General features: G+C 39.0%; 1 protein-coding gene across 4 annotated transcripts; it reads right to left on the reverse strand.

Annotated features, from left to right (window-relative positions):
• Positions 1-45,182: 45,182 nt before the first annotated feature.
• Positions 45,183-482,489, reverse strand: SYT14 (synaptotagmin 14). 4 transcript variants are annotated; one of them, XM_064273241.1, is made up of 8 exons: positions 482,424-482,489; positions 466,992-467,039; positions 356,104-356,268; positions 345,663-345,878; positions 181,615-181,886; positions 166,504-166,953; positions 54,943-55,132; positions 45,185-51,039 (listed from the first exon to the last, which is right to left on the reverse strand). In XM_064273241.1, exons 1-8 carry the CDS (start codon positions 482,434-482,436, stop codon positions 50,726-50,728), a joined length of 1,668 nt encoding a protein of 555 aa, XP_064129311.1. In that variant the 5' UTR covers positions 482,437-482,489; the 3' UTR covers positions 45,185-50,725. The 4 variants fall into 4 exon arrangements, with proteins under 4 accessions (XP_064129312.1, XP_064129311.1, XP_023404174.2 ...); XM_023548406.2 differs by lacking the exons at positions 466,992-467,039; positions 482,424-482,489 and adding an exon at positions 352,541-353,536 and having other exon boundaries at positions 356,104-356,205; XM_064273240.1 differs by lacking the exons at positions 45,185-51,039; positions 54,943-55,132; positions 466,992-467,039; positions 482,424-482,489 and adding exons at positions 164,426-166,269; positions 352,541-353,536 and having other exon boundaries at positions 356,104-356,205.
• Positions 482,490-576,716: the final 94,227 nt, after the last annotated feature.

Here is a 576,716-nt window from a genome sequence, read left to right on the forward strand (position 1 = left end):
GGAGAGGGCAAGTGTATTTTGCATGTGGGATAATATAATTTGTGGCCAGAGGACAACCTGCAGGGGATTGAAGATGGCTGCAAATTCTTTGCTACTCCTCCCATTGAGAGGCAGGGTCTAATCTCCATCCCCTTAAATCTGGGCTGGCCTTAGTATTTACTTGACTAATAGAATGTTTCAGAAGTGATGTTCTAGGAATTCTGGGTTTGGTCATAAGAATCCTGCAGCTTCCACATAGACCTCTTAGAACACTTGCTTTTGGAGCCCTGACTGCCACGTAAGAAGTCTGACAACTCTGAGGCTGTCATGCCTTGAGGATGCTCATGTTGCTGCTGGAGAGAGAGATAGAGAGATGGCTGGGCAGCCCCTAGGTGTTCCAGCCCCATAAATTTGTGAATTCCAACTGAGACCCCAGATACTGCAAAGCATAGATGAGCCATCCCCCACTGTGCCCTAACCCAATTCTTGATTCACAGATTCATGAGAAAAATGACTACTGTTGTTTCAAGTCACTTAGTTTTATAATTAAAACATCACTTTTTCCTATTTCTTAATATCCAGTCTCAGTTTGGCCCTACCCCAGTTCATCAGGAACTTTATTTTTATATCTCACTGGAGGGGTAGAGTTATACTCTCTTCCCATTTTCCATCAAGAGAAACTCTTCAGCCCACATATAAGTCACTGGATGCAAAGAGATACAATAATGGAAGTTAAGATGACTGAATCCAAAGTTCAGTAGCTCTGAACTTCAACTCAGCCCAAAGAAGATTCTAGCAGTGACAGAAGAGAATACTAACCTGTCATGGATTGAATTATGTCCCCCTAAAAATGTGTGTATCAACTTGGTTAGGCCATGATTCCCAGTATTCTGTGGTGGTCCTCCACTTTGTGATTGTAATTTTATGTTAAGAGGATTAGGGTGGGATTGTAACACCACCCTTACTCAGGTCACCTCCCTGATCCAGTGTAAAGGGAGTTTCCCTGGGGTGTGGCCTGCACCACCTTTCATCTCTCAAGAGATGAAAGGAAAGGGAAGCAAGCAGAGAGTTGGGGACCTCATACCAGAGTATGTCCTTTGGACCTGGGGTCCCTGTGCCTGAGAATCTCCTTGACAAGGGGAAGATTGAAGACAAAGACATACCTCCAGACCTGAAAGAGAGAGAAAGTCTTTGCCTGGAGCTGATGCCCTGGATTTGGACTTTTAGCCTACTTTACTGTGAGGAAATAAATTTCTCTTTGTTAAGCCATCCACTTGTGGTATTTGTTATAGCGGCGCTAGATGACTAAGACATTACCCTAGAAGAATATGAGTTCCAGCCCAAATAAATGTCCTATTATAAACAATTATATTAAATGAACACACACATAAATTACTGGAAAAAAAATTACTGGAGCAATCTTTAAATGATATTCAATGTATAATAAATTTATTTTAGGTCTACAGTAACATTAAAGCCAGGCAACATTTTTTAGACCTCCTGAGATGACATATTAATTCAAAGCCTTATGATTCTTGAGAGTAGATTCTGCACTTGTCTACGTCCAAGCTACTTCAGAAGAAAGATTTATAGTGATTTTTTTCAGACGAAGGATTCAAGAAGGGTAACGCTACAAGGTCGAGAAAGCTGATGCATAGATTCAATCATGAGTTACTCTGTTGGCCTTAAAGGTAAATATAACTGAAATGTAGGGGTGCCTTCAGATGTATCTGTGAGGATGAAGCCTGAAAATTTGTATATTTTTCAAGACCCTCTTTCCAGGTGACTCCTAAGTATATGAAAGTTTGAGAACCTCTGCGATAAAAATCGAAAAGTCTGAGTTTTTTTACCTACCCACCGCCCCCCCCCAACCTGTCCTCCCAAATGACCTTCAAGACATTTTACTCTGCTGCTGTGAAGGAGAGATTCATTTAGAACAAAATCAAAATCAAGGAGAAAAACAGAAATAACTTAATTGGGAACAAAGTGATTACATTTGTAGTTGCAATAGAAAGCAAGGATGATCATTTACTGATAGGTTTCAAGAAACAAAGACTAAAACACCTTGGGTAGTCCAGATGGTTTTCCTGCTTTTTCTTTGCTCAAGCCCTAATCATATCTCTATAGTGTTTAGTGAATTTGGCATTATTTTAATTAGCATTTAATTTTCATACCATGAGGCCCCATGTGACATCTTAAAATGTTTAGCCCTGTGACTCATATATTATTTCATCCAAGGATTTTTACAGAAGATATCTTCTTCACTTAATATTACTACATTCAGAGCCCCCATGAATACAATTTGCCAGGCATTTTATTTCAAAATTATCATATGGGGCAATTTGCCCTTTAAGACCCTGTTGCTGTCAAAGAGAGATCCATTTAGAGTAAAATAAAAATGAAGAATCAGAAATAACTTTATTGGAATCAAAGTGATTGTGCTTTTAGTGGCAATAAGAAGGCAGTGTTAATCATCCACTAATGAGTTTCAAGAAATAAAGACTAAAAACCTTGAATAACAAGAATTACCAAATTCATTTTCACCTTTTAAGGTTTCTTATATATTATTGATAATATGTACAGTGCCAAAGAAGTTTTCTTAGCTGGAAAATGTTCTCAGTAATAAATAGAATCAAGTGAAGAATCAATGAAAAGAGAAGACCATATGACTTTGAAAACTAGGTTAACGCTTAAAGGTAGGGGAGAAAGACGAGGTGCTGTAGCAACTTTCTGAAGGACAGCTCACAAAACGTAAATAAGAGGAAAATCTCCTTTCTGTTTTTCTCTAAAATAATGCTTAAATTGTATTTTTAAAAAAATTACTCATGAACCTTTCTAAGGATTAGCTTTGCAAGTATGATACTCAAAAAGTTGTGTGTTTCCTTCCTTCGGCAACTGGGGTAGAGCAACACAAATGGTAGTGGTGTCTTGGTGTCTTTGTTACCTATTGCTGCTGTAACAGAAATACCACAAGTGGGTGGCTTTAAATATGACAAGAATGTATATCCCCAATAATTGATGATTAATTTGTAGTTCAAAGGTTTCAAGAGAAAAGGCATTTTCTCTATCCATAAAGAATATTCTTTTTAATAATTTATTTTATTTTGTTGTTTATCAATAATTCAAGTTTCTACGTGTACATTTAAGTGACAGTGATTACATTCTTCGAGTTGTGCAACCATTCTCACCCTCCTTTTCTGAGTTGTTCCTTCCCTATTAACATAGAACCACTGCTTCTTAAGGTTCCTGTCTAATTTTTTAGTTGCTGTTGTCAATTTGGGAAACCCCGGTGGCGTAGTGGTTAAGTGCTACGGCTGCTAACCAAAAGGTCAGCAGTTTGAATCCACCAGGCGCTCCTTGGAAACTCTATGGAGCAGTTCTACTCTGTCCTATAGGGTCGCGATGAGTCGGAATCAACTCGATGGCAGTGGGTTTGGTTTGGTGTTGACAATTTGATCCCACAGAGATACATCCTAAAAAAGCATAATGTTCAAGGCAGCCCACAGATATCTTTAATACAATTGGGTGCCTTAAATATAACAGAAAGGATTACAGATTAAGTACTTTTCAGGGATTTCCTTAAAAGTCTGTGTCAGTTATGGCCTCCTTTGTATATAGAGTACAGCAAAAGAGCTCCTTAGAATCAACATTTAAAAGATGATTTCTTGAAAGAACTAAGCATACAATTAGATTGTTACATACCTCTGGGTTATATTCACTGGAGAGCATATAGGATTTGATTCTTTTCATAGAAATGTGCTAGTGGGAAAGAAAAATCAAGCATGTTAATAATACCAAAGGTTTCATAGTATTTTCATAAAATTATTGGAAAGTGTTGGGGAGCTTGAGGAATCAAGTAGTCTACCCTTTGCTGCAAAGTTTAATTCTCGTCTTGATAAGTAATCTAATTTTGTACAATTTGTACATATAACCTAACCATTATAATTCATAGTCACAGTGGATAGTACATTCAATTACACATATAATGATCTATTTTAAAGGGCTAATCATTAAAATTATACACAAGTTCAAACAGTCTTGCTAATGATGATTTCTTTGTTTAAAATATTTTCAAAATTCTTTTGGAATTTGAAAGCCTCTACCTCATTCTTTTCACCCAGAATTAGACAAACTGCAAAGTTAGAGGTCACAGTCCCTAAGATTGCCCTCAATTCTGACACCGACTGCAAGTTCAGGGGTTCTGAAAACCATTCTCAGGTTTAATAATTTGCTAGATGTACTCATAGAACTCACTAAAAGCTATCACACTCATGGTTAGTTTGTTATAGTGAAAGGATAAGGATTAAAAATCAGGCAAAGGAAGAGACGTATAGGGCAGACTCTGGGAGGGTTCCAAATGTGAAGCTTCCCTTGTCCTCTCCCAATGGAGTCAGGATGCATTGTCTTCCAGGAACTGATATGTGACAGTACACATGGAGTATTGCCGACCAGGGAAGTTTGTCTGAACTTCTGTGTCCAGAGTTTTTATTAGGGCTTTATTACATAGGCATGATTGATTGCTCACTTATGTGGTTAAACTCAATCTCCAGGTTGACTGATACCATGTGATCAAAAGCCCCCACTCTGAATCACATGGTTGGTCCTTCTGGGGTGGTCAGCTCCCAGCTTAAGACTATCAGGTATGGGACAGGCAGGCCAAGATGGAATAGTCAGAAGTTTCATGTCTTCCCTTTGTGTCAGCCCAGCTGAAGCCTACTTGTTACAGCCAAGTGGGGGCTGCAGACCTGTGGCATTCAACATTGCCCTGCTGCTAAGATGGCAGTTCTCTGCCTGGTCCGAGATGCCTGCCCTATCAGCAAGCCACTAGTGCAGGGGATTTGTGGACTTGCAGTGCCCTCCATCCCATGATCAGCCACATCAGCACCTTTCTGGTTGAGCCAGCACAGCACGTCCACACTGGGGCAAGGCAGGCAGTGCACCCAATTGAAGCCCACTTCACCTGCAAAACCTAAGCAGGAGCTGAAGACCTATGGCATTCACTAGTACCCCACATCCTAAGAGGGGACCTCAACCACCCATGCCAGGAGCCTGAGGGCCAGTGTTACTGCTCACTCTATCAAGCTGCCCATGACAGGGATCTGAGGACAAGTGGCACCACTCAATCCCTGCAACCAGTGGCACTGGCACCTGAGGACCAGCTGCATTACCCCCCCCCCCACTATGTGCTCTAGTGGACAGGGGCACATCCTACAACTGGGCACCTGTAAGCAGCCAACAGCCCCCTGACTTACCCCCCAAATCACACCCACTGCAACGAGAGACTTGTGCCTGCTCCGAATATCCCCATTAAACCCTGCCCACCTAGGACCATAGATGAGAGTCTCCACATTGCACACTCTGTGACCGACGACCCAGGCAACTTCATGCTGATCATCCGGCAAATTTTGTCAAAGCGCACACACAACAGCAGCTGCACCCATGGCCAGGTGACTAACAGGACAGATACATCACCTCAGAAAAAATGCCAACTATATCCTCAGCAACCCCACAACAACAGTGAACAGAGTCCTGTACTCACACACTTAGTACCTGCTCCACCCACCCAGACACCAGAGGTGAAAGCTTCAATGTGGCCAACCGGAGTAGCATACACACCCAGCCTACTCAGATATATCAAAACAGAACAAAACATAATTCAGGACACAGTAAAGAAACATACAATAAACAAATAAATATAATAACCTCTTGATGCCTCGGAGACAACAGTCAATATCAAAACACTAAAGAAGCAGGACAGGAAGGCTTCAGCAAATGAACAAAATAAAGAAACAAAAACCTTCCAGAGGAAGATAAGGCAATGGAACTACCTGATAAAGAATTCAAAAGACTAACATACAGAGCTCTCCAAGAGATCAGGGAAAAAACAAACGATATCAAGGAAAATACAAAGAAATAGAAAAATTCAGAAAAACAATAAAAGAACAAAACAACAGAATAAATAGGCTACTAGAAACCATACAAAAATAGCAACTATAAATCCAAAAGATTAACAATAAAATTTTGGAATTAGACAACTCAATAGAAGGACATAGGAGCAGAATTAAGACAATGGAAGACAGAACTAGTGAGTTTGAAGACAAATCGCTTGACACCAATTTGTTTAAGGAAATTTCAGAAAAAAAGAATGAAGAAAGCATAAGAATTATGTAGGATACTATCAAGAGGAAAAAACGTACGTGTGATCAGAGTTCCAGAAAAAGGGGTGGGGGGTAGTAATGGAAAACACAGAGAGAACTGCTGAAGATTTGCTGGCAGAAAACTACCCTGTCATCATTAAAGATGAGAAGATATCTATCGAAGAAGCTCAGTAAACCCCATAGAGGACAGACCCCAAAAGAAAGTCACCAAGACATATTGTAATCAAACTTGCCAAAACCAAAGACAAAGAAAGAATCCTAAGAGAAGCTAGGGAAAAACAAAAAGTCACCTGCAAAAAAGAACCAGTAAGACTAATAAGATTACTCAGCAGAAAATATGTGGGCAAGGCAGCAATGGGATGACATATGTAAAGCCTTGATGGAAAAACACAGTCAGCCAAGAATTATATATCCAGCAAAACTGTCTCTGAAATATGCTGGCAAAATTAGGTCATTTCCAGGTAAACAGAAAATATGGGAGTATGTAAAAATCAGACCAATATTACCAGAAATAATAAATGCAGTCCTCCATTTTGATAGCTAACAACATCAGACAACAATCCACAACTAGGACTCAGGACAGATCAACCAGATACCAACCCATATAGGGAATTCTCAAAAATAAAGCCAAACTAAAAGACTGGAAATAGGAAATCAAAGATGTCAATACGCAATGACAATGTCAAAACAAAAAAGAGGGAATACATGGTGTAGTTATAGAACTTCCATCTGGTGAGGAAGTCAAGGAGATATCAAGAAATAAAAGACTTGTTTAAACTTAGGAAAATAAAGGTAAATTTCAATGCAACCACAAAGAAAGAAGAAAAACACAAAATCAACAATAATGAAAGAAAAGAAAACTCATAAACAAAAAGAACTAAGTTCAGAAATTAAGCAGAACAAAGACACTGTCAACACCACACAGACACTCAAAAATATAACAAAATGACAGCAGTAAACTCAAATCCATCATTACATTGAATGTGAATGGCTTAAATGCACCAGTAAAGAGAGAGTGGCAGAACGGATAAAGAAGCATGATTCATCTATATGCTGTCTACAGGAGACACACCTTAGACACAAAGACATAAATCAAAACTCAAAGGATGGGAAAAAATATATCAAGCAAACAATAACCAAAAAAGAGAAGGAGTGGCAATATTAATCACCAATAAAATAGATTTTAAAGCAAAATCCACCACAAAGGATAAGGAAGGGAACTATATAATGATTAAAGGGTCATTACACCAGGAGGACATAACCATAATAAATATATAAACATTCAATGACAGGGCTTTAAAATACATAAACCCTAATGGCATTGAAAAGAGAAACAGACAGTTCCACAACAATAGTAGAAGATTTTAACAGACCACTTTCAGTGAAGGACAGAACATCTACAAAGAAATTCAGTAAAGATGCAGAAGATCTAAATGCCACAATCAACCAACTCAACCTCATAGACATATACAGAACTCTCCACTCAACAGCAGCAAAGTATACATTTTTTTCCAATGTACATGAAACATTCTCCAGGATAGACCAATTTTAGGCCACAAAGCAAACCTTAAAATCCAAAACAACAAAATAATATAAAGCATCATTTCTGAGTAATAGAATAAATCAAGGATGGAATAAAAAAGTTCATAGAATTAAATGAGAATGAAAACACATCTTACCAAAACCTTCGGGACACAACAAAATCAGTGCTTAGAGGTCAATTTATAGCAATAAATGCACACATCAAAACAGAAGAAAGGTCCAGAATAAAAATATTAGCCCTAGAACTCAAGCAAAAAGAAAGAAAGCAACAAAGGAGCCCAGAGGCACCAGAAGAAAGGAAATATTAAAGATTAGAGCAGAAATAAATGAAATAGAGAACAGAAAAACAACAGATTCAACAAGATGAAAAGTTTGTTCTTTGAAAAGATCAACAATTGACCAACCGTTGGCCAAAATGACAAAGAAAAACAAGAGAGGAAGCAAATAATTCAAATAAGAAGTGAGATGGATGATTACACAACAGATTCAACTGAAATAAAAAGATCATAACAGAATACTATGAAAAATTGTACTTGAACAAATTTGAGAACCTAGAGGAAATGGATAAGTTTCTAGAAACACACTACCTGCCTAAATTAACACTGAGGTAGAAAAACTAAACAGACCCATAACAAGAGAAGAGATTGAAGAGGTAATAATAAAAAAAAAACTCCCAACAAAAAAATAACCCTGGCCCAGATGGCTTCACTGGAGAAGTCTATCAAACTTTCAGAGAAGAGCTCACACCAATAGTACTCAAATTATCTACCAAAAAAAAAAAAAAAACCAAACCCAGTGCCATCAAGTCAATTCTGACTCATAGCGACCCTATAGGACAGAGAAGAACTGCCCATTAGAGTTTCCAAGGAGCACGTGGCGGATTTGAAATGCCAACCCTTTGGTTAGCAGCTGTAGCACTTAACCACTATACCACCAGGGTTTCCTCAAACTAAGAACATAGAATAGGAAAGAATACTCCTGAATCCATTCTAGGAAGCCAGCATAACCCTGATACCTAAGGCAGACAATGACACCACAAAAAAGAAAACCACATGCCAATGTCCATCATGAATACAAATGCAAAAATTCCAGATAAAATTCTAGCCAATGGAATTCAACAGCATTTCAAGTAATAATAATAATACATCATGACCAAGTGGGATTCATACCAGGTATGCAAGGATCATTCAACATTGGAAAATGAATCAACATAATCCACCACATAAATAGAACAAAAGAAAAGAATCACATGATTGTCACAATTGATGCAGAAAAGACATCTGACAAAATCCAACACCCAGTCCTGATAAAAACTCTCAGCAAAATAGAAAAAGAAGGGAAATTTTTCGACATAATAAACAGCATTTATACAAAACCAACAGCTGACATCATTCTCAATGGAGAGAGACTGAAAGCATTTCCCTTGATCATGGGAACCAGACAAGGATGCCCTTTATAACCATTTTTTATTTAATATCATGCTGGCAGTCTAGAGCAAGAAGGCAAGAAAAAGGAATAAAGCGCATCCAAATTGGTGAGGAAGAGGTAAAACTATCCTTATTCACAGATGATATGATCTTATATGTAGAAACCCTCAAAGAATCCACAAGAAAGCTACTAGAACTAATAAAAGATTTCAGCAAAGTAGGAAAAAACAAGATTAACATACAAAACTTAGTTGGATTCCTCTACATCAACAAAGAGAACTTTGAAAAGGAAATCAGCAAACCAATACTATTTACAATAGCCTCCAAGAAGACAAAATCTAACCAGGGATGTAAAAGAGCTATACAAAGAAAACTACAAAAAGCTACTGCAAGAAACAAAAGGAGGCCTTCATAAACGGGAAAAATGTACCACGCCCACGGATAGGAAGACTCAACATTGTGAAAATGTCACTACTACCGAAAGTGATCTACAGATACAATGTAATCCTGATCCAAAATTCAACCACATTCTTTAATGAGATGGAGAAAAAAATCATCAACTTTATTTATTTATACTGTATTTTAGATGAGGGTTTACAGAGCTAGTTTCTCATTAAACAATTAATACACATATTGTTATGTGACAATGGTTGCCAAACCCCTGACATGTCAACATTCTCCCCTTTTCAACCTTGAGTTCCCTGTTACCAGCTTCCTGTCCCCTCCTACCTTCTTTTCCTTGTCTCTATGCCAGTATGCCCATTTAGTCTCATTTTGTTTTATGGGCCTGTCTAATCATTGGCTGAAGGGTGAACCTCAGGAGTGACTTCAGTGCTGAGTTAAAAGAGAGTCCAGGAGCCATTCTCTTGGGGTTTCTCCAGTCTCTGTCAGACCAGTAAGTCTCATCTTTTTTTTTTTTTAGTTAGTTAGAATTTTGTTCTACATTTTTCTCCAGCTCTGTCTAAGACCCTCTATTGTGGTCCCTGTCAGAGCAGTCGTTGGTAGTAGCCAGGCACCACCTAGTTGTGCTGGATTTAGCCTGGTGGAGGCTGCAGTACTTGTGATCCATTAGTTCTTTGGACTAATCTTTCCCTTGTGTCTTCAGTTTTCTTCATTCTCCCTTCCTCCAGAGGGGGTGAGACCAGTGGTGTATCTTAGATGGCTGCTCACAAGATTTTAAGACCCTAGACGCTACTCACCAAAGTGGGTTGTAGAACATTTTCTTTATAAACTCTATTTTGCCAGTCGAGCTAGATGTCCCCTGAAACCATGGTCTCCAGCCCTCAGCCCAGTTATTCGGTCCCTCAGGGAGTTCGGATGTGTCTGTGGAGCTCCATGACCTTGCCTTGGTCAAGTTGCTCTGGGTTCTCCAGTATTGTGTACTGTCTTACCCTTCACCACAGTTACCACTTATCTACTGTCTACTTGGTGTTTTTTCCTCCCCGCCCCTCCCCTCCCTCTTAACCATCAAAGATTGTTTCTTATTGTGTGTAAACCTTTTATTGAGTTTTTATAATAGTGGTCTCAAACAATATTTGTCCTTTTGCAAATCACCAACTTTATATGGAGAGAGGCCCCGGGTAAGTAAAGCGTTGTCGAAGAAGAACAAAGTGGGACACCTCTCACTACCTGATCTCAGAACCTATTATACAGCCATGGTAGTCAAAACAGCTTGGTCCTGATGCAACAACAGACACACAGACTAGTGGGACAGAATTGAAAACCCAAATGTAAATTATTCCATCTGTGAGCAGCTGATATTTGACAAAGGTCCAAAGCCTGTTAAAAGGGGAAAAGGCAGTCTCTTTAACAAATGGTGCTGGCATAAATATGCCATCTCTAAAAAAATTAAACAAGATACATACCTCACATCATACACAAAAACTAACTCATAATGTATCAAAGACCTAAATATAAAACCTAAAATGATAAAGATCATGGAAGAAAAAAAAAAGAGACAACGTTAGGGGCCCTAATTCATGGCATAAATACAATATAAATCATAACAATGCACAAACACCAGAAGACAAACTAGATAACTGGGAGCTCCTAAAAATTACGCACTTACGTTCATCAAAGGCTTCAGCAACAGGGTAAAAAGAGAACCTGCAAACTGGGAAAAACTGTTTAGCTAAGATATATTTGACAAGGGTTATTCTCTAAAATCTATGGAATACTTCAACATGTCAACAATGAAAAGACAAATAATCCAGTTAAAAAATGGACAAAGGATATGAACAGATATGTTACCAAAGAAGACAGTTAGGTGGCTAACACCATGAGGGAATGCTCGAGATCATTAGCCATTAGAGAAAATGCAAATTAAAACTACAATGAGATACCAGCTTACCCCAACAACACTGGCACTAAAAAAAAAAAAAAAAAGACAGAAAACAACAAATGTTGGAGAGGATGTGAGGAGTTTGGAACTCTTACACATTGCTGGTGGGAACCTAAAATGGTACAACCTCTATGGAAAACAATATGGTGCTTCCTTTAAAAGCTAGAAATAGAAATACCATAGGATCCAGCAATCCCACTCCTTGGAATATATCCTAGAGAAATAATAGCCATCACATGAATTGACATATGCACATCCATGCTCACTGCTGCGCAATTCACAATAGCAAAAAGATGGACACAACCTAAGTGTCCCTCAACAGATGAATGGATAAAACAGTTATGGTACTTACCACAATTGGACACTATGCAAAGATAAAGAACAATGATGAATCTGTGAAATATCTCACAACATGGATGAATCTGGAGGGCATTATGCTAAATGAATAAGTCAATCACGAAAGGGCAAATATTGTATGAGACCACTATTATAAGAACTCAAGAAAAGGATTACACACAGAAAAGACATTTTCTGATGGTTACAAGGGTTGGGCTGGAGGGGTAGGGGAAATTACTAACTACATAGTAGATAAGTGTCAACTTTGGTGAAGGGAAAGACAACGCATAATACAGGGGAAGTCAGCACATCTGGACCAAGGTAAAGTCATAGAAGTTTCCTAGACTCATTCAAACACCTTGAGGGATCAAGCTGCTGGGGCTGAGGGCTGGGGACCGTAGTCTTGGGGGACATCTAGGTTAATTGGCATAACATAGTTCATAAAGAAAATATTCTACACCCTACTTTGGTGAGCAGTGTCTGGGGCCTTAAAACCTTGATAGTGGTCAGCTAAGATACATCTGTTGGTCCCATCCTGTTCCAAGCAAAGGAGAGTGAACCAAAGGCAGAAGGAAAACATTAGCCCAAAAGATTAAAGGATTACATGAACCACAGCCTCCATCTGCCTGAGCCCAGAAGAACTAGATGGTACCACTGATCTCTATGACAATGATCACAACAGACAGTCCAGGACAGATCAGGAGAAAAATGTAGGACAAAATTCAAATTCACAAAAAAAGACAAGACTTACTGGTTTGACAGAGACTGGAGGAACCCCTGAGACCATGGCCCCCCAGACACTCTCCTAGCTCAGAACTGAAACCACTCCTGAAGCCCACTTTTCAGACGAAGGTCAGACAGACCTGTAAAACAAACAATAACACACGTAAGGATCGTGCTTCTTAGCTTAACCAAATATAAAAGACCAAACAGACAACTCTTGCCCAAAAGCAGGACAAGAACGCAGGAAGGGACAGGAACTGGATGAATGGACACACAGAACCCAGGTTAGAAAGGGAGAGAGTGCTGCCACATTGCAGGGATTGCAACCAATGTCACAAAACAATATGTGTATAAATTTTTGAATGAGAAACTAACTTGAGCTGTAAACTTTCACCTAAAGCACAATAAAATTAAAAAAAAGAAAAGACTTTTAGGTATGGCATGTCTCACCCTAAAATCCCATGTGGCCAGCCCCCACCCAAAACAAAGACACTCCTATCAAGTATGACAAAAATTACCTTCCAGAAGCCTAGGGCAAAGTCCAGACCTCTCTTTGGGCAAGGAGAAATGTGTTTATATTTTCAATTATGGTTTATTGAAAATGAGTTTGATCTTCAAAAATAGCGAAAAACAAAACCAAAAATTGGAACCTAGTCTTTTGAATAACATAAAGGTTAAAACAAAAATAACAAAGCACTTAATAGGAGTGTGGCAGATTTTATTATATCCACCATAATATAACCCATCTCCAGACTCTTACAATGTGACATGAACATTCTTCTCACCATTTGTCTCCTCCAGTTGTATCTGGGCAAACCTTTCTGTCAATCAATAGATAATGGAGGAAGTGACACTATGTGACTTCTGAAGCTAGGTCATATATCATGGATTGAATTGTGTCTCCCAAAACTATGTGTCAACTTGGCTAGGCCATGATTCCCAGTAATGTGTGGTTGTCCTCCATGTTTTTATCTGATGTAATTTTCCGATGTGCTGTAAATCCTAATTTCTGTCTGCGGTTAATGAGGCAAGATTAGGTATTGTTAACGAGGATTAGAGTGGGATGTAACACCCTTACTCAGGTCACAGCCCTGATCTGATGAAAGGGGAGTTTCTCTGGGGTGTGGCCTGCATCACTTTTTATCTCACAAGAGATAAAAGGAGAGAGAAGGGAGCAGAGAGATAGGGGACTGGATACCACAATGAAAGAAGCACCAGGAGCAGAGCATGTCTTTGGACCTGGAGTTCCTGTGCTGAGAAGCTCCTAGACCAGAGGAAGATCAATTAAAAGTACCTTCCCCCACAAGTGACACAGAGAAAAAGCCTTCCCTAGGAGCTGGCACCCTGAATTCAGACTTCTAGCCTCTTAGGCTGTAAGAGAATAAATTTGTTTGTAAAAGCCATCCACTTGCAGTATTTCTGTTATAGCAGCACTAGATAACTAAGACAGAATTTGGTACTGGGAGTGGGGTGCTGCTCTAACAGATACCTACAATGTGGAAGCAGTTTTGGAATTGAGTAATGGGTAGAGGCTGGAAGAGTTTTAAAGTGCCTAATAGTAAAAGCCTAGATTGTCTTGAAGAGACTGTTGGTAGAATTATGGACATCAAAGACAATTCTGGTGAGGGCTCAGAAGTGAAGAGAGCTGTAACACTGGAGACAGCACAGACTGAGAAAAGCAGCAGCAGAACCAGGAAACTGGTGTGAGATGACATAGGAGCCAATCCTTGCATTGAGAGAGCTGAGTGCCTTTAGGTGGAGGCTTACTGGTAGAGTGGGGTTCTTCCAGGGACTTACTGGTAGAGCTGAAGAGCTTTGGAACACTTGCCCAAGCAGGGTAGACAAGGCTGGCCCAAAAGGCCCAAGGGCCAGAGGAGCTGAGAGGCCAAGAAACCAAGAAGCAGAAGCTGAGGAGACAAGGAGCTCAGGAAGCAGACCTGCCTCAGTCCCAAAGGTAGGGCCACGACCTCTTGGGGTCTCAAAGGGTGGAACCACAACCTGCTGGGCCTCAAATGGTGGACCACGGCCTCCTAGTTTTCAAAAAGATCTTCACCAACTTGGTCCTGAAGTGTGGGGCTGCCTTTCACAAGTGTCGGTGTGATGGGGCTGGATCTGCTGCCCAAAGCTGAGGAGGTGGGACTTCCATGCCCAAGGAGCAGAATGATGGGGTCTGCCAGGGCCAAGGGGGTAGGGTTGCCACTCAGACAGATTAGGAGAATGGGGCCACCCAAATCTGAGGGAGTAGAAGTCCCAGTGAGCCTGGAAGGTGGAACTGAAGCTTAGGGCTGAGGGGCCTCCACTCAGAATCCAGAGAGTGTGGCCAACACCCAGAGTCTGGAGGACAGGGCCATTACCTAAATGGTCTCAGAGAACAGAGGACTATTTTCAAGCCTTGAGAGTTAATGGAATGTGTTATGCTGACTTGCTTGGTGACTGTTATTTTTTCTTTCCCTCTAATTTCTCCCATTTGTAATGGAAATATCTAGCTTGTGCCTGTTCCACCATTGTACTTCGGAAGCAGATAACTTGTATTCTAAATTTCACAAATGAAGAGCCATTTTGACCCAGGATGGAATTTGGACTTGGAGTTGACTTGAGACTTTTGTGGTGATATGATGGGGTGAATGTGTTTTACATGTGGTAAGGACATGAATTTTGGGGGGGCCAAAGGGTGGGATGTGATGGATTGAATTATGTCCCCCTAAAATATGTGTCAACTTGACTAGGCCATGATTCCCAGCATTGTGTGGTCATCTTCCATTTTGTGATAAGATGTAATTATCCTGTGTTTTATAAATCCTGACCTCTGCCTGTGGTTACTGAGGCAAGAGTAGGTTATGTTAAAGAGGATTAGGGTGGGATGCAACACTCTTAGGTCACAGCCCTGATCTTATGTAAGGGGAGTTTCCCTGGGGTGTGGCCTGCATTACCTTTTACCTTACAAGAGATAAAACGAGAGAGACTTGAGCAGAGAGATAGGGGACTTCATACCACCACAAAAGAAGGGCTGGGAGTGGAGCGTGTACTTTGCACTGAGAAGCTCCTAGACCAGGGGAAGATTGATGACAAGGACCTTACCCCAGAACTGACAAAGAGAGAAAGCCTTCCCTGGGAGCTGGTGCCCAGAATTTGGACTTCTAGCCTCCTGAGACTGTGAGAGAATAAATTTGTTTGTTAAAGCCATCCACTTGTGGTATTCCTGTTATAGCAGCACTAGATAACTAAGACATCACATAAATATTATTTACTTCCTTGTTTTCTTGGGATGTTTCCTTTGGAACCCAGCCACTACACTGTGGGGACACTAATAAGGAGAGTTCATGCGTCGATGTCCCAGTCGACAGCCCGTATCAAGGTATGCAAGCTTTCAGGTGATTTTAGCCCTTACTCATGGAGTCATTTCCAGCCTTTGAGTTACCACAGTTGATGCTGAGTGGGGAAGAGATAAGGTGTCTCTGCCAAGCACTGCCCAAATTGTAGATTCATGAGAAAATTAAATGAATGTTGGTGTTTTAAGCCAATAAGTGTGGAGAGGTTTGTTATTCAGCAATAGAGAACTAAAACAGGTTCCGGTATTGGAGATAGAGTGCTGCTGAAACAAAAACCTAAAATATGTGGATGTGGGAGTGGGTGGTGGGCAAAAGCTAGAAGAGCCTAGAGGAAAGTATAAGCAGAGGCCTTCAGGACCTGGAAGCAGCTGTCATTGAGGGCTGAAAAGAAACTGAGAAAAATGTTATTGGAAGCTGGAGGAAAAAATATTTTTGTTTTATAGTGGTGGAGAGTTGTCACTACTCTCACCAGCAGTAATGTGAAAAATAGGAGATATACCTAACGAATTCAATAATCTAGTTACGAAGATTTGTAGGTAGAATATTGAAAACATCACCTGGCTTCTCACTGGCTACAACAAAAATACAGGAAAAGAGAGATAAGAGAAAGAACAGTTAAACGTAAGAAGTCAGGACTTGTTGGATTCAAAAATCAAATGGTTTCTCATTTTCAGCCTCTCCAGATGGTAAATGATGCTCAAATTAAGAAATGGCTTCTAGGCAAATCAATGGATCTGCAGAAAAATGTGGTCTTAGTATGAAGCCAAGGGAGTGACGAAATCTCTTTGTTAAGATCTCAGAGAGATTTAAAGTGGTGTTGTACAGTCCTTTTCAAATAAACAAAACCTTTCCAAGGATCTTAAGCTAGTGCTTCACAGAGTGTCCCTGTTAAATAATGGGGCATCCAAAGATCTTAAAGGTATTGTCCCATAGCAACCCACAGAGATTGCTTGGTAGAGAAGGACTTATCTTGAAGAGATTTGCAGGTCAAATGGACTGGCTTGAAAATTGATACACAAACCTACAAGATTAAATAAAAATTATACTCTTGGACCAAAAGGAACAAAGGCAATACAAAATGAAATGAGAACATTGGTCCTCCAAACTTCTATGGAAGGAAGTAGTCTGATAAAATTACTCGGCTGAAAATATGGGCTGTTTTTTATGGAAAAGGAAGGAATACTTGGAGGGCAGAACCATTTTTGGACAGCAGTGACTACAATGGTTATATTTTGCCTGTCCCATCATTGTATGTTGCATGTATATGGGGCACATAAATTGTTTCTTTAGTTCACAGTTCTTCCAATCTCAACTCAAGGAGCTGAATTCAAGGGATTTCACCGAGGGGCCTCATGCACATGTAGACATGATTTACATGATGAGATCCTGGACTTTAAGTTAATGCCATAATGGTAAGAGATTTAAGGCTCTTAGAAATTGAGTGTATTTTACATGTTGAAGGAATGTGAACTATGGTGGCCAGAGTGTGGACTGTAGCAAATTGTATTGTCCAAGGATGGTGACGATAATATATCCTTCCATATGTTCTTACAAAGTGACATTGACGTTCTCTGCATCAAATCATGGAGTCTAGGCTCTATTACTCTGAACCTAGACAAACTTTGTGACTGTTGACCAATAAAACATAAAGGAAGTAACACTATGTGACATCAGAGGCTATGCCATAAAAACGCCACAAACTTCTGCCTTGTTCTCTGGTGATGCTTGTTCTTGGAATCTAGCTGCCATTCTGTGAGGAAGCCAAGAATCTGACAGCCAGCATCAACAACCAGACATGTAAGTGAGTCTTCAGATGACTCTAGCCTCTCACCATTAAGTCACCTCTAGCCTTTGAGCCACACCAGTTGATGTTGTATAGAACAGAGAGATGCCATCTCGGCCATACCTTGCACAAAGCACAGATTCAAAATAAATGGTTGTCATTTTCTTAAGGGACTTAATTTTGGTGGGTTTTATGCAGCAGTAGAATACTGATATATGCAACAATATGGATGAATCTCACAGGTCCTACGCTGAGCACAGGGAGTTGGACACAGGGTACATACTGTATGATTCCATTATCTGAGTTCTAGAACGGGTAAAATTAATCTCAGATAATAAATTAAATAGTGGTTGCCTCTGAGTGCAATAGATCAAGAAGGGACACAAGAAAACTTTCTGGGTAGTTGGAAATAGTCTATAACATGATAGAGGTGTGGGTTACAAAGGTGTGTCCATTTATAAAAATTGCACAGCTAACATTAGTGCATTTCAACATGTGTATATTTGTTCTATGTTTCTGTAATGATCTCGAATCCCATAAGGTATAAGTCACTATATGCTTTCAAAATATGTATGTATAAGCACTCCTAATATGAATTTAGAAATAGAAATATGTATACCTTTGTGAGACTCTCTGATGTTAACTGTAAGTCACTAGTAACCTGCAAATCGTAAGAAAGTTATTTAGAAAATTTCTGAACTTAGACATAGAAGCATGTGAAGTATGTAAAGAATGTAAACAACCTTTAAGCTCACTTTGACCTGGCCTGCCTGACACAAGAAAACATAACATAAATCTAAACAACCTCCCTAATCTCTAAACTGGCTAATCTCTAACCTTGCAGAAAAGACACAACATACTAGGCTTTGACATCACACTGGCCTTCACGTGTGGATCCAAGGTGACAAATTCACATATAAATCCTAAATTTCTGCCAAATGCAGTTCCTAACACAGAGTAAGCATCCAATAACTATTTGCTAAATGAATCAAAATCTAAGAAAATATGGCTATCTTTGATACTCTATGCTTATGAAAGCAAGCAAAAAATAAATAATAATAAAAATCAGAGCAGAAGTCAATGACATTAAAAATAGGAAATCAATTGAGAAAATCAATGAAACACAAATCTGGTTCTTGGAAAAGATTGGTAAAATTGACAAACCTCTAGCCAGTCTAACCAAGGTGAAAAGAAAGAAAGCTCAAATTACCATATCAGAAATAAAAGAGGGTCCATCACTACTGATTCAATGGACACTAAAAGGATAATAAAGAAATTCTAAGAACAGATTTAAGGGCATCAAATCTATGGGTTATCAAATTTGATAGCCTAGATGACGTGAACCTATTTCTTGAAAGACTCAAGCTAACAAAACCCACAGAAAAAGAATAGATAATGTAAATAAGCCTAAATCTTTTTAAAAATGAATGAATAATTAATAACTTCCCCCCAAAAAAGCACCAGACTCAGATGGTTTCACTGATGAATTTTACCAAAAACTTAAGGAAGATATTATACAAATTCTCCACAATCTCTTCTAGAAAATAGAAGCAGGGGAAATATTTCTTAACTCGTTCTATGAGGCTAACATTACTGTAATACCCAAAACCAAAAACACCTCACAAGAAAGGAAAACTACAACCAATATCTCTCATGAATACTGATGTAAAAATCTTCAACAAAATATTAGCAAATTGAATCCAACAATGCATAAAATGGATTACATGCCACAAACAAGGGTAATTTATTCCAGGTATGAAATGCTGGTTCAACATTTGAAAATCAATTAATGTAATCCACCGTATCAACAGCCTAAAGAAGAAAAATTATTTAATCATTATCAAATACTGCAGAAAAGGCATTTGACATAATTCAACATCCATTCATGGTAAAAACTCTCAGCAAACTAGGAATAGAAGAAAACTTTCCTAACTTGATAAAGGACATCTACAAAAAGCCTACAGCTAACATCATACTTAATGTTGAGAAACTAGACACTTTCTCCCTAAGACTGGGGAAAAGGTAAAAGTGTCCTGTTACCACTCCCATTCAACATCATAATGAAAGTCCTTGCTAGTCCAATAAGTCAAGAAAGGGAAATAAAAGGTATACAGATTGGGAACAAAGAAATAAAATTGTCTTTGTTCACAAATTACATGATTGCCCATGAAGAAAACTCCAGAGAATTAACAACAACAACAAAAACTCCTGGAATTAAGAAGTGAGTACAGCAAGGTCAAAGGATTTAAGGTAAATATACAAAGGTCAATTGTTTTCGTATATATATAGCATATATACTCAAATTTGAAATCTAACAAAATATGTACAGGATCTATGTGGAAAAAAAAAAAAACTATTATGAAAGAAATAATCTAAAGATCCAAATACATGCAGAAATATTCTACATTCCTGGATTAGAAGACTCAATATTGTTAATACACCAATTCGTCCTAAATTGACCTATAGATTTGACATAATCCCAATTAAAGTTGCAACAAACTCTTTTGTAGATATCAACAAACTGATTCCAAAGTTTATATGGAAAGGCAAAAGACCCAGAATAGCTAACACAATATTGAAAAAGAACTTTTCAGAGGATTGATAATACCAGACTTCAAGACTTACTGTAGACCTAAAGGAGTTAAAATGGTGAGGCATTGATGAAAGAATAGACAAACAGATCAATGAAACAGAATACAGGCCAGATATAGATCTATACAAATAGAGTCAACAAGTCTTTGACAAAGTAGCAAAAGCACTTCAGTAGAAAAAGTATAGTCTTTTCAACAAATGATACTGGAACAAATGGACATCCATATGCCAAAAAAAAAAAGAACCTAGACACAGACTTAATTCTAAAAATTAACTCAAATCAATCATAGACAAAAACATAAAATGCAAAACTATAAAACTTCTAGAAGAAAACATGGGAGAGAATCTAGATGACATTGGGTTTGGTGATGAGTTTTGTTTTGTTTTTAGATACAACATCAAAAACATGATCCATAAAAGAAACAAATGGATAAGTTGGAATGTATTAAAATGAAATACTGCTCTGTAAAAGATATTGTTAAACAAATGAAAAGGCATGCCATTACTGGGAGAAAATGATTGCAAAATACATATCTGATAAAGGACTTGTATCCAAAACATACAAAGAACACTTAAAACTCAGCAATAAGAAAACAAACCAACCAATTAAAAAATGGGTGAAGAGCTGAACAGACAACTTACCAAAGAAAATATACAGATGATAATTGTATATCACATCTGTAGGGAACAACAAAGTAAAACAACAGTGAGATACCAATACATACCTCTTAGAATGGCTAAAATAAAAAATTAAAACAACTGACAATATCAAATGCTGGCAAGATGCAGAGCAACAGGAACTGTCATCCATTGCTGGTGGGAATGCAAAATGTGCAAACACTTTGGGAGACAGCTTGGCAGTATCTTACAAAGCTAAACATAGTGTTAACATACAACCCAGCAATTGCTCCTAGGTATTGACTGAACTGCCATGAAAATTTATGTCCATATAAAAACCTGCACATAAATGCTTACAGCAGATTTATTCATAATCAGCAAAAACTAGAAACAACCAAGATGCCCTTAAATAGGTTAATGGATAAACAAACTGTGGTATACCCACACAATAAAATATTACTGAGTGATAAAAAGAAATGAACTGTCAAGCCAAGAAAAGACATGGAGGAATCTTAAATTCATATGGCAAAGTGAAAGAAGCCAGTTTGAAAAGGCTGTACACTGTGTGACTCCTCCTTACATGACATTCTAAAAAAGGGGGAAAAAAAAAAGTGATGGTGAAAAGATCAGTGATTGCCAGGGTCTTGGAGAGAAAGGGGAAGGTTTACAGGTGAATCACAAGTCCTTTTTTTTTAGAGTGGTGAAACTATACTGCATGATGCTGTAATTGTGAACACACGACACTATGCATTTGTCAAAGCCCATAGATCTTTATAGCACATACAATGAAACTTAAAAGTATAAATTTTTTCTTAAAGTTTTTAGGAGGCAGGGGAATTGGATGGAATGCAGAATGTGACAAAACAATCTGACTTACAAATGTAAACAGCCTCACTGGGGCAGGGGGTGGGGGAAAATGTGTTGACCTAAGTAACTTTGGAAATTAGTGGAGACTATATGGATGAAGGCAAAAAAAAAAAAAACAAAACTGTAGATAAGCACAAAGTTGTTTCCCAAAAGACACATAGTTAACAATTCTGGTATTACACTTATACGGAAATTGAACAATTAGTAAATGAAACCAGGTTTCTCACAGTTGGAGCAGGAGTTTACAGATATGCAAGGAAAAGAGGCTAGAATGATCCATGTGGCAATACATTAGAGTGGGAGACATAAGTATGAACTCATGTTTAGCTTAATATAGAAACAGATTATTACATATAGAAGTATTTATAGATATGTGTATATACACAGCTAAGTATACACATGTATTTCTTTGCTGTCAACTGTGAGGGCCTAGAAGTAATACTATGCCAGTGGCAATGAGAACACCTAGATCAATCAACCAAAAGTAGCCTACCATAAAACGAAACGAGACTAAAGGGGAGCAACAGCCCAGGGGCAAGGACTAGAAGGCAGGAGGGGACAGGAAAGCTGGTAATAGGGAACCCGAGGTTGAGAAGGGAGAGCATTGACATGTCATGGGGTTGTTAACCAGTGTCATAAAACAATATGTGTACTAACAGTTTAATGGAAAACTAGTTTGTTCTGTAAGCCCTCATTAAAAGTATAATAAAAAGGGGGTGGGAGAGGGAAAAAAGAGGAGCCTAAAGATATATTTACAACAACTGCAAAAAAAAAAAAAAGAGTAGTTGATGAGACTGCCTATGTACAACCAAAAGCCTCATGGGATTTTGTTCCTAGATGCTGGTTTCTAATACAATTCTCCAATAAAAGGAAACAGGGCTCCTTGGAGGAATGGCTGATTCTAGCACGGGGGCAGTCAACAATACACCAGTTGAGTCTGAAGCTTCTTGTAGTACTAGGAAGTAAAAAAAAGAAAAAGGAAGTAAACAAGTGATAAAACAATACAAAAACCAGAACATACAAAGATATGTCAAAAGGACACAGAAGCCAAATGAAAGAGCTCCCAATGGCCAAAGTTGAATAATTTGAGTAACAAAATAAATACAGTAGTATCCCAAAGTATAAAATAACCATGAGTTCATACTGATATAAATAAATGTTCAATAAATAAGAAAATGGGGGAAAAGAGACAAGTCTCCCATGCAAAAGAATTCCAAATAATTTTGTAGACACTCTGCCCACTCGCCACTCCTTAAGTGTGGGCTGCACAGAAATGACTTCCTTCCAAAAATACAGTATACAAAAAAGAGTAACTTTGGAGTGGAAATACCTGACAAACACCACCTCGGCCAAATGACCAAGGTCAACATCAGCAGTGATAACTCATGTCAATAGTCTGTACACTTGGTAAGATGTGCTGAAAATGGCACTTTACCTCTGTGGTCTTCCATCCACAGTTTAATCATAAGAAAAAGATCAGACAAATCTCAATTGAGGAACATTCTACAAAAAACTTGGCCACTACTCCTCAAAATTGTCAAGGTCATCAAAAACAAGGAAAGTCGGAGAAACTGTCATAATAAGAGGAGCCTGAAGATACATTAACAACAATGGCAAAAAAAAGAAAAAAAAAAAAAATAGCCGCTGAGACTGCTTCTTGTTGTTAAGCGCCTTCGAGTCAGTTCCGACTCATAGTGACCCTATGTACAACGGAACGAAACACTGCCCCACCATGCCATCCTCACAATCATTGTTATGCTTGAGCTCATTGTTGTAGCCACAACAATTCATCTTGTTGATGGTCTCCCTCTTTTTCACTAAGCCTCTACTTTACCAAGCATGATGTCCTTCTCCGGGAACTGACCCCTTCTGATAAGATGTCCAAAGTATGTGAGACATAGTCTCACCATCCTTGCTTCTAAGGAGCATTCTGGCTGTATTTCTCCCAAGACAGATTTGTTGGTTCTTTTGGCAGTCAATAGAATATTCAATATTCTTTGCCAACACTGTATTCAAAGGTGTCAACTCTTCTTCCATCTTCCTTATTCATTGTCCAGCTTTCGCATGCATGTGAGGCGATGGAAAACACCTTGGCTTAGGGCAGGCGTACCTTAGTCTTCAAGGTGCCATCTTTGCTTTTTAACACGTTAAAGAGGTCTTTTGCAGCAGATTTGCCCAATGCAATATGTCGTTCTGATTTCTTGACTGCGGCTTCCATGGGTGTTGACAGTGGATCCAAGTAAAATGAAATCCTTGACAACTTCAATCTTTTCTCCATTTATCACAATGTTGTTTATTAGTCCAGTTGTGAGGATTGTTGTTTTCTTTATGTTGAGGTGTAATCCGTGCTGAAGGCTGTGGTCTTTGATCTTCATCAGTAAGTGCTTCAAGTCTTTTTCACTTTCAGCAAGCAAGGCTGTGCCATCTGCACAATGCAGATTGTTAATGAGTCTTTCCCCAATCCTGATGCTACGTTCCTCTTCATATAGCCCAGCTTCTCAGATATTTGCTCAGCATGCAGATTGAATAAGTTTGGTGAAAGAATACAACCCTGAAGCACATCTTTCCTGACTTTAAACAATGCAGTATCTCCTTGCTCTGTTCGAACAACTGCCACTTGATCTATGTACAGATCCTCATGAGCACAATTAAGTGCTCAGGAATTCCCATTCTTCGCAGTGTTATCCATAGTTTGTTATGATCCACACAGTCAAATGCCTTTGGATAGTCAATAAAACACAGGTAAACATCCTTCTGGTATTCTCTGCTTTCAGCCAGGATCCATCTGACATCAGCAATGATATCCCTGGTTCCACGTCCTCTTCTGAAACCAGCCTGAATTTCTGGCAGTTCCCTGTCTATATACTGCTGCAGCCGCTTTTGAACGATCTTCAGCAAAATTTTACTTGTGTGTGACATTAATGATATTGTTCAATAATATCCACTTTTGGTTAGATCACCTTTCTTTGGAATAGGCACAAATATGGATGTCTTCCAGTCTGTTGGCCAGGTAGCTGTCTTCAAAATTTCTTAGCATAGACAAGTGAGCATTTCCAGTGCTGCATCTGTTTGTTGAAACATCTCAGTTGGTATTCTGTCAATTCCTGGAGCCTTGTTTTTCGCTAATGCCGTCAGTGCAGCTTGGACCTCTTCCTTCAGTACCACCAGTTCCTGATTATATGCTACCTCCTGAAATGGTTGAACGTTGACCAACTCTTTTTGGTAGAGTGACTCTGTGTATTCCTTCCATTTGTTTTTGATGTTTCCTGCATTGGCCAATATTTTCCCCGTAGAATCCTCAATATTGCAACTCAAGGCTTGAATTTTTTCTTCAGTTCTTTCAGCTTGAGAAACGCCAAGTGTGTTCTTCCCTTTTGGTTTTCTAATTCCAGATCTTTGCACATTTCATTACAGTACTTAACCCTGTCTCCTCGAGCTGCCCTTTGAAATCTGTTCAGCTCTTTTACTTCATCATTTCCTCCATTTTCTTTAGCTACTCTACACTAAAGAGCTAGTTGCAGAGTCTCTTCAGACATCCATTTTGGTCTTTTCTTTCTGTTCCGTTTTTTAATAACCTCTTGCTTTTATCAGGTATGATGTCCTTGATATCATTCCACAATTTGTCTGGTCTTTGGTCATTAGTGTTCAATGCATCAAATCTATTCTTGAGATGGTCTCTAAATTCAGGGGGGACATACTCAAGGTTGTACTTTGGGTCTCTTGAGCTTGTTCTAATTTTCTTCAGGTGCAACTCGAACTTTTGTAAGAGCAATTCATGGTCTATTTCACGGTCAGCCTCTGGCCTTGTTTTGACAGATAATATTGAGCTTTTCCATTATCTCTTTCTACAGATGTAGTTGATTTGACTCCTATGTATTGCATTTGGAGAGGTCCACATGCATAGTCGCCATTTATGTTGGTGAAAAAAGGTATCTGCAATGAAGAAGTAGTTGGTCTTGCAAAATTCTATCATTCGATCTCTGGCATCATTTCTATCACCAAGGTAATATTTTCCAACTACTGATACTTCTTTGTTTCCAACTTTTGCATTCCAAAGAGCAGTCATTATCAGTGCAGCCTGACTGCATGTTTGGTTAATTTCAGACTGTGGAAATTGGTAAAAATCTCCAACTTCTTCATCTTTGGCCTTATTGGTTTGGTGCATAAATTTGAATAATAGTCATATTAACTGGTCTTCCTTGTAGGCATATGAATATTATCCTACCACTGACGGTGTTGTACTTCAGGATACATCTTGAAATGTTCTTTTTGACAATGAATGCAACACTGTTCCTCTTCAAGTTATTACTCCCAGCATAGTAGACCATATGATTGTCCAATTCAAAATGGCTTATACCAGTCCATTTCAGCTCACTAATGCCTAGGATATCTATCTTTATGCAATCCATTTCATTTTTGACAATTTCCAATTTTCCTAGATTCATACTTTGTTCATTCCACATTCCAATTATTAATGAGTGTTTGCAGGTGTTTCTGCTCATTTTGAGTCATGTCACATCAGCAAATGAAGGTCCCGGAAGTTTGACCCCATCCACATGATTAAGATTGAATCTACTTTGAGAAAGCAGCTCTTCCCCAGTCGCCTTTTGAGTGCCTTCCAACCTGAGGGGCTCATCTTCTGGCACTATATCAGACAATGTTCCACTGTTATTCATAATGTTTTCACTGGCTAATTTTTTTCAGAAGTAGACTGCCAGGACCTTCTTCCTAGTCTGTCTTAGCCTGGAAGCCTAGCTGAAACCTGTTCACCATGGGTGACCCTGCTGGTATTTGAATACCTGTGGCATCACTTCTATGCTTCTAGCATCACAGCAACATGCAAGCCACCACAGTACAACAAACTGTTAGGCATGCTGTTGTTATTTGAGACTGCTTATGTATAACCAAAAACCTCATGGAATTTGGTTCCTTTGTTTAGTGGTTTAGGGTCATGATTTCATGGGACATCCCAGGTAATTGGCTTAATATTGTGTTTAGTGCTTCTATTCTAGTTCCTAGTTCATTGTGTAGTGGCTATGGTCTCAAAAACTTGCAAGTGGTCAACCAAGGCATGACAGCTGAACTATATTTGCCTGCAGCAACAGAGGAAAAAGGAGAGTCAGGAATAGGAAGATATGAATGTGTGGCCAATTGCCTCCACGAACAACTGCCTCCTTTATCATGAGACCAGAACCAGATGGATGGTGCCTGACTACCATTACTGAACACTTTGATCAAAGATTCCGTAGAAGAATCCTGATTAAAAGAAGGAAAATGCAGAAGAGAATTTCAAATTCTCATGGATTCTTGACTTTCTGGAGCACTGGAGGTTGGATGAATCCCTGAAACTATGGCCCTGAGATAATCTTTAAAACTTAAACTAGGTGGCACAGCCAACATGTCATTACAGACGGAAGTACTATACTGTCCGTCTGCAGCAAAGACCTGAAAAACTAAGTAAAACAGATACAAATGTCAATCCTGGAACCCTAAGCATCAAATGAAGTGATAAAGAGCTAGACCAAGTACTGAATGGAAGACAAAACTGACAGAGAACCGAGAACAAGGAGAGCTATGAGCAGAGTCCCCTGCCAGCTAACATGGCACAGCTTCACCATCTTGGAGCACAGCCAGCAACAATCCCACACAGAGAGTATGGAAAGGTAAGTTCATGGAGCTCCCAACAGGAGACAGAGGACCCAGAAACCAGGGATACAAGCTTTCCCACACCTAATCCTTCTGCTCTGTGCGCTGCCTCCACCACTTCCCAATGGATCACAGTTACTTGGCTGGAGAGACAGTGGCTCGCTGCTGCACCGAGTCTACCCCACCCCCACCAGCCAGATCTCTCTGTCATGTTTTTTTCCTTTCCCTTTTTCACTTTTCCTTCTTCCTCCCACCTAGCCCCCTGCACTGTCTCTGCCCCTTCCTGACAGGCTGTGCCATACAGCCTGACGAAACAAACTCCAGCTCACCATCACCCTGGTTCTGCACTGCACCAAAGGTCAGTTCCCTCAGTGCTATATTCTTTTGTTTGTTTTTTGTTTCTTTTCTCTCTTTCTCTTCTTTCCTTTCCTTTCTCCCACCCACCTATCTCTGTGCACCGCCTCCATGCCTCCTCGATGGGCTGTGCCACACCACTCGGTTACAGAGCCACCAGCACACAGCCTCTCCAGTTCTGCCCTGCCCTGCCCCTCCACCAGCTCCTGCTGTGCCACCATTTTTTTTGCTTTCTTTTTTTTCTTTCTCCCCCCCACCTAGCCCCACACATCACATCCTGTCCCTTACCTCCTGTCTCTCTGCACTGCCTGCCAATTGCCATGCACCTGAGCCATACCAGCACAGACTTCTGGACCCCCCAGCACCCACCCCACTCTACCCCCGGCCCCACCCTGCTAAGCACTGTGCTTAGTGGCACTGGCACAGAGCCCTGGGCTCCAATTTGTGTCACACTCTAGCCCCACCCCACCTAGCACCACACACTTGAGTGACACAGGTGTGGACCTCCAGACTCCCAGACCCTATCTTGTGCCACCTCCGACCCCACTCCGTTGGATGCCACACTCCTCAGCCATACTGGCACTTACCTCTGGACCCTGCCCCCTGTTGCCCCCTAACACCACTCTGATGAGCACCGCACCCCTGAATGGGATAAGCACAGACCTCCGGACCCCTGGACCTCACCCTCTGCTGCTCCCTGGCCGCACCCCACCGAGGGGTGCACCCCACACTGCTGAGTGCCATACCCCTGTGCAGGACTGGCGTGGACCTCTGGAAGCCTGGGCTGCCCTGCCACAAGGCCAGCAGACCTGCACTGATGGCCATGGTTTGTGCTGAAGACAAATGACCCACCCCTGCCCCTCCCCAATGCTGGATGTGTCCTGCTGTACCCTAGGTGAGCAACTGGCCCTGCCCATCTGGACAAGATGGTGAGAAATATCGTGCCTATAGATGAGCAAGCAACAAAACATGGCCAGCCCACCTGCCCAGATATAACAACAACAAAAAGTCAGATGAAACAAACCTACAATCAATAAATGAAGAAAATAATTCCTGAGTGTCTCAGAAACAGAAGACAATATCAAAATATACAAAAAACAGGACAGGATGGCTCCAGTAAGTGACCAAAATAAAACAACAGATCGCCTTCCAGGAGAAGAAAAGACACTGGAACTACCTGATAGGGAATTCAAAAGTCTAATAACCAGGGCTGTCCAAGATATTAGGGAAGAGATCAAGAAAAACACAGACAAAACTAAGGAAAAAATAGACAAAATCATGGAAAATACAGACAAAATCAGGGAAAACACAGACAAAGCAATGGAAGAACTCAGGAAAATAATACAAGAACAAAATGTCAAAATAAATAAAATGATTAGGAATCACACAAAAACAGCAATTAGAAATTCAAAAGAACAAAATTTCAGAAATGGACAACACAATACAAGGTTTCAGGAACAAATTTGAAACAATGGAAGTCAGGGTCAGTGAAATTGAAGACAAATTTGTGGATACTACTTTTTACTTTGAGAAAAAATCAGGAACAGAATGAAGAAAGCCTAAGGACTATGTGGGATACAATCAAGAGCAAAAATTTATGTTTGATCAGAATTCCAGAACAGGGGGAGAATATGGAAAACACAGAGAGGATCACTGAAGATTCACTAAGAGAAAACTTCCTTAATATCATGAAAGATGAAAAACTGACCATTCAAGAAGCTCAAAGAACCCCATATAGGAAAGACCCCAAAAGAAAGTTGCAAAGACATATCACACTCACCAAAACCAAATACAGTGAAAGAATCTCGAGAAAAATGAAGTCACATACAAAGGGGAAACGATAAGACCAAGCTCTGATTACTTGGCAGAAGTCGTACAGACAAAAAAGGCAATGGGATGACATACTTAAAACCTTGAAAGAAAAAATTCCCAACCAAGAATGCTATACCCTGCAAAACTTTTGCTCAGATATGATGGCAAAATTAGGACATTTCCAGATAAACAGAAATTAAGGGAATATGTAAAAACTAAACCAAACTTACAAGAGTTATTAAAGGGAGGCCTTTGGTTAGAGAACCAACAACATCAGACAACAAGCTGAGTCTAGGACACAGGACAGCATCAGCTAGACACCATCCTATGTAATGAACCCTCAGGGATAAAACAAAACTAAAAGATTCACAATCAGGAAACAGAGAGGTCAATGCGTAAATGACAACAATGTCACAACAATAAAAGAGGGAATAAATGGCATAGGCATAGAACTTTCAAATGGAGAGGAAGTCAAGGCAATATCCAGAATAAAAGACTGGTTAAAACTTAGGAAGATAGGAGTAAATTTCAAGGTAACCACAAAGAAAGTTAACAAAACTACTCATCAAAATAAAGAACAAAAACATAAAGATGCAGTAAACACAAAATCTACAAAAACCAAAGAAATGAAAAGAAATTCCACAAACAAAAGGAACTCAGTCCAGGGGAATAAGAGGAACAAAGAAAACGTCAGCACCACACACACAAAAAAATGGACTACAAAATGATAGCAATAAACTCAGACCTATTGATAATCACACTGAATGTAAATGGACTAAATGCACCTGTAAACAAACAAGAGAGTCACAGAATGGATAAAAAAAGACATGACCCATGAACATATTTTCTACAAGAGACACATCTTAGAAATAAAGACATAAATACATTAGAAATTGAAGGATGGAAAAAAAATATATCAAGCAACCAAAAAAGAGAAGGACTGGGAATACTAATCTCAGACAAAATAGACTTTAAGGCAAAATTCATCATAAAAGACAAGGAAGGACGTTATATAATGATTAAAGGGACAATCCACCATGATGACATAAGCATAATAAAAATCTACACACCCAAAGACAGAGCTCCAAATACATAAAACAAACTCTAACAGCCCTGAAAAGAGATATTGACGGTCCCACAATAATAGTAGGAGTCTTCAATATTCCACTCTTAGTAAAGGACATAACATCTAGAAAGAAGCTCAACAAAGATACAGAAGATCTAAAGGTCACAATCAACCAACTAGATCTCATAGACATATATAGAACACACCACCCAACAGCAACAAAGTATACATCCTTTTCCCACGCACATGGAACATTCTCCAAAATAGGCCACATCTTAGGTCACAAAGTAACTCTCAAAAAAGTCCAAACTCTGAGATAATACAAAGCATCTTCTGTGATCACAACACCATAAAAGTCGAAATGAATAACAAGAAGAGAAAGGAAAAAAAACCAAATACATGGAAACTGAAAAACACCTTTCTTGAAAACCACTGGGTAATAGAAGAAATCAAAGATGGAATAAAAAACTCCTAGAATCAAATGAGAATGAAAACAAATCATATGAAAACCTTTGGGAAACAGCAAAAGCAGTGCTCAGAGGTCAACTTGTAGCAATAGATGCACACATCAAAAAAGAAGGGATAAAATCAAAATGTTAGCTTTACAAATAGAGAATAGCAAAAGAAGCCCACAGCCTGCAGAAGAAAGGAATTAATAAAGATCAGAGCAGAAATAAATCAAACAGAATAGAAAAACAATAGAAAGAATCAACAAAACCAAAATTTGGTTCCTTGTAAGGATCCACTAAAATCAACAAACCATTGGCCAAACTGACAAAAGAAAAACAGGAGAGGAAGCAAATAACCCTAATAAGACATGAGACGGGCAATACTACAACAGACAGAACTGAAATTAAAAGAATCATATCAGATTACTATGAAAAACTATACTCAAACAAATTTGAAAACGTAGAAGAAATGGATGAATTCCTAGAAACACACTACCTACCTAAACTAACACAAACAGAGGTAGAAAAACTAAATAGACCATTAACAAAAGAAGAGATTGAAAAGGTAAGCAAAAAACTCCCAACAAAAAAAAGCCCTGGTCCGGATGGCTTCACTGCAGAGTTCTACCAAACTTTCAGAGAAGAGCTAACACCACTACTACTAAAGGTATTTCAGAGCATAAAAGAGGACAGAATACTCCCAAACTCATTCTATGAAGCCACCATATCCCTGATACTGAAACCAGGTAAAGACACCACCAGAAAAGAAAATTATACACCTATATCCCTCATGAATGTAGATGCAAAAACATTCAACAAAATTCTAGCCAACAGAATTCAAAAATATATCAAAAAAATAATGCACCATGACCAAGTGGGATTCATACCAGGTATGCAGGGATGGTTCGACATTAGAAAAACAATTAATGTAATCCACCACATAAATAAAACAAAAGACAAGAATCACATGATTTTATCAATTGATGCAGAAAAGGCATTTGACAAAGTTCAACACTCATTCATGACAAAAATTCTCAGCATAATAGGAATAGAAGGAAAATTCCTCAGCATAATAAAGGGCAGTTATGCAAAGCCAACAGCCAACATCACCCTAAATGCAGAGAGCCTGAAAACATTCCCACTGAGATCCAGAACCAGACAAAGATGCCCTTTATCACCACTCTTATTCAACACTGTGCTGGAAGTCCTAGCCAGAGCAATTAGGCTCAATAAAGAAATAAAGGGCATCCAGATTGGCAAGGAAGAAGTAAAAGTATCTCTATTTGCAGATGACATGATCTTATACACAGAAAACCCTAAGGAATCCTCCAGAAAACTACTGAAACTAATAGAAGAGTTCAGCAGAGTATCGGGATACAAGAGAAACATACAAAGATCAGTTGGATTCCTCTACACCAACAAAAAGAACATCGAAGAGGAAATCACCAAATCAATGCCATTTACAGTAGCCCCCAAGAAGATAAAATACTTAGGAATAAATCTTACCAGAGATGTAAAAGGCTTATACAAAGAAAACTATAGTATAGTTCTGCAAGAAACCAAAAGAGACTTACATAAGAGAAAGAACATACCTTGCTCGTGGATAGGTAGACCTAACATTGTGAAAATGTCTATTCTACCAAAAGCGATCTATACATTTAATGCAATTCCAATCAAAATCCCAAGAACATTCTTCAATGAGATGGAGAAACAAATCACCAACTTCGTATGGAAGGGAAAGAGGCCCCGGATAAATAAGGCATTACTGAAAAAGAAGAACACAGTGGGAGGCCTCACTCTATTTTAGAACCTATCATACTGCCACCGTAGTCAAAACAGCCTGGTACTGGTACTACAACAGATACATGGACCAATGGAACAGAATTGAGAATCCAGACATAAATCCATCCACATATGAGTAGTTGATATTTGACAAAGGCCCCAGAACAGTTAAATGGAGAAAAGACAGTCTTTTTAAAAATGGTGCTGGCATAACTGGATATCCATCTGCAAAAAAATGAAACAAGACCCATACCTCACTCCATGCACAAAAACTAACTCAAAATGGATCAAAGACCTAAATATAAAATCTAAAACGATAAAGATCATGGAAGAAAAAATAGGGACAATCTTAGGAGCCTTAATACATGGCATAAACAGTATAGAAAACATTATAAATAGTGCAGAAGAAAAACTAGATAACTGGGAGCTCCTAAAAATCAAACATCTATGGTCATCCAAAGACTTCATCAAAAGAGTAAGAAGACTACCTACAGACTGGGAAAAAGTTTTTAGCTATTACATTTCTGATTAGCGCCTGATCTCTAAAATCTACATGACACTCCAAAAACTCAACTGCAAAAAGACAAAACAACCCAATTAAAAAATGGGCAAAAGATATGAATAGACAGTTCACTAAGGAAGACATTCAGGTAGCTAACAGATACATGAGGAAATGTTCACGATCATTAGCCATTAGAGAAATGCAGATCAAAATTACAATGAGATTTCATCTCCAACAAGGCTGGCATTAATCCAAAAAACACAAAATAATAAATGCTGGAGAGGCTGTGAAGAGACTGGAACACTTACACACTGCTGGTGGGAATGTCAAATGGTACAACCACCTTGGAAATCGATTTGGTGCTTCCTTAAAAAGCTAGAAACAGAACTACCACACAATCCAGCAATCCCACTCCTTGGAATATATCTTAAAGAAATAAGAGCCTTTACACGAACAGATATATGCACACCCATGTTTATTGCATCACTGTTTCAATATCAAAAAAATGGAAGCAATCAAGGTGCCCATCAACAGATGAATGGATAAATAAATTATGGTATATTCACATGATGGAATACTACCCGTTAATAAAGAACAGTGATGAATCTGTGAAATATTTCATAACATGGAGGAACCTGGAAGGCATTATGCTGAGTGAATTTAGTCATTTGCACAAGGACAAATATTTTATGAGACCACTATTATAGGAACTTAATAGTTTGAACTGAGAAGAAAACATTCTTTTGTGGTTACGAGAGGGGGGAGGGGTTGAGGGTGGGAGAGGGACATTCACTAATTAGATAGTAGATAAGAACTACCTAGGTGAAGGGAAAGACAGCACACTATACAGGGGAGGCCAGCACAATTGGACTAAACCAAAAGCAAAGAAGTTTCCTGAATAAACTGAATGCTTCCAAGGCCAGCGTAGCAGGGGCATGGGTCTGGGGACCATGGTTTCAGGGGACATCTAAGTCAACTGGCATAATAAAATCTATTGAGAAAACATTCTGCATCCAACTTTGAAGAGTGGCGTCTGGGGTCTTAAACGCTTGCAAGCAGCCATCTAAGATGCATCAATTGGTCTCAACCCACCTGAAGCAAAGGAGAATGAAGAACACCAAGGACACAAGGCGATTATGAACCCAAGAGACAGAAAGGGCCACACGAACCAGTGACTACATCATCCTGAGACCAGAACTAGATGGTGCCCGGCTACAACCGATGACTGCCCTCACAACAGAGAACCCCTGAGGGAGCAGGAGAGCAGTGGGATGCAGTCCCCAAATTCTCATAAGATCAGACTTAGCGGTCTGACTGAGACTGGAAGGACCCCGGTGGTCATGGCCCCCAGTCTTTGTGTTGGCCCAGGACAGGAACCTTTCCCGAAGCCAACTCTTCAGACATGGATTGGACTGGAGAATGGGTTGGAGAGGGATGCTGGCGAGGGGTGAACTTCTTGGATCAGGTGGACACTTGAGACTATGTTGGCATCTCCTGCCTGGAGGGGAGATGAGAGGGTGGACGGGGTTAGAAGCTGGCAAAATGGACATGAAAAGAGAGAGTGGAGGGATAGAGCGGGCTGTGTCATTAGGGGGAGAGTAATTGGGAGTGTGCAACAAGGTGTATATGGGTTTTTGTGTGAGAGACTGACTTGATTGTAAACTTTCACTTAAAGCTCAATAAAACTTATACCAAAAAAAAAAAAAAAACCCTTTGAGTACTGCTGGCAGGCAGTGTTCTTGAGATCTATTACATTGCTTCGTTTTTTCCCTCGAACATTTACTTTTCAGACCTTGTCTTTTCTAATATTGTTCAGAAGTTTTGTTCTTTTGCTATAGTAGTAGCACATAGTGCCATCAAGATATTCCTCCATTGCTAACTTGGAATTCAGAAGCTTACCTATTAGTATAGGCAATGTGATGCAGGAACAAAATAGACCCAGAATATCTAATAGCTCAAACACTCAATGGAAGTTTATTTCTTGCTCAGATAACACTCTGAAGAATATTGGCTGGTGTGCAGATGATGTCTAAGCAGTGATTAAAGGACCCAGGCTCCTTTCAGTTTGTGGCTCCACCATCCCCTAGGGTACTCATCATCATCTGTAACCAGCTCCTGGTTGGAGAAAGAACATGAAGGAGGTGTTTGGCCTACAAATGGTGTATATCACTTCTACTCACATTCTGGTTGGCTAGAACCGTGCCACATATGTAAAGTGTTTGCAAGAGAGACTGGAAAATGCAATCTAGCTGTGTGTTCGAGAAAAGGAGAACAACTTTGTTAAACAGCTTACATTTTCCCTAAGGAAAACAATCTCAAATGCTGTCCAGTGACTCAGTTACTGCAACCATTTCAGTCCATTGTCTCTGGTGATGCACTGTCCTTTCCATCATGTCCAGAGACCTGTGAACTTAAAAATGAATTATCTGCCTCCCACCTTCCACTGAATATACAGCATAGAGCAGGAAGATGGTAACTGCAATTAAAATCACCACCTGAAAAGGGGTAATGTGTGAAACACGTAGCAATCATTGATTCATAACAGTGAAAAATGTCACCTCCCTCTCAACAGAGGCAGTGTTTGATTCTGGATCCACTTTCTAAGAGGAGCTTCCTCAGCCATTATTTCCCATTGTCTTCTGTTCTGACTTCTGGGAGGTTTTTCCTTGTCCATTATATTTTATGGTCTCATTTGAGGTAAGTTTTGAGAATTATGTCCTTCTTGGGCACTACACAGCTTTCACAGTTTGCTTACGAACCTGCAAGTTTACCTTGAGTTCCTCTGAAACGAGAGGCAACCCCTCTGAAGATCCGATCTTTACCACACGGCGGAGTCCCTCTGTTTAGTTCAGCGGTCTTAATGGGCTTTTGTTACCCAAAGGCTTTTTCAGTCTTGCATCTTAATTCTTGGGGTTTAGAAGGGTCTCCAAGGAGCCCTGTGGTGCAGTGGATAAGCACTTGGCTGCTAACTGAAAGGCTGGCGGTTCAAACCTACCAGCCGCTCCGTAGGAGGAAGATGTGGCAGTCTGCTTCCGTGAAGATTACTGCCTTGGAAACACTATGGGGCAGTTCTACTCTGTCTTAAAGGGTTGCTATGAGTTGGAATCGACTTCACAGAGTTGGAATTGACTCAACAGCAACTAACAACAACAGCAGCAGTAGGCTCTTCCCACACTTAAGGCATTTAATCTCTGGGTTCTCTCCATTGCTTTCTATCTCTGGTTGAAAACCATTAAATTCTTGCCAGAGTTCACTGCTTTCTCATGATACCTTTCAGCAAAAAGCATCTCGAATACACTGTAACTGTCTCTTTTCTAACCATTTCCCTAAACTACAGGTTCAGTAGTTATAATGACTGCCTTCCAAGTATGACAAGCAACTGTTTTATCAAATGTTATGCCACTGCATAATAAGGATTATAGTTTTTCAGCCAGCTATATCTATTACCTCACTACTGGCTGCTTGGCTGCTAAGCGAATATAACATGTTTTAGGTTTTCATTCTGACAAAACCCCATTTCAAGTTTCCAATATTTGTTTTAATTTCAACTGTCTGCAGTAACAAATGGACTCCAAAAGTTATAATGGCTCAAAAACAAGAGAATGTTAACTTTCCAAGGCGGATATAGCTGGTTCTCTTTTTTGTGTGAGGCAGTTCAATGACCCAGGATCTTTATAGCTTGTGGCTCTACCATCCCCTAGCTTTTCATTTGCCTTTGTATCTAGCCAGTGGTAACCAATTACAAAGACACATTTCTTTCTCACAAGCCTTCTGGAATCACCTCTGATCATATTCCATTGGCTAGAACTTAGTCATATGGCCTTCCTAACTTCAAGGGAGCCTAAGAAATATAACCTAGCCGTATGAACAAGAAGAAGAGAAAAAGATAGGTTTTGGTGATGAGCTGGCAGTATACACCACATACTAAAAGTATTGTTTGGAAGGTTTCCTCTTAGATATATTTTGCTGTTAACCAGGAATATACCTTTTTTCTTTTCATCATTAATGTAAGTTTATAAGATACTTAATTTGTCTCCATTTGTTTGACATTTATGTAGAAGCATTTAGTATATTATTATACTATTATAATTCACTACAAAGTACTAATCTAACAAAATTTTCCACATATTTTACTGAGATATTTTACTTTTAAATGGGGAATGACTGTATTTTTAAATGTGAAACATCATCGAATATTTTGATAATCTATGGGAAGAAAAAAATTGTATATTATTTTGCATATCGGAGATCAAAAGAGTTACAATAAATTTCAATTTAAAAATAATCTTAAGTATAGTAACAGGGCGTGATGAGAATCCTTGTGTAACAATAGGAAATGGTCACAATGATTTGGCAGCGAGAATGCAGACATGCCTGCTTTCTGCTGTCATTTCCCTTCACAGCAATTGTAATTCTGTGAAAGACAAGAAACCAAGACCTAGATGAAAACTACTTTTTTCAGAGTAAGTACGAAATAACTAGAAAATCCTCCATAATTCAATGCATTGTGACAATACAGAATAATTTTTTTGTGAACACTCATAAGCAATCTGTTATTTTTGCTTCTTCAAACTTAAATATCTTCATAATGCAAGCAAAAAGCATTTGAGAGAAGGGGAAGAAACCAGCAGCAGAAACTGGGAAAGGACACATTTCCACGCTGTGGCTGAAGACGAAATTATGAACCAATTCATTTTAAGCAGAAGTGTTTCATGTTTTCATTCTACCTTTCAGTAGGGACTCACTGTTTTTAAAAAGAAAAAAACAATTAAAACTGACCAATTGGCACTGGTGTTTCATTCTTATAAGAAAGTTAGCTAAACTTTTATGTTGATACTTGTGTTAATTTATGGAACTAAGGATTCAATGACAGAGATTAGACAACGTAGCAACTTTAATTTCTGTCAATTTTAGAGTACCAAAAGTTTAAATTCTTTTTCATCTGCAAAATATTATTTGTGAAGTCTGTTATTATAATTTTTTGTTGCTGGAAATAAGAAATGGACAAGGTAATGAACTATGAAAAATACCTAACCTCAAGGTCTCTGGAAAACAATTACCTAATTAAAAATAATTAAAAATCAATAAACTACTCTTACCAAATAGAAAATGATTTGATAAACAGAATGACAATGCAGGTATGAATTATGACAAATTTACATAACTGAAAGAGCAAGACACATAAGTGTGTACATATTCATATTCCAGCTAAAGATGTTGAGATCATTTTAAAACTACTTAGTTTCATTCTTGATTTATGAATTTTAAAGATTATCTTAAAATGTTTAAATCTGTCTGCAGTCTATGATACAAACATTTTGATAGCAACATTTTTAGCACATTTAAATGAGATTCCTTTCAAGCCTGAGATCTTAGTAACACTGAGATACATACATTTGATATTTGCTTATGTAACTGGCAGTCTTGTCTTACTGTGTAACAGTCATGCTAACACCTACTTGTCAATGATGAGAATTAGGACTACTTTTTGTGTGCCATCATCAGAGAAGTCAGATGCTGACCCATTCCAGGTGAGTACTAACGATGTGAAGAGACTTCTCATAGGAGGTGAACAAAAGTAGCTTTTAACCGACACAAAAATTTATTCTTTGAAAAATTAAACTGCCATTTTGGAACAATAATTTTCACATTTTTTACACTGTTTACACAGAAGTCAGCAATTTCTTTATGTAATACAATTATACAAAAGGAAAAAGGCACCGAGACAATCGATGTATAGATAGTAGAAAAGTTAGAATTCTAAGTAAAATGCAACATACAGCACATTGTCAATTGCATGAAAATGATTAGATATATGCCCCTTCTATAAAATGGATTTCTTCACACACATCTGTTTATATTTTTGACTAAAGATGCAAATTAATATGTGACAATAATACAATACTACTAATAACCAGACAGACACTTGTATATATTAGTAAGATCCATTAATGGTTTTAACCAGCAAATATATTGGAGACAATTTAAGACTAAGAAAAATGTTAATCAGCAGTATATTTCTTCAGGTTGTTTGAGAGAGTTTTGCTCACAGAGCATTTAAACTTCATCATACTGTTATATCCATTATTAGAAAAATAAGTAAGAAAGCTCTGTAGAAACTATACTATTAAGGAAGCTTCTTGCCTCAAAAAATATGAATGAAATAAGGGAAGGAAGGAAGGAAGGGAAGAAGGGAGGGAGAGAGGGAGGGAGGGAGGAGCAAGCAAAATAAGGAGATATTGAATATAAGATTACACTAATTGTAATGAAAATCACATTATTTTGAGAAATAAAACACAATGCAAGAGTACTGAAGCAGTAATGAGCTTCTTAAGTTTTAGAAAAACAGTAGATCCCAATATTTATCAAGACCTTTAAAATCATATAACTGTTCATCCTCAAGACTAATGTTAACTGAAAAGTAATACTCATACTTGCTTATTTCAAAATTCTAGTAAAATTCTAGCCAAAGTGGTTGGCCCCTCTATGACAGCTTTAAAGATTCCTCAAAATTGTTGTCACTATATTATTTTCACCACCAAAATAAGTCATTGCAATAAAATCATGCAGAAACATTATAAATTGTGTAATGCAAGCTGCTGATGGAATTTTTCTCTTGATAAACTTAAAATAATATTTATAATATCAAAATGCTGTTGGAAGTGTCACCATTAATTTCCAGTTGTGCTTCAAATAATAGTTCAAGTATATTGGAGTACTAAGACAACCAATTTATATGCAAAAGCTACCCTGGACTTCTCAGACAACAAAGCTGACATAATTACAGAATACTGCAAATATTCTCAATATTTATCTGAAAAGACTGCCCCAAACAAACAAATAGCACTGCCCCCTCAAAAAAAACACAAACAACAAAAAACCCTCCTGCGACTCTGTGGTATTTATGTCATTTTTCTATTTTGTGAAATTGCCTGGTTAAATCAACATGTGAAAAAAAAATTAAAACCAGGCTTTTTTTTTTTTAGATCCTCTTACAAAATTAAACAACAACAACAAAAGAGCCAGAAGGATGGGGGGAGACCAAAGGAGAGACTGTGACACAATGACCTACCATTCTTCATTCCCAAGAAAGTGGCTTCTACCCCATTATGACTGAAATCACATGTAGGCACTGCAGGTACCATCCTCTGTCAGGACTCTGAGACACTGACCCTTTTTACACTTTAGGGTCTTTTCCCCTATCAGGGCTTATGTCTGACTTTCATCAATGTTAATGGGGGTACTGACAGGAATCACCATGAGGATCTACCTTTGAGGGTATAAAAGGTTTGGCAGTTACTGAAAATGACACCATGAGGAGGAAGGTCGCACACTCAGAAGCTGACAAATGAAGTGTTATTAACAGGTTCACAGCCAACTTCCTTCATCCCAATAGGAAAAACAAAAAGAAATAATAAACCACAGACAGAAGAAAAAATTCCTATTTCTGCACTGAATAAAATAGTTTATATTTAATATTGACTGCTTAGATTTATGGATATAAGCATGCTAGCAATATAAACTAATTTCAGAACATTACTTTTGCAGCATACAATGTAGTATTATATTTCATCTGTTGGGTATTCATTTTAAACACAGTGTCAGGTGAGACATCACATGCTGAGGAATAAACTGAAAAGTATTTAGGGCTTTTCAAGTAACCTTGAATACTTAAAAGACAAACTGAAATATCAAATAGTAAAAGTAGGTTTATTGACAATCGTAATCATACAGAAGAGGGGAAAGAAGGGCCCCAAAATAATAAGACAGTTTCAGATACAGACTGTCAAACTGATACTGAAAAAATGTCAAAAATCTCACACAACTATTGCCACAGCAGTGACTTTGTTCTCATAATTATTTATAAATTTTATGTACTAACTGAAATTCTACAATAAAATTATGTCAAACTTTTGCTAGATTAACAGTGAGTTCCCTAATTTGCTCCCACCCATACAACGTGATTTGAAGGTACTTCACACTGTTCAGGATAAGTGTATAACAAAGATAAGTGTATAACAAAACCAGGCACAACTGTAACAATAAACCTTTCATGATTAAAGAGTATTATGCACTGTTTTTTCTATAAAGTCTCCAAGAAAGCCAATCTGTCTGCCCTACCAACCAGTCCATATGATTACGGTAAAACGTCAGGGTATCACTTGACAGGTATTATTCAGCTTTGATGAACTAATTCTGAGAACTTGTGTAAATGTGTACAGACAGGAGTGCCGAGAAAAGGCAGGGAAGAATAATATTAACCAGACCTCGAGCCATGACCAGATCAAACAGTGATACGGCACCAGCCACGAAACAGCCAAATTCTGTAAGCATATTCGTTCAGATACCCAAATAACTTCATTTTTCAGTGGATTAATTTAGTGATCTCTGGCCTTAGTGGGGTGGGGAGGGGGGGAACCTTTCAAAATGCAAAATATTACACCAGAGAAGGAAGTATGGCTACATTTGAAATGAGTGAAAACAGAAACTCAGGGCTGCCTTATCTACAACACCTATCTTTAGAGAAGAGGAGGACCTGAGGCTGCGGTATTAACTTGCTATTCTAAATAAAGGACCCCCCCGAAAGAACAAAGCAATCAAGGAAATAAAGATTAGAGCAGAGATGACAGAAATACTGTGTTGCTAGTGAAGAATCCAGGACTGAAGTTCATCTGTTGAGTGTGATGACAATGAAGCCATTTAGAATAAGGAGAAAGCAAGAAAGCTTACTACACACAAGATTGCAAAAATGCACTGCCTGTGGCTGCTGCTATACCTGTGCTCAAAGGTCAGGCTTATTTCATTAAGAATATGACAGGGTTACACTGATCTTGTCAGCCCATACTTAGTTTGTCAGTGTGGACCTGGACGCCATGGTTTTCCCAATAATCTTTCCTACTTTTGACCAGGATTTTCCATTTTGGTGAGGGTGAGGGGAGAGAAAGGGAGAATGAACTGACATAATGTACCTTTGCTTTGCTAGCTCATTTCAGAAATTTTGGAAGCTATAAAGGAGGCAATATGACTCTAGCAAGACCAAGTTGTTTACCAACAATTTTTCCATCTCTGTACTATGAAAAGCATTACAGGCTTTCTTTGTGTGTGTGGAGAAATGACAATTGTTAAACCAAGTACTGAGCATCCAGGATTGTGCCAAACACTGAAGGGAATACAAAGAAGTACATGCCACAGGTTCTTCCATTAATGTGATTTTATGTGCAACCGCTTCAAAAACAAAAACAAACCCACTGCTGTTAAGATGATTACAACCCATAGCGACCTTATAGGAAAGAACAGACCTGCCCCATAGGGTTTTCAAGGAGCACCTGGTAGATTCAAACTGCCCAGCTTTTGGTTGGTAGCCGAACTCTTAACCACCATACCACCAGGGTTTCCAATGTTTCTTCAATGAGCATGTGGAAATACATTCAATTTTCGAAAGCCTTCTAAGATAGGAAGGAATTCTGATTCCAAATTTGGAGGATTTGTTGGGGTTTGATAATATGTTCTTGGGCTTTCTATTATTTTAGAATTGGCTTCCCTCAATCTTTTCCTCCAAATAAAGCTACTATTAAGGTGCTTTGTCTTGTTTGATCTTCATTGCCGCTCAGTGAAGAGGCAATTATCATCCCCATTTTATAAATGAGAAGGTGGCCTGAGAGAGATTATTTGGCTATTGAGCGGCACAATTTTAAAGCAGAGCTGTGATTCAAACGCTGCCATTTGGTATCATACTTCATTGTGGTCTTTTCCTGACAAGAAGCAGCTTAGTTATAAAAGTAACATCTAGATGACAAAACTATAGGAACTATAACAATACATCTTGACTTGAATATAAGAGATGAATTAAGAAAATAAAAGAGATTACCCAAATACCTTTAAATTTGGTGAGGTGTGCTTTCTCCCTCACCCCCCAAAAATTATGATAATCTATATGCTTACAAAAGAATTTCAAACCAAGGTTTTTAACTCTTCATTTGGTATGATTCATCTGAACTCATAAACAGTAGGGGGCAGAAACCTCACTAAATGATTCAAATAGAAAGCAATGTTGAAAGCATCAATGAAAATAAAAGTTCTTTTTTTAAAAAAGGCCTAAATCACAACCATACTATGAGCAGTGTTTTCATACTATGAGTAGTGTTCATTTTCACACTATGAGTAGTGTTGGTTGACGAGAATAAGTGACGGGGGAGGGATAGGGGTGTCTGCCATTACTTCGTTTTTAAAAAATGTATTAAAAATCTCCTACCTAAAAGGTAACTTTTTTCCCTTCATGGTTAAAAAAAAAAAAAAAGATGTACTGTAGTTTATTGGAGCCCTGGTGGTGTAGTGGTTAAGAACTTCACTGCTAACCAAAAGGCCAGCAGTTCCAGTCCACCAGCTGCACCCTGGAAACCCTATGGGGGAGTTCTACTCTGTCCTATAGGCTTGCTATGAGTCCTAATCAACCTGATGGCAAGCGGTTTGGTAGTTTATTGTTAAAGCACTTTTAGAGTGATCCTTTTTCTATTTCTTCAACATGGAAGATGCGACTCTGCTACGGGACTTGTCTTTTAGATAAATATCTTCTCAGACACTATTTGCTTGTATACCTATCATCGTAAAGACAAGCTGGAAGGAAATATTTGACAACAATCCAGAGAAACTTTCAGGAATCATAAAATCAACATCATATGATTATTACATCAAAGAACACTCTGAAAAAGAGTTATGTTGAATACGAACATACAGGAGCTTGTAATTAAATATCTTTTTCTTTTTTCATTAAAAAACTTTTTAAGGAAGCACAAGAATAAGACCAAGGACACTAACTCTAGGCTTAATCTCTTTCTTCTTATCAGAGCAGCATGTAAATGTTTGCTCACAGGGGTGGTGGCTGGGCTTGAGGAGCAGTGGCTGGGAATCAAACCTGGGTCTCTAGACTCTCTTATTTATCACTATAACTCACTGTAACACTCAAAGATACAACTTATGGACACTAGAACACTGCTATAGGTAACTCTATACAATGAGCCCAATATTCTCTACCAACATATCTCAGACAGCATTTTCTGGGGAAATTAAAGAGATTCTTGAGCTCCACCCCAGACAAAAGGAAATAGAATCTCTGGAGGTGGATCTGTGGAATACAAATTAAGTTCTCAAGATAATTCTTTCAGCACACAAAAATTTGGGAACCACTGTTTTATATTTTGCCCTTAGAAAGAATATGTGTTCTGGAGTTTTATGGGCGTCTAACCTGTTTTTTTCTTTAAGACCCAGTTCAGCTTGTCTCTTCCAGGCGGATTTTTCTGAGCTCTGTGTTGTATTCCTGTCCTAAATTCCCTGAGTGATCTGTGCAGGCCTTTATCCTGACACTTAGTTATTCTAGACTGAATGACATCATTCTGTGGCTATCCTCCCACCTTAGAACATAAACTCCACGAGGGCAAAGACATCTATCAAATTTATTATCTCTGCATCTCTAGTGGAAATCCTGGTGGTGTAGTGGTTAAGAGCTACGGCTGCTAACCAAAAGGTCAGCAGTTCGAATCCACCAGGTGCTCCTTGGAAACCCTATGGCGCAGTTCTACTCTGGGATAGGGTCGCTATGAGTCGGAATCAACTCGACGGCAGTGGGTCTGGTTTTTTTTTGGTTTGGGATCTCTAGTATTTAGAGCAACACAACGCACATAGTAGGTACTCTTAAATATTTATTAAACAAAGGAATGAATAAATCCATGCATAACACAGGATTCATAGAAATTAAGACTCGTACAAAAATATTATTGATTTCTTCCACAGAGAATTTGGTTCAATATTTATTGTGTGCCTACTATGAACAAAAGGGCGCATAAAGATAAGACAAGGAATTTACTACTACCTAGGGGGAAATATCCTAGGTAGTAGTAAATTCCTTGTCTTATCTTTATGCGCCCTTTTGTTCATAAAAAAAAAAAAAAAATTTTTTTTATGTTGGGGGAAATATCATAGTTGCCCTATAGGACAGAGTAGACAGGGTTTCCAAGGCTGTAATCTTTATGGAAGCAGATTGCCACATCTTTCTCTCAGAGGGGCTGGTGGATTCTAACAATGACCTTCGGTTAGCAGCCAAGCATTTTAACCACAGTGCCACCAGGGCTCCTCTATAAGGTCAGTATGAGTCAGAATTGACTTGATAACAGCAGGTAGGACAGTTGTCATGGAGTCCATTCTGACTCCTAGCAACCCTATAGGACAGAGAACTGCTTCATAGGGCTTCCAAAGAGTGGCTGGTGGATTTGAACTGCCAGCCTTTTGGTTAGCAGCTGTAGCTCTTAACTACTGGTCCACTGCAGGGCCAGGGGAAATAGAGAACTATGTAATCAAACTAGCTGTAATTCCAGTCCAATCTTACAATGGGTATAGGAGAAACATAAATAAATAGCAAAGGGAGCACAGAGGAAAACGAGAGTCTTCCCTTGCCACTGACAGGGGTAAGCTATGGGCTAACAGGCACCAGCTATCCAATTCACAGGGTAGAAAGGTGATCATGTACAATTAAAATATCCTGGACTCAGAAAAGCGGTCAAGGAACAGAACAAATTGATTAATATACTTTCAGAATATAAATTAATTGAATAAATTAATCCCCAACCTTTGAAAATCAAAGTCATCTACAAAGTATGACACAAAGTACATTTGTGCCCCAAAGGGAATCTCTGATCTTTCTTCTCTTTTATTGCTCATTCCCAGAGCTCTGTTTTGTTGTCTTCTTCTTTTTCTAGCTCTGCCATGCAATGTTGTTTATGGTGGGGAGGATCATTAATGAATACACTGTTGCTCTAAGTGTTTTTCTTGCAGTTTGTAAAGCTGGACACAACTGCACTAGCAGAGTGGGCAGGGGCGTGGGTATTAAGGCAGTCTCCACCGTGTTCTAACCCTAGCCCCACGACTTACTTTCTGGACAACCTCGGGCAAGACAGGTTAGCCTCTCCATGCTGCAGTTTCTTCATCTGCAAAATGTTGATAATATTATACCAACTACAGGGTGTTGTGAGAATTAAATAAAACAGTGCATTAATGTGCCAGATCTCAGTAAATGATGGCTGCTACCATTATGATAAACTTTGGTGGGCACAGGTAATGTTTTAAACACCCTTAAATGACTTTGTGCTCAATATTAAGTTCACTTGATGATGACAACACTGATGCCTACCTTTAGTGTAGGCCATGGATGAACTGGGGATGGTGAATGGAAAGGAAAAAAACCCAAAAAACACTTGTGAACACGTAATACCAAAACTGTTGCCGTGGAGTCGATTCCGACTCATAGCAACCCCATAGGACAGAGTAGAACTGCCCCCACAGAGTTTGCAAGAAGCACGTGGTAGATTCCAACTCCTGACCTTTTGGTTAGCAGCCATAGCTCTTAACCACTATGCCATCAGTTACTATGCCAACTTGTGAATAGTAACTATCAATGTGCGAATTCTCTATGAAATGACTATCTAGTTTACCTAGGCAAATGACAATTTTATGCAAATAAATTTTTCCTTTCTATTTGTATCTAGATATGAATCTTGAAAAAAAAATGATTGGTGCCTACTCTTCTCACTATCTCCCACTAAGCATACACCTTCAATGTACAGCCTCCGTCTCCTCTCGCTTGAAAGGCCACGCTGTCCGTCGGCCACCATTTGCATCCTGAAGAACACACTCACTTGTACACTCCTTTCTGTCTTAGTGCTAGCTCCCTTTGCGATCATTGATTCTGCTGCTGATTCACTTCATAAGAAAAATGAAAATGATGGTAATAAAAAAATTCATTTAGTTTGTAGCCCTTGGCATCTGCACTAGGCTGGAAGAAATTGCCTATAAAGCCCTACATTTAAACATGTATATATTAACCAGGGGGGCAGGTTGGGGTTTAGCGGTAGAATTCTTGCCTCCCGCGCAGGAGATTGGGCTTCGATTTCCAGCCAGTGCACTGCATGGGCAGCCACCACTCATCTGTCAGCTTATGTGTTGCTATGATGCTGAACAGGGTTCGTGGAAGCTTCCAGACCAAGACAGACTAGGAAGAAAGATCTGGTTATCAATTTTCCAAAAATCAGCCAATGAAAATCCTACAGATCGCGACAGATCCTGCTGTGCGTGGACTTGCCATGAGTCTGGGCTGACCGGATGGCAGCTAACAACATATTAATTGGGGTAGTTCAGATACTTTCTCACGGGTTTTTCCTTTTTTAAATTGTGATCCAATTTATTATTTTTGTCATTAAATACAACATTATTGAGGATTCAGTGAATGCCTAGTAAGATAATATGCAAATTTCACATAAAATGTAGACAGTGCTGAAGACACAAAGTTATGTAAAAAAGCTTCTAGAAGGTAAGAGGAATATTATACTGAACAAATTCTTTACTGATTTGAAATACTGTTTCCTGGACAGTAATAAACTACATTTCGCAGCTCATCTGGGAGACAAAGCCTGTAATTCCAGGCTCAGGAGCTCACATAAATCCTAGTCACTTGCCATGTTTGGACTATCTTATTTTATTATAAAACTTAGAGGATTTTCACAGAACAATAAGAAAGTGGGTTGTCTTTCTCAAGTTTCTGAGCCAACACCTGCTGCCCACCAGTGGGCCCCTATTTGCTATAATTACTGAAATACAGGATTTTGCCTCTAAGCTTTCATGCAAATTCAAGCACACAAAAGCAGTAGTACCGTCTTGTACATTAGATTCAGTAGAGTGACGTGAGTCTCTTGAGCCCTATTTAATCCTTTTCTAAAAGAACATTTTTTGGGAGTAATTACTCTAAGTTGTGTCAATCCACAGGATAAAAAGAAGTGTATTTTGCTGTGTGTGAAGGAGATGGCAGCAGATAGCACCCCAAACCAAATACAATTCCTAAGTATAAAAAAAGTATACAGAGGAGAAAATGATCCGTAAACTGAAAAGCCAGGGCATCTTCACTTAAAAAAAAAAGTCTTTAAAAAATATGTTGTGTGTATACATGTGTGTGTGCATCTCACTGTACACACACACGTACATACACAAAGACAGATAATTCATAATCACTGAGGACTTGGCCGCTGGGGTGGAGGTAGGGTCTTTCTTCGTTTTTCTTTAATTGTTGATTAATTTTTAAGCCTAATTGGATTGGATTCTTATTCCAGATAAAACCCTAAGGATACAGCAAAGCACACACACAGTTCTGGGCATAACTGGAAGAAAAGTAGTTTAACAAATGACATCAGTTACGTCTTCTTCTCACTAAAGCTGAAAGCACCACACTCATCTTATTAACATGTTTGATTAGGCTTTGTTACAGCTACAAATAAGACTGATAATTCTTTTTAAGAGGATCCCAGTTGTTAGCAATGTAGTCAGTGGTCTCAAAGCCAGAAAAGGTACTTGTAGCGTAAAACACCTAAATCCAATTTCTCACTAAATTCTGTATCTCTTCCTTCAATCTTTTTCCATGTTGTTGCTAAAAATGCTTAAATAAGGCATTACGCCTTTTGATTCATATTTTAACTCTATTAACTAACTCATGTATAAAAAACTCTGGAAAAAGCTCATTGGTGTAACAATAAAAGAATAGATTTTCCCCTTTAATGTAACTCCTTAACCAACATTCTTAAACTTCACGTCACCCAACATAGCACTTGTATTTTTTCTTATAATTTATGGGTATGAATGTGTAGAGCTGCCGTTTTTAAACTAAAAAACATTAGGAGCTCACTGTCTTTTTGGATTTCTCTTTAAGGCCTTTTAGTACAGCCGAGCTAAAGTGATAGTATCTATGCATGGTTTTGTTACTATGATAATAACAAGTTTCAGCTTAGAATAATATACAGGACTTAGCTGGGACTAGGAAAAAAGATAGGCTGCTTTTTCGTAATTGGTAAATAGAACATTTTAGTCTAGTTTAACTAGAAAGGAGAAAGAGAAAAAAGGAAATATTTTTCATATATATAAAAGATAGACTAATAAAGTATATGCATAAAATTATATATTGGGTAAGAAGCAAAATTAAAAAGAAAGTAGCTTATAATATTTCTGGTTCATCAGAGTTCCTAAATACAAAGCGACAAATGAAAGTACCATTAAAAAAAATCAGTACATTATACAGCTTCTACATAATCCTGAGGAAACAAAAACACTGGGACACTGTTATAATCTTTACATTTATAAAAATTGAAGGCCTGATTTTGCAAATACAACTTTCAAGCTGTATGAGCAAATTCAACTTACATGAAAGGCACAGGATGACATCACGTTGAAGAACGTACCTGTAAATTTCATAAAATCTAGTCACAAGTCACTAGAAGCTTCAGAAGGATTTTCAGAACTGTTTTTATCATAATGTTCTGACTCAAACTGAGAACTGGGTAGTCTTGATATTACAAATATAAATTGTTTGAAGTAAGAGTGAGTAAGATTTAGAGAGAGAACAATTTATTTTGAATGCTATCTGCATTATGTCGTGCTGGTTACTAAAAATACTCAGAGCAGATAATTAAAATTTCCTTTAAATTGTTTTCAATTTTCAGCAGCTCAGCTACTGTATCTTTCAGTTTGTAAAAAACGTTATTTTTACATTACCACAATTTTAAAGAGTCAATCATTCAAAGAAATTGTAAAGTCCTGCTCTGTTAGCTTCCTACATTGGAATACAAGAATACAGGAAGTGCTTTCAACAGAAAGTTACATAGTCCTACAGTACAACCTGTCTAACAGACTTGCAAGGGACCAGTACAGTGACCTGGTCTCTTTGGATCAAGCAAAAGCGGAAGCAAATAAAGAAATGGACTTTTTTGATAACATGTAAAAAAGTTCCTTTGTGAAAATGAAGACTTGCTTGCACTTAGATTTAGTGCCACTGTGAAAGACAACGAAACTGAGAGCACAGAGGGGAGACATCTGAAATAAAACAACGTTCAACATGTTTGAAACTCTTAGATGTGACATCTGATGATAAAATTGGAGAACTGCTTTTTCATATTAAAGAAGATTATAAACATCAGGGACTGGCCGGTCAGAACATGTTCTATGGAGGGTGTAGAGTGGTACTAAAATAGTGTTTTACAACTAAAATTATGATTTTTTTTCACTTAAAATTTTGATTTTTAATAAAATTACCGGACCTTCCAATAAAGTGAAATAAACCTCAAACCATGTTATTAAATCTCTGAAGGACTGTTAACTGAACAATGATGATATAAGTTTCTCATTTTTCCCAAACAGGCTCTGACAGAGACATATCTTTTCTTCATGTATGTAAGCATTAGATGTTCTTTCCACAAAATTTAAAGCATTTTGGTAGAATGTTGAAGATGATTCTTCAAAGAGCAGATCTTTGAATGGTAGCTAAATAAAAACAGTGGTGTTGTGATCAGAAACAATGCTGCCTTGGATTGCGATTGCTCCTTTATCCTATTCATCACGACTCCAGTAATGCATGCCATCTACAGATTTGCTGTCCTTTGGACTCTTTCATTTCAGTCCAGTGACTGAGTTCCTCTTCTCCAGAACTGTTCAGACCTAATGCAATCCAGCCTACCATCTCTTTTCTTTTCATGCTGCGTTTGTTGTACACAGATAGTATGAGTGTCACATCAGAAAGTTGAAATAGGGCCACTTGGAAAACAAAGGTTTCCTTGTATACCGGATTGGGCTGCCCTCTGCGGATGGACGTCTTGCATTTGGACATCTCTTGGCCCATGGAATTCAGTAGAGTTAACTTAACATATGTATCTACAGAAAAAAAACAACAATATACCACAAACGTCATTTGAAACAAGCTCAAAACAACTCTCTTGCAACATTTCCTAAGAAGATTAAGTATTTACACTTGATAAGGATATGGTGTATACCATGCTTAATGGAAATTCAACCAATTCCATTTTGATGTAGTTGCTTAAAAAAAGGTGACCAGTACAGAGAATGCTAAGTAGCCAGATAATATTTTGGGGATAATAATACCTTAACCTCACTATTTCTACATCATAGTTAGAATTTAAAGGTATACCTCATAATCCTTCCTCCGCCCTCCACCCCCATCCTTGACCTCCCACTCCCACTCCCACCCCTGCCCATTCCCGTTTAGCTTCACTAAGCGGACATCAGAGCATTAATAAACACTTAGCAAGCTTAATTAGCCACAACACTGGAAAGCATTCCACTGTGTTTTCAGAGAATAAGAATAAACAAACAAACAGAAATGATGGCAAATGGTGAGGAGGAACAGAGGACGACAAGGATGCAGTGACGTAAAACAGCTCAGGATGAGATGTTAAAACATCTCTGCATGGATGTGGTTTTTAAGTACATTTTTAAAACAATTAAAGGGCCCAAATGAAGCCAAATACATTAAGGGCTCAAAGTTTAGCAAACCAAGTAAAACTTTCTCCTGGTTTCATGTAAGAGTACATTTACTGTGTTTTTTGGCAAATTAAAATAAATAGTATAGGGTTTCTTTTTGGCACAATTTAAAGTGAAGTTTTAAATATGACATCTTGAGTATTTTCATGAAGTATTAAAAAAAACTGATGTGATGTTTAGTGTACAAAGTGAAATGTAAAAGCTCATTGTCTCATTTTTTTGGAGATAAATCCTCTTTAAGATTACATTTGCAAGTTTTGTAGACTCATGCAAATGATATTCAGCACTTTGATCCATCATATGTACTTCATTGCAAGATTTCAATTAATTTTAAAGAAAATTGCAATATTTCTCAAGAAATAGCTCCTTTATTTCTGTTGTATAAATCAAAATATAATGAATGAAAAAATAAAAACTTTTATTTTAAAAAGTTTTGCTTGTTTTATAGATATTCTGAATACCATCATCCATAATCAGAGATAAATTCTCAGTTAGTTTTATTTAAAGTACCACAGATAATAAATATGCAGTTTTTAGGAAACCAACATGGTGGACAGCTTCGCTGCTGGCAAGTTTTAGGGTATCTTGTTTTTGCATGAAAAGACAACATCCAATTAGCCTCTACAGGAACTCACCTCGGATTATATAAACCTGTCCACCTATCAAGTGTTTTAGACAACAGAACAGTCCATCTGACAACAGGGGGTGGAAAGCAGTAAAAGAAATAATGACCAGATGTCAATCGTTGGGTGAGAGAGGGTCAAAGGTTAGAATTAAAGAGGAAACGCTGCTCACTGGAGTGGAAGAACACAAAACTTTAGCATTTCAATTCAGGTAGAGGGTTGAACAAAAGGATTGTTGAGTAAATTTCATGGAATGAGAATTTTTAAGGTCATTGTGTAATCTTAAACAAAAATTACTTTTTAAAAGGGGACTTCTTTATAATGATATCCTCTTGGTCTAAAGTACATTGAACATGAATCAGGCAAATTATCAGGCTATAAAAGACTGAATAAAAATCATTATAGGATCGTTCTTCTAAATTTTAATTTTATCCATATAATATTTAATATTTTAAATACTTTTGTTATTCACAATGTAATATAAAATTAAGTTATACAAAATAAAATATAACTATCAAAATTTTTGCTCTTAAATGTTGCTACTGTTTCTTTGGATAAAATTGGATTATTCAGTATATAACACAGTTCAAAAACTTACAATCTAGGTATATACAAAGGGTCACAATCTTAATATACACAGTTTAGAACAAATTGATAAGCTCGTCTTATATGTTACTCTATAAAGACTCCACATTCATACAATCATTTTTAAAGCTGACTTACATATATTCACTAGTTACCTTCCAGACAACACCATTAACCATTTGATGCTGAAGATCTCATCCCAAAATAATGGTGATTGTGATAACCTACTCTTTAACCTGAAAGATCCATTCCATGTTGTATGTGTTAAACCTTCTAATGTCTTTATCACAGCTTAGTGAATTCTTGGGTATTTAGGATAATATTATCTATTCCTGTGACAAGTCATTCTTCCTTTACGGGCTTATTATCTGCCACTCCCCCTTCCCATTTTAGTTCTGATTAGCGTTTCTCTGTTTCCATCAGAGTGGCTACAGTAGGGGCAAAGGGGCAAACATACCATTTCTTATCTATGTTTTAGCATATTCAGTTAAATATTTAGTCATTTAAAAAAAATTAAACTGTAGCTAAAGCAAGAGTGGCAAACTGCTAGAGCCTGTGGCTAAATGTGACCCCAAATAATGTTTTATCTGGTACAGTGTACAAATTTTTTTTACTCTGAATGTCTTCAGGCAGTCTACACTCTTGAGTTTGTCAGATGCCTCACAGCACTACTTATTTTTCATCTGCAAATTTTGCTCATTTAAGTTGCCTCCCAGGCCAATTGAGCTTGCATTCTAAGTGTGTGTAAATGAAGAGAATCAAGTCACTGTCAAATCTGTTTATTACAGTAACTGCTTCTTTTTCTTCCTCTGAATTTTTCCTTCTGAAATGAGAAGGGGGACAGTAAGAATTCATCCTTGTTTTATGTACCTTTATCTGATTTGAGTCACATGATAATCCTGGAGAGACATGGCCTTACTTTTACACATAAAAAAACAGACTTAGGTCACTTGTCCAAGGGTAGAACTATGAATATAGTTTTAGCCTTCTGACTTGTAATTCAGGTACAGACACATTCCATGAGGTATGTAAGAAGTAAGGCTTCTGATATTACTTGGGGCAAACCAAATACATTTTTTGACTTTTCATCTTTATTGAATAAAGGACAATTTACACCTAGAAGTTTTAGGATGCTTGGATGTAAGTAGGGTAATTTTATTTCAAGAGTGGAAAAAGTTTCCCCTCTTTCAGTAATTATTTGATACCTGGACTAAAAGACTGCTTTACCCAAGTCTGTGAGAAATCTTTAAGCAAACTTAAAGGACATTATTATTCAAGATTTTCTTTAAAATTTTTAGTTTAGGAAATTAGCAGCTTTGATTTTAGAGAAGTATAAAGAAGTGGCTACTTTCCCATTTTCTCTCTCACAGGTATCAAAAGTTTTGGAAGTACACTGGGTCACAGTTTCCTTATATGTCCATAATCCACTCCTCATTCCCCCTGAGCTGAGAGAAACATAAGGAGAGTGACACACAGGGTGGGGCCTATCATCCAGCTTTCCCTTCCTAGCATCCAGGGGAAGTAGCACATGTTCCTTGCTCCATCCTGGCAAAGGCAAAGGATACTCCATTTAGAAGTCTCTGCTGGTAGTGCTGGTTTATAGTTTTAAAGTAGGAAAAATGTGAAGAAACAGTTTCTTCTTAAAAATTGTTAAAGAAGGAAAATATAGAAGTAAACACATTAGATCACAGCACTGCAGGCAGACAGGAAACAGCAACAATCTTCAGTCAACAAGAGTCAGCCACATTCCTGTTAGCATTTGAGGAATATTATTCACTTTTTAAAAACACTAACTTTTTCTAACATTCGAATGTAATGGCTAGATGGGGGCAACTTATTCTGCAGTCACCATGAAAAATTAAAAGTTCTGTCACCTTACAATTAAGATTTTGAATTCCAAGTTTTTCTACTTTCCAAATGACTGGAAATAGAAAACATGAAATGGATTAGCTGATTATTACACCATTTCATTTTGCCTGATTCAGACTAAATGACAGAACTGAGGCCCATAACTCTCAGAGCCCCACAAGGCAGAAAACAACAGAATTAAAAATTTGTTTTCACTCACTGGGTGGTCTGTTTGCTGCCAAGTTTTTGAAGTGGCTGCCTTTTATCACTTCTGTCGAAAGTCTTCCAGTCGTGGCATTATAAAGCAAGCCAATGAGAATTTCTGGAACTGAGCCGTGTTCAAGAGACTGACATGAGGAGGTACTTTCACTACAGGACATTTCTGACATGCTCATCTGGGAGCCACAGCCCTGTAAGCAAAAACAAAATTTTATAGTATCTTGCAAGAGAGATATAGTAAGAGATGCGTGGTTTATTGGCATTAGATAGGTAAATCACAATAAAGAGAGTTGCAAGCCAAATTCCCCAAACACCAGATTAGAAATATTTCCCTTAGTGTATTTTAATCCCTGGATCTCTATTCATTATACAGCAGTCACAGAAATAATAGAAGATGGAAGGTTTCATAAATCTCTGCATACTTATAGTCACATAAGAGAGGATAAACTCAAAGCTGTTAATAAACTGTTTACTTTCTGAATTCGAAAGCTTATTATTTAAAGAATGACCTTAAAAAACTGATATAGATTTAAACTCAATTACTTTAAATGTAAATGTCCTAACCTTGCCTTAAAGAAAAAGACTGCTACACGTGATTAAACAAAATAAAGGTATCTGCTATTTAAATGCCAACATGTAAAACACAGAGATACAGAAAAGTTGAAAATAAAGGGTTGGAAAGATATATGCCATGCAAAAAACGGGACGGAGAGGAGGGAGGAAGGAGGACATTACTGCATATTCTATAGACATTGAAAAGATAAAGGGGTAGCACGAACAACTTTCTTCCAAAAAAATTTTGAAAACTTGGAAGAAAAAAACATATTCCTACAAAAGTAAAAGTAGCCGAAACAGGCACAAGTAGAAAGAGAAAATATGAAGTTTTATAATAACTACTGCAGAAACTGAATTTGTAATTAAAAACATTTCCAAAACAAAACAAAACAAAAATAAAATACTTCAGTCCAGTTGACTTCAGTAAATTCTAATAAATAATGTTAATCTACACAAACTCTTCCAGATAGTGGAAAAATAGGAAACACTCCTCATCTTCCTCTAAGAATCTAGCAAAACCCAACAAGGACATTACAAAAAAGAAAAATTACAGAATGCTGTTGGTCATAAACTAGACTCAAAAATCCTAGCCCGAAATGAACTATTAGCAAACCAAATCCAGCAGTACATAAAAAGTGTATTATATCACAACTGTCAGTTGCCGTCAAGTCAATTCCAACTCATGGTGACCCCATATGTGTCAGAGTAGAATAGAACTGTGCTCCATAGGGGTTTCAATGGCTAATTTTTCAGAAGCAGATTGCCAGGCCTTTCTTCTGAGGTGTCTCTCGATGGACTTGAACTTCCAACCTTTTTGTAGCCATGTGCGTTAACTATTAAATTGGGGTAATTATAGAAATGCAAAGCTCATTTAAGATTTCAAAAATCAATCAATATATTCACCACATTAACTGGAAAAAAGGAGAACAAAACATGATTATCTCAGTAAAAGCAGATAAAATTCAACATTCACTCATGAAAACAGGAATAGAAAAGAATGTCCTTAGTATAATGAACAATGCCTTCAAAAACCCTTTAGCAATGTGAAACACACTAACAGAACCAAATAGAAAACCCCACACATAGGTCTACTGTACTTTTACGTAAATAACGCGCACCATCTGCATTTGTTTGCCAACTGTACCCTCCCCTGGGGAGGTATTTTTGTAAGTTCCACAATGCCAATTTTTTTTTACATGTTGCTGTAAAAAATTCGCATAGCCTGTTTACAAAAATACCTCTCGGAGGGAGGGCACAGTTGGCAAACAAATGTAGAAGGTGTGTTTTAGTCTTGTAAAGATAAGGTATATATATATGGATACGTGATTTACAACAAAGGTGAGGCTACAATGCAGTGAGGAAGGACAGTCTTTTTAAAAAATGGTGCTAGAATAATTGGTTATCCACACAGAAATAAATGAAAACTAACCCCTACCCCAAAATACACCAAATACTCGATTCTAGATATAAATGTAAAAGGTAAAACAATAAATATCCTGTAAGTTAACATGCAGTAATATTTTTATATTCTCAGAGTAGGGAAAGACTTCCTAAAAAGGACACAAAAGAACTGATCATAAAGGAAAAGGTTGGTTACTGTTACAACATTAAAATTAAGAATTTCTGATCTTCCACAGAAACTTTTAAGACAGTGAAAAGGCAGACAACCATGTAGGAGAAGATATCTGTAATACATAATGAGCTCATATCCAGAATATGTAAAGAACACTTACATATCAATAAGAAAAAGACAACACAGCTGTACCAGCTACTTCAGTCAATAAACATATGAAATGATACTTAATCTCATTAGTAAACAGGGAAATGAGAATTAGAACCATGAGGGAATCCTACACAACAAATGGATGGGCTGAAATTAAGAAGTCTGGCAATACGAGCTGTGGTGAGGACACAGCGCAACGGGAACTCTCATATTCCCCTGGTGGGAACATGACGTGGTACCACTTTAAAAAATGTTAAAACAGACATACCCTATGCTACTCTGCACACATGGGGTTGTCAAGAGTCAGAATTGACTCAATGGCAACTAAGAACAACAACAAAATGACCTGGCAATTCCACTCCGAAGTACATACCCATCAAAAATACGTGCAGTGTTTATCAAGAGACATGTAAAAGACGTTCATAACAGCATTATTCAAAATGACCCCAAACTGGAACAACCCACATGTTCATAAACAGTAGGATGGGTAAATAATTTGTGGTCAGTTTATCATGGAATACACCACCAGGGTTTCCCATACAGCAAAATAAAAGCCAATTACAACTACATTTACAAACATGACTGAGTGAAAAATGCTGGACCCAAAAGGATACCTAGTTGAATAATTCCATTTATTTAAGGTTAAAAAAAAAAAAAAAGGCCTGGCAAAAGAAAACCATAGTGTTTGAAATGCACAAATAGGTGGTAAAACTACAAAGAAGAGCAAGAAAGTAATTGACATAAAGGTCACAGTTCTGGTTACCTCTGGGGGTGGGGAGAGAATGAATGGTGACTGGGAAGGGGCATGAGGGTGCTCCTGGAGATATTGATGGTGTTCCATTTCTTGACCTGGATGGTAGTTACACGCCCTTTGTTTTGTGATAAATAAATGAACTGTACATTTCCATTTCTTACTTTCCTGATGTGTGTTGGGTTTCGCAAGAAAAAAAAGTTTTAAAAGAATTACATGACGCAAAGGCACAATACACACAAATAAACACACAGTGATAAGAATAAATATTTGCCTTTGAAGATTCCTCAAGGGATTCACTGGGTTTTAAAAAAAAATCTATAACATTATTCCCTGATAGGACATGTAATTTGAAATTTAAAAATGATTCATACAAATATTCGAGTTTAAATCTACTGTTCGCTATACAAGTGATGAAGAATTACTACATATCTGGGAACTGAATTAACTCATTGGACTTATATTCAGAAAGATGAAATCTTGTATTTTCAAATCTATCTCAACCAAAGAGTAGAAAGCCAAAAGGAACATGCGTCTTATATTCCTAAATCAGGGGTACACAGAACACTTAGTGTGGTATGTTTTCATGAGAGCTGGGGGAGAGACCATCATTTTAGTAAGCTTCAGTTAGGATACACTGTCACGTAGGAAAACAGTGTCAAAAAGCTGCGCGGGCACACTTGGTACGTTTGTTCCATCAGGATACTCTACTGGCAGCACGTTAGAAAACTGTGAAATACATTTTTCATAATGTTGTATTTTGCAAATTCAATAATTTAACTTACTGTCAGGTAATAGGATGTGAACCTAATACTTTCTTATGAACACTGAGGATAAAATGCCAATTTTGAGCAACAAAGCGATGCCCCAGCTCAGGGAAAGGCCTTCCTTGCTTGTGGGAAAAGAAGGTCACTTTTCTCCCCACTTCACGGAAAAATGCACTCCTCTCCAAGCTCAACAAGAAAACAAGAGTGATAAGATCCTTGGTAATCATGTTCTTTTTTTTAAACAAATCTTTGATTTATTTGAAGCAATTTGGTTTCAAAAACTTTAAGTTACCACAGTCACGGAAAAAACAGGGAACAGTCAGAAACAATGAAATAATGATCTAGAGTACTGCTTTTTTCTCTGTTTTTAACACTGCCACAGCTTGATTCAAATCACAGTTGCACAAAAGTACTAAATTCAAAGTTTTTTAAGGAGAGATTCTTGAGGAACTTAATACACTATATACACACTGCCATACAATAAGACACATCCTATTTTAGTAAGCCTTGAGGAAATAGAGTAAGGTTTCAGTGACAGGAAGAGAGAGTGGTGGGGGCTTGGCAGGAGTAGACCCTGCTGGTGAGGACCTTCTGGAGAGCGGGTGCATCCTGAAGGTACAGCTCCCCAGAACCTTAATGGCTCCCAGCCCCCAAGAGCATTACCGGTCACCAAACAGATTCCATTACTGCTTTTTCTTGGTGTACTGGTGCTACTTGGCTACTTTGCAGTTCATCCATTCCTCCCGAATTAAAAACAATAGAAGGATAGTTTGATTAATATTCAAATACAAAAGGAAAAGCCCAAAGTGGTGAATGAAATAAACTTTGAAGATTTGTGTCTTAGTAAATCATTTTAAGTGTTGGCGTCCTAAGACGGTTTCTGCTTGCGATGATTCCCATAATAATAAACACAGTGAACTGGCAGGAGACAACGTGGGCCCACTGAGAGTAAAGAAGAAAGAAGTGTCATTGTATAGAATAGTAATGAATTAGGGTCGAATTCAAGTGTGTGCTGTAAAATCCTGTAACAATATTTTCATATTGTGTATAGAAAATCTTTGAAATGGTGGTCTTAATTGTTATAACTGAATAATTATTTCTGCCAATTTACTTTCTTGTTACACTACTGTTTATATTTGGTACTTTGTGTAAGTCATTTATATATAAAGTTGTGCAAGTCTCTCATTATGACTTCTGAAAATTAATGTATCTTCCCATAATAAAATCAACCCTTCTCAACACTTAATGAGAAAACCTAAATTACTGGCAATGGGTCCAAAGCTCTTTGTTTGAAAATCAATATTTTCAACAAAATGTATACTTAGATTTTCACCTCCCACATTGTTAAATATATTATTTTTCAGATCTCTTTTGATCATTTGAAGTGATTTTCCTCTTTTGGCCTTTCATATGCCATTTTTTTTTTTGGAATAAGAAAAATATTGTTATCAATAATTACATGAGTTTTCACAGAGATAAACTCAACTTTATACAGATTATTGTCTAATTAATATGAATATCCCAATTTCAGGAAAGAAGTAAACTGAATATAAAAATTTCCAGGAGGAGCAGGTATTTACATTATAAAAGATTTGTTTAGTTTACAAAGGCTTGATTATATCTGTTTAACTGTGCTTTCGTGTATGTGTGTGTGTGTGTGTGTGTGTATCTTGAGCTGTTTGACTCAGTAATGGGGTGGGGCAGGGTGTGGAGGCAGCACTAAGAGCTGAACTCACAGGCTGCTGCAATCTGAGGATCAACTGGAAATCAACAAAGTATATCTAAATTCATATTAAAATGATAATAGTTTGGTATTCAAAACTGTAGTTATACGAACATTTTTTCTGTTTAAAGCAGTATAAACCATAAAAACATAAAATAAAAAAAACTTGGAAGCCAGAGCCAAGATGGCGGAATAGACAGATGCTTCCGTCAAGCCCTCTTTACAACAAAGACCTGAAAAAACAAGTGAAACGAGTATATTTGTGACAAGCTGGGAGCCCTGAGCATCAAAAGCAAGCTTAGACAATAACCTGAGGGGCAGGGGAAGGAAGAGACCATTAAGAAGCGGAGAGTTGTTGCCGGACCTGATTCGGGAGGAGCCCTCAGGCACCATTCCTGGAGGAGCAGCGGTGGCAGCGGGCTGGTACTAGCTTTCAGCTGCAGTTTCCTCAGGGAAAAGCAGCCAGCCACATGGCCCATTCACACCTCTGGAACCTGAGAAGAACGGTGTTCTCGGCAAAAGCTAAGTACTTGTGTGTATTTTACTGCGCCCCCCCCACCCCCAAGCCAGCATCAGTGGCTGAATCCCTAGGCCTGAGATAGACTCTGGTGAGCACCTGGAGCTGTCCTCCCAGCCTTGGGGAAGGAAAAATTTGCAACTGGGGGGAAAAGATAATTTGCTAGCTCCATTAACTGGGGGAGCTCAGGACAGAAGCGGCACCTGTCCAGACATAAACCATGCGTGGACCTTGAGCACCTTTCCCTTCTGCGTGGACCTCTGTGGGCCTATTTCGGGAGAATAGGCCCTTGTTGGCAAACTCCAACCATTTCAGTGGTGCGGTGCAGAGGTGGGTGTTTGATGTTTGACATTGCTTTGCCTATTAAACAAGGTCCTCACCTACCCACAACAGGCGCCTAAGGAATGGTGGCTCCACTTGGGTCACCCAACAACCCATGACAGGGGTCCAGGGATAACTGGTACCTCCCAGTCCTTACAAAAACAACTTTGAGTGCCAATGGTCCCTCTGCAGAGCCCACCCACCAGCATGCTCTAGGGAACAGAGACGTGTTTTCCTCAGAGACACCTGGGGGTCGGTTCTCAGCCCCCCGCCTTGTTCAGAAAGTGACCGCCTGCTGCAATTGGATATCGGTATATACACCAATCACCCCTGCCCCTCTAAGACTGTTGGACAGAGCCTGTACCACAAACTTGATATCAGCTACCTGGAAACTTGAGCTGAAGTCATACAAGAAAACTGAATGGACTCCTAGACTGATATACCTGATAACAGCTCTAGCCAGCTGGGGACAGGACACCAGAGCTCCAAAGGCAAAAATAATCAAGCTAGCTCACTCAAGCAACCCATGGGGTATACCAAAACAAAACAAAGTAAGCAGCTATGACACAGTAAGCAAGCATAAACTAATACAATAACTTATAGATGGCTTGGAGACAACAGTCAATATCAAGTCACATAAAGAAACAGGCCATGATCACCTCAACAGGCTCTCAAAACAAAGAATCCAGGGATCTTGTAGATGAAAGTGCATTCCTGGAATTCTCAGATGCAGAATACAAAAGTTTAATATACAGAACCCTTCAAGACATCAGGAAGGAAATGAGGCAATATGCAGAACAAGCCAAGGAACACACAGATAAAGCAACTGAAGAAATAAGAAAGATTAGTCAGGAACATAAGGAAAAGTTTAATAAGCTGGAAAAATCCATAGACAGACAGCAATCAGAAATTCAGAAGATTAACAATAAAATTACAGAATTAGATAACTCAATAGAAAGTCAGAGAAGCAGAACTGAGCAAGTAGAAGCTAGAATTTCTGAACTCAAAGAAAAATCACTTGGCACTAATATATTTGAAGAAAAATCAGATAAAAGAATTAAAAAAAATGAAGAAACCTTAAGACTCATGTGGAACTCTGTCAAGAGAAATAACCTACCAGTGATTGGAGTACCAAAACAGAGAGGGATAACAGAAAATACAGAGAAAAATGTTGAGGATTTGTTGGCAGAAAACTTCCCTGATATTGTGAAAGATGAGAAGATATCTATTCAAGATGCTCATCGAACTCCACGTAACGTAGATCTTAAGAGAAAGTCACCAAGACATATTATAATCAAGCTTGCCAAAACCAAAGATAAAGAGACAATTATAAGAGCAGCAAGGGATAAAAGAAAAGTCACCTACAAGGGAGAGCCAATAAGAATAAGCTTGGACTACTTGGCAGAAACCATGCAGGCAAGAAGGCAATGGGATGACACATTTAAAAAAATTGAAGGAAAAAAATTGCCTACCAAGAATCATATATCCATTAAAACTGTCTCTTAAATATGAAGGTGAAATTAAGACATTTCTAGATAAACACAAGTTGAGGGAATTCGTAAAAACCAAACCAAAAGTACAAGAAATGCTAAAGGGAGTTCTTTGGTTAGAAAATCAATAATATCAGGTATCAACCCAAGACTAGAACACTGGGCAGAGCAACGAGAAGTCAACCCAGACAGGGAAATCCAAAAAAAAAAAAAAAGCCCAATACAGGGTAACGGAAATGTTATTATATAAAAGAAGACAACATTAAAATAATAAAGAGGAACTAAGAAATGTAATCATACACCTTCCATATGGAGAGGAAGATATGGCGATACAAAGAAATAAAAGTTAGTTATAAATTTAGAAAAATAGGGGTAAATAATAAGGTAACCACAAAGGAGACAAAGTATCCTACTCTTCAAAATAAAATACAAGGGAAAAATACATACTCAGCAGAAACAAAACAACAAATTTGACGAAAGGATAATATACAAAGAAAACCTACTCAGCACATAAAATCAAGTGGGAAAAAGAAACTGTCAACACAGAAAAAAAGACATCAAAATGATAGCACTAAATTCATATCTATCCATAACTACCCTGAATGTAAATGGACTAAATGCAGCAATAAAGAGACAGAGAGTGGCAGAATGAATTAAAAAACAAGATCCATCTATATGCTGCCTACAAGAGACATGCCTTAGACTTAGAGACGCAAAGAAACTAAAACTCAAAGGATGGAAAATAACATATCAAGCAAAGAACAATCAAAAAAGAGCAGGGGTGGCAATATTAATTTCTGACAAAATAGACTTTAAAGTTAAATCCATCAGAAAGGATAAGGAAGGACACTATATAATGATTAAAGGGACAATACACCAAGAAGATATAACCATATTAAATATTTATGCACTCAATGACAAGGCTGCACGATACATAAAACAAACCCTATCAGCATTGAAAAGTGAGATAGACAGCTCCACAATAACAGTAGGAGACTTCAACACACCACTTTCGGTGAAGGACAGGACATCCAGAAAGAAGCTCAATAAAGACACGGAAGATCTAAATGCCACAATCAACCAACTTGACCTCGTAGACATATACAGAAGACTCCACCCAATAACAACCAAGTATACTTCCTTTTCTAGTGCACATGGAACATTCTCTAGAATAGACCACATATTAGGTCATAAAGCAAGCCTTAGCAGAATCCAAAACATTGAAATATTATAAAGCATCTTCTCTGACCATAAGGCCATAAAACCAGAAATCAATAACAGGAAAAGCAGGGAAAAGAAATCAAACACTTGGAAACTGAACAATACCCTGCTCAAAAAAGACTGGATTATAGAAGACATTAAGGATGGAATAAAGAAATTCAGAGAATCCAATGAGAATGAAAACACTTCCTATTAGAACCTTTGGGATACAGCAAAAGCGGTGCTCAGAGGCCAATTTATATCAATAAATGCACACATACAAACAGAAGAAAGGGCCAAAATCAAAGAATTATCCCTACAACTTGAATAGAAAAAAAAGAGAGCAAAAAAGAAATCCACAGGCACCAGAAGAAAACAAATAATAAAAATTAGAGCTGAACTAAATGAAATAGAAAACAGACAAACAATTGAAAGAACTAACAAGACCAAAAGCTGGTTTTTTGAAAAAATCAACAAAATTGATAAACCATTGGCCAAACTGACAAAAGAAAAACAGGAGAGGAAGCAAATAATAACCCAAATAAAAAATGAGAGGGTCGATATTACCACAGACGCAACTGAAATTAAAAGAATCATATCAGATTACTATGAAAAACTATACTCAAACAAATTTGAAAACCTAGAAGAAAGGGATGAATTCCTAGAAACACACTAACTACTTAAACTAACACAAACAGACGTAGAACAACTAAATAGAGCCATAACAAAAGAAGAGATTGAAAAGCTAATCAAAAAACTCCCAACAAAAAAAAGCCCTGGTCTGGATGGCTTCACTGCAGAGTTCTATCAAACTTTCAGAGAAGAGTTAACACCACTACTACTAAAGGTATTTCAGAGCATGAAAGAGGACGGAATACTACCAAACTCATTCTATGAAGCCACCATATCCCTGATACCAAAATCACGTAAAGACACTACAAGAGAAGAAAATTATAGACCTACATCCCTCATGAATGTAGATGCAAAAATCTTCAACAAAATTCTAGCCAACAGAATTAAAAAAAATATCAAAAAAATAATGCACCATGACCAAGTGGGATTCATACCAGGTATGCAGGGATGGTTCAGTATTAGAAAAATAATTAATGTAATCCACCATATAAATAAAACAAAAGACAAGAATCATATGATTTTATCAATTGATGCAGAAAAGGCATTTGACAAGGTCCAACACGCATTCATGATAAAAACTCTCAGCAAAATAGGAATTGAAGGAAAATTCCTCAACATAATAAAGGGCATCGGTATAAAGAAAAAAAAAAAATTTTTTTTTTCTTTACAGAAAGCCAACGGCCAACATCATTCCAAATGGAGAGAGCCTGAAAGCATTTCCCTTGAGAATGGGAACCAGACAAGGATGCCCTTTATCACCACTGCTCTTATTCAACATTGTGCTAGAGGTCCTAGCTAGAGCAATTAGGCTAGATAAAGAAATAAAGGGCATTCGGATTGGCAAGGAAGAAGTAAAATTATCTCCATTTGCAGATGACATGATCTTATACACAGAAAACCCTAAGGAACCCTCAAGAAAACTACTGAAACTAATAGGAGAGTTCGGCAGAGTCTCAGGTTGTAAGATAAACATACAAAAATCACTTGGATTCCTCTACATCAACAAAAAGAACATCGAAGAGGAAATCACCAAATCAATATCATTCACAGTAGCCCCCAAGAAAATAAAATACTTAGGAATAAATCTTACCAAAGATGTAAAAGACCTATACAAAGAAAACTACAAAGTACTACTGCAAGAAACTAACCTACATAAGTGGAAAAACATACCTTGCTCATGGATAACAACATGGATAGGAAGACTTAACATAGTAAAAATGTCTATTCTACCAAAAGCCATCTATACATACAATGCACTTCCGATCCAAATTCCAATGACATTTTTAATGTGATGGAGAAACAAATCACCAACTTCATATGTAAGGGAAAGAAGCACCGGATAAGTAAAGCATTAGTGAAAAAGAAGAAGAAAGTGGGAGGCCTCACTCTACCTGATTTTAGAACATATTATACAGCCACAGTAGTCAAAACAGCCTGGTTCTGGTACAACAACACGCACATAGATCAATGGAACAGAATTGAGAACCCAGAGATAAATCCATGCACATATGAGCAGCTGATGTTTGACAAAGGCCCAGTGTCAGTTAATTGGGGAAAAAATAGTCTTTTTAACAAATGGTGCTGGCATAACTGGATATCCATTTGCAAAAAAATGAAACAGGACCCATACCTCACACCATGCACAAAAACTAACTCCAAGTGGATCAAAGACCTAAACATAAAGACAAAACGATAAAGATCATGGAAGAAAAAATAGGGACAATGTTAGGAGCCTTAATACGAGGCATAAACAGAATACAAAACATTACTGAAAATGATGACGACAAACCAGATAACTGGGAGCTCCTAAAAATCAAACACCTATGCTCACCTAAAGACGTCACCAAAAGAGTAAAAAGGCCATCTACAGATTGGGAAAAAATTTTCAGCGATGACATCTCCAGCCAGCGTCTGATCTCTAAAATCTATATGATTCTGTTAGAACTTAACGACAAAAAGACAAACAACCCAATCAAAAAGTGGGCAAAGAATATGAACATGCACTTCACTGAAGAAGATATTCAGGCGGCTAACAGATACATGAGAAAATGCTCTCGATCATTAGCCATTAGAGAAATGCAAATTAAAACTATGATGAGATTCCATCTCACTCCAACAAGGCTGGCATTAATCCAAAAAACACAAAATAATAAATGTTGGAGAGGCTGCGGAGAGATTGGAACTCTTATACACTGCTGGTGGGAATGTAAAATGGTACAACCACTTTGGAAATCTATCTGGCGTTTTCTTAAAAAGTTAGAAATAGAACTACCATACAACCCAGAAATCTCACTCCTCGGAATATATCTTAGAGAAATAAGAGCCTTTACACGAACAGATATATGCACACCCATGTTTACTGCAGCAGTGTTTATAGTAGCAATAAGTTGGAAGCAACCAAGGTGTCCATCAACGGATGAATGGATAAATAAATTATGGTATATTCACACAATGGAATACTATGCATCAATAAAGAACAGTGATCAATCTGTGAAACATTTCATAACATGGAGGAACCTGGAAGGCATTACGCTGAGTGAAATTAGTCAGATGCAAAAGGACAAATATTGTATAAGACAACTATTATAAGATACCGAGAAATAGTATAAACTGAGAAGAACACATTCTTTTGTGGTTACGAGAGGGGGGAGAGGGGGAAAGGGTTATTTACTGATTAGATAGTAGATAAGAACTACTTTAGGTGAACGGAAGAACAATACTCAATACAGGGAAGGTCAGCTCAACTGGACTGGACCAAAAGCGAAGAAGTTTCTGGGATAAACTGAATGCTTCGAAGGTCAGTGGAGCAAGGGCGGGAGTTTGGGGACCATGGCTTCAGGGGACATCTAAGTTAATTGGCAAAATAAATTCTATTAAGAAAACATTCTGCATCCCACTTTGAAGTGTTGCATCTGGGGTCTTAAATGCTAACAAGCGGCTATCTAAGATGCATGAATTGGTCTCAACCCACCTGGATCAAAGGAGAATGAAGAACACCAAGGTCACAAGATAATTATGAGCCCAAGAGACAGAAAGGGCCACATGAACTAGAGACTTACATCATCCTGAGACCAGAAGAACTAGATGGTGCCCGGCCATAACCGATGACTGCCCTGACAGGGAGCACAACAGAGAACCCCTGAGGGAACAGAAGAACAGTGGGATGCAGACCCCAAATTCTCATAAAAAGACCAGACTTAATGGTCTGACTGAGACTAGAAGAATCCCAGGGGTCATGGTCCCCAAATCTTCTGTTGGCTCAGGACAGGAACCATTTCCGAAGACAACTCATCAGACATGGTATGGACTGGACAATGGGTTGGAGAGAGATGCTGATGAGGATTGAGCTACTTATATTAGGTGGATACTTGAGATTGTGTTGGCATCTCCCGTCTGGAGGGGACATGGGAGGGTAGAGACGGTTAGAAACTGGCAAAACGGTCACGAAAGGAGAGACTGGAAGGAGGGAGCGGGCTGACCCATTAGGGGGAGAGTAAATGGGAGTATGTAGTAAGGTGTATATAAGTTTATAAGTGAGAGACTGAGTTCATTTGTAAACTTTCATTTAACAACAAAAAAAGGACTGGATTACAGAAGACATTAAGGATGGAATAAAGAAATTCATAGAATCCAATGAGAATGAAAACACTTCCTGACAGACCCTTTGGGACACAGCAAAAGTGGTGCTCAGAGACCAATTTTTATCAATAAATGCACACATGCAAACAGAAGAAAGGGCCAAAATCAAAAAACTATCCCTACAACTTGAACAAATAGAAAGAGAGCAACAAAAGAAACCCACAGGCACCAGAAGAAAACAAATAATAAAAATTAGAGCTGAACTAAATGAAATAGAAAACAGAAAAACAATTGAAAGAATTAACAAAGCCAAAAGCTGGTTACTTGAAAAAATTAAAAAAATTGATAAACCATTGGCCAGACTGACTAAAGGAATACAGGAAAGGAAACAAATAACCCGAATAAGAAATGAGATGGGCCATATCACAACAGACCCAACTGAAATGAAAAGAATCATATCAGATTACTATGAAAAACTATACTCAAACAAATTTGAAAACCTAGAAGAAATGGATGAATTCCTAGAAACATACTACCTACCTAAACTAACACGAACAGAGGTAGAACAACTAAATAGACCATTAACAAAAGAAGAGATTGAAAAGGCAATCAAAAAACTCCCAACAAAAAAAAAAGCCCTGGTCCAGATGACTTCAATGCAGAGTTCTATCAAACTTTCAGAGAAGAGTTAACACCACTACTACTAAAGGTATTTCAGAGCATAAAAGAGGACGGAATACTACCAAACTCATTCTATGAAGCCACCACATCCCTGATACCAAAATCACGTAAAGACACTACAAGAGAAGAAAATTATAGACCTACATCCCTCATGAATGTAGATGCAAAAATCTTCAACAAAATTCTAGCCAACAGAATTCAAAAACATATCAAAAAAATAATGCACCATGACCAAGTGGGATTCATACCAGGTATGCAGGGATGGTTCAGTATTAGAAAAACAATTAATGTAATCCACCACATAAATAAAACAAAAGACAAGAATCACATGATTTTATCAATTGATGCAAAAAGGCATTTGACAAAGTTCAACACTCATTCATAATAAAAACTCTCAGCAAAATAGGAATAGAAGGAAATTTTCTCAACATGACAAAGGGCATTTATACAAAGCCAACAACCAACATCACCCAACATGGAGAGAGACTGAAAACATTCCCACTGAGATCCGGAACCAGACAAGGATGCCCTTTATCACCACTCTTATTCTACATTGTGCTGGAGGTCCTAGCCAGAGCAATTAGGTTAGATAAAGAAATAAAGGGCATTGAGAATGGCAAGGAAGAAGTAAAAGTATCTCTATTTGCAGATGACATGATCTTATACACAGAAAACCCTGAGGAATCCTCCAGAAAACTACTGAAACTAATAGAAGAGTTCAGCAGAGTATCGGGACACAAGATAAACATACAAAAGTAAGTTGTATTCCTCTACACCAACAAAAAGAACATCAAAGAGGAAATCACCAAATCAATGCCCCCAAGAAGATAAAATACTTACGAATAAATCTTACCAGAGATGTAAAAGACTTATACAAAGAAAACTACAGTACACTTCTGCAAGAAACCAAAAGAGACTTACATAAGTGGAAGAAAATACCTTGCTCATGGATAGGAAGACTTAATATTATAAAAATGTCTATTCTACCAAAAGCGATCTATACATTTAATGCAATTCCGGTCCAAATCCGAAAGACGTTCTTTAATGAGATGGAGAAACAAATTACCAACCTCATATGGAAGGGAAGGATGCCCTGGATAAATAAGGCATTGCTGAAAAAGAAGAACAAAGTGGGAGGCCTTACTTTACCTGATTTTAGAATCTATTATACCGCCACAGTAGTCAAAACAGCCAGCTACTGGTACAACAACAGATACATGGACCAATGGAAGAGAATTGAGAATCCAGACATAAATCCATCCACATATGAGCAGTTGATATTTGACAAAGGCCCCAAAACAGTTAAATGCGGAAAAGACAGTCTTTTTAAAAACAAATGGTGGCCAAGATGGCGGACTAGGTGGACGCTACCGCGGATCCCTCTTGCAACAAAGACTCGGAAAAACAAGTGAATTGATCACATACATAACAATCTGTGAACCCTGAACAACAAACACAGATTTAGAGACGGAGAATGAACAAATACGGGGAGGCAGCGATTGTTTTCAGAGCCTGGACCCAGCGTACCAGTCAGGTGACCTTCGGCGCCCGATTTGGGGCAGAGCCCAGGGGGGCAGACGGCACAAACAAGGGGCCCAGTCCTGGACCCTGAACTCATTCCGGGAGAGGGCCCAACTGGTTCGCGTGGGCGGTGTGGGGGCGCAGCCGGTGGGAGAAGTCTCCGGGAGGCAGTGACTGGTCTTGGAACGGGGAGAGCAGCGTCCCAGCCGGGGAGCCGTCCCGCCGGGATTTTGGCAGGGCGCGGGCACGGCATAAGCCCGGAGAGCTGCTCCATCCCCCTGAACTAACCCCGGGAGGGGGCCCAGCCGGCACGCACGGATGGCATGGCGACGCAGCCAGTGGGAGAAGTACCCAGGAGGCAGTGACAGGTCTTGGAGCAGGGAGAGCAGCATCTCAGCTGGGGAACCGTCCCGCCGGGATTTTGGCGGGGCCCGGGCACAGCATAAGTGCGGGGAGCAGCTCCACCACCCTGAACTGACCCGGGGGGGGGCCCAGCCGGTTCGCGCAGGCGGCGTGGTGACGCAGCCGGTGGGAGGAGTCCCCGGGAGACAGTCACGGGTCTTGGTGCGGGGAGAGCGGCGTCCCAGCCAGGGAACCGTCCCGCCGGAATTTTGACTGGGCGCAGGCACGGCATAGGCGCGGAGAGCTGCTCCACCTCCCTGAACTAGCCCCGGGGGGGGGCTCAGCTGGTTCGCGTGGGCGGCGTGGCGACGCGGCTGGTGGGGGAGATCCCTGGGGGGCAGCGACTGGTCTTGGAGTGGGGAAAGCGGCGTCCCACGCGGGACGCGCGGTCATGGCGCAGGCGTGGGGAGCTGCTCTGCTCGCCTGAGCTGACCCCGGGGGGGCCCAGCCGGTTCGCGGGGGCGGCGCGGCGACACGGCCGGCGGGACGGGGAGTCCCCGGGAGGCAGCAACTGATTTTGGAGTTGGGAGTGCACCGTTGCAGTAGGGCAACCTTGACGTTGGGCGTGGGGCTGGCAGCGGAGGATCTGACCGTGACTCCAGCGGGCCAGACCCCCCGGGGGCAATCTCCACACAGCCAGCACACATAGGCGACGCGCCCGCGGGAATCTCAGATATAATAGTCATTCCGAGCAAGACAAGCAACTCTGGCTATATTCTGAGGTGCTACTCTCCTATCTCTCTGATCCCTCCCCCACCCTCCCCAGGCGGCTTCATTAACATCTGAATAACCTGAGCCAGAGGGAGAACTCTGATAGGGATCTGACTGCATTTTTTTTTAGCGGATTTTCTGGAAAAACTAGTTTCCCAGTGATGGCTCGGAGACAGCAGTCCATATCAAACCACATAAAGAAGCAGACCATGACAGCTTCTCCAACCCCCAAACAAAAGAATGAAAATCTTTCCCAAATGAAGATACAATCTTGGAATTATCAGATACAGAATATAAAAAACTAATTTACAGAATGCTTCAAGACATCACAAACGAAATAAGGCAAACTTCAGAAAAAGCCAAGGAACACACCGATAAAACCGTTGAAGAACTCAAAAAGATTATTCAAGAACATAGTGGAAAAATTAATAAGTTGCAAGAATCCACAGAGAGACAGCATTCAGAAATCCAAAAGATTAACAATAAAATTACAGAATTAGACAACGCAATAGGAAGTCAGAGGAGCAGACTCGAACAATTAGAATGCAGACTGGGACATCTGGAGGACCAGGGAATCAACACCAACATAGCTGAAAAAAAATCAGATAAAAGAATTAAAAAAAATGAAGAAACCCTAAGAATCATGTGGGACTCTATCAAGAAGGATAATTTGTGGGTGACTGGAGTCCCAGAACAGGGAGGGAGGACAGAAAACACAGAGAAAATAGTTGAAGAACTCCTGACACAAAACTTCCCTGACATCATGAAAGACGAAAGGATAGCTATCCAAGATGCTCATCGAACCCCATTTAAGATTGATCCAAAAAGAAGAACACCAAGACATATTATCATCAAACTCGCCAAAACCAAAGATAAACAGAGAATTTTAAAAGCAGCCAGGGAGAAAAGAAAGGTTTCCTTCAAGGGAGAATCAATAAGAATAAGTTCAGACTACTCAGCAGAAACCATGCAGGCAAGAAGGGAATGGGACGACATATACAGAACACTGAAGGAGAAAAACTGCCAGCCAAGGATCATATATCCAGCAAAACTCTCTCTGAAATATGAAGGCGAAATTAAGATATTTACAGATAAACACAAGTTTAGAGAATTTGCAAAAACCAAACCAAAGCTACAAGAAATACTAAAGGATATTGTTTGGTCAGAAAACCAATAATATCAGATACCAGCACAACACAGGGTCACAAAACAGAATGTCCTGGTATCAACTCAAATAGGGAAATCACAAAAACAAACAAATTAAGATTAATTAAAAAAAAATAAATAAATATACACATAACAGGGAATCATGGAAGTCAATAGGTAAAAGATCACAATAATCAAAAAGGGGGACTAAATACAGGAGGCATTGAACTGCCATATGGAGAGTGATACAAGGCAATATAGAATGATACAAGTTAGGTTTTTACTTAGAAAAATAGGGGTAAATAAAAAGTTAACCACAAAAAGGTATAACAACTCCATAACTCAAGATAAAAGCCAAGAAAAACGTAACGACTCAACTAACATAAAGTCAAACACTATGAAAATGAGGATCTCACAATTTACTAAGAAAAACGTCTCAGCACAAAAAAGTATGTGGAAAAATGAAATTACCAACAACACACATGAAAAGGCATCAAAATGACAGCACTAAAAACTTATTTATCTATAATTATGCTGAAAGTAAATGGACTAAATGCACCAACAAAGAGACAGAGAGTCACAGACTGGATAAAGAAACACGATCCATCTATATGCTGCCTACAAGAGACACACCTTAGACTTAGAGACACAAACAAACTAAAACTCAAAGGATGGAAAAAAATATATCAAGCAAACAATAAGCAAAAAAGAAGAGCAGTAGCAATATTAATTTCTGACAAAATAGAGTTTAGACTTAAATCCACCACAAAGGATAAAGAAGGACACTACATAATGATAAAAGGGACAATTGATCAGGAAGACATAACCATATTAAATATATATGCACCCAGTGACAGGGCTGCAAGATACATAAATGAAATTTTAACAGAATTGAAAAGTGAGATAGACACCTCCACAATTATAGTAGGAGACTTCAACACACCACTTTCGGAGAAGGACAGGACATCCAGTAAGAAGCTCAATAGAGACACGGAAGACCTACTTACAACAATCAACCAACTTGACCTCATTGACTTATACAGAACTCTCCACCCAACTGCTGCAAAGTATACTTTTTTTTCTAGCGCACATAGAACATTCCCTAGAATAGACCACATATTAGGTCATAAAACAAACCTTTGCAGAGTCCAAAAGATCGAAATATTACAAAGCATCTTCTCAGACCACAAGGCAATAAAACTAGAAATCAAGAACAGAAAAACTAGGGAAAAGAAATCAAATACTTGGAAAATGAACAATACCCTCCTGAAAAAAGACTGGGGTATAGAAGACATCAAGGAGGGAATAAGGAAATTCATAGAATGCAACGAGAATGAAAATACTTCCTATCAAAACCTCTGGGACACAGCAAAAGCAGTGCTCAGAGGCCAATTTATATCGATAAATGCACACATACAAAAAGAAGAAAGAGCCAAAAGCAGAGAACTGTCCCAACAACTTGAACAAATAGAAAGTGAGCAACAAAAGAACCCATCAGGCACCAGAGGAAAACAAATAATAAAAATTAGAGCTAAACTAAATGAATTAGAGAACAGAAAAACAATTGAAAGAATTAACAAAGCCAAAAGCTGGTTCTTTGACAAAATTAACAAAATTGATAAACCATTGGCTAGACTGACTAAAGAAATACAGGAAAGGAAACAAATAACCCGAATAAGAAACGAGAAGGACCACATCACAACAGAACCAAATGAAATTAAAAGAATCATTTCAGATTACTATGAAAAATTGTACTCTAACAAATTTGAAAACCTAGAAGAAATAGATGAATTCTTGGAAAAACACTACCTACCTAAACTAACACATTCAGAAGTAGAACAACTAAATAGACCCATAACAAAAAAAGAGATTGAAACAGTAATCAAAAAACTTCCAACAAAAAAAAGCCCTGGCCTGGACGGCTTCACTGCAGAGTTCTACCAAACTTTCAGAGAAGAGTTAACACCATTACTACTGAAGGTATTTCAAAGCATAGAAAATGACGGAATACCACCCAACTCATTCTATGAAGCCACCATCTGCCTGATACCAAAACAAGGTAAAGACATTACAAAAAAAGAAAATTATAGACCTATATCCCTCATGAACATAGATGCAAAAATCCTCAACAAAATTCTAGCCAATAGAATCCAACAACACATCAAAAAAATAATTCACCCTGATCAAGTGGGATTTATACCAGGTATGCAAGGCTGGTTTAATATCAGAAAAACCCTTAATGTAATCCATCACATAAATAAAACAAAAGATAAAAACCACATGATCTTATCAATTGATGCAGAAAAGGCATTTGACAAAGTCCAAGACCCATTTATGATAAAAACTCTTACCAAAATAGGAATTGAAGGAAAATTCCTCAACATAATAATTATGCAAAGCCAACAGCCAATATCACTCTAAATGGAGAGAACCTGAAGCATTTCCCTTGAGAACCGGAACCAGACAAGGATGCCCTTTATCACCGCTCTTATTCAACATCGTACTTGAAGTCCTTGCCAGGGCAATTAGGCTAGACAAAGAAATAAAGGGTATCCGGATTGGCAAGGAGGAAGTAAAGCTATCACTATTTGCAGATGACATGATCTTATACACAGAAAACCCTAAGGAATCCTCCAGAAAACTACTGAAACTAATAGAAGAGTTTGGCAGAGTCTCAGGTTATAAAATAAACATACAAAAATCACTTGGATTCCTCTACATCAACAAAAAGAACACCGAAGAGGAAATAACCAAATCAATACCATTCACAGTAGCCCCCAAGAAGATAAAATACTTAGGAATAAATCTTACCAAGGATGTAAAAGACCTATACAAAGAAAACTACAAAGCTCTACTACAAGAAATTCAAAAGGACATACTTAAGTGGAAAAACATACCTTGCTCATGGATAGGAAGTCTTAACATAGTAAAAATGTCTATTCTACCAAAAGCCATCTATACATACAACGCACTTCCGATCCAAATTCCAATGTCATATTTTAAGGGGATACAGAAAGAAATCACCAATTTCATATGGAAGGGAAAGAAGCCTCGGATAAGCAAAGCATTACTGAAAAAGAAGAAAGTGGGAGGCCTCACTCTACCTGATTTCAGAAGCTATTATACAGCCACAGTAGTCAAAACAGCCTGGTACTGGTACAACAACAGGCACACAGACCAATGGAACAGAATTGAGAACCCAGATATAAATCCATCCACATATGAGCAGCTGATATTTGACAAAGGACCAGTGTCAGTTAACTGGGGAAAAGATAGTCTTTTTAACAAATGGTGCTGGCATAACTGGATATCCATTTGCAAAAGAATGAAACAGGACCCATACCTCACACCGTGCACAAAAACTAACTCCAAGTGGATCAAAGACCTAAACATAAAGGCTAAAACGATAAAGATCATGGAAGAAAAAATAGGGACAACCCTAGGAGCCCTAATACAAGGCATAAACAGAATACAAAACATTACCAAAAATGATGAAGAGAAACCCGGTAACTGGGAGCTCCTAAAAATCAAACACCTATGCTCATCTAAAGACTTCACCAAAAGAGTAAAAAGACCACCTACAGACTGGGAAAGAATTTTCAGCTATGACATCTCCGACCAGCGCCTGATCTCTAAAATCTACATGATTCTGTCAAAACTCAACCACAAAAAGACAAACAACCCAATCAAGAAGTGGGCAAAGGATATGAACACACATTTCACTAAAGAAGATATTCAGGCAGCCAACAATACATGAGAAAATGCTCTCGATCATTAGCCATTAGAGAAATGCAAATTAAAACTATGATGAGATTCCATCTCACACCAACTAGGCTGGCATTAATCCAAAAAACACAAAATAATAAATGTTGGAAAGGCTGGGGAGAGATTGCAACTCTTATACACTCCTGGTGGGAATGTAAAATGGTACAACCACTTTGGAAATCTATCTGGCGTTATCTTAAACAGTTAGAAATAGAACTACCATACAACCCAGAAGTCCCACTCCTCGGAATATACGCTAGAGATACAAAAGCCTTCACACAAACAGATATATGCACACCCATGTTTATTGCAGCTCTGTTTACAATAGCAAAAAGCTGGAAGCAACCAAGGTGTCTGTCAACGGATGAATGGGTAAATAAATTGTGGTATATTCACACAATGGAATACTACGCATCGATAAAGAACAGTGACGAATCTGTGAAATATTTCATAACATGGAGGAACCTGGAAGGCATTTTGCTGAGCAAAATTAGTCAGAGGCAAAAGGACAAATATTGTATAAGACCACTATTATAAGATCTTGAGAAATAGTAAAAACAGAAGAACACATACTTTTGTGGTTTCGAAGGGGGGAGGGAGGGAGGGAGGGAGAGGGTTTTTTATTTATTAATCAGTAGATAAGAACTGCTTTGGGTGAAGAGAAAGACAACACTCAATACATGGAAGGTCAGCTCAATTGGACTGGACCAAAAGCAAAGAAGTTTCCGGGATAAAATGAATGCTTCAAAGGTCAGCGGAGCAGGGGCGGGGGTCTGGGGAACATGGTTTGAGGGGACTTCTAAGTCAATTGGCAAAATAATTCTATTATGAAATCATTCTGCATCCCACTTTGAAATGTGGCGTCTGGGGTCTTAAATGCTAACAAGCGGCCATCTAAGATGCATCAATTGGTCTCAACCCACCTGGAGCAAAGGAAAATGAGGAACACCAAGGTCACATGACAACTAAGAGCCCAAGAGACAGAAAGGGCCACGTGAACCAGAGACCTACATCATCCTAAGACCAGAAGAACTAGTTGGTGCCCGGCCAGAATCGACTGCCCTGACAGGGAGCACAACAGAGAACTCCTGAGGGAACAGGAGATCAGTGGGATGCAGACCCCAAATTCTCATAAAAAGACCATACTTAATGGTCTGATTGAGACTAGAGGAATCCTGGCGGCCATGCTCCCCAGACCTTCTGTCGGCACAGGACAGGAACCATCCCCGAAGACAACTCATCAGACATGAAAGGGACTGGTCAGCGGGTGGGAGAGAGATGCTGATGAAGAGTGAGCTAATTATATCAGGTGGTCACTTGAGAGTGTGTTGGCAACTCTTGTCTGGAGGGGGGATGGGAGGATAGAGAGAGAGGGAAGCTGGCAAAATTGTCACGAAAGGAGAGACTGAAAGGGCTGACTCAATAGGGGGAGAGCAAGTGGGAGTACGGAGTAAGATGTATGTAAACTTATATGTGACAGACTGATTGGATTTGTAAACGTTCACTTGAAGCTTAATAAAAGTTAATAAAAAAATACATAGTTACAGATAAGATAAACTCAGGAAAAAAAAAACAAAACAAATGGTGCTGGCATAACTGGATATCCATCTGCAAAAAAATGAAACAAGACCCATACCTCACTCCATACACAAAAACTAACTCAAAATGGATCAAAGACCTAAATATAAAATCTAAAACGATAAAGATTAGGGAGGAAAAAATAGGGACGTTAGGAGCCCTAATACATGGCATAAACTGTAGAGAAAACATTATAAAGAACGTAGAAGAAAAACTAGATATCTGGGAGCTCCTAAAAATCAAACACTTAGGCTCATCCAAAGACTTCACCAAAAGAGTAAAAGGACTACCTACCTACAGACTGGGAAAATGTTGTTAGCTATGACATTCCTGATCAGCGCCTGGTCTCTAAAATCTACATGATACTGCAAAAACTCAACTGCAAAAAGACAAATCACCCAATTAATAAACGGGCAAAAGATATGAATAGACACTTCACTAAAAAAGACCTTCAGGTAGCTAACAGATATATGAGGAAATGTTCAAGATCATTAGCCATTAGAGAAATGCAGATCAAAACTACAATAAGATTTCATCTCACTCCAACAAGGCTGGCATTAATCCAAAAAACACAAAACAATAAATGTTGTAGAGGCTGTGGAGAGACTGGAACACTTACACACTGTTGGTGGGAATGTCAAATGGTACAACCACCTTGGAAATCGATTTGGCGCTTCCTTAAAAAGTTAGAAATAAAACTACCATACGATCCAGCAATCTCACTCTTTGGAATATATCCTAGAGAAATAAGAGCCTTTACACAAACAGATATATGCACACCCATGTTTCTTGCAGCACTGTTTACAATAGCAAAAAGATGGAAGCAATCAAGGTGCCCATCAACGGATGAATGGATAAATTATGATATATTCACACAACAGAATACTACGCATCGATAAAGAACAGTGATGAATCTGTGAAACATTTCAGAACATGGAGGAACCTGGAAGGCATTATGCTGAGTGAAATTAGTCAGTTGCAAAAGGACAAATATTGTATTAAGACCACTATTATAAGAACTGGAGAAATAGTTTAAATTGAGAAGCACACATTCTTTTGTGGTTACGAGAGGGGGGAGGGAGGGAAAGTGGGAGAGGGGTATTCACTAATTAGTAGATAAGAACTACTTTAGGTGAAGGGAAAGACAGCACACAATACAGGGGAGGTCAGCACAGTTGGACTAAACCAAAAGCAAAGAAGTTTCCTGAATAAACTGAATGGTTTGAAGGCCACAGGGGCAGGGGTCTGGGGACCATGTTTCAGGAGACATCTAAGTCAACTGGCATAATAAAATCTATTAAGAAAACATTGTGCATCCCACCTTGAAGAGTGGCGTCTAGGGTCTTAAACGCTAGCAAGCAGCCATCTAAGATACATCAATTGGTCTCAACCCACCTGGATCAAAGGAGAATGAAGAACACCAAGGACACAAGGTGATTACGAGCCCAAGAGACAGAAAGGGCCACATGAACCAGTGACTACATGATCCTGAGACCAGAAGAACTAGGTGGTGCCTGGCTACAACTGATGACTGCCCTGACAGGGAACACAACAGAGAACCCCTGAGGGAGCAGGAGAACAGTGGTATGCAGACCCCAAATTGTCATAAGACCAGACTTAATGGTCTGACTGAGACTGGAAGGACCCCTGTGGTCATGGTCCCCAGACCTTCTGTTGGCCCAGGACAGGAACCATTCTCAAAGCCAACTCTTCAGACATGGTTTGGACTGGACAATGGGTTGGAGAGGGATGCTGCTGAGGAGTGAGCTTCTTGGATCAGGTGGACACTTGAGACTATGTTGGCATCTCCTGCCTGGAGGGGAGATGAGAGGGTGGAGGGGGTTAGAAGCTGGCGAAAAGGACAGGAAAAGAGAGTGGAGGGAGAGAGCGGGCTGTCTCATTAGGGGGAGAGTAATTGGGAATGTGTAGCAAGGTGTATATGGGTTTTTGTGTGAGAGACTGACTTGATTTGTAAACTTTCACTTAAAGCACAATAAAAATTATTTAAAAAAACAAGTTTGCAAAATAAACTAAGTGTAAAATCTTAAAAACCAACAAACGAACAAACAAAAAACGCAACAGAAAAAACTATTCTCTAAAAGAGTTCATTCTGAATTTTTGCCTTAGGAAAAGTGCTGATCTCCTGGCCTCTCCTCTGCCATCTGCGAACTGCCAATCCCAGGTTGGTGAGTCGAGGCAGTCCAAGGAGATCACTGAACACAAGGAAACCAGTACAGAAATCACTGCACGAACAGAGTCAACTGCAGCAAGGCCAAGTTACACGCAGACATGATACACTCCGGTGGCACCTCTCCGCAGACGACTCCTCAGGGCATGCTGCTCAGTTCAGTGTGTATCTGGGTATTTCTACCTTCTCCCTCTGCAGACCCCATCATTAATTTATAACTGTGGCTTGCCTGGGTAGCAGTATCTGTGGGTGATTAACCCAAATTCCAATCACAGCCAGGTCTACTTAAAGGAAGAGTCCCACAGGCTCTTGGAAGTAAAATTCTATCCTCTTCCCATTTAGCATAGTATTCCTTTTGAGCACTACCCCCCTTCTCTCTGAGTCCTCCATCCTAGGGTGAAGGATCATAAGCAATTCTGCAAAAGTAGAGAAAAATCTATTTACTTTTTCAGAGAAAAGGATACATTCTATATAATAATGTTTACCATAACCAGAATTAGTGCTTATGAGAGGCATTAAATTTCCTCAGTGATGCTAACAGTTAAAATAAAGTGGGAACCTATAAATGTGTAGAGAAAAACAAGATCAGAGTACAACAGAACTCCTATTAAGTAAACATACTAACATACTGGGATTTTTATTAATACTGACTGATTTCAGCTCATGGGTAACCACTTACACTCAATATTTTTAAGGTGAAATTACTGAACTGTACAATGATAATGACTGTAAATTTGAATAGTTTCTGTGAACATATTTTCACTATGGCTGGAAGATCCTTTGCAGTTTTTAGTTTGACTTGCATAAGGAGTGCTTCCATTGTGCTTTTCTGAAATGGGCGATGAGGGGCGAAGGGTGCTGAGGCGTGCAGCAGGGACGTCACCTGCTGCGGTGTCGGTGCTGCGGCTAATGGTGGTCTCATCTCCTGGGCAGCGCTCTCTCCACAGAGCCCCTTCCTAGCCCCAGGTAACGGAACACCTGTCAGGCAAGGAAGGCGGAAAGCGCCAGAGGCAACTGCAGCAGAGAGAAAGCCACAGCAGCATAACTGCACCGAAGCCCTTTCCCCCAGCAGAAAAAGAGCCATTCTGTATATTGGCAGGGGTAAAACCCCCGAGTCAATCCAAAGGATAGTCTACTGGAGTGAGCAGGGGATGGGAGCCCTGGTGGCCTGACGGTTAAGCACTTGGCTGCTTATTGAAAGGTTGGTGGTTTGAACTCACTCAGTGGCTGCATGGGAGAAAAGCTGTTCTCCTAAAGATAACGGCCTAGAAAACCCTATGAGCGGTTCTACTCTGTCACATGGGGTCACTACGAGTCAAAGTTGACCTGGCAGTACCTAGCAACAATTGGAAGCTAGGGTACTGTTGGTTACAAGTGACAGAACATCCAACTTCAGCTGGCTTAGACAACAAAGGGTATTTAATGACTTACATAATGCAACAGTTAGTACAGAGGTAGCTTCAAGCACTCGTGGTTCCAGTGCTCAATCCATGCCACTAGGAACCAGTTCCCCTTTCTCTATTTCTCCAGTTTGTTACCCAACTGGCTTCATTCTTTGGCAGCCTTTTCCCTCCTCATTGCCAGATGGCTTTCAGCAGCTTCGAGTGCTGTGGGAAAGAGGAAGACAGCTTCCTGATTGCTCAAACAAAACCCAAGGACTGGCTAGTTAGGGCCCATGGCATTTAATTCCAGGGCTTTGGAATGAAGTCCATTTTATCAGAAGTACATAGGGCAGGAAGGTCCCTCAAGCAACATCTGATACTGTCACCACAAGAAGGAGATATGGATGCTAGGCAGAAAAGACAGATGTCTGCTCCACAGTCTGTTCAACTGAGTTGTCTGTCCTCACTTTCTTCCCTGGGCCTTCAGTAAGGACTGTTATCCATGTTACGGAGAAGCTACTATTGCTACTGTTGTTCCAGTTGTGACTCCCTCCCTAACGCTCTTTGCTGGGTTGGGTCTGTAGTCGTTATCCTTGCAGGAGCCACAGAAGAGGAAAAGGTGGTCAAAGGCAACGTCACCATATTCATGGAGTATAGCGATGACATTTGGGTTAGGGGGAGTTAAAGAAAAAAGTAGAAAATGTTCACTTTTTCTTTCATAAGAACACTGAAAACTTAATGGATCTGACAAGAAACTTAAGATGCAAGAAAAATGAATTGTAAAACAAAAACATACAATATTTTACATCACTAATACCTGACTATATAGCATCATGCGGAAATGGTGATGAAACATTCCTGCTCTGAAGAAAATATATGCATGTCTGTATATATGTATATGCACACACATACTTTTTTTGTGCATTCAGTATGAAAATATTTAATTTGGGGTTTCTGGATATGTGTGTATAAGCAAGATGGGTTTATAAAGTTTTTCTTTTCCATGCCCTCCCAGAATAATACCTATCTGATGAATATATACACACACATATACATGCATGTAAGGATATATTATATATATATATATATATATTTTTTTTTCCCTGAATTCAATTTGAAAAACACTCAATTTGGGATTTCTGCATATATGTTTGTAAGCGAGATTGGTTTATAATTTTCTTTTCTCATGCTCTTCTTGTCCCGCCTGTCAAAATTACACAGGCTTCAAAAGCCAAATTGGGTAGCTTTTCTTTAATTCTCTGAAATAGTTTATATAACCATAGGAGTTATCTGTTCCTTAAAGTTGGGTAAAACTTGCCTGTGAAACTCAATCTTTTTTTTCCCCCCTTTTTTCTTTTAAGGGGATCCTTTCAACTACTGATTGGATTTCTTTAATGGTAATACATCTTTTCAGGTTTTCTACTAATTACTAAGTCTCTTTTTGGCAATTTAGATTTTTCTAGAAAATTGTCCATTCCTCCTAGGTTTTCAAATTTATTTCCCTACAGTTATCATTTTATGATTATGAAATTTCCACTGAATTGGTAGTTACTCCTTTTCATTTGTTTGTTGTTGTTAGGCTCTATTGAGTCAGTTCAGACTCATAGAGACCTGACGCACAACAGAATGAAACGCTGCCTGGTCCTGCACCATCCTCACAAACTTTGCTATGCTTGAGCCCACTGTTGTAGCCACTGTGTCAAACCATCTCAACGAGGGCCTTCCTCTTCTTCTCTGACCTTCTACCTCAACAAGCATGATGTCCTTCGCCAGAGACCAGTACCTCTTGATAACATGTCCAAAGTACGTGAGACAAAGTCTTGCCAGCCTCACTTCCAAGGAACACTCTGGCCGTACTTCTTCTAAGACAGATTTGTTTTTCTGGCAGCCTGTGGTAATCAGTATTCTTCATCATAATTCACAAGCATCAATTCTTCTTTGGTCTTCATCGCCCAGCTTTTGTATGCATATGAGTTGACTGAAAATATCATGGCTTGCGTCAGGCAAACCTTAATTCTCAAAGTGACACCTTTGCTTTTTAACACTTTAAAAGGGTCTTTTGCAGCAGATTTGCCCTATGCAATGCGTTGTTTGATTTCTTTACTGCTGCTTCCACGGGCACTGATTGTGGATCCAAGTAAAATGAAATCCTTGACAACATCAACATTTTCTCTATCATAATTTTCCTAATTGGTCCACGGTTGTAAGGATTTTTGTTTTATGTTGAGGTGTAATCCATACTGAAGGCTGTGGTCTTTAATCTTCATCAGTAAGTGCTTCAAGTCCTCCCTTTTCATTTAACACATTAGTTTTTTTTTTTTTTTGTTCCTGAACAATGTCTCCAGCGGTTTATTAGTTACTCCAAAGCACCAGCTTTTGTTTTTGTTAAACCTCTTTACTATCTTTCCTTGATTTCTACTCTTCACTGGTGTCTTTTTTCTAACTTCTTAAATTGAAGAATGCTTAGCTCATCAATTTACACTCATTCTTGTCTTCTAACAAATATATTTAAGGCTATACTTTCCCTGTAACACTGTTACAGTGGCGCCCCACAAACTTAATAGTATTTTCATTTTTATTTGTTTCTAAATATTTCTAATTTCCATTTTGCTTTTTTTCTCTGACCCTGGGTGTAATTCAGAAAGATTTTTGCTTGCTGTTTGAGTATCAAACACATACATAGATTTCTTTCTTGGTGGAGTGCGGAGAGAATGTTTCTTTTACTTCACCTCCTACTACTCTACCCCTCACTCGTGGAGTTCTAGCTACGCGGCCTCTTTGCTACTCCTTAAATACACCCCCCTCCACACCCCTCTGGGCCCTTGTGATTGGCAGTTCCATTTGCTTGTAGTGTTCTTTCTCCAGAGATGCACAAGGCTACCTACCTCCCTCACTTCCTTTGTTGGTGTTACATTCCCAATGAGTCAACTTACCCTGATCTCTTATTTAAAATTACATCCCCTTCCCCACTAGCATTCTTGGTCCTGCTTACACAGTTCTTTTCTTTCCCCCATAGTACTTACCAACTTCTCACATACCATATAATTACTGTATTTAATATGTTTATTATCTTTCTCTCTCCCCCCCAACTAGAATGTAAATTTCATGCAGGTCCAAATTTATTTCTGCTTTTCACTAATACATACTAAGTACTTAAAACAATGTCTTGTATGTAGTCGGTGCTTGGTATTTGTTGAGTAAATTTCTGATTTAATTGCAATGAGGTCAAAGAATGAAGTTTATATGATAGTGATTCTTTGATATTTGTGGAGACTTACTTTGTGTCTAGCACACAGCTGATTTTTGTAAATGTTCTGTGTATGGTTGAAGAAAGTACGTATTTTTTAATTTATTGGGTGGAGGATCCACACATATCCATTAAATCAAACTTGTTAAATGTTATTCAAATCTTCCATATCCTTACTAGTATTTTTCTGCTTGATTTATTTATCTTTATTTAGGTATTCTACATGTTTTTCTACATGTTTAACAATCTCTTGGCTCACCATCACTTCCTTTCATCTCAATTCTTTTGAGTTCAATATTCTTCCTACAGAAGTATATTTTTTTAGTAAATACACTAAATAGTAAATAATAAACAGTAAATATATTCTAGCAATGATCTATGAGTGGTAAAGTTTCTCGCTTTTTCTGAAAATATCCTGAGTTTGTACTCTCTCTTAAGTGATAATTTAGGTGACTGTACTATTTTTACTAAACCCTGGTGGCGTAGTGGTTAAGTGCTACGGCTGCGAACCAAAGGGCTGGCAGTTCGAATCCGCCAGGTGCTCCTAGGAAACTCTATGGGGCAGTTCAACTCGGGTCGCTATGAGTCGAAATCGACTTGACGGCACTGGGTTTGGGTTACGGGGTACTACTCTAAGTTAGTAGCTACTTTGCCTCAGCACCTAAAAGATACAATACCATTGTCTTCTGGGCTTTATTGTGGCTGTTGAGAATTCTGCTCTTAGTCAAACTGTTGTTCTCGTATATTTTCCTCTGTTGTTGCTTTTATCATTTTGTCTTTGCTGTTTTGTATTTTTGCTGCCATTTTTATAGGTGTGCATTCATTGTTAATCATCCTGCTTAGAGTTTGTCCTTTTCCAACCTGGTGATCTATTTTAATTGCCTCTTATTTTCTTCAGTCTCTCATTCTGCAGTTCTTATTAGGAAATATGCTGAATATTTTCATTCCACCCTCCATTCTTCTTACCCTCTTTTCCATATTTTTCATTGATTCTATTTTTCATTCTAGAAGTTCCATAAGGTTATTACTTAAGTCTGCCTCCTTTCCAATAGTTTTATTTTTTCTTGCAGTTTCTATTCGTTTTTGCTCTTTTTCATTTAAAGCGCACTTATTTTATAATCTCTTTAACAGTGTTGTACTAGTTCATATTCCAGAGATGCCAATACACTATTCATTTGGATCTTTTGGATTCATTCATGGCGAATTGTTCCTTAGTTTTTTTTTTTCTTCTTTTTTTTTTTTTTAACTCGAGTTCATTTTCAGTGGGGATTATTTTCTCTGTGGGAATTATGTATGGCCTAGGTTTGAACATCTGAATAAACCTGGGTGGAACACTGGTGGAAAACCAACGGTGTCCATTATACCTTAGTACATAATATAATACCTTCTCAGTTTATTTAGTAATTCTCAGAAACACTTAACTTGGATTCTTCTCTTAATTCTGATCTAATTTATCCTATTTGTGACCAGACTTCAGGTTGTTTGCAAAAAGCAATTAATAGGCCACATACTGTTTTATCTTACTGAAGGAAACAGAATAGAATAGAAATAGAACGGCTATTTGGAAACTTAGCACTATAAAAGTTTATTGAATGTCTGTTTGTGGGGACCGTTTTGTCAAGCCAATTTGTTAGTGCCAAGAATTTAATCTAATGTCAATTTTTTACTCATCGTGTCAGAGTGCCCATGCCCACTATGGGATATTTTAGGGCAACAGGTGCTATGATTATGGGGAATTTAGGAAAGGCAATAGCTCTTTCTTTGTTTTTTTCAATGTCTGGAACTGCACCACGGGATAGATTTCAAGGCAGACAATGATAAAATACATAGGTGGGTGTGATTAACTCTGGGATAACTAAAGAATATTTTCCTGAGAAGAAGTATTTGAAGTTAGCTCAAAAAGGATTTAAATAGGCATAGGGAAAGGTATTTCATACAGAGAGTATGAGCTAAGGTCCCAAAGTGGGTAGCACATTGGCAAATGTAAATTGATCTGGCGTGGCTGGTGTATGTGGGGAGAAGGGTAGAACATGTAGTCAGAAAGGAAGGCTGAAGCCAAATTTTACTCACCCAACACTATGTGAATATTACTATTAGACACTGTACTGCATTATAACCATTGCTCTAGTTGTCTGTCTTTCCCAGTAGACTGTAAGTCTTGTGAGGGCAGTGCATTTGTTTTATTCATCTTTGTATGTTCCAAATTAGTACAATACCTATTACTCAGCAGGCACTTAATTAGTACTGCTAAATGAAAAGAATAAATTGTGAAAGACATGAAATTCCATGGTACGAAAACTGGACCTATTCTGTAAGCAGTGGAAAGCAAGAGAGACATTTTGAAAAGAGGAGTAACATGCTCAGGTCTGTGACTTAGGAAAGTAATGTAAGACCAGACATGTGGCGTGACTAAGTGTGTATGCAGGGATCACAACTTACTTAGTTATGGTAGTGATAGATAAGTCTTTTCTTGGGATGATACTCATAATCTGCTGTAACCTGCTAGTGTCAGAAGCCATCTAAATTCATAAGAGGGGAGGAGAGTCACCATCAACCCAAAGCTGATTCCTCTGAGGTGGAGGTCAGACATACCTCCATTCTCCAGCTTTTTCACCATTTCTGCTGGGCTTGATAATTTGTTGCAGTGGCCACACAGAACTCACAGACTATACTCACAATTATGTGGTTTACTGGGGAAGTAACAGGCTACAAACCAGGATCAGGATCAACTTGGAGGTAACAGGATCCAACTCAAGAGACAGGATACAGTTTCTCAATCACGACTGCTTCCAACCATGACAGCTCTCAGCCTGGCCTTTGCTACTAATCTTATCTCTCAGCCTGGCCTCTGCCACCAGGTCTTGCTCGGGCAAGTGTTACAGCTCTTTAGCTTCACCAACAAGTGCCTGGAGGCACTCCACTCCGACAGCAAGCCTCCACCAAAGGTGCTCAGGTCTGTCTTGCTTTGTAGGTTGGCAAGCCCACTGCAGCTGCCTCACACTGGTCTCCTGGCTCCTACTGCTCATGCCACCGCCACGCCGTTTCTCACCGTTTTCAGCATTACAGCCTTTTCTCTCCTGTGTCTAGGAGGTTCTCAGCATAGGGACCCTGGATCCAAAAGATGCCCTCTTCTTCCTGATGGTAGTGTGAGCCCCCTCATCCTCTGTAGGACTGGCCCTTTTATAATCCTACTCCTCCCACCAAGACCAAAAATTGACCAATCTCCTCAGTAGGCCAGTTACCTAATTTACATGGTAACTGACCAATCCCTGCAAAGGTTTTAGGCACCTTATTTGCCACATTTGCAGTAAATTGTCCAATCCCTGAAAGGTATGTAAAATCAACCAATTACAGGGCAGGCTGTGCCCCAACCGTTTTTGGCAGAATTATAAACCCAAGGTCAAAAAGCCATATATACGAGAAACCCACTGCAATGCATCTGTCTTTGTGTATGTTTCACATCTTGACTAAAAACATTGCAATTTTCTTTACCCTGCAGTAAAATATAGGCTTTAAAAATATGTTTTATTATAATCAGTCTTAGAGATCTAGACACATGCTATGGTGGGAGTAAACATACTGTTTAAGAACAGCTTTTGCACATATCAAGAACTACGATTTTTGTTTCAAAATTAACGTAGCTGACTTTTTTACTGTTCTATCACATTTCTTGAAAATTGCAAAAGCTTTCTTCTCTGCGGTGCTGTGCTATTTCAGACACTTGTGACAAATACTGAGTTGCTAAGGTAGTAAAGACACTGCAGCCCAGAAATGCTCTCACTTATACATTTGGGGGAGGTGTGAGCCTTTTAAATTGGTCATTAAATTTAAAGAGTGCTATATTTTACAGTCACAGTTATTCCTATGAAATTGGGTGTACGTCAAAGGTGTTAAATGTTTTGTTTAAGTGAAATTATTTCAATCTGTGTTTTTACTATAAATATATATTATACTATTGCAAAACTAAATAGAATGCTGATTAGAAAATACTCCAAAATTATTTTTAAATGTCCTCTAAGTTTTGGGTTATACTCTATCGTCTATAGATTATTGGTTTTCTAACTATGGTTAGTGGAATCCAGTGAATTTTATTTTTAAAATACAGTGTTAACAATTTAAAAGCTCAGAACAATAAAACTATACATGCATGCAAATAAATGATAGAATAGAGAGACAGTACAGCATAAAGAAATCAGATTACTAGAGTCTGCCAGTGACAGGAATGTGACTTTGGGCAAGGTATTTACATGGTCCCTGCTTCAGTTTCTTTACCTAAAAGATGTGGAAAACTATATCTGCCTCCTTATGGGAGCCCTGGCGGTACAGTGGTTAAGAGCTGGGCTGCTAACCAAAGGTCAGCAGTTCAAATCCACCAGCTGCTCCTTGGAAGCCCTATGGGGCAGTTCTACTCTGTGCTATAGGGTCGCTATGAGTCGGAATCAACTCGACAGCAACAGTTTTTTTTTTTTTTAATTTTATTTTGACTTCCTTATTAGTTATTGTTGTTAGATGCCAATGAGTTGGTTTTGATTCACAGCGACTCTATGTACAACAGAATGAAACACTGCCCGGTTCTAGGCCGTCCTCACAGTCGTTGCTATGTTTGAGCCCATTGTTGTTGCCACTGCATCAATTCATCCCATTGAGGGTCTCCCTCTTTTTTGCTGACCCCTCTACCTTACCAAGCATGATGTCCTTCTCCAGGGACTGGTCCCTCCTGATAACATACATGTCCAAAGTACACGAGGCGAAGTCTCGCCATCCTTGTGTCTAAGAAGCATTCTGGCTGTACTTCTTCCAAGACAGATTTGTTGGTTCTTCTGGCAGTCCATGGTATATTCAATATTCTTTGTCTAACACCATATTAAAAGGCATCGATTATTCTTTGGTCTTCCTTATTTATTGTCCAGCTTTCACATGCATATGAGGTGATTGAAAATACCATGGCTTGGGTCAGGCACACCTTAGTATTCAAAGTGACACCTTTGCTTTTCAACACTTTAAAGAGGGCTTTTGCAGCAGATTTGTCCAATGCAATGAGTCATTTGATTTCTTGACTGCTGCTTCCAAGGGCATTGATTGTGGATTCAAGTAAAATAAAATTCTTGACAACTTCACTATTTTCTCTGTTTATCATGATGTTGCTTATTGGTCCAGTTTTGAGGATCTGTTTTCTTTATGTTGAGGGGGGAGCCCTGGCAGTGCAGTAGTTAAGAGTTTGGCTGCCAACCAAAAGGTCGACAGTTCGAATCCACCAGCCTCTCCTTGGAAACCCCATGGGGAAGTTCTACCCTGCCCTAGACAGTAGCTGTAAATTGGAATCAACTCAACGGCAATGGGTTTTTGTTTGTTTGTATGTTGAGGTGTAATCCATACTGAAGGCTGTAGTCTTCGATCTTAATCCGTAAGTGCTTCAAGTCCTCTTTCCTTTCAACAAGCAAGGCTGTATCATCTTGCATATCACACGTCGTTAACAAGACTTCCTCCAATCCTGATGCCTCGCTCTTCTTCATATAGTCCAGCTTTTTGGATTATTTGCTCAGCACCAAAAACAAACAAACCCGTTGCCATCGAGTCGATTCCGACTCATAGTGACCTCACAGCATAAAGACTGAATAAGTATGTTAAAAGGATACAACCCTAATGCACACCTTTCCTGATTTTAAACCAGGCAGTATCCCCTTGTTCTCTTCGAACAACTGCCTCTTGGTCTACGTACAGGTTCTGCATGAGCATAATCAAGTGTTCTGGAAGACCCATTCTTTGCAATGTTACCCATAATTTGTTATCATCTACACAGTCAAAGGAACCCTGGTGGCGTAGTGATTAAGTGCTTAGCTGCTAACCAAAAGGTCAGCAGTTCGAATCCACCAGCCACTCCTTGGAAACCGTATGGGGCAGTTCTATTCTGCCCTATAAGTTTGCTATGAGTCGGAACTGACTTGGTGGCAACGGGTTTGGTTTTTATTGTTTTTCTTTTGGTTTGCACAGTAAAATGCCTTTGCATAGTCGATAAAACATAGGTAAACATCTTTTTGGTATTCTCTGCTTTCAGTCCAGATCTATCTGACAAATGCAATGATATCCCTCATTCCACATCTTCTTCTGAATCCGACTTGAATTTCTGGAAGTTCCCCATCGATGTAATGCTGCAACTGTTTTTGAATTCAGCGAAATTTTACTTGCGTGCGATACTATATTGTTCAATAATTTCCACTTCTGTTGGATCACCTTTCTTTGGAATGCGTACAAATATGCATCTCTTCCAGTCAGTTGGCCAGGTAGCTGTCTTCCAAATTTCTTGGTATAGTTGAGTGAGTGCTTCCACCATTGCATCCGTTTGTTAAAATGTTTCAATTTGTACTCCATCCATTCTTGGAGTCTTGTTTTTCACCACTGTCTTCACTGCAGCTTGGACACCTTCCTTGAATGCCATCTGTTCTTGATCATACTTTACCTCCTGAAATGGCTGAATGTCAACCAAGTCTTTTTGGTACAGTGACTCTGTGTATTCTTTCCATCTTCTTTTGATGCTGCCTGTGTTGTTCAATATTTTGCCCATAGAATCTTTTAATATTGCAGCTCAAGGCTTGATTTTTTTTCTTCAGTTCAGTTTGAGAAATGCCGAACATGTTCTTCCCTTTTGGTTTTCTAACTCCAGCTCTTTGCACATTTCATTATAATACTTTGTCTTCTCAAGCTGCCCTTTGAAATCGTCTGTTCAGCTCTTTTACTTCATGATTTCTTCTTTTCGCTTTAGCTAGTCTACATTCAAGAGCAAGTTTCAACATCTCTTCTAACATCTATGTTCTGATAATTAATGGATGTTTGCAGCTGTTTCTTCTCATTTTTGGTCATGCCACATTAGCTAATGAAGGTCTCAAAAGCTTGACTCCATGCATGTCATTAAGTCTGACTCACTTTGAGGAGGCAGTTCTTCCCCAGTTGTATTCTGAGTGCCTTCCAACCTCAAGGGCTCATCTTCTGGCACTATATCAAACAATGTTCTGCTGCTATTCATAAGGTTTTCACTGGCCAGTTTTTTTAGATGTAGATTTCCAGGCCCTTCTTCCTAGTCTGTCTTAGTCTGGAAGCTCTGCTGAAACCTGCCCAGCATGGGTGACCCTGTTGGTATTCAAAATACCAGTGGCAAAACATCCAGCATCACAGCAACATGCAAGCCACCACATAGGACAAACTGATGGGTAAGTTCTGCTTATTACTTATACCACTTGTTGGTATAACTTAGAGAATACCAATAACATACGTGTATTGCAGTTTTCATTCATTATTGTTTGTATCTTGGACTAAAGATTCACCTGCCATTTCTGTTTATTTGTGAGGTATCTGGAGATTGCACAGCAAGCTATTTAATACAAGAGTTATTATTTGTAACCCTTCATGTGAATCAGAATTTTCCCCATATTATGTAATTAAAACAAAAGGAAGTAATAAATTGGATTGGATTTGGAAGACGAAGTAAGACTAAGATGTATTATCAGCAATTGTGTAATGTAGGAGCTTATGCTTTGGAGTAAGACGTTTGGGTTTATATGTGCGCTCTGACTTTTTGCCATATTTGTGACCTTGGGTATGTTTTTAAATTTCCTTGAAACTCAATTTCCTCATTTGTAAAAGGAAGACAGTAATAGTACCCTTTTGAAATACGTACTCTAAATGTTTTGTTCATCTAAACAGCCCCGTTATTCTCCATGTTTGATGTTATTAGTAAATAGTATAAAATAAGATTTCTGTTAGTAAGATACGACTTTTATCTGCTTTAAATATTTGTGTTACAAATGACATTTGCTTTGAAATGGAGAGTTCATATGTTTTAAAAGGTTGAACAACGTGCACCACGCTATTCAAATATCTCTCTGTTTCTTAACGGTCATTCTAATGATCAGATTTTAAAAACTGTAAGATTGTGCTGCCCCCTGCTGACCCAGTTTCTCCATAGTATCTTGAGTCTTCTGAAAGGTCAAAACTTACACTTTAGTTAAGTAACCCTACAGAAGGCATAAAGACTGTAATACCGCAGATGGTAAATACTGAATGCAGCTCTAAATAATACATGAAATTAATCAATATACTACAGTACAACCTGACGGTGGGGATGAATGCATATAATAATATACTTCTGCCTGTGTAATATTTAACAAATTTAGATAACCCATTCCAAATAACCACTTCACTTGTTATCGTTTAAAGTGCTGCTAACATCTTGCAGAAAATTAGCAAAATATATAATTTTTTTGCTTAAATTAAATCTTTAGTAATTATTTTTCAGATTCTTTCCCTGAATTAGTAGCAACTTGATCTTTATTTTACCACATTAGAATAACATTTGTATCTTGGTTGGTTGTAATGACCTAAAATTACATTTTGCACTCCAGAAATATGAGGCCTTTTTCTTTTTTCTAATTTCACATATCCAATCAGGTACATTCTGGTGATTTTTCCTCCAGAGAGCATCTCAAAATTGGCTCTTCTTTACTATTAAAACTCCCCTAGTAAAGTCTTAACACCTAGTAGTGCTAAGAGTACTTGACAAGAAATCAAAAGATCCAGGAGCAACTTTACCAATTGCTGGTCCTAAGACTTTGAGTAACTTACCTATAGAGAGCCTCTTTTTCTCCATTATAAAATTGGGATTCTTATTCATGGTCTAGTTATAAGATTACATGAACTAACATATGACAACAGCTTTGAAAATAGACAACTAGAAGACAACTCATCTTAGTTAGATTTTCTCCATTCTAACACTTCCCGTACACCACTACCTATACACTTAGCATGGATGTATGGAGTAGGAAATGGAAGATGGGAGGGATAAGGAGAGAACAGCCATAGGAGAGGTCGCCTCTGTTGAATCAGGTCTTCTTTCTTGTCCACTCAACCTGTTACTTACTTCTGATTCTTTGAACTTCTTGAGTGCTTGGGATCAGCTTACCATGCTGTCTCACCAACTTCCATGTCATGGGAGGGAGTATCACATACTAGTTAGTTAGACTTCCATAAAATTGGCTTTGATAGTGACACACCTTCACTCAAAAATACTTAAGGGTGGAATGGTGAAGTAAGGACCTCTAAAAATATGCTCCTCCATAACAGCAACAAGAACACTGGCAAAAAATGTAAAAAAATCAACCTTTTCAGAAGAAAACCAAAGACTCAAAGAAGAAACTAGTCTGTAGGACTAATACTTTACATGAAGCACAGCCTCACCTACCTTGAGACCAGAAGAAACAGATGGTGCCTGGCTGTAACTACCAACCATTCTGACCAGGGACATAATAGTTTGTCCCAGATATAATGGAAGAAAAATGTAGAACATAACTCAAATTCGTAAAAAAGGGCCAGACTTACTGGACCAGTAGAGATTACAGGAACCCCTGAGACTACCACTCTGGTATACACTTTAAGCTTGGAACTCGAACAACTCCCAGTGGTTACCCATCAGCCAAAAGACAGAATGGCTCATAAAATAAATATCACCCGTGAGTACTCTGCTCCTCTAAACAATCATCTAAATGAGAGTTAAAGGTCAACATTTACCCTAGACCAAAGATAAGAAGGTAAGGGGGGGCAAGGAAGCTAGATTAATGGAAACAGAACAACCAGAATGGAAATAATGAGAATGCTGACACATTGTGAAAAGTGTAACGAATGTCACTGAATAATATGTATAAAACCCCCTAAAAAAAATCAAACCTATTGCCATCGAGTTGATACCAACTCATAGCAACCTTATAGGACAGAGCAGAACTGCCCCATAGTGTTTCCAAGGAGCGTGTGGTGGATTTGAACTGCTGACCTTTTGGTTAGCAGCTGTAGCTGTTAACTACTACGCCACTGGGGTTTCTGAATGATATGTATGGAAACTGTGAAATAAGAATCTGATTTGTTATGTAAATTTTCTCAAAAAACACAATAGAGTATTATTTTTTAAAATCAGCCTTTTCAGAACTCTGAAAACTAACCAAAGGCTTAAAACAATCTGAGGCGTGTCTATTCAAGAAAAATGGATGAATATCAAGAAGAACAACGACCTCTGTAGCATTTTATTTTTTTTTTAACTCAGTGATCTGTTTTATTATTGAAATATAATTAATTCACTTGTCATTTCTGCTCCTAAATGGGAGCCTTTTAAATTTGATTTGACAAAGTTTGAGAATTATGTGAATTCTATTAGTGAACTTCTTCAAAATATGCATCAAAGAACTTCTTATATTTCTTAGACAGTGAGGTTTTTAGCCAGATTTTGAAGACATATAATTCCTGCAAAGATACTAGCCATATTCTGGCAGAAAGCAATAACATTATTCCAGCTAATTTTAGTTAGAAATGTCTTAGAAACCCACACAATTAAAATAGTCATACTGTTATTTTTCTACAAATTGTGCAGAATGCTACAACTTCCCAATCACTTGGGTGACTGAGGTGATGAGCTGGGGATGGCAGAGAGAGAATGGTATAAATGCCATACTCTTAGTTTTCAAAATATGGCAACAACAAGGAACACATTAATTCCACCCTTTATTTCTGGGCAATTCAGCCATGATTTAAAAGAGAATTAATTTATAGTGTAGTCTACAAGATTACTGATAATATGTCATTAAAAAAACATTAGCATAATAAAAACACTAATTTTTTTCAACAGAGTAATATATAATCCAAGTTCTGGTGGCAAAATCAGAGCTACATGTAAAATTATGCATTATTCAAACACGGCATTTATCACAGTGTAAATCGACTCAAACAAATCCAACACCAACATGAAGTATCTCAGGTATTACACAGCACTTTCATTAGTTACCCAATAGAGCATGAAGTTCTCACTGGATTTTACACAATGAAAAATATTATATTCCTATGTTAGTTTCTATCTACAATTAGTTTTAACTATTTAAACCTATCTTATAAAATAAGTGATCATCCCCTATTACAAAGGGCACAATTGTCTTGAATTCCACTGAATCAATATAGTATCTATACTTTTAAAAGGTAGTTTCTTCTAAGACATGAGTCCAATTCTTTAGTACTAATATTAGGATCAAATTTCCATTTAGTTAAAAAATAAGTAAAGACAAAGCAACTAAGGAGAGCTTGTTACTGCTTCTTGCAAATAAATAATTTTCCTATTTAGGGATCTATCACTCTTCTACTTAGCAGAGTATTGTATTAGAAAGCCAACTAACTGTAAGTTTGAAAAGATGAATTTTACATATTCTTGCTAATTTTGCTTTTGTTATACCTTTAAGGAACTGTGACTGAAATCCATGAATATATTCTGTACTTTTAGCAGAAATGGGAACTTGTGGGTGTATATACATTTACTGTATTTTACACAAATAACGCTGCCTTCTGCATTTGTTCTTGGGTTATGCCCTTCCCCTCAAGGCACCCTCACAAGAATGTGGCATTTTAAATTTACTTCATTCCCATATCCCTCTCTACAGTTCCACAGCAGCTTAGCAAACCAACAGCCTCACAACTATGGTAGCTGTGAATGCCAGCAGCTTAGCAGACACTATAGGGGGACGAATGAGTGTACACCTCCCCAAAAGCCCTATCCCCATAAAAACGTCATTATTTGACTTTTCTGACTATCCTAAAAAGATCCATTCTCAGAATTTGTCTTTGACATGACTCCGAGCTTGCTCTGTGGGAACAGCAGAACTATATCCTTAGGGAATTTGCTCTGTGGGAACAGCAGAACTATATCCTTAGGGAATTTATTAGAAACAATCATTAGAAATGTTTAATATAGCAGCTGTCTGAGGCAGCAATATCAGTTGAGGCTAACATGAAACTGATTTAAAAAATTTAGATTTGGGGAATGAGATGTCCACAGGAGGCTTTGAAAAGCTAGGACATATTTCTGGGCATCAAGAAGGTTATGTGTATGTTCAAGGCTATCAGCATGCCCAGGAAAACCTGAGAAGGTCCTAATCTTTCATCTGTGGCTGACCTTGAGACTTTACATACAGGAAGTGAGAGCTAAGGCACAGTTGTAAACTGGCTGCTGGAGCACTAAAGGCATGCACAAACACACACACAGAGCCCTTCAACAAAGGCAGGGAGACTTGTTGGTTCAAGGCATTTATGGAAATTTCTGTCCAATCATTAGCTGACCACTGATCTAACTGAACAGAGGATTCAGTGGCTGCACATGACAAAGAATACAGACTTTATATAATTAATGCAGGAAACTCACTAAACAAAGAGGGACAATAACAAATAGCAACAACAAAAAACCCTGGGGAAAAGAGGATTTGATTTCCAGAACTGCCACAATATTTAAAATGTTCAATTTTCAACAAAAAATTGTGAGGCATGCAAAGAAAGAGTAAATTATAGCTCATACATGGGGTGGGGGGACAGTCAATACAAACTGTCCTGAAGAATCCCAGATATCAGGCTTATTAGATAAGACTTTAAGTCAGCTATTTCAAACACCGGAATTGACTCAATGGCACTGGTGGGTTATTTCAAACATGCTCAAAGAACCCAAGGAAATCATGCCTAAAAACTCAAAGGACAATATAAGAACAATGTCTCACCAAATAGAAAATATCCATAAAGAGAAATTATAAAAACAAACAACAAATAGAAATTCTGGAATTGCAAAGTATAACTGAAATAAGAAATTCAGTAGAGGGGGTTAGAAGCAAATTTGAATTGGCAGAAGAAATAATCGGTGAATTTGAAGACAGGTCAATTGTGATTATCCAGTCTGAGAGCCAGAAGGGAAAAGAATGAAGAAAATAAAGAGAGCCTTAGAGACCTGAGAGATATTGTCAAGCATACCAAAATATGCAGAGAGTCTCAGAAGAGAGAAGAGAGAAAGGGGCAGAAAGAGCAACTGAAGAAATAATGGACAAAACATTCCCAAATTTGATAGAAGATATTAATGTGCACATTCAAGAAGCTCAACAGATTTCAAGTAGGATAAACTAAAAGATATTCACACCTAGACACATATAGTCAAACTGTAGGAAGCTAAAGACAAAGAATCTTGCAGGTAGCAAGAGAAAAGCAACCCATCATATACAAGTGATCGTCAATAAGATGAACAGCTGACTTCACAGCAGAAATCATGAAGGCTAGGAGAAAGTAACATGACATATGCAAAGTGCTGAAAAAAAAGACTGTCAGCCAAGAACTCTATAACCAGCAGTACTATCCTTCAAAAATGATAAATTACACATTCTCATGTAAACAAAAAAAATGAGAGAATTTTTCACTGACAAACCTGTCCTATGAGAAACATTAAAGAGGCTGAAATGAAAGGACATTAGAGAAAAACTTGAATTCACACAAAGAAACAAAGACCAGTAAAGCTAACTACATAGGTAAATACAGAAGACAGTATAAATGCATTTTTTTTTCTTTTGTAACTCGTGGCAGGTTGAATAATGGCTCCCCAAAGATGTCCACATCCTATCCTCAGAACCTGTGAATATGTTACCACCTGTCAGCTTGTATTGTGGTGGCTTGTGTGTTGCTCTGATCCTGGAAGATATGCCACTGATATTTCAATACTAGCAGAGTCACCCATGTTGGGCAGGTTTTAGCAAAGTTTCTAGTCTAAGACAAAAGAGGAAGAAACGCCTAGTGATTTGCCCAAAAAACCCAAGCTCATTGCTGACGAGTAGATTCCAATTCACAGTGACCCTACAGGACACAGAAGAACTGCCCCATGGGGTTTCCAAGGCTGTAATCTTTATGGAAGAAGACTGCCAAATCTTTCTTCCACAGAGTGGCTGGTGGGTTTGAACTGTTGACTTTTTGGTTAGCAGTCAAGCGATTAACCACTGCACCACCAGGGCTCCTTCCTGGTGATCTACTTCCAATAATTAGCCAGTAGAAAACTTAGGAGTCACAACAGAACACTATCTAACTCACCTACTTTGGACGCATCATCAGGAGGGATCAATTGCTAGAGGAAGAGATCAAGTTTGGTGAAGTAGAGGGCCAATGAAGGTGATGGAGACCCTTGGAGAGACAGATTAGCACCGTAGCCATAATGACTGACTCAAACATGCTGGTGATCATGAGGATGATGCAGGACTGGTCAGCATTTTTTTTTTTTTAATTTTTATTGTGCTTTAAGTGAAAGTTTACAAATCAAGTCTCTCATACAAAAATTATACACACCTTGCTATATACTCCTAATAGCTCCCCCCCAATGACACAGCACACTCCTTCCCTCCACTCTCTCTTTTCGTGACTACTCGGCCAGCTTCTGACCCCCTCTGCCCTTCTATCTCTCCCCAGACAGTAGATGGCAACAGTCTCATGTGTCTACTTGATCCATGAAAGCTCACTCCTCACCAGTATCACTTTCTATCCTATTGTCCAGTCCAATGCCTGTCTGAGGAGTTGGCTTTGGAAATGGTTCCTGTCTTGGGCTAACGGAAGGTCTGGGGACCATGATCTCTAGGGTCCTTCTAATCTCAGTCAGACCATTAAGTCTGGTCTTTGTACGAGAATTTGAGGTCTGCATCCCACTGCTCTCCTGTGTTCCCTGTCAGAGTAGTCATTGGTTGTAGCTGCCACTGCCTAGTTCTTCTGGTCTCAGGACGATGTAGTCTCTGGTTTATGTGGCTCTTTCTGTCTCTTGGGCTCATAATTACCTTGTGTCCTTGGTGTTCTTCATTCTGCTTTGATCCAGGTGGGTTGAGACCAATTGATGCATCTTAGATGGCTGCTTGCTAGCATTTAAGACGCCAGATGCCACTCTCCAAAGTGGGATGCAGAATGTTTTCTCGACAGATTTTATTATGCCAATTGACTTAGATGTCGCCTGAAACCGTGGTCCCCAAACCCTCGCCCCTGCTATGCTGGCTTTCGAAGCGTTGTTTATTCAGGAAACTTCTTTGCTTTTAGTTTAGTCCAGTTGTGCTGACCTCGCCTGTATTGTGTGTTGTCTTTTCCTTCACCTGAAACAGTTTTTACCTACTATCTAATTAGTGAAAACCCCTCTCCCTCCCTCCCTCCACCCTCTCATAACCATCAAAGAATACTTTCTTCTCTGTTTCTCGAGTTCTTATAATAGTGGTCTCATACAATATTTGTCCTTTTGCAACTGACTAATTTCACTCAGCATAATGACTTCCAGATTCCTCCATGTTATGAAATGTTTCATGGATTCATCGTGGTTCTTCATCGATGTGTAGAGGTGCATTGTGTGAATATGCCATAATTTATTTATCCATTCTTCCATTGATGGGCACCTTGGTTGCTTCCGTCTTTTTGCTATTGTAAACAGTGCATGTATCTGTTGGTGTAAAGGCTCTTTTTTCTCTAGGATATATTCCAAGGAGTGGGATTGCTGGGTCATATGGTAGTTCTATTTCTAGTTTTTTGAGGAAGTGCCAAATCGATTTCCAAAGTGCTTGTACCATTTTACATTCCCACCAGCAGTGTATAAGTGTTCCAGTCTCTCTACAACCTCTCCAACATTTATTATTTTGGGTTTTTTGGATTAATGCCAGCTTTGTTGGAGTGAGATGGAATCTCACTGTAGTTTTGTTTGCATTTCTTTAATGGCTAATGATCGTGAGCATTTTCTCCTGTATTTGTTAGCTACCTGAGCGTCTTCTTTAGTGAAGTGCCTGTACATATCCTTTGCCCATTTTTTAATAGGGTTATTTGTCTTTTTGCAGTTGAGTTTTTGCAGTATCATATAGATTTTAGAGACCAGATGCTGATCGGAAATGTCACAGCTAAAAACTTTTTCCCGTTCTGTAGGTAATCTTTTTACTCTTTTGGTGAAGTTTTTGGATGAGTATCGGCGTTTGATTTTTAGGAGTGCCCAGTTATCTGACTTCTCTTCTGCACTGTTAGTCATGTTTTGTAACTGTGTTATGCCATGCATTAGGGCTCCTAGTGTTGTCCCTATTTATTCTTCCACGATCGTTATCATTTTAGGTTTTATATTTAGGTTTTTGATCTATTTTTGGTTTTGGTTGTTAGTTTTGGTGCATGGAGTGAGGTATGAGTCTTGTTTCATTTTTTTGCAGATGGATATCCAGTTATGCCAGCACCATTTGTTAAAAAGACTGTCTTTTCCCCATTTAACTGACTTTGGAGGACTGGCCAACATTTTATTCTGTCGTTAATATAGGGTCACCATGAGTAGGAGTTAACTTGATGGCAGCTATCTATCTGTCTATGAATGACAAAAGGATTTTGCAGATCTGATGAATTTAAGGATCTTAAGGTTGGGAGATTATCCTGGATTATTCAACTGGGCCCAATGTATTCACAAGGGTCCTTATAAAATGGAGGTAGGAGAGTTAGAGTCAGAGAGAGAGAGAGAGATAGAAAGAGAGACAGAAGGAGGGAAGGAGAGAGGTAGGTGTGAAGGTGCTATGCTCTGGCTTTGAAAACAGAGAAAAAGTTGGGAATAATTCACATCCTGAAGAGCCGAAGTGGAGAAAATTCATATGGGGCATTGAGTACACAGAAGTGTATTGCCTGAACCAAACCAATAAGCCAAATCCATTGCCATCGAGTTCATTCCAACTCATAGCGACTCTGTAGGACAGAGCAGAACTACCTCACAGGATTTCCAAGGCTGTAGTCATCACGGAACCAGATTGCCACATCTATCTCCTGCAGAGCAGCTGGTGGGTGCGAGCCACCAACCTTTCAGTTAGCTGGCAAGCACTTCACAACTGCGCCACCAGGGTTCCTTATTGCCTGAACAGTGGGGCCAAATTGGCCCTTGATGAAAGAACGTCTGGTCTTGTCTACCAAAGCTTAAAAGCAAAGCCTCAAAAGGATCAAACAGTTTTCTGGTAACTTGACTACATCCAAGAACAAACCCAAGAACAAAGCTCAAAAATATTTAAAGGAATTGAATGTAAAGTCCACAATTTCTGGCATCCAATAAGGCATTACCAAGCATGTAAAAAAGTAGTAAAATGAAACTCATATAAGGAAAAAAGTCAATCTATCAAAACAGGCATAGAAATTACATAGACAATAGCATTTGTAAACAAAGACATTAAAACAGCTATTACAAATATACTCCATTGTTCAAGACAATGAAAGAAAGCATGAGAATGTTAAGGAGAGACAAGGAAGATACAAACAAAATCCAAATCTAACTTTGAAAACTACATCTGACATGAAAAATACAAATACACTGGATTGAATTACCAAGAGAAGTAGACACTGCAGAAGAAAATATTAATGAACCTGAAGACACAGACCTTTTCACCCACAAAAAGTAACAGAATTTTTCACCAGAAAATCAGCACCATTAAGAAATGGGAAGAAAATAATACTACATGGAAATTTGGATCTACACAATGGAATAAAGAGCACCAGAAATGGTAAATGTGTCAGTAAATATAAAAGGCTTTTCCTATGCTTTAATTCTCTCTAAAATATAATTGGATGTTTGAAGCAAAAATAGTAACAATGTATCAGGACAGTCCTATGACAGGTGGAAGTCCTATGACGTGACAACAGCAGCACATGGGTAAATACAAATGAACTGGTACATATTACTGAAAGAACAGTGTGATAAATAAAGAGGTAAACTATAAAGCTTAAAGGAGTCACTAAAACAACAACAACACAACAAAATAAAGAAGTATAAGTAAGAAGCCAGGAAAGGAGAGAGAATGAAATAAATTAAAAAAAAAAATACACATTTGTTTCAAAGGAAGACTGAAAATGAGGAAAAGGGAATACAGACAGGACAAACAGGAAACAAACAGCAAGATGGTAGCACAGACAAGATGCTCAACATCATGAGGGAAATGCAAATAAAAACACAATGAGATACCACTTCATACCCACCAGGATAGTTATCAGAAAAACACACACAAAAAAACAAGTGTTGTCGAGATGTGGCAAAATCAGAACTCTCATGTATTGCTGGTGGGAATGGTATAGCTGTTATGGAAAACAACTGGGCAGCTCGTCAAAAAGTTAAACATGGAATTACCATAAAAACATAAAAAAACCAAACCCGTTGCCATAAAGTCGATTCCTACTCATAGCAACCCTATAGGACAGAGTAAAACTGCCCTACAGGGCTTCCATGAGCAGCTGACGGTTTCGAACTGTTGACTTTTTGGTTAGCAGCCGCGTTCGCAATCATGGTGCCACCAGGGCTACTGGAATTATCATATGACCCAGCAATTCAATTGCTACGTATATATACTCAAGAGATTTGAAAACAGTGACTCAAACAAATACCCACACATCAATGTTCCTTACAGCATTATTTGCAATAGACAAAATATAGGAACAACCCAAGTGTCTATCAGCAGATGGATAGATAAACAAAATGCCATACACGCACAGGATGGAATTATTCAATGTCTTTGAATGCAGTGCTTATCTCTCTGGGTTCCCAGCTTTTCCCTAAATTCCTCTTCAATGATAAGATATTTTTCCATGTTTGATCTAGCTTTCTTTATAGTTAACTGCAGCAGGAAGATTAATCCCAGCCACCCTACTCCACCATTACTCGTCACAATTGCTGCTATAATTTAGAAACAATACCCTTAAATCTCCCATGAAATATAAATGTGCAAAACAGCCTGATGCTGAAAGTTTTAGGATTTGTACATTCAAGAAATTAAATCTAGGATGGAAATTAATCTGACAGATTTGCAATAGGCTCATATCAGAATTGCAAAATTTAAAATTATACTGTTGTTGCTGTTAGATGACCTCTAGTGGGTTCCAACTCATAGCAACCCAGTCCTGCACCATCTTCACAATCGTTGTTATGTTTGAGCCCATTGTTGCAGCCACTGTGTCAATTCATCTAGTTGAGGATCTTTCTCTCTTTCGCTGACCTTCTACTTTACCAAGCATGATGTCCTTCTCCAGGAGCTGGTCCCTCCTGATAACATGTCCAAAGTATGTGAGGCGAAGTCTTGCCATCTTTGTCTCTAATTAGCATTCTGGCTGTACCTTCTTCAAGACAGACCTTTTCATTCTTCTGGCAGGCCAGGGTATATTCAACATTCTTCACCAACACCATAATTAAAAGGCATCAATTCTTCTTTGGTCTTTCTTATTCATTGTCCAGCTTTCACATGCATATGAGATGACTGAAAACACCTAACTTGGGTCAGATGCACCTTAGTCCTCAAAGTTACATCTTTGCTTTTTAAAACTTTAAAAAATTCTTTTGCAGCAGACTTGCCCAATGCAATGCATCAATTTTTTACTGCTGGTTCCATGGGCATTGACTGTGGATCCAATAAAATGAAATCCTTGATAACTTCATTATTTTCTCCGTTTATCAAGATGTTGCTTATTGGTCCACGGTTGTAAGGATTTTTGTTTTCTTTATGTTGAGGTGTAATCCAAAGGCTGCGGACTTTGATCTTCATCAGTAAGCGCTTCAAGTCCTCTTTCTTTTCAGCAAGCAACGCTGTGTTATCTGCATAATGCAGGTTGTTAATGAGTCTTCCTCCAATCCTGATGCTACATTCTTCTTCATATAGTACAGCTTCTAGAAATTATTTGCTCAGCATATAGATTGAGTAAGAATGGCAAAAGGATGCGACCCTGATGCACACCTTTCTTGACTTTAAACTGTTAAATATGTAGTATCCCCTTTTTCTGTTCAAATGACTGCCTCTTGGTCTAAGTACACGTTTCTCATGAGCACAATAAAGTGTTCTAAAATTCTCATTCTTCTCAATGCTATCCATAATTTGTTATGAACCACACAGTCAAATGCCTTTGCATAGTCAATAAAGCACAGGTAAACATCTTTCCAGTATTCTCTTCTTTTAGCCATGATCTGACAACAGTGATGTTGTTCCTTTGTTCTGTGTCCTCTTCTGAATCTGGCTTGAGTTTCTGGCAGTTCCCTGTCGATGTACTGCTGCAGTCGCTTTTGAATGATCTCCAGGAGAATTTTACTTGTGCGTGATAATAATAATATTATTCAATAGTTTCCACATTCTGTTAGATCACCTTTCTTTGGAATGGGTACAAATATAGATCTCCTCCAGTTGGTTGGCCAGGTAACTGTCTTCCAAATTTCTTGGCATAGATGAGTGAGCATTTCCAGTACTGCATCCGTTTGCTGAAACACCTCAATTGGTATTCTGTCAATTCCTGGAGGGTTGTTTTTGCCAATGACTTCAGTGCAGCCTGGACCTCTTCCTTCAGTACCATTGGCTCTTGATCATATGCTACCTCCTGAAATGGCTGAATGTCGACCAACTCTTTTTGGTACAGTGACTCTGTGTATTCCTTCCATCTTCTTTTGATGTTTCCTGTGTCATTCAATATTTTCCCCATAGAATCCTTCAATACTGCAACTGAAAGCTTGAATTTTTTATTTCAGTTCTTTCAGCTTGAGAAATGCTGTGTTCCTCCCATTGGTTTTCTAACTCCAGGTCTTCACACATATCATTATGATACTTTACTTTGTCTTCTTAAGCCACCCTTTGAAGTCTTCTGTTCAGCTCTTTTACTTCATCATTTCTTCCTTTCACTTTGGATACTCGACGTTCAAGAATAACTTTCAGAGTCTCTTCTGACATCCATTTTGGTCTTTTCCTTCTTTCCCGTCTTTTTAATGACCTCTTGCTTTTATCAGGTATGATGCCCTTGATGTCATTCCACAACTCATCTGGTCTTTGGTCATTAGTGTTCAATGTATCAAATCTATTCTTGAGATGGTCTCTAAATTCAGGTGGGATATACTCAATGTTGTACTTTGGTTCTCGTGGACATGTATTTTCTTCAACTTGAACTTTCATACAAGCAAATGATGGTCTGTTCCACAGTTGGCCCCTGGCCTTTTTCTGACTGACATTATCGAGCTTCTCCATCATCTCTTTCCAAGATTTGATTCCTGTGTATTTCATCTGGCGACGCCCACATGTATAGCTGCCATTTACATTTTTCTGTTGATGAAAAAGGGTATTTGCAATGAAGAAGTCCTTGGTCTTGCAAAATTCTATCATGCGATCACCAGCATCGTTTCTACCATCAAGGCCATATTTTCCAACTACCAGTTCTTCTTCCAACTTTCACATTTCAATCATCAATATTTATCAATGCATCTTGACTGCACGTTTGATCAATTTCAGACTGGAGAAGTTGGTAAAAATCTTTAATTTCTTCATCTTTGGTCTTAGCGGTTGGTGCATAAATCTGAATAATAGTCATATTAACTGGTCCTCCTTACAGGCATATGAGTATTATTCCATCAATCACTGACAGAGCTGTATTTCTGGATAGATCTTGAAATGTTCTTTTTGATGATGAATGCAACACAATTTCTCTTCAATTTGTCATTCCTAGCATAGTAGACCATATAATTGTCTGATTCAATTCCAATTTTCCTAGATTCATACTACAATTAAATTAAAAGTACTTTACAATTATACCTGAAGTACCTTTAAACAATATTTGCTAAGTCTTCAAAAAAAGCTATATTTACTGGATAAACATTGACAAAATTATTCATAAAATCAGTCATGATATTAACAATGAGATGATCCTAGAAACAGATGTAATAGGTATGGCCTTCATTCAGAAACTGATTCTCTTTTAGCACTAAGCACTAATCTTATCTTTGATGGAACACTGTAATATTTTAAAATTCTGTCATCATGGCAAAATATGAAGAATCCAATGAACATAAAGTAAACTTTATAGATGGGTCTACTGAGGAAGTCTGAAATATCTTCATGCTATTAGTTTAAGGCAAATATGTACATCAAGGTTATCAGCAAATGATTTTATGTGACAAACTTGTTAATCTAATTACAGTAACAAATAGGTACTGGTTCAACTTGTTAGCTGCAGGAGCTAGCCATTACTGGCACAGCAGCCAAGGTCCTGGGTAAAAGAGCATGAAGGAGTAAAGAGGAATTAAAAGGAAAGATAAGTTTTTTCCTTCAGTTCTCTTAGGTTATTTCCACTTTATTTCTTTTCTATTTCAATCATGAAGACTGTTCAAGAGGGATAGTTTCCCTGTGTCTTAGTTACCTAGTGCTGCTTTAACAAAAGATACCACAAATGGGTGGCTTTAAAGAAACAAAAGCGTATTGCCTCACAGTTTTGGAGGCTAGAAGTCCAAATTAGGGAGGGCATGGGCTCTAAGGGAGGGTTCTTCTTTGTCAGTAGCCCTGGGATTTCCTTGGTGTCTGTGTGTCTTCCCCCAGTATGCCTGTATCTGGGTCTATTCTGGCCTTTTTATAACTCAAAAGTGATTAGGTTTAATATCCACCCTACTCTGGCGTGACCTCATTAACATAACAAAAGAGGGCCTCTATTTCCCAAAAGGGTTGTGTTTACAGGTACAGGGACACAACTTTTGCTGGACACAATTAAATCCATAACACATGCTTAAACCTTACATGTTTAGAGACCCACCTTGTCCCTAACGTGCTGAACTGCATTTCAGTTATTTCCTGGGTACTTGTACATAGTTTTCCTACTGGCACTTTTGAGTCTTAAAGACAAAGCCAAACTCATCATCTCACTGAACCCAAATAAATTTTGATTCCCTTTTAGTTACTAATACCACCATACTCACAAGTGTCTATGTGAATGCTTTTGGGCTCTTCCCTTTTCCTTGACCACTGCATCCACTTAAGAAATTCCTTAACTTCTACCTGTTATATCTTTTGCACTCATCTTCTATTTTTCATCCCCATTGCTACACAATGATTTAGCTTGTATTGTTCTCATTTGACAATACCTCCTAAGTAGTCTCTCTCCAATTTCTACTTTCACAGTGCTGTTATAATATTGTTAAAATGGAACACTGATCATGGCATTGGCCTATTATTCCCTGACAACACCTGGCCTCCCACTCATGGCCATCTATCAAAATCCAACTCATCCTCTAAGACCTAACTGAAGGGCTATTCACTTTGCAAGTCTTCCTTAATTTTCTCAAATAGAAACAATACCACCACTTAGTATATCTTTCTTCTGTTACATAACATTTTAGACCGCATTAGAATTATCATTTTATTCCTCTACTAAAGTATAAGGTTACTGAAATCAAAGACCATGATTTACTTATCTCTATTTCTTCTAATATTCCAATTACTCAGTTCTTTGTTCATTAAACTTCTAAGGAACAAATGATATTATGGCTGCTTAATTTGGTCTTGTGATTTTAACTTCTGTACAAAAAATCTCAAGTGGCAACAAAGGTTCTATCTCGTCATTTTCTATGTAAGAACTTGCTCTGCCTAATCTCAGATGCAAGTAACCTAAGACAAGTGCTAAGGTAACACACACAAAATTTAGACACAGATGTGCAAATAAACAAGAGTAGGGCTTTTTTTTTTTTTAGGGCTTAGTCAAGAGCAGAATAATTAAATGAGAATAAGATAACTTTTGGGCTGGGATCACAGGGATAAACAACCAGGCAGTTGTCAAAAAGTCAAAATTAACACCCAATCCTAGGATTCCTACAAATCTTTTCCCTTCTTCCTTTTTTCAAGCAAGAAGGCAAAAATAGAGGCGGAGCCAAGATGGCGGAATAAACAGATGCTTCTGTCAAGCCCTCTTTACAACAAAGACCCGAAAAAACAAGTGAAACTAGTATATCTGTGACAAGCTGGGAGCATCAAAGGCAAGCTTAGACAATGAACTGAGAGGCAGGGGGAGGAAGAGGCCATTCAGAAGTGGAGAGGAGTTATGGGACCTAAGTCGCGGGGAGCCCTCAGGCACCATTCCTGGAGTGGTGGCGGCAGTGCCAGGCTGGTACTGGCGTTCGGCAGCAGTTTCCTCAGGAAGAAGCAGCCAGCCACATAGCCCATTCACACCTCCAGAACCTGAGGAGAACAGTGCTCTTGGCAAAAGCGAAGTACTTGCCTATATTTTACCGTGCCCCCCACAACACCCAAGCTGGCTTCAGTGGCTGAATCCCTGGGCCTGAGATAGACCCTGGTGAGCACCTAGACCCATCCGCCTGGCCTTGGGGAAGGAAAAAATTTGCAATTGAGGGGAAAGATAATTTGCTAGCTCCATTAATCGGGGAAGCTCAGGACAGAAGCTGCTCCTGTCCAGGCATAAACCATCTGTGGAGCTTGAGCACCTTTCCCTTCTGCATGGACCTGTGTGGGCCTATTTTAGGAGAATAGGCCCCTGTTGGCAAACACCAACCATTTCAGCTGTGCAGCGGAGAGGTGGGTGTTTGACGTTTGACATTGTTTTGCCTAGTAAACGAGGTCCTCACCTACCCACATCAGGGACCTAAGGACTGGTAGCTCCACTCAGGTCACCCAGCCACCTGTGACAGGGGTCCAAAGATAACTGATGTGTCTCAGTCCTTACAACCAAAAACTTTGGGTACCCATGGTCCCTCTGCAGAACTCACCCACCAGGATGCTCTAGGGAACAGAGACGCATTCTCTTCAGAGACACATGGGGGTTAGTTCTCAGCCCACTGCCTTGGTCAGAGCGTGACCCCCTGCTGCAATCAGATACCGGTATACATGCCAATCACCCCTGCCCCTCTAAGACTGTAGGACAGAGCCTATACCACACATTGATGATCAGCTACCTGCAAACCTGAGCTGAATTCATACAAGAAAACGGAATGGACTCCTAGACTGATATGCCTGATAACGGCTCTAGCCAGCTTGGGACAGGACACCAGAGCTCCAAAGGTGAAAATAATCAAGCTAGCTCACTCAAGCAACCCATAGGGGCATACTAAAACAAAACAAAGCAAGCGGCTATGACACGGTAAGCAAGCATACACTAAATACAATAACTTATAGATGGCTCAAGAAAATAGTCAATATCAAGTCACATAAAGAAATAGACCATGATCACCTCAACAGGCTCTCAAAACAAAGAATCCAGGGACCTTTTAGATGAAAGTGCTTTCCTGGAATTCCCAGATGCAGAATACAAAAGTTTAATATACAGAACCCTTCAAGACATCAGGAGGGAAATGAGGCAATATGCAGAACAAGCCATGGAACACATAGATAAAGCAACTGAAGAAATTAGAAAGATTATTCAGGAACATAAGGAAAAGTTTAATAAGCTGGAAAAATCCATAGACAGACAGCAATCAGAAATTCAGAAGATCAACAATAAAATTACAGAATTAGATAACTCAATAGAAAGTCAGAGGAGCAGAATTCAGCAAGTAGAAGCTAGAATTTCTGAACTCGAAGATAAATCACTTGGCACTAATATATTTGAAGAAAAATCAGATAAGATAATTAAAAAAAATGAAGAAACCTTAAGAATCATGTGGGACTCTATCAAGAGAAATAACCTACGAGTGATTGGAGTACCAGAAGAGGGAGGGATAACAGAAGATACAGAGAAAATTGTTGAAGATTTGTTGGCAGGAGACTTCCCTGATATTGTGAAAGATGAGAAGATATCTATCCAAGATGCTCATCAAACTCCACATAAGGTAGATCTTAAGAGAAAGTCACCAAGACATATTATAATCAAGCTTGCCAAAACCAAAGATAAAGAGACAATTATAAGAGCAGCAAGGGATAAAAGAAAAGTCACTTACAAGGGAGAGCCAATAAGAATAAGCTCGGACTACTTGGCAGAAACCATGCAGGCAAGAAGGCAATGGGCTGACATATTTAAAAAACTGAAGGAAAAAAATTGTCTGCCAAGAATTATATATCCATCAAAACTGTCTCTTAAATATGAATGTGAAATTAAGACATTTCCAGAAAAACACAAGTTTAGGGAATTTGTAAAAACCAGACCAAAACTACAAGAAATACTAAAGGGAGTTCTTTGGTTAGAAAATCAATAAAATCAGGTATCAGCCCAAGACCAGAACACTGGGCAGAGCAACCAGAAGTCAACCCAGACAGGGAAATCCAAAAAAAACAAAGCAAGATTATAAAAACAAAAACACCCCAAAACAGGGTAACGGCAATATTATTATATAAAAGAAGACAACATTAAAATAATAAAGAGGGACTAAGAATTCTAATCATACACTTTCCATATGGAGAGGAAGATACAGCGATACAAAGAAATGAAAGTTAGTTTTGAATTTAGAAAAATAGGGGTAAATAATAAGGTTAACCAAAAAGGAGCCAAAGTATGCTACTCATCAAAATAAAATACAAGGAATATACATACTTAGCAGAAACAAAATCAACAACAACAAATATGAGGAAAGGACAATATATAAAGAAAATCTACTCAGCACATAAAATCAAGTGGGAAAAGAAACTGTCCACACACAAAAAAGACATCAAAATGATAGCACTAAATTAATACCTACCCATAATTGCCCTGAGTGTAAATGGACTAAATGTACCACCAAAGAGCCAGAGAGTGGCAGAATGGATTAAAAAACAAGATCCATCTATATGCTGCCTACAAGAGATACACCTTAGACTTAGAGACACAAACAAACTAAAACTCAAAGGATGGAAAAAAATATATCAAGCAAACAACAATCAAAAAAGAGCAGGAGTGGCAATATTAATTTCTGACAAAATAGACTTTTAAATCCATCAGAAAGGATAAGGAAGAACACTATATAATGATTAAAGGGACGATATACCAAGAAGATATAACCATATTAAATACTTATGCACCCAATGACAGGGCTGCAAGATACATAAAACAAACTCTATCAGCATTGAAAAGTGAGATAGACGGCTCCACAATTATCGTAGGAGACTTCAACACACCACTTCTGGTGAAGGACAGGACATCCAGAAAGAAGCTCAATAAAGACACGGAAGATCTAAATGCCACAATCAACCAACTTGACCTCGTAGACATATACAGAACACTCCACCCAACAGCAATCAAGTACACTTTCTTTTCTAGTACACATGGAACATTCTCTAGAATAGACCACATATTAGGTCATAAAGCAAGCCTTAGCAGAATCCAAAACATTGGAATATTACAAAGCATCTTCTCTGACCATAAGGCCATAAAACTGGAAATCAATAACAGGAAAAGCTGGGAAAAGAAATCAAACACTTGGAAACTGAACAATACCCTGCTCAAAAAAGACTGGATTATAGAAGACATTAAGGATGGAATAAAGAAATTCAGAGAATCCAATGAGAATGAAAACACTTCCTATCAGACCCTTTGGGACACAGCAAAAGCGGTGCTCAGAGGCCAATTTATATCAATAATGCACACATCTAAAAAGAAGAAAGGGCCAAAATCAAAGAACTATCCCTACTACTTGAACAAATAGAAAGACAGCAAGAAACCCACAGGCACCAGAAGAAAACAAATAATAAAAATTAGAGCTGAACTAAATGAAATAGAAAACAGAAAAACAATTGAAAGAATTAACAAGACCAAAAACTGTTTTTTTTTTTTAACAAAATCAACAAAATTGATAAACCACTGGCCAAACTGACAAAAGAAAAACAGTAGAGGAAGCAAATAACCTGAATAAGAAATGAGATGGGCGATTTTACAACAGACCCAACTGAAATTAAAAGAATCATATCAGATTACTATGAACAACTATACTCAAAATTGAAAACCTAGAAGAAATGGATGAACTCCTAGAAACACACTACCTACCTAAACTAACACATTCAGAAGTAGAACAACCAAATAGACCCATAACAAAAAAAGAGATTGAAAAGGTAATCAAAAAACTCCCAACAGAAAAAAGTCCTGGTCTCGATGGCTTCACTGCAGAGTTCTACCAAACTTTCAGAGAAGAGTTAACACCAATACTACTAAAGGTATTTCAAAGTACAAAAAAGGATGGACTACTACCTAACTCATTCTATGAAGCCACCATATCCCTGATACCAAAACCAGGTAAAGATACCACAAGAGAAAAAAATTATAGACCTATATCCCTCATGAATGTAGATGCAAAAATCCTCAACAAAATCCTAGCCAATAGAATTCAAAACATATATAAAAAAAAATTCACCATGACCAAGTGGGATTCATACCAGGTATGCAGCGATGGTTCAACATTAGAAAAACAATTAATGTAATCCACCACATAAATAAAACAAAAGATAAGAACCACATGATTTTATCAATTGATTCAGAAAATGCATTTGACAAAGTTCAACACTCATTCATGATACAAAATCTCAGCAAAATAGGAATTGAAGGAAAATTCCTCAACATAATAAAGGGCATTTATACAAAGCCAACAACCAACATCACCCTAAACGGAGAGAGCCTGAAAACATTCCCATTGAGGTCCGGAACCAGACCAAAAAAAAAAAAGAAAAAACCAGACAAGGATGCCCTTTATCACCACTCTTATTCAACATTTTGCTGGAAGTCCTAGCCAGAGCACTTAGGCTAGATGAAGAAATAAAGGGCATCCAGATTGGCAAGGAAGAAGTAAAATTATCTCTATTTGCAGATGACATGATCTTATACACAGAAAATCCTAAGGAATCCTCCAGAAAACTACCGAAACTAATAGTTCAGCAGATTATCGGGATACAAGATAAACATACAAAAATCAGTTGGATTCCTCTACACCAACAAAAAGAACATTGAAGGGGAAATCGCCAAATCAATGCCATTTACAGTAGCCCCCAAGAAGATAAAATACTTAGGAATAAATCTTACCAGATATGTAAAAGAGTTATACAAAGAAAACTACAGTACACTTCTGCAAGAAACCAAAAGATTTACATAAGTGGAAGAACATACCTTGCTCGTGGATAGGAAGACTTAACATTATAAAAATGTCTATTCTACCAAAAGAGATCTATACATTTAATGCAATTCTGATCCAAATCCTAAAGACATTCTTTAATGAGATGGACAGACAAATCACCAACTTCATATGGAAGGGAAAGAGGCCCTGGATAAATAAGGCATTACTGCAAAAGAAGAACAAAGTGGGAGGCCTCACTCTACCTGATTTTAGAAACTATTATACCGCCACAGTAGTCAAAACAGCCTGGTACTGGTACAACAACAGATACATGGACCAATGGAACAGAATTGAAAATCCAGATATAAATCCATCCACATATGAGCAGTTGATATTTGACAAAGGCCCCAAAACAGTACAATGGGGAAAAGACAGTCTTTTTAACAAATGGTGCTGGCATAACTGGATATCCATCTGCAAAAAAATGAAACAAGACCCATACCTCACTCCATGCACAAAAACTAACTCAAAATGGATCAAAGACCTAAATATAAAATGTAAAACAATAATGATCATGGATGAAAAAATAGGGACAACGTTAGGTGCCCTAACACACGGCATAGACTGTATACAAAACATTTTAAAGAATGTAGAAGAAAAACTAGATAACTGGGAGCGCCTAATAATGAAACACCTATCCTCATCCAAAGACTTCACCAAAAGAGTAAAAAGACCCCCTATAGACTGGGAAAAAGTTTTTAGCTATGACATTTCTGATCAGTGCCTGATCTCTAAAATCTACATGATACTGCAAAAACTCAACTGCAAAAAGATAAATAACCCAACTAAAAAATGGGTAAAACATATGAATAGACACTTCACTAAAAAAGACATTCAGGTAGCTAACAGATATATAAGGAAAAGTCCACGATCATTAGCCATTAGAGAAATGCAGATCAAAAATACAATGAGATTTCATGTCACGCCAACAAGGCTGGCATGATTCCAAAAAACACAAACTCATAAATGTTGGAGAGGCTATGGAGAGATTGGAACACTTACACACTGCTGGTGGAAATGTAAAATGGTACAACCACTTTGGAAATCGACTTGGCGCTTCCTTAAAAAGCTAGAAACAGAACCACCATACAATCCAGAAATCCCACTCCTTAGAATATATCCTAGAGGAATAAGAGCCTTCACACGAACAGATATATGCACACCCATGTTTATTACAGCACAGTTTACAATAGCAAAAAGATGGAAGCAACCAAGGTGCCCATCAACGGATGAATGGATAAATATATTATGGTACATTGACACAATGGAATACTATGCATCAATAAAGAACAGTGAGGAATCTGTGAAACATTTCATAACATGGAGGAACCTGGAAGGCATTATGCTGAGTGAAATTACTCAGTTGCAAAAGGACAAATATTGTATAAGACCAGTATTATAAGAACTTGAGAAATAAAAAAAATATTTTTTAATTTTTATTATAAGAACTTGAGAAATAGTTTCAACTGAGAAGAAAACATTCTTTTGTGGTTACGAGAGGAGGGTAGGGAGGGTCGGTGGGATAAAGGCATTCACTAATTAGATAGTAGATCAGGACTACTTTAGGTGAAGGGAAAGACAGCACACAATACAGGGGAAGTCAGCACAATTGGACTAAACGAAAAGCAGTTTCCTGAACAAACTGAATGCTTCAAAGGCCAGCGTAGCAGGGGCAGGGGTCTGGGGACCATGGTTTCAGGGGATATCTAAGTCAATCGGCATAACAAAATTTATTATGAAAACATTCTGCATCCCATTTTGAAGAGTGGTGTCTGGGGTCTTAAATGCTAGCAAGCAGCCATCTAAGATGCATCAATTGGTCTCAACCCACCTGGATCAAAGGAGAATGAAGAACACCAAGGACACAAAGTGATTACGAGCCCAGGAGACAGAAAGGGCCACATGAACCAGAGGCTATATCATCCTGAGACCAGAAGAACTAGATGGTGCTTGGGTACAACCGGTGACTGCCCTGACAGGGAACAGAACAAAGAACCCCTGAGGGAGCAGGAGAGCAGTGGGATGCAGACCCCAAATTCTCATACGACCAGACTTAATGGTCTGAGACTAGAAGGGCCCCAGTGGTCATGGCCCCCAGACCTTCTGTTGCCCCACGACAGGAATCATTCCTGAAGCCAACTCTTCAGACATGGATTGGACTGGACAATGGGTTGGAGAGGGATGCTGCTGATGAGTGAGCTTGCATCAGGTGCACACTTGAGACTATGTTTGCATATCCTGCCTTGAGGGGAGATGAGAGGGTGGAGGGGGTTAGAAGCTGGCAAAATGGACACGAAAAGAGAGAGTGGAGGGAAAGAGCGGGCTGTCTCATTAGAGAAGGAGTATTAAGAAAAAAAAAATTTTTTTTTTCTTAATTGGGAGTGCGTAGCAAGGTGTGTATGGGTTTTTGTGTGAGAGTGACTTGATTTGTAATCGTTCACTTAAAGTACAATAAAAAGTATGAAAAAAAAAGAAGGCAAAAATAGTATTTCAGAAAACACAGAAGGTTTTGGTCTGTTTTGACAGTCCACTTTGATATGCGTAAGTGAATACATTAATAGTTTACGGAAGGCAAAAGAACTATTGAATAAATACAGAGGACACCATAATCGGGTTGACCATTATTGGTCCCACTATTAGGGAACTCCAGTTGCCCATTCATGTTTAGGTACTTCCCAGTGTGCTCAGTTATCAAATGAAATAAGCTCAATTGCTATACAAATTCTGTTATTCTTTTCTTGTCATATTCTCAGTATATATGAAGAATGAGATACAAATCTGAGGATATCTCCAATGATATAAGCTTGAGGTTCACTGTCACAGCAGCTATGGGAATGCTGTTGTTGCTAGCTGCCATCATGTTGATTCCAACTCATAGTGACCCCATGTGTACAGAATAGAACTGCTCCATAGGGTTTTCTTGGCTATAATCTCTACAGAAGCAGATTGCCAGGCCTATCTTCCAAGGTACCGTTGGGTGGGCTTGAACTGCCAACCTTTAGGTGAGCAGGCAACTGCAAACTTTGCGCCACCTAGGGACCTACAACAAGAATAACAAGACTTAAAGAACCTACATCCCAGCGAAGCAGAACAAAAACAGCCATTGTCTCCCGAACTGTGCCTGACTTTCCAGGGAACCTGGATGTGGTGAACTGCTAAGATGTTTCACTAAAAATATCTGTCCAATTTTAGAAATTTCTCCCCCTGGAAGGGTGTATAGTTGCAACATTAGGACAAGGATATACTAAGGCTGCATGTCCCCTAATTAAAAGAAAAAGTTACCACCTTTTTCAACCACCTATGCTCCTGCTGGCTCATAGGAAGGTCCTTTGACCACTATGATTCCTACTTTTCTGAATAAAGGCCCTAAGAAGATGTTATAATAAATTCAGAGAATGGTATTATATATTTAAAAATTTTATACAAGCTGCTAGCAGTAAAGCCATGGGAGTGAAGTTAGATTTAGTGGGGCTTAAGACTGATCAAGGAACAGGTAAGAGGTATCAAAAAATAAAATAAAAAAATAAATAAACCAAACCCATTGCTGTTGAGTCGATTCTGACTCATAGCGACCCTACGGGACTGAGCAGAACTGGGGTTTTCAAGGTTGTAAATCTTCACAGATGCAGGCTGCCACAACTTTCTCCCATGGAGCAGCTGGTGGGTACAAACCACTGACCTTCTGGTTAGCAGCCAAGTGCTTAGCCACTGCACCAACAGGTCTCCTGGTAAGAGGTATACCAAACCTATTGCTGTCAAGTTGATACAGACTTGTTGTGACCCTATAGGACAGAGCAGAACTGTCCCATAGGGCATCCAAGGAGTGGTTGGTGGATTTGAACTGCCGACCTTTTGATTAGCATCCATATCTCTTAACCACTGCGCCTCCAATCTAAAACAGCAGGCAAGATTCAAGATGGTTAGATTCAAGGCAGCTACCCTAGAATCCAGAAGAGAGGCCAGGGATTTGTCAGTACCAAGGACAGTTCCACTACTGAAAGAGTTTCTGTCCTTGATCCCCGCCCCTCAAAAACAAAACCTATTGTCTTCGAGTGGATTCTGACTCATTATACCTAGTTATGATACTCTAAAGTTTATAGCTGATGGTCATTTTATAGACTCCTAGAAAAGGTAATGTCCCTTAATTAACTGTGACATACAGTTTGGCCACATCTGTATTAGTGGTTATAGGTTTGCTGCGCTATTAGCAGCATAAGCATATCATCAGCATCTTTGACCTCACTGAGGGTCTGAGGGACTGTCAAGGGGCCATTCATTTACAAAACTAAGACTACAAGCAGGGTGACGGCATCCCCATAAAGGAGTGGCACATCCATGGTGTCAAAGGCTCAGTGTCCATGCTGGGGGTGAAAGGAGGAGAGGAGGTGATGACTCCATGCGAATGGGCAGAGCCGGGATGGGCAGCCCAGTAGGGGATTCAGAGCCTGTGTAAGGTGAGGAGAATGTCCTTGCAGGGCTGGTGGGGAGAGACTGGGTTGGGCTGTCAAAGGCCAAGCATAATGAGGATGAGCTGTCAGAGGCCACACATGATGAGGACTTCCATGCAGGAAGCACCAACTGAGAAAGGGAGTTGGAACCTGAGTTTGAGGAGGAGGGTAGCTATGTGGAGATGGTGGATGTAATGGAAAATTGGCTACGTATAGAGGGATGGATTATGTATGTTAACACATTAAGGATAATAAGAGCTGGGCTTCTCACTATCAAAGGAGGTAGCTACAAATGTAAAAAGGGAGAAAATTAGAATGACCCTTGTGCTGGATTAGAACTGGCTGTCTCAGTGTGAATGGGTGGTTTTCAGTACATAGATAGGTAAATACATGTATGTATGTATATACACATCTATACTGTAATAAACTAGTAATACATAAAAACAAATATTTCATAAGTCTTGATTCTGTAAAAAAGAGGTATAAGACATGAAAGATATAGTGTAAAATTAATACTTCAAATTCTACTTTTTCTTTCATATTTTATAACAAGTTGTACTTTTCTATTAGTAAGACTACCCATACAAATGGGAGAAATATTTTTTAAGAAGTTATCCATGTAATATGTTAGTAGGGACCAAATGGATTCTGCAAATAATGACCTATGAATTTCCATCAATAGGAAACCAAAGTGCACTATTGTTATGGCAGAAATGGGCCGAAGGTGGTAGCAGCAGTGCTGATGGCAGCAGTAACAGGAGCAGCGACAATGACGATGATGGTGATAGCACCACCAATACTTACTGAGTGCTTACTAACCACACAACACAAACTGTAATCATGAAAGTAACAGGAAAGATGATTTCAGTTGAAATTTATAAAAACCTTGAGTTTCAAATTTCCTTTCTTAACCTTTAAAATGGTAATAAAAATTCTCTTATGCCACAAAACAGACTATTTGAAGATTAGTTTGGATACAAATTTTGAATGTTAAAAGTAACTTGCTGATGAATTAAATGGCAAAATATGATTTATATGTTCATTAAAATATGAATATAGAAACATTTCTGAGTCGTAATGCAACTTCACAGTGAATTCTCTAGCTACCTGAGTTATTTCATACAATGTTATTATGATTGTTTTTGTATATATCCTCATACGACATTCAAAGCAGGTCCTAGGAAATAGCTATAAAAGCTGCAATGCTGTTTATTTCATGTTATCACAATCTGTACTCTTTTGGAATAAAACTTTTAATGCTATCTTCATTCCCTATGTCATCTGACAGTGAGAATTTCAGGATAGTTCAAGTGGGGTTCCACTACAAAGACAGCCTTCAGGGCTGTTAATGGGTCACTTGGCATGTTTTGACAGACTCATGTTCCTAACAGAACAATGAAGCCCAGGAAAGCCTGAATTTGTGAATTCCTAAATTCAGTTCTCATGTCTTTAGTGCCACAACAAAATTTGTTTAAATAAACTGAATTAAAAAAAAAAAATCTAACATACATTTTTCAAGGTTATATATAATGAACACTGGTTAAAAAAAACACCATTTTCTTATGGCTAAAATTCCTTTAAAAATGTTTTAAATCTTATTCAAAATACACCAAGCTCCTGATGAATCAAAGAGATAATTCTTATATTTTACAATACATCTGAAATAGAAAGTTTTGCAAGAAGCCAAAGGCAATGAAAGCGTTAGTTTAACACTTACTAGTATGCATTAACCCTGGTGGTGTAGAGGTTAAGAGCTACGCTGCTAACCAAAAGGTTGGCAGTTGGAAACCACCAGGCGCTCCCTAGAAACTCTATGGGGCAGTTCTACTCTGTACTAGAGAGTCGCTATGAGTCTGAATTGACTCAACAGCAATGGGTTTGATTTTTTTTTGGTTTAGTGTGCATAACCATTTCTCCCCATGCAGAACTATTTCAAATAAATAAAAAGAAAAGAAAAAAACCAATTCCCAATACAAGTGTTTTAGATGAAACTGATCGTACTAGAGATGATTTGTAATACTTAATTGGTTGCAATTTGAGCAGATAGTTTTGGAAAAAAATATATATATATTTTAAAATAATTTTTATTGTGCTTTAAGTGAAAGTTTACAAATCAAGTCAGTCTGTCACATATAAGCTTATATACACCTTACTACATACTCCCATTTGCTCTCCACCTGATGAGACAGTCTGCTCCCTACTTCCAGTTTCTCCTTTCATGACCATTTTGCCAGTTTCTAACCCTCTCTACTCTCCTTCTCCCCTCCAGACAAGAGATACCAACACAGTCTCAAGTGTCCATCTGATACAAGTAGCTCACTCTTCATCAGCATCTTTCTCCAACCCATTGTCCAGTCCATTCCATGGCTGATGAGTTGTCTTTGGGAATGGTTCCTGTCCTGGGCCAACAGAAGGTTTGGGGACCATGACCGCTGGGATTCTTCTAGTCTCAGTCAGACCATTAAGTCTGGTCTTTTTATGAGAATTTGGGGTCTGCATCCCACTGTTCTCCTGCTCCCTCAGGGGTTCTCTGTTGTGCTCCCCGTCAGGGCAGTCACTGGTTGTGGCCGGGCACCATCTAGTTCTTCTGGTCTCAGGATGATGTAAGGCTCTAGTTCATGTGGCCCTTTCTGTCTCTTGGGCTCATAGTTATCGCGTGAACTTGGTGTTCTTCATTCTCCTTTGATCCAGGTGGGTTGAGACCAATTCATGCATCTTAGATAGCCGCTTGTTAGCATTTAAGACCCCAGACGCAACACTCCAAAGTGGGATGCAGAATGTTTTCGTGATAGAATTTATTTTGCCAATTGACTTACAAGTCCCCTTAAGCCATAGTCCCCAACCCCCCGCCCTTGCTCCACTGACCTTCGAAGCATTCAGTTTATCCCGGAAACTTCTTTGCTTTTGGTCCAGTTCAGTTGAGCTGACCTTCCCTGTATTGAGTATTGTCCTTCCCTTCACCTAAAGTAGTTCTTATCTACTAACTAATCATTAAATAACCCTCTCCCACCCCCCTCCCTCCCCTCTCTCGTAACCACAAAAGAATGTGTTCTTCTCAGTTTATACTATTTCTCGATATCTTATAATAGTGGTCTTATACAATATTTGTCCTTTTGCATCTGACTAATTTCACTTAGCATAATGCCTTCCAGGTTCCTCCATGTTATGAAATGTTTCACAGATTCGTCACTGTTCTTTATGGATGCGCAGTATTCCATTGTGTGAATACACCATAAATTATTTAACCATTCATCCGTTGATGGACACCTTGGTTGCTTCCAGCTTCTTGCTACTGTAAACAGTGCTGCAGTAAACATGGGTGTGCATATATCTGTTCCTGTAAAGGCTCTTATTTCTCTAAGGTATATTCTGAGGAGTGGGATTTCTGGGTTGTATGGTAGTTCTATTTCTAACTTTTTAAGGAAACGCCTGATAGATTTCCAAAGTGGTTGTACCATTTTACATTCCCACCAGCAGTGTATAAGAGTTCCAATCTCTCCGCAGCCTCTCCAACATTTATTATTTTTTGTTTTTTGGATTAATGCCAGCCTTGTTGGAGTGAGATGGAATCTCATCGTAGTTTTAATTTGCATTCTCTAATGGCTAATGATCGAGAGCATTTTCTCATGTATCTGTTAGCAGCCTGAATATCTTCTTCAGTGAACTGCGTGTTCATATCCTTTGCCCACTTTTTGATTGGGTTGTTTGTCTTTTTGTGGTTGAGTTTTAACAGAATCATATAGATTTTAGAGATGATGTGCTGGTCGGAGATGTCATAGCTGAAATTTTTTTCCCAATCTGTAGGTGGCCTTTTTACTCTTTTGGTGAAGTCTTTAGATGAGCATAGGTGTTTGATTTTTAGGAGTTCCCAGTTATCTGGTTTCTCTTCATCATTTTAAGTAATGTTTTATATTCTATTTATGCCTTGTATTAAGGCTCCTAACGTTGTCCCTATTTTTTGTTCCATGATCTTTATCGTTTTAGCCTTTATGTTTAGGTCTTTGATCCACTTGGAGTTAGTGTTTGTGCACGGTGTGAGGTATGGGTCCTGTTTCATTTTTTTGCAAATGGATATCCAGTTATGCCAGCACCATTTGTTAAAAAGACTATCTTTTCCCCAATTAACTGACACTGGGCCTTTGTCAAATATCAGCTGCTCATATGTGGATGGATTTATATCTGGGTTCTCAATTCTGTTCCATTGGTCTATGTGCCTGTTGTTGTACCAGTACCAGGCTGTTTTGACTACTGTGGCTGTATAATATGTTCTAAAATCAGGTAGAGTGAGGCCTCCCACTTTCTTCTTCTTTTTCACTAATGCTTTACTTATCCGGGGATTTTTTCCCTTCCATATGAAGTTGGTGATTTGTTTCTCCAACACATTAAAAAATGTCATTGGAATTTGGAGCGGAAGTGCATTGTATGTATAGATGGCTTTTGGTAGAATAGACATTTTTACTATGTTAAGTCTTCCTATCCATGAGCAAGGTATGTTTTTCCACTTATGCACGTCCCTTTTACTTTCTTGTACTAGTACTTTGTAGTTTTCTTTGTATAGGTCTTTTACATCTTTGGTAAGATTTATTCCTAAGTATTTTATCTTCTTGGGGGCTACTGTGAATGGTATTGATTTGGTGATTTCCTCTTCGATGTTCTTTTTGTTGATGTAGAGGAATCCAAGTGATTTTTGTATGTTTAATCTTATAACCTGAGACTCTGCCGAACTCTTCTATTAGTTTCAGTAGTTTTCTTGAGGATTCCTTAGGGTTTTCTGTGTATAAAATCATGTCATCTGCAAATGGAGATAATTTTACTTCTTCCTTGCCAATCTGAATGTCCTTTATTTCTTTGTCTAGCCTAATTGCTCTGGGTAGGACCTCTAGCACAATGTTGAATAAGAGTGGTGATAAAGGGCATCCTTGTCTGGTTCCCATTCTCAAGGGAAATGCTTTCGGGCTCTCTCAATTTGGAATGATGTTGGCCGTTGGCTTTGTATAGATGCCCTTTATTATGCTGAGGAATTTTCCTTCAATTCCTATATTGCTGAGAGTTTTTATCATGAATGCGTGTTGGACTTTGTCAAATGCCTTTTCCGCATCAATTGATAAGATCATTTGGTTTTTGTCTTTTGTTTTATTTATATGGTGGGTTACATTAATGGTTTTTCTAATATGAAACCAACCTTGCATAGCTGGTATAAATCCCACTAGTTTGTGGTGGATTATTTTTTTGATATGTTGTTTTATTCTATTGGCTAGAATTTTGTTGAGGGCTTTTGCATCTATGTTCATGAGGGATATAGGTCTGAAATTTTCTTTTTTTTGTGGTGTATTTACCTGGTTTTGGTATCAGGGATATGGTGGCTTCATAGAATGAGTTAGGTAGTATTCCATCCTTTTCTATGCTTTGAAATACCTTTAGTAGTAATGGTGTTAACTGTTCTTTGAAAGTTTGGTAGAACTCTGCAGTGAAGCCATCCGGGCCAGGGCTTTTTTTCCTTGGGAATTTTTTGATTACTTTGTCAATCTCTTTTTTTGTTATGGGTCTATTTGGTTGTCCTACTTCTGAATGTGTTAGTTTAGGTAGGTGCTGTTTTTCTAGGAATTCATCCATTTCTTCTAGGTTTGCAAATTTGTTAGAGTATAATTTTTCATAGTAATCTGATATGATTCTTTTAATTTCAGTTGGGTCTGTTGTGATATGGCCCATTTCGTTTCTTATTCGGGTTATTTGTTTCCTTTCCTGTATTTCTTTAGTCAGTCTGGCCAATGGTTTATCAATTTTGTTAATTTTTTCAAGGAACCAGCTTTTGGCTTTGTTAATTCTTTCAATTGTTTTTCTGTTCTCTAATTCATTTAGTTCAGCTCTAATTTTTATTATTTGTTTTCTTCTGGTGCCTGATGGATTCTTTTGTTGCTCGCTTTCTATTTGTTCAAGTGGTAGGGACAGTTCTCTGATTTTGGCTCTTTCTTCTTTATGTATGTGTGCATTTATCGATATAAATTGACCTCTGAGCACTGCTTTTGCTGTGTCCCAGAGGTTTTGATAGGAAGTGTTTTCACTCTCATTGCATTCTATGAATTTCTTTATTCCCTCCTTAATGTCTTCTATAACCCAGTCTATTTTGAGCAGGGTATTGTTCAGTTTCCAAGTATGTGATTTCTTTTCCCTGATTCTTCTTTTATTGATTTCCACTTTTATGGCCTTGTGGTCTGAGAAGATGCTTTGTAATATTTCGATGTTTTGGATTCTGCAAAGGTTTGTTTTATGACCTAATATGTGATCTATTCTAGAGAATGTTCCATGTGCACTAGAAAAAAAAGTATACTTTGCAGCTGTTGGGTGCAGTGTTCTGTGTAAGTCTATGAGGTCAAGTTGGTTGACTGTAGCAATTAGGTCTTCCATGTCTCTATTGAGCTTCTTATTGGAAGTCCTGTCCTTCTCCGAAAGTGGTGTGTTGAAGTCTCCTACGATAATTGTGGAGGTGTCCATCTCACTTTTCAGTTCTGTTAAAGTTTGTTTTATGTATCTTGCAGCCCTGTCTTTAGGTGCATAAATACTTAATATGGTTATATCTTCCTGGTCAATTGTCCCTTTAATCATTATGTAGTGTCCTTCTTTATCCTTTGTGGTGGATTTAACTTTAAAGTCTGTTTTGTCAGAAATTAATATTGTTACTCCTGCTCTTTTTTGATTGTTGTTTGCTTGATGTATTTTTTTTCCATCCTTTGAGTTTTAGATTTTTTGTGTCTCTAAGTCTAAGGTGTGTCTCTTGTAGGCAGCACATAGACGGATCGTGTTTCTTTATCCAGTCTGAGGCTCTCTGTCTCTTTATTGGTGCATTTAGTCCATTTACATTCAGCGTAATTATAGATAAGTATGTGTTTAGTGCTGTCATTTTGATGACTTTATGTGTGTGTGTTGTTGACAACTTCATTTTTCCACTTCCTTTTTTGTGTTGAGACCTTTTTCTTTGTAGATTGTGTGTTCCTGATTTTCACAGTAGTCGAATTTATGTTTGCTGAGTCGTTATGTTTTTCTTGGTTTTTTTTTTTTTGAGTTTTGGAATTGTTAGACCTCTTTGTGGTTATCTTAATATTTACCTATTTTTCTAAGTAAACACCTAACTTGTATCGTCCTATAGCACCTAGTTTTCCTCTCCATATTGGAGTTCTATGCCTCCTGTATTCAGTCCTTCTTTTTGATTATTGTGATCTTCAATGATTCCCTGTTTTGAGCATTTTTTTCTTTTTAAAATTAATTTTAATTTGTTTTTGTGATTTCTTTATTTGAGTTGATATCAGGATGTTCTATTCTGTGACCCTGTGTTGTGCTGGTATCTGATATTATTGATTTTCTGACCAAACAATTTCCTTTATTATTTCTTGTAGCTTTGGTTTGGTTTTTGCAAATTCTCTAAGCTTGTGTTTATCTGGAAATGTTTTAGTTTTACCTTCATATTTGAGATAGAGTTTTGCTGGATATATGATCCTTGGTTGGCAGTTTTTCTCTTTCAGTGCTGTATATATGTCATCCCATTGCCTTCTTGACTGCATGGTTTCTGCTGAGTAGTCTGAACTTATTCTTATTGATTCTCCTTTGTAGGAGACCTTTCTTTTATCCCTGGCTGCTTTTAAAATTTTCTCTTTATCTTTGGTTTTGGCAAGTTTGATGATGATATGTCTTAGTGATTTTCTTTTGGGATCAATCTTATATGGGGTTCGATGAGCACCTTGGATAGATATCCTTTCATCTTTCATGATGTCAGAGAAGTTTTCTGCCAACAGATCTTCAACTATTCTCTCTGTATTTTCTGTTATTCCTCCCTGTTCTGGAACTCCAATCACATGCAAGTTATTCTTCTTGATAGAGTCCCACATGATTCTTAGGGTTTCTTCATTTTTTAAAATTCTTTTATCTGATTTTTCTTCAACTATATTGGTGTCAATTGCCTTATCCTCCATCTCCCCCACTCTGCATTCCAATTGCTCGATTCTGCTCCTCTGACTTCCTATTGAGTTGTCTAATTCTGTAATTTTACTGTTAATCTTTTGGATTTCTGAATGCTTACTCTCTATGGATTCTTGCAGCTTATTAATTTTCCCACTATGTTCTTGAATCATCTTTTTGATTTCTTCAACTGCTTTATCAGTGTGTTCCTTGGCTTTTCCTGTAGATTGCCTTATTTCATTTCTGAGGTCATCCCTGATGTCTTGAAGCATTCTGTAAATTAGTTTTTTATATTCTGCGTCTGTCAATTCCAGGACTGTATCTTCATTTGGGAAAGATTTTGATTCTTTAATTTGGGGAGTTGTAGAAGCAATCATGGTCTGCTTCTTTATGTGGTTTGATATCGACTGCTATCTCTGAGTCATCTATAAGATATTGTAATGCTTTATTTTATATTTGCTCACTGAGTCTTATCTTGTTTTGTTTTCTTTCCATATACGTAGATGGGCTAGTAGATTGCTCTGTCTTGATTGTTGTAGCCTTTAAATCACTTACGTCCTACTACCAGCTGGTTTGGGCTGTTACCAGATATATAAGCCTAAGAGTGTATTCACTATTCTTGAGTAGAATCTGATTTGGGGTTACTAAGTGTGTGGTGTAGACTGTCACCTATTCACTCAGAGGAGTAGTGGTGATAGTTGTGTGCACCAGATTCTAGTAGCAGCAGGGGGTCACACTTGGGGGGGGGCAGGATGCTGACAGGCTTCCCCCAAGTGCTAGTGAGGTAGGTGTGTCTTTATTCCTAAAGCACTTTGGTGGGTGGGCTCTGCAGCTGTACCTGAGGCACCCAGTGCATGTACCTCTACAGATTGGTAGGTGTCACTATCCTCAGACCCCTATGGCAGGAGGCTAGGTGTTTTGGGTGGAGCTTCAGCCCTCAGTTCCCCGTTGTGGGTCAGTGGGGGCTCTGTTTAATAGGTAGAGGTATCAGACCTGGGAAACTTCTCTTGGAAAAATATTTTATGCCAGCAACAAATCTTATAATAGAGTTTTCTGAATGATATGGTTAGTTTCATGCTAAATCTTATGGTCAGAACCAATAGTTGTTTCAGAATTTGGCAATTCCTCATTTTAGTCTTTATGGCCATCCAGGAAAGAACGGTGAAGATTGAGATGTGGAGAGGAGACAGATTCTATAGGGCAATGGCAGTCAGTGTGGTTCCAGCATTAGATTCATGTGTAGAACATTTTAAAGATACACATACTCACGTTCCACTCTTAAATTTTTGATTCCACAGGTTTAAGTAGGGGTATGGCCATCTTTATTTTAAAAACTCCCCAAGTCATTCTAGTGTAATCAGGATGGGAAACCAGTCTTTAGTACTTAGCTCGCAGCCAATTAAGCATATCAGGAAGACACTGTGATGTGAAACTCAGAACGCAAGGTTCCTAAAGTGATGTGCAGAAAAATCTGCCTAGTTCTGATGTATAATAAAATCGGCTAAAAGAGGAACTCACTTATTGTGTGTACAATCATGAAAGCTGGAGTTAATTTTATTTCACATTTAGCAAATTTAAATCAACCTTTCATTAGATGTTAGTTGGTTATCTCCCTAGCATCCATTCACCACTTCCTTCCAGTAGTGGCACCCTAAACTTACTCCTTTCCATCTCTTATCTAATGTGGTTTGAGAGGTGACCCATCACCGAGATCCAGGGTTTAAACTAATCAGTGCAGGCCATTCCTGTAGCCATGGTGATTGGTGTGGGGATGGGCAGGTAACCCCATGAGACACACGAAATTTCAAGAGGGCTATTACGTGAAACCTGATTATGCAGTTGACTCTTGGAAGGCAAGGAGGTGGGAGTGCAGGGCAGTAGAAAGAGCGAGAAACCAGGAGCATGATGATACTATTTAAGTCACCAGATCAAGCCAAGTCTGAAGAAAGGGATACGCTCTGGATCTTCTAGTTGCCTGAGCAACAAACTGCCCTTACTGTTTAAGCCATTATGAGTTGCATTTCATTCACTTGAAACTGACAGAATCTTAACTGTTGCAAATATTTACTCAATACAATCTCTGGCTCTTTACTGGTAAACTGCCAACCAGTTGTCCTCAACCTGATTCTGACTCCTGGTGGCCCCATGTGTGTCAGAGTGGAACTCTGCTCCATATGGTTTTCAAAGGCTGATTTTTTAGAAGTAGATCACCAGGCCTTTCCTTCAAGGCATTTCTGAATGGTAGAGCTCACTCTGAGAAATTCTGCTTTTTAAACCGCAGGAGAGGAGACGGTTTGGTAGTGAATCCATTTCAGAATATATAGTTTTTAATTTTGCATTTTAAATATTGATCTATGTAACAAATATAAAAGTTAAAAAAAAAGCCCGAGTTCTTATTAAAAGAGGATGAACACTATTTGGGGTGTTGTTATTGACTGAATTGTAACCTGCCCCCAATATGTACTGAAATCCTAGCCCCTATACCTGCAAATCCCCCACGTCTGTCAGTTTGTCATACTGTGGGGGCTTGTGTGTTGCTGTGATGCTGGAAGCTATGCCACTGGTATTCAAATACCAGCAGGGTCACTTATGGTGGACAGGTTTCAGCTGAGCTTCCAGACTAAGACAGACTAGGAAGAAGGGCCTGGCAGTCTACTTCTGAAAAGATTTAGCCAGTGAAAACCTTATGAATAGCAGGAGAACACTGTTTGATACAGTGCCGGAAGATGACCTCCTCAGGTTGGAAGGCACTCAAAAGACGACTGGGGAAGAGCTGCCTCCTCAAAGTAGAGCTGACCTTAATGACGTGGATGGAGTCAAGCTTTTGGGACCTTCATGTGTTGTGGCACGACTCAAAATGAGAAGAAACAGCTGCAAATATCCATTAATAATTGGAACATGTAATGTACGAAGTATGAATCCAGGAAAATCGGAAGTCGTCCAAAATGATAAGGAATGCATAAATATTGATACCCTACGTATTAGTGAGCTAACATGGACTGGTATTGGCCATTCTGAATCAAACAATCATATAGTCTACTATGCTGGGAATGAAAACTTGAAGAGGAAGGGTGTTGCATTCATCGTCAAAAAGAACGTTTCAAGATCCATACTGAAGTACAATGCTGTCAGTGATAGAATAATATCCATATGCCTACAAGGAAGACTACTATTCAACTATGCACCAACCACTAAGGCTAAAGCTGAAGAAATTGAAGATTTTTACCAACTTCTGCAGTCTGAAATTGATCAAACATACAATCAAGATGCATTGATAATTACTGGAGGTTGGAATGTGAAAGTTGGAAACAAAGAAGAAGGACTGGTACTTGGAAAACATGGCTTTGGTGACAGAAAGGATGCCGGAGATTGCATGATAAAATTTTGCAAGACCAATGACTTCTTCATTGCAAATACCTTTTTTCACCAACATCAGCAGTGACTATACACGTGGACCTCACCAAATGGAATACACATGAATCAAATTGACTACATCTGTGGGAAGAGATGATGGAAAAGCTCAGTATCATCCGTCAGAAAAAGGCCAGGGACCGATTGTGGAACAGACCATCAACTGGTCATATGCAAGTTCAAGCTGAAACTGAAGAAAATTAGAATAAATTGATGAGAGCCAAAGTACCACCTGAATTTGGAGATAATCTCAAGAATAGATTTGAAGCACTGAACACTAATGACCAAAAAAAAATACATATAATTTTTTTTTTTTTTTTTAAAGACCATACAAATTGACATCAAGCACATCATACATGAAGAAAGGAAGAGGTCATTAAAAAGACAGGACAGAAAGAAAAGACCAAAATGGATGTCAGAAGAGACTCTGGAAGTTGAACTAAAACATTGAGTAGCTAAAGCGAAAGAAAGAAATGATGAAGTAAAAGAGCTGAAGAGAAGATTTTAAAGGGTGGCTCGAGAAGACAAAGTAAAGTAATACAATGACATGTGCAAAGAACTGGAGATGGAAAACCAAAAAGGAAGAACACGCTCTGCATTTCTCAAGCTGAAAGAACTTAAGAAAAAATTCAAGCCTCACATTGCAATACTGAAAGATTCTATGGGGAAAATATTAAACGATTCAGGAAGGATCAAAAGAAGATGGAAGGAATACACAGAGTCATTATACCAAAAAGAACTGGCTGATATTCAACCATTTCAGGAGGTACCAATGGTACTGAAGGACGAAATCCAATCTGCACTGAAGGCCTTGGGAAAAAACAAGGCTCCAGGAACTGACAGAATACCAATTGAGATGTTTCAACAAACGGATGCAGCACTGGAAATACTCGTGTATGCCAAGAAATTTGGAAGGCAGCTACCTGGAAAACCGACTGGAAGAGATCAATATCTATGCCCATTCCCAAGTAAGGTGATTCTACCAAATGTGGAAATTATTGAACAATATCATTAATATCACACACAAATAAAATTTTGCTGATTATCATTCAAAAGTGGCTGCAGCAGTATATTGACAGGGAACTGCCATAAATTCAAGCCGGATTCAGAAGAGGACATGGAACCGGGGTATCACTGCTGATGTCAGATAGATCCTGAAAGATGTTTACCTGTGTTTTATTGACTATGTGAAGGCACTGGACTGTGTGGATCATAACAAATTATGCATAATGTTGCAAAGAATGGAATTCAAGAACACTTAATTGTGCTCACGAGGAATCTGTGCATAGATCAAGAGGCAGTCGTTCAAACTGAACAAGGGGATACTGTGTGGTTTAAATTCACGAAAGGGTTGTATCCTTTCACTATACCTATTCAATCTGTATGCTGAGCAACTAAGCTGAGAAGACGAACTATATGAAGAAGAATGGGGCATCAGGTTTGGAGGAACACTCATTAACAACCTGTGTTATGCAGATGACACAACCTTGCTTGATGAAAGCAAAGATGACTTGAAGCACTTATTGATGAAGACCAAAGACCACAGCCTTCAGTATGAATTACACCTCAACATAAAGAAAACAAAGATCCTCACAACTGGACTAATAAGCAACATCGTGATAAACAGAAAAGACTGAGGTTGTCAAGGATTTCATTTTACTTGGATCCACAATCAACACCCATGGAAGCAGCAGTCAAGAAATCAAAAGACACATTGCATTGGGCAAATCTGCTGCAAAAGATCTCTTTAAAATGTTGAAAAGTAGAGATGTCACCTTGAAGACTAAGGTGCACCTGACCCAAGCCATGGTGTTTTCAATCGCATCATATGCATGTGAAAGCTGGAGGGTGAATAATGGAGACAGGAGAAGAACTGGTGCCTTTGAATTGTGGTGTTGGAGAAGAATATTGAATATACCATGGACTGCTAAAAGAACGAACAAATCAGTCTTGGAAGAAGTACAATCAGAATGCTGCTTAGAAGCAAAGATGGCAAGGCTACATCTCACATATTTTGGACATGTTGTCAGGAGGAACCAGTCCCTGGAGAAGAACCCCTTGCTTGGTAAAGTAGAGGGCCAGTGAAGAAGAGGAAGACCCTCAATGAAATGGATTGACACAGTGGCTGCAAAAATGGGCTTAAGCATAACAACGATTATGAGGACGGCACAGGACGAGGCAGTGTTTCATTCTGCTGTACACAGGGTCACTATGAGTCAGAGCCAACTTGACAGCACCTAACAATAACATACTTGTAAATAAGATCCTGTTTGGAAACAGGGTTTGTTATGTTAATCAGGACATACTTGAGTAGGGTGGGTTCTAAATCTAATCACTTTTGAGTTATAAAAAGAGCAGAACGGACACATAGATATACACAGGGAGAGACAGATGCCATGTGGGGATCACTACGAGCCAAGGAATGCCAAGGAACCAAGGAACATCCAGGGCTACTGACAAGGAAGGAATTGACACAGCCAAGACCCTGATTTGGACTTTTAGGATCCACAACTGTAAGAGAATAAACTCATATTCTTTAAAGCCACCCACTTGTGGTATTTGTGTTACCACAGCAATACGTAACTAAAATAGGTGTAGAAAGGAAAAAGGCATGATATATGAGTTGTAAACTTTTGATAGCTTTTACAGTACAAGACAGCTGTTTACTAGTAAGTAAACTACATATATAAATCTACCTTGAAAATAATTAATGGTTATATATTGAATCTAATTATTTTAAATATGAAATATTGTATACTGGGAAAAAAAGAAGAGAAATTTAAAGGAGAAATCATTCATTTTATGCACATTCTTCCAAAAAAGTATGTCTATGTTAAAAGCATAAATACGGACTCCTGAACATACAAACTTGAAGCCTGCTACCAAAATGCCTGGTAGTAAAGCCACAATGAATACTGCTGGTTATCCACTCCACAGCCATTCTTTAACCTCTTTATTTCTTGTTATAAGGGTTTTCCTCTTCCAGGCACTTGGATTTCTAGTCTCTCTTGCATGGATTATGGGCATGTGACCAAATCCTAGCCAATGAAATCTGAGAGGAAGCCTGCTGAGGGCCTCTTTTGCAGCCATCAAAATATCACCTCCTCTGCAGATTCCTCAATGGAAGGTCTCCCGATCAACTCCTCATCTCCAGGCTGCTAGAGCCACTGTCATGGGAATGAGGGTGATGACGGGAAATACTTTATTATCCAATGGAAATAAAGTCAAAATGGTATTTAAGTTACACTAGAATCTTCAGTGCTTTTGTAATATTTAGCCTTAGTTGCAACTCTCAAACAATGTTCAAACACTGCCTTGGGGAACACTGCGTTGGGGACTACCCATAAAAACACAATTACTTCTCTTTCCCACTTCAACATTCAAACTCCTACTCTGAAAACCCCACTCATTGAGGAGCATAACATCATCAAATGCTTCTACTTTTATATATGTAACCAACATAATTTAGTAAACTATTATAAACTGATGTGAGCTATGAGATTTTAAGATTGTTGGAATTAATACATTCTGTAAAACATTCTAGGGTATAAAACCATAAAAGATTCAAAAGGAAATGATGGGAAACATCAAATAATTGTAACAGTTGCAGAAGAACCAAAATTTAAAAACAAGTGGCACAAAGCAATAAAGAGGAAATCTAGCAGTTTTTCATGAAATTATTTTGGTCATAATATATTAGGCAATTCACAGATTGAGCATTACCCACATGTGACATTTTTAAGTAAACAGAATTTTATTTTCAGCAGCATACCAGTGTTGGATATGAAAGAACACTCTTATCTTTCATTTCTGGATCTACCTTACATTGTATTTTTTTGTCCTAAAAAAAAACTCATCTTAGCATTTTTGGAATTCTGTAAGTTTTCACATCTAACAAAAACAAATTACATGGGAGCAAAGAAATGTTCATACTTTAAACTTGGTTTTATCAACATTCTGAGACAAACTTAGTATTATAAGATGTGATGATAAAGTAAAACCCACTGCTGTTGAGTCGATTCCAACTCATGGTGAACCCATGCATTACAGAAGAGAACTGCTCTGGGTATTCTTGGCTGTAATCTTTATGGAAACAGACTGCTAGGTCCTTCTTCCATGGTGCTGCTGAGTGGGTTCGAACTGCCAACCTTCGGGTTAGTATTTGAGCGCAAACTACTTGTGCCAACCAGGTAGCTAAAGGCACGGGCTGTGGAGACAGATGGACTTAAATCCCTACTCTGTTACTTACTGCACAGCCCTGGACATCTCAGTTAATCTTTCTACGTCTGTTTTCTCAGATATAAACTGAGGGTACTAGTACCCATCTCAGAGGATAAGTGTGAGGATTAAATGTGTTAATGTATGTCAAACATTTAAAATTGTACCCAACACATGGAACCACTAGATAAAAGTAGAGGAAAGCAAGTAAATGTAGCTTTTCTTTTACTTCTTCCTACTAATGTAACTTCCCTCAGAAATCATACGTTAAAAAACAATTTTAACTAAAATCAAACCCTATTTATGATTGACAGAATAGCACAACTGCCCAGATTTAAATTTTAAAGTCTGAAAAATCTTAGATTTTTTTTTTTATTGTGCTTCAGGTGAAATTTTATAGCTCAAGTTAGTTTCTCATAGAGAAATTTACATGCATATTGTTATGTGACCCTAGTTGCTCTCCATATAACGTGACAGCACACTTTTCTTTCCCACCCTGAATTTCCTGTGTCCATTCAACCAGCTCCTGTCCCTTTTGCCTCTCATCTCACCTCTGGACAGGAGCTGCCCAATTAGTCTCTTGTATCTACTTGAACTAAGAAGCACACTCTTCACAAGTATCACTTTATATCTTATAGTCCAGTCTATTCTTTGTCTGAAGAGCTGGCTTCAGGAATGGTTTTAGTTCTGGGAAAAATCTCAGATTTCTTATTCTAAGGTTAACACTGAGCATTTACTGTGAACTGTCAGTCATGGTTCAGTGAAAAAAAGGGAAATCACTTTAGGTATTTTAAGAAGAAAGGGATTTAATTCAGGAAATCAGGGACTTACAAAATTGCTGGAAAGGCTAGAGGAGCAAGGTCTAGGCTGTGTCTCCAGGGTTGACTTCCAGAACACTGAGAAACTGATCCACCCAAAGGAGCTACTACCACCTTTGCCAAAAAGGTGGGGCGGCGGGGAGGAGGGGAGGAAACTTCTAAGTTAAAACAACATGCTTGATCAGGGATCAGGAAGTCATCATTGCCATTGCCATGACCTCTTGATACCCAGGAAGCTGGGAACTAGCTATTATATCAGGATGTTTACTGAGAGGGAAGAGCATCTCTCCTTGAACTTGCCTGCCTGAAGCAGAAGAAGGAAGATGGCGTTGCCTCACTCACACCTTGTAAATATTCATGAACTCACATAATTGATAGAACCTGATTAACATCCAGAATTCTAGGAAACACACTCCTCTTAAAGTACAGAAAAGACACTAGAAAAGGTTGGGAATATCTGCAGATTTCAAAGCAATAAAATATAACAGTAACTTTGGAGAGTCAGTCACTGAATATTTTTCTCATCTGTAAAATGGGGATAAATAATACCTATTTCCTAATGTTGTGATGAGGATTTAAGGAGATAATACATACAAAACATTTAATATAGTAAAAAAAAAAACGAAAAAAAAAAAAAAATCTGCCTTCAATGTTGTAGCCTCTTTGCTTTTTCTAGCATCAAGCTTCGTAGTTGAGAAGTTTGATGCCATGCTGGTCTTTATTCCTTTGTGTTACCTGGTTTTCCTCTCTGGGACCTTTTGGAATTTTCTCCTTGCTCCCTGTGTTCTGAAATTTCACAATGACATGCCTAGGTGTGAACTTTTTGTTTATTGTTTAGGTCTTTTATTTGAAGACTCAAGCCTTTCAGCTTTGGCAAATTTTCTTCTATTTTTAATACAATTTCCTCCCCTCTGTTTTCTTGTTGTTTCTTTATGAAATATCTTAGTCATACATTAGACCCTCCTGGATTGTCCAAGTCTCTAATCATTTTTTGGTTTTTTTTTTTTCTTTTTTGTCTTTCCATCTGTCTGTCTGTCTTTTTTCTCTATTTCCTGGAGTTTTTTTTTTCCTACCTCTATCTTCCAACCAAGAGGTCAGCAAACTTTCTCTGTAAAGGACCAGAGAGTAAATATTTTTGGCTTCATGAGCCATCTGATCTTTGTCATACCTATTTACTATGCTGTTGCAGCGCAAAAGCAGGCATAGATAATATATAAACAAACGAGTGTGGCTATGTTCCAAAAAAAACTTTATTTTCAAAAATATATATACTGGATTAAGCGTAAGTACATTTACTCTCTTTTTTTCCAACTGCTATGTTTTCCTGATTCTGGAACTTGAAAAACACAATGAAAGAATTTTTTACTTATGGATTAGTATCTAATTAAGATTACCATAAAACTAGAACATTAAATTCGTTCATACATGAATAACACCAAATGACTATAGTTAACATTTATCAAGTTCTTACTCTGTGCCAGATGATGTTCTAAGTACTTTATGTGCATTATCTCCTTTAATCCTCATACAAATTTTATGAGGCAGCTTATTATTACTACTCTTTTTTACAGATAAGGAGAATGAAGCACAAAGAGGCTGAATATTCACCTAAGGCTACACAGCTGGGAAGGAGTAGGGAGCCAAGAAGATAAACTAGGCTTTGACTAAGGAGTCTGCACTCCCAACCTCTGGGCTCCCTTAACCTTCCTAACTACAAATATAAGCTTGGTCTTGAAAGTCTAATCTTTTAGGCATTAATTTTTTAGATTTCTACTTATTAATACTTTAGTCTTTTGGGACAATCACAAATGAGTTGGTATGAGTAAATTATTTTTATAACTTGGACACAGTTTAAGGGATAATGCCAGCTTTCATTTCAGGGAAAAATACACAGGTATTCCCCAATTTATGATGTATTCAAGTTATGACAAACTGCACTTATGACCATTCCTTTTTTCTAAGTCAACAGGCAGATTCAGGAAGCAGTGAGGTATTACCACAAAATATATGAAGAAAAAAAGAAAAGGGTCATACAGACAACTTCCACTAATTTTCTGACTAAGTAACGCTATCCACACTCCCAAGGAAAATCCAGATGATCCAGAACCTTTCACAACTGGAGTTATTACTGCAACCAACAAAACGTCAACATTGTACAACTCTTCTTCATTCTCAGAGTAAATTTTTAGGATTTGTGTATTTTTTATGTATGTATTAAAATATACCTGTAAGTTTATCTGTAATGTTTACAATGCCTAAAGACAAATAAAGATTGGGTTTATAAAGGTACTGATCATAAAAGGCAGTAATTATGGGCAAAAAAAGAGGTATTCAATTGATGCCAGAAGTGATTGACTCTGCAGTCATTGGAATGGAACCCATTATAAGTTGGGTATTACCTGTACACCAAAAATAAGTTGACTAACATGAAAAATGTATGTATAATAATGCTGCTTTCTACGAACTAAAATTATAATTTATTCCCTTAAAAATGTGCCAAATTGAAATCCTATCACTTTACTATTTATTTTTTTACTATAAAAAATGAAAAAGAAATAAATATTCCCTTTAATTACACAACATCAGATAATTCTAAAATATAACAAAGCACAACTATGTGCACCAAACTTACCAAGTCTTCAGGCTCTATTAGCTTTTTCTAGAAAAAAAGTACAGTTTAGTATCATTCTAATAATTGTTGTCAATTTGGTTGTGACTCATAGCAAACCTACATACAAGAGAATGAAACACTGACCGGTTCTGTGCCACCCTCACAATCGTTGTTACGCTGGAGCCCATTGTTGCAACCACTGCGTGTCAATCCATTTTGTTGAGGGTCTTCCTCTTTTTCACTGACCCTCTATCAAGCACGATGTCCTTCTCTAGGAACTGGTCCCTCCTAATAAAATGTCCAAAATATGGGAGAAGAAGTCTCGCCATCTTCACTTCTAATGAGCATTCTGGCCATGCTACTTCCAAGGCAGGTTCATTCGTTCTTCTGGCAGTCCATGGTATATTCAATATTTTTCACCAACATCATAATTCAACAGCATCAATTCTTGTTTGGTCTTCTTTATTCACTGGACAGCTTTCAAATACATATGAGGTAACTGAAAACATCATGGCTTAGATCAGAAGTTCCTTAGTCCTTAAAGTAACATATTTGATTTTTAACACTTGAAGAGATCTTTTGCAGCAGATTTGCCCAATGCAACACGTCATTTGATTTCTTGACTGCTGTTTCCATGGGCATTGATTGTGGATCCAAGTAAAATGAAATCCTTGACAACTTCAATCTTTTCTCAGTTTATCATGATGTTGCTTACTGGTCCAGTTGTGAAGATTTTTGTTTTCTTTATGTTGATGTGTAATCCACACTGTAGGCTGTGGTCTTTGATCTTCAAGTTCTCTTCACTTTTCAGCAAGCATGGTTGTGTTATCTGCATAACACAGGTTATTAATGAATCTTCCTCCAATCCTGATGCCACGTTCTTCTTCATATAGTCCAGCTTCTCACGTACTTGTTCAACATACAGGTTGAATAAGCATGAGTATGCTGAATGGATACAACCCTTACACACACCTTTCCTGACTTTAAACCACACAGTATCCCCTTGTTCTGTCTGAATGACTGCCTCTTGGTCTAAGTACAGGTTCCTCATGAGCATACTTAAGTGTTCTGGAATTCCCATTCTTTGCAATGTTACCCATCATTTGTTATGACCCATGCAGTTGAATGCCTTTGCATAGTCAAGAAAACACAGGTAAACATCTTTCTGGTATTCTCTGCTTTCAGCCATGATCCATCTGACATCAGTGATGATATCCCTTCTTCCATGTCTTCCATGTGTCCTCCTCAAAACACCTCAAAACAACCTCATTCCTTGAGGACAATGATCCTTGGCTCAATCTTTTTTATTATTTCAACTTCTGCCATCATCTTTTGTGACTTCAGTGTCCATGTGGGTCACCCATCCAACAACCTGGCTTCTCTTTAACTAACTTATCCTTCTCCAATGTCTTTACTTTTTCCTTCCTCTCAGATAGTAACTTCCACAATCACATTCTGGACCCTGTCATTACAACTCATTAACCGAAAAGATTCCCTTCTCCAAGCACAGTCTTCCATCCTTCCATGCTACTGCTCAACTATTCCCCTCTGTTCCTTGACATCCTTGGGACTTTGACTCCTTTAATCTTTCTACTTTCTCATGCCATCAGCCCTTTCTATCTTTGCTTCTATCTTTATTCAGCTTAGATTTCATGGTCCACCATTTAAATAAACCTCTTGAAAATATTGTTTTTACCTCTGTGTTCAATATAGATACACCATTTAATGTCTTTACTCAATTATATCTTCCATATTTCACATGCCATCTTTTTACCAAATCATTTTCATTAGTATTTTAACATGACCAAGTATCTCCAAAAATTAAAAACCTCCTCCCTAGACCCTTACTTTCCAAATATTCATCTCTCTTCCTATCTTCACAGCCAAACTTAGTGAAAAAGTTATCTATGTGATTGTCACATCAGTATGGATTCTGGTCCCACCACCTCAATAGAACTGTTCCTCTAAGGCTACCTGGGACCTGCATATCCTAAATCCAATCAACAGATTTCTATACTTACATTATTTGTTCCATCAGCAGCATCCAACAAAGTTGATTATTCATTCCTTCATAAGATTCATTTTTTTAAATTCTGCTTTGGATGAAGGTTTACAGAAAAAAACAGCTTCTCATTAAAGAGTTAGTACACATATTGTTTTATGACATTGCTTAACAAACCCATGACATGTCAGCACTCTCCCTTTTTGACCTTGGGTTCCCTATTACCAGCTTTCCTGTCCCTTCCTGCCTTCTAGTTCTTGTCCCTGGGTCGGTGTGTCCCTTTAGTCTCGTTTTGTTTCATGGACCTGTCTAATCTTTGGCTGAAGGGTGAACCTCAGGAGTGACTTCATTACCGAGCTAAAAGGGTGTCCAGGGGTCATACTCTCAGGGTTTCTCCAGTCTCTGTCAGGCCAGCAAGTCTGATCTTTTTTTGAGAGTTAGAATTTTGTACTATCTACATTTTTCTCCAGCTCTGTCCGGGATCCTTTATTGTGATCCCTCTCACAGCAGTCACTGGTGGTAGCCGGGCACCATCTAGTTGTACTGGACTCAGTCTGGTGGAGGCCATGGTAGATGTGGTCCATTGTCCTTTGAGCTAATCTTTTCCTTATATCTTTAGTTTTCCTCATTCTCCCTTGCTCCTGATGGGGTGACACCAGTGGAGTATCTTAGATGGCTGCTCACAAGCTTTGAAGACCCTGGATGCTACAAACCAAAGTAGAATGTATTGAGCTAGATGTGCCCCGAGATCACGGTCCCCACAGCCCTCAGCCCAGCAATTTGGTCCCTCAGAGAGTTGGATGTGTCTATGGAGCTTCTGTGACCTTGTCTAATACAAGTTGTGCTGGCTTCCCCAGTGTTGTGTGCTGTCTTACCCTTCACCAAAGTTACCACGAAACCTATTTAGTGTTTTTCCATCCCCACCCCTCCCCTCCCTTGTGATCATCAAAGATTGTTTCTTTTTGGGTGTAAAACTTTCATGAATTTTTATAGCAGTGGTCTCTGACAATATTTGTCCTTTTGTGATTTCCTTATTTCACTCAGCATGATGCCCTCCAGATTGATCCATGTTGTGAGATGCTTCACACATTTGTCATTGTTCCTTATCGTTGTGTAATACTCTATTGTGTGTATGTGCCACAGTTTATCCATTCATCTGTTGATGGGCATCTAGGTTGATTCCACCTTTTTGCTGTTATGAACAATGCTGCAATGAACATGAGTGTGCATATGTCTATTAGTGTGACTAGTATGATGACTCTCATTTCTTTAGGATATATTCCTAGGAGTGGGATTGCTTGATCATATGGTATTTCTATTTCTAGCTGAGGAAGCGCCATATTGTTTTCCAAAATGGTGGTATCATTTTGCATTCCCACCAGCATTGCATAAGAGTTCCCATCTCCCCCACAGCCTCTCCAACATTTGTTATTTTCTGTATTTTTTTTTTTTGTGTGTGCCAGTAATGCCTGGGTGAGATGGTATCTCATTGTGGTTTTGATTTGCATTTCTCTAGTGGCTAGTGATCACCAGCATTTCCTCATGTGTCTGTTAGCCCCTTGAATGTCTTCTTTGGTTGAAACGTCCATTTCCTTTGCCCGTTTTTAATTGGATTATTTACCTTTTTGTTGTATAGGTGTTGGATTTTCCTGTAGATTTTAGAGATCTGTCTGATTTGTAATAGCCAATTTTTTTTTTTCCCCCAGTCTGTAGGTTGGTTCTCTTTTCACCCTTTTGGTGAAGTCTATTGATGAGCTTAAGTATTTGATTTTTAGAAGATCCCAGCTATCTAGCTTAACTTCTGGAGTCTGCATGTTGTTAGTTATGGTTTGTATCCTGTTAATGCCATGAATTAGGGCCTCTAGTGTTGATCCTATTTTTTCTTCTATGATCTTCATAGTTTCTGGCTTTATATTTAGGTCTTTGATCCATTTTGAATTAGTTTTTGTGTCTGGTGTGAGGTATGGGTCCTGTTTCCCTTTTTTGCAGATGGACATTCAGTTTTGCCAGCCCCATTTGTTAAAAAGACTGTCTTTTCCCCATTTGATGGACTTGGGCCCTTGTCAAAGATCAGGTGACCGCAGGTGGAGGGATATACATATGAGTTCTCCATTCTTTTCCACTGGTCAATGCAACTGTCATTGTACCAGTACCAGGCTGTTTTGACTATTGTAGCTGTAGAGTAGGTTCTGAGGTCATGTAGTGCAAGTCCTCCTACCTTATTCTTCTTCAATACTGTTTTACTTATGCAGGGCTTCTTCCCTTTCCATATAAAATTAATGATTAGTTTTTCCATCTCTTTAAAGAATGTTGTTGGTATTTGGATTGGGATTACATTGTATTTGTAATTGTTTGGGTATAATTGTCATTTTCACAATGTTGAGTCTACCTATCCATGAGGCTGGTATGTTTTTTCATTTATGTAGATCTCTCTCGGTTTCTTGCAGTAATGTTTTGTAATTTTCTTTGCATAGGTCCTTTACATCCCAGTTATATTTATTCCCAATTTTTTTTCTTAGGGCTATTATAAATGGTATTGTTTTCCTGATTTCCTTTTCATCATTTTCTTTATTTGTGTATATGAATCCAACTGATTTTTGTATGTTTATCATGTATCCTGCCACTCTGCTGAATCTGTCTCTTAGTTCCAGTAGTTTTCTTGTGTCGTCTTTTGGATTTTCTATGCATAGCACCATATCATCTGCAAATAGGGACAGTTTTACTTCTTCATTACCAATTTGGATGCCCTTTATTTCTTCCTCCTGCCGTACTGCTCTAGCTAGGGTTTCCAGCACAATGTTAAATAGGAGTGGTGATAAAGGGTATCCTTGTCTTGTTCCTGTTCTCAAGGGCAAGGTTTTCAGCATCTCTCCATTAATAATGATGTTGGCCATTGGTTTTGTATATATGCCCCTTATTATACTGAGGAATTTCCATTTCATACATATTTTACTGAGAGTTTTTATCAGGAATGGTGTTGCACTTTCTTGAGTGCCTTTACTGCATCGACTGAAATGAACATGTGATTCTTTTCTTTCCTTTTATTTAAGTGGTGGATTACAGTGATTGATTTTCTAATGTTGAACCATCCTTGCATACCTGGTATGAATCCTATTTGGTTGGGGTTTATTTATTTTTTTTTATGACACTGAGTATTACTGGCTAGAATTTTGCTGAGAATTTTTGCATCTATATTCATGAGAGATACTGGTCTGTAATTTTCTTTTTGGGGGGTGTCTTTGCCTAGTTTTGGTATCAGGGTTATGCTGGCTTCATAGAACAAATTTGGAACTATTGCTTTTCTATGTTCTGAAATAGTTTGAGTAGTACTGGTGTAAGCTCTTCCCTGAATGTTTGATAGAATTCTCCAGTGAAGCCATCTGAGGCAGGGTTTTTTTTTAATCTTTTCAATCTTTTCTCTTGTTATGGGTCTGTTCAGGTTTTCAGCATCATTTTGTGTTAGTTTGGGTAGGTAGTGTGTTTCTAGAAATCTGTTCACTTCCTCTAGGTTTTCAACTTTGTTGGAGTATACTTTTTCATACTACTCTGTTATGATCCTTTTTATTTCAGTTGGGTCTATCGTAATGTCCCCCATTTCATTTCTTATTTGGGTTATTTGCATCCTCTTGTTTTTCTTACGTCAATTTGGCCATTAGTTTGTCGATTTTGTTGATCCTTTCAAAGAACCAACTTTTGGTTTTGTTGATTTTATTGTTCTTCTTTTCTCTATTTCATTTATTTCTGCTCTGATCATTATTATTTCCTTTTTCTGATGGTTGTGGGCTTCTTTTGCTGTTCTCTATTTGTTCGAGTTGTATAGCTAATATTTTGACTTTTTCCTTTATTCTTTTTTGATATACGCATCTATTGCTATAAATTGACTTTCTGAGCACTGCCTTTGCTCTGTCCCAAAGGTTTTGGTATAATGTGTTTTCATTCTAGGAATTTTTTTGACTCTGTCTTTGATTTCTTCTATTACCCACTGGTTTTTCAGCAGAGTGTTATTCAGTTTCCATGCAATTGATTTTTTTGCCTTGCTCTTCCTGTTGTTAATTTTTACTTTGATGGCACTGTGGTCACAGAAGGTACTTTGTATTATCACAGTGTTTTGGATTGTGTTCAGGGTTGCTCTGTGGCCTAAGATGTGGCCTACTCTGGAGAATGTTTTGTACGTGTTGGAGAAGGATGTGCACTTTGCAGCTGTTGGGTAGAGTGTCCTACATGTGTCTATGAGGACAAGTTGGCTGATGTATCCTTCAGATCTTCCGTATCTTTTCTGAGTTTCTCTCTAGATGTTCTGTCCTTTATCAAGAGTGGTGTGTTGAAGCCTCCTGCTATTATTGTGGAACTGTCACTTTCTCTTTTCAGTGCTGAGTTTATGTATTTTGGAGCCCTGTCACTGGGTAAGTAGATATTTATTATGGTTATGTCTTCATAATGGACTGTCCCTTTAATCATTATAGAATGTCCTTTTCTGTCTCTTAGGATGGATTTTGTTTTAAAGTTTATTTTATCCTCCGAGATGAAATAAACTCTTTTTGGTAGCTGTTTGCTTGATATTTTTCTATCCTTTGATTTTTAATAAATTTATGTCTTTGTTTCTAAGATGAGCCCTTCATAGACAGCATATTGATGGATCCTGTTTTTATTTTTTTTTTTAACCCATTCTGTTACTCTCTGTCTCTTTATAGGTGCATTTAGAATGTTTACATTCAGTGTAATTATTGATAGGTATGAGTTTATTGCTGTCATTTTTAGTGATATTTTTTGTGGTGCAGACTTTTTTTTGTTCCTCTTACTCGTCTGAGCTGAATTGCTTTTGTTTTGGATTTTTTTTTCATTTCTTGTGCTTTTGTAGATTTTGTTTATACTGAGACTTTATGTTTTTCTTCTTTATTTTGATGAGTAAGTTTGTTAACTTTCTTTGTGGTTACCTTGAAATTTACATTTACCTTCCTAGGTTTGAACTATTCTATTATTACTTGGTATCACCTTGCCTTTCTCTTCATTTAGAAAGTTCTATACCTACACTGTTTATTCTCTCATTGTTTTGACATTGTTGTCATTTGCAGATTAACCTCTCTGGTTCCCTGCTGTAAATATTTTGGTTTTGAATAGTCCTCAAGAGTTCATTTCCTAGGTTGGTATCTGGCTGGTGCTTCTTGTGTCCTAGCTTCAGGCTGTGGTCTGATGTTGTTTGTTCTCAAATCGAAGGACTTCCTTTAATAATTCTTTTAATTTTGGTTTGGTTTTTACATATTCCCTTAATTTCTGATTATCTGGAAATGCCCTAATTTCACCATCATATTTGAATGAGAGTTTTGCAGGATATATTATTCTTGGCTGGCAATTTTTTTCTTTCAGGGTTTTATATATGTCATCCCATTGCCTTCTTGCCTGCATGGTTTCTGCCAGATAATCACAGCTTAGTTTTATTGTTTCTCCTCTGTACGCGACTTTTCTTTTTACTTGAGCTGCTCTCAGGATTCTTTCTTTTCCTTTGTTTTTAGTGAGTGTGATTATGATATGCCTTGGTGATTTTCTTTTGGGGTCTATCCTATATGGGGTTCACTGACCTTCTCGAATGGTCAGCTTTTCATCTTTATGATATTAGGGAAGTTTTCTGTCAGCGATTCTTCAATGATCCTCTCTGTATTTTCCGTTTTTTTCCCCCTGTTCTGGTACTCTGATCACTTGCAAGTATTTGCTCTTGATTTCATACCACATAGTTCTTAGGTTTTCGTTTTTCTTCATTCTTTTTTTCTGATTTTTCCTCAAAGTTTTATCCAAGTATTTGCTTCAATTTCCCTGATTCTGTCTCCCATTGTTTTAAACCTGCTCCTCAGCCCTCCTGACACTGTCCATTTCTGATATTTTTTTGTTTATTGTTTGGATTTCTAATTGCTGTTTTCATATGATTTCTCGTTCTAAATTAATTTTGTTCCTGTATTATTTTCAATTTTTCCATTTTTTGTCTGTATTTTCCATGAATTTGTCTATTTTTTCCTCATTTTTGTCTGCTTTTTGCTTCAACTCTTGGATAGTTCTGAATATTAGAGATTTGAATTCCCTATCTGGTAGTTCTAGTGCCTTTTCTTCTACTGGAAAGTCATCTGGTGTTTTATTTTAGACGCCTACTAGATAAATCTTCTCCTTTTTAAAAATGTTTTGATATTGTCTGTTATCTTCCATACATTCAGTAGTTATTTTCTTTGTTTACTGACTGTAGATTTGTTTGTTTCATCCTGCTTTTTTAATTTATTTGGTTATGTCTGAGCAGGTGGGTTGTGCATTCTTTGTCGTTTGCTTGTCTGTGGGAATGATACTTTCACCTTCTCAAGTGGGCAGGGCCACTTGCTCAGCTATGGTGCATCAACGCAGGTCCACCTGAACTGAGAGAGGCTGGGATGGGTTGTTTTTGGTACAAACTGGGGCCAACAGGGTGGGTCAGGGGTCACTGCAGGGCAGGTCCTTGTAGGCTGTGCCTGTGCTACTCGGGAGTGTGATGTTCAGCACACGATGCAGGTAGGTGGTATGAGGAGGTTGTGATGTGTGGGGTTAAGACGGGTATGGCAAAGAAGAGAGAAACAGGATTCAAGGAAACAGACAAAAAAGAAGTGCTGAGAGAGCTTGCCATTGGAGTGCTGAAATGAGAACCCAAGAAATGAAGAAAACTTAAAAGGGAAAAAGAATAACAGAAAGCATAAATAAAAATAAAGAGAAAAGAAAAAGAAATGATTCCTGGAATCTCACTGGCAATTGGGGAAGCAGTTCCCAGGCCTTGGGGCACAGCCCATCTAGAAGAGGTGGGATGGCACACAGCACCAGGTATTCAGGTGACAGGAAAAGGAAAGCAGAGAGGGATGAAAAACTGAGAAATAAAGAAAAACAAAAAGGAAAAGAGAAAAGAAATAAAGAAATGAGAAAAAAGAAAGTAAAAGAAAACAAACAAAAGAAAAAACAAGGCTCCCAGGGATCCCACTGGCATGGCTGTGCAGACTAGGAGATGGCTCCTAAGACTCACCATATAGCCTGGCTAAGGGGCAGAGATGGCACACATCACCAGGTATTCTGGACAGGAAAAGAAGGTAAGTAGAGAGATGAGAAACTGAGAAATGAAGAAAGACAAAAAGGAAAAACAGAAAAAAATTAAAAATAAAAAAAAGTGGAAAAAGTCCCCAGGGACCCCACCAGTGCAGCTGCATAGACCGGGGGAGTGGCTCCCAGGCCACACAGTATGGCCTGGCTACAAGGGGTAGAGATGGCACACAGCACTAGGTATTGAGGAGATAGGAAAATAAGGTAAGTAGAGAGATATGAGAAACTGAGAAATGAAGAAAGATACAAAGGAAAAAAGAAAAAGAAAGAAATAAATAATAAAAAATAAGAAGAAAGGAAAGTCTCCGGGAATCCCACCGGTGCGCCTGTGCTGACTGGAGAAGTGGCTCTCAAGTCTCGCAGTGCAGCCTGGTTCTAAGGGCCAGAGATGGCACACAACGCCAGGTATTCAGGAGACAGAAAAAGAAGGTAAGTAGAGACAGACAAGAAACTGAGAAATGAAGGAAGATTTAAAAAAAAAAAAGAAATGCTGTCATGGATTGAATTATGTCCCCACAAAAATGTGTGTATTAACTTGGTTGGGCCATGATTCCTAGTATTGTGCGGTTGTCTTCCGTTTTGTGATTGTAATTTTATGCTAAGAGGATGAGGGTGGGATTGTAACTCCACCCTTACTAAGGTCACCTCCTGGATCCAATGTAAAGGGAATTTCTCTGGGGCGTGGCCTGTACCACCTCTTATCTCTCAAGAGGAAAGGGAAGCAAGCAGAGATGGGGACCTCATACAACCAAGAAAGCAGCATCGGGAGCAGAGTGGATCCTTTGGACCCAGAGTTCCTCAGCCAGGGGAAGACTGAGGACAAAGACCTTCCTCCAGAGCTGACAGAGAGAGAAAGCCTTGCTCTAGAGCTGATGCCCTGAATTTGGAATTCTAGCCTACTAGACTGTAAGAAAATAAATTTCTGTTTGTTAAAACCATCCACTTCTGGTATGTCTGTTATAGGAGCACTAGATGACTAAGACAAATGCCACCAGGGATCCAACTGGTGCAGCTAGGCAGACCAGGGAGGTGGCTCCCAAGCTGCACAGTAAAGCCCAGCTGGGTTCCCAAGTTGGGAAAAGAAAAAGAAAACAAACACACAAAACAAAACAAACAAAAAAAGCCCTAGAGATCCCATCAGCGTGGTGGCACAGACCGGGGAAGAAGTTCCCCAGCTAAGCTGCGTCTCACAGCCTGTGAAGAAGAGGCAAAGATGGCACATGGAACCAGGTGTTCAAAAGAAAGGAGGGGGAGGAGGTGAGAGGCAGGGAAGAAACCAAAAGAAGCTGGAAAAAATAACACCAGCAAAAACTAAACAGCATTGAAGGAACCAGCTGGTGTGGGCAGGGTGAATCCAAATGGCTCAGAGCCTGCAGCTCCTGGGCTGTGGTCACTAGGCCTACTGGAAAGCAGAGGAGGCAGAGCAGGGAGAGGAGGGGTGAGAGGTAGAAGAGCTTATACTGCTGGTTACGAGGTGCTCTGTCTCCTGCTCCATGAAGCTGCTTTCCGTATTTCCTGCCCACTGATCTCCAACAGGAGTCTAGGATGGGGAATTCATGCTGCGTTAGCTGATAGGGGACCTCTGCTTGTATCTCTCCTTACTCTCTGTTCTGTCAGTTTCTTATTCCATTCAGTGCTTGATTGAGTTCTTTATCTCTTCATTTGATGCCTAGGGTTCCAGGATTGATGTTTGTCTCTATTTTACTTAGATTGTGGACTTTGCTGTGAAGGGACAGCATGGTGTTTCTGTATGCAGTGTCATGTTGGCTCTGCCTATTCCATAAAATTCATTCTTTTTTTTTTTTTTTAATAATTTTTATTGTGCTTTAAGTGAAAGTTTACAAATCAAGTCAGTCTCTCACACAAAAACCCATATACACCTTGCTACACACTCCCAATTACTCTCCCCCTAATAAGACAGCCTGTGCTCTCCCTCCACTCTCTCTTTTTGTGTCCTTTTTGCCAGCTTCACCCCCTCCACCCTCTCATCTCCCCTCCAGGCAGGAGATGCCAACATAGTCTCAAGTGTCCACCTGATCCAAGAAGCTCAGTCCTCACCAGCATCCCTCTCCAACCCATTGTACAGTCCAATCCATGTCTGAAGAGTTGGCTTCAGGAATGGTTCCTGTCCTGGGGCAACAGAAGGTCTGGGGGCCATAACCACCGGGGTCCTTCCAGTCTCAGTCAGACCATTAAGTCTGGTCTTAGGAGATAAAATTCATTCTTGACTTTTCTAATATTTTATTGTCTTTTTCTTTCTACCCTACCCCTCTTTTCTCCAGTCTTCCAACTTAGGTGTACCTGAGGATCTTCCCTTGTGATCTCTGAGATAATCACAACCACTCCCATGTCTACTTTGTAAAACTGCTATGTATTCACATAGAAATATAATATAGAACAAAATTTAATGAAATATAGACATCGAGGCACAGATTAGGAAACCAAGTGGCACAGTATAAGAGCTCGGCTGCTTACCAAGAGGTTGGAAGTTTGAATCTGTCAGCCACTCCTTGGAAACCCTATGGAGCAGTTCTACTTTGTCCTATAGCGTCGCTATGAATCGAAACGGACTTGATAGCAATTGGTATCATGATTTTGGTTTAGGAACATATTCAGTACCTGTATCATTAGAATTTAAGAAAACTTCAATTTTCTGCTATGGCCTTATCCTTCTTCTCATCTTTTTGCTTACCCTAAAGAATCTAGCTAGGAACTGATCTATTTATTCATTCTACCACTTGAGTATCAAAAATCTTCCCTCCTTTCTGACTCTCTATTATTTTTTTTTAAAAAACTGACAAATGGTTATCAAAAGTAATTCAAATGATACAGAAATAAACAAAGAAAGATGTAAAAAAAATTCACACCAAACTTTACATCCATAAATTATTATTAGGTAAACTTCTTACAGATATCATTCCATGAATACAGATCAACAGAAACAGGACTAGAAACACTTTTTATAAAAATGATATCAAACTATTTTATTTAAAAAAATCCATTTTTTCATTGAAAAATTGCGACAGAAAACTTCCCTAATATCATGAAAGATGAAAAGCTGACCATTCAAGAAGCTCAGTGAACCCCATATAAGATAGACCCCAAAAGAAAATCACCAAGGCATATCATAATCACACTCACTAAAAACAAAGGAAAAGAAAGAATCCTGAGAGCAGCTCGAGTAAAAAGAAAAGTCACATACAGAGGAGAAACAATAAAACTAAGCTGTGACTATCTGGCAGAAACCATGCAGGCAAGAAGGCAATGGGATGACATATATAAAACCTTGAAAGAAAAAAATTGCCAACCAAGAGTAATACATCCTGCAAAACTCTCATTCAAATATGATGGTGAAATTAGGGCATTTCCAGATAAACAGAAATTAAGGGAATATGTAAAAACCAAACAAAACTTAAAAGAATTAGTAAAGGGAGTCCTTCGGTTTGAGAACAAACAACATCAGACCACAGCCTAAATCTAGGATGCAAGATTGTAACAGCCAGATACCAACCTAAGAAATGAACTCTCAAGGACTATCCAAATCCAAAAGAATTACAACAGGGAACCAGAAATGTTAATCTGTAAATGACAATAACATTAGAACAATAAAAGAGGGAATAAACTATGTAGATATAGAACTTCCTGTTCTATATCTACATAGTTTAGAAAGGCAAGGTGATACCAAATAATAATAGACTGGTTCAAACCTAGGAAGGTAGGGGTAAATTTCAAGGTAACCACAAAGATCGTTAATAAACCTACTCATCAAAATAAAGAAGAAAAACATAAAGTCTCAATAAAAACAAAATCTACGAAAATAAGTAGAACTGAAAAAGAAAATCATGAACAAAAGGAATTCAGCACAGGGGCATAAGAGGAACAAAGAAAACGTCAGCACCACAAAAAAAGCACTACAAACGACAGCGATAAACTCACATCTATCAATAATTACACTGAATGTAAATGTTCTAAATGCACCCATAAAGAGACAGAGATGGACAGAATGGATTAAAAAACAGGATCCATCAATATACTGTCTATAAGAGATACACCTTAGAAACAAAGATTTAAATTTATTAAAAATCAAAGGATGGAAAAAACACATCAAGCAAACAACTATCAAAAAAGAGCAGGAGTGGCAATACTAATCTCAGATAAAATAGACTTTAAAACAAATTCCACCTTAAAAGATAAAGAAGGGCACTATAGAATGATTAAAGGGATGATCGATCATGAAGACTTCACTATAATAAACATCTACACACCCAATGACAGGCCTCCAAAATACATAAAACAAACTCTATCAGAACTGAAAAGAGATAGTGACAGTTCCACAATAACAGTAGAAGACTTCAGCACACCACTCCCAGTAAAGGACAGAACATCCAGAAAGAAACTCAGCAAAGATACAGAAGAGCTAAAGGGCACAATCAGCCAGTTTTGCCTCATAGACATATACAGAACACTCCACCCAACAGCTGCAAAGTACACATTCTTTTCCAAAGCACATGGAATGTTCTGCAGAACAGACCACATCTTAGGCCACAGAGCAACCCTCAATAAAATCCAAAACACTGAGATAAAACAAAGTATCTTCTCTGACTGCAACACCATCAAAGCAGAAATTAACAACAAGAAGAGCAAGGAAAAAAGATCAATTACATCGAAACTGAATAACACCCTTCTTAAAAACCACTGGGTAATAGAAGAAATCAGAGATGGAATAAAAAAAAATTCCTAGAATCACATGAGAATGAAAACACATCATACCAAAACCTTTGGGACACAGCAAAGGCAGTGCTCATGTCAATTTATAGCAATAGATGGACATATCAAAAAAGAAGAAAGGGACAAAATCAAAACATTAGTTGCACAACTCAAACAAATAGAAAGAGAATAGCAAAAGAAGCCCACAGACACCAGAAGAAAAGAAAGAGTAAAGATCAGAGCAGAAATAAATGAAACAGAGACTAGAAAAATAATAGAATCAACAAAACCAAAAATTGGTTCTTTGAAAGGATCAAGAAAATTGACAAACCACTGTCCAAATCGACAAAAGAAATACAGGAAAGGGAGCAGATAACCCAAATGAGAAATGAAATGGGGGACATTATGATAGAACCAACTGAAATAAAAAGGATCATAACAGAGTATTATGAAAAAGTATATTCCAACAAATTTGAAAACCTAAAGGAAATTAGCAAATTTCTAGAAACATACTACGTACCCAAACTAACACAAAACAATGCTCGAAAATCTGAACAGACCCATAAGAAGAGATTGAAAAGGTAATTAAAAAACTCCCAACCAAAAAAAAAAAAAAAAAAAGCCCTGCCTCAGATGGCTTCACTGGAGAATTCTACCAAAAATTTGGAGAAGAGCTTATGCCAGTGCTACTCAAATTATTTCAGAATACAGAAAAGGAAGCAATACTGACAAATTCATTCTATGAAGCCAGCATAACCATGATACCAAAACCAGGCAAAACCAAACCTGTTGCTGTCAAGTCGATTCTGACTCACAGTGACACTATAGGACAGATTAAAACTGCCCCACAGAGTTTCCAAGGAGCACCTGGTGGATTCGAACTGCCAACCTTCTGGTTTTCAGCCGTAGCACTTAACCGCTATGCCACCAGGGTTTCCAGGCAAGGACACAGCAAAAAACATAATCACAGACCAATATCTCTCATGAATATATACGGAAAAATTCTCAACAAAATTCTAGCCAATAGAATTCAGCATCATATATATATATATAAATAAACCCTGACCAAGTAGGATTCATACCAGGTACACAAGGATGGTTCAACATTAGAAAATCAATCACTGTAATCCACCAGATAAACAAAAGAAAAGAAACCTGTGATCACCTCAATAGACGCAGAAAAGGCATCTGACAAAGTCCAACACCCGCTCCTGATAAAAACTCTCAATAAAATAGGTATAGAAGGGAAATTTCTCAACATAATAAAGGGCATCTATGCAAAATCAACGCCCAACATCATTCTTAATGGAGAGAGGCTCAAAACATTCCCTTTGAGAACAGGAATAAGACAAGGATGCTCTTTATCACCCCTGCTATTCAACTTTGACCCTGAAGTTCTAGCTAGAGCAATAAGGCAAGAAAAAGAAATAAAGGGCATCCAAACTGGTAATGAAGAAGTTAAACTGTACCTATTTGTGGATGGTATGATACTTTACACAGACAACCTAAAAGACTCCCATGAGAAAACTACCGGAACTAATAGATTCAGCAGAGTTACAGGATACAACATAAACATACAAAAATCAGTTGGATTCCTATACACCAATAAAGAGAACGATGAAAAGGAAATCAGGAAGACAATATCATTTACAACAGCCCCTAAAAAAATAAAATATTTAATAGTAAATCTAACCAGGGATGTAAAGGACCTATACAAGGAAAACTACAAAACACTCCTGAAAGAAACCAAAAGAGATTCACATAAATGGAAAAACATACCATGCTCATGGATAGATAGCCTCAACATTGTGAAAATGACAATTCTACCCAAAGTGATTTACAAATACAATGCAATCTCAATCCAAATACCAACAACACTCTTTAAAGAGATGGAAAAACTAACATTAACTTTATATGGAAAGGGAAGAAGTCCCAGATAAGTAAAGCACATTAAAGAAGTAGAATAAAGTAGGAAGACTCGCACTACCTAACCTCAGAAACTACTATACAGCTACAGTAGTCAAAATAGCCTGGTAGTGGTACATCGACAGATACACTGACCAATGGAACAGAACTGAGAAGCCAGATGTAAACCCATCCACCTATGGTCACCCGATCTTCGACAAGGGCCCAAAGTCCATCAAATGAGAAAAAGTCAGTCTTTTTAACAGATGGTGCTGGCAAAACCAGAGGTTCATCTGCAAAAAAATGAAACAGGACCCATACCTCATACCATATACAAAAACTAACTCAAAATGGATCAAAGAGCTTAAAAATAAAGCCAAAAACTGTGAAGTTCACAGAAGAAAAAATAGGATCAATGCTAGAGGCCCTAATTCATGGCATCAACAGGATACATACTACAACCAACAACACACCAACTCCAGAAGATAAGCCAGATAACTGGGATCTTCTAAAAATCAAATACTTATGCTCACCAAAAGACTTCACCAAAAGAGTGGAAAGAGAACCAACCTACAGACGGGGAAAATATCTGGGTATTACAAATCAGACAAAGGTCTAATCTCTAAAATCTACAAGAAAATCCAACACCTCTACAACAAAAAGACAAATAATTCAATTAAAAAATGGGCAAAGGAAGTGAACAGACCCTTCACCAAAGAAGACATACAAGTGGCCAACAGACACATGAGGAAATGCTTGTGATCACTAGGCACTACAGAGATGCAAATCAAAACCACAGTGAGATACCATCTCACCCAGCCATTACTGGCACAAATCAAGAAAACAGGAAATAACAAATGTTGGAGAGGCTGTGGGGAGATTAGAACTCTTATGCACTGCTGGTTGGAATGCAAAATGATTCAACCATTTTAGAAAATGATATGGCGCTTCCTTAGAAATCTAGAAATAGAAATATATGATCCAGCAATCTCACTCTTAGGAATAAATCCTAGGGAAATAAGAGTCGTTACACGGATAGACATATGCACACTCATGCTCATTGCAGTTCACAATAGCAAAAAGATGGAAACAACCTAGATGCCCATCAACAGAAGAATGGATGAACAAACTGTAGTACATACATACAACGGAATACTACTCAACAATAAAGAACAAGGATGGATCTGTGAAGCATCTCACAACATGGATGAATCTGGAGGGCATTATGCTGACTGAAATAAGCTAATCACAAAAGGACAAATAGTGTATGAGACCACTACTGTACTGAAAAGGTTTACACACAAAAAGAAACCATCTTTGATGGTTATGACGGAGGGGAGGGGTGAGGAAGGAAAAACACTAAATAGACAATAGATAAGTGGTAACTTTGGTGAAGGGAAGACAGTACACAATACTGGGGAAACCAGCACAACTTGTACAAGGCAAGGTCACGGAAGCTCCATAGACACATCCAAACTCCCTGAGGGACCGAACTGCTGGGCTGAGGGCTGTGGGGACCACGGTCTTGGGGAACATCTAGCTCAACTGGCATAACATAGTTTATAAAGAAAATGTTCTACATCATACTTTGGTGACTAGTGTCTGGGGTCTTAAAAACCTGTGAGTGGGCATCTAGGTATCTAGATGGTCTCACCCCTTCAGGAGCAAGGAAAAATGAAGAAAGCTAAAGATACAAGGGAAAGATTAGTCCAAAGGACTAGTAGACCACATTTACCACGCCTCCACCAGACTAAGTCCAGTACAACTAGATGTTGCCTGGCTACCACCCACCCCTGACTACTCTTGACAGGGATCACGATAGAGGGTCCTGGACAGGGCTGGAGAAAAATGTCAAACAAAATTCTAACTCAAAAAGAAAGACCATACTTGCTCGCCTGAGAGAGACTGGAGAAACACTGAGAGTACCGGCCCCAGATGCACTTTCTGCTCAGTAATGAAGTCACTCCTGAGGTTCACCCTTCAGCCAAAGATTAGATAGTCTCATAAAACAAAACAAGACCAAAGAGGCACACCAGCCCGGGGACAAGGACTAAGGAAGCAGGAGGGAACAGGAAAGGTGGTAATACGGAACCCAAGGTTGAAAAGGGAGAGTGTTGACATGTCGTGGGGTTGTTAACCAATATCATAGAACAATGTATGCACTGACTGTTTAATGAGAAAGTAGTGTGTTCCTTAAATCTTCACCTAAAGTACAATAAAAAATTTTTTTAAATCCATTTTGCTTTATATAAATAGAAGAAAATAAAACGAAAGGAATGGAACTTCACATAAATATGTCTTCTCACAAAGAGATTATTTTCTAAATGATTCTTTTCTAATTTCAATAAGGAGAGATGACAAACATTGAGACTAGTAATTTTTTAACTACATTAGGGTATAAGCTTTGTCACCACATTTCCTCCCATCTACCCTATGCTCACCTTCTAATTGTTGAAAATCAAATATAGTATTACTTTTATATTATATAGGTTAATAACTGACATGGACACTGGTACACCAACAAGGTTCCCCATTAGTGAAGAAACTGTTGCTTTAGCTGCTGGAAGAACTGTCAGGAGGCAGAATCAGCTGTGAGTCTCTCCAGGAATATAAAGAGCTACCTCACTCAAGGTGAGGTAGCTCACATTCAGTGACTGACTGATGTGTGGGTATAAAGGCCTGGCCACTTCGGCCCACCTAGGGACAACTCTGAAGGGCTATTTTAGCTCCAGAATTCCTTGTGGGGTTGGCCGAGGCTGTGACTTGGCATGCCCCACAGCATAACTTCTCCCTTTGTCCAATTTTGCTTCCTTCTCCTCCTGCCACAAGTATTAATCCCAAAGGCACTCCTTAATAAACACACAGCACACTAAACTCCATCTCATAATCTTCTTCCCAGGGAATTGCACCTGTGACTCATATGGAATCTTTGATTCTTTCACAAATAGTCAACTTCATTACTCAGTTTCCCTGCTTCATGGGATTCTTTGCCATAGAGGTCAATACACTCTTTGGTCAAAAGAGCAAATATTCTATCAGTCAGGCTAGGTTATGCCGCAGTAACAATACCTCCAAATCTCAGCAAATTAATATAACAATTTTTTATTTATTAGTTATACTATATATCTATTTTGGATTGGAAAGGAAGGTTCTGCTAATATAGAATTAGTCTCAAAGCTAAGAGAGGCTCCATTTCCACACATGCTTCCATAATCACAGAGGCATTATTCTGGTTCTTCAAAGTTATGATCAGAAGATAAAAGCGAATCGCATGGTCATACCTGAGTACAACATGGCTCTTCTGCAGGGAAGAGCAATAGGATATGTAGCCAATCACAAAGGCCACTAACACCTGTTCCAGTGGACATCAAACATTTGGTGCCCTTATTCTCCCACGTGCAGAACAACCTCAGCCTTCCCCAAGGAAAATAACCCCCAAATTCTATTCAGCCATTGTTTTTAACCCAAAGTCAAGGATCTCTAGGTGTTAAATGCTAGTCTCTAAATTAAGTGCAGATGTGGTTCTTCTTGATCTGGAGATTCAAGAACTAAAACGATAAATTATTTGTCATACAAACACCCAATGAACAATTGTGAGCCAGCAAAAGGGTAAATGCCATCAACATTTCCATTCACAAAGAAGAAGGCCGCACAATAGTAACTGGTCTGTTGCAATTCTGAAACCACACTAAGAAGACACTTTGTCCTTCATTCTCTCTCCTCTCCCTCTCCTGCCCATCAGGTGAGAGCTGCACCTTTAGTACCTTTTCCTAGAGCCATTTTGCCCAACAGGAATGATTAACTGGGTGACACATTAATCTATGTAGAGTTTTAACACTGGATGTGGTTGTTGGTCACACCCTTGATTTAGTCCTTGAGGCTGCTGAAGCCCTTCTAGCTCATAGTTCTCGGTTTTATCTTATATGGGGTAGAGATGACCCATTTGTACTTTCCAATCCTATAAATTCCTTGAATTGTTGGATTCCCTCTATTCTCCTTCACCCTTGCTTGCAAATTTGCCTTTTCCCCCTGAGCTCTTATCTTTCTAATAATACTTTGCCAAATGCAGCCAAAAGAAATTAATTCATGAGCTACTATCATTCTGTTTTCCTACCCCTTTGCCTAGAGCTACAAGCTCATTTGTCTATAAGTTGTTAGTATAGGTGGCAGTTTTACCAAATACTTTCTCACTGCACAACATGAATCACCATTCTTCGAGCTTGCCCACTGCCTCCAAAAATCACATAATTTTTTTTTTGATATAGCAGCACCATATTGCTTGTACCAAGTTATCAATCACAAACGGTTTATTTATGCTGAGATAATCAACACAATTTCAACAGGCATAGATTTAAAATCTTCCTACAGGAAGAGGCCCCCATGCATCTGTCAGTTTGTCATACTGTGGGGGCTTGTGTGTTGCTGTGATGCCGGAAGCTATGCTACCGGTATACTAATACCAGCAGGATCACCCATGGGAGATGGGTTTCAGCTGAGCTTCCAGACTAAGACAAAGAAGAAGGACCCAGCAGTCTACTTCAGAAAAAAATTAGCCAGTAAAAACCTTATGAAGAGCAGTGGAACATTGTTTGATATAGTGCTGGAAGATGAGCCCCTCAGGTTGGAAGGCACTCAAAATACAACTGAGGAAGAGCTACCTCCTAAACGTTGAGTCAATCTTAAAGACGTGAATGGAGTACATCTTTTGAGACCTTCATTTGCTGATGTGGCACGCATCAAAATGAGAAGGAACAGCTGCAAACATCCATTAATAATCGGAACCTGGAATGTATGAAATATGAATCTAGGAAAATTGGCAATCATCAAAAATAAAATGGAACACGTAAAGATTGATATTCTAGGGATCAGTGAGCTGAAATGGACTGGTATTGGCCATTTTTTTTTTAATTTTTATTAAGCTTCAAGTGAACATTTACCATTCCAATCAGTCTGTCACATGTAGGTTTACATACATCTTACTCCCTTCTCCCACTTGCTCTCCCCCTATTGAGTCAGCCCTTCCAGTCTCTCGTTTCGTGCCAATTTTGCCATCTTCCCTCTCTCTCTATCTTCCCATCCCCCCTCCAGTCAAGAGTTGCCAACACATTCTCCCGTGTCCACCTGATTTAATTAGCTCACTCTTCATCAGCATCTCTCTCCCCCGCACTGACCAGTCCTTTTCATGCCTGATGATTTGTCTTCGGGGATGGTTCCTGTCCTGTGCCATCAGAAGTTCTGGGGAGCATTGTCACTGGGATTCCTCTAGTTGCAATCATGGTATTGGCCATTTTGAATCGAACAATCATATGGTCTACTATGCTGGGAATGACAACTTGAAGAGGAATGGTGTTGCATTCATCATCAAAAAGAACACTTCAAGATCTACCCTGATGTCCAAAGCTATAAGTGATACTATCCATACACCTACAAGGAAGACCAGTTAATATGACTACTATTCAAATTTATGCACCAACCACTAAGGCCAAAGATGAAGAAATTGAAGATTTCTACCAACTTCCGTGGTCCAAAACTGAACAAACATGCAATCAGGATGCACTGATAATTACTGGTGACTGGAATGCAAACATTGGAAACAAAGAAGGATCAGTAGTTAGAAAATACGGCCTTGGTGATAGAAATGATGCCGGAGATCACATGATTCAATCTTGTAAGACGAATGATTTCTTCACTGCAAATACCTTTTTTTATCAACAAATAGGGTGACTATACACATGGACCTTACCAGATGGAATACACAAGAATCAAATCGACTACATATGATGATGGGAAAGCTCAATATCATCAGTCAGAACAAGGCCAGAGGCTCACTGTGGATCAGACCATCAATTGCTTATATGTAAGTTAAGGTGAAACTGAAGAAAATTAGAACAAGTCCATGAGACCCAAAGTATGACCTTCAGTATGTCACACCTGAATTTAGAGACCATCTCACGAAGAGATTTGACCCACTGAACACTAATGACTGAAGACCAGATGAGTTGTGGAATGACATCAAGGACATCATATATAAAAAAAGCAAGGGGTCATTAAAAAACCAGGACAGAAAGAAAAGACCAAAATGGATATCAGAAGAGACTCCTAAAGTTGCTCTTGAACGTCAAGGAGCTAAAGCAAAAGGAAAAAATGATGAAGTAAAAGAGCTGAACAGAAGATTTCAAAGGGCGGCTTGAGAAAACACAGTAAAGTATTATGATGACATGTGCAAAGACCTGGAGATAGAAAACCAAAAGGGAAGAACACGCTCAGCATTTCTCAAGCTAAAGAACTGAAGAAAAAATTCAAGCCTCGAGTTGCAATACTGAAGGAGTCTACCAAGGAAATATTAAACGATGCAGAAAGCATCAAAAGAAAATGGAAGGAATACACAGTGTTACTATACCAAAAAGACCTGGTGGATGTTCAATCATTTCAGGAGGTAACATATGATCAGGAACCGATGGTACTGTAGGAAGAAGTCCAAGCTGCACTGAAGGCACTGGTGAAAAACAAGGCTCTGGGAATTGACTGAATCCCAACTGAGATGTTTCAAGAAATGGATGTAGCACTGGAAGTGTTCACTAGTCTATGCCTAGAAATTTGGAAGACAGCTACCTGGCCAACCGACTGGAAGAGATTTATATTTATGCCTATTCCAAAAGGTGATCCAACTGAATGTGGAAATCACCGAACAATATCATTAATATGACATGCAAGCAAAATTTTGCTGAAGATCATTCAAAAGTGGCTGCAACAGTATATCAACAGGGAACGGCCAGAAATTCAAGCTGGATTGAGAAGAGGATGTGGAACCAAGGATATCATTGCTGGTGTCAGATGGATCCTGGCTGAAAGCAGAGAATACCAGAAAGATGTTTACCTGTGTTTTATTGACTATTCTAAGGCATTTGACTGTGTGGATCATAACAAATTATGGGTAACATTGTGGCGAATGGGAATTACGGAACACTTGTGCTCATGAGGAATCTGTACATGGATCAAGAGGCAGTTGTTCGAACAGAAAAAGGGGATACTGCATGGTTTAAAGTCAGGAAAGGTGTGAGTCAGGGTTGTATCCTTTCACCATACCTATTCAATCTTTATGCTGAGCCAATAATCTGATAAGCTGGACTATATGAAGAAGAATGGGGCATCAGGTTTGGAGGAAGACTCATTAACAACCTGCATTATGCAGATGACACAACCTTGCTTGTTGAAAGTGAACAGGACTTGAAGCACTCACTGATGAAGATCAAAGACCACAGCCTTCAGTACGAATTACATCTCAACATAAAGAAAACAAAAATCCTCACAAATGGACCAGTAAGCAACATCATGATTAATAGAAAAAAGACTGACGTTGTCAAGGATTTCATTTTACTTGGATCCACAATCAACAGCCATGGAAGCAGCAGTCAAGAAATCAGAAGATGTATCACATTAGACAAATCAGCTGTAAGAGATCTCTTTAAAGTGTTAAAAAGCAAAGATGTTACCTTGAAGACTAAGGTGGGCCTGACCCAAGCCATGGTGTTTCCAAACGTCTCATATGCATGCAAAAGCTAGACAATGAACAAGGAAGAACTGACGCCTCTGAACTGTGGTGTTCGCGAAGAATATTGAATATACGACGGACTGCCAAAAGAACAAATAAATGTGTCTTGGATGAAGTACAACCAGAATGCTCCTTAGAAGCAAGGATGGCGAGACTACATCTCACATACTTTGGACATGTTATCGTTGAGGGACTAGTCCCTGGAGAAGGACATCATGCTTGGTAAAGTAGAGGGGTCAACGTAAAAGAGGAAGACCCTCAATGAGATGGATCGACACAGTGGCTGCAACAATGGGCTCAAGCATAGCAACTATTGTGAGGATGGTGCAGGGCTGGGCAGTGTTTCATTCTGTTGTGCATAGAGTCAGTATGAATCAGAACCAACTTGACGGCACCTAACAACAACAACAGCAGGGAGGGGCACCAAATACTTGTGAATGGTAATACAATCACAATAAGGATGCCTGCTCAGAGTCTGCCTCTTTACAGACCTAAAAGTATTAGAGAAAATTCCCAAGATATTTGTTGACTCAGCAGCTTGGATTTTAGTGAATAGAGCATGGAGTCAGGTGCTGTGTGTATTCTTTGCTACTTGTCTCTTCATGCTACTCCAGAATTTTCGATTTCTTTCTTTGCCGGTAAATTTTATGGCTATCGTTACTCGACATCAAGTTGCCTCTGACTCATGGTGACCCCATGTAAAAAGAATGGAATATTCTCCAGCCCTGTGCCACCTTCAAGATCACTCGTATGCTCTAGTCCATTGCTGTGGCCACTGTGTATTCTGAGTGCCTTCCAACCTACGGGGCTCATCTTCTAGCACTGTACTGGACAATATTCTGTTGTGATCCATATGATTTTCATGGGCTAATTTTTGAAGTAGATTTCTTCCTAGTCTGTCTTAGTCTGGATGCTCCACTGAAACTTGTCCACTATGGTGATCCTACTGATACCTGAAATACTGGTAGCAGATCTTCCAGCATCACAGTGACATGCAAGCTATCTCAGTACAACAAACTGACAGATGGGTGATGTCTTAGTCATCTAGTGTTGCTATTAACAAAAATACCACAGGTGGATGGCTTCAACAAAGAGAATTTTACTCTCACAGTCTAGTAGGCCAGGAGTCCAAATTCAGGGCATCACCTCCAGGGGAAGGCTTTCTTTCCTTGTTGGCTCTGGAGGAAGGTCCTTGTCACCAATCGCCCCCTGGACTAGGAGCTTCTCAGTGCAGGGACCCCAGGTCCAAAGGACATACTCTGCTCCTGGAACTATCTTCTTGGTGGTATGAGGACTCCATGTCTCTCTGCTTGCTTCTCTTTTTTATATCTCAAAAGAGATTGACTTAAGATACAACCTAATCTTGTAGATTGAGTCCTGCCTCATTAACATAACTGCCCTTGATCCCACCTCATTAACATCATAAAGATAGGATTTTCAACACATAGGAAAATCATATCAGTTGATAAAATGGTGGACAATCACAAAACACTGGGAATCATAGACTAGCCAAGATGACAGATATTTTGGGGGGACACAATTCAATCCATGATAGGTGGTAGAAGTTTTATGGTAATTTTTATATTTTTACTCTTTTCACTAGGTATTTGGAGAGAAAGATTCTGTGAGGGACACTCAATTCAACATCTTTCACTCCCTTCTTTGGAACTAGTTTGTATATAAGAGAGCCTGAACAGAATGATCTAGGATTCTTCTTGAACTAAACTGAATTTTACAAATTGATTCTTCTAAAATATCTGGCTTTGGAATTAGAAAATTTACATTGTAGCCCAGGCTCTTGAACCAGGTGGCCATGAGAAATTAGCCAAGAAGTCTGATCTCTCTAAATATCTATTTCTAAGTTGTACAATGAGAAGCTGAACTTTCAACTCAAACCAAAAAACCAAACCTGTTGCTGTCCGTTCTGACTCAGAGTGACCCTGTAGGACAGCCCCATAGGGTTTTTTTTTTTTTTTAAACTGTACTTTAGATAAAGGTTTACAAAACAAACTAGTTTCTCATTAAACAGTTAGTATACACATTGTTTTATGACATTGGTCAACAACTCCATGACATGTCAACACTCTCCCTTCTCAACCTCGGGTTCCCTATTACCAGCTTTCCTGTTCCCTGCTGCCTTCTAGTCCTTGCCCTTGTGCTGGTATGCCCCTTTAGTCTTGTTTTGTTTTAGCCCCATAGGGCTTCTAAGGCTGTAATCTCTAAGGAAGCAGACTGCCACATCTTTCTCCTGCAGAGCAGCTGGTGGGTTCAAACTGCCAATCTTTCGGTTAGCAGCCAAGTGCTTAACCACTGTACCACTAAGGCTCCTTTCAGCTCTATATTTTATTATTCTATTTTTTAAAAAGTCAATTGCTTTCTTTCTACATATTTTAAGATGAAATTTAGACATAAGTTTAAAAGTTTAATTACATAGTGATTTCCTCACAGCCGCGTGTTGGAATCAATTCAATGGCAACCGTAAACAACAGTTTTCTCAGATTGCTTCCTAACAGTGGAATTCTGGAGGTCTAGCCACCTTCTTTCATTTTGTAGTCTCTCTGTTTCTTTCAGTCCAAGCAGGTAGCGTTTGTGCTGATACAAGTTCTTCAAGAATCTTGTGAATTTTACAGAGGTTCACTCCATTAGACTAAAGTCATGTCCACAAATCTTTTCAAGATAATCCCTTCTCTGACTTTAGCTTCTACTGAGATGGCTGAGGCACAATTCTCTTAAGCTTCCTCGAGGCTCTCTGGTTTGATTGAGATGATCTTTGAGGAACATCCTCTATCTCCCTGAAGGGTCCTTTGTATGGCAGAATACTCTGGTCTTCTATTAATCTTTACTAGGTTTCAGGAAAAGTTGTACAGCCACACCCTCAGCCTTTTCTCTATACCAGTTTTAAGCAGCTATTTTTTAAATTTAGCATCTTTTGCCATCTGGGTAGGCTCAGAATTTCCCAATTCATCAAGTCTTGGTTCTTTTTTAACAGTTTTTCTCAATTTATCTCTTTCCTCTTGCATTTTACTATAAACACGAAGAACAAATCAGGCTATGCCTTCAACACTTTGGAAAATCTCCTCAGCTAAATATATAAGCCTTCAGTATGGATTACACCTCAACTAAAGAAATAAAAATTGAATAGACCATTTGGCCTTCCAGAAGAACAAACAAATCTGTCTTGGAAGAAGTACAGCCAAAATACTCCTTAGAAGTGAGAACAGCAAGACTTCATCTCACATACTTTGGACATGTTAACAGGAGGGATCAGTCCCTGGAGAAGGACATCATGCTTGGTAAAGTAGAGGGTCAGTGAAAAAGAAGAAGACCCTCAACGAGATGAACTGACACAGTAGCTACAACAATGGGCTCAAATACAGCCACGACTGTGAGGATGGTGCAGAACCTGGAAGTGATTCGCTATCATTCAGAACTGACTCAAGGGCACCTAATAACAACAGCAACAAATATATAAGTTTATCATTTACAAGTTCTGCTTTCCACCTAACTGCAGGAGATAATGCCGCTCAGCCTTCTGACACTATATAACAAGGATCCCCTTTCCTCAGGTTTTCAAGTACGAGAATAATAAGTAATTTATTCAAAGGCTACTAGAATAAATGTTTGACTATGAACGTTAGCTTTCATATATATGTGTGTGTATATATATCTTACAAATTTAGAGCTAAACTCACTCAAGTAAACTATACTCATAAGATTTTTCCGTATAGTTAATATCAAAGCTCCAGAAAAGACAACATTAACACTACAGAATATATATAATGGGGGCAGCGGTGGTTCAGTGGTAGAATTTTTGCCTTCCATGCGGGAGACAGAGGTTTGATTCCCAGCCAGTGCACCCCATGCGCAGCTACCGCCATGTCGGTGGAGTCTTGAGTGTTGCTAGGATGCTGAACAGGTTTCAGTGGTGCTTCGAGACTAAGATGGACTAGGAAGAAAGGCCTAGTGATCTACTTCCCAAAAAATCAGTAAATGAAAACCCTATGGATCACAATGGTCTGATCTGCAACACATTATGGGGATGGCACGACAGATCGTGGCAGAATGTTTCCTTCTATGGTACATGGGGTTGCCATGAGTTGGGATGGCAATGAGATGGCAGCTAACAACATACAGAATATATGGGTTCTTTATCTGTATTACATTTTTATGAAGACAAATGGTAGACAGAATTATGAGTGGTAACTTCACATTTTTATGAAGACAAATGGTAGACAGAATTATGAGTGGTAACTTCACATTTTTATGAAGACAAATGGTAGACAGAATTATGAGTGGTAACTTCATAATCATAGTGTGCCAGGTTGTTTTTGGCACAGAAACCTAAAAGTAAGGAGGCAATGATATTTTGAGGAGGTGGAGAAAGAAGGAAGAGAAAGGACAATTATTTAAGAAATGTGTTAATGCAGAGAAAAAAATTCTGTAAGAGAAGGTGGATAGTTTTGTTCAGATCTAAACTTCATGTTTTAGAAACTATCTAGCACTTTTTTACTTTTTGTGAATACTCCTCAGAAATTTATCATACTGGCTGGCAAAACTAGATTACAAAATCAATTACTATAAACCAGCACATGTAAATGAGGTACATATAAAAATGGAATTATTTAGTTTGACCAAAGATAAAATTATGTTGTTTTCTATGGCTTCATTTTCTTTATGAAATAAATACAGTAAATACAGAATTGGGAACACGTAATTTGAAGTAAACAAAGCAATGCAGAATACATACCTTTTGATGACACCGTCATTTTCTCTTAAATTTGAAGTAAACAAAGCAACGCAAAACACATACCTTTGATGACACCGTCATTTTCTTTTAATTTACACCAATGTTATTTCTACACAAGGATGTATTTTCCACAGATGAACTAGTGATCACTCAGACCGAATACTGAGAACACTTTAAAATCACATCAAGAATTGCAGAACGTTCAATTTCTCGAAAAAAAATTTCTTTCTTTTTCCCTCTGACATGTTACCTGTACTTTTTATTTTTCACTCCTCTGAAAAACTACAAATGTCATTTTAAAAAGGCACTTATTCATGGTTGAAATTCTAAAAATTCAAAATTATAACAAGTTATCAATTCTCTCCCTAAAGGGTTAATCTTATCTACAAACTCATATGGATATATTATATTTACTATCACCTTTTGCTTTTAAACATGCTGAAATCACCTGGCTAAAATGGTATGGTTCCATGATAAATGAAGGTTCCACAAGATCAAATGCTCTCTGGTATAAATTCGATGCAATTTTAACCTTGGTCTAATAAATTTAAAAACAACCATAAAATAAAATACTATATCTTCATTTTAAAATATGCATCTACTCCAAAATCTATGTATTTATATTATTAAAATGCTTTTTATTCAGTGTAACTTAGAGATAATTATAGAACATAACTTACATCATTTCACAGATTTTCTCAGAATCTAAACAGCTATGTGGCATAATGCATCCCCCGTGTTTAAATAAACAGTGCAGACATTTATCTCCTGTGATTTGCAATGCCTTGGAAACCCTGGTGGAATAGTGGTTAAGTGATACGGTTGCTAACCAAAGGCTTGGCAGTTTGAATCCGCCAGGTGCTCCTGGAAACTCTACAGGGCAGTTCCACTCTGTCCTATAGGGTCGCTATGAGTTGGAATCGACTCTACGGCACTGGGTTTTGGTTGTGGGAATTAAGCCACAAATACGGACAAAGGGAGAATATCTCAAAGTACTAAGGTTAAGAATTCTCCCAGAAATACTTGAAAATCTTTAATTAAAAAGGATGGAAAGTATAATGAGGCCAGGTTACTTTTTGAACCTTTAAAATAATCTCATAGCAGGTCTGGAAAGGTACTTAGTCATGACTTAGGCAGCAGCACATATTCTCTAAGAGCCAATAATTTTTAAATATGTCAATAGGGTATAGGACTAGATGCTTCTTAATGTGTCACCTACTTTTAACCTGGAGAGAAAAAAATTAAATTCTATAAGGAGTTTGGATGACATCATGATCAATCATCTAATAAATGTTCAACACAGGAACAAATGTGTAGGATCCCAGGTCAGACCCTGTGAAGATTAAAATAGAATGCACAAAATAAATCATATATCATCTTCAAGGGCAACTTTAACAGATGAGAAAAAATTATACCTAGCTATTTAGGGCTTAGACATTTTGTAAAGGCATTATTACTATGTAAAAAATAAACAAAGAAAGTTATTGGGTTGATTATAGGTTAAAAACTGTGTATATGATATGCTATGAACATAAAGTGAACTTAGGCTATTCAATGAGATACTCACAGATTGATTGTAAGAAGGTTCCAGTATCACAGGTAATGACATTTTTCCTTGAAGATTCAATTTGGTTAAATAAAAAATCTTTTCCCCCACGATTTTTTCTTTTTTCATGCGATGTACACCATACAGTCTAAACCGAACTGCATAATTTCCAATCATCTCAGATTCAACATGATGAAATTTGAATGTTTCTGTGAAGACTGGGCATGGTCCTCTCTGGATGCTGGTTTTTGCTCTCTGTTTCTTTATAGGTAGAAGAACAAGGTGTACTTGCCATGAGTTGCCACCTGTCCTGTTATATGTTGGGATGTCTGTGACAGCTGTCACTGTTACCAGAAGCTTCTGTTCTTGTGAATCATAGTCAAAAGTCACATCCAGTGTACCATATTTAGCTTCTGGCTCAGGATCAAAAGTTTTAGGAAGCTGTGAAGACGATCCTTGAGCTGACATATCCTAAGAAAAGCAAATTTAAATATTTTAAGTTTTTAACACTATTATTTAATCTAGTAAGTAAATAAATAACTGATATTTCATTAGGAGGTCATATGAAAACAATTTTGAATCACTTCCACAAAGAAATTAACAGCAAACTATAATCAAAAGCTATAACTAAAGGGGCAAAGCAGTTTAAACAGGTAAGTAAAACTCAAAAACTTAGTATAATAAAGACAAATTTATAATTTAATATTCACATCACAATTTTAGAAACTTGTATATATATTTTTATAAATAAAAACTGAAAATGTGTACTCCAATGTATATCTGTTTCTTTTATAATAAAGGAAACCACTAAATTTTAGTTTCAACATTATAAACAATGCATCTGATAACACGATATTAGGCTGGAGAAAAAGAAAACATAAATAAAATTAGAATGCTATTAAAATTTTTGTTCCCATTTTCACGGTCGGTTCTAAAATGACCCCATCAGTCACAGAATGTAACCGCACTTGGACTCAAAAATCAATGGAAATATAAAATATGGAAGTATAAAGGTCTCAAGATACCAGCAGCCAAATATTTATTCTCCACAACACAGATCGTATTTACTTCAATTCTTAACTGAATTTAAAACTACATATTTTTTTCTAATACTAATTACTACTGAAAGTAGAAGAATACATATTTTTTGAAAAGATTAAAAAGACTGAAGCTATATGTTTTAATTATGGGATTAAAAGAAATTGTACCTATTTTACCTGCAACTGTCTCAATCCACCTATCTGGAATATAATGGGGTTTTAGCTAGTTACTGACAGTGTCAAACCCAGGTCTCTGACCTTTCAACTACACTACTTTGCCCCTCTAAGCATTTTAATAAATCGTAAATGTTTGTCCTTTTAAAATGTGGACCAATTTTTTAATTTGGCCATTATTCATTAATTTTCTAAATTTTTATTTAGTGGGTTATGGCACTTACTATTACTGACTCCAGTATCTTCCCTTCATCCATTTAGTCAACAGAACTCCCTGTGTGTTAGTTAGAAAAGCAATGCCTAGTAAGAGACTATACTTTCCAGTCTCCCCTATAGCTGACATGCCCATGTGACTCTGCTTTGGTCAATGGGATGGAAACAGAAGTTCTGTGTGAAACATACAGATCAGCTTTTACAAAGAAATTGCTTGCCCTCCACTCTCTCTTTTGCACTTGCCACAAGCAGATACACAGCTGGGATGGTGTCTTCGGCTGGGTTCTCTAAAGAAGCAAAACCAGTAAAGCATATAAACATATAGAGAGATTTGTATTAAGGAAACGGCCCACACGATTGTAGAAGCTGGAAAGGCTCAAGTCTGTGGGCCAGACTAGAGGCTTCTCTTGACTCATGTAGCTGCAGGGGCTGGCAAACCCAAGATCAGCAGGTCAGATAGCAGGCCTCTGGCTCACAGGCTACAGAGACTGACAAGTCCCATGATCAGCAGGTAACCTGGCAGGCCGTGGCTCACAGACTGCAGATGCTCATGAATCCCAAGGTTGGTAGGCAAGATGACAGGTAAGCTGCTAGCTCAAGTCCCAAGAACCGGAGGTCAGATGAACAGGAACCAGCTGCAGGGTCCAGAACGAGCAAAAGCTCATGAGCCTTGCCAGAAAGTCCACCAATATTGGATGCAGGCCACACCCCCAAGAAAATTCTCTTTCAACTGATTGGCTACCCACAGTATATCTCATTATGGAGGTGAACACGTTGTATTAGATCTCATCACAGAACTAATTGCATCGTTATACAACTGCCAAACTATATCACACTGCCAAACCACTGAGAATCATGGCCCAGCCAAGTTGATACACAACTTTCACCATCACAGTTCACCCCACGTCAACCTGGCACCTGTAAACATGTCCTTAAACCATACATAATCTCTGAATAAAGGCAATTTTAAAGTCATACTTGTGCAGAACATAATACAACGAACACGTATACAACTGAAAATGCTCTAGCCCTTATATTTTGTAAGTGAAGAAAACAAAAATATTTGATGCACACATACAAGGAAGAAATACTCATAACGACTACAGTCCTTGTTTCATGTGCTTGTAACTGGTAATCAGAACTACCTTCTTCCACCATTCATCCCGTCATTGCTTTGCCCTCAGCAAGCACCTCAGCTGATCGTGGTTCTTTGCCTGGTGGGGTGACCCAAACTTTCATTCCTCCAAAGGTCTGGGCCATTAGTAGTTATGTTGGAATTGGGCTGCTGTAGTTTTCCACTAACTTTAATCACGAGGCATGGTAGGGCTAAGAGACACCCTAAGGGATCTCCTGTATTTCAGACATACTCTTTTTTGCCTCCATTATGCAATATCAATCTGATTTCCTCTTGGTAATTGGAATCAATCATACCAGCCAGTATGGTAACTCCCTTCTTTGCCTGTTGATCCAGAGGCATAAGGAGCCCAAAGTGGCCAGGTGGCATTCTTAAATTCCAGTTCAATGGAATCAGTGATGTGTCTCCAGGTGGGAGCATTTCTCTCTTTGGAACTAAGACCTCTTGACCTGCAGAGAATAGGGTCATGGGGACAGGAAGCAAAAACTGTGTGAGTGGGTCTAGTAAGGTAATAATGAGTGCTGCCCAGCCTCTCCTTCATTCAAGGGGTTGTAGGTCTGTAAACTCACTCAAGTCTGGGAATTGATTGAGGGGTCGTGACTCTCTATTCTGGTGATTCGAGTTAGACTCTGGGTCTCTTTGGATTTTGGAGGTAACATATCTCTCATTTGAGTGTGCTTCTCCAGCCTATTTATCAAGTGACTCGAAAAGCTGCTAGATTTGAGTGGGGACCAAAACAAAAGAAGACTCTACAACAGGTTCAGGCTGCTGTGCAAGCCACTCTGCTGCTTGGGCCATATAATCCAGCTGATCCAAAGGTGCCTGAAGTGTCCTACTCTTTTGAGAAATAGCTTTTGGCTTGTTACTGGCCCTTAGCAGAGACTGACTGCTTAACCATGGGCCACCAGGTCACCATATGGCCTGAGCTGCCCATCATGAACTGGGTATTGTCTGATCCACAGAGCCATAAAGTTGGACGTGCACAGCAGTACTCCATCATTAAATGGAAACGGTACATGGAAATGCTACATACAAGCTCACACCTGAAGGCACAAGTAAGTTGCATGAAGTGTCCCAAATGTCCATGGTCTCCACTTCTGTCACATTACCTTTCACCTCCCAGTCTACACCTATGGCCTCATGGGTTGTTCCTTATGATCAGCTAACTCAGGAAGAGAAAACCCGTGCCTGGTTTACACATGGTTCTGTGCAACATGCAGACACCACTTGAAAGTGGACAGCTGCAGCACTACATCCCCTTTCTGTGACCTCATTACCACCAAGCAAGAAGAGAGCCAGGAGCAAAGCACATCCTTTGAACCCAGGGTCCCCGCACTGAGAAACTGCTAGACCCAGAAGAAGACTGATGCCAAGATCTTCCTCCAGAGCCAAAAGAGACAGAAAGCTATCCCTTGGAGCTGCCACCCTGAATTTGGACTTCTAGCCTCCCAGGCTGTGAGAGAATAAATTTCTCTTTGTTAAAGCCATCAATTTGTGGTATTTCTGTTATAAGAGCACTAGATAACTAAGACAGATGGTGTGGGTCAGCTTGAGACCATGTGAACTATGACAACACCCTAGGGCATGGCAGAGTGACAAAAGAGAAGGAACTGTGTCCCCAAATAATGCCATAGCGCAAAGGTATCTACTCACCCTGGGCTACCTGCTCATCTGTGGACTGTTGTTAAATGAAAGAGAAATGTTTCTGTGTTTTTAGCCATTGTATTTGGGGGTCTCTTTGTAATAGCAGCTTAACATGTACTCTGGCTATTGTACCTACTATGTACCAGGTCCTATTTTAGGGGAGGGATGCAGTAGAGAATCAAAAACACAAAGTCTTTGAACTTCATAAAGCTTATCCACTAATGTCTATTGTGATCCATTTAGTTTCATGTGGGGAGAGGAAAAAAACCCTCAGGGAAGAACGTACACTTTTTAATGCAGTATGACTAAGTCAGGTAAATACACTCTTGTTTTGTAAAAAAACAAAACAACACCCAAACCAAAACCAAACCTTACAGTGTAGAATAAAATGTTTTAATGTATTTCACTTCACAACTGGTAATTAAAGATTTTTAATAGCATGGCCGAGATATTTCAATTAAATAATTTCTAAAATACTGCAATAAGGTTAAGATTTTTATGGCAGTAAAATTTTTTGTAAGGTCCTAGCTAGTATTTCTGAATTTTGTTTCTCTTGGTGCTACCCTAATTTTTTATTCCCTGGGAAATCTGACAATTCTTATGAAAGCAGGTAAAAAAATCAAGCCAAATCTGCTACTGTTGAGTCAATTCTGACACACAGCAACCCTACAGGACAAAGCAGAACTGCCCCATATGGTTTCTAAGGCTGGAATCTTTACGGAAGCAGACTGCCACATCTTTTTCCCATAGTGTGGCTAGTGGGTACAAATTGCTGACCTTTCTGTTATCAGCTGAGCCCTTAACCATTGACCTGTTAGGGCTTCTGGTGAAGCCAGATAAAAGCTACTGATAAAAATAAAGCTACTTATAAAATGCAAATAGTAGCCTTTAGCTGTTTCCCTTTTTTAAACCAGATAAAGGCTACTATTCGCATCTGCACATAGGCAATAAGAAAACAATCCTTCCTTTCAAGGTGCCCAAATCAAAATTTTAAATGATCTTTAGCTAGCTGAACGTCATCAGTAGAGATTATCAACTTGCCATGGATTCTGTGAACCCTCTCTGCTCTTCTAGTCCAATCACATATGTGGACAGGCTCTTACAGCTACATGTTAGATTAAGCCAAGATGAATGTAAGGATTTTCTATTTGAAAAATGATATCTGTTACAAAGAATTTAGAAAAATGCAGGAGTGAATCTTACACTAACAGGCTATTTGCAGTCCACATCTCGGTATTTATGTAATACGCAGTTGCTGCACTGTTTGAACATATTCAATGTTTCTACAGTGGACATCAAACCGAGTAGGACAGAAGAAACTCATGAGAAGGGTTAACAGAGACAGCAAATTAGTAACTTATAAAATAGGGACAAAATGCATAACTACAGATAATGAGTAAGGGGGTAGCCTGTGAGTCACAGGCAGAGTTAAGAAGATGTGTTAAAGACAGATAGTAACTGGAGGCGGAGCCAGGATAGCGGAACAGACAGACGCTTCTGGCGAGCCCTCTTTACAACACAGACCTGAAAAAACAACTGAAACGAGTATATTTATGACAAGCTAGGAGCCCTGAACATAAAAGACAAGCTTAGAAAATGAACTGAGGGGCAGGGGGAGGAAGAGATGGTTCAGAAGCGGGGAGGAGTTACCGGACCTGAATCTTGGGGAGCCCTGGGGCACCATTCCCAGGAGCAGTGGTGGTGGGCTTCTACTAGCATTCGGCTGCAGTTTCCTAAGGGAGACGCAGCCAGCCACACAGCCTACTCGCACCTCTGGAAGCAGAAAATTACAGGGCTCTTGGCAAAAGCAAAGTACTTGTGTATATTTTACACCCCCAACCCCCTGCTCCCAAGCCAGCTTCAGCAGCTGACTTCCCTGGACCTGAGATAGGCCCTGTTGAGCGCCTAGAGCCATCCTCCTGGCCTTGCAGAGGAATAAATTTGCAGTTGGGGGAAAAGATAATTTGCCAGCTCCACTAAATTTTTTCTTTTTATACTAACTGGGGGAACTCAGGATAGAAGAGGCTGCTGTTCCAGCATAAACGGTCCGTGGACTTTGAGTATCTTTCCCCTCTGCATGGGCCTGTGTGGGCCTATTTTAGGAGAATAGGCCCTTGTTGGCAGACTCCAACCATTTGACCTGTGCGGCGGAGAGGTGAGTGTTTGATGTTTGACATTGTTTTTCCTATTAAAGGGTCCTCACCTACCCACGTCAGCAGCCTAAGGACTGGTAGCTCCACTCAGGTCACCCCGCCACTCGTGACAGGGGTCCAAGGATAACTGGTACTTCCCAGTCCTTACAACCAAAAACACTAGTTGCCCACGGTCCGTCTGCGGAACCCACCCACCTGTATGCTCTAGGCAACAGGGACAAGCTTTCCTCAGAGACAAGTGGGGGATGATTCTCAGCCCCCTGCCTTGTTCAGAGTGTGACCCCCTGCTGCAACCAGATGCCGGGTACACCAATCACCCCATCCCTCTAAAATTCTAGGACAGAGCCTGTACCACACACTTGATGATCAGCTACCTGGACACCTGGGCTGAATTCATACAAGAAAAGTGAATGGACTCCTAGGCTGATATACCTGATAACAGCTCTAGCCAGCTGGGGACTGGACGCCAGAGCTCCAAAGGTGAAAATAATCAAGCTAGCTCACTCAAGCAACCCATCTGCACATATCAAAATGAAACAAAACAAAGAAGCTATGACACAGTAAGCTAGAACAATATAATAACTTATAGATGGCTCAGAGATGACAGTCAATTTGAAGTCACATAAAGAAATAGATCATGATCACCTCAACAAGCTCTCAAAACAAAGAATGCAGGAATCTTCTAGATGAAAGTGCATTCCTGGAATTACCAGAGGCAGAATACAAAAGATTAATATACAGAACCCTTCAAGACATCAGGAAGGAAATGAGGCAATACGCAGAACAAGCCAAGGAACACACAGTAAAGCAACTGAAGAAATAAGAAAGATTATTCAGGGATATAATAAAAAGTTTAATAAGCTGGAAAAATCCATAGACAGCAATCAGAAATTCAGAAGATTAACAATAAAATTACAGACAAAATTAGACAACTCAATACAAAGTCAGAGGAGCAGAACTGAGCAAGTAGAAGCCAGAATTTCTTAACTTAAAGATAAATCACTTGGCACTAATATATTTGAAGAAAAATCAGATAAAAGAATTAAAAAAAATGAAGAAACCTTAAGAATCATGTGGGACTCTATCAACAGAAATAACCTACAAGTGATTGGAGTACCAGAACAGGGAGGGATAACAGAAAATACAGAGAGAATTGTTGAAGATTGGTTGGCAGAAAACTTCCCTGATAGCGTGAAAGATGAGAAGATATCTATCCAAGAAGCTCATCGAACTCCACATAAGGTAGATCTTAAAAGAAAGTCACCAAGACATCATAATCAAACTTGCCAAAAGCAAAGATAAAGACAGCATTTTAAGAGCAGCTAGGGATAAACGAAAAGTCAACTACAAAGGAGAGCCTATAAGAATAAGCTAGGACTACTCCGCAGAAACCATGCAGGCAAGAAGGCAATGGGATGACTTATATAAAAGATTGAAGGAAAAAAATTGCCAGCCAAGAATCATGTATCCAGGAAAACTGTCTCTTAAATATGAAGGTAGAATTAGGACATTTCCAGATAAACAGAAGTTTAGGGAATTTGTAAAAACCTAACCAAAATTACAAGAAATACTAAAGGGAGTTCTTTGCTTAGAAAATCAATAATGTCAGGTATCAACCCAAGACTAGAACACTGGGCGGAGCAATCAGAAGTCAGCCCAGACAGGGAAATCAAAAAATAAATGAAAAAAAAAATTTTTTTAAATGGTAACAGCGATCTCAGTATGTAAAAGAAGACAACAATAAAACAATAAAGAGGGACTAAGAAATGTAGTCATTGATCTTCCATATGGACAGGAAGATACGGCGATACAAAGAAATAAAATTTAGGTTTAAATTTAGAAAAATACAGGTAAATAACAAGGTAACCACAAAGCAGACAAACTATCCTACACACCAAAATAAAATACAAGAAAAAAATAGAAACTCAGGAGAACCAAAATCAACAACAACGAATATGAGGCAAGGACACTATATAAAGACAATATACTCAGCACGTAAAATTAAGTGAGAAAATGAAACTGTCAAGAAAGCACAGAAAAAGACACCAAAATGACAGCACTAAATTCATACCTATCCATAATTACCCTGAATGTAAATGGACTAAATGCACCAATAAAAAACAAAGTGTGGCAGAATAGATTAAAAAACATGATCCGTCTACATGTTACCTACAAGAGACATACCTTAGACTAGAAACACAAACAAACTAAAACTCAAAGGATGGAAAAAATACATTAAACAAACAACAATCAAAAAAGAGCAGGAGTGGCAATATTAATTTCTGACAAAATAGACTTTAAAGTTAAATCCATCATAAAGAACAAGGAAGGACACTGTATAATTAATAAAGGGACAATATACCATGAAGTTATAACCATATTAAATATTTATGCACCCCATGACGGGGGCAAGATACATAAAACAAACTCTATCAGCATTGAAAAGTGAGACAGACAGCTCCAGAGCAACAGTAGGAGACTTCAACACACCACTTTTGGTGAAAGACAGACATCCAGAAAGAAGATCAATAAAGACATGGAAGATCTAAATGCCACAATCAATCAAATTGACCTCATAGACATATACAGAACACTCCACCCAACAGCAACCAAGTATACCTTCTTTTCTAGTGCACATGGAACATTCTCTAGAATAGACCACATATTAGCTCATAAAGCAAGCCTTAGCAGAATCCAAAACATTGAAATATTACAAAGCACCTTCTCTGACCATAAGGCCATAAAAGTGGAAATCAATAACAGGAAAAGCAGGGAAAAGAAATCAAACACTTGGAAACTGCATAATACCCTGCTCAAAAAAGACTGCATTATAGAAGACATTAAGGATGGAATAAAGAAATTCACAGAATCCAATGAGAATAAAAACACTTCCTATCAAAGCCTTTGGGACACAGCTAAAGCCATGCTCAGAGGTCTATTTCTATCAATAAATGCACACATACAAAGAGATGAAAGGGCCAAAATCAAAGAATTATCCCTACAACTTGAACAAATAGAAAGAGAGCAACAAAAGAAACCCACAGGCACCAGAAGAAAACAAATAATAAAAATTAGACCAGAAATAAATGAAATTGGAAACAGAAAAACAAGTCAAAGAATTAACAAGACCAAAAGCCGATTCTTTTTAAAAATCAATAAAATTGATAAACCATTGGCCAAACTGACAAAGAAAACAAGGAGAGGAAGCAAATAACTCGAATAAGATATGAGACGGGCGATATTACAACAGACCCAACTGAAAATGAAAGAATCATATCAGATTACTATGAAAAATTGTACTCAAACAAATTTGAAAACCTACAAGAAATGGATGAATTCCTAGAAACACACTACCTACCTAAACTAACACAAACAGAGGTAGAATAACTAAATGGACCCATAACGAAAGAAGAGATTGAAAAGGTAATCAGAAAACTCCCAACAAAAAAAGCCCTGGCCCAGACAGCTTCACTGCAGAGTTCTACACCAAATTCTCAGAGAAGGGTTAACACCACTACTGCTGAAGGGATTTCAGAGCATAGAAAAGGATGGAATACTACCAAACTCATTCTATGAAGCCACCATACCCCTGATACAAAAACTAGGTAAAGACACTACAAAAAAAGAAAATTACAGAGCTATATCCCGCATGAATGTAGATGCAAAAAACCTCAAGAAAATTCTAGCCAACAGAATTCAACAACATATCAAAAAAAAAATCCACCATGACCAAGTGGGATTCATACCAGTTATGCAGGGATGGTTCAACATTAGAAAAACAATTCATGTAATCCATCATATAAATAAAACAAAAGACAAGAATCACATGATTTTATCAATTGATGCAGAAAAGGCATTTGACAAAGTTCAACACCCATTCATGATAAAAACTCTCAGCAAAATAGGAAGAGAAGGAAAATTCCTCAACATAATAAACGACATTTACACAAAGCCAATAGCCAACATCATTCCAAATGGAGAGAGCCTGAAGGCATTCCCCTTGAGATTGGGAACCAGACAAGTATGCCCTTTATCAACTGCTGTAATTCAACATTGTGCTGGAGGTCCTAACCAGAGCAGTTAGGCTAGATAAAGAAATAAAGGGCATCCAGATTGGCAAGGAAGAAGTGAAAGTATCTCTATTTGCAGATGACATGATCTTATACACAGAAAACCGTAAGGAATCCTCCAGAAAACTACTGAAACTAATAGAAGAGTTCAGCAGAGTATCGGGATACAAGAGAAACGTACAAAAATCAGTTGGATTCCTCTACACCAACAATAAGAACACAGAAGAGGAAATCACCAAATCAATACCATTTACGGTAGCCTCCAAGAAGATAAAATACTTTGGAACAAATCTCAGCAGAGATGTAAAAGACTTATTCAAAGAAAACTACAAAACACTGCTGCACGAAACCAAAAGAGACCTACATAAGTAGAAAAACATACCTTGCTCATGGATAGGAAGACTTAACATTATAAAAATATCTATCCTACCAAAAGCGATCTATAGATTTAATGCAATTCTGATCCAAATTCCAATGACATTTTTTAATGAGATGGAGAAACAAATCACTGACTTCATATGGAAGGGAAAGAGGCCCCGGATAAGTAAAGCATTACTGAAAAAGAAGAACAAAATGGGAGGCATTACTCTATCTGATTTTAGAACCTATTATACCGCTACAGTAGTCAAAACAGCCTAGTACTGGTACAACAACAGATACATGGACCAATGGAACAGAATTGAGAATCCAGACATAAATCCATCCACATATGAGCAGTTGATATGTGGCAAAGACTCCAAAATAGTTCAATGAGGAAAGACAGTCTTTTTAACAAATGGTGCTGGCATTATTGGATATCCATCTCCAAAAAAATGAATCAAGACCCATACCTCACTCCATGCACAAAAACGAGCTCAAAACGGATCAAAGACCTAAATATAAAATCTAAAACAATAAAGATCATGGAATAAAAAATAGAGACAACGTTAGGAGCCCTAATACATGGCATAAACAGTATACAAAACATTATTAACAATGCAGAAGAAAAACTAGGTAACAGGGAGCTCCTAAAAACCAAACACCTATGTTCATGCAGACTTCACCAAAAGATTAAAAGATTACCTACAGACCGAGAAAAAGTTTTTAGCTATGACATTTCCTATCAGCGCCTAATCTCTAAAATCTACATGATACTGCGAAAACTCAACTACAAAAAGACAAATAACTCAATTAAAAAATGGGCAAAAGATATGAATAGACACTTCACTAAAGAAGACATTCAGATAGCTAACAGATATATGAGGAAATGCTGACAATCATTAGCCATTAAAGAAATGCAAATCAAAACTACAATGAGATTGCATTTCATTCCATCAAGGCTGGCATTAATCCACAAAAACAGAAAACAGTATATGTTGCAGAGGCTGTGGAGATATTGGAACACTTATACACTGTTGGTGGCAGTGTACAATGGTACAACCCCTTTGGAAATCAATTTGGCACTTCCTTAAAAAGCTAGAAATAAAACTACCATACGATCCAACAATCCTACTCCTTAGAATATAACCTAGACAAATAAGAGCCTTTACACGAACAGATATATGCACACCCATGTTTATTGCAGCACTGTTTACTACAGCGAAAAGATGGAAGCAACCAAGGTGCCCATCAATGGATGAATGGATAAATAAATTATGGTATATTCACACAATGGAATACTACCCATCAATAAAGAACAGTGAAACATTTCAGAACATGGAGGAGTGTGGAAGGCATTATGCTGAGTGATATTAGTCAGCTGCAAAAGGACAAATATTGTACAAGACCACTATTATAAGAACTGGAGAAATAGTTAAAAAAGAGAAGCAAATAGTCTTTGATGGTTATGAGGCGGGGAGGGAGCGAGTGTGAGAGGGGGTATTCACTAATTAGATAGTAGATAAGAACTACTTTAGGTGAAGGGAAAGACAACACACAACACAGGAGAGGTCAGCACAATTGGACAAAACCAAAAGCAAAGAAGTATCCTGAATAAACTGAATGCTTCGAAGGCCAGCATAGCAGGGGTAGGGGTTTGGGGACCATGGTTTCAGGGGGCATCTAAGTCAACTGGCATAATAAAATCTATTAAGAAAACATTCTGCATCCCACTTTGGAGAGTGGCGTCTGGGGTCTTAAACACTAGCAAGTGGCCATCTAAGATTCATCAATTGGTTTCAACCCACTTGGATCAAAGGAGAATGAAGAACACCAACAACACAAGGTAATTACGAGCCCAAGAGACAGAAAGGGCCACACAAGCCAGAGACTACATCAGCCTGAGACCAGAAGAATTAGATGGTACCTGGCTACAACCAATGACTGCCCTGAGAGGGAACACAAGAGAGAACCCCTGAGGGAGCAAGAGAACAGTGAGATGCAGACCCCAAATTCTCATAAAAAGACCAGACTTAATGATCTGACTGGGACCAGAAGGACCCTGGTGGTCATGGCCCCAGGAACCACTCCCACAGCCAATTCTTCAGACAGGGATTGGACTGGACAATGGGTTGGAGAGGGATGCTGCTGAGGAGTGAGCTTCTTGGATCAGGTGGACACTTGAGACTATGTTGGCATCTCCTGTCTGGAGGGGAGATGAGAGGGTTTAGGGGGTTAGAAGCTGGCGAAAGGGACATGAAAAGAGAGAGCAGAGGGAGGGAGCAGACTATCTCATTAGGGGCAGAGCAATTTGGAGTATGTAGCAAGGTGCATGTAAGTTTTTGTGTGAGAGACTGTCTTGATTTGTATACTTTCACTTAAAGCACAATAAAAATAATAATAAAAAAACGACAGTAATTAAGTCAATAATTTGTGAGATGTGCTGAAGATATACAGAATAAATAGAAAACATGGTGGAAAGCCCAAGCAATCATCATGTCCCCTTTGGGCTGACAGCGGTCAGTCATGTGCTCTCCCTGAGAAATGCAGGTAAACCCATGTCTGTTCAGCAGGCTAACTGGTGTTCTTGGCAGTGGCCAGGTGCACCTGCCCCTGCGCCTATCCCATAAACTGAGTGTGTATTACTGGCCAAAGGAACTCTTCTTCAAATCTCAACTCTGGTCCTTGTTACCACACCATAAACAGAGAAGGCTGATGAAACAGAGGGAGTAAGACAACATACAAGCACTGTATAAACCAGGATTCACATAGGGTGGTCCTTCCACCCTCCTGCATCCTATCCTAAGTGTATTAACCCACCTCATCTTGCTCTCCTTACTTCTTGCTTTATATATGGAATAGATTCACACACACGCACGCACACACACACCTAATTTGAGTACTTTAATATGGCCTGAGTCCTCTAACACAGCTTGCCTCGTAGTGTACTTGGAGGGTACCACTAACTTCCCACACAACAATTCAGATCAGGAAGGGCAATACAGCATAGTTAAGAACATTGTTTTTGCAGTTAGGCCTGGACTTGAATAATACTTTCACCATTGAAGAGCTGCTAATGCTTTGGTATGTTGCTTAACTCTCTGAGTCTCAATGTTTTCATCTGTAAAATGTAAATAATAACTTCCTGAAGACATGATTGTTAAAATTAAATAAGCTGCACAACACAATTCCTGGTATAATTCGTGATAGCTATTATTGTCGTTGTTAATTACACAATCTAGGTGTCACTGTTAGTTTGTTGGCTATATAGTTTGAAAATCTACAAAACAGTTAGTCAAACTTGTTCAGATGATAGAACACTGAGAAATATTCTTTGTGGAACATCATGAGAAGACCAACATATTAATATATCCATGTAGGATGTTCTTCTAGGTCAGGTACTATATTATACTACTAGAAATAAAATAGAAGAAAAACTTAAAATTGAGGAAATTCTTTCCCTAGTTGAATTGTTCTATACTTTGGGGAACTATGTGCATTATCGGCAGTGGGTAGTGGGTTATGTCCATTATTCAATTTTGACAGCAGATCAGACAATTCACCTAGGAAGAGCACGGACATACTACAGTATTATGAGATGTTGCTAAGAGGAAAGTTGTGAAACTTGAAAGGAAACTAAATCCTAAAAGTAAAGACTATCTTATGAAAACCTCTAGGATACGTTTGTAATTTTCATCATTATAGAAAGGTTAAAACAAATCCTTTCTAGCACAGGGCAAGACTTCAAAGGTGCAGAACAATTACTTTTATTGTTTTCATATTTTTGCTCCAAAAAATAAATAACTCAAAACCCAGGTACTAACCATTCTCAATGTATGATGTCACGAATGGAAATTTTAGTAGTTAAGCTGATCACCACTTATCCCCTTCAATTCTGTATATGAAAATGCAACATTATTTTGAAAGATCTGTGAAACGATATTAATCAACACCTTCCCAATAATAAAAAATAACAATACTTTAAAAGCCCCAAAAATATAATAACCCTAAGATGAAACAAATAGGTAAAAAATGCCAGAATGTTACTTATAAAGTGGTACACAAACAAAACAACCTATCTTGAGGTTGAAAACTGACGGAAGATTACTCTTCAGTCTTGTCTGCTGCTGTCATTTTTAGCTACCCGTTTTCCTTTTGGGAGGAGTTGAGGACTGGAACAGCCCTATATGTTTGTTGGATAAAGAATAGATCAAGGATGAAAACTGGAATCACAGCCACAAAGAAAAAGACAGTGACGAAGCCATTGCGTTTACCTAGAGGAGAAGCAAAGGATTATCCTCCTCCCAATCACATTCATTTAAAACATTCTATGTGCTTTTACTTACTTCAGGGCTCAGGACTGCAGTACTGTCACTTGGGACATCTTCTTCATATCCTTTATTATGAAAACTTTCTACTTCATGACCTGTGCTTCCTTCACTTGGGCACTTGTTATATGAGCATCTTGGGCTGTTGCTGCAGTGGGAGTGTTCACATTTGTTGTCCCCGATTTCTGAGGGTGTACATGAGAGATGGGGAGAACCACTGTCATCCTGATACGGTGGTGGCTGCAATTCATCCAGTGGGGGTGTTCTTCTCATTCTCTGAATGCAGTTCCCTGATAATGATTAAGAACCTGGTCACTGTTTCCAATTAGCCTCAGATGCACTACAGCTTTAATAACTATATATACATTGAAAAACTGGACGAAAGTTTGCAGGAATGGAGCTATTAGATTTACTAGTGAGTTTTCTTCTTCTCTAGCTTAGAAACAAAAATGAAATAATCTGGTTCCCCACCCCTCTCTTTACGCATAATAAGATTAGGAAAAATAAAAGTCATATACTAAAAGAGATCCTGTGGTTATGTACCACAAAAAATGGGAGAATGATTAAGCATTAGTAAAACAGCGTATTTATTCGGTTTTCCCTTTCAGCATACATACTTTGTCATTTATTCCCCTGTGCTCTGCAGCCTATCTAAACAAAATAATAAAAATATCGTTTGTAAAATAGACATAAAGACCTCTTTTGCTTTTTTTCCAGTTACTGAGATGAACTTAAACTAGTATTCAGCTTAGCAGGGTCAGAAGCTATTTTTCTACGTCTATCCTGGATCTTTTTTATCCTGGATCCAGAATCCGAAATGAGATGCACTGTAAATCTAGCCCTAATCCCTGCTTGCTAACCTGCATTGGTCAGCAAAGACTGAAAGACATATCATGTCTCTTCTCCATAAGGTTAACCCCCATTCCGTTTCACATCCGTGTCTGTGTTCCATGTAAAGTATGGCTCCGTCTTGTCTACAACAGGCATCTCTACCTCTAACAGCTAACTGAAACCATATTTTCTTTCAGTCTCAAATAATTTTTTGAATTTTTACTGTGATGATGGAGAATAAACACATCTGTGAACGAGGATGCAAGTGCAGGTCGGAGGTGGGTAGATGTAAGGAAATATAGTTCAGTGTACAATTTAAGAATAGCTAAGTTTGTGCAGGTAAATTCTGAATGCCATATCAGATATTAAATTTAAACACTGCTAATTTTTTTCTTTTAATGGACTGTGTATTTCCTTTCTCCAAAAAAAAAAAAAACCTCTGAAAAAGGTAGTTTGTATTATAATTCTTATAATAGAGTTCAATTCAAATATTCAATAGTTCTTCTGTCCTTCTTAAGAAAGAAAAACTTTACATAAGAACTACAGGCTCATTTAAAAATTACCACAATGGCTGGTTCAAAAGAAAAATATTAATTTGCATAAACTTAGCACAAATTTACATATTTGCTCAGGAGTCCTAATTTTGGAAAAAGAAAATTAAATGTCATACCTAGTAAGTCTGATATACTAACTCTAGTTTATAAAACATAAATAAAAAGTAGAGAAGATACTGAATTAATAGAAAAAAAAAGCTAAATTAGAAAAGATAGATTAAATAGACACATCACAAGTAGTAGCTAATAAAACACAAAATTACAGACTAATGAGGAGACAAGTAGCCTTAAGTGACTATCTGGCTTAATCAATTTCTGTGGGGTAGGGAAGCATGTGTGGCTGGCACAGCTGATTGGCTGACCTAATCAAATCCATAATCTCCTTCTTTCCCTAGATGCATTCCAATTAGGGCACTTGTTATACGAGCCAATGAGACCTAAGCAGAAGGTTTCAGGGTGGGGCTTCTTGGAAAACTTGTTTTCCTGATAAAAGCTGGCAGACTCAACTGGCATCTCCTTTTGTCCGCTTCATATTCCCCCTTTCCCTTGCTTGTATGTGCAGAACCCAAGAAGCAGCCACCTTATACTCATGAAGTGACAAGCATGAGAATGAAAGCTAAGGATGGAGAAGCAGAAAAACAGAAAGAGCCTGGATCTCTGAAGCATCACTGAGTAGCTACTCCCAAAGTTCTTGATGCCTGAGACATATAACTCTCTATTTGTTAAAATAACTGGACCTTGGATTTTCTGTTATTTCCAAATATGTTCATGACTGACACAGTTTACGAATCATGAAACCAACACCCCCCATTTAAAAATGTACATTTTACCAGCCAGTGAATTAAATTAGATGGTAATACCTAAATACTTGCTGTAACATCAAGGCAATTAAATATTTCCCAATGTTGTATTTCTAGGAGTCATCATGCCATCTTTTCCTTTATCTTTTTTCTTAAAAGAGAGGTAATATTTTCCAGAAGTCTCTCAGCATACTGCCCCACAGATCTCATAGGGCAGAATGGGTCACATGTCTATTCTGAAACCCATTTCTGGTAAGGGAAATGGGATTACCATAATTGGCTTAGAATAATCAGAAGCACCAAAATTCGAGGATGGGAATGGAGCCAGCTTCACTGCTCATAATATATGGAGAAGTACATGCTTGTACAATATAGGTCCAGGGAGGATGAAGGTAGGAAAAGGGTGTTGGCTAGAAAACCAACATGTCCAGCCCTTGTCTTCCTTATCCTCCAAGGTGTCAACTCTCTCTGTTTTCATCTTTATTAGACCACCTTCCCTCTCTGTGGCTCTTTTTTCCCCAGTAGACTTTCCACTACAATATCCTTCTCTGAACTTCTTTTGATGTGACCAGTACAATATAATTTCTGCCTGGTAATAATGTTATGCCTTATTTTCTTTGGTTTACTTGTTGTATATTAGGTCCCTGCCAGCCAACTAGGGTATTTATACAGAAATACAGACAAAATAACTAGAGATTAAAATATACTTCTAAAAAAACCATGGATCAAAAGAAAAATTACAACAGAAATTAGAAAATGTACTGAAGAGAATAATAATAAAAAGAATCTATATAAATACTTGTGGAAAGCAGCTAAAGCCATGCTTGGAAGGATATTTATGGGTCAAAGTACATACGTTTGGAGCCCTGGTGGTGCAGTGATCAAACACTTGGTTGCTAACCAAAAGGTCAGCTGTTTGAACCCACTAGTTGCTCCACAGGAGATAGATGTGGCAGTCTGCTTCCATAAAGATTTACAGCCTTGGAAACCCTATGGGACGGTTCTACTCTGTCCTGTAGGATTGCTATGAGTCGGAATCGACTCGACAGCAACGGGTTTGGTTTGTAAGTATATATATTTATGGGGAAAGGGGAAAATCAATTATCTAAATCCTAAATCTCCATCTCAAGAAATTAAAAAACGAACACCAAAAATTAAACCCCAAAACATAGGAGGAATAATAAAGAATAGAAATTAAATAGAAAACACACACGCAACAGAGAGCACCAACAAACAAAACAAAATTCACTGAAAACACTAATAAAAATTGATAAGCTGCTGGAAAAGATTGGTCATGAAGAAAATGATGAGGCAAACTTATTAATACCAGGAATAAAAAAGTGACATCTTTTCAAATACCACAGACATTAAAAGGATAACAAACTTTTCTTTTGCCCTCCCCTTTCTGAAAATTCCAGGCCTAAAGCCATTCGGTGGGGCAGAGGATGGTAGGGGTCTGCCCTGGTGGTGGTGAGGAAAGCTGCAGTGACCCAGACTGATACATCAGAGCCCAAGTGGAACGACATAAGAAGGGTGTCCATGTCCATGTGGAGGTGCAGCCCAGTACACAGTGTCAGAGCCCAAGTGGAGTGAGAAGGGCCTTCATTTCAGGAAGTGACCAGGAATGAGGTGCAGAGTCACACCACGATGAGGAGGGCATCCACCCCTGGGGGCAGCGCAACATAGTGTGTTGGAGTCTGACCAGGATAAGAAAGGCCCAGTGTGAGCCTCAAGAGGAAAAGGAGGATTCCTCAAGGAGCAGTAGCCTGGCCTGGGGCAAGAGCCCATACAAGGTGAGGAGGGTGTCCACATGGAGGGAAGAGGAGGAGCCTGGCAAGTGGAGTTGGAGTGTGAGGATCTGAACCATGGAGGGATGACTAGTGTGGGTTGTTGAAGCCCGTGTAGGGTAAGGAGGGTGTCCACACAGAGGGGTGCCTGGTAAGAGATATCAGGCAACGAGCAGAGTGAGGAGTGCATCCACGCAGGCAGGAGGTCAGGCACAGAATGTCAGAGCCTAAGAGGCTATGGGGAAGGTATTCATATGTAAGAGTGGCCTGGAGTGGGGTATGGTAAGGCCAAGTGAGGTAAGGAAAGCAACTATGTGGGGGGGAAGAGGGAGTTCTGAAACAGGGTGTCACAACTCAAGCAGGGTGATGAGTGTATCCGTATGTAGGGCAAACTGGAATTGGGGTGTCAGAGCCCATGCTGTGAGGGTCACAAGGATATCTACAAGTGGGGGAGGCTGCATGGGACATCAGAAGAAAAATAGAGTGAGGGGGCACACATGTGTAGGGGGTGACTGATCAGATAGTAAATATATTCAAGTTAATGGGTGCCAGGCCACTCACTGTTAGAGAGCTTCAAATGTTTAAAAGGGAAAAAATTAGAACAAATTCTGTATTGAATTAGAATTGGAGATAATGTGAGCTCATAGTTTTTAATCTATAGATAGAAATAAATACAGCGTAGATATAATAAATATAGTATAAATATAGTATAAATATATCATATGGGTGCATTTATACATAGAGGCACACCCACACATAAATACTGTAGCTCTGCCCACTGACAGGGTTTGGGAACATCAACACCTTGATAGCAATGAGCACATCTAATACCTAGATCTTGGCTTCTAAATCTATTCTCCACTAAAAGGAACCAGAACTCCTTGGAGAAATGATTCATCCAGGGCTGGGACAAGATGAATAAGATGAACCTAGAAAAACTTGCTGCATTAAAAGTAAAGACATGCTCAAAGCATGATGGGGACATGTTAACAGCACAAAGAAGCCAGCTTGAAGGGGCTCCTGTTGACCAAATCCCACCAACAATTTGAGTTTCAGAATAAATTATTACAGTAACTGATTATATAACATATTGAAAAAACAGGAAACTGTAAGTCTATACATATATAAATAAATATATGAATAATTTTTTTTTGAGGAACAGTGTATCTTCACAGTTACAAAGAACCTTCCTATAAATACTTGTTAATTACAAAGAGAAAAAGAGTAATTTTACACTGGAAAAGTCTCACGGATACCACCTCAATGAAAAGATCGAAGTGAACACTATAGGTAATTGGGCATATAAAAATGGTGCACTGTGGTTAAGAGGCAATGAGAAGAACATAGCACCACTTCTGTGCTATTACAGCTAAAGGTGCAAAACCTGAATCTAATCATGAGAAGTATCGGGCAAACTCAGATATTTTACAGAATAACTGACCTGTAAAAAAAAAAAAATCAAAAGAATATAACCGAAGAATTGTTTTAGACTGAAAAGAGACTAAAGAAACGTGACCACTAAATGCTAAACATAATTTTGAAATGGATCCTTTTGTTAAAAGGAACATTATTTGGACACTTGATGAACCCTGAGTAAAGCCTGAGGGTTATATGGTAATAATAATCAATGTTAATTTCCTAATTTCGTTTGTTGTATTGTGGTTCTGTAGGAGACTTTCCTTGTTTTTGTATTTGGATGTAATGAAGTATCAGGTCAGCCATTTATTCTCAAATGGTTCAAGGGGAATAAAAGTCTTTGTACTGTATTTCTAACTTTCTTTAATTTTGTAACTGTTTTTAAAAAGTCATCTCCATAAAAAGATACCTTCATAATTTATGAAAATAAATTTTAAAATTAGATTATATAGACAAATTCCCAGAGAAATACAACCTATCGAAGCAGATCCAAGAACAGGAAAATTATGTAATATTAAAGCTATGAAAGAAATTGAATCCATATTTTAAAACCCTCCCAACAAAGAAAATTCCAGGTCTACAAAGCTTCATAGGCGAACCATATAATTTAAGGAACAAAAAACACTAATCTTACACAAAATCATTCAGATAATATAAAGAGCGGGAACATTACTGAAATTGTTTTATGAGGCCAGTATAACCTTGACACCAAAGTTTGAAAAAGAAAATTATAACCAAATCCTTCTTATGAACACAGATAGAAAAATTCTGTACAAAATATTAGCAAACCAAATCCAGAGTTATATAAACAGAGTACTATATCACAACCACTTTAGGTTTATACTAGGAATACAAAGTTCTTCATCAAATTCAAGGTGGGTTTAACATTCAAAAATCTATATAATTCATTGTATTGAAACAATAAAGGTGAAAAGTAATGTGATAATCTTAATAGATTAAATAAACTTGATAAAATTCACTATTCATTCATGATAAAACCTCTGAGCAAACTAGGAATAGAAGGCGTCTTAGTCATCTAGTGCTGCTATAACAGAAATACCACAAGTGGACGGCTTTAACAAAGAGATTTATTTTCTCACTGTTCAGTACAAGTCCACATTCAGGGTGTCAGCTCCAGGGGAAGGCTTTCCCTCTCTGTCGGCTCTAGAGGAAGGTCCTTGTCATCAGTCTTCCCTTGGTCTGAGAGCATCTCAGCACAGCAACCTCCGGTCCAAAGGATATGCTCTGTTCCCAGCACTGCTTTCTTGGTGGTATGAGGTCCCCATGTCTCTCTGCTCACTTCTCTCTTACATATCTCAAAAGAGACTGGCTTAAGACACTATCTAATCTTCTGGCTCTCATCAATGTAACTGCCACTAATCCATCTCATTTCATCATAGTAATAGGATTTACAACACCTAGAGAAATCACATAAAATGGTGGATGATCACACAATGCTGGGACTCATGGCCCAGCTAAGCTGACAAATATTTTGGGGGACACAATTCAATCCATGACAGAAGGCAACTTTCTTCATCTCTCATAAAGGGTATCTACTAAAAGTCCAATAGCAAACATCATATTCAATGGTGAAATGTTGAAATCTTTACCTCTGAGATCAGGAATGAGAAAAGGATGACTATTATCACCACTTCTACTCAACAATGTACTGGAGGTCCTAGCCAGCGCAATAAGGCAAGAAAAAGAAGATGTAAAAGGATTGGAAAGAAAAAATTAAAACTTTCATTACTCTCAGAGGACGACTGTGAAGTAGAAAATCCAAAATAATCTAGAAGCAATCTACTAACGATAGTAAGTAAACTTAGCAAGATTATTAGATATGAGGTCAATATAGCAAAATCAACTGAATTTTCATACACATGCGATGAATAATTAGAAAGTAAAATTTAAAACTAATCCCACATATATAATAGCATCAGATAACACTGAACACCTAAGAATAAATCTAAGAATTGACCTTACTGTTATTTTCCTAGTTCTTGGATTTATAAGAATGGATACTCTTAGTAATTGGCAGAACCCAAACTTTGGCTTTCTAACCAGTAGCCACCATTGGTTAATACTATAGCATAGGAAGGAGCCCTGCTGGCGCAGTGGTTAAGAGCTTGACTGCTAACCAAAAAGTCGGCAGTTCGAATCCACCAGCTGCTCCTTGGAAACTCTATGGGGCAGTTCCACTTGGTCCTACAGGGTCACTATGAGTCAGAATTGACTCGACGGGTTTGGTTTTATTTTGGCTTATTGGAAGGGACCGGTGGAAACCATTGCAGTTTGCATTCTCCAACAACAAGGCATTCTTAGAGAAAAAGTTAGAGACTTGAGAATTGTAGGTTTGGTGATATTCTTCACTAGTTTGGCCCCTGCAAAAACTAATAGCCTTGAAAAAAGATGACAGATTATCATAAACTTAATTGGAAGATTAGTTCAACTGCAGTTGTCACACCAGATGGAATCTCCTTATTGAGCAAATTAATACAGCCTTGGTATTTGATATGTAGTTTAACCTCGCAAATGCTTTTTCTTTCATAACAACTCAGAAAGAATGACAGTAACAAGTTGTTTTCACCTGGCGATGCCAGCAATACCTCTGCTGTCCAGGTTCAGGTAAACATAACGCTTTTGGTCTACGCCACAACCTGCTCTGCAGAGACCTTGGCTATTTCGACATTACACACTATATCTCCTTGATCCTGCTCTTGATGAGAGCAAGCTATTAGGACCTGGGGAGTAAAACAATTGATAGATGAAGTACCTCGGTAAGCTATACAGTGTGACAGAATTGAAAACTAAATCCTACAAAAATATAGAGACTTGCCGCCTCAATACACTTTTTGTGGATCCAGGGGCATGAAGGGATATTCATTCGAAAGTCAAAGATAATTTACTACCCCTTGTGCTGCCTCCCACTAAGAAGACAAAAGGCTTGGTTGGTTTCTATACATGTGGACAGCAGCATACTCTTTGAGTAGGTATACAGCTCTGACCCATTTATAAGATGAACTGAAAGGCTACTGGCTTTGCATAGTGCCAGAACAAAGGAAGTCTCTCCAGATGACCAAGTGCATACCAATAAAACAGTGTTACAAAATTTTGTTAAATAAAGGAAAAAAATTTTTTTTGCAGAGATATTTCCTCAATGTGAACCAACCTTGACTGGCAGGGCAGAGAACTTCTAAGTTCACAGATCATGAACTCACACTTTATTTTTGTTTGACATTAAGGAAATAAAAGAGCAGACAATATTAAGAGATGTTACTAACTGCTCTAGGTTTTAGCACTCTTCTAATTAAAACATGTCATAGAAATACCACAACGTACATAAGAGAAAAAGCAGAACAAAACACTATTTTCAAAATTGCCTTCCAAAAACAAATGTGACAAAGTCTAATAAGAACAGTTAAAATAATCTGACTAGACCTGAAAATAAGATTTCTTTCAGGAAATACTGGAGGCAGTTTTGTTTACAAGATTGCCTAAACAACTAAATGACATGACATACAGCAAATTTCTACCATAGTTTTTGTCCTATAGTAGGCACTCAATAAATATTTTAAGAAGTACAATAATAAATCAGTGGAAATATTTAATATACAACACATGTGCTTTGATTGCCTACATTAGAGATTACCATTAAAATATTTAATATAATTCAAGATCACAAATATTAAGATATGAGAGCAATATTATTCCATTGGATAATCAATAAAACTAATTTTTACCTAGAAAAACATGCACACAAAGGGAGGAAGGGGTAAAAGGGTGATTTGACTTATAAACAGAGTAGATATTTCAAATTCATTGCTACAAAATTCACTGAATTATCCTAAATAATACAGCAATTTTCGAGGACAAAATAAAATTGATGGACTTATTCCTCATAAAAACTTACAGGCAGGGAGGCCAACATGCCAACATGGTGGCTTAGTCAGATACACCACGCCATCCCTCTATAGCAAAGTCCCAAGGAACCAAGTGAAGCAGATACAGATGACAATCCTGGAACCCTGGCATCAAATGAAAGGAAAAAGAGCTAGATCGAACACTGACTGGAAGAAGAAAGTGACTGACAACTACAAACAAGAAGAGGGAGTAGAAGGGCCCTGCCAGCCAGCCTGGCACAACGTGGCCACCTTGAGACAAAAACAGCAGCAACCTCCAGTGAGGAGGAGCACAGCAGGCAACTGCACAGAATTTCCCGACAGACACAGAGTAACTGGGTAGATATACCTGGAGTGAATAAGATCCTGATTGCTTGCTACAGCCAACAGGAAGAGCCCAGGTACCGTTGCCCAGTGACAAGAGCACACGCTCCCCCCTCCCCCCTCCTGGTGATTAGCAGCACAAACTGACCCATTTCTGCAGCCCCAACCACTGGGAAACAAGATACAAGCCCCTCCTCTCCCACCCACCCAGCCCTGACTGCCACCCTACTGCCTGAGGACCCCGACCCCGCTGAACAACACTGGGCACTCCATCTGCCCCCCTTCCCACCTGCTGACCCAGCCAAGCTTCTTCCCTCCTCCCCCAGTGCTGTGTGGTGAGAGGCTGCGGTGGCAGTGCGAACACACCAGCACCCACTCACCGTTCGCCCCCTCAACCCCTCCCAGTAAAGGGCAGTGTCTTAGGCTGCGTTCTCTAGAGAAGCAAAACCAGTAAAGCATACATATGTATATATAGAGGGAGATTTATATCAAGCAAACAGCTCACGCAATTGCAGAGGCTGGAACACCCCAAATCCATGGATCAGGATAGAAGCTTCTCTTGATTCATGTAGCTGCAGGGGCTGGTGAACCCAAAATCAGCAAGTTGAAGGGCAGGGCTTCTGCTCACAGGCTGTGAAGATGGATGAATTCCAACACTGGTAGATAACCTGACACCTCAAATCCCAAGAACCAGAGGTCAGAAGAACAGGAGACAGTCGCAGGGTCCAGAGTGAACATAAAACCCAGAACATCTCCTTATATTCCGATGCAGGTCACCCCCCCCAGGAAACTCCCTTTCAACTGATTGGCTACTCACAGTTGATTCAATCACGGGAGTGATGACATATAAACACTGAAAATCATGGCCCAGCCAAGCTGACACACAATCTTAACCATTGCAGTGAATCCCTTGTCAACTTGGCACATGTACACATTTCCTTAAACCATACATAATTTCTGAATAAAGACAATTAAAAAGTCATACTTATGCCTAACATGATACAACAAACATACAACCCAAAACGCACTTGCCCTGTTTGCATCTTACATCTTATAAGAAAATAAAAATATCTGATGCACACATACAAAGCAGAAATACTCATAACAATTACAGTCCTTGTTTCTGCAGCTGGTCACGTGGCTGTAACTGGTAACTATCTTCTTCCACCACCCAGTCCGTATTCCCTTTGCCCTCAGCAAGCACCTCAGCTGGTCGTGGCTCTTTGCCTGGTGGTATGACCCAAGCTTTCATTCCTGAAGGGTCTGGGTCATTAGTAGTCATGTTGGAATTGGGTTGCTGCAGTTTTCCATTGACTTTAATCACAAGACATGGTAGTACTAGGAGACGTCCTAAGAGATCTCCTGCATTCCAGACATACTCTTCTATACCTCCATTATGTAATATCAATCTGATTTCCTCTTGGTAATCAGGATCAATGACACCAGCCAGTATGGTAACTTCCTTCTTCACCTGTTGATCCAGAGGCATAAGGAGCTAAAAGCGGCCAGGTGGCATTCTTAACTTCAGTTCAATGCAATCAGTGATGTGTCTCCAAGTGGGAGCATTCCTTCCTTTGGAACTAAGACCTCTAGACCTGCAGTGCATAAGGTCATGGGGAGAGGAAGCAAAAATTGTGTGAGTGGGTCACTAGGAGTAATAGTGAGTGGTGCCACTCCCATTTCCACCCCTTGATCCCTGGACCCATGAATCCTGGCTATGGGAGAAACAGTACCACATATTGGACACTGGTTTAGAGTATATACAGCCTCCTGGAGAACATTGTCCCAATCCTGAAAGGTACTGCCACCTAGCTGGCACTGTAATTGTATCTTTAGAAGGCCATTCCATCATTCTATTAAGCCAGCTGCTTCAGGATGATGGGGAACATGGTAAGACTAGTGAATTCCATGAGTGTGGGCCCACTGCTGCACTTCGTTTGCTGTGAAGTGAGTCCCTTGATCAGACACAATGCTGTGTGGGATACCGTGACGGTGGATAAGGCATTCTGTAAGCCCATGGATGGTAGCCTTGGCAGAAGCAATGTGTACGTGGAAGGCGAATCCATATCCAGAGTGTCTATTCCAGTAAGGACAAATCGCTGCCCTTTCCATGATGGAAGTGGTCCAATATAATCAACTTGCCACCAAGTTGCTGGCTAATCACCTTGAGGGATGGTGCCATACAGGGGACTCAGTGTTGGTCTTTGCTACTGGCAGACTGGGCATTCAGTAGCAGCTGTAGCCAAGTCAGCCTTGGTGAGTGGAAGTCCATGTTGCTGGGCCCATGCATAACCTCAATCCCTGCTATCATGACCACTTTGTTCATGAGCCCATTGAGCAATGACAGGAGTAGCTGGGGAAAGAGGATGACTGGTTTCCACAGAATGCATCATCCTACCCACTTGAATGTTAAAATCCTTCTCTGCTGAGGTCACTTTTTGATGAGCATTCACATGAGACACAAATATCTTCACTTCTTTGGCCCGTTCAGAGAGGTCTATCCACATACCTCTTTGCCATATATCCTTGTCTCCAATTTTCCAATCATGTCCCTTCCATGTCCCTGACCATCAAGCCAAACCATTAGCCACAACCCATGAATCAGTGTATAATCACATATCTGGCCATTTCCCCTCCCAAGCAAAATGAATGACCAGGTGCACTGCTCAAAGTTCTGCCCATTGAGAGGATTTCCCTTCACCACTGTCCTTTAGGGAGGTCCCAGAAAGGGGCTGTAGTGCTGCCACTCTCCACTTTTGAGTGGTGCCTGTACATCATACAGAACCATCTGTAAACCAGGTACGAGTTTTCTCCTCTTCAGTTAGCTGATCATAAGGAACTCACCCATGAGGCCATACGTGCAGACTGGGAGGTGGAAGGTAACATGACAGAAGTGGAGACAATATGCATTTGGGCCACCTCCTCGTGCAACTTACTTGTACCTTCAGGTCCTGCTCAGGCCCAATCTTGTATATACCACTTCAATTTAGTGATGGGGTGCTGCTGCGCACACCCAATTTTATGACTCTGAACCTTCAGTTCAAGATGGGCTGCTCAGGCCACATGGTGACTCGGTATCCCAAGGTTAAGCGTTCAGTCTCTGCTAAGGCCCAGTAACACGCCAAAAGCTGTTTCTCAAAAGGAGAGTAGTTATCTGCAGAGGATGGCAGGGCTCTGCTCCAAATTCCTAAGGGTCTGAGCTGTGATTCACCAATAGGGCCTGCCAAAGACTCCAAACAGCATCCCTACCTGCCACTGACATTTCAAGCACGATCTGATCAGCTGGATCATGTGGCCCAAATGGCAGAGCAGCCTGCACAGCAGCCTGGACCTGTTACAAAGTCTTCACTTGTTCTGGACCCCACTGAAAACAAGAAGCTTTTGGAGTCACTTGATAAATAGGCTGGAGTAGCACACCCAAATAAGGTATACATTGCCTCCAAAATCCAAAGAGGCCCACTAGCATTGTGCCTCCTTTTTAGTTGTGGGAGAAGCCAGATGCAATACCTTATCCTTTACTTCAGAAAGAATATCTCAATATACCCTCTGCCACTGGACTCCTAGAAATTTCACTGAGGTGGAAGATGCCTAAATTTTTGTGGGACTAATTTCCCATTCTCTAGCATGCAAACGTTTTACCAGTAAGTCCAGAAGTCATTGACACCTCTTCCTCACTAGGTCCCATCAGCATAATGTCATCAATGTCATGGACCAGTGTGCCTTCTTGTGCAAGGGAAAGGTGATCAACGTCCCTGTGGACTAAACTATGACATAGGGCTGCAGAACTGACGTAGCCCTGAGGTAGGCAAGTGAAGGTGTATTGCTTGCCTTGCCAGCTGAAGGCGAACTGGTTTCTGATGGTCCTTTGAAACAAATATGGAGGAAAGGCATTACCCAGATCAACGGCTGCACACCAGGCACCAAGAGATGTATTAATTTGCTCAAGCAATGGAACTGCATCTGGAACAGCAGCTGCAATTGGAGTCACCACCTGGTTAAGTTTTTGATAATCTACTGTCATTCTCTAAGACCCACTTGTTTTTTGCACAATCCAGATAGGAGAGTTGAATGGAGATGTGGTGGGAATCACCACCCCTGCATCCTTCAAGTCCTTGATGGTGGCAGTAATCTCTGGAATCCCTCCATGGATGTGGTATTGCTTTTGGTTTACTATTTTCCTAGGTAGGGGTAGTTCTAATGGCTTTCACTTGGCTTTTCCTACCATCATAGCCCTTACTGTATTTGTCAGGGATCCAATGTGGGGGTTTTGCCAGTTGCTGAGTATATCTATCCCAATTATGCATTCTGCAACTGGGGAAATCACTACAGGATGGGTTCAGGGAACCACTGGACCAACTGTGAGATGGACAAGAGCCAAGACTTCATTAATAATCTGACCTCCATATGCCCCTACTCTGACTGGTGGGCCATAGTGACATTTTGGGTCTCCCGGAATTAGTGTCAATTCACAGCCAGTATCCAGTAATCCCCCAAAAGCCTGATTATTTCCTTTTCCCCAATGAACCGTCACTCTTGTAAAAGGCTGTAGATTCCTTTGGGGAAGGCTGGGAGAAAGATTAACAGTAAACATTTCTGGCACTGTATTGGAGTCCTTCCTCAAGGGAATCTGGCCTCCCCTTCATTCAAGGGGCTGTAGGTCTTAAAACTTGCTCAAATCTGGGAATTGATTCAGGGATTGTGACTCTCTACTCTGGTGATTCAAGTTGGATTGCTATTCAACTAACCTAGAATTCACAGTTTGTACAGATCAAGTAAATATTTAGTAGATTTCTTATCAACTCCCAGGGACACTGTGACTAAGTAGCCAACACCATAAGTCCATACGAGTCAGACTATTCTGTTTACTGCTTTGACTCCACTGTCCATTACTGTAACCACACCCACCTTGTCTTTGTCAACTGTGTGCAGCCACTTGGCCCCTACTACCACGGGGTCCAATCAGCCACATTGTATTTATGCATCTTAATTCAGTTACAGCAGTTACCACTGTCAAAACTGATTCACATCAAGTAGCAATCACAGCAGTCTTCAAGGATCCTGGAGCTCCCTTCATACATTTGTTCCTCACAGCTATGGTAAAAGGTATGTCCTCTGGGCACTCCATGAGTGGGTCTGTGAGTCTAACCTGATAAGTCTACTCTAGCATGCCAACTTCCCTGAGCCTTTGGATACCATCTTCTAAAGTATACCAAGGCAGGTCTGGTATTTCAACTTGATTTAGTGTAGGCCACCTTGTAATCCATGCTTCAGCAACCCAACCAACCGAACTCTTAGATCCTTTCCTAACTTCTCGAGCTGAAATACTGAATGAAGAATCTGTGCTTAGTGGACCCCTATCAATAAAGTCAGACTGAACCAACTTTGTGTTCCTTGCACCATTATCCCACACCCTTAATAGCCATTCCCACACATATTCCTCAGGCTTCTGTTTGTACATATTAGAAAAGTCAAGCAATTCTTTTGGAGTGTAGTGTACCTCCTCCTAGGTCACACTTTTTACTTCACCTTTTGGGGCTCACTGGGACTTAAGTCTAGTTACAGGTCTAGAAGCCAGAATCGGTAGCGTGGACTTGTTTTGAGAACATTCAGCATTGTCTGGTAAAGCATCTACCTCAGGCAATGCCCCAGACAACTACTCAGGCAAGGGCTCTTTAGAGGCAGCTGGGATAGGGCTAATTTCATTAGATGGGAGTGGAGGGGACTCATGGTTTTTCTGTGCAGGGTGGTTTAGCAGACAAACATGAAGTAATTTCTTCAGATGAGAGCGGTTATTCTGGAAGAAGTGATTCAATGGAATTTAGGGGTTCAGTGTCCCCAGCTTCCTGATTATCTGCTTGTTTGTCCCCATTCCAAGTTTCAGGATACCATTTCTTCCCAATCAATGCCCTTACTTTAACTTCAGACACCTCTCAACGTTGGCAATTCAGCTGGTGGTGTAATTCAGCCACTCTTACAATAAAGCTCTGGGTCTGGTTTTCAGCAATTTCAGCTCTGTTACTACAGGAAATAAGGCTTGCTTTCAAAGCATAAAAGGAAGACTTGAGGTCATTTACGCAGCACTTGAGCTTTGACTCTGAAGCCCTGAGTGCATCTCTTTCTTTTACCAGTTTGGCTAGCAAAAGTAGGACCAACCAACCAGCAACTTCATACCTCTCATTCTGATAAAACTGTAGAAAGATATCACACATGTGTTCACCTGGAGCCTCACTTTTCACCAATACCTGATCTACTGGTGGTGATATTTTGCATATTTGTACTGTCGCCTCACCCCATAGATTAGCAGTGCCCTCTTTACTGCTGGAAACAGAGTCATCAGCATCATTAAGACTAGCCAGGCTTGAGAGCCAATTTAGAAGACTTACCCTTACAATTTTGTTTCTCTAGAATGCTCTCAGTACCGTCTTAGGCTGGGTTCACTAGAGAAGCGAAACCAGTAAAGTGTATAAATACATATATATCCCACTACCATCGAGTTGATTCCGACTCATAGCGACCCTATAGGACAGAGTAGAACTGCCTAATAGAGTTTCCAAGGAACGCCTGGCGGATTAGAACTGCTGAACTCTTGGTGAGCAGCCATAGCACTTAACCAGTATGCCATCAGGGTTTCCAATACATATATAAAGAGATTTATATCAAGGAAACAGCTCATACGATTGTAGAGGGTGGAATGTCCCAAGTCCATGGATCAGGATAGAGGCTTCTCTTGATTCACAAAGCCGCAGGGGCTGGCGAACTCAAAATGAGCAAGTCAGAGAGCAGGGCTTCTGTTCACAGGCTGTGAAGATCGATGAATTCCAAGACTGCCAGATAAGCTGATAGCTCAAGTCCCAAGAACCAGAGATTAGACGAAGAGGAGACAGCCGCAGGATCCAGAGTAAGCAACAAAGTCAGAATATCTTCTTGTATTCGGATGCAGGCCAGGCCTCTAAGGAAACTTTCTTTCAACTGATTGGCTACTCACAGCAGATTCGATCATGGTAGTGATCACATATAAACACTAAGAATCATGGCCCAGCCACGTTGACACACAACCCTAACCATCACAGACAGCAACCACACATGTGCATGAGTCCTGCCTGTGAACCATGCCCCACCTGGCCCTGTGAGAGGCAGCAGTAGTGCAGCCACATAACAGTCCACTGCTCCCTCTCCCTTCCATCCTTGCCCTGCAAGATGTAGCAGCAGTGCAACTGTGCACATACCTGCCCACTGTTCTCTCTCCCCTCCCCTTGTCTGGTGAGAGGTGGCAGCAGCATGACACCATGTGGACCCACCTGACACTCCATCCTGCCTCCCCCTGCCAAGTGCTCGTCCTGACCCTTCTGCCTGCCAAACCAGTCAATCTCCTACTCCATCCTCTGCTTGGTGAGAGGCAGCGGCAGCATGACTATGCACACACCCACTTGCTGCTGCCTTCACCTTCCCCCTGACTGATGAAAGGTGGAGGTAGCATGACCATGCATGCAGCTGTCCATTGCTTACCCCCTTACCCTCCCACCTGGTGAGGGGGCAGCATCTGCGACTGAGCACGTGCCTGCCTGCTGCTCCCTACCCAAATCCAGCAAGAGGAGGCAAGCACATGACTGCGCATACACCAGTCGACCACTCACACCCCCCATACCATGTAAGAAGTGGTGGCAGCATAATTGTGTGTACACCTGCCTGCCACTCACCGCACCCCCAATCTGGCAGGAGCCAGTGACTGTTCCCACATTAGCCAGCCATACCTGCCACACCTGCTGCCCCAACCATTTGGTGAGTGTCACTGCCTGCTGCTGCACCAAAGAACCGAAGACGGACTGTGGACAAGGCCTGCCCAAGTCAGCCTCAGCTGCCCCACAATACCAGCAAACAGAGACCTGCGCTCACACACCCAAACTCTACCTGACCCATCTGGACATAGATGGCAAGCACTCCAGTATGGCCAGACTGGCACACTCATTCACCTGCCCAGATACATCGAAACAAAACAACAACACATCAGGAAGCAGGAAACAAACATGTAATTAATAAAATATAATAATACCTTAATACCTTGGAAACAACAGATAACATCAAATCACCTAAAGAAGCAGGAAAAGATGGCTCCAGCAAGTGACAAAAGTAAAGAATGAGGAATCTCCCTGAGGAAGAAATGTTAACAGAATTGCCTGGTGAGCAATTCCAAAGACTTACAGAGTCCTCCGAGAGATCAAGGTAAACACAGACAAAATCAAGGAAAACAGACAAAAGCCCAGAAGAATTCAGGAAAACAATACCAGAACAAAATGACAAAATAGACAATTACAAACTATACAAAAACCCATTCCATAAAAAACCATTACCTTTGAGTCAATTCTAACTCATAGTGACCCTACAGGACAGAGTAGAACTGCCCCACAGAGTTTCCAAGGAGTGCCTGGTGGATTTGAACTGCCAACCTTTTGGTTAGCAGGTGTAGCACTTAATCACTATGCCACCAGGGCTTCTCATACAAAAACAGCAACTAGAAATTCAGAAGTTAACACTAAATTTTAAAAGATATAGATAATGAACTAGAAACACAAACGAGTAAAACTCAATCACTGGAAGACAGAATCAATGAAACCAAGGACAAATCCTTGATACCAATCTGTTAGAGGAAAAATAAAAAAAAAAAAAAAATGAAGAAGAATGAAGAAAGCCTAAAAGTTATTTGGGACACTAGCAAGAGGAATAATTTATGTATGATTGGAATTCCAGAACAGAAAGACACATACACAAAAAGCACAGAAAAACTTTCAAAGATTTACTGGCAGAAAACTTCCCTAATATCATGAAAGATGAGAAGATATCTATTGAAGAAGCTCAACAAACATCCAATCGAAAAGAAAATTGCCAAGACATATCATAATCAAACTTTCCAAAACCAAAGACAAAGAATCCTGAGAGCAGCTCAGGAAAAACTAAATGTTACCTACAAAGGGGAACAAGTAAGGCTAAGCTATAAATTCTCAACAGCAATCATACAGGCAAGAAGGCAATGGGATGACATATATAAAATTGAAAGAAAAAAACTGCCGAACAAGAATTATATATCCAGCAAAATTGTCCCTAAAATACGACAGTGAAATTAGGACATTTTCAGACAAACATAAATTAAGGGAATTTGTAAAAATCAGACCAAGAAATACTAAAGGCAGTCCTTTGGACAGAGAACCAATGATGTCATACAACAACCTGAGATTAAGACACAAGACAACATTATCCAGGAACCAATCCAGACAAAGAATTGTCAAAAACAAAATAAAGCTACAAGAGTGAAAATAGGGAATCAAAGATGTCAACCTGTAAATGACAACCTCAAAACAGAGGGAATAAACTTCCATATAGAGTGGAAGTCAAGGTGATACCGAGAAAGAATAGACTGTTTTAAACTTAGGAAGATAAAAGCAAATTTCAGAGTAATCACAAAGAAAATTAATAAACCTTCTCACCAAAATAAAAAAGAGGAAAATCATTAAGACTCAGCAAACAAAATTAACAGCAACAAAGAAAATGAAAAGAAAATCTGTAAACAAAAAGAACTTAGCACAGAAAAGTATATGGAACAAAGGAGTCATCAGCACCATATAAAAAAGCACAAGAAAATGACAGCAGTAAGTTCTTACCTAACAATAATTACACTAAATGTAAATGGATTAAATGCATCAATCAAGAGACAGAGTGTGAGAATGGATAATATAACACAACCAATCAACATGCTGACTGCAAGAGATGCACCTTAGACACAAATATAAAAATAAGCTAAAAATCAAAGGATAGAAAAAAACATATCAAGCAAATGGCAACCAAAAAATAACAAGAGTGGGAACAGTAATCTCTGATAAAATACGGACTATAAGGTAAAAACCTGCATAAGAGACGAGGAATGACATTATATAATGATTAAAAGGTCAATCCAACAAGAGGACATAACTATAATAAATATCTATGCACCTAAGAGCTCCAAAACACGTAAAACAAACTTTAATAGAACTGAAAAGAGAACAAAATAGTAAGGGACTTTAATATACCACCTTAGATGAAGAACAGAACAACTAGAAAGAAACTCAACAAAGAAACAGAAGATCTAAACAACATAATCAACCAACTTGATCTTACAGAACACTCCACCTAACAGTAGCACAGTACACATTCTTCTCCAGTGCACACATAGGTCATCCTCCAGAATAGCCCATATGTTATGCCACAAAACAAGCCTCAATAAATAAAAAAAATTGAAATAATGCAAAGCATCTTCTCAAATCACAACAGGATAAAACTGGCAGTCAAGAAAAGGAAGAATAAGGAAAAATATCAAATGCACGGAAACTGAGCAACACCCTGCTTACAAACCCCTGAGGAACTGAAGAAATAAAAATGAAAAAAAACTTCCTAGAAATCAAAGCAGAATGAAAACATACCAAAACCTTTGAAACACAGCAAAAGCAGTATTCAGAGGTAAATTTATGGCAACAAATGAACATCTCAAAAAGAGAGAGCCAAAATCATCACTTTCACCCTAAAATTCAAACAAGTAGAAAAAGAGCAGCAAAAAAACCAATAGGCACCAGAAGAAAGGAAATAATGAAGATCAGAGCAGAAATAAATGAAACATGAAACAGAAAAACAACAGAAAGAATCAACAAGACTAGAAGTTGGTTATTTAAGAGAATTAATAAAATTGACAAACCACTGGCCAAATTAACAAAAGGAGAAGATGAAAATAACACAAATAAGAAATGAGATGAGTGACAATTCAACAGAACCAACTGAAAAAAACAGGATAATAACAGAATATTATGAAGAATTGTCCCCTGTTTTTGTTGAAACATCTCAATTGATATTTCATCAATTCCTGGAGCCTTGTTTTTTGCCAGTGCCTTCAGAGCAGCTTGGACTAATTCCTTCAGTACCATCGGTTCCTCATCATATGACACCTCTTGAAATGGTTGAATATTGACTAATTCTTTTTGGTATAATGACTCTGTGTATTCTTTCCATCGTCTTTTGATGCTTCCTGCATCATTTAATATTTTCCCCATGGAATCCTTCACTATTGCAACTCGAGGCTTGAATTTTTTCTTCAGTTCTTTCAGCTTGAGAAACCCTGAGTGTGTTCTTCCCTTTTGGTTTTCCATCTCCAGTTCTTTGCACATGTCATTATAATACTTTACTTTGTCTTCTCGAGAGGCCCTTTGAAATTCTCTGTTCAGTTCTTTTACTTCATCAATTCTTCCTTTTGCTGTAGCTGCTTGACGCTCAAGAGCAAGTTTCAGAGGCTCTTCTGACATTCATCTTGGTCTTTTCTTTCTTTCCTGTCTTTTCAGTGACCTCTTGCTTTCTTCAGGGATGATGTCCTTGATGTCATTCCACAACTCCTCTGGTCTTCAGTCACTAGCGTTCAATGCATCAAATCTATTCCTCAGAAGGTCTCTAAATTCAGGTGGGATATACTCAAGGCCGTATTTTGGCTCTCGTGGACGTGCTCTGATTTTCTTCAGTTTCAGCTTGAACTTGCATATGAGCAATTGATGCTCTGTTCCACAGTCAGCCCCTGGCCTTGTTCTAACTGATGATATTGAGCTTTTCCATCGTTTTTTCCACCGATGTAGTCAATTTGATTTCTGTGTGTTCCATCTGGCAAGGTCCATGTGTATACCTAATATAGGCACCGTTTATGTTGGTGAAAGAAGGTATTTGCAGTGAAGAAGCGTTGGTCTTGCAAAATTCTATCATTCGATCTCTGGCATTGTTTCTATCACCAAGGCAATATTTTCCAACTACTGGTCCCTCTTCTTTGGTTCCAACTTTTGCATTTCAACCGCCAGTAATTATCAATGCACCTGGATTGCATGTCCGATCAACTTCAGACTGTAGCAGCTGAGAAAACTCTTCTATTTCTTCATCTTTGGCCCTAGTGGTTGGTGCCTAAATTTGAATAATAGTTGTATTAACTGGTCTTCCTTGTAGGCGTATGGATATTATCCTATCACCAACAGCGTTGTGCTTCAGGATAGATCTTGAAACATTCTTTTTGACGATGAACACAACACCATTCCTCTTCAAGTTGTCATTCCCAGCATAGTAGACTATATGATTGTCCGATTCAAAATGGCCAATACCAGTCCATTTCAGCTCACTAATGCCTAGGATATCGATGTTTATGCATCCTATTTCATTTTTGATGATTTCCAATTTTCCTAGATTCATGCTTCATACATTCCAGGTTCTGATTATTAATGGATGTTTGCAGCTGTTTCTTCTCATTTTGAGTCGTGACACATCAGCAGATGAGGGTCCCGAAAGCTTTACTCCATCCACGTCATTAAGGTCGACTCTACTTTGAGGAGGCAGCTCTTCCCCAGTCATCTTTTGAGTGCCTTCCAACCTGGGGGGCTCATCTTCCAGCACTATATCAGACAATGTTCTGCTGCTCCAGGAATTGATAGAATATCAATTGAGATGTTTCAACAAACAGATGCAGCACTGGAGGTGCTCACTCGTCTATGCCAAGAAATATGGAAGACAGCTTTCTGGCCAACTGACTGGAAGACGTCCATATTTATGCCTATTCCCAAGAAAGATGATCCAACCGAATGTGGAAATTATAGAACAATTATCATTAATATCACATGCAAACAAAATTTTGCTGAAGATCATTCAAAAACGGCTGCAACAGTATATAGACAGGGAACTGCCAGAAATTCAGGCCAGTTTCAGAAGAGGACATGGAACCAGGGATATCATTGCTGATGTCAGATGGATCCTGGCTGAAAACAGAGAATACCAGAAGGATGTTTACCTGTGTTTTACTGACTATGGAAAGGCATTTGACTGTGTGGATCACACTGCGAAAAATGGGAATTCCAGAACATTTAATTGTGCTCATGAGGAACCTTTACATAGATCAAGAGGCAGATGTTCGTACAGAACAAGGGGATACCGATTGGTTTAAAGTCAGAAAAGGTGAGTGCCAGGGTTGTATTCTTTCACCATACCTATTTAATCTGTATGCTGAACAAATAATATGAGAAGCTGAACTATATGAAGAAGAATGGGGCATCAGGATTGGAGGAAGACTCATTAACAACCTGTGTTATGCAGATGACACAACCTTGCTTGCCGAAAGCGAAGAGGACATGAAACACTTACTAATGAAGATCAAAGGCCACAGCCTTCAGTATGGATTACACCTCAACATAAAGAAAACAAAAATCCTCACAACTGGACCAATGAGCAACATCATGATAAACGGAGAAAAGACTGAAGTTGTCAAGGATTTCATTTTACTTGGATCCACAATCAACAGCATGCAAGCAGCAGTCAAGAAATCAAAAGACGCATTGCACTGGGCAAATCTGCTGCAAAGGACCTCTTCAAAGTGTTAAAGAGCAAAGATGTCACCCTGAAGACTAAGGTACACCTCACCCAAGCCATGGTATTTTCAATCATGTCATATGCATGTGAAAGCTGGACAATGAATAAGGAAGACCAAAGAAGAGCTGATGCCTTTGAATTGTGGTGCTGGGGAAGAATATTGAATATACTATGGACTGCCAAAAGAATGAACAAATCTGTCTTGGAAGAAGCGCAGCCAGAATGCTCCTTAGAGGCAAGGATGGCAAGACTGCGTCTTACATATTTCGGACATGTAGTCGGGAGGTATCAGTCCCTGGAGAAGGATATCATGCTTGGCAGAGTACAGGGTCAGTGGAAACGAGCAAGATCCTCAACGAGGTGGGCTGACCCAGTAGCTGCAACAATGAGCTCAAGCATAAGAACGATTGTGAGGATGGCGCAGGAACAGGCAGTGTTTTGTTCTGTTGTGCACAGGGTAGCTATGAGTCGGAACTGACTCCACGGCACCTAACAACAACAACAACATGAAGAATTGTACTCCAACAAATCTGAAAACCTAGAACAAATGGACAAATCTCTAGAAATATACTACCTACCTAAACTAACACAAACTGAGGTAGATAATTTGAACGGACCCATAACAGAAGAAGAAACTCAAGAGATCATTTAAAAAACTTCCCTCTGTACCCCCGCAAAAAAAACAGCCCTGGCCTGATGACTTCACTGAAGAATTCTACCAAATGTTCAGAGATGAGCTGACACTCATTCTACTCAAACTATTCCAGAACATAGAAAAGGATGGAATACTACTGAATTCTTCTATGAAGCAAGCATAAGCCCGATACCAAAGCCAGGCAAAGACACCACTAAAAAAGAAAATTATGGGCCAATATCCCTCATGAATATAGACACAAAAATTCTCAACAGAATACTAGCCAGTAAAATTCAGCACCATATGAAAAAAATAACACATCATGATCAACTGGGATTCATGCCAGGTATGCAAGGATGGTTCAACATTAGAAAATCAATCAACATAATGTACTACATAAATAAAAAGAAAGGAAAAGAACCACTTGATCACATCAATTGATGTAGAAAAGTCATTTGATAAAATCCGATACTCACTCCTATAAAAATTCTCAGCAAAATAGGGGTAGAAGGGAGATTCCTCAACATTATTAAGGGCATATATACAAAACCAACAGCCAACATTATTCTCAATAGAGAGAGACTGAAAGCATGTCCTTTGAGACTGGGAACCTAATCAGGATGCCCTTTATCACCACTCTTATTCAGTACTGTACTGGAAGTCTTAACCAAAGCAGTAAGGCAAGAAAGGGAAAGAAAAGTCATCAAATCCTACTTTGGTGAGTAATGTCTGGGGTCTTAAAAGCTTGTAAGCAGACATCTAAGATACAACTATTGGTCTCTTCCCATCCTAAGCAAAGAAGAGTGAAGAAAATCAAAGACTCAAGGAAACAATTAGTCCAAAGGACCACACCCAAACCACAGCCTCTACTAGCCTGAGACCAGAAGAACTAGATGGTACCCAGCTACTACTACCAACTACTCTGATTGGGATCTCAACAGAAGGTCCTGGACAGAGTAGGAAAAAATGTACAGCAAAATTCAAATTCATAAAAAAGACCAGACTTACTGGTCTAATAGACTGGTGGAACCCTCAATACCATGGCTCTTAGACATCCTTCAAACCTGGAAGGGATCTCACTCCCAGATATTGCCTTTCATCCAAACAATAGAGAGGCCTAAAAAGTGAACAGTAACATGTTCCTCGGAACAACCAACCATACAAGAGCAATAGGGCAGTATTTGCCCAACCCAAAAGCAAAATTCAGAAGGCAGGAAGTGGCAGAAAAGACAGGCAAACGGAAACAGGGAATCCAGGGAAAAAGGGGGTAGAGTGCTGTCACATTGAGGGGATTGCAACTAATGTCCCCAAACAAGATATGCATAAATTGTTGAACGGGAAACTAATTTGCTCTGTAAACTTTCACCCAAATCACAATAAAATGTTTTTAAAAAAAAACTTACAAAATAAAACTAGAAAAATCTAGTCGTAAATTTAACAATACATATTTTATCACCTTTAAAATAATGAGGACACCTCAATAGCAAAACAGTAATCGGTAGGATTTTTTCTTTCACTTTGGTCAACTATACTGAAACTATAACATATTAAACTCTCAGTTGAATTTTAAAGCAAGCAAGCCTAAATTTAAAATGTTAATTTCAATCAATATTTTATATATCCTTGTATCTTTCTGTTCAATGTTACTAAACTTTACCATGCAGAAAACATCTAATATTAATGAATGATTAAAAAGAATATCTAAGAATTTGTCTTCATCCATGAAGAAGTAAATGACATTAGATTAGACCTTTTGCTAAAAATAACTATAAATCTGGACAAAATATATGAAGTAACTGTTTCCAGGCACTGGACAACATGCAGGGCAAGAAGGGAAACTCAAAAGGTGCACCTCCTGATTGACCAGCTCTCTGTCTAGTGACAATAGCCTGACTATATAACACAGAAAACTAAAATCTGAGCAGGGCACAACAGTTCACCTGAGCTGAGAAGGCAGACATCAAGGTGTGGGGAAGCTGAAGTGGCTGGAAATTGTGGAAAGGTGTTGTCTTAGTCATCTAGTGCTGCCGTAACAGAAATGCCACAAGTGGAATGGCTTTAACAAAAGAAATTTATTCTCACAGTCTAGTAGGCTAGAAGTCCGAATTCAGGGTATCAGCTCCAGCGGAAGCCTTCCTCTTTTCTGTCAGCTCTGGAGGAAGGTCCTTGTTATCTATCTCCCCCAGTCAAGGAGCTTCTCAGCGAAGGGACCCTGGGTCCAAAGGACGTTCTATGCTCCTTCCCAGTGCTTCTTCCTTGGTGGTTTGAGGTCCACCTGTCTCTCTGTTTGCTTGTTTCTTTTATATCTCAAGAGATTGGCTCAAGACACAATTAAATCTTATAAATTGAGTCCTACCTCATTAACATAACTGCCACCTATCCCACCTCATTAACATCATAGAGGTAGGATTTACAACACAGAGCAAAATCACATCAGTGACTAAATGGTGGATAATTACACAATACTGGGAATCATTGCCCAGCCAAATTGATACACAGATTTTTGAGGGATACAATTCAATGCATGACATTCTACCCTTCGGTTCCCCAAAATTCATGTCCTTGCCACGTATAAACCATATGCACCCCATATACCATAGCAAAAATCTTAAATCAACTCCAAGTCAAAAATTCAAAAATTCCTCTTCATCTATGAATTCTAGAATACAAGCTATCTGCTTCCAAAGTGTAACGGTGGAACAGATACAAGCTAGGGATTTTCATAGCAAATGGGAGAAATTGGAGGGAAAGAAGGCATAACAGGCACCAAGCAAGTCAGCAGAATGCATTACTTTAGCACTCAAGGCTTGAAAGTAATCCTCTGTTCTCTGAGACCATTTACACAGTGGCCCTGCCCTCCAAACTCTAGGTAATGGCCACACTCTCCAGATTCTGAGTAGAGGCCCCTTAGCTCCGGGCTCCAGCTCCACTTTCCAAGCTCATTGGAATGGCAACTCCATTCCCTTGGCTTTAGGCACACCATTCTCCTAGTCCATCTGAGTGGTGACTCCGCCCTTAGAAACACCAGAGGCCCTGGCTCCACCCTTTGAAACCCCAGAGGTTGTGACCATGCCCTTTGACACTGAGGCAGCTCAGCTTCCTGTGTTCCTTGCCTCTTCAGTTTTTAATTCCTGGTTCCTTGACCTCTTGGGCCCTCAGGCCTTTTTGCTCACGCCTGCCCTGCTGGGGAAAGTGTTCCAAAGCTCTGCAGCTCCACCGATAAGTGCCTGGAGACACCCCACTTCACTAGTAAACTTCAGCCAGAAGGCACTCAGCTTTCTTACTCCATGGGTTGGCAAGCCTAGCTCTACTGATAAGTGCCTGGAAGGTCCTCACTCCACCAGAAAGCCTCCTGTGCAAAAACGCTCAGCTCTCTCACTCTGTGGGTTGGCTCCAGCACTCTCTGGCGCTGGTCTCTTGGTTCTGCTGCTGTCAGTTCTCTGCTGCTGCCTCTTTTCAACATCTGCACCATCTTCGGTGTTAACAGTTCTTCTCTCTTCCTTCTGAGTCGTCTATCCATTCACAGTTTCAAAACCACTTCCACATCTTAGGTATCGGTTATAGCAGCAGCCCACTGTCAGTACCAAATTCTGTCTTAGTCATCTAATGCTGCTGTAACAGAAATACCACAGGTGGATGGCTTTAAGAAAGAGAAATTTATCCTCACAGTCTAGTAGGCTAGAAGTCCAAATTCAGGGCATCAGCTCCAGAGGAAGGCTTTTTCTTCTCTTTCAGCTCTGGAGGAAGGTCCTTGTTATCAATCTTCCCTGGCCGAGGAGTTTCTCTGTGCAGGGATGCCAGATCCAAAGGACGTGTTATGCTCCCAGTGCTTCTTTCTTGGTCATTTGAGGTACCCTGTCTCTCTGTTCAATTCTCTCTTTTACATCTGAAAAGAGATTGGCTCAAGACACAAACCAATCTTGTAAATTGAGTCCTGCCTCATTAACATCATAGAGGTAGGATTTACAACACATAGGAAAATCACCTCAGATGACAGTCACACAATGCTGGGAATCATGGCCTAGCCAAATTGATACACACAGTTTTGGAAGATACAATTCAATCCATGATATGTGTGCAGAGAAATGGCCCCCCCAGAAGTCTGTGTGTAAGACTCCCATGAATCTGTATCCAAGAGCTGGTAGGTACAGAGAGACCACTCAAGTGTTACCAGAGACCATCTGTTATGGGTTGAGAGAATCAAAGAGATGAATAAGGTCTATGATCTAAAGCAAAACTTATTTTAAACCCATCCTAATGGAGCTGACAAGATTTGTCTACAAGGGTAGACAAAGTCTGGGGGTTGAGTTACCCAGGCCCTTCTAATTTGATAAAATATTTTGCATCATATATATATATATATGTGTGTGTGTGTGTGTGTGTGTATATACATATATATACACACATATACTAATAATGCATGAGGCTGAGCCTATACATGCTCAAAGTAATTAGTTCGTAATGGAGATATCTTATAAAACAAGAATTAACACTGTTCAGAGAAAGGAAAGAGACTTTATAGAGATTCTGCATTCTACTATCCATAATTTGGATAACTACATTAAACATAAATGGAACTAATGCCCCAACTAAAGTTCAGAGATTGTCAGGCAGGATTGAAAAAGCAATATCCAATTATACTGCTGTGCACAATATAAAAATACAGATTGAAAGTAAAAGGATAGAAAAATACATATCATGCCAAAAAATTAAAAAGCTAATGTAACTACACTAATGTAAGAGAAAATAGGCATAAAGACAAAGATGTTGCAAGACACACTGATGAAACTCTGTAATGACTAAATAAAAGAGCAACTCACCAAGAAAAATCAACAACAGATACCTATGCACCTAATAATCATCAACTTTGAAAAGCTAAAAAGTCAACAAATAAATCTACAAAGATAATAAAGGATTTTGATGTAATAAATAAAACGAATAGACAAAATGCATTAAGGACACAGAAGATCCAAATAACACTATCGATCAGCTTGACCTAACTGAGTTACAGAACACTACTCAAAACAAATATGAAATATACATTCTTTAGTGCACAGAGACTTACCAAGACAGACCACAAATAAATTAAACTAGGTGTTGTTAACACTAAGATATCTAGAAAACCCCAAGTATTTTGAACTTAAAAAGAAGTATCTAAATAACCTATAATTCAAAAAGAAATCACAAGATAAAATTTGAAAATATTCAGAACTGAATGATAATGTAAACATATAAAAATCTGTGAGATGCAGCTAACACACTGTTTTGAGGAAAATGTATACCTTTAAATGCTCATGTTACAATGAAAAAAGGATTAAAATTAATAATCTAAGCTTCTAATTTAAGAAACTAATAAAGGCAAACAAAGCATAAAGTGTAAAGAAAACAAAGACAAGAGCAGAAATCAAAGAAATAGAAAATAAAGAAAAACAGAGAATCAGCAGAGCCAAAATTCGGTTCATTGAAAAGAATAATAAAACTGAGAATCAACTTCTCAGTAAAAAAGAGAGAGAAAGAAAATGAAGGGCCTGATATCTCTGGTATCACTACATATTTGACTGATACAGAAAGTAAACATGTAAACATTTAAAAGTAGAAGCAAATAAAGAAACAATCTTAAGAAAATAAATTTGACAACCTGCAAAATGGACAAATCTTTTAAAAAATACAACCTAACAAATTGATTTCAGAATAAACAGAAAATCTGAATATCTCTGGCTATTAACTATCCTCTATCTTTTATCATTCCAATGGAAACCCTGGTTGCATAGTGGTTAAGTGCTACGGTTGCTAACCAAAAGGTCGGCAGTTCGAATCCACCAGGCACTCCTTGGAAACTCTATGGGGCAGTTCTACTCTGTCCTGTGGGGTCACTATGAGTAGGAATCGACTCAACGGCAGTGGGTTTGGGTTTTTGGGTTATCATTCCAATACCTTAAATCTTCTAAAGAAACTTCCTACAGAAAAAACTCCCAGTCCAGATGGATTCCCTGGTAAAGCTTATTAAATAATACTCAAAGAAGAATCAGTACAATCTTACACAAACTCTTCAATAAAACACAGCGGGAAGAAAATATCTCCCAATTCATTCTTATGTAACCAACACGCTTCAGACACACAAATCTGACAAAGACGTTACAAAAAAAAACTATGAACACCTCTCATAACACTAAAAAATCCTCAACAAAATATTAGTAAAGCAAATTAAGTAATATATGAAAACAATAAAATACCATGACAAAGTGGAATGCAAGGACAGTTTAATGTTAAAAAATTAATCAACGTAATTGATCATAGGATAATGGCAATATAGGCAGAGAAAACATGCAGTCATGATAAAACTCTCTGCAAGCTAGGAGTAGAAGAAACCTTACTCAATCTGATAAAGTGCATCTCGGTAGGTCTTACCACTAATAGCAAACTTAATGGTGAAGAACTCAACACTCTTCCCACTAATATCCACTAATATTCAACACTGTATTGGAGATGGAGATCCTGCCAATAAAATAAATTCAGAAAAAAGAATTTGAAAGGGAGTCAAACACTTTTATTCACAGATGGTGTGACTATGTAGAAAATTCTAAAATATGTAAGAAAAAATACCAAAACAACTGCTACAACTAATAAGTGAATTTAAGAACTTTGTAGGATACACAGTCAACACACAAAAATCAAGTGTATTTCTATAATCTAGCAACAAACTATTGGAAATGAAATAAAGAAACACAATATTATTTACAAGAGCATTAATGAACACAGAATTTTTAGGAATAAATTTAACAAGAGATATGCAAGATGTTTACTCTGAAAATTATAAAACATTGTTGAGAGAAATTAAAGACATAAATAAATGTAGATATATATACCATGTTCATGAACTGCAAGACTATCATTCATATGTACAGCCTCCATAATTGTTTATAGATTGAACAAAATCCAAATAAAAATCTAAGCAGAGCTTTTTTTTTTAATTGAGAAACTGCTTTTCAAATTCCTATAGAAATAAAAAAGACAGAGAATAACAACAATTCCGAAAATGAAGAAAAAAAGTTGGAAACCTGATTTTAAAATTTATATAGAAATGAAAAGGACACAGAATAACACAAACGATGCTGAAACAGAAAGAGAAAAAGTTGGAAAATGAACACTATCTTACTTCAAAATGTTACTGTAAACCTATAATAATCAAGGCACCGTGATGCTGGCATAAAAGGCTACACACACAGATCACTGGACCAGAATAGGGAGTCCACAGACAGATCCGAATGAATATAACCAATCGTTTTCTTTGGAAAAGAAGGTAGTCTTCTCAAAAAGTGGTACTGAAACAACTGACAATCCATATGGAAAACAGTGACCTTCAATCCCTACCTCACACAATATGAAAATTTAATTCCAGCTGGATCACAGATCTATATATAAAAGCTAAAACTATTAGATTTATGGAAAAAAACACAGAAGAATATCTTCACGACCTTAGGATAACAAAAGGTTGATTAGTCATAAAAAAAAGCACAAACCATTAAAAACAATTTTATAAAAATAACTTCTTCAAACTTAGAGAAACTTATTCTCCAAAACACATCATCAATCAATAAATAAATGAATGAAAAGGCTGGGGAAAAATTCACAACACGTAAATCTTATAAAGGCTTTTTATTTAAAATATATAAAGAACTCTCGAAACTCAATAATAAAAACATAGCCAAATATTTCAAATACAGTTAACAAAAGAAAAAATGCAAACAGCCAAAAAGCACATGAATAGATGTTCAATATAATTAGTCATCAAGGGAATCCAAACTAAAATCTCAATGATATCTAACATCATACTCACTAGAACGGCAAAAACTAAACAGACCGACAGCATTTATTGTTGTCAAGACTGGGGATTAACGAGAACTCTCAGACATTGCTGGTGGGTGAATAGAAAATGGTACAATCACTTTGGAAAAATTTAACAGTTTCTCATAAAGAAAACCTACCATATAACTCAATAATTCTGCTTCTGGGAGATATCCACAAGAAATAACAACATATGCCCACAAGAAGACTTTTACCCAAGTGATAATAGCAGCTTTATTTATAGTAACCCCAAAGTGGAAAACAACTCAAATGTCCATCAACAGATAAATGGATAAAACATACAACAGAAAACAACTCAAGAGTAAAAAGAAATAAAATATGAACACACATATCAATATGGATGACTCTCATGGGCATTATATTAAACAACAAAAAAAAGATGGACACGGTAAGATTCCATTTCCATGAAATTCTAGAACAGGCAAAAAAACTAACCTATAATGACAAAAATCAGATCCGTGGTTGCCTAGGGTAGAGGGTGGTGGGTAGGACTGACTGCCAAGAGGCACGGACTACCTTGACGAGGATAGCAGTTTTTAGAAATATTACTTTGGGGAAGGAGTAGGATGAACTGAATTTTTAAAAGATATTATTGTTGTCAGCTGCCATCAATTTGGCACCCGACTCATGGAGACCCCATGCACAACTGAACAAAATGCTGCCTGGTCCTACACCATCCCTACGATCAGTTGGTGATCCAGCCATTGCGAATCATAAGGTTTTCACTGGCTGATTTTCAGAAGTAGATCACCAGGCCATTTTTCCTAATCTTAATCTGGAAGCTCTGCTGAAATCTGTTCAGTATCATAGCAACACACAAGGCCCCACTGACGGATGGGTGGCAGCTGCACGTGAGGTGCACTGCCTGGGAATTGAGCCCAAGTCTCTCACATGGAAGGTAAAAATTCTACCACTGAACCACCAATGCATCATAAAAAAGGTACTAAAACCAAAACAGCAGCTGTTGAGTAGATTTCAACTTATGGTGACCCCATCTATGTCAGGGTAGAACTGCACTCCTTAAGATTCTTGATGGCTGTGACCTTTCAGGAGTAGATCTCCAGATCTTTCTTCTGAGGTGCCTCTGAGTGGCCTCAAATTGCCAACCTTTTGGTTAGTAGCTGTGTTCTTAATCATCTGCGCCAACTAGTGACTTGAAAAAAAGAAACTGGTGTGGTTAATTACTTTTGTATGCGGCCTTTCTACCCATTGTCTTGTAACTCCCTCCCAGATGACTGGGTAGGTAGGGCTGTGTGACAGGGTAACTGTGGCCCACCAAGGGGATTGGTCAGTTTTGCCATAAAAGAAAGACAGTTCCAGGGCAGAGGGGAGGATCCTACCACCACCAAGGAGGAACAGCCAGGAGCAGAGAGCACATCTTTGGACCCGGGATCCCTGTGCTGAGAAGCTCCTGGAAGCATGAGACAGAGAGAGAGAGAGGAGACAAAGAACAAGCTGTAACCCTGAAAATGGTAAGAAGCCACGGCAGGAAAGACCCAGAAGCGGAGACCCAGCAGCAGGAGATGGCCAGGTGGGGTTCCTGGCCCATGGCGAGAGAAAGCTGAGTGCCTTCCGGGAGAGGCCTAGGGTCAGGGGGAGGCATGCCTACGCGCATAGTTGGAAAGAGGCTGTCTTGATGGAAGTGCTGTCTTGATGGAAGTACTGTATTCTGAGCGTTCCTGAGCCTGAATTGTAACTGTTACTTCCCTCATAAACTCTATTATCATGAGTACTGTCTGTGAGTTCTATGCGGCCAATGCAATGAATTATCAAACCCAGCAGAGAAGTAGAGAGTACTGTGGGGGGGATGGTTGGTGTCAGAACTGGTACAGATGGTGGAGAAAGGAGGCAAGTCTGACCTCAGCCTCACAGGAATCAGCCTTGGGCTGTTTATATTGGTTCTCTTTCTCCACCTCCAATCTGATGACTACCCCCTAAAACTAATTTCTTTGCAATGAAGATTCAGACTCTAAGCATAAAAAAGCAATAAATTAATGTGGATGAAATAAATCTTAAAACCAGAGAACACTTTGGTGGACAGTTCATCATGCAGAAGTGATAAAAAAAAAAAAATGCTGTTATTCAACAGGTATGTTTTGTAGAAGTCCTGCATTTCTGCATTGACTGCAAGAAGTAGAAAGCAGAACAAACAAATGAGACAAGGAAGAAAAGTGAAGTGAGGAAAAAAATGATAATAGTTACAATGGGCTTTGGAACCAGTACATAGTAGCCATTAGCCACAGCAGATTTATAGCACATGGGGGAGGGGGGCGGGGGAGGCAGTGAACAGACACCTTTTCTGTTATCATTAGATGCAACCATAGGAAACTGCCATTTTTGGCAGGTCAAAAATTATTGAATATTAGCAGTTTCATATGGTTCGAGCAACAAACTAAGCCAAAACACCATGTTGGTTACAAATAAGCAGTGCCTTAGAATGAGGAGTTTGGGAGAAGCGATCCTATCATATATACTTCAGTCTTACTTTAATGAAAAGCAAAATGTTTAAGTGTGTTTAGATTAAAATAAGTTAATGCGGGTATAAACAAAGCTGACAGATCAGTGTAATACTGGTTCACTGACTCATACACTAACAACTCAGAAACAGCAGCTATTAACATTCTTTTCATACAAGATTCATCTAAAACTATGAAGTAATACCATGTAACACCTAAATTAGAAAAACCCTAATCTGTCTTAAAAAAAAACCAAACCTGTTGCTGTCGAGTCGATTCTGACTCATAGCAACCCTATAAGACAGATAACTGCCACACAGGGTTTCCAAGGAGCACCTGGTGGATTCCAACCGCCAAACTTTTGTTTAGCAGCCGTAGTATTTAACCACTACGCTGCCAGGGTTTCCCCCCTGTTTAAATATGAGGTTTTAAATCAGTGAATCATTAAAGGAGTTATTTTCGCTCTAATACTCACTGAAAGACAAATTAGTTTTTACAAGAAGGTAGCTTACGGTGTATTTTCAGAAAGGAAGCCTTGAGAGTCTTAATTTTCAATGTTGAAAGTGGAGTTCTGAAAAAAGCCAGTAAATCAAAATGTGCCAATACAATTTTGTAGCTACTTCAGAGAACCCATTTCTTTTTTGATTCTTGTTTTTATTGAGGTGAAAAGTACATAGTAAAATACACAGATCATAAGTGTACAACTTGCTAAGTTTTTTCAGACATGATAGAGAAACAGAGAGATCCATGTAACGGCCACTCAAGAAGCAGAACATGTCCAAAATGCTAGCAAGTTTTGACCCCTTTTAAGTGAATCCCAACTCCCCACTCAGAATTACTACCACTGTAGACGAAGTCCGCTTGATTTCGAACACTTCTGTTCTGGCTTCTTTTTTTTTTAATTGTATTTTAGATGAAGAGCAAATTAGTTTCTCGTTAAACAATTAATACACATATTCTTTCGTGACACTGGTTGCCAACTCCAGGACATGTCTACACTCTCCCTTCTCACCTTTCCTGTCCCCTCCTGCCTTCTTGTTCTTGCCACAGGGCTGGTGTGCCCCTTTAGTCTTGTTTCATTTTATGGACCTGTCTAGTCTTTGGCTGAAGGGTGAACCACAGGAGTGACTTCATTATTGAGCTAAAAGGTGTCTGGGGGCCATACTATTGGGGTTAGAGAACTCATTTAATACAGTCTTACAATGCCAATGAAACCAGTTTATTTGGCTTTATTTATCAATTTATGCATGACAATCAATTAACTCTGCTACTTTATTGAGGTATAATTTATATACAATAAAACCCACTCATTTTCAAAGTACCCTGCAACAAGTCTCGACAAATGTGTAAGTCCTGTAACTACCACCACAATTAGGATATAGAACGTTTTCATCTCCCCAAAACTACCTCGTGTCTACGTCTCCCCAGAAACCCAGCCCCAGGCCAACCGTGATCTGCTCTACTTTCACTATAGCTTTGCCTTTTCTAGAACTTCTAGTCTTTTCAGTCTGGCTTCTTTCACTTAGTGTAAATGCTTAAAAGATTCAAGTTTGTTGTCACATCTCTAAGTAGTTTGTTACATTTCATTGCTAAGTAGTAGTCCACTGCAAAAATACCAGTTTATCTTTTCACTAGCTGATGAATATCTGAGTTGTTTCAAGTTTGGGCTACTACAAATAGTGAACATTCGTTTGTGTTCCAGTTTTTATTTCTCTTGGCTATAACCTACAAGTGAGATTGCTGGTCACATGGTAGGTAGGTATATGTCTGACTTCATAAGAAACTGCCAAATGTTCTCTAAGGGGCAGTACCATTTTTCACTCAAACCAGAAGTGTGTAAGAGTTCTATCTGTTCCACACCCTCATCAATATTTGGTATCATCAGTCTTTTTAACGATTCCACTAAGTGTGTAATGATACCTCATTGTGCTTTTAGTGCATATTTCCCTAATGACTAATTATTTCAGCATCTTTTCATGCATTTAATTGGGCATCTTAAGTTTTCTCTGGTGAGCACATTTTTAATCAAGCTGTTCACTTCTTATTACTGACCTTTAAGAGTCCCTTGGTGGTGCAAACAGTTAAGCACCCAACTACTAACTGAAAGGTTGATGATTTGAACTCACCCCAGAGGTGCCTCAGAAGACGGCTGGCAATCTGCTTCCAAAAGGTCACAGCCTTGAAAAGCCTATGGAGCAGTTAGTTCTACTCTGCATTTGACTTGATGGCAACTAACAAGAGTTCTTTATAAATTCAAATACAGATCCTTTAGAAAACATAGGTTTTTCAAATATTTTCTCCTAGTCTATGTCTTGCCTTTTCTTTTTCTTAATAGTGTCTTTTGAGGAACAAATTTTTAACGCAGTCATAGTAATTCAAATTTTCTTTTATGATTCAGGTTTTTTTTTTTTTGTACTAAGAAATCAGTGCTTAACTCAAAATCACAAAGATTTTCTGTCTCCTCCTAGTAACTGTAAAATTACAGCTTTTACATTTAGGTTTATGTCCCATCTGGAGTTAATTTTTTGTGCACGGTGATTATTTTGCCATATGAATATCCTGTTGTTCCAGCACCACTTGTTGAAAAGAGTATTCTTTCCCCATTGAATTACCTTGCACCTTGTTGAAAACAACTGACATATTATGTATGTGGGAAAATAATTGACATATGTGTGCAAAGGCCTGGAGACAGAGAACCAAAAGGGAAGGAGGTGCTCAGCATTTCTCAAGCTGAAAGAACTGAAGAAAAAATTCAAGCCTCAATTTGCAATACTGAAGGATTCTATGGGCAAAATATTGAACAAGGCAGGAAGCATCAAAAGAAGACAGAAGGAATAGAGAGAGTCACTGTACCAAAAAGAACAGGTTGAATTGTTTTCTAGGCTCTCTTTTGTATTCTATTGATCTATATATCTGGTCTTATGCCAATGCCACAGATTCTTGATTACTTTAGCTTACAGTAAGTGTTGAAATCAGGCAGTGTAAGTTCTTTAATTTTGTTCTCCACTTCAAAATTGTTTTGGCTATTCTACGCCCTTTTCAATTCCACAAAAATTTTACCTTGTCACCTTGTCAAATGCTACCAAAAAAGCCTGCCAGGAAATTGATTGGTTTTGTCTTGAAGCTATAATTAATTTGGGGAGAACAGGTATCTTAACAATATTGAGTCTTCCAACTCATGAACGTGGTATACCTCTACATGTCTTTAAATTCTCCCAACAATGTTTTGTAGTTTTCAGTGTAAAACCTTGCTTATTATTCTTATTTCTCAGTATTCTGCTGTATGATGCTATTATAGGAATCCCTGGATGGCACAAACAGTTAAGCACTGGACTGCTAACCAAAAAGCTGGTGGTTTGAACCCACCCAGAGGTGCCTCAGAAGAAAGGCCTGGTAATCTACTTCCAAAAGGTCACAGCCTTGAAAACTCTACGGAGAAGTCTACTCTGCATACACAGGTCACCATGGGTCTGAACTGACTCAGTGGCAACTAACAACAGCAACAACATAAAATGGTATAGTTTTTAAAATTGCATTTTCCGTATGTATTTGCTAACATATAGAAATATAACGTTTTTGTATACTGATCTGGTATCCTAAAAATTCTTGGTAGATGTTAGAAATTTTTACCTGAACGATCATGTTGTGTGCAAAAGAAAGTCTGACTTCTTCCGCCCTGATCTCTATGACTTTAATTTGCATTACTGCATTGGCTAGACACTCAATTAAAACAGAGAATACAAGTGGTGAGGGTGGACATCTTACCTTGTACAGGATTTTACAGGAAAACATTCAATATTTTGCATTAAGAATAGTGTTAGCCTTATGTTTTTTGTTTGTTTTGGTAGATGCCTTTAATTAGGTTAAGGAAGTCTGCTGGGATTTTTATCACGAATGGGAACTGAAATTTGTCAAACAGCTTTCCTCAGCACGCGGAGTGGATAATCATGCAATTTTCCACTTTATTCTGTTAGTGTGGAGAAACGCACTGATGAATTTTCAAATGATAAACTAAACCTGCATTCCTAAGATAAACACAAGTTGGTTATAGTAAATGATCCTTTTTTAATTGCTGGGTTTAATTTGCTAATATTTTTAAAGAGTTTTGCCACTAGGCTCATAAGTGACATTGATCAATCCCCCCCTACCCCCTTTAATGTCCTTGTATGGTTTGTTATCAGGGTAACTCTGACCTCATAAAATGATTGGGAAATGTTCTCTCCTCTTCTGTTTTTGGGAATAGCTTGTGCAGAACTGATATTTCTTTCCTAAATATTTGAAAAAATTTACCAATGAAATCATTTGGGCCCAGAGTTTCCTTTGTGGAAAGGTTTTTAACTATAATTACAGGACAGCTGAGGTTATCTTTCTTCTTGAGTGAAGTTTCATCACTTGCATTGATCAGGGAATTTGCCTATTTCAGGTTGTCACGTTTACTGGAATACAATCCTTTTTAACATCCACAGGATCTACAGTGATCTACCTCTTTATTCCTGATGTTGATCATTTGTGTTTTCTCTTTTTTTCCTGGTCAATATGGCTAGAAATTTATCAACTGTATTGATTTTTCCAAGAACCAGCTTTTGGTTTCAGTGATTTTCACGTTTGTTTCTCTATTTACTTATCTCATTGATTTCCATTCTTACCTTTATTATTTCCTTTTTTGTGCTTACTTGGCTTTCTAATTTCCTAGTTTCTTAAGGTAGAGGCTTCCATGGCTGATCTTTGACCTTTTTCCCTTTCTAACAAACAATGGATGTTATAAATTTCCCTTGAAGCATTGCTATAGCTGCATCCCACAAATTTTGATATGCTGTACTTTCATTTCCTGTAAGTTCAAAATACTGTTAATTTTCCTTGTGATTGCTTCTTTGGCTCATATGTAGAAGGCTGTGTGTTTGTGTGTTTTAATAGCCAAATATTTTCAGATTTTCCAGGTATCTTCCATAACTAATTTCTAATTTAATTCCACCATGGCCAAAGAGCATCATCTATGGAATTTCAATAATTTAAAACTTACTGAGACTTGTTTTATAGCCCAAAATATGGTGCTCCTTGAAAAATGTCCATGTGGACTTGAAAAGTATGTGTATTCTGCTATTGCTGAATGGAGTGTTCTACCAATATCACTTAGGAACAGCTAGTTGATACTGCTGCTCAGGTCTCTGTATCCTTATTGATATTCTGTCACTTCTATGACATTACTGAGAAAGAAATAGGGAAGTACTACTGAAATTTCTGACTATGACTGTGAATTTGTCTATTTCTTTGCTTCAAGTTTTTTTTTTTTTTAATTTTAGCTGTGTTATTTAGGATTGTTATGTCTTCTTGATGTAATGGCTCTATTTTTATGGAAATGTTACTCTTTATCCCTGGTAATATTTCTTGCTTTGAAGTCTACTTTGTCTTATACTAATATAGCCATTTCAGATTTCTTTACATTTTGTTTGCATGGTGTATCTTTTTCTATCATTTTACTTTTAATGTATCTATGCCTTTCTATTTAAATTAGGTTTCTTTCTTATATGTGTAATCTTGATTTTTAAAAATTCCATCTGACAATCTATGACTTTTAATTGTCATGTTTAAACAATTTACATTTAATGTAATCTTCTATATCAGAGATTGGCAAACTATCTGTACTAGACTACCTAGTAAATATTTTAGGCTTTGCAGGTCACATACAGTATCTATCTTATAGTCTTCTCTGTGCGTGTGTGTTTTAGAACCCTTTAAAAATGTTTAAAAAAAAAAAAGCATTCTCAACTCACAGGTTATATAAAAACAGGCTATGGGCCAAATTTGGCCCATAGGCCATAGTTTGCTAACACCTGATCTAGATCTATACAGTAGAATGTAAATCTGTCTTCATGCTATTTGGTTTTTATTTATCCTAAATGCTCTTTGCTCCATTTTCCCCTCTTTTTCCACCTTCTCTTAAACTGAGTATTTTTATGATTCTGTTTTCTCTCCACTATTAGCTTATTACCTACAAAGTTTTGTTTTACTTTCTAGTGGTTCCTCTAGGACTTACAGTATCTTCAATTTTTCAGTCTTCAAATAATTTAATACATAATGTAAAAATCTTACAACAGTACATTTCCCCTCCTGTCCTTTGTGCTGTCCTGGGTGGTGCAAACGGTTAATGAGCTCGACTGCTAACCAAAAGGTTTGAGTTCACTCGGTGGCGCCTCAGAAGAAAGGCCTGGCAATCTATTACCAAAAAATCAGCTATTGAAAACCCTATGGAGCATAATTCTACCCTGACCCATATGGGGTCACCATGAGTTGGAACTGCCTCAACAACAGTTGGTGGTTTTTTCTTGTGCTATTGTCACGTATTTTTACTTCTATATATTTTTTAAACTTGATGATACATTGCTATTATTTTGAGGAAAAAATGTCTTATATTTACTCACATTTCTTCATGTAGATCCACAATCTCCATCTAATACAATTTTCCTTCTACTTGAAGAACTTCCTTTAACATTTACTGTAATTTAGGTTAGCTGGCAACAAACTCCCTCACCGCTCTTGCTTGTCTGCTTTATGTTTTAAAGGTTTGCCTTTATTTTTGAATAAATGTTTTCTGCTGCGTATAGAATCCTAGCGTGATACTTTCTTTTCCCCCTCCCCTTTTCAGCATTTTAAAGATGGTATCCCATTGCCTCTGGCTTTTATAGTTTCTGACAAGAAGTTTGGGATCATTTTTACCTTTATTCCTCCTAAATACTTTTTGTTTTTCCTTTGGCTACTTCTGGTTTTTCTCTTTATCATTTTTTTCCACGTTTTCATTAAGATGTGCCCTGGTGTGGTTTTCTTTATGTACATTCTGCTTAGATTTGTCAAGTTTCTTTGATCTGTGGGTTTATTGTTTTCTTCAAGTTTGGAAAATTCCTGGTTATTATATATTTTTTTATTGAGGTGAAACTCATATAACATAACATTAGCCATTTTAAAGTGAACAATTTAGTAGGATTTAGTACAGTCACAATTGAGGAGCCATCACTTCTATCTAGTTCCAAAACATTTTCATCACCCCAAAAGAAAACCATTAAGCAGCTATTCCCTATTTCCTCCTCCCCAAATCCCATGACAACCACTAATCTGTTTTCTATCTCTATGGATTTGCTTATTCTGAATATTTCATATAAATGGAATCATACAATATGTCAACTTTTGTGCCTGGCTTCTTTACTTAGCATAATGGCTTTTGATGTTCAGTTACACTGTAGCATGTATCAGTCCATCAGTCCTTTCCATGGCTGAATAATATTCTACTGCATGTATATATCATAGTTTGTTTATCCATCCATCTGGTGATGGACACTTGGGTTGTTTCCACCTTTTGGCTACTGTGAAAAAATGCTGCAATGAACATTGATGTATCTGTTTGGTTCCCTGCTTTCAAGACTTTGGGTATATACCCGGGAGCAAAATCACTGGGTCATATGGTAATTTTATGTTTAAAATTTTGAGGAATTGTCAAACTTTTCCACAACATAGTCATTATGCTTGCAAATACTTTTTTGTTCCCTCCCTTGTGGGCTTCCAATTACACATATGTTAATGGTCTCAAAAGAATGAGGAAACATGTTTCCCCAGGATGTATTCTAGAATTAAGTAGTTGAAGAGAAAGTCAGAAAAAAGTATCATTGACTATCTTTGTATAATTTGTGATACATATATGAACGCCTTAATGCTCTAGGATTATGATTTTTTTTAATCCTGTTTTTTTGTAACCTGAGTAGGAGACTTGGTAAAACTATCTAGGTTAGTGCTTCTAAACCTTTTTCATTATTACTCTCCTGAGGAGAAAATAATAATAACTAATTGAATTGAATTTCTACCTAATGAGAGAAGTTAAATACCGAGTAGTAAGATTTTTTTCAGGTACGGTTAAGTTTTGTAGGGCCAGAAAACACTGTAATATACAAGATATTTTTTGCCCCCTACCCTATGAACCAATTTTTGCCCTTTTGGGGATTAAAAAAACAAAACAAACAAAAAAATCCTGTTGCTGTCAAATCGATTTGACCCTTAGTGACCCTATAGGACAGAAAAGAACCGCCCCATAGGATTTCAGAGGCTGTATTAGAGAAGCAGATAAGCACTTAACCACTGTGCCACCAGGGCTCCTTTGGGGATAATACTGCCCCAATATTGTTTAAAGTTAGAAGATTTAGAATTTCGACTTTTGCACATGAAGGACTAACTGCTGTAGGAATTGCTTTCCTGCTATAAATAACTAGAAAACCAGAAAGAAAAAAAAAAGACACAACTGTTTTTAGACATTAGGCAACAGATAGGGCAGGACTGTAACCCCCCGAGAAAAGGCACACAAATGAAGTAATATTTATGATAACCCTAACTGATTGCCTGGAGGCAGTTCTCAGGCTACAGTACAGGAAGGGGAAACCAAAATGGACCCTGACAGTTTTCTGAATTGAAGAGACAGAGATTCAAGTTCAGGGAGACTGAGCCAGCTAGACTTTGTGGAGCAGTGTTGAACATGAGAAAGCTCCAAAGATCTTCAGAGTAGTTCTCTCAGGTTGTTGACTGCACAGTGTTCTCTGCATATATGTGAGGAAATTACCCTAAGCCGAGTAAACAATCACCAGAAAGCAGTAGGCTAAATGATTCCCAGAACTTACACAGGACTGGGAATAATTTGCATTCCTACTAGTGAGAGTAGAGACCTTGTAATACACAAGGCTTTAAGTAGAGTCCTCATAAGGGTCACACCTTAGAAATGGGGCTAATTTAGCATTAAAGTTAAGGTTTCTTTGGACCCACTCTAACAAATCTTGACAGCAAGTCTCAAAAGGATTAAACTAATCCTCAAGAAACTTAACTGCATGCAGAACAAAGTCAAATACTCTTTAGTGGAATACAACAATACCCACCACTCAACAACACAAAATTCACAATGCCCATCATCTAATTAAACTGTTTCAAACTGTTGAACCAGGATTTACACAACAAATATATTTTACAAACATATGCTTTATATCGTGGAAAGAAAAGCAACACTAAGTAATCTTAACTGTCATGGATTGAATTGTGTTCCCCTAAAATATGTGTTGTAAATCCTAACCTCTAAACCTGTGGTTATAATCCCATTTGGGAATGGGTTGTCTTTGTCACGTTATATGAGGTAGGATTAGCGTAGAGTACATTTTGAGTCAATCTTTATAAAATATAAAAGGGGCAGATTAAGCAAGCAGACATGGATAGATGCCAAGATAGAAGGTAGATGTCAAACCATATGAAGATCTCCAAGAACCAGAAAACAGAAGCTGAAGAGACAAGGACCTTCCCCTAGAGTCAACTGAAAGAGAAAGCCTTCTCCTAGAACCAGCACCCTAAATCAGACTTCTAGAGCTTCCTAAACCATTTGTTTGTTAAAGCCATCCACTTGTGGTATTTCTGCTTTACTAGGTAATTAAGACAATTATCCTTACTATGTGTAATAACTATCTTTTATATTATATTCAATTTCATTATTTAAATGTTTATCATGATCCAAAGAATTGACTTAATAACACATACGCAATTTGAAAACCATGACATCAGCTTTATTGAACTACTTATGTTGTTGTTGTTGTTGTTGTTGTTGTTAGGTGCCACGGAGTCAGTTCCAACTCATAGCGACCCTATGCACGACAGAACAAAACACTGCCTGGTCCTGAGCCATCCTTACAATCATTGTTATGCTTGAGTTCATTGTTGCAGCCACCGTGTCAATCCACCTTGTTGAGGGTCTTCTTCTTTTCCACTGACCCTGTGCTTTGCCAAGCATGATGTCCTTCTCCAGGGACTGATCCCTTTTGACAACACGTCCAAAGTATGTACAACGCAGTCTCGCCATCCTTGCTTCTAAGCAGCATTCTGGTTGTACTTCTAAGACAGAGTCATTCGTTCTTTTGGCAGTCCATGTTATATTCAATATTCTTCGCCAACAGCACAATTCAAAGGTGTCAATTCTTCTTTAGTCTTCCTTATTCCTTGTCCAGCTTTCACATGCATATGATGTGATTGAAAATACCATGGCTTAGGTCAGGCGCACCTTAGTCTTCAAGGTGACATCTTTGCTCTTCAACACTTTAAAGAGGTCCTTTGCAGCAGATTTACCCAGTGCAATGCATCTTTTGATTTCCTGACTGCTGCTTCCATGGCTGTTGATTGTGGATCCAAGTAAAGTGAAATCCTTGACAACTTCAATCTTTTCTCTGTTTATCATGTTGCTCACTGGTCCAGTTGTGAGGATTCTTGTTTTATGTTGAGGTACAATCCATACTGAAGGCTGTGGTCTTTGATCTTCATTAGTAAGTGCTTCAAGTCCTCTTCACTTTCAGCAAGCAAGGTTGTGTCATCTGCATAACACAGGTTGTTAATGTCTTCCTCCAATCCTGATGCCCTGTTCTTCATATTGTCCAGCTTCTCTTATTATTTGCTCAGCATACAGATTGAATAGGTATGGTGAAAGAATACAACCCTGATGCACACCTTTCCTGACTTTAAATCAATCAGTACCCCCTTGTTCTGTTCGAACGACTGCCTCTTGATCCCCCACGTATCTGTCAGTTTGTCGTACTGTGGGGGCTTGCGTGTTGCTGTGATGCTGGAAGCTATGCCGCCGGTAGTCAGATACCAGCAGGGTCACCATGGAGGACAGGTTTCAGCTGAGCTTCCAGACTAAGACAGATTAGTAAGAAGGACCCGTCAGTCTACTTCTGAAAAGCATCAGCCAGTGAAAACCTGATGAATAGCAGCCGAACTACTTATAGTTCCCTGAAGTTAATGTACATTTTCATGCTCCACTGATTTTGTACATGGTATGCCCTCTACCAGCCCCTAGAGAAGGACATCATGCTTGGTAAATCAGAGCATCAGTGAAAAAGAGGAAGACCCTTGAAACCCTGCTCTGCCATCTTTGCAAACCCAGCTTCTAACCGAGGTTTGTTTTGTGTGGTAGATCTCTGCACATGCATGAACAAAGATCTTGATGCATGCGCAAATCAAAGGAATCATGTCCTTTGCTATGCTTTCCCTCTCCCGTCAGCTTTGCATTTGGATCCTGCTTTTGCTTTTTTTTTTTTTTTGCTTGGAGGTGACATGTAAACCCCATTGCGCCTGAGTAGTATGATTAAGAATGTTGCTGTATGAACTCCCTTTAAAAGTAACTGGCCTTCCTGCCCTTGGTGAGCAGTCTTGGCAGCAGCAGTTCCAACTGACTTACCTTCCTTGTACAATGAAATAAACGTGCCTTTCCTGTTCTCCTACCTCGGGCTCTCGCTTATTGGTCAATACGAGTCATCCCAAGCAAGAACCTGGGGTCTCCACCTGGTAACATGCAGACTAACTTTCCAAAAATTCTACCTTGTAAACTGTATAAAACATTATTTCAACTTTATAAGAAAGAAGCCTTAACAAAAGTATGTAAACAAAGGATTTTTCAAAAAGCAAGATACAGGATTACTGCATGCACCAGGTGTTATTGAGAATGTATTCCATGACATCTATATTAGCCTGAGCATCTTAATTTACAGCTTCCACCTGTCAATATTAATCATGACCCTAAATTACCTTAAAGATTATAATTAAACTCAGTACAAAATATAAATTGGAAATATCTTCATAAACATCTAAAGATTTTCACATTTAAGGAATTCCCAGTTATCTTTGAGATATATAGATAGCCAGAGGTTTACAGTATTAACATGACATTAGAGAAGCAACAAAACTAATACAGTATTAGATGTGCCATTAATAAAAGTAAAAATTGATAAAATTATATTAAGTCGTATCTATTTTTCCCACTGCTCTATTTTATTCATGTCAAAGAAGATAAATATTTTCATATGCCTATGAGTTCTAATTTAAAATAATTTGAAATAAATTTCAGCTTTACCTTATTTCATGTACCAAATGAGAAAGTAAAATTTTATATCATATGCAAATAACATACTGTAATTCATACTATAACACATACCAAAGATCTAATTTTAGAATCAGCATAATTCCTGTTCAGTTTTTACATATATATCTTACATTTTTTGCTATGAATAATTTTGTGAGAAGTTTCTGCTATATAAAATGGAAAAGAACCAATTTCTTAGACAAAAAATATAATTCAGTTCTGGCCTGTAAAATATACACAGATTTACACTGGATGATGTCAACACTACAGCTTTAACGGGAATATATACCAATAAAGGCAAGAACGAGAGCAGCTAATTTGCCTTTACATATGACGTAAATTGGAATGCATTCTCAATTTTTTGAGGATAAAACAATGGGGCAGTTTTTATTCCCATTTTGTGTTAAAAGACTTCAGGCATTCTTGAAGACTTTTTTCATTTTTATAACATCAAGTGGCCAGACACTTAAAAAATAGAAGAATGAAATAGTAGCAATTTAGGATTATGAAGCAGTTAAGTGCTTCACAATGTTGATGTAATATAGCAATTACAGACCTTTGTAATTCAGAAAAAAGGCTTTGTTTTCTTTGTTATTCATATCGAAACTATACAACAATACCTCTTTTTTTCACAGAAAAGGACTCAAATAAAAAAACTTTGCATTAATATTTTGACCATTGTTATGAACTCACTGTTGAAATTTCTTATTTTGTAACTAAAAATAAAACGAAGCACTAAGGGGGAAAAAGGTTGTATAATGTTAGAATTTTGATTAGCAATCACAGCTGCACCAGAATTAGTTTCTATAGCAACAGGAAGAAATAATGTGTTGAATTGCAATGAAATACAAGATTATTCTTTATAGACTACAATTCAAAAGGTAATCTTTAAAAAAAATTGTCTTAAAAGTTATTAATCTTTTTATCCATCATAATTCTCTTACAGAAAATGATTATTTTAGTCTACTTTTCCTGAATTGTTTCAGCTCATTCAAATTTAAAATGTTCCAAAAAAGATAGAAAATTTAATATACCTGAACAATAAGAATTTCTGCTACTGCCTCCTTTGCATTTTAAAATAAAATGCACAGTATCATCCCCCCATGTTGTGCAGATACAAAGTGCTCTTTCTAGGAAATTATATAGGCTACAAGAAAAGGCCGAAAAGGTCTGTCCTGAATAAACTGTCGCAGGGATAAGAATTTAAAATGATAAGCAAATCCTACACATGTACTGATGCGAAGCTAAGCCTCCCTTCATCAGCGTGCACTCCCATGCCAATCTGTGGTTCAGAAACTACACTACTGTGAGTATGCAGAGTGTATACGTCCCTTACATTAGTAAAAAGCAATCATTTCATTTCAAACGCTGCCCATGCTATTTTTAACAGTAAAAAATATAATTTCACTGTATCCTTTCCAGTTCCAGCTATTCCTGGCAACGAATTAAAAGCATATGACTAAACCTTTTATGTATTTTGCCCTCATAAGGAGACCTATCATGATGGCTTACTCTATCCCTCTGAGTTCCAAAGTATCTTTGGAGTTCCCATGGATACCAGTGACAAGCATTCTCCCACAACTGCTTTGTCTGTCTCATCAAACACAAGAAAACTGACATGGCAGGAATCTAAGCCACTGAGACAGCTTGAATATCTAACTGTTAGTGCCTTAAAAAAATTAAAATCTATATGTATAAATAAACAAATCAGCTGACCAGCAGGGTGTTTTAAAAAATATGAACAGACAACGAATCACTAGAATAAATGAGAAAATACATTCAAGGTTAAGTGCTAGCTTGTAACAAAAATATCATTGTGAAAATGCAGTAGAATTTTAATTATCTCAGAAATCATCTCACTCCATCTATACTTTCTCCCTGTAGTAACTGACTTTTTAATTATTTACAATCCTTCTATGACAAATGAGATCTTCTTTAAAAAATCAGAAATTAAATATCAAACAGGCCTTCTAAACAAAATATTTTTCAGCAACCACTTTTGTGACTCACAGTTTTAAGAATAGTATAAATATATATAGGGTAGTGAGGAAGACTTCCTATCAAAACCAAAAAACCAAGCCCTTTGCCATCGAGTCAATTCTGACTCATAGGAGCCCTACAGGACAGAGTGGAACTACGCTATAGGGTTTCCAAGGCTATAATCTTTATGGAAGCAGGCTGTCACATCTTTCTTACGTCGAGCAGTGAGTAGGTTTGAACTGCCGTCTGGTTAGCAGCTGAGCGCTTAACCACTGTACCACTAGGGCTCCTGTGCAAAGCACTTAAAACCAGAGCAATTCCAAGTTTATCCACCTCCCCCAAGATGTGACAAACAACACACATTTCTTTAGTTTCTATTTTTGTGCTAGGCACTAGGCATGGTGCTGAAATTCCACAGGCCCTTAGAAAAAACAATTTGTAAAGCTTTTAAGTCTGGGATAAGAAGAATAAGTTAAGAGCATTGAATACGAAGGGAGAAAACCTGGGTTTGAGCCCAAGGTCTGCGAAATCAGCTGCGGTCAGACAGACTCAGACTCATGGTGATTTCACTTGTGTCAGAAAAGAACTAAGCTCCAAACAGTTTTCAGTGACTGATTTTTTAGAAGTAGATTGCCAGGTCTTTCTTCCAAGGCACTTCTGGGTGAACTCAAACCTCCAACCTTTCAGTTAGCAGATGAGCACATTAACCAGTCTTTTGCTTCAATGCTTCTAAATTCCTACAGCTGTTTAGAACATGATCTTTCCTGAGGATACTTCCAGAGAAATAAATGTCATCAAATGTGGAGGTGAAGGCCATCAAAAAGTTTTCAATACTACATTATACCCATAAAAAAATCACTATACAAGAGCCCAAGAGACAGAAGGGGCCACAGGAACCAGAGACCTACATCATCCTGAGACCAGAAGAACTAGTTGGTGCCCGGCCACAATCGATGACTGCCCTGACAGGGAGCACAACAGAGAACCCCTGAGGGAGCAGAAGATCAGTGGGATGCAGACGCCAAATTCTCATAAAAAGACCATACTTAATGGTCTGACTGAGACTAGAGGAATCCCGGCAGTCATGGTCCCCAAACCTTCTGTTCGCACAGGACAGGAACCATCCCTGAAGACAACTCATCAGACATGAAAGGGACTGGACAGTGGGTAGGAGAGAGATGCTGATGAAGAGTGAGCTAATTATATCAGGTGGACACTTGAGACTGTGTTGGCATCTCCTGTCTGGAGGGGGGATGGGAGGATAGAGAGAGTTGGAAGCTGGCAAAATTGTCACGAAAGGAGAGACTGGAAGGGCTGACTCATTAGGGGGAGAGCAAGTGGGAGTATGGAGTAAGATGTATATAAACTTATATGTGACAGACTGACTTGATTTGTAAACGTTCACTTGAAGCTCAATAAAAGTTAATAAAAAAAAATCACTATACAGTTATTCATTCAAAAAGTATATTAAAAACAAGGTAGAGTTGAAAATGTGTTTACAAAATTATAATTAACTTGATTAAGTGAAAAGAAAAAAAAATGAGAAATTACAGAGGAATGAAAAAAAATCTAGGACAAAAAGCCTAGAATGTGAAATAACTCAAAACCACTAACTTTACAGACAATTCTTTAGCAATAAATTGAAAAACAAATCAACTATTGGAAATTTCAGCTAAGGGGTTTGTTTTTATCCATTAAGAGAGGCTTTCTAAACAAAGTATTGCTTGAGTAGAGATCTGCAATTAAAGCTCAAAAAGTTTACTGACCTGTTACACTCAGATTTCTTATATGGTGTATTTTATAATTAAAACAGCTGCAACTTTATTTAGCAATCAGAACTATGTGTGTCAAATAAAGGCCTCTTAAAAATTAATCAATGAAATTAAAAAAAACAAATGAAAAAGCAAGCCTGGGTCCCTTTTATTACACACAGGTATATAATATGGAAGAAAACATTGATATTAGAATATTTTGATCTTCAAAATACTTTTGTTTTTCCATTCCTGAATCTTTAATCAAGAGTTCAACCTTCAATTCAATTTGTGAATGATTCAAAGTAAAAAAAATTTTAACATCTGATCATAAATCACATTGCCATCTAGTAGGTTGATAATGTAATGAGAAATTTTCTGGGAAGATATAAATCATCATATTGAATGAAAAACAGGCAAAAATCCTTAATTAATCACATAATCAAAGATTAAATTGAATAATGGTTTAAAAAAAAGTCAGCTTCGAAAATCCCAAAAGGAATAAGCCTGCCCCCAAATTTAATAGGTAGGCATTACCATACCTTCAAAACAGTTAACTCATATAATTGCTAAACTGTTTCAGAGTAGAGAAATGTGAAAAAAGTCCCAATTCATTTTATGAAACTGGCAAAACATAAGTGAGAATAAAAGTAGAAAAATATAACAATATAAATTTTATTATATTGTTGTCGTTGTTGTCTGGTGCCATCGAGTTGGTTCTGGCACCTAGCGGATCCATGCACGACAGGATGAAACACTGCGCCATCCTCACAATCGTTGTTATGCTTGAGGTCATTGTTGCAGCCACTGTATAGATCCACCTTGTTGAAGGTATTTCTATTTTTTGCTGGCCCTCTACTTTACCAAGCATGATGTCCTTCTCCAGGGACTGGTCCCTCCTGATAACATGTTCAAAGTATGTGAAACGTGGTCTCACCATCCTTGCTTCTAAGGAGCATTCTGGTTGTACTTCTTCCAAGACAGACCTGTTTGTTCTTTCGGCAGTCCATGGTGTATATTCAATATTCTTCACAAACACCACAATTCAAAGCATCAATTCTTCTTTGGTCTTCCTTATTTATTCTCCAGCTTTCACATGCGTATGAGGCAAATGAAAACACCACGTCTTGGGTCAGGCATGCCTTAATCTTCAAGGTGACACCTTTGCTTTTGAACACTTTAAAGAGGTTTTTTTGCAGCGGATCTGCCCAATGGAAGGCGTCTTTTAATTTCTTGACTGCTGTTTCCATGGGTGTTGATTGTAAAATTTATAAAATATATATACACACACACATATAAATATAAGATTAAATTCATAACTAATATGTAAATACTGTTAAATTAAACATGATCAAATTAAAAGGTAAAACCCATGTGATCATTTAAAAAAATAACCACAAAGAATCTGATTTAAAAGATTAAAATAGACAAATGATATCTATCTGAAACCACTAATATGACATACTGTGGGAAAAAAACATGAGTAATATGAATGTGATTAATACTATTATTTACAATTGTTCTGGGCAATTTAGCCACAACAATAAGACATGAATATACAAGTGATATTGGAAAGGAAAACGCAAATTAGTCAGTTTTGCAGATGGCCTAATTGTTTTTTCTGAAAAACTCTACATAATCTACTGAAAAAACATTGTGCAAAAAAGAGTCTATTACACTGACCACTTACAAAAGAGAAATATAAACCATTTCTCTGTATGTAAAAAACAAACAAACAAGAACCATGTAGTGAAGTGTGGAAAACTACAGCGAATTAGATTATCTGAGAACTCTTCTACTATAAAATCCCTAGAAATGCTCGATAAAATGTAACAAGAGTCTTTTTAAATGTACAGCTGAGCTCTCAAGAAAGCAAAAGAAATTCCAGGGAGCAAATAAATGAAGGGAATTGAAAACCAGAATAGAAAGAGAGTAATTCAGTACTGCAGCAAGCAGGTAAAGATAGAAAAAAAAACAAAAACCCACTGCCGTCGAGCCAATTCCAACTCATAGTGATCCTACAGGACAGAGCAGAACTGCCTGATGGAGTTTTGAAGGAGAGCCTGGCAGATTTGAACTGCAGATCTCTTGGTTAGCAGCTGTAGCACTTAACCACTACGCCACCAGGGTTTCCAAAGGACAGGGGTAAAAGGTGAGTGTGTAGTATTTGTGAAGAAGGGATCTGACTTTATGTCCCTGTCATGGATTGAATTGTGTCCCCCAAAATATGTCTCAACTTGGCTAGGCCATGGTTACCAGGATTGTGTCACTGTCTACCATTTTGCGATTTTCCTACGTGTTGTAAATCCTACCTCTATGATATTAATGAGGCAGGATTAGAGGCAGTTATGTTAATGAGGCAGGACTCGATCTACAGGACTACCTTGTGTCTTAAGAAAATCTTCTGAGATATCAAAGAAGTGAACAGAAGGACAGGGAGACTTCATACCACCAAGAAACAAGAGCCAGGAGAATAGCGCATCCTTTGGACCCAGTGTCATTTTGCTGAGAAGCTTCTTGACCAGGAAGATTGATAACAAGGATCTTCCCCTAGAGCCGGCAGACAGAGAAGGCCTTCCCCTGGAGCTGGCACCCTGAGTTTGGACTTCTAGCCTCCTAGACTGTCAGAGAATAAATTTCTTTTTGTTAAAGCCATCCACTTGTGGTATTTCTGCTATAGCAGCACTAGATAGGTAAGGTAGTCCCCCCAGAAGCAGCAAAGTTTTGGGCCAATGCCAGCGGGGATTAGTACTGAAATCCTGAATAGATCTGGGGCTTTCAAACATCCCTCAGGGAATAATGGCCTACAAAAAATTACATTTACTGGCGCCAGGAAGCTCTTCCACCTGAGTTTAAAAAATGCAGAAAAAAGGTTGTTGAGAATCTTTAACCATAGACCTACTTTTACAGTTTGTGGATATGAGCTTATATTATCCATGCTTTTTGTGAATGCCAGGAAAATGTATTAACATAAAAAAAAAAAAAGGCTGCCATGCTGGTGATATTGACTATCCCTGGGCATCTAAGGGAAATACATAAATGTAAACTATTCTGAAAGCATATGCCCTTAGCACAGACTACACAGGATTCCTAGAGATAAAGCCCTTTTGAAGGTGAGCTCGTAATGACCAAATTAAAGGTAAAACCCATGTGATCATACTGGGTTTACTCATAAAATACTGAATATTCAAAATTTATTAAATGGGAAAGAGTAATCAGAATTGAAGGATTCAAAAGTCTGTGTAGTAGAGAACAGGAGATGTCGATTAACTATGGACTTTAGATAAAATATTCATATTTAATAGAGAAATCAGAAAATATAATTTCCAAACCACTGTAATTGTTACTGTATGCCATCAAGTTGATTCCAACTCATATGGACCCTATAGGATAGAGTAGAACTGCCCCATAGGGTTTTCTAGGCTATAATCTTTATGGAAGCAGAGTGAAACATCTTTCTCCTGTGGAGTGGCTGGTGGACTGAACTGCCAACCTTTTGGTTAGCAGCTTAGCGCTTAACCACTGGGCCACCAGGGCTCCTTTGCAAACCAACAGTGAGAAAAAACAGTGAACAAAAAAGGTTTGATCAAAACAAAGGCAAAAAGAAGCACAGAAATAATGGGGTATATGTGTCAAAATAAGCAGTTGAAATAAATTCATACATAAATACTTACAATAAATATTGTAATAGGTACATAGAAACTAAATATTTAAGAGACACACGTAAAACTAAGAACACAGAAAGGCTGAACATTAAAGCATGAAAAGGGTGCATTCTGCAAATATCAATCAAAAGAAAGCTGTATAGAGGTGGGGCCAACATGGTGCTGTAGACAGAAGCACCATGCCATCCCTCTGCAGCAAAGAACTGAAAAACTAAGTAAAACAGACACAAACCTCAATCCTGGAACCCTAAGCATCCAGTGAAGGGATAAAGACCTACATCAAACACTGAATAGAAGAAGAAACTGACAGAAAACAGAAAACAAGGAGAGATATGGAGGGGAGGTCCTCTGCCAACTAACATGGCACGGCGTTGCCATCCTGGAACACAGCCAGCAAAGATCCCAAACATGAAGTATGGGAAGGCAACTTCATGGAACTCCCAAAAGCGGACAGGACACCCAGTAAATAGAGAAATACGCTTCCCCAACCATCACCCTTCTGCCCCAAACACCACCTCCATTCCTTCAAGACAGGCCATGCTGTGCCACAAGGCTAGAGAGCCACTGGCCACCACAAGCCTGAGTCTTCTCCACCTCCCACCCCAGCCCCCACCGCGCCACTCTTTTTTCTCTTCCCCCTTTTCTTTCTCCCTCTCATCTAGCCCCATATGCCAACACCACCCCTTCCAGAAGAGCCACACCATGTTGCTCAGCTAGCAAGCCAACAGCCTACCAACAAACCAGGTCCACCTTGCCCCCACTTGCTGGCTTCTGCCAAACCATTTATTTTTTTTTTTCTTTTGTACCACTCACCTACCCCAGATGCCACCTCCCCCACTTCCTACCAGCACCCAACTCTTCCCCATGCCCACCAACCAGCTAAAATTTTGTTTCTTCTTTTTCTCCCTTTCCTTTTCTTTACACCCCCACTTATTCTCATATACCACCCACTCTTTCCCACCAGCCCTGCTGTGCCACTGCAGCTAGAGTTTCCCGGGCACTCAGCCCCACTGCCACGCTGGGTCCACGCTGTCCCTACCCTCCTGCCACTCGACCAACTGCTGAATAGTGGGAAGAGAGCCTGTTCCATTCCCTGTTCGATACCCCCAACAATCTAGTGAGGGGCTGTGAACACTCTGACATCATTGGACCAACATCAAGAGGCAGACAGCAATCCCCAAGTCTGCCCTCAGATAACTCGCCAAACCAGTGTACAGTGAAGTGGGCTTGCCCTACCTGCTGCTGCACTGCCAACCATACAAACAGCATGTAGTGAGAGCTATCGCGCCCACAGACGAGCAAGCAGCAAAGCACACCTGGCCTGCTTACCCTGACATATCAAAACAAAAAACAAGGATGAAATAAATGAACATACAATCAATGAATAAAGAAAATGGTATCTTAATGTTTTGGAGCTGCAGACAATATCAAAACAAAAAAGCAAGACAAGATGGCTCCAATGAGCAAACAAAATAATAAAATAACCTTCAAGTAGAAGAAAAGACAATTCAACTAATTGATATGGAGTTCAAAAAATATTTAGGGCTCTAAAAGAGATTAGGGAAGAGATAAGGAAAACACAGAAAAAATTCAAAAAGTAGACAAAATCATGACAAACACAGACCAAACCAACAAAAACACAGCCAAAATCAAGAAAAACACAGACAAAGCTACAGAAGAATTCAGGAAAAGAATATAAGAAAAAACATCAAAATAAACAATTAGAAATCATACAAAAACACAACTAGAAATTCAAAAGATAAATAACAAATTTTCTGAAATGAACACTGCAACAGAATGTTTCAGGAGCAAATCTGAAACAATGGAAGACAGAATAAGCGAGACTGAAGATAAATCCATGAACATCACTTTATTTGAGGAAAAATCAGATTAAAAAAATAAAGAAAACCTAATAATGTGGGACACAATCAAGAGGAAAATTTGAGTGTGACTGAAGTTCCAGAACAGAGAAAATGGAAAACAGATTGTTGAAGATTTCCCAGCAAAAAAACTTTTCAAATATTATGAAAGACAAAAAGCTGACCATCCAAGAAGCTCAACCAACCCCATATAGGACAGACCCCAAAAGAAGTCACCAAGACATATCATAATCACACTTGTCAAAACCAAAGGCAAAGAAAGAATCATGAGAGCAGCCTGAGAAAAAGGAAAAGTCACTTATAAAGGGCAAACACTGAAACTAAACTCTGATTACTCAGCAGAAACTATGCAGGCAAGAAGACAATGGGATGATGTATATAAAACCTTGAAAGAAAAAAAACTGCCAACCAAGAATAACATATCCTGTAAAACTCTCTCTCAAATATGATGATAATATTAGGACATTTTCAGATAAATAGAAATTAAGGAAATTTGTAAAAAACCAAACCAAACTTACAAGAAATAATAAAGGGAGTACTTTGGTTAGACACCCAAAGACATCAGACAATAACCGGAGTTTAGGACACAGGACAGTATCAGCCAGTTACCAAAAAATTAAAAAAAAACTCAACCCATTGCCATCGAGTCAATTCTGACCCATAGTGACTCTATAAATAACTCTCAGTAATAAAACAAATCTAAACAACTTAAAACAGGGAAACAGAGATGTCAATCTGTAAACGATGACAATTTCCAAACAATAAAAGAGGGAATAAACAGTGCAGGTATAGAATTTTCAAAAGCAGAAGAACTCAAGGCAATATCAAGTAATAGAAGACTGGTTCAAACTTAAGAAGACAAAGGTAAATTTCAAGGTAACCACAAAGAAAGTTAACAAACCTACCATCAGAATAAAAAGAGGAAAAACATAAAATCTCAGTAAACACAGAATTTATAATAACAAAAGAACAGAAAATCTACAAAGAAAAGGAACTCAGTGCAAGAAAGTAAGAGGAACAAAGAAAATGTTACCACCACACACACACACACACACACACACACACACAAAGGCACAAGAAAATGACAGCAATAAACTCATACATATCAATAATCTCATTGCCAGTAACTGGCTTAAATAAACCCACAAAGAGACAAAAACTGGCAGAAGGGATAAAAAAGCAATATTCATCAATATGCTGTCTACAAGAGACACACCTTAGACACAAAGACATAAATATATTAAAAAATAAAAAAAACAGAAAAAATACATCGAACAAACATTAACCCAAAAAAAGGCAGGAGAGGAAATGCTAACCTCATATAAACCCCCCCCCCAAAAAAAATCTCATATATAACAGTCTTTAAGGCAAAAATGGACCATAAAAGTCAAGGACAGACATTATATAATGATTAAAGAGACAATACACAGAGAAGACATAACCTTAATAAATATATACACACCCAACAACAGAGCTCCAAAATACATAATACAAACTCTAAAAGCACTAAAAAGAGAAACAGTTCCACAATAACATTAGGAGACTTCAATACAACACTCTTGCTAAAGGACAGAACATCTAGAAAGAATTTCAAAAAGATACAGAAGATCTAAAGGCCAAAATCAACCAACTCAACCTCACAGAAATATATAGAACACTCCACCCAAAAGCAGCAAAGTATAAATTCTTTTTCAATGCACCTGTAACATTCTCCAGAACAGACCACATTTTAAGCCACAAAGCAACCCTCAATAAAATTCAAACAATGAAATAATACAAAACATTCACTCTGATGACAATGCCACAAGAATAGAAAAAAATAACAAGATCAAGGAAAAAAAATCAAATACACAGAAACTGAATAACACTTTGCTAAAAAAAAAAAAAAAAAAACTTACAGGGTAGTAGGAAAAATCAAAGAGGGAAATAAAAAAATTCCTAGAATCAAATGAGATGAAAACATATCATACAAAAACCTTTGGGACACAGCAAAGACAGTGGTCTGAGGTCAATTTATAGCAATAAATGCAAACACCAAAAAAAAAAAAAAAATGCCAAAACCAAAACATTAACCCTAGAATTTGAAAAAATAGAAAGACAACAGCAAAAAAAAAAAAAAAAAAAAAATCACCGACACCAGAAGGGAAATAATAATTATTAAAAAAAAAAAAAGGTTAGAGCACAAATAAATGAAATAGAGAACAGAAAAACAATAGAAAGAATCAACAAGACTAGAAGTTGGTTCCTTGAAAAAACTGACAAAGTCGACAAACCACTGACCAAACTGACAAAAGAAAAACAGGAGAGAAAACAAATAGTCCAAATAAGAAATAAGATGGGGGACATTACAACAGACTCAACTGAAATAAAAAGGACCGTAACAGAATACTATGAAAAACTGTACTCCAACAAATTTGAGAACATAGAGGAAATGGAGGCCTGGGGATGTAGTGGTTAAAAGTTGGCTGCTAACCAAAGAGTCAGCAGTTCAAATTCACCAGCCACTCTTTGGAAACCCTACAAGGCAGTTCTACCCTGTCGTATAGGGCCACTATTTGTCAGAACTGACTCGATGGCACCTAACGACAGAAGAAATGGACAAATTTCTAGAAACACAACCTACCTAATCTACCACAAATTGAGAAACAAAACCTGAACAGGCCCATAACAAGAGAAGAAAATGAAGAAGTAATAAAAATTAAAACAAAACTCCCAACAACAGCCACAAAAAGCCCTGGCCTGGATGGCTTCACTGGAGAACTCTACCAAACATTCTGAGAAGAACTCACACCAGTACTACTCAAAATATTTCAGAGCATAGAAAAGGAAGGAATACTTCTGGATTCATACTATGAAGGCAGCATAACTCTGATACCAAAGCCAAAGACACCACAGAAAAAGAAAATTACATGCCAATATCTCCCATGAACATAGATGCAAAAATTCACAACAAAATTTTAGCCAATAGAATTCAACATCATATTAAATATATACATTAAAAAAAATATACATACATACATACATACATCCCATGACCAAATAGGATTCATACCAAGTATACAAGGATGGGTCAATACTGGAAAGCCAATCAACATAACCCAATACTAAAAAAAAAAAAAAACAAAAAAACTAAAGAATCTCAATCAATGTAGAAAAGGCATTTGACAAAATACAACACCCATTCCTGATTTAAAAACTCTCAGTAAAATAGGAATAGAAAGGAAATTCCTCGACATAATAAAAGACATCAATACAAAACCAACAGCCAATATCACTCTCAATGGAGAGTGGCTGAAAGAATTCCCCCTGAGAATGGGAACAAGACAAGGATGCCCTTTAACACCAGTCCTATTTATTATGCTGCAAGGCCTAGCTAGACCAATAAGGCAAAAAAAAGAAATAAAAAGCATCTGAATTGATAAGGAAGAAATAAAACTATTCCTATTCCCTATGTATAGGGTCGTATACATACAGAACGCCAAAGATTCCACAAGAAAACTACCGGAACTAATAAAAAAATTTGGTAGAGTACCAGGATACAAGATCAACATACAAAAATCAGTTGGATTGCTATAAACCAACAAAGAGAACTTCAAAAAGCAAAGCAGGAGAACATAGCATTTATAAGAGCCCTCAAAAAGATAAAAAACTTAGGAATAAATCTAACCAGAGACGTAAAAGACCTATACAAAGAAAACTACAAAACACCATAGCCAGAAACCAAAAAAGACCTACATAAATGGAAAAAAAAAAAAAAATGTTCATGGACAGGAAATGCAACATTGTGAAAATGTCAATTCTACCCAAAGCTATCTACAGATATGATGCAATCCTCATGCAAATACCAACAGCAATCTTTAACAAGATTGAAAAACTAATCACCAAATTTTTACAGAAAGGAAAGAGGCCCAGGATAAGCAAAGGATTATTGAAGACAAAGAACAAAGTAGAAGGACTCATACTACCTGATCTCAGAACTTATATGGTCATGGTAGTCAAAACAGCGTGGTACTAGGGCAACCACAGACACATTAAGCAATGGAACAAAATTGAGAACCCAGACATAAATTCACCTTCCTATAGCCAGCTGATCTTTCACAAAGGACCAAAGTCCATTATATGGGGAAAAGACTGTCATTATAACAAATGGTGCTGGCAAAACTGGATGTCCAAGTGTAAAAAAATAAAAGAGGGCACATGCCTCAAATCACACATCAAAACGCATCAAAGACCTAAATGTGATAAAGATCATGGAAGAAAAAAAATATAAAAAATGCTAGAAGAGCTAATACATGGCATAAAGAGAATATAAACCATAACTAAAAATGCACAAACACCAGAAAATAAAATAGATAATTGGGAGCTCCTAAAATTACAGTTGCTGAAGATCATTCAAAAGCAGTTGCAGCAGTATATCAGCTGGGAACTACCAGAAATTCAAGCCGGATTCAGAAGAGGATATGCTAGAGGGATATCACTGCTGTTATCAGATGGATCTTGGCTGAAAGCAGAGAATACAACAAAGATGTTCACCTGTGTGTGTGTCTGTGTGTGTGTGTGTTTTAATTTTTATTGTGCTGTAAGTGAAAGTTTACAAATCAAGTCAGTCTCTCACACAAAAACTTATATATGCCTTCCTACATACTCCCAATTGCTCTGCCCCTAATGAGACAGCCCACTCCCTCCATCCACTCTCTCTTTTCGAGTCCATTTCTTCAGCTCCTAACCCCCTCCACCCTCTCATCTCCCCTCCAGGCAGGAGAAGCTAACATAGTCTCAAGTGTCCACCTGATCCAAGAAGCTCACTCCTCACCAGCATCCCTTCCCAACCCATTGTCCAGTCCAATCCCTGTCTGAAGAGTTGGCTTTGGGAATGGTTCCTGTCCTAGGCCAACAGCAGGTCTGGGGGTCATGACCACCGGAGTTCTTCTAGTCTCAGTCAGACCATTAAGTCTGGTCTTTTTATGAGAATTTGGGGTCTGCATCCCACTGCTGTTTACCTGTGTTTTACTGACTATGCAAAAGCATTCGATTTTGTGAATCATAACAAATTATGGATAACATTGCAAAGAATGGGAATTCCAGAACGCTTAACTGTGCTCACGAGGAATCTGTACGTAGACCAAGAGGCATTCATTTGAACAGAACAAGGGGATACTGAGTAGTTTAAATCACAAAATGTGTGCGTCAGGGTTGTATCACTTCACCACACTTATTCAATCTGTAAATTAAGCAAATAATCCGAGAAGCTAGACTATATGAAGGAGAGCGCAGCATCAGGATTGGAGGAAGACTCATTAACAACTTGCGTTATGCAGATGACACAACCTTGCTTGCTGAAAGTGAAGAGGATGTGAAGTACTTACTGATGAAGATAAAGACTACAGCCTTTGTTATGGATTACACCTCAACTTAAAACAAAAATCCTCACAACCAGACCAATAAACAACATCAGGATAAATGGAGAAAAGACTGAAATTGTCAAGAATTTCACTTTACTTGGATTGACAATCAACACCCATGGAAGCAGCAGTCAAGAAATTAAATAACAGATGGCACTGGGCAAAGCTGCTGTAAAAGACCTCTTTAATGTGTTAAAAAGTAAAGATGTCACTTTAAGGACTAAGGTGCGCTTGACCCAAACCATGGTGTTTTCAATTGCTTCATAACCAAAAAAGTCAAACCTGTTGCCCTCGAGTCGATTCCATTCCCTATATGCCTCATACGCATGCCATAAACTGGACAATGAATAAGACCAAAGAGTTGATGCAAGACCAAAGAACTGATGCATGTGAATTAGAGTGTTGGTAAAGAATACTGAATATACCATGGACTGCCAGAAGAACAAACAAATCTGTCTTGGAGGAAGTATATCCAGAATGCTTCTTAGAAGCAACGATGGCAAGACTTCATCTCACATACTTTGGACATGTTTTCAGGAGGGACAAGTCCCTGGAGAAGGACATCATGCTTACTAAAGCAGGCAGTCAGTGAAAAAGAGGAAGACCCTCAACAAGATGGACCGACACAGTAGCTCCAACAATGGGCTCAAGCATAACTACGATTGTGAGGATGGCTAGGGACTGGGCAGTGTTTCATTCTGCTGCACACAGCGTCACTATGAGTTGGAATCAACTCGACGGCAGTTAACAACAACAAAAATTAGACAATTATGTTCACCAAAAGAATGAAAAAAGAGCCTACAGACTGGGGAAAAAATGTGGCCACAATATATCCAACAAGGGTCTAATCTCTAAAATACAGAATATTTCAACACCACAATAACAAAAAGGCAAATAATCCAATTAAAAAATGGGCGAAGGATATGAACTGACATTCAGGCAGCTAACAGACACGTGAGGAAATGCTCACAATCATTAGCAATTAGAGAAATGCAAATCAGCACTACAATGAGATACCAGCTCACCCCAATACTATTGGCACTAATCAAAAAAAGAGAAAACAAAAAATGTTGAAGAGGTTGTGGGGAGATTGAAACTCTTATGCACTGCTGGTGGAAAAACAAAATGGTACAACCACTACGGAAACTGATATGACGCCATCTTAAAAAGCTCAAAATAGGCATACCCTATGATTCAGCAATCCCACTCCTAGGAACATATCCTAGAGGAATAAGAGCCATCACACAAATAGACATACACACCATGTTCATTACAGCATTATTCACAATAGCAAAAAGTTGGAAACAACCTAAGTGACCGTCAACAGATGAATGGATACACAAATTATGTTACATACGCACAATGGAATACTATGCAACAGTAAAGAACAATAATGAATCTGTGAAACATCTTAAAACACAGATGAATCTGGAGGGCATTATGCTGAGTGAAATATGTCCATCACAAGAGAACAATATTGTATGAGATCATTATTATAAAAACCCAAGAAAAAACTTACACACAGAAAAAAAAAAAAAACAATCTTTGATGATTATGAATGAGGGGAGGGATGCAGAGGAGAAAAATCACTAAACAGATAGTAGACAAATGTTAACTTTGGTGACGGGAAAGAAAACACACAATAAAGGGGAAGTCAGCACAACTCGACCAATGCAAAGCCACAGAAGCTTCCTAGATACATCCAAACACCTTGAGGGACCAAGTTACTGGGCAGAGGGCTGGGGACCATGGTCTTGGGGGACATCTAGGTCAATGGGCATACCAGTTCATAGAGAAAATATTCTGCATCTTACTCTGATGAGTAGCATCTGGGTTCTTAAAAGCTTGCGAGGGGCCATCTAAAACACATCTGTTAATGTCATCATGTTCAGAGCAAAGGAGAATGAAGAAAACCAAAGACACAAAGAAAATATTAGCCAAAGGGCTAACGGACCACAAGAATCACAGCTTCCACCAGCCTGAGCCCAGAAGAACTATACGGTGCCTTGCTACCATTACCGACCTCTCTGACAAGCAGGTATCACAATAGAGGGTCCCAACAGAGTGGGAGAAAAATGTAGAAAATTCAAATTTGCAAAACAGACCAGACTTGACTGGTCTGACATACTGGAGGAACCTCTGGGATTACAGTACAGCCCCAGACACCCTGCTAACTCAGAACTGAAGCCACTCCCAAAGTCCACCTTTCAGCCAAAGATTAGGCAGGCTTATAAAAAAGAACAACGGCACATGTGAACATGCTGCTTAGTTCAATCAAGCACACGAAGCCAAATGGGCAACACCTGCCCAAAAGCAAATGTGAGAAGGCAGGAAAGGACAGGAAGTTGGACGAATGGACATGGGATACCCAGCGCATAAAAGGGGACAGTGTGGACACATTGTGGGCATTGCAACCAATGTCACAGAACAATTCGTGTATAGGCTTTTCAATGAGAAACTAATTTGTGCTGTAAACTTTCACTTAAAGCACAATCAAATTAAAAAAAAAGAAGTTGCACAGTTATATCATACCAAATGAAATAGTCCATGAGGCCAAATTTTATTAAAAAGGCATAAAAATGAAAGTATAACATATTTTCACAGAAATAATTATCAATGTTTGCTTGCCAACTGCACTCTCCCGCCATGAAGTATTCTCATAAGCATGCTATGCTAACTTTTTTTAACAGCAACATGTGAAAAAAACTGGCATAGCGGTGCTTCTGAAAATATCTCACTAGGGGAGGGTGCAGTTGGCAAACAAACTTAGAAGGCAAGCATTATTTGCATAAAAATACAGTAAAGAAGGTCACTATAGAATGATAGATGGGACAATTTATCAGGAAGACATAAATTTGTAAACATGTAAGTCCCTAATGGAGCCCTGGTGGAGCAGTGATTAAGAGCTTTGCTGCTAACTAAAAGGTCAGCAGTTTGAATCCACGAGCCCCTCCCTGGAAATCCTATGGGACAGTCCTAAGAGTCACTATGGGTTAGAATCGACTCAATGGCAATGGGAAGTCCCTAATAACATAAGTTTAAAATATGTAAAGAAAAATGACAGAATTACAAGGGGGGCAGGGAACCTGACAAATTTACAATCATAGTGGAAAATTTAATGCATCTCTCCCACAAGATAAAAGGTAAAGCAGAAAAGTATTCAGGAAGGATACAGCAAATCTGAAGACAATTAATAAACTTGATCTAAAGGACATTCATAGAACCCGGCAACCAAGAATTAGAAAACAAATAGTATTTTGATAGATACATTGAACATTTATACCCCCTCCTTCACACACACAAATAACCAAACATTCGTCATAAAAACCAAGTCTTAAAAAATGTCAGGAGTCAGTGACACACAGATTCTGTTTCTTGATCACAATACAATTCAATTAGAACTCAGGAACAAGAAGAGATTATTTCTCTAAACCATACACAATCTCTAAATGAAGACAATTATAAAGTCATACTTGCACCTAACATGATAAAACTAACACGTGTACAACTGAAAACACACTAGCCATGTTTACATCTTATATAAGTGAAAAAAAAAATGTGATGCACACATACAAGAAAGAAAGACTCATAACAATTACACTCCTCATTTCTGCAACTTGTCATGTGGTCGTAAACGGAATTCAGAACTACCTTCTTCCACCACCCATTCCATACTCCCTTAACCCTCAGCAAGCACCTCAGCTGGTCATGGTTCTTTCATGGTGTGGTGACTCAACTGTCATTCCTGAAAGGTCTGGGCCATTAGCAGTCATGTCAGAATTGGGCTTTTGTAGCTTTCCATTCTCAGAGCCCTGGTGGTGCTGTGACTAAGAGATCAGGCTGCTAACCAAAAGGTTGGCAGTTCTAATCCACCAGCTGCTCCTTGGAAACCCTATGGGGCAGTTCTACTCTGTCCTGTAGAGTTGCTGAGTTGGAATCTACTCGATGCCAACAGGTTGCTGTCGTTTGTTATTTTTCCATTGACTTTAATCATGGGGCATGGTAGTGCTAAGAGACGCCCTAAGGAATCTCCTGCATTTCAGACATTCTCTACTTTGCCTCCATTATGTAATATCAATCCAATTTCCTCTTGGTAATCAGAACCAATCACACCAGCCAATGTGGTAACTCCTTTCTTTGCCTGTTGATCCAGAGGCATAAGGAGCCCAAAGTGGCAGGTGGCATTCTTAACTTCCAATTCAATGGAATCAGCAACATATCTTCAGGTGGAAACATTCCTCTCTTTGGAACTAAGAACTCTAGACCTGCAGGGCACAGGGTCCTGAGGACAGAAAGCAAAAATTTTGCAAGTGGGTCACTAGGGGTAAAAGTGAGTGGTGCCACTCCTTGATTCCTGGATCCACGAATCCTGGCTATGGGACACACAGTATCATATATTGGATGCTAGTTTAGAGCATATACAACCTCCTGGAGAACACTGACCCAATCCTACAAGGTATTGCCACCTAGCTGGTGCCTTAATTGTGTCTTTAGAAGCCCATTCTATCGTTCTGTCAAGGCAGCTGCTTCAGGATGATGGGGAACATGGTAAGACCAGTGAATTCCACGAGCATGGGCCCACTGCCATACCTCATCACCTATGAAGTGAGTTCCTTGATCTGAGGTGATACTGTGGGGACACTATGACAGTGGATAGCGCATTCTGTAAATCCACAGATACTAGTTTCGGCAGAAGCACTGTGGGCAGGGAATACAAATCCATATCCAGAGTAAGTGTCTATCCCAGTAAGAAAAAAACACTGCCCTTTCCCTGATGGAAATGGTCCAATGAAATCAACCTACCACCAGATTGATGGCTGATTACCTTTAAGGAATGGTGCCATATCGGGGCCTCACTGTTGGTTCCTGCTGCTGGCAGATTTGGCACTCAGCTGTAATTGTAGCCAAGTCGGCCTTGGTGAGTGGAAGTCCATGTTCTGACCTCCATCCCTGCCATCACAGCCACCTTGTTCGTGAGCCCATTGGGTAATGAAGGAGGGCTGGGGAAAGATGATGACTGGTTTCCATATAATGCATAATCCTATCCACTTGACTGTTAAAATCCTCCTCTGCTGAGATCACCCTCTGGTGAGCATTCACATGAGACAAAAGTATCTTCACTTCTCTGGCCCATTCACTGAGGTCTATCCATATACCTCTTCCCCAAACCTCCTTGCCTCCAGTTTTCCAATCATGATTCTTCCAAGTCCCTGACCATCCAGCCAAACCACTGGCCACAGCCCACGAATCAGTACAAAATTGCATATCTGGCCATTTCTCCTTCCAAGCAAAGTGAACAACCAGGTGCACTGCTTGAAGTTCTACCCATTGGGAGGATTTCCCTTCATCACTGACCTTCAGGTACATCTCAGAAAGGGGCTGTAGTGCTGACACTCTCCACTTTCAAGTGATACCTACATATTGCGTAGAACCATCTGTAAACAAGACACAAGTTTTCTCTTCCTCAGTCAACTGATCATTAAGGAACTCCCTATGAGGCTGTAAGTGCAGACTGGGAGATGTAGGTAATGTGACAGAGGTGGAGACTATGGGCATTTGCGCCACTTCCTCATCCAACTTACTTGTGCCTTCACGTCCTTCTCTGTCCCAAATTCTTATATACCACTTTCATCTAATGATGGGCCCATACCAACTTTACATTCCTTGGATCATTATCTCACACCTTTAACAGCCATTCCCACATATATTCCTCAGGTTTCTGTTTGTACATATTAGAAAAATCAAGCAGGTGTTTTGGAATGTAGCATACCTCCTCCTGGGTCACACTTTGTACTTCACCTTTTGGGACTCACCAGGATTTAAGTCTAGTTATAGGTCTAGAAGCAAAAATGGGTGGTGGGGATGTGTTTTGGGAATATTCAGCAAAGTTTTGTAAGGCAACTACCTCAGGTGATGCCCCAGGCAATGACTGAGATGCTGTCCCAGATGATATCTCAGACAAAGGCTCTTTAGACACAGCTGGATTAATCTCATCAGAACAGGGTGGAGGGCCTAATGGTTTTGTTGGCAGGGGCAATTCGATGGAACTTAGGGACTCAGTGTCATCAGTTTTCAGAATATCTACTCATATGTCTCCATGCCAAATTTCAGAATCCCATTTCCTCCCAATCAATGCCCTCACTTTAACTTCAGACACCATTCGAGGTTGAGAATTCAACTGGTGTTGTAATTCAACCACTCTTACGATAAGACTCTGGGTTTGTTTTCTGGCAATATCAGTTCTGTTACTACAAGAAACAAGGCTTTCTTTCAAGGCACAAGTGGCAACTTTGAGGTCGTTTGTGGGGGGCCTGAGATTTAACTCTGAAGCCCTATTCAACCTTTGTTTTTACTATTATATATTTTTTCTAATTTCTTACGTTGGAGGTTATGGTGGGTAATATGGATTATCTCACTCAACATCCATTCTAACTTTCTTTCTTTGTGTGTTACCATACTACAAAAAGTAGAGAACTAAAATTAGATATCCTAGATTGCCTTGTACTTGAGGTAAGCAAAGCAGAGTGTAAAGCATCAATTTGTTAGTGTGCATTGTAACAGAGGGCAATGTAGATATGGAGGACGTAGTTATAGCAGTGACTTCCCACTAAGAAAGGCAGCTGCCTGATTGTGGAAGAAGCAGCACCTCCCCCTGATAGCCCAGTTCTGTGGTATGGCTTTAGGAGCAGTTACTAAAAGCTCAGTTTAGACCAGTACTGTTCAACAGAAGTACAATGGAACCACAACTTAAGCCACAGGGTAATTTTAAATTTTCTAGTAGCCACGTTAAGAAAAAAAAAAAGGCTTTTAACAAATATGCCAATTAAAAAATGAGAAAGGAAATGAAGAGACACTTCACCAAAGAAGACATTAAAGCAACTAATAGACAATCGAGGAAATGCTAGCGATCACTACCCATTAGAGAAATGCAAATTAAAACCACAATGAGATACCATCTCATCCTGGCATTACTAGCACAAATTTTAAAAAAACAACAGAAAATAATAAATGTTGGAGAGGCTGTGGGGAGACCGGAATTCCTAAGCACTGCTGGTGGGAATGCAAAATGGTACAACCATTTTGGAAAAGGATATGGAGCTTCCTTAGAAATAGAAATACCATATGATCCATCAATCCCACACCTAGGAAGGTATCATAGAGAAATAAGAGCCGTCACACAAATAGACATACGCACACCCATGTTCACTGTAGCCTTGTTCACAATAGCAAAAAGATGGAAGCAACCTAGATGCCCATCAACAGATGAATGGATGTACAAACTATGGTACATACACACAATGGAGTATTACAAAATGATAAAGAAAAATGATGCATCTGTGATGCATCTCATAACATGGATGAATTTAGAAGGCATGCTGAGTGAAATAAATCAATCACAAAAGGACAAATATTGTATGAGATCACTACTATAAAAACACATGAAAAGGTTTACACGAGACAAAAAAACAATCTTTGATGGTTACGAGGGAAGGGTGGGTGTGGATGGAAAAACACTAAATAGACAATAGATTAAGTGGTACCTTTGGTGAAGAGTAAGATAGTTCACAATACTAGGGAAGCCAGCACAACTCGTATAAGGAAAGGTCAAAGAAGCTCCATGGACGCATCCAAACACCCTGAGGGACTGAATTGCTGGGCTGAAGGCTATGGGGACCATGGTCTCAGGGAACATCTAGCTCAACTGACATAGTTTATCAGGAAAATGTTCTACATTCTACTTTGGTGAGTAACGTCTGGGGTCTTAAAAGCCTGTGAGCAGTCACCTAAGATACTCCATTGGTCTCACTCCTTCGGGAGCAAGGGATAATGAATTAAACTAGACACAAGGGAAGATTAGCTCAAAGGGCTAATGGACCACAACTACCACAGCCTCCACCAGACCAAGTCCAGTACAACTAGATGGTGCTTGGCTACCACCACTGACTGCTCTGACAAGGATGACAATAGAGGGTCCCAGACAGAGCTGGTAAAAAATGTAGAACAAAATCCTAACAAAAAAAGACCCAACTTACTGGTCTGACAGAGGCTGGAGAAACTGAGAGTATGGCCCCTACACACCGTTTCTGCTGAGTAATGAAGCCACTCCCTAGGTTCACACTTCAGCCAAAGATTAGACAGGCCCATAAAACAAAACGAGACTAAAGGGGTACACCAGCCCAGGGGTAAGGACTAGAAGGCAGGAGGGGACAGGAAAGCTGGTAATAGGGAACCCCAGGTCCAGAGGGGAGAGTATTGACATGTTGTGGGGTTGTTAACCAATGTCATAAAACAAAGTGTGTCTAACTCTTTAATGAGAAGCTAGTTTGTTCTGTAAACCTTCATCTAAAGTACAGTTAAAAAAAAATACAAAACCTGAAAAAAATTATTAAAAAAAAAAGAGGTAGAAGGATGGACATTATTGGGATAGGGAGACCTAAGAGTATGTAAGAACAGAAGGAAGTAAATCATGGAGCACAAAGTGTTAAGCTGCACAACAAAAAGTCATAACTGAGAGCTGAACTGATCCCCAACTAGTAACAAATGCCATTGAGTCAATTCCAACGCATAGCGACCCTACAGGACAGAGCTGAACTGACCCATAGAGTTTCTAAGGAGCACCCGGAGGATCTGAACTGCTGACCTTTTGGTTAGCAGCTGTAGCACTTGACCACTATACCATCAGGGTTTCCTGATTCCAGAGAGGCCAAATGAAGAAATCAGTAACAGCACAGGAAAACTACTCGATCTTTTAAATGAAAGGATAACCGATAATAAACTATTTTGAAATGGGAAAGAGGAACATTGAAAAACCTCACATCACTGTAGTAGATGGAGAAATTAATTGAAACAGAATAAAGCCTAGAAAAACATACAAGTCCAAAAATAAATTTAGTATATGATAAAAGTAGTATTTCAAATCAGTGGTTCGAAAATTATCCAGTAAGTAACATAGTGATAAAAGGATAGCAATTTAGAAAAGAAGAAAGTTAAATCTCAACTTCAGTCCTTGCAGCAAAATAAATCCTACCTGGATCAGAGATTTACAGGTAAAAAATAAAAATGTAAATATGCTGGGGGGGGGAAACTCATAATCTGGAAATGGAAAAGGTCTTTTTAAACACAGTATAAAATCCAGACCCCACTTGTCTGTCAGTTTTTCATACTGTGGGGGCTTGCCTGTTGCTGTGATGCAAGAAGCTATCCCACCAATATTCAGATAGTAGCAGGGTCACCCATGGAGGACAGCTTTCAGCTGAGCTTCCAGACTAAGACAGACTAGGGAGAAGGACCCAGCAGTCTACTTTTGAAAAGCATTAGCCAGTGAAAACCTTATGAATACCAGTGGAACACTGTCTGATATACTGCTGGAAGATGAGGTCCCCAGGTTGGATGGCACTCAAAAGATGACTGGGGAAGAGCTGCCTCCTCAAAGTAGAGTCGACCTTAATGATGTGGATGGAGTCAAGCTTTCGGGACCTTCATTTGCTGATGTGGCATGACTGAAAATGAGAAGAAACAGCTGCAAACATCAATTAATAATTGGAACCTGGAATGTACGAAGTATGAATCTAGGAAAATTGGAAATCATCAAAAATGAAATGGAAGGCATAAACATCGATATCCTAGGCATTAGTGAGCTGAAATGGACTGGTATTGGCCATTTTGAATCGGACAATCATACAGTCTACTATGCTGGGAATGACAACTTCAACAGGAATGGTGTTGCATTTATTGTCAAAAAGAACATTTCAAGATGTATCCTGAAGTACAACGCTGTCAGTGATAGGATAATATTCATACACCTACAAGAAAGGCCAGTTAATACGCCTATTATTCAAATTTATGCACCAACTACTACAGCCAAAGATGAAGAAGCAGAAGATTTTTATCAGCTGCTACAGTCTGAAATTGATCAAACATGCAATCAGGATGCATTGATAATTACTGGTTACTGGAATGCGCAAGTTGGAAACAAAGATGGATCAGTAGTTGGAAAAGATGGCCTTGGTGACAGAAACAATGTGGAAGATCAAATGACAGAATTTTGCAAGACCAACAACTTCACTGCAAATGCCTTCTTTCACCAACATAAACGGTGACTATACACGTTATACACGTGGACCTCGCCAGATGGAACAAACAGGAATCAAATCAACTACATCTGTGGAAAGAGACAATGGAAAAGCTCAATATCACCAGTCAGAAGAAGGCCAGGGGCCGGCCGTGGAACAGACCATCTACTGCTCATATGCAAGTTCGAGCTGAAACTGAAGGAAATCAGAGCAAGTCCACGAGAGCCAAAATATGACCTTGAGTATTTCCCACCTGAATTTAGAGACCATCTCAAGAACAGATTTGACACACTGAACACTAGTGACTGAAGACCAGACAAGTCGTGGAATGACATCAAGGACATCATCCATGAAGAAAGCAAGAGGTCATTAAAAAGACAGGAAAGAAAGAAAAGACCAAGATGGATGTCACAGGAGATTCTGAAACTTGCTCATGAATGTCGAGCAGCTAAAGCAAAAGGAAGAAATGATGAAGTAGAAGAACCGAGCAGAAGATTTCAACGGGCAGCTCGAGAAGACAAAATATTATAATGACATGTGCAAAGAGCTGGAGACAGAAAACCAAAAGGGAAGAACATGCTCAGCGTTTCTCAAGCTGAAAGAACTGAAGAAAAAATTCAAGCCCTGAGTTGCAATACTGAAGGATTCTATGGGAAAAATATTAAACAATGCAAGAAGCATCAAAAGAATACACAGAGTCATTATACCAAAAAGAATTTGTCGGTGCTCAACCATTTCAAGAGGTAGGAACCGATGGTAGTGAAGGAAGAAGTCCAAGCTGCTCTGAAAGCACTGGCCAAAAACAAGGCTCCAGGAATTGATGGGATATCAATTGAGATGCTTCAACAAACAGTTGCAGCGCTGGAGGTGCTCACTCATCCATGCCCAGAAATATGGAAGACAGCTTCTTGGCCAATTGACTGGAAGAGATCTATATTTTATGCCTATTCCCAAGAAAGGCGATCAAACCGAATGTGGAAATGATAGAATAATATCATTAACATCACACGCAAGCAAAATTTTACTAGAGATCATTCAAAAATGGCTGCAGCAGTATATCGACAGGGAACTGTCAGAAATTCAGAATGGTTTCTGAAGAGGATGTGGAACCAGGAATATCACTGCTGATGTCAGATGGATCCTGGCTGAAAGCAGAGAATACCAGAAGGATGTTTACCTGTGTTTTACTGACTATCCAAAGGTATTCGAGTGCGTGGATCATAACAAATTATGGATAACATTGCGAAGAATGGGAATTCCAGAACACTTAATTGTGCTCATGAAGAACCCTTACATAGATCAAGAGGCAGCAGTTGTTGGGACAGAACAAGGGGATACTGATTGGTTTAAAGTCAGGAAAGGTGTACATCAGGGTTGTATCCTTTCACCACACCTATTCAATCTGTATGCTGAGCAAATAATACGAGAAGCCGGGCTGTACGAAGAAGAACGGGGCATCAAGACTCATTAACAACCTGTGTTATGCATGATACAATCTTGCTTGCTGAAAGTGAAGAGGACTTGAAGCACCTACTAATGAAGATCAAAGACCACAGCCTTCAGTATGGAGGCTCAACATAAAGAAAACAAAAATCCTCACCACTGGACCAATGAGCAACATCATGATAAACAGAAAAAAGACTGAAGTTGTCAAGGATTTCATTTTACTTGGATCCACAATCAACAGCCATGGAAGCAGCTGTCAAGAAATAAAATTACCCAAAAAAAAAATTTTTTTTTTCTTTTTTTTTTATCGCATTGGGCCAACCTGCTCCAAAGGACTTCTTTAAAGTGTTGAAAAGCCAAGATGTTACCCTGAAGGCTAAGGTGTGCTTGACCCAAGCCATGGTGTTTTCAATTGCATCATATGCATATGTAAGCTGAATGGTGAATGAGGAAGACAGAAGAAGAACTGCCACCTTTGAATTGCAGTGCTGGCGAAGAATACTGAATATACCATGGACTGCCGGAAGAGTGAAAAAAAAACTGTCTTGGAAGAAGTACAGCCAGAATTCTCCTTAGCAGCAAGGATGGCAAGATCACGTCTCACAGACTTTGGACCTGTTGTCACAGGGGATCAGCCAGTCCCTGGAGAAGGACATCATGCTTGGTAAATTACAGGCTCAGTGGAAAAGAGGAAGACCCTCAACGAGGTGGACTGACACAGCAGCTGCAGCAATGAGCTCAAGGATAACAACAATTGTGAGGATGGCACAGCATCGGGCAGTGTTTCATTCTGCTGTGTATGGGGTCGCTGCGAGTCGGAACTGACTTGACGGCACCTAACAACAACAATAAAATCCAGAATCCATAAACGAAAAGACAGAAAAAAACTGAGCACAAAATATTAAAATTCCGAGTTGGGAAATCATCATCAATAATATAAAAATGCCATTAGGAAAAAATATCATAACACCCATAAGCTCTTTTTAATTAGTCAAAATAATATTATCAACTCAAAAGGAAAATGGTCTAAGTTTATCAACATTCAAAAACATACACATACAATATCTGAACATTAAGTATAAAAATCAAAACATTTACTATCAAGCTCTAAAACTAGCAATTATTTTGAAAATCAAATTAAGGAGCTATTGTAACTTTGGGGGTAAATATATATTTAGAAATGTAAATGAAAATATAGGTGTCAAAGAGACAAAACTGTACTCATAATTGCCTGTTTCTCCAATTAATGTCAAATTTCATCCGTAAATCTAAAATGGTTAGTACCCACTGCAATGCTAGAATTCAGAATGGATGTGTTGATGGCAAGGTGGTATAACTAGCAACAGAAAGCTTCCTATCTATTCCAAAAAATATTAGGAATGGCATGCCCGAGAATCAACTAATAAGCTGTAAAAGGCAGTCCTTCTTCACTTGTCCATTATTGTTTTTATTTTCTACTGCCAAAGGCTGAACAAACTAGAAAAGAACATTACTGACCTAGTATAGTTATCAGACAGCATTTTCTTTTTTACTTGTAGAACACAAAACAAGTTATTATATTGGCAGTCAACCACTAGCAGAGATCATCTCTGTATAGTTTTACACGGTAAGAATCAAATTTCCAAATACACACTTATTAGTTCTATTTTTAAACTGCCACTCATATAGTGTCATGTACTTAAAATTCAGAACATGTTTACATTATCCATCCAGCAGGCTAATGCAACTGCACACCAGACAGTCATGCATAATTCAAATCAATATCCTCAGGCTTGCAACTCTCAGTCAAAACTGCCTTTAAAAAAGCTAGGGTGTGACTATAACATGAATAAAGTGTATCTAATTTTTCTTTTTATCTGACAAATTGATACTTTCTGCAGTGGAATGTCAAAAATGCAAACCCACTGTATAATAAACCTTTATACCATTGAAAAAAGAGATAATTGAGAAAATAAATAAGGCAACTATAATAGTTTAAGGAAATTAATTTTAAGTAGTGAAAGAGACAAAGCTGAGCAAGAGTCAAATAGCAAAGCTCACAAGATAACAATAGGTTACATGAAGTTTTGTCAACAACCAAAATGTACATAAATGTTACAAAATCAAGGATCTAGGTTATAATGTGAGTTGGGAGTTATTTTTGTATTTAAATTCAGATTATGGTTTTGATATCGCTAAAATGTTTCATTTAGATTTCTTAAATAAAACACCTCCTACTGAATTTCTCTAACTAGAAATATATCTAGAAATGGCCCATGTCTAGAGTAACTTGAGTTTATCACATTTAAATTGAGGTTCATTGGCAAAGCATGTCAAGATACAGTATTGACTATCTACTACACCAGAATCTAGTCTCTGTCATTTTTATAGTGGATATTTGCTTTTAATAACATAAAAAAAGAAATTAAGTGGTCTTAATGTATAAAGGTTTATCTTTGACATTACTAAAAACATAAATGTTTAGTAATGACTTGGAATATGACACATAATTGATTAGTCCCTGGATTAAAATTCTCATAAGCAAAAATACATGTATATAAAGTTCGATAATTTTCCCCATAAAAGCTTCAAATTTGACTCATCATTTAAAGAAACCCTCCAGATATGAGTGACATCATTGCTCTGGCAAGTCAACTCAATTACGAAAATTTTATATTGGTCCTATTCAATATTACAGACATACTAAACATAATATCCTCTACAATGACAGTCCATTAATGTCAAGGTACAATAATATGAAGGATGAAATTAATGGGATAGAGAGAAAGGATTCAATGATATCTGAGATAATGAAAAAAAAGATTAAATGGCAGACCTTTGGGAAACTGAGTAAAGGCACAGAACCAATCTTTCATTGAAGACAGAAAATCTAGTTCAGGCACACAGCATATATCTTTCTGTTTTCTTGTACAGACAGAAAATTTAAACAAAAATTCAGATGACAAAGTGGATAAATCAAAGATGTTCATTGATTAAGACCTGACTGTAATTAGAAGCTTCCAGATAATACTGTTGGCCACATCTGTTCAACGATTATTCTGTAAGAAAATAACTTTCATAGCAATTCAACCATCAACAGTGGAGAAACTGAAGTACAGAAATTCAAAATCATATCAGCAATAACAAATGGAAAGCTATCCTTAAAATAGAAAGTTCAATCTCACCTAGCAATAATAGCAGCATGGAGAGAAAAAAGGGATTGAATATATTTTTTCCTTTCTTTACAGGAATAAAAAAAAAAAAATTTTTTTTTCTTTTATACTTCCCCTTAAATTTCCATACTCCTTGCTTTGCCCAATTACAACCAAGCTCTCTAAAAATAAACCAATTGTTAGCTCAGAGTGTTCTTTCTTTATTTACAAACCTACTTCAGAGAACATTTGTAGCACCAAATTCCAAGAGGATTATTATTTTCATATTCATTCTGACAGACAGACAAGTTTTAGAAAATTAACCAATGAAAAAGAACTAAAAGGGAGACTGCAAAGTATAACATGTATATTATAAATATTTTTCATGACTAAATTTTCTTATTGGAACCTATGAAGGCAATAAAATGAATTTTAATAGTTTTACTTAGGAATATAGGAACTCGGAAGGCAAGAATTGGATGAACTTCAGATCACACTGCCCAACTCTACCATTTCTGCACAAGGAACACAGAGGGCCTGTGACAGTTTTCAGAAAAGGTTAGACTAGTAGCCACATCTGGCACTCACAGGGCTGCTGAGTCAGACCTGCACAACCAAAGGTGGTGGCTCTACCCACTCACCTTAAGTGGCTTTAGGCAAAAATAAATAACAAAGTTGCACAGGAGGTTTTAATGGAAATACAGATGTAGCAGGGGCCAAATCTAGACTGCAGCTGAGATTCAGATACATCTTATACAAGGAATTAATGACACACTTACCCAAATGTTTCACCTCCTACCCAGCCTCCACCCCCACTTCCATACTGAATGAGACAATTCCAATTTCTAAAGGAGCAACGAGACTCTTGACATTCACAATAAGGGAAGGAGATATCTGTCACAGAAAGCCATTCTAAGCTACAGGGCCTGAGGACAGAAAAGAGTAGCAGCTCCAATATGAGGAAATGGCTGGTAAATGAATCCATCCTGCCAAACTATTCTGGCAATGGATGCACAACCTGGGAAGAAAACATGCTGTGTGAACTGAAAGAACAGGCTCTTTATACTGTATTAACACTTTGGAGCCCACCACTCCTATAGAGGATTCCTAAAAACTAATCAAACCAAGAACTCTTTTTCTCATTTGCAAAAGAATGCTAAGCTGTCATGTCTAAGCAATAACTGATGCCAAGCAGTATACAAATGGTTGCAGAAGCCAGTTGGTGCAGTTAAGAACGTTGTCAACAACGTCTCTTGGGTGGCAGAACCGGCCGGAGAAGCACAGGTTAGAGCAACAGAAGTCAAAAAGAGAGTAGCAGCCTGGCCGTATTTGTGAGTTAACAAATAGCACCCTTTGAGACCTCTCTAAAATAGCTGAAGGCATGAGAAGTGCAAGTGATCAGACTCAATGTATGAGTAGGTATAGCTATTAAGATTTGGGCATTATAAAGTATTCCTATTCACACCCACATGCTGGAAAAACTTGGCACGTTTGCGTTATATATCTCTATATTCTATTTTATATACGTGCACATGTGTGTATGTGTGTAGGAGTCCCTGGGTAGCACAAACGGTTAAGCACTTGGTTGCTAACTGAAAGACTGATTGTTCAAGTCCACCCAGAGGGACCTTGGAAGAAAGGCCTGGTAATCTACTTCTGAAAAGAAAAGTCACCCGTTGGAAACGCTATGGAGCATAGTTCTACTCTGATACACATGGGGTCACCACGAGTCAGAACTGACTCAACAGCAACAGGTTTGGTTGTTTTTTTTTTTAATATTGTATGTGTACATGTCTGTATATGATTATAAATATACATACACACAAACACACACATAATTTCACTCAATTTAGCATGGGGAGAATTTATCACCTTTAACCACTAAATTCATTCCCATATTACTAAAGATTATACACTCTGTATAAGACTAATGCTGGTCTTCAATATTATTATATAATATAGTTAGTATTTCATGATATACTATATATGTTTATATTTATTACATAGTTTACTAAAGCTGAGACCAATTGATTTTAAATATGCAAATGGTTTATTAAAAATTGTTTAATTTTTTTCTCTAATCACTATCTACAAACTGTGTGCTATTAAGTTTCCCCATTTTGCCCTTCATTTGATCTTAAGGCAGAGTTTATAAATTCCTAGTCACCTTCTGTTAGTAAAGAATCTCAGTCTAGCAGAATTTAAAATTTCATTCTCAGATCTGACTCAAATCTCATCTCTACACCTAAGGGTTTCTAAGGAGTGGATGGTAGATTTGAACTGATGACCTTTAGGTTAGCACCTGAGCTCTTAACCACTGTGCCACCAGTGCTCCATATAAGTATTAGCTTTTATTATTCCCTCCCTCTGATGCTGACTAAGTTTCTGCTCATGGAACTTTGAGTGGGAGAGCAAATGTGATCTGCACTTTTATTCCTCCCCTATCCCAGCATCTTGTAGTGCAGGGAGGATGGTGATTTAGTGCTGAGACACCTACTTCCCCTTTCTCTTCCATCTCTAATTGGTATAATGAAAAGGAATAGCAGAAGTTGCTACGATTGCCTTTCTGGCAGCCTGCAGGTGATAGGGAGGTACCCTAAACCTCACTCTGGTTCTGGTCAGCTGTGGTAGCCTTTGCCAATGTAGAGGTCCCTTCAAAAATATGTGTGTAATTCATCTAGGTAATGTTAGCTTCATCTCAGCCTCTTCTGTCACCAAGGACCTTCTCAAAATAAGACAGTCAAATCTCCCTTGCCCTGTGCCAGCAGTCCATGTCCCCAGTCCCCTTAACAAATAGGGCATCTCTTGGCTTGCTGGCTGACTCATTAGTTCCATATCACTTATCTCCTTCTCTATTTTCTGTGCTCCTCCATACGCAGCCTCAAAAACATGTCCATGCCCTTCAAAGATTTCAAGTGCCTGTGTGAAGTGGGATGGTGTAAGACAGCCTTTAGCATACCATCTCCCAACCTTTAAACTCTGACTCTCTTTTGTTTTCCTTCTCCAGTCTTCTGCTTATTTGACATACGGTAGTAGTGGGGGTGTGGCAGTTAGAACAGTATTTGGGGGTAAAAGAACCAGTTTGGTTGTCTTGTAATAAACGCCCATTGTCACTGACTTTTAGCTCTAGACTTGGGACAGGGAAGGAGGTGGGTTGGAGTGCTTTATCACCTCCTCATTCCACCTTTAGGACCCTAGTCACTAATTCCAGAATAACAAAAGTTCCAAGAAAAGTTGCCTTAACTGTCCTGATACAAATACAATTAACATAGGGATCATCTATTTTCCTTAAACAGCACTGTAACCTGTTGTAGGCACAAGTCTTGATAAACAACCTAACAAGATGAAATGCCTACGTGAGAGCATATAAGGACAGAAAGTGTATGTATTTGACATATTCTGAAGGATGAGCCTCTTTACCCTCAAACAATCACAAGAAATCTGCAAATGTGAAGGAGCGTAGCTAACAATCAGATACGAGTGACTTATTATTCCCTTTTTTTCAAGAATATTAGTATAAATGCAAAATAAGAGGATAAAACATATTAAAGAATCAAACTCAAGAGGCCCAAATACATAAATCATTAATAACATTAATGTTTCATGGTAACAAAACAAACAAAAAGCTTTTAACTGGAAAAATCCAGGCTCATAACTTCATTTCAATTAAATACAAAATTATTGATTTATTAAATTTGTACCCAGCAAGCACTCTGTGAGATACTGGGAATTCACACCGAAGGAAAATGAAGTAAGTTAATGTACGTAACAAAAGAACAATCCAACACAATAAAATCAACAGCTACAGAAATTCTGAGAACAGAAAGAATAACTTACAGGAATGTTAGTAAGAAAGCTCATGGCAGGGTCTTGCCTTAACTTTGTCTTGAAATACACAGCTAAATAGGTAGAAAGCAGATATAAGGCTTCAAATTGGGGTCCAGTATCAATAAAGGTACAACATCAGGAATACGCATGATGACCATAGAAAACAATGAGGAGGCGGGGCCAAGAAATGCCGAGTAGTCAGATGCTTCCTGTGGGCCCCTTACAACAAAGACCTGAAAACACAAGTGAATCGATTATATATGATAATCTAGAAGCCCTGAATATCAAAGAGAAAGTTGAGGAGTTAGACTGCACGGCAGAAAGTGGAAGACACGGTTCAGAAGCAGCCAGGAATTGCCGGACCTGATCTGGTTGGCATGGGCACCCTGCAGGCTGCATCGGCTGGCGCTCACGGTGAGGCAAGTGATGTCACTTGGGACACGTTTTCCACATCAGGAGAGACCTAGTGGTGGAGAGTCCACTCGAACTGCCAGAACCAGTGAGAAACATCACTCAATCTGCATAAGTAAGTACAAGCATCCAACCTACTGTGCAGATCAAAAAAAAAACCCTTTTGAGAACTACCTTTCTACCATTCACCTGCCCCCTTCCCGCTTTGCTCCAGGTCCCTGTCTGGCTTCAGAGACTGCTGCACTCCCTGGGACGGAAGTAGGACCCATGACATGCCCTGAGGCATTCTCCTGGCTTTGGAGAATGAACAAATTAACAAACATGGAAAAAATCATCTGCTAGCTCCCCTAAGCCAGGAACTCAGGGAAGGCACAGCCCCTTTGTCTAGAAACAGGCATAAAGGGTCCACAGACTTTGAATGCCTTTTACCTCTGCATAGACCTGTCTGGAAAACCTGGTGGCGTAGTGATTAAGTGCTATGGCTGCTATCCGAAGGGTCGGCAGTTTGAATCCGCCAGGCACTCCTTGGAAACTGTGGGGCAGTTCTACTCTGTCTTATAGGGTTGCTGTGAGTCGGAATCAACTCAACGGCACTGGGTTTTAGACCTGTCTGGGCCCATTAAAACAGCATACACCCTCATTAGCATGGTATAACAGGGTATATAGCTGAAGCCTATTTTCAACTGTATCTGCTACAAGAGGGATAGGAAGATTCGTGACATTTAACACTGCCCTGCCCATTAAGCAGGGTACTCACCTACTCACATCAGGGGCTTGAACTGCTGACTCCACCCATTCCACCAAGCCACCTGAGACAGGTGACCATGAATAAGTGGTGACTCCCAGTCCTTACAGCCAATACCATTGGGTGCCCACAGTCTGGCTGCAAAAACCACTACCTATGTGCTCTAGGGAACAAGGCAATGATTTCTGCACAGACACTCAGGGGCAGGAGTCAGCACCCTACCTTGATACGTACATGACCCCCTATTGCAGCCAGATATCTGTGCCTACTCTGATCACCCCTGCCTGTCTACGATTGTAAGTGAGAGCCTGTACCACATGCTCGGTGGTCAATAACCTGCACCTAGGGTGAATCCACACAAGAAAAGTAAATGGACTCCTGGGCTTACACATCTAATTTCTTAGTCATCTAGTTCTGCTACAACAGAAATTTCCACAAAGAAAAGTTTATTATCTCACAGCAAAGCAGGCTAAAAGTGCAAATTCAGGGTATCGCCTCCAGGGGAAGGCTTTCTCTCCACGTTGACTCTGGAGAAAGGTCTTTCTCATTAATCTTTCCACGGACTGGGAGCTTCTCAGGCACAGGGACCCTGGGGCCAAAGGACATACTCTGCTCCTGGTGATGCCTTCTTGGTGGTAGAGTTAGAGGTCCCCAACTCTCTGCTTACTTCTCTTTCCTTTTATCTCTTGAGAGATAAAAGGTGGTGCACGCCACACCCCAGGGAAACCCCCTCTACAATGGATCAGGGAGGTTACCTGAGTAAGGCTGGTGTTACAATAGCACCCTAATCCTCTTAACATAAAACTACAATCACAAAATGGACGACAACCACCCAATGCTGGGAATCATGGCCTAACCACATTGACACATATGTTTGGGGAGACACAATTCAATCCATGACATGTTGTAATGACTCTAGCCACCTGGGGACATAACGTGAGAGCTTCATAGATGCCAGTAATCAAATAAGCTCACACAACCACCCTATTTGGGCATATCAAAATAAAACAAAACAAGAACCTAGGACACAGTAAGCAAACATAAAATGAATAAATATAATAATTAATCGATGGCTTGGAAACAACAATCTCAAACCACCTAAAGAGGCAGACGGTGATAGCAAGCCACCAAAACAAAGAATCAAAGAACATTCTGGAGGAAGAGAACTTCTTGGAATAACCAGAGGTAGAATACAAAGGACTACTATACACAACTCTTCAAGAGATCAGGAAGGAGATCACGCAAAATGCAGAACAAGTCAAGAAACACACAGACAAAGCAACAGATGAACTTAAGAAGGTTATACACAAGCATAATGGCAAATTTAACAGGCTGAAAAGAATCCATAGAGAGACAGAAAACAGAAATCCAAACAGTTAACAATAAAATTTCGGAAACAGACAACTCAAGGAGCAGAAATGAGGAAATGGAAGTAACAATTAGGGAGATAGGAGATAAAGCACTTAGCACCAACTTACTTCAGGAAAAACGATATAAAAGAATTAAAAAAATGAAGAAACCCTAAGAATTATGTGGGACTCTATCAAAAGGAATAACCTATAAATGACTGGGAATGTGAGAATGGGGGGGTAACAGAGAATACAGAGAGAACTGGTGAAGATTTGCTTGCAAAAAACTTCCCTGAAATCATGAAAGATGAGAAGATATCTAGCCAAGAAGCTAATCGATCCCCACACAAGAGAGATCCCAAAAGAAACTGACCAAGACATATAATAATCAAACTTGTCAAAACCAAAATAAAGACAGAATTTTAAGAGTACCTAGAGATAAACAAAAAGTCACCTACAAAGAAGAGTAAATAAGACTAAGCTTGGAATACTCAGCAGACCATGCAGGCAAGAGGGCAATGAGATTACATATATAAACATTTGAAGGAAAAAAAATGCCAGCCAAGAATTATAAATCCAGCAAAACCGTCTCAAAAATATGTTGGCAAAATTTGAGCATTGCCAAATAAACAGAAGTTTAGGGAATTTTTACAAACCAAACCAAAATTACAAGAAATACTAAAGGGAGTCCTTTGGTGGGAAAATCAATGACATCAGATAACAACCCAAGATGAAAACACAGGACAGAGCAAAAAGTTATCAACCCAGATATGCAAATCACAAAAATAAAGCTAAAACACTGAAAACAGAGATGTCAGTATGTAAAAGCTGACAACATTAAAACAAAAAAGAGGGACTAAAAAATGCAGTAATAGATCTTTCATATGGAGAAGACGCCAAGACGATACAGAGAAATAAAAGATTGATTTGAACTTAGAAAAACAGGGGTAAATATTAAGGTAACCAAAAAGGAAACTAGCAATCCTACACATCAAAATAAAAAAACAAGAAAAACATACTCTGCAAATACAAATTAATAACAATGAAAAAGATGAAAAGAAACACATTAAAAAACTGACGGCACAGAAAATTAAGTGGAAAAAAGAAACTCAACAACAACAACAACACACACACAAGCAAAATGCATCAAAATGACAGCACTAAATTCATATCTATCAATAATTATACCGAATGTACACGGACTAAATGCACCAATAAAGAGACAGAGAACGGCAGAATGGATTAAAAACACAATCCATCTTTATGCTGCCTACAAGGGCCACACGTTAAAGACACAAACAAACTAAAACTCAAAGGATGGAGAAAAATACACCAAGCAAACAACCATCAAAAAGATCATGACTGACAATATTAATCTCTGACAAAATAGACTTTAAAACAAAATCCACCACAAAGGATATGAAAAGACACTATATAATGATTAAAGGGACAATACACCAGGAAGCCATAATAAATATTTACGCACCTAATGACAGGGCTCCAAAATACACATAACAAACTCTAACAACAATGAAAAGATAAACAGCTCCACAATAATAGTAGGAGACTTCATCACACCACTTTGGGTGAAGGACAGAACATTCAGAAAAAAGCTCAGTACAGACACGGAAGATCTAAATGCCACAATCAACCAACTTGATCCCGCAGACATATACAGAACACTCTACCCCAAACCAGCCAAGTATACTTTCTTTGTCAACGCACACGGAACATTCTCCAGAATAGGCCACATATTAGGCCACAAAGCAAGCCTTAACAGAATCCAGAACATCGAAATACTACAAAGCATCTTTTCTGCCCATAAAGCCATAAAAGTAGAAATCAATCACAGAAAAAGCAAGGAAAACAAAATCAAACACATTGACACCAAACAAGATCTTGCTCAAAAACTACTGGGTTACAGAAGAATTTAAGGACGGAATAAAGAAGTTCACAGAGTCAAATGAGAATGAAAACACATCCTACCAGAACCTTTGGGACACAGCAAATGCAGTGCTCAGAAGTCAATTTATAGCAATAAACACACACATTCAAAAAGAAGAAAGGGCCAAAATCAAAACATTAACCCTACAACTCGAACAAGTAGAAAGAGGGCAGCAAAAGATGCCTCCAAACTCCAGACAAAGGAAACACTAAAAATTATAGAAAAATTACATGAAATAGACATTAGAAAAACAATTGAAAGAGTTAACAAGATAAAAGCTGGTTTTTTGAAAAGATCAACAAAATCGATAAACCATTGGCCAAACTGACAAAACAAAAACTGGAGAGGAAGCAAATAATCTGAATAAGAAAAGAGACGGACGATCTCACAACAGACCCAACTGAAATTAAATTTCAGATGACTATGAAAAATTGTACTCCAACAAATTTGAAAACCTAGAGGAAATGAGCAAATTTCTGGAAACACACTACATATTTAAACAAACACAAAAAGAGGAAGAACAACTAAATAAACCTATAACAAAACAAGAGACTGAAGAGGTAATTAAAAAACTCCCAACGATGATGGTTTCTCTAGAGAATTCTACCAAACTTTCAGAGAAGAGTTAACACTGCTATTACTAAAGGTATTTAAGAGCAGAGAAAGGATGGAATACTCCTAAACTCATTCTACGAAGCCTGCATAACCCTGATACAAAAAGCAGGTAAAGATACCACAAAAAAAGAGTATTACAGGCCTATATCCCTCATGAACACAGACACAAAAACCCTCAACAAAATTCTAGCCAAAAGAATTCAACAACATATCAAAAAAATAATTCACCATGACCAGGTGGGATTCATACCAGCTTATGCAGGAATGGTTCAACATTAGAAAAACAATCAATGTAATCCATCACATTTTGTTGCTGTTGTTAGGTGCCATCGAGTCGGTTCCGACTCATAGTGACCCTATGCACAACAGAACGAAACACTGCCCGGTCCTGCGCCATCCTTACAATCGTTGTTATGCTTGAGCTCACTGTTGCACCCACTGTGTCAATCCACCTCGTTGTGGGTCTTCCTCTTTTCTGCTGACCCTGTACTCTGCCAAGCATGATGTCCTTCTCCAGGGACTGATCCCTCCTGACGACATGTCCAAAGTATGTAAGACGCAGTCTCGTCATCCTTGCCTCTAAGGAGCATTCTGGCTGCACTTCTTCCAAGACAGATTTGTTCGTTCTTTTGGCAGTCCATGGTATATCCAATATTCTTCACCAACACCACCATTCAAAGGCATCAACTCTTCTTCGGTCTTCCTTATTCATTGTCCAGCTTTCACATACATATGATGTGATTGAAAATACCATGGCTTGGGTCAGGCCCACCTTAGTCTTCAGGGTGACATCTTTGCTCTTTAACACTTTAAAGAGGTCCTTTGCAGCAGATTTGCCCAATGCAACGCGTCTTTTGATTTCTTGACTGCTGCTTCCATGGCTGTTGATTGTGGATCCAAGTCAAATGAAATCCATCACATAAATAAAAGACAAGAACCACATGATCTTATCCACTGATGCAGAAAAGGCATTTGACAAAGTCCAACACCCATTCATGATAAAAACTCTCAGCAAAATAGGAATAGCAGACAATATGATTGTCTGATTCAAAATGGCCAATACCAGTCCATTTCAGCTCACTAATGCCTAGGATATCAATGTTTATGCGTTCCATTTCATTTTTGACAGTTTCCAATTTTTCTAGATTCATAGTTTGTACATTCCAGGTTCCGATTATTAATGGATGTTTCAGCTGTTTCTTCTCATTTTGAGTTGTGCCACATCAGCAAATGAAGGTCCTGAAGGCTTTACTCCATCCACATCATTAAGCTTGATTCTACTTTGCAGAGGCAGCTCTTCCCCAGTCATCTTTTGAGTGCCTTCCAACCTGGGGGGCTCATCTTCCAGCACTGTATCAGACAATGTTCTGCTGCTATGCATAAGGTTTTCAGTGGACAATGCTTTTCAGAAGTAGACTGACAGGTCCTTCTTCCTAGTCTGTCTTAGTCTGGAAGCTCAGCTGAAACCTGTCCTCCATGGGTGACCCTGCTGGTATCTGAATACCGGTGGTATAGCTTCCAGCATCACAGCAACACACAAGCCCCCACAGTATGACAAACTGACAGACACATGGGGGTTAATGAACATAAGCATATGCAAATAAGCCATTGGGTACTGATCTATACCAATATTATAAGTAAGCTTTAAAGATGCAAATTTTGCCTCCAACTGTGTAATTATAGAGCTTTTACCTAAAGGCAGTGTTAATCGTAGGCAAAAGAGTTAAATGCTCTTGAAATATAAAGTAAAAATTTTATCTAGATGATGTTTCTAAATGTTCTGTACGAAGAGAAACACGCTTGTTTAGAAGTAATTTCTAAAAGATTTGGTAGAGCTAAATATGGCAATGGTAAAGGGAACTTATTTTAATTAAATTTTTAATTGTTATCTAACCAATAACTATAATTGGAATTAACTTTTAACACAGAAGATAAATCTGTTTTTAAGAATAACACACTGATAGGTGTTATTCTTGTTATCTTGACCAAAATAAAAAGCAGCTGTTCCAATTTTTCTAGATACTGCCAAGTTTACGAACTCTTCTTTTTTTAAACAAATTACATTAACCGCCACATGTCCATCAATTTGTCATACCATGGTGGCTTACGTGTTGCTGTGATACTGGAAGCTTTGTTACTGGTATTTCAAATATCAGCAGGGTCAACCTTGCTGGGCACGTTTCAGCTGAGCTTCCAGGCTAAGAAAGACTAGGAAGAAGGACCTGGCAGTTGACATCTAAGAAAATTGGCCAGTGAAAACCTCACAAATGGCAGTGCAACACTGATATAGTGCAGGAACATGAGCCACTCAGGTTGGAAGGCACTCAAAATACAACTGGGGAGGAGATGCCTCCTCAGAGCAGAGTCTGTGTTCAAAGTAGAGTTAACCTTAATTGAATTACATGGATGGAGTCAAGCTTTCGGCACCTTCATTTGCTGACATGGCATGACTCAAAATTTGAAGGAACAGCTACAAACATCCATTAATAATTGGAACGTGGAATGTACCACATATGAATGTAGGAAAATTGGAAGTCATCAAAAATGAAATGGAACATATAAACATTGATATCCTAGGCATTAGTGAGCTGAAATGGAATGGGACTGGCCATTTTGAATCAGACGATCATATGGCCTACTATGCTGGGAATGACAAATTGAACAGAAATGGTGTGGCATTCATCGTCAAAACAACATTTCAAGATCTACCCTGAAGTACAACGCTGTCAGTGATAGGATAATATCCATATGCCTACAAGGAAGACCAGTTAATATGACTATTCAAATTTACGCATCAACCACTAAGGGCAAAGATGAAGAAATTGAAGATTTTTACCAACTTCTCCAGTTGGAAATTGATCAAAACATGCACTCGAGGTGCATTGATAGTTACTGTTGATTGGAATGAGAAAGGTGGAAACAAAAATACAGCCTTGGTGATACAAACAATACAGGGGACTGCATGGTAGAATTTTGCAAGACTTCACTGCAAATACCTTTTTTCACCAACATAAATGGTGACTATACACAAGGACCTTGCCAAATGGAATACCCAGGAATCAAATTGACTACGTCTGTGGAGAAAGACAATGTAAAAGCTCCGTATTATCAGTCAGAACAAGCCCAGGGGCCCACTGTGTAACAGACCATCACGTGCAGGTTGAAGTTAAAGTTGAAGAAAATTAGAATAAGTCCACGAGAGCCAAAGTACAATCCTGAGCATATTCCACTTGAATTTAGAAACCGTCTCTTGAGAATAGATTTGACGCACTGAACAGTAATGACTGACGACCAGATGAATTGTGGAATGACATCAAGGACATCACACATGAAGAAAGCAAGAGGTCATGAAAAAGGCAGGAAAGAAAGAAAAGACCAAAATGGATGTCAAAAGAGACTCTGAAACTTGCTCTCTACTGTTGAGTAGCTAGAGCGAAAGGAAGAAATGATGAAGTAAAAGAGCTGAACAGAAGATTTCAAAGGGGGCTCTAGAAGACACAGTAAAGTATTATAATGACATGTGCAAAGAGCTGGAGATAGAAAACCATAAGGGAAGAGCGTGCTCAGCATTTCTCAAGCTAAAAGAATTGAAAATTCAAGTCTCAAGTTGCAATAGTGAAGGATTCTACAGAGAAAATATTAATGCAGTAAGCATCAAAAGATGAAAGGAATACACAGAGTCACTGTACCCAAAAGAACTGGTTAATGTTCAACAATTTCAGGAGGCAGCATATGATCAAGAACCGACAGTACTGAAGGAAGAAGTCCAAGCTGCACTGAAAACGCTGGTGAATAACGAGGCTTCAGGAACTGATGGAACATCAATTGAGATACTTGAACAAGTGGATACAATGCTGGAAACACTTACTCATCTATGCCAAGAAATCTGGGAGACAGCTATCTAGCTAACTGACTAGAGATCCATATTTGTGCTTATTCCAAAGAAAGGCGATCCAACAAAATGCAGAAATATTTGAACGACATCATTAATGTCACACACGAATAAAATTTTTCTGAAGATCACTCAGAAGTGGTTGCAGTAGTACATCGACAGGGCACTGCCAGAAATTCAGACTGGATTCAGAAGAGGATGTGGAACAAGTGATATCACTGCTGACGCCAAATGGATCCTGGCTGAAAGCAGAACATAACAGAAACATGTTTACCTGTGTTTTACGGACTATGCAAAGACATTCAGCTCTTTGGATCATAACAAATTATGGATAACACTGCAAAGAATGGGAAGTCCAGAACACTTAATTGTGCTCATGAGGAACCTGTACTAAGACCAAGAAACAGTTGTTCGAACAGAACAACGTGATGCTGCGTGGTTAAAATTTTAAAAAGTGTGTGTCCCTTTCAGCTCAGTAATGAGCTCATTCCTGAGGTTCACCCTGAAGCCAAAGACTGAACAGGCCCATGGAAAAAAACAAGACTAAAAGGGTGCACCAGCCCTGGGGCAGGGATCGGAAGGCAGGAGGGAACAGGAAAGCTGGTAATAGGGAACCCAGGGTTGAGAAGGGAGAGTGTTGACATGTTGTGGGGTTGTTAACCAATGGCATACAATAACGTGTGTACTGTTTGATGAGAAACTAGTGTGTTTTATAAACCTTCATCTAACGTTCGATAAAAAAACAAGCAAAATTAAATAAAAAAGGTGTGTGTCAGGGTTGTATTCTTTCACCGTATTTTTCAATCTCCATAAAAAAGTGAGCAAATAATCCAAGAAGCTGGACTATATGAAGAAGAATGGGGCATCAGGATTGGAGGAAGGCTCATTAACAACCTGCAATACTGCAGATGACACAACCTTGCTTGCTGAAATGGAAGACGACATGAAGCACTTACTGAGGAAGACCAAAGACTACAGCCTTCAGTACGGATTATACCTCAACATAAGGAAAACAAAAATCCTCACAACTGGACCAATAACAAACACCATGATAAACGGAGAAAAGACTCAAGTTTTCAAGCATTTCATTTTACTTGGATCCACAATCAACAGCCATGGAAGCAGCGGTCAAGAAATCAATGCATGGCACTGGGCTAATCTGCTGCAAAAGATCTCCTTAAAGTATTAAAAGGCAAAGAATGTCATTTGAAGTACTAAAGTGCGCCTAAGGCAAGCCATGGTGTTTTCAGTCACCTTATATACATGTAAAAACTAGAAAAAGAATAAGGAAAACTGAAGAAGAATTGATGCCTCTGAATTATGATGCTGACAAAGAATACTGAATATACCATGGACTGCCAGAAGAATGAATAAATCTGTCTTGGAAGAAGTACAGACAGAATGCTCCTTCAAAGCAAGGATGGCAAGATTTTGTCTCACATACTTTGGACATGTTATCAGGAGGGACCAATCCCTGGAGAAGGACATCATACTTGGTAAAGTAGAGGGTCATCGAAAAAGAGGAAGACCTTCAACGAGATGGATTCACACAGTGGCTGCAACAATGGGCTCAAGCATAGCAAAGACAGTAAGGATGGCACAGTACTGGGCAGTGTTTCACTTGGTTGTGCACAGAGTTACTATGAGCTGGAACTGACTCAGCAGCACCTAACAACTATATGGTTTAATTTTGTACTTTAAAGATCTTTTATATGTAAAAATAAATTAATAAAAAAAAATTAATATCTACCATTTATTCAGAATCATTATTGTATCAAAGACATGTAGTATTTCTACCTATCACAATAACTCTTTATGGTAGGTATTGTTAGCTACATTTTACATATAAAAAAAAGAATGAGAAAAACACAGATAATAATCAGCAAAGATGCAATCTGAATTGTTTGTCCACAGCTTATTCATTTGCACTTATTCATTTGGCCAAAGCAGAATATGATGACAAACAAGCTTCAGAAAGACTCTGGAATCGGAGGCATCAGATAGTATGGGAGGTGGTAGGTGAGATGTGCACTGAAAACAAGAGAAGGCAGATGAAAGCCTACATAATAAGCAATTAAGAACCAACCCCCCAACTGAGTCACCCCTCCCCCCATGCAAATGATCACGTCCTCCTTAGCATTCAAGCTTCCAATTAAGGGAGGAGAGGGAAAGGCATCATTCTGAAAGCAGATAATTAAATGAAAGCCTATGTGATGAATGATGAAACTCTCAGCTACCTTTCATTACTCAGTTCCAAGAACACTGACAGTCAAACATGTTCTTCACCAAAAGCAGAATAATGGAGGATTCTTCTGAAAAACTGAGTAAACTCAGAAAAATACCTATAAATACATGAGGGTGGCCCAAAGGAAACGGTCAGGTTCATTCCTAATTGCCTGACAATAAAGCCCACTGCTGACAACCCCAGCCCCTGCACAGTTTCTAATTTGCATTTGTATGTATCACTCTTGAATAAGACAAAGAATCTCCATAAAAGTGAGAAAATTTCCAACATGACAGACAAGAAACCAAACAAAAACAAAAAGGAAACAGAACATAAGAGACAAAAAAGAAAAACAGTTTCAGAGAGATGGAAGGAAGGATGGAATATCCTTGGTGATGAAAAGACATTACAATTCATAAATAAGTGCAAAACGCTATATAAGAACCAGCAGAGACTAAGAAAGAATTCATGAAAATTTAAAATGTGAGAGCAGAAAGTCAGCAAAAAGTACAAAATACAGAAAATAAAAGTATGGGAACAATCTAGAACATCTGACATAAAGGTAATTAAATTGGCACTTCAAAATGAGGAAAAAAAGAAAATGGAAGGGAGGAAACTATGAAAGAAATGATTCAGGAAAATTTCTCTTATCTGAAGAATCTAAGAATTCAGACAAAAAGGACCCACACCAAGCGCCTGGCACTAAGAATGAAAAAGTCATACACAAGACACATAACTACAAAATTTCACAATATAAGAAGGAGAATATTCTAAAAACTTCTAGAAAAAAAAAAAAAACTTCTAAAGGAAAGAAAATATATCATCTGAAAATGACGGAGAACCAAAATGGCCTAGGCTTCTGACGGCAACAATGTAAGCAGGGCTTCAAACTGGTACAAACAAGTTCAGTCACGGCTGACAAAGCAAAATTGGAACAGATCCAAATTTTCACAAGGTGCTCCAGAACGATCACCAGAATGGGAAAAATTACGGATTGAACCCCAGGCTTGGAAGAGGCATAGTGAGCCCTTTCATGAACTTGATGCATATGACTGGATTATCGCCAGGACTGTGAAGAGTGACACACATTCAAAGCAGCGCGGTCAGCCGCCATCTTTGAGCTGGGGACCACTGTCAGAGACTCTGCTCAAAATCCAATGAGCAAGAGATTTGGCTGTTTTGCAATGCATTAAAAAAAACAGTGCCGTCGAGTCGATTCCGACTCATGGCGACCCTATAGGACAGAGTAGAACTGCCCCGTAGATTCTGCCCTTATTTTCAAAGAGGGTTATTAGGTTGCTAGCACAGCTTCTATCCTTAATTTTTCCCACTCTGGTTGCCATTCCTGTTCACCCAAATTCTAAAAATTTGGGTCTGTTCTAGTTTCACTTCCTTGGCCACGATGGAACTGGGAAGAACTAGTTCGAAGCCCTGTACGTAAGTGAGAAGACAATGGAGCAATGCTTACAAAATTCTAAAAGAAAACAAATTCCAAACTAGTATTCTGTAGCCAGCCAAACCATTATTCAATTAAGAAATTAGAATAAAGATATTTTCAGATGTGCAGCACCTCAAAAAGCTCTCCTCCCATATACCATTTTCCTGGAAGCTATTGGAAGACATGCCCTACACCAAAATGAGGAAGTAAACAAACAAAATAGACTGTTTTTTTTTTTTTTTTTTAATTACAAGCCTTATAGTATTCATTGGTTTTAATTACTTTCATAAAAACTAAAAGATACTCTAATAAGACCAAGCAAGGTTAAAATAATGGTTAGTGGCTTTAGAAGTTAGTGATATTGGTACCAGAAGTTCAACATCTAAGCACTCATTCTACAGGCAGAATCCAAAGAACTGCCTAGTGAATATTAGCATTTAGCTACTTGATAAAATTCCTATAATTGCTGCCCTAATTCAAACCATAAAATTTTCTTGTCTGAACAGTTAACTTATCTTCCTAGCTGTCTCCAACCCATTCTTTATAGGCTTTATGGTGTTATCTTCCTAGAACAAAGGCCAGGTCATGTAACACTCCTACTTAAGTCTTCTAATGGTTCCTCATTCCTAAAAGAAGTCCAAATTGCTTAGCCCAGCAACCAAGACTTGAAATGATCTACATCAACTTTTCAGTTTCATATTTTACTACTACTACTTCAGCTGTACAATAGCACTGCTGCTTCTCAGACTGAGCAAAAAGAAGTTCAATTTCTTTTACAAAGCTATTCTTCTATCTCTGTGCATAGCAGAGCAGGCAATATCATGGCATAAATTAGTGATGAGCTCTAGTAAAAGAGCAAAGGAGAGTTGACTACAATATTACCATAGCCTTTGTATATGAAAATAAAAAGTTAAAGTTAAATAAAAATGTTTATATTTATATTGTATATATGGATATCAAATTTCCATGTTTTGGTGCAGGGTGGCCTTCTCTAATGTGGGATATGTCTTTGTGTACATATATGAGAGTAAAAAATTGTGTAGTCATGTAGCAGACAGTGTGTAAAATTGTAATATTAGAAATCATAAGAAAATGTGGAGAATATTGCAGAATGCCCTTGGCATTTAATAACACACCTAAAACTGAAAGGGAACGCATTTTGGATTGAATTTTAATAAAAGGAAAACTCATAAACTTTTAATAAACATGTGGAACTATTTTTTATTTAAAAATTTAATTAAAACACCTCATTAATGTCCTGTTAGCAACCTGCTGAATGGACCCTTAACCATTCCTGTCTGTCAGCTCTTTATTATATATTAAAATTGCCTTAGAATGTCATTGTTTCTGTGCTTAGGGAGCTTTTAAATAGTTTATGGTGGGGGGGGTCTGGAAATACTAAAAATTCTATAATTAGAGTAAAAATAAATTGTTCTTGAAGAGGCACTTAATAGACATGAGCTTTAAAGGAGTTCAATAAGTAATTGCAAGCAATTTGTTTAAAAAAAAGTGCTTCTGACTGATTTCAATTCAGAATACAAGCCAATAAATTTGATTTTATATATATATGTACATATGTGTGTGTGAATACACACACACACACGAATAGAATAAGGGTCCAAAAGTAGAAGACAACTAGAAGTAGCAGACAACTAGAAAGTTCAATAATCTGTTAAAAACTACTAAGGTATTTATGATAAAGAAAAAAAATAAGATACAGTCAACAGTCTTAATCACATGAAGTCTAAAGCAAACAAAACTAGCACAGATATAAAGATAATTAATCTTTAAAAAAAATCTGATACTAACATTCTATAGAAAATAGTCTAAAGGTATCTCTCCTATATATAAAGAAGATTGGTTGAATAAACTATGATATATGCACCTAAAAAAGTACCCTGTGAATGTAAAAATGAAGGGAGAAGATCTCTATGAACCAGCATAGAGTCAATCTCAAGATACACTGCAAAGTGACAAAACAAAGATGCAAAATAAAAAAATACATACAACATATAAAAAAAAAACACATATAAATACATATACACAGTATGCTACCTGTGATCATTAAAATTGTGTGTCAACTTGGCTGGGCCATGATTCTCAGTGTTTTAGCAGTTGTATAACACCGTGATCACTTCCCTGTTGAGATCTGATATGTGATCACCCCCATGATGGGATCTGCCATGGTATCGGCAGAGCTCACCACCCTGTCAGCCTTCATCTCTCTACCCCCATCACCTAGCTCCTTCTGCTCACCTTGCTGGGGCTTTTACTGGTTCTGGATCCTGCAGCTGGCTCCTGTTCATTGGACCTCCAGTTCTTGGAACTTGAGCTAGCAGACTACCTGCAGTCTTTGCCTGCCAATCTTGAAATTTATCGATATTCACAGCCTACAACAGCCCTGCTCTCCCACCTGCCAATCCTGGGTTTGCCATCCCCTGCAGCTAAGTGAATTAGAAGAAGCCTCCTTCCTGGCCCATGGACTTGGGATATTACAGTCTCTAAAAAATGTGTGAGCCATTGCCTCGATATAAATCCCTCTCTCTATGTACATATATATTTATATGCTTTACTGGGTTTGTTTCTCTAGCGAACCCAGCCTAAGACATTACCTTTTACATGACAATATGCGGAAATAAGACACAGATTTATCTTTCCAAAACAAAACACAGGAAGTATAATTCAGAAACTAATGAAAGTGGTTACTAACAGAGGTGACTGGCAATAAAGTTGAAGGAATAAAAGAGGGAATGGGATTTCTTTGAGTAAAACACATGACCGTCGAGTTGATTCCAACACAGCAAACCTGTAGGACAGGGTACAACTGCCCCATAGGGTTTTTCCAAGGCTGTAAATCTCCACGGAAGCAGACTGTCACGTCTTTCTCCTGTGGAGTGGATCGAGGGTTTGAACCACCGACCTTGTGGTTAGTGGCCAATGGCTTTAACTACTGTGCCACTAGGACAGTGTGTATGCCTTTTTATTTAGCTTTTACCTTTAAACTATGCTAATTTTTTACAAATTCAAGAACAGAATTAAATCAACAAAGATGGAAAACAACCCAAATAAAACAGAAAAAATGTAAACTGAATTTTATAGCAAATAGATAACTAACCATGAAGAAGAAAACAAAAATAATTAATCCAGGTAAATTCTGAACACAGTACTCTGTATACTTTCAGTAAGATATAGCCTAAGGATAAATGGAATGCAAGAAATTTGTAAACTTTATTTAATGTTTGTTGTTGGTACTGGTGCTTACGTACCAATCCTCAAACTACTAAGTATGTACTGTAGGATTAAGCAATTGAATATCTACATGAATTTTGTTGGAAACCACAGTTCTTACTATGGGTGAAGGGAGATACATTGAACTTTGAACGGGGAAAGGAGAAGAAGGACTCCGTGGTGCTGAAATCGAATTAGTGGTATCGGAATTAGCTCTGTCCACCAAAGGGCCTAAAAGCAATGCCAGCCAGTAGTAAAAAGTACACCTATATCTTGGTTTCTAAATGCCATTCCTCACAAAATGGTGTCAGGGCTCCTTAAAAAACTGACTGATTCCTGGGCTGAGCAGAAAAAATAAAGGATTAGTCTGGAATTTCTTCTGCCAAAAAGTACTCAAAGTTAGGAAGTTCTCAAGATCTGATGGGTTCACATAAAAAAGATATAGGGGTCAGCTTAAATGAACAACCAAAAGTCAAATTTGGGACAATCTGAGTATCAAAATTAAAAATGACAGGAATGGATAACAGATTGATCTATGAGTTCATACCAATACTAAAAAAAAAAATTTAATGGGAGTTGAGAAAAAAAAATCTTTTCTTTATAGAAGAATGCCAGCTTAATAATACATGAAGGAAGAATTATAGAAAGAGAAAATCATGATTATACAACCACAACAGTAATAATTCCACCACCCATCTGTGTGTCATAATATGGTAGACTATGGGTGCTGCAAGGCTGGAAGACTCTGCCACCAGTATTTCAAATATCAGCAAGGTCACCTATGGTGGACAGGTTTCAGCACAGCTTTCAAACCAAAACAAATTAAGAAGAAAGGCCTGGAGATCTACTTCCAAAAATGAGTCAATGAAAATACCATGGCTCGCAATAGAACACTGTTCAACTTGCTTGCTTTGGTCACATCATCAGGAGAGATCAATCTCTGGAGGCCTTGAACATGCCAACAATCTCGAGGATGACGCAGCACTGGGTAACGTTTCATTCTGTTGTACATAGTATTGCCATGAGTTAGAGTCGACTCAATGGCAGCTCTCTCTCTCTCTCTCTCTCTCTCTCTCTATCACAATCCTTGATTTAGGCAACAATCACTAACGCATGCTAAAATCATCAAATACTGGAGAGTAGGATATTCTCAAAGTGTCAAGGTGTCAACCCACAGATTATAAAGTAGAAAAGGATCCTTTAAAATGGGGCAATCCAGAGGACACCAAAATCAAAGTTATTAACAATCAAAGTTATTAAATAACTGAAGTTACTGACACCAATAATGAGACAAACGGAAATCGTGTGGCCCCTGATGTAACACACTGAGGACAGTTCACTCATGTAGCATTCCTGCCAAAAATGATAACCTGAAAAAAGGTGACATTGTTGCTATTCATATTTTGTATTATATGTAACTTGCAACCTACGCTTCCCAATTATAGTATAAAATAATATTGTATACAATACAGCTGCAATACTCTCAGGATATTTAATCAGAGATACTTTGAAAATTTGATCCACATTAAATTCTTCAAATTAGGATATATAGGAAAAGGACAAATTAACAATGAAAAAACAACTCGCTATACCTAAAGCAAGAAAACACAACTTTTTTTCATTCTTCAGATACACTAATCCAACCAACACTTACTGGCTACTTTTCCACATGCTACACCCTTTGATACGTGCTAGGCAAACAAGGATGAATAAAGCAAAATACCTGCCACATCTATCTTTTTCATAAAAATGTCTAGTCACGATAAACCCAATGGAAAAGCAATATTTACCTAAATTACTATTTAACAGGACTATATAATGTTGGACCTAAATTAACTGGAGTCATCATTTAACTATATGTCAATATGATAAAGCTAAATTAATGTAAAATAATTATTATTATATTAATTACAGAAGTGAAAATACAGTGATTACAAACAGAGGCTCTGGAATCAGACTCTTTGTTTTATCATTTACTAGTTGTTATTGTAATTTACATTTCCCCATCTGTAAAATGGGGATGATAATACTGCTTAACTTGTAGACATGTTCTGAAGATTAAATGTGTTAAACGTACAAAGAACTTACTGACAACCACACAAAGATTTGCACAAGAGATTGCTCCATTTTAAAGGATGCTTTTCCACTTTCTAATCTGTGGGTTGGTACTTTGAGACTGTGAGAATATCTTGCTCTCCAGGATATCAACATCATTCATAATAGTAGAACACTGAAGACGTTCTAAATGTTCATAGGCTGGTGAACGGGCAGGCAATATGTGGTATATCTATCTATTACAATAGAGTACTCTTGAGTAATAAAAAGGAACAAACTACTGACACATGCTACATCAGTGGGTAAACGTTATGCTAAGTAAAAGTAGTCAGATACAAGAGACCTCACAGTGTATGACTCCACCTATACAAAGTGCCCAGAATATGCAGATTTTAGAGACAGCCGGATTACTGAGGCTGAGGGTGGGAGTGGGGATGACTAAATGGGCATGTAAGATCTTACCGGGGATGAAAAGGTTCTAAAGCTGACTGATGGTGATCACTGGGCCACTTGGTAAAATTACTAAAAGTCACTTGAAATTACTAAATTTTATAATATGTAAAATACCTCAATAAAGCTATTTAAAAAGTACTGAAAATTTTACTCAATTCACTGTAGCAACTGTTGTTACTAAGATGTTGTTGTTAGGTGCCTTTGAGTTGGTTCTGACTCATAGCAACCCTATTCACAACAGAATGAATCACTGCCCTGTCCTGCACAACTCTCAGGATTGTTGACACATTCAAGTCCATCACTACTGTTAAGACAAATCAAGTAATCTTCTGCATACTATTTTTTTTTTTACAATTTTTTGTATTATCAAATAAGATATAAAAATAATATATTTCCCAAGGACAAACAGAACACACAATAAAATGTGCTAAACATTTGAGAATTAATTATACTAAAATAATAATTTCTTAGCAAGCAGGCATCTAAGATGCATCAATTGGTCTCAACCCACCTGGAGCAAAGGAGAATGAGGAACACCAAAGACACAAGGTAATAAGGAGCCCAAGAGACAGAAAGGGATGCATAAAGCAGAGACTACATCAGCCTGAGACCAGAAGAACTAGATGGTGCCCAGCTATAACCAAGGACTGTCCTGACAGGGAACATAACAGAGAACCCTTGAGGGTGAAGGAGAGCAGTGGGATATAGACCTCAAATTCTCGTAAAAAGACCAGACTTAATGGTCTGAATGAGACTAGAAGGACCCCAGAGGTCATGGTCTCCAGACCTTCTGTTTGCCCAAGACAGGAACCATTCCCAAAGCTAACTCTTCAGACAGGGATTGGACTGGACTATGGGATAGAAAATGATACTGGTGAAGAGTGAGCTTCTTGGACCAAGTAGACATAGAGACTATTTGGGCAGCTTCTGTCTGGAGAAGAGATGAGAGGGCAGAAGGGGTCAGAAGCCAGCTGAATGGACACAAAAATAGAAAGTGAAGGGAAGGAGTGCGCTGTCTCATTAGAGGGAGAGCAACTAGGAGTACATAGCAAGGTGTATATAAATTTTTGTATGAGAGATTGACTTGGTTTGTAAACCTTCACTTAAAGCACAATAAAAATTAAAAAAAAATAATAATTTCTTGAAGATTTAGAAGCTCTAAAGTCACACTGAAAATGTTCTATCTAAAATAGAAATAACAAATATAGATTAGTCCCTGAAGACTTATAAAACCTAATTTTGTAATTTCTGTTTTAACATATGATGATTTTACTCACTTATTACTAATATTTCATTTGACTGCACATATGCAGAGTCTACTGGTTATTACTGATGAATACACACAAACCTAATGACACCTCCAAATGCTATTCTAAACCAAAGCAGCAAGAGGAGAAATCACATTTCATCTGGTAAGAATCCTTCTGTTCGTTAACAGAGGTTCACTACTACTTCAGAGACATAAAATGGCTAGAGGAGATTCTTTTTAAAGCTTTCATCTCATAGGAGAGTGTTCCTTCAAAAATGCTGGTAGCATTATTCTGATTTTAAAGTTCATTTTATCTGACTGAAAAAAAAATGTTTTCCCTTAATGTGTACTATACTTATAAATTTTAAACATGATAATTTGAAATGTAAGGGTCTGAAATAAATAAACTTCAAATTAACTGCATTCAAAGTATCTCATTTTTTTACATAAATCTAATTAATTTAGGAAAGCACTTACTTTGAATTAAGCACTCTTTAGAATAAACAGATCTTGATTTGACAAGGTTTTACAATACATTAGGAAAATATTCTGCTGACTAATTTACACTGATGAAATTAACTTCCACATTTTTCACTGTATTAGAAACTTTCAATTGAATGTGTATAGCACTGATTGCTTCTTTAATATTCAGATACACGGGAACAGTTTATAAATACACGATAGAAAGATGTACTACTATTAAAGAGAATCACTTCCTGGAAATCCCAAGAAAGGGAAAACCTTTTAAAATACTTTCATCCTTAGAAGAAAAATGTCTAAGCAGTAAGATATCTTTACTATCAAAGCTACTGGATCCAAAAAGAATAAACTCGTCACAAGTGCTGGAAGAAGAACCCTTATAAGCTTTGAAATTGAAACAAAAGATTCCTACGACATTAAGTCATTAAAAGATTGTTGCAAGCAAGAAAGATACCAGCAATGGCTTAAATGGAAAAAAAAACAAAAAAATTGAGGTAAAAAATTTTAAAGGGCCTCAAAAAATGATCTGAATTCATTACAGAACTTCAGATAGTAAAACCCAAATGTCTGTACAACACATTTCTCTATTAGTTAGCAATATAAACCAAATAGAGTTAACTTAAGTCAAAGAAAACAAATGCGCAGGAAATATATAAGGATATATATCATGTAATCTAAGAAATTAAATAACTAAGCCTCAAAAAAAGGCATGAACCCGGACTTCCCCATGGATCCAAAAGCAGACACTCACGCACCTTCTCTTCAGAACCCTGATTCAGGCAGCTGGGGCCACAGCAGTAAGGTCGTGAAATACAGACACAACTGTTGGGCCACTGCTAGGAATCAGTTAGTGCCCAGAGAAAAGGAAATAGCTTTAAGCTGAGAAGTTACTACAAAAGGAGCATAACGTTTCATAACATTTTTATAAATGCGCTCCATGTACACAGAACTGAAATTTATCTTGTCGAAATAATCCTAATCAAATCAGATAAAAATCTGGAATAGGCTGTGAGACAGATTTAATTAGTTTGTTGTTAGCTATTGTAGACCCACGGTGACTCTATGCACAAGGAAGGAAGAGCTGCCAATTCCTGCACCATCTCCATTATCAATTATGGTGTAGTATGTAATATGTAAGGATCACTAAGATAGAATACCTGGAACAATTAGGCAAGGAAAAGATACCAAATCAAGGAGGAAGAAGTAAAACAATCTCTAATCACAGATGACATGATTCTATGTATAGAAAATCACAAAGAATTCACAAGAAAGCTAAAACCAAAAAACCAACCAGTTGCCATTGAGTAGATTCTAACTTGTATGTATCACAAGAGAACTGTGCTCCATAGGGTTTTCCATGGTTGATTTTCAAGAAGTAGATTGCCAGACCTTCTTCTGAGGTCCCTCTGGGTGGAGCTGAACCTCCAACCTTTGGTCAGCACCTAAGTGCTTAACAATTATTCCACAAAAAAGCTACTAGAGCTAATAAATAAATTCAGTAAAGCTGCAGGGTACAAGATTAACACACGAAAATCAGCTGGGTTTCTACACATCAGCAATGAGCAATCTGAAAAAGAAATCATGAAACCAATTTAATCTACAACAGTATCTGAAAGAACAAAATATGCAGGAAAAAATTTAACCAGGGAGGTAAAAGGCATGTACACTGAAAACTATAAAACATTACTGAAAGAAATTAAAGAAGAATAAATAGAAAGATACTCCATGTTCATGGATTGGAAGACTTAACATGGTTAAGATGTCAATACTACCCAAAGCAATCTATAGATTCAACACAATTTTTATCAAAATTCCAACAGTCTTCTATGAAAAAATGGAAAAGCCAAACCTCAAAATTTTTAATTTATTTTTTATTGCGCTTTCAGTGAAAGTTTACAAATCGAGGAAGTCTCTCATACAAAATCTTACACACATCTTGCTATGAACTCCTAGTTGCTCTCCCCCTAATGAGACAGCACACTCCTCTCCACCCTGTATTCCATGTCCATTCAGCCAGCTTCTGTCCCCCTCTGCCTTCTCATCTCCCCTCCAGATAGGAGCTGCTCACATAGTCTCATGTGTCTACTTGACCCAAGAAGCACACTTTTCACCAGTATCATTTTCTATCTTATGATCCAGTCCAATCCCTGTCTGAAGAGTTGGCTTGTGGAATGGTTCCAGTCTTGGGCTAACAGAAGGTCTGGGGACCGTGACCTCTGGGGTCCTTCTAGTCTCATTCAGACCATTAAGTCTGGTCTTTTTATGAGAATTTGAGGTCTGCATCCCACTGCTCTCCTGCTTCATCGGGGATCCTCTGTTGTATTCCCTGCCAGGGTGGGCATCAGTTGTAGCTGGGCACCATCTAGTTCTTCTGGTCTCAGGCTAAAGTAGTCTCTGCTTTATGCATCCCTTTCTGTCTCTTCGGCTCATAATTACTCTGTGTCTTTGGTGTTCCTCATTCTCCTTTGCTCCAGGTGGGCTAAGACCAGTTGATGCATCTTAGCTGGCCACTTGCTAGACACCACTCACCAAGGTGGGATGCAGAATGTTTTCTTAAGAGATTTTATTATGCCAATTAGCCTAGATGTCCCCGTAAACCATGGTCCCCAAACCCCCGCCCCTGCTACTCTGGTCACTGAAGCATTCAGTCTATTCAGAAAACTTCTTTGCTTTTGGTCTAGTCCAGTTGTGCTGACCTCTCCTGTATTGCATGTTGTCTTTCCCTCCACCTAAAATAGTAATTGTCTACTATCTAATTAGTGAATACACCCTCCCTCCCTCCTTCCCCATTCTCATAACCATCAAAGAATATTTTCTTCTCTGTTTAAACTATTCCTTGAGTTCTTATAATAGTGGTCTCATACAATATTTGTCCTTTTGCAACTGATTAATTTCACTCAGCATAACGCCTTCCAGATTCCTCCATGTTATGAAATGTTTCATGGATTCATCATTGTTCTTTATCGATGCAAAGTATTCCATTGCGTGAATATACCATAATTTACTTATCCATTCATCCACTGATGGGCATCTTGGTTGCTTCCATCTTTTTGCTATCGTAAACACTGCTGCAATAAACATGGGTGTGCATATATCTGTTTGTGTAAAGGCTCTTATTTCTCTAGGATATATTTCAAGGAATGGGATTGCTGGATTGTATGGTAGTTCTATTTCTAGCTTTTTAAGGAAGTGCCAAATCAATTTCCAAAGTGCCTGTACCATTTTACATTCCCACCAGCACTGCATAAGTGTTCTAGTCTCTCCGCAACCTCCCCAACATTTATTATTTTGGATTTTTTGGACTAATGCCAGCCTTGTTGGAGTGAGATGGGATCTCATTGTAGTTTTGATTTGCATTTCCCTATAGGGTCACTATGAGTCAGAATCGACTCGATGGCACTGGGTTTGGTTTGGTTTTTGGTAACGGCTAACAATTGTGAGCAATTTCCTCACATGTCTATTGGCCACCAGAATGTCTTCTTTAGTGAAGTGCCAGTTCATATCCTTTGCCCATTTTTTAAATTGGGTTATTTGTCTTTTTGTAGTTGAGTTTTTGCAGTATCATGTAGGTTTTAGAGATCAGACGCTGATCAGAAATGTCATAGCTAAAAACTTTTTCCCAGTCTGTAGGTAATCTTTTCACTCTTTTGCTGAAATCTTTGGATAAGCATAGGTGTTTGATTTTTAGGAGCTCCCGGTTATCTAGTTTCTCTTCTGGTGTTTGTGCATTGCTAGTAATGTTTTGTATGCTGTTTATGCCATGTATTAGGGCTCCTAGAATTGTCCCTATTTTAATTCCATGATCGCTATCATTTTAGATTTTATATTTAGGTCTTTGATCCATTTTGAGTTAGTTTTTGTGCATGGTGTGAGGTATGGGTCATGTTTCTTTTTCTTGCAGATGAATATCCAGTTATGCCAGCACCATTTGTTAAAGAGACTGTCTTTTGCCTATTTAACAGACTTTGGGCCTTTGTCAAATACCAGCTGCTCACATGTGGCTGGATTTATGTCTGGATTCTCAATTCTGTTCCATTAGTCTATGTATCTGTTGTTGTACCAGTACCAGGCTGTTCTGACTACTGTGGCAGTATAATATATTCTAAAATCAGGTAGCGTGAGGCCTCCCACTTTATTCTTTTTCAGTAATGCCTTATTTCCAAATCTTAAATTTATATGGAATTTCTGGGGGCCCCAAATAGCCAAAGCAATCTTGAAAAAGAACGAAGTAGGTAGATTTCTCAATTTCAAAATGAACTATAAAGCTACAGTAATTAAAACAATCTGGTACTGGTATGAGGACAGATATATAAACCAATGGAATAGAATTAAGAGTCCAGAAATAAACCCATACTTTTGCAGTCAATCAGTTTTTGACAATGGTGCTAAGTCCATTCAATGGAGAAAGGATGGTCTCTTCAATAAATTGTGTCGCGACAACTGGATTTCTACATGCAGAAGAATGAGGTTGGATCCATACATCACACCGTATATGAAAATTAACTCAAAATGAATCAATGACTTAAATACAAGAACTAAGACCATAAAACTCTTACAACAAAACATAGGGATAATGCTTTGAGACCTAGTTTTTGTCAATGAATTCTTACATATAACACAAGAAATAAAAGAAAAATTAGACAAATGGGACTTTGTCACAATTAAAAACATGTGCATCAAAGGACTTTATCAACAACAAAGAGAAGAGACAATCTGCAGAACTGGAGAAAACATTTGGGATTCATATATCTTATAATGGTTTTATATTCAGAACATATATAGAAATCTTACAACTCAACAGCAAAAGACAAACACCTAAATCAAAAATGGGCAAAAGACTTGGATAAACATTTCATCAAAGAAGATATACAAACAGCCAATAAGTACATGAAAAGATGCTCAACATCATTAGTCATTAAGGAAATGCAAATCAAAACCACAATGAGACATCGCTTCACACACACCATGATGACTACTATCAGTAAAATGGAAAATAGCAAGTGTTGATGAGAATGTGGAGAAACTGGAATTCTCATCCATTGCTAGTGGGATATTAAAGTAGAGCAGCACTATGGAAAGCAGTTCAGCGGTGCCTCGAAAAGTTAAACATAAGATTTCCACATGACCCAGCATTTCCACTCCTAGATATATATCTAAAAGGCTGAAAACAGGGGTACAGATACGTGTACTCCAATGTTCGCTGCAACATTATTCACAATAGCCAAAAGGTGGAAACAACCAAAATGCTCACCAACAGATGAATGGATAAACAAACTGTGGTATATTCATATTATTCAGCCATAAAGACAAAGAGTTCCGATACATGCTACGACACAGATGAACCTTAAACATATGCTAAGTGAAACAAGTCAGACACAAAAGGACAAATACTACATGATCCTAATTATATAAAATATCTTGAATAGGCAAATGTATAGAGGCCAAAGGCGGGAATGAGGAACTATTGCTGAAGGGGTACCGAGTTTCTGAAAATATCTTGAATAGGCAAATGTATAGAGGCCAAAGGCGGGAATGAGGAACTATTGCTGAAGGGGTACTGAGTTTCTGATAAGGGTGATGGAAAACTTTGGAAATAGTGGCGATGGCTGCACAACATGGGGAACTTAATCAATGTCACTGAACTGTACACATTAAAATAGTTGAAATGATTAATGTGTTGTTATATATATTCTACCACAATAAAATAATAAAAAAAGAGTACCTGATTTTAAAGGTCATCTATATAGTTATGATTCCCAGTTCCTATCTCTAGCCTAGACCCCTCTTCTGGGCACTACACTCATACAATGAACTGCCAACTTCGTATCTGCAGGCAAATATTTCAAACGTGTCTTAACCTATCCACAATGTCCTTATCCTACCCTAGCCTTTTTCGTCCCATCCTCTCTCATTTCTCAATCCAAAACCCAGGAACCTATCCTAAATTTCTTTCTATTGCCCCTTATGATGAGTTCAAAATTTGTTGGTTCTCATTCCAAAATGTATTTCAAATCTCCCACTTCTATCTCCACTGCTACCAATGCAGTGGAGACAACTATGACATTGTCACTTTGATTAGCGTAACATCTCCCTATTAACCTAATCTCCATTTAAAAATTTTTTTTTTAATTAAACGTCCTTCCCTGTATAGTTATGCTAACTCAATACAAGTTAGATTCATTTGTTACATTGCGCTTTTGGCTTTAGAGAGTGTATCTTTTGATTTAATTGCATCTTAAAATTATGTAAAACAAGGTTCTGTCTGAGAAGTCTAGTTTCTAACCCTGTCTCCTCCAGCCCACACCTTCCCTTAGCTATTTTTTATGTATTTTTGTTTTTTCTTTCTTTGTTTTTAAATATAAGCAAATAACTCATTCCTCCTCTGTTAAATAAAAAGTAGCATAGAACACACATTGCTCTGCACTTTGCTTTTGTCACTTAATACATGCTAGACATTTCTCAATAGCAGTGTAAATGTTAAACATTCATGTATTACATATACTCAACCACCCTCCCCCCACCCCACTCACACACTTCATTTAGGAAGGAATTTTATACTAAATTATAGGCTTTCACCTGTCTCATTAACAATCAAACCATAGTCAGTGATCGGTCTGGGATGACATTCAGCCAGTAAAGCTTCATTTCCTCATTTGGATCCTGCTCCATCCCTTCTTTCAATTGGCTGTTGCCCAAGTGAGTGGCCCAGACAAGTCCCACCTCGTAAACACCACAAGAACTGCAGAGTGTTGACCTGAGATCGCCTATGTGGCTCCCCCAGAGCTCTGCATAGGAGCTGCCTTGTAGCCCACCGTCCTCTAAGCCTTGTCACTACATGTTCCCACAGATACCAGAGGAAGAACTAGCTTTGGCATGGCTCTCCAGTAGACAAATGCTCAATGTCCATCAGGTCCACCCAGACTGTGGCCACTTGCTGCCTGCCTACCTTCTCCTTATGGGAACTGTAGCTGCTACAGGACTGCTCTGAAAGAACTAAGGAGAGCAGAGGGGTAGGTGGTAATGAGGTAACTGCAGGCTTGATCTTGATGTTGCACTATAGGCACTCCCACAATAGGAGAAGCCCAAAAATGTGGGTCTGGGGAGATGTTCTGAGAAGTGAATCTCTTTGTGATGCTCTGCTGTGTTTCACAAATTCAGTGAACACTGGTTGCGCCAGCCAACACTGGCATAATCGCATTAATTTTATTAGTAAAAATAAGTTAACTCTTACCTAATGTTTGTTTGGTATTAATAACTGTTATTAACAAATATTAACTCATTTTTATACTGTATTATCATCATGCCCATTTACCAGATAAGAAAGCATCAGCATAGAGAGAAAAACGGGAGGATTCAACCTAGGCAGCTGAACAATGGAGCCCAAGTTCTTCACCTCTTCATCTCTCTCTCTCTCTCATATTTATCCTGAGGAATTAAGTTTAACCTTATTATGACAACCCAGTAATTTATTTTTGTGATTTAGCTGGTAGTAGAAAAGAGATAGTGAATATCTAAAAATATATTTAAAAAAACCAGTCAACTCAAAGAAGTGTTGCAGCAGAAACCTCAGCCCTGACATGATTGCTGATTATGGTTTGATTGTTAACGAGAAAGGTCAAGTCCTACAATTACTGCAAAATTTGTTCCTAAGGGAATGTGTGTGTGTGCGTGGCGGGGGGTGGGGGGGAGTATATGCAATACATGAATGTTTAATATTTATACTGCTACTGAGAAATGTCTAGCATGTATTAAGTGACAATACAAACACATAAAGTGAATACAGGTAGTCCCCGACTTACAACAGGGTTCCGTTCTGACAACTCCGTCGTAAGTCAGTTCTTATGTAAGTGGAATACCTCATTTTCTTCTAGTTTTCATTATTATTGCCTTTTATTATCAATATCTTTATAAATCTGATCTTTGTCTCTGGGGGGTTGGAACTATTCCATCTGAGAATAACATCAGCAAATTACACATTGCAATACTGTATGCAGTACATACTACTAAAGATAAGATGTACCAAAAAAAAAAAAAAAAAGGTAAGTGTGATTTCTCACAACCCCAAATACATCGTAAGTCAAGGACTACCTGTACATAAATAGTATAAAAAGATTGTAAATACATAAAAACATTTTAATATAATTGATTAGTTCAGAAGAAGCTGAAGGACTCTGTATCATGAACATCATTCATATTAAGCAAAAGTTTCCAGTTTTTGAGACTACAAGTCAAATAATGGCTATAAATTTAATGAGGAAATAATTGAAAGAGTCTGAGGTAGTTCCCAAAGTCAAATAATGGCTCAGAAAAGCATACAATTTAGCCAGTAGTGAGAGCATCAAAAAACAGATCACATGAATAATTTCTAAAAGTAATTTGGAAATTACTAGAATAATTTGATAAATGATTTTTCCTACCACTTAGTAATTAGTTTTACGATGTATACATCTATGAGGTCAAGCTGGTTGACCGTGGCATTTAGATCTTCAATGTCTTTATTGAACATCTTTCTGGATGTTCTGTCCTTCACCAAAAGTGGTATGTTGAAGTCTATCTCGCTTTTCAATGTTGTTAGAGTTTATGTATCTTGAAGCCCTGTTGCTGGGTGCACAAATATTTATTATGGTTATATCCTCCTGGTATATTGAGTTTAATCATTACATAGTGTCCTTCCTTATCCTTTGGTGGATTTTACTTTAAAGTCTATTTTCTCAGAAATATTACCACTCCTGCTCTTTTTTGATTGTTGTTTGCTTGACGTATTTTTTTCCATCCTTTGAGTTTTAGTTCGTTTGTGTCTTTAAGTCTAAGGTGTGTATCTTGCAGACAGCCACTCTCTCTTTATTGGTGCATTTAGTCCATTTAAATTCAGCGTAATATTGATAGGCATGAGTTTAGTATTGTCATTTTGATGTCTTTTTGGGTGTGTTGTTAACAGTTTCTTTTTTCAACTTAATTTTCTGTGCTGAGTCGTTTTTCTTTATATATTGTCTTTTCCTCTCTTTCATTGTTGCTTTTGTTATTTGGTGAGTCTTTATGTTTTTCTTGTTTTTTATTTTCACGTGTAGGATTATTAGTTTGTGTGGTTATCTTAATATTTACACCTATTTTTCTAAGTTTAAACCAAACTTCTATCTCTTTATATTGCCTTGACTTCCTCTTCATATGAAAGATCTATGACTACATTTTCTAGTCCCTCTTTTATGATTTAATGTTGTAATTTTTTACATAATGACATCTCTGTTTTCCTGTTTTAAACATTTTAGCTTTGATTTATTTTTGTGATTTCCCCTATCTGGTTGCTCTGTACTGTGTTCTAGTCTTGGGTTGTTATCTAATCTTACTGATTTTCTAACCAGAGGACTCAATTTAGTATTTCTTGTAATTTTGGTTTGGTTTTTGCAAACTCCCTAAACTTCTGTTTATCTGGAAATGTTCTACTCTGTCCTATAGGGTCGCTATGAGTCGGAATCAACTCAACGGCACCGGGTTTATTTGAGAGACAGTTTTGCTGGATATATAATTCTTGGCTGACAGCTTCTTTCCTTCAAGTCTTTATACATGTCATCCCACTGCCTTCTTGCCTGCATGGTTTCTGTTTAGTAGTCAGAGCTTAGTCGTATTAACTCGCCTTGTAGGTGGCTTTTCATTTATCCCTAGCTGCTCTTAGAATTCTCTATCTTTGGCTTTGGCAAGTTTGATTATAATATGTCTTGGTGACTTTCTTTTGGGATCTACCTTGTGTGGTATTCGATGGGCATCTTGGATAGGTATCTTCTCATCTTTCACGGTATCAGAGAAGTTTTCTGCCAAAAAATCTTAAACAATTCTCTCTGTATTTTCTGTTATCCCCGCCCTGTTCTGGTACTCCAATCACTTGTAGGTTCCTTCTCTTGCTAGAGTCCAACATGATTCCTAGGATTTTTTCTTTTCTTTTTAATTCTTTTATCTGATTTCTCCTCAAATATGTTGGTGCCGAGTGCTTTATTTTTCAGTCTCACTAATTCTGACTTCCATTTCCTCAGTTCTGCTCCTATGACTTTTGAGTTGTCTATTTCTGAAATTTTCTTGTTAATCTTCTGAATTTTTGTTTGCTCTCTATGGATTCTTGCAGCTTATTAAATTTGTCATTATGCTCTTCTCTAATCTTCTTATGTTCCTCTAACGCTATATCTGTGCATTCCTTGGCTTGTTCTGAGCTCTACCTGATCTCCTTCCGATCTATTGAAGAGTTCTGTATATTAATCTTTTGTATTCTACCTCTGGTAGTTCCAGAAATTTCTCTTCATCTGGAAGGTTTCTTGATTCTTTGCTTTGGGAGCTTGCTGAAACCATCATGGTCTACCTCTTTATGCGATTTGATATTAACTGTTGTCTCTGAGCCATCTATAAGTTACTGTATTTATTTATTTGATGCTTGCTTACTGTGTCCTAGCTTCTTGTTTTGTTTTGATATGCCCAAATAGGCTGCTCGAGTGAGCTAGTTTGGTTATTGGTGCCTTTGAAGCTCTAACGCCCTCTCACCATGTGGTTACAGCTGTTACTAGGTGTATGTGCCCAGGAGTGCATTTACTTTTCTTGTATGGATTCGGCCCAGGTGCCCAGGTAGATGGTCACCAAGTATGTGGTGCAGGCTCTCACCTACAGTCTTAGATGACTGGTGTAGGCACAGGTATCTGGCTGCAGTAGAGGATCACGCAGTGAACAAGGCAAGGGACTGACAACCGCCCCAAAGTGTCTATGAGGAAGGCATGTCCCTGATCCCTAGAGTATGTAGGTGAGTGGTTTTTGCAGCCGGACTATGGGCACCCAGTGCTGTTGGTTGTAAGGACTGGGAGGTACCACTTATCCTTGGACCCCTGTCGAGGGTGGCTAGGTGGTGTGGGTGAAGCCACCAGTCCTCAGACCCCTGATGTGGGTAGGTGAGGACCCTGCTTCATAGGCAGAGTGGTGTCAAACATGACAAACCTACCTCTCCACCATATACCTGAAACAGCTGAAGTTAGACTTCAAGTATATACCCTGTTGTACTGTACTAATGAGGGCCTATGTTGTTGAAATGGGCCTACACAGGTCTACGAAGTGGTGAAAGGCATTCAAAGCCTGTGGACCCCCTATGCCTGAACCTAGGCAAAGGAGCTGTTTCTGCCCTGAATTCCCAGCTTAGGGGACCCAGCAGATTATTTTTTCCCCATTCATTAATGTGTTCCTTCTCCAAGGCTGAGAGGATGACTCAGGGCACGTGATGGGGCCTACTTCCATCTCAGGGAAAGTAGCTATCACTGAAGCCGGCTCGGGGCCCAGTGCTGAGCGGGGAGGGGTCCGTTAAATGGGAGAGTTTTTTCCAAAGGGGTGTTTTTTGGTCTGCACGGTAGATTAGATGCAAGTACTTATCTTTTGCTGAGAGTGCCGCTTTTCACTGATTCTGGAGGCATGAGTGAACTCTCTGCTGCTTGGTCTCTCCTGTTGTGGAAAATGCGTCCCAAATGCCACTGCTTGCCTCAGTGAACCTGTGCCAGCAGATCTGGCCTGCAGGGTGCCGGTTCCCACCAGGTCAGATCTGGCAATTCCTTGTTGCTTCTGAACCATCTCTCCCTTCCCCTGCTATTCAGTCTGATTCCTCAACTTTGTCTTTTATGTTCAGGGTTCCTAGATTGTTATATATAATCAATTCACTTGTTTTTTCAGGTCTTTATTGTAAGAGGGGCCACAGGAAGTGTCTGACTACTCTGCCATCATGGCCCCACCTCCTCAGTTTTACGATATTAAGATTTTAATTTATCTAGAGAATAAAATGAATATATTGTTTAATTTTAATTTATTCTTGATTCCTACATTAATTTATATTATTTTACCAGTTGTTAAAAATTTCTAATATCACCACTAGGTCAGTGTAATCCTCCTACAGATGTATGGCCTCTTGACTTATTTATAGCACAATACACAAACATGCACAGATCACATCTGGATCTCTTATTAACAACAGAAGCGCAGAAAGAAGAGAGCATCTCTGAGCAATGAAGTTTAAGCACGGAGTCTTGAAGAAACAAAGAATGCCAAGTAATATGGGAGAAGTCAAGTTTTAGGAAATTATTAACAACTTTATCCATAACGGAAAATAAGACCAATATCAATGACTGGAAACTGCTAAATAAACATGGTACACCCACCTGATAAAACACTGAGACCTGTGAGAGCCAGAACTGGATGGGACTACCTTGTTTTTCCAGTTCTTGCGAGTTTTCTGCTTTCGACAGGGCGATCTCTCTTAAGGATCCTACCTCATTTTACTGCTAAGTTTTCCATTCATGACAGGTTTCCACCTTACACAGGTCCCACCTTTCAAAGGTGTTACTATATATTGTACATTGCAAGCTTTAGAAGTATACAGATCGGTATGGAAAGCTGTATTGTTGAGTGCAACAAAAAAGCAGAGTACAACACATTGTGTCAAGAAGAAACTCATTTTTATGTAAAACATACACGCAAAGAAAAATGTCTGGAAAAGTATATAGCAAAATGGTGAGAATATAAGTAAGTACTCTCAATTTTTTTTTTTTAATAATATTTTATTGCGCTTTTGGCCAAGGTTTACACAGCAGTTTAGGTTTTCGTTGAGCAATTTCTACAATGTGAATGAATATCTACAATAATGAGAATGTGAACATTCTCATTATTTCCATTCCGGTTGTTCTGTTTCCATTAATCTGGTTTCCCTGCCCCCTTCCATTCTCCTTTTTGTAAAGTAATTCTTGATCTTTGGTCTCATGTAGGTGATTTTTTTTTTTTTAATTAACTTTTATTAAGCTTCAAGTGAACATTTACAAATCCAATCACTCTGTCACATGTAAGTTTACATACATCTTACTCCCTTCTCCCACTTGCTCTCCCCTTATTGAGTCAGCCCTTTCAGTCTCTCCTTTCGTGACAATTTTGCCATCTTCCCTCTCTCTCTATCTTCCCATTCCCCCTCCAGTCAAGACTTGCCAACACACTCTCAAGTGTCCACCTGATTTAATTAGCTCACTCTTCATCAGCTTCTCTCTCCCCCCGGCTGACTAGTCCCTTTCATGTCTGATGAGTTGTCTTCGGGGATGGTTCCTGTCCTGTGCCAACAGAAGGTCTGGGGAGCACTGCCGCCGGGATTCCTCTAGTCTCAGTCAGACCATTAAGTATGGTCTTTTTATGAGAATTTGGGGTCTGCATCCCACTGATCTCCTGCTCCCTCAGGAGTTCTCTGTTGTGCTCCCTGACAGGGCAGTCATCGATTGTGGCCGGGCACCAACTAGTTCTTCTGGTCTCAGGATGATGTAGGTCTCTGGTTCATGTGGCCCTTTCTGTCTCTTGGGCTCTTAGTTGTCGTGTGATCTTGGTGTTCTTCATTTTCCTTTGCTCCAGGTGGGTTGAGACCAATTGATGCATCTTAGAGGGCCGCTTGTTAGCATTTAAGACCCCAGACGCCACAATTCAAAGTGGGATGCAGAATGTTTTCATAATAGAATTATTTTGCCCGTTGACTTAGAAGTCCCCTAAAACCATGTTCCCCAGACGCCCGCCCCTGCTCCGCTGACCTCTGAAGCATTCATTTCATCCCGGAAACCTCTTTGCTTTTAGTCCAGTCCAATTGGGCTGACCTTCCATGTATTGAGTGTTGTCTTTCCCTTCACCCAAAGCAGTTCTTATCTACTGATTGATCAATAAAAAACCCTCTCCCTCCCTCCCCGCCTCGTAACCACAAAAGTATGTGTTCTTCTCAGTTTTTACTATTTCTAATGATCTTATAATAGTGGTCTTATACAATATTTGTCCTTTTGCCTCTGACTCATTTCGCTCAGCATAATGCCTTCCAGATTCCTTTATGTTATGAAATGTTTCACAGATTCGTCACTGTTCTTTATCGATGCGTAGTATTCCATTGTGTGAACATAACACAATTTATTTACCCATTCATCCATTGACGGACATCTTGGTTGCTTCCAGCTTTTTGCTATTGTAAACAGAGCTGCAATAAACATGCGTGTGCATATATCTGTTTCTGTGAAGGCTCTTGTATCTCTAGGGTATATTCCGAGGAGTGGGATTTCTGGGTTTTATGGTAGTTCTATTTCTAACTGTTTAAAGTAACGCCAGATGGATTTCCAAAGTGGTTGTACCATTTTACATTCCCACCAGCAGTGTATGAGAGTTCCAATCTCTCCGCAGCCTCTCCGACATTTATTATTTTGTGTTTTCTGGATTAATGCCAGCCTAGTTAGTTGGTGTGAGATGGAATCTCATCGTAGTTTTAATTTGCATTTCTCTAATGGCTAATGATCGGGAGCATTTTCTCATGTATCTGTTGGCTGCCTGAATATCTTCTTTAGTGAAATGTGTGTTCATATCCTTTGCCCACTTCTGGATTGGGTTGTTTGTCTTTTTGTGGTTGAGTTTTGACAGAATCATGTAGATTTTAGAGATCAGGCGCTGGTCGGAGATGTCATAGCTGAAAATTCTTTCCCAGTCTGTAGGTGGTCTTTTTCCTCTTTTGGTGAAGTCTTTAGATGAGCATAGGTGTTTGATTTTTAGGAGCTCCCAGTTATCTGGTTTCTCTTCATCATTTTTGGTAATGTTTTGTATTCTATTTATGCCCGGTATTAGGGCTCCTAGGGTTGTCCCTATTTTTTCTTCCATGATCTTTATCGTTTTAGTCTTTATGTTTAGGTCTTTGATCCACTTGGAGTTAGTTTTTGTGCATGGTGTGAGGTATGGGTCCTGTTTCATTCTTTTGCAAATGGATATCCAGTTATGCCAGCACCATTTGTTAAAAAGACTATCTTTTCCCCAATTAACTGACACTGGGCCTTTGTCAAATATCAGCTGCTCATATGTGGATGGATTTATATCTGGATTCTCAATTCTGTTCCATTGGTCTATGTGCCTGTTGTTGTACCAGTACCAGGCTGTTCTGACTACTGTGGCTGTGTAATAGGTTCTGAAATCAGGTAGAGTGAGGCCTCCCACTTTCTTCTTCTTTTTCACTAATGCTTTGCTTATCCGGGGCTTCTTTCCCTTCCATATGAAATTGGTGATTTGTTTCTCTATCCCCTTAAAATATGACATTGGAATTTGGATCGGAAGTGCGTTTTATGTATAGATGGCTTTTGGTAGAATAGACATTTTTACTATGTTAAGTCTTCCTATCCATGAGCAGGGTATGTTTTTCCACTTAAGTATGTCCTTTTGAATTTCTTGTAGTAGAGCTTTGTAGTTTTCTTTGTATAGGTCTTTTACATCCTTGGTAAGATTTATTCCTAAGTATTTTATCTTCTTGGGGGCTACTGTGAATGGTATTGATTTGGTTATTTCCTGTTCGGTGTTCTTTTTGTTGATGTAGAGGAATCCAAGTGATTTTTGTATGTTTATTTTATAACCTGAGACTCTGCCAAACTCTTCTATTAGTTTCAGTAGTTTTCTGGAGGATTCCTTAGGGTTTTCTGTGTATAAGATCACGTCATCTGCAAATAGTGATAGCTTTACTTCTTCCTTGCCAATCCGGATACCTTTTATTTCTTTGTCTAGCCTAATTGCCCTGGCTAGGACTTCAAGTACGATGTTGAATAAGAGCGGTGATAAAGGGCATCCTCCTCTGGTTCCCATTCTCAAGGGAAATGCTTTCAGGTTCTCTCCATTTAGAGTGATATTGGCTGTTGGCTTTGCATAGATGCCCTTTATTATGTTGAGGAATTTTCCTTCAATTCCTATTTTGGTAAGAGTTTTTATCATAAATGGGTGTTGAACTTTGTCAAATGCCTTTTCTGCATCAATTGATAAGATCATGTGGTTGTTATCCTTTGTTTTATTTATGTGATGGATTACATTAATGGTTTTAAGATCATGTGGTTTTTATCCTTTGTTTTATTTATGTGATGGATTACATTAATGGTTTTTCTGATATTAAACCAGCCTTGCATACCTGGTATAAATCCCACTTGATCAGGGTGAATTATTTTTTTGATGTGTTGTTGGATTCTATTGGCTAGAATTTTGTTGAGGATTTTTGCATCTATGTTCATGAGGGATATAGGTCTATAATTTTCTTTGTTTGTAATGTCTTTACCTGGTTTTGGTATCAGGGAGATGGTGGCTTCATAGAATGAGTTGGGTAGTATTCCATCATTTTCTATGCTTTGAAATACCTTCAGTAGTAGTGGTGTTAAGTCTTCTCTGAAGGTTTGGTAGAACTCTGCAATGAAGCCATCCGGGCCAGGGCCTTTTTTTGTTGGGAGTTTTTTGATTACTGTTTCAATCTCTTTTTTTGTTATGGGTTTGTTTAGTTGTTCTACTTCTGAATGTGTTAGTTTAGGTAGGTAGTGTTTTTCCAAGAATTCATCCATTTCTTCTAGGTTTTCAAATTTGTTAGAGTACAATTTTTCGTAGTAATCTGAAATGATTCTTTTAATTTCATTTGGTTCTGTTGTGATGTGGTCCTTCTCATTTCTTATTCGGGTTATTTGTTGCCTTTCCTGTATTTCTTTAGTCATTCTAGCCAATGGTTTATCAATTTTGTTAATTTTTTCAAAGAACCAGCTTTTGGCTTTGTTAACTCTTTCAATTGTTTTTCTGTTCTCTAATTCATTTAGTTCAGCTCTAATTTTTATTATTTGTTTTCTTCTGGTGCCTGATGGGGTCTTTTGTTGCTCACTTTCTATTTGTTCAAGTTGTAGGGACAGTTCTCTGCTTTTGGCTCTTTCTTCTTTTTGTATGTGTGCATTTATTGATATAAATTGGCCTCTGAGCACTGCTTTTGCTGTGTCCCAGAGGTTTTCATAGGAAGTATTTTCATTCTCGTTGCATTCTATGAATTTCCTTATTCCCTCCCTTGATGTCTTCTATAACCCAGTCTTTTTTCAGGAGGGTATTGTTCATTTTCCAAGTATTTGATTTCTTTTCCCTAGTTTTTCTGTTATTGATTTCTAGTTTCATTGCCTTGTGGTCTGAGAAGATGCTTTGTAATATTTCGATCTTTTGGACTCTGCAAAGGTTTGTTTTATGACCTAATATGTGGTCTATTCTAGAGAATGTTCCATGTGCGCTAGAAAAAAAAGTATATTTTGCAGCAGTTGGGTGGAGAGTTCTGTATAAGTCAATGAGGTCAAGTTGGTTGATTGTTGTAAGTAGGTCTTCCATGTCTCTATTGAGCTTCTTACTGGATGTCCTGTCCTTCTCCGAAAGTGGTGTGTTGAAGTCTCCTACTATAATTGTGGAGGTGTCTATCTCACTTTTCAATTCTGTTAAAATTTCATTTATGTATCTTGCAGCCCTGTCATTGGGTGCATAAATATTTAATATGGTTATGTCTTCCTGATCAATTGTCCCTTTTATCATTATATAGTGTCCTTCTTTATCCTTTGTGGTGGATTTAAGTCTAAAGTCTATTTTGTCAGAAATTAATATTGCTACTGCTCTTCTTTTTTGCTTATTGTTTGCTTGATATATTTTTTTCCATCCTTTGAGTTTTAGTTTGTTTGTGTCTCTAAGTCTAAGGTGTGTCTCTTGTAAGCAGCATATAGATGGATCGTGTTTCTTTATCCAGTCCATGACTCTCTGTCTCTTTATTGGTGCATTTAGTCCATTTACATTCAGCGTAATTATAGATAAATAAGTTTTTAGTGCTGTCATTTTGATGCCTTTTCATGTGTTGTTGGCCATTTCATTTTTCCACATACTTTTTCGTGCTGAGACGTTTTTCTTAGTAAATTGTGAGATCCTCATTTTCATAATGTTTGACTTTATGTTAGTTGAGTCGTTACGTTTTTCTTGGCTTTTATCTTGAGTTATGGAGTTGATATTCCTTTTTGTGGTTACCTTTTTATTACCCCTATTTTTCTAAGTAAAAACCTAACTTGTATTGTTCTATATCGCCTTGTATCACTCTCCATCTGGCAGTTCAATGCCTCCTGTATTTAGTCCCTCTTTTTGATTATTGTGATCTTTTACCTATTGACTTCCATGATTCCCTGTTATGTGTATTATTTTATTTATTTATTTTTTAGAATTAATCTTAATTTGTTTGTTTTTGTGCTTTCCCTATTTGAGTTGATTAATCAGGACGTTCTGTTTTGTGACCTTGTATTGTGCTGGTACCTGATATTATTGGTCATCTGACCAAACAATCTCCTTTAGCATTTCTTGTCTCTCAATTTTGTTTAACTGTAATTTCAGATTTTTCTACAGTGAACATGTATTACTTACATAATAAAAATAGCAATAAAGGAGGAAAATTCAACTAGGTGTAAAAAGACAGATTTTCTCACATTACACTATCTATTGCAGTGGAAAGGATCAGGGCATTAGCTTTGAGGCCACACAGCTGGTATTTGAATTCTTGCTGTCCCGTGTACTTTTAATGTAACCTTGGACAAGTTACTAAACCTCACTGTGCTTCAGTTTCTTCATCTGTAAAACAGGTGGACTAACAGGGAGCCCTGGTGGCACAGTGGTTAAAAGCATAAGGCTGCTAACTGAAAGGTTGGTGGTTTAAATCCACCAGCCGCTCTGTGGCAGAAAGATGTGGCAGTTGGCTTCCATAAAGATTACAGCCTTGGAAACCCTATGGGGGCAGCTCTACTCTGTCATATAGGGTTGCTATGAATCCACTCAATGGCAGCAGGTTGGCTGCTGGCTGGAACGGAACCTATCTCTTACAGTTATTCTGAAGATTAAAAGAGAGTCTATAGTATTAATATTTATAAAACTGTAATTAATTTTTTATCAATGTAAAGAAAATAGATATTTTTAAACTTCCAAAACATTTTAGTCTTTAATCTTTAACCTTAAAAGGGCTTTTCACTATGAACTTATAAAAAAGATTTACAGTATAAATATTGTCCTCAAAGGTAACCGATGCTTAAACTTACAAGAAGCTTTTCCAAACTTACCAATGACCAAAACATCATCTTATGTTTTTCATTTAACTACTAAAACAAACCACAATGACTAAAAGATTGTTTAAATTACAAGATGCGAAAGGACTTCTTCATAACGATTTACATCTTAAATATGTGCCATACTAATTCGCAAAATCTACTTAAATTATCTCATTTTGGTTGAGAGCACTTCTGAAGAACTCAGAGATTTAAATGTAACCAAATTTCTAAGAAAATCTTTATCCTTATGAGTACATACCAAGTACAAGGAATGAGACATGCCGAGGCATCAAAACACCTCTCAGCTCCTCTAGTAATTTCTGACTCATACATCAGAGATTTCAATATATTTTTCAAAGGCAAGAAGTCTCAAAAAGAAAGCTCCACATCAAGATTGTTTAAAGGAGAGATTTTTCAAAACTTAAAATTACAATAAATAGAACCTCAATTTCATTCTAGCAAAACCCAATAATTCAGGTAATATTCACCTCTTTGAGATAGCTCAGGAATTATTCCACGTGAAAGAAGCTGGAGGAGTAGCTCCATTGCCACAATGTATAATTTGTATAGTTATATCCCTGATTCAACTCAGCAGTCTAGCCCCAAGGCCCAATAAATGTTTCCATCCAGTCAGGTCTCTCTTCTTTTTGCTTCTCAAAACTCAAACCATGATTAATGTTTGCCCAAACATGGAACATATAAGACATGACCTTCTGGCATTATTATCTAAACAATTTATTTAGTTTGTGTGTTTGTGGTCATAACTGCCTTTTTCCCCCTCTTTCTCTTCAATCAGTTCATATGCATGCAAAAGCTAGACAATAAGAAAGGAAGACAGAAAAACTGATATTAGACTTGTGGTGTTGACGATGAATACTGATAATGCCATGGACTGCCAGAAGATCAAACAAATCAGTCTTAGAATACCACCAGAATGCCCCTTAGAAGTGAGAATAGACACTGGCTTTGCTTACTTTAGACACGTCATCAGGAAAGAACAAAAACTGGAAAATGTCATCCTGTTTGGTAGAGTGTCAGTGAAAAGGAGGGAAACCTTCAGAGAGATGGGCGGACACAAAAGCCACAACAATGGACCCAAACATTCCACGCTGAAGATGGCACAGGTCCGGGCAATGTTTTGTTCTGCTATACCTAAGGTCACAATGAGTTAGGGCCAACTCAACAGCAAGCAATAACAACAACAACAACAAAATTTATTCTAGCTTGTACTCTAGCAGAAAGTGGAAAGAAAAGGTATTTGAATGATCCTTCCCCATACTAAGGCTCATTTTCAAGGCAAGCTCTTTTTTTTTTTTTTAAAGTATTATAACTGCAGGGACTTAGGCAGAAATGGTTTTAGCAGCATGCTTGTCCGTTTTTGCACTCTTGCTTATTCTGTAATATTTCCTTGAACTCAGGTAGACATGGCTTTAACGTTATGGTTGTTTGCTTCCAATTTCTGCCTTTTTGAATAAATGCCAAATAAAACTTTCTTTTTGTTGTAATAAATTTTGTGATTTTTTTTTCCTAAAACAGTTAAAGGCATAGTCGTCAAGAATTTCTGAAGCCACAAATTCAGTCCAACTAGAAGAGGCTTGGACTTCAGAGCAGAAGCTGGCAAAGAAAGGTCCTATCTCTGGATTCAAGCGTTCGCACTCTATGTCCCTTCAACATCAACAGGATAAGTGCTCTTGGAAAACAAGCCTTTGCTTATTCTCTTTTGTGCTCTTTCTCATGTTTTCTTAGGCATATTTGTTTGAAAAACCGGTTGTTTGATTAAGGAGAACCTTTCTTAGATTTTTGCTTGATTGTTTGGTTAACAGTGATACCTAGTAACTCTTTTGGTGAAACATTGAAGAGGTAATTCTATTTTCAAAGAGCTCTGAGTCACTGTAAGCCACAAAATCTGAGCATGGGTCGACCAGTAAAAGCCATTAGTGTGGTTGCCAGTGCTCATCACGACTGTTAAAGTCTCCTGTGACAGGATAAGGTGGTCGTAAGACAGACTAGAGCACTAGGCTGCCCAACACCCAAAAGCCAGCTCTCGCACAGCACAGGTACACATGGTCTAAGTGAAACGCTGTTCAAACCCTGCAGCATTCCTCGTTGGGGTTCTTTTTGTGGCTCAGAGAAAACCTGGAAAACAGTGCTCTGTTCTGCCAAATTTGCAGGGGAGGTGGCAGCTTCTGACCTGTTCTATGAAATTTAAGGGAGAAGTGGTTGCTCCATACCTGTTTTATGAAAGAGTTTTTCAATAAAGAATCACAATGATAAAATTAAAACCATCAGTAGCTAAAGTACTTTCCCAGTGAAGGAACTAGTATATTTAAGGTCTAAAATAAGAGGCTAGGTCTCTAGCCACCAGAATGAATTAAGTTCAAAAAGAAGGAAACCAAAAAGCTTGAACCTTACAGCTTAACATTTTGATAAATGTACCGAGGCACTGGTTTGGGGTTCATACTCAAAAACACTATAAAATGAATATACTAGAAGTTACCCAGAATTTCAGTGACTACTTTGGGAAAATCAGCTTTCATTTGTGTTGCCCTTTCTTTCCTTTTTGGGGGAACTTTTGTTTGATGGTTATGTTTTGTCTGCTGCTCTGACAAGTTAGTCTTATTTAGAATCTGTTTTTTTCCGCTGAATTGAGTCAATCTTACCAAAAATTGATTTATATATTTTAAGAAACTAGGATCCCCATAGCCTTGTTTTGTGTGGTATCGTTTAAGGCTGCCTTACCAAAACCAAAAAACCAAACCCGTTGCCACTGATTTGATCCCGACTTATAGTGACTTTACAGGACAGAGTAGAACTGCCCCACAGAGTTTCCAAGGAGCTCCTGGTGGATTCAAATTCACAACCTTTTGGTTAGCAGCCACAGCACTTAACCATTAGGCCACCACAGTTTCCTAGGCTGACTTACCTTTTTCCTTGTCCAGAAAAACTGCCTTGTGTCTGTTTTATTATTTAGATTTTTAGTAGCTACTTGGAGAAACTTTGATAAAAATTGGTCCATTTAAAAAGTACACTAAGATTTTCATATTCTGTGTGTCAATCTTAAAAGTGAAACCTTTCTAAGTAACTTAAGCTAGGCATTATATGACATGTGTTTTATTTAAGGAAAAGGGATAATTTTGTCTTAAAATAAAACTAGCAGTTCCAGAGTAGGAAAAGGGAGGCACAGGACAAGCCTAGGGAATAAGGAGGAAAAAAAAAAAAAGCACTAGCCAAGAATTGATGGATTCATTTATAAAACTCCTAAAGAGCTTTGGTATTTACTGGGTAGATAAAAGGTTGTGATAAAGAGAAAACAAAAATTCTTACCAAGAGAACAGTAAAAGGAAAAAGGGGTCACTTATCTCTTGCCTTTCAAAATGCCTAGGTCAACTTAAACTTACGTAAATGAATTAGAATAACCTAATTTTGTCTTCTACCAGGAGTCAAAAAACAGGGAGGGCAGGGCAGGATCAGGCTTCCCCAGCCCCAGCTCTGAAGTCCTATAGCTCTAGGGAAGCTTCTCAATGACCCTTTTAAGACAAAAAGAAAACAAGAAGAAATTATTGTCTTACTATACTTATAAGAAATTGGGTGGATTCCAATCATAAAAGAACTGTAAACAAGTTTTCTCTACTGTAGGGGAATTTTAAGAAGCCAAAAAATAGAAATCATAATGAGACACATTGAAATAGTAGTAGCCAGCAGTAGCCAGCAACTTAAAGATTATATTCGTATGAATGAATTAGTCGAGCACTCTGTGATTTCCAAAGCAAAGTGATAAAATCTTTAAGGGCTAAATTTAGATTGGGAAAAATATGGGAAATAGTAAAAGCTGAATGAAAATTTGGAATGTTTAAACAAACTTTATTTTAATTACAGTTACATTTTATAGCATACAGGCTTAAATTAATTTCCAAGACCTTTTAGGGAACTTATTAAATTGAGTAATTAGATATTTGTCATAATTTAAGTTTGTATATTTTTGCTTCTTAGGCCACAAGAGAAAGAACATATATATATATTTAAGTCTGCTAATGAGTGTTCATTTTTACTACTTAAAGGAATGTACTATAAAAGATATGCAACAAAGACAACATTTAACAGGTTTATTAAAAAGAAATGTATTTGATATGATCAAAGGTTTTATCAGTCTGACTAAAGTTTAATGGTTTAACTTAGGAAATTTTTGGGAGATTTAATGTTAAATGGCATATAAAACAAAGAATTGGGTTTCTCACTGTTAAAATAACAAAATTTTCTTGGACTTCTGTGTTGAATGGTTAATTTATTCTTTGTGTAATCTGCCTTGAAGGCAAAGGTTTGGTCTCTCATTAGAATAAGATTCCAAAAACCAAGCCGTATGATTTAGAAAAAAAAAACTAAAGTTTTTACCTTTAAGATCTTTGGTAAAATAACAAGTATTGACTCACAATGACCTATAATAAACTCCTGAGAACTCTGAAAGTTTAAGGAAAGCAACAAAAAATTTTTTTAATGGAAAGGTGCTAAAAAGGTTTATATGTTATAAATTACATGGAATGTGTTCTCAAAATCAAGAGAAGCATCTCATTCTCTTTGGGTTAAAATTCATGTTAGTGTTTCCTCTTAGTCTTTGGCTAATATTAGACAACAAATGCATAATATTATGTCAAAATTTTATTATTTTTTTAATTGATAACTTGGTCACAACTTTATTTTTTGAACCTAGGATCACCAATGCCAATAGTTTGATTGGAGAATTCATGTCATTTACCTATGAAGTTTTCTTTTTTTTAATTACCATTCAGGTATTTACAGACTTGTATGTTCTTGGTATATCCTGACTATATGGTATTATGTTTCAAGATAACTATATATTATATCTGAAGCTCTTTGAAAATAAAGTTAGTCATTATATATAGAAATGTTTTTATCTAAAGTTTTTTTTAACAGACTTTATTTGGCCTTTACATTATGCTTGTAATTAATTTCTATCAAGTCTTTCACTATTCACTATTAAGCATTATTTTTATAATTGTGGCCATATTAAGTTTTGTCATTTGCAGGTAAGTTTTTACGTTGCTGATTTGCTGAAAACATTTGACCAAAACATCTCAACAAAAAGATGGACTATTTATTGAATTTATGAAAAAGAGTGTGACTAGGCTCACCTGGGATTTTTGCAACTATTATGCAGAAGTTGATGAGTTAACAGACTGTGGCTGATCCAGAATCATGCAGAAGAGAAATTAACTACATAAGACTGAGTAAACTAAAGAATTGGTATAGGTTTTATGTGGGAATACTGCTGATGTTTTAAGGGCCTACTTTCTGAATATAAGCAAACATTTTCCTCTTTTCTCCTAAATTATCTAACTAATGGGTTTAGGTATTATAACTCTGGAATTAGAAGTTCTTGTTGGTAAACTCAGCAAACTTGTAACTATCATAACCAGATAAGTGTCTGAAGTTCGAGTTATGATTTTACAAAATAGACCAGCATTAGATTTCCTGTTAGTCTCTCAGGGAACAGTTTCGTGACACAATGGATAAATGTTGCTGTATTTATATTAATACCCAATCTGAGGCTTTGCATAATGGAGTTGCTGCTGAGGCACATGAAAAGCAGTTACTAATGCTGCTTATGCATAAACGAACACCTCATGAGATTTGTTTACTTGGTTCAAAGACCTTAGGGTCATGGTTTTGTTGGTTATTTCAGACAACTGGCCTAATATTATTTTTAGTGTTTATATTCTACCTCCTACCTTGCTGTATAGGATCTTAAACACCAGATGGTGGCGGGGGCGGGGGGGGGTGGTGCAAGATGGTGGAGTAGTCAGATACTTCCTGTGTCTTACACCAAAGACCCAAAAAAGGCAAGTGAATCAATTATATATGACAATCTAGGAGCCCTGAACATCAAAGATAAAGTTGAGGAATCAGACTGAGCAGGATGGGGAGGGAAAAATGGTTCAAAAGCAGCGAGGAGTTGACAAGCCTGACCTGGCTGGTACCACCAATCGGGCTGGCAAGACCGGCTAGTGCAAGCAGTGAGGCAAGCAGTGCCACTCAGGAAGAGTTTTTCACATCAGGAGAGACCGAGTGGCGGAAAGTCAGCTCAAATCTCCAGAGCAAAACGGTGCTCGATTGGTGAAATATAAGTAAAACTGTCTAACCTACCACGTGCATCAAAAAAACAAAACCACTCCTTTTCGGAAATACCTCTGTCTCATTTGCCTGCTCCCTCCCTGCTCTGCTAGGGTCCCAGGCTGGCTTCAGCAATTGCTGCATCCCCTGCGCCTGAAGTAGGACCCATCGAGTGTCCTGGGCCATTCTCCCGGCTTTGGAAAGGGAACAAATTAACAAACAGGGAAAAATAATCTGCCACCTCACCCAGGCTGGGAACTCAGGGGCAGATACAGTCTCTTTGCCTAGGCACAGGCATAAGGGGTCCACGAACTCTGAATGCCTTTCACTCCTGTGTAGAACTGTGTGGGCCCATTTCAACAGTGTAGGCCCTCATTAGCACAGTATACCAGGGTATGTACTTGAATCCTATTTTCATCAGTATCTGGTGGGAGTGGCAGATTTGTGACATTTGATGCTACCCTGCCCATTAAGCAGGGTCCTCACATACCTACATCAGGAGCCTGACGACTGGTGGCTCTACCCATTCCACCAAACCACCCATGACAAGGGCCAAAAATAAGTGGTGATTCCTAGTCCTTACAGCCAACAGCACTGGGTGTCCATAGTCTGACTAAAAAACCTACCTACCTACACACTCTAGGAAACAGGGACATGCCTTCCACCCAGATACTCAGGGTTAGCAGTGAACCCCTGCCTTGATCAGCGTATGACCTCCAACTGCATCCAGATACCGGTGCCTGCTCCAATCATCCCAGCCCATCTAGAACTGTAGGTGAGAGACCTGCACCATGCACTCAGTGACCAATGACCTGGACACCTAAGCTGAATCCACACAAAAAAAGTAAACAAACTCCCAAGCTCACATACCAAGTAACAGCTCTAGCCCCCTGGAGATAGGACATGAGAATTTCAAAGATACCAATAATTAAACTAGCTCATGCGACTAGCCTATTTGGGAATATCAAAACAAAACAAAACAAGAAGCTAGGACACAGTAAGCAAACATAAAATAAATAAATATAATAACTTATTGATGGCTCGGAGAAAAGAGTCAATAACAAATCGCATAAAGAGGCAGACCACGATGCCTTCAGCAAGCACCCAAAGCAAAGATTCCAAAAACATTCCAGAGGGAGAGAACTTCTTGTAATTACCAGAGGCAGAATTCAAAAGACTAATAAACAGAACTCTTAAAGAAATCAGGAAGGTGATTAGAGAAAACACAGAGCAAGCCAAGGAACACAGAGACAAAGCAATAGGGTAACTTAAGAAGGTTATACAAGAGCAAATGACAAATTTAACAGGCTGCAAGAATCCACAGAGAACACGAAACAGAAATCCAAAAGAGTAACAGTAAAATCACAGAATAAGACAACTCAATAGAAAGTCATAGGAGCAGAATTCTGGCAATGGAAGCCAGAATTAGTGAGACTGAAGGTAAAGCACTTGACACCAACTGTCTTAATCATCTAGTACTGCTGTAACAGAAATACCACAAGTGGATGGCTTTAACAAAGAAATTTATTTTCTCACCGTTTTTTAATAGGCTGTAAGTCCAGATTCAGCACGTCGGTTCCAGGGGAAGGCTTTCTCTCTCTGTCAGCTCTGGAGGAAGGTCCTTGTCATCAATTTTCCCTTAGTCTGGGAGGATCTCAGCACAGGATCCTCAGGTCCAAAGGACACACTCTGCTCCTGTTGCTGCTTTCTTGGTGGTATGAGGTGACCATGTCTCTCTGCTCATTTCTCTCTCAAAAGTCTCAAAAGAGACTGGCATGAGACACTGTCTAATCTTGTAGACCTCATCAGTATAACTGCCACTAATCCATCTTATTACATCATAGTGATGGGATTTACAACACATAAGGGAAATCACATCAGATGATAAAATGGCAGACAATCATACAAGGGAATCATGACCTAGCCAAGTTGCCAGACATTATTGGGGAACATAATTCAATCCATGACACCAACTTATTTGAGGAAAAATCGGATTTAAAAAAAAAAAAAAAAAAGAAAGCCTAAGAATTATGTGGGACTTTATCAAGAGGAATAACCTAAGAGTGACTGGGGTACCAGAACGAGGGGCAGATATCAGAGAACACAGAGAGAATCGTTGAAGATTTGTTGGCAGAAAAGTTCCCTGATATTGTGAAAGATGAGGAGCTATCTATCCAAGAAGATCACTGAACTCCCCACAAGGCAGATCCCCAAAAAGAAACGAAGATATATTATAATCACACTTGGGAAAAGCAAAGATAAAGAGAGAATTTTAAGAGCAGTGAGGGATAAATGAAAAGTCACCTGCAAAGGAGAGTCAGTCAGACTAAGCTCCAAATACTCAGCAGAAATCATGCAGGCAAGAAGGCAATGGGATGACATATATAAAGCCTTTGTCATGGATTGAATTGTGTACCCTCAAAACATGTGTCAACTTAGATAGGCCATGATTCCCAGTATTGTGTGGTTATCCTCCATTTTGTGATTTTCCTATGTGTTATAATCTCTGCCTATGGTTAAAGAGGATTATGGTGGGATGTAACCCTTGCTCAGGTCACATCGTTGATCAAATTTAAAGGGAGATCCCCTGGAGTGTGGCCTGCACCACCTTCCATCTTATAAGAGATAAAAGGGAAGAGAAGTAAGCAGAGAGTTGGGGACCTCATACCACCAAGAAAGCATCGCCAGGAGCAGAGCACGTCCTTTGGACCTGAGGTTACTGTGCTGAGATGCTCCCAGATCAAGGGAAGACTGATGACAAGGACCCTCCTCCAGAGCCAAAGGAAAGGGAATGCCATCCCCTGGAGCTGGGGCCCTGAATTCGGACATCTAGCCTACTGGACTGTGAGGGAATAAATTCTTTCTTAAAGCCATTCACTTGTAGTATTTCTGTTATAGCAGCACTTGATGACTAAGACAGCCTTGAATGAAAAAAATTGCCAGCCAAAACTGTCTCTCAAATATGATGGGGAAATTATGGTATTTCCAGACAAAAAGAAGCTTAGGAAATTTGTAAAAACCAAACCAAAACTACAAGAGATACCAAAGGGAGTCCTCAAGTTAGAAAATCAATAACATCAGATACAAACCCAAGACTAGAACACAGTACAGGGCAACCAGATACCAACCCAGATAGGGAAGTCACAAAAATAAATCAAAGCTAAAATACTGAAAATAGGGAAACAGAGACATCAATAAGTAAAAGATGACATTAAAAAGCAGAGGAACTAAAAAATGTAGTCACAGACCTTTCATATGGAGAGGAAGTCAAGGTGATATAAAGAAATAAAAAGTTTCGTTTAAACTTTGAACAATAGGGGAAAATACTAAGGTAACCACAAAGGGAACTAACAATCCTACCATTGAAATAAAAAGCAAGAAAAACATAAAGATTCACCAAATACAAAATCAACAACAAGGAAAAAGATGAAAAGAAAATACATAAAGAAAAACAACTTGGCACAGAAAATTAAGTGGAAAAAAGAAACTGTCAACAACACACAAACAGTACATCAAAATTACCTCACCAAACTCGTACCTATCAATAATTACGCTGAATGTAAGTGGACTAAATGCACCAATAAAGAGACAAAGAGCAGCAGAATGGTCTATATGCTGCCTTACAAGACACACAAGTTAAAGACACAAACTAAAACTCAAAGGATGGAATATATCCAGCAAATAACACTAAAAAAAGAGCATGAGTGGTAATACTAATTTCTGACAAAATAGACTTTAAAGGATAATCCACCACAAAGGATGACGAAGGACACTATGTAATGGTTAAAGGGTCAATACACCAGGAGGACATAACCATGATAAATATTTATGAACCAAACAACGTGGCTCCAAAATACATAAAACAAACTCTAACAATATTGAAAAGAGAAACAGCTCCACAATACTAGAAGAAGACTGCAACACACCACTCTCGGTGAAGGACAGAACATCCAAAAAGAAGCTCAAGAGAGACACGGAAGATTTAATGCCATAATCAACCAACCTGATTTCACAGACATACAGAACGCTCCACTCAACAGCACCCAAGTATAATTTCTTTTTCAAGGCACATGGAACATTCTCCAGAATAGACCACATACTAGGCCACAAAGCAAGCCCTAAAAAAATCTAAAACATTCAAATATTACAAAGAATTTTTTCTAACCATAAAAAAAAAAAAAACCATAAAGCCATAGAAATAGAAATCAATAACAGGAAAAGGAAAAAAAGAAATACATGGAAACTGAACAACACCTTGCTGAAAAACTACTGGGTTATAGAAAAAATTAAGGACAGATTTAAGAAATTCACAGAAATAAATGAGAATGAAAACACATCCTACCAGAACCCTTGGGACACAGCAAAAGCAGTGCTCAGAGATCAATTTATAGCAATAAATGCACACATCCAAAAAGAAGGATCAATATCAAAACATTAACCCTACAACTCGAACAAGTAGGAAGAGGACAGCAAAAGAAGCCCTTACGCACCAGAAGAAAGCAGATAATAAAAGTTAGGGCAGAATTAAATAAAATATAGGACACAGAAAGAATTGAAAGTGTTAACAAGACCAAAAGCTGGTTCTTTGAAAAGATCAACAAAATCGATAAACCACTGGCCAAATTGACAAAAGAAAAACAGGAGAGGAAGCAAATAACCGATAGAAGAAAACAGATGGGCGATCTCACAGCAGACCCAACTGAAATTAAAAGAATTATAACAGAATACTATGAAAAACTGTACTCTAACAAATTAAAAAACCCAGAGGAAATGGACAAATTTCTAGAAACACACTACCTACCTAAACTAACACAAACAGAGGTAGACCAACTAAATAAACCTATAACAAAAGAAGAGACTGAAAAGGTAATTTTACAACTCCCAACAAAAACGGTCTGGCCCCAACAGCTTCACTGGAAAATGCTACCAAACTTTCAGAGAAGAGGTAACACCACTACTACTAAAGGTATTTTAGAACACAGAAAAGACAGAATAATTCCAAAGTCATTCTAAGAAGCCAGCATAACCCTGATACAAAAACCAAGTAAAGACACCACACAAAAAAGAAAATCACAGACATGTATCACTCATGAACATAGATGCAAAAACCCTCAACGAAATTCTAGCCAAAAAGAATTCAACAACGCATCAAAAAAATAATTCACCATGACCAAGTGGGATTCATACCAGGCATGCAGGGATGGTTCAAAATTACAAAAACAAGCAATATAATCCATCACATAAATAAAACAAAAGACAAGAACCACATGATTTTATCAACTGATACAGAAAAGGCATTTGACAAAGTCCAACACTCATTCATGATAAAAACCCTCAGGAAAATAGGAATAGAAGGGAAATTCCTCAACATAATAAAAGGCATTTATACAAAGCCAACAGCCAACATCATCCTAAACGGAGACAGTCTCAAAGCATTTCCCTTGAGAACTAGAGCCAGACAAGGATGCCCTTTATCACCACTCTTACTCAACATTGTTCTGAAAGGCCTAGCCAGAGCAATTAAGACTAGAACAAGAAACAAAGGGAATTCAAATTGGTAAGGAAGCAGTTAAAGTATCCCTATTTGCAGATGATATGATCTTATACACAGAAAACCATAAGGAATCTATATGAAAACTACTGGAACTAATAAAAGATTTCAGAAAATATCAACATACAAGATAAACATACAAAAATCAGTCGGATTCCTGAACACCAACAAAGAGAACTTTGAAGAGGAAATCACCAAATCAATACCATTCACAATAGCCCCCAAGAAGATAAAATCCTTAGGAATAAATCTAACCAGAGATGTAAAAGACCTATACAAAGAAAACTACAAGATACTACTGCAAGAAAACAAAGAGAACTTTCCAACATAAGTGGAAAAACATACCTTGCTCATGGATAGGAAAACTCAACACTGTGAAAACATCTATTCTAACCAAAGCGAAGTACAGATACAATACAGTCCCAATCCAAATTCCAATGATATTTTTTAATGAGATAGGGAAACAAATCACCAACTTCATATGGAAAGAGAAGAGGCCCCGGATAAGTAAAGCATTACTGAAGAACAAGAACAAAGTGGGAAGCCTCATACTACCTGATTTTAGAACCTATTATACTTCCAGGAAACCCTGGTGGCGTTGTGGTTAAGAGTTGCTATGAGTCAGAATTGACTAGAAAGCAACTTTTTTTTTTTTTTTTGGTATTATACTGCCACAATAGTCAAAACACCCTAGTACTGGTACAACAATGGATACATAGACCAATGGAAAAGAATTGAGAATTCAGATGTAAATTCATCCACCTATGAGCAGCTAATATTTAACAAAGGCCCAAAGTCAGTTAAATGGGGAAAGACAGTCTTTTTAACAAATGCTGCTGGCATAACTGGATATCCATCTGCAAAAAAATGAAACAAGAACCATACCTCACATCATGGACAAAAACTAACTCAAAATGGATCAATGACCTAAGTATAAAATCAAAAATGATAAAGATCATAGGAGAAAAACAGGGACACTGCTGGAAGCCCTAAAATATGGCATAAACAGAATACAAAACATAGCCAAAAAACCAAAACACCAACCTCACTGCCGTCGAGTCGACTCCGACTCATAGCGACCCTATAGGATGGGGTAGAACTGCCCTATAGAGATTACAAGGAGCACCTGGTGGATTCAAACTGCAGACCTTCTGGTTAGCAGTCATAGCTCTTAACCACTACGCCACCAGGGTTTAAATGTAGCTAACAATGCACAAACACTGGAAGAGAAACTAGATAACTGGGGCAGCCTAAAAATTACTCATTTATGTTCATCAAAAGACTTCACTAAAATAGTAAAAAGACAATCTACAGACTGTGAAAAAAATTTTGGCTAGAACAAAACTGATCAGGGTCTAAACTCTAAAATCTACAAGACACTGCAAAGCTTCAACCACAAAAAGACAACCCAATTAAAAAAAGGACAAATGATATGAACAGGCACTTCAACAAAAAAAAGCATTCAGGCAGCTAACTGATACATCAGTAAATGCTTAACATCATTAGCCATTACAAAAATGCAAATCAAAACTAAGAGATACCATCTCACCCCAACAAGGCTGGCATTAATGCAAAAAACACACAAAAAATAAATGTGGAGAGGTCGTGGAGAGACTGGAACACTTATACACTGCTGATGGGAAAGTAAAATGGTACAACCACTTTGGAAATTGATTTGACGCTTCCTTAAAAATCTAGAAATAGGAGGGCCATAAGATCCAGCAACCCCACTTCTTGGAATACATTCTAGAGAAATAAGAGCATCACATGAATAGATATATGCACAACCATATTCGCTGCAGCACTGTTCACAATAGCAAAAAGGTGGAAACAACCTAGGTGCCTATCAAATGATGAACGGTATACAAATTATGGTATATTAACACAATGGAATACTACGCAAAGATAAAGAACAACAATGACCCTGCAAAACATCTCATAACATGGATGAATCTGGAAGGCATTAGGCTGAGTGAAATCAGTCAATCACAAAAGGACAAATACTATATGAGATCGTTATTGTAAGAACTCAAGACAATGTTTAAACACAGAAGAAAACATTCTTTGATGGTTATGAGGGTGAGGAGGGAGGGAGAGAGGAATTTAATAACTAGATAGAAGAAAAGAGTTATCTTAGGAGGAGGGGAGAACAACATCCAACACAGGGGAAGTCAGCACCACTGGAATAAACTAAAACCTAAGAGCTTTCCTGAATACAACCAAACACTTCGAGGGACAGTGTAGCAGGGACAGGGGTCTAGGGACCATGGTTTCAGGGAACATTTAGGTCAATTGGCATAACAAAGTTTATTAAGAAAATGTCTCTGCATCCCACTTTGTTGAGTGGCATGTGAGGTCTTAAAAGCTAGCAAGCGGCCATCTAAGATGCATCAATTGGAACCAATCCACTTGGAGCAAAGGAGAATAAAGAACACCAAAGACACAAGGAAAATATTAGCCCAAGAGACAAAAGGAGACTCATAAGCCAGAGACTGCATCAGCCTGAGACCAGAACAAGACAATGCCTGGCTCCCATCTACGACAGCCCTGATAGGGAACATAACAGACAGTCCCTGACAGTGCAGGACAAAAGTGGGGTGCAGAACTGAAATTCTAGTAAAAAGACCTGACTTAAAGGTCTGACTGAGACTGGAGGAACCCCTGAAGACATGCCCTCGGACTCTCTGTTAACCTAGAATAAAACCCTTTTGGTACCCAACTCTTCAGACAAAGAAAAGACTGGAGTATAAGACATAAAATGATACTCATGAAGACTGTGCTCCTTAGTTGAAGTACATACATGAGACAAAATGTGCAGCTTCTGCCTGAAAGTGAAATGAGGAGGCAGAAAGGGATAGGAGCTCGTTGAATGGGTACAGGAAACTTGGGGTGGAAAGAAGGAATGTGTGGTCACATTACAAGGATAGCAACTAGGGTCACACAACAATGTGTATATACATTTCTGTATGAGATGCTAACTTGAGCTGTAAACTTTCACCTAAAGCACAACGAAAAAATTAAAAATAGGAGGCAAAGCCAAGATGGCGGAATAGACAGACGCCTCCGGCGAGCCCTCTTTACAACAAAGGCCCCAAAATACAAGTGAAACAAGTATATTTGTGACAAGCTGGGAGCCCTGAGCTTCAAAGGCAAGCTTAGAAAACGAACTGAGGCGCAGGGGGAGGAAGAGACCATTCAGAAGCGGAGAGGAGTTACCGGACCTGAAACGCAGGGAGCCCTCAGGCACCATTCCCGGAGCGGCGGCGGTGGGCTGCTACTAACATTCCGCCGCAGTTTCTTCAGGGAGAAGCAGCCAGCCACACAGCCTACTCAAACCTCCAGAACCAGAGAAGAACAGGGCTCTCGGCAAAAGCTAAGTACTTGCGGATATTTTACCACGCCCACCCCCAACCCCAGGCCAGTTACAGTGGCTGAATTCCCTGGGCCTGAGATACGCCTTGTTGACCACCTAGAGCCATCCTTCTGGCCTTAGCGAAGGAAAACATTTGCAGTTGGGGGAAAAGATAATCTGCCAACTCTACTAACCGAGGGAGCTCAGAAAAGAAGAGGTTCCTGGCCAGGCATAAACGGTCTGTGGACCTTGAGCACTTTTCCCTTCTGTATGGACCTGTGCAGGCCTATGTCAGGAGAACAAGCCCTTCTTAGCAGACTCCAACCATTTCAGCTGTAGGGTGGAGAGGTGGGTGTTTGATGTTTCAGACTGATTTGTCTATTAAACAAGGTCCTCACCTACCCACATCAGTGAATGACTTAAGGACTGATAGCTCTACTCAGGTCACCCAGCCACCTGTGACAGGGGTCCAAGGATAACTGGTACCTTCCAGTCCTTACAGCCAAAAACGTTGGGTGCCCATGGTCTGTCGGCAGAACCACCCACTTACAAGCTTTAGGGAACAGGGATGCGCTTTCCTCAGAGACACTTGGGGGTCGGTTCTCAGCCCCCTGCTGCAACCAGATACCAGTACATATACGAATCACCCCTGCACCTCTAAGACTGTAGGACAGAGCCTATTCCACAGACTTGATGATCAGCTACCTGGACACCTGAGCTGAATTCATACAAGAAAAGTGAATGGACTTCTAGACTTATACACCTGATAACACCTCTAGCCATCTGGGGACAGGACATCAGAGCTTCAAAGGTGAAAATAACCAAGCTAGCTCACTCAAGCAACCCATGTGCACGTATCAAAACAAAACAAGAGGTTTTTGAAAAAGAAAGCAAGAATAAACTAATACAATAATTTACAGATGGCTCGGAGACAACAGTCAATATCAAGTCACATAAAGAAACAGACCATGATCACCTCAACAAGCTCTAAGAACAAAGAATCCCAGGTACTTCTAGATGAAAATGCATGCCTGGAATTACCAGAACCAGAATACAAAATTTTAATATACAGGACCTTTCAAGACATCAGGAAGGAAATGAGGCAATATGCAGAACAAGCCAAGGAACACAAGGATAAAGCAAATAAATAAATTAGAAAGATTATTCAAGAACATAATGAAAAATTCAGTAAGCTGGAAAAATCCATAGACAGCAATCAGAAATTCAGAAGACTAACAATAAAATTACAGAAGTAGACAACTCAACAGAAAGTCAGAGGAGCAGAACTGAGCAAGTAGAAGCCAGAATTTCTGAACTTGAAGATAAATCACTTGGCACTAATACATTTGAATAAAAATCAGACAAAAAAATTTAAAAAGATTAACAATTATGTGAGACTCTATCAAGAGAAATAACCTATCAGTGACTGGAGTACCAGAACAGGGAGGGATAACAGAAAATACAGACAGAATTGTTGAAGATGTGTTGGCAGAAAACTTCCTTGATATGATTAAAGATGAGACGATATCTATCCAAGTCGCTCATCGAACTCCACATAAGGTAGATGTAAAAATAAAGTCACCACGACATATTATAATCAAACTTGACAAAACCAAAGATAAAGAGAGAATTTTAAGAGCGGCTAGATTTTTTTTTTTAGGGATATACAAAAACTCATCTACAAAGGAGAGTTGATAAGAATAAACTTGGACATCTCGGCACAAACCATGCAGGCAAGAAGGCAATGGAAACACTCATATAAAAAACTGAAGGAAAAAAATTGCCAGCCAAGAATCATATATCCATCAAAACTGTCTCTCAAATATGAACGTGAAATTAGGACATCTCCAGATAAACAAAACTTCAGGGAATTCGTAAGAACCAAACCAAAACTACAAGAAATACTAAAGGGAGTTCTTTGGTAAGAAAATCAATAATATCAGATATTAACCCAAGATTAGAACACTGGGCAGGGCAATCAGAAGTCAATCCAGACAGGAAAATCAAAAAAACAAAGCAAGATTATTAAAAAAAAAAAAAACTCAACACGGTAACAGCAATGTTATTATATAAAAGTCAACAACATTAAAACAATAAATAGGGACTAAGAAATGTAAACATAGATCTTCCATATGGAGAGGAAGATACAGTGATATAAACAAATAAAAGTAAGGTTTAAATTTAGAAAAATACTGTAAATAATGAGGTAACCACAAAGGAGACAAACCATCCTATTCATCAAAATACAATACAAGAAAAAAATAGAGACTCAGCAGAAACAAAATCAACAACAAATATGAGGATAAGACAATATATAAAGATTACCTACTCAGCACATGTAATTTAGTGGGAAAAAGAAACTGTCAACACACAAAAAAAGACATCAAAATGACAGCATTAAATTCATACCAATCCATATTTACGCTGAATCTAAATGGACAATGCGTCTATATGCTACCTACAAGAGCCACACCTTAGACTTAGAGACACAAACAAACTAAAACTCAAAGGATGGAAAAAATATATCAAGCAAACAACAATCAAAAAGAACACGAATGGCAATATTAATTTCTGACAAAACAGACTTTAAAGTTAAATCCATCAGAAAGGATAGGGAAGGACACCACATACTGATTAAAGGGACAATAAACTTTTTTTTTATACCAAGAAGATATAACCATATTAAATATTTATGCACCCAAAGATAGGGCTGCAAGATACATAAAACAAAATCTATCATCATTGAAAAGTAAGATAGATAGCTCCACAATAATTGTAGGAGACTTCAACACACCACTTTCGGTGAAGGACAGGGCATCCAGAAAGACGCGCAATAAAGACACGGAAGATCTAAATGTCACAATCAACCAACTTGACCTCATAGACAAATACAGAACGCTCCACCTAACAGTAACTAAGTATACTTTCTTTTCTAGTACACATGGAACATTCTCTAGAAGAGACCACGTTAGGTCATAAAGCAAGCCTTAAAGCCTTAGCAGAATGCAAAACACTGAAATATTAAAAAGCATTTTCTCTGATCATAAGGCCATAAAAGTGGAAATCAATAACAGAAAAAGCAGGGAAAAAAATCAAACACTTGGAAACTGAACAATACCCTGCTCAAAAAAGACTGGATTATAGAAGACATTAAGGATGGAATAACGAAATTCATAGAATCCAAAGAGAATGAAAACACTTCCTATCAGAACTGTTGGGACACAGCAAATGCACTGCTCAGAGGTTAATTTATAACAATAAATGCACACATCCAAAAAGAAGAAAGGGCCAAAATCAAAGAATTATCCCTACAACATGAACAAACAGAAAGAGAGCAACAAAAGAAACCCACAGGCACCAGAAGTAAACAAATAATAAAAATTAGAGCAGATCTAAATAAAACAGAAAAGAGAAAAACAATTGAAAGAATCAACAAGGCCAAAACCTGGTTCTTTGAAAAAATCAAGAAAATGGATAAACCACTGGCCAAACTGACAAAAGAAAAACAGGAAACAAAATATAACCAAAATAAATGAGATGGGCGATATTACAACAGACCCAACTGAAATTAAAAAAAATACATCTGATTACTATGAAAAACTGTACTCTTAACAAATTTAAAAACTTAGAAGAAATGGATGATTTCATAGAAACACACTACCGACCTAAACTAACACAAACAGAGGTAGAACAACTAAATAGACCCATAACAAGAGATTGAAAAGGTAATCAGAAAACTGCCCCTCCCCCCCAAAAAAGCCCTGACCTGGACGGCTTCCCTGCAGAGTTCTACCAAACTTTCAGAGAAGAGTTAACACCACTAATACGAAAGGTATTTCAGACCACAGAAAAGGAGGGAATACTCCCAAACTCATTCTATGAAGCCAGCATATCCCTGATACCAAAACCAGGTAAAGGCTCCACAAAAAAAGAAAACTACAGACCTATGTGCCTCATGAACATAGATGCAAAAAACCTCAACAAAACGCTAGCCAATACAATTCAACAACTTATCAAAAAAATAATTCACCATGACCAAGTGGGATTCATACCAGGTATGCAGGGATGGTTCAACATTACAAAAACAATTAATGTAATCCATCACATAAAACAAAACACAAGAATCACATGATTTTATCAATTGATACAGAAAAGGCATTTGACAAAGTCCAACACCCATTCGTGATAAAAATTCTCAGGAAAATAAGAAGAGAAGGGAAATTCCTCAACATAATAAAGGGCATTCATACAAACCCAATAGCCAACATCGTCCTAAATGGAGAGAGCCTGAAAGCATTTCCCTTGAGAACAAGAACCAGACAAGAATGCCCTTTATCACCGCTCTTATTCAACATTGTGTTGGAGGTCCTAGCCAGAGCAATTAGGCTAGATAAAGAAATAAAGGGCATCCAGACTGGCAAGGAAGAAGTATCTCTATTTGCAGACGACATGATCTTATACACAGAAAACCCTAAGGAATCCTCAAGAAAACTACTGAAACTAATAGAAGAGTTCAGCAGAGTACCGGGATATAAGATAAATATACAAAAATCAGTTCGATTCCTCTAGACCAACAAAAAAGACCATCTGGCGTTATCTCAAACAGTTAGAAATAGAACTACCATACAACCCAGAAATCCCACTCCTCGGAATATACCCTAGAGATACAAGAGCCTTCACACAAACAGATATATGTACACCCATGTTTATTGCAGCTCTGTTTACAATAGCAAAAAGCTGGAAGCAACCAAGGTGTCCGTCAATGGATGAATGGGTAAATAAATTGTGGTATATTCACACAATGGAATACTACGCATCGATAATGAACAGTGACGAATCTCTGAAACATTTCATAACATGGAGGAATCTGGAAGGCATTATGCTGAGCGAAATGAGTCAGGTGCAAAAGGACAAATATTGTATAAGACCACTATTATAAGATCTTGAGAAATAGAAAAAACGGAGAAGAACACATACTTTTGTGGTTACAAAGGGGGGAGGGAGGGAGGGAGGGAGAAGGCTTTTTATTGATCAGTGTGTAGATAAGAACTCCTTTGGGTGAAGGGAAAGACAACACTCAATACAAGGAAGGTCAGCCTAATTGGACTGGACTAAAAGCAAAGAGGTTTCCGGGATAAAATGAAAGCTTCAAAGGTCAGTGGAGCAGGGGTTGGGGTCTGGGGAACTTGGTTTGAGGGGACTTCTAAGTCAACGGGCAAAATAATTCTATTATGAAAACATTCTGCATCCCACTTTGAATTGTGGCGCCTGGGGTCCTAAATGCCAACAAGCGGCCATCTAAGATACATTAATTGGTCTCAACCCACCTGGAGCAAAGGCAAAGGAAGAACACCAAGGTCACACGACAACTAAGAACCCAAGAGACAGAAAGGGCCACATGAACCAGAGACATACATTATCCTGAGACCAGAAGAACTAGTTGGTGCCCGGCCACAATCGATGTCTGCCCTGTCAGGGAGCACAACAGACAACTCCTGAGGGAGCAGGAGACCAATGGGATACAGACCCCAAATTCTCATGAAACGACCATACCTTAATGGTATGACTGCGACTAGAGGAATCCCAGAGACAATGCTCCCCAGAACTTCTGATGGCACAGGACAGGAACCATGCCCGAAGACAAATCATCAGGCATGAAAAGGACTGGTCAGTGGAGGGGAGAGAGATGCTGATGAAGAGTGAGCTAATTAAATCGGTGGACACTGCAGAGAGTGTTGGCAACTCTTGACTGGAGGGGGAATGGGAAGATAGAGAGACAGGGAAGATGGCAAAATTGGCACGAAACGAGAGACTGAAAGGGCTGACTCCATTGGGGGGAGAGCAAGTGCGAGAAGTGAGTAAGATGTATGTAAACCTACATGTGACAGACTGATTGGAATGGTAAATGTTCACTTGAAGCTTAACAAAAATTAATTAAAAAAAAAAAAAAAAAGACCATCGAAGAGGAAATTACCAAATCAATACCATTTACAGTAGCCCCCAAGAAGCTAAAATACTTAGGAATACATCTTACCAGACATATAAAAGGCTTATACAAAGAAAACTACAATACACTTCTGCAAGAAACCAAAATCCACGTAAGTGGATAAACATACCTTGCTCATGTATAGGAAGACTTAACATTATAAAAATGTTTATTCTACCAAAAGCAATCTAGACATTTATGCAATTCCTATCCAAACTCCAACGACATTCTTTAACGAGATGGAGAAACAATTCACCAACTTCATATGGAAGGGAAAGAAGCCCTGTATAAGTAAAGCATTACTGAAATAGAAGAACAAAGTGGAGGCCTTACTCTAGCTGATTTTAGAACCTATTATACCATCACAGTAGTCAAAACAGCCTGTTAATGGTACAACAACAGATACATAGACCAATGGAACAGAATTGAGAATCCAGACGTAAATCCATCCATGTATGAGCAGTTGATATTTGACAAAGGCCCTAAAACAGTTAAATGGTGATAAGACAGTCTTTTTAAGAAATAGTGCTGGCATAACTGGATATCCATCTGCAAAAAAATGAAACAAGACCCACACCTCACTCCATGCACAAAAACTAACTCAAAATAGATCAAAGACCTAAATATAAAATCTAAAACAATAAAGATCATGGAAGAAAAAATAGGGACAATGTTAGGAGCCCTAATACATGGCACGAACAGTATACAAAACATTATAAAGAATGCAGAAGAAAAACTAGATAACTGGGAGCTCCTAAAAATCAAACACCTATGCTCATCCAAATACTTCACCAAAAGAGTAAAAAGACTACCTACAGACTGGGAAAAAGTTTTTACCCATGGCATTTCCGAACAGCACCTGATCTCTAAAATCTACATGTTACTACAAAAACTCAATTACAAAAAGACAAATAACCCAATTAAAAAATGGGCAAAAGATATGAACAGACACTTCACCAAAGAACACATTCCGGTAGCTAACAGATACATGAAGAAATCTTCACCATCATTAGCCATTAGAGAAATCAAAACTACAATGAGATTTCATCACACTCCAGCAGCAAGGCTGGCTTTAATGCAAAAAACACAAAATAATAAATGTTGGAGAGGCTATGCAGAGATTGGAACACTTATACACTGCTGGTGGGAATGTAAAATGGTACAACCACTTTGGAAATCGATTTGGCACTTCCTTAAAAAGCTAGAAATAGAACTCCCATATGATCCAGCAATCCCACTCCCTGGAATATATCCTAGAGAAATAAGAGCCTTTACATCAACAGATATATGCACACCCATGTTTATTGCAGCACTGTTTACAATAGCAAAAAGATGGAAGCAACCAAGGTGCCCATCAGTGGATGAATGGATAAATAAATCATGGTATATTCACACAATGGAATACTACGCATCAATAAAGAACAGTGATGAATCTGTGAAATATTTCATAACATGGAGGAACCTGGAAGGCATTATGCTAAGTGAAATTTCTCAGTTGCAAAAGGACAAATATTGTATAAGACCACTATTATAAAAACTTGAGAAACAGTTTAAACTGAGAAGAAAACATCCTTTTCTGGTTACAAGAAGCAGGGGAGACAGGGTGGGAGAGGGGTATTCACTAATTAGATAGTAGAGAACTACTTTAGGTGAAGGGAAAGACAACACACAATACAGGGGAGGTCAGCACAACTGGACTAAACCAAAAGCAAAGAAGTTTCCTGAATAAACTGAATGCTTCGAAGGCCAGCAAAGCAGGGGCAGGGGTTTGGGGACCATGGTTTGGGTGCCATCTAAGTCAATTGGTATAATGAAATTTATTAAGAAAACATTCTGCATCCCACTTTGGAGAGTGGCGTCTGGGGTCTTAAATGCTAGCAAGTGGCCATCTAAGATGCATCAATTGATCTCAACCCATCGGGATCAAAGGAGAATGAACACCAAGGACACAGGTAATTACGAGCCCAGGAGACAAAACGGGACACATAAACCAGAGGCTACATCAGCCTGAGACCAGAAGAACTAGATGGTGCCCAGCTACAACCGATGACTGCCCTGACAGGAAACACAACAGAAAACCCCTAAGGGAGCAGGAGACCAGTGGGATGCAGACCCGAAATTCCTGTAAAAAGACCAGACTTAATGGTCTGACTGAGACTAGAAGGATGCCAGTAGTCATGGCCCCCAGGCCTCCTGTTGGCCCAGGACAGGAACTATTCCCGAAGTCAACTCTTCAGACATGGATTGGTCTGGACAATGGGTTGGAGAGGGATGCTGGTGAGGATTGAGCTTCTTGGATCAGGTGGACACTTGAGACTATGTTGGCATCTCCTGCTTCGAGGGGAGATGAGAGGATAGAGGGGGTTAGAAGCTGGCGAAATAGGAAAAGAAAGAGTAGAGGGAGGGAGGAGGCTGTCTCATCAGGGGGAGAGTAATTGGGAGTATGTAGCAAGGTGTATATAAGTTTTTGTGTGAGAGACTGACTTGATTTGTAAACTTTCACTTAAAGCACAATAAAAATTATTAAAAGAAAAATTAAAAAAGAATGTGTTCAATATTTCAGCCAAAACACTAAACAAATAAAAGTGAGGTGTAACGCTGAAGGCATCATTTTTCGTGGCAGTTGTGGCATGCTGCCTAAATAGACCCTTTTGTTTTTGCTGTGGTACCCTTAATATAATCATACCCTGAGGTGACATGAGGCTAGTTCTAGATTCCTGTACCTGGATAACCAGAATACTTCACATGGGAACTGACTTCTAAAATCTCTCACCTTATCTAAGTGAGTTCTAGCAAAAATCTGTCATGGACAAACTCCTGGCTTTCTTTTCAATAAATCTAGCAGGTAAAATGATATGCCACTAGCATTTTCCCAAACTTTTTTTTATTGGGTTCCAAGGATAACAAGTCTGCATAGAAACTTTAGGGTCTTATTGCTCTGTACAGTTTGCAGAAAGGTTGCCCCATGTTTTTTGCTGAATACAGAAGACATTATAAGCTCTCTACGAAAACTCATATTGCCATTTGAGACCAAAAACCAGTTGCACGGTTCTTTCTTTTCCTAGGTGGCCAAAGGCTTCATGAAAGTCTCCTGGAACAGGAACAATGACATACATTGCAGGGTAAAAGCCTATGGTTTCCTTACTCTTATACTAGGTAGGAGAGGACTTGGGATAGATTATTACAGTGGTTTTCTTGTTCGTCTAGTGCTGCTATAACAGAAATACCACGGGGGATGGCTTTAAGAAAGGGAAGTTTATTCTCTCACAGTCCGGTCAGCTAGAAGTCTGAATTCAGGGTGCTGGCTAGAGGGGAAGGCATTCTCTCTGTGTCACCTTTGGAGGAAGATCCTCGCATCAGTCTTCTCTTGGTCTGGGATCATCTCAGCGCAGGAACCTCAGGTCCAAACGACCCACTCTGCTCCTGGAACTGCTTTATTGGTGGTATGAAGTCCCCAACTCTCTGCTTGCTTCCCTTTGTCATCTCTTGTAAGATAAAAGGTAGTGCGGGCCACACCTCAGGCAAACTGACTTTATACTCCATCAAGGATGTGACCTTAGTAAGGCTGCTACAATACCACCCGAATGCTCTTTAACATAAATTTACAATAACAAAATGGAGGAAACCATACAATACTGGGAATCATGGTCTAGCCAAGCAAACACACATTTTGGAGGGGACACAATCCAATCCATGACAGTGGTCAAGCTCCTAGGCTCTAGAATCAGCCAAAACTGGATTTGCATTCCATCTTTTACAGCTGTATAAACTTGGCCAAGCCAAAGTACCTCTCTAAACTTCTGTCTTCTCAAAATTGGGATGATAATGGTACCTATATCAGAAGATTATTGTGAGGATAAAACTAAATATTCCATGTAATAAATTTCATGTAAAGAATTATTCTGACAGTGTATTACTACAGTGACATTAATAAGCATCCCTCTGGCTTGAGGGCTCCTTTGTTTTAGGACCAGGCTTTGTGCCATCCTCCAAGTCTCCACTTCACCTTAAAGCAGTAAGGGTTTGCCCATAGCTCCTGAGTTGACAGTTGTTAGGCACAATCTTTGGAGGTAGTCTCAAGTTTTCCATTGTAAAAGAGATGACCTCACATCCTATAGTCCCAGATAGACTTGCCTCCCTCATTAGGAATGGTTTCTCATGAGACCTAACCTACTGGTTAGCTTGGACTTTTAGTGAATACAGATGTTCTAGTCAACAAAATCACCCACTGTTGCTTCATAAAATCTAGCTAGTTATCGGTAAGCACAAAGACAGTAAGATAATTCTCAGTTCATTTATGGGTGATCATTCTATATACCCAGAAAAATCCACTGCTTATAACACTCCCCAAATGTGTCTGAGACTGACTACTTTTTTGCCTTTGCTAATGGAAACCTGTGGATAAAGCGTTAGGTCCTAGAAATGACAGATTTCTGTCAGTATCATTCTATCTATCAAACATATCTGAACCATACCAATGGAAACAGCCTATGCTCAACTTACACTGTAGCCCTTATCTACTCACTTGATTACTGAACAGTTTTGTTTAAAAGCACTGACCTGCTGTGAAACACCTACACTTACAGTTTTGCGACTAAGGAGTTGTGCGATCTTAGTAAAGTCACTTAACCTCTCTAAGCATCAGTTTTGTTATCAATAAATTAAGGATATCTTTAATTTCTATCATTCTAGCTATCTGCTCCCAGAGAAGTATCTCAGACAAAAAAAAAAAAAAAAAAAACTTTTTTTCTTTGAAAGATCTATACAGATTCACCACGGAAAAACACAGTTTTATCAATTGAACTGTGCCCGCCAAAAATACATGCTATAAATCCTAACCCCTACACCTGTGGGTATAATCCCATTTGGAAACAGGGTTTTCTTTGTCATATTAATGAGGTCATACCATGTAGGGTGTGCTTTAAGTGAATCGCTTGAAATATACAAGAAACAGATTAGGCACAGAAGCAAGAAAGCATAGATAGAGGAAGACAGATGCCACACCACAAGAGACCTCCAAGAAACCAAGGAACAAAAGCTGAAAACAGACAAGGATTTTCCCCCAGAGCCAATAGAAAAAGTCTCCCAATACTGCCGATGCCCTGAATTAGGACTTCCAACCTCCTACCAAGAGAAAATAAAGTTCTGTTTGTTATAGCCACCCACTTGTAGTATTTCTGTTACAGGAGCACTAAGAAGCTGAACACAGCAATCTCACCAATTTATATTAAGATTGTTGTTGTTAGGTGCCGTTGAGTCGGTGCCAACTCATAGCGACCCTATGCACAACAGAACGAAACACTGCTGGGTTTTGTGCCATCCTTATAATCATTGTTATGCTTAAGCTCATTGGTGCAGCCACTGTGTCAATCCACCTCGTTGAGGGTCATCCTCTTTTCTGCTGACCCTGTACTCTGCCAAGCATGATGTCCTTCTCCAGGGACTGATCCCTCCTGACAACATGCCCAAAGTACGTTAAGACGCAGTCTCTCCATCCTTGCCTCTAAGGAGCATTCTGGCCGCACTTCTTCAAAGACAGATTTGTTCGTTCTTTTGGCAGTCCATGGCATATTCAATATTCTTCACCAACACCACAATTCAGAGGCGTCAACTCTTCTTCAGTCTTCCTCATTCACTGTCCAGCTTTCACATGCATATGATATGATTGAAAATACCATGGCTTGGGTCAGGCACACCTTAGTCTTCAGAGTGACATCTTTGCTCTTCAACACTTTGAAGAGATCCTTTGCAGCAGATTTGCCCAATGCAATGCGTCTTTTGATTTCTTGACTGCTGCTTCCATGGCTGTTGATTCTGGATCCAAGTAAAATGAAATCCTTGACAACTTCAATCTTTTCTCCGTTTATCACAATGTTGCTCATTGGTTCAGTCGTGAGGATTTTTGTTTTCTTTATGTTGAGGTGTAATCCATACTGAAGGCTGTGGTCTTTGATCTTCATTAGTAAGTGCTTCAAGTCTTCTTCACTTTCAGCAAGCAAGGTTGTGTCATCTACATAACGCAGGTTGTTAATGAGTCTTCCTCCAATTCTGATGCCCCGTTCTTCTTCATACAGTTCAGCTTCTCGGATTATTTGTTCAGCATACAGATTAAATAGGTATGGTGAAAGAATACAACCCTGACTCACACCTTTCCTGACTTTAAAACAATCAGTATCCCCTTGTTCTGTCTGAACAACTGCCTCTTGATCTATGTAAAGGCTCCTCATGGGCACAATTAAGTGTTCTGGAATTCCCATTCTTCGCAGTGTTATCCACAGTTTCTTATGATCCACATAGTCGAATGCCTTTGCATAGTCAATAAAACACAGGTAAACATCCTTCTGGTGTTCTCTGCTTTCAGCCAGGATCCATCTGACATCAGCAATGATATCCCTGGTTCCACGTCCTCTTCTGAAACTGGCCTGAATTTCTGGCAATTCCCTGTCGATATACTCCTACAGACGTTTTTGAATGATCTTCAGCAAAATTTTGCTTGCATGTGATATTAATGATATTGTTCTATAATTTCCACATTTGGTTGCATCACCTTTCTTGGGAATAGGCATAAATATGGATCTCTTCCAGTCAGTTGGCCAGGAAGTTGTCTTCCATATTTCTTGGCATAGATGAGTGAGCACTCCCAGCAATGCATCTGTTTGTTGAAACATCTCAATTGATATTCCATCAATTCCTGGAGCCTTGTTTTTCGCCAGTGCCTTCAGAGCAGCTTGGACTTCTTCCTTCAGTACCATCGGTTGCTGATTATATGCCACCTCTTGAAATGGTTGAATATCGACTAATTCTTTTTGGTATAATGATTCTGTGTATTCCTTCCACCTTCCTTTGATGCTTCCTGCATCATTTAATATTTTCCCCATGGAATCCTTCACTACTGCAACTTGAGGCTTGAATTTTTTCTTCAGTTCTTTCAGCTTGAGAAATGCCAAGTGTGTTCTTCCCTTTCGGTTTTCCATCTCCAGCTCTTTGCACATATCATTACAATACTGTACTTTGTCTTCTCGAGAGGCCCTTTGAAATCTTCTGGTCAGTTCTTTTACTTCATCATTTCTTCCTTTTGCTTTAGCTGCTCGACGCTCAAGAGCAAGTTTCAGAGTCTCCTCTGACATCCATCTTGGTCTTTTCTTTCTTTCCTGTCTTTTCAGGGACCTCTTGCTTTCTTCATGGATGATGTCCTTGATGTCATTCCACAACTCATTTGGTCTTCAGTCACTAGCATTCAATGCATCAAATCTATTCTTCAGATGGTCTCTAAATTCAGGTGGGATATACTCAAGGTCATATTTTGGCTCTCGTGGACTTGCTCTGATTTTCTTCAGTTTCAGCTTGAAATTGCATATGAGCAATTGATGGTCTGTTCCACAGTCGGTCCCTGGCCTTGTTCTGACTAATGATATTGAGTTTTCCCATCGTCTCTTTCCACAGATGTAGTCAGTTTGATTTCTGTGTGTTCCACCTGGCGAGGTCCATGTGTATAGTCACCGTTTATGTTGGTGAAAGAAGGTATTTGCAATGAAGAAGTTGTTGGTCTTGCAAAATTCTATCATTCGATCTCTGGCATTGTTTCTATTACCAAGGTCATATTTTCCAACTACTGATCCTTCTTCGTTTCCAACTTTCGTATTCCAATCGCCAGTAATTATCAATACATCTTGATTGCATGTTCCATCAATTTCAGACTGTAGCAGCTGATAAAAATCTATTTCTTCATCTTTGGCCCTAGTGGTTGGTAAGTAAATTTGAATAATAGTCGTATTAACTGACAGCATTGTACTTCAGGATAGATCTTGAAACGCTCTTTTTGGCAATGAATGCAACACCATTTCTCTTCGAGTTGTCATTCCCAGCATAGTAGACTATATGATTGTCCGATTCAAAATGGCCAATACCAGTCCATTGCAGCTCACTAATGCCTAGGATATCGATGTTTACGCGTTCCATTTCATTTTTGACGATTTCCAATTTTCCTAGATTCATACTTCATACATTCCAGGTTCCAATTATTAATGGATGTTTGCAGCTGTTTCTTCTCATTTTGAGTCGTGCCACATCAGCAAATGAAGGTCCCGAAAGCCTTACTCCATCCACGTCATTAAGGTCAACTCTACTTTGAGGAGGCAGCTCTTCGCCAGTCGTCTTTTGAGTGTCTTCCAACCTGGGGGGCTCATCTTCCAGCACTATATCAGACAATGTTCCGCTGCTATTCATAAAGTTTTTACTGGCTAATGCTTTTCAGAAGTAGACTGCCGGGTCCTTCTGCCTAGTCTGTCTTAGTCTGGAAGCTCAGATGAAACCTGTCCTCCATGGGTGACCCTGATGGTATCTGAATACCGGTGGTATAGCTTCCAGCATCACAGCAACACACAAGCTCCCACAGTATGACAAACTGACAGACACATGGGGGACTTTGAGATTGGGAGTCTATAAACACAGGTGTTCAGGGCCACTATGTAAGGTGGTATGATTTACGCCTATCAAAAAGTATTTGGCAGAGGGAGGTGCTGAAATATAACCTGTGTTCAGTTTGCCAAGTTTTGCACCTGAAGGAATGACTTTCTCTTCTTACACAGGTGCTATTTGCTTGCTGAACTGTATTCTCATGGGTGAAGTCTGCCCAAAGGTGGTACCTTTTTCTAATTTGTTCACCTAGTGAGAATACCATCATGTGTCTGTCAGTTTATCGTACTGTGGTGGCTTGCAAGTTGCTGTGATACAGGATCACCTTAGGTGGACGGGTTTCAGCAGAGCTTCCAGACTAAGACAGGCTAGGAAGAAGGATCTCGGAGTTTATTTCTGAAAACATTGGTCAGTGAAAACCTTATGAATAAAAAACCAAAACCCACTGGTGTCAAGTTGATTCTGACTCATAGCAACCCTATAGGACAGAGTAGAACTGCCCCGTAGAGTTTCCAAGGAGTGCCTGGCGGATTCGAAATGCCGACCTTTTGGTTAACAGCCATAGTACTTGACCACTACACCACCAGGGTTTCCAACCTTATGAATAAGAGCGCAAAACTGTCTGATACAGTGCTGGAAGATGAGCACCTCTTGTTGGAAGGTACTCAAAATACCACTGGGGAAGAGCTGCCTCCTCAAAGTAGAGTCGACTTTAATGACATAGATGGAGTAAAGTTTTCAGAGCTTTCATGTGAAGATGTGGTACGACTCAAAAGGAGTGGAAACAGCTACAAACATCCATTAACAATCAGAATTTGGAATTCTATCACATGATAGAATTTTGCAAGACCAACGACTTCTTCATTGCAAATACCTTTTTGTAACAACATAAATGGCACTATACACATGGACATCACCAGATAGAATATACACAAATCAAATCGACTACATCTGTGGAAAAAGACAACAGAAAAGCTCAAGATCTTCAGTCAGAACAAGGCCAGAGGCTGACCGTGGAAAAGACCATCAATTATTCATGTGTAAGTTCAAACTGATGTTAAAGAAAATCAGAACAGTCCACAAGAGTCAAAGTACAATCTTGAGTATATCCCAGCTGAATTTAGAGACCATCTCAAGAATAGATTTGATGCTACAGATCTGTCTAATCTTTGGTTGAAGGGTGAACCTCAAAAGTGACTTCACTACAGAGTTAAAAGGTTCCCCACAGGCCATACTCTTAGGGTTTGTCCAGTCTCTGTCAGACCAGGAAGCCTGGTGTGTGTGTGTGTGTGTGTGCGCGCGCGCGCGTGTGCGTGTGCGTGTGCATGTGTGTGAATTTGAATTTTGTACTACATTTGAATTTTGTACTACATTTTTCTCCCACTCTGTCTGGGAACCCCTATTGTGATCCCTACCAGAGCAATCGATGGTGGTAACTGGGTATCATCTAGTTGTTCTGGACTCAGTCTGGAGGATGTTGTGGTCCATTAGTCCTTTGGACTTATCTTTCCTTTGCGTCTTTGGTCTTCCTCCTTCTCCTTTGCTCCAGCTGTGACCAGTAGATGTATCTTAGATGGTCTCACCATAGCCATATGTAGAACATTTACTTTATACACTATGTTATGCGAATTGAGCTAGCTGTCTCCCAAGACTACGTTCTCCAGCCAATGATAACACAAGTGACGGATGTGCTTTATAGTTCAATCATGTATATGAGACTAATGGGCAAACCAGCCTAAAAGCAAAGAAGGCAGGAAGGGACAGGAAAACTGGACAAATGGAAACAAGGAACCTGGTGTGGAGAAGGGGAAAGTGTTGACACATCTTGGGGTTGGCAACCAATGTCACAAAACAATTTGTGTAATGAGAAACTATTTTGTTCTATACACTTTCACCTAAATCATAATTTTTTTAAAAAATCATCAAAAAAAGGGGAGGGGGAAGCACTTGAACATTCATTTTACCCAGGAAAAAACTGAAACAGCCAATAAGCACATGTAAAAAAAAAAAAGAATACATTTCACACTTTGAACACTAATGAACTAAAACTAGAGAGATGTGGGAGAATATCAAGGACATCATACATGAAGAAAGTAAGAGGCCATTAAAAAGGCAAGAAAGAAAGAAGCAGCCAAAATGGATGTCAGAAGAGATTCTGAAACTTGCTCTTGAATGTCATCAAGTAGCTAAAGCGAAAGGAAGAAATGATGACGTACAAGAGCTGAATAGAATATTTCAAAGGGCTACTTGAGAAGACAAAGTAAAGTATTATAATGACATGTGCAAAGGCCTGGAGTTAGAAAACCAAAAGGGAAAAACACGCTTGGCTTTTCTCAAGCTGAAAGAATGGAAGAAAAAATTCAAGCCTTGAGTTGCAATATTGAGGGCTCCTACGGGGAAAATATTAAATGATGCAGGAAGCATCAAAAGAAGATGGAAGGAACACCCAGAGTCACTGTATAAAAAGAACTGGTGGACGTTAAACCATTTCAAGAGGTAGGATATCATCAGGAACTGACAGTACTGAAGGAAGACGTCTATCGTACCTATCTAGTACTGCTATAACAGAAATACCACAAGTGGATGGCTTTAACAAAGAGAAATTTATTCTCTCACAGACTAGAAGACTAGATATCTGAATTCAGAGCGCCAGCTCCAGGGAAAAGCTTTCTCACTCTGCTTGCTCTGGGGAAGGTCATCAATCTTCCCCTAGTCTAGGAGCTTCTCAGCACAGGGGCCCCTGGTCCAAAGGATGAGCTCCCCTTCTGGTGCTTCATTCTTGGTGGCATTAGGTACACCTGAAGCTCTGCTCCCTTCTCTCTTTTACATCTCAAAAGAGATGGACTCAAGATACAACCTAATCTTGTAGATTGAGTCTTGACTCATTAACATAACTGCCTCTAATCCTGCCTCACTGACATCATAAAGATAGGATTTAAAACACATGGAAAATCACATCAGATGACAAAATGGTGGACAATCACATTAATACTGGGAATAAAGGCTTACGCAGGTTGCCACATTTTTTTGGAGAACACAATTCAATCCATAACAAGGTCCAAGCTGCACTGAAGGCTTTGGTGAAAAACAATGTTCCAGGAATTGAAGGAATACCAATCGAGATGTTTCAACAAATGGACACAATGCTGGAGGCACTCACTCGTCTATGACAAGAAACATGGAAGACAGCAACCTGGCCAACCAACTGGAAGAGATCCATATTAGTACCCGTTCCAAAGAAAGGTGATCCACCAGAACGCAGAAATTTTTGAACAATGCCATTAATATCACACACAAGTAAAATTTTGCTGAAGATCACTCAAAAGCAGTTGCAGCAGTACATCGACAGGTAACTGCCAAAAATTCAAGCCAGATTCGGAAGGGGACATGGAACAAGGGATATCGCTGCTGAGGGCAGATGGATCCTGGCGGAAAGGATACCAGAAAGATGTTTATCTGTGTTTTATTGACTATGCAAAGGCACTGGACTGTGTGGATCATATCAAATTATGGATAACACCGTGAAGAATGGGAATTCCAGAACACCTAATTGTGCTCATGAAGAATCTGTACTCAGGCAGTTGTTCGACAAAACAAGGCCATGCGGCATGGTTTAAAGTTAAAAAAGGTGTGCATCAGGGTTGTACCCCTTCACTATACTTATTCAGTCTGTATGCCAAGCAAATAATCCAGGAAGCTGGACTATATGAAGAAAAACCCAGAATCAGGATTGAAGGAAGACTCACCAACAACCTGCGATATGCAGACAACACAAACTTGCTTGCTGAAAGTCAAGAGGACTTGAAGCATTTACTGATGAAGACCAAAGACCACAGCCTTCAGTATGGATTACATCTTAACAATGAAAAAAAAATCCTTACAACTGGAACAATGAGCAACATCTCAATAAACAGGGAAAATATCGAAGTTGTCAAGATTTCATTTGGATCCACAATCAACAAAAGCAGCAGTAAGGAAATCAAATGATGCGTGGCAGTGGGCAAATCTGCTGTAAAAGACAATAAAGTTTTCAAAAGTAAGGATGTCACTTTAAGGACCAAGGTGCACCTGATCCAAGCCATGGTATTTTCCATCGCCTCATATGCATGTGAAAGCTGGACAATGAATATGGATGACCTAAGAAAATTGATGCCTTTGAATTATGGTGTTGGAGAAGAGTACTGAATATACCATGGACTGCCAGGAACAAATCTGTCTTGGAGGAAGTACAGCCAGAGCACTCCTTAGAAGCAAGGATGGTGAAACTTTGTCCTACATACTTTGGACATGTTATCAAGAGGGATCAGTCCCTGGAGAAGGACATTATGTTTGATAAAGTAGAAAGTCAGCAAAAAAGAGGGAGACCCTCGAGAAGATGGATTCACACAGTGGCTGCAACAATGGGCTCGAGCATTACAAGGGCTGGAGGATGGCGCAGGACTGGACAGCATTTCATTCTGTTGTACAAAGGGTCACTATGAGTTGGAACCAAATTAACAGCATCTAACACAACAACAACAGTGAGAATGTCTTTATCTAAACTGCATGAAGAGGATGGAGCTAACACGGGACCACAGACAGAAGCATAATGCCATCCCTCTGCAGCAAAGACCAGAAAAACTAAGTAAAACAGATACAAGTGCCAGTTCTGGAACCCTAAGCATCAAATGAAGGGATAAGAGCTAGATCAAGCACCAAATGGAAGAAGCAACTGACTGAGAAGAGTTACAGGTTGGAGATGCCCTGCCAGCTAATGCAGCACACCTTCACAATCTTGAAGCACAGCCAGCAATGACCTGGGACAGGCAGTATGGGAAAGCAACTTCACGGAGTTCCCAACAGGAGACAGAGCACGTGGTAACCAGAGATACATGCTTTCCCACCACTCACCCTTCTGCCCTGTACTCTGCCTTCACCACTTTCCAACAGGCCATGGTCACTAGTCTGAAGAGTCACTGGCTCATTGCTGCTCCAGCTGGCTCCCTCAGCACCATAATTTTTTTTCCTCTTTCCCTTTCTCCTTCCCACCTGGCCCCTGTGCTACCCCTGCCTCTTCATGACGGGCCACGCTGAGCTGCCCGGCGAGAGAGACACCAGCTCTCTGCCACCTTAATTATGTTCTACGCCCAACAGCTGGTTACTTCAGTGCCCTTTTTTTGTTATTGTTTCTTCTCTCTCTTTCCCTTCCTTACTTTCCTTTCTCCCATCCACCTAGTCCCACGTGATGCCTCCATCCCTCTTCAATGGGCTCTGCCTCACTGCTTGGCTAGAGAGCCACTGGTACACAGCCTAGCCGGTTCTGCCTCATCCCCAACTGCTGGCTCCCACCATGCCATCTTTTTTCTTTTTGCTTTTATCTCTCTTCTTTTCTTTCTCCCTCCCACCAAGCTCTGCACATCACATCCTCTCCCCTTCCTCCTGCCTCTCTGCACTGCCTGCTGAGTGCCACATCCCCAAAACGCACCACCGGGGACCTCTGGACATCCAGTCCACGCCCCACATCGCCCCCGCCCCAGCCCCACAGAGCGTTGTGCCCTGTGCAGCACCAGCACGGACACCAGGACTCTGCCTTGCATCACCCCCCCTCCGGCCCTTCCCTGATGAGCATTTTACCCGAGTGGCACTGGCAGAACCTCCAGACTCCCAGCCCCCGCCCCACATCGTCCCCCTTACCCTCTGCCACCGAGCACCACTAGTGCAGGCCTCTGGAACCATTACCGAACCACTACCCAGCCACACCCCAATGAGCACCATGCCCCAGAGCTGCACCGGTATGGACCTTGGAACCCTCATACAACAGACCCATAACAACAGAAGAGACTGAAAGGTATAAAAGCAATAAAAAAAAAAAAACTCCCAACAAAAAATTCTTCATTAGAGAATTCTACCAAACATTCAGAAAAGAGCTCACAATAGCACTAAAACTATTTTAGAACATAAAAAAGGAAAGGATACTTCCAAATTCGTTCTATGAAGCTAGCATAACCCTGATACCAAAATCAGGCAAAGACACCACAAAAAAAAAAACTAAAGACCAATATTTCTCGTAAATATAGATACAAAAATTCTCAACAAAATTCTGACAGAATTCAGCATCATATAAGAAAAAAAAAATACACCACAATCAAGTGGGACTCGTACCAGATATGCAAGGATGGTTCAACATCAGAAAAATCCATCAACGTAATCCATCACACAAGTAAAACAAAAGAATTACATGATAATCTCGATAGAAACAGAAGAGGCATTCGATAAAGTCCAACACCCATTCCTGATAAAAATTCTCAATAAAATACAAATACAAAAGAAATTCCTCAACATAAAAAAAGGGCATCTATATAAAACCAACCCTAGTGACACAGGGGTTAAGAGCTATGACTACAAACCAAAAGCATGGCAATATGAATCCACCAGCTGCTCCTTGGAAACCCTATTGGGCAGTTCTACTCTGTCCTATAGGGTAGCTATGAGTTGAAATTGACTCCACGGTAATGGGTTTGGTTTCCTTCTTTTTTTTTTTTTTAATACAAAAACAGCAGCCAACATCATTCTCAATGGAGAGAGGCTTAAAACATTCCCCCTGAGAAAACAAATAAGACAAGGATGCCCTTTATCACCACTCCTATTTAACACTGTGCTGGAAGTCCTAGTTAGAGTGAAAAGGCAAGAAAAGAAAATAATAGGTATCCAAATTGGTAAGGAAGAAGTAAAACTATCCCTACTTGCAGATGACATGAGACTCTACATAGAGAACCGAAAGAACTCCACAAGAAAACTACTGGAATAGAAAAATTCACCAGAGTAGCAGAATACAACATAAACATGCAAAATCAGTTGGGTTCCTATACACCAATAAAGAGAATGATGAAAAGGAAACCAGGAAAGCAATACCATTTATATTAGCCCTTAAAAAAATAAAATACTTCGGAATAAATCTAACCAGGAACATAAAAGACCTATACAAAGAAAACTACAAAACACTACTGCAAGAAAACAAACAAAAACTACATAAATGGAAAATATACCATGCTCATGAATGGGTGGACTCCACATTGTGAAAATGTCAATTCTACCCACAACAAACTACAAATACAATGCAATTCTGATAAAAAGATGAAAAAACTAATCATTAACTTTATATGGAAAGGGAAAGATACCTCAGATAAGTAAAGCACTACGGAAGAAGAAGAATAAAGTAGGAGGTTTTGCACTGCTTGACCTCAGAACCTACTATACGACTACAGCAGTCGAAATAGCCTGGTACTGGTACAACAACAGACACATTGATCAATGAAACAGAATCAAGATCCCAGATGTAAATACACCCACCTACGGTCACCAGATTTTTGACAAAGGCCCAAAAGCCCATTAAGTAAGGGAAAAGACAGTCTTTTTAACAAACAGTGCTGGCAAAACTGATGTCCATCTGTAAAAACATGAAACAGGGCTGTCTTAGTTATCTAGTGCTGCATAACAGAAATACCACAAGTGGATGGTTTTAACAAAGAGAAATTTATTTTCTCACAGTCTAGTAGGTGTAAGCTCCACAGGACAGCTTTCTCTCTCTATGGGCTCTAGAGGAAGATTTCTTGTGATGCATCAGTCTTCCCCTGGTCTGGGAGCATCTCAGCGCACGAACCTCAGGTACAAATGAGGAGCTCTGCTCCTGGCACTGCTTTCTTGGTGGTAAGAAGCCTCCCACTCTCTGCTTGCTTCCCTGTCATCTCTTGAGAGATAAAAGGTGGTGCAGGCTACACCCCAGGGCAACTCCCTTCATATTAGATCACAGATGTGTTACAATCCCCACTAATCCTCTTTAACATAAAACTACAATCGCAAAATGGAGGACCACCACAGAATACTGGGAATCATGACCTAACCAAGTCAATACACATATTGTTTGGGCGACACAATTCAATCCATGACAAGGACCCATACCTCACACCACACATAAAAGCTAATTCAAAATGGATCAAAGACCTAAATATAAAACCAAAAAGTATAAAGATCATAGAAGATAAAATAGGGTCAATGCTAGAGGCCCTAACACATGGCATAAATAGCACACAAACCATAACTAACAATACACAAACACGAGAAAATAAGCTAGATAGCTGGGATCTTTTAAAAATTAAACACTTAAAAATGCACATCAAAAGACTTCCACAAAAGAGTACAAAGAGAACTTACAGACTGGGAAAAAAGTTTTGGCTAGGACATAGCTGGTAAAAGTCTAACCTCTAAAATCTATAGTAAAATTCAAAGCCTCCACAACAAAAAGACAAAAAATCCAATTAAAAAATTGGCAAAGGATATGAACAGACACTTCACCAAAGAAGACACTCAGGCGGCTAACGGACACGAGGAAATGCTCGCGATCACTGGCCATTCAAAGCAGAAAGCAAACCTGTTGTCAAGTCGATTCCAACTCACAGCAGCCCTACAGAACAGAGTAGAACTCCTCCACAGGTTTTCCAAGGAGTGGCTGGTATATTTGAACTGCCAACCTTTCGGTTAGCAGCTGAGCTCTTAACCACTGAGCCACCAGGGCTCCCACTAGCCATTAAAGAAATGCATATCAAAACTACAATGAGATACCATCTCGCCCCAACATTACTGGAACTGATCAAAAAAACAGAAAATAACAAATGTTGGAGAGGTTGTGGGGAGACTGGGATCCTTATGCACTGCTTGTAGGAATGCAAAATGGTACAACCATTCTGGGAAACAATATGGTGCTTCCTTAGAAGGCCAGAAATAGAGATACCATATGATCTAGCCGTCCCACTCCCAGGAATATATCCTAGACAAATAAGAGCCTTCACACAAATAGACATATGCATATCCATGTTCACTGCAGCATTATTCACAGTAGCAAAAGGATGGAAACAACCTAAGTGTCCATCAACAGATAAATGGATAAACAAACTATGGTACATACACACAGTGAAGTACTACTCAAAGACAAAGAACAATGAAGAATCTGTGAAACATCTCACAACATGAATGAATCTGGAAGGCATTATGCTGAGTGAAATAAGTCAATCACAAAAGGACAAACACTGTATGAGGCCACTATTATAAAAACTCATGAAAAGGTTTACACACAGAAAGAAACAATCTTTGATGATTATGAGGGAGGGGAGGGCTGAGGAGGAAAAAACACTAACTAGACAATAGATAAGTGGTTCAACTTTGGGGAAAGGTAATATAGTATACAATACTGAGGATGTCAGCACAACTTGTACAAGGCAAAGTCATAGAAGCTTCATAGACACATCCGAACTCCCTGAAGAGCTGAGTTACTTCACTGAGGGCTGAGGACCTAAGTCTCGGGGGACGTCAAGTTCAACTGGTGTAACACAGTTTATCAAGAAAATGTTCTACATCCTATTTTGGTGAAAAACATCTGGGGTCTTAAAAGCTTGTAATCTAAGATCCATCTACTGGTCCCACCCCATCTGAAGCAATGGAGAATGAAGAGAACCAAAGAAACGAGAGAAAGATTAGTCCGAAGGACTAATGCACCACAACGACCACAACCTCTACCAGACTGAGTCCAGCGCAACTAGATGGTACCCAGCTACCACCACCTATGCTATGACAGGGATCACAATAGAGTCCCAGACAGAGCTGATGAAAAATGTAGAACAAAGTTCAAACTCACAAAAAAGGACCACACTTACTGGTCTGAGAGTGACTACAAAAACCCTGAGAGTAAGGCCCCCGGACACACTTTTAACTCAGTACTGAAGTCACTCCTGGAGTTCGCCCTTCAGCCAAAGATCAGGCACGCCTATAAAACAAATAATAACACAAGTAGCTGAACCATTTATATCAGACTAAATGGGCGCACCAGCCCAAAAGCAAAGACAAAAAGGCAGGAAGGGACAGCAAAACTGGACAAATGCAAATGTGGAACCAGAAGCCGAGAAGGGGAGAATGTTACACATCGCGGGGTTGGTAACCAATGTCAAAAAACAATTTGTGTATTAATTGTTTAATGAGAAACCAATTTGCCCTGTAAACTTTCACCTAAAGCACAATAAGTAAATAAAAATAATATAAAATAAATTGCGCGAAGATATCTCATAGGCTGAAGGAGCTCTACAAAAGCAACACTATAAAGAATTCTATACTACTGGGAGCAATCTATCTCATCACATAATAAGATCTTCAAAACAAAGATGTAGTAAAAAGTCTTCAAGATCAATTTCCCACCAAACTGGCCATATTAAATAAAATATAATACAGAATTTTTCAAAGAAGACATGTTCATGAACAAAAATCTGAAATCAAAGAAAAAGTTCACCAGAAATGTAAGTAGATAAGCCATGGGATAATTTTAACTTTCACTATTCTAAGTCATTAAACATTTCTGCGTCTAAGGCATCTCCAAAATAAAGACAGAATTTTTTGTACTTACCCTCCTCATGGAAACCCTGGTGGCATAGTGGTTAAGTGCTACAGCTGCTAACCAAAGGGTCGGCAGTTTGAATCAGCCAGGCACTCCTTGGAAACTCTATGGAGCAGTTCTACTCTGTGCCATAGGGTCGCTATGAGTCGGAATCGACTCGGTGGCAGTGGGTTTGGTTTTTGGTTTGACTCTCCTCACAGAGAAATTATGTAAATTAATAGAACAATCTTTATAAAGGAGTTGAAATGAACTTAAGGCAAATGTAAAAATATTTTATTGCTCTTAAGTAACAATTTATTTTAAAAGTAACATTTAAATAAAAAAATAAGTTTTAGTGTTCCTAATTTTAAAATAACATCAAAATTAGTAGTATGGAGCTCCTGATGTAGCCATAAAGGAAAGAGAATGACAGGTACATGTATGTATATGGGCTACATACCCTAGGACATAAATGATACTGGAAATTATAGCACTTTACATTAACTCACCGAAAAAATAACATCATATGATTTTAATAATATAGCTATGCAACAATAAATAAACATAGCTTGGTAATCTCTATGGTGAACTAACAATGAAAAGCTACAAATAACAGAAAGACATTCTAATAATTTTACACCATATTTGCTCTTTATATAAAATCATCTTTAATAGACCTCTCCTGTCTAATACAAAAATGGAAAGCATTAATTAGCATGAACAGAATTGCAGACGTTCGTCTGTCCTATCAATTTAAACAAAAAATCCACAATCTAGTATTTGACTCTGAAATCATTTTAAAATAAGTGATTATCAGAAAATGCCCTTAATTTTAACAGCCACATAGTAAAAATTAATTAAAATCATGAACCAAAGTAATGTGATAAATTGTTTTAATGTTTACTTTTCCTAGAAAATTTTCTTTTAGATGCCATCCTTTTTCTGGTAGTTGTAGAAAACGGAAGATTAATATGGCCACCTAGAGGAGAAAACACGATCAGCAAATACGTCATCACATTTTCTTATTTTTCTAGAATGTTGATATTGCAATTTCAGATTCATGATATATAAACTGCCCTGAAGGGCCAGTAGAAGAGGTTAATCATGTATGAAACAGGGCAGATTTACTAAAGTAACCACGATGACCTAATGGAAGCTACACAACATTAATTTTGCAGTGGGACTGACAAATACATTTTTTCTAACCTGCTGTGTGACAGGCTAAAAATTCCTTAATTGATCTAAAAAAAATCTTTTCTTGGTTCAGTAAAATGGGGATAATCTTACCTACTAAGTGTGCTGTAATGATAATTAAATGTGACAATGTATATAGAAACTGACATTGTCAGGCACAAAGCAGGACTCCTATAAATGGTAGTTCTTACTGCCTGGTCACAAAGTTCTCCTGCACCGGTCTCTCTTATATTCTACCCAGACCCTTCCTAACCTCTTCCACTCCTGCCGATTTGTTTCCAATATTGACTGTTTCAAAGCTTCTCTACTGGAATTCACCAGGCCATTAAGAAATGGACTAAACGTACCTTATCAACACTAATAAGGTAATACCATGTCATGTAAAAATGTACATTTTAAAATATTTTTCCTTTTACCTTCTAATTCCCTTTAGTTATCTTAACAAAATTAGTCAAGTCTGACCTTCATAAACCTGTGTGGTGTAATACGTGGAGGAAAGGGTGAGAGCAGCTGAGAGAAGTGTACCCTCATCCACTCATCCCTTTACTTGTACCTCAGAGAAATGAGCCTAGTCCCACCAAGAGAACAGCACCTAGCAGTCCCCTTAGATGGTCAGTCATGAAGTGAGCAGTGTTTCAGCAGAGAAGCATCAGCTATGCAGAGGAACAACCACCTGGTGGAGACTCCAATGCGTATTTGAGGTAGATCACCTTCCTTCACAAATATATACTAGAGGGTTACCATTGATGGGTGGGAGAGAGAAAGTGAACACTTGGGTTACAAATCCCTTCAACTATCTCTTTTTCTTGATTATTAAAGTTGATAAAGAAAGGGTTAGGTGAGGAGGTGGTAAGAAAGTGTAGGCAACAAACGTTCACTTTCTTACCACCTGCTCTCTCCTTAACAACGTTCACTCTGACTTCTTCCTTACTACTCTACTAAACTTTAACTGAAAGTCAGTCAGCAACTTCTGCTAGACAAATACAAAGAAACTTATTTGAATTCTCATCCACGCCAAACCCTGACACACACTGTCCTCCTCCTTCTTAAAACTCTCCTTCCATAGCTGATAAAATACAACATTCCTTGATTCTCTTCTTTATCTCTTTTACTGTTTCTTCTGTTTTTCAGTAGCACCCTTCATTCTCCTGCCAAAGAAAGAAAATGATCCTTTGATCTTTCCTCTGCATACAATCTCCCTCATCAATTGAATCCATTCTCATTGTTTCTACCCCCTAAGCATATATGATCTGTAAACCTCTCTCCCTAACCCTGTTTATTACAAGCTGAAAAGCATTTCCAATTGCTTAAATATTCTGCTATCTCACATATCTACAACCACTTATTAAATCTCTTACCACACCCATCCATCAGACTTCCAACAAAATAAACAGACTCCTCTCCGGACTTCCTATTTGTATTACATGACTTCATCATTTTTCTAGTACTATATGCTGGAAGCCAGCATCATCGTTGACACTTCCTTCCTTCTTTCTAATGTTCCAAATACATTCAGCTACTAAATCCAGTAAACTCTACCTCCATAATGTCTCTCTTGTCCTCCTATATTGCTATTGCCACTAGTGTAATTCAGATTTTTATCATTTCCTGCATAGACTACTTCAAAGGCATCCTTAATTGGTATCTTTGCCTGTAGTCTTCCTGCTGCTAAATTAATCTTTTTAAAGTAAATCCCTGATCACAGTTACCTGCTGAAAACTTTCATTGAGTTCTCACCAGCTAATAAATTAAATCTAAACTTCTCAGTCAGGGAAGCACTCCAGGCTTTATACCTTATCTCTCTTTCCAATTTTATCTCATATTTCCCCATATATATGTATCTTTGGAAACCCTGGTGGCATAGTGGTTAAGTGCTACAGCTGCTAACCAAAGGGTCGGCAGTTTGAATCTGCCAGGCACTCCTTGGAAACTCTATGGGGCAGTTCTACTCTGTCCTATAGGGTCGCTATGAGTTGGAATCGACTCGATGGCACTAGGTTTTGGGTTTTTATATGTATTTTTAAATCTCTTATTTCCCCATATGTTGCAGCCAAGTGGCCTTTTTTTCTTCTGTTCCTGAAATATTGCCTACATTTTACCAGTTTATATTTTGGGGTTTATGAAGTTCCCTCTATCTGAAATACCTCTACTTATTCTTTTCATCAACTTTCTATCTGTTCTTTAAAACTGATCTCAAAGATCACTTTCTCTCTGAAGCTCTCTCATACCTTCCCTGATGGATGGTATTTCAGCCCCTCCCTGAAACCTGCTAGCATGTCTATGTACTTCTGCATCTTAGTCTGTGTGCATGTTGTGAACTTATTGTCACCTGAAACTGCTTTCCCCCAAGATCCTAAGCTCTGAAATCTCCCACTCTAATCAAATCCTCCTGTCTTTCTCACACTCCACTGAACCTATTTTGGGCTTATATATGGTCATTCAATAATCTTTGGTCTTTCAGTAATCAATAACCTATGATATACCTTTTAATAATCAATAACCTCCTACACTTCCGCCACATCCCTACCTCCGGAAGTCCATTGTTATATACTCATCTAGTCCCCTCCCCAACCTAAATTCCCATGATGGCATTTTAACAAGGATATTCATTCCCATGTTCATTCCAGTCACTTCAAACTCAGCATGGCCCACACTAAATCCCCTCCTCCCGCAAACTAACTTCTTTAATGCTCTCTTAGTTAACTAAAACTATTGATTCCTCTCTCACTGAACACATTCAATCACTCACAAAGATATACTGATTCCACCCCTAAACTTATGTATTCTTCATCTCTAAATCCATTGCTACTGCCTCTAGAATCTCCTACCTCCAACTCATCTTCTTTTATAACAGCTAAATAATCTTCCTTAAAAACATTGATCTGATAGTGCCACACTCTCCTGCTTTAAAACTTTTCATGGCTCTACAGTTTCAGGAAGATAATATCCAAACTCCTGAGCATGGCATACAGTCCCTGCCCCTTCTCCAAACACAGGTGCAACACCATCTATTCTGTGAAGCCTCCATTACACATCCCCTATATGCCTACCTCCCAAACAAAGTCTGAGTCATCTCCTCTCTGCACTTCCACAGTACCGTGTCCATGGAACTGAGAGACCTCTTAGCACACTATGTTACACAGATACTCACTAGTTTTCTTACCCCAGACTGTGGGCTCTTCGAGAGAAACAAACTTGTTTTCTTCATATTTAGATCAATAGTATCTAACATAGTGTTTGGCACATAAAAAGTTCTCAACAAATGTCTGTGAAATAAATGAAATCTAATTTCAGAATATCTAAAATCAATCTACCTTAGGTGTTTTATCAAATAATTTAGGGTCAAAATGTCTAGAAAACATGTGATGGGCACTAAATAAATGGCTAAAAAGAGATGAGAAGATGATTCCAGGATATGCGCACCAGTTCCAGGGGTTAGGGCCAGAATGTAAGAGCCATCAAGGTCACCCTTCCCTCCTCACTGTTTGTACCCTTCCCACAGGCTATACAGCCATGCTAAAGAAACAGGACCACTGTGAAGAAGGAATCAAGGAGCAATCAAGTACAGAGGATAAAGAGGAAGGAGTGAGTAGGAAAAAAATTCTAAATTGCAGCTACAAAAAGGGAACTTTATAAGGTCACAGATTACAAACTCAGGGTTGGGTCATGATCGTTCATTTTCATCACTGTTGTCACTATCCGCATCAACAACTACCATTTACTGATCACCTACCTATTTAGCACAGTATGCTAAAAGCTGTACCGTATATATCATCTGGCAAACGTATCAGGCAGGTATTACCCACGTGGCTTTACTGCTTTGCATTAGTTATCTTTGTAAGTACATGTCTTACTTTTCCTAATACTAGAAAGGCACTTTTGAAGGTAGAGTTCATGTTTAGTTTTTTTTTTATTTCCTCCCTAGCACCTCATAAGGAGCCTCATACATAGTAACTGCACAGTATTTGATTAATTTATTGTCACACCTATGTACTAGTAGAAGTAAAAAGCAATCACACCAATCTTTGGTTAGCATACAGCCAAATACAAAAACAGATGATTTAGCCCCTTTGAGAACTCTGTGCTGAGGTAAGACCTTGAGTCATTACTAGTAACAGACCTTAAAACACAAACCACAGCCACGAAAACAATGTGTGTTTGTGTGTAATAATAATAAAGATATCTAGGATATATTGCTCTTTCTTCACATCTGGGTACAAACATAGTAACTACTATGAGTAGTCATACATTGTATCAAGCAAGTAAACATTTTACTGAAGTGTGGAAAAATATGCTTCAATGAATGGCAGTATCTTTTTTTTTATTTCTCTTACAGAAAGATGTAAAACATGTAACAGTGGACTTGCATCTTCTACACAGGTTGAGTTCTGAAGTCAATATCAGTACATAAGGCAAATATCAATTAAAGGCAAAATAATATTTGAAAATTCCTTAAATTGCTTTTAAAGCACAGTACAATACAATATTAGATGTCAATAAACGCATCTCAGCCAGTTTTCCCCCTCCTGCATGGGAGAGATTATGTTTCTTCTGCTGTGTGTCACATACTGTGTATTTGGCTCATGTTTCAAGGCCATGCTGAATGAAAGAGCATATATTTACAGATTGGAAGCATATTCAACATTGTGAGACTCTTAGACTACATCAGTTCCTATAACAGGTCTATAGGAATGGATTCTATTTAGGACAACAGCAGATTCTGGTTTCCCACCTATCTCATGCTTGCTAGGGCATATGGTCATTGCGGAACGAAAGCTAGAATTACCACGGTATTTAAATTATTTGGTGTTTTATTTTGTTTATTTTGTTCTTGGCTTGAGCCCAGAGATTTTAATTTGACTAAGTTCTATTCCCAGAAATGTGACTCTACTATATGTACTATCTCTTGTTTACTGGGCAACCACAGATGCCTAAAGTTTTAGGCACCAACAATCTATATTCTAATACTACAGTTTCTGCTTAAATAAAACAATTAATTTATCTTACCTTCATCTATTGATGCTTCACTACTGTATCCATCATACTCTGCAGAGAGCGGACTGTATTTCTGTCTTGTTTCCCAAGCATAGCTCTTCTGTCCAGAATCTGCCAGTGGTAGTCTGGAATTGTGTGTTCTGGACAAGGCCTCCTGATATCTACCCAGGGCTTCATCTTCACTTTCAGAGGAGGAACCATGTTCACCTTGATCCATGTATGAATTATCTATTGGAAACGAAAGGGAGAGCAAATGATAATTTCAATGCAGTAAAATATCACAGATTTGCTCAAGTTTTTACGTATATATAATAGCAACTAAGAACAACATATATCTACATATTTATATAGATATATACACAAACTATATATACATACACGTATTATCCGTACTTGTAACTTTAAAAAAACATAATCTTTTCATGTAAAGATTTCTGCATTGTTAAGTTTTAACAGAAAAAGTTATATACATACACGTATTATCCGTACTTGTAACTTTAAAAAAACATAATCTTTTCATGTAAAGATTTCTGCATTGTTAAGTTTTAACAGAAAAAGATTAATTTTGCACATTCTAATTACATCAATAATGTTAGTCACATGGATTTTTTAACGATGAAATTACAGTGCTCATCATCTTATAATGTTTTTTTAAAAAATTAAAATATATCTTTTGGGCCATACCACATATATATATATGCATTTTACATTAGCACTCAATGTCTGTTTGTATCTCTCATACATAAACATTAAACGGAAAACATATAAGTTGGTCAAAGAAAGCGATCAGGTTTTTATTTTTTAAAAAAGGTAGCGCACGAAGGAAGTTTTAAGTATTTGCAAGTTAACAAATAAACCTGATTCAAGTAATCAAAATCTGTTATCCAGAGACATTTTTGGTTATCATTCTGGCCAAATTTTTCAAAACCAACGATACGCAGTACTAGAAGGGGAACACAGAAATGCGCAAGATGTATATACTACTGGTGTAATTATAACTCATACAACTTTTCTAGACAGCAATTTGGCAACGTATATCAAATTTTTAAATCTACATAATATTTGATCTATTTCCAAGAATTTGTCAATTTCGTTTCTAAGAATTCAGCCTAAGAAGATAATCACTGTGAACAGACATATGGTTGAGACAATTCACTGCAGAATTCTTTTTAATAACAAAGGAAAATATTTTAAAAAAATTATAATAACCTAAATGTCCATCAGTGGGCTCTGGTTAAGCCAATGGTGATGTATGTATACAGTGGTATACTAAAAAAAGAAAAATTTTCTTTATTTTTTTTTTTCTCATGAGGAGGTGAACTTACACAGGTTCTGACAGGGAAAGGATAGTTACACCACCACGTTAAGAGAAAAGAGGTTACAAAATAATAGATGTATGCACAGCCCTATTTAAAACACACACACGCTACATGTTTACAAGAATATACAAGAAATGTCTGGAAGGAAAGACAACAAACAATACTAAAACCTGTGAAAGACAGGGTTACTAGGAAAAATTTTACTTAAAGTTTTACCTAAATTTCACATAAAATTTTCAGAATCTATACATTTTATAGTATTTTAAAAAGCACTACTTTTCTTTTTTAAAGCTAACACAGTTTGAAACTGTACTATGCTGAGATTCATTTAAACCATGAAGCAACCTTATTAGAATTATTAAATCACTCTAGAAGGGTGAAGAGGCCACAATAGTTCGAAATGACTAGCTGAATCTAATTATTTTTCTCTTTAAACTCAGTTAAGATCATCTGTACTAAAGGAATCAAAGTTTGAAGTTTGGATGGGGAGGCATAGAATAAGTGATTTTAAAATATGGGGAAAAAAATTTTTTTAATATAACAATAAAAAACACAAAGAGGCATGAAACAGCTTTTGGAGATAATGGATATGTTCATTATCTTTGATTGTGATGAAGGTTTCATGGTGTATACATGTGCCAAAACATCATATTCTACACTTTAAATATGTGAAGTTTACTGTATGCCAATTATACCTCAAGAAAGTGGGAAAAAAATGGGACAAAATTGGAATGTTTAGAGTTAGAAGTAAGGGAGCTTAGAAAAATCACTAGATAGTACACAAGTGTTAACTTTGGTGAAGGGAAAGAAAACACACAATATAGGGGAAGGCAGCATAACCTGACCAAGGCAAAGTCATAAAAGCTTTCTAGACACATCCAAACACCTTGAGGGACCAAGTTACTGGGGCTAAGGGCTAGGGCTATGGTGTCTGGGGACATCTAGGTCAAGTGACATAACATGGTTCATAAAGAAAATGTTCTACACCCTACTTTGGTGAGCAGGGTCTGGGGTCTTAAAAGTTTATGAGCAGCCATCTAAGATGCATCTATTGGTGCCATCACGTTTGGAGCAAAGGAGAATGAAGAAAACCAAAGACACAAGGAAAATATTAGTCCAAAGGACTAATGGACCACATGAACCACAGCGTCCACCCAGCTTGAGCCCAGAAGAACTAGATGGTGCCCGGCTACCACCACCGATTGCTCTGTCAGGGATCACAATAGAGGGTCCAAGACAGAAAGAGAGAGAGAGAAATGTAGAACAAAATTCAAATTCACAAAACAGACCAGACTTAATGGCCTGACAGAGACTGGAGGAACCCCGAGACTATGGCCCCCAGAGACCCTGCTAACTCAGAACTGAAGCCACTCCAGAAGCCCACTTTTCAGTCAAACATTAGCCTATAAAACAGTTAACACACACAACGAATGCTGTTGTTAGTTCAATCGAGTATATGAGACCAAATGGGCAACCTCTGCCCAAAAGCAAAGATGAGAAGGCAGGCAGGGACAGGAAAACTGGACAAATGGACATGGGGAATCTGGGATGTAATGGGGAAGAGTGCTGACACATTGCGAGGATTGCAACCAAAATCACAAAACAATTTGTGTATAAATTTTTAAATGAGAAGCTAACTTGCACGATAAATTTTCATCTAAAGTACATACTGTATTGAGCAATGCAGATAGAATGCTTCCATTATTGCAGAAAGTCAGGTTGGATAGTACTGAAAGATGGCAGAGCCAGATTAGAATTCATGCCTTCTGCCTCCCAGTTCAGAGCTTTTACACTCTGTGGAATACCACTGTGGTGGCTTAAGGCAGTAGGAAGGCTTTCAGACTCTTGCAGAAGGTAACTAGAAATTCTATAGTCAAACTTCGCCTATTACAAAATATTACCTAAAGTAGCAATAGATAAGGAAACTCTTCCCTCTTCTTTCTATACCTTATAACCCCTACGTCAGAACCTAGAACACAGGTTGTATTAATATTATGTCATTGTTGTTAGCTGCCGTCCAGTTGGTTTCCAGCTCATGGCAACTCCATGCACAACAGGATTGGACTGTTGTGATCAATAGGATTTTCATAGGCTGATTTTTCAAAAGTAGATAGGCAGGCCTTTCTTCCTAGTCTACGTTAGTCTGGAAACTCTGCTGAAACCTGTTCACTACTATAGCAACACACAACCCTCCGCTGACACACAGCTGGTAGCTGCAATGGCTGGGAATCAGACCTGAGTCTCCCGTGCAGAGGGGAAGAACTCTACCACTGAACCACCACTAATCCCTGTTAATACTGCAGTTCAGCTAAATGAGGGTTAATCTATGGGTCAAACAACTTTCAAAACAATGTTTGCCACATATCACGTTCAAGTTTAGTACTGGTGATATTCTGGAATACTGGAGAGATATTTGGCTTCTTGAGGTATCAGCACGCTTCTTAATGAAAACAAATCAAAACAAACTTTCAAACCCTATACTGCTACTTGTCCATGGATAAACCATTCCACTATGTCATGTTTTGAAGAGAAAAATATGTAAGCTATTCTCTAAAACTTGCTCTTGAACATAGAGTAGCTAAAGTGAAGAAAAGAAATGATGAAGTAAATGAATTGAACAGAAGATTCCGAAGGGCAGCTTGAGAAGACAAAGTGAAGTATTACAATGAAATGTGCAAAGACCTGGAGTTAGAAAACCAAAAAAGAAGAACACATTCAGCATTTAAGCTGAAAGAACTAAAGAAAAAATTCAAGCCTTGAGTTGCAATACTGAAGGATTCTATGGGCAAAATATTGAATGATGCAGGAAGCAACAAAAGAAGATGAAAGGAATACACAGAGTCATTGTACCAAAAAGAATTGGTCAACGTTCAACCATTTCAAGAGGAAGCATATGATCAGGAACCAATGGTACTGAAGGAAGAGGTCCAAGCTGCACGGAAGACATTAGGGAAAAAAACATGGCTCCAGGAATTGGTGGAATATCAATTGACATGTTTCAACAAATGGATACAGCGCTGGAAATGCTCACTCATCTATGCAAAGAAATTTGGAAAACAACTACTTGGCCAACCGACTGGAATCCATATTTATGCCTATTCCAAAGAAAGGTGATCCACCAGAATGCAGAAATTATCAAACAACAGCATTAATATCACATGGAAGTACAATTTTGTTGAAGATAACTAAAAAATGTTGCAGCAGTACATCAACAAGGAACTGCCAGAAATTCAAGCTGTATTCAGAAGAGAACATGGAACCAGGAATATCATTGCTGATATCAGATGGATCTTGGTTGAAAGCAGAGAATACCAGAAGGATGTTTACCTGTGTTTATTGACTATGCAAAGGCATTCGACTGTGTGGATCATAACAAATTAATGGATAACACTGCGAAAAATGGGAATTACAGGACACTTAATTGCGCTCCTGTGGAAACTGTACTTAGACCAAGAGGCAGTTGTCTGAATAGAACAAGGGAATACTGCCTGTTTTAAAGTTAAAAGGTATGTGTCAGGGCTGTATTCTTTCACCATACTTATTCAATCTGTATGCTGAGCAAATAATCCGAGAAACTGAACTATATGAAGAAGAGCGCGGCAACAGGATTAACAATCTGCATTACGTAGACGAAACCACTTTGCTGGCTGTAAGTGAAGAGGACTTGAAGCACTTACTGATGAAGATCAAAGACCAGAGCCTTCGGTATGGATTACATCTCAACATAAAGAAAAAGGAAATCCTCGGAACTGGGCCTATAAGCAACATCATTTTAAACAGAGAAGAGATTGAAGCTGTCAAGGATTTCATTTTACTTGGATCCACAATCAATGCCCACGGAAGCAGCAGTCAAGAAATCAAGTGATGCATTGCATTCGGCATATCTGCTGCAAAAGACCTCTTTAAAGTGTTAAAAAGCAAAGATGTCACTTTAAAGACTAACGTGCACCTGACCTAAGCCATGGTGTTTTCAGTCACCTCATATGCATAAGAATGCTGGATGATGAATAAGGAAGGCCAAAGAAGAATTGACGTATGTGAATTATGATGTTGGTGAAGAATACTGAATATACCATGGACTGTCAGAAGAACAAACAAATTTGCCTTGGAAGACGTACAGCCAGAACGCTCCTTAGAGGTGGCAAGGGCAAGACTTCGTTTCAAGTACTGTGGACATGTTATCAGAAGAGACCAGTCCCTGGAAAACAACATCATGCTTGGTAAAGCGGAGGGTCAGTGAAAAAGAGGAAGACCCTAAATGAGATGGACTGACACAGTGGCTACAACAATAAGCTCAAACACAGCAGCAATGATTGTAAGGATGGTACAGAACCAGGCGGTATTTCATGCTACTGTACATAGGGTCACTGTGGGTCAGAACCAACTCTACAGCACCTAACAACTATTCTACTTTATGTTATTTATTTATTTTTGCTACTTCAAGAAATAAAGCTATCAAAACAAAACAAAACAACAACAAAAAAAAAACCCACTGCCGTGGAACCACTGAATCTAACATTTGAAAAACTGCTAGAAGAATAGATTCCAAAACAGAGTATATTCTGAAAAATTTGGCATTCCTCTTTAGGTAGCTCATTCATCCTGCATCAGCCTCTACTATATCACTTAGAAATCACTTATATACTCGATAGACAGCAGATCCCTATTACATATGTAATCACGTGGCAGAACTGAAAAAGTCTTACTCATTTCTACTACTCCTCAGTTTCTGTTATTTTTAATGAGAATATGAATTTATAGAAAAATTGCAGATATGTATTTTGTAAATAAATGCCAGGGTACTTTTGGCCTTGTGATCAGATCAGCAATAAATGGAAATGATTGAGAGATTCACCAGAAGCAATTACTAGCAGTAGGAAGCAATTCTGCCACCAAAAGAAATTATCTGTCAGCTAATTGTTTTGAAAATTATCACAAATATTGTGGTTGAAAACTCTTAAGTATTTAGTTTAAATCTTAATTATAGAAAGATAACTCATAAATTGTTAATAGACTGTTTGTATATACTCATTGTAAACATAAAGGAGTCATATGAAATTCATAACGTATGGATAAATGAATAAAAAGACAAACCCTAAAGCATGTTAATCAATAAAATCTATTGCTCTCAAGGAAAAATATATAAAACATTTGATATTTGATTCTTACTAGGCATGAAGAGTTACACTGTACAGAGAACTCAGGGGTTAGTCATAAAAATTGAAAAATGCTACCACAGCACATCGAACATACACAAGCTGAAGTCTGCACACAGCTTCAGGAAACCACAGAGTTTCTGGTTGTAAAATAAGTGGAATGTAGAAAAATTAGGGCCACTGAAAAATTTGCCAAAAACACAGGGTCAATACTTTACTTATGGTTGTATGAATAGCATGAATGCTCTTGAAACGAGTGTGAGAAAAAATTACATGCTCTCAGTAAGAAAATTCAAAAAAGTAAATTAGATATACAGACGTGTAGGAAAGTTGAGAAATTTGGAAAATGCCTTGCTAATTAAAAAAAAAATCAACAGAAAATTTAATCACTCAAACCAACATTAGGAGACCTCACCTTTTTCTGGTATTATCTTAGAATATTTTTCATCTTTACTTTGTGCTGTCCCTTTCTTGGCCCAAATGGCTTCATTTTTCTTTGTTTTTGTGGGTCCTTTCACTTTGTAGTATTTTGCTGGATTTATTTGCTCTTTGATTTTTCCGTGTAATCTATCTTTAGAGTTAGTTATTTTACATCTGTCAGTACTTTCAAGTGCTTGACAAGGAGATCCGGCCCATGTACTCTGCTTGAGAGCTGATGTCCCATTACCTACGTGGCCTTTCAAAGAAGAATCATCAGCATTACTAGTTTCTTGATATTTTGATAGAGTCTGTTGCCTACAATTAACACGTTCAAGTACTCCTTCTTCATGCATAGCTTCATGCTTTTGTGAAAATGAAGTAAAACAATTTATTTGCTTTGCTCTGTGCTCTGAACTGGATTGTGTTTTCTGACAATTGGCATCTTTGGTGACTTCTGGTAACATAGCATTTTTTTGTTTAGAATTATCTATGACTTCTTCTGCTGCAGAGTTTTCCTCTTCTGGGCGAAAACCATTTATCATACTTGTCACCTGCTCAGCGACAGAGTCAGTTAAAGCACAGCTGACATCCCCAACAGCAGTGGTCAAGTCTTCTACAACACTACTAATTGTGCCCACCAGAGAGGACACTGAAGGCAGGTGCTGCCGAAAATTTTTGAAAAATGCCATTTTCTAATTCTTTCTTCCTTAATTCTTAATTAAAATATCAACCATTTGGGAACTTGAATTTAGTACTTATTTAAATGTTGCTACTCATCAGCTCAATACTAGTATTTCACACAGTAGCTTTTAATCTTTCTGTAAATTCATTATAAACTGGAAGAAATATGTTGTAGTAAAGCCTCTTCGTTCAGGAAAAACAAATCAAACCACTTGGTTTAAAGGTAATGACATTTTCCCACTCCACAGCTATCATAATAGCAGCAAAACAATATTTTCCCCTCAAATACTATTGAGTTTTTATTCTACACCTGCAACGAAGAAGTATAAAAAGGATTTTTATTACGTGCTTTTACTTTCCATGTTAATAGTCTATGCTGGGGAACTACTCTATCTTATTAACATACTACTAGTATTGTTTCAAATTATAGAAAAATATTAAGAAGAAAAGAGTATTCATTTTAGAGAAACTAAAGGGGGAAAAATCGATCTTACAATGAATTCTAGGAAGTAAATATTATTCCTCTTATTTAATTAATGAAAGTAAAACCAAAGTTTAGAAAGTTTTAGAAGGCCCCAAGATACTTTGAAGGGACCTTCCAGGTTAAACTATTTTTATAATATTAAGCTGATATTCAACTTTTTCACTCTCATCTGCTCCCAAGTGAACATGGGTTTTCCAGAGGCTACATGGCAGGCTGAGTATAGAAGCAGATATGATAATCCAGCTATTGTCTATAACATAAGACATTAAAAAGGTTTGCAAAAAATGTAAGACACTACTCTTCTTACCAAAGTTTTCTGGTTTTGGAAATATACAGCTTTATAGTTTTAAAATACATTATTTACATTATTATGTAATAGGTTTATTGTTTTTTAAATAAGTTGATATAAATATTTTAAAATTTTCTCAGTTCTAACTTTTAACTGTAAATATCAACAGATATGTGACCCACATAAACAAATGCCCTTTGAGATCCTCAATAATTTTTAAGACTGTAAAGGGGTCATTAGACCCCCAAAAATGAGAGCTGCTGAGGCAGAGAATTACTGGAGGCTGCTAAAAGAGGTATCTTTAACCAGTCATTCTACACAATGATCAGAAAGTAGAACTGGAATGGAGTATGAGAAACACTGAACTTAACCAAATCAAAACCACATAGAGTTTCCTAGCCCAAAAGTAAAAGAATGTAACTAAATTAACAGATTTTTATAAATAATGGGGCTATTAACTTTTAAGTTATGTAAGAGAAAAGCATCTTTCTAACATATGTACATAAAGAAAAGGTTTCTCAAAATCCTAAATTAACACCTTGCTTTTATAATTCTCAACTTGTTCCTGCTATCATTTATACAGAAACAACAAATTAATAACTCTTATAAGAAAAGCAAAACTTATTCACAAGAGAAAGAACAGTATCAAAACCCTCATAAATGACTGTATCTAGTAACATTAAAATTATATAATACGTATGATGCCAAGGGAAGAAGTAGAACACTGCTTTTTATAATCAGACTCTACATACTAAATTACTTAGAAAAACCACATTCTCTAAACAATAAAATTATCTATCAACTGGGAATTCAAAAGCAGGTAAACAAAAAGCATGGACATTTGAAAACAGCTGTCTAGCTCTTTCAAGGGCACTGGTGCCTATATTTTCCTGCTATATTTTCTACCCCTGGAAAATGGCATTCGAGCCATGATGCTGGTCTGCACCACATTTGAGTGCTGAGAACCATTCCTATAAGGGGATGCTCCTAAGAGGAGTGATTGTGGAAACTTTTGTATCTTTTGGCTTCTGTACAGGAAGATAAGTCCTGCAAGTATGTTTATTGTTTCCTTTGTGTTAGTGGGAAGGTACAGTTAACCAGCATTCAGAAATATTCAAGTAAATAAGTTATTTTCGGGGTGCAAATAGTTTGTGATGTGCTTCCTGGGGCATGGGGCTGGTATGTAATGTGCTTCACAGAGCATGGGTCCGATATGTGCACCTGCACTAGTCAACTCCCTGGTGGCGGCTTTTATAAAGCGCTCGCCTCCCTGATGGAGAGCATCTCCTAGTCAAGACACCCAGTGGGTGGTGCAGGGAATGCAGCACTCAGAAGAACCACACTCCAACAACAATTATGTGCAACAAATGCAAAATGCCTTTACATGTCACCCCATGTTTCCTAAAGTTTCACTCAAAATCAAACTGATTACAATTATCTGCAGTAAGTGCAATGTTTACTTAGTGATTCATGTGTATTTTGGGAACACCGAGTAAGACATTTTATGGCTTAGTGTAATGCACTTTCAGGGCCATGGGACCGACAGGTACCCTGTTTGTGATGTACTTCATGGAACATAGAACCGATATGGCCAGCTTGCAACTGGCACCTCAATTTTTCAGATAACAAAAAACTACCCCAAATAATGATTCAGCATCCATCCCAATATTGAAAAAACATGGCATCACAAAAAAAAAATTCCAAAAATAATAATAATTCATACTTTAAAGGGCTAGAGAGCTATCTGGACAATGGATTTAAGCTGTGTATGCATCAAGGCACATTCTTCTTCCTAAAGCATATCTGTTCATATTATAGACTCGAAAGCACACACTACATATAAAAAATTAAAAAGTCATTTTTTTTTAACAGTAGACAGTTCACCTGGATCCAGTACACTGGCAATTTGTGGGCAACAGGAGTACAACTGGCATAATTTACTTAATAGTAGATCTTCTAATCTCACAGAACAGTGGCTCAAATGATAGCTTACTATATGTTGAAACCAACCTTTTTATTATATATATACACATTTAAAACCACAGAAAGTAATAGAAAAGCAGAGATTAAAAAACAAACAGAGAAGCAGTAATATGATACTTACAAATTTTTTCCTGTGAATTCTTCCTTGTACTGTATTCTGAACCAAGATCTGGAAACCCTCCAACATTTTCAAAACAGAACTTCTTATTAATATAGAGAAAAAGGAGCAGCATCAAGATAATAAACACCCCAACAGCTGACAAAAATCCAACTGCCTCTGGAGATACTAGAGAAAAAAAAGTCACAGCTGTAAGCATTTATTTCTTTTAAACTACAAATAAAAGGAAACCCCATACATGTGTTAAGTTACTGCCATATATGAATTATAGTCTTTGTCATAGTTTAAAATAGTTTCATTTATAACAAAAACAAACTGTATTTAATGACACTTGATTAATTCAATCAACTGCATTCATTCAAGTCTTCTAGAAGTTTCCCTATAAATTATGTTGGAAACAAATAATCTCAAAGACAGAAGTCTGTAAAATAAGTATTTATCATATGTATCATCCAGTGAAGAGTACTACAAAAATTTTGACTTAAGAATTAAAAAATAATAATTCCCAGGCACTGGTGTATTACTCAATCAAACTTCTGGTAAAATATATTATTATTATCATCTCTAAAAGCTTCAATACTCCTTTCTTTTTAAATAAATTCTGGACGCCCTAACCTCGCATTCAAAGCTCTAGCCTCTTTTCAGTGTTACACTCCAGTTACACAGTTCCACTCATTGGCTTGAACTGGCTGTGTGCATTTCCACACTCCTTGTTTTTGTTCATCCTCTTCTCCTTCCTGGAACAAACAAGTCTTCTCTCCCATATCACAGATTCACTCAGGCACCAAATATTTCTGCAGCATCAGCCTTACACCAGGCACTGATAGAAATGTAATAAAAGCTATGACTAGGGAAGAACAGAACTATGAGAACCACAGGAACACAACAAATGCTGAGAGATCAAGACAGCTTTTCTGAAAATTATAACATCTGTGATTATATATCAAGACTTAGTAAGAAGTAGCCAAGTTAAGACTATTCTAGGCAGAAGAAACAGCATGTGCAAAGGCCCAGAGACAGGACATCACTGTACATACCAGAAACCGAACAAAACTTTGCTACGATGACCTACCAGATATACAAATCTTGAGAGAACAGATGAAATCACCCAAAGAGATTGTGTATAGCGAGGAGAGACAAAATCGTCTCCATCTATTCCAATCATCTATCATTCCTTCCTTCCAAGTTTTTGCACTACTGTCATGACACTAGTCATTTAGAGTTAAATAGGAACTAATTCTGTGTATCCCCAGTGCCTTACAAATAATATTCAAATATTAGCTGACAGTGACTCCTAAGCCTCAAACACTCCGGCATCTACAACTTACCCTTTCTTCCTCCATCGCTCACTCAACAACTAAAATGCCATATCCTGCAAGACTTCTTCTCTAATCAGAAGAGCTGTACTAGTAAGTATCTAATTCATTTGCTAAAAATGAAGTCACCAACTGCTTAATGATGAGTGCTTTATCTATTAATCTTTCATTATTTGTGAAAGCTACACATCTCAGGTATAGAATTAGGTATGACATTATAGTCTACTCAAAGCAGGGTCAATAGTGTCATGGTAGAGGACAGGGAGGGGCAATGAGAGTGAGGGGAGGGGGTGGTGAGAACAGCAGCAGTGCTATATGGATATCAGATTCAGGGACAGGTGCTAGAACCAAGAAGTTATACCTAGGCATCAGTCCTACCTATCTCAGTCTCTGTCTGGAGTACAGCTAGGGAAGAGAACAGTATTTTAATAAAAGAAGCCAAGGTAAATAACGTAAAAACAATGGTGTGCTTCAAGCCTCAAGGATGAGGTAAGAAGGAAAACAGAAGACTATCATCAGCATTACTTGTGGCCAGGAAAGTCTGAAGTTGGACAGAATCAGTTGTGAAGACGTAGAAGAGAGCAGTACTTTAACAAAACATTGTAAACAGCACCTATATATAGAAGATGCCCTTTTATCCCTGTAACAAAACACACTCAGAAGTTTGATGCTAAGTGGCAGCCTGAATATCTCCCATCTTGAAGACTAGATGAGAGAGAAAACCTAGCTCACCTCATTTAAGAAAGAAAGAAGAAACCTAGTTATTGCTAATAACAACAGTAGCACGCACATATAGCATAAATTAAGTATCATTCACCATTTTAAGCACTTTACATATATCAGCAACCTTAATTTTCACCATGGGCCCATTATAAACTGAGATTGAGATACTGAATAAACAGATTATTAAACTACATGCCAGCTAGCAAGCAGAAAGTCAGGATTCAAACTCTGTCTGGCTCCAGAGTCCGCGTTTTTAACCATGCTCATAACTGCTGCTCCTGTTTCCCCTCTCCTCTTCTTGTTTCTTCCTACTGGCTAACTCAATCCTATTTCTGTGCTCCTCTTTCATCTTCCTCCTTTCATCTGTAAATCTAATTTAATGGGAAACATCAACTATAAACAAATAGATATAATGCAATATAATAAGTACTATAATAGAGGTATGAATGTAAAGTATTACTGGAGCACAAAGAAGAACACTACCTGGAGAAGTTACAAAAAGGCTTCAGAAAGGAGATGACACTTGAGCACAACTGGAAGGATTAATAGAAACTTTATAAAGAGTAAAAGGGCAGATCAAATAGCATAGTCAATACACAGAAACAATGTGTGTGGCATCCTATAAGCACTAATGGGCAAGAGTCATGGCTGCCTTATATATCTGTATCCCCAAAGCACAATGTCTAGCACATAAGTAAAATCATAGCTGATTTTTAATACACATTGTGAATGAATGTATGTTCAGGAAAGAACAAGAATACATTAGAGGACATGAGGCTGGAGATGCAAGTGGAGTCCAGATTGTCAAAGAACCTTTAATACATCCTAAAAATTTAATACTTAGGGAACATGATTGCAGGTTTGCCCTGCGGAATTTTAATGCCTTAAAACAATCAGAAAACCGAATATAGTAGGGAGTGAATGGTGGCAAGTAAGCCAATTGTGAGGCAGATGAAAAGTTCCAAGAAAATATAATGAGTTTGCTCATGATCATTAGCCACGAGAGAGACACAATCAAAACTACAATGAGATATCATCTTAACCCGAAATCATAGCACTGATTTAAAAAAAAAAAAAAAACCCCAGAAAAGAACAAATGCTGGGAAGGTTGTAGGAAGATTGTAACTCTTATACACGGCTGGTGGGATGTAGAATGGTACAACCACTATGAAAAATGGTATGGCACTTCCTTAAAATGCTAGAAATAGAAATATCATATGATCCAGCAATCCTACTCCTAGGAATATATCCTAGAGAAATAAGAGCCATCACACAAATAGACATATGAACACCCATGTTCACTGTAGCACTATTCACAATAGCAAAAGGATGGAAACAGCCTAGGTGCCCATCAACAGATGAATGGATAAACAAATTATGGCACATACACACAATGGAATACTATGCAATGATGAATCTGCCAAACATCTCATGACATGGATGAATCTGAAGGACATTATGCTGAGTGAAAAAAATCACAAAAGGACAAATGTTATATATACGCAACTATTATAAACAGACAAAAAAAATAATTATACAAAGAAAGAAACATTTTTTGATTGTTACCAGGGATGGGAGGGGGAGGTAGAGAAAATCACTAACTAGAGAGTAGACACATTAACTTTGGTGGAGGGAAAGGCAGTGCATAATATGGGGTAAGACAGCACATGACCAAGGCAAGAAAAGACACTGAGAGGTGCACAAGAATAAAAAGGCAACAAAGGTAAATAGTACAACATATAGCAACCCTGCAACAACAATAATAACAAACAATAAGTTATGAGTGGATACACAGGTAGATATGTATGCTGAACAGATGTGGGAGGGCATATGGGAGTACACCCATGTGCATATATAGGTTTGGCTGTGCGTATTTCTACATACATATTCATATATGCTGCATGTATGTTCATATATATAATAGAGCACACGGGAGCACAGTCATGGAAACATCCTAGACATAACCAAACATCTCATGAGACCGAGTTACTAGGGCTGGGGCTAGTGGTCACAGTCTCGGAGGACATCTAGGTCAATTCGCATAGCATAATTCATAAGGACAGCATTCTACATCCTATTTTTGTGAGTAATGTCTACGGTCTTAAAGCTTGTGAACAGCCATTTAAGATAAAACTATTGGTCTCTCTCCATCTGGAGCAAAGAGTGAAGAAAACCAAAGACTCAAGAAAACAATTAGTCGAAAGGACTAAAGGACCACACTAGCCTCCACGAGCCTGAGACCAAAAGAACTAGATGGGGCCCAGCTACCACTACCGATCACTCTGACCAGGATCACAATAGAAGGTCCTGGTTAAAGTGAGAAAAATTGTAGAACAAAATTCAAATTCATAAAAAAGACCAGATTTACTGGTCCAAGAGAGACTGCAGGAATCCCAAGACTATGGCCCTTAGATACCCTACTAACTTGGAACTGAAGCCATTCCTGGAGATCATCTTTAGCCAAATTAATAGACAGGCGTATAAATAAACAATAACACCCATGAGAAAAGTGCTCATTAGAACAATCATCTATACGAGACCAAAGGGCGACATCGGCTGAAAAGCAAAGGTAAGAAGGCAGGAAGGGGCAGGAAAACAGGATGAATGGAAATCGGGAACTCGGGGTGGTAATGAGGAGAGTGCTGACATGTTGCAGGGAGTAGAACCAATGTCACAGAACAATTTGTGCATAAACTATTGAATGGGAAACTAATTTGCTCTGTAAACTTTCACCTAAAGCATAACTAAAAAAAAAAAAAACATGTTGAGTTCTTAAACTAAGCAGTAACACTGGTGACAAAGCAAAAGGGGTAAACTCTAGAGTCTTTGTTCAAAGAAAACTGGTAATGACTTGATCAAGTAGAAGTAGAGGAGGAGGAAAAAGAGAAATTGAGGATAACTCTACCTTAAGTGACGGGGTGAATAGCAACACCATTACTAAAAATGAAAAATGTAAGAGGAAAGGCAAACTGAGTTTAAGACATGGAGGCTAAGGGCGAGGGGAAGCAGAAGGAGTGAGGCGGAAAGTAATTCCGTTATTGACATTTTACTTTAGAAAAGTCAGGAGAATACTTCAGTGTGAGTGTCTAGTACACAGCAGGAGATATGGGCATGGTGCTCTGGTGAAGGTGAGCTACATATGAAAGATTTGGGAATTTTCTCTTTTACTCCTCTTAATCCATATGAATGATACATAAGACTTTACTCACTAAATTACAAATCAAACTGGCAAATGATATACAGTGCTAGGCTTTATTAATGATCCCATTTCTTACATTCCAAATTTTTATGTAAGTACTGTGACTTTGGACTAATTAAAAATCTTTCACCACTAGAAGTTGAAAGATGCCTAAGTAAATATACTGTTCACACAACTCCTTTTTGCCCATCACCTGACTAAATGCTCATTTTCCCCATTCACTGTAAATATTTTATATATTTAAATTTTTTAAATAGTAATAAAGTCATGGTCTAGAAAATTAAGTAACAAATTTTCAAATAGAAGATATTAAAAAGCTTTACCTTCTGTTTTTCATCCTTATCTTAGAATTAAAATATTTATTATTTCAAATGATATGATACCAGGAATTGTCTAATAATGATTCTAAATATAAAAACATTTGACAAATCCTACCTGCATATAAAACTATAATAGAAAATACACTAAAATTAAACTAAGGATATGAATGCTGTATACTAACAATAAAAACAATTAAATAAAATTTCATTAACTTAGACTTCACTAAGGAGCCCTGGTGGTGCAGTGGGGTTAAGTGCTCGGCTGCTAACCGAAAGGTTGGCAGTTCAAATTCAGCAGCCCCTCTGCAGGAAAAAGATGTGGCAATCTGCTCCTATAAAGATTTACAGTCTTGGAAATAAGTGCTATTTAAAAATGCATCTCTCCTCTTAAGGAGGACCTTCAGAATTTCCATTTAACAGCACACAGTGATTAGTTTAAGTTAATATATACATTTGAAGAACTGAATTTAAGAATAACTCAAAATTCACTAATGTGCTGCTTCCCCACAATCCAAATTTTCTAAATTTTAATGTGGTAAACTATAAAAGCAAGACTGACTAAAACACTATTAACAATACCAAACAAAAGTGCTTATTATTTGTCAGCAGTTAACTGTTTTAAGTGCTTTACAAGCATTAACTCATTTAATCCTCACAAGAACCCAATTATATAGATATGGAAATCGAAACTCAGAGTAAGTAAATGTTCTCGAATCTTAAAATTATTACTAAGTGACAGAATCTGGACCGAACTCTGGCGCACGGACTCCTGAGCCTAAGCTCTTCTCCACTAACCTGTCACCTCCCGTTTGCTAGATACTGTTAAAACTGCTTCCATCATAAAATTCAATCCCCCAAGCAATTTTATGATACATAAGTAGTATATTATTATCATCTTTGTCTTTAGATCAGTAAGCTGAGGCCTGAAAGTAATTAACTTGGTCAAGGTCACATATCTAGGAAGTGGTAGAACCTGGATTTAAGCCCAGATAGTTTGACTCCAGAGCCCATGGTCTTAAACACCAAGCAATACTGCTTCTTTATATGTCAACCTGTAATATAAAAAGAAAGGAGAGCTATGTGACCAAAGTAACATAGCCCACTACATGTATTATGAGAAAGTATTTTATGGTCTAGCTTTTACATATGTTAAAAAAAACTGCAACTGATTTCAGCTTTCTCAAAATAAATACATAAATTATAAAACTAGAATAGCATTTTTCCTATCCAAGGCACTTTTCAAAATATTTTAAAATTAATTTCAGGATTATGCTTAGAAACCAAAATCAATGATCCATCTTTATGTTATAAGCCAAAACTAAAGGTATTCTACAGAATAATAAGCTTGATATTCATTAGTAGTGCTCAATAAAGAAGAAAATTATCCTCTCTGTGCACTGTATGATCTTGTATATGAAGTATATGAAGATAAGACTTCAAAGTGAAAATGAGTACCAAACCAAAACCACCACTGCCATCAAGTTGATTCCAACTCACAGTGACCCTAAAGGACAGAGTAGAGCTGTCCCAGAGGGTTTCCAAGGCTGTAATCTTTACAGAAGTACTGCCATATCTTTCTTCTACAGAGCAGCTAATGAGTTGGAACCACTGACCTTTCAGTTACCAGCTGAGTGCTTAACCACTGAACCACCAGGGCTCCTTAAAAGGAGCACCAGAAATGGGAAAAGTTAGCTTGTCCAAGGTTAGCGATTATGTATACTGAATCGGTTGTAGTAATTATCTTCACTACATATTTAGAAATGGAAATATATACATATGTATGTACATATATACATATTTACAAAGAGACAAACTTAAAAAAATTACTTACCAAAATTAAAGCCTCAATAATAGTGAAAAAAATCATTTTTAATTTCTACAGACACATTGGCCACTGAAAGAAAATGACAACTACTTGCCAAAGTAAAAGTAAATACATTTTGACTTTGAAAGTATTACAGAATTCACTTAAATTCTACTTCACATTTTCTCATAAAAATTTCTATATAAAGTTTATGAGGAATATATTAGGACACACATACAAATAATTACATATACATCTTTGGCACTATGTCAAAGGAGATATTTAGTAAACCAAAATATTTTAAATTCTGAATCATTTGTACCACAATCATAATTACTCCGCCATAAATAAAATGCATTTGTATCAAGGCAAATTAATTTTAACTTCGAAAATAAACCTTACAAAACTATTCATTATATTTTAAATAAAAAATTAAACAAAAAGTACCTAAGCATCTTTTAATTCTTTAAAAATAAAAAAAGGGTAAAAAGAAAGTACTTACTATTTGCAGTGCAAGGGCTGTATTGCTCATCTGTCCTGCTGGGTAATGCAACTTTAGTTCTCTGACCACTTGTCATGGATACTTTAATAATTCATTTCATAGATGCAATTCTATCTCTCGACCCAAAATGTGAACTACGTAAGAAATCAACTTGTATATAAAAAGAATACTTTCTATTTAATAAACCTTAATATTTCTTCTAGTATCTTAATCAGGAAAACTTCTCAACTTGCTCTGCCTTAGTCTAGACGTAAAACAGAGAGTTTACCTGTGACTCCAAGAAACAATTCACCAGCATAAAAGATTAACGTGGTAATTCTAACCTTCCTTTTGTAACATCTCAATTACCTGCACAAGTAAACTCTCCCTTGAAATTTTTATGTTACAATATAAATTATGCAAAACTGGAAAGATGACGTACAAATCAAAAAAAGGAATATAGTAATACTTAACTACTAATCCTAGATTTTATCAAACAACCAGTAAAAAGAGCACTTACTGATATGTGGTATAGCTCACTGCTCAGTACCTTAAAGAACCTACAAGGGAAGGTATAGATGACAGTGGTATGGGGCACTGCCTCCGAACACAGAAATAAAACTCCCTCTGAGAGAAATACTTACCTGAAGCAGACACAACCTGACTCATTGCCCATGCCAAATCATCAATGGATTGAACGTACATTTCAGTATCATTAATAAATCGAAATTCCATTCATATAGTATAACAAAAAAATACTAAAATCGGTCTTGAAAAATATTGAAAATTTAAAAAAAAGAAAACCTAAACATTAATTGTGGAAAAACAAACACTTAACAGGCTTGATAATTAGATGTAATAATATACTTAATATATATTTAAACCAAATACTTAATAGAAAAGCTCTGGCAAACATTCTCTGGGAGAGATTTTTCTTCAGGGACAGTCATGGTTGAGGCTTCAAAATTACGATTCCAACAAAGTTCAGCTTAAGACAAACTTTATGGCAAATTTCCCTACAGCAAAGCAGAGCTATTCTTTTGAACTACCAATTAGAGTTAACTGTCTCAAAAAATTTCAGTGCATATTCAATGTATATTAATTCCTCCAAAATTATTTCAGTTATAAATACTAGGGGTAATATCTAAGTATCCTACTTCCTCCTCCTTTACTTTCTCAGTGTTTCTTTGTTCTTTTCAGTTAGGTTTTATTGCTGAGGTACTATAAATAAGATTCTAAAAATTCAACCCCAACTGCAAGAGAATTTTCTAGTTAAAGCCAATGTGTGATGTCAGCCACAGTGTGATGTCAGCCACAGTTTCAGATATGTTTATTTCAGGATTTAGTTCAAAGCCATCAAATTTCAGATAAATTCAAGGCAGTTTCTTTCAAATCCTTTAGAGAGACAACACCTTCCTACTAAATTTTAATGTTATGTCAGCTAGTTATCTTCTTAAAGTAATTAAACCATCCTTTTGTTGTTATTGTTAGTTGCCTTCTAGTGGATTCCTACTCACTCTTTGCTTACCCTAAAAACATCTTTTACCCCCTAATCCTGCTTGGCTTTGAAGCGACCAGGCCTTTGCTGAAAACACTGCATGGCTGAAGGGCACACGGAGTCACTGTATCTGAGCACATACATATGTAATCTGGAGTTCTTCTACCCTGACAGCATATCGTGTTTTCTCATCACCACTAAACAAACAGGTCCAGCACACTTTAGTTAGCAGTGATGAGAGCACCATATAATATTGTGCTCCTACTTTAATAGGGATGCTATAAGGGGAATCAACTTGAGGGCAATGGGTTTATGGGTACTTGAATACAGCAATTTATACGTTTAAGGATTATTCACCTGCATTCTAAACTCATATTGAATAAAAAATGTACAGTCCTATTTACAAAGTGATGTCTTTCTACTCTTTGACATAATACATGTATTAGATGTAAACCTGTTGCCATCATGTTAATTCTGACTACAGATAGCAAAAATTACCCCATAAAGTATGTTATTGTTACGTTGCTGCAGAGCTGGCTCCAACACATGTTGACCTTGTTGCCCAGTCCAAAAAGTATAGTTTTGCAAAAGTGATACATCTCAATTACAGACAGTTACTGAGCAACCACTGAACAAGCCTACCAGTGTTAGGGATGTCAAGTGGGAAGCAGTTTTTTGAGTCTTGGTCCTTAAACGTAAATAAAAATTTTAAATCATTAAAGTAGAAAGAATTTCAATAAGAAGGTATTATAAGGTAATGGAGTTGTGCTACAAGTTATGCATCACCAGTAACTAAATCCGCACTAATCACATGGCTGAAGAAAGAATTTCTCAATCAAAAAGATGAAAGATAGGTAATGGAAGGATGAACTGAAAGAAGTAAAATTTGGTGGTGTACCACGACTCATCTTTCGGGAGTGCCCGTTTCAGTAGAAGGCTTAGGGAGGTGTTATACAACCTAGCTAATTAGTAAACTTTCTTTTTATATTTGAAATAGATAAAAATAAAACAAAATTTAAAATTTGCTGAAGTTTTAAAAATATAAAACGAAGGAAATTTCATGTTTTGGTGCTACCCCTATGGGATGGGAGCTCTCTTTTTTGTGAGCGAAAAGTCTAAGAAGTACTAAGCGCACATTAGTTTACTCAGTAAGTACACTAAGCAATAGGAGTGCAACCCTGAACAAGATAAATGTGGTTTCTGAACTCATGGACTTAGGAAGCTATTACAAGGACACCTAGCCCTGACTTGGGAGCTCAAGAAGACTTCCCAGAGAAAGTGGCTCCTACATTGAAATCTAAAGAATTAACAGGAGTGAAAAACAGAAGAAGAAAGGAAAAAAAAAAAGAAAGAAAGATGAATATTTATGGCAAAAAGGCCCAGAGGCAAGAGCTAATGAGACATTAAGGAAAAAGACGTAAAGCGGCAAGAGAAAATGTTCGAGGGTAAGGGGTGGCAAAATCACGAGAGACCTTATAAAAATTATTAAGACATTTGAATTTTATCCTCAAGGCAATGGGGACTCCATGAAGTATTTTAGGCATGCAAGTGGTGAGACTACTCTGGCGTAGAAACAAGAATGGGAGTGGAGAACTAGTCAGAGACAGTTTTGAAAATCACTTCAACATTCCAGGCAGGAAATGATGACGGCTTGACAGGCTAAGATGCCGCAATTGAATAGGCTGGAAGAAAAAGGGTATTTTGGGAGCCTACCTTTCAGGCTGCCTGACACGTACAAACTAGGAAATGTATATACACACACAAAGAATGCCCTATATTAATTTTTAAAACACTTTTACTCCACTAGTGCTTCTATTTCCCATGACACAGAACTTCCAGTCCATGCATTACATCATAATCAGCTAACAAAATATAAATAATTTATTGACTTTATGACTACATAAATAAGGTAGTAGCTCACACACATGCTTTACCAAATGATCTTCCTTCTATAAAGGTTATATTGACATTAAAGTTAATGAAATAAAGACTGTGGGTTAAATGCTAATTATTTGTTAAGAATCACTATAGTTACACAGGAAAATATTAGTGCAAGTTATCAAAATACCAACCTCAATCATCAATTATCTAGAAATGATTAGAAAACATGTGACACCAAGGAGCAATCTTTATGTCTCAGTGATAACGTACTAATTTTTCCAAAAGGCTAGTTACATGGACAAGGAAAACAGACATCTAGCTTCCTTGAATAAACATAATAATTTTCTCTAAAATGAAAACTTCAGTTTAATCAACAAACTCAGAGATAGGATATAGATTCTAGATGAATACATGAAAGCACCAACAACTAAGTCATTAGGCTTCATGGTGATCCTGTGCATATCAGAGGAGAACCATGCTCCATAGTGTTTTGATATTCTCGAAGCAGGTTGACAGGTCTTTCTTCCAAGTGCCTCTGGATGCACTTGAACTTCCAGGCTTTTGGTTAGCTGCCGAGCACATTAACTGTGTGCACCACTCAGGGATACAGAGGGTCGCCAGGAAGTCGACATTGTAGTCAACTTGACAGCAATTGGTCACTGGTAGGCTTCATGGTAGGGCATACCACCCAGGACACCTCTTAGGCATGAACTGCCAATAATGTCAGTTTTGCTTTTTGCTTTATGCCATCCACTCTGGTTTGTCATATTTGCCCTTCTTGGTGAATAAGTCCATTGCTAAAGAGGCCACACGAGTCATTCCCTCTCTAACTGAACAGCAGGTGTTGTCATTGCGTGCCTTCGAATCGATTCCAACTCATAGGGACCCTATAGGACAGAGCAAAATTTCCCCATAGGGTTTCCCAGGAGTGGCTGGTGGATCTGAACTGCCGACCTTTTGTTTAGCAGCCTGAGCTCTAAACCACTTCACCACCAGGGCTCCAGGGCACAGCAAATAGTTGTTTATGTGACTGAGTGTTACGACAGATTGTTACATAGATAGGTAATACATGAAAGAATGACTCTGAATCAGCTTAAAGAGAAGCATTCCATAGAACTGTGTTATTTAATATCTTTGTCAATGACCTGAATGAAGAAATTGAGAGCCTGTTCATTAATTTTGCAAAAGGTCCTAGGAATACTAAGTTGGGTATGGTTGTTAATTCACTGAAAGAAAGATACACTAAAGACCTTGATATAGTAAAGAAACAATACACCAAAACACAATGAAGTTCAATACAGATAACTGCAAGACTGCTACCCTATTAAGACCCAAACACTGATAAAGGTTAACAAAAATGGTGGCTCAGTAAAATGCAGCAGAAAAAGATTTTAAAAAATTATATAATACAAGTCAAATAAAAACTAGCAATTACTGTTTCTAATAAGTAAAAACTAAGTCTTTATGCTATAGGGTTCGTATTAAAGCAGTCATGGTCTCCCATTTCAAAAGAAAACTGAGAACAGTAAAAACAGTTCAGAGAGGAATTAAATTTACTAAACATATGTAAAAAGACACTATTCCAAAGGTGAAATTAAACAACAGAATTAACCAAGTTTTCACTATACACAGATTAGTTAGACCACTTACTGCAGAACTCTTAAGAATAGAAAAAAATAGAAAATGATCTGTAATGATATCCAAAAATCATGACCACAGCAATATTATTTAACCGTAAAGATTAAACACTGAAACAGACTACTAAGAAAAGCTAGAGGAATATAAAATTTAGAAGATTAACAATTTGCTTGAGAGAAAGGCTAAGAAGATCCTATTTTAACAAGTTCCAAATGTTTAAAGTTGTTGTGATTAAGACATTTAGAAAGTTCATATTCAGAAGGAATCTTTGGAATTTTTAATATACAGAAATAAATTAATGGTGACAGGTAATAAGATATAATTGGGTAAAAACTCTATGGTTGATCCAGTGACTGAGAAGTTAAACTATGTACAAATAAAGGGTGGATCTGGAGACTATTTCACAATAAGGAACAAAATAATAAAGAAAAAGAACAAATAGAATAAAGCATTCATCACTGAATCTAAGTTTATAAAAGAAAAAATTATTAACAAAAAATTTGGTATGTGTAAAGATTTAGCATTATTTAATGAACACTTTACAAGGGAAATCAGTTTGGATGTTATCGTAGGGTAAAAGAATGGGAAAACATACAGCATTTTTTCCATTAAAGAAATTTTTAGGACACTACTAAATAAATCCTACAGCATCTCCTTCCTCATGCCACCCTTGGGTAATTCAGAATAACTGCTGCTGAAAGCCTGAACTTAATAGAGTTCTAGGTCATTGTTACTGCAAACAAGAGTCTATTACAGCTCTGATCATTAGATTAAAGAGAGGGAATCAAGTCCTCCTGCCTCATATTCTTTCCTCCTTATTTAAGTCTTTCCCCTTCACATTTCTCTAAATTTCGGCGGGTTGTAGACAAACCTCTTGAAATCATTTGAAAACTATTCTCCCATGTTATTTCTCCTTTCGTGACACAAAGAAATATATTCTTCCACTTGGCCTTTAGCTTCAAAGCAGTGAAACATTGATGAAGAAAGGAAAGTATTTCTGAGAACTAGATTTCAATTTGATTCTTACCACAGTGTAACTTTGGGCAAGTCACTATCTTTTAGTTAAATGACAAGTGAAGTCAATTGTCAATGAAGTTTACCACCTTATCCCCCTAGATCTTTTAGAGTGAAAATATCAAGGAAAAGTCATTAAATAATAATATAATAATTGCTTTGTATGTTTTATATATAATTAGTCTTTTACAATTAAAAGGAATCAGAGCCTCCTGAAAATAATTGTTAAAAAATGGAAAGAGCTTTTACCCATTGTACAAGTTTAACTGTTGAACACTTCCATAAAAATCAACAATGATAATTTGTAAAGCAGAGTTTCTAATTTATAAGAAGTGTTATAATATTTCCATTCAGTCCCTAGCTCTTCTTTCACTCCAAGTCTTTTTGCATCCTTGATTGAACTTCCCTTCTCTGCCACCCTACACTCTTCACTTGACTGGGCCAATTCCTCTTACTTTCCTAGCTCTGCTCAGATGTGTCCTCCTACATACAGCCTTCTCTGACTTTAAGGATGGGTTCCAAAAAACCAAACCCATTGCCACCCACTTGATTCCCACTCATAGCGGCCCAGTAGGAGAGACGAAAATTTTCAATCAGATTTCCAAGACTGTAAATCTTTACAAAAGCATACTGCCACTTCTTTCTTCCGTGGTTTGAACTACCAACCTTCTGATTAGCAGCCAAGCTCTTTAACCACTGTGTCACCAGGGCTCCTAAGGACAAGTAAGAACCCCTAATGATAAGCTCCCATGATGCCCTGAACATGCCCCTTTCATAGGACTTACCACAATAGAAGAGAAGAGGCAGTTTGTCTGCCTCCCCCAAAAGATAGCTCCCTGACAGCAGGGTCTCTCAAATATTTCACTGCTTCCCTCAGGAATGCCCAGTACAGCACCCAGAATATGGTGGTAGTTGTTGTTAGGTGCCACTGACTCAGTTCCGACTCATAGCAACAAAATGCACAAAAGAATCACAAACTGCCTGGTCCTGTGCCATCCTTACAATCATTATTACGCTTGAGCCTATTGCTGCAGCAACTGTGTCAATCCACCTCACTGAGGGTCTTCCTCTTTTCTGCTGACCCTACACTTTACCAAACATGACGTCCTTCTCCGGGGACTGATCCCTCCTGAAAACATGTCCAAAGTATATAAGACACAGTGTCTCGCCATCCTTGCTTCTAAAGAGCATTCCAGTTGTGCATCTTCTAAAACAGATTTGTTTATTCTTTTGGCAGTCCATGGTATATTCAGTATTCTTCTCCAACATCGCAATTCAAAAATGTCAATTCTTCTTCAGCCTTCCTTAGTCATTATCCAGCTTTCACATGCGTATGATGCAACCAAAAATACCATAGCTTTGGTTAGGCACACCTTAGACTTCGAGGTGACATCTTTGCTTTTCAACATGTTAAAGAGGTCCTTTGCAGCAGATTTGCCCGATGCAATGCGTCTTTTAATTTCTAGACTGCTGCTTCCATGGCTGTTGATTGTGGATCCAAGTAAAATGAAATCCTTGACAACTTCAATCTTTGCTCTGTTTATCAAGATGTGGCTTATTGGTCCAGGTGTGAGGATTTTTGTTTTCTTTATGTTGAGGTGTAATCCATACCGAAGGCTGTGGTCTTTGATCTTCATCAGTAAGTGTTTCGGGTCCTCTTCACTTTCATCAAGGAATATGGTGTCATCTGCATAATACATGTTGTTTATGAGTCTTCCTTCAATCCCGATGCCCGTTCTTCTTCATATAGTCCACCTTCTCAGATTATTTGCTTGGCATACAGATTGAACAGGTATGGTAAAAGGATACAACCCTGATGCACACCTTTCCTGACTTTAAACCAATCAGTATCCCCTTGTTCTGTCTGAACAACTGCCTCTTGATCTATGTAAAGGTTCCTCATGAGCATGATTAAGTGTTCCGGAATTCCCATTCTTCACAATGTTATCCATAACTAGTTATCATTCACACAGTCGAATGCCTTTGCATAGTCAATGAAACACAGGTAAACATTCTTCTGGTATTCTCTGCTTTCAGCCAGGATCCATCTGACATCAGCAACGATATCCCTGGTTCCACGTCCTCTTCTGAATCCAACCTGAATTTCTGGCACTTCCCTGTCACTCTACTCCTGCAGCCACTTTTGAATGATCTTCAGCAAAATTTTGCTTGTGTGTGATATTAAAAATATTGTTGTAGGGGTGGGGGCCAAGATGGCGGACTAGGTAGACGCTACCTCGGTTCCCTCTTGCAACAAAGACTCGGAAAAACAAGTGAATCGATCACATACATAACAATCTACGAACCCTGAACAACAAACACAGATTTAGAGACGGAGAACGAACAAATACGGGGAAGCAGCGACTGTTTTCGGAGCCTGGAGCCAGCATCCCAGTCAGGTAACCTTGGCACCGGGCTTAGGTCTGGGCCCAGGAGAGCTGAACTCAAAAATCTTGTGACGGTGCAAACAAGGGGCACAGCCCTACCCCCCTGAACTGACCCCAGGAGGGGGCCCAGCCAGTCCGCGCGGGCGGTGTGGTGACGCGGCTGGTGGGAGAAGTCCCCGGGAGGCAGTGACTGGTTTTGGAGCTGGGAGTGCAGCGTGCCAGCTGGGGAACCTTGGCACTGGGCATTTGACTGGGCGCTGTCATGGCGCAAGCACAGGGCGCAGCCCTACTCCCCTGAACTAACCCCAGGAGGGGGCCCAGCCGGTCCGCAGAGGTGGCACGGCCACATGGCTGGCAGGACGAGAAGTCCCCAGGAGGCAGCAACTGATTTTGGAGCTGGGAGTGCAGCATCCCAGCAGGGGAACCTTGATGCTGGGCTTTGGACTGGCAGCGGAGGATCTGACCGGGGCTTCAGCGGGCTAGACCCTCGGGGGCAATCTCCACACAGCCAGCACACATAGGCGACATGCCCCTCGGGAATCTCAGATAAAATAGTCATTCCAAGCAACATAAACAACTTTGGCTATATTCCGAGGTGCTACTCTCCTATTTCTCTGAGCCCTCCCCCACCCTTCCCAGGCGGCTTCATTAACATTGGAATTTCCTGAGCCAGAGGGAGAACGGCTCAGGCTCCGCGGCGGCTGTGCTTTTCCCCTTTTTTTTTTTTTGGTCTTTTCCTAACCCATTCTTCCGGCCTGAGAGAAGGAGCCACAAAAAACCCAGGGACCAAAAATCCATCCCTAATTGGACTAAAAACACAGAACCAGCTCCAGCCAAGCATATATGATCCAAATCTCAGACTTTCATCCTTACAGGGAACAAGGTGGCGGTTATAATCCAAAGGCAGTTCTGATAGGGATCTGACTGCATTTTTTTTTTTAGCGGATTTTCTGGAAAAACAAGTTTCCCAGGTCTGATATCTCTGCTTATTCAACAGAGCCCTAACTGACCCACAACAGGGAACTGAGGGCTGAAGCTCCCCCCAGACCACCTAGCCTCTTGCCTTAGGGGTCTAAGGAGGGTGACATCTACCAATCAGTAGAGGTACTTGCATTGGGGGCCTAAGGTACAGCTGCAATGCCCTCCCACCAAGGTGCTATAGGAATAGAGACACACCTACCTCACTGACACTTGGGGGAACCCTGTCAGCATCCTGCCCCCCCTGAAGTGTGAACCCCCGCTGCTAATAGAATCTGGTACACACAACTATCACCACTACTTCTCGAGGTGGATAGGGGTTAGGGTGCAGCACACATTTAATGACCCAAAATCAGATTCTACTCAAGAACAGTGAATAGACTCAGGCATATATATCTGGCAACAGCCCAAACCAGCTGGTAACAGGTCATAAGTAAGTCAAGGGCTACAACAAACAAGACAGCACAATCTAGTAGCCCATCCACATATATTGAAAGAAAACAAAACAAGACTCAGTGAGCAATTACAGAATAAACCACTACTATATCTTTTTTTTTTTTATCTTAGTGATGGCTCAGAGACAGCAGTCGATATCAAACCACATAAAGAAGCAGACCATGACAGCTTCTACAACCCCCCAAAAAAAGAATCAAAATCTTTCCCAAATGAAGATACAATCCTGGAATTATCAGATACAGAATATAAAAAACTAATTTACAGAATGCTTAAAGACATCACAAACGAAATAAGGCAAACTGCAGAAAAAGCCAAGGAACACACTGATAAAACAGTTGAAGAACTCAAAAAGATTATTCAAGAACATACTGGAAAAATTAATAAGTTGCAAGAATCCATAGAGAGACAGCATGTAGAAATCCAAAAGATTAACAATAAAATTACAGAATTAGACAACGCAATAGGAAGTCAGAGGAGCAGACTCAAGCAATTACAATGCAGAGTGGGAAATCTGGAGGACCAGGGAATTAACACCAATATAGCTGAAAAAAATCAGATAAAAGAATTTTAAAAAATGAAGAAACCCTAAGAATCATGTGGGACTCTAACAAGAAGGATAACTTGCATGTGATTGGAGTCCCAGAACAGGGAGGAAGGATAGAAAACACAGAGAAAATAGTTGAGGATCTGCTGACAGAAAACTTCCCTGACATCATGAAAGACGAAAGGATATCTATCCAAGATGCTCATCGAACCCCATTTAAGATTTATCCAAAAAGAAAAACACCAAGACATATTATCATCAAACTTGCCAAAACCAAAGATAAAGAGAAAATTTTAAAAGCAGCCAGGGAGAAAAGAAAGGTCTCCTTCAAGGGAGAATCAATAAGTTCAGACTACTCAGCAGAAACCATGCAGGCAAGAAGGCAATGGGATGACATATACAGAGCACTGAAGGAGAAAAACTGCCAGCCAAGGATCATATATCCAGCAAAATTCTCTCTGAAATATGATGGCAAAATTAAGATATTTACAGATAAACACAAGCTTAGAGGATCTGCAAAAACCAAACCAAAGCTACAAGAAATACTAAAGGATATTGTTTGGTCAGAAAACCAACAATATCAGATACCAGCACAACACAAGGTCACAAAACAGAACGTCCTGATATCAACTCAAATAGGGAAATCACAAAAACAAATTAAGATTAATTAAAAATATATATATATATTGTCGTATAATTTCCACATTTGGTTGGGAATAGGCATAAATATGGATCTCTTCCCATATTTCTCTTCCCATATTTCTTGGGAATAGGCATAAATATGGATCTCTTCCAGTCAGTTGGCCAGGAAGCTGTCTTCCATATTTCTTGGCACAGATGACTGAGCACTTCCAGTGCTGCATCCATTTGTTGAAACATCTCAACTGATAATTCTGTCAATTCCTAGAGCCTTGTTTCTCGCCAGTGCCTTCGGTGTAGCTTGGACTTCTTCCTTCAGAACCATTGGTTCCTGATCATATGCTATGATAGCACTCAGTATGTATTTGTTCTATGAATTAGCAATAACTTAGCTTTATAAAAAAAAATTATATTCTACACTCAAAAAACTCATGTTCAGACATTTTACTTACAGGTTCTAACACTGCCAAGGAGTATAACATAATGGTTTAAAGGGATCAAGTTAAGAAGCTCTGCCAACACACACGACTGACCAGCAAGCAGCTTCTGAGAATAGCATTATCTTTGATGAATTCATTCCTGTACAATGTCTTTTTCTCACCTTTAAAAGTCCAGAAACTTTTCTTTTTTCAGGACGCCAAGGGCCTGTATGAGGAAAAAAATGATTCTAGGCAGAGAGGTGATCAAGTGATCTTTTAGATACTACACAGTAGCCAAGTTTGAATGAAGGAAGATATATAAACACTGTTACATTCACACTAGAAAAAACCTATTTAGAATAACAAAAATATTAATAGGCTCTCAAACCAGGATACCCATCTTCCTGGTATTGGAGTACCTAAAAGGCTGAGACAGTAATTAAAAATTGCTCAGCCAGCAAAAATAAAAACTAATGGGAAAGAACTGCTCTATCAAGAGCCATCTTAAAACTAAAGCAATTAAACTGAGGAGATACAAGTGAAGAAAACATGGCGCTACAGAAAGAAGCACCATGCCATCGCTTTGCAGTAAAGGCCCCAAAACTAAGTAAAACAGATACAAACATCAATCCTAGAACCCTACGTATCAAATGAAGGGATAAAAAACTAGATCAAGGGATAAAAACCCTGAATGTTAGACTTTTGAATCCCCTACCAATAGTTTCAGTGCCTGTTTTCCTACCAGAAAGTTAGCAATTTTTTTTTTATTTGGTCACTTCCTGGAGGCATCCTGTCTCTTTTTTTTAATGTCATTATATTGTTTTCTGTCTCTGAGACGTTCAGGAATTATTTTCTAGAAATAAACAATTATAAATCATACAAAAAAGGCAATTAGAAATCCAAAAAATAAACACAAGATTTCAAAAATGGGCAATGCAAGAGATCATACAAGCAAATTTGAAACAATGGAAGACAGGATCAGTGAAACTGAAGAAAAAAAAATCTTCGCATACAACCTCGAGGAAAAAAATTAGAGAAAAGGATAAATAAGAATAAAAGAATAAGGAAAAATAGAGAAAACATAAGTACTACGTGGGATTTCAAGAGGTGGCATATGATCAGGAACTGATGGTGCTGAAGGAAGTCCAACCTGCAATGAAGGCATCTGGCAAAAAACAAGGCTCCAGGAATTGACAGAATTATCAATTGAGATGTTTCAACAAAAGGATGCAGCGCTGGAAGTGCTCAGTCATCTGTGCCAAGAAATATGGAAGACAGCTTTCTTGCCAACTGACTGGAAGAGATCCATATTTACGCCTATTCCCAAGAAAGCAGATCCAACCGAATGCAGAAATTATAGAACAATATCATTAATATATACGCAACCAAAATTCTGCTGAAGATCATTCGAAAACAGCTGCAGCAGTATATCAACAGGGAACTGCCAGAAATTCAGGTCAGTTTCAGAAGAGGACATGGAACCAGGGATATCATTGCTGATATCAGATGGATCTTGTTGAAAGCAGAGAATACCAGAAGAATGTTTACCTGTGTTTATCGACTGTGCAAAGGCATTCGAATGTGTGGATCATAACAAATTATGGATAATACTGCAAAGAATGGGAACTCCCGAACACTTAATCGTGCTCATGACGAACCTGTACGTAGATCAAGAGGCAGTTGTTCAGGCAGAACAAGGGGATACTGAGTGGTTTAAAGGCATGAAAGGTGTGCGTTAGGGTCATATCCTTTCACCATACCTATTCAATCTGTATGCTAAGGAAATAATATGAGAAGCTGGACTATATAAAAAAGAAAGGGGCATCAGGATTGGAAGAAGACTCATTACACTGCATTATGTAGATGACACAACCCTGCTGGCTGAAAGTGAAGAGGACTTGAAGCACTTACTGATGAAGATCAAAGACCACAGCCTTCAGTACGGATTACACCTCAACATAAAGAAAACAAAAATCCTCACACCTGGGCCAATAACCAAAATCATGATAAATGGAGAAAAGACTGAAATTGTCAAGGATTTCATTCTACTTGGATCCACAATCAACACCCATGGAAGCAGCAGTCATGAAATCAAAAGATGTGTTGCATTGAGCAAATCTGCTGCAAAGGACCTCTATAAAGTGTTGAAAGGCAAAGATGTCACCTTAAAGACTAAGGTGCGCCTAACCCAAGCCACGGTATTTTCAATCGCATCGTATGCATGTGAAAGCTGGACAATGAACAAGGAAGACTGAAGAATTGACACTTTTGAACTGCAGTGCTGGAGAAGAATATTGAATATACCATGGGCTGCCAAAGGTAGAAACAAACGTGTCTTGGAAGAAGTACAACCAGAATGCTCCTTAGAAGCAGGGGTGGTGAGGCTATGTCTTACATACTTTGGACATGTTGTCAGGAGGGATCAGTCCCTGGAGAAGGACATCATGCTTAGTAAAGTAGAGGGTAGGCGGAAAAGAGGAAGACCCTCAGTGAGGTGTATTGACACTGTTGCTGCAACAGTGAGCTCAACCATAACAACGATTATAAGCATGGTGCAGGACTAGGCAGTGTTTCATTCTGCTATGCATAGGGTCACTAAGAGTTGGAACTGACTCGAAGGCACCTAACAACAACAGCCCAAAGCAATCTACAAATACAATGCAATCCCGATCCAAATACCAACAGCATTCTTCAAAGAGATGGAAAAATTAATCACTAACCTCTTATGGAAAGGAAAGAGGTCCCAGTTAAATAAAGCATTATGGAAGAAGAACGACAGAGTAGGAGGCCTCGCACTACCTGATCTCAGAAGTTACAATACAGCGGCAGTAGTCAATATAGCTTGGATCTGGTACAACGACAGAAACATTGACCAGTGGTAGACAATTAAGGACCCAGATGTAAATCCATCCACCTTCAGTCATCTGGTCTTTGACAAAGGCCCACAGTCCATTAAATAGGAAAAGACAGTCTTTTCAATGAATGGTGCTGGCAAAATTGGATGTCCATCTGCAAAAAAAATGAAACAGGACCCGTGCTTCACACCATACACAAAAACTAATCCAAAATGGATCAAAAACTTAAATATAAAACCAAAAACTATACAGATCATGGAAGAAAAAAGAGTTAACGCTGAGGGCCCTAATACATGGCATAAATAGGATGTAACACACAATACCGTAACTAAAAATACACAAACACCAGAAGATATCTGGGATCTTCTAAAAATTAAAACACTTATGCTCATCAAAAGAGTAAAACGAGAACCTACAGACTGTGGAAAAATTTTTGGCTAGGACGTATCTGAAAAAGGCCCAACTTCTAAAATCTATAGGAAAATCTAATATCTCAAAAACAACAAAATAATCCAATTAAAAAAATGGGCAAAGGATATGAACAGACATTTCACCAAAGAAGACATTCAGACAGCTAACAGACACTTGAGGAAATGTTTCCAATCATTAGCCATTAGAGAAATGGAAATCAATCTACAATATCATTTCACTCTGACATTCCTAGCACAAATCAAAATAAGCTTGTCCCCTGAGGGACCCTGAGGGACCCTGAGGGACCAAGTTACTTGCCTGAGGGCTGGGGACCATGGACCGTGGGGACATCTAGCTCAATTGGCATAACACAGTTTATAAAGAAAATGTTCTATATCCTACTTTGGTGAGTCACATCTCGGGTCTTAAAAGCTTGTGAGCGGCCATCTAAGATACATCTATCAATCCCACCCTGTGTGGAGCAAACAAGAATGAAGAAAACCAAAAACACAAGGCAAAGATTAGTCCAAAGGACTAAGTGACCACAACTATCACAGCCTCCACCACACTGAGTCTAGCACAACTAGATGCTGCCCATCTATCAGCTCCGATCGCTCTGAAGGGATCACAATAGAGGGTCCCAAACAGAGCGAGAAAAAAAAAAAAAAAGTAGAACAAATTTCAAATTCAGAAAAAAGATCAGGCTTACCGGTTTGATAGAGGCTGGAGAAACCCTGACGGTATGGCCTCTAGACACCCTTTTAACTCAGTACTGATGTCACTCCTGAGGTACACCCTTCAGCAAAGATTAGACAGGCCCATTAAACAAACAATAATACGTGTAGCTCAACCACGTATACCAGACTAAATGGGCACACCAGCCCAGAGGCATGGACAAAAAGGCAGGAGGGGACAGGAGAGCTGGACAAATGGAAACAGGGAAACCCAAAGTCAAAAAGGAGAGAGTACTAACACATGGAGTTGACAATCAATGCCACAAAACAGTATGTGTATTGTTTAATGAGAAACTAATTTGCTCTGTAACCCTTCACCTAAGGAAAAAAAAAAAATCTGGTATCAGTAGAACAGAAAAGAAATCATGGTATATTCATAACTGGAACATTATGCAGCCATAAAAAGGAATGAACCAAAGATACATGGAAAAAATGAGCCTTTAAAACTTGAGCCTTAACAAAAGAAGCAAAGCGTAAGAGTACATATTGCAAGATTCCATTGATACAAAACTCAAAAACAAGCAAAACTAAACTAGATCTTTCAGGGATACCTATTTAGGTAGTAAAAATATTAAAAAAAAAAATAGAGAAGGAAGTAATTACCATAAAAGCAGGGAAAGAAGGAGTTATAATCAGGAAGTGATACACAGTGGGCTTCTGGAGGAATGGCCAACATTCTACTTCTTTACCTGGGTAGTAGTCACGCAAGTATTTGCTTTAAAATACTATTCTTTATCTGTATAATGTTAAAAAAAAAAAAAAAAAGAAAGAAAGAAATAGATAATATCAGAGACAGTTTATATAGATTATGGTGATGACTGATGAAATATTCTAGCTCTGCAAGAGTTCCTATCTGGACTACCTGCGTTAATTTTCTCCCTCTCAGACTATTCTCACCACAGGATCAAGAATAACCACTTTGAAATGTAAACGGGAAATGACTGCCCTCTGCTCAAAATCTTCCAATGCCCTCCTATTTCCTACATGATCTGGCTCTCCATTACTCCTGTGAATAAATAAACAAAATGTGTTATATACCCAAAACCCAAACCCACCGCCATCAAGTTGACTGCAAGGCTGTAAATTTTTATAGAAGCAGATCACCACATCTTTCTCCCACAGAGCAACTGGTGAGCTTGAACCACTGACCTTTTGGTTAGCAGCTGACCGCTTTAACCACTGTGCCACCAGGGCCCCCTTTTTAACCATGAGAGCATAAAAATTATGAAACATTCAATTAAAGAATTCCTTTAATTTTAAAGGAATAAAATGGTAGTAGGAAGAAAAAGAAAAGCAGCAATGAATTAGACAGAAACAATAGAAGAGTCTAAGAACCGTTTTTTGTGGGAAGTTGTTGCTGTTGTTGTTGTGTGCCTTAGTTGATTCCAACTCACAGCGGCCCTATATATCCAACCAAACTCACTGCTGTCAAGTTCATTCCCACTCCTAGTGACCCTCTAGGAAGATGGAACAGCTGTTGGGTTCGAAATATAGACCTTTCCGTTGCAGCTGAGTGTTTAACTGCTGTGCCACTGTAACTGAACACCGCAAGCCTCCCTACATATTTTTTCTGGAATCTTCCCCTCATGGCGTGCCTGCACGAGGAAACCCCCCTGGTGGGCCTGCACAGCTCCCATCTTGCTACGTAATCACATACGTAATCACATAAAAGCCCTGCCTCCCTGCCGTTTGGGGAGTTGGATCTGAGAAACTTCGTCCCCGCTCCTTGCTCCGTGCGTTGCAAATGAAGTTACTTTCTTTTTCTCAAAGGCCAGCATCCAGATTATTGGCAGGTATGAGCACGCCAGACAAGGACTCACCTTCCTGGGTTCAATGACAATTTTGGCAACCCAGAATGGATATTAGAGTGTCACGGAGACCCTCTGTCTGGAGCCTGGCACCCCCTTGACCACAAGTGGGACCTCCATCACCCTTCACCACGCACCAAGCCTCTTATATGGGAGGACTGGGTGAGTCTCCTAACTGTAACTGACTCAGCGACTGGCCTGAGGCGCTTTTACTTTGAGAATTAGAGCGTAGCTCAGGTTTGGATGTCCACAACGTAAGTGCCCTTGAGATTTCTCTTCTTAAGTGTAAGTGCTTAGGGACTTGAAGTAGGAGTATATCTGGAGGATTAGAGGTGGGACTGAGACATCCCCATTTAGAGGAACTGAGGCTCCACTAAGACATCCTCGTTACTTGTCTTCGCCCACTCCCCCTAGCCAATGGCACAGAATGGGCACCCTAGTTTCTGGTTGACTGTGGTCCTGGTTCTAGTTCTGTTTCTGAGTGAGAGTGCGGGATATGGGAAGTAAACATAGTGTCCCGGAGTGTTCCCCTTTAGGCTGTATTCTTAAAACATTTGTCCTTTTTTAGTTAGAAGCCTATGAAGAGGAAGAAACTAATCTTCTTCTGTAACACTTCCTGGCCACAATACCAGTTGCGGTCCAAAGAAAAGTAGCCTAAGAACGGGTCACTGAGCAAAAATACCATCTTACAGTTAGATCTGTTTTGCAAAAGAGAAGAAAAATGGGATGAAATCTCCTACGTACAGACTTTCATGTCTCTCTGGCAAAATACTTACAAAAACAGTGTAAGCTGATGCTGCAGACTGCAGTGGAAGAGGGAGGCAGAGATTGGAAACCCCTGGTCCTTCTAGACTCAGAAAGCAATCCATGCCCCTTCACCCTTTGCCTCTGCCTGTGCCGCCTCCTCCTTATCCACCCGGACTGGTTCCTGGCCCAGCACCGGCCCCTATAGCCCAGCCAGCTGCTACACAGGCAGCCCCTGCTACCTCACCAGCAGCAGCCACTACTCCTTTGTCAAAACCCTCCACCACCCCTCCAGCTCACTGCTCACTGGCCCCTCATAAGTCAGAAACTCCCAATCCTACCCTGTAAATAGTCTCCCCAGCACACACCCATACCCATTGTAACCACTGCTGTCGAGTCGATTCCGACTCTTAGCGGCCCTAAAGGACAGAGTAGAACTGTCCCATAGAGTTTCCAAGGAGCACCTGGTGGACTTCAACTGCCACCCTTCTGGTTAGCAGCCGTAGCGCTTAACCACTACACCACCAGGGTTTGCACTACACACCCATAGTGGGGTGCAATTTGGCCAAGTTTCCTCACGGCAATTTCTGCTGAGACAAATGCCTGCTTAACTGGATCACAATGGTGAGCCTAGAGGGTTTGTCCGGGTTCACACACCATACAATTGGAAGAACAATCTCCCAGCATATAGAGATGAGCCAAAATGCACCAAAGCTCTGATTGTGACGATTTTTGCTACACATCACCCTAACTGGGCTGTCAGTTGCTCCTAAGTAGTCATCTAGCTCCAGAGGAACAATATTCAGCTCCTAGTTGCCCAAGCTATACCTGCCATTCATCCAAACTGGAACTCAAATGACTGGGTAGGGGCAGAAGAGCTAGAACATTACTACAACTGTCTAACAGTACGTTTGCAACAAGAAGCCCAAAAACAAAAGAGCTTTAGAAAAGTTCATGACGTATAGCAAGGCCCCAAAGAGAATTCCTCCAGTTACCTAGAATGGATATGCAAGGCCTACCAACAGTTTACTGGTATAAATTGAGGACCCAGGGAACACTAGGTTAATAAATATGACTTTCATCAGCCAGAGTACCCCTGATATCAGGTGAAAACTTCAAAAGTTAAAAGGTTTGGGAATAAATACTTCACAAATTGTTGAGATTGCTTTAAGTTCTTCAGTAATCAAGGCCAGGAGAAGGAAAATCAGAAGATGAAACAACAAGCTGCATTCCTGGCAGTGGCTCTTGAAGGTAACCCACCACTCAGACAAGCCTCAAGTGGAATAATCTGCTGGGTAAATTCCCATGGGTCCCAGAAGGGCAGGTGGCCAAACCAAGTCCCCCAAAAGCTAGGCCACCAACAGCGTACCTACTGCAAACAAGAAGGCCACTAAAAACAGGAGTGTCCCTCATGGCTGGCCCAACCTGAGCAAGAACCTAAAACCTATAATACAGCTCCTACTGTCAGCCAAAGACTCAGACTGACAGGACCCAGGGCCTCCCCTACAGCCCATTCAACCAATTCCACATCCCATGAAGAGCCCCGGGTTACAATGACTGTGGGCGGACAACTTACTGAATTTTTGATGGACACGGGCACAATCTACTTGGTTTTAAACACCCTAAAAAGTCCCATTCCTAAAAGAAACATGCCCATTACTGGGATATTTGAAAAACCTCCCAGTTAACCATTCCTTCAACCTATGGGCTTTCAAGTCAGAGGTACAGAATTGATCCACAGCTTCTTGTATGTGCCTGAATGTTCCATTCCCGTTTTGTGGAGAAATGTATTAACCAAGCTGAATGCTCAAGTCACCATTTCAGCAGATCACCTCCAAGTAGGAATGGGATCGGATAAGGCCTGTGCTCTACAGGCGGCCCTTTTGCAGCTGGCTGCCACTACAGAGTCCCTATTCCTATCCCAGCGCATCCAGGACCAAGTCAATCCCCAGGTTTGGCCCACCAGAATCCCTGGTAAGGCAAAGACGGTGATGCTGGTCCAGGTAAACCTTAAACCACACCACACAGTCTCACATCTCAAGCAGCGCCCTTTGAAGCAGGAGGCTAAACTAGGCTTGTGGCCTCTGATAGAAACCTTCTTGGCACATGGACTTATTTGTCCCTGCAAATCTGCTTGTTGTTATTGCTGTTGTTAGGTGTCATCGAGGCAGTTCCTTCTCAAAGCAACCCTATGTACAACAGAATGAAACACTGCCCAGTCCTGTACCATCCTCACAGTCATTGCTATGCTTAAGCCCATTGTAGCAGCTACTTTGTAAATCCACCTCATTGAGGATATTTCTCTTTTTCACTGACCCTTTACTTTGCCAGACATGATGTCCTTCTCCAGGGACTGATCCCTCCTGACAACACGTCCACAGTATGTGAGATGTAGTCTTGTCATCCTTGCTTCTAAGGAGCATTCTGGTTGCACATCTTCCAAAACAGATTTATTCGTCCTTTTGGCAGTGCATGGTACATTCAGTATTCTTCTCCAACATCACAATTCAAAGGCGTCAATTCTTCTTCAGTCTTCTTATTCATCCTCCAGCTTTCACATGAATTGGCAGTGATTGAAAACGCCATGGCTTCGGTCAGGCGTACCTTAGTCTTCGAGGTGACATCTTTGCTTTTCAACACTTTGAAGAGGTCCTTTGCAGCAGATTTTCCCAGTGCAATGCGTCGCTTGATTTCTTGACTGCTGCTTCCATGGCTGTTGATTGTGGATCCAAGTAAAATGAAATCCTTGACAACTTCAATCTTTTCTCCATTTATCATGATGTTGCTCATTGGTTCAGCTGTGAGGATTTTTGTCTTCTTTATGTTGAGGTGTAATCCATATTAAAGGTTGTGGTCTTTGATCTTCATCAGTAAGCGCTTCAAGTCCTCTTCACTTTCATCAAGAAACATGTGTCATCTGCATAATGTCTTCCTCCAATCCTAACACCCCACTCTTCTTCATATAGTCCAGCTTCTTGTATTATTTGCTCAGCATACAGACTGAATAGGTATAGTGAAAGGATACAGCCCTGACACATACCTTCCCTGACTTTAGACCATGCAGTATCCCCTTGTTCTGTATGAACGACTGCCTCTTGATCTAACTACATGTTCCTCATGAGCACAATTAAGCGTTCTGGAATTCTCATTCTGAAAATCCGCTTACAACACTTCCATTCTGCCCATAGTAATGCCAGGCACTAAAAAGTAGATTTATGCAGGACCTATGGGCAGTAAATCAGATAATAGGGAACATTCACCCAGTGGTACCCATTCCATACACTCTACTGACAGTCCTCCCAGGGGATTGTGCATGGTTTACAGTTTTCGACTTAAAGGATGCCTATTACTGTGTCCCTTTGGAGGAAAAGTCTCAAGAGATATTTGCCTTTGAGGGAGAGGATCCCACCTCAGGAACTAAGACTCAATACTTCTGGACTGTTTTACCCCAGGGATTCAAGAATAGCCCCACTCTCCTTGGGGAGGTACTATCCAGGGAACTCCAGAACTTGCACCTTGAGGACAGCACAGTCCTCCAGTACGTACACAATATTCTAATTGCCAGTCTCACCAAGGAACTCTCTGGCAAAAGTACAGTTACGATACTGAACATTCTGGGAGATCAGGGGTACGAGGTCTCACAGAAAAACGCCCAGATCTGTGCCCCTAAAGTAAAAGACCTTGGGTTCAAATTACCACAAGGGAAAAGAGAGCTGTTACCTGACCAAAAACAGGCAATTGCCCAGGTGGCTTCTCCGCCACTAAGAGACAGTTCCAAGGGTTCCTTGGGATGGCAGGGTTTTGTACAATCTAGATTCCTAATTTTGGACTCATCATCAAACCCTAATACCAGGCTGTCCAAGGGAGTGATTCAGAACCCTTGGTATGGACGCCAGAATGTCAGATAGCTTTTCAACAAATCAAGGTCAAGCTGAAGTCCGCCCCTGTCCTAGGGTTGCCAGACCTCAAGAAACTTTTCGAGCTATACACTCAAGAGAGGCAAGGAGTTGCCCTGGGGGTGCTTACTCAGACTCTAGGGTCATGGAAATAACCTGTTACATACTTCTCCAAACAACCAGACCCTGTGGCCCAGAGCTGGCTCACCTGCCTTTGGGCAGTCACAGCTACATGTGAACTCCTGACAGAGGCGGAGAAGTTCACTCTTGGCCAACCTACCAGAGTCCTAACCACCCACTGTGTGCTTCCCTTAACTGAACAGAAATGTGGTCTATGGTCAACGAAGGGGGTACTCAGCAAGTACCAGGCTATCCTACTCGACAATCCCGCTAAAGACTCTCCACCCTCAACCCTGCTACCCTCATCAGAGGATGAGAACCTCAAACATGACTGAGTCCAGGTAACTGAAAAGGTGTATTCCAGCAGGCCTGACTCGTCTGATCAGCCTCTCACTAACCCTAATTTAGAGCTGTTCAAAGATGGACTCACCTTTTTTGCTTCCCTGATACCAAATCCAGATGAAAAAAGTAAAAATGAAAAGAAAACTATAGACCAATATTTTTCATGAATGTAGACACAGTAGTCTTTAATAATATAGTCCAAAACCAAAACCCGTTGCCGTCGAGTTGATTCCGACTCATAGCGACCCTAAAGGACAGAGTAGAACTGCCCCATTTGGTTTCCAAGGAGTACCTGGTGGATCTGAACTGCCAACCTTTTGGTTAGCTGCCATAGCGCTTAACCACTATGCCACCAGAGTTTCCAATAATATAGTAGGAAATAAAATTCAGTACCACATAATGTGATGGTTAAGACTGCATGTCAACATGCTGGGCATTGATTCCCAGTGTTTTGGCAGTTGTATAATATTGTGATCACTTCCCTGTAAAGATCTGATATGTGATTACCCCCATGATGGGCTCCACTGTGAGAAGCCAATCAGTTGAAAGGAAGTTTCCTTGGGCATGTGGCCTGCAACCGAATATAAGCAGACCTTCTGGCTTTTGCCTGCTCTGGATCCTGCATCTGCTTCCTGTTAGTCTGACCTCTGGTTGTTGGGACTTGAGCTAGCAGCTTACCTGCAGTCTTGCCTGCCACTCTTGGGATTCATCGATCTTCACAGCCTGTGAGCAAGAGCCCTGCTCTCTGACTTGCCAAACTTGGGTCTGCCAGTCCCTGAAGCGACGTGAATTGAGAAAAACCTTGCAGTCTTGCCTGCTGATCTTGGGATTCATCAGTCTTCCAAGCGTGTGGGCAAAAGCCCAGATCTCTGACCTGCCGATCTTGGATTTGCCAGCTCCTGCAGCTACCTGAATCGGTAGAAGCCTCTATTCTTATCTACAGACTTGTGACACACCAGCCTCTACAACCATGTGAGCCATTTCTTTGATATGAATCTCTCTCTATATATATGTTTTACTGATTTTGTTCTCTAGAGAACCCAGCTTTAAAAACATAAAAAGAATTATACACCATTACCAAGTGCAAAGCTGGTTCAAGATTTAAAAATCGATCAACATAATTGATACTATTAATAGACTAAAGAAGAAAAATTACAACCGTATCAGTTGATGCATAAAAAAACACCTAACAAAATTCAGTAACCATTCATGATAAAAACTCTCAGAAAAGTAGGAGCAGAGAGGAACTTCTTCAACATGGTAAAGCACATCTAAAAAACCCTACAGCTAAAAACCACACTTAACAATGAAAGACGGAATACTTTCTCCCTAAGATTGGAAGAAAGCAAGGAGTCCACTCTGACCACTCTTAATACTCTTGTTTAACATAGTACTGGAAGTCCTAGCCAGTACAACAATGCAAGATAACGAAATAAAAAGCATACAAATCAGAAAAGAATAAAATTACCTCTATTTGCAGATGACATGATTATCTAGTCAGAAAGATACTAAGGAATCCACAAAAAACTCCTGGAACTATGAAGTCAATAAAGTCTCAGGATACAAGGTCAACATTCAAAAATCAATTGTATTTCTACATATGGGCAACAAACATAGGCAAATAAAAACAATACCATTTATAGTTGCTCCAAAGAAAATTAAATACTTATAAATGTAATAAAACACAAAAAGGACTTGTATTTTGAAAACTACAAAATGCTGATGAAAGAAATCAAAGAAGATCTTTAAAAATAGAGACACACTGCTGTTCATGAAATGGAACATTCAACTTAGCAAAAATATAAATTCTTCCCAAATTAACATACAGGTTTAATATAATTCCTATCAAAATCCCAGCAAGATTTTTATAGATATAGACAGGATTATTTTAAAATCTGTATGGTAAAGGAACTGGAATAGCTAAAACAACTTTGAAAAATAACAGTAAAGCAGGAGGAATCTCTCTACCAATTTTAAGACTTATTATATAGTTACAGTAATCAAGACCTCATGGTACTAGCAAAGTGGCAGCCATGCAGATCACTGGAACAGAAAAGAACCGAAACCAAACCAAACCTGTTGCCATCAAGTCGACTCTGACTCATATAGGACAGAGTGGAACTACACATAGGGTTTCCAAGAAGCAGCTGGTAGATTCGAACTGCCGACCTTTTGGATAGCAGCTGAGCTCTTAGTAAACCCAGAAATAGACCCGCACCAAGTACAGCCAACTGATTTTTGACAAAGATGTAAAATCAATTCAGTTTGGAAGGATAGTCTTTTAAAAACTGGTACTTGCTGGAGAAACTGAATATAAATAGGCAAAAAAGACATAAACCTTGACCTAAACCTCACATCTTATATAAAAATTAACTCAAAATGAATCACAGATTTAAATGTAAATAAACATAAAACTGTAATACTTTTGGGAGCAAATCTCTATGAAATATGACTTGGAGAAGAGTTCTTAGAGATGATACCAAAATTACAATTCATAAAAGAAAAAATTCAATAAATTGTACCGGATAAAAATTAAAAATGTTCGCTGTTTGAAAAACCCTAAGAAGATGAAAAGACAAGCAGCAGACTGCAAGAAAATAAGTACAAATCATATTTTTGACAAAGGACTTATATTTAAAACATATGAAGAATTGTTAAATTCTCAATAAAAAATTCTTAAAACTCAATAAAAAATCTAATTAGAAAATGCATAAAGGACATGAAGAAACACTGCAGTGAAGAGGATATGGACATACAGATGACCAAAAAAAAAAAAAAAAAGAAAAGGTGTTCAACATCACTAGCCATCAGGGAGATACACAGTAAAATCACAATGAGATATCACTATTAGAATACCTAAAATTAAAAAAAAAAGACTATATCAACTGCTGGCAAAGATACAAAGAAACTGGATCTCTCATAGATTGCCGGTGGGAAGGTAAAGTGGTACAACCACTCTGGAAAACAGTTGAGCAATTTCTTTTGAGAACTAAACATATATTTACCATATGAAGACTACAAAATGCTGATGAAAGAAACCAGAGAAGATCTAAATACATGAAGAGACAAAATGTGTTCATAAAATGAAACACTTAACACAGTAAAAATACGAATCCTTCCCAAAGTGATATACATTGCATACCTGGGCATTTATTCCAGAGACATGAAGGTTTACATTCATAGAAAAATCTACACATGAATCTTCATAGCAGCTATATGTATAACATCAAAAGCTAGAAACAACCCAAATGCCCTTCAACAGGTCAAAGGTTAAACATCCACACTATGGAATACTCTTAGCAAAATAAAAGGGAAAAGAAGGTCTTGATACATGCAACAACTCGGGTAGATCTCAAGGATATTATGCTAAGTGAAAAAAAACGATCTCAAAAGGTAAGGTACTATATGATTCAATTTACATAATACTCTTGAAATTATAACATTATGGACACAAAAATGGGCTAATGATTGCCAGGGTTTAAGGATGAACTTTCAAGTCACTATGAAGATATACTGTCAACATAAGACATTTATTTGCAAAACTCATAGTGAGAAATTTTTAAAAAATGATTTAGGTTTACTAAATCAGATAGTAAAATGTATTACCAAGTTGCCCTGAAACAGTAAAATATTAGTGTAAAAATGATATTGAATAATGAAAGACTATATAAGTTCACAGGAAAATTCAATATGTATAGTTATTTGATATATGATAATGCATTTTAAATCAGTAAAGAAAAAATAAATTTGCTGGTTGTTCAATAAATGGTGTTGTCACCCTGGATACATGAAGTACAGGTGTCTTTGAATTTTTCCTTAATCTCTGTCTTCCAACTGTTCAAAGTGAACATATACTTCTTTTCAAACCTGATGATGATGCAACCATCTGAGACACAGGTAAATAAGAGGAAATCAAATTTTAAGATAAAAATTTATAAATATAAAATAAAGAAAGCATAAAGAAAAATGATTAATAATTTTTCTAAATACAAATGGTGGTGGTGCAGTGGTTAAGTGCCCAGTTGCTAGCCAAAAGGTCGGTGGTTAGAACCCACTAGCTGCTAGACAGAAGAATGATGTGGCAGTCAGTTTCCGTAAGGATCACAGCCTTGGAAACCCTATGGGGCATCGTTCTACTCTGTCTTATAGGGATGCAATGAGTTGCAATCAACTCCATGGCAATGAGCCTGGTATTTTTTTAATATGCAGAATAAAAACACTGACAATATTCAATGCTTAACAATAAAAAGGAGGGCAAATTTTTGTATGGCAAAAAAAGTTATCACCCTTAAAACACCACCAATATTTTTTAAATGAAGGGAATTAATAAATTTACATGACTAATTTTCAAAGGACATTCCCAAAGAACAATTATAAATCACCATAAAACATGAAAAAATATCCAGAATCAATATAAAACAAAAATATATCAATTTAGCAAAGTTTTTTTTATAACCAAAAGATGACAAGAATATAAGGGAAATAAATCTTATATGTGACTATCACCACTGTACATTATCACAAATTTGATAAAATGCCTTAACAATGAGGACATGTTTTAACCCATACAGTCTACTTCTAGAAATTATTCTAAGGAAATAATTAGAGCTTTTAACCATTATGTTTTGCATTCACTGCAGCATATTAGTAATAGTACAAGAATTTCTACATCTAAAAATCCAGGAACTGCAGATTCGTTAATAAACAGTAGTCCATATAATGCAACGGCATACAACTATAAAAAATAAGACAATAAGGAGAGGTGGGGCCAAGATGGCGGAGTAGTCAGACACTTCCAGTGAACACTCTTACAACAAAGACCCAAAAAAACAAGTGAAACGATTATATTTATGACAAGCCAGGAGCCCTAAGCATCAAAGGCAGATTTAGAAAACAGACTGAGTGACGGGGGAGAAAGAGACGGTTCAGGTGGGGAAAGGAGTCGCCGGACATGAATCACAGGATCCCTCAGGCACCATTCCCAGGAGTGACTGTGGCAAGCTGGTAGTAGCGTTCAGCTGCAGCTTCCTCAAGGATAAACAGCCAGCCGCACAGCCTACTCACACCTCGGGAACCAGAGAAGAACAGCGCTCTGGGCAAAAGCTAAGTACTTGCGTATATTTTATCATGCCCCCAGCCCCCAAGCTGGCTTCAGTGGCTTTCAGTTTCCCTGGACCTGAGATAGGCCCTGCTGACCACCCTGAGCCATCCTCCTGGCCATGGAGGAACAATAAATTCACAACCAGGGAAAAGATAATCTGCCAGAACCACTAAACTGGGGAACTCAAGACAGAAGCAGCTCCTGTCCAAGCATAAGTGGTCCATGGACTTTGAATACCTCGCCTCTCTGCATGGACCTGTGTGGGCCTATTTCAGAGAATAGGGCCTTGTTGTCAGACTGCAACTGTTTCAGCTGTGTGATGGAGAGGTGGGCGTTTGATGTTTGACACCACTTTGCCTACTAAACAGGGTCCTCACCTACCCACATCAGGGGCCTAAGGACTGGTGCTCCCACTCAAGCTACCAGCGACGGGGGTCCAAGGATAAATGGTACCACCTAGTTCTTACAACCAAAGCACTGGGTGCCCATGGTCCATCTGCAGAACCCACCCATCTGTGCGTTCTAGGAAACAGGGACAGGCTTTCCTCACAGACATTTGGGGCACAGCTCTCAGCCCCCTGCCTTGTTCAGAACGTGATGCCCTGCTGCAACCAGATACCGGTAGCTATGCCAATCACTCCAGCCCATCTAAGACTATAGGACAGAGCCTGTACCACACACTTGATGACCAACTACCTGGACACATTAGCTGAATCCATACAAGAAAAGTGAATGGACTCCTAGGCAGATATGCCTGATAACAGTTCTAGCCATCTGGTGACAGGATGTGAGAGCATCAAAGACGAAAATAATCAAGCTAGCTTACTCAAGCAACCTATTGGGGCAAATCAGAACAAAACAAAGCAAGAAGCTAGGATACAGTAAGCAAACATAAAACAAATAACTTACAGATGGCTCGGAGCAAACAGTCAACATCAAATCACATAAAGAAGCAGACCATTATCACTTCAACAAGCTCTCAAAAATCAGATTGAAGGGATCTTCTGGGTGAAGGTGCCTTCCTGGAATTACTGGATGCAGAATACAAAAGATTAATATACAGAACTCTTCAAGACATCAGGAATGAGATGAAGAAGGAGATCAGGCAATACGCAGAACAAGCCAAGGAACACACAGACAAAGCAGTTGAAGAAATCAAAAAGGTTATTCAAGAACATAAAGAAAAATTTAATAAGCTTCATGAATCCACAGGGAGACAGCAAACAGAAATTCAGAAGATTAACAATAAAATTACAGAATTAGACAACTCAGTCAGAGGAACAGAACTGAGCAAGTGGAAGGCAGAATTGGTGAGACTGAAGATAAAGCACTTGGCACCAATACATTTGAAGAAAAATCAGATAAAAGACTTTTTTTAAAAAATGAAGAAACCTTAAGAATCATGTGGGACTCTATCAAGAGAAATAACCTACGAATGATTGGAGTAACAGAAGAGGGAGGGGTAATAGAAAACACAGAGAGAACTGCTGAAGATTTTTTGGCAGAAAATGTCCCTTATATCATGGAAGATGAGAAGGCATCTATCCAAGATGCTCATCGAACCCCATGTAAGGTAGATTTTAAAAGAAAGTCACCAAGACATATTATAGTCTAACTTGCCAAAACCAAAGATAGAGAATTTTAAGAGCAGCTAGGGATACATGAAAAGTCACCTACAAAGGAGGTCAACGAGAATAAGCTCGGACTACTCAGCAGAAACCATGCAGGTATGAAGGCCATGGGATGACTTATATAAAGCCTTGAAGGAAAAAAATTGCCAGCTAAGAATCATATATCCTGCAAAACTGTCTCTCAAATATGAAAGCAAAATTAGGACAGTTCCAGATAAACAAAAGTTTAGGGAATTCATAAAAACCCAAACTACAAGAAATATTAAAAGGAGTTCTCTGGTTAGAAAATCAATAATCTCAGGTATCAGCCAAAGACTAGAACGCTGGACAGAGCAGGCAGATGTCAACCCAGATAGGGAAATCACAAAAACCAATCAAGATAAAAAAAACTCAAATAAGGGAAACAACAATGTCATTATGTAAAAGGAGACAACATTAAAACAATAAAGAGGGACTAAGAAATGTAGTAATAGATCTTTCATAAGGAGAGGAAGATGAGATACAAAGAAATAAAAGTTAGTTTTAAATATAGAATAGGGGTAAATACTAAGGTAACCACAAAGGAGACTAACAATCCTACTCATCAAAATAAAAAGAAGAATAAAAGAGAGACTCAGAGGAAATAAAATCGACAAAGGATAAGAGATAAAGACAATATATAAAGACAATCTAAACAGCACATTAAGTGGGAAAAAGAAACTGGCAATAGCACACAAAAAAATACATCAGAATGACAGCACTAAACTGATAAAAAAAATAATAAATGCACCAATAAAGAGACAGAGAGTGGCAGAATGAAAAAACAAACACGATTCATCTATAAGCCATGTACAAGAGACATACCTTAGACTTAAAGACAAAAACTAAAACTCGAAGGATGGAAAAAATATACATATAAAGCAAACAACAATCAAAAAAGAACAGGAGTGGCAATATTAATTTCTGACAAAATAGACTTTAAAGTTAAATCCACCACAAAGGATAAGGAAGGACACTATATAACGATTAATGGGACAAGATACCAGGAGGATATAACCATATTAAATATTTATTTACCAAATGACAGGGCTGCAAGATACATAAAACAAACTCTATTAGCTTTGAAAAGTGAGATAGACGTCTCCACAATTACAGTAGAACACTTCAAAATAACACTTCCAGTGAAGGACAAAACAGCCAAAAAGAAGCTCAGTAAAGACAAGGAAGATCTAAATGCCACAATCAACCAACTTAACCTCATAGACATGTACAAAACACTCCACCCAACAGCAGCCAAGTATACTTTCTTTTCTAGTGCACATGGGACATTCTCTAGATTAGACCACATATTAGGTCATAAAGCAAGCCTTAGCACAATGCAAAACACTGAAATATTAAACCATCTTCTCTGACCATAAAAGCAGAAATCAATAACAGAAAAAGCAGGGAAAAGGAATCAAACACTTGGAAACTGAACAATATCCTGCTAAAAAAGACTGGGTTGTAGAAGACATCAAGGATGGAGCAAATTCATAGAACCTAATGAGAATGAAAACACTTCCTATCAGAACCTTTGGGACACAGCTAAAGCCATATTCAGAGTTCATTTTATATCAATAAATGCACACATACAAAAAGAAGAAAGGGCCAAATCAAGGAATTATCCCCAAAACTTGAACAAATAGAAAGAGAGCAACAAAAGAAACCCTGAGGCACCAGAAGAAAGCAAATAATAAAAATTAGAGCAGAATTAAATGAAATAGAGAACAGAAAAACAACTGAAAGAGTTAACAAGACCAAAGCACAGTCTTTGAAAAAATCAACAAAATTGATAAACTGTTGGTCAAACTGACAAAAGAAAAACAAGAGAGGAAGCAAATAAGCTGAATAAGAAATGAGATGGGTGATATCACAACAGACCCAACTGAAATTTAAAGAATCATATCAGATTACTATGAAAAACTGTACTCTAAAAAATTTGAAAACCTAGAAAAAATGGGCGAATTTCTAGAAACACACTACTACCTAACCTAACACAAATACAGGTAGAACAACTAAATGAACCCATAACAAAAGAAGAGATTGAAAAGATAATCAAAAAACTCTCCCCCCCAAAAAAAGCCCTGGCCCCAGGTGGCTTCACTGCAGAGTTCTATCAAACTTTCAGAAAAGAGTTAACACCACTACTACTAAAGGTATTTCAGAGCATAAAAGAGGACGGAATACTCCCAAACTCATTCTATGAAGCCAACATATCCCTGATACCAAAAGTAGGTAAAGATATCACAAAAAAAAAAAAAAATTGCAGACCTATATCCCTCATGAACTTAGATGTAAAAATCTTCAACAAAATTCTTGCCAATAAAATTCAACAACATATCAAAAAAAATGATTCACCATGACCAAGTGGGATTCATACTAGGTATGCAGGGATGGTTCAACATTATATAAACATCCTATAAATGAAACGAAAGACAAGAACCACATGATCTTATCAGTTGATGCAGAAAACACATTTGACAAAGTTCAACACCCATTCATGACAAAAAACTCTCAGCAAAATAGGAATAGAAGGAAAATTCCTCAACATAATGAAGGGCATTTAGACAAAGCCAATAGCCAACATTATACTAAATGGAGAAAGTCTGAAAGCATTCCCCTTGAGATCAGGAACCAGACAAGAATGTTCTTTATCACCACTCTTATTCAACATTGTGCTGGAGGTCCTAGCCAGAGCAATTAGGCTAGATAAAGAAATAAATGGCATCAAGACTGGCAAGGAAGAAGTAAAAGTACCTCTATTTGTAGATGACATGAACTTATACACAGAAAACCCTAAAGAAAATTACTGAAACTAATAGAAGAGTTCAGCAAAGTATCAATATACAGGATAAACATACAAAAATCAGCTGGATTCCTCTACACCAACAAAAAGAGCATTGAAGAGGAAACCACCCAATCAATACCATTTACAGGAGCTCCCAAAAAGATAAAATACTTAGGAATAAATCTAACCAGAGACGTAAAAGACCTATACAAAGAAAACTACAAGACACTACTGCAAGAAACCAAAAGAGACCTACGGAACTGGAAAAACATACCTTGCTCATGGATAGGAAGACTTAACATTGTAAAAATGTCTATTCTACCAAAAGCCATCTATAGATAAAATGCAATTCTGATCCAAATTCCAACAACATCTGTTAATGAGATGGAGAAAGAAATTACCAACTTCATATGCAAGGGAAAGAGACCCCAGATAAGTAAAGCATTACTGAAAAAAAAAGAACAAAGTGGGAGGCATCATTCTACCTGATTTTAGAACCTATTATACTGTCACAGTAGTCGAAACAACCTGGTATTGGTACAAAAACAGATATACAGGCCAATGGAACACAATTGAGCATCCAGACATTAATCCATACACATATGAGCAGCAGATATTTGACAAAGGCCCAAAGTCAGTTAAATGGGGAAAAGACAGTCTCTCTGACAATTGGTGCTGGCATAACTGGATATCCATCTGCAAAAAAATGAAACAAGACCCATTCCTCACACCATGCACAATAACAAACTCAAAATGGATCAAAGACCTAAATATAAAATCTAAAACAATAAAGATCATGGAAGAAAAAATAGGGACAACACTAGGAACCCTAATACAGGGCATAAACAGTATACAAAACATTACTAACAATGCACAAACACCGGAAGAGAAACTAGATAACTGGGAGCTCCTAAAAATCAAACACCTATGCGCATCCAAAGACTTCACCACAAGACTAAAAAGATTACCTACAGACTGGGAAAAAGTTTTTAGCTATGACATTTCCAATCAGCGTCTGAGCTCTAAAATCTACATGATACTGCAAAAACTCAACTACAAAAAGACAACCCAATTCTAAAAAATCGGCGAAGACATGAGCAGGCATTTCACTAAAGAAGACATTCAGGCAGCTAACAGATACATGACGAAATGCTCACGATCATTTCCCATTAGAGAAATGCAAATAAAAACTACAATGAGATTCCATCTTACTCCAACAAGGCTGGCATTAATCCAAAAAAAATCCACAAAATAATAAATGTTGGACAGGTTGTGGAGAGACTCGAACACTTACACACTACTGGTGGGAATGTAAAATGGTACAACCACTTCGGAAATTAATTTGGCGCATCCTTAAAAAACTAGAAATAGAACTACCATACGATCCGGCAATCCCACTCCTTGGAGTATATCCTAGAGAAATAAGAGCCTTTACATCAACAGATATATGCACACCCATGTTCATTGCAGCACTGTTTACAATAGCAAAAAGTTGGAGACAACCAAGGTGCCATCAATGGGTGAATGGACAAATAAATTATGGTATATTCACGCAATGGAATACTATGCATCAATAAAGAACAATGATGAATCCGTGAAATATTCCATAACATGGAGGAATCTGGAAGGCATTATGCTGAGTGAAATTAGTTGCAAAAGGACAAATATTGTATGAGACCACCATTATAAGAACTCAAGAAACAGTTTAAACAGAGAAGAAAACATTCTTTGATGGCTATGAGAAGGAGGAGGGAAGGAAGAAGAGGGGTTTTCACTAATTAGATAGCAGATAAGAACTATTTTAAATGAAGGGAAAGACAACACACAATACAAGACAGGTCAGCACAACTAGACTAAACCAAAAGCAAAGAAGTTTCCTGAACAGACTAAATGCTTGGAAGGCCAGTGTAGCAGGGGCAGGGGTTTGGGGACCATGGTTTCAGGGGACATCTAGGTCAATTGGCATAATAAAATCTATTACAACATTCTGCTTTGGAAAGTGGCATCTGGGGTCTTAAATGCTAGTAAGCCACCATCTAAGATGCATGAATTGGTCTCAGCCAACCTAGAGTAAAGGAGAATGAAGAACACTAAAGACACAATTATGAGCCCAAGGGAAAGAAATGGCCACATAAGTCAGAGACTACATCAGCCTGAGACCAGAAGAATTAGATGGTGCCCAGCTACAACCCATGACTGCCCCAACAGGGAACACAACCACAACCAGGAACCCCTGACGGAGCAGGGGAGCAGTGGGATACAGATTTCAAATTCTCGTAAAAAGACCAGACTTAATGGTCTAACACTAGAAGGACCCCAGAGGTCATGGTCCCCAGATCTTCTGTTAGCCCAAGACAACGACCATTCCCAAAGCCAACTCTTCAGACAGGGATTAGACTGGACTATGGGATAGAAAATGATGCTGGTGAAGAGTGAGCTTTTTGGATCAAGTAGACACATGATTCCGAGAGCAGCTCCTGTCTGGAGAGGAGATGAGAGGGCAGAGGAGGTCAAAAGCTGACCAAATCAACACAAAAATAGAGGGTGGAGGACAAAGTGTGCTTTTTCACTAGAGCGAGAGCAACTAGGAGTATATGGCAAGGTATATGTAAGACTGACTTGGTTTGTAACTTTCACTAAAGCCCAATAAAAAATTTTTTGAAAATAAAAAATGGTCAATAACATGGGAAGATATTTATGATGTAATATTGTTGTTGCTCTTAGGTGCCGTCGAGTCAGTTCAAACCCATAGTGACCCTATGTACACCAAAATGAAAAACTACCCAGTCCTGCACCATACTCACGATCGTTGTTATGCTTGAGCCTATCAATGCTGCCACTGTGTGAATTCATCTCATTGAGGGTCTTCCTCTTCTTTTCTGACCCTCTACTTTACCAAGCATGATGTCCTTCTCCATGGACTGGTCCCTCCTGATAACATGTCCAAAATATGTGAGATGAAGTCTCATCACCCTCACTTCTAAGTAGCATTCTGGCAGTACTTCTTCCAAGAGAGATTTGTTCATTCTTTTAACAATCCATGGTATATTCAATATTATTCGCCAACACCAAAACTCGAAGGTGTCAATTCTTCTTTTGTCTTCCTTACTCATTGCCCAGCTTTTGTGTGCATATCAGGCTGCCGAAAATACCATGGGTTGGGTCAGGTGCACCATAGTCTTCAAGGTGACATCTTTGCTTTTTAATATTTTAAAGAGGTCTTTTGAAGCAGATATGCCCAATGTAATACATCCTTTGATTTCTTGACTGCTGCTTCCACGGACGTTGATTGTGGATCCAAGTAAAATGAAATTCTGACGACTTCAATCTTTTCTGTTTATCCTGATGCTCCTCATTGGTCCAGTTGTGAGGGTTTATGTTGAGGTGTAATCCATACTGAAGGCTGTGGTCTTTATCTTCGTGAATATGTGCTTCAAGTCCTCTTTACCATCAGCAAGCAAGGTTGTGTCATCTGCATAGCGCAGTTTATTAAGAAGTCTTCCTCCAATTCTGATGTTCTGTTCTCTGCATATATCCAGCTTCTCAGATCGTTTGCTCAACATACAGATTGAATAGGTATAGTGAAAGGAAAACAACCCTGACGCACGCCTTTCCTGACTTTAAACCGATCAGTATCTTCTTGTTCTGTTCGAACAACTGTCTCTTGATCTACATACAGGTTCCTCGTGGCACAATTAAGTGTTCTGGAATTCCCGTTCTCTGTAATATCATCTGTAATTTGTTATGATCCACACAGTTTAATATCCCTGCACAGTCAAGAAAACAGAGGTAAACATCCTTCTGGTATTCTCTGCTTCCAGCCAAGATCCATCTGACATCATCAATGATATCCCTGGTTCCACATCCTCTTCTGACTCTAGCTTGAATTTCTGGCAGTTCCCTGTCAATGTACTACTACTACTACTTTTAAATGATCCTCAACAAAATTTGACTTGCATGTGGCATTAATGATACTGTTCAATAATTTCTGCATTCGGTTGGATCACCTTTCTTTGGAATAGGCATGAATATGGATCTCTTCTAGTCAGTTGGCCAGGTAGCTGTCTTCAAAATATCTGGGCATAGATGAGTGAGTCTGTTCAGTGCCGCATCCTTTTGTTGAAACATCTCAGTTAGTATTCTGTCAATTCCTGGAGCTTTGTTTAATGTCTTCGGTGCAGCTTGGACTTCTTCCTTCAGTACATCAGTCAATGATCATATGTTATCTCCTGAAATGGTTGAACATTGTCTTAGGCTTGGTATTCTAGAGCAGCAACTACATAGATCAAGATAGAGCCTTCTCCTAATTCACACAGCCAGCAGGTCAGAGAGCAGGGCTCTTGGTCAAGGGTTGTGAAGATCGATGAATTCCAAGGTCAAAAGATAAGCTGCTAGCTCAAGTCCCAAATACTGGAGGACAGAAGAACATGGGCCAGCTGCAGGATCTAGTGCAGGCAAAAGCCAGAACATCAGCTTACATTCAGATGCAGGCCACATGCCCAAGGAAACTCCCTTTCAACTCACATCAGATCCCATTATGGGGGTGATCACCTATAAACACTGAGAATCATGCCTTGGCCAAATTGATACAGTCTTAACCATCACGAACGTCAACCAAATCTTTTTGGTACAGTGACTGCATATTCCCTCCATCTTTTTTGAGGCTTCCTCCATCATTCAGTATTTTGGCCACAGAATCTTTCAATATTGCAACACAAAGCTTGAATTTTTTTTTCAGGTCTTGCAGCTTGAGAAATGCTGAGGCATTCTCATTTGCCTTCTTAAGCCACCCTTTGAAATCTTATGTTCAGCTCCTTTACTTCATCACTTCTTCCATTTGCTTTAGCTACTTGATGTTCAAAAGCAAGTTTCAGAGTCTCTCCTGACATCAATTTTGGTCTTTCCTTTCTCTCCTGTCTTTTAATAACCTCTTGCTTTCTTCATGTATGATATCCTTGATGTCATTCCACAAATTGTCTGGTCTTTGGTCATTAGTGTTCAATGCATCAAATCTATTCTTGAGATGGTCCCTAAATTCAGGTGGCACATACTCAAGGTCGTACTGTAGCTCTCGTGGACTTGTTCTAATTTTCTTCAGCTTCAACTTGAACTTGCATATGAGTAACTGATGGTCTATTCTGCCATCAGCCCCTGGCCTTGTTCTAACTGATGATATTGAGCTTCTCCATTATCTCTTTCCACAGATGTAGCCCATTTGATTCCTGTGTACTTCACTGGGCGTGGTCCATGGGTACAGCCGCCATTTATGCTGTTAAGGAAAGGTATTTGCAATGAAGAATTCATTGGTCTTGCAAAATTCTATTATGAGATCTCCATCATTGTTCCTATCACTATATTTCTATCACTATATTTTCCAAATACCAATCCTTCTTCTTTGTTTCCAACTTTCACATTCCAATCACCAGTAATTAATGCATCCTGACTGCATGTTTGATCAATTTCAGATTGCAGAAGTTGGTAAAAATCTTCAATTTCCTCATTTTTGGCCTTAGTGGAAGCCCTGGTGGCGTACTGGTTAAGTGCTATGGCTGTTAACCAAAAGGTCGACAGTTTGAATCCACCAGGCGCTCCTTAGTGGTTGGTATGCAAATTTGATCTTCCTTGTAGGTGTACGGATATTATCCTGTCACTGACAGCACTGTACTTCAGGATAAACTAGGAAATGTTATTTTTGACAACGAATGCGATGCCATTCCCCTTCAATTTGTCATTGCCACCATAGCAGACCATATAATTATCCAACTGAAAATGGCCAATACCAGTCCATTTATGCTCACTAATGCCTAGGATATTGATGTTTACCCATCCCATTTCATTTTTGACAAGTTCCAATTTTTCTAGATTCATACTTTGTACATTCCACATTCTGATTATTCATGGATGTTCGCAGCTGTTTCTTCTCATTTTGAGTCATGCAACATCTACAAGTGAAGGTCCCAAAAGCTTGACTTCATCTAAGTCATTAAGGTTGACTCTACTTTAAGGAGGCAGCTCCTCCCCAGTCATCTTTTGAGTGCCTTCCAACCTGAGGGGCTCATCTTCCAGAACTATATCAGACAAAGTTCCACTAATATTCATAAGGTTTCTACTCACTGATTTCTTTCAGAAGTAGGCCACTGGGTCCTTCTTACTAGTCTGTCTTAGTCTGGAAGCTCAGCTGAAACCCGTCTACCATGTGTGACCCTCCCGGTAGGTATTCGAAATACCAGTGGCAAAGCTTCCAGCATCACAGCAACATGCAAGCCACGGTAGTACAACCAACTGACAGACATTTGGGCAGCTGAAATATTAGGTAAGTTAAAATTCAGGATACAAAACAATATATAATATTTGATCTCCATTTTGTTTAAAATGTGTATATATGTATATTAAAAGGCTGTATGTTATTATATTAAATATGAATCATTATAATCTGTGGGTAGTTGAATTAAGTGTGTTCTGCATGGGTGATGCAAACAGTTAAATGCTCGACTACTAGCCGAAAGGTTGGTGGCTCAAACACACTCAGAGGCATCAGAGAAGTCAGGCTTGGTGATCTGCTTCCAAAAGGTCACAGCCTTGAAAACCTTATGAAGCAGTTCTACTTTGTACACATGTGGTCACCATGAAAGAGAATAGACTCAACAGCAACTAACAATAACAACAACAGCAACAACATACCTTAATGCTTCTCTGCATTTTCTAAATTTTTTATAATGAACAACTAGTATTACAGGACTAGAAAAAAATTTTTTATTAAAACAAAAAATTACAAAAAGTGTCCCTTTATCCTTAAAAAGGGGATGTAGAATATTTCCCAAAGGTCTGAGGAACAATAAACTGACAAGTATTACCAGGTGTTATCAAAAGCAGAAGAGGAGGTCCTACAGTAAAATATATTTAGGAAATACTTGGCTCAACAAAGTTCAACAGTTTTCTTCAGTGCAAGACTTCTATAGCCTTCAATATGCTTATTTTCCAACCCTAGTGACCTCCATGCCAGCCTCTGAGGTGGCTCCACGGAACCCCTAAGAATCTAGAAACACCTTTTAAAAATGACTTACGTAACCAAACATTTTCATGTTTTGGATATATTTTGTAAAATGTACAAAGAGAAAGAGAGGAAAGGAGGAGGAAGGGGAGAGATGCAGGAAGGAAGAAAGAATGAATTCTGTTCACAACACAACTGCAGTTCAACAGGCAGAAATTAGAACTACACATTGGAAATAGTATGATGGAACAAGGACTTGAAAAGATAGCAGATGTGAAGGTTTGTGAAGTTGACTTCCTCATTAAAATTGGTTTTACATTCAAAATTGCATTGAATATACTTTTAAATATGCTAAACATATATACATGCCCTTTATGTGATATAAAATTATCACACATTGATGTAGTTGAATTTTAGAAAGACTATAAAATGAAAATACAAATGTTTAAATAAAAACTATCTTAGACATTAAAAGCATCAAAGATTTCTGTGTTAAATTTAATGAGCATATAAACATCTTGGAGCTCCGGTGGTGCAGTGGTTAACAGATTGGCTGCTAACCAAAAGGTCAGCAGTTCAAATCCACCAGCCACTCCGTGGAAACCCAACAGAACAGTTTTACTCCGTCCTACAGGGTTGCAATGAGTTGGAACCGACTCGACGGCAATGAGTTTGGTTTTGGTTTACAAACACCATGCTAAACATTATGCAATTTATTAAATAGATTTTTATATTAGCCATTAGATGGCACCATATACCTACTAGCTAATGTAAGTGTATACTGAGCTCTAATCTTTCCCCCACACGTAAAAGATAATAGCAAATTTATTTAACTTTTAGATAAATATAACACACATTATCTTTCATGACTGTTAAAATTTAAGCTTTAAATTGAAAATGATTTATATTTTTTGTTTTTAAGTAACTAGATTTGTATCGCCATTCCTGGGACATTAAAACCTGCAATAAGTTATCCTATCCAGGAATCAGGCTGGAGTGTTCTAACCAGCTTGATCTACCGTTCGATGTTAAATTTAGATGACTTCAGAATGCCTTTCCTTAAGCTAAAACTAGGTAAAACTTATTTTCTACCTTAATAAACTTTCTTTTGTTTTTTAACTTCTTTTCACATTCATAAACAAGACTGCCCAGTTTCTAATTCTTCTCAATGATTAAATTTCTGTTTCCGGTTCTTAGCTGATTTTTATCACATCTTGTTTTCTACTCCAGGTATCTCTCCTCTGCCTTCCATTTAAAGTGTAGTTCCCCTTTCTCTACCCTGAAATCCTTTGCTCTAGATTTTTGTACAGTCTACTTTACATATCAAAAATGACCCCATTCTGATAATCCTCTTCCCACTTCCAGTTAAGATAGAGTAGCAGGAATCAGATTTTCCCTATCATTGAGACGATAAAATATATGAAACAATGGAATTCAAGACAATGAATATCAGGCAACAAAGGACAGTGATCACTGAGAGGAAGAAAAGGGAAAAAATAAACTGAGATGAGCCTTATAATTACAATTCCCAAGCTTAGCGCTTGGAGAAAGTTTCCAGGCTGCAGCAGAGAGAGAGAGAGTCAAGCAGAGTTCAGTGGTCTCCAAGTTGAGGAGATAAACCTGTGAGTCCAAAGAAGCCAAAGCTGAGCATACAGAGAACTCCAGAAATTTGCACTGAATCACCCATGATTAGAGAGTGGAGTATTATTAAGCACAGTCACGTGAGGAAAATATCAGAGGCTGAGAAAAGAACTCCCTCACAAAGATAAGGGGGTGCAGTGACCAAATCTCACACAGGGCAAGAAACAGTGCTAACAGGCAGAATGAAGACCCTCAAGAATCAGGAGGCACTGATCAGAGTACTAAGAAGGGTCTTAACTCTAAAAAAAAAAACTCAAAGTGGGAAAAATTAAACCCAGGCTAAATGCAGGTCTGTTACCACCCGACAAAGTTTAAAAGAAAGACCTGAAGAAAACAGGCTGTTTCCAAGTAACTTTATCTCAGAAAAAAGCTCCAGAATTAAACAAAAATATCCAACATTCGACAAGAGAAACATCACAATGTCTAGCCTCCAATAAAAAGTTATCAGGCATGCAAGCAAACAACAAAAAATAACAACAAAAGCCAATAATGAGAAAAATCAATGAACCAAAAATGACTCAGACAGAGGGTAGAATTACTAGACACGGGTATTAGTAGTTAGTATCGGAGCCCTGGTGGGGCAGTGGTCAAGAGCTACAGCTGCTAACCAAAAGGCAGGCAGTTGTAATACATCAGCCACTCCTTAGAAATCCTACTGGGCAGTTCTGCTCTGTACTATAGGGTCACTATGAGTCGAAATTGACTCGATGGCAATGGGCTTGGTTTGGTTTTTTGGTGTCACTGTACTACATGTTATCAAGAAGCTAGAGAAAAAAACTGAATGTGTTAAGGAGAGACATGGAAAACACATGCTTAAAAACCTGTATCAAGCTTCTAAAGATGAAAAGTACAATGTCCAAGATTAAAAAAAATAACACTGGGTAAGATTAATGACAGGTTGGACATGGCAAGAGAAATGATTAGTGAACCTGAAGACATACCAATACAAACCATACAAAATAAAACAGAAATTAAAAAAGACTATAAAAAAATAAACAGAGACAGAGATTGATTCAAGCTCGTGGCTTAAGAGACAAGCACCACACCGTTCCTCTACAGTAAAGATCCAAGAAACAAAGTATAAAAGGTATAGATAACAACCCTGGAACCCTGAATATCAAACGAAAGGATGGAGAATTAGATCAAACATTGATTGGAAAAAGAAACTGAAAGACAACAGTGACTGGGTAGAGATACGGAGCAGAGGTGCCCTGCCTGCCAGTCTGGCACAGCGGGGCCATTTTAAGACAAAGATAGCAGCAACCCTATATGAGGAAAACAGGAAGAGAACATGTTGGAACTCCCAACAACAGGAGACAGAGAAACCGCAAAGATATACCCAGAGCAAAGGCAGGTGAACAGGATGTGACCTGAAGCTAAGGAGAGAAAAAGTACAAGGAGAAGGAAAAGAGCTTCAGGGAGCCCGGCTTACACAGAGCAGGGAGAAAATCAGAATCCAGAGGAAGAACAACTCTCCAGCAGTGGTACCTAACCCATAGGGCATGAGGGAAACATGGAATAACAGAGATTCCTCCCCTGCCCCCGCTACTGCTGGCCATTTTTTTTTTTCTTTTTCTCTCCCTCCCTGGCCACCCAACCAGCCCCATCCCCTTCCAGAGAGAGCCCTGCACCTACCGTAGCCACCCACCCACATCTCCCTGGCAGGACAGAGAACCTGGGTATCCTCTGGCTACCTGCCCCACCCCTCCTCTGCTACAGAGAGTACCTGTGCACTTCCCAGCTGCACACTTACCCCTCCCCCCCCAGAGAGAGTACCTGTGGGACACCTGGTTGCCACTCTGCTCCTCCCCTACAGGGAAGATACCCAATCCTGCCTGCCCTGCCCCTCCACTGCCAGAAAGAGTGCCTGAGCACCCACCCTGCCACCCACCAGCACCCTCCCCTGCCAGAGATATCATCTATGTGAGCCTCGGCAACTTGACTAGCCCCTTTCCCTTCTAGAGTAGCTGAAAGATACCTGTTTTCCCACACTGCTCCTTTCCCACCAGAGAGAGCACCTATGCAACCCCCAGCCACCCACCCCACCACTCCCCTGACAGAGACAGTGCTTGCTCTGATAGACCAGGACGCAATTAAACTAAAAAAAATAAAATCATAAATAACTAAAATAACACCTTAATGCCTCAGAGACAGCAGATGACAGCAAAACAGATAAAGAAACAAGACAAGATGACTCAACCAAGTGACATAAATAAAGGGGTAGAAAACCTTCCTGAGGAAGAGATGGTAATGAATGGCCTGATAATGAATTCAAAACCTTAAATACAGGGTCCTCAAAGAGATCAAGGAAAATATAGGCAAAACCGTAGAAGTATGCAGGAGAAAAATATGATGCAACAACAAATTAGACAGTTAGAAATCACACAAAAACAGCAACTAGAAATCCGTAAGATTAACAACAAAATATCAGAAATGGACAACTCAATAGAAGGACAAAGTAGTAGAACTGAAACAATGGAAGAAAGGATTAGTGAAATAGAGGACATATTCCTTGATCCCAATTTGAGGAACAATCAGAAAAAAAGAATGAAAAAAGTCTAATAGTTATGTGAGACACTATGAAGAGGAATAATTTACACATGGTTGGAGTTCCAGAACAGGAAGAGAGAAAAAAAAAAACACAGGGAGAATTTCTGAAGACCTGCTGGCAGAAAATCTCCCCAACATCATGAAAGACAAGAAGTTTTCCATCCAAGAAGCTCAATGAACCTCATACAGGATAGACCCCAAAAGAATGTCACCAAGGTGTATCATAATCAAACTTTCCATGTCCAAAGATAAAGAGTAGTTATATGAGACCACTACTGTAAAAAGTCATGAAAGGTTTGCATACAAAAAGAAACAATATTTCATGGTTACGAGGAGAGGGATGGGGATGGAATAACACTTAACAGACAAAAGATAAGCAGTAACTTTGGTACAGGGTAAGGCAGTACACAATACTGGGGAAGCCAGCACAACCTGTACAAGGCAAGCCCACGGCAGCTCCACAGACACACCTAAACTCCCTGAGGGACCAGATTGCTGGGCTGAGGGCTGTGGGGACCATGGTCTCAGGGAACATCTAGCTCAATTGGCATAACAGAGTTTATAAGGAAAATGTCCCACATTCTACTTTAGTAAGTAGCATCTGGGGTCTTAAAAGCCTGTGAGCAGCCATCTAGGGTACTCCATTGGTCTTACCCCTTCAGGAGCAAAGAGAACAAAGAAAACTAAAGACACAAGGGAAAGATTAGTCCAAAGGACTGATGGACCACATCTACCACGGCCTCCACCAGACTGAGTCTAGTGCAACTAGATGGTGCCCAGCTACCACCACTGACTGCTCCGACAGGGATCACAATAGAGGGTGGTCCTGCACAGAGCTGGAGAAAAAGGTAGAACAAAACTCTAACTCAAGAAGAAAGACCAGATTTGTTGGTCTGACAGAGACTGGAGAAACCCTGAGAGTATGGCCCTGGAAATCCTTTCAGCTTAGCAGTGAGGCCACTCCTGAGGTTCACCCTTTAGCCAAAGATTGAACAGGCCCATGGAATAAAACAAGACTAAAGGGGTGCATCAGCCCTGGGGCTGGGACTGGAAGGCAGGATGGAACAGGAAAGCTGGTAATAGGGAACTCAGGGTTGAAAACGGAGAGTGTTGACACGTTGTGGGGTTGTTAACTGATGTCATACAATAATGTTTGTACTAATTGGTGAGAAACTCATTTGTTCTGTAAAACTTCATCTGATGTTCAATTAAAAAAAATCAAATGATGCATTGCAGTGGGCAAATCTGCTGCAAAAGACCTCTTTAAAGTGTTAAGAAGCAAAGACGTCACTATAAGGAGTAAGGTGAGCCTGAACCAAGCCATGGTATTTTCAATCACCTCATATGCATGTGAAAGCTGGGCAATGAATAAGGAAGACTGAAGAAGAATTGATGCCTTATATTATGGTGTTGCTGAACAATACTGAATATACCATGGACTACCAGAAGAAAGAACAAATCCGTTTTGGGAAGAGTACAGCCGGAATGCTCCCTGGAAGCAAGAATGCCAAGCCTTTGTGTCACGTACTTTGGACATGTTATCAGGAGGGGTCAGTCCCTGAAGGACATCATACTTGGTAAGGTGGAGGGTCAGCGAAAAAGAGGAAGACCTTCAACTAGTTGGACTGACATAGTGGCTGCAACAATGGGCTCAAATATAACAATGAATGTGAGGATGGCACAAGGCTAGACAGTGTTTTGTTCCGTTGTACATGGGGTGGCTATGAGTCAAAATCCACTTGATGACACCTAATAACAATGCTTTGCTTACAAAAAAATATATACATATATATAACAAAAGATTTAATTATTAAGAAAAGAAAGATACAGAAAGAGCAATAATAATCCCACGATAATAGCAGGAGACTTTTAACAAACCACTTGGATGAAGGACAGAACAAATGGAAAGAGAGTAAACAAAGATAGAGAAGATCTAAGAAATATAATTAATCAACTTCAGAGGCATATACAAAAAATTCCACCCAACAAGAGCACAGTATACACTCTTCTCCAATATACAAGGATCATTCTCCAGAAAAGACCATATTTTAGGCCAAAAAGCAGGCCTCGATATATCCAAAAACACTGAAATACTACTAAGCATCTTCTCCCAGTATAAGACTATAAAACAAGAAATAAGTAACAGGAATAACGGGAGAAAATCAAATACATGGAAACTGAATAACACCTTGCTGAAAAAACCAAAAGTTAATATAAGTTTGTCACACTGTAGTGGCTTGCGTAATTTTGTGATGCTAGAAGCTATGACACCGGCACTTCAAGTACCAGCAGAGTCACCCATGGTGGACAGGTTTCAGCTGAGCTTCCAAACTAAGACAGACAAGGAAGAATGACCAGGTGTTCTACTTCTAAAATATGAGTCAATGAAAACTCTATGAATAGCAGCAGAACATTATCTGATATAGTGAAGGAAGATAAGTCCCTCAGGTTGGAAGGCACTCAAAATACGACTTGAAGGGTTGCCTCCTCAAAGTAGAGGCGAACTTAATGATGTGGGTGGAGTAAAGCTTTCAGAACCTTCGCTTGCTGATGCAGCATGACTCAAAATGAGAAGAAATAGTTGTAAACATCCATTAATAAAAAATGTGGAATGAAGGAAGTACAAACCTAGGAAAATTGGAAGTCATCAAAAATGAAATGGAATGCATAAAGATAGATATCCTAGGCACTGGTGAGCCGAAATGGACTGGAAAATGGCCATTTTGAATCAGACAATCATATGATCTACTATGCCCAGCATGAAAAATTAAAGAGGAATGGCATCACATTCATCGTAAAAAAGAATATTTCAAGATCTATCCTGAAATACAATGCAGGATAAGATAATATCCATACGCCTGCAAGGAATACCTGTTACTATGACTATTATTCAAATTTACACACCAACCACTAATGCCAAAAATGAAGAAATTGAACATTTTTACCAACTTCTGCAGTGTGAACTAGATTAAACACGCAATCAAGATGCATGGATACTTACTGGTGACTGGAACTCAAAAGTTGGAAACAAAAAAGAAGGATCAGTAGTTGGAAACTACGGTCTTGATGACAGAAACGATGACAGATATCACACGACAGAATTTGCAAAAGAAACAACTTATTCATTGGAAATGCCTTTTTCAACAACACGAATGCCAACTGTACATGTGGGCCTCACTAGACGGAATACACAGGATCAAATTGATTACATCTGTGGAATGAGACAATGGAGAAGCTCAACATTATCAGTCAGAACAAGGCCACGGGCCAACTATGGAACAGACCATGAATTGCTCCTATGCAAATTCAAGTTGAAGCTGAAGAAAAGTCCATGAAAGCCGAAGTACAACCCTGACTATATCCCACCTGAATTTTAGAGACCATATCAAGAATAGATTTGACACACTGAACACTAATGAATGAAGACGAGATGATTTGTGGGATGATATCAAGGACATTTGCCTTAGTCATCTAATGCTGCCATAACAGAAATACCACAAGTGGATGGCTTTAACAAAGAGAAGTTTATTTTCTCACAGTCTAAAAAAAAAAAATTTTTTTTTTTTTTTTTAGTAGGTTACAAGTCCAAATTCAGGGCGATGGCTCCGGGGGAAGGCTTTCTCTCTCTGTCAGCTCTGGAGGAACGTTTTTGTCCTCAATCTTCTCCTGGTCAAGGAGCTTCTCAGGTGCAGGTACCCCGTGTCCATAGGATTAGCTCTGCTCCTGGTGCTGCTTTCTTGGTGGTATGAGGTCCCCAACTGTCTGCCTCCCTTTCCTTTTATCTCTTGAGAGATAAAAGGTGGTACAGGCCACACTCCAAGGACACTCCCTTTACACTGGATGTGGGAGGTGACCTGCGTAAAGGTGCTGATAGAATCCTAGCCTAATCCTCTTAACATAAAAATTACGATCACAAAATGGAGGATAACCACACAATACTGGGAATCAGCCTAACCAAGTTGACACATATTTTGGAGGGGACACAATTCAATCCATGACATACATCATACATGAAGAAAGCAAAACGTCATTAAAAAGACAGGAAAGAAAGAAAAGATCAAATTCAATGCTAGAAGAGAGTCTACAACTTGCTCTTGAATGTAGAATAGTGAAAGAGAAAGGAAAAAATGATGAAGTAAAAAAGATGAACATAAGATTTCAATGGCCAGCTTGAGAAGACAAAGTGTTATAATGAAACATGCAAAGACCTGAAGTTAGAAAACCAAAAGAGAAGAAGATGCTTGGCTTTCTAAAAATGAAAGAACTGAAGAAAAAATTCAAGCCTCAAGCTGCAACACTGAAGGATTCTATGGGCAAAAAATTGAACAACACAGGAAGCATCAAAAGAAGATGGAAGGAATACAAAGAGTAACTATACCAAAAACAACTGGCCGCCATTCAACCATTTCAGGAGGTAACATATGATTAGGAACTGATGGTACTTAAGGAACTAGTCCAAGCTGCACTGACGGCACTGGCAAAAAACAAGCCTCCAGGAACTGACAGAATACCAATTAAGATGTTTCAAGAAACAGATGCGGCACTGGATGCTCATGTCTCTATACCAAGAAATCTGGAAGACAGGTACCGGGCCAAACTACTGGAAGAGACCACATTTATGCCCATTCCAAAGAATGGTGATCCAACAGAATGCAGAAATTACCAACAATATCATTAATATCACATGCAAGTAAAATTTTGCTGAAGATAGTTGCAGCAGTACATTGACAAGAAACTGACAGAAATTCAAGCCAGATTCAGAAGAGGATGTGGAACCAGGGATATCATTGATTATGTCAGATAGATCTTGGCTGAAAGCAGAGAATACAAGATGTTTACGTGTGTTTTACTGACTACGCAAGGACATTCAACTGTGTGGATTCCAACGTATTATGGATAACATTGCAGAGAATGAGAATTCCAGAACACTTAATTGTGCTCATAAGGAAACTACATAGACCGAGAGGCAGTTGTTCAAACACAACAAGGGTATACTGCATTGCTTAAAATCAGGAAAGATGTGCATCAGAGTTGTATTCTTTCACCCTACTTATTCAATCTGTATGCTGAGCAAATAATCCAAGAAGCTGGACTATATGAAGAAGAACATGACATCAAGATTGGAAGAAGACTCATTAACAATCTGCAATACATATATGACACAACCTTGCCTGCTGAAAGTGAAGGAGACTTGAAGCACTTACCGACAAAGATCAAAGGCTACAGCTTTCAGTATAGATTACACTTTAACATATAGAAAACAAAAACTCCTACAACCAGACCAATAAGCAAGAACATGATAAAAGGAGAAAATAATGACATTTTCAAGTTTTTCATTCTACTTGGATCCATATTCAACACTCATGTAAGCAGCAGTCAAGAAATCAAACAAGGGCAAAACCAACACGGCGCTATAGACAGATGTGTCACACTGTCCCTCATAGCAAAGACCTGAAAAACTAAGTAAAACAGAGACAAATGTCAATCCTGGAACCCTAAGAGTCAAATGGAGAGATAAAGAACTCAACCAAGCACCAGATGGAATAAGAAACTGACAGCGAACAGGGTGAGGAGAGAGAGAGTAGAGATCCCCTATCAGCTAATACAGCACAGATTCATCATCTTGGAGTCCTGTCAGAGATCGACAGACAGGGAGTACAGGAAAGCAGCTTCACAGAGCTCCCAGCACGAGACACAGCACCCAGTAACCAGGGATATAAGCTTTTCCACCCCCCACTCATCCAACCCGTTCAGCCTACCCAGCTTCCTGGAGGGCCTCGCACGCTCGGCTGCGATAGTACCAAATCCATGATGCCTGGATTCACCTTGTCCACACTGGCTGGCTACTTCAGTGTAATTTCTTTGTCGCTGTTGTTACATTTTTTGACTTTTTAGTTTCCTCTCTCTCTCTCAGCTCCTTTCCTGCCTTTCTCTCAAACACCTGGCTCCATGTGCAATCTCTACTTCTTCTTGACAGTCTGTAAAGAGTCACTCAACTAGGCAACCGCTTCCTTGGTCCACATCGCCATGCAAGTGGGGTTCCTGGGACCATTTTTTTCTTTTTCATTTTCTTTTTCATTTTTCTTCATTTCTCAGTTTCTCATCCCTCTCTACTTATCCTGAACACCCTTCGAGAAAGACTGTGCCCCGAGGCCTGGGAGCCACTTCCCCATTCACCAGTGCAAAACCTGAGGGCATTTTTTTCTTTTTTCCTTTTTGTTTTTCTTGATTGTTCGGTGTCTTGTCTCCCTTTACCTCCCTTTCTTTCCTTCCTCCCAAAAATCTGGAATCTCTTTTTTCCCCCTCACTTCCATGTCTCTCTCTACATTCCTTCCATTTCTTTCCCCCAATCACCTAGATATGTGTGCCTGTCTCCCTTTTTTTTTCTTTAACATAGTTTATCTCTCTCCCTTCCTTCCTTCCTTTCCTTTCTTCTGCTCATGTATCTGTGTGTGCCATATCTGTCCTTTATTCACAGACTATGCCTCATTCCTAGCTAGAAAGACACTAACACATGATTTCCCCAGGTCTGCACCACTCCAATGAAAGGCTCCCTCAGCAGTTCTTATTTTTTTGGCTCCCATTTCTCTCTATGCTTTCCCTTCTTTTCCATACCCACTTAGCTCCACACATCACAACCTCCTCCCTCCCTCCTGCCTATCTGCATCATGCACTGAGCTCACACCCCTAAGCAGAACATGCATGGTCTGCTGGAACCTGCCCTGCACTGACCATCGGCCCCGCCCTGTTACCCCCAGTACATGCCACAAAAAACCCATCCCAGGCCCTTCCTTTCAGCTGGACTGGCCCTGCTGCATCATACCCGTGCGACTGGCCCTGCCCATTCGACAAAGTGGTGAGAAGTGTCATACCCACAGATGAGCAAACAACAACGCACAGCCCACTTACTCAGACATAACGAAACGAAACAAAACAAAAAAGCAGGATGAAACAAATCAACAATCAACAAAAGAAAACTACTGAACGTCCCAAAGACAGCAGACAATATTAAAGCATATTAAGAAAAGGATAGAATGGTCCCCTTAGGTGCCTAAAATAAAAAAAACCAGGTGAGTTTCCAGTAGAAATAAAGGCACTGAAACTACCTGATAGGGAATTCAAATCTCTAATATTAACCGGTATCCAAGAGTTGAAGGAAAACGCAAACAAAAATGAGGAAAATAAACAAATCATGGAAAAGGCAGACAAAACAAGAATTCAGGGAAATAATATAGAAGCAAAACGTCAAAATCAATTCACAACCAGAAATAATACAAAAGCAGCAATTAGAAATGCAAAAGATAAAAAACAAGATTTCAAAAATGGACAATGTTATGGACTTGTCTGAGGATCAGGTCTGAAACAATGGAAGGCAGGATCAGCAAAACTGAAGACAAATATTGGTTACCACTTTCTTTGAGAAAAATCAGAGAAAAGAATGAAAAAACATGAGGAACCCCTGACGGTGATATAGTATACAATCAAAAACAAAAATGTGTGAGTGATCCAAGTGTCAGTACAGGGGGAGAAAATGGAATACACAGAGAGGATCACTGAAGAACTGCTGACAGAAAACTTCCCTGATATCATGAAAAGATAAAAAGCTCATCATCTGAGAAGCTGAACAAACCCCATATACAATAGACCCCAAAAGAAAATGACCAAAGCATATGACAATCACACTCGCTAAAAACAAAGCAAGAATCCTGAGAGCAGCTTGAGAAAAATGAAAAGTCACATACAGAGGGGAAACAACAAGACTGAGCTCTGATTACTCAGTAGAAACCATGCAGGCAAAAAGGTAATGGGATGACATAGAAAACCTTGAACGGAAATAAGAAGAAAAACATAAAGTCTCACTAAACACAATCTACAAAAAGAAAAGACATAAAAAAAAAAATCCACAAACAAAGGAATTCAGCACAGGAGAGTAAGGGGAACAAAGAAAATGTTAGCACCACAAAAAAAAAGCAGTACACCACAACAAAAAAGCCCTACAAAATGACAGCAATAAACTCACACCTATCAATCACACTGAATGTAAATGGCCTAAAAGCACCCATAAAGAGACACGGAGGGACAGAATGCATTAAAAAAAAAACAGGACCCATCAATATGCTGTCTACAAAACACACCCCTGAGAAAAAAGATCTAAAATTATTAAAAAATCAAAGGATGGAAAAAAATAAGCAAATAGCAACCAAAAAAAGAGCAGGAATGGCAAAACTAATCACAAATAAAATAGATGTAAACCAAAATTCACCATAAAACACAAACAAGGGCATTATATAATGATTAAATGGAAATTCCATCATGAAGACATAACCATAATAAATACCTATGCACCCAAGAACAGGGCTCCAAAATACATAAACTCTCCATGTGTCTATCACTGTGTTATACCGTGGGGACTTCGATGTTGCTGTGAGGCCGGAAGCTATGCCACTAGCATTCAGATACCAGCAGGGCTGCCCATGGAGGACAGGTTTCAGCTGAGCTTCCAGGATAAGACAGACTAGGAAGAAGGACCTGGTAGTCTACTTCTGAAAAGAATTAGCCAGTGAAAACCTTATGAATAGCAGCTGAACACTGTCTGATATAGTGCTGGAAGATGAGCCCCTCAGGTTGGAAGGCACTCAAAACACGACTGGGAAGAGCTTCCTTCTCAAAGTAGAGCTCACCTTAATGACACGGATGGACTAAAGCTTTCGGGACCTTCATCTGCTGATTTGGCATGACTCAAAATGAGAAGAAACAGCTGCAAACATCCATTAATAACCAGAACCTAGAATATACAAAGTATGAATCTAGGAAAATGGGAAATTGTCAGAAATTAAATGGAACACATAAACATCAATATCCTTGGCATTAGGAGCTCAAATGGACTGCTATTGGCCATTCTAAATTGGATAATCATGTAGTCTACTATGCTGAGAATGACAGCTTGAAGTGGAATAGTGTTGCATTCATCGTCAAAAAGAACATTTCAAGATCCATCCTGAAATACAACTCTGTCAGTGATAGGGTAATATCCATATGCTTACAAGGAAGACCAGTTAATATAACTATAATTCAAACTTATACACCAACCACTAAGGCCGAAGATGGAGAAATAGAAGATTTTTATCAGCTGCTGCAGTCTGAAATTTATCGAACATGCAATCAGGACACAGTGGTAATTACTGGAGATTGGAATGCAAAAGTTGGAAAGAAAGAAGAAGGATTGGTACTTGGAAAATATGGCCTTGGTCACAGAAACAATGCAGAAGATAGAATGACAGAATTTTCAAGACCAACGACATCTTCATTGCGAATACCTTCTTTCATCAACATAAATGGCGACTATACACATGGACCTCACCAGATGGAACACATAAGAGTAAAATTGACTACATCTGTGGAAAGAGACAATGGAACAGTTCAATATCACCAGTCAGAAGGCCAGGGGCCGACTGTGGAATAGACCATCCATTGCTCAAATGCAAGTTCAAGCTCTATCTGAAAAAAATCAGAGCAACTCCACGAAAGCCAAAATATGGCCCTGAGTATAACCCACCTGAATTTAGAGACCATCTCAAGAACAGATCTGACACACTGAACACTAGTAACCAAAGACCAGACGAGTTGTGGAATGACATCAAGGACATTGTACATAAAGAAAGTAAGAGGTCACTGAAAAGACCGGAAAGAAAGAAAAGACCAAGGTGGATGTCAGAGGAGACTCTAAAACTTGCTCACGAACGTCGAGCAGCTAAAGCAAAAGGAAGAAACGATGAAGTAAAAGAACTGAACAGAAGATTTCAAAGGTGGCCCAAGAGGACAAAGTGAAGTATTATAGACATATGCATAGAGCTGGAGATAGAAAACCGAAAGGGAAGAACACGCTCGGTGTTGGTCAAGCTGAAAGGACTGAGGAAAAAATTCAAGCCTTTAGTTGCAATAGTGAAGGATCCTACAGGGAAAATACTAAACGATGCAGGAAGCACCAAAAGAACATGGAAGGAGTACACAGAGTCATTACACTAAAAAGAATTAGTCGATGTTCAACCATTTCAAGAGGTAGCATACGATCAGGAACCCAATGGTACTGAAGGAAGAAGTCCAAGTTGCACTGAAGTCATTGGCGAAAAACAAGACTCTAGGAATTGATGGAATATCAATTCAGATGTTTCAACAAACAGACGCAGCACTGGAGGTACTCACTCGTCTAAGCCAAGAAAAATGGAAGATAGCTTCCTGGCCAACTGACTGGAAAAGATCCATATTTATGCTTATTCCCAAGAAAGGTGATCCAATCAAATGTCGAAATTACAGAACAATATCATTAATATCACACGTAAGCAAAAGTTTGCTGAAGATTATTCAAAAACAGCTGCAGCAGTATATCGCAGGGAACTGCCAGATTCAGGTTGGTTTCAGAAGAGGACGTGGAACCCAGGATATCATTGCTGGTGTCAGATGGATCCTGGCTGAAAGCAGAGAATACCAGAAGGATTTTTACCTGTGTTTTACTGACTATGCAAAGGCATTTGACTGTGTGGTTCATAACAAATTATGGATAACACTGCGAAGAATGGGAATTCCAGAACACTTAATTGTCCTCATGAGGCAGTTGTTCAGACAGAACAAGGTGGATGCTGATTGGTTTAAAGTCAGGAAAGGTGTGCGTAAGGGTATCACCATACCTACTTAACCTGTATGCTGAGCAAATAATCTGAGAAGAGGGACTATATGAAGGGATCAGGATTGGAGGAAGGCTCATTAACAACCTGCGTTACAGAGATGACAGCCACAACCTTACTTGCTGAAAGTGAAGAGAACAATGAAGATCAGAAACCACAGCCTTCAGTGTGGATTGGACCTCAGCATAACGAAAACAAAGGTCCTCACAACTGGATCAATGAGCAACATCATGATAAATGGAGAAAAGATTGAAGTTGTCAAGGATTTCATTTTACTTGGATCCATAATCAACAGCCACGGAAGCAGCGTCAAGAAATCAAATGACACATTACATTGGGCAAATCTGCTGCAAAGGACCTCTTTAAAGTGTTGAAAAACAAACACGTCACCTTAAAGACTAAGATGCGCCTGACCCAAGCCATGGTATTTTCAATCGCATCATATGCATGTGAATGCTGGACAATGAATAAGGAAGACCAAAGAAGAATTGATGCCTTTGAATTGTGGTGCTGGGGAAGAATATTGAATATACCACGGACTGTGAAAAGAACTAACAAATTTGTCTTCGAAGAAGTGCAACCAGAATGCTCCTTAGAAGCAAGGATGGCGAGACTGTGTCTTACATACTTTGGGCATGTTGTCAGGAGGGATCAGTCCCTGGATAAGGACATCACGCTTGGTGGAAAAGAGGAAGACCCTCAACGAGGTGGAGTGACACAGAGGCTTCAACAATGAGTTCAAGCATAACAATGATTGTAAGGATGGCACAGGACTGGGCAGTGTTTCATTCTGTTCTGCATAGGGTCACCATTAGTCAGAACTGACTCCACAGCACCTAACAACAACAACACTGAAAAGAGAATTTGACTGCTCCACAATAACAGTAGGAGGCTTCAACACACCACTCTCAGTAAAAGGACAGGACATTTAGAAAAAACTGAACAAAGATACAGAAGACCTAAAGGGCACAATCAGGCAACTTGACCTCACACACATATACAGAACACTCTAACAACAGCTGCAAAGTACACATTCTTTACCGACGCACATGGAACACTCCCCAGAACGGACCACATCTTAGCCCAAAAAGCAACCCTCAAAAAAATCCAAAATACTGAGATAATACAAAGTAACTTTTCTGATCAAAATGCCATCAAAGTAGAAACTGACAAATGGAAGAGCAAGGAAAAACATCAGTTACATGGAAATGGAATAACACCCTGCTTAAAACCACTGGGTAATAGAAGAAACCAAAGATGAAATCAAAACATTCCTAGAATGAAAAGGGAATGAAAACACATACACCAAAACCTTTGGGACATAGCAGTGTTCAGAGGTATATTTATAGCAATAGAGGCACACATCAAAAAAGAAAAAAGGGACAAAATCAAAATATTAGCTACACAACTCGAACAATTAGAAAGAGAACAGCAAAAGAAAATGACAGCCACCAGAAGAAAGGAAATACTAAAGATCAGAGCAGAAATAAATGGAATAGAGAAGAGAAAAACTATAGAAGAATCAACAATAAATAAAACCAAAAGTTGGTCCTTTGAAAGGATCAAAAAAATAAACTCGACAAGCCACTGGACAAACTGACAAAAGAAAAACAGGACAGGATACAAATAACCAAAATAAGAAATGAAACGGGGGACAATACAACTGATCTAACTGAAATATAAAGGATCATAACACAGTACTATGAAAAACCATACTCCAAAAATTTAAAAACCTAGAGGAAATGGACAAATTTCTAGAAAAACACTACCAAACCAAACTAACACAAAATGATGTTGAAAATCTGAACAGACCCATAACAAGAGTAGGGATTAAAAACATATTTGAAAAAAAAAAAAATTCCTCTAAAAAGAAGCCCTGGCCCAGATGGCTATACTGGAGAATTCCACCAAACATTTAAAGAACAGCTTCAATCAGTAATACTGAAACTATTTCAGGACATAAAAAAGGAAGGGATACCTTCCGATTCATTCTATGAAGCCAGCATAACACTGATACCAAAACCAGGCAAAGACGCCACAAAAAAAGAAAACCACAGCCCAATATTTTCATGAATAGAGATGTAAAACTTCTCAATAAAATTCTTCCCAACAGCATTCAGGATCATATCAAAAACTGATACACCATGACCAAGTGGGATTCATACCAGGTATTCAAGGATGGTTCGATATTAGAAAATCAACATCATCCACCACAAAAATAAAACAACCACATGATCATGAAAATCAGTATAGAAAAGGCATTCGACGAAGTCCAACACACATTCCTGATTAAAAAAAAAAAATCTCAATAGGTATAGAAGGGAAATTCCTCAACATAATGAAGAGGATCTATACAAAAGTTTGGAGGTAAAGTGGTTAAGAGCTACAACTGCTAACCAAAAGTTCAGCAATTGGAATACATCAGGCGCTCCTTGGAAACCCTATGAGGAAGCTATACTGTGTCCTATAGGATCACAATGAGTCAGACTAAACTTCAAGGCAAATGGTTTGGTTTCTTGGTTATACAAAACCAAAAGCCAAAATCATTCTTTTTTTTTTTTTTTTTTGTCTAAAGAGATGCTTCTCTTTAATATTAACACTTTTTTAAAATTATTGTGCTTTAAGTGAAAGTTTATAAATCAAGTCAGTCTCTCACACAAAAACTTATATACGCCCTGCTACAAACTCACAATTGATCTTCCCCTAATAAGACAGCCTGCTCCCTCCCCCCATTCTCTCTTTTCCTGTCCATTTCGCCAGCTTCTAACCCCCTCTACCCTCTCATCTCCCCTTCAGGCAGGAGATGCCAACACAGTCTCAAGAATCCACCTGATGCAAGAAGTTCACTCCTTACCAACATCCCTCTCCATCCCATTCTCCAGTCCATTCCCTGTCTGAAGAATTGCCTTTAGGAATGGTTCCCGTCCTGGGCTAACAGAAGGTCTGGGGGCCATGACCACCAGGGTCCTTCTAGTCTCAGTCAGACCATTAAGTCTGGTCTTTTTAAGAGAACTTGTGGTCTGCATCCCACTGCTCTCCTGCTCCCTCAGGGGTCCTCTGTTGTGTCACCTGTCAGGGCAGTCATCAGTTGTAGCCGGGCACCACCTAGTTCTTCTGGTCTCACGCTGACGGAGTCTCTGGTTTATGTGGCCCTTTCTTTCTCTTGGGCTCATAATTACCTTGTGTACATGGTATTCTTCATTCTCCTTTGGTCCAGGTGGGTTGAGACCAATTGATGCATCTTAGATGGCCACTTGCTAGCATTTAAGACCCCAGACAACACTCTCCAAAGTAGGATGCAGAATGTTTTCTTAATAGATTTTATTATGCCAATTGACTTAGATGTCCCCTGAAACCATGGTCCCCAGACCCCTGCCCAAGATACGCTGGCCTTTGAAGCATTTAGTTTATTCAGGAAACTTCTTTGCTTTTGATTCAGACCACTTGTGCTGACCTCGCCTGTACTGTGTGTTGTCTTTCCCTTCACCTAAAGTAGTTCTTATCTAATGAGTGAATACCCCTCTCTCACCTTCCCTCCATCCCCCCTCTTGTAACCATCAAAGAATATTTTCTTCTCTGTTTAAACTATTTCTCAAATTCTTATAATAGTGGTCTCACACAATACTTGTCCTTTTGCAACTGACTAATTTAACTCAGAATAATGCCTTCCAGACTCCTCCATCTTATGAAATGTTTCACAAATTCATCACTGTTCTTTATCGATGCATACCATTCCACTGTGAATATACCATAATTTATTTACCATTCATCTGTTGATGGGCACCTTGGTTGCTTCCATCTTTTTGCTATTGTAAACACTGCTGCAATGAACATGGCTGTGCATATATCTGTTCATGTAAAGGCTCTTATTTCTCTACGATATAGTCCAAGGAGTGGGATTGCTAGATCTTATCGTAGTTGTATTTCTCCTTTTTAAGAAAGCACCAAATCAATTTCCAAAGTGGCTGTACCATTTTACATTTCCACCAGCAATGTGTAAGCATTCCAGTCTCTCCAAAACCTCTCCAACTTTTATTATTTTGTGTTTTTTGGATTAATACCAGCCTTGTTGGAGTGAGACAGAATCCACTGTAGTTTTGATTTGCACTTCACTAATGGTCAATGATCATGAGCATTATGCCTGAATGTCTTCTTTAGTGAAGTGCCTGTTCATATCTTTGGCCCAATATTTACTTGGGTTATTTGTCTTTTTGCAGTTCAGTTTTTGCAGTACCATGTAGACTTTAGAGATCAGGTGCTAACTGGAAATATCTTACCTAAAAACTTTTTCCCAGCCTGTAGGTAATCTTTTTAGTCTTTTGGTGAAGTGTTTGGATGCACATACGTCCTTGATATTTAGGAGCTCCCAGTTATCTAGTTTTTCTTCCTCAATGTTAGTAATGTTTTGTATACTGTTCATGCCATGTATTAGGGCTCTTAACATTGTCCCTATTTTTTCTTCCATGATCTTTATGATTTTAGATTTTTTTTTAATTAACTTTTATTAAGCTTCAAGTGAACGTTTACAAATCCAATCAGTCTGTCACATATAAGTTTACATACATCTTACTCCGTACTCCCACTTGCTCTCCCCCTATTGAGTCAGCCCTTTCAGTCTCTCCTTTCGTGACAATTTTGCCAGCTTCCCTCTCTCTCTATCCTCCCATCCCCCCTCCAGACAAGAGTTGCCAACACACTCTCAAGTGTCCACCTGATTTAATTAGCTCACTCTTCATCAGCATCTCTCTCCCCCCGGCTGACTGGTCCCTTTCATGTCTGATGAGTTGTCTTCGGGGATGGTTCCTGTCCTGTGCCGACAGAAGGTCTGGGGAGCATGGCCGCCGGGATTCCTCTAGTCTCAGTCTGACCATCAAGTACAGTCTTTTTATGAGAATTTGGGGTCTGCATCCCACTGATCTCCTGTTCCCTCAGGAGTTCTCTGTTGTGCTCCCTGTCAGGGCAGTCATCGATTGTGGCCGGGCACCAACCAGTTCTTCTGGTCTCAGGATGATGTAGGTCTCTGGTTCATGTGGCCCTTTCTGTCTCTTGGGCTCTTAGTTGTCGTGTGACCTTGGTGTTCTTCATTTTCCTTTGCTCCAGGTGGGTTGAGACCAATTGATGCATCTTAGAGGGCTGCTTGTTAGCATTTAAGACCCCAGATGCCACATTTCAAAGTGGGATGCAGAATGATTTCATAAAAGAATTATTTTGCCAATTGACTTAGAAGTCCCCGCAAACCATGTTCCCCAGACCCCCGCGCTTGCTCTGCTGACCTTTGAAGCATTCATTTTATCCCGGAAACTTCTTTGCTTTTGGTCCAGTCCAATTGAGCTGACCTTCCATGTATTGAGTGTTGTCTTTCCCTTCACCCAAAGCAGTTCTTATCTACTGATTAATCAATAAAAAACCCTCTCCCTCCCTCCCTCCCTCCGCCCTTCATAACCACAAAAGTATGTGTTCTTCTCAGTTTTTACTATTTCTCAAGATCTTATAATAGTGGTCTTATACAACATTTGTCCTTTTGCCTCTAATTTCGGTAAGCATAATGCCTTCCAGGTTCCTCCATGTTATGAAATGTTTCACAGATTAGTCACTGTTCCTTATCGATGCGTAGTATTCCATTGTGTGAATATACCACAACTTATTTACTCATTCATCCGTTGACGGACATCTTGGTTGCTTCCAAGTTTTGCTATTGTAAACAGAGCTGCAATAAACATGGGTGTGCATATATCTGTTTGTGTGAAGGCTCTTGTATCTCTAGCGTATATTCCGAGGAGTGGGATTTCTGGGTTGTATGGTAGTTCTATTTCTAACTGTTTAAGATAACGCCAGATAGATTTCCAAAGTGGTTGTACCGTTTTACATTCCGACCAGCAGTGTATAAGAGTTCCAATCTCTCCGCAGCCTCTCCAACATTTATTATTTTGTGTTTTTTGGATCAGTGCCAGCCTTGTTGGTGTGAGATGGAATCTCATCGTAGTTTTAATTTGCATTTCTCTAATGGCTAATGATCGAGAGCATTTTCTCATGTATCTGTTGGCTGCCTGAATATCTTCTTTAGTGAAATGTGTGTTCATATCCTTTGCCCACTTCTTGATTGGGTTGTTTGTCTTTTTGTGGTTGAGTTTTGACAGAATCATGTAGATTTTAGAGATCAGGCGCTGGTCGGAGATGTCATAGCTGAAAATTCTTTCCCAGTCTGTAGGTGGTCTTTTTACTCTTTTGGTGAAGTCTTTAGATGAGCATAGGTGTTTGATTTTTAGGAGCTCCCAGTTATCGGGTTTCTCTTCATCATTTTTGGTAATGTTTTGTATTCTGTTTATGCCTTGTATTAGGGCTCCTAGGGTTGTCCCAATTTTTTCTTCCATGATCTTTATCGTTTTAGTCTTTATGTTTAGGTCTTTGATCCACTTGGAGTTAGTTTTTGTGCATGGTGTGAGGTATGGGTCCTGTTTCATTCTTTTGCAAATGGATATCCAGTTATGCCAGCACCATTTGTTAAAAAGACTGTCTTTTCCCCAATTAACTGATACTGGGCCTTTGTCAAATATCAGCTACTCATACATGGATGGATTTATATCTGGGTTCTCAACTCTGTTCCATTGGTCTGTGTGCCTGTTGTTGTACCAGTACCAGGCTGTTTTGACTACTGCGGCTGTGTAATAGCTTCTGAAATCAGGTAGAGTGAGGCCTCCCACTTTCTTCTTCTTTTTCACTAATGCTTTGCTTATCCGGGGCTTCTTTCCCTTCCATATGAAATTGGTGATTTGTTTCTGTATCCCCTTAAAATATGACATTGGAATTTGGATCGGAAGTGCGTTATATGTATAGATGGCTTTTGGTAGAATAGACATTTTTACTATGTTAAGTCTTCCTATCCATGAGCAAGGTATGTTTTTCCTCTTAAGTATGTCCTTTTGAATTTCTTGTAGTAGAGCTTTGTAGTTTTCTTTGTATAGGTCTTTTACATCCTTGGTAAGATTTATTCCTAAGTATTTTATCTTCTTGGGGGCTACTGTGAATGGTATTGATTTGGTTATTTCCTCTTCGGTGTTCTTTTTGTTGATGTAGAGGAATCCAAGTGATTTTTGTATGTTTATTTTATAACCTGAGACTCTGCCAAACTCTTCTATTAGTTTCAGTAGTTTTCTGGAGGATTCCTTAGGGTTTTCTGTGTATAAGATCATGTCATCTGCAAATAGTGATAACTTTACTTCCTCCTTGCCAATCCGGATACCCTTTATTTCTTTGTCTAGCCTAATTGCCCTGGCAAGGACTTCAAGTACGATGTTGAATAAGAGCGGTGATAAAGGGCATCCTTGTCTGGTTCCCGTTCTCAAGGGAAATGCTTTCAGGTTCTCTCCACTTAGAGTGATACTGGCTGTTGGCTTTGCATAGATGCCCTTTATTATGTTGAGGAATTTTCCTTCAATTCCTATTTTGGTAAGAGTTTTTATCATGAATGGGTGTTGGACTTTGTCAAATGCCTTTTCTGCATCAATTGATAAGATCATGTGGTTTTTGTCTTTTGTTTTATTTATGTGATGGATTACATTAATGGTTTTTCTGATATTAAACCAGCCTTGCATACCTGGTATAAATCCCACTTGATCAGGGTGAATTATTTTTTTGATGTGTTGTTGGATTCTATTGGCTAGAATTTTGTTGAGGATTTTTGCATCAATGTTCATGAGGGATATAGGTCTGTAATTTTCTTTTTTTGTAATGTCTTTACCTGGTTTTGGTATCAGGGAGATGGTGGCTTCATAGAATGAGTTGGGTAGTATTCCGTCATTTTCTATGCTTTGGAATACCTTTAGTAGTAGTGGTGTTAACTCTTCTCTGAAAGTTTGGTAGAACTCTGCAGTGAAGCCGTCCGGGCCAGGGCTTTTTTTTGTTGGGAGTTTTTTGATTACTGTTTCAATCTCTTTTTTTGTTATGAGTCTGTTTAGTTGTTCTACTTCTGAATGTGTTAGTTTAGGTAGGTAGTGTTTTTCCAAGAATTCATCCATTTCTTCTAGGTTTTCAAATTTGTTAGAGTACAATTTTTTGTAATAATCTGAAATGATTCTTTTAATTTCATTTGGTTCTGTTGTGATGTGGTCCTTCTCGTTTCTTATTCGGGTTATTTGTTGCCTTTCCTGTATTTCTTTAGTCAGTCTAGCCAATGGTTTATCAATTTTGTTAATTTTTCAAAGAACCAGATTTTGGCTTTGTTAATTCTTTCAATTGTTTTTCTGTTCTCTAATTGATTTAGTTCAGCTCTAATTTTTATTATTTGTTTTCTTCTGGTGCCTGATGGGGTCTTTTGTTGCTCACTTTCCATTTGTTCAAGTTGTAGGGACAGTTCTCTGCTTTTGGCTCTTTCTTCTTTTTGTATGTGTGCATTTATCGATATAAATTGGCCTCTGAGCACTGCTTTTGCTGTGTCCCAGAGGTTTTCATAGGAAGTATTTTCATTCTCGTTGCATTCTATGAATTTCCTTATTCCCTCCTTGATGTCTTCTATACCCCAGTCTTTTTTCAGGAGGGTATTGTTCATTTTCCAAGTATTTGATTTCTTTTCCCTAGTTTTTCTGTTATTGATTTCTAGTTTTATTGCCTTGTGGTCTGAGAAGATGCTTTGTAATATTTCGATCTTTTGGACTCTGCAAAGGTTTGTTTTATGACCTAATATGTGGTCTATTCTAGAGAATGTTCCATGTGCGCTAGAAAAAAAAGTATACTTTGCAGCAGTTGGGTGGAGAGTTCTGTATAAGTCAATGAGGTCAAGTTGGTTGATTGTTGTAAGTAGGTCTTCCATGTCTCTATTGAGCTTCTTACTGGATGTCCTGTCCTTCTCCGAAAGTGGTGTGTTGAAGTCTCCTACTATAATTGTGGAGGTGTCTATCTCACTTTTCAATTCTGTTAAAATTTCATTTATGTATCTTGCAGCCCTGTCATTGGGTGCATAAATATTTAATATGGTTATGTCTTCCTGATCAATTGTCCCTTTTATCATTATATAGTGTCCTTCTTTATCCTTTGTGGTGGCTTTAAGTCTAAAGTCTATTTTGTCAGAAATTAATATTGCTACTCCTCTTCTTTTTTGCTTATTGTTTGCTTGATATATTTTTTTCCATCCTTTGAGTTTTAGTTTGTTTGTGTCTCTAAGTCTAAGGTGTGTCTCTTGTAGGCAGCATATAGATGGATCGTGTTTCTTTATCCAGTCCGTGACTCTCTGTCTCTTTATTGGTGCATTTAGTCCACTTACATTCAGCGTAATTATAGATAAATAAGTTTTTAGTGTTGCCATTTTGATGCCTTTTCATGTGTGTTGTTGGGAACTGCATTTTTCCACATACTTTTTTGTGCTGAGACGTTTTTCTTGGTAAATTGTGAGATCCTCATTTTCATAGTGCTTGACTTTATGCTAGTTGAGTCGTTACGTTTTTCTTGGCTTTTATCTTGAGTTATGGAGTTGTTATACCTTATTGTGGTTACCTTATTATTTAACCCTATTTTTCTAAGTGAAAACCTAACTTGTATCATTCTATATCGCCTTGTATCACTCTCCATCTGGCAGTTCAGTGCCTCCTGTATTTAGTCCCCCTTTTTGATTATTGTGATCTTTTACCTATTGACTTCCATGATTCCCTGTTATGTGTATTATTTTATTTATTTATTTATTTATTTAAATTAATCTTAATTTGTTTGTTTTTCTGATTTCCCTATTTGAGTTGATATCAGGACGTTCTGTTTTGTGACCTTGTGTTGTGCTGGTGTCTGATATTATTGGTTTTCTGACCAAACAATATCCTTTACTATTTCTTGTAGCTTTGGTTTGGTTTTTGCAAATTCTCTAAACTTGTGTTTATCCGTAAATATCTTAATTTCTCCTTCATATTTCAGAGAGAGATTTGCTGGATATATGATCCTTGGCTGGCAATTTTTCTCCTTCAGTGCTCTGTATATGTTGTCCCATTCCCTTCTTGCCTGCATGGTTTCTGCTGAGTAGTCTGAACTTATTCGTATTGATTCTCCCTTGAAGGAAACCTTTCTTTTCTCCCTGGCTGCTTTTAAAATTTTCTCTTTATCTTTGGTTTTGGCGAATTTGATGATAATATGTCTTGTTGTTTTTCTTTTTGGATCAATCTTAAATGGGGTTCGATGAGCATCTTGGATAGATATCCTTTCGTCTTTCATGATGTCAGTGAAGTTTTGTGTCAGGAGTTCTTCAACTATTTTCTCTGTGTTTTCTGTCCCCCCTCCCTGTTCTGGGACTCCAATCTCCCGCAAGTTATCCTTCTTGATAGAGTCCCACATGATTCTTAGGGTTTCTTCATTTTTTTTAATTCTTTTATCTGATTTTTTTCCGGCTATGTCGGTGTTGATTCCCTGGTCCTCCAGATGTCCCAGTCTGCATTCTAATTGCTCGAGTCTGCTCCTCTGACTTCCTATTGCGTTGTCTAATTCTGTAATTTTATTGTTAATCTTTTGGATTTCTACATGCTGTCTCTCTATGGATTCTTGCAACTTATTAATTTTTCCACTATGTTCTTGAATAATCTTTTTGAGTTCTTCAACAGTTTAATCAGTGTGTTCTTGGCTTTTTCTGCAGTTTGCCTTATTTCGTTTGTGATGTCTTTAAGCATTCTGTAAATTAGTTTTTTATATTCTGTATCTGATAATTCCAGGATTGTATCTTCATTTGGGAAAGATTTTGATTCTTTTGTTGGGGGGATTGGAGAAGCTGTCATGGTCTGCTTCTTTATGTGGTTTGATATGGACTGCTGTCTCTGAGCCATCACTGGGAAACTAGTTTTCCCAGAAAATCCGCTAAAAAAAATGCAGTCAGATCCCTATCAGAGTTCTCCCTCTGGCTCAGGCTATTCGGATGTTAATGAAGCCGCCTGACTGGTACGCTGGCTCCAGGCTCTGAAAACAATTGCTGCCTCCCCGTATTTGTTCGTTCTCCATCTGTAAATCTGTGTTTGTTGTTCAGGGTTTGTTGATTGTTATGTATGTGATCGATTCACTTGTTTTTCCGAGTCTTTGTTGCAAGAGGGATCCGCAGTAGCGTCCACCTAGTCCGCCATCTTGGCCCCGCTCCTGATTTTAGATTTTATATTAGGTCTTTGATCCATTTTGAGGTTGCTTTTGTGCATGGAGTGAGGTATGGGTTTTCTTTCATTTTTGTGCAGATGGGTATCCAGTTATGCCAGCACCATTTGTTAAAAAGACTGTCTTCCCCATTTAACTCCTTTGGGGCCTTTGTCAAATATCAACTGCTCATATGTGGACAGATTTATGTCTGGATTCTCAATTCTCTTCCATTGGTCTATGTATCTGTTGTTGTACCAATACCAGGCTGTTCTGACTGCTTTGGCAGTATACCACCAACCACCAAGTGGCGGCATAATAGCTTCTAAAGTCAGGTAGAGTAAGGCCTCCCACTTTGTTTGTCTTTTTCAGTAATGCTTTACTTACCTGAGGCCTCCTTCCCTTCCATATGAAGTTGGTGATTTGTTTCTCCATCTCATTAAAAAACATCACTGAAATTTGGATCGGAATTGTATTAAATCTATAGATTGCTTTTGGTAGAACAGACATTTTTATAGTGTTAAGTCTTCCCAACCATGAGCAAGGTATGTTTTTCTACTTGTGTAGGTCTCTTTTTATTTCCTGCAGAAGTCTTTTACAGTTTTCTTTGTATAAGTCTTTTAAATCTCTGGTAAGATTTATTCCTAAGTATTTTAACTTCTTGGGGGCTACTGTAAATGGTATTCAGTTGGTTGTTTCCTCTTCGACGTTTTTTTTTTGTTGTTGGCATAGAGGAACCAACTGATTTTTGTATGTTTATCTTGTATCCCAACACTCCCCTGAATTCTTATATTAGTTTCAGTAGTTTTCTTGAGGATTCCTTGGAGTTTTCTCTGTATAAGATCATGTCATCTGCAAATAGAGATACTTTTACTTCTTCCTTGCCATGCCCTTTATTTCTTCATCTAGCCTAATTTCTCTCTAGGACCTCCAGCACAATGTCGAATAAGGGTGGCAATAAAGGGCATCCTTGTCTGGTTCCTGATCTCAAGGGGAATGCTTTCAGCATCTCTCCATTTACGATGATGTTGGCTGTTGGCTTTGTATAAATGCCCTTCATTATGTTGAGGAATTTTCCTTCTATTCCTATTTTGCTGAGAGTTTTTTATCATGAATGGGTCAAGTTGAACTTTGTCAAATGCCTTTCCTGCATCAATTGATAAAATCTTCTGATTTTTCCCTTTTGTTTTATTTATATGATGGATTACATTGTTTTTGTAATGTTTTGAACCATCCCTGCATACCTGGTATGAATCCCAGTTGGTCATGGTGAATTATTTTTTTGATAAGTTGTTGAATCCTATGGGCTAGAATTTTGTTGAGGATTTCTGCATCTAAGTTCATGAGGGTTATAGATCTGTAATTCCCTTTTTGGGGGTGTCTTTACCTGGTTTTGGTATCACAGATATGCTGTCTTCATAGAACGAGTTTGGGAGTATTCTGTTTTTTTCTATGCTCTGAAGTATCTTTAGGGGTAGTGGTGTTAAATCATCTCTGAAAGTTTGGTAGAACTCTGCAGTGAAGCCGTTTAGGTCTGGGCTTTTTTTGTTGGGGTTTTTTTCATTACCTTTTCAACCTCTTCTTTTGTTATGGGTCTATTTAGTTGTTCTACATCTGTTTGTATTAGTTTAGGTAGGCAGTGTGTTTCTGGGAATTCATCCATTTCTTCTAGGTTTTCAAATTTGTTAGAGGACAATTTTTCATAGTAATCTGATATGATTCTTTTAATTTCAGTTGGGTCTGTTATAATATCGCCCATCTCATTTCTTATTTGGGTTATTTGCTTCTTCTCCTGTTTTTCCTTTGCCATTTTGGCCAATGGCTTATCAATTTTGTTGTTTTCTCAAAGAACCAGCTTTTGGTCTTGTTAATTCTTTCAATCGTTCAATAGTTCAGCTCTAATTTTTATTATTTGTTTTCTGCTGCTGACTGAGGGTTTCTTTTGTTGCTATCTTTCTATCTGTTCAAGTTGTAGGGATAATGCTTTGATTTTGGCCCTTTCTTCTTTTTCTACTTGTGCATTTATTGATATAAATTGACCTCTGGGCACCGCTTTCACTGCGTCCCAAAAGTTCTGATAGGAAGTATTTTCCTTCTCGTTGGATTCTCTGAATTTCTTTATTCCATCCTTAATGTCTTCTACAATCCAATCTTTTTTGAGCAGGGTATTGTTCAGTTTCCAAGTGTTTGATTTCTTTTCCTTGCTTTTTCTGTTACTGATTTCCACTTTTATGGCCTTATGGTCAGAGAAGATGCTTTGTAATATTTCAATGTTTCGTATTCTGCTAAGGCCTGCTTTATGACCTAATATGTGGTCTATTGTAGAGAAGGTTCCATGTGCACTAAAAAGAAAGTATATTTGGCTGCTGTTGGGTGGAGTGTTCTGTATATGTCTACGAGGTCGAGTTGGTTTCTTGTGTCATTTAGATCTTCCGTGTCTTTACTGAGCTTCTTTCTGGATGTTCTGTCTTTCACCAAAAATGGTATGTTGAAGTCTCCTACTACTATTGTGGAGCTGTCTATCTCACTTTTCAACGCTGATAGAGTGTTTTTTGTATCTTGCAGCCCTGTCATTGGGTGCATACATATTTAATATGGTTATATCTTCTTGGTATATTGTCCCTTTAATCATTATATAGTGTCCTTCCTTATGCTTTCTGATGGATTTAACTTTAAAGTCAATTTTGTCAGAAATTAATACTGCCACTCCTGCTCTGTTTTGATTGTTGTTTGCTTGATATATTTTTTTCCATCCTTCGAGTTTTAGTTTGTTTTTGTCTCTAACTCTAAAGTGTGTCTCCTATAGGCAGCATATAGACGGATCGTGTTTTTTAATCCATTCTGCCACTCTCTCTTTATTGGTCCAGCTAGTCCCTTTACATTCTGCGTAATTATGGATAGGTATGAATTCAGTGCTATAGTTTTGATGTCTTTTTCTGTGTGTTGTTGAGTTTCTTTTTCCCACTTAATTTTATGTGCTGAGTAGACTAGCTTTATATATTGTACTTTCCTCATATTCATCGTTGTTGATTTTGTTTCTGCTGAGTATTTTTTCCTGTATTTTATTTTGATGTGTAGGATAGTTTGTCTCCTTTTTGGTTACCTCATTATTTAACCCATTTTTCCAAATTTAAACCTAACTGTTATTTCTTTCTGTTGCCTTGTCTTCCTCTTCTTATGGAAGATCTATGGCTACCACTTCTTAGTCCCTCTTTATTGTTTTAATGTTGTCTTCTTTTACATAATAACATCACTGTTTCCCTTTTTTGAGCATTTTTTGTCATGATTCATTTTTGTGATTTCCCTGTCCCAGCTGACTTCTGATTGCTCTGCCCAGTGCACTAGTCTTGGGTTGGTACTTGACATTGTTCATTTCTAACCAAGGAATTCCCTTAAGTATTTCTTATAGTTTTGGTTTGGTTTTTACGAATTCCCTAAACTTGTGTTTATCTGGAAATGTCCTAATTTCACCTTCATATTTGAGAAACTGTTTTGCTGGATATAAGATTCTTGCTGGCAATTTTTTTCCTTCAATTTTTTTTATATAAGGCATCCCATTTCCTTCTTACCTGCACAGTTTCTGTAGAGTAGTTCGAGTTTATTCTTATTGACTCTCCTTTGTAGGTGACTTTTCATTTATCCCTAGCTACTCTCAAAATTCTTTCTTTATCTTTGGTTTTGGCCAGTTTGATTATAATATGTTTTGGTGACTTCCTTTTAAAATCTACCTCATGTAGAGTTCCATGAGCATCTTGGATCGATATCTTCTCATCTTTCACGATATAAGGGAAGTTTTCTGCCAAAACATCTTCAACAATTCTATGTTTTCTGTTATCCCTGCCTATTCTGGTATTCCAATCACTCATAGGTTATTACTCTTGATAGACTCCCACATGATTCTTAAGGTTTCTTCTTTTTTTTTTTAATTCTTTTATCTGATTTTTCTTCAAATATATTAGTGCCAAGTGCTTTATCTTCAAGTTCAGAAATTCTGCCTTCCACTTGCTCAATTCTGGTCCTCTGACTTTCTATTGAGTTGTCTACTTCTGTAATTTTATCGCTAATCTTCTGAATTTCCAATTGCTGCCTATGGATTTTTCCAGCTTATTAAGTTTTTCTCTATGTTCCTAAATAATCTTTTTAATTTCTTCAATTGCTTTATCTGTGTGTTCCTTCGCTTGTTCTGTATATTGCCTCATTTCCTTCCTAAAATCTTGAAGGGTTCTGTATATTAATCTTTTGTATTCTGCCTCTGGTAATTCCAGGAAGGCCCTTTCATGTAGAAGATCCCTTAATTCTCTGTTTTGAGAGCTTGTTGAGGCGACCATGGTCTGTATCTTTATGTGACTTGATACTGACTGCTGTCTCCGAGCCATCTATTCATTAATATATTAGTTTATTTTATATTTGCTTACTGTGTCATAGTTTCTTGCTTTGTCTTGTTTGATATGCCCAGATGGGTGGTTTGAGTGATCTAGCTTGATTATTTTCACCTTTGGAGCTCAGATGTCCTTTCCCCAGATGGCTAGAGCTGTTATTGTGTGTATCAGTCTAGGAGTCCATTCACTTTTCTTGTATGAATTCAGCTCAGGTGTCTAGGTAGCTGATCATCAAGTGTGTGGTACAGACTCTGTCCTACAGTGTTAGAAGGGCCGGGGTCATTGGTGTAGTTACTGGTATCTGGTTGCAGCAGGGGGTCACACTCTGAACAAGGCAGGGGGCTGAGAATCATCACCCACACGTCTCTGAGGAAAGCATGTCCCTACTTTCTAGAGTGTACAGGTGGGTGGGTTCTGCAGATGGACCATGGGCACCCAGTGTTTCTATTTGTAAGGACTGGGAGGTACCAGTTATCCTTGGACCCCTGTCACAGGTGGCTGGGTGACCTGTGTGGAGCCACCATTACTTAGGCCCCTGATGTGGGTAGGTGAGGACCCTGTTTAATAGTCAAAGCAATAGCAGACATCAAACACCAACCTCTCCACCGCACAGCTGAAACGGCTGGTGTCTGCCAACAAGGGCCTATTCTCCTGAAACAGGCTCACACAGGTCCATGCAAAGGTGATAGGTACTCAAAGTCCACAGACCCTTTGTGCCTGAACAGGAGCCACTTCTGTCCTGAGCTACCCCAGTTAGTGTTATCTTTTCCCCCATTTGCAAATTAATTCCTTCTCCAAGGCAAGGAGGATGGCTCTGGGCACGGTAAAATATGTGCAAGTACTTAGCATTTGCTGAGAGCACCGTTATTCTCTGGTTCTGGAGGTATGAGTAGGCTGTGTGGCCGGCTACTTCTCCCTGAGGAAACGGAGGATGAACGCTAGTACCAGCCTGCTGCCGCCGCTCCCGATAATGATGCCTGAGGGCTCCCCGCGATTCAGGTCCAGTAACTCCTCTCTGCTTCGGAACCATCTCGTCCTCCCCCTGCCCCTTATTTCATTTTCTATGCTTGCCTTTGATGTTCAAGGCTCCTAGCTTGTCATAAACATACTCGTTTCACTTGTTTTTTTTGGGTCTTTGTTATAAGAGGGCTCACTGCAAGCAACTGTCCATCCCATCATCTTGGCTCCGCCTCCTCCCAACATCATTGCTAATGCAGAGAGGCTGAAAATATTTCCCTTGAGAACAGGAACAAGACAAGGACACCCTGTTTTACCAGTCCTATTTAACATTGTGCTCGAAGCCCTAGCTAGAGCAATAAGGCAAGAAAAAAGAAATAAAGAGCATCCAAATTGGTAACGAAGTAGCAAAACTGTCCCTATTTGTGGATGACATGATCTTATACACAGAAAACTCTAAAGAATCCTCTAGAAAACTACTGAAACTAATAGAAGGGTTCAGCAGAGGATCAGTATACTAGGTAAACATACAAAAATCAGTTGGATTCCTCTATACCAACAAACAGATCTTTGAAGAGGAAATCATCAAATCAATGCCATTTACAGTAGTCCTCAAGAAGATAAAATACTTAGGAATAAATCTAACTAGAGATTTAAAAGACCTATACAAAGAAAACTACAAGACACTACTACAAGAAACCAAAAGAGAACTACAAAAGTGGAAAAACATACCTTGCTCATGGATGGGAAGACTCAACATTATAAAAATGACTATTCTACCCAAAGCAATCTATAGATACAACGTAATCCCAATCCAAATACCAAAGACATCTTTTAATGAGATGGTAACACAAATCACCAATTTCATATGGAGGGGACAGAGACCTGGATAAGTTAAGCATTACTGAAAAAAAACAATGTGGGAGACCTCACACCACCTGATTTTAGAACATATTATTCCACCACAATAGTCAAAACAGCCTGGTACTGGTATGAAACAGGTACATAGTCTAATGGAACAGAATTGAGAGTCCATCCACCTATGAGCTGCTGATATCTGACAAAGGCCCAAAGACGGTTAAATGGGGAAAAGACAGTCTCTTTAACAAATGGTGCTAGCATAACTGGATATCCATCCACCCAAGATCAGTAGGTCAGAAAGCAGGGCTCTTGCTCACAGGCTACAAAGACTGATGAGTCCCAAGATCAGCAGGCAAGACCTCAGGTAAGCTGCTAGCTCAAGCCCCAAGAACCACAGGTCAGATGAACAGAAGCCAGCTGCAGGATCCAGAGTGAGCAAAAGGAAATGATCCCTGTAAGAATGTCCACGTATATTCAATGCTGGCCACATGCCCAAGGAAACTCCCCTTCAGCTGACTGACTACTCACAGAAGATCCATCATGGAGGTGATCACATTATATCAAATCTCATTATGGGTGACTTCCGGCCAACATGGCACCATAGACAATAACACCACGCCATCCCTCCACAGCAAAGATCCAAAAAACAAAGTAAAACACAGATCCTGGAACCTGAAGTGTCAAATGAAGAGATAAAACACTCAGCGAAGCACTGAATGGAATAAGAAACTGACAGAGGACAGAGAGTAAGGAGAGATACATGCGGGGGGCCCTATCAGCTAACGCAGCATAGATCCGCCATCTTGGGCTCTTGTCAGGTATCGGAAGACAGGGAGCACAGGAAAGCAGCTTCACGGAGCTCCCAGCAGAAGACACACGACCTGGTAACCGGTGAAACATGCTTTCCCATCCCCTATCCTCTCCCCACTGCTCTACCTCTGAGTTTCCTGGCTGGCTGCGGTAGCTCAGCTGGCCGAGAAATGCAGCATCGTTATCGCTTGGATTTGCCGCACACAACACCGGAGACTGGTGGACAGGGAGTATGGGAAAGAAATTCACAAAGTTCCCAGCTGGAGACAGAGCACCCGGTAACAAGAAATATACGTTTTCCTAAACCACATCTTTCTTCACCCTCCTCCCCAGTGTCCTCCTCTGCTTTCCACCAGCTGTAGGCTCCTGACCAGGAGGCAACTGCTTTGGCCTCAGGCTGCTTGGATTCACCTCATCCACACTGGCCGGCCCCCTGAGCTGGTGTTGCTTCTTTCCATTTCTTTTGGTTTCTTCCATGCCTCCCACCACCTTCCCCTCCTTTCTCTCGAACACCTGGCTCCATGTGCCATCCTTGCTTCTTCTTGAAAAGCTGTGAAGCCCTGCTCAACTGGGGAGCCAATCCCCCAGCCAGCGATACCATGATGGTGGGATCCCTGGAGTTTTTTTCTTTTTTTCGCTTGTTTTATTTTGTTTTTCTTTTTCCTTTCATGGCTTGGGAGCCACTTCTAGCTGGGCTGCGGTGCACAGCTTAGGAAACACTCCATCAATCTGCACAGCAACAAAGGTGGGATACCTGGGGGCATTTCTTTTTTTCCTCTTTCTACTCTCTTTTTCCTTTTTCTTTCTTCATTTCTCAGTTCTCATCTCTCTACATTTACTTTCTTTTCCTGTTTCCTAAATAACTGGTGCTGTGTGACATCTATACCCTCCTAGCCAGGCTATACTATGCAACCTGGAAGCAACTTCCCCAGACTTCACAGTCCCACCTGTGGGACTCTGGGACTCTTGGATTCTTTTTTCTTTTCCAAATTTTTATCTAGTTATATTTTTTTCTTTTTCCCTTTTTCTTTATTTTTTTTCCTTTTCTCTATTTCTCGGTGTCTCCTGTCTCACTCCAACAGCAAGCTTACTTAGCATTCTTTTTTGGTTTTGTTTTTCTTTTGTTCGCTTGTTTGGTTTTGGCTGCTGTTTCTCTCTCCTCTCCTCTTTCCTATACCCCTATTAGCTCCACATATCACAGCCTCCCCCCTCTTTCTTGCCTATCTGCACTGTGCACTGAACATCACACCCCTGAGCAGCACAGGCACAGCCTACTGAACCTGTCCAGCAATGATTCCTGGCCCACCCTGTCGGTCCTAATACATGCCACGAACAACCCATCCTAGTCCCTCCAATTCAGATGGACATGCCCTGCTGCACCATAGCTGAATGACTGGCCCTGCCCATTGGTCAAGGAGGTGAAAAGTATCATGACTACAGATGAGCAAACAACAAAGAACAAACAGCCCACCTGCTCAGACATACATAAAATGAAAAAGGAGGACAAAACAAACAAATATACAATCAAGAAACAAAGAATATAACCACTGAATGTGCCAAAGAACAGCAGACAACATCAAAATGTATTAAAAAAAAATAGGAGAGGATGGTTCCAGTAGGTGTCCAAAATAAAACATCAGATGACTTTTCCATTAGAAGAAAAGGCACTAGAGCTACCTGACAGGGAATTCTAAATCTCTAATATTCAGAGCTATCCTGAAGCAAAGAGCACACAAAAATGAGGAAAAAATAGGCAAATTTATGGAAAAGGCAGACAAATTCACAGAAAATACAGACCAAAAAAAAAAAACGGAAGAATTCAGGGTAATAATACAGGAATAAAATGCCAAAATAAATTAAAAACTAGAAATCATACAAAAACAACAATTAGAAATTCAAAAGATAAGCAACAAGACTTCAGAAATGGACAGTGTCATAGAAGGGCTGAGGAGCAGGTTTGAAATGATGGAAGACAGAATCAGTGAAATTGAAGATAAACACCTGGATACAACTCTCTTTGAGTTAAAATCAGAAAAAGGAACAAAGAAAAATGAAAAAACCCTGACAATTATATGGGATACAATCAAAAGCAAAAATTTGTGAGTGATCAGAGTTGCAGAACAGGGAGAGAAAACAGAGAGGATCATTGAAGAATTGCTGACAGCAAACTTCCCTAATATCATGAATGATGAAAAGCTGACCATCCACGAAGCTCAACAAATCCCATATAGGACAGACCCCAAAAGAAAAACACGAAGGCATATCATAATCACACCCGCTAAAACCAAAGCCAAAGAAACAAATCCTGCAAGCAGCTCGAGAAAAACAAAAAGTCACATAGAGAGGAGAAACAATAAGACTAAGCACTGATTATTCGGCAGAAATTAGGCAGGCAAGAAGGCAATGAAATGACATACATAAAACATTGAAAGAAAAATGTTGCAAACCAAGAATATTATATCCTGCAAAACCTTCATTGAAATATGATGCTGAAATTAAGACATTTCCAGATAAACAGAAATTAAGGGAATATGTAAAAACCAAACGAAACTTACAAGTATTATTAAAAGGAGCTCTTCGATCTGAAAACAAACAACATCAGACCACAGCCTGAATCTGGGATGCAAGACTGTACCAGCCAAATACCAACCTAGGAAATGAACTGTCATGCATTGAATTATATCCCTACAAAAATGTGTACTTCAACTTGGTTAGGCCATGATTCCCAGTATTCTCTGGTTGTCCTCCATTTTGTGACTGTAATTTTATGCTAAAAGGGTTAGGGTGGGATTGTAACATCTCCCTTACTCAGGTCACCTCCCTGATCCAATGAAAAGGGAGTTTCCCTGGGATGTGGCCTGTACCACCTTTTATCTCTCAAGAGATAAAAGTAAAAGGAAGCAAGTAGAGATTTGGGGATCTCATACCACCAAGAAAGCAGTACCAAGACCAGAGAGTGTCCTTTGGACATGGGGTCCCTGTGCCTCAGAAGCTCCTTAACCAGGGGAAGATTAAGGACAATGACCTTCCAAAGCCAACAGAGAGAAAGCCTTCCCCTGTAGCTGACAGCCTGAATTTGGACTTGTAAGCTACTAGACTGTGAGAAAATAAATTTCTCTTTGTTAAAGCCATTCACTTGTGGTATTTCTGTAATAGCAGCACTAGATAACTAAGACATGAATGCTCAAGGACTATCGAAAACCAAAAGAACTGCAACAGGGAACCAGAGAGGTTAATCTGTAAATGACAATAATGACCAAACAATAAAAGAGGGAATAAATGGTATAGGTATAGAACTTTCTAATGAAGAGGAAGGCAAGGCAATAACAAGTAAGAATAAACTGGTTTAAACCTAGGAAGATAAGGGTAAATTTCAAGGTAACCACAAAGAAAGTTAATAAACATACTCATCAAAATAAAGAAGGAAAACAAAGCCTCAATAAAAACAACATCTACAAAAACAAAAGAAATCCACAAACAAAAGGAACTCAGCACAGGACAGTAAGAGGAACAAAGAAAATGTCAGCACCACAAAAAAAGGCAGTACAAAATGACAGTAATAAACTCAGACCTAACAATAATTACACTGAATGTAAATGGCCTAAATGCATCCATAAAGAGACAGAGAGTGACAGAATGGATTTAAAAAAATAGAATCCATCAATACGTTGTCTACAAGAGACAAACCTTTGAAACAAAGACGTAAATTTATTAAAAATCAAAGGATGGAAAAAAATATATCAAGCAAACAACTACCGAAAAGACCACAAGTGGCAATACTAATGTCAGGTAAAATAGACTTTAAAACAAAATCCACCATAAAAGACGAAAAAAAGCACTATATAATGATTAAAGGGATGATCCATCATGAAGACTTAACCATAATAAACATCTACGCACCCAATGACAATAGATAAATGGTAACTTTGGTGAAGCATTAAGACAGTACACAATACTGGGGAAGCCAGCACAACCTGTACAGGGCAAGGTCATGGTAGCCTCATTGACACATCCAAAGTCCCTGAGGGACCCAACTGCTGGGCTGAGGGCTGTGGAGACCATGGTCTCGGGGAACATCTAGCTCAACTGGCATACCATACTTCATAAAGAAAATGTTCTACATTTTACTTTGGCGACTAGCATCTGGGGTCTTAAAAACCTGTGAGAGGCCATCTAGGATACTCCACTGGTCTCACCCCTTCGGGAGCAAGAAAAAATGAAGAAAACTAAAGATACAAGGGAAAGATTAGTCCAAAGGGCTAATGGACCACATCTACCACGACCTCCACCACACTGAGTCCAGTACAACTAAATGATGCCCAGCTATCACCACTGACTGCTCTGACAGGAATCATAGAAGAGGGTCCCAGACAGAGCTGGAGAAAAATGTAGAACAAAATTTTAACTCAAAAAGAAAGACCAGACTTGTTGGCCTGACAGAAACTGGAGAAACCCTGAGATTATGGCCCCCGGAAACCCTTTCAGCTCAGTAATGAGGTCACTCCTGAAGTTCACCCTGCAGCCAAGGACTGAACAGGTCCATGGAATAAAACAAGACTAAAGGGGTACACCAGCCCTGGGGAACAGTCTGGAAGGGAGGATGGAACAGGAAAGCTGGTAATAGGGAACTCAGGGTTGAGAAGGGAGATCACTGATATGTCGTGCAGTTGTTAACCAATGTCAAAGAAAAATGTGTGTGCTATTTGATGAGAAACTAGCTTATTCTGTAAACTTACATCTAAAGTTCAATAAAAATAAAAAACTGAAAGAAATCTCATTATGGAAGTGATCGTACGACTGCCAAACCACTGAGAATCATGGCCCAGCCAAGTTGACACACAACCTTAACCATCACATTGGCTACGGAAAAAGTCATACCATATATACATCTGACGCTGATTTATACCATATACAACCTCCTGGAGAAAATCACACCAGCCCTGCAAGGTACTGCCACCTAGCTAGCACAGTAACTGAGTCTTCAAAAGGCCATTCAAGAGGGAGAGGGTTTTTTATTGATTAATCAGTAGATAAGAACTGCTTTGGGTGAAGGGAAAGACAACACTCAATACATGGAAGGTCAGCTCAATTGGACTGGACCAAAAGCAAAGAAGTTTCCAGGATAAAATGAATGCTTCAAAGGTCAGCGGAACAGGGGCGGGGGTCTGGGGAACATGGTTTGAGGGGACTTCTAAGTCAATTGGCAAAATAATTCTATTATGAGAACATCCTGCATCCCACTTTGAAATGTGGCATCTGGGGTCTTAAATGCTAACAAGCGGCCATCTAAGATGCATCAATTGGTCTCAACCCACCTGGAGCAAAGGAAAATGAAGAACACCAAGATCACACGACAACTAAGAGCCCAAGAGACAGAAAGGGCCACATGAACCAGAGACCTACATCATCCTGAGACCAGAAGAACTAGTTGGTACCCGGCCACAATCGATGACTGCCCTGACAGGGAGCACAACAGAGATCTCCAGAGGGAACTGGGGATCAGTGGGATGCAGACCCCAAATTCTCATAAAAAGACCATACTTAATGGTCAGACTGAGACTAGAGGAATCCCGGCGGCCATGCTCCCCAGACCTTCTGTCGGCACAGGACAGGAACCATCCCCGAAGACAACTCATCAGACATGAAAGGGACTGGTCAGCAGGTGGGAGAGAGATGCTGATGAAGAGTGAGCTAATTATATCAGGTGGACACTTGAGAGTGTGTTGGCAACTCTTGTCTCGAGGGGGGATGGGAGGAGAGAGAGAGAGGGAAGCTGGCAAAATTGTCACGAAAGGAGAGACTGAAAGGGCTGACCCAATAGGGGAAGAGCAAGTGGGAGTACGGAGAAAGATGTATGTAAACTTATATGTGACAGACTGATTGGATTTGTAAACGTTCACTTGAAGCTTAATAAAAGTTAATAAAAAAATATATATATTATTAACTAGATGGTGCCTGGCCACAACCGATGACTGCCCTGACAGGGAGCACAACAGAGAACCCCTGAGGGAGCAGGAGAACAGTGGGATCCAGACCCCAAATTCTCATAAAAAGACCAAAAAAAAAAAATTTTTTTTTTTTAATGGTCTGACAGAGACTAGAAGAATCCCAGTGGTTGTGGTCCCCAAACCTTCTGTTGGCCCAGGACAGGAACCAACTCCTCAGACATGGATTGGACTGGACAATGGGTTGGAGAGACATGCTGATGAGGAGTGAGCTACTTGCATCAGGTGGACACTTGAGACTGTGTCGGCATCTCCTGTCTAGAGGGGAGATGGGAGGGTAGAGAGCAAAACAGTCACGAAAGGAGAGACTGGAAGGAGAGAGCGGGCTGACTCATAAGGGGGAGAGTAAATGGGAGTACGTAGTAAGGTGTATATAAGTTTATATGTGAGAGACTGACTTGATTTGTAAACTTTCACTTAAAGCACAATAAAAATTATTTAGAAAAAGGCCGTTCAACTATTCTATCAATCCAGCTGCTTCAGGATTCGGAGGAACATGGTGAGACCAGAGAATTCCATGAGCATGAGCCCAATGACAGACACGATTTGTTGTGAAATAAATTCTCTGATCAGAGGGAATGCTGTGTGTAATATCATGACAGCAGACAATTCATTCTGTAGCAGTTTTGGTAGACGCACTGAGTAAGGGAAGGTAAATCCATATCCAAAGTGTCATTCCAGTAAGAACGCTGCCTCTTCCATGATGGAAGCAGTCCAATGTAATCAACCTTCCACCACGTTGCTAGTTGATCACCCTGAAGAATGCTGCCATATCGGGAACTCATTGTTGGTCCCTGCTGCTGGCAAATTAGGTGCTCAGCACAGGCTACAACCAGATCAGTACTGGTGAATGAAAGTCCCTGCTGCTAAGCCCATAACCTCTATCTCTGATACCATGGCAACTTTGTTCATGGGTCCACTGAGCAATAACAGAGTGGCTGGGGAAAGAGGCTGATTGGTATCCACCGAACACATCATCCTATCCACATGATTACTAAAATCCTCCTCTGCTGAGGTCATCATTTGATAAGCATTTGCATGGAACACACATATCTTCCTCTTTTTTTTTCCCATTAAGAGAGGTCTACCCACATACCTCACCCCCGAATCTCCTTGTCATCAATTTTCCAATCATTCCAAGTCTCTGCTCATTCACCAAATCATCAGCCACAGGCCACGAACCAGTACACAACTGTGCATCTGGCCATTTCTCCTTCCAAGCAAAATGAACAAGCAGTTGTACTGCTCAAAATTCTACCCATGGGTAGGATTTCCCTTCACCACTGTCTTCATGGATTGTCCGAGAATAAGGCTGCAAGACTGCAGTTGTTCACTTTCAAGTGGTACCTGCATATCATGCAGAACCATCTGAAAACCAGGGCCAAGTTTTCTCTTCTTCAGTCAACTGATTGGTTGTCCATGGTTAAGTGTTCAGTCTCTACTAAGCCAAAAGCTGTTTCTCAAAAAAACAGTAGTTATCAGTGGATAATACTAGTGCTCTGCTCCAAAATCCTAAGGCTCTGTGCTGCGATTACCAACAGGGGCTAGCCAAAGGCTCCAAACATCTCTGTCTGCCACTGACACTTCAAGTACCTTTGGATCTAACAGGTCATATGGCTCAAGTGGCACAGTAGCTTGCATAGCAGTGAAGCCTTCTCTAATTCTGGACCCCACTCAAAAATAGCAGCATTTTGGTTCACTCAACAAATGAGGAATATGTTGCCTCCAAAATTCCTAGAGGCCCTCTAGGAATTGTGCTTCCTTTTTAGTTGTAGGAAGGACCAAAAACTACAACAAAACCTTTACCCCAGAAGAGATACTTTGACATGCTCCATACCGCTGGACCCCTAGAAATTTCATTGAGGTGAAAGGCCTCTGAATTTTTATAGGGCTTATTTTCCACCATCTGGCAAACGAATGTCTTATCGATAAACCTTGCTCACTAGGGCCAATGAGCATGATGTCATCAATGTAATGGACCAGTGTGATGTCCTGTAGAGGAGAAAGGTGATCAAAGTCCCTGAGGACTAAATTATGACATAGGGCTGGAGAGCTGATATACCTCTGAGGTAGGTCAGTAAATGTGTATTGTTGCCCTTGCCAGCTGAAAGCAAACTGTTCTGGTGGTCTTCCCTAACGGAAATTGAGAAAAATAAAATCTGCCAGATCAATAGCTGCATATTAAGTACTAGGAAATGTATTAATTTGCTCAAGGAATGAAATCACATCTGGAACAGCAGCTGCAATCGGAATTACCACCTGGTTAAGTTTACGATAATCCATTGTCATTCTCCAAGATCCACCTGTTTTCTCCACAGGCCAACTAATGAATGGGAATGTGATGGGAATCTATATCCCTGCATCCTTCAAGTCCTTAAGGGTGGCACTAACTCTGCAATCCCTCCACAAATGTAATATTGCCTTTGGTTTACCATTTTCCTAGGTAGAGCTAGTTCTACTAGCTTCTACTTGGCCTTTCCTATCATAACAGTCCTCACTGTACAGGCCAGAGAACAAATGAGTAGGATTCTGCCAGTTGCTGAGTATACCTATTCCAATTACACATTCTGGAACTGGGAAAGTCACTACAGAATGAGTTCAGGGACACAATGGACCCACTGTGAGGTGAACCCGAGCTAAAACTCCATTGATCACCTGACTTCCATAAGCCCCTACTCTGAGTGGTAAATCAAAATGGTGTTATGGGTCTTCTGGGATTAGCATCAGGTCAGAGCCAGTGTTCAGTAATTCCTGCAAAGTCTGATTATTTCCTTTTCCACAATACACAATTACACTGATAAAAGGCTATAGATCCTTTGAGGAAGGCTGGGAGAAAGATTAACAGTACAAACAGTTTAGTGGGGTCCCTCTTCAAGGAGATCCGGCCTACCCTTCATTCAAGGAGTTGTGGGTCTATATAATGGCTCAAGTCTGAGAAGTGACTGAAGGGCCATGACGCTCTTGTTTTGGTGATTCAAGTTAGACTTATGTTCACTTGACCTGGGACTCTTCCACTTACACAGATCAAGTAAATATTTTGTAGACTTCCTGGCCAATTGGCCAATGCCATAGGTTCATCCAAGTCAGACTATTCTGATTACTGTCTTTACTCTGCTGTCCATTATGGTAACCATGTCCACCTTGTGTTTGGCAATTAAATGCTGCCACTTGGCCTCTGACTTACGGAGTCCAATCACCCCCACTGTTCTTAAGGTTTTCCAATTCAGTGGAAACAGCTCCCAGTGTAATATCTGACCTACAGAGAAGAAAGATGAGAGTGCTCTTTAAGGATGCTGGGGCTCCCTCACAAATTTATTCTTCACAGTCGTGGTAAAATTTGTGCCTGCGAGACACTCCCGGGCTGGATGGGTGGATGGGTGAGACATAAATCCACTCTAACATTCCAATTTCCCTAATATTTTGAATACCTTCCTCTATAGTATACCAAGGCAGTTACAGCATTTCAACCTCATTTAATGCAGGCCATCTTTTGATATATGTTTTGGTAAACCAACCAAACTTTTTAACCCCTTGAACTGAAACACTCAATGAAGAGCCTCTGCCTAGCAGGCCCAAATCAATAAATTCAGCCTAATCCAATTTTATGTTCCTTCCACCATTATGCCACATACTTCACATCCATTCCCACACATATTTCCTGGATTTCTGTTTGTATAAATTAGAAAAACCATGTAGTTCTTTTAGAGTGTAGCACACCTCCTTGCTGGTCACACTTGTTACCTCACCTTTCAGGGCCTGCTGGGACTTCAGCCTGGTTACTGGTGTAGATGCAAATATGGGTGGCAGGGGTATGTCAAAAGAAGAATTAACGGTGTCTTGGAAGGCATCTGCCACAGGGATAGGCCATTACAGGTTCCATAGGCAAAGCTGGGTTAATTTCACATGGGGGTAGAAAGACTGCTTCTGCTAGCAAAGAAGTTGCAGCAGAATTTAGGGGCTTCATCAATATCTTCCTTCCATATGTCTCCACTGATTTGAGGACCCCTTTTTGGTACAATCAATGCTCTCAGTTTAACTTCAGACACTTTGTGGGGCTGGTAATTAAATATGTGCTATAATTTAGACACTCAAAGGATGAGACTCAGGGTTTGGTTTTCAGGAAATCTTGGCTATGTGGCTACAGGACACATGGTTTTCTTTCAGGGCACACAAAGCAACTTTCAGGTCATGTATGTAGTGCCTGGGCTGAGAATCTGAAGCCCTGAGCTCTTCCCTTTCTTTCCACTTACCAAAAAAACCAACCTTGTCGCCATTGAGCCGATTCCAAATCGTTGCAATCCTACAGGACAGAGCAGAACTGCCCCATAGGATTTCCAAGGCTATAAATCTTTAAGGAAGCAGACTGCCACATCCTTCTGCGGCATGCATGATTGCTTCAAACCGTTGACCTGTTGGTTAGCAGCCGAGCACTTAACCACTGCACCCTACTTAGTCCAGCAAGATCAGGAGCAACAAGCCAATGTCATTATATTTGTCAGTGTGGCAAAAACAATGTTCTAACATAATAAATATGCAATTACCAAAACTTTCTTTTCAAAACTATTCAATTAGGAGTGTTCAAAGGTGAATATTTTACATATTTCCATTACCACACCACGCTATGGTCTATCGGTGCCCTCTTTACTACTGGAAATAGAGTAATTAATGCCCTTAAACCTGACTAGATTTGAGAAGCAATTTCAGAAACCCCAAAACCAATTTTAAAAATTCATCCTTCTTAAGGTTCAGTTACTCTAGAACCACTTCCAGTACCAAAATGTCTTAGTCACAATTCTCTAGAGAAAAAGAACCAGGAACACATATATATACACATACATACACACACACACACACACACACACATAGACAGATTGTTGTTGTTAGGTGCCATCAAGTCAGTTCTAATTCATAGCAGCCACAGAACAAAACACTGCCCCGTTCTGCACCACGCTCACAATCGTTGTTATGCTTGAGCCCATTGTTGAAGCCACTGTGCCCATCCATCTTGCCGAGGGTCTTCCATTTTTCCACTGACCTGTACTTCACCAACCATGATGTCCTTTTCCAGGGACTCATCTCTCCTAACAACATGTCCAAGTATGTAAGATGCAGTCTCCCCATCCTTGCTTCAAAGGAGCATTCTAGTTGTACTTCTTCCAACACAGATTTGTTTGTTCTTTTGGTAGTACATGGTATATTCAGTATTCTTTGCCAACACCACAATTCAAAGCTGTCAGTTCTTCTTCAGTCTTTCTTATTCATCGTCCAGCTTTTGCATGCATATGATGCAAACGATGGCTTGGGTCAGCTGCACTTTAGTCTTCAAGGTGACATCTTCACTTTTCAAAACGTTAAAGAGGTCCTTTGAAGCAGATTTGCCCAATGTAATGCGTCTTTTTATTTCTTGACTGCTGCTTCCATGGGTGTTGATTGTGGATCCAAGTAAAACGAAATCCTGGACAACTTCAATCTTTTCCCTGTTTGTCATGATGTCGCTCATTGGTCCAGTTGTGAGGATTTTTGTTTTCTTTATGTTGAGGTGTAATCCATAGTGAAGGCTGTGGTCTTTAAACTTCATCATTAAGTGCTTCAAGTCCTCTTCACTTTCAGCAAGCAAGGTTGAGTCATCTGCATACTGCAGGTTGGTAATTAGTCTTCCTCCAATCCTGATGCCACATTCTTCTTCATATAGTCCAGCTTCTTGGATTATTTGCTCAGCATGCACACTGAATAGGTATGCTGAAAGAATACAACCCTGACGCACACCTTTCCTGACTTTAAACCCATCAGTATCCCCTTGTTCTGTGCGAACAACTGTCTCTTGATCTACGTACAGGTTCCTCACGAGCACAATTAAGCGTTCTAGAATTCCCATTCTTCACAATGTTATCCATAATTGTTATGCTCCACACATTCGAATGCCTTCGCACAGTCAATAAAACACAGGTGAACATCCTTCCGGTATTTTCTGCTTTCAGCCAGGATCCATCTGACATCAGCAATGATATCCCTGGTTCCACGTCCTCTTCTGAATCTGGCCTGAATTTCTGGCAGTTAGATAGATAAACAGAATGAGAGAGATTTTAAGGAACTGGCTCATGCAACTGTGGGGACTAGCAAGTCTAAACTCTGTAGGTCAAGTGACAGGCTGAAGATTCCATCAGTCCTGTGTCTAAACTCTGTAGGTCCGGTGACAGGCCAGAGATTCCTGCACTCTCGTGTTCCAAAATCCACAGGTCAGGCAACAGGAAGAGTGGAGCAGTTCAAGCAAGATGTCTATTTATAGTCTGGAGGCAGAATACTCCCTAGGGATAACTCACTTTTTACTCTTAAGGCCTTCAAGTGGATAAGGTCCACTCACATTATGGAATGTAACCTGATTCACTTCAGGCCAAATGATTTAATCACATGAAACTACTTCGTAACAGCATCTAGACTAGGGCTTCACCAAACAACTAGGTACCATAGCCTAGCCAAATTGATACATAAACTGACCACCATATCCTGGGTACCATGTCTTCGGGTCTGTAATATCCTGCATTCCATGGTAAAAGTAAAATAATCTGATACACTGTGATAATGTGTTTAGGTGAAAATGCTGCAGGATCAAGGAGTAACTCCTCACCCTCCTTCCCCAAGTAATATTTTGAAATGAGTTTCTAAAGATCAGAAGAATCCTAACTACAGCAAATGCCAGGTAATGACAAACCAGAGAACATTGATGGAAGACATATTTCAGGAGAAGCAGACCCTTTTGGGGTACTTCAAATCATACCAGGCTAACATTTGTGTATTTTACAAACACATATAACCGGTCCTGCTAGAAACTGATAAGAAAAGAACTAGAGGTTATACTCAACCTCACATATAAAGGAAATAAAAATTTAAATGATGCTGAGATAAAATTTCTTATCCACCAGATTAACAAAAAAAACCCAAAATTTAAGACATACTCTGTTGACAGACCAGCAATTCACTTACATCTGGTGGGAATGCAAATTGGTATTATCCAGAAAAAAATTTGTAATATCTAACACAATAACGTAAAAATTATCCTTTGACCCAACAATCTCAATTCACAAAATCTATCTAAAAATATACATTCACTGATAACATGCACGTTATTCACTGTAATCTTATTTCTTAATGATTTTTCTAAGTTTATTTATTTTGTTGTTGTTGAGAATATACACAGGAAAACCACTTAGTCACACTGATCACATTCTTTGAGTTGTGCAACCATTCTTTCCTTCCTTCTCTGAGTTGTTCCTCCCTGTTAACATCACTTCACTGTATCCTAAGCTTTCTACCAAATTTTTTGAGTTGCTGTTATCAATTTGATCCCAGATAGTTTTTAAAAGAGTATAATGTTCAAGGCAGTTTTTACTAGTTAAGCTAAACTACTGTTTGGTTTTAAGAAAACATCGGGGAAATTTTTGGTTTAAGGTTTAAGGATTATCTCAGGGCATAGTTTCAAGGGTTCCTCCAACCTTCATAGCTCCAGGGAGTGTGGAGTCTATGAGAATTAGAAATTCTGTTCTGCATTTTCCCACTTTTGATCAGGATTCTTCTATAGGCCCTTTGATCAAAATATTCAGTAATGGTAGCCAGATACCATCCAGTTCTGGTCTGACAGCAAAGAAGGCAGTCGTTTACAGAGTCAATTAGCCACACACATTCCATATCCTCCTCCTATTCCTGACTCTCCCTATTCCTCCGTCGCTCCAGGGAAGTGTGGAAGATTTTCAGACCCCAGGCACTATGCAATGAACTGTGAGGTAGAACAGAAACACCAAACATGTTATTAGGCCAATTACTGGGATGTCCCATGAAAGATTGACCCTAAACCTCCAAACCAAGGAACCAAATCACAAGAGGTTTTTGGTTGTACATAAGCAGCCTTAAAAGCTACACTTTTTTTTGTTGTTGTTGTAAATATATCTATCGCATAACATTTGCCAATTACATTTTTTACAGTCGTACCAGAAATATATTTTTAAAAGCAAAAATTTGAAAACAGAGCAATTTTCATTGGTAGGAAATTGGCTGAATAAATTATGATATATTCACATAATACAGTACAATGCAGCCAGAATAAAGAATAAGAAAGATCTCTATCTCCTGATATGAATTTAACTCCAGGATATTGTGTTACATTAAGAAAACATCAAAATATAAAACAAGAGGGCAGGACCAAGATGGCATGGTAGTCAGATGCGTCCTGTGGTCCTTCTTACAACAAAGACCCGAAAAAACACGTGAAATCGATTATAAATGATAATCTAGAAGCCCGGAACATCAAAGGCAAAGTTGAGGAATCAGACTGAGCAGCGGGGGAGGGAGAGATGGTTTAGAAGCAGCGAGGTACTGCCATACCTGACCTGGCAGGAAGCAGCACCCTGTAGGCCAGGTCCACTGGCACAAGTGCAGTGAGTCAAGCGGTGCCACTCAGGATGCGTTTTCCTCATCGGGAGAGAATGAGCAATGCAAAGTCCAGAATCAGTGAAAAACAGCACGCAATCAGCAAAAGATAAGTACTTGCGCCTAATCTACCACGCAGAGCAATAAAACATCCCTTTGGGAAAAAACGCTCTCACTTAACTTACCCCTCCCCGCTCTACACCAGGTCCCGAGTCAGCTTCAGTGAAGCTGCTTTCCCTGGGCTGGAAGTAGGACCTGTAGAGCACCCTAGGCCATTACCCCAGGCTTGGAGAAGGAACCAATTAACAAACAGGGGAAAAAATAATCTACTGGCTCCTCTAAGCTGAGAACTTAGGGCAGAAACAGTTCCTTTGCCTAAACACAGACGTAAGGGGTCCACGGACTTTAAATGCCTTTCACCCCTGCACAGACCTGTGTGGGCCCATTTCAACAGCGTAGGCCCTCATTACCACAGTACAGCTTGGTATATACCTGAAATCTAACTTCAACTGTTTCAGCTGTATGGTAGAGAGGCATGTTTGTGACATTTCACACCACTCTGCCTGTTGAGCAGGGTCTTCACCTACCCACATCAGGGGCCTGAGGACTGGTGGCTCCCCCCACACCACCTACCCACCCATGACAGGGGTCCAGGCATAAATGGTGCCTCCCAGTCCTTACAGCCCGCAGCACTGGGTGTCCACAGTCTGGCTGCAAAACCCATCCACTTACGTGTGCTAGAGAAGAGGAACACGTTTTCGTCACACACTCTCAGGGGTGGTTGTCACTGCCCTGCCTTGCCCACCGCATGACCCCCTACTGCAGCCAGATACCTGTGCCTACACCAATCACCCCTGCTTGTATAACACTATAGGTGAGAGGTTGCAACACACACTTGATGACTGACTACCTGGACACCTAAGATGAATCTATACAAGAAAAGTAAATGGACTCCTGTGCTCACATACTAGTAGCAGCTCTAACCACCTGGTGACAGGACATTGGAGCTTCAAAGGCACCAATAATCAAACTAGCTCATGCAAGCAGCCTATTTGGATATATCAAAACAAAACAAGAAGCTAGGACACAATAAGTAAACATAAAATAAATAAATACATTAACTTACTGATGGCTTGGAACAACAATCAATATCTAGTCACATAAACAGGCAGACAATGATGACTTCAGCAAGCTCATAAAACAAAGAAACAAGAAATCTTCCAGATGAAGAGAACTTCCTGGAATTATCAGAGGTAGAACACAAAAGATTAATATACAGAACTCTTTAAGAGATCTGGAACGAGATCAGGCAAAACACGCAACAAGCCAAGCAGCACACAGACAAAATATTAGAGGAATTTTAGATTAGAGACGAGCAGAATGACAAGTTTAACAGGCTGCAAGAATCCATAGAGAGGCAGCCGACAGAAATCCAAGAAGATTAACAATAAAATTTCAGAATTTGACAACTCAATAAAAAGTCATAAGAGCAAAATTCAGGAAATGGATGCCACAATTAGTGAGACTGAAGATAACTCACTTGACATCAATATATCTGAGGAAAGTTCAGGTAAAAGAATTTTAAAAAACGAAGAAACCCTAAGAATTATGTGGGTCTCTACTTTTTCACCTATGAGTGACTGGAGTACCAGAACAGAGAGAGATAACTGAAAATAGAGAGAACTGTTGAAGATTTGTTGGCAGAAAACTTCCCTGATATTGTGAAAGATGAGAAGATATCTATCCAAGAAGCTCCTCGAATCCCACATAAGGTAGATCCCAAAAGAAAGTCACCAAGACATATTATAATCAAACTTGCCAAACCAAAGATAAAGAGAATTTGAAGACTGCCTAGGGATAAACAAAAAGTCACCTACAAAGAACAGTCAATAAAACTAAGGCCTGACTATTCAGCGGAAACCATGTAGGCAAGAAGACAATGGGATGACATATATAAAGTCTTGAAGGAAAAAAAAACTCCCAGCCGAGAATCATATATCCAGCAAAACTGTCTCTAAAATATGAAAGTGAAATTAGGACATTTCCAGATAAACAGACGCACTGGGTGGGTTTTAGGAAATTTGCAAAAACCAAACCAAAACTACAAGAAATAATAAAGGGCATACTCCAGTTAGCAAATCAATAACATCAGGTAACAACCCAAGGCTAGAACGCAGGGCACAGGACCAGATATCAACCCAGATAGGGAAATCACCAAAATAAATCAAAGCTGAAACACTCAAAACAGGGTAACAGCGATGTCATTATGTAAAAGATGACAACATTAAATCAATAAAGAGGGACAAGAAAATGTAGTCACAGATCTTTATGTGGAGAGGAAGTCAAGGCAATATAAAGAAATAAAAGATTGGTTTAAACTTGGAAAAATAGGTGTAAATACTAAGATAACCACAAGGAAACCAACAATCCTACACATCAAAATAAAAAACAAGAAAAACATAGATACTCAGCAAAAACAAAAACACCACCAATGAAAAAGAAGAGAAGAGAATATATAAAGGAAAACGACTCAGCACAGAAAATTAAATGGAAAAAAGAAACAGTCAACAACACAGACACAAAAAAAGACATCAAAATGACAGCACTAAACTGATACCTATCAATAATTATGCTAAATGTAAACGGACTAAACGCACCAATAAAGAGACAGAGAGTGGCAGAATGGATTAAAAAAACAGGATCTGTCTATATGCTGCCTACAAGAGACACGTCTTAGACTAAAGGACACAAACCAACTAAAACTCAAAGGATGCAAAAATATACATAAAGCAAACAACAATCAAAAAAGAGCAGAAGTGGTAATATTACTTTCCAATAAAATAGACTTTTCAGTAAAATCCACTACAAAGGATAAGGAAGGACACTAAATAATGGTTAAAGGGTCAATATACCAGGAGGCTATAACCATAATAAACATTTATGCACCTAACGATAAGGTTCCAAAATATATAAAACGAACTCTAACAACACTGAAAAGAGAGATAGACAGCACCACAATAATAGTAGGACATTTCAACACTCCACTTTCGGTAAAGGACAGAACATCCAGAAATAAGCTCAATAAAGACGCACAAGATCTAACACCACAATCAACCAACTGGACCTCAAAGACATATACAGAACACTCCACCCAACAGCAGCCAAGTATACTTTCTTTTCCAACGCACATGGAACATTTTCCAGAATAGACCACATATTAGACAATAAAGCAAGCCTTAACAGAATCCAAAAGAGCCATAAAAGTAGAAATTAATAACAGAAAAGGCAAGGAAAACAAAACCAGACACATGGAAACTAAATAACACCTTGCTCAAAAACTACTTGGTTACTGAAGAAATTAAGGAGAGAATAAAGAAATTCAAAAAATCAAATGAGAATGAAAACACTTTCAAAGCAAAAGCAGTGCTCAGAGGTCATATTATAATAAATGCACACATCAAAAAAGAGGAAGGGGCCAAAATCAAAGAACTATCCCTACAACTCGAATAAATACACAGCAGCAAAAGAAACCCTCAGGAACCAGAAGAAGACAAATAATAAAAATCAGAGCAGAATTAAATGAAATGGAGAACAAAAGAAACAACTGAAAGAGTTAGCAAGAACAAAAGCTGGTTCTTTGAAAAGATCAATAAAATCGATAAACCACTGGCCAAACTGACAAAAGAAGAACTGGAGACGAAGCAAATAACCCGAAAAAGAAATGAGATGGCCACTACCACAACAGACCCAAAGGAAATTAAAAGAGTCATACCAGAATACTATTAAAAACTGTACTCTAACAAATTTGAAAACCTAGAAGAAATGGACAAAAAGAAGCTCTGGCCCAGACGGCTTCACTGCAGAGTTCTACCAAACTTTCAGAGAACAGTTAACACCACTACTACCAAAGGTATTTCAGAGCACAAAAAAGGACGGGATGCTCCCAAACTCATTCTGTGAAGCCAGCATAACCCTGTTACCAAAACCACGTAAAGACACCACAAAAAAAAAAGAAGAAGAAAATTACACACCAAAATCCCTCACGAACTTAGATGCAAAAATCCTCAACAAAATTCTAGCCTACAGAATTCAACAACTTATCAAAAAAATAATTCACCATGACCAAGTAGGAGTCATACCAAGTATGCAGAGATGATTTAAAATTAAAAAACAATCCATGTAATCCATCACATAAATAAAACAAAAGACAAGAACCACATGATCTTATCCACTGTTGCAGAAAACACATTTGACAAAGTTCAGCACCCAGTCATGATAAGAACTCTCAGCAAAATAGGAATGAAAGGGAAATTCCTCAACATAATAAAGGACATTTATACAAAGCCAACAGCCAACCTCATACTAAATGGAGACAGTCTGAAAGCATCCCCCTTGAGAATGGGAACCAGGTAAAGGATGCCCTTTATCAACACTCTTATTCAACATCGTGCTAGACATCCTAGCCAGAGCAATTAGGCTAGAAAAATAAATAAAGGGCATCCAAATTGGTAGGGAAGAAGTAAAAGTATCTCTGTTTGCAGATGATAAGATCTTATACACAGAAGACCCTAAAATATTCACAAGAAAACTAATAGAAAATTTCAGGAAAGTATCAGGATACAAGATAAACACAAAAAATTAGTTGGATTCCTCTACGCCAACAAAGAGAATGTCAAAGAGGAAATCACCAAATCAATACCATTTACAATAGCCCCAAGAAGATAAAATACTTAGGAATAAATCTAACCAGAGACATAAAAGATCTATACAAAGAAAACTGCAAGACACTACTGCAAGAAACCAAAAGAGACCTACGTAAGTGGAAAAACATACCTTGCTCATGGATAGGAAGACTCAACATTGTGAAAATGTCTATTCTACCCAAAGCGATCTACAGCCACAATGCAATCCCAATCCAAATTCCAATGGCATTTTATAACGCGATGGAAAAACAAATAATCAACTTCATATGAAAAGTGAAGAGGCCCCAGACAAGTAAAGCATTACTGAAAAAGAAGAACAAAGTGGGAGGCCTCACACTACCTGATTTTGGAAACTATTATACTGCCATGGTAGTCAAAACAGCCTTGTGCTGGTCCAACAGATACATAGACCATGGAAGAGAACTGAGAATCCAGATGTAAATCATCCACTCATAAGTGGCTGAAATTCGACAAAGGCCCAAAAGTCTGTTAACTGGGGAAAATAGAGTCTCTTTAACAAATGGTGCTGGCATAACAGGATAGTCATCTTCAAAAAAATGAAACAAGACCCATACCTCACACCATGCACAAAAACTAACTGAAAATGGATCAAAGACCTAAATATAAAATCTAAAACAATAAAGATCATGGAAGAAAAAACAGGGAAACACTAGGAGCCCTAATACATGGCATAAACAGAATACAAAATATTAGCAACAATGCACAAACACCAGAAAAGAAACTAGATAACCGGGAGCTCCAAAAATCAAACAGTTAAGCTCATCTAAAAACTTCACCAAAAGAGTAAAAAGATAACCTACAGACTGGGAAAAAAATTTTGGTTATGACAAATTCGATTAGCGTCTGATCTCTAAAATCTTGAAGATACTGCAAAACCTCAACAAAAAAAAAAGACAATTAACCCATTCAAAATATGTCAAAGGACTAATGGACCACATCTGCTTGGCCTCCATCAGACTGAGTCCAGTATAACTAGATGGTGCTCAGCTACCACCGACTGCCTGTCAGGGATCATAACAGAGGGTCCTGGACAGAGCTGAAGAAAAATGTAGAACAAAATTCTAACTCAAAAAGAAAGACGAGACTTGCTGGCCTGAGAGACTGGAGAAGCCCTGAGAGTCTGGCTCCCAGACACCCCTTCACCTCAGTAATGATGTCACTCCTGAGGTTCACCCTTCAGCCAAAGATTGAGCAGGTCCATGGAACAAAATAAGACTAATGGGGTGTACTAGCCCTGAGGCAGAGACTGGAAGGCAGGAGGGAACAGCAACGCTGGAAATAGGGAACCCAGGGTTGAGAAGGGAGAGTGTTGATATGTCGTGGGGTTGTTAACCAATGTCACAGAACAATGTATGTACTAACTGTTTGATGAGAAATTAGTTTGTTCTGTAAACCTTCATCTAAAGCACAACTAAAAAAATTTTTTTTAATGGGCAAAGGATATGAACAGGCACCTCACCAAAGAACACACTCAGGTGGCTAAAAGATACATGAGGGAATGTTCACGATCATTAGCAATTAGAGAAATGCAAATGAAAACTACAATAAGATACCATCTCACCCCAACAAGGCTGGCAGTGGTCCAAAAAACACAAAATAATAAATGTTGGAGAGGCTGTGGAGAGGCTGGAACACTTACACACTGCTGGTGGTAATGTAAAATGGTACAACCACTTTGGAAACTGATTTGGCACTTCCTTAAAAAGCTAGAAATAGAACTAACATACGATCCATAAATCCCACTCCTTGAAATATATCCTAGAGAAATAAGAGCCCTTACACGAATAGATATATGCATACCTATGTTCATTACAGCACTGTTTACAACAGCAAAAAGATGGAAACAACCAAGGTGCCCACCAACGGACGAATGGATCAACAAATCATGGTATATTCACACAATGGAATACTATGCAATGATAAAGAGCAACCACGAATCCATGAAACAACTCATAACATGGATGAATCTGGTAGGCATTATGCTGAGTGAAATTTGTCAGTCACAAAAGGACAAATATTGTATGAGACCACAATTATAAGAACTCAAGAAAGGGTTTAAACACAGAACAAAACATTCTTTGATGGTTATGAGGGTGGGGAGGGAGGGAAAGGGGTATTTGCTAATTAGATAGCAGACAAGAATTATTTTAGGGAACTGGAGGGTCAACACACAATACAGGGGAAGTAAGCACAACTGGACTAAGAAGTTTCCTGAATACAGCCAAACACTTCAAGGGACAGAGTAGCAGGGGCAGGGGTCTGGAGACCATGGTTTCACAGGACATCTAGGTCAGCTGGCATCACAAAGTGTATTAAGAAAATGTTCTGTACCCAGCTTTGCTGAGTGGTGTCTGGGGTCTTAAAAGCTACCACACGGCCATATAAGATGTATCAATTGGTCTCAACCCACCTGGGGTAAAGATGAATGAAGAACACCAAAGACACAAGGAAAATTAGGCCCCAAGAGACAGAAAGGGCCATATAAACCAGAGACTGGAAGAATTAGATGGTGCCCAGCTGCCACCAATGACCGCCCTGACAGGGACCACAACAGACAATCCTTAATGGAACAGGAGAGAAGTGGGGTGCAGAACTCAAATTCTAATAAAAACACTAGACTTGATGGTCTGACTGAGACTGGAGGGACCCCAGAGGACATGGCCCCTGGACTCACTGTTAACCCCAAACTAAAACCATTCCCAAAGCCAAGTCTTCAGACAAAGATTAGGCTGGACTATAAGACATAAAATGATACTGAAGAGGAGTGCACTTCTTAGCTCAAGAAGACACAGGAGACTATGTGGGCAGCTCCTGTCTGGAGGTGAGATGAGAAGGCAGAAGGGGAGAGAAGCTGGTTGAATGGACAGGGGAAACACAGGGTGGTGAGGAGGAGTGTGCTGTCACATTACAGGGAGAGCAACTAGGGTCAGGTAAGAATGTGTGTATATATTTCTGTATGGGAAACTAAGCTAAACGGTAAATTTTCACTTAAAGCACAATAAAAAAAAGAAAAAAAAAAGCACCTCCGCCCCCAAGATACAAAGGAAGATAGGAGGCGAGGGAGGGAGAGAAGGAAGGAAGTAGGTAGGTAGGGAGATGGATAAATATAGTATGCTACCTCTTGTAAAAAGGAGGGGGAATAAGAACATATATATATTATTTCAATATTTATATAAACAAGACAAATCTGGGATGTAGGGTATTCTGAAAGCAACTAAATTATTTATCTCTCCATTTATATGTTTTCTTCATCTCTCTATATTAAGTTTTCTCTATAAAAGTCATATATATCTTAATCAGGATCCATGCCTCACACCATACATAAAAACCAAAGCAAAATGAATCAAGACCTAAATGTGAAAATTAAAACCATAAAATTCATAGATGAAAATGTAGAGGCCAGGCTGTGAAGCCTAGAGTTAGTGATTATCAGATATGATAACGAAAACTCAGGCAGCAAAGGGCAAAACTGATAAAAGGGACCTCATAAAAATTAAATACTTTGGTACCTCAAAGGTCTTTATCAAAAAGTGAAAAGGCAAGCTACAGATTGTGAAAAAAATTTTGGAAACCATATATTGAATAAAGGCCTAATAGCCAAAACATATATAAACCTTCCACAACTTAACAACAAAAAGACAAACAACCCAATTAAAATATGGGCAAAGGACTTGGTCAGTTCACCAAAGAGGATATTCAACTGGACAACAAGTATATGAAAAGATGCTCAACATCACTGTCTGTTAAACAAACAAATTTAAAAAAACCAAACTCACTGCCACAGAGGCGATTTTCGACTCACAGCAACTCTACGGGACAGAGTAGAACTGCCCAATAGGGTTAAGGAGCAGCTGGTAGATTCAAATGCCAACGTTTTGGTTAGTAGCCATAGCTCTTAACCACTGTGCCACCACGGCTTCAAGGCTCCATCAGGGAGATGCAAATCACCACAGTGAAACGTCACCTCATCCACATTAGAATGGCAACAGGCGTTGAGTAGGTTGTGGAGAAACTAGAACCCTCATCCACTGCTGGTGGGAATGCCAAACTGTATAGCTGCTGTGGAAAAAATTTTGTCAGTTTCTCAAAAAGTTGAACATAGAATTACAATATGACCCAGCAATCCCAATCTCAGTTACATAATCAGAAGTAGTGAAGGCAGGAACACAAACAGAAACCCATACACTAAGGTTCACTGCAGCACTTTTCACAGTAGCCAAAAGGTGGCAACAACTGAAATGTCCATCAGCAGATGAGTGGATAAACGAAATGTGATATACACATATAATGAACTATTAACAGCTATGAAGAGAAATGAAGATCTGATACTTGCCACAATACGGATAAACCTTGAAAAGATTATGCTGAGCAAAAATAAATGAGTCGTACAGGGACAAATATATGATTTCACTTACATTAAATTTTTTTACCAGGGGTGGGAGGTATGCGGAAAGGGTGAGTTTCGGTTTGGAGGGGACTGAGTTTATGTGAATGATTACAGAATATTTTGGAAAAAGATAGTGATAATGGTGGCACAACATGAAAAGTGTAATCAATGTCACTGAATTGTAAACATGGAAGCTGTTCTATTGACAAATGCTTTGGTGCATATATTTTCACCACAATAAAATAAAAAGTCATATAAATCTTTCATTCAACTTATTCCTAGGTGTCTTAGTTATCTAGTGCTGCTATAACAGAAATACTGCAAGCGGGTGGCTTTAACAAAGAGAAATTTACTCTCTCATAGTTTAGAAGGCTAGAAGTCCAAATTCAGGGTGCCGGCTCCAGGTGAAGGCTTTTTGCCTCTGTCAGCTCTGGGGGAAGGTCCCTGTCATCAATTTCCCCCTAGTCTTAGAGCTTCTCAGTGCAGGGACCCCAGGTCCAAAGAACATGCTCTGCTTCCGGCTCTTCTTTCTTGGTGGTAAGAGGTCCCTGTTCTCTCTGCTTGCTTCTCTCTTATATCTCAAAAGAGACTGACTCAAAATACAACCTAATCCTGTAGATTGTGTCCTGTCTAACTGCCTCTAATTCTGCCTCATTAACATCACAGAGGCTTGAATTTACAACACATCAGATCACAGACTGGAGGACAACCACACAATACTGTGAATCATAACCTAGCCAAGTTGACAAATATTTTTGAAGGCCACAATTCAATCCGTGACACTGGGTATATTCCAGATTTGTCACTACTCTACAAGATACCTTCTTTTGTCGTATTTCCTAATTGTATGCTGCCCACTACATAGGAATGCAATCAATTTTTATTACATTGATCTGGTTTTCATCATGTTTGCTGAACTCTTCTATTAATTTGTGTATAGAATCTCCTGGATCTTCTATGTAGATAATCAATGTCACCTATGAATAATTAGCTTTATCCCTTTCTTTTCAACTATATGCTCTTTATTTTTTTGTGCTGACTTACTGTACCAGCTATGATCTTCAATACTGAATAGAAGCATTCATGCTTCTAATGTTTGATCATTAATGATTTATAGTTTATTCTCTATTTTTAAATAAATATTCTTTATTAAAGAAGTTTGCTGTGATTTTTTATTTGAATAAGTAATAAATATCATCAAATACTTTTTTTGCTGTTGAGCTGATCACATGGTTAACTTAAACTATTAAGATAAGCATGTATTTCCCTCTCTCATAATATATATGCCTGGTTTTAGTATCAGGGTTATACTACGGCCTCATGAAATAATTCGGAGTAATGTTTCATTTCTTCTAATCTCAGGAACAGTTTTCATGATTGGGTCTTTTTTTCTTTGAAGGACAGTAGTTGTCCCCCCAAAATAATTAATGGTTAATTGACGTTTTCTATCAGTTTAAATTAAATTTTCTCAAAAATTGTTCATTTCATCTATGATTTCATATTTATTATCAAAAAGTCATTAAAGTTCCTACAACTTCTTAAATCTTACTTGTAACTCTAATTACATTCTCTTTTACATGCCTAATGTTTATTTGTGGCTTCTGTCTTTTTTTTTTTTTTTTGATTAGTCATACTAGTGATATTTTTGTTTCATAAACCTATTCAATGGAAACCCTGGTGGTGTAGTGGCTAAGTGCTACGGCTGCTAACCAAAGGGTCGGCAGTTCAAATCCGCCAGGCACTTCTTAGAAACTCTGTGGGGCGGTTCTACTCTGTCCTATAGTGGCGCTACGAGTCAGAATCAACTCAGCACCGACGGGTTACAAGTTAATGACCCTCTAACTTTCTAAGCAGAAAGTTTCAGATTATCTAGTTCATAATATTGCTGGGGGAACAATCCCTGTTTATCAGTCATTATATTTAGAACAATGCTTTCATAGAAAAGTATTCAATAAATACCTCCTAATTAAATGGTAGGCATTAAACAACATTTTTAGTGATTAATTCAGTCAAATCTTATTCAATTATTCATTTATTAATTTCACAAACATTCATTATCTACCTTATGCCTATGCCTATTTTAGGCACTAGGGATATAGCAGTGAACAAGTCAAAGTCCCTGCCCTCTTCGAGCTTATATTCTAATGGGGGAGACATACAGCTCCCCTCCAAAAAGTAAATAACTATATAAATAATTGCCAACTAATATAGTTGTTTTTAAATAAATACGGTCATATAAAGGAAATTAAAGAATAGAGGAATGGGAGGGGCTACTTTAGGTAGAAAATGTGAGATTGAGGAAGTGATACTTGGGATGGTATTTGAAGGATTAGAGGAGTTAGTCACTCAAAAAGCTAGTGGGGGAGAGATTTCTAGGCAGAGAAAACAGCCTGTAATAAATTGAGCCAGAAACAAGCCTGGTACAATTAAATGAAGACAAAGAAAACCAACGTGGCTGAAGTAAAGTAAGAGGGAGTACACATGAAAACGGAGGGTGAAGTAGGCGAGGTCAGATCATACAGGTGTGTAAGCTGAACAGTGGCCCCCGCAAAGGTCTCTACCCCCTAATCTCCCAGAACCTGTAAATGTAACTTTATGTGGCAAAAGGGACTTTGCAGATATAGCTATATTACAGACCTTGAGATGGGAAGATTATCCTGGATTATCCAGGTGAGTCTGATGGAATCACAATGGTCTCTACATAATAAAAGGGAGGCAGGAGATCAGGGTGAGGAATAGGAGACGGACAAGGAAAGCAGAGGTTGGAGTGATATGCTTTGGAGATGGAGGAAGGAGTAATTAAACAAAAAATGCAGGCAGCCTGCAGAAGCTGGAAAAGATAAAGAAAGACTCTCCCCTGAAGCCTCCAAAGGCAAGGCTGCCAATCAATGCCTTGACCAGTTTAGACCAGTGAAACTGATTTTGGACTTCTGGCTTCCAGAACTGTAAAGGAATAGACGTGTGTTTTTTCAAGCTATCAAGTTTGCAGAGATTTTTAACAGCGGCCACAGGAAACTAATACAGATTTTGATACCCGGAAGCAGGATGCTGCTGTAACAAGTACCTAAAGACGGGGTAGTGGCTTTAGAGTTCGGTAATGAGTAAAAGCTGAAGAATATTGAGGTGTGTGACAGAAAAAGCCAAGATTGCCCTGAAAAGGCTGCTTGTAGAAATATGGATGCTAAAGATTCTGCTAGCGAGGACTCGGAAGTGAGGAAGATGGCAGAGAAAGTCTGTAACATCCTAGAAATTTCTTAACTCATAAGCAGACCACTGGCGTAAATGGGGATGTTAAAGGTGCCGCTGCTGAGGGCTTAAAGGAAATGTTGCTGTTGTTAGATAACTGAAAACTCAAAGGAGATCCTTGTTAAGTAGTGGTAGAAAGCTTAGCTGAATCGCGTCCTACAGTCACATGGAAAGCATAATTCATAAATGCTTTGCTATTCCGTGCAAAGTGCTGGAGGCATAGCCTGGTTTCTTCTTGCTTACAGTAAAATGTGCGAGGAAAGAGATAAATTGAGAGAAGAATCGTTAAGCAAAAAGCAAATCAAAACCAACCAAACCAAACCCATTGCCAATGAGTCAATTCTGACTCAAAGCAACCCTACAGTACAGAGTAGAACTGCCCCACAGGGTTTCCAATGAGCACCTGGTACATTCGAACTGCTGGCCTTTTGGTTAGCAGCTAAACTCTTAACCACTACAACACTAGGGTTTCCAAAAAGGAACTAGGACTTGATTATTTGGGAATTTCTCAGCCTACCTAGATTACAAAAGACACCAAAATTTGGATATTCACTGTCAACAAAAGGAGCTCTGACAGGAAAGCCAAGGATGTGCCTTGAAGATCTTTTGTTAGTGCCTCAGGACAAAGGTCAGTATTCAGTGGTACAGAAGGTTCTTTGAAGAGATTAGGTGTGCGATTCACCACGTATCCCCTCTGCCATCTCAACAGAAGACAAAAAATTGAAATGGAGTTATGTACAAAAGATCTGTGGAAGAGACTCTTGTCTGATGAAGTGAATCCCTATGACATACCGGGAAGACCCACTGACTGAAAGGGAGGAAAGAAGGCTCCCAACACTCTACAGGCAATAAACAGACTGATACAATTATTCAGCTGCAAATGCATGCTACCCTTCGTGAACAAAGAAAGGAAGATACAGGCAAAGCCTTGAGCCCTTAGTGCAGAACTTCAGCAGAGCCCAAGGGTATATTCCCAGGCTTAAGCCAACCTGGACTTCAAAATTGCTTGGGACCAGTGATTCCTTTCTTTCTCCCACTTTCCCCCTTTTGGAATAGGAATGTTTATAGCTGTTCTCCTATCCACTGTATTTTGGGAGCCGGTAACTTGTTTTCTAGTTCCACAGGCTCGCAGATGGAGAGGAATTTTGCCCCAGAATGGATTATACCCAGAGTGTCGCTCACATCTGATTTAGATTTTCAGATAATGAGATTTGGGATTCTTGAGCTTATGCTATTTAGATGGGATTTTGGATTTTGAATTGTTGCTGTAAAGTAATGCTTTGTAGATCTGGATAAGGTATTTGGTTTTATTCCAAATATAATGAGAATCCTGGTGGCATAGTAGGTAAGTGCTACGGCTGCTAACCAAAGGGTTGGCAGTTCAAATCCACCAGGTACTCCTTGGAAACTCTATGGGGCAGTTCTGTTCTGTCCTATAGGGTTGCTATGAGTTGGAATCAACTCGACAGCACTGGGTTTGGTTTTTTTGGTTTATAATGAGAATCCACAGAAGAATCCCAACCAGCAAAGTGATGTGGTCTTATTTACATTTTAAAAAGATTACTGGCTATTTGGAAAATAAACTGTAAGGAGGTAAAAGTGGGAGCGGGAAAAACAGGAACTATTACAGTGGTTTAGGCAAGAGATGGTAGGGACTCAGGCTACGATGACAGCACCATGATGGGAAAATGGATTCAAATATATTTTGAAGGTAGAACTGACAGAGGAGCATCGTAAGGACTAAATGTGGAGGGTGGGAGAATTAGAGAAATGTAGAATGATTCTTAAATTAGAACTTGAACAACTGGGTAGATGATGCTATTTAATAGCTGAGATGTGGAATGTGGAAAACTGAAGAAGGTATAAACTCATGTGAGAAAATTAGGACCTGCATTTTAGATGTCGAGTTGATATTCTAAGAGATATTCAGAGAGATGTATCAAGGAAATAGTTTGATATAAGGGTAGGGAGCTCAAGGATAGACTAGAGCTGGATTTATAAATTTAAAACAATAGAACGAGATCAAATCAAACAGAGGGAAAGAATGAATAGGAAAACCGTGTAAGCCCAGGACCAAACTCTGGTACATTCCAATATTCAGAGGTCTGAGAGAGGAGACAAGCCAGCAAGAGACAGAAAAAGAACAGCCAAGCAGGTAAAAAGAAATTGAATGTGATGTCAGAGATGCCATTTTACTAGAATCATTGCTACTAATAATTAAAACTTGAACAAAAGTCACCATGCCAAGACTATATATGCTGAGTATATATATTCTACTTCGTATAACCTTCACATGCTCTACTCTAGTAAGTCCAGCCTAAAACATAAAAACTTTAGCCCTCAGCATTACATTTAAAAATATTCAAATACTTATGAGACGATGATTAGAAATATGACGGTATACTAAATGCTGAGGATACACAGAGATTCAGAAACTCTGTCATGATATGCTAGAGCATGAATTTTTTTTTTTATATCATATATTTAAAAGTCTACAGAATAATGGTAGGAAGAACTGGACTAATATAGAAAAATGTGGACAAGGTATGGTTGAGCACTACCTGGGAATGTATGGAGACAGCAATAGAGAAGAGCAAGAAAAGCCACAATGAAACTGTGTTCAGATCATAATCTATCCTTATTTATTCTAGTGTTGTCTCCACTGCAGCTTTCTGTTCTCACTGTAACCACAGAAGACCCTCTGGGCACTTTAATTCTTCCTTCTAAGGGTTGGAATCGACTCAAGGACAACGGGTTTGGTTTTGGGTTTTGCTATCTCTATTCTTGTCTTGGTTCTCTCTTCACCTGATCTCAGCTTTAATAGCTTTTGATTTCAACTGATTTGTACAATATCTTGTTGCTGTCCAGTCAAATGAATTCGGTATTTAGTGGAAAGTAATGGGTATAAAATCATTTAAAATATTTTTAGCAATTCTAGCTTACTTTTATATTATAGTAGAAAACTAAAATTGTTTACAAAGAGGAAGAAATCAATATATAGATTTGCCCCTTCGACCCTCCAATTTTAGGTAAGAAATACAAATCGACAATGGTTATAATGTAAGATCATGACTCTAAATTTGAAATTTCAGGGAACTGACTTCAATTTCCTCATTTTGGTACCAGAGGAAAGGTATACAGATAAACTATACCTTAATACAGGAAGGAGAGTGTTTTTAAACTAAAAGCAGTCACAGGCAGTGACAAACAGATAAGATAGCATGACCATGTCAATGATGGTCAAACAAATTTATTTAATAAGGATTAAAAAAAAAAATTTAACTCTATAAGAAGCAGAGGCTTTTTAGAGCTGTTGAAGGCTTACTGAAAATATGCTGACATTTCCCTGGCATGCCAATCATACTCAGGTACCACAAATACTGACAATGCCCCAAACCTCCTCAGGGTGAAGTATAATGGAGGGGTACTGCTGGTTGGCCAGACTCAGGAGGGCCAAGTCAGTCTTCAGGAGAGATGCAAGAAAAAGAAAGGCCCCCAAGTTTAAAGACAGATAACAGCTGATCTACATATGTTCCGTAAAAATTTATGAAGATTTCTTCCCCTGACCTCCCCAGGTACATCTTCTCCTTTCTTCACACCATTTCACAGATTTGTGATTATTTATAAGGAGTTGTGGGGACTCCCAAGGGTTCTCCTGATTCTTCGAAATCTAGAGAATACCTGGCTCCTCGCCTCCCACCTAATAACTGAATTACCTTTCCTGGGGCCACCTTCCTGAACCACCCAGTTGTCAGGTGGCTCCTTCTAAGGAAGCATAGACAGTCATTGGTGTCAAAGGATGTTGTGGTCTTCGGACACGTTCCCAAATTAAATTTTGACTACCTCCTCTACATCTCTCTGATTCGGAATAGTAATAGAACAGAAGTCAATGGGAGATCGGCATGCACTCAGATTCCAGATTCTGAAAGGGAACAAAAATCAAACCCTCCACTCTTTGCCTCTTTACCGCGTCTGATAACCAATATGCTAAAAACCAGGCTTTATCAGTCCATCTAAATTAAATATAAAATAGCAACTCTCAATAACCGCATAATAAGCAATATGTACTTTATGGATGATTAAGTGCATAATGGAGCCCTGGTAGCACGGTGGTTTAGAGCCCAGCTGCTAACCAAAAGGTCGGCAGTTCAAATCCACCAGCCACACCTTGGAAACCCTATGAGGCAGTTCTACTCTGTCCTACAGGGTCACTATGAGTCGGAATAGAATCGACGGCAAAATGGGTTTGGTTTGGTTTTTTTTTTCAAGAGTATAATAAAATAACAAAGGTAATATTTATTAAACTTTATGTTATATAAGTAAATCATCTGTCATCTTACTAAACTTTATTATTCACTGTGAAACATTCGTTTAGTATTTAAATGTTCACATGGAGCACTTACTTACCTTTTCTAATACAGATAAGTTCATGTACTCCACAGGTTCTTTCTCCACCTGTTAAGAAAGTTTTAATAGTTAAGAACACAGAAAATAACCTGAACTTGTTACAAAGTATAGTTTAAATTAACTGCCAAACATGACCTCAGGAAAAAAGTTCCGAAGTCTTCTCTTTAAGCTTAACTACCATATTTTCATGGAAATAACGCACACCTCCTATGTTTGTTTGACAACTATGCCCTCCCCCGCAAAGTATTTTTGTAGGCGTACTATGCTAATTTTCTTTTTTACAGCAAAGGGTAAAAAAAAAAAAATTAGCATAGTGGCACTTATTAAAACACCTGGGCGGGGGGACGCGGTTGGCAAACAAATACAGAAGGCACGTGTTATTTGCGTAAACATTCAGTTTATGAATAAGACAGCCTGATATCCAGAATCCACCTGAACGACCCAGAAAATAAAGTCTTGGAATAACGAAGCTTCATTCAAGTAAGCTGTTTTAAATGCCAAGCTTCTCCAGAACAGAAATCAATCACATCACAATATCCTAAGCCCCTCTTTGCACCATCTGGATGGAAATACTGCAAGGGAAGACCCAATTCTGCATCTCAGGCTTACCATACACAGGTAAGTTATTATTGAAGGATCAACCCTGTAAAGGCACTTTTATATTTTACCATATATACTCATACTGGATAAAAAGAAATGTGACCCTTTCCCCATTCTCCAGCTACCCAGTCCTATAAACTCATAATGATAAAACAAATTTAATAAACAGATAGTATGAGATGATAAAAACTAAAAAAGTTAAAGAATTCTAATTTATCGTAAAAAATTTTTTTATCATAAGAGTAATAAATACATATCCCCTTCAGTCTGAAGCATACTGCCACTACTTTAAATAAATGTAAGCTGAATAAAATTTTGTAATCTTCTAAATACAGCATGACCTTATAATTATACTGTGAATTACCTTTAACCTTTCCATAATAAAAATATTAAACAATTTAATCATCTGGTTTATTACAGTAGCTTGTTATGAACACGTCAGTTATAAGAAACAAAATTTCCTACAATAACAAAGCATAAAAACAACAATATCCACTAAAAAAGTAGGTCATCTTGGAAGCAAGCTAAAAAAACAGGAAACAGTATTTCTATCACTAACGTAGATTAGGTCTACATGCTAGTTTCGTTATAGCAATGCCATAGCTTCGTTATTATCAACAATACAGATCAATCTCTACTTATCAGGAAGACAGACTCAATACGACAAAACACCTAACTTAAAACAATTATGATTATAAATGAATTATTATTCAGCAAAACCAAAATGTAAAATACAGCAAAATCTTATTAACTGGAATATTATCAATGAGCAACCACTGATCATTTGCTGAAGGGCTAGAATTAAGTATACTTATATGCTATGCATTTTAAAAACTGAGGAGAAAGCAGTCAAATAACTGGAAGAAGAGTACCGATCACATTATAAGAAACTAATTTCAAGACATTTTGAAGAATCACATAATAACAAAAACATAACTACAATGTATATTGAGGTCATCACTGATGTTTTCATAGATTACTCCAGAGCCCTGGTGGCACAGTGGGCTTAGCTACTAACCAAAAGGTCAGCCATTCAAATCCACCAGCCACTCTTCGGAAACCCTGTGCGGCAGTTATACCCTGTCCTATAGAGTTGCTTTGAGTCAGAATCAAAGCGTAATTAATCATTAAGACATGTACTCCAGAAGGTAAGACTTATAACTTAGTTTGAGTTATGTACTTAATTCATGTAAGAAGGCTATTCAAGACTGTAATTACAACTGGACTTACCCCCATATTTAATACAAATTAGTTAAGTTTTACTATACACATCTAATCTGAAATATAGCTATATAATTTTCACAAGGCTTAGTATTAGTAGTAACAACAAAAACTATTAAATTCTCTATAAGGCTTCTCAAAACTGCAAAATGTCAAGGAAAGCTAACTCCTACTTTAAAAAACATTCAATTTAACTATATTAAATAAAAGAGCCTCATAAGCAAAAAAGCCAAATCAAGTATCTATGCTATTTAAGTATACAGAATCAATTGATCATTGTCAAATTTGGCAGAGTACTTGCAAAAATCACACACCACAAACAAGCAAATAAGACTGTGCTTTACTATTACTTGTATTTGTTTCCAAAATCCCAAACAACAAAAAACATTTCACTGAGGTATATATGGAACTCAAGAGCAATCACTATTATTACTGAAATAGAATGGATTATTAAGGATAAATTAATACCAGCCAATAAATTAATTTTTTTTAAGTATAAAAGAAGCATGAAAAGTTAAATAAGTTGTATTATATTATCAGGCACCAGTATTTAATATCAGCGGTAAAGTGGTTAAGAGCTTGTCTGCTAACCAAAAGATTGGCAGTTCAAATACACCAGCTGCTCCTTGGAAACCTTGTGGGGCAGTTCTACCCTGTCCTATACAGTTGCTACAAGTCAGAATCAACTCGATGGCAACAGGTTTGGTTTTTTTGGTTTTATCAGGCACTGATATTCAATATCTTTTTGTCCCCAATACTTTAAGATCAAAAAGAATGTAAGAAAAAAATGCATTACATATGTCAAAAGTGTATGTTTTAATGTATAGGTTTGTTTAAGAGTGAAAAGGCTTACAGTAAGTGGTTTTCAATCAGGTAGAGGGTGAATGCTGTACAAATTTTATGCTTTATATCTCTAAAAGTTTATCTGAGAAGTTTCCAAGAGAAATGTCAACTTTGTCAACAAAAAGCAAGTCATTGCAGGCATACCTTGACTTAGACATGGTGGTAATCCAAAAAGGGGTTTACAAGGAGGAATAATTAAAAGTATGTAAACATTTAGTCAATCTCTTTATAAAACGAGTCTTCTGTTAAAATAAGTAACAGCCCCCAAAATGAACCCTTATATAAATACAACTTTTCACATGTCAAATTTACTTCAAAAGACATGATAATGCATATTTGAAGACCGTATTAGAATGACAGAATATCAGGGGCTGGAGCCCAGAATAAAGTTGTCTGGCCCATCCTAACAGAGAGAAACCAAGTGAGGCACTGAAAGGTTAAACAAAGCTACCCAGGATCACTAGGTAATCACAGTCAGAGGAAAAACACAGAGCACTATATTTATGATAAGAAAGTAAAGACTGATTTATATTTGTTTTTATGGAAAAGACTAAAATTATGAAATCATTTTCTGATCCTTTAAGCTAATTTACATAAAAGTGAAATCATAAAAAAATTACACTTTGAGATAATACTAGTGCTGCTCTTGAAATAAGCATCTCAGCAACATGGAAATGAGAAATAGATATAAAATGACAAGCTTAGTCAAAGTTACCTCCTTTTCCCTCAGGCAAACCCATGTAGGAGCACAATGTGAACTGGCATAATCCTCTACAACTGGCATCAGTACGGAGATAAAGGGAAACGGGTGTGTGAGTGCATGCCCACATGTGTGGTGAATGTGTGCATGTGTGTTTATGTGTGAATGAGCACGTAACTGTGAGGGAGACTGGGAACAGGGAATTTGAAAAAGGAGAGGGAGATCATTATAAAGCATGTACTTTTCCACATACTTACAGAAGGAGAATCTGTAGTAATGCTGTGTTCCCATCAAAACAGGCCCAGGTATTCAAACAATAGAATTAAACTCAAAGATTTAATTCCTTTACAATGGATCAAGATTCCTTTTTTTAAAAATTAACTTCATTTTCTCTACCATGATTATGTTGACCATTAGCCTAAACCACCACAATCTACAGGCTCTATTTCTTGAGGGCATTGGTGGTTTGGGGGTAGAAGTCTCACCTTCCACAGAGACCTAATTTCAATTCCTGGCCAGTGCATACCATGAACAGCCACCACCCATCCGCTGGTGGAGGCTTTAGTGTTGCTCTGATGCTTGTCTCAATTATCTAGTGCTGCTATAACAAAAATACCACAAGTGGATGGCTTTAACAAACAGAAATTTATCTGCTCACAGTTTTGGAGGCTAGAAGTCCGAATTTAGGGCCCCGGCTCTACAGGAAGGCTTTCTCTGTTAGCTCTGGGAGAAGGTCCTTGTCTCTTTAGCTTCTGTTTCCTGGTTCCTTGGAGATCTCCATGGGGCTTGGCATGTTTTCCCCCATCTCTGATTGCTTAATCTGCTCCTTTTATATCTTGTAAGAAATTGACTCAAAACACAGCCAACACTAATCCTGCCTCATTAACACAATAAAGCCAACCCATTCGCAAATGGGATTATAGCCACAGGCATAGAGGTTAGGATTTACAATAGATATTTGGGGCGGCACAATTCAATCCATAACAAAAATTCCTCTTCATCTGTGAACTTGTAAAATCTATACTACAAGTTATCTGTTTCTAAAGTACAATGGCGCAACAGGCACGAGGTAGACGTTTCCATTATAAACGGGGGAAGGTGGAGGGAAAGAAGGAATAACGGGCACCAAACAAGTCCAAAACAATTTACATCAGCTCTCAATGCTTGAAAATAATCCTCTGTTCTTTGAGATCAACTGAGAAATGGTCCCTCCCTCCAGGCTCTGGGTGTTGGCCATGCTCTCTGAATTCTGGGTGCAGGCCCCTCAACACTGGGTTTCAGCTCTGCGTTCCAGGTGCCCCGGGATGGTAATTCTGCTCCCTTGGCTTTGGGTGGCCCCATTCTTCTAGTCTATCTGAGTGGCAACCTCAACCCCTTAGCACCAGCAGGCCCTGTTCTTCTGCCCCTTGGGCATGGCAACCCTGCTCCCTCAGCTTTGGGCAGTGGCTCCATTCTCTTGGCATTCGTGAATGGCAGCCCCTCACTCCCACACCTAGTTGGTGATGATATGACTCTTTGAAATGTAGGAAGCTGTAACTGCAACCTTTGAAACCCAGGAGGCCATCGCCCCATCCTTTGAAACCAAGACAACTCTGCTACCCGTGCTCGTTTGAACAGCTCTGCCGATCTCCAAACTTCTCCAAGGACGATCCTTTTCTTTTCTTGGAGGACAACAGATGTAGCTCTTTTGGCCTATTTTCCACCTGTAGAATTCCAAAAGGCAGACAGCTTTCTGTCCTTTCATGCTGTTTCTGTCCCTTTCAGTATAAGCTGATGGGTTTTCTGCTGTGGTAGTTAGTTAGATCCATCAGGCACAGGCTTAATCTCTTCAAGAAAACATTGTGTAGCCATGTCCTTGGTGAGAATTCTAGAACACATGTCCTCAGTTTGTACAACAGAGTTTTCCAAATCTTTAAGTTCTGTGTTCCTTTTGCACAGCTCATTTTTAAGCCCATCTCTTAACTCTCACATTTTACTGCAATCCGCAAGGAGAAACTGTGTGGCACCTTTAAGATCTTGCTTAGAAATCTCCACAGCCAAATATCCAAATTCATTGCATACAAGTTCTGCCTTCCACCCAACACCTGAACATAATCCAGACCAGTTCTTTGCCACTGCATTCTTCTACTGTCCAAGCACATGGTCATCACTTCCTTTTAAAGCCTCACCAGAAGCACATTTCTAGCAACATTCTGTTCATGACAGAAGCTGATCGCAGCTCTCAATTCTTTCTGAGCTCATCAGAATCATCTTTGATGGCCATAATTCTCACAACAGTTTCTTCAAGGCAATCTACGGCCTTACTGTGAGACACATTAAAATTCCTCCAGCCAGAATGAAGAACACCAAAGACACAAGGAAAATATTAGCCCAAGAGACAAAAGAGCCACATAAACCAGAGACTCCATCAGCCTAAGACCAGAAGAACTAGATGATGCCTGGCTACCACCAATGACCACCCTGACAGGGAACACAACAGAGCCCCTAATGGGGCTGGAGAAAAAAGTGGGGTGCAGAACTCAAATTCCAGCAAAAAAAAAAAGACCGGACTTAACGGTCTGACCCAGCCTGAAGGAACCCCAGACAACATGGCCCCTGAACTGTGTTAACCCAGAAATAAAACCATTCCCAAAGCCAACTCTTCAGACAAAGAATAGACTGGACTGTAAGACATAAAATGATACTCATGAAGAGTGAGCTTCTTAGTTCAAGTAGAGACAGGTGACTAAATGGGAAACGCCTGTCCAGAGGCAAGATGAGAAGACAGAAAGGGACAGAAGCTGGCTAAATGGACACAGGGAATCTGGGGTGGAAAGGAGGAATGTGAGGTCACATTACAGGGATAGCAACTAGGGTCACATAACAGTGTGTGTATAAATTTTTGTATGAAAAACTAACTTGAGCTGTAAACTTCACCTAAAGCACAATTTAAAAAGGCAAAAAAAAAAAATCCTCCAGCCTCTCACATTACCCAATTCCAAAACCACTTCCACATTTTAATTATCTGTTAAAGCAGCACCCCCACTCCCGGTACCAAATTCTGCCTTAGTTATCTAGTGCTGCTATAACAGAAATACCACAAAAGGATGGCTTTAACAAACAGAAATTTACTTGCTCACAGTTTAGGAAGCTAGAAGTCTGAATTCAGAGTACCAGCTCTAGGGGAAAGCTTCCTCTCTCTGTCAATTCTGGAGGAAGATCCATACCTCTTCAACTTCTGTTTCCTGGTTCCCTGGAGATCTCCATGTGGTCTGGCATATGTCTTACTTCATCTCTGCTTACTTAATTTACTCCTTTTATATGTTGTAAGAGACAGACTCAAGACACACCCCACCTAATCCTGCCTCATTAACATAACAAAGACAACCCATTCCCAAATGGGATTATAACCACAGGCATAAAGGTTAGGATTTATAACACATATTTTTGGGAGTGCACAATTCAGTGGAGTTCCCAGACTAAGATGGACTAGAAAGAAAGGCCTAGCAATCTACTTCACAAATGCAGCCAATGAAAACCCTAAGGATCACAACAAATCATGGAGATGATGCAGGACTTCTCTCCATTGTGCACGGGGTTGACATGAGTAGCCTGACTCATTCGCAGCTAAGAACATTAATCTCTTAATGCCCGCAAAGATTTTCCTCCCAAACACACTGTTAATGTAGTCACAACCTTTAATGTCTAGCTTCCATTGATAAACTCTTGTTACAGCTAATTGCTAAGCAGACGCATATACTATACATAATAAGCCCAAAACTTTAAATATTTCTAATTAATGCTGCCAACCCCTCCTCCCAAACAATTTAACCCATTTAGACCATAGTCACTAACCTCTCTTGACATCTTTTAGTCTTCTCCCTAAGTCATTCACCCAATGATGTACAATTTTGGTCCCTAATTGAAAATCATAGTGTTGTGGAAAGGTCATGGTCTCTGAATGGAATAAGACTTCAATTCTAAAGGCAGTATCATTTCATACTGTCTTTGGAAACTTGTACTTGTTACTTAATCTTTGGAGTAAGAAAAAAGATAACTAAAATCATTTGTAAAATAGTAATAACATGTATACCCCAGGACAGAAAATAAGTTTCACCTCATAAACCAATTCCGCTGGATATTATTAGTAGCTTTTGGAGTGGAGGTGGAGGGTAGTGTTGAAAAGGATTCTGAAACCAAGTCTACAACTGTTAAGAGAAAAGATGCCTTAACAGAAGACATGTCTGCTATAGCTGTTGGGAGGATGGTCTGCCTATGTGCTTCCCATTCAGGCCCTAACCAGAGGCCTTGGGCCCAGAACTTTCTCTGATAAGGAGGCTGAGAATTGGGTCTCTCTTCTGCTCGCACAGTAACTATCTCTTGCAGGTGCACAGGCACCACGTGGTACCCGGCTAACCCCACTTCTGTATCTGTTCCCAGTGGGGAGGTAATGGGGTTTCTCAGTCTGCAGCATAGGAGAGTGTACTTAGAGCAAACACCCTGCATCAGCTGTGAGAAGCAACTCCCTCACTGGCCATGGAAGACCAGCACCCACAACTGAAGCTGATCTTGCTCTGTCTCTTCTCTTGTGAGTAAAGTGTTGTCCCATGTGCTAGTAAAGCATGTGGTTCATGTCTTTTGTTGGTAAGCTCGAAGCCTGGTACAAGAGTCAAGGGAGAGAGAGGTGGTCCCATGCAGTTGCTACTCGCCACTAAGAGAAACAGTGGATATATGACGCCAGGCCCAAGGTAAGCACCCAAAATATGTTCATTCCCTTTGTGTTTCTCACAAATAGAATATAAAATTCAAGGAAAACCTAAAACTCATGGCCTAGGAACACAGAAGGCTCCTGTATAATACTTTTTTCTCTTTTATAGCATCAGTTATTTAATTTCAAACACTCTCCTCTGTAAATATTCCGGAATAAACACTAATCTCGTCATACTTCTTGTCCACCTCTTAGAATTTTTCTTAAAAAAACCTTCAGGCCTGAGTGCTATCCTCCAAACTGGCATTCTTTAACTTTATGTTGTTGCTATGCAATTACTGTAGAGTTAAAATAGTCTGAAAAAAGTCAAGTCCTTTCTATATTTACTTTTACAAACTCATTTTATTTATAACAGTCCTATCCAAAAGCAGCCTAAACATTGAGACACATGCTCATCACCACTCCAGATCAAAAAAATAATCAATTACATTTCTTTTCATATCAATGTCTTATAGAACTTTATAATTTGGAAAGCACACTAAATACATTTCATTTGATCCACCTAAGTTCCTATGCATTTACTCAATATTTTTTTCTAAGAGGTTTTTTTTTTTTTTAATCTTAGAGAATTAAATTAACTGTCCACAAATGTAATTCGTTTTCCCAGCTTTTGATGCATTTTTCATTTGGTTTGTTAGTTAATTATATATTTGATTGTTAGACGCTCATTAACATAATAAAGCCATGAATATGCACATGCTCAAAAAATTGTTCTACTTAATTTCATTTTCTAGTTAACTGAAAACAGCTTTCTGACGACTGCGGCTGATCATTCCTAACATGTACCACCACGTTAGTTACTAACAGGCACCATCACGTTAGTTACTAACAGGCACCACCACATTAGTAAGTTCAGAGTGAAGGTTACCTAATGTTTCATTAAAATCCTTTATCTCCTGATGACTCAGAATATTATTGTGAGCATCAATGCAAAACTAAGACATTGTTCTGAATATACATGACTGTTGAGAAGTTTCTTTTTAAATAAATTCCTAAGAATAGCTTGCTCTGTTGACCCTATTTCCTCTTTCTAAAAAAATGGATAATCAAAAGTTTTGATTTCTTAGGTTTAATTTAAGACTGTAATACACAGATATACAAAATATGCATACCATCATTTTACTCAAAATCTTAAAATGTTTTATTTATCATAGCTTATTCAATCTTTCATTATCCCTACAGGCACTTATACTTTAGGTATTGACTGGCTAGCACTTGTTGGGGAAACAATGCAGGCAGCTGACTGAAAACCAAATCTATGGAAAAACAAACTAGTGCTACATAGGTATGGTGTATACACGGTACAAGCTTTTTAAAAAATGCAAAAAGTATTACTCACAAATTGTATAAATAATCCAATGTATAGTTCTCCCTGTTTTCTACACTGGCACACCCTGCTGAAGTCTAATATTGCTTCAGAACAGTAAAAAAACGAAATGCTTCTTAATACATCTATTTCTCTAATTTCCACACTTGTTTCTATTTTTATGTGGTGAGCTAGAAAAGGAACCTGGGAGAAACCGTAAATTACTTCAAAATTACTCACAGAGGTCTCTGAATAAATCTACCTAATTATCTGAACATGTTTTAAATCTGTGACATATGGTCTCTACAAAACATTAGAAAGTCTATCCCTGCCATAAAATCAAGGTATCCCTTCCAAGAATACCATTAATTAAACTGAACTGTAAGGCCCCTAAGAAAAAACGCTGTCTCGCTCTGTCTCATAATAACGACGTCTCTCTAACAATAGTACAGAGAGCAGGAAAGGGCTGTGATGCATTCCCTCAAGACTAAAATAACATGTTTCTACTGAATTTTTTAAATCTGGTATTTGAAACAGCTTTCAAGAGTCCAAATTCTGTCTTAAAATCTTAGGGCCAAAACAAACCTTAAAGAACATCTCAGAACTGTACTGATGACTTTAAAAATACGATACATGTGAAAGTGTACGGCAAACTATAAGGTACACTATGAATAAAAATCATATATACATATATAGGTTCTTTCTAGTTCAACCTTCTCTCACAATTTAAAAAAATGCTGCCCAGGGAGGTTAAGTAGCTAAAGTCAATACAGCAAATTAACAACAAGGGTAAATATCTTTACTTCAGTAAAACATTTTGCAAAGTCTTCTGATAGTCTTAAGAAACAGACAGAAAAATTGGACTGAACGAAGGAAAGGCATGGACCAGATGATCAAAGACCAGCTTTATCGTTAGGTTTCAAATAATTCATATTTGCATTTTGGAAAGATAATTAGCAATAGTTTGGAAAAAGGATTGGAAGGAAACTTAAGACTGGAAATAAGACTGGTTAGGAAGCTAATGTTAGTCTCTTAATGAGAGACAGGGCATAAACTACAGCTGTAGGAATCATTAATTTGAGATGCAGGCTTGACAGAACTCAGTGATTAGGAGCATGCAGGGGTGAAGTATAATAACTCAGGGTTGATTTCTAAGTTTCAAGCTTGGATGTTTGGTTCATTAAAAATACCGTTCAGGTGATGAATCAACTTGAAGTAGGGGAGTGTGGAGGGTGGATTTGGTGGTTACAGATGACAAATTTAGGACATTTTTAACATCCCAAACTAAACACTTTGGATTGCTGTGGGACATCCAAGTAAAGCTATGTAGACAGTATTTAGAAATATAAATCAGAAAAAGTCTGAGTATCTGGGCACTGATGCAGAACAAGGCCACAGCAATGGACGCAATCCGTGAATAAGAATGCACAGAACCCCATACGACAGTTCAGGAAACATGTGTTGAGTATATACCATATTTAGGCATTGCACAAAATCTAAGGGGTACAAAGTGAATAAGTCATTATCTCCAGGAGTTTACATTCTGACTGAACTTCTACTCTGACTGAGGAGAAAGACATAAACATGTGATTACAAAATTGTTTGATGCGTGCAGTTACAGCAGCTCGTGTAGTTATATATACGAAAAGGGCCAAGAGCGGAAACATGAAGAACATAAAGTCGGGTAGATGAGGAAAACACTGAGAGGTAAGGCGTGTAATCATGAGGGAGAAACCCCAAAAAACAGGAAATAGTGAACCCTAGAAAAGCTACTATGCTGGATAACAATTACATGTCTTGACAGGCTAGGCTAGAACAGTGATTTCCAACCTGCTATCACCAGATCTCTCAGGATCTGAAAAGGTAACCATGAAGACCTGAAAACTACTCTTAATATTTCAAAATACATTAGAAAACTGCACCTTTACCTAAGATAGAGATAATTATATAAACTCAGTGTGGTAACACAATCATATTTGCGTGAAGTCCTAATTTGCAGTTATATGTCTGACTGATAAAAGGAGGAAATGAATTTTTACTTAGTAGATGTAATTTGGTATTGTAAAGATAATCCTTAGCACTTAAACTAGACTCAAGGGATAAAATATTGGGCCCAGAGCTAGTAAGAGCATGCCTAACAGAAATAAATGCCCTGTTCAATTCAAAACGCTGCTTAGCTATGTAAGGTACTGCAGACACATGACTGGAGAGTAGTCCAGGTAAAAGAGTCTTGATTATGACTTCACCCTAAGCCAGCATGAACTCCAAAAAGGCTATGCTAATGTTGTTGTTAAGTGCCGTTGAGTAGCTTTTGATTCATGGTGACCCCATGCATGTCAGAGTAGAACTGCACTCTATATGGTTTTCTCAATGGCTAATTTTTTGGAAGTAGACTGCCAGAACTTTCTTCCAAGGCACCACTGGGCAGACCATTTGAACCACCCTGGGACTCCATTCTAACATTCTAATACTAGGCTAAATTAACAGCTTTATACCCCAGTCAATTAAGCACCACAACAGTTTTAACATGGGCTATTCAAGATTCTAAATCTTCCAATAGGTTGGCCAGGTAGCTGTCTTCCAAATTTCTTGTGCTCCTAAGGAACCTGTACATAGATGAAGAGGCAGTTGTTTGAACAGAACAAGGGGATAAGTGTGGTTTTAAAGTCAGGAAAGGTATGCGTCAGGGTTGTATCTTTTCACCGTATTTATTCAGTCTGTATGCTGAGCAAATAATACAAGAAGCTGGTCTCTATGAAGAAGAATGGGGCATCAGGATAGGAGGAAGACTCAATAAGAATGTGTGATGTGCAGATGACACAATCTTGCTTGCTCAAAGTGGAGAGGACTTGAAGCACTTATGATGAAGATCAAAGATCACAGCCTTCAGTATGGATTACACCGCAACATAAAGAAAACAAAACTTCTCACAATTAGACCAATAAGCAACGTCATGATAAACAGAGAAAAGATTCAAGTTGTCCAGGATTTCACTTTACTTGGATCCACAATCAACACTCATGGAAGCAGCAGTCAGGAAATCAAAAGACACACTGCATTGGGCAAACCTGCTGCAAAAGATCCCTTTAACATATTAAAAAGCAAAGATGTCACTTTAAGGACTAAAGTGCACCTAACCCAAGCCATGGTGTTTTCAAACACCTCACGTGCATGTGAGAACTGGACAATGAATAACGAAGACTAAGAAGAATTGATACCTTTGAATTATGATGCTGGCGAAGAACAACAAATATATCATAGGCTGCCAAATGAATGAACAAATTTGTCTTAGAAGAAGTACAGCGAGAATCCTCCTTAGAAGCAAGGATGGTAACACTTCGTCTCACATACTTTGGATATGTTATCAGAACAGACCAATCCCTGGAGAAGGACTTTAAGTTTGGTAAAGTTGAGGGTCAGCGAAAAAGAGAAAGGACCCTCAACAAGATGGACTGACACAGTGGCTGCAACAATAGGCTCCAGCATAACAACAATCAAGAGGATGGCGCAGAACTGCGCAATGTTTGTACTGTTGTACACCAGGGTTGCTATGAGTCAGAAGCGACTCAATGGCACCTAAAAACAACACAGCATTCAAGGTTACATCTGAATACAGTGCCCACCACTTAATTCCAAATTTCAAAATATATAACTATAGATCATCCACAGGAGAAAACCTGATGGTTTTTCTAGAAAAGGGACCACTCAAGAGTTGTCTTCAAACAGTAGAAAGTTACGTACAAACGAATAATGGGCTTTTAATTTATTGTTCCAGAAACCAGAACTAGGATGGGTAGATAGGTAGAAGTTACTAAGTAGCAGATTTGGCGCCAAATTACAAAGACCTTATGAACTACAAGAATTACTGCCTCATAAAACTGTTGAACTCATTGCCATTGAATGTTTTTATACAAAGGAAGAATGATCCGTCTCTTGGTCTTCACACTATATATAATTGCATGTTTAAAATTATCTGCCCTTGAGGGCAGGAATGTGATCTTATTCATCTTTATGGCTCCACAGAGCCTAGCACAGAACACTGTGTAAAGCTGGTGCTCTGTAAATGTCTAGTGAATTAGCAGGTGGATGCATGAATTAAATGTTTTAAGAATACTTCATTGGGAAGAATGTTGGATGAGACACCCTCTTGGGCCCCTAATATTATAAAGTGTTCTGAGTACAGAGTCCACATCCAGAGCTCATTTTACTCCATAGCACAGCCTGGGAACGGTGTACATAAACAATCTGCTTTAGTTGTGATAAATAGCACAAAAGACTCACCTGCTCTGACATCTCCATTTGAAATAGTAGTTTCTTCACTAAACTAGAAAGAATATAATTTCAGCCCTGATCTTTTATTATGGAACCTCTCTACCAAATGTTTATATCTGAAAATATTTACAAGAACATTTCAAACACAGAAGAATCTCTAGAACATAAGGATTAAAAATCTTGTTATTTAAACACACAAGTTGTATACAAAATATCAAATCATGGCAAAAGGATCAAATCAAATTTAACTGCTAAGGATCAAAAGGAACAACTAAGAAGAAGAAGAAAACCTGGAAAACACCTTAAGAAATTAAAAGCTATAGGATCTTCTCTTAATACTCTTTGGCTAATTCTTCTTCACCTTCTGAATAAAACTTTTTACCTTTACCACTTTATAAGCAATTCTACCACAATTTGGATGGGGAAATAAAATACAAAATGTCAATCAGTGAGTTGATTTCTTGATTTTTCACCCTTAGCAAAAAGTAAAGTGAGGATAAAGAGGCTGAAAGTACTGCTGGGATAACAAGAGTATCAAAAGTATAAATAGATCATATTCTCAGTGCTCATCATCTTAGCTACAGCAGATATTTGAAGCTGTCTGAAATGTGTATCTTGCATACAACAGGTACCCAAGTAATCTCTTAATAAGAGAAACACACAGCTAAAGCCATTTTGGAGTCCACAAGCTGGGGGAAGAAAGAGTCCCCCAAAATTTGTGCTATCAGTGATTGGTCACCTAGATGGGAAGCACTTGGAAAAGTTTCACTTAAGAGGAACACATAAAATTTAGACTAACAAAGATGTAGCTACAGGTACCTTGCACACCTGTACAGATGCATACACACACAGGAAAATTACACACAATATTTCCATTGACTCAACCTAGAGTGAGAAGTTAAAACCTAAAGGTGGAAAATGCTGTGATCTTTCACACGGTATCCTAGACCTATGACTGTAATTTTCTCCTTTTAAAAGCTAAACAGAAACAGACACTTCATTCCAGTGACATGTTTTGGGAACAAGAGAAAAACACACTTTTAGTACCAACTACTTTGAATTTTATTTAGCTACTTTTTAAAAACGAGTATTTCTGACAATCCAACACTTAATAGGAGCAAATATGCAGCATTCAAAGAGTAAGTTTGTTTTAAAGGAGACTTACTCTTTCACAGAGAAAGGCAATTCGGAGTGTCGGGGGAAAAACCACTTGAGGAAATTAACCGCGCCCCAAATTTCCTGGTCCCCGACAACAGCGAACAGAAGGGGACGGACGGAGACACAGCCTCAGCTTCTGGGTAGGGACGGGAAGGGTTAGGACCAGGACACAAAACTGACCCTCAGCCTGGAAGGGGCGTGGGCCCTGCGGGATGCCGGGTGCCGAAGCGACCGAAGGGGCGCGCGGTCCCTGCCCCGGGCCGCCCGCGGGGCCGCAGGGCCGCAGCCGGAGCCTCGCTCGGCGCCGGTGAACCGCCAGCTCGCCCCACTCTTCCCGCGCCGGCCCCGGGGCCGAGGCCGCCACAGCCACTAGAGCCGAGGGGGGCGGCCTGCAGGGAGGGCGAGTCCGGCTTCCCCGCGCCGCGCTCCGCCACCCGCCGCCCGGCCGAGGTCGGGACCCCGCGCCTCGTTCCGGCTCCCCGCCCTCCGGAGCTGCCCCGTCCGCGCCGCAGCCTCCGGGCGCCTCCGGCCCACCGCTCCCCACGCGTTCGCCCCGCCTCGCGGACCGCGCCGGCCTCTACTTACCTTCAATCGCCATGATGCGCTCGCCATGGACCGCACCAACCGGCTGGCGGGGGCCGCGCGGGCGGGCGGCGGCGCGCGAGGCCGCGAGCGAGAGCGGCGGGCCCGGCCCGGACGGCGGGCTGCGCGGCCGGGAGAAGGTGGCGGGCGCGCGGCGGGCGGGGCGCCGGGCGTGCGGGGCGCCGAACGACGGAACCTTCCCGGGTCGCAGCGGTGGCCTCCGGCATGTGACGGCGCCCCGCCCCCGCCCCCGCCCCTCCGCCCCGCCCTTCCGCCCCCACCGCGGCTCGCGCGGGGATTCAAAACAGGCGCCCAGCCCGGGAAGCCCGGCACCAGCGCCCGCCAGCGCCCGAGCCGCACTGAGCATGTGCACCCGCGTGGCTGGGGCCTGGTGGTTTCCTAGGCGTCGGTACATCCTCACTGCTTAAAAAAACATCCTCGCTGCTTGCAGCCTCCCAAATCGATGGGGCGGAAGTGGGACCTGGATGCGGTCAGCACCGTGGACAGGTCCCCTGACAGAGAGTTGGGCTCAGTAATTCCCTCAAAGTCGCTAATCTGAAAGTCTGTTTTGTTTTGTTTTCCCTCAGTCAGCCAAATACTCGCCTCAGATCTCCGCTGTAGGATGGAGAGACATCTAGCTGGCAAAAATCAAATAGGAGAAAGGGATCCTGAGGACAGCAGCTTCCCTTTCCCTATCTCTCTCTCTGTCACACACACACACACACACACACACACACACACACACGTCTGCCCACATTTCATCCCCTAAGACCCCCTCTTGATAAGTCTGGCCACCAGTGTGAGTTTGGTTTCCCCCTTGAAAACATGAGCTGGCATTTGACTTACACTTTGTAAATACATTTAAAGCCACACAAAAGTACAAGTCAGGCAGACATTTTGACAACGGGTCTGAAAAAGCATGTCACGTCCAGGGTTTTTTAATTTGCAAGCCTTGATGGAGGCTTGGTGGCGCAGTGGTTAAGAGCTCGGCTGCTAACCAAAAGGTCGGCAGTTCGAATCCATCAGCTGCTCCTTGGAAACCCTATGGGGCAGTTCCACTCTGTCCTATAGGGTCACTATGAGTCAGAATCGACTCGATGGCAATACATTTGGCTTTTTGGTTTTTATGAGCATTATGAACAGTCACAGACCAACCCTGAACATGACAGCAAATGACTACTTAATTTTTACCTGAGGTACTTGGACCACTCAACCATTTACCCAAACTCTCACCTTCACTTGGTAGTGGAGAACGTACACAATTCAGGCGATAAATAACTAAAGGAATAAGGAGTTAGTGATTCTCCCTTTCTGAGAAAATGCTATGTCCTAGTGCAAAATCACTGTACTGGGCACTGAGAAGGAAGAAAATATTTGGAGTTTACAGAAGTGAGGTTAGACTTAAATTTACAGCAGAAGCCATCTTACAATGCTTTTATATAGTCTCTTCCCAGTCAGTTTATGTTCAGTAGACATTCATTCTTTAAAATTTTCATTGGTTCAGTAAATACCTATTGAGCAAGGTGCTGTGGTGAAAACTAACTACAAATGAGAACTGCTATTGAAGGATCAAATGAGATACTGTTCTATCTAAAAACATTAAACGACTACACTGTAGTCTAGGAAAGTTCTGCATGTGTCTGTGTGTGAAGGGGGGGGAGAACCACAGATAACTATGGGATTCAGATAAAATGTCTCGTTCTAATGACATTTTCCCTAAGCAATCTCCGTTAAAAGAGAAGCCTGAACTCCCAAGACATTGGTTTGAACTTGAAACCACTGTTCTGTGTTTGTGGCTTCTGGCTGGATCTGAGTAATCCAATTGTTCAACTTTTTTTTAAGAATTTCTGATTGAAAGCCAGAAAAAACTTAATATCATTTCATCACCAGTTACACAAGTCATATATACATGATCAAGTTATGTAAGTTTCCACGGTCCAGGTTAATATCATCACAGTTGCTTAGAAAATTTATTTGCGTGTATGTGTCTGTGCGTGTGTTGAACATGAACTTCAGACATGTCAATCAGGGAATATAGGCCAATGCTATTCAAAATTGATGATATTTTCCCCCAGATTATTTCTTGAAAATACGTAAGTTTAGTCAGGATGCAGAATTATCCCTACCAACATTGCCTTTTTTTTTAATTGTGCTCTCCAAATACTAGCTGGAAAATTTCTATGAGACTAGTGTTGGAATATACCGTTATGGATACATCAGCTTCACAGTATTTCATATAGTTTGAAATGTATTACAAGTTTAATAATTCTAATTTAAGACAGTATCAATTATTTATAATTTTAATGTTTTATGAAAATGTAATTATACACCCTACCCAATGACACAGCCTGTTTCTAATCTTGACCTTATACCTCCAAATTATCTTTAGTCTATATACCTTTATTCACCAATAGATGTTCTTAATTTTAATCCTCTTTCTTCTTTATTAATGAATTACTTGTAAAAAAAAAAATAGTTACCAAATGTATAAGTCAAGCAGTTACCTAATTTTCCACTCATGCATTATGGAGATAGTTAGGGGCTCAGATGGGAAAAGAAAAAGAAATCAAAATAATTCTCTTCTTCTGACTATGCAATGGAAATGTTTTTCTGGTTGGCTTAGTCATCTAGTGTTGCTATAACAGAAATACCACAAGTGGATTGCTTTAACAAAGAGAAATTTATTTCTTCAGAGTAAAGTAGGCTAAAAGTCCAAATTCAGGGTGTCAGCTCCAGCAGAAGGCTTCCTCTCTCTATGGGCCTTCTCATCAACCTCCCCCTGGACTAGGAACTTCTCCATGCAGGGACCCCAGGTCCCAGGGATGCACTCTGCTCCCAGCACTGCTTCTTGGTGGTATGAGGTCCCCAACTCTCTGCTTGCTTCGCTTTTCTTTTATCTCTTGTGAGATAAAAGGTGGTGCAGACTACATCCCAGGGAAATTCCCTTTACATTGGATCAGGGATGTGACCTCAGTAAGGGTGTTATAATCCCACCCTAATCCTCTTTAACATAAAATTACAATTAGTTTCAGCTCAACCTTTTGTAGAAGTATTATTTTAAATGACAGTTTGATTTCCAGAAGGGCCACAAAAAAAGTAAGAAAGTGAGCACTGGAGGGAAATCATGTGGAAAGATAAGCCCAAGAGGAAAGTGAAAAGTAATTTCACTTACATTAGTCTAGTAGTTTTCATGTGTGAAACAAAATAACTAACCACCATTAATAGAAATACCACCTGATGGAAAAGTATGTTCCAAGTTACAAGAGTTACCAACATAGTTTTAAGAAATAACCCATTTTTAAAGTTGGAAGCTTCTTGTATTCAATTTAAACTATTCAACTGAAAAACAACAAAGGTACTAAAGGAATGAAACCAACTACTATACAGCAATGTACAGCAATACAGTGATTTCTCTATACAGCATATATAGGAATTAAAATGTAATCTTTTACACACTTTGAGAATTTACAAATCACTAAATTTTGGAAAATCTAGTAGGTATTAAATTGTTATCCAGGGATTCTGAGTCTTTGAGTAAGAGAGACATTTTTAAATTTTAAGATTTGTTGACAATTGCAATTATCTGGAAAGATATAGCTAGATATAAGGATCCAGTGAAAATCATTAATATTCCATTTATTTCATGAATTATAGTCCCATGAAAACAGATATATTATTTGTTCTGATAGCTTCGTCTTTTTTCTGGCTCTCATCAATTTAAATAAAAGCCAGGAAAGTGTAAAATCATACGGCCTCTTTTTTGCATTTATAAATTAGTTCCTGTTTAAAATAAATAATTATTTTCAGATCTTTATAAATGTATATATAATTAACTTGTTTTGTTTATATTTGGTATGTTACAAACCTGAATTACACTTGCCTCCCTGAACCCATAAATTCTAAGAAACTCTATGTTTCCAATTAATTCTGCATTAGTTAGGACTCTTTTGGTTGCAAATGAGAGCAACTCAATTTGAAATAGCTTAAGGTAATTGGAAAGTTAATTATAGAGATACGAGGACAGAAATAAAGCTGGGCCTTAGGATAACTTATACATGGGAACTTCAATGATATCAGTCTACTTTCAGCCTTTTGTCTCTACTTGTATCTACATGTTGGCTTCATTTGCCCTGCTCACCACAGGCTAACTTTCCCCCTGTGGTGGAAAATTTGACCCCTGAGCACTTCCAAGCTTTACAGCTTACAGGTTCTGCCAACTTTCTGGGCCCCAAGGTCACAAATTCCAAAAAAGGTGGGTGCCATTGGCTCAAGTTGAGTAAGATGCTCTACTCCAGACCAATGAGGAGGCCAGATACTAAGATTGGCCAAGCTTGGGCCAGGTACATACCTCTGAGCAAACCCTCCGTGGCAGGGTCATGGAGGAACACGGCAGCCCTCATGGTGCTCACATGGATGAACTAGGGAGAGCAGAGGATAGTCCCCAAAAGGAGTTTGTTGGACAAAGAAAACATAAGTGATGATTACAAGGGTACTGCACCTTAGACATCCACCTCGACGTGTCTGTCTTCTAATACTTTTCCAAGCACTTGCCTCTCAGCACATTTCTCTGAAGTTCTCTGAGAGCAGAGATGTCCAAAAGAATTTTCTTGCAATGATGAAAATATTCTATATTTGTGCTGTCCAACATGGGTGCCACAAGCCACTTGTGGTGGCTTTTGAGCACTTGAAATGTAGTTACTGCAACTGAGTAACTGAACTTTTAATTTTATTTAAGTGTAATCAATTTAAAGTTAAATAGCCACACGTGGCTAGCAGCTACTACAGCACAGCTACAGAACTGACATTGTAGTGTTTAGGGAGGGACCGACAAAGAAGATTACTTAATGGGACTTAGTGGGATAAACCGTAACGTCTCCGTGGGACGAGAACAGTAGAAATTTCCCATGCGTGGCAACTACCTGATGACATGGTACAGTAAGAAATATATCCATCATGCTGTGTGGAAGTAGTTAAAGACTGAGATGAGAAGAAATTAAAAATAAACAGAAATCAGAATTCTTTTCCGTCTTCCATTTCCTCCAACAAGTATCTTCCTCAAGACTTGTGAATTACCCCACTACAAGCATCACAGTAATAGGTGAGGAAAAACTAAACATGGAGCATTCTATAATTATTTTTATTCACTTAGATCAAATGGTAGTTTTAGTTTTTACCACCTAAAGCTCTAGAGGTAAAACAAGCTCACCAAAGAGAAAAGAAAAGAAAAAAAACCCATTGCCGTTGAGTTGATTCTGACTTACAGCAACCCTATAGGACAGAGTAGAACTGCCCCACAGGGTTTCCAAGAAGCAGCTGGTGGATTTGAACTGCCGACCTTTTGGATATCAGCCATAGCTCTTAACCACTGTGCCATCAGGGCTCCAAAGAAAAATAAAGAAGGGAGCAAACAGCACAGACATTTATCACCCTACGCTTTCCTTCTATGATACTTTCTAAGCCTTCAATGCAGACAGAAGGGCCACCTTCACTTCTCTCCCTTTTCCTTAGTAAATATGATGTGCTTCTGCATAACGTCTGTTACAATTTTCTTTTTGTTCAATGGGGTTATGGCTATTGGCTCCATGCATGAAGAAGTACACTGGTTTATTGAGAAAACTATGACACAGCACGATCCTGGTCTGTTAGCATGAAAGAGGGAACAGAGCTTCTAAACTTAAAAAAAAAAAAAAATACAGACCAGTTTAAAACAAGATGACCAACAAGCACATGCTTAGTAGAATATAGGCAGCAGTAGCTAAACCTTACAACAAAGAAATATATTATTTTGATCTAGGCAGGAGTACTTGACTATACTTAAAACCTTTTTTCACAGCTGGATGTTTCTATAACACTGACAACTGACATTTATATAATGACTTTCATTCAAAGGTCAAAAAGTATGCCACAAACCTTTTAATTGACATGAATATGTCACCCACCAGTAAATGTGGAGGCAGGAAGCAACTTGTGGAAAGCCCAATAACATACATATATGGGCAGAGATTGAATTAGACACATGAGAAAATTGGTAATTTGTGTTAGATGAGAAAATGATCTTCTGCTGGAAAAATAAGTCAAGTCTTAGTTTATATAACTATAAATGTGTGATCCTGACTTAGACCAAAATTCTGTGAATGTAATTAAAGGTTTTACTGCTTACACTCATCAAATATGAGAATGTTAAACATAATTCTCCATACGCAGTAGATGCTCAATAAATTTTTGCTAAATGAGTAAATAAATGGCAATAGCCTTAAATGTCAAGGATCTCTTATACTAGCTGTTCTTAAACTTTTATATACACATCTCCACAACAGTAAGATAAAATAGTCATTGATGATTGTGATAGAGAAACCTAAAATGGACAAAGAATGCTTGTCTGGAATAGTATTTCTCATTATTGTCTTCCTAATTATTTTTTTGTAACATAAAATGTCCTACCTATATTTGCATAATTATTGTTATGGATTGATCTGTGTCCCTAAAAAGATATGTTGAAGTCCTAACCTCCAGTACCCTGTGGATGTTTGGAAATAGGGTCTTCGAAGATGTTATTAGTGAAGTGAACATGAGGTCCTACTGGAATAGGGTGGGCCCTAATCAATTATGTCTCGTGTCTTTACAAAATGAGTAAGAAGACTTACTGTTCACAGCAATGTAAATATCAGGGAACTTGACAATATCAAAGTAACCTATCAGAATCGGATGGAAGAGAAGCGGAAATTTTACAATGTTTCTAAATTGATAAAAAATTAACAAAAGAAGAAGAAATATACGTTTAGGAGGAGAACGGAAAGGAAGAAGAGGTAGGCAATAGTGTGTATGAGCAAAATTCCTCTTCTTTCATAACCTGTAGTTAATAGATGTCATCTAAACTTACAAACAGAAAAATAGAATTTGGGCCCATACCTCACACCATATATAAAAATTAAAACAGGGCAACAACCTAAATATAAGAAAGCATAGGGGTAATCCTCTCAACCTTGTATTTGGCAATGTATTCTTAGATATAATATTAAAGGCATGAGCAATAGTAGAAAAAGTAGATAAATTGAACTTCATGGAAATTAAAAACTTCATGAATAAACATTATTAAGAAAATGAAACGACAGTGGTTAATGTGCTCAGCTGCTAACTAAAAGGTTGGAGTCCACAGAAAGGCACCTCAAAAGAAAGGCCTGGCAAACTAGTTCTGAAAAATCAGCCATTGGAAAAACATACACAGCACAGTTTTACGCTGGCACATATGGTCTCTGTGAGTCAGAACTGACTCAATGGCAGCTGGCTAACTGGTACCAGGTTTGGGAACAGGGGCTTTCTTTTGCTGGATTAATGATTTCATAGTAGAGTAGGGCAGATCCTAAACCTAATTACTTCTGGGGGTGCCTTATAAAAATAGCTGAATAGACACAGAAACACACACACAGGTCGGGGAGGATATATGCCAAGGACGCCAAGGAACTTCCAGGGCTACCAACAAAGATCCTCCCCTAGAGCAGATGCCCTGACTGGACTTCTAGCTTCTAAAACTGTGAGACAATAAGTTCCTGTTCTTTAAAGCAGCCCACTTGTAGTATGTTTTGTTATGGCAGCACTAGGTAACAAAAACAATTGCCATATAAAATATCCATGATATGTCCTTTTTTTTTTTAACTCTAGCATTTGAAGGCTCTCTACTTTATTTGCAACATTTCATTTAATTTTTATCCCAACTCTGTAAGGTATATTGTTATTAGACCAGTATTACAGATAAGGAAACTGAAGTTCTGAGCCATTTGATGACTGAAACCCGGGCTCACTGACTTCAGACCCCATATTCCTAACCTCAATGCTGTAATGCCTGCAGGTATTAGGTCAGTTCACACAGTATGCTCCATTTATTACACATAATAAATATATGTAATAATACATTTGTAAGTCACAAAAGTGTTGGATGGATATATATCAAGCTATTAACAGTTTTCTCTGGGACCTGAAATATGGAATAGATTTTTACTTTATATCTTCTTTTTGTGGTCTTCAAATTTTTTGCAAGTAGCAATAATAGCATTTAAAGATAAAAATATATAATTAAATTCTGAAAATAAAACTTCCCTCTTCTGTGGTGCCTCCCAACCCCCCCATCAGAGGTAAGAACTTCTCATAACATTTTGCATTTATATATATTTAGAATTTAGAGAGTATGATGGTTAAGATTGTGCATCAACTTGGCTGGGCCACGATTCTCAGTGTTTTGGCAGTTGTATAATGTTGTGATCACTTTCCTGTTGAAATCTGATATCTGATCACCCCCATGATGGACTCTGCTGAGTGGTACCAGCAGGAGTAGGGCCTGTGGCAGCTCACCACCCCTTCGGCCTTCATCTCTCCACCCTCTGCCGCCTACTTCCTTCCTGCTCGCCCTACAAAGGTTGTTGGCTTGTTCTGGATCAAGTAGCTGTCTAAAACCTCTGGGTTTGGGGACTTGAGCTAGCAGCTTACCTGTCCATTTTGGAATTCACTGATTTTCACAGCCTGTGAGCAAAAGTCCTGCTCCCCAACCTACCTTTCTTGGGTTTGCCAGCCCCTGCAGCTAAGTGACTCAGGAGAAACCTTGTAGTCTTGCCTGCAGACCTTGGGGATGCCTAGACCATCACAACCTGTGAGCAGGATCCCTGCACTTCAACCTGCTCATCTTGCGTTCATCAGCTTCTGCAGCTCCGTGAATTGGGAAAGGACTCTGTCCTGATCCAAGGACTTGGGACATTCCAACCTCTACAATCGCATGAGCTGTTTCCTTAATATAAATCTATCCATATATATTTATATGCATTACTGGTTTTGCTTATCTAGAGAACCCAGCCTAAGACAGAGAGTCTCCCCATAGTTAAATAAGCCCTAGACTGAGCTCTAAATTAGTAACCCCGTTTCATTCATCCTTATGGTCCCCCTTTCACTGAGGAGGCTTAAGTGGGGAATTGCTCAAATAAAATTGTTATGAACTAGATAGGCAACCCAGCCCCAGGGTTGAGGTACACATCCAACCCAACTTCACCTGTACTCTTCCCTTTGTTTTCCTGGATAGGGTTGTACTGCTCTCTCTTGCCGGATCAGGTTGGTCATTCCCTTTTTATTTAGCCTCCTTTTATGCCTGAGGTTTAGTTATGTAATTAGAGCTGAAATTCTTAATTTTCTCCAAATTTTCTATGTAGGCTTTTCTATTGGTGCTAGACATTGGGAAGTCATTTAATGTCCTGAACTATATCCCTGCAGATGGGGGAATCTGAACTCTAGTGATAGTTTTAAACAAACAAAAAAAAAGGACAATAATATCAAGGAGCCACAGACCAAAGAAGACTCCTGAGGATAAACACCTCCAAATTAGGGGCAAAGGTTGGATTTGTAGACTTTTCTCTCCTTATAGTGCTGTCATGGGAAACTCTAGGAAAAATCCTAGTCTTATTCTCTGAACTCCCTCACCCCAGCTGTGATGATTAAGGTTATGTGTCAACTTGGTTAGGCCATGATTCTCAGTGGTTTGGCAGATACTATGTAATCATCCTCCATTTTGTGATCTTATGTGAACAACAATCAGTTGAAAGGGGAGTTTCCTTGGGGGTGTGGCCTACATCCAATATATATATGTATGTTATGGCAAACGTACTCTCTCAATCCTGCATTTGTCTTGTCATCCTCTGACCTCTGGTTCTTGGGACATGAGCCAGCAGCCTACTGCCTGACCTGCAGATTTTGGATTCACTAGCTCCTGCAACCCCATGAGTCAACAGCCTGCTGCATGACCTGCAGATTTTGGGTTTGTCACCTCCTGCTACCATGTGAGTCAGGAGAAGCATTCAGCCTGTCACAGATCCAAGGATTTGGGTCTTTTCAGCCTCCACAACTGCATAAGCCATTTTCTTGAAATAGATAATTCTATATGTATTTGTATATATGCTTCACTGGTTTTGTTCCTCTAGAGAACCCAGCCTAAAACACCAACCATACACCATATATAACGACTGTCAAATTTTCCCGCTGTGTGTTAAATAAGGGTAGAAGCTTATGAGATCGCTTGTGCAGAACATAGCAGTAGTAACTCTAAAACTTTGTTTTGTAGTTAAAATGGCCAACACCTAAACTAACCTACCTGATTTACGTTCTCAGCTTTTCCAAAGCAATAACCTACAGAGAGCACTGGACAAGAACTCTGTCTAGAATGACACACTATTTGTGCTATGCTTGTATGGATCTGAATGTGAATGCTTCCTTAAATTTCACACCCTATGCACCTCACTTACTTTACCCTTTGTCTGCACCCTGGATCCCTGCCATCTCTACCCCTCCTGGATCACCAGCAATGGGACAGGATCCTGATAGTGGTAAATCCTTCCCCATGCCCACTGCCAGTAACTACAGTGTTTCCTCATTTGTAAAAAATTATTTAATTAATGAGAAGTCCTCGATAAAGCCCTACAATAAAATAATGAGAACTGTATAGCGAAGACCTAGGCCAGAAGCATTACAAGTGGAGAAGACCTGGAGTTTTAGTTGAGAGTAAGTTAATTTGCATATATAAGGTGCCAACCAAAATTATTAATATAATTTTATGCTGCAACTTTAGATGCTTATAATTTATCACAAAGGAGAGGGAACCTCACTCTTCTCTGCTTTGGTAAGAAAATACCTAAAACGAATTCAGCAGCAAGGTATTCCTAATTATGGTCTACAAAAAAAGGTTAAAAAGCTGATAATGTTTAAACACCCTGAAAAAGAAATGACTCAGGGGCTCCATGATAATTGTTTTCAAATATTTCAATGGCTGCAATATGAAAAGAAATCAAGCTTATTCTCTACTATCTCAAGGGTTAGAGCCGACACCAGTGTGCAGCAGCTGCACAGAAACAGATCTAGGCTTCTTAAATGCCCTGGTGCCCAGATTATTGTTATAAATAATCCCTCTTGGTTTAGCATACATAATAATTGGATTCTTACCACAATAAAACAGATTGTAATAATACCCTACACATAAGCTCTCTTGGAACAGAATTATACTAACAGGCTGTGATGTGTCAACTTGGCTGGGCCATGATTCTCAGTGGTTTGCCAATTATGTAATGATGTAGCCTGGCAGTTATATAATGATGTAATTTGGCAATTATGTAATGATGTAGTCATCCTCTGTGATGTGATCTGATGTCATCAGCCAATCAATTGTAAGGGGAGTTTCCTCGGGGGTCTGGCAAGCATCCGATATACATATGGATGTTCTGGCAAAGCCCGTTTGCTTGCTCTGGATCCTGCATTTGACTCATCATCTGATCTCCAGATCTTGAGCCAGCAGCCTGCCATATTGCCTGCCAATCGTGGGATTCATTGGCCTCCACAGCCCGCAAGCCAGCAGCCTACCGTCTTACCTGCCAGTCTTGGGTTTGTCAGCCCTTGAAGCTGGGTGAGTCAGGAGATGCCTCCAGCCTAAGACACAGGCCTAGTCAACAAAAACATTAGGTGCACAGCAGATTTCAGAAGCTGCCACCCCTTTCCTTTATTCTTCACATGGCCTTTTGCCAAGCACTCTGTGTTGGTGGAGGCACCTGGGGTATTTGAAGATGATGGAGTCTTCCCAGGTGGGCTTTCGTCTCACATCAAGACCCTTTCTGGGACCTGCACCATACTCTCTCCATCCTTCCCTCTCCCACAGTCCAGCTCACCAGAAGCCTTCATTTTATGCCAGTCACCAGCTCTCAATATCCTAAGGACTGAGAAAAAAGTAGTCTATGGGAATAATAAACTACACAAGCCACAGCCTCATCTATCCTGAGACTAGAAGAACTAGATGGTGCCCAGCTACCACTACTGACCATTTTAATCAGGGCAATAATAGATGGACCCTCACAGAACAGAACTTAAATTCTTAAAAAGTCCAAACTTACTGGACCACTTGAGACTAGAAGACTCCGTGAAGCTATCACCCTGAGATATGCTTTAAACCTGGAGCTGAAACAATTCTCTGAGGTCACCTTTTAGTGAAATAATAGATTGGCACACAAAATAAAGACTATTATCCATGATTACCGTGCTCTATTAAAAAACCATCTATATGAGACCAAAAGATCGATGGTCACTCCAAAGCAAAGATGAGAAGGTAAGGGGGTGGGAAACTAGAGCACTGGAAAGGGAACAACCAGAACACAATTAAAGAGAATGTTGACACATTGTGAAAAATGTAACTAACGTCACTGAACAATTTGTATAAAAAAAAAAATTTTGTGTAGACATTGTCAAATGGGAGCTTAATTTGGTGTTTAAGTATTCATTGAAAACACAATAAAATATTATTTTTAAAAAATTCTAAAGACCACACACTGGTTTTATCTGAGGGACGAGACTTCAAGATCTTAGATTCTCTCTCTGTCTCTCTCACGCACCCACACACACACATCTCCCTCCTCCTCACTTGCACTTTTGCCTTAGTTCCCAAAGACTCACCTCCAGTCTCCCTAAGATTAAAAAGCTAAGATGGAGAGCTACTGATACTCATTGTAAGGACTTTTCGCCTCTAACAGCCTATGATTATAAGACAAGCTTGAGTTAAGAAGGAATGTGGTATGTTGAAGGACAGCGATACTTACATTGAGGAACAGCAAGAGTCATATCAGAGGGCCCTACATTTGAGACTGAGAAAATGAGACCCCTCAAAATCTTTTAGAGATTTGAGCAAGAAAGTGATATATTCAAAGTGATATTCTAGGCAGAAAATTATACGGTGGGGTATAGGATTGGTTGGAGAAAGTAGAGAATAAAAAAAAAAAGAGAGAGAGAGAATAAAAGCATAGGCTAATATAAGTTGCTGTGGTAGTCCAAAAGTAAGATGATGAAAGCATGGGGAATGGCCGCAACTATAGGAATGGAGAGGAAGAGCTGGATTGGAGAGGCATGTTAGAAGAATTGTGACAATACTTAGTGTACTAGAAATTATTGCTTTATCTGTCCAGAACAATATATCTTTTCTTTGGGGGAACTGTTCCTCTCCCACTCCACCCACACGATTCTGGAGGGCTCTGATGTGCAGCCACGAGATGCCCCTGGCAGACATCCTACTACAGAAAGCAAAATTGACAAGGGCCCCAAATGCTGAACTTCGAAATCCATTTCCATGTTTGCACTGAGGCCATGCCCTCCACTGGCTGCTCCCACCAATGACTAAGTGTGAGGGTGACTAAGGCAGAACCATTCCTGGGAGACACAGGCCCCCTTCATCAGCCAATATTGGTTCAATGGCTTATTGACAGCTTTGCCCAACCTTCCACAGGTGGCACAGCTATCTAGAACACTCTCATCCAACCTTCTCTGTCTCTCTCTTCCCTTCACTTAGGGGCAGATTGCATTGTAGTCTGATGGCTTCCCAGCCTTTTCTAGCTCTTCCCTATTTTCTTTCATACATGCCTTTCCCCTAATATAACCCTTGTTCATTTAATCCTGTTTTGGCATCTGCTTCTTAGAAGACACAGACTAATACAACTGCCAATCCCTGGACACCTCTCTCTCTCCCTTTCTCACACACGCATATACACACGCACACATACATGCACACCAGAGGGATACTACTGCAAGTGATCCACGCTAAGCCATGACCCTACTAGCCACAGTGACTGGTCTAAGAAATAGGCACATGCCTCAAGCTGGACCAATAGCGATGCTTCCTTGAGACTGACTGAATTTACACTGGAGGTTGTTGTTGTTATTGGGTGTCCTGGAATCAATTTAGACTCACAGCCATCCCATGTGACAGAATAGAGCGGGCCCATAGGGTTTTCTAGGCTGTAATCTTTACAGAAACAGATTTCCAGGCCTTTCTCCCACAGAACCACTGTGTATGTTCGAACCACCAACCTTTCGGTTAGCAGCGGACTGTTTAACCTTTGTGTTATCAGGGCCCCTACACTGGAGGTAGAGCTATATGGAGCTGTAGGGGTATGACCTCAAATCTGCCACTGGCCATAGCCCTGTCATGGGGACTACATGCAGACAGTCTAGCTATCTTACAGATAGAAAGAGAAGGAGCACATTCTGGTAGCACCAGTTCCCCAGTTCCAGCTCCTGAGGTTCCTGGACATGCCCTGCTTCCTGTAGCTTTTTAAACTCTGCAAGCTAACCCAAGGCTCTTTCAATAAATCCTCTTTTTTCCTTAAGCTAATTGGAGTTTCAAACTCTGCCCCTTGCAGCCAAAAGAAGCCCAACAAACATATATATATATGACAACACAGATATAGGGTTAAGTAGAGGACAAAAAGCAAAGGCAATTCTAAGATTATAGGCATAGGAAACCAAAACGATACTACACACAGAAATATGGGGATTACAAACATCCGATGGGAGATGAGTCGCACAGGATACCTAAATAAAATGTAATGTAATGCCCTGTAAGTAGAAATGTACTGTAAGTTAATGAGTTTAGTAAAAAATTGGTGCCTTAGTGAGAGGTTTTAGACATGAGATATAGACACGACATAGGACCTGATACATGAAACTAAAATGTAAAATCACCCTACCAAGGCAGTATATTGGGCTTGTGCAATGTGATGAGATGATCTTTTGCAGTACTTTTATTTTGCATTCTTGTACATAACCTATGTGAAATTCTTGCCTACCATACATGTGTTTCATTAACTTAATTTGGTAATTTGTTCACATTAATTATTTTTACTTGTTGTAACATAGCTTAAAATCAAAATAATGAGTTAAAAGAAAAAAAAAACATTGCTGTTGAATTGATTCTGACTCATGGCGACCCCATATGTTACAGAATAGAACTGTCCATAGGGTTTTCTTGACTGTAATCTGTACAGGAGCAGTTCACCAGATCTTTCTTTCACAGAGCAATTGGGTGGGTCCAAATCACGAACCTTTAGGCTAGCAGCTGATCACAAACTGCTTAGTTAGGCACGCACTATAAATGTTTTCTAACAACATTTCTTCTGTGACTTCCAAACAGCAACAACAAAAGCCAAGTTATAATTACTTTAAATAACGACCTGGTATAATTTGAATAGATAACAAGAAAATATCCTATTGATGTGCCATTACGGTTTTAAAAAATAGGGGAAAAAATTGAAAAAATAACTAATTCTGAAAGCTAAGGCAACAACGGGTTAAGCTTTTTAAGAAAAATTTCCTCCATGAGTCACATTCCCTGATCACATGATAAAATATCCTATACTTAGCTTAAGAAAAATTAAGTCCAATGTCATTGTATACCAGTGATCCACTTAAGAATACAGAGAATTTTAAAAATACAACTTCTTTTTGCAAGATAAAAAAAATCTCTTTCCCAGAAAACTCATTAGGCCAGCCAGTAATGAGGTGGCTGTGATAATTATGGCATTATGCCATGCCCTCAGTGATCTGAATTCTCGATTTACATCTTTCACTAAGAACTTTTGGCAGCAACTTCATAACCCTTGTGAAGAATTTATTCTGGTGGCCATACAAACTAGTAAGTTAACCAAGATGTTTCCCACCAGGGTATTAAATACCTATGTCTTTCTTTTAATGGTCTGCCCTTATGCACTCAGGAGCCCTGGTGGTACAGTATTTAAGGGCTTGACCGCTAACCAAAAGGTTGGCAGTTCGAATCCACCAGCCACTCCTTGGAAACCCTATGGGGCAGTTCTACTCTGCCCTGCGTGGTCGCTAAGAGTCAGAATCTACTTGAAAGCAATGGGTTTAGTTTCATTTACGCACTCATGTGTTTCCTGGGCTTTAAAATAAAATCAGAGGTTTTTTGTTTGTTTCTTGCTGTTGTTGTTAGGTGCCCTCAAGTTGGTTCCGACTCATAACAACCCTATTATGCACAACAGAACGAAACACTGTCCAGTCCTGTGCCATCTTCACTGCTGTTGCTATGCTTGAGCCCATTGTTGCAGCCACTGTGTCAATCCATCTCATTGAGGGTTTTCCTCTTTTTCGCTGACCCCTACTTTACCAAGCATGATATCCTTCTCCAGGAACTGATCTCTCCTGATAACATGTCCAAAGTATGTGAAATGTAGTCGTGCCATCCTTGCTTCTAAGGAGCATTCTGGATGTACTTCTTCCAAGATACATTTGTTCATTCTTTTGATAGTCCGTGGTGTATTCAATATTCTTGCCCAACACCACAATTCAAAGGTGTCAATTCTTCTTCAGTCTTCCTTATTCACTGTCCAGCTTTCAGTTGCATGAGGCAATTGAAAACACCATGGCTTCAGTCAGGAGCACCTTAAGTCTTCAAGGTGACATCTTTGCTTTTCAACACTTTAAAGAGGTCCTTTGCAGCAGATTTATCCAATGCAATGCATCCTGTGATTTCTTCACTGCTGCTTCCGTGGCTGTTGATTGTGGATCCAAGTAAAATGAAATCCTTGACAACCTCAGCCTTTCTCCGTTTATCATGATGTGCTATATTGGCCAAGTTGTGAGGATTTTTTGTTTTCTTTATGTTGAAGTGCAATCCATACTGAAGGCTATGGTCTTTGATCTTCATCAATATCAATAAGTGCTTCAAGTCCTCTTCACTTGCAGCAGGCAAGGTTGCATCATCTGCATACTGCAGGTTGTTAATGAGTCTTCCTCCAATACTGATGTCCTATTCTTTTCGTACAGTCCACCTTCTTGGATTATTTGCTCAGCATACAGATCGAATAGGTATGGTGAAAGAATACAACCCTGATGAACACCTTTCCTGACTTTAAACAATGTAGCATCCCCTTGTTCTGTTCAAACAACTGCCCCTTGATTCATGTACAGATTCCTCATGAGCACAATTAAGTGTTCCAGAATTCCCATTCTCTGCAATGCTTTCCATAATTTGTTATGGTCCACGCAGTTGAATCCTTTAGCGGTCAATAAAACACAGGTAAACATCTTTCTGGTATTCTCTGCTTTCAGCCAGGATCCATCTGAGATCAGCAGTGATATCCCTGGTTCCACATCCTCTTCTACATCCAGCTGGAATTTCTGACAGTCCCCTGTCGATATACTGCTGCAGCCACTTCAGCAAAATTTTGTTTGCATGTGATATTAATGATATTGTTCGATAATTTCCACATTCGGTTGGATCACATGTCTTGGGAATATGCATAAATATGGATCTTTTCCAGTTAGTTGACCAGGTAGCTGTCTTCCAAGTTTCTTGGTATGGATGAGTGAGCACTTCCAGTGCTGCATCTAGTTTTTGAAACATCTCAGTTGGTATTCTACCAATTCCAGAGGCCTCGTTTCTCACTAATGCCTTCATTGCAGCTTGGACTTCTTCCTTGAATACCATCGGTTTCTGATCATATGTTACCTCCTGAAATGGTTGAAAGCCGACAAATTCTTTTTGGTAGAGTGACTCTGTGTATTCCTTCCATCTTTTCACGCTTCCTGTATCACTTAATATTTTCCCCCATAGAATCCTTCAGTATTGCAACTCAAGCCTTGAATTTTTTCTTCAGCTCTTTCGGCTTCAGAAATGCTGAACATGTTCATCCCTTTTGGTTTTCTACGTGCAAGTCTTTGCATAATACTTTACTGTACTTTGTCTTCTCGAGCCACCCTTTGGAATCTTCTCTTCAGTTCTTTTACTTCATCATTTTTTCCTTTTGCTTTAGCTACTTGATGTTCAAGAGCAAGTTTCAGAGTCTCTTCTGACATCCATTTAGGTCTTCTCTTTCTCTCCTGTCTTTTTAACGACCTCTTGCTTTCTTCATGTATGATGTCATTCCACAACTTGTCCAGTCTTTGGCCATTAGTGGTCAAGGCACCAAATCTATTTTTGAGACGGTCTCTAAATTCAGGTGGGAAATACTCAAGTTTGTACTTTGGCTCTCATGGACTTGTTCTAATTTTCTTCCGTTTCAACTTGAAATTGCATATAAGTAACTGATGGTCTGATCCACAGTCGGCCCCTGGCCTTGTTCTGTCTGATGTTACAGAGCTTTTCCATCATCTCTTTCCACACATTTAGTCAATTCGATTCCTGTGAATTCCATCTGGTAAGGTCCATGTGTATAGTGGCCATTTATGTTGATGAAAAAAGGGTATCTGCAATGAAGAAGTCACAGGTCTTGCAAAGTTCAATCATGGGATGTGTGGCATTGTTTTTATCATCAAGGCCATATTTTCCAACTACTGATCCTTCTTCTTTGTTTCCAACTTTCGCATTCCAAACATCAGTAATTACCAATGCATCCTGACTGCATGTTTGGTCAATTTCAGACTGCAGAAACTGATAAAAAAAATCTTCTATTTCTTCATCTTTGGTCTTAGTATTTGGTATGTAAATTTAAATAATAGTCATATTAACTGGTCTTCCTTGTAGGTGTATGGATATTATCCCATCACGGACAGCGTTGTACTTCAGGATAGATCTTGAAATGTTCTTTTTGATGATGAATGAAACGTCATTCCTCTTCAAGTTATTCCTGGAGTAATACACCATGTGATTATCTGATTCAAAATGATCAGTACCAGTCCATTTCAGCTCACTAATGCCTAGGATATCAATCTTTATGTGTTCAATTTCATTTTTGGTGGTTTCCAATTTTCCTAGATTCGTACTTTGTACATTCCATGTTTGTATTATTAATGGATGTTTGCAGCTGTTTCTTCTCATTTTGAGTCGTGCCACATCAGCAAATGAAGGTCCTGAAACTCGACTCTATCCATGTCATTAAGGTCGACTCTACTTTGAGAAGGCAGCTCTTCCCCAGTCATATTTTGAGTGTCTTCCAACCTGAGGGGCTCATCTACTGGCACTATATCAGACAACATTCCACTGCTATTCATAAGGTTTTCACTGGTAATTCTTTTCAGAAGTAGATTTCCAGGTCCTCCTTCCTAGTCTGTCTTAGTCTGAAAGCTCAGCTGAAACCTGTTTACCATAGGTGACCCTGCTGGTATTTGAATACTGGTGGCATGGCTTCCAGCATCACAGCCACACAAGCCCCCACAGTATGACAAATTGACAGATGCGTGGTGGTTATTTGTTTTTTTACATAGCATAAAAAAGGCCTGAATAGTGGCCGAACATTGTTTGATATAGTGCTGGAAGATAAGTCTCCCAGGTTGGAAGACACTCAAAAGATGACTGGGGAAGAGCTGCCTCCTCAAAGTGGAGTAAATTTTAATGATGTGGATGGAGTAAAGCTTTCGGGTCCTTCAATTGCTGATATGGCATGACTCAAAACGAGAAGAAACAATTGCAAACATCCACTAATAATCAGAACCTGGAATCTACAAAGTATGAATCTAGGAAAATTGGAAATCATCAAATATAAAATGGAACACATAAACATCGATAGATATCCTAGGCATTAGTGAGCTGAAATGGACTGGTATTGGCCATTTTGAATCAGATAATCATCTAGTTTACTACTCTGGGAATGACAACTTGAAAAGGAATGGTGTTGCCTTCATCATCAAAAAGAACATTTCAAGATCTATCCTGAAGTACAATGCTGTCAGCGATAGGATAATATCCATACACCTACAAGGAAGACCAGTTAATATGACTATTATTTAAATTTACATACCAAATACTAAGGTCAAAGATGAAGAAATAGAAGATTTTTATCAGTTTCTGCAGTCTGAAATTGACCAAACATGCAGTCAGGATGCATTGATAATTACTGGTGATTGGAATGTAAAAGTTGGAAATAAAGAGGAAGGAATGGTAGTTGGAAAATACGGCCTTGGTGATAGAAACAATGCCGGAGATCGAATGATAGAATTTTGCAAGACCAACGACTTCTTCATTGCAAATACCTCCTTTCACCAACATAAACGATGACTATACACATGGACCTCGCCAGTTGGAACACACAGGAATCAAATGGACTACATCTGTGGAAAGAGACGATGGAAAAGCTCAATATCATCAGTCAGAACAAGGCCAGGGCTGACTGTGGAACAGACCATCAATTGCTCATACGGAAGTTCAAGCTGAAACTGAAGAAAATCAGAGCAAGTCCACAAGAGCCAAAATATGACCTTGAGTATATCCCACCTGAATTTAGAGACCATCTCAAGAATAGATTTGACGCGCTGAACACTAGTGACCGAAGACCAGAGGAGTTGTGGAATAACATCATACATGAAGACAGCAAGAGATCATTGAAAAGACAGGAAAGGAAGAAAAGACCAAGATAGATGTCAGAGGAGACTCTGAAACTTGCTCACGAATGTTGAGCAGCTAAAGCAAAAGGAAGAAATGATGAAGTAAAAGAACTGAACAGAAGATTTCAAAGGGTGGCTAGAGAAGACAAAGTGAAGTATTATAATGACATGTGCAAAGAGCTGGAGATAGAAAACCAAAAGGGAAGAACATGCTCAGTGTTTCTCAAGCCGAAAGAACTGAAGAAAAAATTCAAGGCTTGAGTTGCAATACCGAAGGATTCTGTGGGGAAGATATTAAACGACGCAGGAAGCATCAAAAGAAGATGGAAGGAATACACAGAGTCATTACACCAAAAAGAATTAGTCGATGTTCAACCATTTCAAGATGTAGTATATGATCAGGAACCGATGGTACTGAAGGAAGAAGCCCAAGCTGCTCTGAAGGCTTTGGTGAAAAATAAATTTAAAAAAAAAAACCCAAACCCACTGCCGTCGAGTCAATTCCGACTCATAGCGACCCTATAGGACAGAGTAGAACTGCCCCATAGAGTGTCCAAGGAGCGCCTGGAGGATTCGAACTGCCGACCTTTTGGTTAGCAGCCGTAGCACTTAACCAATACCCCACCAGGGTTTCCGGCGAAAAATAAGGCTCCAGGAATTGATGGAATATCAACTGAGATGCTTTAACAAACGGATGCAGTGCTGGAGGTGCTCATTTGTCTATGCCAAGAAATATGGAAGAAAACTGACTGGAAGAGATCCGTATTTATGCCTATTCTAAAGAAAGGTGATCCAACCAAATGGGGAAATTATAGAAAAATATCATTAATATCACACGCAAGCAAAATGTTGCTGAAGATCATTCAAAAACGGCTGCAGCAATATATCAACAGGGAACTGCCAGAAATTCAGACTGGTTTCAGAAGAGGACGTGGAACCAGGAATATCATTGCTGATGTCAGATGGATCCTGGCTGAAAGCAGAGAATACCAGAAGGATGTTTACCGGTGTTTTATTGACTATCCAAAGGCATTCGACTGTGTGGATCATAACAAATTATAGATAACATTGTGCTCATGAGGAAACTTTACATAGATCAAGAGGCAATTGTTCGGACAGAACAAGGTGGATGCTGATTGGTTTAAAGTCAGGAAAGGTGTGCCCCAGGATTGTACCCTTTCACCATACCTATTCAATCTGTACGCCGAGTAAATAATCCGAGAAGCTGGACTATATGAAGAAGAATGGGGCATCAGGATTGGAGGAAGACTCATTAACAACCCGTGTTATGCAGATGAACAACCTTGCTTGCCAAAAGTGAAGAGGACTTAAAACACTTACTAATGAAGATCAAGACCACAGCCTTCAGTATGAATTGCACCTCAACATAAAGAAAACAAAGATCCTCACAACTGGACCAATGAGCAACATCATGATAAACAGAGATAAAATTGAGGTTGTCAAGGATTTCATTTTACTTGGATCCACAATCAACACCCATGGAAGCAGCAGTACAGAAATCAAAGGACACATTGCATTGGGCAAATCTGCTGCAAAGGACCTCTTTAAAGTGTTGAAAAGTGAAGATGTCACCTTCAAGATTAAGGAGCGCCTGACCCAAGCCATCGTATTTTCAATCGCATAATATGCATGTGAAAGCTGGACAATGAATAAGGAGGACGGAAGAAGAATTGATGCCTTTGAATTGTGGTGTTGGCGAAGAATATAGAATATACCATCAACTGCCAAGAGAACGAAGAAATCTGTCTTGGAAGAAGTGCAACCAGAATACTCCTCAGAAGCAAGGATGGTGAGATTGCATCTTACGTACTTTGGACACGTTGCCCGGAGGGATCAGTCTCTGGGGAAGGACATCATGCTTGGTAAAGTACAGGGTCAACAGAAAAGAGGAAGACTCTAAACTAGGTGGATTGACACAGTGGCTGCAACAATTAATCAAGCATAACAGCGATTTTAAGGATGGTGCAGAATCGGGCAGTGTTTTGTGCTATTGTGCATAGGGTCAACTTGAGTTGGAACCGACTCGACGGCACCTCACAACAACACCATACAGATGTACCTTAAATGTGGTCCTTAATGCTGAGCCATTATATCACCTGGATTTTGTTAAAAATACAAATTCCCAGGCTCCATCTCAGATCAAATGAATCAGAATCTCTGAGGGTAGGGCCTGAGGATCTGCAATTTTAAAAAGCAGCCCTCAACATGATTCTGAAGTACACCAAACTTAGAAATCACTCCATAGAGAACGACTTAAAATGCAGAATATTTGCCCCTCCAGAGAATACTGAATATACCATGGACTGACAAAAGAACGAACAAATTTGTCCTGGAGGAAGTCCAGCCAGAGTGCTCCTTAGAAGCAAGGATGGCGAGACTTCATCTCACATACTTTGGACATGTTATCAAGAGGGATCAGTCCCTAGAGAAGGACATCATGCTTGGTAGAGAGTCAGCCAAAAAGAGCAAGACCTTCAATGAGATGTACTAACACAGCAGCTGCAACAGTGGGCTCAAGCATAACAATGATCATGAGGTTGGCACAGGGCTGGGCACTGTTTCATTTTATTGTACATAGGGTCGCTATGAGTCGAAACAGACTGAACAGCAACTAACAACAACAGATAATTTTGGTGCAGTGGTAGTTTAGGGTAGAATTCTTGCCTTCCCTGCAGGAGAGCCAGGTTCAATTCCTGACCAATGTACCTCATACACTAGTGTGCTGCTGTGATACTGAAGAGATTTCAACAGAGCTTCCACACTGAAATGGACTAGAAGAAAAGGCCTGGTGTTCTACTTCCAAAAATCAGCCAGTGAAAACCCTATGGATCACAACATTCAGATTCACAACTGATTATGAGGATAGCACAGGATCAGGAAGCGTGTCTTTTTGTTGTGCATGGGGTCTCCATAAGTTAGGGGCCGACTGGACAGCAGCTTACAACAGCTTGTTATGATTATTACCATGGGAAAGACTGCAGTCAGGGAGACCTGTGGACAACAATTGTGAAGACAATTGTAGTAGCACAAGATTTAGGATTAGGAGTTAAGATTAAAGCCAATTATGTTAATAAGACAGGACTCAATTTACAGAATTAGGTTATATCTTGAGTCGATCTCCTTTGAGAATGAAGCAGAGAGGAGAGGGACCTCATACTACCAAGAAAGAAGTACTGGGAGTGGAGTGTGTCCTTTGGACCTGGGGTCTCTGTGCTGAGAAGCTCCTGGACCAGGGGAAGATTGATGACAAAGACATTCCCCCAGAACCAAGAGAGAGAGAAAGCCTTCCCCAGGAGCTTGCACCCTGAATTTGGACTTCTAGCATGCTAAACTGTGAGAGAATAAACTTCTGTTTGTTAAAGCCATTCACCTGTGGGATTTCTGTTACAGCAGCACTAGAGAACTGAGATATTTTGACAGTCATTCTCCAAGACCTATCCAGTTTCTGCATAGGTTAGGGCGTGAAAATAGGACATGAACTACCAACCCTACATCCTTTAGATTTTTAAGAGTAGTACTAATCGCTGCTATTGCTTCAGAATGCAATTTTGTTTTTATTTACTATCTTGGCCCTGGGGGAGAGGAAAGGTGTAGGTAGTTTCAGAGCCTTCCATCTGGCCTTTCCTACTATTATAGCTCTGACTCCACAGGCCTAGGACTCAATGTGGGTATTACTCCAACTGCCAACTATATCAGGCCCAATTTATACTAAGAGATGAGGGGAATAACCATCAAATGGGTCCACAGACCCAGTGGACCCACTGCGAACCAAACATTAGCCAAGACTCCATTTATTATCTCTCGTCCCCCCCCATCCGCATATTCAACCATTCTAGCAGAAGGGCCTTGATAACACTTCAGGTCTTCAGGTCAATTTAGTCACTGTATTCAACAGTTCTCAAAATCCCTGGTCATTCACTTTCTCCTGTATGTAGTCATCCAAATAAATAGCCATAGGTCCCTTTAGAGAAGGACAGGAATCTTTACTGGGGACCCATTCACCTTTCCTGTCAATCACTTTAGGATCTGAAAATTGGCTTGGGTCCAGTTCACTTAGGAATTGAGCAAGGGATCACAACTTTTTTTTGGAGCAACTGCCCTCAACCTTCTGCTCATTCATTCTTGTTTTCTATTGAATATATGAAGTGCATCCTTGTTGGCTGCCCTTTTATTTTGCCCCCCGGGAAGCCACGTTCACATAACCATCTCCACAGTTCCCTGTAGATTCTGTCCCTCCAAATTTACCTATTGCTATGGTAGTTTGGTAGTTGTTTTCCCTGCCTTCTGGCAGTTAAGTGCCACCAACTGGTCTCTACTTTTTCAGAAGCTCATCATGCCCACTACTGTTAATGAACTCAATTCTGTGACTGCCTTTCCTACCACCAGCCCTGCCCTGCAGAGAAGAGACAACACTGATCTTGCTGTTTCTGCCCCTCTCACTAGCACATTCCTGGTGGTTTGTCTTCTAGACCCTCCTGTGGAACATAATCTCTGGTGGGTCTGCTGGCCTTAACTGATATGTTTATTCCAACATGCCCATTTCCCCAAGCCTTTTAATCCCTCTTCTACCATCTGCCATAGCCACTCAGGCATTTCACCTGCACTCAGTGTGTACCATTCGCTTCACCAGGCTTCTACGACCCACCCCTTCTTCCATGGAGAAGTTCCCCCAAGTCAATGAATTCTTGCCTATCTAGTCTCGCTCCTGCAGTACATGCTAGCTAATTCTTGAAGCTTCTTTGCGGTATAATCTCTTTCCTCCCTTCCCAGGCTCAGTATGTCCACAGCTAGGCATCCTGAAATTTATGCGTAGTTATCAACTTACCAAGCAGCCCTTGTGGTCCAATGGTTAAGCACTCAGCTGCTAACTAAAAGGTCATAGGTTCAAATCCACCAGCTACCCCACAGGAAAAAAGACCTGGTGACTTGCTCTTGTAAAGGTTCCAGCCTTGGAAACCTTACAGAGCAGTTCTACTCTGTCCTACAGTATCACTATGAGTTGGAATTGACTCGACAACACACACCAACAACATTATCAACCTAGCAGCCAGGAGAAGAAGTAGTAGCTTCTGAGGGGTACCAGCTGGCTTATGGGAGAGAGGACGCCATACTGTCTTCTCACAAGTGGGAAATTCTAGCTTTTAAAAGCTGAGTGGGACACTTCAGTGGGACACTTCTCAGTTCCCTTATGAGTTTTTTTTTAATAATAATTTTCTCTAAAATATTGATGCTTCTAAAAGTCCTGTCCATAAACTTACTTCATTACAACCTATACACTTTACATGTAAAGAAATTTTTAAAACCACCATCAGGTTAAGAGTAGAAAGAATATTTGGGGACTATATTGGCCTTGCAAAATGTATCATAAAGATATGTTCCCTGTCAATAAAGGTTTTTCTAACTACTTGAATGCTCTACTAACTGCCGTTATCATACACTACAACTGACAAACTGATACACCCTTCTTGGAAGGACATCTTTATCTTTTTTCCTTAGCAATTTACATTATAACCCTGAGAAAAAGAGAGTGCATTGGTACCAAGTTTTCCCTGTCCTCATTCTGCTAACTTTCACAACTCTCCAGCAAATACAAATCAGATACTTCGCCACAGAAATAATGAACCAAAAACTATCCTAATGTGCGGTCACTGGAGATTTTTACAAACTGTCTTACAAATGTGTGCAGCTATATTCTAAATCAAGGATAAGCTATTAGAAAACCTTCCAATCATATTCATTGGCTGTACTTCCCTGGTCCCTATATTCCACTTTGCTTGTTGGTACAATAGCCCTACTAATAACAGACTGAATTACCCTGGTTCATTCTCTCTCTTGTTGGTCATAGTCCTTTCACCAGTGTAAGCCCTAGGCCTTGTGGATTTCTATTCTGAATTACTTATTTTCAAACTATGTATAACATAGGTATAACTTTTTAAGCACTATGATGAGCACCTAGCATATCATTTAGTTTTCCCAACATTATACAGATATTATTACCCGTATTGTACTGATGACGAAATGGAGGCTAAGAAAAAGAAAGTAACTTACTTGCTGTATGTCACTCAGCTAGTAAGGAGCAGTCTGACTAAAAAAGCCTGTGCTTTCTGCACCATGTTACTGCACATTATGAATGCTGCAAAAATAACCTGGTTTGGCCAATTCTTTCTTTTTTTTTTTTTTTTTTTGTACTTTAGATGAAGGTTGACAGAGCAAATTAGTTTCTCTTTAAACAATTAATACACATATTGTTTTGTGACATTTGTTGCCAAACCCACGACATGTCAACACTCTCCCCTTCTCCACCTTGGGTTCCCTGTACCAGCTTTCCTGTACACTCCTGCCTTCTTGTCCTAGCCCCTGAGCTGGTGTTCCCATTTAGTCTCGGTTTGTATACAGGCCTGTCTAATCTTTGGCTGAAGGGTGAACCTCAGGAGTGACTACAGTACTGAGTTAAAAAGCTGTCTAGGGGCCTTATTTTCGGGGTTTCTCCACTCTCTATCAGACCAACAAGTCTGATCTGTTTTTGTGAGTTTGAATTTTGTTCTGCATTCTTCTCCAGCTCAGTACGGGACTCTCTATTGTGATCCCTGTCAGAGCAGTCAGTGGTGGTAGCCAAGCACCATCTAGTTGTGCTGGACTCGGTCTGATGGAGGCTGTGGTACTTGTGGTCCATCAGTCCTTTGGACAAATCTTTCCCTTGTGCCTTTGTGTTTCTTCATTCTCCATTGCTTCAGATGGGGTGAGACCAGTAGGTGCATTTTTAGATGGTCACTCACAAGCTTTTAAGACCCCAGACACTACTCAACAAATTAGGATGCAGAATATTTTCTTTATAAATTATGTTATGCCAGTTGAGCTAGATGCCCCTCAAGACCGTTGTCCCCAGCTCTTGGCACAGTAATTTGGTTCCTCAGGGAGTTTGGATGTGTCTATGGAGCTTCCATGACCTTGTCTTGGTCAAGTTGTGCTGACTTCTACAATATTGTATACTGTCTTACCCTTCCCCAAAGTTGTCACTTACCTATTGTCTTGTTACTGTTTTTCCCTTCCCATCCCTCGCTGCCTAGTAACCATCAGAGATTGTTTCCTTCTATGTATAAACTTTTTCATGAGTTTTTATAATACTGGTCTCATACAGTATTTGTCTTTTTGTGATTGACTTATTTCACTCAGGATAATGCCCCACAGAATTATCCATGTTGAGAGATGTTTCACAGATTCATCATTGTTCTTTATTGTTGCACAGTATTCCATTGTGTGTATGTACCATAGTTTATCCATTCATCTGTTGATGAGCACACAGGTTGTTTCCATCCTTTTGCTATTGTGAACAATGCTGCAATAAACGTAAGTGTCAGTTCGTGTGGCAGCTCTTGTTTCTCTAGGATATATTCCCAGGAGTGGGATTGCTGGATTATATATTTCTATTTCTAGGTTTTTAAGGAATTGCCATATCATTTTTCAAAGTGGTTGGACCGTTTTACATTCCCACCAGCAGTGCGTAAGAGTTCCAAGCTCCCTGAAGCCTCTCCAACATTTGTTATTTTTATTAGTGCCAGCAATATTGGGGTGAGATAGTATCTTGTAGTTTTGATTTGCATTCCTCTAACGGCTAGTGAGAAACCCTGATGGTGTAGTGGTTAAGTGCTACAGCTGCTAAGCAAGAGGTTGGCAGTTTAAATCTGCCAGGCACTCCTAGGAAACTCTATGGGGCAGTACTACTCTGTCCTATAGGTCTCTGTAAGTCGGAATTGACTCGATGGCACTGGGTTTGGTTTTGGTTTTAATGGCTAGTGAGCATTTCCTCATGTGTCTGTTAGCTGCCTGAATGTCTTCTCTGGTGAAGTGTCTGTTCATATCCTTTGTCCATTTTTTAATGGGATTATTTGTCTTTTTGTTGTAGTGGTGTTATATTTTTGAGATTAGATTTTTGTTGGGTTTGTCATAGCCAAAAATTGTTTCCCAGTCTGTAGGTTCTCTCTTGACTCTTTTGATGAAGCCTTTTGATCTATACCATGTACTAGGGTCCAGTGTTGACCCCATGTTTTCTTCTATGATTTGTACAGTTTTTGGTTTTATATTTAGGTCTTTGGTCGACTTCAAATTAGTTTTTGTGTATGGTGTGAGGTATGGGTCTTGTTTCATTTTTTCACAGGTGGATGTCCAGTTTTGCCAGCAATATTTGTTAAAAAGACTGCCTTCGACTTCTGGCCAACATGGTGCCATAGACAAAAGCACCACACCATCCCTCCACAGCAAAGACCCGAAAAACTAAGTAAAATAGGGACAAACATTATTCCTGGAACCCGAAGAGTAAAATGAAGAGATAAAAACTCAGCCAGACACCAAATGGAATAAGAAACTGACAGAGGACAGAGAGCGAGGAGAGATATGTGCAGCATGGATTCTCCATCTTGGACTCCTGTTGGGGATCGATGGACAGGGAGCACAGGAAAGCAGGTTCACAGAGCTCCCAGCAGGAGACAGAACACCCAATAACCAGCGATACACGCTTTCCTACCCCCGATCCTTGCGCCGCTGCTCTACCTTCGTGGTTCCTGGCTGGCTGTGGTGGCTCAGCCAGTGGGAAGTGCAGCGTCCCTGCCTCTTGGATCCAACCCGCCCACGTCCAAGATCAGTAGACAGCAAGTACGGGAAAGCAGCATCAGGAAGTTCCCAGCAAGAGACAGAGCACCCAGTAATGAGCGATCTACCCTTTCCTAACCCCTACCCTTCTTCCCCCGCCCCCCCCCCCCCCCCGCCACCCCTTTCAGCCCTCTCTGCTTTCTGCCAGCCACAGTCTCTTGCCGGGGAGGCAACTGCTTTGGCCCTGGGCTGCTTGGGTTCACCCTGCCCTCTGTGGCTGGCTCCCTGAGCTGGTGTTGTTTCTTTCCGTTTCTTCAGTACCTTCCACCATCTCCCCCTCCTTTCTTTTCAACATCTACCTCCACGTGCCATCTTTGATTGTTCTTGAAAGACTGTGAAGCCTCACTCAACTGGGGAACCACTCCTCCTACCTACTATACCACACAGGTGGGATCCCTGTGGCTTTTTTTTTTTTTTTTTTGCTTATTTTGCTTTATTCTCTTTTGTTTGTTTGTTTTCTTTTTATTTTCACAGCTTGGGAGCCCCTTCTAGCTGTGCTGCACTGCATGGCTTAGGAGCCATACCCTCAATCTGCACAGCCACGTAGGTGGGATCCCTGGGGACTTCCTTCCTTTCCTTTCTTCTCTTTTTCCCTTTTTGTCTTTCTTCATTTCTCAGTTTTTGTCTCTCTACACTTACCTTTTTTTTCCTATCTCCTGAATGCCTGGTGCTGTGTGATATCTATACCCCCTCTAGCTAGGCTATGCTGCACAGCTTGGGAGCCACTTCCCCAGTCTACATGGCTGCAATGGTGGGACCCCTGGGGGCTTCCCCCCCCCCAAATCTTAATCTAGCTATTTTTTTTCTTTTTCCCTTTTTCTTTTTTTCCTTTTTGCTTTTCTCCATTTCCGGGTTTCTCATCTCTCCACTCCAATAGCAAGCTCCCTTAGCACTCTTTTTTTTCCTTTTTTTTTTTTTTTGTTTGTTTTGGGCTTCTGATTCTCCTCTTCCCCATACCCATATTAGCTCCACACATCAAAACCTCCCCCTCTTTCCTGCCTACCTGCACTGAACATCACACCCCCAAAGACCACAGGCATGGCCTACTGGAACCTATACAGTATTGATTCTTGGTCCTCCCTGTTGACCCTGGTATGTGTAACAAACAACCCATCCCAACCCCCCCCCTTCAGCTGGACCCTGCTGTACCATAGTTAAGTGATTGGCCCTGCCCATTGGACAAGGAGGCGAAAAGTATCGCAACTAGAGAAGAGGAAACAACAAGGACTGCACAGCCCGCCTGCTCAGACATAACCAAATAAAACAAAAGAGCAGGACAAAACAAACAAATCTACAATCAAGAAACAAAGAAAATAACTACTGAATGTCCCAAAGACAGCAGACAACATCAAAACATAAAAAAAAAAAAAAAGGATGGCTCCAGTAGGCGTCCAAAATAAAACACCAGATGACTTACCAGTAGAAGAAAAGGCACTAGAACTACCTGACAGGGATTTCAAATCTCTAATATTCAGAGCTATCCAAGAGTTGGAGCAAAAAGCAGATAAAAATGAGGAAAAAATAGACACATTTATGGAAAAGGCAGACAAATTCACAGAAAATACACACACAAAAAATGGAAAAATTCAGGAAAATAATACTGGAACAAAATGCCAAAATAAATTCACAACGAGAAATCATACAAAAACAAAAATTAAAAATCCAAAATATAAACAATAAAATTTCAGAAATGGGCAGTGTCACAGAAGGGCTGAGGAGCAGGTTTCAACTGATGCAAGACAGGATCAGTGAAATTGAAGACAAACACTTGGATACAACACTGCTTCAGGAAAAACCAGAAAAAAGAATGAAGAAACCCTGACAATTATATGAGATACAATCAAATGCAAAAATTTCCAAGTGATCAGAATTCCAGAACAGGGAGAGAAAATGGAAAACACAGAGAGAATCATGGAAGAATTGCTGACATAAAATTTCTCTAATATCATGAATGATGAAAAGGTGACCATTCCAAGAAGCTCAACGAACCCAATGTAGGATAGACCCCAAAAGAAAAACACCAAGGCATACCATAATCACACTTGAAAAAGAAAGACATACAAAAAATCCTGACAGCAGCTCGAGAAAACCAAAAAGTCACATACAGTGGAAAAACAATACGACTAAGCACTGATTATTCAGCAGAAACCATGCAAACAAGAAGGCAATGGGATGACATAAAAAAAGCCTTGGAAGAAAAAAATTGCCATCCAAGAATAATATATCCTACAAAACTATCATCAAATATGATGGTGAAATTAGGACATTTCCAGATAAACAGAAATTAAGGCAATATAAAAAAAACAAACCAAACTTACAAGAATTATTAAAGGGAGTTCTTCACTTTGAGAAGAAACAAAATCAGACCACAGCCTGAATCTAGGATGCAAGATTATACCAGCCAGATACTGCTCTAGGAAATGAACTCTCAAGGACTATCCAAAACCAAAACAATTGCAACAGAGAACCAGAGGGGTTCATCTGTAAATGACAACAATGTCAGAATGATAAAAGAGGGAATAAATGGCATAGGTATAGAACTTTCTAATGGAGAGGAATGCAAGGTGATACCAAGTAATAATGGACTGGTTCAAACCTAGGAAGATAAGGGTAAATTTCAAGGTAACCGTAAAAAAAGTTAACAAACCTACTCATCAAAATATAGAAGAAAAACATAAAGTCTCGATAAAAACAACATCTACAAAAACAAAAAAAATGAAAAAGAAATCCACAAACAAAAGGAATTCAGCACAGGAGAGTAAGAGGAACAACAAAAAAAATTTTAGCCTCACAAAAAAAGCACTACAAAATGAAAGCAGTAAACTCACACCTACCAATAATTACACTGAATGTAAATGGCATACATGCACCCATAAAGAGACACAGAGTGACAGAATGGATAACAAAACAGGATCCATCAATATGCTGTCTATAAGAAACACATCTTAGAAAGAAAGATGTAAATTTGTTAAAAATCAAAAGATGGAAAAAAATATATCAAGCAAATAACTATCAAAAAAGAGCAGGAGTGGCAATACTAATCTCAGATAAAATACACTTTAAAACAAAATCCACCATAAAAGACAAAGAAGGGCACTATAGAATGATTAAAGGGATGATCCATCATGAGGACTTAACCATGATAAACATCTATGCACCCAATGACAGGGCTCCAAAATACATAAAACAAACTCTAACAGCACTGAAAAGAGAAACTGACAGTTCGACAATAATAGTAGAAGACTTCAAAACACCAGTCTCAGTAAAGGACAGAACATTTAGAAAAAAACTCAGTAAAGATACAGAAGTGCTAAGGAGCACAATCAGCCAACTTGACCTCATAGACACATATAGGACACTCCACCCAACAGCTGCAAAGTACATATTCTTTTCCAACACACATGGAAAGTCCTCCAGAATAGACCACATAGTAGGCCACAGAGCAACCCTCAACAAAATCCAAAACACTGAGATAATACAAAGTATCTTCTCTGACCACAACGCCATCAAAGTAGAAATTAACAACAGGAAGAGCAAGGAAAAGAAATCAATTACATGGAAACTGAATAACACTCTTCTTTAAAAACCATGGGGTAATAGAAGAGTCAAAAAATTCTAAGAATCAAATGAGAATGACAACACATCATACTAAAACCTTTGGGATACAGCAAAGGCAGTCCTCAGAGATCAATTTATAGCAATAGATGAACACATCAAAAAAGAAGAAAGGGACAAAATCAAAACATCAGCTACACAACTTGAACAAATACAAAAAGAACAGTAAAAGAAGCCCACAGCTACCAGGAGAAAGGCAATACTAAAGATGAGAGCAGAAATTAATGAAATAGAGGGAAAAAAAAAAAGAAAGAATCAAAAAAACCAAAAATTGGCTCTTCGAAAGGATCAACAAAATTGACAAACCACTGGCCAAACTGACAAAAGAAAAATGGGAGAGGATGCAAACAATCCAAATAAGAAATGAAATGGGGAACATTACAACAGGACCAACTGAAATAAAAAGGATCACAAGAGAGTTTTATGAAAAAGTATACTCCAACAAATTAGAAAACCTAGAGGAAACAGACAAATATCTAGAGACACACTACCTAACCAAACTAATACAAAATGATGTTGAAAATATGAACAGACCCATAACAACAGAAGAGACTGAAAAGGTAATAAAAAAAACTCCCAACAAAAAAAGCCCTTGCCCAGATGGCTTTACTGGAGAATTCTACCAAACATTCAGAGAAGAGCTTTACACCAGTACTACTCAAACTATTTCAGAGCATAGAAAAGGAAGCGATACTTCTGAATTCATTCTATGAAGCCAGCATAACCCTGATACCAAAACCAGGCAAAGACACCACAAAAAAAGAAAATTACAGACCAATATCTCTCACAAATACAGATGCAAAAATTCTCAACAAAATTCTAGCCAATGGAATTCAGCATCATATCAAAAAAAAAAACAATACACCACTACCAAGTAGGATTCATACCAGGTATGCAAGGATGGTACAACATTAGAAAATCAATCAAGGTAATCCACCACATAAATAAAAGGAAAGAAGAGTCACATGATCATCTTGATCAATGCGACAAGGTCCAACACCCATTCCAGATAAAAACTCTCAATAAAATAGGTATAGAAGGAAAATATCTCAACATAATAAAAGGCATCAATGCAAAAGCAATGGCCAACATCATTCTTAATGGAGAGAGGCTGAAAACATTCCCCTTGAGAATAGAAACAAGACAAGGATGCCCTTTATCACTGCTCCTATTTCACATTGTGTTGGAAGTCCTAGCTAAAGCAATAAGGCAAGAAACAAAAATAAAGCACATCCAAATTGATAATGAAGAAGTTAAACTGTTCCTATTTCCGTATGGTATGATACTATACATAGAAAACCCAAAAAACTCCATGAGAAAACTACTGGAACTAATAGAAAGATTCAGCAGAATAGCAGGAAACAAGATAAACATAAAAAAATCACTTGGATTCCTGTACACCAATAAAGAGAATGATGAAAAGGAAATCAGGAAAACAATACCACTTATAATAGCCCCTAAAAAAAGAAAATACTTGAGAATAAATCTAACCAGGGATGTAAAACCTATACAAAGAAAACTACAAAACACTACTACTGCAAGAAACCAAAACAGATCTACATAAATGGAAAAACATACCATGCTCATGGATAGGTAGACTCAACACTGTGAAAACAACCCAAAGCAATCTAAAAATACAATGCAATCCCTATCCAAATAGCAAAAACATTCTTTAAAGAGATGGAAAAATTTATCATTAATTTTAACGCAATAGGAAGAAGCCCTGGATAAGTAAAGCACTATTGAAGAAGAAGAATAAAGTAGGAGGACTTACACTGCCCGACCTCAGGACCTACTATAGAGCTACAGTGGTCAGATCAGTCTGGTACTGGTACAACGACAGATACATTGACAAATGGAACAGAATTGAGAACCCAGATGTAAATCCATCCACCTATGTCACCTTATCTTTGACAAGGGCCCCAAGTCCATCAAATGGGGAAAAGGCAGTCTTTTTAACAAATGGTGCTGGCAACTGGGTGTCCATCTGCAAAAAAATGAAACAGGACCCATACCTCACACCACATATAAAAACTAACTCAAAATGGATCAAAGTCCTAAATATAACACCGAAAACTATGAAGTTCATAGAAGAAAAAATATGACCAACAGTAGAGGCCCTAATACACAACATTGACAGGATAGAAGCCACAGTCACCAGCACACAGGCTCCAGAGGATAAGCTAGATAACTGTGATCTTCTAAAAATTAAACACTTATGCTCATCAAAAGACTTCACCAAAAATGTGAATAGAGAACCTACAGTCTGGGAAAAAAATTTTTGGCTATTACAAATTAGATAAAAGTCTAATCTCTAAAATATACAAGAAAATCCAATACCTCTACAACAAAAAGACAATCCAATTAAAAAATGGGCAAAGGAAATGAACAGACACTTCACCAGAGAAGACATTCAAGTGCCAATAGACACATGAAGAAATGCTCATGATCTCTATCCATTAGAGAAATGCAAACCAAAACCAAAATGAAATACCATCTCAACCTGGCATTACTAGCAGGAATCAATAAAACAGGAAATGACAACCGTTGGAGACGCTGTGGGGAGAAGGGAACTCTTATGCACTGCTGGTGGGAATGCAAAATGATACAAGCATTTTGGAAAACGATATGGAGCCTCCTTAGAAAGCTCGAAATAGAAATACCATATGATCTAGCAATCCCACTACTAGGAATATATCCTAGAGAAATAAGTCGTCGAATGAATAGACATGTGCACGCCCATGTTCACTGCAGCATTGTTCACAATAGCAAAAAGATGGAAACAACCTAGATGCCCATTAAGAGATGAATGGATAAACAAACTGTGGTACATATACACAATGGAATATTATGCAACGATAACGAACAATGATGAGTCTGTGAAGCATCTCATAACATGGATGAATCTGGAGGGTATTATGCTGAGTGAAATAAATCAATCACAAAAGGACAAATATTGTATGAGACCACTACTGTAAAAACTCATGAAAAAGTTTACATAGAAAAAGAAACAATCTTTGATAGCTACGAGGGAGTGGAGGGTTGGGGAAGGAAAAACACTTAATAGACAATAGATAAGTGGAAACTGGTGAAGGGTAAGACAGTACACAATACTGGGGAAGCCAGCACAACCTGTACAAGGCAAGGTCATGGTAGCTTCATAGACACATCCAAACTCCCTGAGGGACTGAATTGCTGGGCTGAGGGCTGTGGGAACCATGGTCTTGGGGAATATCTAGCTTAATTGGCAAAATAGTTTATAAAGAAAATGTTCTACTTTGGTGAGTAGCATCTGGGGTCTTAAATGCCATCTAGATACTCCATTGGTCTCACCCCTTTGGGAGCAAGGAAGAATGAAGAAAACTAAAGATACAAGAGAAAGATTAGTCCAAAGGACTAATGGACTACATCTACCACGGCCTCCGCCAGACTGGGTCCAGTACAACAAGATGGTGCCCAGCTACCACCACTGACTGCTCTGACAGGGGTCACATTAGAGGGTCCCAGACAGAGCTGGGGAAAAATGTAGAACAAAATTCTAACTCAAAAGAAAGACCAGATATGCTGATCTGACAGAGACTGAACATACCCTGAGAGTATGGCCTCCTGACACCCCTTCATCTCAGTAATGAGGTCACTGCTGAGGTTCACCCTTCAGCCAAAGATTGAACATGCCCATGGAACAAAACAAGAATAAATGCTTGCACCAGCCCTGGAACAGGGACTGGAAGGCAGGAGGGAACAAGAAAGCTGGTAATAGGGAACCCAGGGTTGAGAAGGCAGTGTTGATATGTCATGGGATTGTTAAACAATGTCATAGAACAATGTGTGTACTAACTGTTTGAGGAGAAACTAGTTTGTTCTGTAAACCTTCAACGAAAGTACAATTTAAAAAAAAAAGACTGTCTTCTCCCCATGTAATGGACTTTGTGCCTTTGTCGAACGAAGATCAGGTGACCGTAGGTGGATGGATTTACATCTGAGTTCTCAATTCTGTTCCATTGGTCAATGTGCCTGTTCTTGTACACGTACCAGGCTGTTTTGACTACCATAGCTGTGTAGTAGGTTCTGAGGTCACATAGTGTGAGGCCTCCTACTTTATTCTTTTTCAATAGTGCTTTACATAACCGGGGCCTCTTTCCTTTCCATATAAAGTTAATGATTAGTTTTTCAACCTCATTAAACAATGCTGTTGGTATTTGGATCGGGATTGCATTGTATTTGTGGATTGTTTTGGATAGAATTGATGTTTTCACAATGTTGTTTACCTGTCCATGAGTATGGTATGTTTTTCCATTTACGTAGGTCTCATTTGGTTTCAGTTTTTTTGTTTGTTTTATTTTGTTTAGCTTTTTTAAATTGTATTTTAGATGAAGGTTTATAGAGTAAATTAGTTTCTCATTAGACAATTAATACACATATTGTTTTGTGACACAGGTTGCCAACCCCAGGACATGTCATCACTCTCCCCTTCTCGACCTTGAGTTCCCCATTACCAGCTTTCCTGTCCCCCCTTGCTTTCTCGTCCTTGCCTCTGCACTAGTGTGCCCATAGTCTCACTGTGTTTTATGAGCCTGTATAATTTTTGGCTGAAGGGTGAACCTCAGAAACGACTCCAGTACCGAGATAAAAGGGTGTTCAGGGGCAATACTTCTGGTGTTTTTCCAGTCTCTGTCAGATCAGTAAGTCTGGTCTTTTTTTGTGAGTTAGAATTTTATTCTACATTTTTCTCTAGCTCTGTCATTTTGTTTCTTGCAGTAGTGTTTTGTAGTTTTCTTTGTATGGGCCTTTTACATCCCTGGTTAGATTTATTCCCCCATTTTTTTTTTTTTTTTTAGGGGCTATTATAAATGGTATTGCTTTCCTGATTTCCTTTTCATAGTTCTCTTGATTGGTGTATAAGAATCCGACTGATTTTTGTGTTTGTCTTGTATCCTGCCACTCTGCTGAGTCTTTCTATTAGTTCTAGTAGTTTTCTTGTGGAGTCTACTGGATTCTGTATGTATAGTATCATATCAACTGCAACTTCTTCTTTGTCAATTTGGATGCGTTTTATTTCTTTTTCTTGCCTTATTGCTCTAGCTAGGACTTTCAGCACAATGTTAAATAGGAGTGGTGTTAAAGGGGATCCTTGTCTTGTTCCTGTTCTCAGTGGGAATGCTTTCAGCCTCTCTCTTGTTAAGAATGACATTGGCTGTTGGTTTTGTATAGACGCCTTTTATCATGTTGAGGAATTCCCCTTCTATACCTATTTTATTGAGAGTTTTTTTTTTAATCAGAAGAGCGTGTTGCACTTTATTAAAGGCCTTTTCTGCATTGATTGGGATGTTCATGTGATTCTTTTGCTTTATTTATGTGGAGGATTACATTGATTTTCTCATGTTAAACCATCCTTGCATCCCTAGTATGAATCCCACTTTGTCATGGTGTTTTTTTTTAATATGAAGATGAATTATATTGTCTAGAATTTTGTTGAGAATTTTTGCATCTATATTCATGAAAGATATTGGTCTGTAATTTTCTTTTTTATGGTGTCTTTGCCTGGTTTTGGTATCAGGGTTATGCTGGCTACATAGAATTAATCCAGAAGAACCCTTCCCTTTCATTTTTTCATGGTGTTATGGATTGAATTGTGTCCCCCAAAAATGTGTGTCAACTTGTCTAGGCCATGATTCCCAGTATTGTGTGATTATCCACCATTTTGTGATCTGTTGTGATTGTCCTATGTGTTGTCAATCCTACCTCTATAATGTTAATGGAGCCTGATGACACAGTGGTTAAGAACTGTTAATGAGGTGAGATTGGTGGCAGTTATGTTAATGTGATAGGACTCAATCTACAAGATCAGGTTGTGTCTTAAATCAATCTCTTTTGAGATACGAAAAAGGAGCAGAGAGACATGGGGACCTCATACCACCAAGAAAGTAGTGCCAGGAGAAGACTGCATCCTTGGGACCTGGGGTATCTGCACAGAGAAGCTCCTAGTCCATGGGAAGATTAATGATAATGGCCTTCCTCCAGAATCAACAGAGAGAAAAAACCTTCCCCTGGAGCTGACACCCTGACTTTGGACTTCTAGCCCACTAGACTGTGAGAGAGTAAACTTCTGTTTGCTGAAGCCATTCACTTCTGGTATTTCTGTCTAGCAGCACTAGAAAACTAAGACACATGTGTTACTTCTTGCTAGGAATTAACCTTACCCAGGCCATCTGCCAATCAGTTCTGGTCTTTTCCTTTTCTACTTAATTGTGGGAACCTGTACACAGAACAAGAGGCAGTTATTGGAAGAGAACAGATACTGCATGCCTTAAAATCAAGACAGGTGTGCATCAGGTTTGTATACTTTCATCATACTTATACAATCTATATGCTAAGCAAATAATCTGAGAAGCTAAACTATATGAAGAAGAACTCAGCACCAGTATTGGAGGAAGACTCATTAACAACCTGTGATATGCAGATGACATAACATTGCTTGCTGAAAGCAAAGGGGACTTGAACCACTTACTAATGAAGATCAAAGGCCACAGCCTTCAGTATGGATTACACCTCAACATAAAGAAAACAAAAGTCCTCACTACTGGACCAATAAATATCACAAAAAATGGAGAAAATATTGACATTGTCAAGGATTTAATTTTACTTGGATCCACGATCAATGCCCATGGAAGGAGGAGTTAAGAAATCAAACAACATATTGCATTGGGCAAAAAGACCTCTTTGAAGTGTTGAAAAACAAAGATGTCACCTTGAGGACTAAGGTGCACCTGACCCAAGCCATGGTATTTTCAATTGCCTCACATGTATGTGAATGCTGGACAATGAATAAAGAAAGCCAAGGAAGAATTGATGCCTTCAGATTATGGTGCTGGCAAAGAATACCAAATATGCCATGGACTGCCGGAAGAACGATCAAACCTGTCTTGGAAGAAGTACAGCCAGAGTGTTCCTTAGAAGTGAGAATTCCAAGACCTCATCTCATGTATTTTGGACATGTTATCAAGAGGGACCAGTGCCTGGAGAAGGACAACATGCTTGGTAAAGTAGAGGGTCAGCGAAGGAGAAGACCCTCAATGTGGCTGTAATGATGGGCTCAAGTATAGCAACGATTGCGAGGCTAGCGCAAGGCTGGGCAGAGTTTTATTCTGTTGTACATAGGGTCACCATGAGTTGGAACTGGCTTGATGGACTCTAACAACAAGAACAACTACCTCTTAAGCAAACAAATATAAGGAATAGAGAGCTAACAAAATAACAATGATGAAGAGTTGCAGCTCAAAGTTTCTTCCAATAAATAAATGCCCCTGGAGATTGAAGAAAGCAAAATTTAATACTGCCACTAGATTTCCCTAGGCTTTGGACTGGCATGCCTACATAAACCTCAAATTTCTTGAACTTTATTTCAAACCATGGCAAAGCTCTATATATTCTGTTGTTGTTATTGTGTGCCATTGAGTCGATTCCAACTCAGCGACCCTATAGGACAGAGTAAAACTGCCCGATACGATTTCCTAGGCTATAATTTTTACAGTAGTAGATTCTTGGCCCTTTTCTCCCATGGAGCAGCTAGTGGGTTTGAACTGGCAACGTTTCAGTTAGTAACCAAACAACCATTGTGCCACCAGGGCTCCTTACCACTATTATAGCACCTATATTTTATTTGGTATTAAAATCTTTTGTTTAAAATGTGACTACTTGATTCCACTTCCATCATGACAGAGGTGCTTTCCAACAAAACTGGTGAAAATTATAAAACACACACACAGATTTAAAGTTTTCTGGAAGTAGTCCTATGGACACACAGAAAGTGAAGAAAACTTGGTAAGAATTGCGATAGTCTGTAGCACTTGAACCAAGATTCACACCCTTCCCTTGCCCTCCCAGTTCAGAGAATGAAATTCCACTCCAGACTAGTACAGACAAGAGCACAGGGAAAAGAGAAAAATCAAGACACTGTTAGTTGGAGGATATTTATAATCAAATTTAAAATAGAAAACTGTCAGGGCGTATAATCCACTGTATAAATAAGCAATATAAAACATTTCCAAACATAATGCAGATTTTAAATAAATATACAAACTAAATTGCTGCACAGCAGTAGTTTAAAGCATTAAGGCAGGCTCTAGTGATATAATATCAGGTTAAATCATGAGAACTCATCACTATATCTAAGATTCAATTAAACTTCTTCCCAGTAATTGAATTAATTTGTTCAGATAACAAAAATCTAATTTCTAGATATTTAGTTGCTAAAACTTATATCTTCATGAACTAAAATGTAGCTCTAAGCTCATAATGACTTTAAAAACAAACCAAAATATTGCATTGATTAAGGGTAGGGCTGTACAATTGATTAATGTAATTGCTGTCAATGAATTGTACATTAGACCTGTAAAAAGCTAAATTGGCAAAAGTTGTATAATAGATATATTTACAACATTACCAAAAAAAAGAAAAAAAGAGTAGTTGCTGAGACTTCTTATGTGCAACACCTCATGGGATTTGGTTTGGAGGTTTAGGGTCATGGTTCCATGGGACATCCCAGTTAATTGGCCTAATGTTTAGTGCTCCTGTTCTACGTCCTAGTTCCTTGCATAATGCCTGGGTTCTTAAAAGCTTGCAAGTGGCCACCCAAGGCACAATTGGTCTCTATTCGCCTGCAGCATCAGAGAAAAACAGAGAGTAAGGAATAGGAAGAGGAATTGGAATTTGTGGCTAATTGCCTCCGTGAACAAATGCCTCCCTTGCCATGAGACCAGAAGAACTGGATGGTGCCTGGCTACCACTGCTGAATGTTTTGATGGAAGATTCTACAGAAAAATCCTGATTGAAATTTGGAAAATGCAGAACAGAATTGAAAATTCTCATGGAATCCAGGAGGCTGGATGAACCCCCAAAGCTATTGTCTTAAGATAATCTTTAAACCTTCAACCAAAAATATCCCCTGAAGTCTTTGTAAAATCAATAATTTAGCTTAACTAGTAAAATATGTCTGCCTTGAGCATTATGCTCATTTAAGGTGTATCTAGGGATCTTAAAAGTTTGTGAGTGGCCATCTAAGATACGTCTACTGGTCCCACCCCATCTGGAGCAAGGGAAATAAAGAAAACCAAAGACACAAGGGAAAGATTAGTCCAAAGGACTAATGGACCACAACCACCACAGCCTCCACCAGACTGAGTCCAACACAACTAGATGGTGTAAGGCTACCACTACCAACTGCTCTGACAGGAACCACAATAGAGGGTCCCAGACAGAGCTGTAGAACAAAATTCAAACTCAAAAAAAAGGACCAGACTTACTAGTCTGACAGAGACTAGAGAAACTCTGAGAGAGTATGGCCCACAGACACCCTTTTAACTCAGTATTGAAGTGACTCCTGAGGTTCGTCCTTCAGCCAAATATTAGATAGGCCCATAAAACAAATAATAACACACATAGCTCAACAATGTATACGAGAGTAAATGGGCATATCAGCACAAGGGCAAGGGCAAGAAGGCAGGAGGGGACAGGAAAGCTGGACGAATGGAAATGGGGAACCTAAGGTCAAGAAAGGGGCAGTGTTTGATGCGTCACTGGATTGGTGACCAATGTCACAAACGATATTTGTATTAATTGTTTAACCAGAAACTAATTAGCTTTGTAAACTTTCACCTAAAGCACAATTAAAAGAAAAAAGATGTATCTATATGAGTTTAAACTGACAATAGCAACTGAAAACGTTAGATACGAACCTTAGGGGACAGTGAGTTTTTGTTAATGAGGGACAAACAACTCAGAAAAGGAGGTTGAGAATAGTTGCACAATTTGAAGAATGTAATCAATGTTTCTGAATTATACACGTAGAAACTTCAGCTGGTGTATGTTCTTTGCGTGTATACTGTATTCTCAACAGCAGCAACAACAAAATAATTTAAAAATAAACAAATAAACCAAAACTAGTCTATTCTCTCTGAAGAAAATGTCTCAGAGAGGTTTAATTCATTTCTTGGGGTATAAACCATACTATTATTTGAAGAATATTTTAGCTTCTTTGTACAAATTTCTTTCATCAAAAATTAATTGAATATTGTTTTGAAACTGCAGGGTATAATTTTAATGGCACTTATGAACACTTAAACTCATTGGTAGAAAAAATTAGTTCACGAATAAGCCTTTGAAAAACTGAAGCAGTAACTTTTTCCAATACACAATGTTATCAGAGATGGCTATTTTGTTCATCTTCATTTTTAGGGTTTTAATAATTTAAAATGATTCCTTTTCACCAAATACTATTGTTTTTCTCTAAAATGTGAATTGAAGATAAATTGTAATTTCATACACTGTTTCCCTTTTATTCAGAGAATTACAGGCAGTGGAAAAGAAAAATAAGGTATATAGCTTTGTAATGCCAATGAAGCCGTGTTAGTTATGTAGTGCTACTATAACAGAAATACCACAAGTGGTTGGCTTTAACAAAGAGAAGTTTATTCTCTCAGAGTCTAGTAAGTTACAAGTCCAAATTCAGGGCGTTGGCTCCCGGGAAAGGCTTTCTCTCTCTGTCAGCTCTAAAGGAAGGTCCTTGTCATCAATCTTTCCTGGGTCTGGAGCATCTCTCTACAAGAACCCTGGGTCCAAAGGACATGCTCTGCTTCTGGTGGTTCTTTCATGGTGGTGTGAGGTTTCCATGTTTCTCTGCTTGCTTCTCTCTTTTATATCTCAAAAGAGATTGGCTTAAGACACTACCTAATCTTGTAGACCTCATCAATATAATTGCTACTAATCCATCTTATTACATCATAGTAATAGGATTTGCAAAACATAGGGAAATTACATCAGAAGATAAAATGGTAGAAAATCATATAATCATACAAAGAAATCATAACCTAGCTGAGTTGACAGACATATTGGGGTGACACAGTTCAATTCATGACAGCAGCTTATGCAAATTCTGGACTGGCCTCAGGATAATGGTGCAATATGACTTGTTAAAGCTAAAAAGTAGGTGAAAACACAGAACAGCAATATCCTGAGTGGGCTACTGGAGCACAACCACCCACACCCTCCCTGTACTACGTTGTGTTTTTAGAAACTATAATCCTATACTGCACCCCAGTTTTTATTTTGCTTTGGATTTATGGCAATAGAGAGTAGGAACTTTCCCTGTAGCTACAGTTTTTTCTCAGCATTTTCCCTCCCTCACTCCAAGTTCCAGTGTGAAAGCGCTCTGCTGCTAACCAAAAGGTCCACAGTCGTTCAAAACCACCAGCCATTCCACAGAAGAAAGATGTGGCAGCCTGCTTGTGTAAAGATTAACCACAAAAACTAAACCTATTGCCATCAAGTTGATTCCAACTCATAGTGACCTCTATAGGACAGAGTAGAACTGCCCCATAGTGTTTCCAAGGAGCAGCTGGTAGCTTCGAACTGCCAGTCTGTTGGTTACCCGCCAAGCTCCTAAGCACTGCGCCACCAAGGTTCCTCCATAAAGATTACAGCCTCGGAAACCCTATGGGGTGGTTCTACTCTGTCCTATGGGTTCACTAAGAGTCAGAATCAACTTGGCAGCAACTGGTATGGAGTCCCTGGATGGTACAAATGGTTGAATACTCAGCTATTAACCAAAAGGTTGGAGGTTTGAATCTACCCAACAGTGTCTCAGAAGAAAAGTCCTGGAGACCTACTTCTGAAAGATCGCAGCCATTGAAAACCCTATGGAGTGCAGGTCTACTGTGAAACACATGAGGTCACCATGAGTCAGGATCAACAATCACATGTGTTTTAACATGTGCTATACATGTTCAACCAGAGCCCTGGTGGCACAACAGTTAAGTGCTCGACTGTTAACCTAAAGGTTGGAGGTTCAAACCCACCCAGTGGCTCCGCAAGAGAAATAATTGGTGATCTGCTCCTATAAAGATTACAGCCTAGAACACCCTATGGGGCAGTTTAACTCTGTCACATGGGGTCACTATGAGTTGAAAATTGACTCAACGCACACAACAACAACATACATGTTCAAGGTGCTGGGGTTAGAACAGTGAACACGTCACAGTAGTCACCCAAACCTACCCTCATGGGGCTTATATTCTAATTGGGGAAACAAACAATGGGTAGTACAATGGATTAATAACTCCAGACATTGATAAGTGTTATAAAGGAAGTACGTCAAGCTACTATCACAAGTGTGAAGGAGGCACATTGGAGCTGACCATTAGGGAAGGCTCTTGGAGAAGACAACAGCCAAGCTGTGATCTGAGACAAGAAGCTTCAGTTCATGAATCGGGAGGCAAGGGCCTTCTGGGCAGAGGGAAGAGGTATAATGGCTGTGAGGTGGGAAGGAACTTGGTGTTTAAGGAACAGCAAGAGTCCCAGTATGGTTAGAATGTGGTGAGCATCAGGGAGAGGGTAGGATATGAGATTGGAGAAGAAGGGAGTAGAAAGAAGTGGCAGCCAGAACACTGGCCTAGGCCTTGGAGACCATGTTTTCCTCTGGGCTCTGCCACTGATTTTCTGGGTGAGGTGAGGACAGCAACCTTGGGTCTCAGTCCCCAACGTGATAAGCTTGGACAAGAGGATACGAATGCTTGTCTACCACAGGGCAGCAACATAATGCCAGTTTAATGGGTGAATCTTCAAGGTTCTTTTCAGCCCACACTGTATGCCTGGTGCTGCTCACAGGCTAATAGCACTCTTTGCAAGCTGGCTTCAGGTTCCTTTTCTAACAGTGTTTCCCTCTACCCTTTAGGACTAGCTCTTTTGCTGGGCTGTTCTCCCTGTTTCCACAAAACTCTCGCAGCCCACCTCAGCAGGTCTGCTTATGTGAAATACCCTGCTTTCTTTTTTCTGTCTGTTCATTTCTGATCCATCTTTTAAGCCCAGACTAAATCCCACTTTGCTCACGTAGTCTACCCTGACCACTTCATCCACCTTAAAGCCAAAAGAGTTTATTTCCATTCATTCATGAGTAATCACATGCTATTAGGTGCTTTCTGCTGTACATATTTCAATATGCCCAATATTATTCTAACCCCTTCATGGTGGGGATAGAGCATGATGAATCTTCTCAGTCTTCACTGTACTCAGCCCCAGTGCCTTGTGTGTAGTAAGCAAAAGGGCTCTAATCAGTGCTGTATATTTATTCATTCATCCAGCAGATAATATATTTATTGAGCACTACTTTGTGCCAAGCACCATTCTAAGGGCTGGGGAATAAAATAAAACGACTAATGATTAAAACTGATTATTTTTCATCCATCTATTCTGGAATCACATAGATCCAGTCTTAAGGGTGTTTTATTTTGTTCTTTATTAGTTGATGTTACAAAGTTATTGTAAATATAACCTCTTTATAGGTCTGGTCATCAAAGCTGACAGACTAAGATTTTTAAAAACTGAGGTCTCTAGAGGTTAGGTAATTTGCTTAATTATGTTAGAGTATATGGTCAACAGAATTCTAAAAATGTTCCCTCAAAATTCTTCTCCCCTGGTTATTCAATCAAACAGTAACGTAAGTAATGCCGAGAAGAGATTTTGCAGATATAAGTAAAACAACGAGTCAGTTGACCTTAAGATATGGAGATTATCCGGGTGGGCCTCAACCAAATCCCTTTACAAGCAGAGAGATTTCTCTGGCTAGAGGCAGAAGTCAGTGATTCACACATAAGGGGGATTTCATGCACCATTGCTGGCTTGAAGATGGAAGGGACCATGTGACAAGGAATGTAGGTGGGTTTTAGGAGCTAAGAGCACCCGCCCCACCACAGACACTAATAGCCAGCAAGGGAGTGGGCATCTCAGTCCTATAACCAAAAAAAAAAAAGAATTCTGCCAACAACCTGAATGAGTTTGCATCTCATTCTTCCACAGATCCTCCAAGTTAAGAGCCAGCTCGCTGATACCTTGACTTCTACCTTGTCAGGCCATATGCAGAGAACCCAGCAGAACCCACACAGATTTTCAACCTACAGAACTGTGAGCTAATAAATGGATGTTGTTTTTAAGATGCTAAGTATGTGCTAATTTGTTATGCAGGAATAGAAAACTAAAACGGTATACAACTAAATAGCTATAGCCTGTTTAAAAGTATTATTTTTAACTGGTTGAAAAAGTAAAACTCTCTCATTTCAATAATCTTTGACACATTTGCATAAAAGAAGAATATTTTGTTATGTAAAAAAAACAAATCTGTTGCCATCTAGTTGATTCTGATTCATAGTGATTCTATAGAACAGAGTAGAACTGCCCCATAGGGTTTCCAAGCTGTAATCTTTACAGCAGATCACCAGCCAGGTCTTTCTCCTGAGGAATAGCTGGTACATTTGAACCACTGACCTTTCAGGTAGCACCAAGCGCTTAAATACTGTACCACCAGGGTCAAAACCAAACAAACCAAACCCGTTGCTGTCTAGCTGATTCCAACTCAGAGTGACCCTATAGGACAGGGTAGAACTGCCCCATTGGGTTTCTAAGGAGTGGCTGTGGATTCGAACTGCTGATCTTTTGGTTAGCGGCCGAACTCTTAACGTCTGTGTAGTTGTGTTGCTGTTAGGTGCCCTCAAGTCGGTTCCGACTCACAGCAACCCTATGCACAACAGAGCAAAACACTTCCCAGTCCTGTGCCATCCTCACAATCATTGCTATGCTTGAGTCCATTGTTGCAGCCTCTGTGTCAGTCCATCTCGTTGAGGGTCTTCCTCTTTTTCGATGACCCTCTACTTTACCAAGCATGATATCCTTCTCCAGGGACTGATCCCTCCTGATAATATGTCCGAAGTATGTAAGACACAGACTCGCCATCCTTGCTTCTAAGGAGCATTCTGGTTGTACTTCTCCCAAGACAGATTTCTTCATTCTTTTGGCAGTCTGTGGTATATTCAATGTTCTTCTCCAAAACCACAATTCAAAGGCATCAGTTCTTCTTTGGCCTTCTTTATTCGTTGTCCAGCTTTCACATGCATATGAGGTGATTGAAAACACCGTGGCTTGGGTCAGACACACTTGAGTCCTCAAGGTGACATCTTTGCTTTTCAACACTTTAAAGAGGTCTTTTGAAGCAGATTTGCCCAATGCAATGCATCTTTTGATTTCTTGACTGCTGCTTCCATGGGTGTTGATTGAGGACCCAAGTAAAATGAAATCCTTGACAACCTCAACCTTTTCCACATTTATCATGATATTGCTTATTGGTCCAGTTGTGAGGATTTTTGTTTTCTTTATGTTGAGGTGTAATCCATAATGAAAGTTGTGGTCTTTGAACTTCATCAATAAGTGCTTCAAGTGCTCTTCACTTTCAGCAAGCAAGGTAGTGTCATCTGCATACTAAAGGGTTGTTAATGAGTCTTCCTCCAATTCTGATGCCCTGTTCTTCTTCACATAGTTCAGTTTCTTTGATTATTTGCTCAGCATACAGATCGAATAGGTATGGTGAAAGGATACAAGCCTGACAAACACCTTTCCTAACTTTAAACCATGCAGTATCCCTTTGTTCTGTTCGAACAACTGCCTCTTGATCCATGTACAGGTTCCTCATGAGCACAGTTAAGTGTTCCAGAATTCTCATTCTCCACAATGCTATCCATAATTTGTTATAATCCACACAGTCAAATGCCTTAGCATAGTCAATAAAACACAGGTAAACATCTTTCTGGTATTCTCTGCTTTCAACCAGGATCCATGTGACACCAGCAATGATATCCCTGGTTCCACATCCTCTTCTAAATTCATCTTGAATTTCTGGCAGTTCCCTATCAATTTACTGCTACCACCACTTTTCAATGATCTTCAGCAAAATTTTGCTTGCATGTGACATTAATGATATTGTTCGATAATTTCCACATTCAGTTGGATCACATTTCTTGGGAATAGGCATAAATATGGATCTCTTCCAGTTGTTTGGCCAGGTAGCTGTCTTTCAAATTTCTTGGCATAGATGAGTGAGCACTTCCAATGCTGCATCCGTTTGTTGAAACATCTCATTTGGTATTCTGTCAATTCCCAGAGCCTTGTTTTTCACCAATGCCTTCAGTGCAGGTTGGACTTCTTCCTTCAGTACCATCAGTTCCTGATCATATGTAACCTCCTAAAATAGCTGAATATCGACCAATTGTTTTTGAAGATTTTTACCAACTTCTGCAGTCTGAATTGATCGAACATGCAATCAGGATGCACTGATAATTACTGGTGATTGGAATGGGAAAGTAGGAAATAAAGAAGAAGGATTGGTAATTGGAAAATATGGCCCCAGTGATAGAAATGATGATGGAGATTGCAGGAGTGAATTTTTCCAGACCAACAACTTCTTCATTGCAAATGCCTTTTTCACCAACATAAACGGCAACTATACACATGGATCTTGTCAGATGGAATACGCAGGAATCAAATAGACTACATCTGTGGAAAGAGACAATGGAAAAGCTCAATAACAACAGTCAGAACAAGGCCAGGGGCCGACTGTGGATCAGACCATCAATTACTCATATGCAAGTTCAAGCTTAAACTGAAGAAAATTAGAACAAGTCCAGAAGAGCCAAGGTATGACCTTGAGTATACCTCACCTGAATTTAGAGACCATCTCAAGAATAGATTTGATGCCTTCAACACTAATGACCAAAGACCTGACAAGTCATGGAATGACATCAAGGGCACCATACATGAAGAAAGCAAGAAGTCATTAAAAAGACATGAGAGAAAAAAAAGACCTAAATAGGTGTCAGAAGAGACTCTGAAACTTGCTCTCGAACATCGAGTAGCTAAGCAAAAGAAAAAAATGATGAAGCAAAGGAGCTGAACGGCAGATTTCAAAGGGTGCCTCGAGAAGACAAAGTAAAGTATTATAATGACATGTGCAAAGACCTGGACATAGAAAACCAAAAGAGAAGAACACGCTGAGCATTTCTCAAGCTGAAAGAGCTGAAGAAAAAATTCAAGCCTCAAGTTGCAATACTGAGGAATTCTGTGGGGAAAATATTAAGCAATGCTGGAAGCATCAAAAGAAGATGGAGGCGGAGCCAAGATGGCGGACTAGGCAGATGCTACCTCGGATCCCTCTTATAACAAAGACACGGAAAAACAAGTGAATCGATCACATACATAACAATCTACGAACCCTGAACAACAAACACAGATTTAGAGACGGAGAACGAACTAATATGGGGAAGCAGCGATTGTTTCCAGAGCCTGGAGCCAGCGTACCAGTCAGGTACAGCACAAGCACAGAGAGCTGCTCCACCCCCCTGAACTAACCCCGGGAGGGGGACCAGCCGGTTCCGCGGGTGGCGTGGGACGCAGCCGGTAGGAGAAGTCCCCGGGAGGCAGTGACTGGTCTTGGAGCAGGAAGAGCAGCGTCCCAGCCAGAGAACCGTCCCGCCGGGATTTGGACTGGACGCAGTGGATTTTCTGGAAAAACTAGTTTCCCAGTGATGGCTCAGAGACAGCAGTCCATATCAAACCACTTAAAGAAGCAGACCATGACAGCTTCTCCAACCCCCCAAACAAAAGAATCAAAATCTTTCCCAAATGAAGATACAATCTTGGAATTATCAGATACAGAATATAAAAAACTAATTTACAGAATGCTTAATGATATCACAAATGAAATTAGGATAACTGCAGAAAAAGCCAAGGAACACACTGATAAAACTGTTGAAGAACTCAAAAAGATTATTCAAGAACATAGCGGAAAAATTAATAAGTTGCAAGAATCCATAGAGAGACAACATGTAGAAATCCAAAAGATTAACAATAAAATAACAGAATTAGACAACGCACTAGGAAGTCAGAGGAGCAGACTCGAGCAATTAGAATGAAGACTGGGACATCTGGAGGACCAGGAAATCGACACCAACGTAGCTGAAAAAAAATCAGATAAAAGAATTAAAAAAAATGAAGAAACCCTAAGAATTATGTGGGACTCTATCAAGAAAGATAACCTACGGGTGATTGGAGTCCCAGAACAGGGAGGGAGGACAGAAAACACAGAGAAAATAGTTGAAGAACTCCTGACAGAAAACTTCCCTGACATCATGAAAGACGAAAGGATATCTATCCAAGATGCTCATCGAACCCCATTTAAGATTGATCCAAAAAGAAAAACACCAAGACATATTATCATCAAACTCACCAAAACCAAAGATAAACAGAAAATTTTAAAAGCAGCCAGGGAGAAAAGAAAGGTTTCCTTCAAGGGAGAATCAATAAGAATATGTTCTGACTACTCAGCAGAAACCATGCAGGCAAGAAGGGAATGGGACGACATATACAGAGCACTGAAGGAGAAAAACTGCCAGCCAAGGATCATATATCCAGCAAAACTCTCTCTGAAATATGAAGGCGAAATTAAGATATTTACAGACAAACACAAGTTTAGAGAATTTGCAAAAACCAAACCAAAGCTACAAGAAATACTAAAGGATATCGTTTGGTCAGAGAACCAATAATATCAGATACCAGCACAACACAAGGTCACAAAACAGAACGTCCTGATATCAACTCAAATAGGGAAATCACAAAAACAAACAAATTAAGATTAATTAAAAAAAATAAATAAAAATACACATAACAGGGAATCATGGGAGTCAATAGGTAAAAGATCACAATAATCAAAAAGAGGGACTAAATACAGGAGGCATTGAACTGCCATATGGAGAGTGATACAAGGCGATATAGAACAATACAAGTTAGGTTTTTACTTAGAAAAATAGGGGTAAATAATAAGGTAACCACAAAAAGGTATAACAATTCCATAACTCAAGATAAAAACCAAGAAAAACGTAACGACTCAACTAACATAAAGTCAAACACTATGAAAATGAGGATCTCACAATTTACTAAGAAAAACGCCTCAGCACAAAAAAGTATGTGGAAAAATGAAATTGTCAACAACACACATAAAAAGGCATCAAAATGACAGCACCAAAAACTTATTTATCTATAATTACCCTGAATGTAAATGGACTAAATGCACCAATAAAGAGACAGAGAGTCTCAGACTGGATAAAGAAACACGATCCGTCTACATGCTGCCTACAAGAGACACACCTTAGACTTAGAGACACAAACAAACTAAAACTCAAAGGATGGAAAAAAATATATCAAGCAAACAATAAGCAAAAAAGAAGAGGAGTAGCAATATTAATTTCTGACAAAATAGACTTTAGACTTAAATCCACCACAAAGGATAAAGAAGGACACTATATAATGATAAAAGGGACAATTGATCAGGAAGACATAACCATATTAAATATTTATGCACCCAATGACAGGGCTGCAAGATACATAAATCAAATTTTAACAGAATTGAAAAGCGAGATAGATACCTCCACAATTATAGTAGGAGACTTCAACACACCACTTTCGGAGAAGGACGGGACATCCAGTAAGAAGCTCAACAGAGACACGGAAGATCTAATTACAACAATCAACCAACTTGACCTCATTGACTTATACAGAACTCCCCACCCAACTGCTGCAAAATATACTTTTTTTTCTAGCACACATGGAACATTCTCTAGAATAGACCACATATTAGGTCATAAAACAAATCTTTGCAGAGTCCAAAACATCGAAATATTACAAAGCATCTTCTCAGACCACAAGGCAATAAAACTAGAGATCAATAACAGAAAAACTAGGGAAAAGAAATCAAATACTTGGAAAATGAACAACACCCTCCTGAAAAAAGACTGGGTTATAGAAGACATCAAGGAGGGAATAAGGAAATTCATAGAATGCAACGAGAATGAAAATACTTCCTATCAAAACCTCTGGGACACAGCAAAAGCGGTGCTCAGAGGCCAATTTATATCAATAAATGCACATATACAAAAAGAAGAAAGAGCCAAAAGCAGAGAACTGTCCCTACAACTTGAACAAATAGAAACTGAGCAACAAAAGAATCCATCAGGCACCAGAAGAAAACAAATAATAAAAATTAGAGCTGAACTAAATGAATTAGAGAACAGAAAAACAATTGAAAGAATTAACAAAGCCAAAAGCTGGTTCTTTGAAAAAATTAACAAAATTGATAAACCATTGGCTAGACTGACTAAAGAAATACAGGAAAGGAAACAAATAACCCGAATAAGAAATGAGAAGGACCACATCACAACAGAACCAAATGAAATTAAAAGAATCATTTCAGATTATTATGAAAAATTGTACTCTAACAAATTTGAAAACCTAGAAGAAATGGATGAATTCTTGGAAAAACACTACCTACCTAAACTAACACATTCAGAAGTAGAACAACTAAATAGACCCATAACAAAAAAAGAGATTGAAACGGTAATCAAAAAACTCCCAACAAAAAAAAGCCCTGGCCCGGATGGCTTCACTGCAGAGTTCTACCAAACTTTCAGAGAAGAGTTAACACCACTACTACTAAAGGTATTCCAAAGCATAGAAAATGACGGAATACTACCCAACTCATTCTATGAAGCCACCATCTCCCTGATACCAAAACCAGGTAAAGACATTACAAAAAAAGAAAATTACAGACCTATATCCCTCATGAATATTGATGCAAAAATCCTCAACAAAATTCTAGCCAATAGAATCCAACAACACATCAAAAAAGTAATTCACCCTGATCAAGTGGGATTTATACCAGGTATGCAAGGCTGGTTTAATATCAGAAAAACCATTAATGTAATCCATCACATAAATAAAACAAAAGACAAAAACCACATGATCTTATCAATTGATGCAGAAAAGGCATTTGACAAAGTCCAAGACCCATTCATGATAAAAACTGTTACCAAAATAGGAATTGAAGGAAAATTCCTCAACATAATAAAGGGCATCTATGCAAAGCCAACAGCCAATATCACTCTAAATGGAGAGAACCTGAAAGCATTTCCCTTGAGAACGGGAACCAGACAAGGATGCCCTTTATCACCGCTCTTATTCAACATCGTGTTGGGAGTCTTAGCCAGGGCAATTAGGCTAGACAAAGAAATAAAAGGTATCCGGATTGGCAAGGAAGAAGTAAAGTTATCACTATTTGCAGATGACATGATCTTATACACAGAAAACCCTAAGGAATCCTCCAGAAAACTACTGAAACTAATAGAAGAGTTTGGCAGAGTCTCAGGTTATAAAATAAACATACAAAAATCACTTGGATTCCTCTACATCAACAAAAAGAACACCGAAGAGGAAATCACCAAATCAATACCATTCACAGTAGCCCCCAAGAAGATAAGATACTTAGGAATAAATCTTACCAAGGCTGTAAAAGACCTATACAAAGAAAACTACAAAGCTCTACTACAAGAAATTCAAAAGGACATACTTAAGTGGAAAAAATACCCTGCTCATGGATAGGAAGACTTAACATAGTAAAAATGTCTATTCTACCAAAAGCCATCTATACATTTAACGCTCTTCCGATCCAAATTCCAATGTCATATTTTAAGGGGATAGAGAAACAAATCACCAATTTCATATGGAAGGGAAAGAAGCCCCGGATAAGCAAAGCACTACTGAAAAAGAAGAAGAAAGTGGGAGGCCTCACCTTACCTGACTTCAGAACCTATTATACAGCCACAGTAGTCAAAACAGCCTGATATTGGTACAACAACAGACACATAGACCAATGGAACAGAATTGAGAACCCAGACATAGATCCATCCACGTATGAGCAGCTGATATTTGACAAAGGACCAGTGTAAATTAACTGGGGAAAAGATAGCCTTTTTAACAAATGGTGCTGGCAGAACTGGATATCCATTTGCAAAAAAATGAAACAGGACCCATACCTCACACCATGCACAAAAACTAACTCCAAGTGGATCAAAGACCTAAACATAAAGACTAAAACGATAAAGATCATGGAAGAAACAATTGGGACAACCCTAGGAGCCCTAATACAAGGTATAAACAGAATACAAAACATTACCAAAAATGATGAAGAGAAACCCGATAACTGGGAGCTCCTAAAAATCAAACACCTATGCTCATGTAAAGACTTCTCCAAAAGAGTAAAAAGACCACCTACAGACTGGGAAAGAATTTTCAGCTATGACATTTCCGACCAGCGCCTGATCTCTAAAATCTACATGATTCTGTCAAAACTCAACCACAAAAAGACAAACAACCCAATCAAGAAGTGGGCAAAGGATATGAACACATATTTCACTAAAGAAGATATTCAGGCAGCCAACAGATACATGAGAAAATGCTCTCGATCATTAGCCATTAGAGAAATGCAAATTAAAACTACGATGAGATTCCATCTCACACCAGCAAGGCTGGCATTAATCCAAAAAACACAAAATAATAAATGTTGGAGAGGCTGCGGAGAGATTGGAACTCTCATACACTGCTGGTGGGAATGTAAAATGGTACAACCACTTTGGAAATCTATCTGGCGTTATCTTAAACAGTTAGAAATAGAACTACCATAAAACCCAGAAATCCCACTCCTAGGAATATACCCTAGAGATACAAGAGCCTTCATACAAACAGATACATGCACACCCATGTTTATTGCAGCTCTGTTTACAATAGCAAAAAGTTGGAAGCAACCAAGGTGTCCATCAACGGATGAATGGGTAAATAAATCGTGGTATATTCACACAATGGAATACTACGCATCGATAAAGAACAGTGACGAATCTCTGAAACATTTCATAACATGGAGGAACCTGGAAGGCATTATGCTGAGCGAAATGAGTCCGAGGCAAAAGGACAAATATTGTATAAGACCACTATTATAAGATCTTGAGAAATAGTAAACCTGAGAAGAACACATACTTTTGTGGTTACGAGGGGGGGAGGGAGGGAGGGTGGGAGAGGGTTTTTTATTGATTAATCAGTAGATAAGAACTGCTTTAGGTGAAGGGAAAGACAACACTCAATACATGGAAGGTCAGCTCAATTGGACTGGACCAAAAGCAAAGAAGTTTCCGGGATAAAATGAATGCTTCAAAGGTCAGCGGAGCAAGGGCGGGGGTCTGGGGAACATGGTTTGCGGGGACTTCTAAGTCAATTGGCAAAATAATTCTATTACGAAATCATTCTGCATCCCACTTTGAAATGTGGCGTCTGGGGTCTTAAATGCTAACAAGCAGCCATCTAAGATGCATCAATTGGTCTCAACCCACCTGGAGCAAAGGAAAATGAAGAATACCAAGGTTACACGACAACTAAGAGCCCAAGAGACAGAAAGGGCCACATGAACCAGAGACCTACATCATCCTGAGACCAGAAGAACTAGCTGGTGCCCGGCCACAATCGATGACTGCCCTGACAGGGAGCACAGCAGAGGACCCCTGAGGGAACAGGAGATCAGTGGGATGCAGACACCAAATTCTCATAAAAAGACCAAACTTAATGGTCTGACTGAGACTGGAGGAATCCCGGCGGCCATGCTCCCCAGACCTTCAGTTGATACAGGACAGGAACCATCCCCAAAGACAACTCATCAGACATGAAAGGGACTGGTCAGCGGGTGGGAGAGAGATGCTGATGAAGAGTGAGCTAATTATATCAGGTGGACACTTGAGATTGTGTTGGCAACTCTTGTCTGGAGGGGGGATGGGAGGATAGAGAGAGAGGGAAGCCGGCAAAATTGTCAAGAAAGGAGAGACTGAAAGGGCTGACTCAATAGGGGGAGAGCAAGTGGGAGTAGGGAGTGAGATGTATGTAAACTTATATGTGACAGACTGATTGGATTTGTAAACGTTCACTTGAAGCTTAATAAAAGTTATTAAAAAAAAACAAGAAAATTATAGAAAAAAAAAAAAGAAGATGGAAGGAATATACAGAGTCACTACACCAAAAAGAATTGGTTGACTGTGTAGTTAGTGGTATTTTTTTGTGAAGATGCTGCAAATCGGAGACATACTGGTTCTGTTTTAAATGAAAAAAAAAAAACTAGCTACTCTGCAAAAAGCAAAGTAAATAAATGAGGATCCATAAGCCATACCCACGATCATTTCTGTAAAATACTTAGAGTCATCTTTATCATGTGCTATAAGAATACCTAATGATATGGTCAAACTCCTGGCATTAAATACCCCAAGAACTAAAGAACTTATGAAGAAAATGAATAATTTGTTAATGCTTTGGAAATGAAGGCTCTAGGAAGTGGAGCTGTATTTCCTGTGCTTAATAAATGTAGATTGATCTGTCTCATGATAATTTAATACACCAGGAATAAACTCCCATTTTGCATCTGGCAAGTTTCTCCCTTTTTACTCATGAGGTTTTCCCTCTAGACTCACTATTTGCCAAAGCCTCTCAGAACTTACCAAAACACCCCCCTGAAGGCAGCCGTGGCCCAAACACTAACTTCTGAGTGAACGGGACACAGAAGCAGGAAGCGTATGAGTGATGGCTGGGTGCAAAGCACTCATTGTTCAAATGAGGAAACTGAGATCCAGAGAAAGGCCTTGCACAAATCACAGAGCAAGTGGTGGTAGGGTTGGGCTGAGACTTATTTTTAAGATGGGAAGTAGTAATATGGAGCTCTGGTGGCGCAGTGATTAAACATTAACCAAAAGGTTGACAGTTTAAATCCACCAGCTGTTACTTGGAAACCCTATGGGGCAATTCTACTCTGTCATATAGGGTCCCTATGAGTTGGAATCCACTCGACGGCAAAGGGTTTAAGTAGCAATATAAGTAAATCCGTCTAGACTGATTTTTGGCAGAATTAACTTGGTTAACACATACGAGCTATTTCTGATAAAATTTAAATAAGCGGTTTTTAGTTTTGAATTCTGAGCCCCTAAACAAAAATTACCAAAAAAGTCTCCATCTTCCTACTCTTTGTCAATTGCAAAATGAATAAATTTCCAACGCCAGATCATCTTTGACGGTTGTTTAGAGTGTACTTATGTATATGGCTTAAAATCATTGATGAGTACTGCAGGTTAACTGATTGATGAAAACAAGGTTAACGTTGATACAGATCAGACTAATCAGAAAGCTCCTGACCTAGCAATGGAGCCAAGGTTCTGGCCCTAAAGCTACCCCCTTTTTTTTTTTTTTTGTCTGAATTCTGAGTGTTAGATAATACACATAAGAATTACCAGCAAAAAAGAAACAAAAATATCAGATTTATTAATGGCATGGCAAGTGCCCCAAAATCCCTACCATGTGGAGATTTATGGTGCAACTTCGAATAGAGAAGGCTGCTTGGAACTGAGGCCAAAGTGGAGTCTTCCAGCTCCCCACTGGAGCCTGGGCCTTGGGACAGACACAAGCATTGCAGGGGTGAAATGCTGCTCCACCACAGCTCCACCTCACTCTACCGAGGCATCCCCCCCACTCATTCAACGTCCTTGCAAACCGTGGCTTCTGACCATGGTTTGCTTTGAACTTGCAGCCCTCGCAAGCTGCAGCCTCTAACTGAGGTTTGTATTTGGTGCCTGATCTTTGTTCATGCGCCAGCCAGGATCTTGACGCATAAGCAGATCTGGAGAATCATGTCCTTACCTGACCCCAGACCTGAGCACCTCCAGAGGGGAGGATAATCCCAGCACACAGTTCCACCAGAGCCCCATTGCAAAGCGAGAAGTCCCACAACTTGGACTTCGAATGAAGAGTGACTCAGCACAGCTCAGCACCCAGATCTCCAAATTTGGGCATGGGAGAGCTCGGGGTATAGGGTTTCAGGCGCCAATCCCTGCCCCCTGGGGACTCAAGGATATAAAAGTTCCCTCATCCCCTCAGGCAGGGAGCACGTGGTCTTTTCGCCACTAGGCTCCGTGTTGCTTCTTGACTGTAGAGACAATAAATTTGCCACTTTCTGCTTCTCTTGTAATTGGCGTCCATCTTATTTCAATCGGCTAATAGGACAGGACAAGAACTCGAGGAATTCAGTCACATGGGTAGTGTGGGGGGACTCTGGGTCTGCAGTGAGCCCACTTAGGCAAACTGTTGCAAGGCTGAGCACTGGGGCCTGTGTCACACCCATCGTCATAGGCAGGGCAGACCCCTTCTCTTTAAGCAAAGGGCTCTGCTTCCCCTAAAAGGAAGATAGATGTGGAAGCCGGAACCAGAAGCCCTGATGGGCCTACTTCCTGCTTTTGAGGGTAATCACCCTGCTCACTGTAAAAAATCAGTAATTAATCATTTTTCCTATGTGGGGAGAAACCAATAGAGAGTGGAGACTTGAACAGTTGGTGAAGTTCCCTCCTATATATGCAGAGGTGAAAGTGCAGAGAGGAATATGATGTCTCACTCCAATGGATAACGTTGTTTCTTATTTAGACTTCCTATGAAGTGTGACTCAGCATAACTCAGCACCCGGATCTCCAAATTTGGGCATGGGAGGCCTTGAGGTATAGGGTTTCAGGTGCCAATCCCTGCCCCCTGGGGACTCAAGGATATAAAAGGTCCTTCATCCCCTCAGGCAGGGAGCACGTGGTCTTTTGGCCACTAGGCCCCATGTTGCTCCTTGTCTGTGCAAACGATAAATTTGCCACTTTTTTTCCCTTGCAATTGGCGTTCATCTTATTTTGATAGGCTAACAGGACAGGACAAGAACTCAAGGAATTCGGTTACAAGTATAACTTAATACGCATTAACATAAACTAATCCCGCCTCATTAATATAACAAACATAACTCATCCACAAATGGGATTATAACTACAGGCAGAGGTTAGGATTTACAACACATCACAAAACGGAGGACAGCCATACAATACTGGAAATCATGGCCTAGCCAAGTTGACACACATTTTGGGGGGACACAATTCAATCCATAGCATATGCGTTGTTATCTATGTTTTGCAAATGAAGAAATATACAGATATGCAGAGTAACCTGTTCAAAATCACATAACTACCAAGTATTAGAGCTAGTATTGGAAACCAGTCCTATATGACTTCAGAACTCTGCACCCTGTATTACACTACCACACACACACACATACACACTAAGCTATTCATAACACAAACTCCTGACTTATACATCCCTCTTTTATGAATTTCTACTGTCAGTTGGGACTTTCTTCATGCTTATACAGTATGTTAGTTTTGTGTGTGTGTATGTGTGTTTTCAACCACTTTCAATTTTAGTTAGATAGATAGATAAATAGGTAGGGTTCAATGGAGGATAACTAACTATGACAGTTAACGTCATTTATACTGAATATGTATTTATTGCACTAGGGTTCATGGAAGATACAAAGATAAATCAATCTGTATGTATTGAGGTCTACAAGAAGCCTCTGGTTTAGTGGGGGAAATGAAACAAGTACGTGGATATTTATGATACAGTGTAGAAAGGCATAAACGCCTTACAAGAGATGTAGATAAACTGCTACCAGAGTTAAGAGAAGAGAGAGATTGGATACCTGTTAACCAGAAAGATGAGGTTAGGGTTCATGAAGGCTTTGACAGATGAAACAGGCCTTGAGGCATTGGTAGAAACAGGATGTGTGGATTTAGAAAGAGGGGAAAGAGAATCTCAGGAAAGGGTAGAGACAGGAAAGGATAGAGGGAATGTAAGAATCTGCATTTTTAGTTTGGCAAGAGACAAGAAGCAAAATGATGAATTAAGACTAGGAAAATCTACTGGAGCCAGATTGTGGGGAGAAGGGGGAAAGCATGGCATTTCATGGTAGGCCAAGAAGTTTAGATTTTTTGATGAGAACCAGTGAAGGATTTTTAAAATGAAAGTAAATTGATCTCCCTTCTGTTTCAGGACATTAATCTGACAGCGGTATGGAAAATGAATTTGCCTAGGGAGAGCCTGGAGCCAGGAAAACCAATTAGAAGCCTCTCCCAGGACACCAGGTGGCCAGAGTCCAGGGCTCCTGTGAAATGGGGCAGTAACAAGAGGAATGGAATTATAGGCACAAAGGGACAGTAACACTAGGTGTAGGTGGAGACAGGAGCATGATCCAAGGAGGCAGTGTAGTGAGGAAGGGAACAGGTAACTGATAACACACTATGCTGGGTCAGCTCTGTGCCAGCTCCTCATTTTACAAGCAAGGAAACTAGATGCAGAGTAGTTTGTCCAACGTCACACCTGAGGAGTCCGTGGGCTTCAGTTTCCTCATCTATAAAATGAGAATGAAGGACTAGGTCTCAGGCCTCTTTCAGCTCTCACATCAGATGAATGTGTGACTCTTTGATGCTGAAGTAGATACCAGAAGTAGAATCAGCAATCCCAATAGACATTTAGGTATTGGGGTTGGGGTTTGTGAGAGGCATCCTCTTAAGAGGGCACACATTTGCAGACCTGGGTGACTGGGTGAACAGTGAGGTCAATAACAGAAACTGGAACTACCAAGAAGGAGCGTGTTTGGGGGAAATCTGCTGAGTTCAGTTTTGAACATGTTGAGTTTGAGGTGCTGGCAAGACATGCAGATATAGGTACACTCATGGGAGATTCCACAAACACTTACCTGCTTACTCATTCCTTCTTTTATTGATTGCCTGCCCGTCCTTCATCTCTTACCACTCTCTTTACATTACCTCCCTCCTTCCCTCTTTTCTCTTTTTCTTCTCTTTTTCCCCTCTTCTGATCTTTTTCATTTTTTCTCCCCAACTAAGTTAAAATATGCAGAAGCCATTTTAAACAGAAAAGCTATAAAAATATGAGGCACTATTATTCATGTTGTCCTTTCTCTATGTAGTGGCTCTCAAGTGGGGACAATTGTGCCCCTTAGGGAACAATTGGAGATGTCTGAAAATATTTTGGTTGTCACAGCTGGAGTGTGGTACTATTAGCATCTAATGGGTAGGGGCCAGGGATGCTGCTAAACATTCTACCATGGACACAACAGCCCTCTGAAGACAAAAAACTATCCAGCCCAAAACGTCCATAATGCCACTACTGAAAAACACTGTTCTGTACATTAGTCTGGCAGTGACCCCTGCAGTATTGCTGAGTTCTACCAGTGGCCCTAGTTTAAGGCAGAAAGGACTGGCTTGTCCAGTCAGAAGTCAGGCCATTATAGAAGTCAGGCATTTAGGGAATCCAGAATTTTTGCAATGTGTTTTTTTATATGAAAAAATTATAACTAACATATATTGAGAATGTACTATGTGCTAGGCATTTTTTCTAAGTACTTTACATATATTAACCCAATTAATACCCCAACAATCCTTTGAGGTAGGAACTAATATTACCTCCATTTTACAGATGAAGAAAGTGAGGCTAGACAAACTTCAAAAGATGGCCCAAATTCACACAGCAAGTAGCCAAGCCAAGAAACAAACTCAGGCAGCCTGGCTCCTGAGCCATACTCTTACACGCTTTGCCATATTGTTCTACATGACAAAGATAATACCCCTTAACCATTACCTATTCCTGTAACAGTTTTTCTAACAGAGGCCTGGATTATAAAACTCCATTCATAACTTCTCATTAAAAAAAAATTAAGGCTTGCTTTTTTTCTTAAACTACTCTTAATTTTACAACGACTAGGTGTTTTTTTTTTTTTTTTTTAGGTGGAATACAGAGCCCTGGTTGCACAGTGTTTAAGAGCTTCACTATGAGTTGGAATCGACTGGACGGCAACGGGTTTGGTTTTCTTGGTTTAAGTGGGATATGGAACCCTTGTGATGCAGTGGTTAAGAGCTCGAATCCATCAGCAGTTCAAATCCATCAGCTGCTCCTTGGAAACCCGGTGGGGCAATTCTATTCTGTCCTATAGGGTTGCTATGAGTTGGAATTAACTTGATGGCAATGGGTTTGTTTGTTTGTTTGTTTAGGTGGGATACACTCTACGTTCATGAAAGCCACTTGACTGCTAAAGGATTTAATTTGGCCTCATTAGCAAGATAACTAACTGCTTCGTATCTCACTTGTCTCATCAGTAGAATGGACACATTAACTATATCATAGGATTTTTTTTTAATGGGTTAATACAGTACAGTCCGTAGACTGGTGCCAGTCTGTGAATGTTTGTTACTGGTCCATGAGGAAATAAGTACAGAATTTCAAATTCTCATGGAATCTAGATTTTCTGGATTCATGGAGGCTGTATGAACCCCTGAAACTATTGCCCCAAGGTAATCTTTAAACCTTAAACCAAAAATAAATTATTTTTTAAAAAGAGTAAGCATTTATAAACTTTTATAACAATTTGCCAGAGCAATTTTTTGTCTACTGAATCTAATACAGTAAAACCTGTGAAAGTCAGAAACTGCAAAAAGTGGAAACCTGTCAGAGAAGGAAAACTCAAATATTTTTGTTTTTTTTAATAGTGGAGAAAAGTGGTAAGGCTGCACCGTGTCAAAGGTGGAAAACTTGCAAGACCCAGTAAAACAAGGCAGTTTTGTCGAGTTCAGGCTCTCAAGGGTTTCACCGTAGTCAAACAAACAAAAAACAACTTAAGCTCGAATTTTCTGTCTTTTTAAAATTTTCATGTTTCTAGTAATTAATTTTTTTTTTTAATTCTACCAAAGCAATGGCCTATGACAGGTTGGAAATTTTAAAAAATACTGGTTCATCATCACAGACAGTAGAAGCTGCACTGAGCTAACACACATAAAGCACTTAAAACAGCATCTGACAGTAAGTCCTTGATAAATGTTAGCTAATAGTAATAATAACAGCAGCCCTACCTACCCCAAAGATATATGTTCCTGAGATTTATTTTTTTTATGTCATTTTGAGCTCATCCTCAATTCCATTCAATCTCTTTCCTACAGTATGAGCCATTAACGGAGGTGCTAATGTACTCCTTACTCATTTACCATGTATTATGAGACACTAAGTATTTTCACAGTGTCTGCCATTTTTCTCAAGGGGAGTATAACTAGCATAGTATATAGGATTCTGGTTGTTATTCTGTCACAGAAGGCAACATCCTCTTATACTGTGCCCCACCTGCTAATGCATCAGTCTCCCCAGCTCTTAGCCTCACTGTCCTTCTAATGCCCTTCCTGGGACACAGTCCCATGTTCCTGTCCTAAGGAATTACACTATTTAACAGTCCAGGCATTATTGAATTGCCCCGGTTGTTACTCAGTTTCCTTCAGTGAGGCATCAGAGGGCCATAATTTAAATAAAATAAATTTCTGGGCAACAGAAATATTAATATTGAAACAGTTATACCTCTCTCAGTGCTAAGCGCCAGGATCCCTTGTCCCCGATCATCAAACTGGGAGGATGTTTCTGGGTGGAGAGACCACAGGGAGGGAAGGCAAAGCCTGGTAAAACAAGGCTGGGGTAGAGGGTGCTGAGAGAACTCAAAGGTATGCTGAGACTTTAGGTCTTTTTTTCACAGCAGATTAACAGCCATAAAAATTTGAACCTAAAGACAAGAGCTAGGTAATTCCATTGGCTGAGGCTGGCAGTAAAATAATTAAATAATTGGACCTTTAAGAAATGCGGCCTAGTAATAATCTTTGACCAAGACTGTAAACAGAGAAGGGAGTTGCTGTAAACATCACAGCTCATCCATTTTATGCATATTTTCAGTTAATTAAACTTCTGATGATTTTTGGTCACATCCTTATATTTTATTTTAGAATCCTCTCACGTGCTGGGTTGGTGTTCAGACCAATGCACTCCAGCTATGGGTTATTGCAAGAATTGGGCTTTTCCCACGTAAAGACCTGGGATGAGAGAAGGTCACAGAATTGGGAAGTAAAAGAGACTTATGGAGAGGGCTTTGAATTTTTATCTTTCATTGATATAAATACCTTTATTTTTGTTCGTCAATTTGGTGGTATAAATAATTCAAAGGTTGTTCTTGGCAATTTGAAAGGTGGATCCTAAGGATGCCTATATATTTTTCCATATAGAAATTCCAGCTTTTTAAAACTGGAAGGGATCTTAGAGGTCTTCTAAATTAAGTTGCTTCATTTTACAATCGAGAAGGCTATAGCCTGTAAAAATTTGGTGACTTATTTAAAGCAAGAGTTTGAACAGTGGGGCCAGGACTAGAACCCAAGAAACGGAATTTCTAGTTCCCTACTGTTTCTATTACTATCCTTCTCCTACCTCAGATGATAACCCCAGGTTAAAAAAAAAAAAAATTAGTTTGAATTTATTCTAATTTTCTAATCAATTTTTTATTTCCTATGGGAATTTATAATGGGCATTTCAGTAACGCTGGTTCTAATTTCTGTCATGCCCTTCTGAACAAGCTCAAATGTATCCATTAAATTTCCTACTTTAGTCTTTGAAAAAAGAAAGAAAGAATTTTATACCTCTGATATTGTTGACTGCTTATAAATTTTCCTTTAGTGGATGAATGAAAGTGGAAGGAGAAGTAAAAAGAAACATTCAATCCACACAAGAGGTCTAGCACATCTGAGCAAGTCCACAGTGACTTCCTTGAGTTGCACATTTTCCTCCCTCCCTCTTAACCACTCCATACAACCTATCTTCTGTTTCTCGTCTCCAAGAAAAACATTACACTCATATAAACTTCTCTTTTGAAACCCCAGTGGTTTTACAAAATCACAGGCAGGCAGGTCCTGACCCCAGGTAGTCTCTTTGTTCCTCCCAATTAATGCTGTCACGGTACTCTCTGACATAAAAAATTCTCAAGAATTTCATGTTTGGGGCCAGACAGTGGGGAGGATAGTGCCATGCACTATTGGAATCACAACACATAGGTCTAGAGCTATTTTTTTCCTAAAGTCTCGCTTGGCTCAGCTGACCAGGCCAGATACCAAACTAAAACTTCTGGAACACTATCAATGGGTCCTTTTCTCCAAGAGCTTTTCATCCTAAGTGAGAGTCCAAGCTCCTTGGAAAACCGGGACACCAGGCTCACATAATTCCCCTTTATTGGAGCTCTAAGGGCCAAGGCCTCTTACCCACTTAATCATTCACATCGTAATAAAACTTCTTTGCCCCAGAGGAACTCGATTATATTTCTTTTGTTAAAATCTCATTAAAGCCTGCTTCAGCCTGTAATAATTTGTTACTAGATGGCAGTCCTATTAGACTGCTATTGAGTTTTCTTTCATTTCTTCCTGGGTCTCATAATTGTTTCCTTACCTCCGAGGCATTTTGGTCGCTGAGGTGTAAGAGATGCTGTAACTGCTGCAGACCACTTGGTGAGCACACCACATCATCTGAGGAAAGAGATGTCTCATTAGCTTCCTGCCTTCCTTTTTTTTTTTTTTTTCCCTTTTCAAGGCTCCTTCCTATTCAGCTGAAAAATATGGGTCTTATAAAACCAGGCCAAATTTCCAGGTCTTTTCCTTGCTCAGTGGCTTGAGTTTAGCCTGTCTGCCAACAATCTCCCTCTAGTTGGGTCTACACAAAATCGCCAGAGCAAACATTTTAGATGAACAGTGCCTTCTGAGTGTCCATTCACATGGCAACAACTAAAGCATTTTAGAGGCATGTAGAGAAGTCTAAAACCTTATGGGGTTGCTGTGGGAACCACATATGAAATCATGGAGGTGGCCTGTGGAGATGGGGGATAATGAAGTGGTTTGGAGCACCCTGGGTTCTGGCTGGATTGAGGAAGACTCTGGTGGCCTTAATCCTAAATAGAGGCAGGAAGTACTCTCCCAGGCCATGAATTCCCTTTATGAAATAGAAAGCAGGGTAGGGTGGTTGGGGATGGCTGTATGTTTTCAATTGCACAGCTGCACCTATCAATGAGTGACTGTACCAATCAATGGCAAACATGGCTGCTGACTACCTGGTCATCCCCACCGCCTCTCCAACCATCATGGGGTAAAATCCATCTGATGAGTTGATAGAGAAAATGGAATTCTATAAATACCACCATTGATAATAACAATATCACTAGGTAACATTTATTAAGCACTTATTCTCCGTCAGGGACTGTTCTAAGATCTTTACGTGTATTGATTCCATTCCTCCTCACAACAACCTTATGAGATAGGTATTACTCTTCTTTTTTTAAAGATGAGGAAACTAAGGGGTAAGTGATGAATTAAGCGTTTAAATCCAAGTGCTCTGACTCCACAGGCTGCATCTTTATCTACTTAATCTCTTTACCTTAGCTGAGCTGAAATGATAGATGGAAGAGGTGACTTGGCAGACCCATGGAGAAACAGGGACTCATTCACTACTACCCACACTCTAGACTGCCAGGGGACCTCTGTGTTGGAGAAGAAAAGCTGGATTTGCCTCACCTCAGCACCTTCATCTTCATTCCTGCTTTTTCTTCCCAACCAAATCGAGCAATTTCTGGAAAAAAGGATACCGTGAAGATACTTTTAAGCCTATCACCTTGACTTTGTGGAGACCAGCTGTGTAGGCTGCATGGGTTGTACCTTGCAAAGTGTCCTAGATTTGTAAGTTCCCTAATGACAGAGTCTTGGACTTCTATTTATTAAATATTCCTTTGCAAGACTGAGAAATAGACAAAGTCTGTCTTCAAATCTACTTTCCTCACCTTTCTGGGACTACTATCCACACCTCCCCGCTGCCTGGTCTATATTCTCTTTCCCCTCCACAGAGTCCCAGAGCCTTCCAATTTTTCAGCCTCCCTTCCATCAAACCTCATTCACAAAAAAGGATTTCAAATCATTTATGCTGATAGTGCTTAACGGGGCCACCATATACAGTTGTGCAGATTGGCACTATACAATTCCAGAATGTGTGACACTTCCTAAAGATATCTTTAACTGGGCAGAAGGAGAGTCAACAAATAGATCTGAAGTGGTGGAATGTTGGGCATCAGTTGAACTAAGGAGAGGTTTCTGAGGAGGACTAAAGCAACATTCCCCCAGTCCCTGATACAAATAGGCAGCTGCTTCTCCTGGTGGCTTAGAAGGCTGTTCTTACTTCCAGTGTAATCTCATAGGCAATGAAAGTCAATCCCATGATGCCATTAAAAAAAGTCAATTGACATGATGTTGAAAGATAGCATGTGTCAGCCATTTCCCCTGGGTCGATCTCTCTGTAGACCTACAGCTTTTCTCCTCCACTAAGGTTGACTTTACCATAGAGTTTTTATATAAGGCAGAGTCATTTGAGCTTGTCACGGTTGTGGGGTTTTTCTACTTTGCAAGTAAATACCTTTGGTGAAATAGGCCCAGCTCTTTGGAATACGAGTCTTTAGCTTGAGGTTGCTTGAGTGGAAATTTTTAACAAGCAGTACCTTCAGATGCAAAGCCATGCAAAATGTGATTTTCCTAATGTGTGTGTTTCCACAGAAGCTAATAAATGGACATTACTCTGGTATGGACACATCCTATTACTTAGCTTGATCCTAGTATCATTGACCAAAAAAAAACCCATTTGGTGCACTAGCAAACAACTGAATTCGTTATGTCCACCTCCATGAATCATACCGAGGCAGATTCCTGTTGACACGACACAGCACTAGTCTCCGAGGGATGGCAGCACTGCCAGGCCCCAGCAGTTAGCATTGCCACAGTCCGTCCTACTGCTGCTGTGGTTCCACTGATCAGAAGTCACCACATGCTGCTGATAGCGTGATGTATGGCAGACTCAAAGCACCATATTATTCAGGAGACAAAGAAAAAGAAAAAAAGGACACCAAGATAGAATAATCTCTGGGTTTAGGTTGGAGAAGGTGGTAATGTGCAACAGAATCTGAAAGACTGTTCAGTTAACCATACAGTTGAAATATAGGTCAGCACGATGCAGCCAGTTGTACATGATAATCAAGGATTCTTTGGCTGCATGGACTCTCTGAAGGACATTTGATCTGCACTCTGCCTGGGGGTAGAATAGTCCCTACATCCATCCCAGCCCGGGTCTGGAAGGCTTCCCTGGAAGGAGACTGGATAGTCATCACCCTGTTACTCACTCTGGGTAGGCACGACCCTACAGAACAAATATGATGAGGCTTCCTGGATTTAAGGAGCACAACCTTGAGAAAAACAGCATCCTTACCACTCTTTGACAATTCCAATGGTCAACGGAGTTTTCAATGAGAGGCCTTGCCTGGTGGAGCATTAAGTGACCCTTCAGGCCTACCATGCAGTCCCCCTGTCAATCCCTTCTTGGCCTGAAGCTACTTTTTTTCCTGACAATTCCCAGATTGCTCAGAAGAGAGGGAAAATCATTCCCTGGCCCAATACAGGCACATATCTCATTGCACTTTCCATAGTATTCAAGAAAATTAATTGTTAGAGTGTTCATTCTTTCAAAATGTTATTGTTCTGACTGGCTATGTTCCCTATTGGTTCTCAGCAGAGTTATTTTCTTCCTCTGCTGACCTTGAGCTCCAGGCAAATGGTCCACTAACTCTTAATTTTTTTTTTTTTTTATTGTGCTTTAAGTGAAAGTTTACAAATCAAGTCAGTCTCTCATACAAAAACTTATACACACCTTACTATGTACTCCTAACTGCCTTCCCCCTAATGAGACAGCACACTTCTCCTCTCTACCCTGTATTCCGTGTGTCCATTTAGCTAGCTCCTGTCCCCCTATGCCTTCTCATCTCGCCTCCAGGCAGAAGTTGCCCACATAGTCTCATGTGTCTACTTGAGCCAAGAAGCTCACTCCTCACCAGTATCATTTTCTGTCTTATACTCCAGTTCAATCACTGTCCGAAGAGTTCACTTCAGGAATGGCTCCAGTCTTGGGCTAACAAAGAGTCTGGGTCCATGACCTCTGGGGTCCCTCTAGTTTCAGTCAGACCATTAAGTCCCGTTTTTTTTTGACGAGAATTTGTGATCTGCATTCCACTGTTCTGCTCCATCAGGGATTCTCTGTTGTGTTCTCTGTCAGGGCAGTCATCGGCGGTAGCCAGGCACCATCTAGTTCTTCCAGTCTCAGGCTGATGTAGTCTCTACTTTATATGCCCCTTTCTGTCTCTTGGATTCATCTTTACCTTATGTCTTTGGTGATCTTCATTCTCCCTTACTCCAGATGGGCTGAGACCAATTGATACATCTAAGATGGCCGCTTGCTAGGGTTTAAGACCCCAGGTGCCACTCACCAAAGGGGGGTGCAGAACGTTTTCTTAATACATTTCGTTATGCCAATTGACTTAGATGTCCCCTGAAATCATGATCCCCAACCCCTGTCCTTGCTACTCTGGCCTTTGAAACATTCCATTGTATTCATGAAATTTCTTTGCTCTTGATTTACTCCAGTTGTGCTGAACCCTGCTGAATTGTGTGTTGTCTTCCCCTTCACCTAAAATAGTACTTATCTTCTAACTAGTGAAAACCCCGTCTCTCCCTCCACACCCTCATAATCATCAAAGAATATTATGTTCTGTGTTTAAACTTTTTCTTGAGTTCTTATAATAGTGGTCTCATACAATATTTGTCCTTTTGTAACTGACTAATTTCACTCAGCATAATGCCTTCCAAGTTCCTCCATGTTATGAAATGTTCCAGGGATGCATCATTGTTCTTAATTGTTGTGTAGTATTCCATTATGTGAATATACCATAGTTTATTTGTCCATTTATCCATTGATGGGCACCTTGGTTGCTTCCATCTTTTTGCTATTGTAAACAGTGCTGCAATGAACATGGGTGTACATGTATCTGTTTGTCTGAAGGCTCTTATTTCTCCAGATATATTCTAAGGAGTGAGATTGCTGGGTTGTACGGTAGTTCTATTTCTAGCTTTTTAAGGAAGCACCAAATTGATTTTCAAAGTGGTTGTACCATTTTACGTTCCCACCAGCAGCAGTGTATTAAGTGTTCCAGTCTCTCCACAACCTCTCCAACATTTATTATTTTGTGATTTTTGGATTAATGCCAGACTTGTTGGAGTGAGATGAATCTCACTGTAGTTTTGATTTGCATTTCTCTAATGGGTTTTTTTAATGGGTAACGATTGGGAGCATTTCCTCACGTATCTGGTACCGCCTAAACGTCTTCTTTGATGAAGTACCTGTTCATATCCTCTGCCCTTCTTTTAATTGGGTTGTCTTTTTGTTGTTGAGTTTTTGCAGTATCATGTAGATTTTAGAGCTCAGAAGCTGATCAGAATTGTCGTAGCCAAAAACTTTTCCCAGTGTGTAGGTTTGTCTTTTTACTCTTTTGGTGAAGTCTTTGGATGAGCATAGGTGTTTGATTTTTAGGACCTCCCAGTTATCTAGTTTCTCTTCTGGTGTTTCTGCATTGTTAGTAATGTTCTGTATACTTCTTATGCCATGTTTTAGGGCTCCTAGTATTGTCCCTATTTTTTCTTCCATGATCCTCATCGTTTTAGATTTTATATTTAGGTCTTTGATCCATTTTGAGTTAGTTTTTGTGCACGGTGTAAGGTATGGGTCTTCTTTCATTTTTTTGCAGGTGGATACCCTCTTATGCCAGCACCATTTGTTAAAGAGACTGTCTTATCCACATTTAACAGACTTTGGGCCTTTGTCAAATATCAGCTGCTCATATGTGGATGGATTTATGTCTGGATACTCAGTTCTGTTCCATTGGTCTATGTGTCTGTTCTTGTACCAATACCAGGCTGTTTTGACTACTGTGGCAGTATAATAGGTTCTAAAATCAGGTAGTGTGAGGCCTCCCACTTTGTTCTTCTTTTTCATTACTGCTCTACTTATCCAGAGCCTCTTTCCCTTCCATATGAAGTTGGTGATTTGCTTCTCCATCTCATTAAAAAATGTCCTTGGTATTTGGATTGGGATTGCATTGTATCTATAGATTCCTTTCGGTAGAATAGACATTTTTACAAAGTTAAGTCTTCCTATCCAAGAGCTAGATGTTTTTTCTACTTTTGTAGGTCTCTTTTGGTTTCTTGCAGTAGTGCCTTGCAGTTTTCTTTGTATAGGTCTTTTATAACCCTGGTAAGATTTATTACTAAGTATTTTATCTTCTTGGGGGTATTGTAAATGAAAATTGATTTGGCGATTTCCTCTTCGAAATTCTCTTTGTTGGTTCAAAGGAATCCAACAGGTTTTTGTACGTTTATCTTGTATCTCCATACTCTGCTGAACTCTTCTATTAGTTTCAGTAGTTTTCTTGAGGATTCTTTAGGGTTTTCTGTGTATAAGATCATGTCATCTGCAAATAGAGACACTTCTTTTTTGCCAATTTGGATGCCCTTTATTTCTTTATCTAGCCTAATTGCTCTGGCTAGGACCTCCAGCACAATGTTGAGTAGGAGTGGTGATAAAGGGCATTCTTGTCTGGTTCCCATTCTCAGGGGGAATGCTTTCAGACTCTTCCATTTAGAATAATGTTGGCCTTTAGCTTTGTATACATGTCCTTCATTATGCTGAGGAATTTCCCTTCTGGTCCTATTTTGCTGAGAGTTTTTATCAAGAATAGGTTTTGGACTTTGTCAAATGCCTTTTCTGCATCAGTGGATAAGATTATGTGGTTATTATCTTTTGTTTTATTTATATGGTGGATTGCATTGACTGTTTTTCTAATACTGAACCATTCCTGCATACCTAGTTTTAATCCCACTTGGTCACGGTGAATTATTATTTTGATACTTTGTTGAATTCTATTGGCTAGAATTTTGTTGAAGATTTTAATGTCTAAATTCATGAAGGATATAGGTCTGTAATTTTCTTTTTTTGAGATATCTTTACCCAGTTTTGGTATCAGGGAAATGCTGGCTTCATAGAATTAGTTTGTGCTCTGAAATACCTTTAGTAGTACTGGTGTTAATTCAACTCTGAGAGTTTGGTAGAATTCCCCAGTGAAGCCGTCATGGCCAGGGCATTTTTGTTGTTGTTGTTGCGAGTTTTTAAATTACCTTTTCAACGTCTTCTGTTGTTGTGGGTTTATTTAGTTGTTCTACCTCTGTGTTAGTTTAGGTAGGTAGTGTGTTTCTAGAAATTTGCCCATTTCTTCTAGGTTTTCAAAATTTGTTAGAGTACAATGTTTCATACTTATCTGATATGATCCTTTTAATTTCAATTGGTTCTATTCTGATATCGCCCCTCTCATTTCTTATTTGGGTTATTTGCTTGGTCTTCCGTTTTCCTTTTGTCAGTCTGGCCAATGGTTTATAGATTTTGCTGATCTTTTCAAAGAACCAACTTTTGGTCTTCTTAATTCTTCCAGTTGTTTTTTCTCTTCTGTATTTCATTTAATTCTGCTCTAATTTTTATTATTTGCTTTCTTCTGGTGCCTGAGGGTTTCTTTTGTTGCTCTCTTTCTATTTGTTCAAATTGTAGGGATAATTCTTTGATTTTGGTCCTTTCTTCTATTTGGATTTGTGCGTTTATTGCTATAAATTGACCTCTGAGCACTGCTTAAGCTGTGTCCCAAAGATTCTAATAGGAAATGTTTTCTTTCTTATTTGATTCTGTCAATTTCTTTATTTTGTCCTCAAGTTCTTCTATAAGCCAGTATTTCTGAGCAAGGTGTTGTCCAGTTTTCATGTGTTTGATTTCTTTTCCCTGCTTTTTCTGTTATTGATTTCTGCTTTTATGGCTTTATGGTCAGAGAAGATGCTTTGTAATATTTCGATGTTTTGGATTCTGCTAAGGCTTGCTTTATGACCTAGTATATGATCCATTCTAGAGAATGTTCCATATGTGCTAGAAAAGAAACTATATTTGGCTGCTGATGGGTGGAGTGTTCTGTACATGTCTATGAGGTCATGTCGGTTGACTGTGGTATTTAGTACTTCCGTGTCTTTATGAGCTTCTTTCTGGATGTTCTGTCCTCCACTGAAAGTGGTGTGTTAAAGTCTCCTATTATTTTTGTGGAGCTATCTCACTTTTTAGTGCTGTTAGAGTTTGTTTTATGTATCTTGAAATACTGTCGTTGGGTGCATAAATATTTAATATGGTTATATCTTTCTGACATATTGTCCTTTTAATTGTTATATAGTGTCCTTCCTTATCCTTGTGGTGGATTTAACTTTAAAGTCTATTTTGTCAGAAATTAATATTGCCACTCCTGCTCATTTTGATTGTTGCCTGTTTGATAATTTTTTTTTCATCCTTTGATTTTTAGTTTGTTTGTGTCTCCTAAGTCTAAGGTGTGTCTCTTCTAGGCAGCATAGAGACAGATTTTTTTTTTTTATCCATCCTGTAACTCTCTCTTTATTGGTGCATTTAGTGCATTTACATTCAGCATAATTATGGATAGGTATGAGTTTAGTGCTGTCATTTTGATGTCTTTTTTTGTGTGTTGTTCACAGTTTCTTTTTTCCACTTAATTTTTTGAGCTGAGTAGGGTGGGTAGTTTTTCTTTATAAATTGTCTAGACTTTACATTTTTCTTGTATTTTACTTTGATATGTAGCATTGTTGGTCTCCTTTGTAGTTACCTTATTATTCACCCTTATTTTTCTAAGTTTAAACCAAACTATTCTTTCTGTATAACACCTTAACTTCCTCTCCATGTGAAAGACTAATGAATACATTTTTTAGTCCCTCTTTATTGGTTTAATGTTTTCATCTTTAACATAATGACATCTCTGTTTCCCTGTTTTGAGTGTTTTGGCTTTGATTTATTTTTGTGATTTTCCTATCTGGGTTGATATCTGGTTTCTCTATCCTATGTTCTAGTCTTGGGTTGTTATCTGATGTTATTAATTTTCTAACCAGAGGACTCCCGTTAGTATTTTTTGTAGTTTGGTTTGGTTTTTCAAAATTCCCTAAACTTCTGTTTTTCTGGAAATGTCCTAATTTTCCCTTCATATTTGAGAGACAGTTTTGCTGGACATATGACTCTTGGTTGGCAATTTTTTTCCTTCAAGGCTTTATATATGTCATCCCATTGCCTTCTTGCCTGCATGGCTTCTGCTGAGTAGTCCAAGCTTATTCTTATTGACTCTCCTTTGTAGGTGACTTTTCATTTCTTCCTAGCTGCTCTTAAAATTCTCTCTTTATCTTTGGTTTTGGCAAGTTTGATTATATGTCTTGATGATTTTCTTTTGAGATCCACCTTGTGTGGGGTTTGATGAGCATCTTGAATAGATATCTTCTCATCTTTCATGATATCAGGAAGTTTTCTGCCAACAGATATTTAACAGTTCCCCCTGTATTTTCTGTTTTCCCTCCCTGTTCTGGTACTCCAATCACTCATAGGTTATTTGTCTTGATAGAGTCCCTCATGATTCTTAGGGTTTCTTCATTTTTTTAAATTCTTTTATCTGATTTTTCTTCAACTATATTGATGTCAGGTGTTTTATCTTCAATCTCACTAATTCTGACTTCCATTTCCTCAATCCTGCTCCTCTGACTTTTAATGGCATTGTCTAATTCTGAAAATTTATTGTTAATGTTCTGAATTTCTGATTGCTGTCTCTGTATGGATTCTTGCAGCCTATTAAATTTTTCATTATACTCTTGATTTCATTACGCTTCTTAATTTCCTCATCTGCTTTATCTTTGTGTTTCTTGGCTTGTTCTGCATCTTGCCTGATCTCCTTTCTGATCTGTTGAAGAGTTCTGTATATTAATCTTTTGTATTCTACCTCTGGTAATTCCAGGAATACCTCTTCATCTGGAAGATTCCTTGATACTTTATTTTAGGAGCCTGTTGAGGCAATCATGGTCTGCTTCTTTATATGATTTGATATTGACTGTTGTCTCCAAGCCATCTATAAGTTATTGTATTAATTTATTTTATGTTTGCTTACTGTGTCCTAGCTTCTTGCTTTGTTTTGTTTTGATATACCCAAATAGGTTGCTCAAGTGAGCTAGCTTGATTATTGAAGCCTTTGAAGCCCTAATGCCCTGTCACCAGATGGTTAGGGCTCTTGCCAGGTATATGTGCCGAGGAGTTTATTCACTTTTCTTGTATGGATTCAGCTCAGGTGTCCAGGTAATCAGACACCAAGTGTGTGGTGCAGGCTCTCACCTATGGTCTTAGAGGAACAATGGTGATTGGTGTATGCACAGGTTTCTGGTTGCAGCAGTGGGTCACATTCTGAGCAAGGCAGGGGGCTGGCAACCAACGCCAGACTGCCTGTGAGGAAGGTGCATCCCTGTTTTCTAGAACACGCAGGTGGGTGGGCTCTGCAGCCATACCATAGGCACCCAGTGTTTTTAACTGTAAGGACTGGGTGGCACCACTTATATCTGGACCCCTGTTGCAGTGGCTAGGTGGCATGAGTGGAGTCACTAGTCCTCAGGCCCCTCATGTGGGTAAGTGAAAAAAAAAAGTGAGGACCCTGCTTAATAGCCAGAGTGGTGTCAAATATCAAAAAGTTGTCTCTCCACTGCACAGCTGAAACAGTTAAAGTCAGACTTCAGGCACATACACCCTCGGACTCTGACAATGAGGGCCTAGCTGCTGAAATGGGGCCACACAGGTCCATACAGGGGTGAAAGGCATTCAAATTCCCTGGACTTCTTGTGCCTGGACAGGAATCACTTTTGCCTCAAGTTCACAGCTTAGAGGAGCTGGCCGATTATTTTTTCCTTGTTTGTTAACTTGTTTCTTCTCCAAGGCCAGGAGAATGGCTCAGGGTGTGCAGTAAGACCTATCTCAGGCCCAGGGAAATTGCCTGTCACTGATGCTGGCTCAGGGCCTGAGGCAGAGGAAGGAGGGATCAGCTAAATGGAGAGAGTTCTTTAAAAAGGTGAGCTATTCAGTCCATGCAGTAAATTAGGCACAAGCACTTATCTTATGGTGATAGTGCTGTTGTTTGCTGATTCCAGAGGCATGAGTAGACTCTGTGCTGCTGGCTGTCTGTGGCTAAGAAAACTGTGTCCCGAACCCGACCACCAGCCCTGATGTAGTCATGCCAGGGGATCAGGGCTGAGGGGCACCAGTTCCTGCTGAGTCAGGTCTGGCAACCCCTTGCTGCTTCTGAACCATCTCTCCCATCCCCTGCTGCTCAGTCTGATTTCTTAACTTTGTCTTTGATGGTCAGGGCTCCTAGCTTGTCATATATATAATTGATCCACTTGTTTCTTTGGATCCTTGTTGTAAGAGGACCACTGGAAGCATCTGACTACTCTGCCTCCTGGCCCTGCCTCCCACCAACTCTTAACTGAAAAATCTTTTCCACGAAGCTCTTCTTAAACCCTTCAACCTGATATAACTTCCCCGCTCCTTTGTACTCCTATAAAAAAAGCAGTTTGCAATTTACTGTCACTTCATTCATTCATTGATTCAACAAGTATCTATTAAGCGCCTACTATATGTGAACTGAGGAGCCCTGGTGGCACAGTGGTTAAGTGGTTGGCTGCTAACCAAAAGCCACTCCACAGGAGAAAGGTGGCAGTTGGCTTCCGTAAAGACTTACAGCCTTGGAAACCCTATAGGCTTGCTATGAGTCAGAATTGTCTCAATGGCATGGGTTTCATTTAAGTTTGCCTGTGTGGGCTGGAAGCCCTGGTGGCGGAGTGGTTAAGCACTCAGGTGCCAACCAAAAGGTCAGTAGTTTAAACCCACCAGCAGCCCTGCAGGAGAAAAGACCCAACTATCTGCTCCCATAAAGATTAAAACCTAGGAAACCCTATGGGGCAGTTTTACTCTGTTCAATAGGGTTGCTGTCAGTTGGATTGGCAACAGGTTTATGTGTGAACCAGGGACCCTAGGTGGTGCAAATGCTTTGTACTTGACTACTAACCTAAAGGTTGGTGTTCATACCCACCAAGCGGCTCCACAGGAAAAAGGCCTGGGGATCTGCTTCCTTAAAGATTATAGCCAAGAAAATCTTATGGAGCAGTTCTACTCTGTAACACATGGGGTTGCCATGAGTTCGAATCAACCTGACCTCAATGGATTTGGTTTATATGTGAACCAGGCATTGTTCTAGACGGTGAACAAGACAGATAATGTCCCGACCTCATGGAACTTACATTCTACTGGGGGAAATATTCAGCAAACAAGTTCCATCTATTGCTACTGCTGATAGGGTCAAAGATTCGTACAGCTGGAGAAATAAAACCTGTAAGCCCTCTAAATTCTCTGATTCAGCTTTGGTTCAAAGTAAAACTGTAGGTCACAGAGATGTTTGGCAAGCCTTGGGTGAAAGAGCCCTACCGTGATGAACAGTGTCCTTACGCTGTTCTAAATGCCTCCCTGAGGCTGCCAACCTCCAGAATTGTGTATGGCCCAAAATTCTCTACCCCTCCTTCTCCAGTCAGAATCTTTATTCTTACAGGGCAGCTGCTTAACTAGGTATTGGACAAAATACAATCTTATTAAACTAATTCATGCCAATGTGTGAATGATTAATTAAGCCAGAATTCTCAAAGGGTATTTGCCTTTTTGTGAGAGAATCCTTACTAATCCTACATAATAGCTAAATTTTCAGCATCAATATAAAGTATAAAAAAGAAGGCAGTGTAAGAGAAATTTCTCCTGGGTTATAAGCTGTGAGTTCCTTGAAAGCAGAAGCCATTTCACTTTGGGGTAATCAATTACCTAGCCCAATCAAATGAGTGCCTAATCAATATTTACTGAATTGCGAAGAACAAATACAGAAAGAGAGAGGTAGCAGGAGGGAGAGAGAGAGTAGTAGAACAAGAGAAGTAAGGAGAGAGAAAAAGTGGGAGGGAAGGCGGGAGGAGAAGCAGGAGAGGAGAGAGTAAGAAAATATGAATGGGAGAGAGTAAGAATGAAACACAGCCCCAACTAAGGTACATTTCTGTTTCTTTCACAGTCAGGGCCCTCAGAGAAACTGTAGCAAAGAAGAATGTAGAAAGGATGAAAGAAAACAAAACAAAAACTGCTGCTGTTTCGAAGTGCCAAAAACAGAATGGAGCCAGGAGATGCTGAGCCCTAAGGAAAGAAAAAACAAAGGAAAGATATTGATCAAACTCATAAGTTTCTATTTTCTTACATGATGGAAATGACACATGACAGATCACTGCCCACCATCGATCAGCCTCCTGGAGGGCCCTCTGTATCCAAAGTAATGGGTCCACCATCATCCAGAAATCACAGGAGTTTAGGAACTAACCCCATGGTTATTAGGTGCCTTGAGTTGATTCTGAATCATAGCGATCCCATGTACAACAGAATGAAACACTGCCTGGTCCTGTGCTATCCTGACAACGATTGATATGTTTGAGCCCACTGTTGGAGCCACTGTGTCAATTCATCTAGTTGAGGGTCTTCCTCTTTTTTGATGACCCTCCACTTTACCAAGCATGATGTCCTTCTCCAAGGATGGGTCCCTTCTGATAACATGTCCAAAGTACATGAGATGAAGTCTTGCCATCCTTGCTTCTAAAGAGTGAGGCTGTACTTCCAAGACAGATTTGTTCAGTCTTTTGGCAGGTCACAGGGTATTCAATACTCTTCACCAACACTATAATTCAAAGGCATCAATTTTTCTTTGGTGTTCTTTATTCATTGTCCATCGTTCACATGTATCTGAGGTGACTGAAAATACCATGGCTTGGATCAGGTACACCTTAGTCCTCAAAGCGACATCTTTGCTTTTTAACATTTAAAAGAGGTCTTCTGTAGCAGATTTGCCAAATGCAATACATCATTTGATTTCTTCACTGCAGCTTCAATGGGTGTTAATTATGGATCCAAGTAAAATGAAATCCTTGACAATTTCAATATTTTTCTCCATTTAGCATGATGTTACTTATTCGTCCAGTTGGGAGGATTTTTTTTTCTTATGTTGAGGTATAATCCATACTGAAGGCTGTGGCTTTTGACCTTCATCAGTAAGTACTTCAAGTCCTCTTTGCTTTCAGCCAGTAAGGTTGTGTCATCTGCATATCACAAATTGTTAATGAGTCTTCCTCCAATTCTGATGTCATGTTCTTCTTTACGTGGTCCAGCTTCTTGGGCTATTTGCTCAGCCTACAGATTGAATAAGTGTGTTAGAAGAGTAGAACCCTGATGCACACCTTTCCTGATTTTAAACCACGAAGTATCTTCTTGTTCTGTTTGAATGACTGCCCCTTGGTCTATGTACAGGTTCCACATGAGAAAAATTAAATGTTCTGGAATTCTCATTCTTCGCAATGTTATCCATAATTTATTACGATTCACACAGTCAAATGCCTGTACATAGTCAATAAAACAAAGGTAAACATCTTTCTGGTACCCTCTGCTTTCAGCCAGGATCTATCTGACATCAGTAATGATATCCCCCATTCCACGCCTTCTTCTGAATCCAGCTTGAATTTCTGGAAGCTCCCTGTCAATGTACTGCTACAACTGTTTTTGATTTATCTTCAGCAAAATTTTACATCAGTGCCATATTAATGATATTGTCCGATAATTTCCACCACTTGTACTGTGATGACTTGTGTGTTGCTGTGATCCCGGAAGCTATTTCACTGGTATTAAAAATTCCAGCAAAGTCACCCATAGTGGATAGGTTTCAGCAGAGCATCCAGACTGAGACAGTCTAGGAAGAAGGAGCTGGCATTCTACTTCTTAAAAAATTGGCCAGTGAAAAAAATCTCTTAAGGTTATAAAAATTGATCTCTGTAGATCCAATGCAATTAAAGAATCTGCATTCATCCATAGAAGGCTGCAGTGAAATTTTCCACCAAAGCCAAACTAAAATGAACATGTGAGAGAGAAGTGTAGGTCAGAAGGCAGAAAGCCAGGATCACCGGTTTTCTTTAGGGTCTTAGGAAATGAGAGAAGAAATCTTTTTTAATGGTGAAAGAAGAAAAGTGTAACATCAGACTGTGACTACGGGGAACTCAAGAGACCAAATGTTCCAGAATTCAGAGAGAAATGGGCTCAGAGGTTCTGAGCAATGGAATTTTTGAGCAATATCAACAGAAGAACTAAAGGGAATTGGCATCATTTTTGCCAGGGCAGACCTCAATTAAGTATATCTGTGCACTATGTGATTGGACTGCTCCAGACAGATACATCAGAAATACTTCAGCTCAACAATTATGGGCATTTTAAAATGCTTGCTTTAATCTGCATCATTGATAAAACCACACTGTCTGGATTTAGAGCTGAGCAAAATCCCGACCCCACCACTCACTGGTTTTATGACCTTGGTCAAGCTACTAAATCTCTAATTCTCTATTTCCTCATCTGTAAAGTGGGAAAAAATCTTTCTCTACCATTAATCACCAGATACTATGCACTTTACAAAACAAGGGGATACTGCATGGTTTAAAGTCAGGAAAGGTGTGCGTCAGGGTTGTATGCTTTCACCATCCTTATTCAGCCTGTACACTGAACAAATAATTCGAGAAGCTGGACTCTGTGAAGAAGGACGGGGCATCAAGATTGGAGGAAGACTCATTACCAACCTGTGATATGCAGATGACACAACCTTGCTTGCTGAAAGTCAAGAAGACTTGAAGCACTTACTGATGAAGATCAAAAACCACAGCCTTCAGTATGGATTATACCTCAACATAAGACAAAAATCCTCACAACTGGACCAAAAAGCACCATGATAAACAGAGAAAAGAGTGAAGTTGTCAAGGATTTCATTTTACTTGGATCCACAATCAACATCCCTGGAAGCAGCAGTCAAGAAGCCAAATGATGTATTGCACTGGGCAAATCTGCTACAAAAGACCTCTTTAAACTGTTAAAAATCAAAGACATCACCTTGAAGACTAAGGTGTGCCTGATCCAAGCCATGGTGTTTTCAATCGCCTCGTATGCATGCAAAAGCTGGACAATAAATAAAAAAGACTGAAGAAGAATTGATGCCTTTGAATTGCAGTGTTGGAGAAGAATATTGACTATACCAGGGACTGCCAAAAGAATGAACAAATTTGTCTTGGAAGAAGTACAGACAGAACGCTCCTTAGACGCAAGGACGGTGACATTAAATCTCACATACTTTGGACATGTTATCAGGAGGGACCAGTCCCTGGAGAAGGACATCATGCTTGGTAAAGTAGAGGGTCATCAAAAAAGAGGAAGACCCTCAATGATGTGCACTGACACGGTAGCTGCAACAATGGACTCAAGCATAACAATGATTGTGAGGATGGCACAATATCAGGGAGTGTTTTGTTCTGTTGTACATAGGGTCACTATGAGTTGGAACTGACTCAATGGCACCTAACAACAACAACATGCACTTTACAAGGAGCCCTAGTGGTGCAATGGTCAGGTGCTCAGCTGCTAACTGAGAGGTCACTGGTTTGAACTCACCAGTGGCTCTGTGGGAGAAAAGGTCTATCGATCTGCTCCCATAAAGATTACAGTCTAGAAATGGAATACTACACAATGATAAAGAACAATGATGAATCCACAAAACATCTCATAACATGGATGAAACTGGAAGGCATTATGCTGGGTGAAATTAGTAAGTTGCACAAGGACAAATATTGTATAAGACCACTATTATGAGAACTCAAGAAAAGGTTTAACCACAGAAGAAAACATTCTTTGATGGGTACGAGGGTGGGGAGGGAGGGAGAAGGATATTTACTAACTAGATAGCAGACAAGAATCATCTTAGGTGAAGGGAAGGGCAACACACAATACAGGGGAAGTCAGCACAACTGGACTAAAACAAAAGCTAAGGAGTTTCCTGAACACAACCAAAAACTATGAGGGACAGAGTAGCAGGGGAGGAAGTCTGGGGACTACATATTCAGGGAACATCTAGGTCAACTGGCATAACAAAGTTTATTAAGAAAATGTTCTGCATCCCACTTTTGGAGTGGTGTCTAGGGTTTTAAAAGCTTGGGAGTGGCCATCTAAGATGCATCGATTGGTCCCATACCACCTGAAGCAAAGGAGAATGTAGAACACCAAAGACACAAGAAAATATTAGCCCAAGAAACAAAAGGGCTGCATAAACCAAAGGCTCTATCAACCTGAAACCAGAAGAACTAGATAGTGCCCAGCTACCACCAATGACCATCCTGACAGGGAACACAACAGAAAGTCCCTGACGAAGCAGAAGAAAAGTGGGGTGCAGAACACAAATTCTAGTAAAAAGATCAGACTTAATGGTCTGATCGGGACTGGAGAAACCCCAGAAGACATGGCCCCCTGACTCTCTGTTAGCCCAGAACTAAAACCGTTCTCGAAGCCAACTCTTCAGACAAAGATTAGGTTGGAGTATAAGACATAAAATGATACTCGTGAAGAGTGTGTTTCTTAGTTCAAGTAGATACATGAGACTAAATAAACAGCTCCTGTCCAGAGGCAAGATGAGTAGGCAGAAAGGGACAGGATCTGGTTGAATGGACACTGGAAATCCGGGGTGGGAAGGAGAAGTGTGCTGACATAGGGATAGCAACTAGGGTCACATAACAATGTATGAATAAATTTTTAAATGAGAAACTAACTTGAGCTGCAAATTTTCACTTAAAGCACAATTAAAAAAAAAAAAAAAAGATTACAGCTTAGGAAGCCCTATGGGGCAGTTCTACTTTGTCATATAGGGTCACTATGAGTTGGAATGGACTTGACAGCACACAACAACATACACTTTAAAATTTTAGATCTTTTTACTTGTCACCACTACCATGAGAAGCCAGTATTATTAGTTATTGGACAGAAGAGAAAAATGAGGCTTAGAGAGATTAACTACCAGAACCGGTCTGTCTTAGTCTCCTAGTGCTGCTGTAACACAAATATCACAAGTGAATAGCTTTAAAGAACAAAGGTGAATTTGCTCACAGTTCTGGAGGCTAAAAAAATCAAGGTCTGGGCTGTATCAATGTCTTCCTTGTCGATAGCATGGGTGTTCCTTGGTTTTTTGGTTTCTTGGCTTGTATAGGACCCTCACATGGTCTTCCCCAGCATGTGCTTCCTTCTCTCGCTAATATGCTCTTTATTACTCAGAAAGGATCAGGTTTAGGACACACCCTACACTGATAAGGCCTCATTAACGTAACAAAGAAAAGCCTATTTCCCAATAGGATTACATCCACAGGTACAGGAGTTAGGATTCCAACACACTTTTTTTGGTGGTGGAGGGGCATAATTCAATCCATAACAGAGTCCAAGGTCACTAGTTTGTGTTAGAACTGGAACTGACATGTGGTCTAACTTTAGAGTCCATAGCCTCAAACTGTACAGCTATGCTGCCCTAAAACCACGGAGTTCAGTGAAGTTAGGAATTTTACATGTTCTGTTCAAACACTGCTGGAAGAGAACTCTCCCTCCATCACAGCAAAAAAAAAAAAAAAAAAAACCCAAACCCATTGCCATGGAGTTGATCCCGACTCATGGAGACCCAAAAGGACAGAGTAGAACTGCCCCATAGGGTTTCCAAGGCTATAATCTTTACAGAAGCAGACTGCCACATCTTTCTTCTGTGGAGCGAAATGGTTGGTTCAAACCACCAAACATTCTGTTAGCAGCCGAGTGCTTAACCACTGAACTACCAAAATTCTCTCCCATCATAGCAGGACCTATAAAAGAAATGTTGCCATGTTTATTTTTCACTTAAAAGGCAAAGGGTCCCTTATTTTATTTTTTTAAATATCTTGGTGGCATAGAATTATCCTAAACAGACTGGGAAACAGCAACCTTAGCCCGCAGGTGTCCACAAAGCAAAACTGCTATAAGAGAAGTGCCCTTTATCAGCTTTCCTCAGTGCCTAGACATGCACCCTGCTTCTGTGGACTGTCAGTGACTGCGACCTTGGAATCCAACCTCTCCAGCTCATTAAAACAACAAATTACCTACCTCAGGAACTCGAAGCGCATTCAGATGGAGAATGGCCTTTTTTTGATTTAATTAGGAGCCATTTCGTCATCAGCTCAGTGTCAGAGCAAGGCAGAGGCAGCTCCTGAGAGGAGCATTTGGCCTATGCCTTCCTTGTGGCCTTCTTTCTGCTGCCACCGCTTGGAGAAGGAAGGAACTGAAACCACTTAAAACAAAACAAAACAGCTTAAGCTGGGAAAGGAAACAGACCAGGCCTGAAGGCCATTTTGTAAGGTTTGTCAAATCCATAATTTCAGGCTGTGATTCTCCAATTTGCAGCACAGTTCTCCAATACAAGGATTTTTTATACCTTTTGTTTCTTGTGTTTCTCCCTTCTGCTCCTTGCTCTAGCCATGACTCCCTGCAGCCCTGATGGCCCAGAAAACAAAAATGAATTTCAAAGGGATCCTTGCTGGACAAGTGTAACTCTGGAGGTCGGTGGTGTGGAGGGCTAGAGGGAGGCTGAATTCAGTTTGGCCTTTTCTGTTCAGAGGATGAAAAGTTTCTAAAGTAACAATGAAAAAATGATTAAAAAAAACAAAGGCTGTGTTCCAATCTAGACGAGCTTGATTTTGACATTTTTGCTGCGTTTCCATTACATTTTCAGCACTCAAAGTATTTTGATCTGTACAGATGACATATTATCTGTATAATACATGTGAATCTCCACCACCCTCCCAGATTTGGGAATAAGCAGGATGAGAGTTCCCCAGAGGCCAATGGGAATTTTTTTTTTTTTAACCATTTTCCTAGAAAGAAGGAGATAAGAACGGGGTTTAGAACCAGCGTCTGAATGTGCTGAAAAAATGTGCATCATTGTTGAGAGGATCAGATGCTGATGGACAGAGTTAACAAAGAAGGTGAGTTTTGAAAATAGTTCTAAAACACTTTACAGATTTGTGGCTCCTTTTAAGTCATATTTAAACTCTCCCCAGAAAACCAAAGTATTACAAATTCTTCTACTTCCTTATGAACAGTAACTATAGAAATGTAGTCTTTTGAAGGGAAGTATTTGTTCACAATTGTAAGAAAGCATTCCCTTTCAATTGGTGTGTGGTTAGTATGGCATGTGAGTAATACCGTGATCTAGAACAATGTTTACCAAACTGCCAGGTGAGACCTCTTCGTGGCTGTGAAGTCAATTTAGTGGCTTATGACCAGCATGTTTAAAAACGAAATCATAGCAGAAAAGAACACCATTAGCGTAGGCATAATCTTGCATGCACAGTCACAGTGTAAAATGCATTTCATACTGTGGTTCAGCGACCTCTAAATTTGGCAATAGAAGACCCAGGTTCTAATGTGGTTCTTCTATTAACTAATTATGTGACCTTAGACAAGTATTTAAGAAGCCCTGGTGGCACAATGTTAATCTTTGCAATTGAACAAAGGTCTACAAAAACATTGGCGGTTCCAATCTACCCAACAGTTCCACGAGAAAAAGACCTGCCTATCTGCTCTGGTAAAGATTACAACCTAAAAAACCCTACGGGACAGTTCTGCTCTGTCACATGGGGTCACTATGAGTCGAAATACACTCAACGACACCTAACAGCAACAACGAGTAAGTACGTAACTTCTTTTCCCTAATTTTCCATTTCCTCATCTGTGAAATTAAAGACTCCAGTAAGCTTCTAAGCTATGATGCCACAAAATATGAAAAATATAAATTTGCTTCCAGAAAAATGTGCTACCTTCCAAAGTCAACTGGAAAGGGTTGAGAATGTTTTGAACTACCTGCATCGATGCACCTCCAATGACATTGTGCAGCTACTCAAGATTTGACTACATTAAGTATTTTTGAGCCATATAGCCACTTTCTCAAAGGAACATTATTATAGGTTTTATGAAAATGATATGCCAAGTCATGACGATACTTTAGAAATAAACATGTCAAAAGAAAATAGTACAATATCTTGTTTATGGTCCAAGCATCTTTCCCAGGAACACCTTGTCTCCCTGAAAAAAGAAACATAATACGAAAGACAAAGCTTTGTGGTTCTGGGAGTCATGCATTGCAAATGTTAAAACATAACCGTCTCTGTGACACGCACGTGGAATGTCACATGCACCTTCCAGGTGGAACTTAGCATTTGTCAGAAACGAAAAGTTCCCTTCACATGTTGTGTGCCATAAACTACTTCTTACTTCTTTGCAATTAAACAAAGGTCTAGCTGGAGAACACTCATCTTAGTTTTGGTACACATGAACAGGTCCCAGGCCTGAAGTAAAATCTGTCACAGACCAGTCCTAGAGAGAGTCAGGGCTTTCCTAGAAATCACAGCTACCAGTTCTCACAGGAATACACCTCAGATAGTCTGCCCAATTTTTCTGTATATACTACGCACTGGGTTGCTTTTTATACTACACATATTATGTTGCAATGTCCTTGAACTTGGTCCCCTCTAACATCAGAAATTGGGAGGTAATGAAATTTAAGTCTTGACAATCATCATGATTATAACTATTGCCAGGTTGTTGTTGTTTGTTAGGTGCTGTCGAGTCGGTTCTGACTCATAGTGACCCTATGTACCAGAGAACGAAACACTGCCCAGTCCTGTGCCATCCTTACAATCGTTGTTATGCTTGAGCTCATTGTTGCAGCCACTGTGTCAATCCATCTCATTGATAGTCTTCCTCTTTCCCACTGACCATGTACTTTACCAAGCATGATATCCTTCTCCAGGGACTGATCCCTCCTGACCACATGTCCAAAGTATGTAAGAGGCAGTCTCGCCATCCTTGCTTCTACGAAGCACTTGGTTGTACTTCTTCCAAGACAGATTTATTCGTTCTTTTGGCAGTCCATGGTACAGTCAATTGTCTTCTCCAACACCACAATTCAAAGGCGTCAATTCTTCTTTGGTCTTCCTTATTCATTGTCCAGCTTTCACGTGCCTATTATGCAACTGAATATACCATCGCTTGGGTCAGGAGCACCTTAGTCTTCAAGGTGACGTCTTTACTTTTCAACACTTTAAAGAGGTCTTTTACAGCTGCTTTCCCAATGCAATGCATCTTTTGATTTCTTGACTGCCACTTCCATGGGTGTTGATTGTGGATTCAAGTAAAATTAAATCTTTGACAACTTCAATCTTTTCTCCATTTATCATGATGTGGTTTATTGGTCCATTTGTGAGGATTTTTGTTTTATGTTGAGGTGTAATCCATACTGAAGGCTGTGGTCTTTGATCTTCATCAGTAAGTGCTTCAAGTCCTCTTCACTTTCAGAGAGCAAGGTTGTGTCATCTGCATAACACTTTTGTCAATCAGTCTTCCTCCAATCCTGATGCCCTGTCTTCCTCAGGTAGTCCAGCTTCTCGGATTATTTGCTCGGCATACAGATTGAATAGGTATGGTGAAAGAATACAACCCTGACACACACCTTTCCTGACTTTAAACCATGCAATATCCCTTTGTTCTGTCTGAAGAACTGTCTCTTGATCTACATACAGGTTCCTCATGAGCACAATTAAGTGTTCTGGAATTCCCATTCTTCACAATGTTATCCATAATTTGTTATGATCTGCACAGGCAAATGCATTTGCATAGTCCATAAAACACAGGTAAACATCCTTCTGGTATTCTCTGCTTTCAGCCAGGATCCATCTGACATCATCAATGATATTCCTGGTTCCATGTCCTCTTCAGAAGCAACTATGAAGTTCTGGCAGTTCCCTGTCGATATACTGCTGTAGCTGCTTTTGAATGATCTTCAGCAAAATTTTGCTTGCATGTGATATTAATGATATTCTTTGGTAATTTCCGCATTCGGTTGGATGACCTTCCCTGGGAATAAGCACAAATATGGATCTCTTCAAGTCACTTGGCCAGGTAGCTGTCTTCCAAATTTCTTGGCATAGACGAGTGAGCATTTCCAGTGCTGCATCCATTTGTTGAAACATCTCTATTGATATTCCATCAATTCTTGGAGCCTTGTTTTTCACCAATGCCTTCAGTGCAGCTTGAACTACTTCCTTCAGTACCATTGATTCCTGATCATATGCTATTGCTTGAAATGGTTGAACGTCAACTAATTCTTTATGGTATAATGACTGTGTATTCCTTCCATCTTCTTTTGATGCTTCCTGCATCGTTTAATATTTTCCCCATAGAGTCCTTCAGTACTGCAACTTGAGGCTTGAATTTTTTCTTCAGTTCTTCTAGCTTGAGAAATGCTGAGCAGATTCTTCCCTTTTGGTTTTCTATCTCCAGTTCTTTGCACATGTCATTATAATACTTTGTTTTGTCTTCTTGAGCTGCCCTTTGAAATCTTCAGTTCTTTTAATTCACCATTTCTTCCTTTTGCTTTAGCTGCTCGATGTTCAAGAGCACATTTTAGAGTCTCCTCTGACAACCACTTTGGTCTTTTCTTTCGTTTCTGTCTGTTCAATGACCTCTTGCTTTCTTCATGTTTGATGCCCTTGCACAAATTGTCTGGTCTTCAGTCACGTCAAATCTATTCTTCAAAATAAAAAAATTCTTCAGGTGGCCTCTAAATTCAAGTGGGATATATCCAAGGTTGTATTTTGGCTCTCATGAAATTGCTTTGATTTTCTTCAGTTTTAACTTGAACTTGCATGTGAGCAATTGCTGCTCTTTTCCACAGTCGGCCTCTGGCCTTGTTCTGACTGATGATATTGAGCTTTTCCATGGTCTCTTTCCACAGATGTAGTTGGTTTGATTCCTGTGTATTCCATCTGGCAAGGTCCATGTGTATAGTCGCTGTCTATGTTGGTGAAAAAAAGGTATTTGCAATGAAGAAGTGACTGGTCTTGCAAAATTCTATCACTTGATCTCTGGCATTGTTTCTATCACCAAGGCCATATTTTCTAACTACTGATCCCTGTTCTTTGTTTCCAACTTTTGCATTCCAATCACCAGTAATTATCAATGCATTCTGATTGCATGTTTGATCAATTTCAGACTGCAGAAGCTGATAAAAATTGTCAATTTCTTCATCTTTAGCCTTAGTGGTTGGTGTGTAAATTTGAATAACAGTCACATTAACTGGTCTTCCTTGTAGGCGTATGGATATTGTTCTAACACTGATAGCGCTGTAGTTCAGGATAGATATTGAAATGTCCTTTTTGACAATGAATGCAACACCATTCCTCTTCAAGCTGGCAATCCCAGCATAGCAGGCAATATGATTGTCTGATTCAAAATGGCCAGCACCAGTCCATTTCAGCTCACTGATGCCTAGGATATTGATGTTTATGCATTTCATTTCATTTTTGACGATTTTCTAGATTCATACTTCATACATTCCAGGTTCCGATTATTAATGGATGTTTGCAGCTGTTTCTTCTCATTTTGAGTCGTGCCACATCAGTAAATGAAGGTCCCGAAAACTTGACTCCATCTACATCATTAAGGTAGACACTACTTTGAGGAGGCAGGTCTTTCCCAGTCGTCTTTTGAGTGCCTTCCAACCTGGGGTAACATCTTCTGGCACTATATCAGACAGTGTTCTGCTGCTATTCCTAAGGTTAATTCTTTTCAGAAGTAGGCTGCCAGGTCCTTTTTCCTAGCCTGTCATAGTCTGGAAGCTCAGCTGAAACCTCTCCTCCATGGGTGACTCTGCTGGTTTCTGAATACCCGTGGCATAGCTCCCAGCATCACAGCAACAAGCAAGCCCCCATAGTATGACAAACTGACAGACATGTGAGGGAACGATTGCTGTAGTGTTAATAATATAATGAAAGAAACATATAAGTAAATACATAACTATTGCTGCAGTTTTATGTATTTACTTGTATGTTTCTTTCCTTTTAGTATAAACAACTTCAGGTCTAGTGTTTAGTTGTGAATATTGTTAAGATTCCTCAACAGCATGTTCATCATCTGACACATTTTAAGGTCTTGATAAATGTGGTATTATCTAATAGAGTAACAAAGGCACAAACAGCAAAAGACAAAATAAATAAATAGGACCTCATAAGAATTAAAAGATTTCATTCACCAAAAGACTACCAAAAAAGTGAAAAGACAAGCTATTGACTGGGAGAATATCTTCAGAAATCATATATCCAACAAGAATCTAATAACCAGGAGGAGGCAGGGCCAAGATGGCAGAATAGACAGACGCTTCTGGCGAGCCCTCTTACAGCAAAGACCCGAAAAAACAAGAGAAACGAGTATATTTATGACAAGCTAGGAGCCCTGAACATCAAAGGCAAGGTTAGAAAATGAACCGAGGGGCAGCAGAAGGAAGAGACAGTTCAGAAGTGGAGAGGAGTTACCGGACCTGAACTGCCAGGAGCTCTCAGGTACCATTCCTGGGAGTGGCTGTGGCAGGCTGGTACTAGCTCCAAACAGGGAAACAGCAATGTTATTATGTAAAAGAAGACAACATTAAAACAATAAAGAGGGACTAAGAAATGTAGTCATAGATCTTCAATATGGAGAGGAAGACAAAGCGATACAAAGAAATAAAAGGTTTAAATTTAGAAAAATTAGGGTAAATAATAAGGTAACCACAAAGGAGACAAACTATTCGATACATAGAAACAAAATACAAGAAAAAATAGAGACTCAGCAGAAACAAATCAACAACAACAAATATGAGGAAAGGACAATATACAAAGATAATCTACTCAGCACATAAAATTAAGTGGGAAAAAGAAAGTGTCAACAACACACAAAAAAAGATATCAAAATGATAGCACTAAATTCAAACCTATTCATAATTACACTGAATATAAATGGACTAAATGCAACAATAAAGAGATAGAGTGGCAGAACGGATTAAAAAACGTGATCCGTCTATATGCTGCCTACAAGAGACACACCTTAGACTTTAGAGACAAGAACAAACTCAAACTCAAAGCATAAAAAAATATATATCAAGCAAACAACAATAAAAAAGAGCAGGATGGGCAATACAAATTTCTGACAAAAAGACTTTAAAGTTAAATCCATCATAAAGGATAAGGCAGGACACTATGTAATGATTAAAGTGACAATATACCAAGAAGATATAACCATACGACAGGGCTACAAGATACATAAAACAAACTCTGTCAGCATTCAAAAGTGAGACAGACAGCTCAACAATAATAGTAGGAGACTTCAACACGCCACTTTTCTTGAAGGACAGAACATCCAGAAAGAAGTGCAATAAAGATGCGGAAGATCTCAATGCCACAATCAACCAAACTGACCTCATAGACATATACAGAACACTCCACCCAACAGCAACGGAGTATACTTTCTTTTCTAGTGAATGTGGAACAGTCTCTAGGATACACCACATATTAGGTCATAAAGCAAGCCTTAGCAGAATCCAAAACAGTGAAATATTACACAGCATCTTCTCTGACCATAAGGCCATAAAAGTGGAAATCAATAACAGAAAAACCAAGGAAAAGAAATCAAACACTTGGAAACTGAAAAATACACTACTCAAAAAAGACTGGATTATAGAAGACATTAAGGATGGAATAAAGAAATTCAGAGAATCCAATGAGAATGAAAACACTTCCTATCAGAACCTTTGGAACACAGTGAAAGCACTACTTTGAGGTCAATTTATATCAATAAACGCACACATACAAAAAGAACAAAGGGCCAAAATGAAAGAATTATCCCTACAACTTGAACAAATAGAGAGCAACAAAAGAAACCCTCAAGCACCAGAAGTAAATAAATAAAAAAAATTAGAGCAGAACTAAATGAAATAGAAAACAGAAAAGCAACTGAAAGAATTAGCAAGACCAAAAGTTCGTTCTCTGAAAAAATCAACAAAATTGATAAAGCCAAAATGACAAAAGAAAAACAGAAAAGGAAGCAAATAACAATGAGATGGGCAATATTACAACAGACCCAACTGAAATTAAAAGAATCATATCATATTACTATGAAAAATTGTACCCTAACAAATTTGAAAACCTAGAAGAAATGGATGAATTCCTAGAAACACACTACCTACCTAAATTAACACAAACAGAGGCAGAACAACTAAATAGACCCGTAACGAAAGAAGAGATTGAAAAGGCAATCAAAAACTCCCAACAAAAAAAAAAAGCCCTGGCCCAGATGTCTACACTGCAGAGTTCTACCAAACTTTCAGAGAAGAGGTAACACCCACTACTCCTAAAGGTATTTCAGAGCATAGAAAAGGACAGAATACTCCCAAACTCGTTCTATCAACCAGTAAGTATATCCCTGATACCAAAATCAGGTAAAGACACCCCCCAAAAAAGAAAATTACAGACCTATATTCCACATGAACAGAGATGCAAAAATGCTCAACAAAATTCTAGCCAATAGAATTCAACAACATATCAAAAAAATAATTCACCATGACCAAGTCGGATTCATACCAGGTATGCAGGGATGCTTCAATATTAGAAAAACAATTAATATAATCCATCATAGAAATAAAACAAAGGACAAGAATCATATGATTTTATCAATTGATGCAGAAAAGGCATTTGACAAAGTTCAACACCCATTCATGATAAAAACTCTCAGCAAAATAGGAAGAGAAGGAAAATTCCTCAACACAAAGCCAATAGCTAACATCATCCTAAACAGAGAGAGCCTGAAACCATTCTCCTTGAGACTGGATGCCCTTTATCACCACTCTTATTCAACATTGTGCTGGAGGTCCTAACCAGAGCAATTAGGCTAGATAAAGAAATGAAGTGCATCCATATTGGCAAGGAAGAAGTAAAATTATTTCTATTTGCAGATGACATGATCTTGTACACAGAAAACCCTAAGGAATCCTCAAGAAAACTACTGAAACTAATAGAAGAGTACAGCAGAGTACCGGAATACAAGATAAATATACAAAAGTCAGTTGGATTCCTCTACACCAATATAAAGAACATTGAAGAGGAAATCAACCAATCAACGCCACTTACAGTAGTCCCCATGAAGATTAAAAAAAAAAAAAAAAAATACCTAGGAATAAATCTTACCAGAGACGTAAAAGACCTACACAAGGAAAACTACAAGACACTACAGCAAGAAATCAAAAGAGACCTACATAACTGGAAAAACATTCCTCACTCCTGGATAGGAGGACTTAACATTATAAAAATGTCTATTCTATCAAAAGTGATCTATAGATACAACACAATTCCAATCCAAATTCCAACAACATTTTTTATTGAGATGGAGAAACAAATCACCAACTTCATATGGAAGGGAAAGAGGCCCCGGAAAAGTAAAGCATTACTAAAAAAGAAAAACAAAGCGGGAGGCCTTACTCTACCTGTTACTAGAACCTATTGTACTGCCACAGTAGTCAAAACAGCCTGGTACTGGTACAACAACAGATACATACACCAACAGAACAGAATTGAGAATCCTGACATAAATTCATCCACATATGAGCAGTTGATATTTGACAAAGGCTCCAAATCAGTTAAATGGGGAAAATGACAGTGTTTTTAACAAACGGTACTGGTATAACTGGATATCCATTTGCAAAAAAATGAAGGAAGACCCATGCCTCACACCATGCATAAAAATGAACTCAAAGTGGATCAAAGACCTAAATATAAAATCTAAAACGATAAAGATCATAAAAGAAAAAATAGGGACAACTTTAGGAGCCCTAATACATGGCATAAACAGTATACAAAACATTATTAACAATGCAGAAGAAAAACTAGATAACTGGGAGCTCCTAAAAATCAAACACTTATGCTCATCCAAAGACTTCACCAAAGGAGTAAAAAGATTACCTACAGACTGGGAAAAAGTTTTTAGCTATGACATTTCCAATCAGCACCTGATCTCTAAAATCTACACGATACTGCAAAAACTCAACTACAAAAAGACAAATAACCCAATTAAAAAATGGGCAAAAGATATGAATAGACACTTCATTGAAGAAGACATTCAGGTAGCTAACAGATACATGAGGAAATGCTCATGATCATTAGCCATTAGAGAAATGCAAATCAAAACTACAATGAGATTTTATCTCACTCCAACAAGGCTGGCATTAATCCACAAAAACACAAAATAATAAATGTTGGAGAGGCTATGGAGAGATTGGAACACTTATACACTGCTGGTGGGACTGTCAAATGGTACAACCACTTTGGAAATCGATTTGGCGCTTCCTTAAAAAGCTAGAAATAGAACTACCAGACAATCCAGCAATCACACTCCTATATATCCTAGAGAAATAAGAGCCTTTACACAAACAGATATATGCACATCCACGTTCACTGCAGCACTGTTTACAATAGCAAAAAGATGGAAGCAACCAAGGTGCCCATCAACAGATGAATGGATAAATAAATTATGGTACATTGACACAATGGAATACTACGCATCGATAAAGAACAGTGATGAATCTGTGAAACATTTCATAACATGGAGGAACCTGGAACGCATTATGCTGAGTGAAAAAAAAAAAAAAACCCACTGCAAAAGGACAAATAGTGTATAAGACCACTATTTAAGAATTCAAAAAATAGTTTAAACAGAGAAGAAAATATTCTTTGATGGTTATGAGGAGGAGAGGGAGGGAGGGTGGGAGGGGGTATTCACTAATTACATAGTAGATAAAAACCACTTTAGGTGAAGGGAAAGACAATACACAATACA

Source organism: Loxodonta africana, chromosome 20 (genome assembly GCF_030014295.1).
Source record: "Loxodonta africana isolate mLoxAfr1 chromosome 20, mLoxAfr1.hap2, whole genome shotgun sequence".
Taxonomy (NCBI): Eukaryota; Metazoa; Chordata; class Mammalia; order Proboscidea; family Elephantidae; genus Loxodonta; species Loxodonta africana.

Bases quoted from the DNA above. Each gene is read 5' to 3' on its own strand.
- SYT14 (XM_023548406.2), bottom strand. From the start codon at position 353,234: ATGGCATTTTTCAAAAATTTTCGGCAGCACCTGCCTTCAGTGTCCTCT. The intron at 181,887-345,662 runs GTAAGATAAATT...AATCATTATCAG, and splicing joins TGAAGCATCAATAGATGAAG to GGAACTGCATTCAGAGAATG. The intron at 55,133-166,503 runs GTGAGTATCTCA...TTTTGCTTACAG, and splicing joins AACCTTCTTACAATCAATCT to GGCTGTGGCTCCCAGATGAG.